This window comes from Tetrao urogallus (genome assembly GCF_951394365.1).
Source record: "Tetrao urogallus genome assembly, chromosome: 5".
Taxonomy (NCBI): domain Eukaryota; kingdom Metazoa; phylum Chordata; class Aves; order Galliformes; family Phasianidae; genus Tetrao; species Tetrao urogallus.
Window position 1 is genome coordinate 22,954,977 of NC_136818.1, and position 557,008 is coordinate 23,511,984.

Below are 557,008 nucleotides of genomic sequence, written 5' to 3' on the forward strand. Positions count from 1 at the left end.
AAAGAAAGCTGTGTCTAGCAGATGAGCATTCTGGAAGAGCCAGTGCTTGGCAGAAGAACTAAACATCTAAAAGATAAAAGGGAGATGTAAGCACACTCCCACTAAGGCCTGCTGCAGAATTTAATTGGCAAGGTTAGCAATAAAGAGACTGCAGGCAGAACCACAAAGGTTATGGCCCCAGTGCAAGCCACAAAGCAGAAACAAGTCACTGTTCCCAGGCTTGATTATCAAAGCTCACATTTGGTTCCTCATCTTGCACTCCACCATGCCAAACCGCACAAGTGTGTTCTGATCAAATAAGCCCACTCCTTTGTTCTTCTGAGTCCAGCTTTCTCTCTTCAAGGAGAGATACAAATCACTCCATCCAACCTCTCTGCAATTCCATCCAACCTCTGCTTGCATTCATCCTGCAGCTGCTTCAGCTCTCTCTGTAGGCTGGCCTCTCTCATCCGCAGTTCTCTGATCACCTCTGTAGCACTGACAGCTGGAACGGGTTCCTTAGATACAGATCCACCAAAGCCTGTTTTGCTGGCAGAATGTTTGCTTCTAAACACCAGCCTGCATGACCCGTGCATTCTAGTTCTGTTTGGAGCACTGTGGTTCATAAGATCTAGTAGCTTCAGCTCCACTGATTCCTCTATCTTTCCTAGTTTGGCAGAGAAGTCCTCCTTCTGCAGTTCTTCCTCTCTTGTTTTCACCTGTAGAGATTAAAAAAAAAAAAGAGAAGAGTATGGTAAATTTCTGCGAACAGCTCCTCATACCAGGAAACAACAGCAAATATCCTGTTTGGACTGGGATGTACCAAAGAAACAGGAGCCAACTGAGAGTAAACTCAAGTGCACGGCAGCAAAAAATGAATTAAGCTAACGTGCTTTCTATCAGGTAGCAGCAGAGACCAAAAAGCTGCCTGTGGTCATTTGTTGGCAGCTTGGCCCTGCACCCCCTGACCTGATGACTAACAGACGAGGGCTCCGTGTTCTCCCCTCACAACACAGAGCACAAAGGGGAACCAGGAGAGTGACCTTCATCACCACTGTGTTGTCAGAACTGATTAACTGCTTCGTGACTAACAGCACTCCTTCCATTTGCAAATGCTTTCTGTACTTGGCAACGTGAGAAAGGAGGGGTGGCAACTGGAAGCTAGCAATTCCTTCATTCTCATTACGGGTAACAAGTAGTAAAACAAAAATAATGAAGCAGAGACGAAGAAGTATAGGCTAAGAACAAAATGAATTACAGGCAGCACACTTGCACTGAAGATAGGCCCAACAAAACAAAGCTTTTCTTGTGACAGAGTAGTCTGGATAAAAGCAATTGTATATACTGGGATTTCTCCAAAGCATTTTATTTAATGCTCACTAACAATTTGATTTGAAGAACTTGGAAGATGGTAATTGCCTTGCCAATTTCACAAGTGGATTAAACACGAATTCAGTGACTCATCTCAAAATGTAGTTGTCAGTGGGGAAACATTCATAAGAAGAGGTTCCCTGCTGAGGCCTTCAGGGAAATTGTTCTTGGGCTAACGGCACATTATGTGGTGGCCGGTGGAGTTCAACGCAAGCTGATGGCTGCAGAGCAGTGGACGGAACTGGGAAGGGCAGAGCCTGGCATTGGGCAGTCCACTGAGCGGCCCTCTCCCTGCCCCACTTTTGCACTGTTTTGCCTTCTCGCAGCTCTATCAGCCCCATCAACTTCTACAAGCCCAGCAGAAATGCTCTGCTGCATTACCAAGCCCAAGCAGGTCTTGCGTGGTGTGGAAAGCATCAGGGCTGGGGCCACAAGCAGGCCCACATACCTGGCAGCAACGGGCAAGGCAGCCTCACAGCTTTCTGTGATGGCAGCCAGCTGCCAAATCAGCTCAGCTGAAAAACAGTGAAATTTCAAACCAAAAGGAAACAGAGTAGGATTCAAAGGCAGGTCACCCAATGACTCACAGCCCAGAAAACATGCCTTATATTGTGAGACTTCAAGAGCTCCAGCTATTTCACTCATGCAGAGACATAACTTGTTTTAGATCCTAAAAGTCAAAAAGATAGAGGTGAGAGACCAGACTTTGCTGACAAAGGAATAAGAAGATCAAATGGATGGAAACATGAACTAGATATTCAGCTTCAGAATAAGACATTGTTACCGACTGTGAGGATAATGAACCATGAAATGCTCCACTGCTGCTCCAAGGATGAATCCTTTGGCCAAAGCTCAGATCAGGTCAACTTGGCACTAATGACATCCCTTGCACTCCTCCCATCCCTGGCCAGGAGTGAAGCTGAACTCCTCCTCGGGGTTTTAAATCCACAGATCTGCATTAAGATATTGGTATCTCATGTGCTAGGGCTTTGACCAGTTCTCTGTAAGCTGGGAGATATTTGGTATCCCTCTGAAACAACAGAGATCAGTCAGAGCTGAAGGCACTGCTAAACTCCACCACTGACACCAGCGCAGCCAGGGCTTCATTCATTCATTCCAAGTCTTTTATCAGAATATCTTCATGTCTTTTGCGGCCAAGTAATTAATCCTCCCCAGAGTCTTCTGATGCATTATCCCTCCCCACCCTCAACAAAGATCAAGAAAATCAATCAAGTCAGAAAAGAAATAAGTTGCTCTGAATTTTTCCTAACTTGCTAAAGGCTTTATCGATGCAGAGCCATCTGTTAAAGGAGACCTCTGCTGATTAAAGCATTTGAATAGAGCTGAAGCAGAGAGAAGTCTATCTTTGCCTTTGTCCAAGAACCAAGGGTCTCTCTTTATCATAATCCCCGCTGAATCCCAGGGCACCTCTCTCTGTTGGCTACAAGAGTATCTGCAGCTCAGTTCTCTAACAACAACTCAGAAGAAGCAAAACAGAAAAAATAAATTCCATGTTATCTGCACTCCCCATTGCCAAAATTGGATTAAAGAAATGGAAAGTGAAGTTTGCACAGAGTGGATTTAACACTGGAATGCAGGATGGGGAAAGTCTTACGCAGAACAAAATCACTACGCAAACAGAGTCCACAAAATGCTATTTATTTTTTTGCATTAAACTCAGGCAGAATGCTACTAGGGATGCATAAGGTATTGCTAATGAAATGTAGGTTTTCACACCAGCCAAAGGTGGAGAATGTTATTACCTATGGAGCAAGACACAAGATGGAAGAGTACACTCCTTTCAGCATTAAGCGCACTGACTTTTAACTCACTGCAGAAACAGCTGAGGTAGGAATTACTGTACTGAAGCAATAGCAGAGGTAAGGGCAAGGACAGCAGCCAGGGAAACAGCATCAGAAAGGCACTGCACATGCTGTCTTCTGTGAAGAGGACCAACATTTCCTGGAACAATGATGTTAGATGAATTCAGTAAGAAAATTTTCAACTAATGAATATGAAACAAGAGGATAAGTTTAGCAAAGTGCTATTCCTGTCATATCAGGGCAATTTGGAGAGCCAGTTCAATTTATTCTTTGCATTGCTCTTCCTGGTAAAGGTAAATTCTGTAACCCCATACATCTTCACAAACTTTCTGCTCTTTGTAGATTTGAATAGCTAAAAATCTCTGGGGGTTGCCTTCCAGTAATGTTCTTTATTCTTCACATCCTGAAGACTTGTGAAAACAATCACTAACATCCCTCCTGTATGCTTAATTGATGCTCTTTAACAGCTTGCTGTCTCCCATTAGTCAGCACATAATGATTATTCCACACAGCAAAACAATCTCAGCAGACCACTTTATATTAAACAAACATGTTGTAAAGGATTAGGAGCCTCAGCATTTCGTGCCTGCCCCTTCCTATCCCACAGCTCTGCCTTTTGGATTCAATCTACCAGCTGGAATTTGAATTCCCCATTAGGTACACAGCACTGTCTGACAAGTGCTGTGCACCCGCACCAAATAAAATACAACTCAATGATCAATGTTTCCACTTGCACAGAGCCAACCTCATCCCAAAGGGACCTGGTGCCTTTTGAGAACAGCCACACTGAACTAAAGGGAATCAGCTGATAAGAAAGCAGCATGTTCTTATTGACACATCCCCTGCTCTGGAGCTAGCACTGATTCGGTTAGCAGCTCACAACACTTCAGCACACCTGTAATTTCAACAGAGCACTTACACACACATAAGAATCCACAGAAAAGTGCTGTTCTTCTGTGTTTGAGGGTTGACAAAGCCTGCCACGTTTCCCACTTCCAAGACCACGACCCACCTTGCGAGAGGTCTGCTTTCATCAGCTGCTCAAGACATGCAATCCATTTATCTCATCGCTGCTCAAAACTCAGCCCTAACTAATTGCTGTGGTTTCCCCACTCCCTCCTGTTTGCCTCCACCTTGCTGGTAATGAGCTTCCCAGAGCTGTGTCTCATTCTATGAGGCTCAAACATCCCCAAGAGGCCGCTCCGCCTCATAGAGTTTTAACAGTCCGCTAATGAGAAGTGCAGTGAAAATGATGCAAAAAATGGTTCTTTTTCTGCTAAGCAGCAAGCTGGACATGAACACACTTGGACACAACTTTGCCAAAATGCACAGCATCCCACAGAGATCTTGACAAACCTCTAGGTAACCACACTGCATTATTTAAGTCCTTTTCAGTAATGACCTAACCGAAGTGGCAATCTTCCCAATGCTGGATGCCACCACCTCACGTGGCAACCTGAAAGCAGCCTCACAAAGCAAAGGAACGCACTGCCCCACTCAGTGATGCACCTGAAGGAAGCCGCTTGTGCTGAGAGCCACAGGAACTAACAGCAAAACCTCAGATCTCATCTTTTGGGCTGGGGAGCAAAAGGAAATTAGGAGATGTGAATGGATCCAAGCGACCAAAGCCATGCTGCTTTTGCAATTGGGGCAAAAATAACCTGATACCTTTCACCCTACAAAGTTCAAACATTTGCTGAAAAGCACCTACCCCCAAAAAATCAAACCCCCAGTGTTCAATAAAGGCATTTGCTGCTTATACAGAAAGACAAGAATACAGTAACAGCAGTCTGCAATAAGCTATTCTGGAAACACTACAACACCAAGTAAAGCAGGTGCTTTACTACAAAAAAGCCCACCTTATTCTAATTTCCAATTCATACCTTAGAGCAACTTGCCCAGATGTAATTTCAAACCTCTAAGGAAGTCATAGAGTTAGCACCACAGCTCTATAAAACTTGTCTCATTGAATCAAGCCTCTTTATGATAAGCTTTCAAGGTTTTTAATTTTCTGCAGCAATTTCTACGACCTGAAGAATAACCAGTTAAAAGCTCTGGAAACCATCATTTTCTGTTTTAACAGCTGAACACTTCCCACACTGCCCTGCCTAAATGAGGTTCCCTTCTTCTTGTGTGATCCTTGATTGTACACACAGAGACATGATGTTCTTCTGAAATTGCCCATTTAATAGCAAGGCACACATGCATTTACAGATTTAAAGCTAAAATGAAGTGCTTAAGTAGCCTAACCTTCTGCATAACACAGGCTGCGGTATCTCACCCAGTAATTTGGGCTGTGTTCTACTGCATTTGGTAAGCTATGGGGTCTCCTTTGGAAACACACTTTTTTCTTAAACACAAGCTCCACTTGATCAAAACCCTACTCTATCACAATGTTATTTCAGCAGTAAAATACACTTATGGCTTAAAACGTGCATCTTTGTACTAAGTTCTGCCTCAGCCACTGGGTCTTGTTACGCCATTTCTCACCTAAAATAAGTCTTGTGCCTCCAGAACGCTGCTTCTGCCTAGGAACTTACAGATCATCATCCAGCAGCAACTTTGTCTTGGTTCAATTCCACTTCTCCAACCTCTCCAAAAGAGGGACAGAATAATTCCTCCATTAGCCCTCCCTTAATCCTATCCAGTTCTTCAATCACTTTGCAATTGTGACAGTGGTGTGAGGCCAACTCATTTCATTAAGCTCAGAATGACCACCTATGTGTTATTCTTCAATGGATGACCAGTAGCAGACAGTACCACTTAGCTACACGTAATCCAGCACTTCTCCAGTGAGCCCACTGCCTGTTTCACAAAGCCAGAAATGGGTTTGCACATAACCCATACCTGAATCTGTGCACACGTAGGTATTTCTTTCTAAAAACCTCAAAGCTTTGGCTTAACAAACAGCTAGCAGCGACATTTCTCCTTAATATAATTACTGATTTCTCACATTCATTATGAGTTCAGCAAGAAGAAACAGCTTAAGCCTCTGGAAATGAAGGAGAATAACCCAAAAGAGGGGATATCAAAGCAATATTAATGCGTGCATTATTTGTACCACAAACTACGAAGACATTTTAGAAAGGTTGTAACGCTGAGCTACAGCAACTGGCAGGAGATGTAATTATACAAGCAGCTGCATTCCAATTTTTGCCCGGATTTGCAATTTCCTGCAATTAGGGAGGAATGTATACATCTCCATCTTATGCATTTTAAGCAAGACATTCTCTATTCAAATGCTAGCTCCCAGGCACACCTATTGTCAGTGCAAAACAAATTGACAGGGAAGCCACAGCAGCAATGTACCTACTTTATCCAGCAATAGAAGGCCAGCTTTTAGCTGAGGGAGGAAACCTCTGGGAAGAAACTACAAATACAAGTTTAATATCACAAACATGCTTAGCTGCATTCAGTGAGCACAAACACGAGAGTCTGGCCAGGCACAACTGCTGTGTGCCTTCTTCCCCCCACTATACACTCAGCAGTACAAAGTACTTCGTAAGACTTCAGGACAGCATCCATGCTGTTCTCTAATAGAAAGCATTATGGTGGTGAGGAAGCAAAGCAACAAAAAGTTGTTTCTTACAGCATAATCTCACACAGTAGTAACCAGACCCTGACCTTGCATGAAGGCATACCACATTTCTGTTGACTTTTTTTTTTTTTAATAAAGAGAATCAAATCAGTCTGTATTTGGCATCACGTATCAAAATACCACATTGATAGGAGTCAGAAAAATCACACAAGCTTCAGAAAACAGAAAAGGACACCGGCCTAAGAGACCAGGAAAGGAATGCCAGGAAGATTTTCCAGAGTCTTTACAGGAAAATGCAAAGTAAACCTGCAAATATCAGCGCGAAACACAAAAGCACATAAGCGATAAGTGCAGTGCCTGTTTGCTGAGCCTGTGAATATCTACTGCACAGGAACAAGCAAGAGGGAAACTAATCCTCTTAGGCCCCAAAGCAACCAAACTGTGATGCTGCTGAGCGGTGTGCCTATGGGCTGCGTGGGCTGCAGTGGGGTGGGATGGTTAAAGGACATACCTGAGGGCAGCAGCAAGGGGGCAGGGCTGAAAGCCTCTCCAGGAGAACATTTCCTGTTGTCTGGCTATTTTCTGAACTATCTGCTCCTCAGGTTTTAGTAGGAGCAGTTTGCTTTGCCAGCGTTTAACTTCAGAGGAATACTAAACTCAAAAAGAGGAAAACAGATAGGAATCAAAGAAAAAATGTGATATTTGAAGCAACTCTGATGACAGAACCAGGTAGGAACAAATCCCCAAACATTAAATGGACTATTGAAACCCCTTCAGGTGCTTCTCGTAAGGTAGGCAACGCCCCCAGAATGGTCCCACTACACTGTGAAGGTGGGATGGCTCCACTTGCAGGTTCTCCATCAGTGACACAGGGAGATGAAGTTCAGACTTGCAAAAATCCCACATGGCACACAGTTCTCAGTGTGCAAGGGGAATAATTTCTGCCTCCAAATTCTAAGTCCTTAGAACTTACAATAACCAGAAAAACCCCGTCTAGCCTTTTATTTCTAATCAGTTTTATCTTTACACTATTCAAATCTTTGAATTCAATTAAAAGATCACAGGAATGCATATAGTAACATGCACAGGAAAAAGTACTAAATGAAGACCACAGTACGTCAGTTTCAGTAATTCAGACAGTTGCAAAAAGGCTGCGGAGCTTCTTTGAGAAAAGACTGACAGCGACAAATTACAGAGGAAGGCAGCAGACAAGTATTGCTTCATGTAATAAATTGCTCACTTATTTTTCAATTTGTTCTTCCCAATTTTTATCTCGGGCAGCAGACAAACACTGCTGATAGGAGATACCTTCTCAGATGTAGGTGACTTGCTGGGCTTGGAGGGCTCCAGTGCTACATGAGAAGGGCTGCATCACTCTGTCCAGCATGAAAGCAGCCACCCCAGGACACAGAGCTTCTTGGACTTGTGCTCTCTGAGCAAGCAAAGCTCACTCCAGTGACCCAACACAATAGCGGCATGAGGCAACTCAGCACTAACCCTCAGGTGAAGATCTGTCAGCATAAAACATCTGCAGAGCTTCAGTGAATAAGCTTTTGAAAGCCATTGCTCCAAAAACTCGTTCAGCTAAAGGAGTTTCTCTTACAGCTTTGCTGGTGAGAAGTGGCTGCAGTGGGCATAAAGCTGCCTGAATGGCCACCGTGATGCTGGCAGGAGGAACAGGGTGAGCCCTTCAGCTACAGCCTGCAAAGGGAAAAGTCTGACATCTCTCACAGCTTGGAAAGAGCTGATGAGACAAACGGCTAGAGGTAGTGAGTTCTGAACTCAGATGTGCACTGAAGCCTTATTTAGATGCATTTCTCTCTAGGAAGAAGAGATCTGACAATATTAAATTACAGATTTACTTTTATGTCAGCTCTTCTACAAGCACAAGGGACAGACACAGAAATGAGTTAGATACTTTCTTCTCTTATGATCAAGAACCCTTGATTTCAGGGCAGACAGCTGGGAGGACGAGGCCAAGGTTTTAAGAAAAAAAGAAAATACAAACAGCCTTTTTCCCAAAAGCACCAAGCTCCTATCAACTCATTTGAAAACCAAGCAGTGCTGTGAAATATGCAACTTACAACTTCTGCTGGTGGAGGAAGAACTCATCCTGATGGTCTGCCCTTAGTTGTAAAATGCAATCCAGATACCTTCTGGAAATTACTGTCCCAAAAACCCACTCAGAAAAGCTCAGTAAAACACACTAAAAGAGCTCCAGGTAGAGCTGCCCTAAAATACAGCCACCAGTTGCAGTGTTTAAGATGGTCTCCATCAGGCAGGAAAACGCCCCCAGGATGCAGCCCTGATAGAGGAGGATGCATCACCATGGCTCACCTTGCACGAGACAGCCTCAGCTCCAGAAACCCAGCAGCTTGGTGGCCACAGGGACCCCAGATCCCTGCCCAATCAGCCCTACAGCTTTTCACATGCAATAGATAAAGGCAGTGCTGGGAGCCACCATCACAACACATTGCACATCTGAACCCTGTAGGCATTCCCAATTTTTGTCCATGTTTGATGTGCTTTTCAGTGTGAAAACATAAGTGCTACACTTATTTCTTAAAAAACGCACTAAAATGTTTACAGTGGCTACAAAACACATTCTCTCGTTGGGATGTGTTTTTTTTACAGTTTATTGTTAAATAAAGCTCATCTAAAATTTATTGGAGTATAATTCTTCGGCTGCATTTATTGCATGTTTCACTGCCGTGGTCGGTATCCAACACGTCAGTAAATAACACACGTAAAGTATCAACACTGGTTATCGATTATGCCTTAACTGATCCTGTCACCTGAGCACATGTTCTGCATTTTGGATAAAGAAAGGAAAATTGCATCTTTTGGGAAACCAGACAAAATTCCACCCACACTTCAAACCCCAGAGTTCTGCACGCAGAACAGGAGACAGCATTTTAGTTTTTAATGTTTCTGTCTTCCCTATGGAGCTGGAGTCCTTTAGAATATATAAGCCCCATAAAAAATGTCAGGCGGGATAATTTACTTTCAGTTCCAGTTTTTGTGTGTTTGAAATCAGTTTGCTGATTTAGCAACTGCTACGGAGTCTTTCGCACACGGTTCAGCACTCATTCAGCAATCTGCACAGCAAGTTACATCTGCAAACAAAGAATAAATACCTATCTTCGTCGTCTGTTTGTATGCCGCAAGCTTAGTGTTGACTATTCAAATCTGAGTAATGGGCTGAAGTTCTCAGAAGCAAACAAGATTTTAAAAACCTCCCAGCTCTGCTCACGTGCAGGAACTTCCCCCATGCTGTTACTTGAGCCAGGCTAACTAAGGGCTTTGGGTCTAATGCAAACATCAGATCCTGCTGGGGAGAATAGAGATGCACAGAGACGGCTTCTTTCTTCCTCCCTCCAGCACAGGGCAGAGCTCAGTGCCTCCTGGAACTGTCGCCTGGGTCTCACCCAGCATCCATGGGCACTTACCAAAAGAAAGCAGCCTGATCTGTTAGGAAATCTGATAAAAAAGCCTGACAGAGCAACACAACAAAATACGTAAGTAAAAAAAAGAACACACACATAAACATAGAATGATATGAGTTGGAAGTGATCCCTAAAGGACATCTGGTCCAACTCCCCTGCAAGTCATCAAGTGCTCAGAGTCCCATCCAACCTTCAGTATCTCCAGGGATGGGAAGCCCACCATCTCTCTGGGCAACTTGTGACAGTGTCTCACTGCCTTTATTGTAAAAACCTTCTTCCTTATATCCAATTAAATCTCCCCTGTTAGTTTGAAACCATTTCCCTTGTCCTGTTTCACAGACCCTGCTGAAGATTCTGCCCCTTTCCCTCCTATAATCCCCCTGTAGATCCTGACAGGCTGCTCTCAGGTCTCCCCAGAGCCTTCTCCTCTCCATGCTGAACAGCCCCAGCTCTCTCAGCCTGTCCTCATAGGGGAAGCGTTCCATCCCTTAAACATCTTACTCCCTACTGCTTACAGCAGGTCTATGCTTTCTAATAACCTAAATCTGCTAATACCTTGGCAGCTCCATCAGCAGCAAATGTAATCCTATGTTTAACGAAATACAAACTACACATAAAAGCCATTAGCCCCATCCCTCCTTGCCACCCTCCCGTCCATGTCCTCCACTGCTCCCTTTGATGGATGCTTCTGTTGATCTCTCTGGGTTTCCTCCCCTACGCAGGCATCTGGGCCCAGCCAACCATACACTTCCAAAAGCTGCTCTTGTGGCGCTGCTAGTTTTTCAATTCCTTTTTGCATGAAAAGCTCCACTGACAGCTGCTCGATGCTCCAGATGGAGGTTTTCAAAGTGGAACACAACAACACTCTGGGACTGGGACAGGGAATATGCTGACTGCTCCCAACCATCCCCAGCACTCCTCTGCTTCCTGCATCCCCACAGCCTGGGTAATTATTAACCACTCGCTGCACTGATATCTTCATATTAGCAGAAAGCCCGGAGAATGAGAATAAACAGCAAAAATAGACAAGATGAAACGGGAACAATTTGCTTTCAAAGAGAAAAAGAGCTCTTGACAAAGCTTCAGAGTGCTTTCCACCAAGAGCTCAGCTGCTGCTTTGCCACAAGCCTGTGCTTCGGGCTGCAGCAAACATGGCCCTGCATTGGGGAACACACTGGGCACACATTGGGCAGCCAGCACACACCAAACTGGGCCCTACCAGCCGTGCAGAGGGGCAGGAAAATGTTATTTTTGCTTCTCCACCAGGCACTGCCCATGCCTTGGCTTTCACACAGGTTAGGCCTCACCGTGCAGTGGCAGCAGGACCACAGCTCCTCCATCAGCTCCCAGTGCTCTGTGCTCAGGCCTGGGTAGCCCAGCACAGCTGGAACTTCTGGGCAGGGCTCAAACATGGAGGAAGCACATTCAAGCTCAGTTTGATGGCTCTGATTCTCTCTCAGCCATACTTCAGAGATGCTTATATGAGTAAGCTCCCTCACACCATCACCTGAAAGGAGTCTAGCTTGTTTTTAAGTCCTAGCAAACACCAAGATCCCACATTACAATATCACAAGCTCCAACAGAAGCTCAGTAGCAGGTGAGCATTTATGTGATTAAAACTGAGGAGGATCCTCATTTGGAGTCAGGCACCCGCTTCTCCAGCTCCTGGATACAGAATGTTCAACCTGAAATCAAGATGCCCCTCAATCAGAGGAGTAGAGGATAAATATTTTAAATATTTAAAAAGGAGCAAACAAACAAACAAGATCTATTTTCAAATTTGGAGACGACTTCTTTTTCAGTTACATTTTTTTTTCAAGCAGAGAAACATTTCTGAAGCTTAACAACCAAAATGTCATCCAAGAAGAAGCGATTATTTACCCAGGGCTGAATGGAAAAGAATAGAGCTGAACAGAAAAGAGCAAAGCTAACTATAAGAAAGTCACACATTCAGATCACACCTCTGCCCATACAGGTACAGCTTACGCCTGTTCTCCTCCAAGATACCAAACACAATTCTGCCTGCAGATGGGTATCAGTTAAAATGTCATATTAATCAGGGTTTCACGAATCATCCAAATCCCATAGCAACATTCAGTAATCTTCAGTCAATGTCCTTGAAAGGGAAATGGTTTCAGGGTCGTTCCAAGCACAAAACTGGAGAGAAAAAAAAGAAAGAGCTGGGAGCAGGCAGAGAAACAAAAGAAAATGCTTTCCTGAGGAAAATAACTGACTTAATTTTAGAAGATTAAAGATGGATAGTTTTCTCTATTAGAAGCACACAGTACAAATTATTAATCTTATAAAAGCCAGATATCTTGCCTTGATAGCTCATCCTGAATAATGAGCAGTTGTGTTTAGTGCTGCAAACCAGACACTGTGGTATAGCATAGCTCTGACATTAACACACCTGAAATACCTCTACCTTGTCTAAATTCATCAGTCAATCACAGATTCAGGTTTCAAGCCCAAACCACAGTCGTACAGCAGGTCCAGCTCCTCTTCAGACATCCCTGACAGATATTTGCATAACCTGCTTTGTAGAGGGTCCAAGGAAATTACTTCTTTAATATGCAATGAGAACTGTGTTGTGATTTAAGCACATTTTTGTCCCATTCTCTTCCCTCCACAAAAAATCGTATTCTTCATATTTGAAAATTCCTATCTCACTGTAGTCTTTCCATTTTTATGTTAGAGACCCCTCAAAGCCCACCTCACCCAGCAGCCTGTCTGCAACACAGCTCAGCACCCAGTAGCAAGAGAAGTTCAGCACTAGACAAATACATAGCCATACTTCACTGGAAGACACAACATTCTAAACTTCAGCAGTTTTTGGCTGAAGGGCTTCCTTGGCCAGAGAACACTTTTCATATTTATTGCTTAACAACAGATTTTTTTCTTCATGAACTTGCCCAGTCGTGAGGATGAAGGAGCAGCAGAACAGTACAATTGTTTGCTCCTGCTCCAACGCGATATTTCCCTTCACTGCCTCTTGGAGAGCAAGGAGCCCTAAACCAGCTAAATGTTCCTTGCACAGAAGCCCTTTCACAGCTTGGGTCATCATCACTTCCCCTTTCTATGCCTTTCCAGCTCAATCACGCCTTTTCTTTTTAAGATGGTGAAGGGCCTGGAGCATCTCTCCTATGAGGAAAGGCTGAGTGAACTGGGTCTGTTCAGCCTTGAGAAGAGAAGACTGAGAGGGGACCTGATCCAGGTCTATAAATATCTCAGGTGTGGGGGGCAGAATGGCGAGGCCAGACTGTTTTCAGTGGTGAGTGGAGACAGGACAAGGGGAAACGGCTGGAAACTGCAGCATAGGAAGTTCTGCACAAACATGCGCAAGAACTTCTTTACAGTGAGGTGACGGAGCACTGGAACAGGCTGCCCAGGGAGGTGGTGGAGTCTCCTTCTCTGGAGATGTTCAAGACCTGCCTGGATGCCTACCTGTGCGACCTGCTGTAGGGAACCTGCTTTGGCAGGGGGGTTGGACTCGATGATCTCTGGAGGTCCCTTCCAACCCCTACAATTCTGTGATTCTGTGATTCTGATTCTTTTAGCTCAGACAACAACCAGAACTGCACACGTTGTGCCAGAAACCAATAGAAATATTTTAAATTTCAGTTTCTTCTGCCTTGCTTACAATTCTTAGGATTTAATTTACTACTTGTGACCACTGACATTTTCACAAGAACTACTACTGTAACCCCAAGAACTCATTCACACGACATGATGGCCATATCACAAAAACAGGCATAAAATTATGATTTTCCTTCAGATGCATTTTTATCTCCCATTTATCTCCCATCCTATTTTATCTGACATTTTATCACTTAATTATTCAGTACCACAAAAGTACTGGAGATCTCACTGTAGCCTTCCAGTACTTGAAGGGCGCTTAGAAGCAGGAGGGGATTGACTTTTCACAGTCTGATAGTGATAGGACGTGGAGGAATGGCTTTAAACCAAAAGATTTAACTAAAAGATTCAGGTTAGATGCTAGGCAGAGGTTTTTTTACTCAGAAGGTGGTGAGGCACAGGCTGCCCAGAGAGGTGTGGATGCCCCATCTCTGGAGGTGTTCAAGGCCAGGTTGGACGGGATCCTGAGCAGTTTGATCTGGTGGTTGGCAATCCTGCCCATGGGGCTGGGAAGTGGATGATCTTTAAGGTCCCCTCCAACTTAAGCCATTCTATCATTCTAAGAGGGTCCTTGATCCTTTCCTGCCGTGCTTTGTACGTGATTGAGCTTCTTTCACTTGTGCCCATTGCTCTTCACCTCCCTGTGCAAACTGATCACAGATGCCTGCTCTCCTCTTCCTGCTGTGTTCGCTCAAGGGTCAGAGGAAACACATTCACATGGGCAGTTTATTTTGGTTGAGAATCCTTTCAGGAACCTTATCAAATACCATTTCTAAATGCAAGTGGGTCAAGCCAACCCAACCTCCCTTGCCCACACGCTCAGTGGTCCCCTCTCCAAGAGCTCCAGCAGATTTTTTAGATTTGTGATTCCTCTCTTTAAAAACTGTGGCTGTCTCTTCCCCAGAATATCACATCTAATCACATGTCCTCATTTCTTTGGAATAGTTTCTACTCAATTGCCTGGCACAGACACCAGGCGCATTGCTAACAACCAACATAATTACTTGGTGGATTATCACGGTTCTCATGAAGTACAACACAGTGGGCACAGCAGCTATAATAAAACTTACTGTCCCTCATATGGACATGCTTGTGAGAGCCAAGATAATTTCCAGATGCCTCACTATCACAAGATACAAAGTTAGAGATAATGACCACTTCAGCTACCGCTCGCTGGAACTTCTCTTTGTTTGACTAAAAAAAGAATATAGAAGGAAAGATGTGATAAGCTTATTTCTCCAGTGAAAGGACTGAAGGGGACACAACTGATAGAGCAGCCTGCACTCAGCGAGCATCTTGGCTGGGGGAAAAAGGCAGACTGCAGGCAGAAAGCATCACGTAGACAGCTAGGCTGACAGAAAGAAGGGTTGATTTAAAGAGGATTAATGGAGAGTCATCTGACCTCCAGGCTTTCCAAAATGCTGTCACGTAGCAGCATTACGAAACAATTCCGTTCTGGGGGGATGCAGAAAAGGAAGCACTTGCAATAAACTATCCTTTTAACAACACACCAAGACACACTCCATTTGTTTCCCATAGTTATGCAATCAAATGACATTCTGTGAATCTCAGAAATAGTGGAACTTGACCAAACATCATTCAAAAACAATCAGTGCATCTAATTCAATGCACTGTGCAGCATTCGTCTGTCAACGTTATTGGACTTCATCTCCAAATTAAAGCATAAAAAGTTACTGTGATTACTACATCATATTTAACAGGCATATATAATGTTATACATAAAAGGAGTCAGAGCATATTGGAAATCACACAGTGGGAAGTTTACTTTTTAATTTCAAAGTCTGAGCTGTCCTGCAACATTCATCTCCATTTTGCCACAGAAGCATCTAAGCCAGACCACACCAGAGACCTGCATGACCAGCACCCCATCTGACTGTGACTGACAGCAAGTGCCTGGAGAAGACTGCAAGATCAAAGGAAATATACTGGAGATACTTCAGAATATTCTCTTCGCCTGCAAAGATTTTTATCCCACAACTTGCCAAGCTTATAATTTGCATTTGTGTATTGGATAATTTTTAGTGGATTTCCTCTTCAAAGAACGTAACCAACAGATTCTGAACTCGCTTGTGCTGCTAATATATCCTCAGTGCCCCATGGGGAGGATTGCACACTCAGTATGAAGCAGCAGCACCTCATGCCTGCCCCTATCCAACCAAGCCCAACTGGCTCCTTATTCTTACAGTAGAAGAGAGTGATCCAGTTTTTCTCCATACATTTTTTCCCATGCCAGATTCCTGTGAACTCTTGAGCAAATATCTGTTACCTTTTGTTCTGGCAGTTGATCTGTAATCCCAACTACCCACACTTCAAACTAAAAAAAAACAAAAAGTTAACAATTATGAGTTAATATGGATTCAAAACAGTGACACGGAGAGTTTTGTTAGTGTTCTACCTGACCCAAATGTTCCTTTTACTTCCTTCCCATTAACTGGTTTCATAGACTCTCTGAATCCTTCTTTCCCCTTTATGACTGTAAAAAAAAAAAAAAAAAAAAGCTACTTTCTATGCCTGCATCTTCAACGCAACGCATCTTCTCCCTGTGTCAGCATGCTAATATTCAGCAATAATATCTCCCAAATCTGCATTAACAGCTCTTTTATTTATGCCCCAGTACCCCTCTGGGTGTTTCTCTGTCGTCGTCCCCCATCTTTATGCTAGCGAACACCACGTACATTTCCTTCCTATCACCTGCCTTCCTCCTCAGCCAACCTCCCACACCCAGTCTGTTCTTGCACCAAAACTTGCACTTCTCTCACTTCACAGGTTTCAAAACCTTCTTATTCCTTTCCCCATCAGACATTTCAAAGACTAACTCAGTGAAAGAAGACAAGTTCTGGCTTCTTACACCCTCCTTTCCCTGCGAATACCTAACTTGTATTTTTCTTGCTGCAACTATTACAGATGCTTTCAGCCTGCTGCCTCTGTCCCCTCCAGAGGCTGCCACAATTTCTTCCTGTTCTCATTCTCTCCTCTGTAACCCCTATCCTTTGATGCCTTCACTTCCAAATGCAAGAACACTTACTTTGTTTTCAGCACACTGCCTCTCTGGGACACCTGCTTACTTTGTGTTTGAAAGAGCACCTGGCATGCTGTGGGCATAAACAGACAAGCAATTGTAGCTTGACACAGAGCACCAACAAGGAGGCTGCCCTGAGACGGGACACAGCGAGAGAGCTGAAAAATAAAGGATGTGAGAAGTTGCTTCCCATCGCAACGGCCGCCTCAAAGCTCACCTTCTGACACCAGGCAGACCTTCGGCGTGCTACCAGCTTGTCCAGCTGGCTGTGGAGAGCTGTCATCTCCCCAGACAACCTGTCGATTTGCGCAGTCATGCTTTCAGCCCAGGGGCAGCACGTGGCCCCCTCCTGCAGCCTGCTGGTCTCCACAGGAGTGTCCTGCACCGAGCGCACGCTTCCCTCTTCAGCCATGTTATCTAACACGGTTTCCTAAAAGAAAAAACAACAGAAGTTTCTTTTTGGCAGGTCCTATAATGCTTCCCTTCCTTCTCAGTACCCCATGGCTAGGAACGTACTGCTGCTGTCTCAGAGTACAGTTCTGCAATTCCACAGCTATTTTAAGAGAACCTCTTTAGTTCACTCTAATGTGAGCTAATAGAAGACTTACACTGCTAACTTAGCCCATTTTAGAAAGCACTGCATGCTGTGAGCTGCTCTCCACTGCTATTACTGAAGCATAAAGTCACACTTTGAGATAACAACAACCAGCACTGCGGAAGCAATACGTAAGCCCTTTCCCCTGCAATTCTACTTGCATGGCTTTTTGTAACACAGTGATGACCAGGAGAAGCACTGTGCTTGCACTGCCCATCAGCTGTGCGCCACAGCAAGCTGCGACATCCACACCCTATCTGTGTCTACATCCAGCTCACCAAGCCAAGGAACTCCGTGAGATCCCTGCTGCAGGCTGGCCAGCTCCATCAGTTCTGCTTGGTCCTGCCCATCCCACTGGCTACAAAATGATTTGTGCAGCCGCCTTCAGAAGTAGCAATCATTATTTGAAACTCAAAAAAAAAAAAAACAAACCCAAATAAGATCAGAGTCCTTGAAAGGTATGTACCTCTACAACGCAGTGCATAAATTACAAAGAAACAGTCTCTGTGCCACAGCAGGGTAACTAAGAGACCCAGCCCTCCTCACTCAGGATATTAAATATTTATTCCCATTTTGCTATCAAGAAAACATCAAACAGGAGAGATCATAATCTCTTTTAAGGACATGAGTAGCATTCAAAATTACCTTTCAAAACTGGAGAAGCAATCTGAAAACAGCAAGAGCAAATTCAGCAGTCAAGCAGCATGGCCAACACGTGGGCAAGGCAAAAACATAGGTGTAATTACTAACTCAGCAGCAGCACTGCTGGTAGAGATGCCATAAAATCACCTGTCACCAATGTCATCCTGATAAATGCAAGCACCAGGCTAGAAAGCATAAACACAAGTCTCTGTGATAGAAGAGAGTTGACCATAACGCTGATGTACGGGTGAGGCACCTGAAGTTAAACACAGACAAATGGGATAGGAAATCCCGTACTGGAGCAGCAACAGCCATCAGAAGTTGAAGGAATGGCCTACAAGGAGGCATTACGAGAACCAATTTTGTTTAGCCTAGAAAGAGGAACTGGGAAGGCAGTGACATGCTAACAGCCTTCACTTTAATAGAAGGTTGCTGTAGAGAGGATGAGAATAATTTTTCTCTCGCTGTCTTTTTTCTACGCAGGTAGGTACAAAACTTTGGCTTTCTTCGCAGCAAGAGGTTTTTAGGCTGATATAAGGAAAAGCCTTGCAAGAGAGCCAAGAATGGCAAAAGAAACCCTGAAAACCCTCCTTTCTAAGCCAGCAGCAGCTCTGCAAGATGTCACCAACAACTGACAGCCTGACAAGCTGCACAGCAGTAACACTAAGCTTTTTTTTTCCTTTTTAAATTTGAAATTTACTAAATGAGAGAATTTTAGAGCAAAATTACTGCAGCCACTCCTGTTGCTGCAGTCAAGCCACGCTCTGGCCTAAGACCACTGCTCTGCCTTGCTGTGAATGTCACATCTCAGACCCAGCATCCTCATCCTTGCCAACCAGGGTGCTGCAGCACAGCCCAAGAGCAAGCAGTGCCTGAGGGCTCCCATTCAACCATGGGGCAATAGTGAAGCTCCTGCTGCCTTCATGGAGTCTGTTTCACCTCTTTTTGCTCAACTCTCTGCATCCAGTGTAGCAGATAAGTGCACAGAAGAAAACGGATGGCAGAACAGCAAAGGATATGCAGAAAGAAAAGGCATTAGAACAGTGGAAAGCAGGAGGGAAAGGTGTCAGGATAGTAGTGGAGAGCAGGGCTGCACCTTAGCACAGGGATAGGTCTAAGGCAGAGCCACACATTCCCATAAGCATCACAAGTTGTCATTTCTACAACTAAAAACAATTGATTTCAGTGTGTGAGGAAGTATCATTAACAGCAAACTCTAGAAAACTGGCTAGCACCTATATTTAGCAGAAATGTCTGCTTTATCAACTCTGAAAAGTTGTGAGCTTTTTGGTTTCTTTTTTTTTTTTTTTTTAATAATAATATTAAAATCATCTGACAACCCAGAACTAAGACAGTATGGAAGAAAATTCTCTTGACAGTTTGCTGCACTTGTTTAAAAAAAAAAAAAAAAAAAAAAGGAAAAAAGAAGCAAGCATGCAAAGATGTGGAGATACTAAATAGCTGTCTTCCTACAGAAACATGCAAGTTCAGCTGCTGAATCAGGCAAAGATAAGTGCAAGAGACGTTCCAATTTCAGAGCCTAGCTGGTGGATCCCTATAAAGGCTGGGGAGCCCAGTCAGGCATTCAGACATTTTCCATTTGCAAATGCTGAGGGATACATTCATAGACTGTGGGCGAATCTTTCAAAATTCATTTAAAATCGCCCATGCTCTACCGCATCCCAGAGTCCATCTGCACACAAGCTGAGTTTCCCCAGATTGTAAGGGCACGCATAAATCAGAGCATGGGGCAAGGGGAATGGAAACACACTGCCAGAAATAATGGCAGAAATAATGGCAAATAAGCTTGTGATCTGATGGTCAGTGAACATATCCTATAAAGGGTAAGAGTAAGGAAACTGAGCAGTGCGTCCAGATACAGACACTCGCAGAAGGAAGGCTGCAGAGCAGACGTGTCAATACCACGGAAATGGTAAAAGGAAACAAAGGAAAGAAAACGTGTCAATACCAGAGCGTTCAGTAATCAGCACAGGGGAGCTTCATCAAGAATACATTACTAACATTCTCTACAACCATCAGGAGGGCAGTAATTATGCAAGAATCATTCTGTCCACCAGATCAGCAAGGGAAAATACAGGTAAAAATGGAAAGAGGAAATTCTGTATCTTCAAAGCACATCTCATCTTCATACAACCTACAGTATATGGGAACACAACCATCAACATCCTGCTGAACAAAACCACTGCCACATTTAACTCATTAAATAAGGATGTGCTGGCTGGGTTTTTTGCAAGTATTTACTTAGGACTGAATTCCAGGAAGCATGCAAGCACTAACCACAACAGTACTCCCCACTGTAACATGGTTGAGGTGGCTACAACAAAATGCCATAGCACTTGCCCTTCCATTTTGCCAGTGTGACTTTGGAGACAGGCTTATTCTGGAGCTGATGCTTTCCAATTATAAGATGGGAGATGAGTAATCAAAAGCCATTACATGACTAATGGCAATTCAAATGGCTCTGCACTGGGAGTATTCTTCAAGACAGGTAAGGTAATTTTACACTCCTCTGCCTGGTTTTTAGTGTAGAACGACGCATGCGGGCAATTAATAGTCAGCTCACTGATTCCCAAAATTTTGTAAACTCATGCAGCTAATGAAGTGCTCTGAAGAATTATTTTCAGCAACTGTAAATGGACAGAAGTTGCAGAGAGAAGTGAGATGGATGCTGCCGTTTACACTCACTTGAGAAATCCAAAGATGCACACAGAAAGGCTTATTGATTTTCTTATGATCATTCAACACAGTTCAAGGGGAAATTGCCAATTTCAACACACTATTTGGCTGGGAAAAAATGAAGTTGTTTTCAGTATCAGCTGCTTGCAAATTTAGTTGCTCTCAAGTCTGCAATAAAGCTTAGAGTCCCTCTTCTGAAAACCCATTTAATTTTAACGAAATGTATGACTGTTATGTTTAAAAACATTAAAGAGATGAAGATCAAGCATTTTCATTTGTATTAACTTTATGGAGCTCTGCTACTCTGCCCTGCAATTCCTCAGCTTAGCTGGTAAGACTCACAGTCTTACTGAAGAAAACTGAGGGATGAAGAAGAACTAAGAACACATCGCTCTCTTTACCAAACCCTTTTTCCTTTTCTGAAGTGCTGTTTAACAGATGTCTCACAGTGTTTTTGTGGAAAAAGAGTCTTTGTAAGTGGTCAGCTATTGGTTAGAGTCAAGAAAGTTGCATCCTTAAAAATTTCTTTAATTACCATCCACTGCCAGTAAACCACTTCCAGTTGCTTCCACTCCAGAAAAGCTTCTAGTTGCATGGTTTCCAACTCCAGATGCTGTACCAGCTGGATAAAAGGAAACAAAGGAAAGAAAATCAGGTAACAGTACTCATTTGTAAACTAAATGAAACATGCATTTGGTATGCATTACAACAACAGAACTCCATGAGCGTTAACGATGCATGGGACAACGCTGTGTTATTTTATAGGACCACTGTAAAACCAGCTGTGCAAACATGATGTGAACACAAATTGTGATATATTAAGATCTAGATGCATGCCCATCTTCAAATCTTCTGTGCTTCTTGACTACCAATATCAAGTGTTTCTCCAGCAACATTTTTTCTTCTGTCCAACAGCATTCTGTTCTTCCGTTCACTCATATTTATCAAAGCTGCAAGGTTTAATCAGGCCATGTACAGCACTGTCCCAGCTAAAGCTTACACAGTTGGCCCTTTAGTAGAACTCCTCATATGCAATAGTAACACCAATTTGACACCAACAGCAAGGTTTTAAAAAAGACACATGTACTTGTATGCTGATCACCTCAAACAGGATGATCAGGATGAAATCAGTAACAGCTATACCTACTTTGTACAGACAACTAATCTGCCAGCTTTGTTGGGGTTAGTTACGACCTACGTACCATGTAATTGAAGTAATGGTAAAGCATCAGTTGGCTTTGCAATTTTATTCTGCAGATATAACATGAAGACAAAAAAAATTAGAGAAGGGAATGCACTTTCAAAAGTTACTGCTGGAAATTATGAGCAGTTTGCTCTAAAAAACTGCTGATCCAAAGAACAATTGCTACACATTTGTTTGCACAGCTGACACTTGGCATCACTGACTGCCAGTTTCAGGATCAGCTGCTTACGTGGAAAGTCAAAGAATGGTCTCCTCCTTTTCTCTGCTCATAGGTATACCCACAGCACAAACAGCTTAACTCACGGGATCTCATGTTGGCAATAAAACTCAGGTAAAAAGCTGATTAAATATTCAGGCAACAGCTAATGTTATCTGATTTTGAACTAGCTTTGTAATGTGGCCATAAGATGCACATGACTGCCATCCAAGTAAGTCTTGTGACAGCTAAAGAGAACTGAAGGCTGGAATAGGGAATTTTTCATTAAATTTTTTCATTTTTTCATTTTCATTCTTAAAAAAATAGGAAAAACTTAGGAAAAAAAAAGTGATGCGTCACTTTGTTTCCCACTAGACCTGAAATGATATGATTCTGGAGACAATCAGATGGAGAAAACAGACCTTAGTAGCAGTCACAGCTTTCTGAGCAGTCTCAGAATCTAAGGGCACCCAGGATTTTTGTGTGTTTGTTTTCCAAGCTGTGCCATTAGTGATGCCACACTTGGACTGGAAAGTTTCCATTTGACTCACTTCCTGTCACATCCTCACTTTTCACTGAGGTGCTACTATCCTCAGAACTACCAGGCCATAAATCTGTACTGGATCCAGATGCCCTGCTCATCCTACAGGGTGGTATATCCAACATTTCATTATCTACCTCTGAGACTACACACAATGCTCCTGGATGTCAATCACAGAATCAATCATAGAATGGTTTGGGGTTGGTAGGAACCTTTAAGACCATCAAGTTTCAACCCCCTGCTATAGGCAGGGACACCTCCCTCTAGACCAGGTTGCTCACAGCCCATCCAGCCTAGCCTTGAATGCTCCCAGGGAGGGGGCATCCGCAGCCTCACTGGGCAATATCCTATGCCATCCTTCATGCAGGTCTTATAAGACTCAGATGTCACTGCAGTGCAGAGAATAAAAGCAAAACACAACAAAAAGTAACACTGTACAAATATCCTTGAAGTACCTTAGCAAACAATATACAAACAAGTAATGTTCAGGGTGTCATAACGGCATATCTGCATGCCATTAGTTTGACCAGAAGGACAGACTCCACGTGACCCAGGTTTTCACTCAGATACCACACTGAGCAAATGAACCACTCACAGTCACTCCCCAACTTCAACTATCACCAAAGGTTCTTGTGAGCACTTATCATTCCTTATCAAAATCATGCATTTTGCATAGTTGAGGTCAACAGCATGCATTTTCTCAGCACCAATAACAGCTTGCCTGGAGATGCACTGCTTGGATGAGGCCCTGGGCAGCCTGGTCCAGTATTAAATGGGGAGGTTGGTGGCCCTGCATGTGGCAGGGGGGTTGGAGATTCATGATCCTTGAGGTCCCTTCCAACCCGGGCCATTCTGTGATTCTGTGAAGAGCAGTTCTACTCCTGCTGCTCCACATCCACCTCAAAATGCAAGATGAGTCCGTGAGCTGCAGCTGAAGTTGTCTCCTTGCTTTTAATGGCCTAAGGGCCCAGATGCTACCATCCCTCCTAATGAAATTTAAAGACTAACATCTGCAGAAGAGCACTAATTTTGTTTCTTGAACAAAGCAAAGCAGTAAGTCAAAGATGTGCCGCATGCGGTTGTCAAAACGATGCTTAGGGATAGAGCATGAAAATGGCCTTTCCTCCAACAAAATTAAGACACAAAATCCATTTCCTTTCTTCTGGAAGAAGTCATTGCTCTAACACACTTGCACAGAGAGAAAAGGTAATGACAAATTCAAATTGCAAATCTCTGAGGAGAAGTAATTCCACACTGAATGCTGAGAGCAAACACTGCAGTAGCAACTTCTCTAAACCGCTGTACAGAAGGTATCACTGGCACAAACACCGTGCAAGCAACAGCTTTCCTCGAGAGGCTAAACTGTGCTTAGCTGGGATGGCAGGGAGCACACTGCCAGGAAGCCTCCAAGAACTGCAGGAGGAAGAAAGCTGCATACAAACACCCCTCTGTAGGCAAACACCCAGCATGCAGCCTGGCCCAGGCTCCAGAAGCTTTGGGAACTCGAGCTGCAAACAATCAAGGTGACAACATCATCTGGGTGGCTCTGGTACCCAACAATGAACTGAAGTCCTCCATGGCAGTACACATCCATGTACCTACCTTGCACCACAGTCATCATTTAAACGTATCTGTAATTATCTTTCTGCCGAGGCATTAATTTTTTTCATTCTATTTACCAGCATATTGCTAAATTCATTGATGCCTGCAGACCATTATAGAAATCAATACTTAATAATTTGCAGTATAATGCATCCTTTTCATGGGCTCAGCTCCAAAGATCAGCTCCCCACAACAGGCATTTAATCTGCAGTGCCCACAGACAGTAATTCATCCTGCATGCCACTACAAAAAGAATTTTTAATCAAAAATTGCTCTGCCTAAATATTCCAAAAATCATCCCATTGTTAGACACACACACCAAAATAATGAGCTTTCAGCAATACATTCTGTTTCTTGGCTCAGAGATAAAATGCTGCTGATTCATCGCCTATTCACGCCTGACTGGAGATGAGAGACTTGCACTGGGCTCCAGACCCTTGCCAGCATCTCGAGGCCCAAGACAGAGTTAGAACATGCTTTGGAAGCTCAGTATGAAAGCTTATATGGGGAATGGTATCAGAAGACTGATTCAGATTTGGATTTGGTTTTATTCAACTCAAATTTTGGAGATTTTAGTACTACTTCTGATATACATGAGAACTGCAGGAAAGCAGAGAAGTTCCTCCTCAAGAATGCAAAGAAAAGGATAAATACTTATGGCCAAGGCAGATACTTCACATTGCCAGAGGTAAACCATAAGTGGGACTAAGGCCCAAACACCAAATTAAATAAAAAACATGGGCTGTTGGGTTTAAGATGGTGCATGCTCCCTGAATTGCACATTACCAGGGCAAAGTTGTGGAAGTTCATCACCAAAAAGCAGAGAAAAATCCTTATATCCTACCTATCTCAGGCTGGTAGAAAATAACACCATAGGTGGACACACTCAGTGCTCCAAGACTCAATTCCATGTCGTGATTTCTCCAAAAGCAAAGCTCCTTTAAAGCGTTCTCATATATCCCTTGAAGGCTGAAGCTAAAATAAATGGACCTGAAAACCAGAAAGTCACACTGCAGTACTGTGAAGCACAGGAGCTAAGGAGCAAAACCAACAGACCAATAAGCAGCCTCTAGCCACAGGGCAAATAAAGATTGACTCAAGTCGGTTCACAGGCAGAGAAATACTGCTGAGGATTGAGACAGAGCAGGAGAAACACCACAACCCAGCTAAATCACAACATGGATGGATGACAGGGCAGAGGACAGCTTCTTCCACTGGCGGCTATGGATCCCATAGAGTCCCTGACCACAATATTAACCGGGACAGAGCTTCAAAAGCAGGTATTTCTGCATAAATTCCCTGGTGTGCTAAGAGCAAACAGGACATAGATCTTCTGAAAATAATACTTAAAATTTAAAATAGAGCAACTTTAGGTGAAGAGTGTTAATTCCAGATGCTTGGAAATGTACAAAAACTCCAAAAATACCTGACTTTTCCACTCATCAACACCAGTATACCAGCACAGCCTGAACTTCAGTAGAGCTAGCTCAGTTTTACATTGCTGAGAGCAGGAATCAAACCACTACTTAAAAACTTAAGTGACAAAGATCATCATTATAAAACGTAATTGCTATTTGTGGAGGGATTTAGAAAACATCTGTTTAAAATGAAACTGAAAGAAAATGGGACTTAAAGCAAACAAAATGAGGCATTTGGCACATAAAAAATTGTACTACAGCTTTCACATCAATAGGCAATGAGCTGGGCTGTGCTAACAATGACATTCATTTGCAGGGAGCAGGTCAATGAATGGACCACTTTGCATTTTTCCCCTGAGGATATGGCATATATTGAACACAGGGCAAAAATACCAGGAAAAAACTGATTACAAGGCAAGTTTTACACTTTAGCAGCCAAGATCAAGATGGATGAGAATAGAAAAGGTGGGCATTTTCTTCCCCAAAAGTACTTTGATTTGGGGCATGTAACTTTGCAAACGATAGGAGCCAAATTTTCAGGCAGTATTAAGTACCGTTTGCTGAATGTAAGCTCAGTTGAAGCACATTCAGTGGATACAAAAAAAATAATAATCACAATTTACATTAAGAAATCTCAGCCAGAGGATTTCACAGGACATGAAATTGCATTGCAGCACTGCCTGGCAGCTGCTCATATTGTGCTGCTATCCAGTATCCCATGAATCTGATATCAAAGAAAGACCATTACTCAACTGATTTTGTTTAGACTATTTCTGTACGTAGAACAAAGCATTATCCATATTCAGCTTTTCCTTTTTTTTCCCTTCCTCTATACTTGCCCATTTTCCTGTATTTTAATAGACCACAAAAACACATGCTGAAATAGAAACAAGACATTTCTCAAATACTTTTAAAACTCATTAAATTCAGAACTGAACATTACACTTCCAATAACCCCCTTCCTGCATTACGCTTCCACACTGGACGTTAGCACACCACATTCTATGTTAATTACTACTACTAACTTCAGCACAGGAGTTCATTTACGTTTTGCCCTCCCCACTTTATTATCCCATCCACCTTTACCACCAGTTTATTCTACCTATTTACCGTGTCCTTCCTTGAGATTCTTATCCTGCATTTGGCAGCGAGTTGACAAAAACACTATTCCTGCATAAAGCTTTTTATAAACCAGCTTGTATTGCCAAACACCCACTAAGCCAAGAGATTGGCTTTTTGCCTTCCCTTGAGCTTTTGTACTTTCTCCTCAAAAGAAAGAGCATGCAGCACAAGTTGAACACCACTGATGCTATACCCTCCTGCTGGGTATCCATACAGGATCATCTATTTTCAGCCACCACAGGCTGCAGGTCCCAATGGCCAGGTAAGCCTCTCCAGCCTTCTATTCTCTCCCCACATGCTCCCTGCAAGAATACAGCTGATGGGCTTGAAGGAACAGCCTTCCTGGTAGTGACCTTCCCACAAACACCTGCCACTTTGCCTACTTATCCACAAGGAACACATGGTGCTGAAACCAGGGCTCGATGAGCCAGGAAAGCAGGGTTCCCCCAGTCCTGCTGTAAGGGCACTCCCAAGGCCCTACCAGATGCACATTGCGATGAGAACTGACTCAGAGAGCATCCACAGCAACAGAAACCCAGCCTCTAAGCACTAACAAAGAAAAGCGTTCCATAAAATTTAAGTCTCAACCAAAGACAGGAGGAGAAACTCAAAGAAGAATGGCTTTCACCACTGCAGACCCAGCAGCACACAGAATTATGGCAGGATGTCCAAGCTGGTTTAACAACGAATGAAAAAAATTATTCCATGTGTGTATTAGCATAAGCTTATGAATACAGTTTCTCCCAGCCTTCTCTGACAAGCTGTCACAGCTACCACGCATGCAGGTATTTTCACACATTTTAATATATGCATTATTGACTGGAGAAACTACTAATTTAAAGTCTGCTCATCTCCCCTACGTCAACTCGTTTCTCTTGCTCCTCTCTTAATACAGTTCTCTATATTAAGTGACAAACTTGGTTAAGAAGAACCACAAATCTGAATCTGCTTGCAAAGCAGGAGTAACAGCTGATTCTATAACTTTTTTAGCTACTTGAGCAAAACAAACCAATCAGATTTTAGTTCAGTTCAGCTTTCTAGTAACAGCCACTGCAGTATATGAACTGAAGTGCCATTTGCTTCTCTAATTAGCGTTAGCACACAGACTACCATAGCTCTAGTTTGCTTGGCTTTCCAGGTGGGTTAAGTGTCGTCTGATACAGCAGTAGCTTAGATTGAATCAGTAGAAAACAAAGCAGCCATCTGGCATTAAAATGCCAGAAGGTCCCCAGCTGATCAGGCACTTACTGTCCTGGGCCAAGAGGGGCTCATGACAATGAGAAAAAGGGGCAGTATCAGGCATTTCTCCAAAGTCCTCAGTATAGCCCCCTAAGGCTGAGCTCTTCTGTATGCAGATGGGTACTGCCAGCTCAGTGCACAGGGTAACAGCCATGAATCATAAGGCCATTGTCACAGCTCTGGGGCACTTCAAGATCAGCCCTCATAGTCCTTTTTGTGTCAGGAACTAGTAAATGCTTTCTCTTCTACATGAAAACAATGGCAATGATTCCATAAACATATAACAAAGATGCTCTGCTCTCTCTAGTGGCTACTGTTAGCTTGAAGGCACAATTCAAGAAATGAGTTACAAGTTTTGAAGTGCCTCACCTTAACATTTTGTTTCCTGAGATCCGATTTGTTCCTACGTGGCCCAGTATCTCAGTTAAGATCCTCTGGACTGGACCAATGAGACCCTTCCAAAATCCATCACCAAAGAATGGCAGCAAGCAAGCAACACTGAATCTGAAGCCTCCTCCAAGGAAGGATAAGAGACACCACGACAATGTAGGCACTGTGGTCAAGTCACACCATGCAATTCCTACTTCAGCACAGTGTTTCTGAGATACTTTCCTCTCTCATGGCACAGGAGACTAAGATATTGTTGCTGCATCGTCCTACAATTTATGGAGTCCGTGATGAACCACTGCATCATTTTTCAAGGACCAAAGAACTCTACGTGCTTGGTCAATAAAATATAATAAGTAATAACTCATCCAAAAAAATGGGGATGGCAACTCCAGAACTGCAGCTCTATTAACTTTTTTTTTTTTTTTTTTTTTTTTTTTTTTTTTATACAGATAAGTTTAGCAGAAGGCAGTATTAGTGACAAATAGCAGCCTGGGGAAATTTTCAGATCAAGGTAATAATGCCATGAGGTAGAATGATTTGCTTTAGTGTTGCTATATAACGCTTCCAGTTCTTCCAACGGGACACTAATTGTAGCCAGAGGCCACCTTGCTTAAAAAATACCTAAAGAAATATTTCAGCACTAAAACTGTCTGGACTAATAAAAAAAACAAAGCGTCCTCCCCAAGAAGGGGCACTGGGAAAGTGCAGCAGGGTACAGAGCTCAACGACTGAATGATTCAAAGCAGGTCCCGTGCTAGCAGGCAGAACCACGTCAGTGGGAACAGCTCTCTCACCTATACAAGGTGCTCAGGGCTCTGCCCAACAAGCTCTGAACATCTCCAGCAATCTGTCTTTTCCAGGATCCGGCTCCAGAGTTTGCCCCACTCTTATGGCAATTTTTCCCCCTCCATCTGGCCACAACTCTCACTTGTGCCTGCTGCCCCTTCTCCAGTCCCAGCACTTTTAAGAAGATCCTGCTCCTATCTGCTCTGCATCTCTCTGCCAGAAGTCAGACACCACAAACACCTCTTGGTGCTTCTACAATGCTGTGACTGCTGTGCCTAGCACAGCACTGTCCATAACCTACCATTGGCACCCCCCACCTCGCCACTCCGGCCATTCATGAGACATTGAACAGTACTGTCCCTAAAGCACTAACAGCCAGACACCAATATGAGTGGCCCAAACTATTTCCCCACCCACATACTCCTTATCCAGCCCATCTCTAACTGATAACTACATGAGTAGAAGGATTTTCCCTTAGCAGTACCCAGAGAAACACTCTCCATCCCTATCTGCTGTCCTGAAAGCTCTTTAATTATACATCTCTGTCTCCTTCTGGGAAGGGATACTTCACAATGCTTTGAAAGGGAGCCACCAGCAGGATCTGACAGGGCTGCAGAGGTGGGAAGTACCTGTCCTAGAGCAGGCGGGACCACACCAGCCAGAACAGCAGGCATCAAACGAGCAGACAGCCACCAACACTGCAGACAGCTGCAGGAAAGAGAAACAGAGAGGACTGGTTTGATCACACTCGTTCTTTGAGATTCAAAGCAGAGTTTATCTCCTGCAGGTTTCTCTCTCTCTATAGCATGAGAAGGAGTCACTCCATATGTTTCTAGCCTTTCCATCCTCCCTAAATTAACTCTCCCACTGGTACACATCCATCTTTTCTCCTATCAGCAGCCCCAAACTTCCACCTAGTCCACCTGCTTCATCCTGACTCAGGATGCACCTGGCCCACCTTCCAGATAGGAGCTGGAAGCCAAGTCCCACTGCTTCTGGAGGGGGCAAAGCCCCCATCAGCAGCACAACAGAGGCAGCCTGAAAGGGGAGGAAACCACACGCAACAACCATATTTAAATTTTCTTTCCCTTCTAAAATGGACTAAAATCTGCCTTAGAAATATCAATATATGTTATCTTACAAAAATGGACTGCCTTTGCCTCTACAGTGCCCATCTGGCTAGTGCGTCCTTCGCTTTCTTAAAAAGGCTCAGGAACCCAACTACATGTAGATACTGTACAAAAGCAGCTTTGAAGCTTCTTGACCCCTAATTTCTCCCAGTTTTACATGTATGACAAGGGTTGCATCTGCTCTGACTCATTTTTGCAAATGAATACCTGATTTACTGTTTCCAGCAGGATATAGCAAACCATGTTTTATGTATTAAATGTCAGCAAATGAACTGAACACCAGTTGGCTATGGATTTTCGGGAGGAAAATAACACAGCAACCTACCCACCTCCTTCCATAGAATGAGTCATTAAAATAAGGCAAGAATAAAATTCTTTGTTCTTTCCATGCAGCATGAGGTGGGCAGCACATGCTGTCACTGAGTTTCTTTGCTCTCTTAGCACTTATTCTTTCCTTGCAATGAAATGTGAGAAGGAAAAAGAATACCTGAATCATCAAGAGGTTTTGATTGTATTTTAAATTATTTTCTCAGTAGCCGCTCTCCTAACTCAATGGGAAATACGTAACAAGAACCAAGTCATCCCATTTGTAAGACACTATCCACTGCAGCTCCAGTAATTGCAAGGTGGGATTTGCACATACGCGGCCAGAAGAAATAAGATACAACATTTTTTTCCAATTTCTATAACTTCCAAGAGATCAAAATTCAAGCCAACAGAGCTTTCTCTAAGAAAAGGAGTGACAAACAAGCACTGTAGACTTTGAAGGTGATAGGGCAGTCCTCACACACAAGGACCACCGAGCAAGAGGTATCTAGTAAGTAAATCTTTCAACCAACATAAGCCATAGGGATTTAAAGCCAGTTCCTCCTCCATCCTGCAGCTTACACTGGTAAGTTGCATATTTCACCAGCAGAAAAAGTTGCACCTGAGGCCAGAGCAGGTAGCAGCCCCATGGGCTGGGGCAGGAAGCCACACTGAAGCTCTCCCAAAGACCCAGCTCAGTGAATAGCAGCACAGAACTATATTTTGTTCAAGTCTGTAGGTGATCTTCCTATCCAATCCAACCTCATAGCCTCCTTTCTTACTCAAACCACCACCACAAAAATAATTCGGTATAAGATCTGTTCTTCCCTGCAATGTTTACGTCAGCCTTGATTTTCGTTTTCACCAACCTGTCTTCCATGCATATAAAATGTCTTGAGTGGCTGGAACAATACCACAAAACATTAAGCAATTTAACATGAAAAGAAGGCACTGGCTCTGACTGACAGCGCTATTCAGAGTGCAGGGCAGTATGCATGCTTTACACTTTTAATGCACAATCCACCAAGGTAACTGCTGAGATTGGAAACAAGCATTCAAAATTAAAGTGTTAGAATTCAAGCTACCTAAACAACATTAATTTGATGCTCCCTTGGATGTAACATCTAGCATTATGTGACCAAAATGCTTACCTCCCTCACCTGTCTCACTGAGGGCACAGAACAGCTGGTGATCACTCCATCAGTTACTCCTTCTCCTTTCTTTAAATTGCATATTATTCTGTCTGTTCTTCAGAGGGAAACCATGGATTTATTTACCATACATCACTCAAACCCCATTCTGAAGACAGAATTTCTTATCTTCCACATAAACAAGTTATCTTTCCTAATGACCCATGTGAGATGAAACGATAGCATTGCGGTCGTTTTACAAATGGAAAATGAAAGCAAAGAAATGAAAGTGAAATGCTTCCATTTCTTTTACTTACCTTGACTGAGACTTCTGAGACTCAATTTCCAGAGAATTCAGAAGTTATTACAAGCACTTCAAGGCTACCTCTCCCCAACGTACCTCCATAACTTGCAGAGGCACTGCAGGAAGTTTGATTGAGTTAGCTCCTGCGCCATCACCAGGGCACAGGGCCACAGCTGATGAACTTCAGCAAGAGAAGGAGGCAGTGGCCTCACATTGCATTAACACCATTCAGCTGACCCAAGGAACCACTATAACACTGCAGTGTGCTGCCAGGAGCCATTACACCACTGGGCTTAAACTTGACATTGCTGCCAACAGTGTTGAAACTCCTGACGGGCTCTACAGCAAAGGCCTACTAAGTTCAGAGCAGCAACTCAACATTTCCGTAACTCATAGCCTTGAGCATCCAATTGGGCACACAAACCATGGGAGATGGCTCATCAGCCACCTGCTGTGTAAAGTCTAGTTTAAGTCACTTGACTCCCGGAACCTGCGAACACAATGGCACAGAGGTATCGTCCCCTTCAGGACAAAGCTTCCCTCCTCTTCAGCAATTCTCCTGCTCCAATCACTTCTTCACCTTCAGCAACAACCTTCTTCTTGACAGCTATGAGTCAGATACAAGGCACTCCCCTCTCTAAATGATGAAATATTTCTGCGACAAAGTACTGCAACAAACATACTTGATATACTACTACTAGTGCTTCACTGCACCATCTTCCCTTCCTCTTTTTTTGTTAGACACTTTTGAAAATCCCTTCTGCAGCATCCGAGCTATCCACTGATTAGCTGAAGTACCACAACCTCCAGAGGGACTAACGTGATCCCTGGATCCATCTTCTCTGTGTTCTCAATGTTGGAATGGCTTCAGAAAAGCAAGCTGAAGACAGGAAGAGAAGAAAACCTGAATACTTAAAAGGGCAAAGCACTTTCTGGCTTTATTCAAAGTGCGGTGGCGAGCCTAATTATGCAAATTCCAGAAGCTTGTCATCATTGACCTTTTCAAAACACGCGTGTCCACGAGTCTAACACACAATTCATTGGTGAACCCTGAAATTTATTAAAGGTCATCAGTTCTAGAACTATTTCTCATTACATCATCAAAGAACTTAGTCGCATCTGGCAGTAATCACCAGTGAAAACAAATTTGCTTAAAAAACAGGTAAAAACATTGATGCAATGGTTTAAAAAAAATCTCATACCTTGAAAAAGGTCTGTACAAGGAAAAGAAAAACAAATATTCTCACTGCAAAATATCAATCTATTTGTTCTGAAAACAGAATTCAGCAGTGCCAGAGCTTAAAGACCCTGGTCACCTGAAGCCCTGTGAGCAGACTGAGCAAACCGCCGGGAGTCACTGCTGATTCCAACTAAGTTCATTCTGGCAGTGCGTAGAGCAAGTCTAAATCTCACTGCACGCAGATCCTCTGGGGCTTGGCTGGCTCTTCCGCCCTATTGCTTCAAGAATTATGTCACAGACCTCCGTATTCCTTTGGGGAAGATTGTTCTCTACCTTTCTGATCTCACTCACAGAAACACAGCTTTCTCCCCCACGCTGACAATTGGTTCATGCTAAAATCTTTCTGTGAAGAGCTCACAGAGAGCCTGGCACAACAATAAAACACCTCTGTGAAGGTTTCTGTACAGTTCAGACTGCCAAGGAGTTTTCAGACAGAATATGCATAGGAAAAAAAAAAAGAAAAAGAAAAAACCCCTCATGTGCAAAAATAATCACAAGCCACTATGCAATTACTCTTGAAGTTCATGTCATATTTTCTGTGCAGAGCTCACTCGAGAAAATTCGAGTATTTTTCCTTTCAAGAAATTGAAACACGATGACAAATAGGCGAGGGTGTCCTTAATTAGACTAGTAGTTAGAACATGAAATACAGACCTTGTTCGATGGCAGAACTATGGCTCTTACCATGTCATGGAAGCAGTGAACATTACAAACCAAAAAAAAAAAAAAAGCTGAGGGGCCAGATCAAGCAGAATTAGTTGTCAGAGCATTGCAGAAGATAATGAATCTATAACAATTTACGCCAATGAAGTTAGCTTGTCTTTGAAGCTCAAAGTCTTCCCCCCTCAAATAAAACAAATCGTTTTTTTCTGGAATTTGCATGCAGTACAAGCCTGCATTTCCTGAATTAATTTCCTACCAGCAGCACCACAAACAACAGTACAGATCCTGCTTTTTCCTTTGGTATCTCTGCTCTTTCAGAAGGACGAGTTGGTTCAGCCGCTTCTTTTACAACAGATGGAGGGACATCATAAACTATCAGATGGTCCCAAGGCAGGTCTTTGAAATTCAAACAAGGCATATATCCATCAGCCCACCATACAAGACCGTAACAGGGCTGATTACAGCAAGCACTACATGCTAGCACAGGTCTGTGTCAAATCAGTGATGTGACACAGTGTCAAGCTCAACAGCGGGGTTTTAACTGCTTATTTTCACCTAGCGCCTGCCTGCAGCATCTGTCATCACCAGAGCATTCCATGGAGTCCCAAACAAGCGGAACAAGGACACCAAATATAGCCTGGCACACAGAGCTGGAATTATCTTGCTGTAGTTATTCCATTTTCACCTGAGGCAGTCAGCAACTTGGGACCCATTTCTGGAGATAAAGCCATAGCACTGCCATTACTCAGTAACCAGTATTCCTAGGAGATAACTCTGACTGCTCACCCTTTCACATGTTCCAGGAGGTGGTGCTGTTACTCGGGTGGAAGCAGGCTACAAGCTTGCACACAGGGTTTGTGCATCCCAAGCATGGCCAATCTCACTGTCCAGCACGCCTACACAGATAAAATACTTCAGCAGACCAGGGAGATTTTATGCAAAGAAGTGCACAGTCCCAGATATGCACACACACAATGCAAACTGAAGACATCGTGCAAAGCAACCTGTAAATGCACATTCAATATTTTAAAAAAATCAATGCCTATCAGGCCTTAATCCTCCCAGCCCAAAAGTACCGGTTCTGAACAGAACAGAAACTCTTCATTGCTGTGCATGAATTCAACAAACTGCTGTGTCACCCATATGCAACAGCCATCTGGGACAGATGTTCTGAATAGAATCTGTCTGGGAATTTAGGGTCCACAGTCAACTTACTTTACAGCTTGATCATTTTCCTTCTGAATGTCCCAGTAAGAAATTATGCAGTCCCATTTGACCACAGGAAACCCTACACACACACTGCATGTCAGCTTCCCTCCCAGATACATGGACAGCTCAGAAAGCAGATTAATGCTGTGCCAGTACCATCCTACCCCAGCCCACCCAATCTGCTGCTCAGAGAGCTAAAGCTCACCTGATTTTTTTTTATGGATGTGGAATCGATCACCTGTAATGCAAGCAAAGTCAGACAGACTATTCGTTTGCTGGTCTTTTTTTACTTCCCTCCAGAGACCCCAGTTCCTTAGGCCAAAGAAACTCCCATTCAAACAGGTCAGTAATCAAGAAGTATAAACATTCTTCATTAGATTTTGAAACAAATCAGCTATTCACATCTAAGCTACGCAGTTTTCTCTGCACATCAGTTTGGCAGACAGCCACGTTATTCATTTGCCATCACAGACAGTAAATTGATCCACTGGCATCTAAGGGTGCCTTTTTCACCCATTAGTATTTCCATGACCTCCCCAGCACAGCCTGCATTGTACCCAGGACCTGAGTCCTGACTGCAGCTTTTAATCTTTGCTAATCACAAAACAAGTAAGGCTGAATTCCACACATAAAGGAGTATAAAAGAAGGAACCGATGGAATAGACTTCTTTGTTTCAGAGTTCATTGATCTCTATATATGCTCCCAGCTTGATGAGAAAGTTAATTTAATGACTCTGAAGGGCAACGTACATTTTTCAGGCTCAAGGTAAAATACCAGAGCTGGTGACACTGCAATGCAGAATTAAGGCAAACGGCCTTCATAAACAAGAATGGGATTACATTATTCTCACTGGTATGAAAATTTCCCCCATCTGTCCCACGTCATGTGGAGGTTAAGAGCCAGCAGGTGCGAACACACATCTCCTGGAAATGGAATGCCAGCTGAAATAACATCACCTCCCATTCCCCAGCACCTCTGGCAGTGCAGGAAGCGAGCAAGGCATGACCCATGGCAGCACACACAGACAGCACGGCCCAGCTGAGCTGTAGGGAGGTTGGGATTTCCATTACGCCTCACTAAGGAAAAATGTAATTAAAACTATTACACTTGGAGCACGTCCAGCTCTATGAATCTGACAAAAGCTTTTACGATGATAAAAGAATAATAATGTCCAGTAAAATCCCTGTACATAAAAAGCACACTAAAGAGTTTTATTGTCAGAAATCCAAGGGAAAGAACGCTTAAACAAGTGAATGTGCAACTGCTATAGAAGAGAGGCAGTGCGACTCTTCCATTTCATAAGCTGAAGTTTAACTTCCCAGCTCTGTATCCTGGCACACTTTCCCTGTCAGAAGAAACATCTCTTGTTTTATTGCAGGTCAGAGCAACTTATCTGAAGAGATTATGGATGAAAATGTTCTCGTGGTTTCAATAAAACCAGCCCAATGTCCTTTCTGTGATGGCTCATTTCGACACTTCGATCCGCTTTACATTTCTACCCTTTGAAAGATGCCCAACACAAGAAGGAATTTACAGTGCCATCCACCAACTATGGGTGCATCACAGTAAGAAATTCTCATGCTTGCTCTTTTTATCGATCCACGCAGCAGGATATTATTTGAGGTGACATTAACAGAAATGTCATATTACTCAAAGAGAAAAAGATAGTTCACAGTTTTTGGAAAAAAAAAAACATTTGGCAGAGCACTGCCATCTGTACCAATATTGGAAACCAAGCTATTAAATATGCATAATTCACTTAATCTTACAAATATATCTGAAAATTAGGCTTTTTACTATGTTTTCCAAAGAAGCATCACTTTGCATACTGAGTATTATACCCATCTGGAGCACTGGCACTTGCAGTACCCTTGCCTTTTCAAGTCCGTGCCACCTTGTTATATGGGACTCATCATATATACCGAGCATCTGAGTTCTGGAAGCTGTTTATGGGAAATAGGGGTAAGGAGAGACAAAAACCAGGAAGACAGCTCAAACAATCCAGCGCTGGAGCTGGAACCTGTTTGGGATTACAGCTGCTAGAGAAACAGAAGCTGGAAATGGAGTCCGGCCATCCACAACTGATTTGAAGAAAACATCTGCTGTTACTCTGCATCTGTCCCTCAGTGATCATCTGTTTAAAAGGAGTATACCTCAGTTTATTTAGTTGTTGCTTAAACCTGGGAAGGGTAGAATTAAACCTTAACAGATTAGAACTAAGATTTAGAGGGTAGCTTTGGTGCTTCTTGACTGCAGCACCCTGTTTGAAACAAACACAGATTCTTTCCGTTTTACCCTGAGCCTGCACTGAATAGTGCACCTGAAGCAGCCGTAGTGAGTGCGACTCCAGGTATGAGACCAACCTCTTAAATGGGATCATCTCCCACTTCCAGATTTATGATTCTGACCCGGGAAAGCAAACAGCATGCAAGAAAGATTTCTGGAATGATTATTTAATAGCGTTGCCAAACCCAAATGGGCTTTATAGCAGTGTCATTATGCTATAGTCTAAGAGATTAGTGACGATTTCAGGATAAGGCTTTGCAAAAAAGTAGTTGCTAAGTCCTTTCACACAGTGTAGAAGCTTCTCATACCAGCTCACCAGACCTTCCTGGACTTTTGCTAGGCTCAAGAGACTGTAAAGTATGGGCTTCAGAGGACTGTTCTGCTATCTGTTCTGAGCTGCTGGACAAACCTTAGGAAAGGGACCATGAAGCAGAAATTAGAAAGCAATCTCAAGCCACCTGCTCTACAATGGCTTTCCAGGAAAATGTTCTAAGCAGCTGAACCTAATCAAGAGACTGGACGCAAACCGTTCATCCAAGGAATTCTCAGTAATGAAAGATTAACGTGCCCTTTACTTTAGTGGGTTTGAACATGAGACTATCTCCCACCTTCAGATTTACTTTCCAGAACTTCTTTCTGTGCAATATTTACAATGCCCGTTTCTACTCTTAAAAGTAGCAGCAGAAAGAATTTCTTCCTTGAGCAAACAGATCTGAACAGACTGCAGAAAGCTGCAAAATAATGATCTCGTGAGAGCCAAGCTTAAAATTTCAATCTGATTTCAGTTACATACATGAAGAACTTCTATCAACTAATACGTAAAACAAATGTATTACATTGTATTAAAACAGGCGAATTGTACTACTTCAAAGAATAAATTGAAATGTCTGTGGTAATGGAATATTTGAGAACAGCAAAAAAATATACTTACAGGTAAACAGTACACTAGGAAAAATGATGCTGCCCCAGGAGGTTCTGTTTGAACACAGAAATAAAAACTATTTTGCTGTGTGAGCACAGGGCCAGGTCACAAAGAGTCATGGAATCTCCAACCCTGGAGGTACTCCAGGGTCATCTGGAGGTGGTCCTGGGCAGCTGGCTCTAGGTGACCCTGCTTAAACAGTGGGGTTGCACTGGGTGATCTCTCAAGTCCCTTCCAACATAAACCATTTTCTGACTCTTAGATTCTAAAATCGGTCAGACAATAAGCCACACTACCAACCAAAAAGGTAATCTGCTTGGACAATTTCTGGCAGTGAAATGAATCCCAGCATCAGATCTGCTTTGGTTCTCCTGGAGAGAGAAATCAGATCTCCTTGTATTACAACAGCCCGTTCATGCAAGGTCAGACACAGACACATCACCCAGGTGCCCCCCAGCATGGTTACTGGCAGCAAACAGCAGAAGTCAGCCTGCTGTTCTATATCAGATTTATTCTACAAGCCTTTTCTTCACTGGCAATTTTGGTCAGGTCTCTCCCCACTTCCTATCTACCAGCTTTTACAAAACCCAGAGCAATACATCTCCTATGCTTTTTCAAATGAGAAAAAAATATTTGGTGGGTACAAGTTATAAAGGAGGATACAGACAGACAGTTCTGCAATACAAGCCTTTATTTCTGCTAGAAATGGTTAAAAACGTTTTAAGAAATGCAGGCTTTTGCTGACCAATGTTTGTCTAAAGCATCCTGAGCATCTAAGGATTACAGAACAATCATTACCTGGTTGTAGTTCTCCGGATGTCTGACAAGATCTGTTTCTGTGACAGAAAAATGTCCAAGGGTCTGGTCTGTATGAGAACCACTAGTGAACAAATGGATCTGGAATAGATTAAAGTAAAAGACATTTGTAATTGTAAGGACCAGATAATTAACAACACCCTTAGCTGCCATCCAACAGCTTGCATGGATGCAACAGTGATGTGAACCAGTGGTTACAAGCCCAATGCCAATGGCAAGTACAGAAGTAACTACAACAACCAATACAACAGACTTTTGTAGAAGAGTCTACAGGAACCCATGGCCACACACCCACAAAACGGGCCATCCAGTACTGTTACCATGAACACATGCCTCCCCTGCCACCGCAGTAAAAGTGAACAATTACCCTCTTTTTACATCTTAGTCTCTTTCTTTACTCTGTACATAATCGTATACATAACGTGAGAGAAAAAAACATTTTCACAGATAGTACAAGTCTTAACAGAGGTAAAGGATGCCCTCAGAATGACTGCTGATTTCTTCCTTTAAAGCAGAACACACTACCAAGTTACAGCAAGTTTCTGTACTGCTGCTATATATTCTTGGCTTTCTCTTACTGGGACCTTGTCCCAGCTGCACTGGTGATGGTATCATCAATTATTTGATGAAGAAGCTTCCCAACTTAGTCAAGGGAACAATAAAAAGCAATTCGTCCTATTCAGAGCTGATCCCTTTGTTACTGTAATAACTGCAGCTGCCAAACAAGATAGCAGTGCACATTTGTCAGAGAATCGCTGATATTTCATTAATATTTCTGCCAGAAGACAGAGAATGTTTCCTGCTTTTTTTCCTTTATTCTAATATGAACTTTATCATACACTTGGGTATTTGACAACTGTTTTAAAGCTGACAGGCACCGGGCAATTATCAACCCTTCTCTGAAACTTGGGAATATTTTAGCATTCCTTTCCCCAAACTCACTCCCAGTGACAACCATCTGTCACATGTGCAAAGCTATGCAAGTTTAAAAATAAAAAAGCACCTCCCCACACAACGTCCTTCCTTTCTGCTCACCATGGCTCTCCCTGCTGCCTTCCCATGTAACCACAGCAGCAAAACCTTTGGGCCACAGCACCAGGGTGAATTTCAAGCCCTCTTCAAAGGTATGCTGCAGCCACGCTACCCGCTGAAGCTCAAAACAAATACTGCAAAGCTGTAGCAACAGAGGAATAAAGTGTTCCTCCAAGACTAGAATAGATGGATGCTGGCACAATCCAGTATGTATATTTTTACAAGCTGTTATTGAAAAATCACGTTCTGACTAAAGATGAAGCAAGACTAAAGGGAGAAAGAGTACCAAGACAAAAGTTACAGGTGAATGGTGAGAGGCAGAGGGCACGTGTAGCTGTTGCTGTATGGAGCCAAACAGATAAAGAGGAGGCAGGTCTGATTGAACCTTACACAGCCTCCTCTGCCTGAGAGTACAGGCACAGCCTTCACACCTTGGGAAGCATCCAGGACCAACTCCTAAATGCCCTTGAGTTCAGCCAACCTGCAAAAAGATAAACTGGTCAATTCCTCTGAAAGAGGATGAGAAGGGGACTTGATCACAGCTTACATGCATTTACATTCAAGAGATCTATTGGGATCTAAAGGCAGAGTCACATTAGGAAAACAAAGCTTTTCAAATACTAAAAAAACCTCAAAACTACCAATGTAGTCATTTACAGCAGATTCCTCATGCCAAGACAGAGACACATCCAACAACCACAGTTCAGCTCACTCATAAATTACTGATAATGAAGTCATCATCCAGCATCAGTCTCTGCCCTCTGCTGTTCAGAACATCAAGACTTTGTCCACATCCCCTCACCCCATCACAGGATGCATAGATACCACCAATGTAACCCACTGTGTAACACAACCTATTTCATATTACTGATCTTCAAGGTGGCACAAGAACCCACTCCTTTCATAGCAGGTACTTCAGTCCTGCTTTGCATTCACAGCTCCTGCTCTTACAATTTTCCAAGCACATTAGAACCATTATTGCCATTTTGCCACAATCAGATAATACCATTTATATTAAAGTCTTCTTCTATTGTCCATAATTCCATTGAATATCATTTTATTCCTACTAAAATATGCCCACAGTCCACAGTCAGATGCTTAACAAAATTCACCTCTGAATTCAGACTAACCCTCTCCTATTTCATTTGTAATTTCTGTCCTAGTCTTTAGTGGAGAGAAGACAGCTGAAAATACCCACAGGAAATCCATCAGCTTTGCAGAAACTCTGCTATTTCTTTTTACATGCTGATTGTGGCATAATAGCATTTAACAGACCTGAGGAATAAAAAAGCCAATTTTAAACTGTTTTTCTGAAACGATGCAAGGCTTCTCATTCACTTTTTTCTTTTTTTTTTTTTTAAGGCCAAGTGGCAATTCAAGGCCTAACAAAAAACAGCTTCTCTCCCCTATGAATTCAAGAGGGATCAAAAGGCAGGCAGGCAGATATTCCACTGGCACTTGAGAGGAAGGATAGAAGAGAAGGAACCAAGAGGTGTGCCTTAATATGGTAATGTATCCCTCATGCTTCGATGTATTTCAATGTCTATCAGGTAAATAAGTACCACTGAGAATTTGGAAGGAATTATGCTAGTATTGCTGTATTAGACTTTCAAAGCAGGCAAACCTGCCCATGTTGAAAAGCTATTATAATGTTATTCAACAGCTCACAGCCTCAGGCTGCAAAACTCCTCAGCAACAGAGAGGTTACGATTTCCCTGAGGAAGTCTCCTTCCTACAGTGGGGCACGTAGGTGTCTGGGAGCTTTGTGTGCCTCAGGGAGGCACTGAAAAGCAGCTAGCTAGCAGCAGGGCTGGCAAAGCAGAGTAGCAGGCAGAGCACCTAACAAGCAGCTCCCACCAAGACTGGCTCTACCTCCACATAGGCTTCACTCCCCACTGCTTGAAAGTGCTTACTGCAGAACTTTGTACCATCAGCCTTAAGTGGCTGCAGACAGGACAGTATACAGGGCTCCCACAGAACCCAAATCACGCAGAGGAGGATTTCAACTATCACCTGTGTACTTTAGAGAATGAAGTGTCATTTATTTTTGCCCATTTCACCTTGCATCTCCCTCCTACCACTCTTTTCACTTTCTCCAGGCAATACAGCACTATTTCATTACGACGTGAGTCATCATTTGTAACCTGAAAGTACATGTCCCTGATCACCCAAGCAATTCGATATTCTATTTTTTCCACAAAGTCACAGAAACACAAAAGACCTCTGAAGGTCCTCAGTCTGGGCCCTTGCTCTAACAAGGACTACTGCCAACATGTGTACGCGTTTTGCAAGCCTCTGAGGATGGACGTCATTCACCCCCTCCACTGACCTGCTCCAATGCTGCCTGCCACCCCAGAGAAGATTCTTCTAACTTGCCAGAACCTGCCCAACTACAACCTGAAGCTCTCTCCCCCTTTGTCTTTTGGTACTACTGGGAGCACATAACCCTCCTCTTCATACCTGTCAAACAGTTATGCCCAAAGCAGCAGTGTGATGCTGCCTCCCTCAAACTCATCTCCACCAGACCAAACAAGTCCAGCTCCCTCAGCCTCTTCTTGGTGGCCATGCCCATCTTAGCCAGCCCTTCACCATCTTGGTCGCTTCTTGCAGGATCCTCTGTGTACGATTCTTGTTTCCAGCAGAAATACCCATGCTTATAAGATAGCATGGCAAAGCAGTCATTTCCTAAGTAGGAATATATTTTCCAAGTGTGATGCATTTTTCTCAAAAGTCCCAAATAGAAAATATGGTATTTAGGAGCTTGTGTGAGTCACAGAACAAAATATGTGGAAGAGTCACCACTACTTGGCAATAGCTATAGCTCGTGATCAGAGTAAATAAGGCTATTCCACAGTTGAGATACATAACCTGGTAAGTTATTAAACAGAGTGAGCAGAAACCATAATTATCATTTTGTAAAAAAGTCCTCTAAATCTGTCAGTGTAACTGAAAAACATAATACTCATTAGCCTACTGCACACTGTGTTTGCTGTTTCCACGAGGAAAGCAACAACTCACATACAGGTCATATGGGTAAGCTCAGTCTACTAAGACAAAGCAGATTCGTTTAAAAGTTTTAAAGCTAAGTTAATGCAGTAGCACAGACAACACTTCTCTGTAAGAGTCAGAAAATACAAATAGTTGTTTATGCAGCTGTTCAACTGCACACATTGTGTTTTGTCTGGCCATAAAAGTTAACATTAACGTGGCACTGCAATGAAGTCCTTTCCAGTCACTTTTGCCTTTCAATTTTCTTGCTTTTAATTCAAACTAAAATATAAATCAGAGCCCTGCACTTTATTATAGCTCTGAACAGAACTCCCACAGTCGCACATACATATTTGAGCACACATAATATCAGTGTGTGATCACAAATGGAGGAGCTGGGCCCCAGTCAATCCTTAGATGTATGCATCTGTGATGACAGTTGATGGCAGCCCTCTGCATATACCACAGAGCATAGTCTGAACGTAAGAATTATCAGCAGCACAGCTTACTGCTTTCAACCTAGTCCAGCAATGACTGAGAAGGCAGTAATGGCAACGTGGGGAAACTGGATTGAACAGAGAAACATTCCCTCTCCTGCTTAGTCTTGCAGACTCTGAAAACCACAGTCCAGGAAACTGCATAGTAACTAGCCTGTCTCAAGCTGTTTTCTGACTGCATTAGTCTTAATGTGAATGAACATTTTTCCTCCAGTAGCCAGAGGGGAAAAAAAAGTCCAAGTTTATTTCAAAATACAATCCCCATAGGAGGTCATCATCTTCCCTGTCAACACTTCAGCACGTTGCCCATTCAGCACCTCGCTTCATCTCATCCCGGACAGCAAGAGGATCTCTGTTCTCAAGGCCCCAGCTCTGACCTGCTCTTAATTCTTCCTTGCTCTCATTAACTGCACCTGAGGTATCGAGACTGCCTAACGATTTGTTCCTGCCAAGTACCAGATAAATCAGAGCACTGATGATGACTTATGGAATATTTGCCTCACCTACTATAAAAATCAGCATACCTCAAATAGAGGTAGCTTATCAAGGGGAGAACACTTCATTGGAGTTTTACATCATTAAGTCACCTCTCCCAATAGCATGGCTGTCTGTAATCTCCGTGCAAAAGCCAAGGACTGCACCTGCACTTAAGGTGAATTGCTATCTTCCTTTGCAGTTCAGAAAAGCACATTCACAGTGGGCAATGAGAAGCAAAAGGTTATTTTAGATGCTGCACACGCAGCACCTGATCTTTCCCTAGGGCTGTCAATCAGACATCTTCCCCGGCAATCAATTCATGTAAAGAACAAAATGTAACCTCATTATAGTTTTCAGCCTTGCTCTGTCACACACAGGATTAAAGCAAAGAAGGTATCTTCATTCAAAACCCTCTTGTTCTGATTCTGACGACTTGCTGATACACTTTCTTCGAGGAGAAATTTCTCAAACCTGTTCTGAGTCTTGAAAAGATTATTTGTCGAGCCTCTACACACAATAGCAAGTGGCTCCATACAGAAGGAGAAGAAGGCAAGAGTGGATCAGGAAAATGCTACTGAATAACTTTCAGAACTATTTTTACAACTTTTTATTATCTTTTTTTTTTTTTTTTTTTTTTTTTAAACTTGTCTCCAGAGTCATCACTGCTGTCAAATTTGGGAATGCAGGATGCATTTATCTTAAGCAGGCACAGTGCTTCTCAGATATCTGCATTGAGATGGGCAAAAAAACCACCATAAGCAAATGGGAATAGAACTGGAATCTCAGCCAGGTAGAGAATGAACATTTCCTGATTTAAAATTGTTTTTGGGGTTTTGTTCAGATGCTCCCTAGTACTGCAGAAAGGGAAAATGCATTTTAATTTGCTGCTACGACTTTCAACATCTGCGCTCAGAATTTTGAGTGCACATTTGTGATGAACTAACACTTGAGTCACTACTTGTCTTTGGGAGCCAAGTGCTCTGTCATGCTTCTACCAGACATTTTCTAAGGAAAATGGTGACAGCCCACCTGGTTATGGAAGTGACTAATGTGCCAACCTGTGAGGGAGACTTTCATACAGCAATTACAACCTTACAAACACAGTGCATACTTCATTTTTTCATGGTTCTGCCTCACTGGGGAAAGGTGGGGGTATTTATATTTAGAGTAATTCACTTGTAACTAGAGAAAATGCCGAACTAGCAGACAAGAATAATTTATACATTTAGCACTAGCTGACAAGGCTTTTAAATAATAAACAACGCCACAGTGGGTTAGAAGAATCATTTACCTTATGTAAAAGCTTGCACTGCTCTTGCTGCTGAGCATGCAGACTCCGCCACTGGAACCTCAGCTTCCCATTTAACCACTGAAGGTATCGAACATCGACTCTGTTCTCCAGCCCAGGTGCCATCTCAGTTGTATCCTTCTCACTGTAAGACAGATCCTCTTCACACTAAAAGCAGAAGAGAACACCAACATATTTTAAATAACTCCAACATTTTCAAATCACTCAGCAGTGAACACAGGCCAAATAGCTAAAAATTTCCCCAAACTTCAGCACTCTGGAATAAATACCAGGTTCACAGCTAAGATGAAATGGACTGTCTTTCTCTTCTGTCTTTCATTTTCCATGCTCAGGAAGACACAGATTGATCTTGAGACACTAAGCATACTCTCTATTCAGATGGACAAATCACATTTTGCCTAGGTCCTAGTAAGTCAGAGAACATAAAAAACAGATTTAGTTCCTCGAGTATCTTTCTGAAAGCGCTGCAGGCTGTACCAAGTGACCCAATTTTATAAACCGATGCCTTATATAGGGACAAAACTGCGGGCCTTTGCTTACCCAGCTATTTTCTTTTACCCATCTAGCATTTCTCTTCTTGCAGAATGGGGATAAAGAAATAACCACGCAGCTAACACTGCTCAGGAGTCTGCAGGAACATTTTCAGCCTCTGTAATAGTGAGAGTGAGACTGAGGGGCAACTGTCACACATAGCCTTGTTTTGACTTTTCTCCAGAGTAATTTGGAAGGAAGAATAAGAGTGTGCCTTGTCCAGTTTGTCCCATTTTCCTTCTGCAATTGCAAAAAAATAAGTAACAATACCTTCACCTTTTGGATGCAATTTTGCCTTGGCTAATCACAAAAAGTGAGACATTTCTGCTGTACCTTCCCCAGCCTCTTGCACAAAGATCCTTCCCATTTCCAAACAGACTCTCTGCTTTCAGCTAAGACTCTGCAAATGGGAGGAAGACATGGGCTGGTTTACCTCTGATGACAGTAACACCACTTAAAGGGTGGTTAAAGTTCTCAGCTTCACGTAGCCTACAGAAAGTACACGCAGTGAATACAATCCATAAATCCAAATTTTGACTACAGCATGTTGTAAGAGGTAGAAATAGCACAGACCTGCAAAAGCCTGGGGCTTCAGAACTGGCAGTGTCCAGCTAAGGAAGCGCTTCCCAGCTGTTGGATTCTCAAGACTCTTCTTTAAAGTAGAAATTTCAAGTCTACTTGAAACATGACTGTTTTCAAGAAAACAGTTGAGCAGATATTTGTACCCATAGACCTCAGCAGTATTTAAACATATGTGCTCCCCTGCTTCACAGACATCAGTGTTCAATAAAATCTTCTAAAAATTCAGTTGGCAGGCAAAGCTTGAATATAATTCCAGTTTGGATCCTAAACTAAAAATGCAAACTGCAAAAATGCAAAATGAAGAGAGCTTAATTAATCTTGCTTTAAATGCAGATTTCAGCAGATGTGTATCTGTAACAATGATCAAACAACCACCTAATGCTTGCTTTAACCTATTGCTTCAGTTGATAGTGCCTCTAATACAATGAGTGTTCCTATTATTTATAAGCACAAAAGTGCTGGTCTGGTCACACAACAAAATGTATCAAGATTACATGTTGTTTTTTTTTCCCTTTGTTCCATGGCTCAGATAAATATGTGCTATAAATCACAGCAGCACAGGGTTCATAAAGGGCTTTTCCTTTTAAAGGCACAGATGTGTCTTTAGAGAAAACAAAAGAAAAGGAAAAAGACTATCCCCTTTGTGTCAAGTGCAATGTCATTCTCTTTCCCCAGATGCCACAAGCTTTTTGCTCCAAAATCAAAAGGCATTGAGTTCTTGGGCACTGCAGGCCCAGCTACAGCACCTACGTGCTTCAGTGGCCCTGTCACCATCAGGCAAGGATTCTGAACTATGACACTGTATAGATACGGTTACCACGTTGTCCCTAAACATGAGCCAAGCGGCTGGGTGTTAGTAGCACACCAGAGAAAACACAGATGTAAACAGCACTAAAATGCTGCAAACAAGCAGCCAGAGAGCCACAAGGTCAAAGGCCTCTGTCCTACTCTCGTATCTGGGATTCCCAGACTGAAACACTCATTTTCCATTATCTGCAGTTCAGCTCCCCTGAACTAGAGGTTTGAGAATGGCACAAACACTGATCTCCTGGGGATTCATTTCAGGAAGGAATGGCATTAGACTCAATAGCTTTGGCAGCAAAATGACAAACACCGTGCAGAGCTAATTTTATTGTAGCGACCTGCCTTATTAATATTAAAATAAGGAAGCTAGTCAATGCATTTTTTAACAGGAACTCTATTATTTATTTCACAAACTGCACAAAAAATTTACTTTTGCTATGAAATACTTACCCTGTCGTAAAGTAAACAAGGTAAAAAAAAAAAAAACAACAAGGTCTTGCATATTATACTGTGACCTCAATTTCCTGAGCCATCTCTACCATCTAAGACTATTTACTGCTCTCCCAGTGAGAGAAAAATCACTAAAATACCAACTCAAGCTAGGGTCTTAGCTTCAAATATAACTGTGAATTTATCTAATCTATGCAGTGATTTGGGCACACACCTACACTTACTTCTGACACAAAGAAGTTGCATGCTTTTTACCAAAGCCATGACAAGCAGCCCAGCAGCCACCCAGACCTCCTAACAGCCTCCTCTCACTTGGGCTGCTCCACACCACCTCTGGAAGGGATAGCTTCAGAGTCACGTATCAGAAAAGCTTTTTGCTTATGAACAGTTAGCTAATGTTTCTCTTTGATTCTGCTTCCAGAACCACAGGCTTGCAGAACAAAAGCCACATTAGGATGTATGCATACCTCACTGCAGTGCTGGAATCTTTTCCAACCGGTGACACCAGAGCTAGTCCTGTCCAACTGGACAATACAGACTCAGCAGAGCACCTGGGATTAGCACAGCTGTTAAGCAGAAGCTAGAATGAAGCATAAATGCACCTCGGGTTTGGTCAGAGCTAAATACAGTCATGAGAATTCAGTCTCCAGCACCACAAGCTTTGCCCTGAGCATTCCTCCCCAGGCTATTTCATGTCCAGTTGTTATGAAAAAAAAAAAAAAAAAAAAAGATGCCAGATCATTCCCAAAACATGTGAATGCACTTGTAGTTACACAAGGCAGCAAACACAAAAAGAGCCAATGGTTCTCATGGCAAAGGCACTTGGTGCCAGTGAGTCAGAGTCATAAAGCACAGTGGACTAAAAGAGGCCACCAGATATATAAAAGTACTTGGAGGAAACAAACAAGGGGAGGAAGAAAGGAGGGTGAGAAAAAGATACATGGATATATTAACGTTATTTCACATTCCTTGTATCTGAGCAAACAACTTATATGTGATTTGATCAGAGGGAAACTAAAGGTTAAGAAGTTTCAGCTTATGGCAGGAATAAAGCTTTTCTTTTTGGTCTGAGATACAAAGCAATCCCATCTTACTAGAAATGAAGGAGCAACTCTACCCACAGTGGATGAAGATAAATTAGACAAGTACTTTGCCATATAAGTAGTTCAAAGAACAACACAAGCAGCAAGGTGAGAAGGGAGCATTTTTGCACTACAAGCTCCATTTGAGATATGAGAATTTACTGATCTACTGTGGGGCTGACCGTGCTCTACAGATATGCCTCAAATAAATTAAACTCCAAAAAGTATTTTAAAGGAAATTCCATACAGTTTCAAGGGAGACCTTACAACATACAACGAGGAAAACCCCACATCATGCAACTTGCTCACACTTCAACATCTTCCCAATTCATGCATATACTTTAATGCTTACATACCCTCGCACCAATGTCGTTACCACTCTGAAGAAACAACGCACTGCCTCATTCTGCCTGGTGCACCCAAGGAACAGGCCCACACTGCCTGCACTGCTGTGAAAGCAGGGCTCTAGCAGGGCTGCTTCCCTGGGAGATGCTCTTTTGCAACCATGAGCTGCCATCTGTTGGTAAGGGAAGGGCGGTGGCAGGCTCTGGTTCAGCCCCAGCCTGCTGCAGCTTTTCCCCATACTTCTTCCAAATCCCCCAAGGCCCAAATCTCTGCTTCCATATTTGGATAGCCACGAAACAGCTCACTTCCCACAGAGACACAGCCTTGTTGGAGCTCACTTAGCACAGGGATACATGCACCAAGTCATATTCCCAGTGGGTAGCAACCCTTGAGTGGTGTAGCAGAAAGCGACAGTCAGCTAAACCCTCAAACGTGTGCTCCCCCTGGTATTCACTTCCACTAAAGGTAACCTGTGCCTAGATAGAAACTATTTACTCTCAGATCTCAACTACAGTACACACACAGCCTCATATCCCAAAGGAACACCTCTAGATTGCTCACTGCAGGGCTTGCGAAAGGCAAAACAGTCATATAAATCACAGCAATAAAGCGCTCCTGTAAGCTTCTACTGAGAGCTCATTCTGAACTGCTCATAACTCAGACAATGGTTTGTATGTGACATAACATATGTTAACCAGTGTAATTACACAGCTTTAAAGAGGTAGGGGTTTTTTTTTGTTTGTTTGTTTTTTTAAGCACTGTAGCTAGAAATACCAGACTATCAGACACACTTTCCTAATTCAGTCATATATCTATCTGTGGGAGGGGAAAACGTGAAAAGGAACAATTTGAATAGAGGAATATGAAAGGGACAACACTATTTTCATTAAGAGCTCCATCAACCATGCTAATTAACTCTCCTCCTAGACACAGAAGGATCCAGACTGCTCTGTGCATGGAAAGATTGGTGCTGTAAGAAACCAACATGCCAACTAAATATCCAGATATTAGCACAGAAGAGCATGTTTTCCATTTAAAAAGAAAGTGCTCATAAAGTAGAAGTGATGTTCATAGCATATTTGGAAGCAAGATTAAAAAAAAAGAAGAAGAAAAATGCTGTGTTTCTGCAAGACCTTTCAGCTTTTAAATTTCAATGTCTCTTATAAAAATTGCTCCTCTCTGTGGCACTCCCAAGAGCTCTGCTGGTATCTCATTGGCAAAGAGTGAAAAAGAAGATGCTGAGGGAAGTCAAAATGTGAGCACAGCTCCTACTTCTTGCTGCCTTGTTCAAACAAGCCTGCCTGGCAATAGCCACAAGCCTGAGGCACCAGAGCGAGTCACACATTCCAGCCCTCCTTGTTCAGAAGGCCTCGCTTAGAAGCTCTGCATGAGGGAAAAAGCACTATGCCTTTAACACAGCACAGCAGCACTGCCCATCTTTGGAGCTACAAGGTCGAGGGTGTCACTCTATAAGTAACACTTCAAGTCCCAAAATGACTGCATTATGCATCCAGATGAAAGAAGTCAAACACACAAACACGTGACAAGGCAGACCTTCACTTGGAGAATGCCACGTTTTGCTGGGCTGAACAAATTGCAGTACAGATAATGTCTTGCACTACACTTCCTCTGCCTGCAACTGCAGTCCTGTTTGCTCACATCCATTTAGCTCCACTGTGGGAAAGCAGCTTGACAGAGGGTATCCAGTGAGACAAAGAGATGCAACGTGATCCATCAGCAGGGAGTCTGGAGGAAAGGGGCCAAGAGAAGAAGAAACAGTAGCTGCCTTGGACCAGAGGTAAGGCAGAGCTCTGCCATAGGCAAGAAGGCCTGCCATGCTCTCCTTTGTACGTCCATGTGGATCTCCTGAGGAATAAGTGATTTCTTTCCAAAGATCCTGCAATGAAAGTGAACCCTTTTCACTTAAGAAGTGGGACACCAGAGGTGAAGGATTTTCCTACTTAAATCAAAAGGCACTGCCCACTCCTTGCCAACGGAGGGCAGGAGAGACACTGAAACATTTTAACATCACTCGGTTTCATCACTTGGTGCATTTGCACCACTATGCCTTCATATTTGCACTCAGTATTCACTCAGTATTGGAAGCTCCAATTGTGAAACCTCAAATGACTCCAGTGACTGAGGGTAGAGCCCCATCCAAAACCAGCCATAACATCACAGGTACAAGTAATTTTGTATTTATTTGAAATCCAGACATTACCCAAAGAAACAAGTTCAATAAATGATGACTGCGAAAAGCCTAAATTACAAGTCTTTTTGATCATTTCAGACTTTGCTTTTAGAGTGTTTTAACTTGACACAGTGTCTGAGAAAATCGTAAGAGTGTATTCGCTGTGTCAAGCAATAATAAATATTAACTAAAAGTCTTCCAGTGCTTTCTGGCAAAAATTAGAGGAGAGAAATTCTGCAGGAGAACCATTAGGGATCCTGTGCCCTCTATTTAGGTTTCAGGCTCTTAAAAAGAGTGTTCATTAGCAGCTACTGTAATATGGCAGTGGTAGTAGCAAAACAGATAAATGGTAGGAGTTCTGAGTAAGACAAGAGGTCGAATAAAGCAGAAGTGTTAAGCACAGGGAATAGGGGAGGCAAATCAAAAAATGAAAGCCGACAAGCTGATACAGGCTGCACAGATCTGGAAAGTAATTACGATTACAAGTAAGAATCAATAGGTTAATAAAATTCCCTACTCTCCATGACATTGTAATACATTAAGAAGGGAAAAAAGCAGAAAACTGATATTTACTGACACTAGTGCTAAAGGTGTCCTCCTGCTTTTCTGCTGGGGAGTAGCATCAGGCTTGGCTACTGCTTTCACACTTTGATACGGCAATATGGTTTAAGAACAGCCGTGCTGGATGAGATTTCTGTAAGAGAAAGGCATTTCAACAGCAAGATGAGCAACCAGGCAGAAGGCTCATGCTATAATGGAAATAGCCAGTGAGCCAAGTTAGACTGTGACAAACAAAAGGGGAATCAAATTGCAAACCCAAGAGTCAGAACACATGTTTAGATTCATTCTCCCAATAAACACTACAAGTAATGAAACTAAGTTCACTTTGGCAAGCTAGAAAGACATACACAAATTCCAACTACAATAGCCATAATAGCTCTGTTTGTTAATTACTATGCATTCACAAAAGGGGAGGGGAGTCCAATTTCAAATAGAGGGCAAGAAGCAGACAGAAGGAATTAGCAGAACCAAGAACAAGTATTTATACACCGTATCTTGGTGATAATGAGGGAAGTAACATCACTGCCCCTATCTAAAAACTCAACAGCCTTCACACATAATTAAATTACTAGGCACATAAATTAATTTCAGCTGCTGAAACAATACCAGTACAGGCAGTATTTTTCCCAGGAACAGAAGGAATTCTTGCTCACAGAGCATTGCTATTATCCATACAAGCCACTGTGCAAATTTGGAAAAAGCCTTGATATGCTAAAAAAGCAAGTTTATATCAAACAATAATCTGCTTCTTAAATAAATGGAAAGACAACATGAGAATTCTCCAAGTCTACAGGTTCAATGAAAAAAAAAAAAAAAAAAAAAAGAGCAACAGAACTCACATTCTTAAGGTTCCATACCCTGTTTTAAGGTTCGTAAACACTATATTTTTTTATTATTATTATTATTATTATTTTGCTATTAACTGTGGCCAGCCAATGCTCCCATCAAGTTTCTCTCAAGATCCTCCTCCTCATGTTCCTTCTTGGGTGAAGATCACACAGTTGTACTAGCTTTTGTCACTGACACGTCAGCAGGCTACAAGCATAAACAGTTAAGCGACAGAGACTCAGTGTAACTAGCAGAGTTGCTCCAAAGGATACAGGAACCCTGATTTCATGGAGGAACCCATACCTCCAGAACTCAAGAGTCTCAATTAAGGAGACATGGTGGCTGCTGGAGGAACACTGGGTTTGGTTGTGGGATCTCATAAACACCTTGGGATAGACCAGAAAATCCACCAACTTTATAGGAAAGAAAGCAAAAGGAAGAATCACTCAGATGTGGTTGTTTTTTGTTTTTAAACTTTCCCTCGTACTCTAAGATTTCCATGTGGAATCAATGAACAGCACTCAAGATTATTCCTCAAGTCACCCAAAGCAACAAAAGATGCTAAATTCAACATCTCTGCGGTACTTATTTGAGACAGAAACCCACAGAGAGTGTAAAAAGCCTTTCAAGACAATGTCTAACAACTAATCATCCAGTGCTTTAAAGCAAAAACAATAGGCTAGAATTCCAAAACAGACGCATCGTAAATCAATGTGAGCCTCCAATTCAGGCTGTACTCCAGTCTTTACAGGACCAACACAATTAGTGATTTCCTCTAATTGTTTTACTTTTTCTAGAGTTGATTAGTGCAAGATTTGAGCTTCCACTGATCGCCTCTGCTGTCACCAACATGCTGACAAAGCAGGACTATCAATTCACAGAATGAACTTCAACTACAGCAGCCACAGGCCAGAGCCCAGCATACACTACCTGCCCTTCCTCCCTCTCCTGTACAGCAATGTGGGCTTCAGGCAGCTCTCCTCACTGTTTCCTCCACCCCTTCTCTAAGATTCATAACCTGGAGGAGAGGCATGGACGGAAGGCTGCAGAGGGCAGCAGCTCCCCCAGCACTGCAGGTTGCTGCAGCCCACAGCAAGCATCCCAGACCCTGGCACAACAGCCTGCAGCACCAACCTTGCAATGGAAATGCACTGGAGGCCCCATAAGACAAGGTGCCCTGAAGGATTCTCCTAACACATCCAAGCAGTCAGCCCATACGATCACCCAAGGTGCCAACATATCCGTCCTTGCCAACAACTACTCCAAGATTATTTTTATTTTTTAATTACATTAGATACATTAAGCACTACCTCCTATTACCCCAAGCCTTTCATCATACTTTTACCACCATGTAGCTAATACTTTCAGATATCACTTAACCTTTGACTCAGAAGATGTAAGCGTGTGTAAAATTAGGCTTGTTGAATGCTTTTTCCTAGCTCAGGATCTTAAGGCTCTGAATTCCTTGCAGCAGTGGAGCTCCACGTCCATCATGTGTCAAGCATACCCTTGTCCCTCTATAAATAACTGGCTGAAATCCTTCAGATGGAAGTGTTCAATTTGCAGGAGAGAAAAAAAGCATGTTGCTAAGGAACAGTGGAGAAGAAAAGGCCATAGAGTGGTAATCTGGAATGAAATGAATTAATTTAATTGGCCCTTGATTTGTTGGGTATTTGGCACACTATCAGCAATTTCATTGCTGGTAGGCTTTGTTTCAAATACAGCCTGAAAGAATGGTCAGAACATCTCTGCACACTTAATTTAGGGATTAGCTGCATTCTCTCCTCTTCATACAACAGACCCTTCACACAACAGTCCACGTTTGTGGATCTCCAACAGCATTTTAACAGCAAACCACAAACGCATCCCTTTGAGCTACTGCTATGCTGCAGCTCTTCAGGTTCCATTTTTTTAGATGAAGACACAGTGGTGGGGGGCTTTCTTCACATTTATTCTAATAGATCAAAAGATGTGCTCTGTTAGTAAGCGCTGGCTTTCATGCTTTGCTGATTTTGGCAGAGATCTCAGCAGTGCACGGAACCAAATAGTATTTCATGGATTGTTGTTTTGCAACATTTTCAAGAAAATATTTTCAATTGTTTATAGTATGTTTAAAAAAGGCTCTGTGTGACGGAATGTTTTTCAGGCTCTTTCTCAGCTGTGAACTTCACTTGCTTTAAATGAAGAAGAAAGAGAAAGAAATGCTCTTTCATGATCTTTCTCTAAGTATGTTTTTTCAAGTAGCCCTGCCTTTTTCTTCCATTTATTCAAATAAGAGAGAATTACAACTGCAGAGACTACATCTCTGACATGCTTAGAAATGTCTGTACCATCTGTTATGTATCTTCCAACACTTCAGCTTAAGTATCAGAAAAAAGCCTGTTATTTACCATGCACAGAGTCAAAGTGCCAGCACTTCAATTGTTTAGGCTGTACTTTAACCCACAAGATGCCTGGTAACAAACTTTCAATCTCACCTCTTGTTGTTCACTATAATTTTAGGAACTAAAACATCATTCTGATTGATGAGAAGATACTCATGAAGATACTCCATAAAATAACACTACAATAATCATCATACTTTTACGCAAACAACAGGGTCTAGTGAGTGGTGTACAAGGAGTTGAACCACCTTCCATTTCCTTCACACCCATTCTTATTTCCTTAACTGTGCACTTTTAAGTCCTAACTTGCTTGGGTCTTACTGCTCAGATGTATTGGTTTTGTAACGCCTCGCTGATCAGCTCCATGATAAGATCTCTCCCTGGAAATTCTTTGTGGTACAGAACCACAAAGAGGACCACAATTACAATCTAACATTTCTTCCTTAAGACCAACTGCATTTATTTGTTTTATTACTCGTAAGTTTCATGTCGAAAACTTACTAGATGAACACCGAACAAGAGATGTTGTCATTAAAGTGTGCAATCTTTACATACATACACTAATTCCAACTCCCATATATAAATATAAATATATATATATATATATATATATATATATATAACTTTTTATCTGGCTTATTAAGAACCTCGCTGGGTTTGTGAGCCTTTGCAAACACTGTTTTAGGACAGTTATGTATATGAAACATGTATTGCATTCTTTTTGAGAAACACAGGTGAGCAGATTGGAATTGACATGAAAGGCACACCAGTAAACAAAATGGTTCATATACCTCTGTGTGGACATACAAGATAACGTTGTATCACCACAGTTCTTTCATCTCATGTTGGAAAAGGCAAAAATAAGTCCTTCAGAGAACATAATACGGCATTTTTCTACCTCCTGAATTCACGCCGCTACTACACTACAGTCATCACTCTTTTGTGATAGAAATCATGTGCTAAAAGAAAAAAAAATCTACTACCACACAACCAAAACAGAACCAAGATGCTCAAAGTAAAACATTCACCATGAGTGTCTTTCTCCTATGGTCTGGAGGTGCCCTTTTGATCACCAGAGTGCACCACCGCTCCCTTTTTTGTGAAGCAACCAATGGCAGTGTATAAGTGCAGTCTGTTTTCTCACAATGATGATATAAAGGCAACTCTTCCCTTTTAATTGCTTTCCATTGAATTCCTTTTGCGGATACTGCACCTACAGCGTAACTTCCTCAACTCTCTGCCATTAGTCACAAGTTTATCGCCACAGCAGTGAAACACAAAGACTGTTGCCTTACTAGTAGATTTCCTGATGTAGATTGGGTGTCAAGGCTTGGGCTCCAGCTTGATTCTCACCTTCTAAATTCCCTTGTGAAGTAGGACTTTGGGTAGAAAGAAAGCATCTGCGGGTTCTCAACAGGAGCAAGTGCTGGATGGAATTCAGGTGGTAAATCCTCCACTCGGGAGCAGAGGTTCTGTTCCTGGCAGGCTGGCCAGCCCCACTAACAGCTGTAACTGAACTGCCCCTAACTAACATTGAAAAGATGCAGTCCGCAGCCTAGGGGAGCACATCTACATGACCATGTAGAACACAAGGTCTTAAACATTAACAGACACAAGCACGTGGGACTCATCACCTACATTGTCCTTTGCCAAGGAATGAGACAGTTCTGTGAGCTTATCATTCAGAACCAGACTTACCAGCAATTAACATCTAATAGATGAAGATGACTTAGAACAAATTTACATCCATCTAGAGGGACCTCAACCACGTTAACACACTGAGGGGATCAGCATAAACTCAGTCTGTGTTCAACTATGTCAAGAGCAGAGACAGTAAAAACATGGAAAAAATGCACCACATTTGCCTCTCGGCTTCTCAGTTTATATACCAAAGCAAATGTCTATATAGTAATACATGCTCTTAAACACAAGGAACAGGTGTAAAATTATAAAATTTGATAATACTACTTCTATGAGGCTGTGGGCTTGGGTTTTTTGCTTTTTTTTTTTTTTTTTTTTTTTTTTTTTTAGTCCTCCCTGATCATGTACATCGTAGCCAAAGTAGAGACACAGTTATCCTGAGCCTACTTCAGAGCAGGCTTTCTATATGCTAATATCTTTTTATTTATGGAAACACAAGCATACCTCATCGACCTCTTAAGGAAGCTAAAAGGCCATTAGTTACCCCAACAATAGCAGCTGCCATTTGAGATCTTGATGCTTTTTAATACTGTTTGCCTTAGGATTACTTGTTCCACCCAATGCCAACAGCCCCAGACTTCAGAAATAACCTGTTTGCCTACTGTCTGGCAACAGAGACCAACAACATTCACTTACCTCCATTCCTCCACACTGATCTCATCTATACTGCAAGAAACCAAAATCACAGCACTCATGTAGGGAAGAGAGTTTGAGAAAAAGAGGGAACTCAAATCACCTGCACAAAGTTTAGGGAAGAGAAAGTAAACAGGCTCCAGTATTTTTATTTCTTTTAAGCCAGGGTATTTACTTGTCAAGTTCCCAAGATACCCCACAGTGTGCAGTACACTAGTGATAGCACGGATGGATGAGGCGGAAGGACACAAGCATGCTCACCGTGCACACAGAGGTTTCATCCCCTGTTTTCACTCTGTTCCGAGCCAAAAGCCGTTCCAAGAGGTTCGTCCTGTGCAGCAGCCAGGAAAATGCCAGCAGCAGCTCTCGACTTCCTGCTGAGCCATCCGAGGGGAGCTGATAAAGTTCTGGCCTGCCATAGCCATGGTACCACAACGCTGATTTGACAAACCTAATTTGGGTATCTGAAAAGAAGAAAACAACTGAGAATAACACACTGTGCTACTCAGCGTGTTCACCCGTTTGGTTCCAGAAACTGCTGCTGTCTCTGAGAGCAAGATTTTTAATCAAGCCTAAGGCTAATAGAGGGCAGCAGAGACTGGAGCACTTTAATCAGCAAATTAAAAAGGAAGAATGTAACGGGAAAAACTTCTTTATGCTTCCCTGTTTGGACCTACGGGAACTACTGCTAAAGGAAAAGAGGAAATTCAAAGTTGAGAATGTAGTAGGCCAGTAGTGTCCTCTTGGAGATTAACAAAAGCAAAACAGATAAACAGCCATCCCCACTACACCAAGACTCCAACTCACCCATCCATTTTTTATGAGCCACCAAGCGCGCTATGAATTACTAAATACTCTGAGCCACTTGACTCCTGAATGAAACAGGAATTTGGAGATAGGAGTCTCAAATCTCTAAGCAACAGTGGGCAGGCAGAGATAACACAACCTGGTGAGCAGCAATGTGTGCAGCATGGACTATTTAACTCTCAGAAATGCTCCAATTCATATTCCTTCACACCAGCAAATTTTTCCTGACAGCTACAAGACAGGCACTACAGAACTGTGAAATACTGAGGAAAGGAAGATAAAATTATTATAAAAACAGGTTCTGACCAGCAAGCCTCAGCTCTGTACTGAGTAGTCAAAACTGTAATAAAGAACACAATTAAGGGCCACGATGATAACCAATATATGCTGGGGAAGAAGCAACAGTAGCTGTATGAAGATGTCCTGCTGAATACACTACCAGAGTTCTATGAAGGCAACAATCAGTGAGTAGTTAAGGACCTTTCAACTGATGCAGATTTAGCTTTCCCAAAGGCATTCAACTAGCAGAAGAAAAAGCCAGTAGATGGGCTTGCATCAGCAACAAGTGACTAGCAGTTAAGAATCAGAGGACAGGAACACAGTGGTTTCACAAGAGAGCTACGAGCTAAACCTCTGCTGTTCAACTAACTCAAAATGACACAGAGGCAATGTGATAATGACAGAAAGCAGATTATGAAAAACTGCAGAACTTAGTGAGTCCAAGCATTAGAGTAGCAGATGTGGTGCACACAAGGGAAAAGAACAATTCAAACTCTACTGACATGGTAGCATGCTCAGGGCTGACCACTACACACTATCTTGGCTTATACAATTTTTCTGACAATATTACTCACCTCCCTGAGCATACAAAAGGAGACTGAATGCAAGCAATCTAGAAAGAAAATCTGACAGAATACAGTGAGGGACATAATACTTAACTCTATCCACCATGACCCCACTGCTCAAACTCACAGTATTCCTCCATTTCTTCAGTCCCAGAAGGGCTACGGAAGACTTGAGAAAAACTAAGAGAAAGAACAAGACCACAAGTACAGAACAGCATTTTAAGAAATGATAATGTGGGCAAATAAAATTTCTGGAAGCTGAAAGAATAACCTCCTGGAAGTGTCCCTGGTTTTGTCCATAATCCTGGCCATCCATTTTCAACAGCTGTCACTATTGGCTGGAGCCAGAGGAACCTTCAGTTTGATACAGTTGAGGCATCCTTCCAAAAGTAGGAAGAAAGCTCTTCACCTATTCTGTAAAGCTTCAAAAAAAAAAAAAGAAAAAGGTACATGCACACATCCCAACAAAAGGTACAGCCCTCACACAATCAGGGATTGTCACTGCTGTCCTTAATTAGCATACTCATTCATCACATTACACACTAGTTTTCCTGCTTCTTGGCCACTTGTGCTGGAACCATCCCTCAACAGTCACACACACTGTGATCTGTCTTTGTCTGGCACTGACTGCTGAAGCTCAAAAAGCACAGCATGACCAACTTCAAAACAAAAACAAAGGGGAAAAAAGCATTGCTCTCAAAAGGAATTTGTTAATTATGAGGGAATCTCACAGTGAAAAGTGGTTGATTTAACTTGATTTGAGAAACGTTAAGGGGCTCTTACCTGATGAAATAGTACAAAGCCAAGACAGAGTGAGGAGCTATAACCCAAAGTGTCCCGTGCCAGTAACAATATAGAAGCAGTGCACTGCTGCAGCTGTGCTGAGGCTGGGAGGAACTGATAGGCACTAAGAGCCATCAAGCCCTTTGTGTTCTGTTTGAACAGCTTTAAGAGACCAGGCAGTGTGGATCCCTAAGGAGATGCCTATTTCCAGAGTGCTCCTCGGTGCAAATGCAGAGCTGGAAATGCTATGCACGTCACTGTACATCTAGGAGCAGGAATATATGACCGACCACATGAAAGCTATAAATGAATTCCTGACAGAAACACTAACCACAATTCAGACAACTGGTTTTAAACCTAGCTTGCTTCTGCACCACAGACAAACCCAGACACCAACATGACTCTGTATACTCTTTCTGCAGATGCTTAAAAATCTGGCCATGGATATATCACAGGGAGCACTCAGTTCTTAGAATTTTGTTTTGATCACCCTTGAACATTCTCATATTAGCCAGGTTTTCTAGCTTCCCCTTCCTTTTCTTTGCACATCGTTCATTGCCAAGAAGCAAACTGCCATAACAGGTAAAGGTAGAAGTACTCCATGGGGAAGGAGGATCATCAGTACTTATTCTCCTTCCCTCTTGAAGCAAAGAAGCATTATGTGCTGCCATCTGCAGTTCAAGGAGCTCCCCAAGAAATCGCCTAACAAAGAGAAGGAATAGAGAGCAAGCTAGGGGGTTTTGTTTGTTCATTTTTTCCCCCTTTTTTTGTCATTTCCCTCCTCATTCAGGACCAGATGCACCAAGGCAATTCACCACCTGACTGAGGGAGTTGCTCTGACCCTTCACCTCCCCATTTCAGCTGTCTCTCTGCAACACACTGCCCTCCTAACAAGGAGGTACCTGGTGTGGGCATCAGGCAGCAGCTGTGGGCATGCAGCCAAGGTGTGGATCAGGTGCAGGGGCTCACACAGCCCTTCCAGAAGGGCTGAAGGACCTTACAGAAGCCACTTAGTTTTCCTCATCTCTGCAATGCTCTGCCTTGTAAGGATATGATCCTCAGATTAATGGCACTCAAAACTATATAAGTACCACACAACAAGATGGATTCTTCCAAAATGTGCAGCCAAGAGAGAAGGCAAAAATACCACGCAGATAGCAGATAACGCCAGTCACTCAAATATCCCCTCTTTGCCAACATTTTCTTCTGGCATTTTATTAGGATTAGGTAATCTATATAGAAAGACCCACACAGTCTTTCCAATTAATTCCTTTCCGCATGCACATTATTTATAAAAGCAAGTTCAGCACGTACAGCCAAATTGTGGATGAGCCTCAGGGTTCAGTTCTCTTAAAACTGTGCTCAAGCTGTGCTCTTCCACTTTACAAATCCCACAGGCTATTTTCGGTGAATTACAAGAAGGTACTCAAATAAGGGTTAGGCATTAGTCCCACAGACTGAGGCAGAAAGGGACTAAATCAAATACAAGAGCAGACAGAGATACATTACTGCACACATTCAGGCAAGAAACACCTGCAGAGGTGGTGGCACTGTGGGAAACAACTGCTGCTGCAGAACATCATTTTCTGCTTCATTTGTCAAACAAAGAGCTATACTGCAGCCCCAGACCTCTTCCTCGTACGAGAAAAAATGAGTTGCAGCTCTGCAAAAGAACCATCTCTTCCAACTATCAAAACGCACACTGCACCACTGCCTGGTGTGGCTGTTAGCCAAGTCCACCACTTCTCAACCTCTGTGAAAAAAGAACTGCATGAAGCCACGAACCCTGACTGACTTCATCAGTGAGGTTACAGTGCCACTGCACAGCTGAATTCCACTTGTACTCCTCTGAGGGGAAACCTGACATGTTTAAGAGGCTGTGGTGTGTCAACTGCTTCTAAACGCATGCTTCTTACTAGAAAAGACTCTTCCAGAAGGAGAAAGCAAAACTTGCAGAATTTAATAACCACCAACTGAAAGATGTGGTGTTTCTGCATTGCTTTTGAAAGAACACAAGAGCTCCCACATTTTAAAACATCCATCTGCGTGGATTTTCTTGCATGCAAAATATTTTTCAAATATTTCATTTTCTGCCACAGGGACACTAAAATCCATTAACCATTTAAAAATACAATGCAGAATGTTTTTCTAAACAGCATCACATTACAGCCACAAAAAGAGAATGCCCAGCAGCTATTCTGTTCAAAGCAAATGTTAATCTTCCCTAAAATTCACTTACATAATGAGCTCCAAACCTAATAAAAACCATTAATTGAAACAGAAACATGCGCTGGGACCGCAGCTTGGAAAGCAACTTGAACGAAAGGATTTGCCAAATTAAAGGAACAACTTTTATATAAAACTCTGTCCTGTAAAATCAAGAAGAGCATTCTATCCTCGTTTCGTTCAGAGCTTTTCCCTTGGAAGAACTTTTAGCTTACAAAAAAACAAAAAGCACAAGTCCACAAATATTGCTTTTCTTTCCCAGAAGGCTGTTCCTATGCCTACAAACACAGCAACACTCACAGAGAATGATGCTTCGCAGCCTTCCTCTGAGATACAGCAAGTGTCCCCTCCTAGCTTTTAGACAAGATAATTAATAGGTTGCACAAAACCAGCAAAGAAAGGGAAGCCCAAACCAAATGCTATGCTTGAATTGGAGGAATCGGTCTCAGTTCCTCACTTTTCTACATGTTCCTGAGAAAGTTATTTAGTCCTTGAGCTCAAGTCTTCCATTTCATTTCCATGCAATAAATTGTGAAAAACCACAATTGCTCTGGAGCAAGGACAGAGAAAAAAGAAGTAAAATATTGTTCCTATCTACACCAGGCAACTCGTTCTCTCAGCCAAGCAAAGGTAGTTAGCATATTTTGAACAGCAGTACAGCTACACAACCTGAATTTCAGGCTTAATCAGCAAGTTGTGACTAAACAAGTTTTGTCCAAAACAGTTCAGCAGTTCTGTGCAGAACCACGCACTCTTCCCTGACACTCAACCAGCACTGATAGGGTTTGCTCTCTTTAGAGCCAGCAACCTGCCATGTGCATATGGAAGTCCTGCCTCCAAACACTACTAGCAATTAGCACTGGAGCAGCCAGGATTGAGATTGCAGCCTCACTAAACTGTGGTGGACAGCCAGTAAATTGACTTACCACACAATCACACGCAGCAGACTGCAGATGAGTGGAAAAGGCATACCAGACAAACGAAAAATAGCAGTCCTGTGAGTAACAGAACCATGCTGATTTCCTGCTGAGCTAACAGCTGAACTGCACTGACTTGGCTTCACATTCCTCATGAGAAATCAGCCACAATGCTTAGCTCTTTTTTCACTATCCCTAGAGCCACCAGAGTTCCCAGTTTAGGATTAAGATTTGCACTGTTGTTTTTTTTAGCTCTTGAGGGCTGATTCTAAGTAGTATCGGTGTGTTTGGGAAAGCATGTCCATCACAGATGAACCCGTCCTTGAAGATTCCTCCCATAGCAAAAGGGCTCTGGAGAGGTATCTTTGAACAGACAGAAGCCTGAAGTCAGGTATTCTGAAGGCAGGAATGGTGTTATTTAAGAAACCAGCAGTGCTTTGTCACAATGAGAATATGGCATATGACCACTGCAGTTCTAGATACAGGGAAACGTCCAAGGGAAACAGGAGACCCTACGAGATGCAAGAACACCCCATTTCCTGGATAATGGAGGCAAACCAGAGCACAGCCAAGATACAACAGTAAGGCAGTGGTGTAAAGCAGTTACACATGGAGTGCTTAACGGCCCCAGTGCACAGATGGAAACGGTGATCTGCCAGGCTGCTGTTACCTATGGCATCCAACTCGGTCCACTTGCCTCCGTGGATTTGTTTCAAGAGAACATAGAGCAGCCTCCAGAAATCCAGCGTCTGCAAAAGAACACGAGGAATGGCTGCTGGCACACGGCCACGTGCGGCACAGCTCAGCCCCACTCAGAGACGCCGCTAGAATTCAGCCAGCCCTCGTAAAACGCAGCGCCACACGGGCTGCGAAGGGAGGAAGGGAGGGAGGGTCGCGCCCCGGGCTCACCGCCTGCGGCCGATCGAACCTGGCGCAGCGCAGGATGTCGGGAGCGAGCCGGGCGCAGGGCGGCAGAGCCCGGCACAGCGCTCCGACAGCGCCGGGCAGCGCCCGGCACCGTTGCATCGGATCGCAGCGCAGCGCCCGCCGCTTCCCGCCCCTAGCGCTGCGCATGCGCAGCGCCGCCCCTTCCGCCCTGCGCGAGCGGCCGCTGCAGCGACCCCTACAGAGCGGGCGGGCGGGCGGAGAGCCGCTTGGTCCTGACCTCGTGGCCGCACCCAAAGCGATTGCACGGCGCCGCGCAGACAGGAGGAGCCGTGCCGTGCCGTGCCGTGCCGTGCTTCACCCGCAGCATTGCGCGCCAAACGAGGGGCAAAGCCCCGAGTCCAGGCCTGAAGGGAGAAGGCAGAGATGGCCGTCCTCCAGCAGGCCGCTTCCTTCCCCCTTCCTCCCGGTGCAGCAGCTTTGTCCCCATGCGGTTAGCAGGGGCCGTTGCCACCCGGTGACTCAGTGGGGCTGAGGCCGTGTTTGCTGTTGCTATGCCATGGCAACGTGCCGCGTCCCGTTGCCTCACACCGATTGCACACGATAAAGGCTGTGATAGCTTCCTCGGTGCCAAGGGGTGCGAGCCCTAATCCTGAGAAAACACCCAGCTCCTTTTCCTTTTTTTTTTCACTGTTTTTCCCCTCATCTCCTGCCAGGCCCTCAGGCCGTGCATCCAGCCGTGCTTCCCTTGCAACCGCTCTCCTCCCTCCCACAGCAGTTCAGCAAACAGCCCAGAGGCAGCGGCCCCTTCCCCGGCTGCCACAGCACTGCACACACGTGTTTTTTAGCGTGCTTCACGTCACACGGCAGTCACAGGTCGGCAGGTCCCCAACGGGGACTGTAATAATAGCTGCAGTAAGATGGATTTTCCCAAACGCAGCACAATGTCCTGTGGTGCCAAAATCCGAGGTCAGCTCCCGGCAGACGGATGCTTCAGATGCTTAACACAGGCGTTGGTGTCTCAGGCCCTCTGATGCGGGGTCTGCACTTCCAGTATAAAAAACCAATCAGGAAGGATTATGAGACATTAAAATAAAAACATCTGCAGGCTTGCAGTTCTCAGGAGCTTCACCCTTTTAACTTCGACAGCAAAATGTTCCTCTGCGCAATGGGGAATGCACTCTGTGCATTGATCCCTTAAAGCAGGGCCCACCAAAGACAGGCACAGAGGTTTGGTGGGAAGCTCTTGCTCTCTTCTCCCTTTAAACTCTCAATTTGCTTGAAAATAAAAGGAGAGAAGTTGAAATGCCACACCAGTGCCTGAGGCCAGCTGCAGGGCACAGCCTCTGGAGGGGGACTCGGATGGCAGCATGCTGTTTGCAGGCTCCCAGCTCATGCTGTCTCCTGGCTGTCTGTGGGCACAGGGACACACCTGCTCTAATGCTGACATCAGCCTACAGCAGGTGAGGGCATTCAGGGCCAGGTCAGGTGTCCCAAGCTGGTCCTTGCAGTCTCCTGCTTGGGCTCTGCAGCAGAACACAACATCCCTCACAGCACAGCTACCCCTTGGGGACCAGCCGAACCGAGGGCCCCTCACTCTCTTTCAGTCCCCCTCTCCTTTTTTTCTTCTGTGCAGGAAACCACAAAGCATAGAGTGAAACCGCAGCAGTTCAGTTTCTGAGCCCATCTTGTTTCCTATCCTTTGCTAAAACCTCTTCTGCTTCCCTAGCCCACACTTTCGGGCTCGCCCACACGCACTGCCAGAGAAACGGGTGATGTTGTTTGTTTTCTTTGTCACTGAAGAAGTGTTTATAGCAACCAACGCTCAACAATCCACAAGCACCATTGATCTCAGCCACAGCTTCCGTAATAATGTCAGAGGAAGCGCTGCCCCGTCCTCTGGGTCAGCAACTGTGATGCCTCACGTCACCAACATGAGGGCTTCACACTTTGCTGGAGATCACCTCATGCCCAGATTGGTACCCCGAGGCTGCCCTGACCTATGATGGCAGTGTCACCCCTCAGCTGCTCCCCCATAAAGCCAGGAATGCAACTCAGCATCCTGCTCCCCCTTCCTGGCACAAGCTTGTGTCTGCTGGCAACCCACCTCCCGCTGCACGTCTGGCTTCCCTTCCAAACACCATGCAGCTGTTTCTTCCTCTCCAAAGAATGAGGTGAATGTAAAATCAATTACCATGTATTTTCTTTGACCAAAGTTCCTTCCAGATGTGACCTGAGCCTGAACTACTCAAGCTCACAGCACTGAGCTGGGTTCTGCCCAGTGCCAGCAGTGAGCTGGGAGAGCTGTATGCCCAGCAAGTCCAGGGCTACTTGTCTCTGTGAGAGCATGGACACAGAAACAGGGCAGCCAGAGGGAGCTTTTTGCAGCAGGAACTATTATCTTAAGGCTCATCCCTGGAGCCTGCTCAAGATATCCCAGCTTTTGTCGGCCTGGCAACATGCAGCATGAGATTCAGGTTGTCTGCACGCTGCTTGGGGTGGCACAGCCCCTTTTGTTCCCATGTCCCTACAGGTGCTGGGAGCTGTCCCAGCCACCTCAGTGCCGTGGCAAGGGGGGGAGTAGGAAGAGCAACAGGTAAGAGGGCACCAGGAGACTGAATAAGGCCCCATCCAGCACAGGCAGCCCATTATGCATCATTCAGGAGCTCTGTGCAGGCGAGCAGCTCTCCTTCATTACAACTACACTCACAGGGGAAGAGGATGTGCGACTGGGGAAAGACTTCTGACACACACATAGGAAGTTTTAAGATGTTTATCAGATGGAACTGTTTCTATCAGCAAAGATTTTGGTACCAGGCATGTACCTCTGATCTTGCAGGGTTTGGCCAGATCCTAGTAATGCCAGCGTAACAGAAAATACTGCAGTTTCTAAAGAAATGCATGTGTAAAGCACAGGAAAAAAATAGCTGCATGTGGTGTGAAGCATATCAGAACATGTAAATGGGGTGGTTCGTGTTAGGGAAACCACTACTGAAACAGCCAACACCTCTTGCATCTGTCAGCACTGATCTTCCTTCACGGAAGAGGCTGGAAAAAAAGAGGCTGAAACAGAGAGCAAGGGGCTCAGAGCCAGCTCCTGCTCAGTAATACCACACCTTCGCTCTCACCAATGGCAGGGCCTCACCCTGCCCTGCTGCTAACCCCTGCCTGACGCAGCCTTTCTGTATGACTGGCTAGAGAGGAGGCAGCAAATAACTGTTTTCTTGGCACATCCTGCACTGCCTCACAGCAGGACCCTACCCAGCCCCATGGAGCTCCAAGCCTGGCTCCCAGCCACATACTGGATCTGGGGATACCGGAGGCTCTAGGGACAGTGTTCCAGACCTCATCCCACAATTCTGCCCTTGTTGGGTCCTTTGTCAGCAAGTCCCTTGAATCCCTCGTATAAAAAAAATAAGGCCATGACATGGAATAAGCAATGGTTGTTCGGGGTTTATTAAAGATTGGGAATACAAGGATGGGCCCTACTGCAGAGCCAGGTGCCAGAAGCAGGGCTGGGTTTGGCTGGCCAGGTGTGGTCTTCTCTCCAGGCAGCCCTCAGCGACCGAATTTCCTATGGAGCAGCATCCAACCTCCCACCCTGCAGCTCCTTCTGGAGCGGAGCCCCTCTCCGCCCCATCCTGGGTTACTTATTGCTTTAACGTGCTATTTGATTACAGAGTGATGAGGGACGAGAAGGCATGTCTGTTGCAGTGGATTTGTGCTGTCTTCGGGCTGCAAAGGGAGATCTGTCAATCAGACCTGAAGAGGGATGGAAGAGAGGGACATCCTCAGTACAGCAGTGCATTGGGACAGACTCCATCTCTGCCGACAAGCCTCAAAGTAAGGCACCCACTGCTGGAGCCAAGCAGTGGCAAAGGCTGCTGGGGCTGGCAGAAGGGAGCTGGCACCCAGCAGTACGATCTTGAGCACGGATATGAGCAGATGAGCACTGAGGGGAAGCACCAACCTGAACTCTACTTGAATGTGTGGCTCTCGGCTCCTCCCCGGCCAAACCCTGAAAGAAATTGGAGCAGGATCAGCAGTGCTGCAGGATGCACCACTGCTGTGCTGTGGAGAGTCAGGGGCTAAGATCCCTGACTCCCTCCCCCCTCCCAAGCTCCCAGCCCCAATTTACCCTACCTTTAGGTCCAAATAAGGCAGCATAGCAGGGGTGGTTGCAGTAGGGCTTGCCATCATGCTGCAGGAAGAGAGGAGAGTATCAATCCCTGTGCCCTGCTGGCTGCACCCATCCTGCTCTGTGGGTGCTTCCCAGGCACCAGACCTACCTCTGCATGCCCCCCGGATGTCAAGGTCTTGTTACACTTCTCACATCGCAGGCAGGGCCGGTGCCAGTCCTTCCCCAGAGAAGTCACTTTCTCAGCTGCCATGCAAAGAGATGGGTTAGCAAGGTTCTGACCAAGCACAAGTTGTTTGAGGCAGGCTGGCCTCCTGCTGCCAGCGCTAGGGAGGATGAAAGATTTGGGGCTACTTTCCCAGTCTTCTTGCCCAGAGCAGAAGTCCTGCAAGTGCCAAACCCAAGCCTGCACACACAGGACCCCAAACCCAAACCTGGGGCACAACACTGCCAAGGGCGCTTACTCTGAACATGGTGGCTGCCCCATTTGAGGACAGACCACTTTCACCGGTCTGACAGAGAAGATTTGGGCATCTCTCTCTTCCAACATCAGCCTGCATAGAGATGATTTTCTCCAGGCCAAACAGAGCTCCTCTATCCAAACTCCCCTATGGTTGATGGGGTGAAGGTGGTGGTGGACAGGTATCAGACAGGGGGTGCAGCAAAGCCACCACTGCACCCTCCCTATCACCAGCTGCAGCGACAGCACTGATTTGGTGCCATTGCTAACCACAGCAGGGCCAGAGCCAGGCCAGGGCTTGGGGAACAGCACGCTGCTGGCTTGGGCCAGGACATGTTTGTGGAGAGGGGAAAAAGCAATGTGGCTTCTAATTGCAGCCCAGCAGGGGAGGAGGTTGTTTCTGCAGTATTTTCTGGAGACGTATGTGCTCTTGCTATTGGCAGTTGCACCCCTGGGGATTTATTAAGTGATAAAGCAGAGCTTTCTACAGGAACCCAGCCACAGCCAGCTCCAAGCATTCATCCCTGTCTGCAAAAGGCGGTCAAGGAAAGGGTTTCTTCGGGATCCAAATCTGCCCACAGCAGCTTATGCAAGGTGCCAGCCAGCAGCTGCAGAGGTGGAAGCAGGGGCAGCGCCCAATGGCACGAGGCAGCCCCGTGCAGCACAAAGAGCCTCCTGTGTCCTGCCCGGGTGCCAACTGGGTGCAAGAGGAGCCCTTGCTCTTTGCAGACTCAGTTTGTCCCAAAGCAGCCCAAGGCACACCCAAGGAAGGACCCAGGGAACCCTGGAGCAGGGGTCGTTCTGCCTCCTCTCCCAGCGCTCCCTATCTCCATGCAGTGAGCTTATGGCTCCAGCCACTTCTGAAGCCTCCTCTGCACTAACTGTGCCAATTTCATAAGAGCAAGCTGATAAGAGCAGGGCCCAACCCCTCCTTGGTCGAATGGTCCCTGCGCTGCCACGGCCACACCTGCAGGCACAGCAATCTCATGTGAGCCGACCTCACTTCTTGGCTGCAGGCACGGGCTCAGCCAAAGCCGTGTCCCAGCTGTAGGGCCAGAGTCACCCCAGCGCTGCCCTGAGGTGGGCATCACCAGCAGATGGATTTGTTTGACACAGAGAACAGCTATGGGGAAACCTTTATCCCTGACCCTTCAGCCTCATGTTTCAGCATGAGATTTCTCCAGCAGAAGTGGAAGCTGCGGCACACCCACAGGCAGAGCAGAAATAAGGCAGAGAGCAAAAGTCGTGGTACTCAGGTCACTGATCTCAAGGAAATTAAGTACAGAGATGCACACATACTGCTCTCAGCAATCCGCAGCAAACTCAAATGGGGAAACGAGGAGGTTTGGCTGCTGCAACCTGGCTGCTTCAGCTCAAATCTTGGGTGAAACGACAAGACAACAGCACCCGAAGGAGCAGAACATGGCGCTTCAGCCCCAGTTTGGAGGCAGCGCACTCACGCCAAGCCCCGCAGCACGCAGAAACCCAACGGGTTCAAAGCAGCTCAGCCACCTCCCCGCTGCACAAAGCCACAGAGACCATCACGGTGCTCACCAAGGGCACAGCCATGCACCCTGAGCCCCTTGCAGCCCACCTCGCAAGGCTGGGGGCTGCATGGGATCCCAACCGAATATCTCGCAGGGCCGGTAGGGCTGCGGGGAGAGAGCAGGGCTCAAGCACTGTGCTGAGCTACCCTGGGCAGGCTGGGGGTACCCCGCAGCCCCTCACTTCTGGTGGATTTGGGGTGCCATCCAAGGTATGCCGGGGAGACACAGCACAGGGGTGCACAGCGGTGGGACACCTCTAGAGCCTGCAGCACCCAGGACAGGCAGCACGGGGGTAGCAGGAGCCGGTGGGGGGACGGGAGAGAAGAAATCCCTTACCGAAGTAGACCTCCTTCTGGCAGCGGGGACACTTGGGCATGGTGCCAGCTCAGCTCAGCTCAGCTCAGCTCGGCTCGGCTCGGCTCCGTTCGTCGTTCGCACGGGCTGTGGGATGCTCGGCTCCGGCCCCGCAGGAGTCATTGCTCGGGGGCTCCTCCCCGCCCCGCCCAGATGTGCGGCCCCGCCCGCAGCTGGAGTCACCTCCGGGTGCTGCCAGCCCGGGCTCGGCACCCCTTGCATCCTGCTGTCTTTCCATCCTGCACCCCTCGAATGCCACAGCCCTACACTGCTTGCCCACTTGCCCCCCTGCACTCCCACCAGCTGAACTTCTTGCAGTCCATTTCATTCTTTACACTTCCGCACCCCTTGCACAAAGCACTCTTTGCATCTTGCACCTCTTGCTTCCTGCACACTTTGCATCCTGCACTCCTTGTGCCCTCCAACCCGTGCATCCATTATCCCTACACCACCTGTGCCCCTTGCACCCCCTGCACTCCCACCTCTGCACTTCTTGCAGTTTCTTTCCCTTTTTACACCCCTTGCATACTGCTCTCTTTGCATCTTGCACCTCTTGCTTCCTGCACACTTTGCATCCTGCACTTATCTGCATCTTGCACCCCTTCTGCCCTACTCCCTTAGCACCCCACACTTCTTGCACTCCCACCACCAGCACTTCTTGCAACTCCTACATTCTTTGCATCCTGTACCCCTCTCTGCCCTCACCCCCAGCCAGCTCCTTGCTGGCTCTTGCCCACCCCAGTGCTGCAGAAGAGCCCAGGAGCCCTGCAGCAGGGCTGGAGACATGATTGGCATCATCAATTAACCACACCCAATCAGACCACACCTGGGTGCTGACACAGCTGACAGACCTGCATCATTCCTCCAGTGCAAAAGTGCACCTTGGAGCCATGCATGCTGCCTGTGGGTAGCCTTGGGGAGGAGGTGGGGTGCTGGATCCTTCTTGCAGGGCCTCAGGAATGGCGTGGGCACAGTACACAGGGCCTGCCCATCTGAGGCTGACTGTTGTCATTTTATTAACAGCGAGGACTTGTTGTTCCTTTGTGTTTGGCTGTGAAGGAAATGAGGAGCCTATCCAAAGGTCTGTTTTGCATGAAACAATCCTCCCCAGGGCATGTCGCTGTGCTGGGAAGGTCGAGAGGCCCTGTGAAAAGCAGCACCAGGACCCAGCACCCGAACCTGGGGCACTCTTCATCCCACAGGACCAGGCCCCCACCCATGGGTGCAGGCTGTGAGCCCACCGCCCGCTGGCACCAGCCTTGGTCCTGCGGGGAGGGAACTCACAGGCCAGCCGTGAGTCATGCAAGGCCTGCGAGGCTGCAGCCTCCACCCCGTCTCCTGTCTCCTGCGTCCTTTCCGCTGGAGCTGTGGCCCTGAGGCAGCACATATGTGTACACATCACGTTTTGGATGTGCCACGTCCCGAGTCCTGAGCTCTGATGGCACACGGGGCACGTCCCCTCTCTCTGGCAGCCCTGCTTCCCTCCCAGTCTGCTCTGAGGCCCCGCCAACCAGGACAGCCGGCCCCAGCTGTCTCCCTTTTAAGGCTGTTTTGGTGCCAGCAGGCAGCTCTTCTCAGCCCCGGCCCCTGTTCCCCATGGACCACACAGTGCCTGGCCCCTCTCCTGCAGTAGGAGCCTCCCAGCCCAGCCAGGCAGACCGCGTCCCCATGGCATTGCATGCTGGCAGGGCCAGACAGAGCATGGGGATCTCAGCCCCCCCGTGCCCTTGTCCGAGGCCGTTTGGGCAGCAGAGTGGGCACAAGGCTGCGGGGGGGGTGACACAGCCGGCGCCGAGGAGCCGGGCGCTGCTCATTGCCAACCATGCCGAGCAGGGCTCTGTGCCACACGGGCCCCTGCTGATGATGTGGTAGCACTGGGGTGAGCTCAGGGTACCCACGGCGCTGCTGACTAGGGGGAGTCTGGCGGCACCGTACGGATGTGCTGGATGTGGCCTTTCCTTCGTTGTACAGGGAGTAATTTCACTGACACTCCCAATGCCAAGGTGTGGAACCCCTCAGCAGGAAGATACACCGCATCCTGCCAGCCTGCAGCCCCCCAGCCACAGCACTGGGTGAGCTGGACACCGCTCCTCCACCAGGGGAACAACACAGACACCAGCTGCAAACAGCCTCCTCAGCAAAGCCACCGTTATCTTATCTGCAGACCTTGTTCCAGCTAATCTAACCATCCCGCCCCGGCTGCCTGTGTCCTCTGATACCAATCTGGGGGTGGAGGCTCCGTCCTGATGCATCAGGCGCTGGCGTTCCTGAGCAGCATGGCAACACCCTCACAGCAACCCGGGTGGCCAACTGTTGTTTGGGGTGATGCACTGGCAGGCAGTGCTGTCGCTGCCCCATCCCTGAGTACGTGCCTCCAGCAGGGCTGTGGCCTCAGTGTGTGTGCACAAAGGAAAGATGAAACAGTGATGACAAGATCAGCCAGGTCCCCTGTGCCATGCCATGCCACCAAGCTACCCTTGCCACCTGCTTCCATGAGCGTCCTTGTATTCGTGCCATTCAAACATGCCCCACGTGGACTGACTACAGCCTTGCTCACACTTTCCTCCTTTGCAGAGATGCCGATGCCTCCTCTAACTTCTTCCCCAACCACGGATCCTCCCAAGCAGCTCTGGGTTCCCTCCCCAAGGAAAATGTGATTCAGCAAACCCCAGGAATGTCCGAAGCACGTTGCTGTTGTGGGGCTGGTGGGAGATTAGGAGATGTAGACATTTTCCAAGTGTTTTCCAACTGCAGCTTCTGCAGAATTCCCCTCCCTGGCTATATTTCAGCCTGCACTTGTGTAAGTCACAGGCTCGCTCAGCTGAGACAACTCATTGTAAAATATGTCCTACCCAGCCCAATATGTAACTCATTTGACAAGAAAATTACAGGGTGGATTAGAAAGCCCAGAGAGGCCAGGAGAGGCTGCCAGCTGTGGGATCCCAGGGAGAGGCTGGAGAGATGCTGGAGTGATGTCAGAGATGGGGTGCCGGGGGCTGCGTGCCCCCGCCTGGCTCCATGTGTGGCAAATCCCATTAGGGCAGCACGTGGGAGCAGAGTACCGAGCGGGCTGTCAAACCCAATTACACCCTAAGGGGAAATTCTGGGGTATGTCTTCATAAAGCTGAAAGGAGGCTGAGGGCTGGGAGGAACCGGGAGCAATGCTGCATGGTGGGCAGGGATGAGCACTCACACTGCCAGGCCAGTCTAACCCTGCTATACACATGTGCCGGAGGGTGCCTGGCTGCCCGCACAGTGCCACCCTTGGCACTCGGCTGGGATTTCCAGACGTGGGACAGGAGAACCTCTCCAAGTCCCAGCTACATGGAAAACGTCCTGAAATTCCATCCAGGCACAGCTTCCCACTTCTCCCCACGCAGAGTCTGGCCAAAAATCTCCATTACCATCTGCTCTTTCCTGCTAGTTTTCCATTAGCAGCAGCCCCAGGAAATCTCCTGGCTGAAGCCCTTTGTGGGCTGTGTTGGTGCATTTTCCTGGCACCATTTCTCTAGCAGTGGTTGTACCCGCCTGGGCTGGCTGAAGATGTGATGCCCACCACTTTGGGAAGGCATCCCAGGGTTGGGGGTGCTGAGACCACAGGGCCACCTCCCCACCCCTCCCAGCCCTGCCATGGGATTGGCCGTGCCACCTGCCCTGCACTGGCTCCAGGCTGCTGATGCTGTACATTTTATTCCCAGTTAAAAATTCACTTTGTCAAGGTGAGAAGGGGAACAGGGAGCAGGTGGGTCTCTGGGTCTCTTCCTTCTCCAAAGGGAATCGGGACACTTGGGTCAGTCCAGTCCCCCCAGCCACGTGGCTGAGCCCAGGACTCCAGCAGCCCTCGGAACAGCTCTGCTGCTGCACCCCGCTTCCTGCAGTGACCTTCTGCTTTGCAGCCCAAGCTGGGAAAAGGGGTCATGGAGCACCGACAAGACCTTGGAGTAATAGTAATAGGGCAGGGGCATCCTGGGCTATCCCTGCTGCCTGTTGCAGGGAACTCCCTGCTTTATGGCCCTCAGGTATTTGCTCTCTGCAGCGGGGCTGTATGTGTGCTAAGGGAAACCTCTGCCCTCTGCAGTGGTGGCACAGGGAGGGAGAGGGATGGCCACATGCTGTGAGGCTGTATCCTTGTTTTAGATGGAGCTGCTTAGCTCCTCCTTACTGAAAACAGGGCAGGAGCAACTCAGGGAGATCCCAGGACAGGGCAAGAGAAGGAATGCAGCCATGGGTCACACACCCATCCAGCCCCATCAGCAGCATGCACAACTTCATCCTATCAGCACAGCTATTCCCAGATCCACCCCACATCCAGTCCCCAGACACCCCAGAAGTCCCCAGGGTTGCTCCCTGGGTGCTCACACTGTTGGGAGCCCATCAGTGATGGATTTACAGCCCTAATCCTCCACTGCACAGACGCACACCATCCTGCCTCCATCCCTGCCCTCCCTCTTGCACCCTATCCAGGATTTAACCCTTGTCTTTGACTCACCCAGGGATGACTGAAAGCCCAGCCCAGCCAGCCAGAGCTGCAGCATTACCTTTGGGGAGCACCAGAGCTTATTCCTGGCCTCATGGAAGCAAGCTGTGCTCGCTGGGCCGCTCTTAATACCCCTCTTAAATCACATCTTCCAGTACTTCATCCCTTTTGGGGATGCCTTCCTGTTTTCAAGTTCCCAGCAAATGCTTTAAATCTGTCCTGCCTTTCTGCCCAGCCACACAGCACCAGCTGCATGCAGGCTCCAGGCACTTCCCCACATTTCGGGTTCCCCTTCCAACTGTGACCATTTCACCCCTCTCCTGCAGGCAACCTGTATCTGCTCTGGGCTCTGTTTCCCCCCAGCCCCAGAGAACATGTTTGTAACCACAGCTCTCGCCAACTTTCTCATCCCACCAGCAAGCCCTAGCTGAAAGAAATAATAAAATACTTGATGTCCCCTTGGGGAAAGATGTTTTCCAGGCCCCTTTTGGCAGGAAGGGGGCATTTTCAGCTCACATAGGTCTCCCAAAAATAAGTATAAAAACACAGTGAGGATCAGAGGCTGAGTTGCCTTCCCACTCAAAGCACTGCTCTGCTGCATCAGCACTGCCCTGAGCCCTTGGGCATGGGCTAGGCTGTGCAGGACTCCAGAACCTACCCTGGTACCACCTGCAGTGCCCACTGCCCCTCACCATGACCCCAGACTGCAGGGCTGCACAGAGACAAGATGCTGCCTGCCTGCAGCAGCCTTCCCAACACCCACTGGAGCAGAGCTGAAGTCTGGCAATCTTTAGTTTTTCCCCAGCAAAACTCTCATGGGGAGAAAAAAAAATGTAAATTAAAAAAAAAAAAAAAAAGGAAAAGAAGAACCAACCCCACCCAAAGCAAAATAAATGCCACGTTTGAGCCTGGCAGCGGTTTGCACCATGCTGTGATGTGCCATCCTCAGATCCCTCAGATCCCCCGGCCCTGACAAAAAGATGGGCTCATTAAACTCATTAATGAATAAGGGTTTCAAGGAGAGCAGCAGAGCTTGGTACCAGCTTGCAGGTGTGACAGCAGCCATGAGCACTGTCATTTTCACCCTGCCGTGCTGCGGGATCCAGGGGGTAACAGGGACCCTCATCCCAGCAGCGCTGCAACACAGCACAATGCTGCTGCCCGTGGGGCCGGGCCCTCTGCTGTGGGTCGGGGAAGGAGCTCGGCGGGGTCAGGTCTCCATAGGAACGCCAGCAAACACAAACATACACATCCGCTTCCCGGGCGCAGGGACTGCTGCACCGTGCTGGGAAAGGGCTGCGACTGCCGCGCTGAGCCAACAGCATCCACTGCTTCTCTGTGCCTCACAACTTGGGGCTGCCCGTGCGTCCCACAGGGAAAAGACGGGGACAGAAGGTTCCCTGCCCGTCCCCGGAGCCCAGCACACAAAACCTCTCTCAAAACCTTTATTATCAGCAAATAACAAAAGTCCGGGGAGCGCACGGCCGGGTGGGTGGGCAGCGCAAGCAGCGTGCGCACAGGGGAGGGGCGAGGGGTGTCCCCACAGCCGGGAGCACAATGACAACAGCTCATAAATAAACACCGCGACGGGAAACCTCGGGCTCGGGACCCAATGCGCTCTGCCCCCTGCCCCCGCCCCCTCCCCGGGCATGGGGAGCAGCTGGACCTCACATTGGAGTGAGTTGGGGGGCGGGGATGCGAGGGTGGGGATGCGGGAGCTGAGCCGCTGGGGGACCACGTGTCACTGGTGTCACAGCATCCCCTGAAGGTGCGGGATGTGTGGAACACTGGGACAGCAGTGACCATCCCAGCCAACCCGTCCTGGGGAGGGCAGAGCGCACAGGGGACGAGCAGAGACACCTTCTACCTTTGCCTTTAAACACTGAAGCTTATATTAGGGACTATGGCGTAGAACCCGGAGGTTCTATAAAGACAGCAGAGAGCACAGCTCCGTGGCCGAGGGCTGCTCCGGTACTTGTAGGTGCGGGAGGTGAGGGGGCCGCCTGCCTAGGGCTGGTTCTTCGCCTCAGGGTCTTTGTCGTAGATGTAGCTGCCCACGGCTCCGGTGTTGACGCCTGCAAGGAGGGACGTGCACAGCGGTGGTGATGTGAGTAGGACGGGCGTCCCCCCGCCTCCCCGCATCCCCAGCACTCACCCTTGGGCCCGAAGAGGATCCCGTAGCAGGGCTTGTGGCAGTAGGGCTGCCCGTCGTGCTGAGAGGGGAGGAGAGACAGACGTGTCACCGTATGGCACAGCGGGGCTGTGCAGGGCGCTGCGCGGAGCCGCGCTGCCCTCTCGCGGCGGCACAGCCCGGCACGGCGCAGCACCGCGGTGCGGGGCCGGGGGCGGCCGCTCTTACCTCGGCGTGGCCCCCGGGGGTCAGCGTCTTGCTGCAGCGCTCGCAGCGTAGGCAGGGCCGGTGCCAGTCCTTCCCCAGCGAGGTCACCTTCTCGGCTGTAACGGGGACAAGAGGGCCCCCCCACACATCACCGACGCGTGGGGACATCGCCTCTTTGAATAAAACCCCATGGACCCCCCGCCACCTGCGTGCCTCAGGGGTCCTGCCACCGAGTGCCACCACTGGGCACACACCCAGTGCCACCAAGTGCCACCACGGAGCACGGTGCCCAGCATCCACCACGGCCTTACCGAAGTAGACCCTCTTGCCGCAGCGCGGGCACATGTTGGGCTCCCCGGTGAAGGTGGTGACGCTGGAGGCTGTAAGACAAAGAGACATGAGTGTGGGACGCCTCATCCAGCCCCCAGCCGGGTGCCCCGTGTCCCCCCACTCACCTTTGCTGGGTCCCTTGGGCGGAGCAGCGTTCACCTTCCTCTCCTCCACCCTGGCTGGGTGCTCAATGGGCCCCGGTGCACTCTGCCCCTCAATCTGCGGCTTCTCATAGATGTACGACCCGGCACCACCAATGTTCACCCCTGCAGTGAGGCAAAGGCTGCAGCAGCCCAGGGGTCTCCATCCCCTCCCAGCCCCATCTCAGCTCCCCCAGGCTCCTATCTCTGTGGGGCCTCCACTGTCCTTCAGCCCCAGCTTCCTCCCCACCCAGGCTTTATGTGTCTGGGACAGGGGAGCAACTCCACCTTCTGTTCAAATGGGAATTTGCTTCTTTAATTTATAGATAAATAAATAAATAAGAAAGAAAGAAAGAAAGAAAGACACAGCTGCTGGGACTAACTCTCCCTCCAAAAGCTCCTCTACCCCTCTGCACACAGCAGCTGTGGGTTTGGGACCAGCTCAACTCATGGCAACCCAGCTCCTGGGATGCATTTGGAGCTGTGGGGACGAGAGAAACAGGGTACAGGCAGGGCCCAGACTTACCTTTGGGGCCAAAGAGCGTCGCATAGCAGGGCTTGTGGCAGAAGGGCTTCCCATCATGCTGGGGAGAGAGGGCAGTTAGGGTGCTGGCAGCAAGCGTGCTCATCATGGTCACCACCATCCCTATCCACATTCAGAGACAGTTTAGTGGCCATAATGGGCTGTTGGTCGGACTTGATGATCTTAGAGGTCTTTTCCAACATTAATGATTCTATGAGAGCACAGTGGCTGCGTCCCAAGTGTGCCCGGTGACCACTCTGGTCATGCTGCACCCATGCTGGGCACCCAGCACCCCAGGTAAGGCAGCACCTCCCTCCCAGCTGCATCCCAGCACATCCCCAGCCAGGCGAGGAGGGGCCTTCTGCTCTGCTTTGCCTCCACCCTTGTCACCATACCCCTTGCCTTGGCCGCAGATCAGAGCCCCGCTGCAATCAGCCCTGCTATCGGCCGGGGGCGATTATGGCAGGAAGGCACAGAGCAGGCGATAAGTGCTGCAGCACTTCTGTCCCACGGCCCAGCAGCCACCCACGGGAGGGGGCCCTGAGATAACACTGCTGCAGCCCCGGCTCCAGCAGCAGCTTCCCACAAAGGTGCCGGGAATCGAGTCCAAGAGAAAAGAAAGAACGCTTGTGCCTCCGCATCCTCGGCCCCGAGGTTCACAGGACACAATCAGCCAGGCCTTGGCTGCCGTCACCCCAGCAGAATTTGGCCTTATATGGAGAGGGAGAGAATTCTCCAGGCTTAACTCAGCCTCACTGCCCAGCTGCCCCAGCTGCTGCCAGCCACCCCTCAGCTGTGCCCTGCTAAGGAGCTGGTGACATGCTGGCACGAGAGGCCGTGCACTGCCTCAGGTGCAGGGGACGTGCAGTTGCTGTGGGCTGAGCACCTGCTGAGCACCTGCTGTCAGCTCCACCGCACTCCCTGCAGTACAGCTGCAGGGCTCACTGGGTGCAGCCTGGGGTACCAGACCCAAACTGCATCCTGCCACGTCCCCATCCCTGGGGCATCAGACAGCACGTCGGCACAGCCCTCGCTTCTTCAGCTTCTCCAAATATTTACATTTTGGATGGATTTGGGGCTTCCTTAGCTCTATTAGGAGCTGTATGGGGAACGCATGCAGTTCCTCAAGGACGGGGTTGTCACCCTGCTCCTGCCTAGCTGGGCTCATGCTCCCACAACCCCATTCTGCTGCCTGTTGGCCTTCACCTCAGCGTGCCCTCCTGGGGTCAGGGTCTTGTTGCAGCGCTCGCACTTCAAGCAGAACTTGTGCCAATCCTTGCCCAGGGAGGAGACCTTCTCAGCTGTGGAGAAATAAGAATGAATGAGTGCCCTGTGCCAACGTGGGCTGTGTTATCGTGGTGCCCACAACCCTATTCCCCTATCAGCTGCTCTGTTCCACACGATGTTCCTAGGGCCGCTCCAGCACCGTGCTCCTACTCCCCTTGTCTATTTTTACTCCCTGCATTGCCCCACACAGCCCTGCTTCCATTCAAATATTTAGAGTTGCCATGCCCACCCGGTCCGGCAGCTCCTGCTCATTTTCATGCCTCAGCTGCCGTGCCTCTGGCTCAAACCAGGACACAGCCAGCCTCCGGTGTCACCAAGGCTGGGTTCAGCCCTGGAGAATAACCATCTGAGTTTGAGGGGCTGGGAGCAGGCATGGGGCACAGACAAGTGCGTGGGCACAGTGCACACCACGAGCCTGCGGGGCAACACGCTGCAGGCACCAGAAATGGCTTCAAAGGCTCCAGTTCCAGGAAGGTGAGCGCTCAGAGACCGGTTCCACAAATGCACCTCCTCTGGCTGTCCCCTCTGCACAGCCCCAGGGCTACACTTACGTCCCCATCCGCACGGTGCCGTCCCTGCTTCTTACTGGGTCTTGTGGGCACTGGGGCAACAGTGCCCAGTGATTCCCTTCCAGCTGGGGGGTCCCCAGCTCCAGGGGTGCACACAGCAGGCACAGCTGGAAAACGGCACCATCCCATGAAACCCACCATACAACTAAATCATAAGGGCCAAATAAAATATTTAATGAGCAAATAAAAGCTCAGCCGTGCTGCACAAGAACAGACTTTCGCAGAGGAATGTTTCCCAGCCCCTTTCCCCTCAGAAGGACTTCAGCAAATGTCACTGGACTGTGTTGGGTCGGAGTGGAAGCCGGGAGCTCCACAAGGGCAGGTCCAGCTCTGAGAGCTGTCCTCCTCCCATGGCAAATGGCTGTACTCAGGATACGCCACAGAGCTGAGATATGCCAACAACCCCATCATCACCCAATGCATCAGCCCTGGTGGAAGCAGGTGGCTGTGAGCTACAGAGATGTAGGAGGATGGAACTGGTGTACCCACAGGGAAGCACAGACCCAGGGTTCAGTGTCAGCTGGGAGCACAGCTCAGCGAGACAGCTCTGCAGAGCAGGAGCCCTTTGCGCAACAGCAGTCCCCAGCTGGGTCAGCAGCTTCTCCCAGCAAGGGAAATTCACTGCAACTCTGCTTGGGCCATACGTGGGTCACGAGGGTGCACACAAAGGGACGTTCCAGCCCGGGGCTTTCTGGATGCTCTGCAACACGAGCCCAAGGTATCCCTGCGTGACCGCAGCTGGGATGTGGGGCTGCGCCGCGCCTGGTGGCAGAAAAATGTGCCGGTGATGTGCGGCTCAGTGTGCAAGACCAGGCTGCCAGACCGACCTGGGAACAGGGCAGCTTCCCCAGGGAGGGAAATGGAGCGTGAGCGGCTGAAAACTGAGCCAGAGGCTCGGGGCCGAGGGGCCGCTCGGCTGCATCCCGGCGGCTGCACAGCCGGGCCTGGGGCTGCGTCACCTCCGGCCGCCCCCGCCCCGCAGGGAGCAGCGGGAGGAAGCTCCCGGCGGATGTTTTGCAGCTATTGCTGGTTATTGCAGCTGCCACAGCCCCCGCCAGACGAGATTCGCCCCCGCGACATCTCGGGCAGCTGTAAGACCCCGCGCTTCCTACAGCAGGGGACGGGCAGGAGGGACGAGGTGGCCTCTGGGTGCCGTCCCGCTTCTGGGGACACCCTGGATCTGTCCCTCGCCCTCGGCTGGGAGCACGGAGCCGGGCACGCGCAAACAAAGGGGACAGGGAACGGGGCCAGGCGCTCGGAGCGCGCTCCGCCGGTCGGCCGTCGGGCCGCATTGTTCGCCGCGAGCAAAGGAAGCCGCCCGCAGCCCGCCCGGCCCCTTCCCAGGGCGGCGGCCGTTTGTGCCGGCGCTGCCATCAATCACCGCGGGCAGCAGGCACCGGGTTGCCGTCACCGGGCCGCGGCCGCTCCGAGGTTGCATCAGCTCCAGCGGCGAGGGCTCCGACCGCACCCCGCTAAGGAGGGAACCCCCCCCCACCGCCACCCGGGCGGGCTGCGGGGTCGGGGCCGCCGCCTCCTCCCCGGAGCGAGCCCGCGGCCTTCGCTCCCATCTTCCCTTCCCTTTCCCTTCTCTCCCTCCTTCCCCAGCGGGAATTTGCAGCCCGCTTCCCCGGGGCACACCCCGCACCGCAGCCACGATAGTAGCGCGGCCGCCCCGCCCGCCGAGCCCGCAGCCAGGCGCCGTGCCCGGGCGGGGCCGCCGGCGTAGGCGAGAGGAACCGAGCGCGTCTTCGTGGGACGGGAGCCCTCCTCACCGCCCGGGCCGGCACGGAATCCTCGCCCCGCTGTTCCCGCGGCCCCTGACAGCAGCGCCGCTCCTCCGGCCGCGCGCACCGGTGCAGCGCAGCCTCGAGCAAATTCCCTCTCCGTTTTCCATGGGGCTGCTGCACTTCATCAAGCCACGTGCGCGCTGGACGTGCCGCACGGGGACGGCTGTGCTGGGAGAGGTCCCGCAGCGCTCCCGTGGGCACGCTTCCCGGCTCGCTCGGGATAAAGAAGCAGGCATCCCCGGACAACCTCAGTGGAGCTCCCAGGAATGCTCTTACTGCTCCCTTCTCGTCTGGCTGCTCTCTGCCAGCCTCCCTCTCTCCTTCCTGCTGCTCCAGGCCCCGTGCTGCCACAAAACAGCACATGGAAATCAGAGTGCACGGGGTGAGCTCGGCAGCCCTCCTTGACCCAGCACACGGAGCAGGGCAGGCACACAGCCTCTCCCTGGCCGGGAGCACCGTGTTCCTCTGAGCTGATACAAATCTCTGACGGGCAGCTCCAGGGGTATGAAAGCATTCCCCGGCCCGCATCAGCAGGGGGTTCCAAGTGGTGCTCGAGCAGCCAAGCCCGCACCAGTGTTCCCCAGCTCTGCTCTGCACAGGCAAAGCCAGGTGCTGCCATCCCCACCGTGGCAGAGATGCTTGGCACCTGTCTGTGTGCTGCAGCACCAGGGCTGCCCCACAGCAAGCCCTGAGCACCAGGACCCACCCCCAGCCCTCACCTCCTGCCCCTGGCAGCGGTGCCACCACAGCCCTATCGCAGCACACGCCCTGGCTGCTGGATTTTACCGTAATGCTACGGAGGCAGATTTTCCAGTACCTCTCACTGGGGCGTTCCTGCTCCACCTTTCCTGCCCTTTCCATCCCCCTCCTTGGCCCCGTCACCTCTCTCCATCCATAGGCCCCAATAGGGACAGCAAAGAAGGACAGATCATGAGGACCTCACACCCAGCCTCCATTCCCAGGGGTCAGGGCAACATCCACAGCACTGTGGGGCCTCCTGGGAGCCACAGTACTGTATGCATTGACCACGCACAGAGCGAGGGGCAGGGGCTGATACCTGCCCTCCCAAACACAACATCCCACAACTCACAGCAATCAGCAGCCTCCCATGGATGCATCCTTCCCCCACAGTGTGCCCCACAAGGATCCGAGTGCCCTCTGTTAACGTTTTGCAGAGCCCACACACGCTCATTGAGAGGCTGCCCGGGGACACGGGGCAGTGGTTGCATAAGGAGAGAAGGCGACATGCTCAGAGCGGCCCTTTGTCAGCGCTGCCCTGGGGATGGAGCCCTGCACCCGCACTGGGCACTCACTGAGGTGAGCTGCTCCAACCCGAGGGCAGCAGTTACTGATTAATTGATCGCAGGGCGGCCTCTGCGGTTGGATTCCTGCAGGGCAGCCCTGCCTGCACAGGCTCAGCCTCCACAAGCCTCAACACCATGGTTGGAGCCCCTGTGAGCGAGGCGGGTTCAGCCCAGCGCCGTGCCCACGTGCTCGTAGCATCCGCAGGGCTTTGGGCTGCTCTGTGCTCGGGAAGCGCAGTACAGGAAAACAGGAAACTTCCCAAACCATCCTGCCAACCCCTGAGAAAAGAGGCCTGGAGGCAGAAAGGCTCAGCTGTGGCTCGCGGAACCCCACACTGTGGCACAGCAGATCCCATGGCACCGTGGCTCCCGGCAGCCCCATCCCTCAGGCACTCCCTGCCTCGTCCACAGCCACCTGCCAGCACCGTGCTGCTGCTGCCCCGATGGAGGGGAGGTGGCGGCGTGCCCCGCTCCGCCTGGAAACTGCGCTTCCAAAACCGTCTGACAAAAGAGCCAGAAGACTATTTTTATATTTCCCTGCGCTTTTTAAAGAAAAAAAAGCTCATTCTGCAGCTCAGGAAACGCCCACATCCTTCTGAGTACAGGGAGGAGTCTCTGGATTTTTCCAAGGAGCGCGGAGCAACAGGCGGGCTGGGCTGGAAATGAGTTTTCCATCGGTACCCGCTGCTGTTGGCTTCGGTTGGCCGCGGGGCCGGGAATGGGACATGGGGGCATTTCCCATGCATGACCCACAGCCCCACCAGCTCCTGCCTGTGGGTGCCAGCACTGGCAAGCAGGGCGCTGGGGATCACCACCAGCATGCTGGGGCTGAGGGATGCCCCGGCATGCCAAGCCCTGCCAGCACGTAACCCTGCTCCGTGCCCGGCTCTGTGCTGCTGGCTGCCTGGGAAGCAGCTCCTGGCCTCACACAGAGCGCTCAGTTGCCTTCTGTGCATTAAATAAACCAAGCTGGGTTTATTCCACGGGAGCCTGGGCGGTTCCCAGAGGGGAAACCGAGGACGTCAGGAGCGCGCGCCGCAGCCTCTTCCAGCAACGGGAGAGGAGAAGTTTCCGGCCGGCTCCTGCTCCAGTTCCCCACACTCCATCATCGGGTGGTGCCGCTGCCCCCTCCCTCCCGCAGGTCCCCGTGTCCCTGCAGGAGACAGGAGAGCGGAACCAGCAGGGCACCGGCAGGGGCTGCCCGCCGCCCCCGGCACAATGCTGGAAGCAGGACGGTGGCATGTGCCCCATACAGCCTTGTGCGCTCAGGGCCTCCCGAGCCCCCCGCAGCCACGGGGGCTGGGGCTGCACCCCCTGCCCGCCCCCCTCCCCGGGACAGTTGGACCCCGGGCCGTGCCCAGCAGCCAGCCAGCGGGCTATTTTCTGCTTAAAAAGGAAAAAGTTCACACGGGGAGAAATGTCTGAGGCCGAGCCGTTCCCACCGCCCCCCCACAAATAGGTTTATTTAAAGGAGGAAGAGAGCAAATTCCTATTTCTGTGTTTACTTGGAGATGGCCGGGAAGGAATGAAAGCTCCCGATGCCTCCACCGCGCGGGCACCTCCGGGCCTTCTGCTCCCAACGAGCGCACCGAGAACCGGTGGGGGGGGACACGAGGGGACCCTACAGCCAGATGACCCCGGGCCCGGGACTGAGCGCCCACCCGGGCGGAGCCGGCACCGAACCCTCTGACAAAGCACCGCAGAAACCCGAACCGCCGCCCGCCGGGAGGCGAAGCGCACACCTGGCTCTGCGTTACGGGAACGTTTCGGGTGCGCTCGCACCTGCCCCTCTGCTCCTCCCCACCGAGCCCCCCCTTCTCACGGTCTGTGCGACGGATCCCCCCTCCGGACAGCGGGACGCGGCCCCCACCCGTTGTACCGGGCACCGGGGCGGGCAGGGTAGGGCAGGGGGATGCGCTGCGCTGCGGGGACGCGCTGGGGGTGGAGAGGGGACCCGGGGACGCGCTCACCGAAATACACGGTCTTGTCGCACTTGGGGCACTTGGATGCCATGGCGGGAGAGCGGAGTGGAGCGGAGCAGTGCCGTGCCGTGCCGTGCTGTGCCGTGCTGTGCTCCCCGCTCCGCCCGGCCCCCGCCCATTACCCGTGGTGGGGGGGGAGCCGGGGCGGGGCTGCCCGCCGCGCGTCTGCCCGGTCCGGCCCGGCTCGGCCCCACAGCAGGTGCGTCCCCAGAGCTGTGGGTCCCTCCTGGAGACACTCGGAGCGGCCGCGGTGGGGCAGGGAGCGGGGATGGGGCTGCGGGTGCCGCTCAGGTCGCCCCTACTCGTGGGCACTGACAACGCCGCACAGCTCGGGCAGCGCCCAGCAGCCCCCCCGCCCCGCTCACAGCCCTGTGTTAATCTGCCCCTGCTGCTGATCCCCGTCCGGCGATCAGCCCTCAGCCTGCTGCCCCAGCTCGCCCAGCCCCGGCACCACCGGCCGCCCCATGGCCCCGCTCCGGCCGGGCCAGGCAGCAGGGCAGGGGCTCTGGGCATTCTTAGGCGCATTTTTTCCGGATGGGATAACTGAGAATCCCAGCTGAGCAACCAGGACGACGGGTCTGATACGGAGACCTTGGCGGGGGACGAGGGCACAGATAATGCGATGGGGGCGGCGGGGTGTGGGAGGACGGCACGTCTTCCCCCCAGCCTGCGTAGCGAAGCAGCGCTGCTCGTTGCCCTGCGTGGTCCACGGGCCCGTGCCCCCCCCCCGCGCATCCCTGCGCCATTTTGCTCGGTTGCCATGGAAACAGACATGTCAGAAATCCCTCCCGGCATAGAGAGATGCGCAGGGCCGTGCAGTGCTGCCGGGTGCCAGCTGTGCAGCAGGTGCACGGCACGGGGGATTCGGAGGACCCCCTGTGCCCTTTTGGGGCCGAGACCTCCGCCGCAGCATTACAGGGTCGTGTGTCTCCGGCCGAGCGTCGGTAAACAGGAAATCTGCTGGCGGTGAAACCCAAGCCATTGCATTATTCATCAGCCCGCAGCCTGGCCCCGCTCCTCAGCCATTGTCACATAATTCCTCCTTTCTCCGCTGTCAGCTGGCGCGCAGCCGCCGGCCCTCGGGTGCGGGGACCGAACCTCGGCGCCGTGCGGTGCGGGGACGGTGACAGCGGGTGTCTGCGGCGGCTGTACCCACAGGGCCGGAGGGCTGCTGGGGACCAGGCTGCCCCGTCACTCTGCACCCAGCTGCTGTCACAACAACGGCTGGCTTTGTCACCAGCGGGTCCCCAGTGGGGCAGGTGGCAGCGGCAGGGGAGCTGTGGCTGAGCCGTGCAGCTCTGCTATGCAGCCACTATGGCCACACAGGGATCAGCAGATCTCCGGTCTCTCCACAGCACAGGACCACTCTGGTCCCAAAGGAGATGAAGCGTCCCACACGTTACCCCAAAGCCTCTCCAGTTCCCATGAGACCCCATGATCCTGGAAGGGCTGGTCACAGCCTGTGCCCATCTGCTGCCCGCATCCCTCCATTACACTCGGCAGCATCAGCCTCAGCGGCCCCAGAGTCAGGATCAGGAGGACTGCTGCACCCACCCGACTGCATGCCACAGCAGCTACAGGCACAGCCAGCACCGAGGGCTCTCCCACGCTGTGAGGCTGCTCACACACCCGGGCTGGGGGGAATTAAGGCAATCACCTAAAGGTGCGAATCCCCGCCTGCAAATGCGCTAAATCCCAAGCGGATATGCTCGCTCAGGAGCAAAGTGGCTTTGGCTTGTGCTCTCTTAATCTGCCCCAGCTTAGGTTCTGTGCTCCCACACCGAGCGTGGGGCTGTCCTGAGGCCTGGGGACAGTGGGACGGGTGACCCGGGTGGCACCTTCAGCGAGTAATGCCTTCCACATCACCAATCCGTGGGCTCCATCCCTTGGCTCCAGCTGCGCCTGGTTTCCATGGCAACGGGAGCTGCAGCTGCCTTCCTGCAGCCCAAGCTCAGGGATGCTGCTACCCAGGGTGCCCATACACAGAACTGAGAGCACAGAACTGTGTGTGCACTGAGATGGCAGCAGTGGCCATTCCAGCCAGCACTGGGACTGAAGCAACCTAAGGGTCAGTCCTAAGGCATCCCCTGGCTGCAAGATTGCAGCTGGCTGCGGGGCAGGGCTCACCCGCACAGGATGCTGGAGGGAGGAGTAGAGCTGAGCAGGACTTGGCGCTGGGGCAGGTCAAGCAGAGAGCTTTGCAGGGATATTAAGGGAAAGCAAGGAATAAATACGGATAACTTCCCCCCAGCTGCCTTGCCTTTGGCTCACCCCTCTCCCCCTGCTCCGACTACCCCGGCTCTTTCTTCCTCCTTCAGATGCAAATACCACAAAAACGTGGCTTCAGAGAGCGCTGGGCCAGGGCTGGAAGGCCTCCCCTCCCCCCCGTGCCTTCTGCTCGTATTTGTCTCACATTTTCTGGCGTCTAGAATAACTGGATGGGTTACAGGACAGGAGACTAGAGGGAAAAATATTCATTAAAAAAAAAAAAAAAAAAGGTAAAAGGTTATGGGGAAGAAAAAAAAAGAACAACTACTGCATGTTGGGTTCGCACAAAGGACAGTCAGCAGTGCGTGACCTCTCTCTCTCTTGTGCTAGGGGCCTGCCTGCAGTGACGCAGGGATCTGTGCCCACCAAAGTGCCCATGCTGGACGAGCCCCATGCAGACCCAGGGCTCTCTTTAGGTTAGGGGTCCAAGGGGCACAGGGCCAGCGGGTGCTGGCTCTCATCAGGCAGCACATGCCAGCAGCAGGGCAGCACGTCACCGCCTCACCCCAGCCACCCACTCATTGCTTCTCTCCTTTAAAAGGCATCCTTGGCCCCTGCTATCACAGCAGATAGCACCTCATGGATGTGATAAGCAGGGCTGCAGCCAACCCGTTTGTCCTTGCAAGCGGCGATGGATGTCCCCGTGTCCCCTTCCCATGGGCTGCAGCCACCCTCGCTGCTGCCTCTGTCCTCACCAACTCTGTGCTGTGTGGGGACAATTAAACAGCTGTACAAATGCTTGCAATAATGGCGAACGCTCCCAAGAATCACAGCAAGCTGCTTCCCTCAGCACAAACATCCCCTCGGCTCTGAGCTGCCAGCACTCGCCGGGCCCAGGCCGTTTGGCTGCAAGGCATTTCCCAAGCGCCCTGCTGAAGGGCCAGGGGAACAAGCAGCCCATTGACACACCGCTCACATCCAGCAGAGGTTCCCAAGTGGCCAAGCATGCATGTATTTGGCAGCAGAGCTCAGCCCTTGGCGGGGCTGGCTGTGAGGAAGGGACCGGGATACAGCTCCGCTGAGGAGCTGAGAGGCTCCTGCAGAGCTGTCAGCCTGCAGAGAGCACTGGGTTCACAGCCCAAGCACAAACCAAATCACTGAGCCCAGTGCTGCAGTTCAGCCCCCTCCTGCCTTTGTCCCGAGCTGAAGAGTTGGGACGAGGCGCTGGCAAGGATCGCACTGGGCCCAGGCACTGAGGAGCCGTCCTTGAAGCTCTGCCTGCTGCCAGAGCTGAATGGCACATTTCAACAGAGGCTGTCTGGAATTGGTTGACAAAAAACATTTCTGGGCATCACAAACCCGGCTCCACGGCCCCCATACACAGGCACAAAAAAATGCCAAATATTTGTCCAGAGGAGCGCTGGCCGGCCGCCCTCGGCACACAGCGGGGACAGGGCGTCCTGCTGGGAAGGGGCTCTGGGCACCTCAGCCCCCCTGTGCAGCGCTGCTCACTCCTTTCAGCTCTTGGGAAGCAGACCGAAGGCAGAGGGAAGCTGGGATGCGCTGCAAGGACCACACGTGTTCATGACGCGTCCATGCCCCAGAGGTGTGGATCGCGGCCGATCCCACCGCTATTGTCTCTCCCAGGCTCTCGTAGGAGAAGCATTTGCTAAAATGCACATTTAAAGAAGAAAACAAAAACAATCAGAGCAGTAAGGAGGCAGTTAGCGGGGCTGTCATGTCACAGCTTGCCTGCTTGCAGCGTTCCCTCATTTCCAATCTAACATGCTGCCAACGCTCCTTTGAACTACAGCATGGTTATTAAGCCCATGCCCTCTGACAGCACAGAAAAAGCAGAAAACACGTAGGGCCCTGTTTGTGCAATGGTTCCCGACCCCTCCTCCCTTCTCCACAGCAACCAAACTCAGTGCAGCGTTCACTGCCGGCCTTCCCGTGACCCCACAGGGCTGCAACCCCCACTGCTCTGCACACCCGCAGTGCTGGGTGCTGACCCACCTTGACCGCTCACAGCTCCATCCCACACAACCCCACCAGCTGCACGCAGCTCACCGGCTTCCCAAGGTCTGGCTTGTGTAATGCTTGCTCCGAGGATCCAGAGCCTGGAGCAGAGCTGGCACGGGCTCCGAATTTCCATTTCAAAGGGAATTTCAGCGTGTATTTTGCTTTACAACGCCACAGTAGTGTCCCAGTTACAGTCCGCCTCCCACAGCAGGAATGCGAGTTTCAGAACCATTAGTTTTGGTCATACTTTTTGTTTCCCCACCGTTTCAACAGCACTGTTAAGGAGAGTGTTCTGCTCACACGGGATAGCAGCAAAAGCACAGCCAATGCCAAAATCCAGAGGGAAAAGCAAGGTGCCTTCCCTCCTGGCTCTGCAGCATGGAGCAAATACACCTGGCCCTGCTGGGGGCTCCCCTTCTTCAGAACATATTGTCTGCTTCCAGCTTAAGGGCTCATAAGGAGCTGGAAGCAAGGGCTGGGAATGAATCATCTGTATGTACCCACTTACCAGCCCTAGAGCAGGAAAAAAAAAAAAAAAAGGAAAAATAAGATTAGAAGCATCAGCAGTGTATCAGCAAGTGAATGAGAATACCATTTTCAACATAAGAGGCTGATCAGGGAGACAACAGATGGTCTGAGAGAGGGGCAGCTCTCAGTGCCATGAAGTACGACCAAGTGTCATCAGGTATGACCAAGTACGTCAGTACTGGGGCCTGCTGCTGCCCTTGCATTTCCTGAGACCTGGTATCTTCCTACCATTGCTAAAGGTATTTTCCAAACCCTCTTCCCACGTTGGTACAGATGTCAGACAGGAAAGCACAGGGAGCAAAGTCTCCTCCAACCTGTTGAAAACTGGCATCCATGTTTAAGGACACACAGGGGATCTTTCAAAGCCACGGCAGGTCAGGATATTCTCTGCTTGCCTGCACCCATTTCCAAAGTCACCCCTGGAGTCACTCCAAGCAAGCTTTTAAGTCGTTTCAAAGTGCAGAGCTGGCACCCCCAAGTGGTCGTTCTGGCTCTGAGCAGCTTCCCTCACATCTCTGTTCCTGCCGTGGCAGCTGATGTGCACCCACAGCTGTATGACCACACACAGCACCGTGTGGGCTGGGGCTGATCTGGACAGTGATGTTCAATGTGACCTTTCTGATTTCACTTGTGATGTGCCTGAGACAGCTCATTTGCTGAGAAAAAAAGCCACCCACCACCGAGTGTTCTTCCTGCTGTCAGCAATCTTTCTTAGGCACAGAAGTTAATCCCACTGACCGATGAAAGCACAGTAAAATTGCCAAAGCACTTTGGCACAACCTGAAGGCTTTCTGGCCACCGAGCTCAGTGCCCTCCACACTGCCCATCCTTCAGCTGCCCCCTCCTGCCTTCCGTTCCAGGCAGGAAAACATGACCCCCAAATGCAGGACAGGCTCACATGTGCCCAGCACGCACCTACTCACCGTCACATCAGCCTCACACCTCCCAAGCGGAGGAATGTTGGAAGCACTTTGCTGATCCTGCTAAGGAATGAATGCAGAAACGAAGCACTCAAACATGAGCACGTTTTGTTGCTCAGCCCCTGGGATTTCACTCTGCCACATGTCAGAGCCGTGCCACGAAGCAGCCCACGCACACAAAGGGCTCATTTAGAGCTGTGGCATCCAAGAGGAGGAGGGAGGGAGTCGGATTTTGAAGCACCAGAAATATTTTAACTGCACATTAGGGGAAGCAAGCTGTGAATGACTGCTGCCCTGTACAACATCACTGCTGTGCGAACACTTGGAAGCACAACACAGCTCTCGGACGTAAAGAGGAGCGCGGATGTAAAGAGGACCACAACACCGAGGGTCCCAGGGGCTGTGCCAGAAGAGACAAAAAGCAGCTGTTTCACAAAAGCTCACTTTCCAGGTTTATTAAGTAAAGTTAACTGAATCGTTTTCATTTTGTGGGGATTCCTTTCTGCCTCACCCGGCGGGCCGGCAGAGTCGCACAGAATCACGGTTGGACTGTGACAACCCAAATACAACTTTGGCTCATCTCACTGCTGACACATATGGAATGACTTGGGGGGTTATTACATGCTGTGTCTGCTGGAGGCAGGTACATGTACAGATCAGCACAAGTTGCAAATGATAGTTTACATCCTTTCAAAACAGAGCAAGGCATTCAGCAGATGCGCTGCAATGAGAAGACATATGAAAAAGAAATCATACAGACTTGCAAATACATAAGAAGTTCAAGAGATGCAAGAAACCTCAAACACAAGAAATGTCAACGGGGAAAAAAAACACTGAACTTCAGACACAACATGTTCAAATTAAAACCCGGCTGTAATTTAAATTCTCTTCAAGATGGGAAACAAACAGTAACGCAATTTAAGAGAAACCAGGTTTTGTCCTGGGAGAAGCGTATCCAAAACCACGGATGCACAAACAGGTTCAGAATTCTAAGCAAAATGTCCCTGGGCATTGGTGTACTTGACTCTTGGAGCCAGAGCAAAGCAATTCATTACACTGCTGGGCCTACTGCTGGGTGTCGGTGGCACAACAGCACGTAGGGTTCCAGATGTTAGAGAAGGCAGCGCGCAAACTGCTGGTTGCAGAGAGAAGTGCTACGAGCCACATCTCCCAGGGATTGATAGAGCAAGGGCACCTGACTCCGGCAGCCTGGCCTCCATTGCACACACCGTTAGTGTAATGCTCTGCAAGGGTCTTCAGTTCTCAGCTCACTCCTTTCTCAGCCTGAGTTGTTTCTGTCTGGTGCAGGAGCACAACTGGCCGTGAAAAATTATCCAAAAAATGTAAGGGACAGGACCAAAGAAAACAGGCTGAACCTGGGGCTGGCTCCCAGCTCCTACTTGCAAATATCTGATAGAGGTTGGAAATTTATCTACAAAAGAAATAATATAAATGAAATAAAAAATGGCACCGTCCACAAAATTAAAAAAAAAAAAAAAAACAACAAACTTACAACACAGCCTCGTAAAAACGGCTTTGCAATGAGAGCTCAGTCACAAAATAAGGGTTCTAGCTCTCCGTACATCAGAAGAGGAAACAAAGCTAAAAAGTACTAGTCCACATTCTCTTAATAAGTTAAACTTACTTTCCCTCCCCCTGTCTACAAAAGGGGTAGAAGCAAAGGAGAAAAGAGGCTACCAAAAATAACGAGAAAAAGAAAGAAGAGAGAAGGAGAGAGCGCGCGCAAGAGAGAGCAGTCTGTGGTCGGAGGCTCAGAGCAAGGCTGAGTTCCTTTTAAGGGTTTAAAAGATGCAAAACAGTTCCTCAGAAGTTCCCTCTCTTCAACAGTTAGTTCAATGCTGTAGCCATAGAAACTCAAGTATACATCGGAGGAGAGATTCTTTCAGGCAGATCGGCCGCCATCCGGAGAGCTGCTGAGCGCGTGTTAATCCTCAATGATTATGGGTTCATCATTCATGGGCTGGCGGAGCTGCACTGCCTGGATTGGCCGCAGGATAATGGGCTTGTAAGGGCGTCTGGCGGCTCGCTTGGCTTCAGAGGAGGAAAGCAGCTTGCGGATTTTCCTGCACACAGTAAGGAAGAAAGGAATGCATTACAGAGACCGAAGGCTTAGGCGTTGCAGGCCTCTCTGTTTCCCCAGGCAAAGCCAGGCCTGCACACGCAGAGGCTGCTCCCTAGCGGGATGGACTGATGCTGTTTATTTTGGCAATGCTCTCCCCGGGGAACTTTTGTTTTCCCATTTATAAACCCATCAATGAAGAGGCCAACTGCATCCAGCGTTCCAGAAGCCTCTCCCTGCAGAGCAGAAGACACCCTGGCCCAGTTTCACGGGACCGGGGTCTGCTGCCATAAATGCATCAAGCAAAATAGTTCCGACAACCTCATCGCTCATTTACTTTGATGCATGCAAGCACATCCACACGACGTGCTGCAGGCAGCTCTGTGGGAATGCACAAAGACAAGCAGCAAACAAATCTACAGCAGCTCGGGTCACTTCCCTGCCTGCTAATCTAATCCACTGCTGCCATTCCCTGTTTCCCAGCAGGTGCACACAGCTGCCTCTCCCCACAGACACAGCCAGCACCAGCCAGCAGCTCTCCATCCCCACGGAGCTGTGTCACTAGGCTGAGTTCCCACAGGGCAGCTCCAGGGCTGCCACTAACGAGGGAACCAATCCTGCAGCCTTGTTTTTCTTTTTTAGTAATTATTTTCTCACTCTCCCCAGTGGAAATGCTACCAAGGCATCTTCCCCTTCTTATTTCCCCTGCTCTGAGTGCACCCAATCTAGAAATGAACAACATTCAAGTTCTGCACTTGTTAAGAGTTTTCCTCTACATGTTACAAGGCCAGCAACAAGTCTTATTGGAGGCAGGAAGCAGATTTCCATTAGAAGAGAAAGTAAAATACAGATAAAGATACAACAAAGGCTTAAAATTAGCAAAATAAGGTGGAAAGAAACAATACAGAATGACTAGTTGCTTCCTTCTGTTGATACCAGGCTTAGAGTTAGAGGAAGTGCCTTAGAGAAATCTGCAAAATCAAAGAAGTACACTGTATAATTAACATGAGGAAATCAATTCCAGAGGATGTTGTGGTGGTCAAAAGCATATAGAGATGAGAAAGGAAGGTGATAAATATTCACAGGAGTAGTCCAGCAGCACCATTATGCACAGCCTTCAACTCAGGAACTGGGACCACAAGGAGGGGTTGATAAGGATGCCTGTCCCGTAGACTCCTTCCTTAAAGGCTTTTTAGCTTTTTCAGTGTCAGAGAAATCTGACACTGCCTGAGAGGAAGGGCAGCCACATGGCTTCACAATCTACAGCCGGACCAGCTGCCCCCCAGAGGGTAACTGCTACATTTCTGATTAGCTGACCTGTGTGTCTGTCGAAAATTTGGTCCCAGTCACATGTATAGACATCGTCACTACAGGTCCCTATTTCTCCAGTTTCTTCTGAAGCTGAAAGGGTATGGGGTGGGGAGGGAAGAGAACTGGGGGGGAAAGCATGTAGGAGCAGGGGAACCTCGAGGGGAGGGTTATTCCAAGACTCACTTTGCTGAAGTCCATCTGCTTTTCAGCCAGCAGAGCTTCTCAGTGTCTGTGCTCTGTCAGACGTGCTGCCATCAGAAAGAATCTCTCCGCAGCTCTACATTCTGATCAGCTCACGCTGTGCCTCACTCACATAAATTATAAAGGCTGAGCTCTGTACTCTGACGCTTGAATTCAAGAACTTAATACTTTCAATCTACCAACTTCTCAAGCTGCTCCCTCACAGCTATCCAGTCTTGTAGCACCGTCCTCAACAGTACCACACAAAGGGGACAGAGGGGGGTAAAACTTCAGGAAAACCTGCCTTCCGTGACTGAAAACACAGCCTGGCCCTCAGCTGGAGGACGATATGCAGATAGCGCTGTTAGATTGATTGCTACGGAGCCTACACAAAGCTCAGCTTGTTCCGGAGTTCACAAACAAGCCTTGCATTCCTGACACTGGAATGCAGCAGATGGCTCAGGGAAAAGTTAGAGGTGAAATGCCCAACAGAAAACCCGTGCCTCTCACAATGCTACATGGCTCAAAGCTTCCCTGCTTTTCAGCAGGCTGCCAAGCGTCTCTTTTCACATTCATCAGGCAGCAAAGCTGCTGGACAAAGAAGCCTGTTCTTATTTTCTTTTGAAGAGATACCATCTTACTGAACTGATGCCTATTGCTGTGCTCTGATTGCCACGTTTGAGATGTGCTGCTTGCAGTGAGGCTGGTCCTTCCTGCCTTGGTCTGTAAGCAGTACTCACACCCGAGCCCGCAGCTGATAAATATTCTCTCCGTTCTGTACAGATTTAAGAGCAGGGCTCTGTGGTTATATTGAGACATTTCTACCACAGATCTGTAGTACTGCTTGTGGCCGGGACGATAAACGTGGCAAGCAGTTTTTTTGCAATTGGAGGATCATGAAATATGCCTCGAGCACGTGAGGATTGAGTTAGAGATTGAAAGCCTTGCATTTGCCATGGCACGTGGATGTGTCAGAGCTGGAGATCTGTAAAGGGATCCCAGCACCTCTTCATCAGAGCAAGATGACAGGAATAAAGACATGCTTCCCTTAAAAACTAATGAATTCTCTCACTTTGCTTTCTATTATACAGCGGATCCCACTGTTTACTTTCACAGCACCTCACAGAAAGAGAAGGAAAAGAAGAAAAGAGAGGCTAACGACATGAACCGGGGTGAAATGCACAGGTGGATGGTAACTGGAACATCACCACCTCAGCTCATGTACAAAGCCCACTGCTAGAAACAGAACAGTCACTTGACTCCTGAAATGCTTTGCAGGCTAAGGAGGAGGTTGAGGACATCACAACTCTGGACCAGCCACGCACTTCATGATTAATACAAGAATGCTCAAAAGCAGCATCTTATTTAGTAGTACCACAGAGAACAAGCACCCAAAGCTCACGTCCTCCTTGGTTACTTGTAAGGACACAGGCACTCTATGGTTGTCACGCCTGTCTCTGCTAGGTGCTGGGCAGAAAGCTGCTGTTCCTGCCTCTTGGGGGGCACAAATGATGTTCTGGGAAGCAATACGACAGATTTCAGAGTGCAAGAAGGCATACAGGGCAATGCAACATCAACAAATTATTGCGGCCAAGAATCTGCACCAGGGGAGATTTGTGCTCCAAGAGTGGATAACGCTGTGCATAATTCAGCAGTTTTCAGTGTATGTAAACATAAAAGCTTTTATAGCAAGGCAGAGCAGTGAATGCAGTGCAGCTCCTCAGCATTACCAATGCACCAGAAGGCCCTATTCTGTTTCTGATACATTGGGATAGGATCTCCACAGGCATTTATAGGTCTAAACCAGGTGAATGTCTCTCTTGTCTTCTTCACCTTACTGCTCTTATTTTAAAGGAATTGCTCAGGAACAAGAAATCTGTTTTTTTCTTGAATGTAAGCACAGGACGAGGCACTAAGACATGAGACATATCCAGCTAAGCCTCAATCAGTCTAAGCACCAGCAGCAGTGCCTGTATGCAGTCTGCAGCAGTAACCTCCACGTGGAACAGAAAACAGAAGACATCCCTTGAACCCTCCTAAAAGCCCAAGCTTCTCACCTGGTTTCTTCAGTGGCCATGTAGAAAACATCATCTGGTGCATCAATCCAGTTCATCCTCCTCCTTTTCACTGGAGGCATGGATCCACCACGAATTAATCGGACTTTTGTTGGGTATGATTTCCCATTGAGCAGCAAGTTTCGGCTTGGTCCCTGACGTGATACATAAAAAAGTACAGTTATGGGCTGCAACAAGCCTGAACAGCACGTGATAAGCGCTCAAACAAAGGAGAAGAGAATTAAAAGTTTGCATATTAGTTGTTCAGAGGTTCTGGGAAACATGTACCCTTCTTGCCCATGACTGAATGCAGAATTCACACAGAAGCAATTGTCCACAAGCAGTAGAAGTTAGGCACCTCCATTATACAACAGGGCAGCAATACTTCAGCGACAGAACAAATTGCAAATGGAAGCCATCACCAATAATCTGTTGTTTGTGTCTGAAAGATGACATCGAGTTTGAAAGACTGAGCACGTGACTTAGGTTTCAGCTGCTACCATAAACCTAGGGCAACTCCATTGATTCCAGGGAAGGAAATCTAGTTACACAGCATGTGAAATAGAAAAGTTTGAATTTACATTTATTCTGGGGCACCAAACTTACCCAACGTCCTTTTTGTTGTAAAGAGGTTATTATTTAATGATGATGGCATATAATTGCAACAAGTTATTGTAAACAAGTCTACAACTACAAAGCTTAGCTTCTTTCATCACAAAATCTCTTTAGCATTTAACAACGCAGATTTCCCAAATAGAATACATTCACTTTGTGAAATGACAAAGCTATCATTTTCCACACCCACAGCCCCCTTCCACTCAACTGGAAAAATGTGAGCTGTTAATAAGAGAGGTGCAGATGCAAGGGAGCAAAGGATTAAGCTTCGCAAATGCAGCTGTCCTTGATCATTTGAAGTCCAGTTCTGCTGCCCCTCTTCCTGCTGATTAGCACACTGAGAAATCCCACTGAAATTGGTAACACTGGACAGTCAGGAAAGATGCAAAATAAGGGCCCAGAAAAAAATGGATATGCATGAATTAAAGCTGGTCAGAAAATGCCAAGAAATGCCACAACATTTAATTCTGGTACATCACAGGCTAGACCACCTCCCCTGCTGCACCAAGGCTTCCCATTGACCATGAAATGGGAAACTGAGCACATTCAGGAGGGACGTCCCACCTGGCAGAGCCACCTCAAAGGGAAAGGAGGGGACACGAGGTGCACTCAAGCCCTAAAATGGGCAGCTGATGGCAAAAACCCACTCAACTTATTATAAGCAGACTTCAGTTTGTTCAACAAGAGAGGAAAAAAAACACCCTGCATCTGACATGTTCTATCTGAGGAGAAAATAAAAATTGATTTATGACCTTTTTTGACCAGCCTTAATCAACTATGTTAGACATACCTGCTTCTTGTCAAACAAGAGGGTTTGAGGCTAAACAAACAAAACCCCACCCTTTAGAATCCTAAGCTCTTTAAAACTGTAGTACACAAGTGCAGTAACAATTTGATTTCTTAGTTGCCCAGCTCCATTATATTATACACAACAATTTTAGCACCACAGCAAACCACAGAAATACCTGAAGAAATTGCTTTTACATTCCAGGTTTATTAAGGAAAAGATTTCCATTGAAAGACTTTTGTCTCCTCTGCCCCTCCAGATTTCTCCAAGAACATTCTTCCACTCATGTTATGATGGAAAGTTCCTCCCCATGTGCTATATATGCAGAACAACTCCCAAGAGAGTTCTTGGAAATACCTAGGAGGGGGACCTGTGTGCTTCAGTCACCTTTCCTCTGCCTGCACAGAGCAACGTTTCAAATGGCACATCCTGAAACATGGACCTTCGGTTTTCAGTTCAGTAGCATCTTTTATTGAGCAACCAGAAGTGAGGCAGTTCAGGGTCCCCACCCTTGTAGCTAACAAGTGTTAGGTTGTCACACTGCACTGAGCTGGTTTATACAGCAGACACAAACAAGTAGCCAGTCTCCTCTGTGACAAGAAGTGAAGCTGAATGCCATGAGAAATGTAATTTGCCACTTCGTATCAGATGCTCAAGTAAGCAACCAGATGAATGCTTCATTATTTCCAGCTGAACAGCATTCTCCAGGTACAGCCTCCTGCTACTGCCCACCAGCTGAGCACGTCACTATGTCGAATACTCGTGGTCACTCTTTGGTGCCCATCGTTCAGACCCGATTTATCCATGTTGGAGTGACTCTGCTGACACTAATGCACTGTGGCAGCTCACCTGCTGAGGCCAACTCCACTTCGTCAGCACCCCAAGCAGATCTTCTCTGGCCAGAAATACAATTATGCTTCAAGCTCTCTCCCATGAGCAGAGAGATGTGAGACTGAGGTCTCACAAAAACTACCAGTGAAGGGGCAAAGTGACGCACAGCCTTTGTGCTGGGCCCTTCTCATGACGTTCACTCTGGTGCGACAGCATTTTGCCAGAGATGCGTCAGTCAGACTGGCTATTTGCTTCTGTCCTTTGATAAATCTCAGCATCGTGGATGAAAGGAATCGTTATTACTCCAGAAAAAAATAAAAGAACACAAAAGAACAAGCATTCTCAGAAGACAACTCGCACACCAACTTGCTAAAGAAAAAAACAAAACAGAACAGACTTTTCCAAACAAACCCTTCCATCATGTAAGCCTTCCTCCTTCAGTGAAACACGTTCCATCTAGAAACACATCCCAGAGCTTTGCTATAAACAGCCACTCAGTTTCCATAGGAGCAGAAAGAAAATGTTCCATTCAGAACAATCTCACTGATGTAATCACTGATTTCAGTTTTCAATTTTGTTCAGTCATTTGGACCTTTCATATGCCCCAAAATAATTGTTTATTCAAGTTTCCTGAGGAACTGGGAAGCGTGACCAGCTGCAAACAGCAAAGATGGAAGTGAAACACTACGGTTTAATGGGGTGTTCTATCTAGAGAGGGTTAATAGTAATTGTTTTTCTTTTCCCTGTTTGGTTAAATGAGCATTCTCTTACCATTTGTCTGGTTTGTCCGTGGTTAGGCAGACCTAACAAACAGGAAAGAGAATAGAGCTGGTAAGACCATTGCTTTGCCAAGACAGAAAAAGTACAAAATCAAAACACGCAACTACGATTGCAACTGTGTTGTTTTGCTCAATAGTTTTCTACCAAACTAACTTCTCCCCTCCTTGGAACGTAACTGGGAAAAGAGCTTCCTTAACAAGGTGGTTTGCAGAGCAGAGCCCCCATATTAAAAGCATTTCATTTGCTCAGTCTTCTCTCCATTTACTCACACTGTCAAACTACCACTGCGAGTACACCTCCTCTTTTAGACCTGAAGTTTTCCTCAAGTCCTTGGGAAAAACTGATGTTCTGGTTTTATTGAGGAATTTACTGGTACGAGAAGGGAGAAAGTAGAAGGTATTATACTGTCAAGATAGCAACAAGTAACATCTTTCCTGTCATCCCTAGGTGCCCAGGGAACGATGTGCTCAGATGTCAGCTGTGAGCTTTTAGCAAGCAGACTGCAGAGATAACCTGCTCTCACCTACCACTGCTAAATCCTTCCCCAGGCTCAGCCCCATTTATCACTGAGCACAGCCCTCCATGCAAAACCCTCCTCCAGCAGCACAACCTGTGCAAGGAGGCACCAGGGCTTGGTTTTACTCGATTGCCACTTCCTACCCCATCAGACACCCCATCACACCACCATGAGGTATGCGCTGCGCTGTTCCTCACTAAGATGAGAGCCTGCAGGTCTTGGCACACAAGAGAACAAAGTGCTGCTCTAAGGCAGCAGAGTATGGCACAGAAAGGACCAGTAGATCTAAGAAACACTTTTGTTACGACTACTTGGTTTCCTGAAATGCATGCTCCTAGGAAACATCATGCCATTAACACTAAAGCACCAAACCATGTTTCTCAGCCCCTTCTGGCTGAAAAGCAAGAAGGTTGGTGTAACAAAGCAAACACACAGTACTGGTACCAGCTACAGAAGCAGTGACTAACTCTGCCTTCACATTACTAACAAGTTTCCCAGCACAACTCTTTCAGTCTGGCATTTGCTGTTTCCCACTGTTAGCTAGCTAAGCTGGGATAAAAACAGCAAAATATGGAACCCAGCAAGAATAGACAGTACAGGTGATGGCCTGTACTCCAGCAGATTCCTTGAAATCCTCCTTGGTAAGAACAAACAGGATGCACTCGTGGCAGGTACAGCAGGAAATACAAGGCACAGTGATGTACCGTGAGGGAGAAGGGCGCAATGGGGGATACCTTGCTGAGCACTGAGCATCACAACACCACATTAGCAATCAACAGTTTACATAAGGTTTACACCAAGTTTGTTTTCATTCAGTAGAGATGTATGCTATTGGCTACTTCAAATGTGAAGACACATGCTTTTTGCAATGTTTTTTGGTTAAGTATCCAAAGAGATGAAGAAGCAGTGCCAAGATGACTTCCACCAAATCTGCAGAACAGATGTGCCATGCACCAAGATGCCCAGTAACAACCTCTGGATGTTAACAGAAGCGACGTGAGTGCCAGATAACTGCTCCTCTTTCACACAGAAGCAGCAACATCCAGCTGCAGGCAGCTGCCTGTGCCTGGACAAAGAGACAGTGCCTGCTGGGACAGCACAGCCAGCAGGACATGGCCCAGAGCCACTGGCTGCAGCCCAGAAGCTGAGCTTTAGGGCTTGCTTTCTTCCTTCCCTAACAGGAAGATAGTACTTCCCTCATTCACAGGATCTCTGGGAGATGTAAATCCATGGATGCTACGCCTTGGACTGAAGCCATGTATTTCTTGCTAACCACACTCAGGATTAGCTCTTTTTTCATACTAGGGAATATGAGCCTACAGGAGCAGCTGATACGTGGCTCCTGCTGTGATGACTACTGCTGGTTGTACATCAGACAGTAGAACTGTTAATCCTCAGCACCAGAATTAACCCAGAATATTCCAGGAGATGCTGGCACTGGCACAGGCCAGCTCTGAGCCCCAGAGCTTCCAGTCCTCAGACAGTGAGGAAGCGGTGGTCTACAACAGGGACACCCTCACTCATAAGCTCTGGCTTCTGGAATAAAATGCATGTAACAGAATATTGCTTCAGTAAAATAAGACACAAAAAAATACGACTTCCATACAATTCATACTCTTGCTACCATAGCAATAAGGCAGCAGTTAGCTACTTCTCCCCTTAGTCACATTCTGATAACTAGAGTTTGAAGGAATCAATATGAAAACAAACACTGAAAAGACCAGCTTCAGTTTGCAATAAAAATAATCACAGTACAAGTATAAGCAGCTGAAGTGCTGCTGCTAAGTGAGCAGCTTTTACCCAGATCAGTCACCTAAGAGGAGCAGACAGCATAACATCTGCAACACACTGCAGCACAGCTGCCACAGCAACAGGATGCAGCTGTGCTGGAAACCATGGATCCTCACCCAGAGGTTTTAGTGGCTTCTTTGTAAGAGATGAGGTCTATCAGAGATGCACCTGTAAGAACTGAGTATCACAAAGAAAAACATCTACAATGATGACTCCAAGCAAGTCTTTCACTCTTTTGCAGTTAAAGACACTGACACACGTTTTAAAACCTCAAGACCATGTGTTTTGTTTTTTTTTTTCTGTAGCACTGAGAAAGCTCAAGGCACTAGAAAAACTCTTCCCATTCAGTTCCTCCTGCCAAAATTTCCACTACTTATTGAAAGTACCAGGAGGTCCCAGAAGATTAGGTGAAGATGAGCCAAGCAACATACACCTGCAGGTGCCCTTTGCCACAGACCCTTCTATACTGTTACCAAAATGGCAGCCAAACAACTAAGCAGAGCACAGAGCTTAAAAGAGATCCTGGAGCAAGCCTCCGCTCCTGACAACTTGGTGACTTTGGTTCCCCAGGCATAAACACAATCACAGATGAAATTTCAGTCCAAAATGGTCACAGCAGGTCACAACGGTCCACTGAACCCTCTACTCTGTCAAGATCAAAGCTGCAGATATCACCCCTTGATCTACCAACCTGGTTCTTCTCACGTAATAATCTCTTACCACTTGGAGATAATTCTCACTTTAATAAGGGAGTAAATAGCAAACAATAACTTCCTGCACCACCCATAGCAATACCCCAGGAGCACCCCAGAGGGTAAGGAGAGCTGGCACCAACACCTGGAGGGGAAGGTGGGCTCTGGTTGGGATGGGAGAGCAAACCAGCACACCCAGTCCCTCTGACACCTGAGGAGAGACTTGCATGCCCATTGCTGCTGCAATTCTGGTTACTGCAAGACGACCCTAGAACCTGAATACTATCCAGAAACCACTTCCATAGCTCAAATTCAGCCTTTTTCTTTTTCTAAGCCATACATAACACATAACTGCCATGCTGAAAAGGAGAGCCTAAATCTTCAGCAGCACAGCATTGCTTGGAGTGGAGGTATTTTCAGCTATCACGAAGAAGCTACAGAATAAGCATCAAGTATTGCTGTTCTCCTACTTGGCTACAAGTCTTCCAGCACTTCTCTGTGCTGGAACACACACCACTGCCTATATACTTACAGACCATATGACAGTGCAGCACAAGTGTGCACAGACCCAATCCTGGTATCAAGGAAGAGGAGGAGCCCAGCCTCCAATCCCTGGACATAAACTGATGCTTTTTCATTCTTTGTTGCTAGAACTTACTCACTCCACTCTTCAGCCTATGCACCATGCAGAAAAACACAGGTCCTCCATCTTGTGTAAGCCTCATTTTTTAATTTTTTCAATCTATGCAGACATCAATCACTCACTGATGGCATTTTGCTTTCACTTCTGCTTACTGAAGAGAAGTATCACACAGAACATGCAATATGCAGCACCATTCATAAGCACATCTTCAGTCACAAGAAAAACTGAGAACTCAGACAATACTTTCACAACCAGTCAGCTTAAAATGCAGGCCACGCTAAAATACATTGCTTTCCAGATCCACATGCTCTTTATATGCATTTTCCTTTTCCAGAAGCACTCCTGCTGGGACTCCATCTTTCCTAGCCGTAACAAAAACACCAACAGTACCACATTTGTGAGCAAGCTATTAAAAAAAAAGAAGCATGCATGAATGAGGTATGATGAACAAGGATTTTGCTTCCAGGTTAGCAGTTCACTGGCAAAAAAAAATAAAATCTGTGTTGACATACACACACACACACACAGTTTTTGCAAGCCTGCAAGAAGGCCTTAGTGCCTCTCTGACACTGCTGAGAGCGTGTTCCCATTGTGAATGGATTGAGGGCCCACCTTCCAGCAAACAAAGGCTATAAACCTTCAGGAACACAAGTGCAACAAGCAGAACAGGTCAGAAATTGTACCTGACACCACCTGGACTAACGTTTTCTTCAAATTCTGTTGTATATGAAAACAATGTTAAAATTGCAATTTACTTACCTAGGTAAGTTCCTACCAAGATTGGCAAAGGAAAAGGAAAAAAAAGATCTAAGGTTAAAAAAAGGGAAAGGTTCACATAGTTCAGAATACAGTAGCCCAGCCCCATGCAACAAATACAGAGACACAGACTGTTTTGTTTGTAATGGAACACAGAAGTGATTGCTTGTTGGACAGATAAACCCAAGACAATATTAAACAACCAGCATTCCAAATAAGTAAATCCAAACAGAGCAGCTTGAACTTTGTACGAGTAGTTGTCCATTATCCACCTCCTTCATTTAACCCCTGCACACAAACTGTGCTGGATTTGGACAGATGTTCCTAAAACATTCAGTCTAAGAGTTCACACTGATGTGCTCTGCAGTGCCTCACAGATGATGTGTTTGTTGGTGCAAAGCTGGACCTTCCAACTACAGGAAGCCACTGGCCAAGCAGGTCCTGGCTCCATCTGAACGTATCTCACTGCTACTCACCCTCATTCCTAAAAGGCATGGTACACTCTGACAACTGTAACACACTGAGTGGTTAAGAAAAAAGTCATCAAGCCACACAGCTCGCTGCTTTAGGGTTTGGTGATTCTAATTATATGGACTAGAAATCACAGAATTACTTGCTGTTGTTAGAATTAAGAGTACTGTACTTTATATATGCATATATATACACACATATGACATGTGTATATATGATACATATCACACAGACTCCACATACACACAGAAATTCAGGCTTTGTATCATTGAGGTAATTTGCAATTCCGCCTTTGCATTCTTAATCATTCATTTCTTCATTTATTTCTTCTCAGATTAATTGCACCTGCTCCCAACAAGGCCTTGGGATATGCACTCTACTTGCATTAAATCAATATTTACATCTTATTCTGTGCCATCGCTCATAAATTAAATGGTTTTCACTCTTTGTTCCAGAGTGAAAAGTCCATCTCCCCATTTCATTTCCAGTTCCTTCTCCATAGCAGCAAAAGAAACTCATCATAGCATCATGGCTAAGCTGGAGACAGTGGGGAAAAAAAAAAAATAATTCAACATCTGAATACAAAACACTAAGTAAAATTCTCCAAAATAACCTCTGCTTTTGACATAAGATCTAACCAAACAAACTGCACAGGCGCCTGGGTACAAGAAGCATCACAAGCTACCTGCCATTCCTCCCAGCAATGCCACTGCTGGCAAGAAATAGTCTGCCTCAAGCAGCACCAAGCATCTTTGATCCTGGCCTTAGCATTACACTGAGCTGGATATCAATAGCTCAAGCCAGGACTTCTCACAGTACTGCATTATTATTTCCCAAGGGAGCGATACTGGCCCTTGTTTACAGCCATTCCTGGATGTGCAGGGCTACTGGCCAGGTATCCTCAACTTTGGAAGTGCCACTGCTGATAAAGGCAGAATCTTAATGCACTTTATGCATCAAGGTAACATCAACTTTTTTGCAAAGTCTAAGTCATTCCAAAGGTGCTTTCTGGCTCAGACCGGTTTCCCACCTAGCTGATGCCAGAGAACACCCCTGTATTTCCACTGCAACAGCTGTTATTGATCACAAATACTATTTCAATTTTCATGTTCATCTCTCAATAATTACACTAATGCCACTCTAGGCTCACAGAGCTGTAATGCTTCCAGCTCCAGGAGTTCATTCATGTTATCACAGAAGGAGCTGAGAAACAACAAACCAGAACACATTAAATTTGATCAACACTCCATTTTGTTCTAGAAACACCCAGCAGCAGAAGCAAGGTATTCCAACAATTAACTCATCTCACTCAAAGATCTGCAGCTTGTTTCCAGCCCAAGTCTTCCTGCTGTACCTTCTGACTGCTGCAGCTTATTATTCCAATCCCAGCTAGACTAAATCGCCCTCTATTATTACACTTCTTCTGCTCTTCTCAGCAGAGACAAACATCTACAACTTCTGCTTTGACAAAATTATTTTCCATGATGCAGCGTGTTTTTCAGGCCTTCATCGTTTCCACAGCTCTCCCTCTCCAGTTTTACATGGAGCACAACCCATACCACTTTTATCAATGCATGTTTGTTGCCAGGAAAAGCCTTCCCCCTTTGTTCCTGTTACTCCTTCATGCTCCCTTCTTTTCTGCCAATTTTAGAGCGCACGTGACAACCTTGAAAAGCTCATTTGATTAGATGAAAGCTAGCATGGTGCAAGGGAAAAAAACCTCACAGTGCTCCCTCCCTTCACCCTGTAGGGATCTGTATGGAAGAGCATTACCCCATGCTGAACAGCTGGAAGGACAAAAGTAACCAGGGCCCAGAAAGTAAAATGTCCCTTCATCTTCCCTAGAGAAACATTCACGGCAAATATTGTCTGAAAAGCACCAGAACATAAATGGAAAAAAGGAATAAATGTATGCATTTTTAACACCTCATTGTATACTACAGCTTATGAGACTCCCTGTGCTTCTGATGTTCCAAAAGCAGAGATCTGCACGAGTTTGTCCATGCAGTCTAACACCGAAGGAGTGCTGGGAAAGACAGGGTGTGCCTAGTGATGCCTCTAACACAATTTCAGGAGGGGAAACAAAAATATGGATGAAAGAATTATGCTTTTCTATAAAACAAAGTGGAAGGGGGAAAAAAAAGCGATGTGAATTTTCCTGCCCTTGGAATTGAAGCATCAGACAAAACTCTGGCTGACTGTACAGACAAATCACATCTGAAGTTTGGAAAAGTTTGGCTGCAGAGGGTTGGTTAAACAGGGAAGTTTGAGAACAAGGATAGCTAAAAGATATTCAGCTGGAGTTACAGTAGCAAGAGAAAGATCAACATTTTCAAGCAAAAAATCTCTTACATTAACATTTAACATCTTAACATTTCAGCAATTTCCAATGTTTCCATAGTTAGTTACACTAGTTCAGGCTGCTGCTCTGTGACGGCAGCCTCCTTTCCTTCTCATCCTTGATCTCTCCCCACCAAGATTCCCATTTCCCAGCTTTTCCTTTGCTCCCACTACTACTTCTCTTCACAGGGAGCTCGAGCTGCACAGACGAGGTGGTCTTCTGCCCCCAACCTTTCCCCTTTCAGTCACCACTTTCGCTACAGCCAGCCAGTTAGGAACTATTCCCATTTATAGCAGAATATTCACAGCACTTCAGTAATTAGGCTTTTCTGAGGACTGAATTCCAAAAAAGAAAGCAAAGCAACCTCTCCATTCCATACTGCTTTAGGTAGGAGCTGGCCACCAGGAAAGCCATACTGACCCATCACACACTGCCAGCTCCGCAACCCATCACTCCTTACAGCACAGACAACATCCCCCATGAGTTTGGAAGGAACAGCCGAGCACCAAAAGGCTTTTATCACCAGTTTTCAGCAAAGAGACTTCAGCTGAAGCCCACCATACCAGTTGTTTGCCATTAGAATTCAGAGATTGCCATGAGGTATCTTCCAGATGCCACCAGCACAGCGTGCCAACAGAAAACAGACTGGATAATCCATGTAACACTGCAGTAAGTTATTATCTCCTTGGAAACTGTTTCAACAGAAGTAGACAAAGTGTTTGTCAGTCTCTCCCTTCAGTTCTTCTTTGCAGTACATTCCTATGCAAAATGACCTAAACCAGCCAGTACGACACTGTGCTGTGGAAGAAGGAAACACTCAGAACATCCTTCCTGTAGTGTCTGTAGGAGCTACCCAGTACATCTATGTTTACAAACAAGAATCTGAACAATTACAATAATTCATCTTTACTTTCATTAATTTTTTCCTCATGTTTTAGGACTGTTATAATCCCAAAGTCAGGCACTTCTGGATAGATGAGTCCATTTCAAATCCTTCTACACACTCCTAACTTGTTGGCTCCTAAATTCTGGTTGCTTCACTCTCAGTGCCTTTCACTCTCTCCACAATGCTTCCTAGTCATGTTTTGTCTCTCTTCTGACCTCCTCCCCTCCATCTGAACAAGCAGACCCCAAACCAATAAGGCAGTGTGACTCCATTCAGAACCAAGGGGATGTCTCACACCACATTCCCCATTCTGGCACAGCACAGGCAACAGGTATTAGGTAGCTGTGCCTCTGCCAGCACAGCTAGCCAGCTCCTGTGCGGGGCAACTGGGCACTAACACTGAGCAGCACCAACACAAACTGGCCCCACACCACAACTGGCTCAACCAAACTCTCACCACCCAACTCCTTGTGCCCACCAGATCTCAGTACAAGTTCTTTAAGACTTGTTTCTTTGCAGGTGGTTCTTCTGCTCCGCCTCAGCAAAGCTTCCAGCAACACATGTGTGGAAACTGCAGGGTGGTAAATGTTATCTATTCACAACTAATCCCAACCAACAAGCCTCAGCTGAACTGCTCACAACATCCCATTAACACTCGTTACTCCGGCAGGTAAACAGCATGGATCTGAATCACACTCAGTTACCTGGCAGTAACGTGAACAAATGGTGCTCCAAGACTTTTGGTGGCAGGTTGGGAACTGACAGCAGCAAGCACTTGAGAGACGGCCCCTGCACAACTTCATGTATGCTTCAGAGCAACACATATTCTAAGCAGCCTGGGCAAGTGCTTCCCTAAAACTGTGCTCTGCTTACAACGAGCAAATGTTCTCTGGGTATGAAATCCAGCACTTTCCACAGGAACAGTGTGAGGGAAGGGGTGAGCTCTTCTTCAGCCCTTTGAGCCTCAACACCTCCATCCTTCAGGAGTGTGTTGCCTGCTAAGCAACTTCGCTCTCGCCTTCCTGATGAGGACATTTAACAAGGCGCAGCAGAAATGGCCACAAGTCACCAGGAGCTGTGGACATTTCAAGTTATTCCTCAGTTTTCCCCCTCCTAACTGGACAAGCTTCTGAGGAAGCCAGACTGACTGAGATGGAAGAGTGCTATTACTTTTTTCAAAACTGAGAAGCACATTAAAAACTCAGGAAGAAAGTATCAAAGTATCCCAAGGACAGTGAGACAGTACAAAGATCACTGTCCTCACCCTTGCTGTATTCTCCACATGCACTTCTGCATGCATGCACACATACACTGGCAACAGTCATCTGCTATCTCAGCCATTACAGACAAAGCTTAACATCAGGGCATGCAGTGCAGGTCACTTAATGCCGAAACCTAAGTTTTTGTGTTTGCCTGTCTCATGTTGTAGATCCCAGCTATTCCAAATTGACTGTTTGCTTGAACGTAGACAAACAACATCACATGCATCTCTTCTGCATCATCCCAAACAAAAGCCTTCAGGACTGTTCTTTAGTCAAAACAGGTTGGTCTGTTTTTTTTTTCCCCCACAGAAATTTAAAAAAAAAAAAAAAAAAAAAAAAAAAAGTTGTAATTTCTACTGCAAGTAAAGGACATGCAGACAGCTTCACCTTGGTGAGACTGTCCACTCAACAACAGAAAAGACAGAGGCTTGAGCCTAAGACCTGGTGCAAATACCATCTTCTGTTTCTTTCGGTCAATGTGAATTTAAAGCAGTTCAGGATGTAAGAAACTTCAATCTCTTAGAAGTCAAACAGTGAAACAATAGCTAGTTTCAAACTAACCATCACAGCTTTCAGTAGTTCCATAAAACTGCTAAAAACTGTCAAAGTGAAGAGATTATTCATCAGTTCAGTACAGTTGTGTATGATTTCTTATCTGCATGTGGAAAGCTTGGAAGGTGAGCAGCATAACCACAGGTGGAAATGGTTACCCAAGGAACACAGACATCAACACAGAATGTACACACAGCATCATTAGCCACAAAGCACAGATAAGCCAGCAGATGAAACTAAAAGTCACTGTCCTAGCATAAGCTGAGCGCAGCTTCAAGGTCTTACCCCTGCTAGGCATCAACAGGCGCTTCTTCATGTTGCCTGATAGAGCACAAGTGAACAGAAAAGAGAAAAATATCACATCAGCAACCTGAACAACAGCAGTTTTATAAGTTCTTAATGTTAAAACACAGACAGTAATCATATGAAGTTAAAAATAAAAGGAAAAAAAAAAGAGAGCTCTATCAGCTCTATCGAAACTTCTCTGCAATTTTAGTCTATTTTGACAGGTTAAGTCTATAGGAATAACACAGCAGGAAATAATTGTTTTCTCTCCAAGGAAAAATCTGTTAACTTAACTTGTGCTCACTTCTGGGCAGACAACAGAGATCTCCCTCCCTGCTCAGAGCCACTATAAAGCTGAAGTTCCACTCCCTTTTTAAGGAGAGCTACCCCTCCATCTTTTCACTTAAGATCACTTGAATTCAATAGGCCCTTTTATCATCATCTGAGGAAAAGACTGCACCTTCTCTTCCCAGCAATCTAAGGCAACAGCAGCTCTTCAGAAAGGAGCCCTGCATTCCATGCCAGAATATCTTGTGTCTGCCTCCTACTTCGAACACCTTCCCTTTGCCTTTTACTCTTGGGGAGACGAAGCCCAGCCTCCACTGATCAGAGGTTCTCAGTGCCAACAGAAGTGCAAGGCAGGAGCAGGTCTGTGGCACACCAAGTCTGGCACTTCTGCCTGCCCTGCCTAAACAGCAGCCTGCCTCTCACAATGGCACACAGCCTCTGGAGCTTTTCTGAAACCCAGGTGATCCATACATTACAGAGTCACCTGGGAAACACACAGCTACTACCTACAAATCAAAAACCTGCAAACCTCGCGAGTAAAAGGAAGTAACGCTGGATATGGCTATTAAGGCTTTCTTCATACTACTCATTACAAAAAAAAAAAAAAAAAAAAAAAAAAAAAAAAAAAAAGAGAAGTTTCCCCCTGTCACACTTGCCAGGTTGGTAAAGCTAGGCAGAGTTCCACTAACATGGTAGGTAACCCTATGTGTACGCACCACCCAGGCAGCACGCACCATGTGCCATAGCCAAAACTAGAAATGGAAGATGCAACTTCTACAAAAGGAAAAGAAAATACAACCCTAAGAATAAAAAGCTGAACTTATGCCTATAATCTTAATACCCCTGCATACCAAAAGGACAGAATAAGGAGCCTATGAACGCAATGGACACACAGCAGAAAAATATTTACCATCCATTCCATTGTGTTGTTCATAACTTCTTTTTCCCAGGATAGTTGGGGACCCATTATTAATGACAGGTGTAAACTTAGCAGGAGTCAGATTGTTGAGAGAACTGGATAAGCTCTTTGCAGGGTCTGGTTTCGGAGGACATGGATGAGATTCTGTTGTGAAACAGCAAGGAGTTACTTGTATTAACGAAGATACTGAAGTTACAGAGCTGGAAGCAACCCGCAAACTTTCAAGGTGATCAAATATATCTTCCCTTACACAAAAGTTACCTCCACCAGTAATCCTGACTGAAGATTGCTGTTTACATAAATCATTTTTTGTTGTGCTGCCTCCAGACAGCTTGAAAATAGGAAGAACAGACTGACCAGTTGTTCCCAAAACATTACATCCATGCCTGCATTAGCAGAGGGTAACCTGTCCATGCGTGCATCAGAGAATACAGCAAACAGCACTGTTTCCCTCTGCCTCGCTTAAGAAGAGCTCTAAACAGAGCTTTTTTCTAAAAGCTATTTTTCTAAATAGAGCTTAGCAAGCTCCCAGTGGGCTGCTGAGCAACCAGGTCTGTCAAATTAAACAGGAAAAGGAAAAAGGACAAGTTCATGGGAACCTTCTCATCTTTTGTTGTTGTTTGTTTGTTTTTAAACCCAGAACAAGCATCTAAATCCAGAACAAAATGGAAAAACAAACAGCAGAATTAGCTTGTAGGGCTCTTTGCTTCTTTGGTTTTTGTTGTTGTTGGTTTGTTTTAATACCTAAATACCGGAGTACTGCTTCTAAAGGCTTTCGAACCACTTGCTTTAATAGCAATGGGTTTTCAGATGCCTCTGGTAAACGTGCTGTGCCTGTAAAACAAAGAGAAAGAATTAGAGGGTAAAGAGACTAAGATACTGTAGCAGAGCTACGTGAATAACTCAGGTGTTCTGAGAGAGCTTTCCAATCAAAACGAGCACTTACAGGTTGCATGCATGCATGTCTCAGCAGCAAGATGCAAATACAGGAGAATGCCAAAGGTAACAGCAAACAAGAATATTTTAAAACAAACACAAACTCATGAATTTTTAAAGTTATTTGTCTAGCCTGCCATCAGGTAGAGCACTCTACAAGTAGAGCCAGATTTTGTGGGAGGACTAACTGCACGCAAGAGTATCAGGAATTGCAACTCGATAGCAAAGGAATCTCAGAGAACCCCTTTGCCCTTTGCAAGCAGGTGCCCAGTTGCATCACCACTCACATTCTGCTTTGATTGCTGCGCTGTTAATAGGCAGATAGGGATGTCTTGCAGCGTGCCAGGGGCGTAAGATATCTCGACATAAACGTCTGGCAATTCTTGTCAGTTTTGTTGTATGGAGATAAAAAGCTTGTCGTGTCTTCATAGCAAACTTGGGGCTTCCACTGTTTCGCACTGGCACACCATGAGGACTCTAAAAGGAAGGAAATAATTATTAGAGACCCTTAAAAAGCAGAAAGAATAACGTAACGAATATCGTATCACACGAGAAGAAACAGCATTACAGACAAAACTATTTTCAGCACAGCTATGTAACATTGCCCAAATCTTACCATCAACGTTTGTTATTTTTTTCCAAAATATTTCAAAGGAGGTTTATGGAGGTAAACATTTTCTCTCCACGGGGATTTACTGACTTCTAGGCTGTCCCAAATTTTAACGGGGGGGTCCAAAAGCCAGTCCTGAAAAAGTTGCTGGATGCTATCATATGATTTAGTGCTTACAGAGTTCATGAAAAGACTCTCAAACATGGGGTGCTTAGAGTTGCTCTGGATTCATAATGCAAATTCTTTACAACAAAGCATTGTAGGAAGAAAAGGAAAATCAAAAGTAGCTGTATGGCCAATCTGCATCACAAGCTTACTTCCCAAAGCAAATTCAGGGCACGAGAGAACATTTTTCTCTCAGAGTTGCAGGATTTTGTTTTAATTTCTACTCTGAACTCAATGAATCAATTTCCAGAGTTCACTATGCGTAATAAAAAATAACACAGAATGACATTTATATACAACAGAGAGCAAAAACAGTATCTTTTTCATGAAAAGCAACAAAGCAAACCAATCAAATAATTGCAGCAGTATCTCCTTGCTAACCTGCCTGTGGTTATATATCCCAGGTTGGGAAGAACAAGGATTTTCCCTCTCACACTGTTAACATATGTTTTAACTAACAAGAGCTACAGGGCTGATAAAAACTGGTGGTTATCTCTGCATCTCAGTCACTTCAGATGGCAATCAGAAGCTCAGAAAACAGAGAGAAAAAAGGAGAGAAGCAGAACAAGAAAGCAGTGAGAGCACAACTTGCAGACAGAAAAGAAAGAATCAAAGAACAGAATGCAGTGTGCACTATTCTTCTGTCCATAGCCACTGTAGGGATGCAGATGCTCCTTCCAATCAACTCAACTTACCATTCTTTGAGCTTACTTTGACTAAATGCCACAGGCAAAGAGAAGCTACAAACACTTACCCAAAGACTATACAAAAGAAAGGAGGGTAATTAGCAAAACAGGAGGAAGCAGAAAAACAAGATAGGGAATCTCTAAAAAGCTACCAGCTATCTGGGATATCTAATTCTGAAAACGCCTTGGGAAAGGGAATGATTTTCAGGAAATAACAAATGCCTTTATGCAAAATCAGTCCTCATCCTTCTAGACAAAAATCACGGAAACGGACTCTCAGAAACATGGGCTGGCATCCCAGTTCTTGCCATGAGGTTATGCCGTGCATTTGATAGCTGGTTTGCTAAACAAGTCACCTGGTGTTTTTTCTCCTTGCGGCAGTACTTGGCAACAAATGACATACAGCTGAAGTTAACGTGCCAGCTTCTGCAAGTCATGAAATATCAGGCCCAAGGACTACAGCGGGGGCTGAAGGCATTCTTTTTGTTGTTATATGTTTAAGAACAGGGAACAATTAGTTAGAAACCATGGCACCAAGCTTCCCAGACAAGATCATCAAGCGGTCTGTTGTGCTGCTACCTACCAAATTATTGCGGTTTGGTCCTGGTCTCTCTCCATCTAACCGAGTTGGCATTTTCAAGCCACCGTATTTCTTCCAGTACGTCCAACAGGATGCACAGAGGCGACACTGCATGTTAGGGGGACCCCAAGAATACCACTGGTAAGACTGTGTGGCTAGAGATAACAAAGGTGGAAATTATATATGTCCTTAAACGGGAGCGCTTTTCAGAGCTTATTTTCTTTAGAACCATTACAAAAGAAAGCCCACATCATAAAGACAGTGCAAAAAGACCTTAAAAACCTCATATTGGCTTTACAGTCATCACCAGTGTTGTTATTTCACTGAAATTACACACAAAACCCTGTTAAAACACAAACAGAAGAAACACATAGCAGGATGGGAAAAATTCCTGCCAACGAAACTGAATTTTGCAATACTGGTCGACAACAATTTCTGCAGGGAAGGATGAAAGACTCTCATTTTGTGAACTCTCCATACATTAATTTTACAATAGAAGAACATAAGGCAAGTCTGTGACTTGACTCCTATGCCACAGTCCTATGCCACAGAATCCAAAGGCTCTCTGTACAGGAGGACAAGCGTTAGAACTCAGCAGATTAGTACCAGGCAGCAGATCAAATACAGAGACATTCCATGTTTTGAAATGCACTAAAAAAATATAAAAACTCATCAAGTTCACAGCTTGGTGACTGAAATCTCTGCTCAATAGCTAACCACAATTATGTAGGACATTTACTAACTCACCTTTATGTACTTTATAACTATGCTTAACAACGTAAAACCAATGACTTCAAAAAACACTTTGCTCAAGTGCTGCTATGTCAAATTTGGTCCCCCCGCCATTCCAAAGCCTTCTTTGCCACCCACGCCCACACCACACAGCTTTTTCTTTACTGCTTACAGCACAGCACTTACTCCCTATGCACGAGTGCCATATTTGCATGTCACTTACTATAACAGCTTTCACAGGCCCGTCCTGCTGCCGCGTTCTGTGCCTGTACTCCAGTACCATTTACCACTCCTGGTTTGACATTATTTACATTGATCTGGTTGGGGTTTGGCTTGTTACTTAAAACACAAAGCAAAAAGGAGGACAAACATTAATCAAGGCATGTAATTTCCTGTGCGACTTAAGAAAAACCATGGCTGAAAATGTTGGAAATGGAAGATTTAAGTTTCCTCACGTCGCTTTCAATAGAGGAGTTGTACTTACCAGCAATCCAACATTCACAAACACACTCTCTCTAATGTCCATATTACATTAGTTAGATGCCATCTTTAAGAGACTCAAACTACATAAAAGCTACAAACAACCAGGGAAGGCAGGAAACCTGATTACAGTCCCAGACATTCTGATCCAGCTGGCAAAGAGACCTTATCTACAGATCTCTCCCTGTCCTCAATGTGAAGATATTTTATGTAAGTCTCTAAGATGCAGCACAGGGGATAGAGAAGGAGAGATAGGCAGAGAGAGACCAACCTTTGCCTTACTGAGGCTAAGATAACCCTAGAAATAACTGTCACACACATATTTTCACATTGTCTTACTGCAAAGGTTTGCATAATGTTGCCACAATTTGCAGGAGAACATTCAATACTTTAAATTAAATCTTTGGATGTAGCACACAGAGACATTAAGGAATATAAACCTTCTTACAAGACTTAATCTATAATCTGCACTCCTCCCAGTAAGCATTTTGGCTTCTTCTAAATGCAAAAAGTCCCAATATTTAACATCCTTTGAGCAAGAAATCCATTAACATCTGTCAATACATTCTGATATAAGAACATCTGAATCATCTCTGCTCATCCCTATATACTGCTAAAGATGTTGACTCAGGAAAATAAAAAGTTACTGGCAGGAGCTGAAAACGGAAGGGCAAGCAAAACCTTGGCATGGAGAGCAAATGGAGGAGTACAGAATCTCTTTGGAAGCTGTCAGGGAGAGAAAAGGAGACATTCAAAAGAACCTTGGCATGGGGGGGGGGAAGGGGGCAGAACAAGAAGCATGGAGAATCAATATTTCAGGGACAGACTTTGGGGAAGTGGAGGAAGATGGGACGAGTCACATAAGCAGGTTTGGAGAAGCATACAGAGGGCTTACAAAAACCACAAAGAATCCAAAAACTGCTGTAAGGGGCTCAGCCTATAGAAGCAACAAAAAGCATACAGCCTGTGGGGCAGGCCTCTGGATGCAAGCCCAAATTCTAATGCCAATTACATCTCACCCACTTCTTGCCTGAAAAATGAAGGGAGTGGACATATTTTGGTTTTCACCTAATAAATCAGTGTTTTGGAACCCACATATTCAAGGAGAAATGTCTTAAAATGAGCTCTATAAGACAGCTTTCTGAAAACACACGTTCTTGCACATCAGATGGGCAGATCTAAATGACACAGAATATTATTGCTTTTCACTCAGCCTGGTGTTTCAAGAGCATCATTGGTGAAAACAGTTCGAACGAGTTCTTTCTAGTGTAGCATCAGTGGTAGTTTCATCACCTCAGCAGTGACTCCAGCATGTTCTGCAATGAATGACCTCCACAAACCACACATGCATTTGGTAAGGAGTGCAAACATGTTGGGGTTCTGGAAGTCTGCAGTCAATGTAGCTGTAACACGCACCAGAAAGCGCCCTGCCACAGAGCTGAGCTTAACGTCACAGCATGTGACAACATCAGGGCAACCGTTCCCAGCAGATGAGAAGCAAAAAGTTCTTGATTGTTGATGATTTGTTAATTGAACTTGTTTGATATCACCAAACCCTGCTCCGGCTATTAACAAGAGAATCAGATGAATAACTCAATGAATCATTAAGCAATTAATGAAGCTGAAGTGAAAAATGCAAAGGAGGTAGTGAGAATACTGATTGGGTGGTGAACTATCATTTCTGTCTCTTAAACCAAGAGTGGAAGCCTCCTAGATGCAATGAAGCACTGTTAGGAGGGAATAGGGATGATACAGCACAGGTTGCAGGGCTGTGTTATGCAGATCAATGTAATCTGAAGAGATGGAGATCAGAAAGCATGTGTAGGCAGAAGGCAACCATCAGACAAAAGGTAGCCCTGAGCCATGCAGAACAGCACAGGCACAAAATTTTAGCAGTTAAAAGTAACAAACTTAATGCTGTCAGTAAATGATTCAGTGACTAAGGAAAGGGTGCTAGATGCAACAGAATAATTAAGAAATAGAGGCTCAAAAATAAGAAACAGGATCAGTTTCTAATCCTTTGTAGGGAACATTTACTCCATATACCTTTAGACATCTAATTCAAGGGTTTGGATTCCTTTTCCATACAAGAGAGGTGAGCTCTCGTTACAGCTCCTGGGTTTCTGTAAATATCCGCTTTTTGTGGAAAAAACCCTTTCGTTTTCTAAGTGCTGAAGGTCACTCTTAACTAGAACAGCATTACATCTCCAAGTTTCCCATGCTGCAATGGATCTCTGCATCATTAAAAAGGAAAAGAGAAAAGTCCTGCACCTCAGGCAGAAGATGATAAAGAAACAGACAAAGGAATTATCTTCAGCTTGCCAAGCAGTCTCCCTTTGTAACCACTGAAAGCTCTGACCTAATCCTCCAATTCCCCCATTAGCTTAAATTAAAAAAGAGGCAGGGGGAAATATTATTCCCCTATTTTACGATGTTTGTGAGGTAGTATTTACAGCTCATGGAAGTGCTTCAAGATTCCGAGATAAATCAATGTATTCTATGTGCAATATTTTACATCTACAGATATAGTTAGAATTTACATTTTACATCAGTACATTTTAGAGACTGGAGACCCTAAGTGTTTTGAGCACTTCATTCTCCCCTTGCTGTTCCCCTGCTGATATCGTTTGGATTAAAGCAAAAGAGAAAAGCTGCCAAACATTGCAAGCCTTGGCTTTCATGATTTGCAGATGTTCTAATCCCCACAAGCACCAGCTCAACAAGCTGACTGTCATCGTACAGAAGCAAGTAACAAGTACATAAGATGCCCATAAGACCTGTAAAACCAGAATATGACTCTCACAAAGGCTTAAGAAGTTTGGCTACAGAAGTCAGAAGAAGAATGCACAGAAGAAGAATGACTGAGACTGGAAGAAGAATGCTCTGCAAATCCTACCGTCACACTGGCAAGATGAAAAGAACAAGAATATGGAATCTCCCTGTACATTCAGATTCTGCTACTGCTTTATTTAACACCACTCCCACTGACACAGCCCTAGAGATGCCTCACAAAGCCACGCACAAGCACTGGGTTCAGTCACATCAACTACAGATCTCTGCCCAATACTGGGGCTCTTCTTGGGAGGAGCACAGAAACTGATGTCCAACACCCAGGATGTTGCCTGAGGACTGGAGAACCTCACATCAATCACATGAACGACTCTGCACAAAGCATGCAGTCTCTCCATGCTTCAGTTCCTCATATCACAAATTTGTAGTACACTCCTATGTTAAAAAATATCAACTACAAAGCTTCACTTAGTGCCCTTATCTTTCATTGTCGAATATACATGTAGGATGACAAATCACTCTTGAAGGCTGCTTCCATTATTTTTCTTGCTATTTTTCTTCCCTTTGCTCTAGATTTTTCTATTAACATTGCAGGAACAAATGAAAGTCCGACCATTTGGAAGTAAGCCAGAGACAAATGATATCCTTCTGGGCCTCTACTTGCAAACAATTTTATTCCAGTTATTGCTGGAAAAGGTTTCACTCAATCAGCTGATGTGTTTCTGCACAGGTCTTGTGACAGGGCTACATCCAGTAATTTATTATGGAGGTGACAAGCAGATCGTTATGGTTCAAGCCTTGAAACAGGAATGGGCTCAGTAACACGATAAGGACAAATCAATAATGTTGATATCTAGATCCTTACACTGTGTACTGCTTTTAAAAACTAAGAATATAATCTTCTTCTAGGGCAAAAGGCAATGCAGATGCAATATATTCGTCATGTGCCAGATTTTGCAATGAAACTTGAGTAGAAATAATGTAAAATTTTAGAAATGCTTAAATTGCTGCCACGTTTGCAGGTATTAATAGGGAAAAAAAAAAAATCAAGCAGAAGCTTTCAGGTGGGATCGTCACGTACACAACTGATACTCTTCCTGATACATACATAAGGATAATGAAGGAGAAGCTAAATTTGTAATCCATTTTGTCAGTTAACATGTAAGTTTAGGAACAACACTGATAAAAGTCATCTGTGACTGGAAATAAACACCAGAGACAGGCTTGTCCTGAAGCAGAGAGGTAAGTTGCTGATTTACTTGCATTTTCTAGATAGCAACAGGAATTATCTTGCTGAGATTAAGGGCTAAGGGACAAGATATCACTCCAGACAGTCATTATCAAATAAGCACTGTAACCTTTCAGAAACAAAGCCCTACTACACACACTATAATCGAACATCAACACAAGACTACCAACCTCTCATCTGCAATAACCTTTTGCATTTGCAGTCCAAATTACACTGGCTTTTGCTTTCCAAGCTTAGCCCATTTTGAGTTCACATCTAATTTGACGTCCAGTGTCCCAGCACAGCAACACCCTCCAGAAAAAGGCAATACTGTTGAAAAATGGCATGACAAGAGCTCTGTCTGCCTTCACTATGAACACGACACCTATACTTTGGTAAATCCACACGGGAGATATTAACAATAACTAAGAAAAACAGATGCATTAGGATTATGCAATTAATTACTATTGTTATTTGTTATTGTTGTTTGTGCATAACAGTATGGGCCTGCTAGCAAGTCCCCAACAGCACAGTCAATATAGAAGTCAGAAGACAAGCAACGGTTGCTTCAGGAAGCGTATGATACGAGCAAAAGGAGCAACGTGACAGCAGAGCAACGTAACCAGGAAAGCCCTGCAGGGAAAGCCCTCAGCTACCCGTGGAGGAAACACTCTGTGCTCCTGAAGCAGGAGGTCGGCTCGTGGGAGCAGCTCAGCCCTTTGCACGCTCAGAGCAGCAGCAGAGGCACGCTGGGAGCAGAGCTGCTTTATTCTCGCCAGCTTTGAAATACTACAGCTATCATCTTCTCTTCCACAGGGCTCCGAGTTGTTTATTAGCATCTGGGTGTTTAGCATTAACTCAGCTAAAATAAAAAGAAACTCAAGCCTATTTAAGCGTCAGCAGAAGGCTCGTTATGTTGGTAACCTAATTTAGTAATTCTCTGACATTGTTCGACTGTGGCTCTCATTATATAATTAAAGCTAATATATAACACTGACAGGCCATGGAAACTACGACCCAGACACAATGAAATAAAATAGAACAAAACAATAAAGATACTTACTAGTTGGGTATATACACTTGTTTTAGCTTGCTTTCTGCTTCTGCTGCTTTCAATCGTTTCTTTGAAAAGAAAAAAAACATCAGAAAGAAGGTTAGGGAAACAAAAAGAAAAGAAGGGCTATTTTACCTGGAGTCATACAATGCACCTGTAAAAACACAAGCACTTATTAACAAACAAGTAAGCGTTCCTTTCACTGAGCAGCTACTACAAAGTCCTTTTCAAAGAGGAAAACATACATTGAAACAACTGTGGGCATTAATTGCCTATGCACGCAGCATTTTGAAAAAATAAAAATAAAAAAAGAAAGACCTCAAATGACTGAGGACAATTTTTCCTTTCCTATTCGCTCCAATACAAACTCCTACACTGTTCCTTCCACATTGCTTTCTCTTCCCCTGCAGAGATACATGTGACATGTCAGCCCTCCTTGGTAATACACACCAACTGGATGGGAGCAGGCCTAGCAAAATATCTACTCCATCATATTTCCTCAACAGGTGAAAGAACTTGAGTTTGAAGGAAAGACTCTGTTGATGGTCCTCTTATTTATTTTTCTTATTTTAACTGATTGAAAACTTACAGCTGAGATTTTCTTTTAAAGGCTACCAGCTTAACTAAGAACTGACACAGAACTAAGAAAACTGCTGGGTAATGATGGTATGTAATCACTTCACACTAAATATCAGCCATGGCCAACCCATCTGCTTCAATTCCTAAAGGCAAAAAGCTTTCTGTAAAAAGGTACTACATGACTGACCCGCTTGTAGACAAAAAGGAAACAAACTCCAGGCACGAACGTTTGCAGTCAGGTAGCAGAGAACATCAAAGGGGTTTAAAAAAAAGAGTTTAACTACACCAAACAAGTAGCTCCTGGTCAAAACCATATTTCCCAAAAGATGCTAAGGAGCATAACAAAGATACATTCAAGGAAAAACACAGACAAAACAAATAGCCTTTCAGAGAATGGGGAAGCACACTAAGAAGTTTATACGTCCTTTTTTTGGTAAAAAAAAAAAAAAAAAACCAACAAAAAAAAAAAAAAAAAAAACAACCAAAAAACAAAACAACAGCCATTCCATCCATGATTCTGGAGGAGGTGGATTACAGGATCCTTTCAATGGGAAGTGGATGATAAATGCCTTCAAAACGGCACTGTTCCTTGCTTTGAACAAAGCATACGGCACAAGAAACAACAAGGCACAGGAAGACAACAAGCAGGAGCTTTGTTAACTGGCCAGGAACTCCTTTCAAAACTCAAACCTTCACATTCGTTAAATAGTAAAATGCTCTCCTTACATAAACCAAATAAACTTAGGGTGAAAGATGCGCTGTCCTTGGAGGTGTTCAAGGCCAGGTTGGATGGGGTCCTGGGCAGCCAGGTCCAGTATTCAATGTGGAAGTTGGTAGCCCTGCATGGGGCAGAGGGGTTGGAGCTTGATGATCCCTGAGGTCCCTTCCAAGTCATTCTATGATTCTATGAAAGGAACCTCTGGAGGCTTCTACCCCAATCCCCTACTGAAGGCCCATTCTATTCAACACCCAAGCCAGTAACAGCAGTCTGCATAAAGCCCTGAGAATGCTTTCCAGACAAACCAGCAGGGCAGTGTTTGCTAGGAGCTTCACTCATATTCTAGACAAACAGATTAATTCAATTTGTTTACTATTTTTTTAAATGAACAGCCTCAAGGCACAGTCTCGGAAAATAATAACTGTAAAGCAGACGTCAGCATCTGCATAGAAATAAGAAGCACAAGAAAATGTAATAGAACTGAAAAGAAAAAAAAAGTGGCACATGGGAATATATAAATTCTTTTTATAGGGACATGATGGTCACGTGTAAAAGCAATTAAGTAAAAGCTTCCAGTAAGCACAAAGCTTGCTTTGATCAGAGGGGCAGCCTGAAGCATGTTCTCCATTTGACAGCCTGACAGTCCCTCACCAGATCTCTCTGGGCTCTGAAAGAATTCCCTTTTCCAGCAAATAAAAGTCAACCCATCTTAAAAACCAGAGAACGAAGATGTCAAGGCAGCCTAACATCAAATGTTGATAAACACTTCCATTACTGCTTAATGAACTTTGTACAAGAATCACATTTCCTTGAGGGCAAAGCAGGAAATTCAGGGAACTTTCACTGGTACAGAACTTGTTTGTTCTGATTTCTAAACTTCCACTAGATTTCTACTGGAAATTGAAGGGGAGGGAACGGGAAACTGCAGTATTCTTGATTAAAGCTCCCAAGGGCACCAGCTAGAGTCATTATGTTGTGACAGTCTTGGAAATCTATGAATGGAAAAGCCTCGTGCAAGCACAAAGCATTACCAACAGCAGAATTATTTTGCTATTTGCAATCTAAAGTCATTTGCCTTGGAGACGTGGTTTACTTAGCCTGTTAAGCAACATTTTAGGGAAGGGATGATGAATGGTAACACTGGATTTGATTTGTGAACGATGACCATGGTGCAAGCTCTGAGCTACCAGCAGGTCACCTGGGCCCAGCAATACCCTCAGCTGCCTTGAGATCAAGGCCAAACATTTCATACAGAACATGCCTTTATTACAGTCTAGCGTACCAGGACACCCGAAGGCTTCCAGAAGCCCTATAATGAGCTGGATATGAAGAGGTTGGTTCTGCACTGTTTGTAGCTGTGGATGACCAATAGTGCAGACTTCAGGAGCCTCAGATACTTTCTGACAGCAGAAAATACAAGAATGCTCTCCCCATAGAGAAGTGCTCTGCTGGGTTCCTTTGCCTGTTAGGAATGGATTTGCGCCTTAACATTCCCCTTCCAAAAGAATCCTGTTTGTAACTTCTTCCAGAGGCTTGACACAAACGAGATCTTGTATCTCTAACTTGCATATGCATGTCCATCTATCTTAAGCACATCCTCATCACATTTTCCTTACTAAAGGGAGATATTACATACTTTTTTCTTTTTAATCTCCCCTAGGACTAAGGAATTAAAAGTACATTAAAATACTGTATATGATTCAGTGCAAATGCCTGTCCTTTTTACAGCCCAGAGTTAACATCTTTCATTCTACCCCATAAGCTTGAAAAGTCTTAAAATATGATGCATTACAGCAAACAAATGTTTGTGAACCATTTTCTACAGAGTGAGTGTTCATAAAGAGAAAGTAACAGAAAAAATCCAGGACTGCAGAGGATATTTCAAGGTCCACAGTGCAAGAGTTGGGTTAGCAGGCAGTATGGGGGCATCTCAAATATTGAGCCCCTTTTAGTTCACCCTGGGGAAGAATATTCTCTAGCCTGTGCCTTCTGGATGCAGGAGAATCCGAGTTTTGCATCTTTCCCCTCAATACCCTGAGCACACCAATGCTGCTGGGAGGCACGGGGGAGGTAATTAGGACATGATGCATTTGGCAGAAGTGCTTCCAGCTGCCAGGGCTCCTCCAGCACTGATGTACAATACCTCCAGCCTCTGTTAATTGCTTGCCAAAACTACTCCAGTTCCAGGATACTGCAGGATTAATAGGAGGTGTTTGGGGACAGCATGTCCTACGTATGTGGGAAAGCATTTCTCTGATGATATTTCTACTTTGCTAGCACACAGTACTTCATGAGTTCTAGTAAATTAGGATGTCACTCAGAGCTCTCGCCTAGGTACAAAGGTTAGTCTTCCTCAGTAAAGATGTTATGTATCTGCATCAGGACCTACCAGAGCTCCCCCTGCCTCACGTTGTCAAATTTACTGGCACTTTCATGTTCTCCATCTCCCCCTTTACATTTTTGCTTTTCCAGCTCCACATACCTTGAAACCAGTCTTTTTCTCCTACTTAATCTCTGCAGCACTTTAATAGCGCTTCTACACAATAAAAAGAGAAGAGAGCAGGAATTTGTAATGTTTGAGCTCCCTCTTGAAGTTTCATGTTCCTCAAGCACAAATGAAAACTCAGTAAGACTTAAGTCTTTCACTCTCAGAAAGCTGGATAGTGTTACACTTGGAAGTTTACAGGACTTCCCCTCATGATACACAAAACAGCATTAAAAGATCTTCAAACAAACAAACAAACAAGAACATCATCCTGGAACACACAACTACTTAAGAACTTGACTTGCACTTTGAATGGTAACACAGTCATGCCCAAACACCACACAACTCTTAAAGAGCTTTCAGACTGCTCTTGAAAGTAGTCCACACGAAAGTGGATGTCAGTTCAAACCGTTTTAAACCAATAAATGGATATATGATATTTTGCTGCTTCTGAATCAATTTATGTGAAATCTGACTCAAAAAAAAAAAAAAACAAACAAAAAAAAACAAACAAAAAAAACCATTCACAGGAGTCATGGGACACTGCATTTCTTCAGGCCATCTCCAAAAAGGTTCCTCCGACAGAACAATGTGCAGAATTTTGGCAGCCCATTGACATTCCTTCTAGCAGATCTGCTCTTGGAGAGCTGGATCTCCACTTCAAGTGACTGAACTTTAATTATGCTAATACCTACCAAAAGCGAAAGCGTAGCTCAAGACAAATATAAATCAGTGTGTAAGAAACCCAGGAAATCCATGCTCTGAAGCAAGTCCTTTTGTGTCCTGTTCAATCGCATCAGCCTATTCTCAAGGCAAGGAAGTGCTTTTAAGCCTTCCCATCCTAGGTGTACCAAGCAGCCCTCTCCTTCCCCTCCACACAAGCACAAACATTTCTGCATGCTAGCACTTCAATCAGTAGCATCTTGTGTTACTTATTTCCCAAATATTCTGACTATAGGAGCTCTAGTTTCAAGCTTGCACAGGGCTCCACACTTATTGTTCAGTCCTGAAAAAAGTTTTTCTGCTCAAGTCCACTCAAAATTCAGCTTCCTTCATGGCACAGATAAGATTTTTCTTCAGGGACATGACAGAGTTCTTTCTTGATCCAAGAAATTCTCAAAGGAAATACAGAAGAAAGCAAACACTTCTCAGTAACTGGTTTTCAAAGCAGGCAGTCTACATGTGACAAAGGCTTCCCAACAAAGTTGTGCAACTCTCAAAAACAGACAGCTTAAATTAATGCTTCTAAGAATGGAAGAATCTACAAGAATGGAATCTACAAGAATGAGCAAGTTAGCAGTTGTGAGTGGGGAAATAACACACAGACTTGAAAGATAAATTAATCACCCCCTTAAAAAGAGGCCAAGTGGAAGTGAAACAACTCAGAATACGCAATGGCCAGACCCTTATGTAGCACATTTTCGGTATCTCAGGTACAGAAGTGCTATAAAGCCCAGCACCATTCTGTGCTGTTAGACTAAGGAAAGAACTGACACAGACAAAACACTGGGAAAAAAAAAAAATGATGTTGACAGTTGTGCACCGTGAAAGAATTTGAACATATCAAATGCAATGCACCATTATTCCAAAGAAAACTTCCTATGCTTTATTTGTGGTTATATACAGACAGCTCCCCCAGGCTTTTTATAAATGTTTACTGTATTATTTGCTTGTACAGTCTGGGAATTTGAGACGAGGTCTTCAGCTCAGATCAAACATAATGGACGTGGTATCTTGTGGTTCTGCAGTTTCTACCTGCTCACCTTATACTCACGTTGTCTCCTAAGTGCACAGCCTCTAATTGGAAGTTTTCCCCAAATCCCACTCCCTGTACTTTGCTGGGCAGCACACGTGAGGTACAACAGCACAACCATGATAGAAAACTCACTGCAGAAGAATGCAGCAAAACAATACAAGAAACTGCAGTGCTTCTTTAATTACTATTTTATTGCTGCAAGAACAAATAATCAAACTCCTTCATGCAAGTATCCCCTCTGCAATTTTGTCTTTGTAATAGGAAAGCTCAAGAAATTGGAACTAGCAGAAGAATGCAACTACTACTTTGGCACATTTTTTCAGCACTGCACAAGCTTCCTTGATGGTCTCACTTCCTATTGTGCTTTCCTTAATAGGAAAGAAAAGTTTCAATCAAGGAATGAATTCAGAAAAATATCAGAATGAGGATGCAAGCATTAACTCTGTTTAATATATTAAACAAAAAAAACCCCTGCAATACAGAACTTATTCAAAGAGGGTTTCGATTTGCCTGAGGAGCCCTCCATAAATTGAAATGTTCCAATCACAAAGAGAATGGCAAAAAAAAAACTGCACTGCAGATCTTGACAGCCAAATCTAGCACGTGCCAAATGCTGGTCAATGTCCCAAGCATCTAGCCTTTATCCTAGGCTGAACGTGTAACAAAGCAAGTTAAGGTGGGATGATTCCGTGACTACACTTTTTCTAATGCTTTAAATAGGTGCTTAAACATTACACTGATAATTACCAATTCATTATGCATTTCTCCCTTTTAATTAGTTTTCCTATTAAATACTCTAAGTGCTTTTCAGCCATCGTTATTCTACAACTTTTCACATACTTCTTGCATCATGTTTTCATTACATAAGGTACCAAGCAGCCTTTGTATTTAAACAAGGAGGAGAAAAAAATGACTGTAAACAGCAACCCAAGTTGATTCTCAAGTATTAGGAGTCTGGGAATTTGAGCCACCAAAGCTTTCCAAACACCCTGCAGTACTTATGTGAAAGAGATCACAACTGCCTCCATAAAAACCCTAAATTGAAGTTACTGCTGACCTTGAACTTGGTTACACAGGCAGAGATTAACTGCATATACTTCCTCAAGCTATTTCATTCCAAAACAGATGTAAACATGTGGCTTTGACATTTTTAAATGTTCGCTGCCACTTTAATTGGCTTGGAACTTTCACATGTCTACAGGATGGCTGATGAGTGATAAGGGATTAGCACTTTGGGTGATTACAGAATCCACCTATTGGAAAGCCTGAACTCCACAAAGAGGAGTAAAGCGGCAATGTTTGGCTCCAGTGGCAAGTAAAGCAGCTTCTCTTGTAATGAAAGAGGTGATTCTGACTTTCTTACCTGCTGAACGTATCTGTCTGTAGTTTTCCACATATAGTAATACTCTATTATGCTTGTTAAGGATTTCCATGGGAGCTAGGGACAGAAAGGAAAAGCAACAGTCATTTCTGGATGCAGCCTCACCAAAATTCACAGAATTCCTCTGGCAGACAGTTTGTAACAGAGTTTGCAATTACTAACACTGATAGCAAAAAAGATAAGAGATTCAGACGTTAACTAAAGACATCAGAGGCACCCACTTTAAACAGGACCTTTCAAAAAATAGTGCTTTCAGTATAGAAGCAGATTACAGGTAAATCTTCATGCTGCATTGGCTTCATAGCAAACCATTCAGAGTCAACATGGAAGACAGTCCACTGGCTGAGACAGTTTTGCTGCTTTGAGCAGCAAAGACTCAAGCTTAGGAATCATGATGACAGTCTTATAGCTCTGTTTTGCAAAACTTCTATGGAGTGGGTCCTTAAAAAAAGAGTAAAATGATAACTACTAACAGAAACATGCCATGCCAGCTCTGTTCTCTGCGTGAAAAGCAAGAGGCTTTCAGCAGGACTATAGAGTGTTGTGCGGCTTCCAAGTCCCTTCATCTAAAAGATTAGAGCACAGGACAAGCAACACTGACACTACTTGTTTTGTTCTGAGGAGTCGAACAGTGATGCACTGCAACTTGGCTCTCCTACAGTGCTCCATTCAATCTGCTGGCTGAATACCTATGGAGGAGATCTGGCCAAACTACAGGACGCTTCCCACGGATGCCCAAGATTCCTTTTTCCAACTTTCAGAGGATCCTTTGTTGAGATAATATAAAAGTGACTACGTTTCCATGTTCCAGGCTCAGTACTCTTTCAAACAAGTTACTCTACAGCAGCAAGGCTTTCCTGTATCCACTCTGTTGTAGTCAAGCAGACTATTTTAAATTAACATCTCTGGAGGAAAAATCAATCATCAGTGATTTGAAATTCTGACTGTACAGCAGGCTGTCTTCAGCATGAGGTCTGTCTTCCCCTGGCTTACTGCAAGACATGCACCAGTTCAAAGCCCTCTTCTTCAAGATGAAGAAAAACAACTCAGTGCAGACAAGCAATAAATCAGCTCTGTTCTCCAATCAGAATCAGCCTCATCATGCAGGCCCCCACTTCATATACTTACAAAATCTTGCTGAATGTCAGTGAAATCTTTTCCATATTTTTCTAGTGCTTCCTCAAAGAGGTTTGCCTCTGAAGCAGACCACTCCTCCATCTCATCTCTGCACAGGACTGGCCCACCTTGTGGCACAAGCGCAGAGATCGCCTTGGAAATGTCATAGACATTTTTGTGCAAAGTGTCCATAGCATGAAACTACACAGTTGTAAAAGAGAAATAAATGTTAGAACAAGCATCCAGCAGGAAAAACACTTAGCAATTTAACAGCAGTAACAGAAGCCATGCAGTGGTATCTGTGGATACAGTGTACTACATCTGCACCAAGTCAGTAAATACTTGCTCCAACCCCAGATTCAAGATAATTTTCAGTGTACAAGTCTTATGTTCACTAAAAAATAGTAGGATTTTTGGAATGTGAGCATCTGCATATGAGTAATTCCTACTTTATCTAATCCCCAGCACCACCACTGCAGCACTACTGTTAAGAAAATGCAGGGGATAGAGCCCCACTCACCAGATGAAGATAGAGGACTGGGGGTATATTTTCTAATTAACTTAGCCATGCACTTCTTTTGTCAAATAATCCTCACAAATTGCATATAAAAACAAATATTTAAGCACACACACATTTGCCTCAAATGTCACAAACTCCAAAAAGGATTTAAGTTGCATATAATAGTTGAGTAGGAAGAATTATCCTGAGTGAGCAGTTATTCATGAGAAAGCTGAGCTAGAACTGATAGTGACTTGTCATTTATAAGAGGGGAGAACACACTGAGAGTGAGGAACTGGTATTTTAAATGAAAGCTTGGCTTTATTTCTGTTGTTTTAATCAGCATGTTATCTGTCTTCCATTTATCAGAGCTTTGAGCACATGCCTCATCAACCTACAGTGTTTTATGCTAGAGTTTGTTCTACAAATGATTTCATATTATACCAGTTATGAGGTGAGATTTTGATAACAGCACTCTGGAGCCTTTGTAAGTGTTATTCGCACTTCCTCTCAACTCTTTCTAGCACAGAAATTCCAGTTTTCCCATTCCTCTCTATTAAGTATCCTTTACAATTACAAAATATTCACAGAATCACCACTCCTTTGGAGCTTTAAAGCGAAGCTCAAAGAAAACTCCATCAACTGAAATTTCTTATCTGAACACAAACTCTTCCCCTCTAGACAATTTTGCCCAAGGATGGCAGTGGCAGCTGGGGAAGCGTTAAGTGGTATTTTGGCATTTCGACATTGCAGACAAGCACGTGGATTCTTTTTAAGACCATTATTCACTAAGCCTATGGAAGAGATGGGCTGTGAAGCATGGTCAAAACATTCAAGAAATAAAAGGTCTGAGCTACCCAAGATGGATCGTAAGGAGGCACAAAGCCAGAAAAATTTCCTTCAATGTAAATAAAGGGCTCCTTTACAAAGACAGGATCTGGTTCACAGCAGGCCACAATTACAGTCCATCTGGCCCTTTCCTTTTGCCAACTGTTATATTGAGAAGGTGAATTATCTTACATCTCTCAATAACTGAAGTCCCACTTATAAACCTTACCAGTGTGATGTCCCTAGAGGCTGCTGCAGCACTCATGTGCAAACTTGGCTGTCTGACAGAACTACTGCAATCTAGTGCTCGGGCAAACGTACCAACGGACCTGAAAGAAACAACAACGGCACATTAACTCTACGTGCAAAGCAAGCGTAAATATCAACACCCAACCAACATTTTTTGAAATCAGCAGACTCCACTTCTCAGTAACAAGATTACATGTCTTGGCACTACTTCTGAGCCAGGAACTATTCTCTTCAGATGTGGTTTGTTATTACGAATGCTCGACTGTGCTCACTTTATATGACCAAACAGGCTTAGGCAGGAAAACAGTGGAGGACTCCAAGATCCTAAATGGGCAGTTTTGAACCATCTCATCCTTCGTCTCTCAACACAAATTTTTGAATTAAGGTTTAAAAGAGAGTGATCACAAGTGACCTTTATGAACGGCAGCCTGAGCGGCACTGTGTTGTCCAAAGGTACGTCGATAGATGCCAAGATATGACAGGAAAAAAAGAATGCAGCAACAATCATTTTCCAAAGCTGCAGAAAAAGTATGACATAGTCTAACATTGTAAATATGTATTTATTGTGTGTACTGTAACATTTATATATAAAAAGAGTATTCAAAGTATAAGTAGACTGTGTAAAAGGACAGCAGTTCTCAAATACTGCCCAATGACAGCCACTCCTGTTTACAAGGCCACAATTCCCAGGCTCCTCTTTTTACCCCTAAAGAAACGAGCTAGAGAACTCTACAAAAGGAATACTGGTTCCAGTAATTCCCACTCCCCTGGCTGCTTGTTGCAGCACACAGTTGGGAACACTCCTGCACAGTGAACTGGAGCTGAACTCTGAGAAATTACAACAACAACAAAAAAATCAATTCCCCCCCAGCACCCCCTCACTCTGTTCACTTCCCCAGACTAGTTGACTAGCTGAGTGCATAGAAGAAAAAAAGGTAAATACTTAGGCAGTAATCCATCAAATATCTGATTTTGGTCAAAAGCCAAAGCCACCCCCGCAAGGCTTTGGTGCATTCAGACTTCACCCTCTCCCGAGCCTCCTACTCACTCATGCTTGTCCCTGCTTCACAACTCCCCTGCTTGCAGAACTGATAGTTTTTGGTGGTGTTTTTTTTTTTTTTTTTTTTTTTTTTTTTTTTTTTTTTTGTGGTACCTAATTAGAAACTGGATCACTTTGCTGATTCTGGGTAGAAGCAATCGTTATACTGATCTTTTCGGGAACTTTTTCCAGCAGGCAGCCTCACGTGGCTCTATCAGCAAACCAAGCAGGCAGCAGAAAATGGCCACAACTGCTAGAAGCACCTTCATAACCAAGAAGCCTACACAAGGTGGAAACTGCCATCACAGAGCAGCTCTGTGGTCACTCTGAACCAACCCACACACAAAACCCCCATCGACGAGGCACTTCCAACCTCTAGTTTCCTACTGAGTGTTCCTGACACCAAGACCACAGCAACGTGTGGCTGAGCGGCACTGTGAATCAACGCTGCTGGTAGTCAGCCCATCAAACAAACTCTTTGTTGAAGGGTCCCATAAGCAGCAGAAATCCTTTGCTGGAGATATTCCAGCTTCCTCCTCCTCTTCTCCTGCATCACTGGTAGAGATTATCTTCTCCCTGCTTTCAACCATTTCCCTACGTGCATCTGTTTAAGTACAAGGTGTGCTTCAAAAGTAATGTCTCCTATTATGTTGACCACAGTGCCAGAGGCCAACAGAAGAAACACCATATGCAAGTTTATCAGGATCTACTGAACCAAAATGAAGGTGAAGGTGACAATTTCCTGGACAGCATAATGATCAGCAATGAGATGAGGTGTCACCTCTATAAGCTGGAGTCAAAACAGCAGCCTGTGGAATGGCAACATGTCAATCTCCCACTGAAGAAAAAGTTGAAGACAGCTCTCAGCAGGGGAAGTGCTCTGCCTTGTAGGACAGGAGAGAGGTGATCCTTCTGGATTTCTGGGAACCCAGACAAACCATCAGCTCTGATTGCCATGTCACAATGCTGACTAAGCTGAAGGCTCAAGCTACCAGAGTCAGGACAGAAAAGAAGACAGCCTTAAGCCAGACCCCATATCAGTTTGAAGATTGTGGAGCACACTGCCAGTCTTGGCTGGACTGTCCTACCACACCCACCATATAGTCCAGATTTGGCACCTTCTGACTTCCGTGTGTTTGGGCTGATGAAAGATGGACCACACAGGCAATTTTTTCCTAGCAACAATGCCATCGTAGCACCTGTGAAACAGTGGGTCACCACTGTGCTACAGCATTCTATGAGCGTGACACGAGGCTCTTGTTCATTGCTGGAAAAAAAATGCATAGCCAATGGTGGTGACTATGTTGCAAAATAGCATTTTGCAGCTGAGAATTTGCTCTATCAAACAGTGTTATTCTGCTCTTTGTATTTGTTGTAGTTTCCACAGAAATAAAGAGGAGGCACTACTTATGGAGCAACCTACACAGAATTCATCCACTGCACATAAATCACTTAATCCAGCAGGATTTGACTCCACTGTTGGCACAAGTCCAGGGAAACAGCCACATATTGTGTAAGTAGCACAGCGCAACTTGAGGAGACTAAATTTTATGGTGATTCCTTAGTGCAGTCATAACACTACAGATTTTATGAACCTTGAAAACAAACAACAACTAAGTCTAGACAACAGAAAACAATAGTTAACCAATGACAAAAATGTATTGATGGATCTGAACTGTCAGATTTTCATCAATCTGGACAGCAGTTGACGTTTCTCCATTTTAACCAAGCTGGTTTTATACTTTGCTTCCTGCTACTGGGCTCTCACACAAGGCCCATCCCACTCATGAAGAAGTTCTCAAGTGTTCTTAAAAATTTTGTCTCAATTGCATAAAAATGGCAAACTTTTATCTTCAAAGTGCAAAGAAAAATGATTTTTGTTGCACGCTTCTGAACATACAAACTTCTCACCTTGCATACTTAAAACTCTACATTTTAACTCAATTTTCCTTAATTCTGCCCTTTTCTTTCCTCCTCCTGTTTTCTTAAGTCTATATCATTCAATGTGTTGAAAGCATTTACTGTTGTTTCATAAATGCATTCTTTTTGCATCATTCAACAGCTCCAATCAGAATGAGCGTCCGTTCCAGCCAAATTCTTCCATGTTATGTCCTCAGGAGACACCCCATTAACTCACCCACTACAGACACAGCAATACCACACCCAGGATAATTCAAGAGGAAAGTTCAGCAGCATGATAACTCAAGATGTGTGTGGGAAGGGAGAAGGGGGGAAAACGCACCACCTTCCTCCCTATATCTAACAGTAACTTGATCCACTGACTATGGATGGTCTAACTATCCATCTGCTACTCGCACTTCCATGCTTCCATAGTCTTATAAACTTAACTAGAAGACAGAGCTTGGAGAGCATTACCTTTTTCTTTAACTGTAAATATTAAATTTTAATATAAGCTTCTGCTCATATAAATGAACAGAACACTGAAAAGGGTCACAAATATTTCATAAAACTAACACTGTCAGACAGATTGCCTTGAGTTTAAAAAGAAGCATAAAACTCACCATTCCCCATCTGTACTCATTTGCAGGGATTGACTTTATTCATTCTACTTGTTTCCTAGTGCCTAGACTCCAACATCTTAGCTTTAACTATTACAACTTAACTATTATCGCATGTTGAAACGTGGCTGGATTTGAAAAAGGGACAAAATGGACTCTGTAATGAACTGTGAGGAATTTAGCTCTCTGCGTGCTCGAAGTGCTGGCCAAAGAACTTGAAAAATCTCACCAGTTACAGGACAGTTCTCACATAAAATAGAAGAAAATGATTAACTTTTTGAAAGTGAAAGTTGTAAATCCAAGTAGTTGTTCATGAAGTCATGCAATTCCCAGGAAGGCACATTAACACGTCCATCATTTCAAAATGAAACACGTGAATCAAGCAACCAAGCCAGCATTCATACCAGTACAGCAAAAAGAACACACACAAAAACACCAAGTGCTTAGAAAAGATGAGTTATTCAAATGATCTTCAAAGAAGTGGTAAATTGCTCTTACCGTGCTACCACCAAGAACTGGTCTATCTGCTTGTCTACTAGCGGGTTAAAGGCTTCCCAAACTTTTGTTTCAAGTTTTGACTGATCTCTTCCATCATCCTCACCTGGTTGAAAAACAAGTTAGAAAAGCTCAGCATGACTGTTTTGAAATAAAATTACTTTCCCGATTTTGTATCTCACAATAATTTAACCACCAAATCAACTCAGATACTCTGCCTGACAGTGAAAGTTTCATTCACCCATTCGGCTGTGACAACTTCAGCTTGACAGATGCAGCAACCCAACTCATCCAAATTAGGCCACCGGATGCTGAAGAACTGATATCTAATGGCACAAGTAATGGGAAACAGACTACGTCCTCCCCCAAACTAGCCTCCTCACTTCAGCCTCCTCCCCAGATTCTCTCTCTTTCCCCTCTACCTCACAACAGTTCCAGGAAAGCAGGCACACTCCCAGCTGCTCTGAGCAGGCAAAAGGTAGCTGGTCCTGTATGCACTAGTTGCTTTCTAAGGGGCAAATCATAGCATCAGATTCTCTTAATTCTATTCTCCCAACCATATACAAACCAAAATATCTTCGAAAAAAATACAGGAGCTACTGAGCCTCTTTTTTTAAAACCCATTTTGAAACATCTGGAGATTATACTTTTCTGAATTCCCATGCTGGCTGGCTGAAGGAAGAGAGTGCCTTTCAAATTAGTTCATCCTCACTTAGGAGGCTAGCCCAGCTGCCAAATAAATACCACAGACAAATTAAACAAGAGTCCCGACCAATATGTTGGCCTGCTCTAACATTAGCCTAACAGTACCTGCACATCTGCAAAGCTCTGAAGCAGAGAGTGAGGTACCTCAGTGCATTAACATCTCTGCCTGTGGAGTTTGGTAGAGCCCCTTCCAACACGGCTCATAACACCAGCTCTCTGAGAAGAATGTTGTCAGATAGGTCTGAGCCCTACACAGGTCTCAGAGAAGAGTTCTTCCACCCACTGCAGTGCAAGGACCAGTGTGAAGCTGGTATCTGTTAACTAACAGCCTCTTTTCCTGGGCATGTGTCCTTATGTTCCTTCTGCTCCACGAGCAGGGCAGGCTGAGGTCTCACAATGTGCTCGAGGCAGCAAATTCCTCCTGCCTGTTCTGCAGGTGAGAAGTCTAGGCTGGCAGCCAACAGCAGCAGACGGGCAGGGGGCTCTGAGGAAAAGGCATCCAGCAATAATGGGCAAATTGATGCGGGGAGACAGCACTTAATTGGCAATAATTTGGGAGTGGCTCTTACGGGGAAGCGAGGCTTGATTAAAAACACAAAGGCTATACAGATGTGATGGAAATTTGTGCTTCCCATGAAAATTCTGAAATCTCTTAAAATGAGTGCAAGCTCTGATATAGCCAATTAATTCAATTTGTCTCAACAACTTTTATGATTTGGACAAATGCCCGCTTAAAGCCTGGTTTGAGACACAACTAATTGCATGCAGTGGGCAACTGCTTCAGTCCCTAACAAACCGAGCCAGTGGTGCACACATGACATGGTGGTAGGAACCTCTGTCTCCCACATGGGCTGCATACATAAAAGTGGCTGCATTCCACGTGGCCTCTTGACAACTTAAATTATGGAAATTACCCTCTTTTAATAAGTCTGTTATATCTGCCTGGTATCTGTTTCCAACTCGAATTTCTCCTTTATCAGCAAGTAGAGTCTTTTGTTGAGGATCGTATACTAGTGAATAGAAGAAGAAATCCTAAAAATGAAACAAAAACAGAAAATGAAGCATTACTAGCTTACATTTTTAGCACAGTAAATATAGTAGAAAGCTTTTATGCTGTTTGCTCACCCAGTCTAATCATAGCAAGTAAAAACAAACTAATTACCAGTTCCCTTCTCAGCACTCTCCTAATAAAGATCAGGATGTGGCCTTCCTTGTCTCAGGGACACACTGCTGACCAAACTGTTTCCCCTCATCACTTAAGATTAAATTGCTGTCTTTCTTCTGCTGCTTATTGGGCAAAGGGAAGCAGATTTGGCAGCAGCAGCAGCTAGCTGCAGGTGGTAATACATTAATTTGTTGCTTTTGCTCAAGTAGATGAGAAAAAGGATAAAAAAGCTGCTTGGTTTCTGTCACCTGGGTAAGCATGAACGATTAAAGCAAGAAGTCATACCAGAATGAGAATGTCCTGCCAGAGTGGAGGAAGAAAACAGCCTCAATTTTAATCACTTAACTGCACAGGGTAAGTAATTGAACTCTTCTGCAGCAAGTAAGTTCCATCAAAGGGGAACATGGGATATGGGGCAGGAAGAGAGCTCTGTTTGGACATCTCAATCTCCATCCACAGTAACCAGGTCACCAGGAACAGAACAGAAATGCATTATGTGCCATCCTTCATATCTTGGGTTTCCAGCTCCTTTTCCCTTCCCCGCATTTCTGTGTAAATAGCTGGCAACCTGTTCCAGTGCATCTCATTTCACACTTTCCCTTTCCCTGCATTTGTATGCATCATGCAGCAAAAAAATCAGGAAAAACCAGCATCAGTTTTCAGCTCTCTTCAACCTCATGAAAAGGCGGCAAGGAAAAGAAAGTCCTCTATCTGCCATGAAAACCCCCAGAAGGAGGAATGACCACTGAGTTTCCCCAGTAACAAGATAAACATTCTGTGGACTAAGGACTAAGTGGACTGAGTCAAAGGTGCACATTAGGTTTGTTTATCCAGCCCTGCACATATTTAGATTCATCTAAGACTGATGCCACAGAGGTAAGGTCTCCCACATTTTCTTTACACGTTTAAAGCATCCAGCATGCAAGCAATTACAGAATTTAAAAGTGTTAAACATGACAGTTCTAACTTTAATAGAAAAAAAAAACCAGCATTTTTTCCAAGAGATTAATATGTATGGAATGGGGAGAAGAGAATAAATTTCAACTGGTCTGCATATGCTTTGGTTTTGCTACCTAAGAAAGCAGGACACAGAGAAGTCTCACCTATCCAGCACAAAACAAGAGGAAAGGCTTTAATTTGCACTGATCTTTTCCATCAGAAAACACATCACTTCCCCACAGAGGGAACATGCTCTGTTGGTGGCAGGATTGCAGCCATAGCTAACTCTTGGGAAAACACAGCCCTAACACCCAGGTAAGTAAACTAGAAGGGTTGTGGTCTGGAAGATTTGGTTGTGTTTTCAATCAAAGATGTTCTCGACAGAACTGATTCCCACTCCCACAGGAACCAAAGTCTACTTACAGCAACCTACCAACAGAAGGGAGCTTCAGAGTAGAAGACAAATAATTCATGTGATAGCTGAGTCAACAAATCTGGGTTCTTGCTCCCTGACATATGCAAAGTTCAAAATATTACAATACTGAGGATATACTGTACAAGAGATTTCATAGCACGATCTTTGTTGGCCAGAAGTCATTGATTGTGGGGAAGTTTTCTCCTATGGTATTTGACTGAGATGCTCTATTGCTTCTCTTCTGTAGATCACTGCTATGTTTTTAGCCATCTAATGGCAGTCACTCAGTGAGAAAAGGGAGCAGGATACACATCTCTTTTTGCTGTTCTTCCCTCATCCCTTTGTTTGAGGCAGAGATAAAGGAAGGCAGGAGAAAGGCAGGCAACACTTCTCTCCAAAATAAAGAACTACAGGTCTCTGGTCTCTTCTACCCAGCCAGAGCCTCTTCAACAGGGATGAGATGGAAATTTAGGGGCAGAAGTGTGACTACAATGCAACTCCCAGAAGTAATACAATGCCACCACCATCAGTGCCCATAGAAATATTAAATTCAGCCCACAAAAATGGCACGTCATTTCTGAAAACACTAACATCAGTTTAATGCCAATGGAAGCAACAGCCCAAGGAGCAGAGCAGATCCTAGTGTACTCTAGAATGAGTGTGAGTTCTTGATCACCACTGCATAGCGCCAATGAGAGATTTTTCACAAGGATTTCACCCAACAAGGTTACATGGCTCTTCACAATCGTCCATGCTTTTCCTTGCTGTCAAAACTGTGCATGTCGAGTTCACAGCGGTGAAGAATAAGGGTTTTCTGCTTTAATTCCACATCCCAGAAAACACTCAATGTGTTTGGGAAAAAAAAATAGAAATAAAAATGACCTGCCAAGAGTTAAAATTAAACCATGACTTTCTGCTTCTCCAAACCGTTACATGGACACTCAGAGCTTCCCTATCCAAGCCCCAAAGCTACCAGCAGCTACAAGCCAAGAACCAAAGCCACCAATGACAGAAAAACTGTAGAAAAGCCCCACATGAAAGTACAGTACAGAAAGTGGTTCGTTCATTACAGCCTGCAAACCTACTCTCATGAACTCAGTTGGGGTGAAGGCAGAAATTTTAGCATGTTATTTTTAGGGAGTACCAAAAGAAACAAATGCCAGAGATGTACCCAGCAGGCAAAATTCACACCATCACATGGATATCTTCTAGCAGCACAGTCAAATAAGTGGTACGTATAAAAATAGGGAAATCTAGTGCTAATCTGCAGAATAGGGAAATCTACTGCATGTGCCAGAAATGGTTATAACCTTCTCTTGATCTCCCTGAGAATTAAAATTAAGTATCTACAGGAAATTCAGGTTTTCAGTTGCTTCTTTCTTTTCCCCTTTTTCCTCCTGTTCCTCAGTCCTTCTACAAACCTGGTTTTGCCAGACACAATAAAAACAGCGCTGGGCCCTGGATGTCATGCAGCAATCTTTGTGAGCAGCACAGCAGGAGAGAGGGGAAGGATGAAAGCAAGATAACAAAAATGTAGTTTTGCTTTGCTTATTATCTCCCTAAAAACTTGTCTTCATGTTTAACCTCCTTCAAGGCAAACAGCCTTGGGCTGAAAGCCTACTTTCAGTGGTCAAAACAGGCAAGTTATCAAACATACAAGAAATCTGTTGGCACATTCCCTAGAACTGCTTTGAAAGCAAAGAGAGAATTAAAAACAGGAAGAGGAAAAAAAAAAAAAAAAAAAAAAAAAGGAGCAGTTGAAGACAGTTGAAGACTATACTACCCAGGGCCAGGAACTGACCAGGCAACAAGTATCTCCTTTCTGAATCTCTTCTCCCTCCACCCCAGCACATTTCTGTTCCTAAGCTTCCCATTTCTTTACCATCTGTCCAAGCTACTTTGCACCACAGCAAAACACTGTGGTAAGCAACAGGACACATTCATGGAACTCTTTCATTCTGTCAAGTCTCTAAGTGCCTGCTCAGTTTAAAAATAGCCTGCATCACTCATCTTGCATTTTGAGAGTTCAAAAGGATGAAAACAAGAAATCTTTCTGTTCCGACATCTGCATCTGAGCAATTGCACAACTAGAGGAAGAAAGCTCCCTTCTCAGCCAAGGTGCCTACCTGTAAGATTGCTGGTGATAAAAATGTTTGGGGAGCAATGGAGAAGGAACACAGCTTAAAGTTTGGGTACCAGTAAGTCTAAAACTAATTTCAGTTTGATTAACTTTTGCTTTCAAATGGGCATCTCCCAGACTGCTAGCTGGTAACAAGCATTTCTGAACACAACAGCCCTCGTTTGATGCACTGCCATTTGGCAGTCCTGAGCAGGCTCAACATGTTTTTGGTTTCACATTCCAAAGAGAAGCCTGACTATTTAATCTCCGTGCTTTGTTTAAAATTCTCTTAAACTAGAGCACTGGATTAAAATTAATCTTACATTTAAATAAATACTGAAGAAAGCTAAAGATGCATTTAAAAAGTCAGCCCAGACTGCAACACGCTCCTTCAAACCAAAAACAACCTGTTTTCTTTGCATTTCTTAAAGGACAGTTTAATGACTGCTACCTTACTGCTTTCAATTACAAGATTTCCTCTCTTATGTAACATTTAAATGTTTTCAAATCCAAACGTGCTTGCAGATGTATTCAAATAATAACACACTTAAATGACTCATTATTCGTTAGCATGAAGTTTAAGAAAATATATGCTGTTAGTTTCCAAAAGGAAAGGTTTCCTACTGTCATATGCCAAGACTGCCTAGCCCAGCTGGCAGCCAGTAGTTCAGACACCATTAAACTCGTATACATGTGTTAATAAACTGTAATTTTTTAAGACCACAGAACACCTGAAAAAGTGAAACCCACCAGCGTAAGACAGTTCAGTTGCAAGTATTTGGCCGAGGTACCTTTAAGGAGTCAGATTGCTAACATTTCTGCAGGAGTCAGAAGTTCAGTGACAAGTAGTTTTTCAAGGATCTAAGTGTCTGTGGTGGCAAATGAAGGATTACAAGTAAATAGTTTTAATGGTGAACTCAAAACCCAGGGAACTAAGCTCCTCAGAGATCTGAGGTGAGATCAAGCTCAAACCATACTGAAATAAATATGTAAGACTTCAGGAGAAAACTAATATATGGAAATACAGTTTGCTGGCTTGCTCCCTCTTCTACAGTTACTTCACCTCCCACCCTGTGTAGTCTGGGAGCCTGAGCCTTCATCTTGAGCTTTCAGTCTGCCATTCTGATAGGCAAGAAGGGACAGCTTACTGTCACAGGAATGTAAACAACATGCCTGGCCTGCTAGATCCACCAAGTTTCACATCAAAATGAAGACTGTATTGAGCCCAAAGCTTCCCCCTGTCAACACTGAGTACGCTTAGACATGAAAGAAGAACTGTTCTTTTTAGAAAGCTTACAAAAAGCCACCAAATCTAAATTGTGCCAAAAGAAAGCGTTCAAGCTTGACAATTCACAAAATGGGTTCATACCTCCCGTTCCAGATATGATTTAAGGGATTCTGTCTCATTTAACAGAGTAACGCTGCATTTGCCTCTAAAAAAGAGAAACATATTTTATGAAAAAACACACATCTTAAAAGCTTGTGTGACGCATAAGATGATACTATTGAAGTTGCACACAAAATTTAATATTACACTGCAGATTACTTGAATAATAGTGACATTTGGCTTCTAAATAAAAAGCACAGGAAGAAAATGGCCGTTACCTAATATGTGTGGCTGGCAGAGATTCCAGCTGTCGTGAGAGAAATAATTCACGATGTCGTAACTGATGCTTCTGTTTCTCTGGCAAGTCAACCATTTCTGGGTTTTCCATCTCTTCCTCCATTTCTCCTAGTCACAGAGAGACAAAATGACCATTATGAACACGGCACAAGTATGGACTCTAGGCCAATCAGCTCCAAAACCTTTGCTAAATAATAAACAGACTCAAGGTGAAATATAATTTTGAACCCTCACATTTCAGTTAAGGAAATAATTAGATAACTGGTACAGAAGCTTTAAGTCACGTCTGTGAAGAACAGTGTTTATCACCACTAGAATGAAAGCACCCCAGGTCAACACTTGTGGAGGCCCACCAAGTTGTGGTCAGAAATCTGCAGCAGAAGAACAAGGGACCATCTGCCTCAGCGCTGGCTGCATTGGGAAGGAGCTGACACATGATGAACGAGGCAGGGAAAGCAAAATGTTCAATCCAGGTGTCAGCTATCATGCACCCTACTCCTATCACAGTTGCACACTGCTCTGTCCTGCCTTCAACAGCTTCTGAAATAAATGCCTACTGAAAAGACCAGTTTAGCTGTTGAGAGGATTTCACTCTCTTCACCCTAACCACAGGCCATAGATCACAGTCACAAGATGAACTGGAATGTAACCAACTGCCCAAGGCCAGCCTTGTGAGCAGCCCTCCCCTGCTGCAGCTCACACACTGCTGCCACACAAAGCCTGTGTTAGCCTGGAGCCAGGATCCACCACCACAGGCTTCCAGCCATGCTATCTCCATCCAACCAGCTTTAAATGAATGCCAAAGCAAATACATGAAATCACACCCATACGGATATGCAACCGATCCAAAACATCTCTAGGCATTGTCCTCGTTAGAATTAAATTATTGTCATGCTTTGTGTTCATTAGCAAGCATTCTGTCAATCACACGAGACAAAGCTGCAGAAAACCAAAAGCTTCATGATGAAGGAAACCCCCGTATCTCCTCCTTCCCTACGAAAAGAAGGCAGTGACTGCACTGTCCAAAAGCACAGCAAAGTTTCCCAGACTCGAGCAGGACGAGCTGTAATGTCTCATACCCCAACAGCAGAGCTCCGACTTTCCTGCTGCTGTGCTCTCAAAGAGCAGATCTGTGCCTGCAGCTTAATTCAACACTTGTTGCCAAGAAACATTTCTAGTCAGAAATGCATATAGGAACAGTTGTGATTCATACACTCGGAAGATTAGTTACCTCTAATCCTCACTGCCAGCCCAAAAGAAAGCAAACAGAAAGGAGAGAACACGCCATTTTGCAAAACATTAAAGTTGCATTTAAATAGCCCACCATTATGCCAAAGGGGGGGGGACAAAAACCAACAATATACCTTCCACATTCCTCATGATTTATCACTGTTTTACTGTCCTGGAACAGAGACCTGTGGTTTATAAGTCCCTCAGGTAAGCTGCTCCAGCAAGGAAGGGAAAAAGCAGTGTAATTAAACCCCACTGCAACATGCAGCAGCTCTTATAACTGCATGAGCCGTTCTGCAAACAGCAGCACGTTACAATTTAGTATTTTTCTACACACTGGGACACAGACTCTACATTTATGCCCCAGTTTCATGGTTCTGCAGTTTATTTGCTGAAGTGGATTCTGTTTTAGTTGGAAATTAATACTGTGGCTGCTGCCCTACACTATAAATACACCAGCAGCAATCCACAAACAAGTCAGTAAGTTACCAGCTTGCCTGCTCAAAAACCGATGGAAAAGGCATTAATGCCTCCTGCACTTAGGAGAGGTTTTGGAAAATCAGAGTATGCACAGAGTAATGCAGGAAAAACACTAAGGAGCAGCTTAATACTTTAATACACTTAATGTCTTCAGTATACTTAGTAGCTGAGAGCTTTCAAAAATTACATGAAATATATATTGAGGACTACGTGGTAGTCTTACCTACAAAGAAAACAAACCACCCAGCAAAACCAAGCTCATCTCTGGAGGTACATCCCTTCAGGGAGGCTTGTCTTTCTTCCAACTCCTGTCTTATTTATATGCCTTGTGCTTGCAATGAAACAAGGAAGGTGGGACGCACGAGTTTTCTTCTTAGGCCAGCTCTGCTACGCGCAGCCTTTCAAAGGAGAAGGCACAATGCATTCTGACAAATGTGTTCTGAAGGAAAGAAACGCACCAGGAAGGCAGCACTGGAGTCACATAAAAAGTAGCTTTGATAAAACAGTAACTGAAACCACCTCAACACCTCATGTACTGCAAAGGTTTAAGTTGGACTATAAACCAAAATGGGACTAATGCAGCCTAAGGCTTCAGGACAAGTGCAACACATCTGCACCTCAACCTCCTACAGCTCATGCTCTCAGCAAAGCAGACTTTAGGCTCCAGAATGGCAGCCCCTGAAAGACAAGGACAATAATCTTAGAAAGAAATAGTAATAACAATAATAAACTCCTTTCAGAAGCACTTGCCCACATTTACGGCAGTACTGTGGAGTAAGTGATGAGAACACAGTAGGTGCAGTATATTGGGATTTCAACGATCTCGTAAAGCTTTGCTTCAAAATTAATCTCTCTGCTTGATAGATGCAGTCATGCGGATTTAAAACTAAACATTTAGGCTTAATATAAGCAGTAATATTTCAGCTATGCAAAAGTAGCCAGTGCAATGCTGCAAGGACTGTTAGATTAAGCATTATTTGATATCTGACTACAGAATCATTAATAGCACATTAAGAAAAGCTTGACAGTGACACAGTGGAAGCAAGAGACAGGCAGATTGGACACAAACAGCAAGACTCATGTGAAAGCTAACATATATTGGGGAAAATAATTAGAAAGAGCAAACTGAGTTGGCAGGAGAAGCCCAAGAGGCAGAAATTGTAATTTAAAACGACCAGATGTATGAGATGCGAAATTAAACATCAATATTTGCTAGATGTTAGAAAGAATAGCAGCTTGATACAGATCTGACAGCAGAGACACAACACAGAGCTCTCGCTCTGCATTCTGGGCTTTATGCAAGTTGCTACATGGCAGAACTCAGAAAAGCACAAAGGCAAATGACACAGAAATAAGCGCTCAGTAGGATGTCCAGCTTGGAAGATGGGCAGGTCTGCAGGAACAGAAGAATGGAGACTGGGGCTGGAGGTGTTCAAGAAACATCCAGATGTTGTACTGAGGGACATGGTTTACTGGTGATAGGTGGATGGTTGGACTGGATGATCTTAGAGGTCTTTCCAGCCTTGGCAATTCTATGATTCTAATTAGTTAGGGTGGTATCACTACATTTGAAATGTAGAAATAAAAAGGAAGAAAAAGGGGCCAAAACATTGGGAAACTCAATGAAGCTGGGGGCACTGACCTGTTACAGTTCCTTCAGCAGGATGGAAGCTTCAACTAAGCAGCTCTGAAAGACATTCTACAATTCTACAGAAGATCCTTCTGTGTTGGAGGAAACCAGTGCTGTGACAACAGATTCCTCTTCCCAGGACCACTTCTAATGGTCCATACTAAGCCTTGGAACCTCATTTATTTTCTCTTTACCAAAACCCAAATATTGACTTATAGCTATAAAAATATGGTGGAATCTTCCACAAGTGGAACTCCTTACACCTTGACAGTTCAGGAGAAGTTGACCACAGTACCAAGCAAACATCTCATGACCCCTTCCAAGACTTACTGTGATCATCTGCTGCAACCACGGTCAACACTGCGGGAAGGGACAGAGCAAATAGGACCTGCTTTTAACACTTTCCTTCCTCACCACAACAGTGTTGGAAGAGGAAATCACAGTTTCCTCCTCTCAACAGCAGGCCCCAAAATGCCCATGCACAGATTAATGAACTTGGCTCGTTTTAAAACTGCACGTGCGGATCAGGGAGAAAATGGGGGTAGAGGGTGTAAAATAGCCAAGAACTCATCAATAAAGCTGTCATCAAACTGCATTTACACTGGCTGGTGTCATTAAAAATACTCAGCGGCCCTCCAACTGTTTGGGCACACGGCTCTCACGCAGCTCACGGACTGATTGAGTAATGACACCTCATCACTGAGAGATGTTTATTTTTAGAAGATTCAGCACTTTGAAAAGCACGCTGCCATGCGTGCCTGGCGCCCAAACACCAGCTGATGAAAGCTGACCATAAAGCTGCCAAGCGCTGCCCGTGCCATTCGGTCTGCACCAGCTAAATGGCTCTCCAAATACTAACGTTGTGGTTTCACAATCAGGGCAAATATTTTGAATGAAGTGAAAGAACTGTTGCTGCAAGACGGAGAGCACGTAACTGGAGCCAGCCAGGGTGGGTGGTTAGGAGGGAGGACAGGAGGTCTCGTTCCTGCTGTTAGAAATAATTACTTAATTACAGAAGAAACTATAGGGAGAAAATATAGTCACAGCATCCAATTGTGGCTTGAGGAATAAACAATAAAACACAGAGCGCGGTTCTCTTCTATCAGGTTCTGCCTGTAATTTTGCCTGCATGCAATATTCTACCTTAAAGCACTACAAAGTCTTTGGGCAAGAGCATTAAATAGACTCCTACTGGCGAAGCAGGTTCATTTCACAATCAGGCAGAGAAATTCCCGAGAATAATTTGCGAGGTGATTAAAGAGGCTTATGAATAGAAAGTGCCAGCAATGTATGGAAGCCATTATAAAGCCGAAAGATTTATGGGACAGCCTAGACAAGTTTGATATCGTGTGATAAAAATAGGAAGATGACAGATCAAATCCCGGGATCCGGTTGCATACATCAGGTACTCATTTACAATCATAAACTACAGAACAAGCTGCTTCCTACTCATTTCTCTCCTTTATAAAGAACTATGAGAAAATACTGCATCCTCGGATTTCCAAATATCTGATGGATTGTACAGTTAAAGCATAAGAGCATAATTTCCTATTAAAAATATAACTTTACAACATTCCTTTCACAATCCCACCTCTTTCCTTCCTGCGTTGAGAGAAACAGTACTACAAAATACACATATATTTTCCCACTATTTGGTTATCTCACTGCACTGATCTCAAGAGTAGGCCTAAAATGAAGGCATCTTCACCTAAGACTGCAAATCCAGGAATGTCTGCAGTCAGAAAGCTCCATTAATCAGCTGAACAAAGGCAGTTAAAAGATCAGCGATGCAGATACGTACATCTACTGCAAATGCATCAAAATGAGGCAACAGGAGACTTTATGGAAACGAACTCAAAGCCAGTGACAGCCTTGAGTGTCTCTACTAGAATCTTAACATCCGCAGCATTGCATTTCATTACATCTCACGGGGTGTAATTTTTTTTCAGAGTAAAGAAGTGCTGTCCAAAAAGCATAATTATACTCTCTTCTCCCTCCTGAAGAACAGAATCCAGACAACAGCACATCTGTGTAAATGGAAGTCATTGAGCAGAAATCTTATCCTGCACCAAAAGGAAAAACTGTAGCGACTAAAGAAGTTTACAGTAAGAAGGAGCCTCAGAAACTCTATTGCTGGAATTATCGTACAGAATATTCTTTTTGTCTTTCAAACAGATATGGAAATGAACAATGAATTGTTTGTTTACGTTAAAAAAACCCTTCCTTTTCAATCTCTACAAGAAATCAGTCTTTGCAAGCTGAAAGAGCATTTATGAGAGTTGAAAGGAAGGTTTTTCATTTTCAGCCTCAGACTCACATGTCTTTGAATCGTTCCTACCTGCTTCCTGTACTAAATCTAGTCAAGTGAGACGCAGACCAAGGAATCAATAGTCATGTTGTTCATGGCGAAGCTCCTATTAAGCTTCAGTATTCTTGGAAAAAATGAATAGAGCTGCACTGAAGAGATAGCAGAAAAGCTTTGCCTGCTGCCACAGCTCTGCAGCACAGCTAAATCTCAACTCAAAGCCACATGACTTTTCCCAATGCACAGTTTTACTAGTGCAACAGAGGGATTTATGTGGACTTGAATATAGAACAGAAAATATTTGTATTCATCAAAAAGGGGCTAGTTTTGATGCATTATTCCCCAACAGCTTACAGTGCTGGGAACACCTGCAGACACTACATTCATTGCCACAACTAAATACCAGACATAATGAATCCCCCCACAACCCAGCCAGATCCATACCATATACGCATCACAGTCTACTCATACATCTGTTATGAAGCACATTAAAAGACAAAGGTACTCAGCAGCCAAATCATAATTATGACATGCCCAGATCAGATTGGTCATTCTTCCTCATCTCTGTGCCCATGGGAGAGCCTGGAAATAGAAGGACTGATAAGGCTGCCCATACTTCTTGCTAAATTTTAGCAATCTGAGCTATACATCTCACATACTCCATTATTTACAATCCCAATCAATTTATTTACTGTGCCTGCTAACATCCCCACACTTTCAACATGTTTGTTTTGGCACCATTTTAATTAACGCTGCTTCCATTACCTAGCAAGGATGAGATGGGAGGGATGCTGAGCTGGCAGACGAAGGTGTAATGAATGTAAATCTGACCCCCACTGGTAACTACAGTGGAATCAAACAGGTTGCAAGGACTCTAATTAATGCGCTACATCACACATCATGTGATACGTTGCACTGTTTCTTCTCTACAGATGGGATGGATACTCTTTTAGAAAGCAGAGGAATGCACCATGCTCTTCCCTTCCCAAGTTCAGAATGCACACATCTACAGCAGCTTCTGTTATTCCTTTTGCTGTTGTCAATTTGTTTTTTTGAACTGAATGTCCTTGCAACCCTTACAGGTTTACATGGGCCAACACATGAACTATACACACTATTTCTGTATGCACATGTCACTATTCTCAAACTGCTTCTATAGTAGAAGAGTTGTGACACTAAGTTCTTGTTTAGAAAGAAACTTCCATCTCTGCTCAGCTGTCTCACACGTCCCATCTTGACAGTGTACATGGCAGCAGAAATTAACACAATGTTCTGTAAAATAATAAAGTCAACGCATACAAGGAAAGGAGGCCAAGCTAGGGTAGCAGGAACAATCCTCTGAACTGTATTAAGTATCATGACATTCCTTATTCATTTTGAAAAAAGCAGAAATTACAGATAGTACTTAAAAAAAAAAGTTTTAAACGTTCAAGTCTCAAGCCTAGACATTGTTCTTTTCCTAACAAAAGGAGCTGAGCTATCCAAAATAGAGATAGAATGTCCTAAAATCCAGTGTTTTAAAATTTATTTACTCAGCACATTCAGAGGAAATCTATATCAACTCAAAAAAAAAAAAAAAAAAAAAAAAGTGTGTGTGTTTCAAATAAATATATATATATAAAATATATATATATACACGACTAACATTGAAATTTAAAGACAACTCCTGCTAACCAAGTTTCAAGTTGGCCACATTTCAAAAGCTCATTTCCTACGACCAGGCTATTTGACTTACTCTTTAAAGCAAAGTGGGTTTTTTGTTACTGTTGTTTTGTTTTGCTTTACAAACAGTGCCTGGAGAAGTAATACAAGAAAGAATATTTTCTCTCTCGTTTCAGAAGTTAGGAAATCCACTTTCAGGAAGCCAATAAGATGCCTTTATTCAGTCCCAACTGATTTTATTCAGCCCCAAACTTGTGCTCCCCCACCATGATAACTAAGCTGTACCCAATCAAGGTTTTAAGGAAGTACGGCAGCGAAAAAGAAGTCAGCCAAACCAGCAATGCAATTTACTTAAGGTGAATACAGGGAAATTACATTTTAAAATGACAATATTTATAATTGCAACAAAATTCTACCCAATTTTGGAAATTTTGCACAGAAGCAACATGAGCACAAATAAGCTTACTTGCATGTTTATCTGCCAATACAATAAGTGTACTTGAAATGTCTCTTCTTCTGTAGAAACACACCACCTTTGCTTCCACGTTTCCATTGGCAGTCTGAAAAAGAAAAAAAAAAAAGGACACAATTCAAAACCTGAACTGCATGCACTGAACTAGAACACTTCAGAAACTGCCAGGAATTTTGTCACAAGGGCTGCACAGGATCACCATCCAGCACCCTTCAGCTGGGCAGCCTATCTGAAACACTCCCTCCAGTGTGATCCATTCTGGAGTAGGGAAGTGGGGATGGCCCTTCACTCCTAACTGTTTCTGCAGGATTGCCACTTTAAGCAGATACAGGTTTTTCATGGGGTGACAAGTCACTTACCTGCAGTTACAGCACACCACATGGCTACTTTTCGGGGGCAATGCCTGCATTTAGCAGAACACGAAAACATTTTTAAAATCCTAACAAGATTCACTGTGGAACACAACAACAGAATGGAAGTTTAGGCTGTTGTCCAAACTCAGCAGGACAGCAGAAAAGCAAGAAAGAACCCAGTTGTTACTGTTCTCACAAAATGACTTCCATAGGTTTCCTTTCCGTTTCAGGGCTGCTGAGACAAAGAATGACCACCACAATCATTCCAAAAGGAGAACAAAGGAAGCTGCATCCTGCCACAGACTGTACACCAGGAACAGTATACAAAGAAGTTCAAATGTTTGAATGACTTGGGATTTTTTCTTTTAAACTCTAAAAACAAGATAGGTGATGATTTTCTTGTAAGATGATAACTGCTGAACTGCGGAACCAGCTTTAGGCAAACTCTAAAGGAAGCACACCTACTGCTTTGTAACAGACCCAGCCAACCTATTGTTTCTAAAATAAACCAATAAATAATGAAAATGCAACGTAAAAGAGTTGTATCCTGCTATTGAAGAGCCCTTGAAAACCAGAGTGATGACACAGATAAGAAACTAGAAGACTGAGATACGAATTCCCCCACTGGAAGCCTCCAAAAAAAAGAAAGACAGTGGACCTGCAATCTGTTCACAAGGAAACAAAAAGCAGAACTGAAATACACGCTTGCTGCTAACATGCAAATAGAGGAAAAGGTTGCTCTCTTATTATAAAAGATATACACACAGGAAAAAAAGACAACAGAATATATATATATATATATATATATATATATATATATATATATGCATATTTCCACTCACATCCTACCAGTTTTTGGTGCAGAGCATGTAGAATTTTTTATAAATAAACTAGAACTTTTAAATTGTGATGAAATATAAATGCAGGAGTCATCTTGTAGCTGTGAGTTAACAAAGTAGAATCATCCATTTCAGTTAGTCACCTAGGTTTGGTTGACACTCAGTAAAAACAGCAACTCAAATAGTATTCATTTCAGCCTGAAAGACCCAAGCCAAAGAACAGGTCAGAGAAACCACAACTCAGGAAAGAGTTGCACCAAGATAAGAGAACCAAGATGAAAGTACCACACGTTCTTTTGTCAAACCTGGGGCAGGAGAGGTAAAAAGAGGGAAGAAAAGAGAAGTGACAAAAGGGCATGAAGGGGCACAAGAAACCCCTGCACACTTTCCTACAAAGTGGGGAACAAATCTGCACCCTGTAATGTGGAATACAGCCCGTACTGGTAACACACTGCTATGGATCCATGGGGAACATGTAAAGGAAGTTCCTATTACTTCCTTAATGGAAAACAAACTACAATGAAAAGAAGGATGCTTTAAACTTCAGTTTCTTTGTCATGTTGATGCATTTTCTCTTCCAAATAACTTTTAGGAAGGCGTGTCTTCCCATCACTAATGGCTGAAGAAAATGCCCTATTTTTAGTCAGTTAATTCAATTTCACCACCAAAACAGCAACATTACATTCCTGTAAAACACACACTGGTATTAAGCCTCAAAAAGGCATGTTTTGGTCACACTTTATGCCTTCAGCACAGAACTTCCACCTCAGATAGATTGGTAAAATTTCAGCATCAAAGACTGTTCGAGGGCTTCCCACACACAACCCATCACACCTGCTTTTTAGATCCAATGGAATCAGGCAAATAAATACATTGGCCCAAAGGATGAACAAAGAAGACAAAGTCTGAGGAAGCAGATAATGGCTTCTTGTTGAGCTAGTTCCCTTCAAGAAATATCAAATGACAAAGCTCTCCATCCTCTGCCCAAGCTGTTACTTATTATGTAGCACATGACCATGGCACACAGGGGAAGAAGGGCTGGAACCCCATGGCTGGGTACAATCACCTTCAGAACAACCTGCAGCTGATGCTCTGTCCTTTCCCATCAAGGGAGAACAATCTAGCAGGTCTGAAAGCATCCCAGAGAATGATCACAACAGAAGTATTTTTAAGTTACTAACTACCAGAGATTTATTTTGACTTCAATCAAATCAAACAATCACTAGATCAATTAATATCAGAGATTCAATGAAGGTCATTTACCTTATTGAGTTCTTCTATTCTTCGTATCAAATACGGGTTACTCGATGAATTTTCAAAGTAGACGTAATCTGACAAAAAGAAGAAAGATTCTTTAAAATATGAGCTGCTAAAAAATAAACGAACCCCCCACGTATCAAGCTGTTAAAGACACCATACCAGGCTCATTTCTTGACACAAGCAAAAGGTTCCCATTAAGTCCCTGATTTTGAGCACAGAAATACAAAAATCCATGCCACGCACTGGTGCAAGCTGAAAGTCAGAAACTGCCTGCCTAGAGCTCTACTGCCTGCCTTTACAATGCCAACTTCTTTCTCCCTCTGATCAGACCATTTGCTTGGATCACACTGATTTTTTACTCACTTCCCCCTTTCTCACCACCATTGCTACCCCTCATCCTCCTCCCCAGCTCAGCTCTGCTGTACTGCTCTGCTCGATTCATATACACAAACTTCTCCATTCTTTCTCTCTCAGCTCTTCCTCTCCTTCCTGTTCTTTTACACCTATATTTCCCCAGAATAACCTCGACAGAACTCAGTACAGTAAGCCACACGAGTCAGTAATGCTTAAGAGTTCTAAGCAGGAGAAACATTTGAATTAGCAAGGCAGCGCTTTCAAGAAATAAAAGATAAAAACCATATGCACCAAGTGAACAGCTCGGTATTGCCAAGCTCCAAGCCTGAACACTCCTTTTTATAGACAGAGAAGCTCAAGAGCCCTGAGTGGCGTGGGCCTCCAGAAGCAGGCACCGGCGTGGGCCAAGGAAGCGAGGAGCAGGCTCAGCTCACCTCAGCTCCCCACAGCAGCCATCCTTGCAACTCTTGGCCTGCTGCAGCTCTCCCATGCATCCACATCTGAGAAGATTACTTCAAAGATAACACCAGCAAATTTCAGACCATTTCCCCTCAGACGTCTCAGTATTTGGCACACAACACCCACAGCCCCCGGGCTTGACTCAGGTAATCCTCTAAAAGGAACATATCAGCAAGACCCGCCACTGCTAAGTGGGTGCTTGGCCATGCGGTCTTTTGCAAAGGGAGACAACTGCTTAAGCTGTTAGCTTCTATCTTTCTAAAATGCAAAGCAATGGCAGCCTTCCACCGCCTCAAAGGGCAGACAGGTCAGCATAGAGAGAGGAGGGGGACAGAGACAGAATTAACAAGCCTCTACATGGCAGGAAGACGCTTGCATTTTGAGCCCTACCAGGGAACAGGAATGAAAGAGTACACTGGATAAAAAAGTCTAGGAACAGAAAAGTCGTGGCTGATAAAGAGCAAAGGAACACGTGACTGCCATTAGCAGCATCTCTCTTGTGTGGTATGGAATGCTGTGTCACAGGGCTGAAGCAGTGACTGATGAGCAGGGCAGCAGCACAAGGCTGCTGCAAGCAGCTGTAAGCAAGAACTCTCACACAGCTAGCATCGACACTTACATCCCTAAAACTACTCCAAAAGACTCTAATGTTTTTCTCAAGATGGGATCATATGCAACGTACAGTCCAGATACTGGACTGCCAAGCTAGGATATGATCTAGAGACCACAGAAGCTGGAAATACTCTGCAAAGGCAGCAAAACAATCATTCTGAATTAGCAACAAATGTAACAGACTTTATGCTCACACATGCTTATAAGGCATGGCTACAAAGCCGTTTGCCTCGTGCCCTCTTTGTGTCTGCTGATAAATCTGCACAGGTCCAAGGAGAAGAAAATAAGGGGGCACTGCAAAAGAACACACACTGTCTAGAGGTCATACATTTATAAGATTAGCCGTGTCTGAGCTACCTAATAACCTTACAGGCTTTTAGGTGATCAAGTTGCAAAAACGCCCAAAAGTATTTTTATCCTTCCCAACTCGCGTTAGCCTTGGAGGCTCCGTGTGCTTTGTGAGGACGGGCCTCGCCAAGCATTCCCTGCAGGAGAACCAGGGAGGCCGCAGTCAATTTCAGGCCATTTTCTTTAGGTAAGGTCCAGTTCTCCAATGTATTTGGCAGGCTGGGCCTGAAGCTGTCAATCACTTTGCATTTTGGGCAGTACAACCCGTTGTGGTGCCCTTTTGTGTGGCAGAGGCCGGGGAAGCCAAGCTGCTAGCAGCAGCCCCGCAGCAGCAGGGCCACTCTGCTCCTGGCTGCTGCCTCAGCATCCTCTTGCTGAGCCATCACCCGAGGAAACGTTTGGTTACAGAACAGATACAGTTTCAAAAGTGAAAGCCTTACAGCACAGTGCTGTCATTACAGGAAGCACAAAGCTGAAAGACCTGTTTGTGCTGCGGAAAGGATTAGGAGACCCAATGCACCCAGCAGTGTGCAGCAATCAGCTGATTTACAACAAATCACACGTCAAAGTTACACCTATAGAAAATCTTCATCAGCAATGCAGCTTTCCAATTAACTAAATGATTGTTTCTCTCACCTGAGCAGCCCTCACCACGGCAAGCTGCTTTTCCCCTCCTGGAGGGTGTGCAGGTAGTGTGACAAGGGTGTCTGTGCAGCCCTGAGCCCGCAGGGATTCACTGGGAAGACACCGCCCTCAACATTAAACACGCCAGCTTATCGCCCCTGTGCCAAGCGTGCTGGTGGTGAACAAGCATCAGCCCCTCCTGATCCTATCTGCTCTGATAATATACTTTAAAGCACCTAAAAATGACTTTGAAGATGTGTGCGTACAAGGGCATATGGTATGCTCAGCCCAGCTTCCCCTTCTCCAAGAAAAACCATGACTTAAAGAAGGCTGAAGCTGCCCAGGACACGAGGCAGGATACGTGCAGCTGGGCTTCGTTCTATAAAATAAAGGCTCTACACCACCACAATCAAATTCCAAGCACGCATCCCTCTACACATACATGCAGAGGCAGCTCAAGATTGCTTTGTACCCAAGGAAGCTCAGCCTCACGTATTCACAAGGCATGGCAGAAGTCCACGTTCTCAGTTTCACACTAACTTCTCTGTTGCCAGCAATAGAACAGCGCATGATGCCACTCCAGCCTCCAGCAGCGAGAAGAAAACGTGGCTAATTCACCAATGCTGAAGTACGTGTTGCCAAGGCCTCACAAAACATGCACCTGTACAAAGATGGGCAGAAGCTAAGAGGCAGAGCAAACAGAAAGGCTGTGCCTATGCACTATCACAGGTGGTTAATCTGCCCCAGGTTTACTAACTCATCTCCTTGTGCTTCAGCTCTTATTTCTTGTGGTAGGTTGCCTTGGAGAAGGTGATCAAAGCCATGAGTACCAGGAGCAGGCTTTTATCTCCTAAGCTATAGTGCTCAAGAAGCAAGGATGATGTACACTCCCATGTGGTAAATAAGGTGCTTTGTGTTAAATTTCCTTCAAAACTGAAGAACTTGGCTGCAGGGGCAGCCAAACTAACTTGCTTATTGGAGATGAAAGCCACACCTCAGTCTTCCTCACCTGCTGCCAAAGATCCAGGGTCAGTACTCCCAAAGCGTAACCAATCTGTGGCAAGGCCCATACAACAGCCCCACACATCATGCACAACAGAAGAGCTGATACCAGCCTTCCTCATTCACAGACACTGAAAATCAACCAACCAAACCAGCCACTCGGAAGGACTTGTAATGGTTATGGACAAAAGTGAGGTGTTCCCTACTGAGCTCCTTACTCATGGTAAGAAATGTTTCCTACCCTGCTGGAGCAGAATGCATCTAAGTTAAGGACACACAACTTGCTTGGACGAACAGACAGCTGCTTTAACTCCAAAGCATGAAGGGATTTGGAACCTCCCAAAGGTCTTCTGTTCTTTGTTCTCTGTCATGTCAAAGAAGGGGGGGAGAAAATTCCCATCATATCTTTTTTCCTTTCTTTGTCTGATCCTCAGTGAAACGAGGTTCATGCAGCCCCATTAGCCATGCATTTGTTCTTCCCTCCCATTCGTTAAATCTCAAACATTTTGCAGAGGAACAGAAGTCTCAAAGATAATTAAGTTCTGATCATGGATGCCTATCTTAAAAACGGAGATACTAAACTCTACAAGATAAGTGAGCAAGGTGAGGCAGACACTCAGAGGCACTAAATGGCTCCCAGTGCAGAGGCAATTAATACTTGATTTTAAGCAACTCCCCAGAGGCTCCACAGCATGAGGGAGAGTTATCAAAGCACCTGCTTCCTTCTGTGCCCCCCAACACCACTGCTGTCACCGCAGGTCCTGGCCTCAATCAGCTTCCAATTGATTCACTGTAGGCAAGTACTTTCCCCAAAGTTTGCTGTCTCTGCCAAGGGTAGCAGCAAGTATTCTGCTAGCAGCAGCAATCCAGAGACTCAGGGTCATGGCTGTGGGCAAAGCACAGGGTTCGTACCATGTCCTTCCCAGCTAAAGAGCAAAACGACAAAAGGATGAGAGGAGAAGAAGGGGAAGAACCACTTCAGATTAAATACACACTGTATAGAAACTCAACACTATTAGTCCTGCACAGAACTGCTTGCTGTTTTCAACACAAGGCAGATCTGTGGAAAAACGACAGGACAGCAACCTGCTGCAGCACTGAGAAGAGCCTGGGGTTTCAGTGGGATCTCACAGGGCACCTCGATAAGAACTGCAGCACATCCACCTAACTGCAGCTTGAGGGGCTGGTGGCAAGGCAAAGGAGGGAGACTGTGTGCAAACAGGACTTGAAAGTGAGCCTGTGAGAAAACACGGGAGATGAGATAAAACTTCTAGCGTACCTCCCTGAGGGTAGAAAAGCAATTCTGCTCTTAGAAATCAGTGTTTCATGGCAGCATCCCAATACTCCAGCTGTACCTGAGGCACATCTACACCCAGTACCAACCCGCTAGGTGCAACCAGCCAGCGCCCTGCAGAAGGGAAGCACGTTGCACACTGCTGGCAAACCACTTCCTTGCTTTACACCAGATATGTAAGCAAGATTTGAAGTCCTCTGGACACAAAGCCTGTTCTGTATTACCTCTTCCAGCACTTCAGTTCCCAAGCACGTAGCTAGACAAACATTTTATCCGTTAGCAAAGTTGTGAGCCTACGTAACTCCAGTTGTGCCAGCAGACCTTTATGTGGGCTGGTCTTTAGCACTGCCACAGCATGACAGCACATAGCTGCAGGAGCAGGGTTCCTGTGCCAGGTCACACACAACACGGATCCAGTACAAAATGCTACCACAGCTTGGCAGATGTTCCTTCAAACAAGAGCGCCAGAGGCAGGAGAAGCCTACATTTTATCTTGCTTGTACCTGAAAGCTGCCAGCTAACTTGTCCTTGTTGAAGTTAAACTTGTACATCCATGACAAGTCAAAACTATCTCAAGAACACCCCTCCTTCCTAAAGACAAACCTGCTCTGTTGAGTCAGGCCAAGTCTCATCTGCCTCCAGAGTTCCTATGTAAATACAGCACTTTCCTTGGAGGTATGCAGCTGGTTTTGTGAGGCAAAGCAAGTAAATCAGAAGTGATTAGGCTCTTCTCTTTACATGCCGAATTCTTTGTTGAGATACAAGTGGCTTCAATGTACCTCAAGATACTAAATCAAGCGGGATCCATTAAGAATCTTCCCTTGAAAGAAAAGGTGGCACAAATGAAGAGCTGTGGCATCTACCGAAGCTTCTCATCCTCAGCCTTATTGTCCCTTTGGTGAAAGGTGTGAAAAGAAGGTTGCCAGAAACATTCAGAGCTTATTTCGTCATGCTGAACACCCAGCACTGGTTGTGAGGATCCTGCAAACCACCACACTGCATATCCTACAGGACAACATGAGGAACTCACTATCTGCAGCTGGGAGTAAATTACATTTTTCATCTAAGAACAATGATTTGATTTCTTTTTGAACCGTGGTGTGACAAAGTTCCTTTAGAAATAAGTTTGCGGCGTTTTTTATGTGAAATATCTCCTCAATGTCTTTTCCTACTTAAGCATTTTCTTACACATTAAACAGTTACAGTGGAAGCTCATTAGTTCTTGTTAACAACACGGTTCAACAGACCAAATTTGGTTTCACAAGTTGAGAGGAGGAATCAAACAGGACTTGACAACACGCTTTGAAGCAGGGCTTCTTTGCATGTGAGCGCCGCAGCAGCCATCTCCAATGGGTGACCCAGGGCTGCTTTATCTCACAGGAACACCTTTCTCAACTGTTCCAGTTACCTGACTTCCAGCAGAAGCTCAGGCAGCACTGCTAGAAGGCTGGCTCAGCTTCCTGCTGGGGGATGTGAGGAATACCAACTTCACAATGCAGTAAGATCCTGGTGCTGAAGCAAGAAGTGATCTGTTACATCGGTGTTGTCTGAAGATGAGCAGAAGGAAATGGAGGTGATGTCCAGCACTGTCCCAGCTGTGGCAGGGAGCAGCAAAGCATGCTGCCTCAGCAGAAGCCAGCTGCCTGCTCCCACCCTACTCTGCCCAGTGGCCACAGCCTTGCAGCCAGCACAGCTGCACAGAGCAAAGCATGCTGCAGGTCTGGCCACAGCACTGCCACTCCACGCACCTATCTCATGGCTCAGTCCATATCAGGCAGAGTAAGGAAGGCTGGAAAACACAAGACCTCACATTTCTGAAACGTGATCTGTTAGAATGCGCCCTGTATTTGCTAGGATTGCTGACTGCATGAACCAGTTAGAAAGCTGCAAGAATTGACTGATTTTTATTATCTTCACTAGTTATTTAACACCTCTGACCACCAAACCCACCCTCAGATCAAGTTACCTTCAAACACTCAACTTCAGCTTAATGTTAATAAAGAAAAAAAAACCCAAACCCAAAAAAGACAGCTCACCCCTCATAAGGAATACAGAGCAGTGGAGTGGTGCTTCCATTAACCCCTCCTGCCATCCATAATATCTACACACTGATAATAAAGGAACAGGAGAGGGGTTTACACATGTGCCTTTGTTAATTTATCTGGATTACATGCTTCAGGTCTGGGCTCAACAACATGCTTCTGTGCAAGCTTTCTTCATGGCTCTTCACCTCTGCTCTCTACCAGGAAAAGACAGAAAAGTTATTTCTGACATCATGATGATATCAGGAGGACCAATTCAGTCACCTGGCAGCAGCTCCAGGCACCACTATGGATGCCACAAACCATGAGCTGAAGCGTGGATGCCACGAGCCTGGATTCCAGGCTGTGGTATATAAGCGCATAGGGACAGGCCAAACCTGGTCCCCAGGGATGCATTACTGACACCCTACAATAACAGGATGGTGACGTCACGCTGCCACGCTTAAAAACTTCAGGGATGGTTACACTGATGCAAGAGATGCGCACACAGCAGACAGCCACTCTGACATCAGGTGGGATTGGACAGCAGCACCAAAGAGGTGGTGGAGCTCCGTCACCAAGCAGAACTTTGGTTCCCACACCAGGCACCAAAGGGCCGTAGTCTCACTTACACATGCTGGCCACATCTAACACATTCAGACGTGCCTGACTCACCCCCCACATGCCTTTCAAGCACACTTTATGTACGCTACAGACTCAACAGTCTCAATAATTTAGTGGCGTAGCACACTCCCAACCAAGAGGGTAACTCTTAAAAGTCAAGAATATATAAAAAGTTTCTCATCTAAAGGCGTAAATTGACGTCTGCCTCAGCAGAAGGGCTGACTTCAGTAGCTCTGCCCCTCCTGCCCATCCCCTTGTTCCCAGTCCTCCCATTCAGCTGTTCACACAGTCCCACAGGGAGCTGCACCGGGTGCCTGATTCAGATTAAAAATAATCCAGGGAAATCGCATCGGGAGAGGAGGAGGAAAGGTGGAAGGATTTCACTTTCTCCAATCAGTGCAAGATGAAAATGCAAAAAAAAAAGCCACACAAAAAAACCTGTTGTGCTGCATCAAGGGAATAACACAGCAGCATAAAGCTGCAGCGGGGCTCTGTCAGTTCCAGCAGTACTGGAGTTCAGCAGTGCTGCAACTGAACTCCTGCGGAAGGCACAGAGCAGAAGTGGAGAAGCTCGCTGACCTGCTCGCCCCCAAGCAGCAGACAGCACCTCCTGCAAGGGGAGGCCCTGCAAACAGCTGCCAACTGCGTGCTTCACACTGGCATCTGTCAGAGAAGTGCAGTCCACCTATCGGATCACAAAAGCAAAAGCCCACAGCGTTTCACAACCAGGCCAAAAGCGATCAGCGCACACTTCCAGGAGTATTATTGATCTACATCACACAGGCTGCTGCTGGCAGCTGTCGGGTCTGCAGTTCACACACGCGACTCGTAACCACAAGGCCAACAGCGGATTATCTCTTGGATGTTCTTCCTGCAATGGGAAGTACACGAAGCGACCGTGCACAAATCCGCTGGGGATTTAATCCCGCCCTGGAGTGCACACGCGACTTCAGCACACAGCCATTCGTGGGAGCCACCAGCACCAGAGGTCAGCAGCAATCCAGCAACGCAACCTCCTGGCTCAGGACGGGGCCGCCGCACAGAAATGGCCGCATCCATCCACACGTGGGGCTCGGCAGCACACCCGAGCAAGGCTTCAACCACAAACACAATACCCGAGCACAGGAAATGGCCACCAGCCAGCTCCTTGCCCTCTGCCTGCGGAGGTTATGGAGCAAAGCCTGGACATCAATCCCAAGCACACAGAGGCGATCGACACCAGTCTACAGCATGGGCAAATCATGCCCGAGCAATGAGACTCCCTGCAGTGAGAAGACTGTCTGCACAGGGAGTGCAATCAGCAGCACGACCCTCGGCTGGCTGCCAGTAACAGCATCCATCTGATGGACACAGGGAAAAGCTTTCTGGTGATGTGAATGCACTCTCTGGACACTTGTAGAACTGTGAGAAACGTGTCACATGCTGGAGGGCAGGGCTGCTACTCCTATTCGGAGGAACTTAACAGGCCGGGAAAAGGGATGTCAAGAGCCTCACAAAGTTCACCTAAGGCCAAGGGAACCCCGCACCTGGGGTGGATAACTGGCTGCAGGAGCACAGGCTGACTACAGAGCAGCTCTGCAGAAAGACATCTGGAAAAACAACTGCCCAAGTGCCAGCATGCACTCTCACAACAGAGCTGGCCTGCACCACTCACCATGGCCTCAGCAGTGCAGCAAGAGCACAAGAGGCTGGGTCCAGCCAGCTGCTCAGTACTGGCAACGCACAGCTGCACAGGGGTCCCCAGCATAAGAACGGGTTCATTTGCTGTAAGCATGGCCCAGCACTAGGCCGGGCCTAAATAAAGGACACCATCCCAGCATCATCATCCATAGCGATGGCCAGGGTGGGCTGCGCTTACCCTACACACTCTGCAGTGAGCTGGCCTGCAGCAGCAAGCGGCCTACACTACATCTCCAGCACAGGCCCCTTCCCTCCGCCCGTATGAGCCTATAGGGCACAGAGTACAGATGCCAAGCAAGAGACACGCCAACACAGCACTCAGGACTCACACGCACCACTTCAAACAACAATTCCCTCTGCCACTCACACCAGCAGCCCAGCCGTAAGTTCGCACCACTCGTCTCCACCCTCCCCTCTCAGCACCACAACCCAACGCACGGCTCCTCAAGCACCACCGGGGCAGCGCAGGAAGCAGAGGCAGGCCGGCCCAGAGGCACAGCTCATCGTCTGTAAACCAACACCGCCGGGAAGCAGCACACTGCGACAAAGGAGGCGACGTTTTTCGGGGCACGGAGCGAGGACGGGCCAAAAAGGCGGAAAGAACGGAAAGCGGCGGCCGGGCAGGACGGCTCGGCCACCTTCGCCGCATATTTTTCCCCCCCCTCATTTATTTTAGTGCGGTTTTACTGAAGCCCGTTTCACAAACGGGTGCCCGGGCGAGGAGGCGCGGGGAGAAGGAAGTTCCGCGCAACAGTTCTGGCAGAGGAAAATGGCTGAGCTCGAACGCACGCCAGACCACCTCGCCGTTCGCACCGAGTCACATCGCACGCCGGACCCCGCCGCCTCTCCTTTCTCTCCCCGTGAGTTAAAACAAAGGACGAGCGGCCCAGGGGCGCCGGGCCGGGACGGCAGCACGGGAGGGGCCGCGAGCAGCCCGACCTGCGGCCCGGCAGACCCTCACGGCCCCGTCCCCGCGCGGCCCTTCCCAGCCGGGCCCCCACCTCCGCCCGCTCCACCCAGGGCCGCCCCCCGCGGCCCCGCGGCCTCCCCGCGCCGCCCCTTCACCCCGCTTCACCCCGCCGCCGTCCTCACGCCCGATTTCCCCCCCCCTTCCCCCATCCCCGCCGCCCCCCCTCCGGTCCCGGCCTCCCGCGCCGTCCCCCCCCCCCTCGCCGCCCCCGCTCGCGGCCTAACCCCGCCGCCCCGCCCCGGGCCTCGCCTCGCCCCGCCGGCCCCGCAACGCCGCCCGCACGCGGCCGGGCCGTGGGAGCGCCCGCCTGCCTGCCCGCCTACCTCCCACCCGGTACATGTTGGCGGCCATGCCCGGGACGGGGCCGGGTGCGGGGCGCGGGCCGCTCCCGCCGCCTCCTCCTTCTCCTCCTCCTCCTCCAGGTGCCGGATCCGCTGGAAAATGGAGGCTGAAACGGCCGGGCGGGGGAGGGGAGCGGGGGAATTAAAGGGGCCGCGCCGGCTGCCGCCCGGCCGCTGGAGGAAGGCGGGAGGGCGGCAGGCGGAAGGCGGGGCGGCGGCGGGACGGGAGCGGCGGGAGGGAGGGAAGGAGGGAGTGAAGGGGGAGGGAGGGACGGACGGAAGGAGGCGGCCGTCCCGGAGCGCTGTGTGGGGCGGAGAGCGCCGCGCCCGGCCTGGGGGAGCCGAGCGGGGACGGGCGGAGCGTCGCGCTTCACGGCCAGCTCTGCGTGTCCGTGCGCGGGGCGACGCTCAGAGCTTGCGGGAGGACGAGGCTAGATCGGCCGGGATGAACATCTACAGACCGCACCGCAGCCGCTCGCGTGCTGTGGGCTGATCTTCCGGGGTGCCGAATTGAGTTTTTAAGCGGCAGAACCTCGGCGGATTGCGCGGTGCCCCGTCTCACGCCGCTCAGACGTGAGAGCGCGGCTCCGGCGCCGGGGTTACGCGGCACGGGGCTGAGCCTCGCCCCTGTGGACGAGGAGCGGGTGCTGCAGAAGGCAGCGTGAAGAAGGATCGGGGACCGCTGGATAGAGAGCGTAGGAAAAAGCCGTGCTGGGCTGTCAGCGCAGCCCCGTTTCCCGTAGTTGAGGCCCCGTGGGAGCCGGGCATCCCCAGCCTGCTCACGGCCGGGTTCCTGGAAGGCACGTGAGCGGTGCTCGTCCCAGCTCCGCTCTCCCCTGCACTCTTGCCAAGCCCGGTTTCCCCCACTCCCAGCCCGCAGCCACCAGGCGGCTCAGCGCCTCCCAGCCCTGAATCCCCTCTGTGCTGGCTGTGGCACCCAGCGGCTCTTCCTGCAGGAGATGAGCGCCCCACCAGTGCCGAACAGCCCCTGCTGACAGATGACTCCAGGGGCGGATATGTGCTTTCATGTCCAGTTTTATTAGTGTTGCATTAGTACCATAAAATAGTTGACGAGGTCGAGCACGTTGCGGTTTGTTCAAAAAAAGAAAAAAAGAAAAAAAGAAAAAAAAAGCTATTTACATTTAATCTGTCTTCATTAAAAAAAAAAGAAAAAAAAAAAAAAAAAAAGAAAGAAACAACTGAGAACCCAAATAATACAACAACGAAACAGATGGACAACTCAGGAATCTACAAAGTGGTAACGTCCCCTCTTGTGCGGCGGCCCAGGCAGGGCTGACAGCACAGCACACAGTATCCACAGTGCTTCCCCATCACCACGGCACGCAGCTGGGCAGGCAATGCCCTGCAATGCTGAGCAGGTGACTGCTGTGCTGCAGAGCAGTGCTCTTCCCTATGGAAACCAAGAACCTGCTGATTGGGGACGGAGGCATCGCACCCAACGTTGCTCCAGGACCCCCACTCCTGCAAACCCAGCAGCACCCATCAGCTTGGCCCCTCTCAACAGGATCTTCCTTTCAAGCTTTGAGCCACAATATGCAATGCCCCAAGTCTTGACTCTGCACTGCCTCCTCCGTGCCTGTTGCTGGTGAGAAAGGACCGGGAGGAGCCTTCCTGCATGAGCTGCTTCCCACTGCCGCTGAGGAAACTCACAGGGCCTTTGCTGCAGTGCCAGGTAAAGCTCAGGCCAGTGGGTGTTGGCCAAAGGATGACCGCATGCTGACAGCAAATCTTCTCCAGCCCCAGCAAACGTCCACCTGTGCCTTATTAAGTCACAAACACACACCAGTAACACAGCAAAGCCCAGCTAAGGAGACAGTGGCTGTCCCCAAGCTCATGGGTAATTAAGGACTCTGCAGCTACTGCTGCGATGGAAGTGATAAGAATTTCAGTGGATGGCAGCTGCAGAGTGGAGCTGAAAAGCCACCCAAGACCCCACGTGTGCAGCAGGACAGGCAGCAGGTGACCATCCCCAGGGCTGGGGACGAGCCACAGAACCCAAACCAAAGGACCAGCAAGCACAAGGTGCAACACAATGCCACAAAACCTTCCATCTCTTGTCTGCTCACCAGTGCTGTAAAACCAGGTCAGTGCCACAACGAGCCCTCACCTCCAAGCAAGGTGGAAGCCCTTTTCCCAGCAGTGTTACCATCTCCCTCCGGTGTTACCGGGGAATTCAGGTGTACAAAGTTACACCAAAACACAAACTAACATGAAATGCAACGAGCGCGAGTGCTTCTTTCTCACGTACACACACACACACACACACACACAGTAGAGCAGGGCAATGTACACGTGACAGGCAGGACCCAGCAATCCTGCACCAGCTACTGCCCGTTTCTTTACAGTAGGTTAAAACACACGCAGAGGAGCACAGCGTTCAGTCACTGCAGCAGGGCTGCCCATCCCATGCCTGCCACAGAGCTGCCGGGCTGTGTGTGGTGCCCAGAGATGGAGCCCAACGCTCAGCTTCTGCCACAGCAGTGGGAGCCTCGAGGAAGAAATCTCACACTAATTTCCTTTCAAAGGGGTTTTTCGATTCAACAGCCTCAATACAATTTAAAAGAAGAAAGAAAGAAAGAAAAAAAAAAAAAAAAAAAAAAAAAAAAAAAAGAAAAAAGATGTGCTTATACACCATCTCCCACACTGCTGCTGCTAGGCAACGCTACGCAGTCCTACAGCATCAGCTCAGGTCAACCAAAACCACAGGAGTAGATGGACACAGCGATGTGAGCTGAGCCCTGCCCCAGCTGTGTGCTGGCAGCTGGGAGGCAGTGCTGTGGGAAGGGGCAGCAGGAGCATGCACACAGCCTGCACAGCATCCTCCTCCCATCTGGTCACGGGGAGGATTTCATTAAATCAAAGCCAGCAGAGCAGCCCAGCCCTGAGCTGCAGCAGGGACCATGCTCTCACCTTGCTCCCCATCAGCCCACCAGCAGGGAAGAGCAGGACCCATCCCAGCAGGGCAACACAGGTTCTCCAAACCTTTCAGAGAAAAATATAACTACTGAGCAGCTAAAGCTGGGAAACGCTCAAAAGCATCCCTGTCCTCCAACAACACATTCTGAAAATGCCAAGGTGTGCCAAACAATCAAAAGCCAGGCCAAATAGAGCCCAGGGCACAGGGCACCCTGCTGCCCAACAGAGATGAAGAACCCATCCAGCTTCATCCACTGCCCCGTTCCACCTGTAGTTCTCCACTGCAGCACAGGACCACATCACACAGCAAAGCTCAGCCTGCAGCAATGCCCTGCCGAGGACAGGATACACCCCATAGAAAAATGAATGCCTGCCTGAGCAGACAATACTCCCAAAGCAGACAGCGAGGACAACTTCCTACAGCCTGCAGGTGGGCACCTGCCTCCAGCAGCTCTGTTACAGCCTCACAGTCCCTACAAGGAGAGGTGCTGGGTGGCTCAGCTGGGCACAACAGCAGCACACCCAGGTGCAGACAGCGCAGTCCAGGCAGGACAAAGGCAGAGCAGATGAAGCAGCCCAGACACACTATCTCACATGTGCTGTGTGGCAGATGGATGGGCAGGCAGCTGGCCTTGCAGAGCACCTGGCTGGCTGCAGCTCCAGCCACTACAGCAGTGGATCACTTCACAGGCAACGGCTCATCTTCCTGGGTTTGGTAGTTCTATTTTTTCTTTTTGGCAACTTGTTTTTTTTCTCCTCTTTTTTTTTTTTTAATTATTTATTTGTCTTTTTTTATTTTTTAAGAAAGCATTAAAAAAAATTTGCGGCTATTAAAAAAAAATCTTTTCCCCTTGGAGGCTGGACGAGGTTTTATTGACAAGTAAATAATCGGTGTGAGTATGTAAATAGCAGCGACCCCACTGACGTGGTGTCCCTCAGCAGCACTGCAGGTGACTGGCTCGGTTTGGTCACTGTCACAGACCAGGGGGCAGCAGAGGTTCCTTACACCTTGTGTTTCCCCAGTTCCTGCTCCTGCCCAGCCTTCCTCAGGCAGCACTGAGCACAGACACCTGCCCAGCCCCAGGGCGGACCACACATAATACAGGGCAAGTTCCTCTCTGCCCCTCTCTAGCTCTGCAAACCACCGGTTCAGTTTTCAAACCGGACAGCTGGACGCCCTGCAGACTCGCTGATCTCTCATCCTTTGGCAGCAGGAAGAAAGACTGGCCATTGGTTTTCCTAGAAATATGGAGGGAGGGGTCAAAACGCATCGTAACATGCAGGATCTTCTGCAAAATGCACGGCCCCCCAGCCCACACACACCAATGAGGTCTCAGGTTAATAAGCAGTGCAGTTATTCAGCTATCTGCTCCGAAGTGGGAGGTGTTTGGGCAGGTTGCCTGCTCCTGCCAACTCCCCCACAGCTTTGTTGACAGCACATCTATATTTAAGACTGTTGTTGTTGTTTTTTGCCTTTGTTTAAAGGGGTTTCCTTCCCTTGTAGTAAACTTAAGAGTTAATAGAAAAAAAGTAATTCAAAAGTAATCCAAGCACATCTGTAATTAATTCTGCAGGAGAGGGCAGAGTGATGCGAGTCGAGTTGGCACACAGTTCCTGGCTCCTGGTGTGCAGTCCCTGGGATGGACAGAGGTCCCTCCGAGCGTGGCTAGAAGTTAGATTTGGAGTGCCCAAATATGCAGATGGGAAAGTGCTTGACATGAGAGGACCACTGTGCTGCCAGTTGAAAGAACTTGACGTCGTTCCACTCCACTCCGTCAATCAGGACTACAGGGGAAGGTTAGAAATAAAACAGGTGAGTTAGAAAACAGCAAGTGTAAGTGGTCAGCCAGAAACAGCTTTGCTAGAAAGCTCCTTGCAGTCAGCAGAGGGAGGCCTGGCTACATTCTGCGCTCAGGGTGTGAGCTGCACTGCTGGGCCAACCCACCACTGTTGCTACACGTGGCTGAAGCACAGACCAGTGATAGGAAGAGCGGCTCAGACTGCCGCTCCAGCAGCACTGGAGCTTCCCAGACTGCTGATTTCAGCTTCACCTGATCTGATCCCTCCAGTTTCCCAAACGCTCTCCGCTTTCTTTTTTGAGCAAACATGCTCTTACGGAGACAGACACATCACGCTTCTCACCAGGGGGTCTCTGCCTTTCCTGCAGAGGTGATGTTGTTCTGCAACCACCCCTCACTCGGCAGTCTCACATGGACTGGGCCAGAATGAAGGAGGGTGACCTGAGAAAATTTCTGTTAACAGTACTGGGAATTATTAACTGAACAGGCAACAAGGATATTTTTGAAACTGGAGACACAGCTCCCCTGACAGACACTGCTAAGTTTGCCTGCAGATGTGAGCCCTTCCCCATTGAAGACCCCATTGCACCAGCTCCAGGGCACAGGGCAGCCACGAGGGCAGCTCTTTGCCTGCAGGAAAACGGCTGGCAGCTGAGGCTCACCCCAGAGCCAAAGGGATGCAAGCTGTACATACCCCGCAGCATGTTCTGCTGATGCTTCGCTGTGCAAATCAACCTGCTGATTCCTTCAATGCACTGGCTCTTTGACTCAACTTCCTTGTCTTTTGTTTTCTTGGGTAAAAACATCACTGGAAGAAAATCAAACGAGCAAAGAAAGTGAATCTCTGCTGCTCACAAGAGATGCACCAAGACTCACTAGTGATGTTGTGTTGCTTTTTTATTATTATTTAAATGTTCATGTCTCAAAATAACAATTGAATTCATTTCTTAGTTGTTTGGTAGGAGTTTGGCAGGACCGTTTAGCAGGACCATGCCAGCACTCTGCACTGCCATCTATGCACACAAAAACTTCAGGTCCAAGCATCTCAGCCTGGTGGTCAGGGGCATGAGCTCCCTCCTACCTCACCCAGCATCCCACACAAGCAACAAGGAACACTGCTGTGGACACTGTCCCTGTGCATCTCCAGGCCTTCTAACACAGTCACCCACAACAGACCTTTCTCTGTCCCCACTGTTGTTCCTTTGAGCTCTGCCATCTTAGCCGTGAGCATGGACACAACTCCTTACAGCACAAAGAACCACCATCCTTTCAAACTAGCACCTCATTAAGCCACTTCTTACCCACAGACAGACTAGGATCTGGGGGACTGACTGTAACGCAGGACTGACAAATCAGCCCCAAGGCTGCAGAACAAGGAGAGCAGCACTGCGTTCTTGGCCTTTGGCAACAAGTCAGCACGTTTACCTTACCTTTCTTGTTCTTCTCCTTTGTCACGACAGTCATGGACATGGTTGGAGTGGTGGCGATCTCCCCGCTGGCAGGTAACCTGCTGACCTGGAGGGACCGGAAAGTGCATTTCAGTGTGTTTTTGGTAGTGGAAGGGTCCTTCTTCTCCGGGTCTCTCTTTCTGTCCATGGGTGGAGCTGCAATCCAGTAATCCACCTGCAGGCCCATCAGCTCAGCACCAAGGCCCTGGCTAGAAAACAAGAGAAGCAGCTCATTTCCGCACGATGCTCAGCAGAGTTCTCTCACTGTCTGGTCAAGAGCAGCAGCCACTGAAAAACAGAGCCGGGGAGAAATGCTTGGCTCTTTGTGAAATCAGGCAGCAACACTTCTTGGTGAGATCCATGAGTCACAAACACAGCAGAAGCCATCAATGAGTGATGCAGCCCAGGTCACATTACAGGGTGGCAGCAGCTCAGCACTGCAACAAGCTGGAATGAGCTGACCTTCTACAGAGCCATGGAGTTAAGCAGTGGGGAAGAGATCAGACAAACCACTTCCCAACATGGAGTGCAGTGACCCAGCTAGCAAACCTGACCCCTGAGGCGGCCCAGGGTGGCTTCCAGTCTTCAAGAAAGGATGAGAAGCTGTAAGCACTTACTGGCTACTGTCTCCCAAGCACTGATGAGCGAATGGCCTGGCCATGCACAGCATTGCCAAAACCATCTCTGTCTGAATTACTTCCAACACCTATGTCCCTGATCTCTTTCTGTCACCAGCTTCCTTCCTTCTTGTTCAAATGCTCCACCAGGTCACACAGCACTCCTGCCCTTTCCAGGTCCCTGTTAGGGCACGGAGCAATCCGCTCCATAGCCCTGCTGCTGGCTGGGAAATTCCTGTGCTGGGTAAATGCTTCACAAGCCCTGTGATGTTTGCTAAACAATGGCAGATTTCAGGACATGATGTGCTATTGAAAACTCCCGCGCATCATGTGGCAGCAGATGTGCCACCAAAACACACTGTCAGCCTTTCTAAAGCCTGAAAAGGGAAGATGAGCAACCTGGGAAATTCCACCACCCTCTCTGTCTGCCCCTTCCTCACACTACCCAACCCCTGTACTTCTTCCTACACGTAGTTGATTAACATGCAAGTACTGAACAAAAACTGACCTATCAATCTGCTGACTAATTATATTTAGCAGGGTTTCATTTAAGAAATGGTAATTGTTTAAAAAGAGATTAATTGATGCTCTTGAATAAAATAAGCATTCCTCAACATCACTTGCATAATCAGAAACTCTCATGTAAAATAAGGATAGACCACCACTAGTCTTCTCTGGAAATCATTTCCTTTATCAGTTATTCAGCTGAAGCCAGACAGCAACAAAGTTCATCCAGGTCCACCAAAACCACGGTTTGGTTTCTGAATACAGCTTCAGAACTGAGATTGTTTCAAGGACTTTTCACAGCACATTTCTCATCTCAGTTGTAAAGCCGGTCCCAGACACGACCTTGGCTAAACAAGTGGCTCAATCTTCCAAGTTTGGATCATCCTCCATCTCCTGTGCAGTCACATCCAGATCAGTGGAGATGAAATAATGTTGAACCTAAACTTCCTCTTAACAGCCTGCACTCCTGGGGGTACAGTTCCCAAACCACTTCCCCGTTTGAAAAGCCCATGCGAATCTCCCAGAAGAGATGTCAGCTCTGCCCTCCAGAGCCTGCACAGTCCCAGCAGCAGCAAGCAGCTGTGGCTGGGACTCTCTAGGCAGTGAGGGCTCTCCCAGGAGCCAACAGCAGGGATTTGGTAAGTGAGCTCCTAGGGCAGGCTGAACCCACTGACACTTTCCACTCACTGGGCATGTGCTTAATCCAGGACTTCCACATTTCCAGTTCCGTTTGCTAAAAGGAGACTTCAGCTTCTGATTCCTAAAATTGGCTTGAAAGGGCCCCAAGGGGCTCTCAGGGATAAGTGGGAAAGGGACAGTAGGAGACGCTGTTTACAGAGAACAGCCTCTAACTGCAGGGCACTCTCTGACTTCCTCAGTCTGATGATCACAGGGCTAAGGATGTCAGAGGGGACATCCCTGCATCATCCTCTGCTATCAATTAACAGATCTGCTATCCATGAATTTGCCTAACCCCTCATTGAACTGCTGATCCCGCTGCTACAAAAGTAGCAGAGGCAAATGTGGTCCCTACACACCTTCCTGTAGCATGCAGAAACCCCTTCCTTTCTCCTTTACAACCGACCTCTTGTTAATTTTATGTGTGCCAAGGTCTTGTACCAACAGGTATGGCAAAATACAGTTTAACTAAATTCTGGAAAATGTGAGCATCTTACCTCTGCCTCCTCTTCCCCAAAACTGCAGGATCCAAGCATTTCTGGCCTGTCCTTATAAGATGCTGTTCTGTCCCCCTGATCATGTTACCTGTGCTCCTCTGAAACTGCAACTTCATCATGTGCTTCTGGAGGTGGATACCAGAACTGCACAGCAAGAGCAAGATAGCTACACCAACATTTTGTGGTTCAACAGAATGAGTCCTCACCAGGGTAATTCTTTACTGGCAATCTTCTGCTGGTTTCCTCCCTTTAAGTCCACACATTTCAACTAAAGCAGAACTTCACACTGCTACAGATGCTGTCTCCTTGCTATTCAGATATGCTCTCAGGCAGTCTGCATTTACATTTTACCACCTTACAACTATCCCATGTCACAGAGACAAAGCCTGCTATTTCCAGTGAGTCACTCTGACTTTACAGTTTCTTGGTCCTTATAAACGTTTTGTAACAACTGTGAGGGATTAAGCCAGCTACAGAACAGGTATCTGGGGATTAGGGTCAGTATTTTATTTGGCTACATAACTCCCCAGCAGAATTCAGTCTCAAAGGGAAATTTCCAGAAGACAGAGAACACAAACCTTCCCAAACAGGTTGCCAACAATCACGGTTTCTACCAGGCCATCAGAAACAAAAGCCGCCCCTTCTCATTGAACATGCCTGTCCTTGAAAAATGTTTCTATCAGGTGTAAGATCCCCTCTACCTTCCTCAGCTACCCTGGGGCCAGCAAGGACCAGAGGCAAGAGAGGCGCAAGAGAGAGGTGACATATTCAAATGTTTGCTGAGAAGAAAGAAGGCAGAGCTACAGGTTTTCCTTTTGGAGCTTTCCTCCTTCCTGGATATGTCATAACACAGACAAGGGGGGTGTATGAGACAAAACATGCTTTACCTTGAGGATGAGAAGCTGCCTGTGACAGACGGTGAGGAAGGTGGTGTGGGGGAGGCTTCTTTCACAGCAGGAGATACAGAAGGTGGGGTAGAAGAAAGGACACTGGAGCTTGAGGGAGCTGCATCATCAGAGTCACCTTGCGGAGAGAAAGCCAAGCTGTTTGTCTGGGTTTGTCTCACAGTCTAGCACGTGCACACTGGGATAGCTCAGTATCTTTACCCACGCTCATGCTGTGCACATCTCCATATTGGCTTTGTTCAGATGCAACCCAGAGATCAGCTAGCCCACCAATTGTGACTGCTCCACACCTACAGCATGGGACTGCCTTTGTCTGGGTAAGAGGCAGAGACATTCACAATGCTCTGGGCTCCCCATTGGCATCTTCTCTCCCAGCTTTTGTTCTGAGATTCCCAGCTGATTTTTGATTAGGAAAAAGACTTTCTGATTAGTAGTATGTGAAGGAGGAAAAAAAGTTCACACTGAAAAATGTCACTACACCATGTCAATAGGTGTAAACACGTGTAAACAAGCTTTACACTCCCACATTAAAACATGGCCCAAAATTTGTTGTTGGACTGGCAAACTGCTGCCTGTCTTGGAGTTCCCAGTGTTGGGCTCTTGTTTGAGATTGAATTCATTAGGGAATGGAGCTGCCTCTCAAGTTGGGAGTAGGAAATCTCAAGTAACCATAGTGGTGAATCCATATTGCATACACATACAAAAAATGGGTGTTAGCCCATATCTGAGTGGAAGTTCCCTGGACAAGGGTGTGGGAATTTCAACTAGCCTGAAGCTCTCTGAAAAGTACCAAGAAAAAGGGCTTCTTGAAATACAAAGGAAATTCTTCGAGTTAAGCGCAACAGAACTGAGAGCTAACACAAGCAATTTCATCTTAGAAAAACCTGAAGACACGAGCAACAAACAGGTCTTTCCAGCCTGTGAAATCAGCATCCCGCAATCTGTGTGACACCAGAAACAGATATGAGATGCTTGTTACCTGACGTCGCAGAAGATTGTTCCACTATTCCAACTTTCACCACCTAGAAAGGAAAGAGCAAACAGGACAACTCTGAAACAGGAGTCCTATGAATTTTGGGAACTCTTCACCTCCCAAAGTCAGTCCAACCCTAAAGCTACCTGTGGCACTGTCCCTACAGTCAAAGCAGTGTAAAAGCATGGTAAAAGTGTAGTTTTGCAAGGCCCAGCAGGTCCCATCCACATCCAGATGAGTAGAAGCAGCTCATATCCCTTCTCCTACTTTACCTAAAAGAAAGCACCGACCCTACAGAGCTGTTACAGACTTGCACAGCTCCCACTAGCCTATAAGACTATAAGGCTTGCCCATGCCTCCTGTGGGAATAGGACAGAGAGGACAAATGAATACAAGCATCTTTTTAGCACTGCTCTGATGCTGGGATTGCTTCCACCACACAAGTGCAGCTGCTTCCAGGCAGCACCAGAATTGGGTTGTGTTAGGAAACCACAAAAGCAGCAAAGTACAGATTCCGATCACAGTTTTCTAATCTCCAAACAAGAGAGGTATCTGGCAAATAAAATAAAGCTCCTAGCATAGCCTGTATGCACAGATAAACCATCACATGTACAGCTCAGAACAATTCCAATCACACTGTAATACGGCCACAAATGCACACTGATACGAACAACCACCAGTCAGTACACTGAGTATCCTCAAGTCAGTAGAACATTTTAGAGTGAGAAAATGTCACAGCCTATTTTGCTTGAAAACAGAACATGATTAAGTTTGTGTAGAGCACATCTTTAGGGAGCAGATTTCTTTGCTACAGAGACAACAAACAGGACTTAATCACTGAAGCAAAACACTTTGCACAGCTCTTGAAGTGGTGGGAGCTGGCTGTACACTCAGCACCAGACTTAGAGAGCTTGGAGGCTCTTTGGTAGATTGTTAACCCCAGCCTCGGAAAAGTCACTTGGAATGCAGCAGTGTGTGCAGCAGAGTGGCTTGGGAGATGGAAGTAGGACTCTCAGTGGGCCCTGCAGCTCAATCTGGCCAACCTTTGTTTGAAGAGAAACAAATCAAGCTCTGAAGTCAACAGCCACTTGTGCTGCATGCGTTAAATGCCAAGAGGATGTTTCACAGACTCTAAGGAACTGGGAACGAGAGGAGACGAGGCACTAGAGTTAGGGAAAGAACAAGGAATACAGAAAACTGCCTGCAACCACCTTGATCTTCAAGCCAGAAAGGAAATCTCTTTTGGCCTTTTCCTTTCTGTTGGCTGACTGATGCTGCTCGAGGTCAGACACATGGGAGGAAGACGAGGCTAAATGCCTTCCCTTCATTCAGGAAGGGGCGTGGGACTCCTGCCCTTCCACCAAAGCCTCCATCCAGCAATGATGCAGCCAGCCTCCTTTCCCTGCAGGAAGGATGTGCGTCCTGTTAACTCTCCCAGCACCTGGCTGTTGGCACAGTGCAGGACAATGCAGTGTCACAACCACGGCCTGTGCGTGCAGTCGGCCCTTCACAAGGCCCTCGTCTCATCTCTCAGAGCCCAGCTATGCAGCACAGCCAAAACAGCTGCAGGTCTTCAGTTTTTGCAGTCCAGAAGCCAGAGTCCAAGCAACATTAGGAGTCCCAAACACCAACATTTCCAGCTCCCTCCCTTTTTGGCCAACAGCCCCAATGTCAGGAGTATATCAGAGGCAGAAATAAGCAGCACTGACCTGACCCTCTCCACCAGTCAATGTGGAAAGTCAAGCGGTATTTTCAAGGCAAATTTGGGGGAAATTGGCAGCATTACACACAGACACTTCTCTCTTTCTCTTCTACACAGTCAAATCCAGACTGGAAAAGTGTTGCTAATGTAAGGATAATATTCATTTAAGGAGCAACCAGACAAACCCTCTGGATCCCATTTGCTTGCATATGGCAGTATTGAACTAAATCAATCCCTATGAAAAGCTCTGCAGAGCCTAACTGCTCAGTAAGACGGGCCCAGGAGCCTTCCAGCACTTCTGAGCCTTTCCTGTTAGTGGGGCAGGGAAACAGCTGTTTCATGACAGCAGTTCTTGCCCAGCAACCACAGGACACACACAGTACCACAGCAAAACTCATCAGCAGGAAGCAAATTGAGAAGATGTGCCTCTACTTTAGCAAAAGGTATCTTTCCGTCTACAAATAAAAGTCTATTGTCACCATCACAGGAGCACTGTGGAGAGATCTGCACTGCAATGAGACAGAGTGAAAGCAAGGTCAGCCTGAGTGCAGGAGTGGATCAACTCTTTAAACTCCTTGGGATTTCAGATTAGCTCTGACGCATTGATGGGGATACAAACAGGAACACACAGCAGTCAGCTTAACACAGAGTAAGTAGAACAAGGCAACCAGCAAGCAAGAAAAATGAGCTACAGGGCAGAGGCAAGAGCTGTGGAAGAGAACATGGTAGCTGAAGAACAGTCAAGGGTTACCCTTTGGGCCACAGGACAATGACTCAATACCTAAAACTTAAGGAATTGAAGAGCATCAGAGAAGGGGAGGGAATCTATTGGAGGCAAAGCACATGGTGCACAAAACACACCAACAGGAGCACAAACACACCCTGCCCAGAAAGAATGCACTTTAAAGGTAAAGGCAAGAAGGACAAGTCAGGGACTACCATCCCAACTACATATTCATATGATAAACTACATTAAACAGCTACTGCCTTAGGCAAACCTAACAGTGGGATATGTGATCTGCCCAGTGGGATGTACTCTCTTTTTCCCAGGAGCGGATGGAGTATTTAGAGGGCTAGAGACCATTCATGATAAGCATACGTAGAACTGATAATGGAATACTACATTTGGCCACACTGATCATGCAGGGTAATACTCAGCATAGGAAACTGAGATTAGGTTTCCAGGAACACACCCCGCTCCCCTGACATGGCCCAGCAGTAACTCTGTGCCAAACAGGTGCTTTGGTCTGAAACAAAGACAGGCCACAAGGCAGAGCATTTTGGCAGCACGCTTTCTTCTCTGTACTGAAGTATGTAACAGCTAGGCTATGGTGCTTGCTATGTGCTGGTGGGCATGCAAGCCTGGAACTGGCTGCTTGGGAATTGAAGCACCAGCAATGTTCTGAGAGGTCTTAGAGGCATGCTTACACACAAGGCGGTTGCATCCCACCATCAGATGCTCATGCTAACCCTCCGTCTTAGAGCACACAGTGCTCCTGCTGTACCCCAGGGACCAGGGAAGTATTCTAACCCTGTGGCATGAGACATTAACTAAAATACACTCACCCCAACGAAGGGAATGAACTTCTGCGAAGATTCCTCGTCAGGGCTAAAGGCAAAGAGAAAGGAGTTGTTAATAGCTTGCTTCCACGCTGGGCACAATACTCACTTCATATGTTGCATTCAAGCATGCAGCAGGGATGGACAGTATGCAAGCGCCAGTCCAGTGTCTCCTCTCAGGGCCCCTTGCCAGCACGCTCAGATCTGCACGGGCAGGGAGGAGCACACAGCTTACAGCCCATCTCCGAGGGGAAGGTCTCCTCCTCCCTCCCGCTTCACAGAGAAACATGCTTTATGGCAGTACAGACACACGGCCTCCTGCTGCAAGGAGATGGATCTGCGCCACAACAACACCAACAACTGTGCGTTACTTACTGGGACCTGAAGCGCTCCGCACGGATGGCCGTCACACGTCCCACCTTTGGAGCCATGTGCCATACCTTGCACATCCCAGCATCTCTAAAGCAGTTAGCCTGCCACGGGGTTACAAGCCGTGACACGTGGTTATTGGCACAGCACTGCAGGATGCACGCGCACACACTCACACGGATGCACGTTCCCCGCCATCGGGAGTTTGCACAAGAAACGGAGCGCACTGGGGAGATCAGGACACCAGCTTGAGAATGGCAAACAGCTAAACCAGACCCAACAGAATGCACACAATGGCCCAGAGATGCCCGAAGACAATACTACGTATGTTCCTTCCTGCTCTGCTCCCACCCAGGCTCCAGAGACCAGAGGGTAAAGACAACAGGCTGGCAAGGCAGGCCACAGTCAGATCTAACAGGGGCCAGAGAGAATCCACAAAGACTTGGGGAGGATCCAAGTGGGTTGGAAGGGCCCACAGAGCCACTGCTCCCCTCTTGTGCTGCACACAGAGGCACGGGTGCTGCAGAGCACACCCATACGTACAGAGGAGGTGAAGTCCAGCCGAGAAAGTGACTGCACACAATGCTTCTCAGTGGCCAAGGCTGGGAAACAGGTAGGAAGGCAAACACCAAGATTCTTCATGTTTCTCTTTTTGCACATCCCTCAGTGCTCAGAGCAGTGCAACATTCAGTACAAAATCCTGCACCGCCTTTATCCACAACGTTGCTGTTATTGAGGGGCTTTGCTCCCTCCCTGCTCTTGATCCCAAGCATTGCATCTTCACTCTTTCCCTAAAGCATATCAAAAAAACGTCTGAGCTCCTGATGGTGGGTTGGTGTCCAACCACGGATGCAAGTCCCCAGCAAAATTATCTCTTCAGAGCACAAGACTTCCAGCTCCACTTTTGTCAAGGGAAAGGAGAAACCCATATTGATGCTGAGAGAAGCTCAGCCTTCTCACCCTTCCTTCAGCTCCACAGCCTGCAGATGAGGCAGCACCAAGTCCTGCTCATCACACGAAGGAAGCGCAGTCATAGCTCAATCATCTCACAGCTACTGCGTGGCTTTGCTCCAAGCTCTTCAGAAGCAAACCTTACCCAACTCCAGCAGATAACTTGTTCACGTTTCCCCAAGGAGCTCCATCTCACCAAAGAGAGAAGAGGAGCTACTCTGCAATAAATCATTTGCTTCAGCCACCGCTTCACAGTGACACACAGGCAGTCCCAAGCAATCTGGCTGGGTTTCAGCAGGGCTACTCCTGTCGTACCCTCTGGGCAACTCTTGTACAATCTTGTACATACACCTCTGAAAATGCAGCTTACCAGAGCAGCTGCTCCTCATGTAGACCAAAGGAGAGCTAAGATGACTGTGCTCCTTCCTCATTTTCTCTTTTTCACTCTTTCCTCTTTCTTGTCCTTTGGGATCTCAAAACATTCATCCCGAATCCTCTCACCTTAGCCAGTATCTCTTCTATTCCTCCTACCACATGCATGCATAACCCACCTTTAATGCAAAGCCAGACCTGACCCTGGTTTGTGATATTTTGAACTGTGGTTTTGGATACTTCATCTATATTTCTTAGGAATAATAAATCCTAAACCCATGCAGAGAGGCTAGAAAGAAAATCTTCTTTACCTGTAATGGGTGGTTGTCAAATTACTGGTTTTGATTGGGTATAATCCTTCCACCTGCAATCAATTGTTCCTACGCAGGAACAGATTAGCGTGTTCTCTCTCCACCAAAATAAATTAATTCAGATTGAACAAAGATACACAGGCAGATTTAGATGCTTTAAGGCTCTTAGAAATGAGAAGGTATATCACCAGGAGTCAGCCCCCTGACAGAAGGAAGAAATAATCTCTCTCGCTTCTAGGACAAAGGACAAAATACACCTCAAAGCACGCTAGTATCACAGTAAGAGGAACTGAATAATCACTAAGAACAGTTATGCCAGTTGCTAGGCTTTCCTTAAGATTTTGCTTACAAGTTCCACCAAGTCTCCAGAGCCGAATTGAAGCAAAGGGACAAAAGGACTCCAGGTTCCAATGACACTGCATCAGTGACCTCTCTGCTTCCCCATAAAACTCTCCTACAGTGCTCCCACAGCAGACTGGCCGTATGTAGCAGAATTTCCATTGTGTTCCTTGAGCCTTGATTCCTTCCTCTTCCACATCGCTCCATCAGGCAAGGGGTGCAGGTAAAGATTTCTACTGCGTGAGGAGGTTCAGGCAGCAACCAGCTAGGTGGGATCAGGTCCATCTTCACAAGCTGTGTTCACACTCAGCAGCTGCTGCAGGGTGCAGTTTAGAAGCAGCACTCAGAGAAAGGATCTGGACTCTGTGCCTGACCAGAGAAGTGCAACAGGCAGAAAATAGCACTATCTCTGCTTCCTATTGCCCAGGAGCCACACAGGCTCACTCTTTAACACAGGGCACTTTCTTGCACAACAAAGAGCAAGAGCTGTGGAAGTTCTCTTAAAACACGAGCTAAGAGTGAGTGAATGACTCAGCCCTCTCCCTACCAGCGAGCAACACTCCATTTCCAATAGCCAGGCTGCTTCCCAAGTTCATGCAAGGGCTATCCAGAAGCCACGTGTCACGAGCTGTGCTGGATGCTGAATTGCAGTGGCTGACACCAGCCCAGGTGTGCCAAACTGATCAGCAATCCAAGTGTGCTGGGAGTGAGTGGCTGCTGACAGATCTCTAACACTGTGGGGTTTCTTTCAAAAAGCAATGCAGAGAGATAACAACATTGATGATGCACCCCTCCTAGTGGGAGGCCCACCTCTGCCAGCAGGGTCTCAGCTCCCAAATGTGTCCTGAGCTGCAATGTTTCTTGACAATCCACTACCCTTTAGTTCTCCCAACGTGCAGAGAAAATACCAGTCACACACTGTAACACAGCTGTGTTGAAATGGCAAGGATTTTCTTCCTTAGTACCTTCCCTATTCCCAGCCCTCTCCAAGTCAGGTCAGCAGATGCTCCAAAAGAATAGGACAAAGCTTTTGCACCATTTGCAGTCCACCACAGGCAGTACATGCGCCAACTTCTCAGCATGACAAACAGAACAAGGAGATGGGAAGGACAGCGGAGGTCAGTCAAATAGGGACAGCTGGCAATAAAGTTATAAAGCAGCTCATCACATACAGCTACGTCCTAAGGACTGGCTAGCTGGCTTAGCTTTCCTTGGATCTTGGGCTTGTTTAACAGAGCAAATGCTAGGATACTAGGAAATTTGTCTTGCAGTGAATTTGTAGGTAGTGCTGTCGCCTATACACTGAGCATTGCCTTGAAAGCTGGCCTTGGAGAAGCCATTCACCTCTAGCCTTGAGGGAGATACAGTTGCAATAACTTCATGAACAGAGGTCAAAATAAACCACGTCCAGTAATAGTACGGTTTAAAGTAAGGGGTTCTCGTGGGCAGCTCATGGAGCACAACTCCCACCACTAGCATCCATTCTATCTCCTCTTAGGTTCAGGGAATTCCCATGTGATACCTGCCAGTATGCGACTAGTCCTCAACTTTCTGATTACGGGGAGAAAAGTCATTGGTCTGCACTCAGACACTGCACAGCTGAGCCTCAAGTGGCTCAAACTCCAAAACCAGGGGCACAAAACATGCCCTGAGCCACTGAGCACCACCTAGAGCACTCTGGTTCGAGCAGTGGCAAATGGAAAGTCTGCCCAGTCCCAATCCTAGAGCTACACTACATCCTCTGACACTGCAACCAAACAGCAAGGATTGACTAGGAAGTAGGGAAGAAAGGCACCTACTGCTCAAAGCTTCTTCCTCCACAGCTCCTTCATTCCTTTCAGCCCTGGCAACCCATACGTGTGGCCCAAAGGCAGAGCCATTCTTTTAGTAGTGCATTCTGCCAGCAAGTGCCATAGTTTCAAAGCAGCGAGCAGAATATAATCTGAAGCACATACTGAGCATCCCAGACTTGCACGAACTGTTAAACAAGGCACAAAAGACCAGCTCAAGGGTGGAAAGGAGACAGGAGATGGGAGAGGGAACCTAAAAGGAATTGATACCTTAGAGTAAAATCAAAATGAAAGCTCTTTTTCCTTTTCAGAAAGCAACCAAAGAAAGAGATAAATATGTTATTATACTTACAACAAAGCAATGCATTCATTTAGATAGTGCTCTTTTTTCATAACGTTCTCCCTAAGAGCTGCAGTTCTAAAAAAAGCCACGAGGAGACAACTGCCCATTGCTCCACGGGACAGTCTGTTCCTCTGGCTCATCCTTCAGTTTACTCATGTGCTGCTTAGCTGAAAGTGGAAGTTGTTTCAAAGCGGAAAGAGACACTGAAAGACTGTGGGCTATGCCACAAATCTGACTTGGTCTCAGTGCTCTCTTCCAAGCAAGCTCCAGCAGGGTTTGAATTTGCAGCATCACATGAACCTCTCCATAGTGTCAGGCATTGTACACACATTCTAAAATCTAAATAGATCAGACCAGCTTGGTAAAGAGGTCACTGCACCACTATTAAAAGTGAGTGTTGCTAAAGTAGATTTCAGGTGTTTGTTCAACAAAATGACCTTTTTGAGCACATCAGACACTCAAAATGATGAAATGCGCATTAAACACAAAAGTGAATCTGCAATTGAATGGACAAAGCAGTGGAGAATAGTGCAAAATCCAGCCAGTGAAGGGTGCAGAGAAAACAAAACAGCTACTAGAAAGGGTTAATGTTGCACTAAACTCTGTGTTTGTAACTAAGGTAAGTCTTCACACCAAACACAACAAAAAGCTAAGAGCTTTGAGCACCCTGTGGCTCTCCAAACTTCACTTTCATCAGCACAGAATTAAAGAAGATCATGAACACATGAAGAGAACATAGTCTTTAACAGTCGTATGGAACATTTTCATTTAGAAAAGCATTATGAAAGAGCTAAACTTTACTGAATCTTGTCTGCAAAGTAATGTAAAAGACGAATGGAAAAGCAATTCCAAACAGCAGTGAACATTCCCAAGACGAGAAGAAAAATGTAACCATCCACATTTTAATTCTTCCCTGTTCTAAGGCAAACAATGCACCAGTGATAGCTATCAGATATAACATAGGAAGGGTAGCTGTTAATTAAAACCATCCGTGCCCCACAGGAGACTCCTCAGCCTAAATGGAGAGAAATGACTCGACGTGTTTGCCCTGCTCTGAAAAGTTATTGTGATTTGCATGAATTCAAATTTATTATTCTCCACCGGGCATCAGAAATAATGCATTTCTCCTTCAGTGAAAAATCACTCTTCTTCATGGATAACGGCTGTATGAGGGTGTACATACTTCTAAATCTTTTTAGACCCCAATCCTCCGTCGGACAGGCTGCTTATCCCTTCAAAGAAGTTGAAATAAAATCTGGAAGGGAATGCCACAGCCCACAGCCTTACTTCCCCAGCTCCCAGGTCTCCAAAGAAATCACTGCATGAAGTAACCACACTGTGGCAGACTCGCCGTTACCTAAGTGCAATATATGACTGCAAGCAGGGTAAGACCAGGCTCACAAGATGTCTGCAGTTTTGAATGATTTTAAAACTGCAAGTACACACGAGAAGAAAAGCACTCCACGTCCACTGTGATGGCCATTCTGGAAAGCCAGCATTCTGTCAGTAACATACCTTTTCTGCTTGTACGTCAGCATCGCTTCGGCAATGGGCAACTGGTGCGCACAGTTTGCCCCTGCTATGTACTGCGTTATTCGGGAGACAACATCAAGCGTTTCTGCAACTGCAACAGAGAGGAGAAAATCAACGAAGTGACTTCTCAGACCATCACTAGCACCACCCTCCATTTGCTCAGCCAAGCAGCTGACGGTACCCAGCTAGCTGCAATCAACTGCATCCTCCAAAGGAAGCTGAGCAGCCCACTCCGGAGCACTGCAATGATATCTAAAACAAACAAACGAAAAAGGAAACATCCTCCAAGAGTACCAAAATATAAACATAAGTAGGTACACTACATATACAGGCATCGAGGCACAGCATTAGTTATCAAAGTATCATGGTTATTCGTGTTAAAATAGCTTTTCTTTGAAAATGTGTGCCTGCTCAGTCAACTTTAGACATTTCTACATATCCTGACTGCACGTATCTGCCGAAGAAAGTGCTTGGCATCCCAGAGCCCCAGGTACCTGCTGTGCTCACACCAGCATTTAAGTTTCCTGATTTCCTTGTGAGCTCAAAGACACGTTGAGGTCATTGGAAAGACCAAGAGCCATGCAAGGACAGGAAGAGCACAAAGATTACTTCTGTAGCAGTGAGTGTGCTGGACAGCTGTGAAAATGTGCTTGATTCCAGTCAACAGGAAGGCATTTCCCAAATGCCTTCCCCATCCTTTTGCTCCAGGAAGAGCGTCTCAATTGTGAAATCAAGCAAAAGCAAGCTACCTTCACCTAACATTTGTGTATCTCAATGGGCATTTTTACCCAGAGTTTTGTCTTTGTTGTTTTTGTTTGTTTGACAATTATTTGAACAGGGAACCGCGAAGAGCTATCATTGTTGGCCAGATCTTCCCATGCCATCACGGAGTTTCTGGGCAGTTTTCACCGTACAGATGAAAATGCAGAATCTACAAGGCCTAGATGGCAAGAAAAGTGATGCTGCATTTTCCTCGTTGCATGCAGGCAAGTAAATAACGGCTGCAGCATACAATCTACAAAGAATTTACACAGCTTTTGAGCTGGATCTCTGCAACTGATGATACGACCCTAAAAGCCAGACAACAGTCAAATTTATATCAACATTTGTCTCTATTTTCAAGACATTAGAAGAAACCTGTTCTGGACCTTTCCTTTTTCCATGAGTTTAGAATCAACAAAAAACAATGGCTGTGCGCACATGAAGGTCTCCAGTCCAGCCTCCTGCTCCAGGTAGGGCTAACTTCACCTCTAGAGCAGTCTGCCCAGGGCCGTGTCCAGCCAAGTTCCCACCTGCTGGGAAAAGCTCTAAATAACCTCTTGTAAAGATATCCCCTCTCACCGTTGAAGGACTTCCATGAACATCCTGCTCCCTAGGGAGCCTCTGACACCCTCTGCAATTCCAAAAGGAACACTGCAACTTTCCACTCCTGCAAGTGCTCCAAAAGCCCTAAAGCATTTTCCTGCTCATGAGACTCCTGTGGGGGATATGCCTCCACAGCATCACTCCTCAGTGATCAGATCTCAAGCCTTCAAACAGCCCCTAAATGAAAGATGCAAATCCTCCTCTCCCGTTTCTTTCTGTTCTTGAAGGAATAGATGGAAAAACTGTAAGCATTCATATTTGTGCAAATAAATACTATTACGAACAGTAAGGTTTTATGCTGGCCTAGAACAGACTCGGATCAGAGCAGGAACTTGTTGATCTGACCTAGGGCAGCTCTCACATGTAATAACACTGGTTAGGAACAAAATGCTTTTTTAATGAGAAAGATCCTGCCAGCAAATTTCAGACGTGCCAGCATTGTCCTCCCGTGCACCAAAAAGAAGTCAGCCTTCACAAAGTTTACAGTTTTCCGAATGTTTTAGGCTGGACAGTTTCTGAAGAGCCACAGGAAGCACAGAACTTGGTAGTAAGATCTCCACATCAAAGAACAAAGCTGAGAGCTAGGTAAAAACAGCAGAACTCAGGCACCGAGTGTTTTGCAGCCAACAGCTGTTTGCAAAACACCAAGTAGAGGACACACAAGGGTCAGCATCTGAAAAGGGAATGTGGTAGAGGAAGGGAAAAGAGGAACAAAAACATTTTTCTGCTTCCTCTGGTATTTACTTGACCTTTGCTAAAATTACTCATTCAAGCCCTTTATCCCGCACAGGCTAGACACAGACACGTGGTCTTACCAGTGGTCTGTGCTTCAAGTTTGTTGAACAGATCTCTCCAGGCTACATCTTGGAAGAAGTTGTTGTATCTATAATCTACAGACCCCAGATACTTGGCCACTGGATGAGAGCCTAAGAAAGAAAGGAAAATGTGACAGTTGTTCTCCCCAACAGTGAACACAGGTGTGGCTTTTTGTCTGTAAGGAACTCAGTTCCAAAATCAAACTACACTAGACACTACAGAAACAAATTGCCTCAATTATAACAACATAATTCAGCCCAGTTTATCTCTACAAGAGCATGCAAATAGACTTGCTAGCAGAGAGACTGCTCCAGCACTGCTGATACCTTCCAGTGATACCTCCCCTTCCCCCCGCCAAGTTAAACTTCAAAAGGCCAAGGCAAACAGGACTGGGAAACTGCTGAGGAAATAAATGATTTGGGACACACAGACCCTACAACTCAACATCTCAGTCGCTCAGCTCTGCAGGCAGCTCTCTCAGCAGGCCTTCTTCCCCACAGCTGCACTGTGGGCACCACAGATGGAGGAGACAGACTCTTTCCATTCATGCATCATTGCTGTTTTGCAATACAGAGAAGGGGAAAAATCACCTGCAACCAGGAGCCACCACCCAGGGAGCCTTGCTTAATTGGTGAAGAAACAAAATGGCCACTAACTCAATAAGAAAACTGTAATTAAAGACAAAAGGATTATAATCCCTAGCGAATGTTGGCATGTGCATTATGTCTCTGCTTGTCCTAAGCCTCACGCTCCTCTAGGAGCATGGATAGGGCCTACTGTCCCAAAGCATGTCCAGCCCTGGATGGAGGCCTGCCTACACTTGAAACTATCATTGAAACTATTACCTCTGCCCTGCCAGAGGCCAAAACACTTGTCACTTTCCTTTTTAGGTGCCACGTGTCCCAGATCAGACAACCTGTTCTCGAAACTACTGCTCCAGCCTACCAGCATAGGAGGGAAGGTGTTCCAGACCTGACCATTTCAGGCTTTGCTGTTTCCATACCCCAGTGTGTCTTGTATATTTACAGACAGTCATGAACAGGTCCCAGGGCCTCCCCTAATCAGCTTGTTTTCACCTTTCCTGCACACTGAATTCTCATATGAAGTCATGCTTCCCGAGACCACAGTGGCTGCAGCTTCAGCTGGTCATCAGCACCCGACAGCTCCTCCCAAAAAACCCTTGCTTAAATATGCTCAGCATCCACCATTAAAGCTCAAGGCAGGGAAACTCCATTGCTGCTCATCCTCCAAACTAGCCCTGATTTTCAGACTTCCACAACCGGTTCCAGCAGAAGGTTTCTAAGCTCCCTCCAGCATTATTAGAAACTGAATTGCAAGTTCTTTTCTGATAATGGCTGCTTGGAGACTTTTATGTCTTCTATAGTGGAGTTTTAAAGAGTAAACATGGAACAGCTCTGTCTCATGCACTGGAGAGGTGACAGCTTTCCCATCTGTTGGGCAAACATCACACATGGCAGATGCGGCTGGAAACAAGAACCAAAAAAAGATCTCAAAAAGTTCTACCCACTGGAGCTAAATAAAGTGCTAAAAAAACAAACATGCAGACAATAAACCTCAGTTTTTTTTTCCCCTTTCTCTTTTTTGCTCCTTTTCATCTGTTTCTTCGCCAGTTCCAACATTAAAAGTGTCTTTCAGCCACAGAATCAGAAGCACAAAGCAGGACTGAATCTCCCAGTACAGATGTTTACTGACAGTATTTCTCAGTGTTAAACCACTACAGGCTGGCTCCTCTGTCATTACAGCATGGAGTTGTGGGCTAAAAAGGTCAAACCATCTTAGGAAAAAAAAAACAAAAAAACAACCAAAACCAACTCCTTCCCAATCCTACTTTGAAGGTGCTGCTATCAGCAGAAAGTTTTTTCCTTTTAAGACACCCACGGTGTGGTCACCATTCGGTCTTTGGTGCTTTTTCAATTGTCAGAAAAGAGAGGCTGCTCCTCAATCACTTTAATGAAATGCCAGAAAGCTGGCCATGAACAAGCATATCATCTGACCAGGAAATGCTGCAGACTCTACAGGGAAGGTCCTGATAGAGAAGCTTCTATACTTGAAATATGTTCAAAAAACATCCCCAGATCTGAAGCAATTGCATTATAAACTTAGAGCTCTTTATTCTATTCTTTTTCTTTTTTTCTTAAACTATCACTGTCTTAAGGTTTTTAAAAAAAAAAAAAAGTCTCCAAACATTACCTAAGCCTTGTGTATCACCTTCAGAAAGGGAGTATTTTCAGATCATTAAAAACTGCAGATGGAAAACTCCACTTTGAATGCAAGGTGACAGGCAGCATGTGAGGACCAAAATCCTCAGCCACACAGACTCCTCCTCAAAGCAAAGTTAAGCCTGCAGAAAATATTTTTCCTTGTCTGTGTTTCTACTACTTAAAGGGTTCTCTCTCTTGTTCCTGCTGACCCCCTTGGACACAAAATGCCTTTCCTACAGAAGGATCCGGTTCACATTTTGTCTTCTCCACTTGACTTCTCCAACTCTCACCACTATCTCGATAGCCAAATCCGCACTGCACGGGGTGCTGGGCAGCAGCTTGTGGTGCCTATAGGAATGCCAGCAAGCTGCTTCCAAACCTGAAAGAAGTGTTTTTCTAAAACACTTTCCAACATTACTGCTGCCTTCACCACCCAAGAGCCCTGCTCACACAAGACAAGCCTCAGACTAGCCCAGCTTCTTGCCTCATACACCTACAATCACAGCACTGCCCAGATGCCCCTGCCTGTAAGCATTAATGAAAGCCTGTCCCCCCTGGCCCCTCTGCTATAACATTCCTCACATTTTTGCCCTTCACAAACCCCTAATGCTATTATCAGCCTGCCCCTGGACACAAGGGATGCAAGCTGGGTTACTTCCCAGCCAGACAGGCTTGTCAAGCTGTTACAAGGGCAGAGATAAGGTGCTGGGAGACTGAGAGTAGAACCTGAGGAGAACAGCATGTGAAGGAAAGGTCAAAAGATGTGTGCAATTTGAATAATTTAAACTCTCAGCAGTTTCAAAGCCTTTAAAAATATTTCATCTTCCCACTCCTCCACCAGAAACATTTTCTGTGTTAGCCTCAGAGAGACCACAGTTACCACCTGGGGAAACAGTGCTCAACGAATTAAAGATGTCAGCCAGAGAAAGGCCTTCAAGAAAGAATATTATTCTGTGCATTCACTGTATCATGATAAAAAGATATATGTGAGCCTGCCCATATAGGAGAAAGGACTCAGCCCCTTACTTCAGGCAGAACATTTACAAGCAGACTTTGACATCAAGAACGAAGATGAAATTCACTCACACGAGCAATGCAAGCATCAAACAATATTATGCCAGCATGACATCTTTCTCATTTAACAGCCATGTACTTAGCACTAGTCCTCCTTGAAGGCTTTGACCAAGGGAACACATCACATTTAACTCATTCACCTTTCTATGAAGAAAAATTGTTCCTTATTTACCTAGAGGGATGATCAAAAATCGCATATAGCCAAGCCAGTCTGGGGTTTTGTGAGACAGCTGCTCTACAAAGAGCCTCAACACAGCACTGAGGTAATTCTGGGCTCCGGCCACTGCAATTTTAATTGGGCTTGGAGGCTGAGAATTGCAGTTACAGCTAGACAGAAGAAGAGGGAACATATTTGTAATTGCGTTTCCAACCATTTCAGAACAATTGAAAAAAAAAATCAGTTAATAACTAAGGTAGAACACAGCTCATTCAGTACACCAGGCAATATCACAATGATCATCAGAAGCACTGTCAATAAAAAGCAACTTTGCTCAGTACTTTCTTAATTGGTCTTCCTGACTTCTTTCCAACACTGTAGTATCTATAAGGGGTTGGACTCGACAGTCTAGGCTGGGATGTGCCTACTGCTGTGTCAGAACACAGCCACAGCCTGGGAAATGCCTCCAGGAATTGAGAACGTTAACTGAGAATTAATTCAAAGTGTATGGGGAGAAAAAAAAAAACATTAAAAACTGTTCTAAAATCTGTTAGCTTTGCATGCTTTACTTATTAGATCTGACATTAGAGGCAGGCCCAGTACAATCTTGTAATATCAATGCTGTCAATATAAGGAGACTTGTATCCCCCCACAATGAGGAACAGCAACACCTTGCAGGGCTGGCAAGTACTAAAGAACCCCACTACTCTGACTTCAGGAGAGTAAATGAAGGAGAAGCATTGGAAGGGAAAATCATTGCTCCAGTATCAAATGGAAAACTTCCTGAGCACTTGGGCATAGGAACTGAGAGGCTTTTAGTGCTGAGGACCACAAGCCCTCCTTTCTAGAAGAGACTGAACAAGCAGAAAGGCATAACTTACTATCGCTGTATCCTGGAGACAATAGTGCTGAAAGCTGCTTGAATATCAGCTGAGGAACATGTACAGACCACTGGCAAGGTATGCTTTTGTAAGACATCTGACAGGTACTAAGGAGAGAACAGAACATATTATAGTCCTTCAGTTTGTCACAAGAAGAAAGTCTCATCTCCCCCACACTCCTATGAATCCTTACAACAAAGTGTGGGCATTCTCCCCATGACCAACATGTAGGTGACAGTTGCTTCCCAAACACTTTTCTCCTGTGCATTAGTGAAAGAAAAGCTTGTCCTCTAGAAAAGTGGAGCCACTGCACCTGCTTGACAAACACTAACACTTCCTCCAGGACAGGACATTTTTGGTAATGCTGACCCTAGGAGAGCAATTTGTATGGCTGCAGAGAGCAGGGCAGGAGCAACAGGCTGTCTGCCTAACCAGCACTGGGTAAGAGCAGATGTTCTTTACTCACCTGTTTGTGAAGCTGAACATGCAGCGCTCTGATTTAAAATGACAAATGCAATATTCTGCCTAGCCTCAAGTACTAAAACAAAAAAAAGCAAAGACACTAACAGTACATTCATTGTGACTGACTGCTCCCATTCCATGCAGCTCAGAGGAAATACAAGTTAACGAACACCTAGTTCACATGGACATAACACTGATGAGACTCAGCAATTATCTCACTGCCCCACTAACCCATGCACCACAGCCAATGCCATCTTTGTCTCATCCAATACTGCAGGCAGTGCTGGAGGGACATACACAGCTTTCTCTCCAACTCTGGAAAACATTTCTCCAAGTAAGAGCAGCTGGAACCAGCAGCTCAACTGGTATTTTTCATCTCTTACACACTGAGACCCCAGTTCTTTCAAAAGCAGAATGTGTCAACACACTTCCAAAAACCTGGTATAAGCCCACAGTCAATCAGTACAGTGTCTCTTCTGTATACATTTTATTCATGACTCAGACTAAGGATCAGAAAAGAGCAAAATCTGCTCCAACACCCATCCAAATCCACTGCAAATGACTCCACATTGCCACTATAAGAGTGTAGAGCTCAGTTCTCCTTAACAGAAGTATCACACACTAAGAAAAGATGTGATAAAACATCCCCAGCCAGGAATCACAAGAATGCATGCAAGACAATACTGAGCTATTTTCTCCTGCGGTCATCACCTGAGCCCAGGAATATCAGTCTAAGCCACAAGTCAGCCTTCTCTATTTCCTTTGTCCCACCCTACCATGGCTGAGAAGCAAATGCTTGAGTTGTAAGAGTGAAGCCATACCCAGCGTGCTGCTAACCCAAAGAAATGGCATTTCATAGAACAGAAGAAAAGAGTTTTTCCAGGGAAAAACCGAGTAGCAAAACCTTAAAAGATCCATAGCATCCCCTGGTCAAAGTGATCTATAGGCACCAAACCCAAGCATGCTGCAACCTCCTGCACCACCACTGCCTGTCCAACCAGGGAGCAGAGCCTACTTGGTCAGTGGTAAAGCTCAAGACCAGTCCATTCCCAGTGAGAAACAGCCAAAGTGAACTGACAGCACGTCTCCTGCCTTTACCTGTCCTTGCCAATCTGAAGTATTGACAAGAATAATGTTTTCTGGCAGCTGGTCGTCAGAAACCAGGATGTGATTTAGTTGGTCATACACAGTTTTCCTGGGGATCTGGAAATGAAGACACAGAACAGAACAGTAGGAGATATCAGTTCTAATCCTCAAAGCTTTCTCTGTCACTGCTCCTTCTGCAGTGCACTTTTCTTAAAGTCACTTTATACCAACTGAAAGCAGCTTAAGGAATTCTGGAATATACAAAAGCCAGCAAAATTCTTTATCAAGGAGGGAGTTAAAGGAGTCCTGCAGTTGAAAAGAGCATGGCATGGCACATGATACTTTGCATAATCAGTCTCCATTGCAAATCCTTGCAATTTGCCTTATGTCAAAAGAGTAATTCCTCAATGCATCCCTATTTGTTACTCATGACAACAATCCATTCCAGTGTTTTCAGTTTATGGCTGGCTGACAAAGCAACAAGCTGGCAAAAACCAGCAGACAGGATGGAAGGTACAATATCAGCCAAGAAGTAAATTCCCTCCTTCCTGGAGCTGCAGGGTTCAGCTACTTTCCAGCAGGGACAGCATTTTGGCCAGAAGGAAAGGGACCGCAGGAGACAGATGGAAAAGACAAGAACTGAGTGGTTGGATAAAAAGCAATATTTTTCACACCTGTAAGTGGTGCCGGGTGTCTGGAGATCGTTCATTGTCCAGGCTGTTTGCTCTCTCATTCTGTGGCCTCACTGGCTGCCTCTCTTTCAGAGATGTGCTTCTTCCCCGACGTCCAGTTTGCTTCCCTTCAGACCTGCTAGAAAAAGGTGCTTTCAGTCCATGCATGGCTCATATCTGAGCAAGATTCATCCTCAAACTCCTAAATCACCCCCATCTGGCAACCTCAACAATTTAACTCCAGGGACTGGAGAATCATGCATGGAAATGTGAGGCAGCATGAGACCTGTTCATTCTGCATCTAACAGTCCAGAAGTTATGGAGAAGAAAATTCAGCTGCAGAGTATTTTAAGTCATCACGTTTCCAGAAGTCCCAAGCAAACTTTCACAGCCCATACCAAGAGCCACACCACCACTCTGCTAATTGCCATACCAGCATAATGCAACCTAGCTACACCAACTGCAGACACGCACCCTAGAGCACAAAAATACCTCTTCAAAAGAGCATCTATTTGCTTGAAATAACCAAAGAAACTATATGGTTGGGTTATCGAAGCCCACATTCACTCTGCCATTTGGGAACTCAGACTTAGCAACTACCTTTAAAGCCAAAATCTGCATCACACAACTTATCTTTGAGCATGAAGCCTCAGAGTAAACGGTTGGACTAGGTGATCTCAAAGGGTCTTTTCCAACCTTAATGATTCTATGATCCCTGAGCAATCAGAGTAAGATTGCCCTGTGGCTCTTTGAATGCATTTATGAAGCACCCACGTTCCTCCTCTCTCAAGCACCTGAACACAAGGCCGGCCTCCCTGCTGGACCTACAGATCATACTGAACAAACGATAGCAGGCTGTCCACAGCTTCCCAAGGAGCCTTGCAGCAGCTGCAGTGCTGTGTCACTGCTCTACCTGGTGGATGGGATAATGAGGGACTCCGTCTTGGTGATCTTCCCGCTGGGTGGGAGCTTCTCAACAAACACATCTGGTGCGGGAAGTTCTGCTTCTTGGACCTCAGCTTGCTGGTTAGACTCCTGCAAACACACACGGAACCACGTGAGGAACAAACACTTCCCTCTCTCACTACTGCAAGGCTTGCAGGAGACACGCCAGCTTGGCTCCGGCTGAGCCACGTTCAGCCTCTTCCTTGCAGACACACTGCTCACTGCCAAGGGGACAAGCCAACACTGGCTATCTTAGGCTCCCTGTTCCTAGCTCTGCCTCACAAGGGAACTGGAGGCTGAAAAGGTGCTTGAAAGTACTACTTTGGAGCAGGCACTCTCTCAACTCAAAGCCAAGGACAATCTTCCTTACGCAACACTGATTAATTCAGTTTACCCAAAAGAACCAGTGGAGAGAGAAACACATAAGAGAAAAATTACAAATAGCATATCTTCAGAAGAGCAACTCGTGCTTTGGGATTTTTCCCCAGGATCAGCTTGATTTCTGCCAGTTCAAATTGAAGGTGTCTGTCTGGTATAAAGCACCAGCTTTGAGGACACTTTTCACACCAAGACACACGCTCAGTAGCATATTCCAGCTTTCTTCAAATCAAAAGAAAGACTGTTTAAATGGAAGGCCACGTAGAGCATTTTAATTTCAGAAGGCTGAAAGATGAGACCCTCTGACAACTGAGGTCAGGAGGAGAGCCCAGCACTATCATCACTGCAGCTAATGTAATCTACACAGGTTGTGATGCATATGCAACTATAAGAATAAACAGACATGTGCTACAGAACGCAGTTCACAGTTGACACTCAAACTGCCAGACAAAGTTAAGAAGCGAGTTTCCAACTTACAAAAGAGACAGTGTCAGAAATACTGTCGTCTGTGTGTTTGGTTCCAAGACTCTTTGTCTTTTCAGGCACTTCTACCTGCTTGAGAGGAGAAAACCATTAGCAGGTACAGCAGCAGCACAACTTTTCAGCCACACTCTCTGGATCAGATTGTTTGAAAGACAGTTTAAACACTGAACAGCTCTGCAAGAGTACTTAGGCTCCTACCAGAACTGAATGCATTGGTATGGGAAGTAGCAAGGCAGCAGAAAAATCCTGCAAGCGTATTTAATGCAACAGTCACATTTAAAAATTGGGTAATGAAGACTCATGAGAAGATCTGTTACCAACCCAAAAGATGCAGGCCCTGCAAGTCCTCCCCCCCAGGTTCTACAGTTGTACTAGACAGTTAAGCATCGCCCAGAACAGACTGCCCTGCAGCTGCTTCACAGAAACAACCCTGGTGTTGTCACAGCTTCCCAGGACCTGGCACATTGTTGATGACAACGCAGAGGCAGATCAGACAAGGGATGCGATGGGTAATGGTCACAAATAAGAAATGTGTGTTTGGAAGACCGAGGGAGGGCGCTCAGAGAAAGGCCTGTACAAGGAGCCTCTATTCCAGTGCTTCTGGGCACAGAGAAGTAACGTCCAGATCCTGTGCACGGTCCTACTCCCTGCTTGGGAGGGATGCTGCTGATTAGTGCTGTGAGGTGCTTCGGCACCTTCCTTTCATTCAGTCTTAGAAACTCAGCACCTAAAACCCTCAAACAGATCTATAACTCTACATTAAGAGATGTACTGCACCGTACAGACTATAAAGAGAAGTCCTCCAGAATTGGGGTGATATTCTCTGTGCCTAGAATGCTCATCTAAATAGAGATGGAAAAGAGTGAGCTCCCCCCTTCAGAATTCTCTCCCAGCCACCATGAAAAGGAACACAATGCAATGTGGTAAAGGCTTCCCTGAGCACTGCCAGGAAGTCCCTAAAGCTCCCAGGCAACATCTCCCACCCCGGCTATGGCAAACACATGGCAATCTTGAGATACTCATACCACTGGCAATTATTCAATACATAAACTGAAGATGTTCACTTGAGTTAATACTTTATTTGCATTAAAAATAAATAGACCAAACCACACTTTCTTCAGAATATTCGTGTCTCTGCATCTGAGTCTTCAGAGGAGGTCACAGAGGGTGTCTATTTACACGTGTAAACAGAGATGGTGCAGGTGACAAGGCTGAGCACGGCAGGATGATACCAGGCAGTCAGAGCACTTTAATTTCAAAAGGAATGTAGGTGGATAGACCTTGAGCTGCTATATTAACTACAGGCAGATAACCTTCTTGAAACGACTTACAGGACTTGATGGCTCTCTCTGGCTCCTGATGCTGTGGATGCTACCGATTTCTGTCTGAGAGCTGGAGTGTGACAGTCCTTCAAAATAAGGTCTGAAGAAGGAAAGCAAAAACACCTTCTTGTTATTAATAACATTAGCAGAGGAAGTCCACAGCAAAAGAAATGTAATTGTTCCAAGGTGTCCTAACACTCCTCAGCGGTTCCAGTAAAATTCAGAAGCTACTTTTGTTCCTCTGAGTGAAAGAAAGGAAGGGGAAGAAGTCTCCAGGACAGCAAAGGAAACAAGAAAGTCTAAGGACATCTGTCTAGCCCTGACACTGACTGACTGATCTCCATTTAACGGCTCCAACACATCAGCTGTCTCACATTAAATCATATTCATAAAGCTCTCACAAGGAATGCTTGCATGCTCTCACGCTACATGCCAAACAGAAGTTTTTATTTCCATAAAATCTGGGATGGGCCCACGGTCCAGCATTTTCACACTGCAGGACAGAATGCACATTAACTTCACAGAGGCATTTGAGTCTTTCCTACCCCAAGCACCAGGTGCAAAAAGTTTCACACTGTGAATTTTGTTTCAGCTCTGCAAATGCTGACTGAACCACATGCCATTCCAGGCAAGGTTTTGCTCTTGATGGAAAGACAGCAAGTGAAGGAGAATTAGTGCCACCCCATCCATACTCTGCTCATATGAGTAAGTGACTCTTGATGCTAACATGCATTTTATTTCCAGCTTGCATCTGCATTTGGCTGCCAGCCTTAGGATCCAATTACACATTTGCTCAATAAGATAAGATAGCACATACAATCAGATTTGTGCTTCCATGTCAAAAGGCAGATCATCACAGAAGGCTTCAAGGCTCAATTATGATTTAAGGAATTGATTTATTTTTTTTCCCCAGGAAAAAAAGATGCCTACAGCCATCAGCATTCATCACATTCATTTTACAATATGAACATAAGAACCAGACAGAGAAGAAAGTGTCTCCCCAAGATCAACTAGAAGTGATCCCTGGCTTAGTTACACAAAGCTCCATATATCAGCACCTACAAAAGCTAGTTCAGAACAGGCTTGGGTGTATCCACCTGTACTATGGTCAGTTCCCCTTGGGCTCTGTAGAACTCCTTTTGTTTCATGCAGTTCTGATTCTTTAGTCCCTACGAAGGCTCTTTCCACATAGGATCCTATCAGAAAGATTGCCTTGCCCATCACAACTTTCTGCCTCTGCATCTTCTAACTGTTCTGCCGCAGCACCAGATTTCCTGTCTGTTTCTACCACCTCTTCAAAACACTTGTGTACAATTTAGTTCCACTATCTTCCTGTCAGCAATTCCTACTCCTGTGGTCAGGTGGAAGGGCAAGCAGAATAACTGTACGGGGAACTAGTAAAAAAAAAAACCAACATGAAGGGAAATTAGCGTACAAGCAGTCATTAAATTATCATAATGTACACTGGAGCTCTGACACCAGGTTGGGGAGAGTTGTGGTAAAAAGTACAAATAGAGCATCCAATCTGTGTTCATACTGCACACTGTCTCCTTTCAGTTCCAGCTCTTGGGAGACTGAGTCCCAGGCAGCTGCCCAAACTGACTACACCGCATGGGACTGCCCAGCATTGGCCGTGCCATACTTACTTTAACTTTGGCTTTGGAGTGCTCAAAACACTGTCATCATCTTCCATTTCTGGCCCACTGTCACTGGGGTTCTCTATATCCAACGTGTCATAGAGAAGGTCCAAGTCCTCCTCCACCTCTGGAACGTGCTCTGCAGGGTCCTGCTCTGAATCCAGAACCTACAGGAGAAAAGCAGGCATTGTTCACTAGGAGTCAAACAGATCCCGTGTCACAGGAGATCCCTTCATTACTGCAGGGCACCAGGCTTAGATTCTGTTTCTAGTGCGAGGATACTATATCTAGCAGAAACATTAAGCATACCAGGAGTGCTTGTTGGGGGCAAAGCTGTCAGTGTCTGATTAAGCAACACTTACCTATTAGGTTAGGTATCCGTGGACAAGCTATTAACCATACATCATGTCAATCATGTTCTATAAACAAAGCCTTAAGAAGGCACCCTACACAGTCCCAGTTTTCTTAGAGAAAGTACAAATATGTGGTACTACAAAATGAGTATTGCGTCTTGGGTATTCCTGAAAAGTTGTCATTACACCTCCTGATTTTGTATGTGGTACCCAACCAGGCAGAAAAGAAGAGCAACGTCCACAGGAGGCATCAGAAACCTGGACAAGGATCAACTGCAACCCACATGTAAATCTGAAGAGAACACAAATCTCACATCAAAACTCCCCTAGGTTTCTCTACACATACAGCGTAAGCATACAGGTGTACACAGCTCTGAGTTTGCTTTTCAATAAGAGCTCCAGAAAAACAATAGCTTAGCTGGCTGAGACCTCAGATAAGGGTGCTGATGCTGCTGAGCTAACTTGGGAAGAATAGCAATGCTAACAGGTCTGTCTGGAAGCATAAGAAAGCACGAGGAGTTACTCTTTCCCACAGGCCGCAATATCTGCATGCAGACAGTCAAAAGAGTCGTTAACAGTTTTTATATCAGGTACTCAATGTTATGCAGGCTCTTGGGTTCAGGACCTCTTTCATTTTAAGCTCTGACCAGAAAACTGTATTTCTTGTGGATCTACGTATTGAAATTTTTCAAGTCTTGCCTAGCTGTTCTAGTAAGATTATCAAAGCAGTGGTGATTTAACTTCACAAGCAACATACGCAGCACGCTGCTTGCCTCTGAATTGGTCAAAGACAGTTTTGAAGACTGCTTTGAAATTAATGGGTAAATAAATGAGTGTTTGCCAAAATCTAGATTTGATAAAATTTGATCTAGAAAACATCTGATGACATTTTAAAGTTGGCCCTCAAGCCTCCATGCAAGGCCAGGGTAACATGACAGGTTATATCAACTGCAAAACGAATGGAACCAGGGAGAAACAGAACGTTCCTGGGGACTAGAGCAGGGACCACACCAAAGAGGTGAGACAGCAGTATGCAGACAGAAAGGTTCTACAACACATTACTCACCTCATCAGACACTTTAAATCTCTTCAGCAATGCCACAACCTTCTGCTTGAAGTTCTGTTGCTGCAAGTCAAAGACATTTTTACATGAGTAAAGCATCACTGAACTGCTTTCTCCCAGTGCATAAGAGGCCCAGACACATGACACTGGTGCTCTAGCTGCTGCTTCAAGTCAAAAAGACTGCTGGCACCACGAACCAAGTCCTGGCTGTTCACACACTGAAAACAGCTTTTCCAGATCTATGACACTTTCTTACTGCCTTACAACAAACTAGTTCCCACTATGCTAAACCTAAGAAACCTTCTGGTTTCTTAGGAAACGCCCGCGTGAAGAAAGTTGTTTGCTGGCTTGCCTGTATCTCTTGGGAGCTTTCCTAGTAAACCCTGCTGGACCCACCACTCCAGCCCCAGGCACTTCACAATGCCCAAGTCTCCAAAATTCACCTTTTACCACTGAACTCAACTGTAAGCTGCTGCCACCTTCTAGACAGCTGAAGTTGAGGTGAAATGAAAGGTTCCAACAAGACTGTTCAAATAATGGCCCCCATTCACTGATGGGAATGAGATGCTTTCTTTTTAGAGTTGTCCTTTGACTCAGGATGTCAAGAAAAAATATCCATCATGCAGATCAGCTTGGGCCAGCATGGCACTCTGCAGAAGGAGCACACACAACAGGCAGTAGCTAAGGCAACATGGCAAGAGCTGTTCTCTGGCCTGAATGGTCTGACAGTCAGAACACAGGAACCCTGCTGAGGCTGATGTTAAATTTATCAGCAGCACCTAATCCAGACCTGCACCAGCGCTATGCACTGGAGACTCAGCATCAGTTCAGTGGTCAGGGACAGAAAGACATTCTCATCATTAAGTTAATAACCATGGGGGTCACCTGCTGTCACTAATGCCTGTAAACAATATTAAGACATCAAGGATATGAGGTAGTATGCTCCTAGTCTTATATAGTCTTTTTATTCACAGGTTCAGATCAAAACACTGTTTATTCAAGATCTTTTCAAACATGGATTTGAGAAGCAGCCTTGCAGAAGGTGTGATCTCCAAACATATTTCAAAGTCCCAAAAAACCCCAACAAACAACAAACCTAGCCCCATCCTTGGCAATAACTCCAAATCACATCACAGACATGCACAAACGCTGGTGTAAGCAGCAGGCCACGTTGTACATTACGGTGCAGTCAAGCGCAGGTCAATGCTCCACATGGAAGTTCTGTTTTGCAGGCAAACACATGCTTGCTGTCAGAGAGCAGATGGCTGGCTGCATGCTACTCACCAAAGCCTTCAATATCCAGCTACTCCTTTGGCCTCAACACGCATCAGCTCAGGTTCATCTGTTTGGCTCCAGACCCTAACTGAACTTCCTTCTGAAACTTTCCCATGGGTCTCTCCCAGTGCAGAGCACAAACAGAAGATCTTTCCTTTGCTTAAGCCAACTTTCAGGATCACGTGAGCACAGATCTTGCCCTGGCTTTCTTATGGGGCTGATTTTCACACACTTATATGATTTTTGGAGCATCATAACCTTGCAGCTAAAGAACACTCAAGATACACACACATCACAGACTGCTCCGCTCCCTAATCTGATAGTTTCTGCTGGCTCTTCACATGCTGTGACCATGCCCCCTGGCTCCCTGCCAGCATTTCCAGCACTGCTGCTCCCACAGGCCACATGCACTGCACATCCTAGCCAAACCCCATCAGTGTTAGTAAAACTAATTTCCACCGACCCTGGTTATGGACGTCGTTCTTACTATCGATCTCCGCTGCTTCTTGGGCTTCCCCAGCTCGTACTCATCATCATCCAAATCCTGAACAGAAAGAGGATTCCTTTGTTACCTTTGTGGTTTGGGGACACACGATCATCTAAGTCCTAACAACGTTCCCTCTATTAGCCGGCTGCTCTGTCTTGCAGACCATCAGCATTTGCTTCATTTTTCAGCAGTTACGATGGCAGAGGGAAATGGAACTGAACTAGGTCAGCAGAGAGCTGGGAACACCAGCTCAGAGGAGCAAAACAGTCCAAATTCTAGACAGAAAAGGATTCTCTCAGCCCCACATCTCAGTGGGTGCCTCTTAGTACCCTCCAAGACACAGAAGGCAAGTGATGCCAGAGTCCGAAGGCAAGTAAGATCCAAACTCAGAAGCACCTCACTCCTGCACAGGGAGTTCCCTGTCAGGATCCATTTTGCAAGAGATACTAAAGGCTAAAATCTGACTCACATTCCATCAGCCCTTAAGTTATAGCTAGGGGCCTTGCCAGGCTCTTTGAACCCAATCAGCATTACAGAAATAATCAACTACTGCGTTAGCACAATTGAGCAGACAAACTCAATATTTTAGTGTTCAAAGGGGACTCAAGACAACACATAAGGGGATAAATCACAGCACGGTGAAAGAAATGGGTTGCTGTGCATCTCCATTCTCCTCCTGCCACTGCAGCTCAACATTTGGTGACAGTCTCACACTGTCACAGCTTACCTAAGGAAACAGACTTATCATTTCAAGCAGAAGCTGAGAATACATGCTCTAAAGAAGCTCTCACAGGAAGAAGCCGTGCCCTAAACAGTACCTGGCCCTGCACGGCATCGTCACTGGCCTCCTGCTCAGAAGAGAAGCTCTCGTACTCCTCCTCAGAATAGTTATCTGAAAGGAAAGAAGGGAGAGATCCCATGAAACTCCTTTAATGTAAAGAGAAAATCTCATCTGAAGAGCAGAGAAAACCAACTAACAGTCACAAACCAAGAAAGGAGGTACATAAGGAAATGCTTGCTTCTTTATCTTTTATCTGTGTTAGAACCAATGAGATGGGAACATCCTGGAGATGAGGAACAAGGAGAAACACATCTAGTAAGAAGGACAGACCAACACACAGATAAGACTCCTTAGAATACCACCCTCTTTTTTCTGGAAAGAATCACCTGGCAGACAACAGCAAGAAAGTAGTTTTTCCCCACAAGGGAAGGAATTTTTCCCCCTTAGAGAGCCTAAGTATCTTCAGAAGACACGCCAGGAGAGTCTAAATTCTATTGACATGACACTTGAGATGACCTGCCTGGCCTCAGGCAGCAACACACATGTACCTGAATGCACTGCCTTCAACAGGTCACTCTGCTGGCAGTGAGCAGAAGGCTGCTGCTACAGAGAAGGTGGAAGACTGTCACAAACAGAAACGCAAGTACTTTCCTACATACTGAGCAACACTGGGATTTACTTTCATTAAATCAGATCATATTCCATTTAAAAATATGACAGCTCTGTAGGTATTATGTAAGTTAACATATATTATAGAACAAGGAAGGAAAAAAAAGTTAGGATAGCAACTTAAATGTGAATGTCCTGAATATGACACTGTTATCCATATGAGGAGCTACAGGTTCTCAACACACCCACCAGTAATGCTGGAAGAGCACAGACCTCACTTGCTGCATGATTTAAGCCTTGTGTGAACCTCTGACAACCCCTAACACTGACAGCCACGCTCCTTGCTTACACAGCAACAGGTTGCTACAAGTTGGTTTTCTCTGCGATAACCAGCTAAAGATAGAGGCATAGTACAAGCCTCATTCTTCCCAGGAAGCATCTAAGCTCAGGTGGAATTTAAATCCAGTTAGTTCAGGATGGCATTAGTCCCCAGAACATGCAGTTGTACTTCACCTGTAGACTTGATTTTCTGGCTGGCCTGCATACTGCTGTCTTCATGGTCAATTGGCTGACTTGACAAGGAGAAGATCCAGATTTCTGCTACCTTTACTGCAGCTTCTTTGATGTTGCTGAAAAGGCTCAGTACCTGGCCACCTTCTGTGGGGTGCTGCATGACCTGGGACAGAAATCACGCACAACAAATCTGCATTTAAATGTATTCTACAAGAGTTATTTATGTTAACAGAGTTACTCCAAATTGTCAAACGGAGAAGACAGACAACACCCTGCAACTGCAGGTGCCACATGCAGGCAACACACAATGCTAGCTGAAATTTTAGTTGGCTGCTAATGCAAGTGATGGAAGGAAAGGAAAAATTTTGAGCTTAACAGTTGATTAGCTCACCCATGAAACACAAACTTGAATACATCATTACTATGTATTTGCTTTCACAGAATAATACTGATTTGAATCATCAAGTTATCAACCTTCAGAACCTTCAAAGTTGAGGAACTTAAAAGCCAAAAAAAAAAAACCCACCAAAATTATCAGTGAGATATGCAGCAAAGTGCTTCCTAAAGCAAAAATTCCTGCTCCATAATCTTGGAGGAGATGGCCATACTGGGCTAAGTAAGTGGTGACTCACAAAATGCAAGACATGGTGGATGCAGACACATCTCAGTGTGGGTTTCTCACTGCAGCCATCTTCCCTTTGACGCCCACAGCTCTCAGAGCTCTCCTCAGAACCTAAGACTCAGGTTCTTCTCTCATCCCACCAGACACAGCAGTTGCTTCCCCATCCCCACTTGTCTGCACTTCAGCTTCCTACCACGCACCAGGCTTTAAAATGACCTGAGCTGATGAGGAACACACACCCTCTCAGGTTCATGTTTTCACCAACTTTTCATCACTTTGTTTTCTTTCAACTCCTATAATAACTTTGCATGTGTCAGTGCTGGGCAGGGGTCATTTAACTATAAACTGCAAAGAGAGGGAGGCTTCTAAAAGGATACAGCATTTGTTTACCCAAAGTCTTCAATTTCAGAAATATTCCAGATGAGCTGGAAAGTAACTGTTTCCCAGCAAAGCAAACCTTTGGAAATGCATGACCTTCTAACCTCAGTCAGCTGACATTACAAAAAAAAAAAGACATAAGAAAAACCACACACAGCAGCAAATGCCCAACACTCAGAAGTTCACCAATGGATCTAATTAATGGGCCCACACGTTTTCTGCCTTACAGCAACAGTCAATTTCTAGCTCTTAAACTAAATGTGGTACAGGAAAAATGTTGCCTATCGGATTATAAATCAGAATTTGGACAGTTCAGATGGGGAGATCTACATTTAATGCAAGTCTAAGAGAAGCTGAACTTACACAACAGAAGCATTCTTTATAATAAATTATTTAACACTGTAATAACTCACCACAGCATAACATTAATTTACAGGTGGAAACAATGAAAGTATTTATTGGCAGACTGCAGTCTGATGAAACACGTTGCTGCTGCACTGAACCTGGAAGGCCTGTCCAAGTGGCCTTAACAGCCTTGTTTCCACAAATATAAAACACTTTACATTTAAGACAAATGTGTTAGCTCAGCTCAGCCAAACATAGTAATACAAAAGAAAAAAAATGCATTAGTATTGAAATACATGCAGAAGTGTTCTGAATGCAAAGGGGATTTGAGCTGCATTTGGGTGAGTTGATGTGGACCTCCTAGCTCAAAACAAAAACAAACAAGATACACTCCACCACAAACCTTGTAAGCTAATAAGCCTCAAGAATCCTTTAGTCTTCAATATGCTATCCAGAAAATGTGCAATATTAGTACTCAGTACTAAGATCTGTTTAAAATATTGTTCTGCGAATACTAATTAGCATTAAGATAGTTGCATGAAATCCATCCAGGTACTTCTCAATAAGGAAAGTAATAACACTGGATTTAAAGTGATGGGGAATCCCGCTCTTGTAAGTGTGGACCATGCCAAACGGTGCTCACCTCAGCCATGTTGATAGACCCCACAGCCAGAGTCTTGTAGCCTAGAATGGTTCGGTTCTTGTATCGCTTCCGCCGCTGCAGCATAATCTGAAGCTTGTTGCCTTCTCTCTTCAAGAAGTGAGGGTACTGGGGTTGAAAATAGAAAGCAAAAGTTCACTATGTGCCTTGATTTTATCTCCCAAGATGTCTGGTTCACAGGTAAGCTCCATTCCTAAACTGAACTAACCCTTAACATGCAACCCTACATTTATTATCAAGGAAGCAATCATTTCTGACTCTCATTTTAAAAACACAGCCTTTGTAAAGCTCTGCCACAGAACCCTAGTGCCACACAAGGGGATTAGTGGGCATGGGGAGAGCCCAGGTAACCCCATACCCTTGCCTTTATAGTCCCAGGACAGGAGGCAGCTCAGGCCTGTGAGTGACCACAGAGCGTGAGGCACTGTGATCCCCACCAGGCACTGACAAAACAATCCTGGCTGTTTGGAAGGGCTGAGCCCAAGTCCAGTCCCAAAGAGATGAGCACCATCAAAGAGATGGGCTGCAGAAAGGAGAACCTCACTGCAGAGACCCTAGTTGCGTACTGGATATTCTTAATTGAAGGATGCTTCATCTCGCTTTTTTTTTTTTTCCAGCTCCTCTCCCCACTTTGGGAAATTGTGAGAGTAACTTCCCGCCTCTTAAAAAACTTGATAAATACAACTGCTGAGTGCCACCAGAAACCTGGAGATGTTAATTTGCAGTCCAGACTGCTGCGCAGAGAGCCAGGAGCAGTGGCCGTGCAAACAAGCAGAATACCAATTAACTGATTGCTCTGCAAGGATGGGATCGACTGCCTTGCATGAGGCAGCAGCACTGTGGAAGGGAGGAACAGCAGTCCACGTAATTAAAAGATCACCTTAAAACGCATTTGCATCCAAACACAAATTGAGTGTGACTTCACAGATCCGCAACACTGAAGTTACTGAGGACTGGAGCTGCCAGCTGGGATTCAGAAGACAAGAGGCACCTTGTGCATTCAAACCTCCCATCCTCCTGCAGCTGAGACCCTATCAAATGTTGGGAAGGCAGTAAGGAAGAGGGATTCCTTGCTCTCAGCTGGAAGCATCGGGGTCCTCTGAGGCTGCTTAAGCATGAACCCCGCAAGCTGAATTCTAAAGTCATTCTGGGTCCCAGGCCAGTTTGATCTCCATGTCCACAGTTTTCTGGAATTCAACTAGATGGATCAAGTCCACACACACAAATTTCTGTTTTTCAAAGATGTGTTTCCTGGCCAACTCTGATGAAGATTCACAGAAACATTAAAGAATAAAAATAAAATAAAATAGAGATCCAGAGACATTCATGCCACTCAGTTAAAGGCAACATCCTCTGGAACACCCCAGCCACTCTCACTGCACAGCTATTTTTAATTCCTGCCATCACTTGTCAGATGTACAGAATGGTTTCAACAAAAACTTGTTAGTAACTGCCACTCCATAACCCAGTATTTGAAAACAAGACACATGAAGCCCCAAGCACTGCAAGCACCTCCAAGGACAAGAAGAGGGGACCATCATACACACCAGGGAACTTCAACTGATCCTGAGAAACTTGCAGAGGGTCAGGAAGAGCAGCCATTCCAGCAGTCAGGATGACAGGAGCTTACCTGCCAGAAAGGCTTCTGCTGGTCTCAGTCTAGCTAGCTAGGTGAATCAGATTCAGATGCACCATAGCTCTAGTCTTACCCCACCTGCATAACAGAGCATTGCCCACATGGACAGCCTGCACAGTGGACATGCATGTAGAGCAAAGCACACAGGGCAGAGTGACAGCACAATATGGAGATACTGGCTGCTGCTGCAAGACACTGAGGCTTTCTCATGCTGAGACATCCACATGCTTTTACTCTGTAGTCCATCACCACTCTTAAAATATCCCAGGCACTAAATTCAGACTGTACCTGGCTCAGACTATACTTAGCTAAGAGTAGCTTCCAGCCATCGTCCAATTAAGAAATAATAAAAGCTGTCATAAAAATCCTGCTGTGCCATTTCAGGAAGGCTTCCCAGACCTCACTGCATCCAAGAGCACTAATCCTTGCTGCAGCAGAGAGATCAGCAGCACATCTCTGCACTAAGCTTGCTCATCTCACAAACACTGTTCCGAAGGCTTACAGCGTCACGGACACCATTATCCCCTGTTCTGGCTCAGTTCCCAGCCTCTCCTGGGGAAACCAACTTAAAAACAATGCTGTGTGTCCTGCTGCAATATTGCTCTGAGTTGCTGGGAAAAAAAACACAAACACACACACACACACAAAAAAAAAAAAACCACATTCCAAAACAAAATCTGCAGAAACATTTGCTGACACAGGATGGGCAGAGATCTGGCTCATCCTAAGGCTCTGCTCCCAGTCGCTGGAAAGCTGCAGTCTTAAGAATCACACATACTTACTCCTGGCACGTGGATTTCTCACTCCTCCTCACAAAGGAGGGTATGCAGTGCTGCAGTTAACCCAGTTTGCAAGCTGCATCAGGACAGAACCAGAAACGCCAGCCATCTGTGTACCTTCCCATGCAGTCCCAGGGTTATCATCTGTCTGCAGTGAAATCTCACCTACCTTGCCTACCCAGGGCTCAGAGTAACAGCCAGTCTGTCCTGCATCACCACTGCAGTCCTTATCAGATCAAACTCCAGATGGCAACATCTAACCCTCAGCTCCAAAATACATTTAACCTCGACAAGAATGCTTCCGAGTGTCTGCTCCATGCATGCAGGACTCTCTCTTGTGCTCACAGCAACCCAGCCTCTATTTCCCTCATTTCCCTGCTCAAGAGGCAGTACTAGGGCAGGATGCTCCGAGGAGACCAGCCAACACCATACAGAAGGATCCTCAATGCAGACCCCCAGAGCACCTCTGCTCACACAAGTGTCCTGGTGCCCCGTCCCACTTACCTGCAGCGAGAAGGTCAGCGCAAGCTCCGTCTCCACGTGTCCACTCGGCGGCAACACGATCTCGTGAGACCGCAGGATGCGCTTGGAGCCCTGCACAGAAGCAAAGTCCATGTGGTAAATTGCCCAGCCAGCCACTTTCTTGCCATCCAGCCCAAAGGGCTCAGACGTAGAACTGGAGAGCTCCAACTACAGGCCTTACTCTCCCTGATATTACCCACAGCTGCCTTTGTACTGCCTCTCCCCAGGGAAAGGATAAGGCAGCAGGTTCTGCAGGCGGGGCTGTCAGAGAGCTGGGCTGCAGGCAGCACTGGAAAGATTATGGCCTTGGAAAGGATGGTGGGAAGGAAGACTGGACTGAAATGGAAGTAGCCCTGGATTGGCATCCCACCTCTATTGAAACAAAACTGGGAAATGCTTTCAGAGACTACCACAGAGAAAGTGAATGGATGGATCTGACCTTGCACTTGTGCAACATATTAATGAGATGAAAAGGGAGATATTTGACTAATAAAGATTTGGGCATATTTACTGTCCCTAACTGCAACAAAGCAGCTTTTGTTCTGCCAAACCCCAGCATTCAAAAGCTATGAGTCAGCCCCCACCCCTCAAGCTGAAGTCTCATTTCACGACTGCAGCCAATAGGTAGCAGGCTCCGCATCTCCTGGGTTCGCAGGCTGCAGTGTCACACACACATCTCTGGCATTAGCCTCGGTGGACTGATTTTTCTCTTTGTACACACACCCCTCCTGGAGAAAAGTGGAGATTTTAATCTATTTCAGGGAATATTTCAGAGAAAACTAGCAGGAAAGCACAATAAACCTCTGCCTAGCAAATGCTTCTGTATTGTTCAGATAGTGGTAAGTTTCAGAGGTCTCTGGCTCAATATTCTGCTGAGGTTGCAGCTCTGGCTTTGTCCAGACAGGCTGATCTCCCAGAGGCACAAAACTGTAGCTCTCAAAAAAAAAAAACCGCATCTGGGAAACCAGAGACAGACAGGGACTAAACACCTCCCAGCTGCATCTAAAGTAAAACTGCAAATGTCTACTGCGCAGCCCCAAATAATATCCCAAAATGAGGGAGGAAGAAGAGGAGAGGCTGAGACTGGGTTACATCCCTTCCTCCTCACAAAACCAGAATGCTGTGATTTGCAGGTGCCCCCAGTACATCAAACAGCAGAGCAGGTTGAAAACTGAAGGGTCCCTCCCAGCAAAAGCAGCACGTGTGCAAGTTAAGCACAGCTGGCCTTGCCACCGGCAATAGCAGCATTTGTTCCACGCTGCAAATCTCCTAACAGTAGCAATCTTGCTTTACTTGTTACGCAACTCGAAATCTAATGAAAGCCCAAATATAGCAGCTTTAAAAAGACTGCAACAGATAAATAGAGCAACAGCCTAGGAAATACTGTTGACAAGTCTTTGAACATCAGGAGGGATGCAGACAGACATGGGAAATGCAGGTAGGATGCTCTCATTAGGTCTAAATTCAGTCATTCTTTCTGGAAGGACTGCAGTGCTGACACCTCTCTTGCAATTTCTCATACACAGCCAGCGAGTCATTTGACAGAGACCATACACTTGAAGATCCAATATCACCAGCTGCAAACAATAGCTGTGTCAGAAACCTGAGTGCTGGCAAATTAAGTAGCCTTAAAAGAGCTTGTCAGCATCGTAATAACCTGCAAGCCACGAAGGAAGGCTTCAAATCTGCCTGCATTGAGACAGTCACAGTGCTACTGCCCTACCATTAAACAGCACATCACGAGATATGAACAATGATCGAACTGCAGTGCCAGGGACACCCAAGGTGAAGCTATGAGCACCCTCTGGGACAGCAGTTATTGCAGCTGCTGTGACCTCAAGGCCAACTGAAAGGACAGATGAAAGCAAAAACAATGGGCAAGGATGCAAGCTGCAGCCTGGGACTTGGCAGATAAGCATCCCAAACTTTTCCAGTTACAGAGGGCAAGTGCTTTTGCTTTCCAGTTCTTCAGGAATCTGTCCCACTACAGAAGGGACTGCAGAATAATTGCTCAGGTCTCACTGTGTTACTTACTGTAGCAGGACAGATCACAACATATATTTAGAACAGACAAGAAAGTCTCAATTTTTAATAACTCCCTTCAGGCTTTTTGGGCTTCCATGTCCAAAGCAGCACATTCAACCTTTTCACCCAGAGAACGTGTTAAACTCCTAGCAGTAACCTGGATGGGAAAAAGCTTTGTTCTAGTAAAAGCTACTGGATTTCGCAGCCCAAGCCTGGCACACCCTGTCTGTAGATCACTCACCGAGAAGCCTCGGGCCCTGACAGTGATGCACACGCTAACCTGTACAAACATATGGAGAGCTTTCAGCCCTGATCAGCAATATCTGACAGCCTGGGAACCCACAGCTGTGCATCTTCAGAATTCAGCTGTGTGAAACTATTCCCTACCTTTCTGCTCCCTGCTGTGGATCTGTGAATCCCTCCAACACAGGAGGACACAATTTTGCTGCAGCTGGACTGCTCACAGAGATGAGAGATGTTGGCTAAATGCTCAGCTGCATGTTTTTGGTCCACAAAGCCTTCATGATTTCACTTTCCAAGTTAGATTTTAACACAAACAGATCTCTGCAGGAATTTGCCTGCCCCTTTTTTGAAAAGCAGCTGCTTTTCAGCATAGTTAATGGTACTTGTCTACTTCCAGTTCCACTAGGCTTTTAACCAGTAAGAACTTCAGCATTTCCAGTGGTGGGAGCACTCGAGCTAAACTGACGCAGTGACACACTGTGGAACTTACTCGCTACCTGCTGAACACCTACCTCCATGCAGCATGACCTCTATGTAGAAACCTAATTAAGCAGCACAAACCCATGTTGCAAAGCAGGTTATTTACCTAGGATGAGAGCTGTATCTTATGGAAATAAACTGAAATGTACAGGCATCCGATAAATCAACTGACAAGTACCTGGCTACAAACATGGGTTGGACTTCTGACAGCAGAGCTGTCCATTGGAAGAAGGCCCAGCCTTCAGAGCCTCCCCAGCTCAGGTCCAAATGACCAAGATGTTCTGCCCCAGCAAGAGCTGCAGCATGCTAAGCAAACACACGCTTAGATTTGGTGACTGCTCAGGAAGATCAGGTGACAGCATATGATATGAAATGAGCATCTTTACCAACATATAAAGCTCATGCCGAGTCCTTAGTGAACAATATTCTTCACTTACTACAATGAAATTTGGTAGGAACACAGGAGAAGGATCACAAGAGACTCTCCACACACACAGAACATCACGATATAAGTGTGGGAAGTGGCCCATAGCCATGACAGACCTCACATGGAGGCACCTGCCAGCATTGTTAACTCAAGTACCACATTCGATTCTTAGAGCTGACAGCAATTACCTGCATTTTGACAGCAATGACCACAGAAATAAGCTCCTTATCCAATTCCTTTAAGACTACCAGTTTCTTTAGTGTCAAGCTGCACAACCTGCAAACAGGAACAGAAGAGAAACAGTTATAATCATTGTCTGAAAAAGGAAAAGCTCTGAACAGCTTCCACACAACAGCATCTCTGTTTGAGGTAGAACAGACTCCAGTCAGGAGCCACACAGACACAGACATAAAGACAGCAGGAATACCAGAGGCTTCCCCAGCTCTTCAGGCTGGATTTCTCCACACACCCCCAAACAGGAGGAGGCAGCCTGTGGGTCCGTCTCACGGCCTGGTGCAGACCCATGGCCACATGGGAGAGCCTCCCAGCACAGACCTCGCAGACCGCAGCCTGGGAACGCTTGTTCTGAGTCAGCCCAAGGAGCTGTAGGGTCAGAGCAATTAAATTCCAGCAATGTAAAAGCAGTGGGTCAGGCTAATTTTAAATTTCTCTGCAAAGCTTTACTAGCCTGTTGGCTCTTTCAGTTTCAGGTTCTGGGTTCCCAAAAATTTCACTCCCACCTCCTCTTGCAGATCCTACTCATCCCCAAACAAAAGCGCTAGCAAGAGGTTCAGACCTCTCTAGTGGGAAAGGAAAAGAAACAAAAGAAAAAGGAGAGGACTTGCATAGTGCTCTGCAGCCCTGGCATGCACATGCCACACATACACAGCTAACTCGCATTCTTCACCCTGGCAATGCTGCATTGTTCCAGTTAACAATGTTTGCACTTCTGCCTTCCAGCACAGAGCTTTTGGGAGGGGAGAGCATTTGGACTAGGTGCAGCCCCAGCTCTGAGCTAATGGGGCTACGATACTAGCACTGTCACAGTTTCACAGGAATTACCAACAGCTGGTTTAAACACGGGGGTGTGCCTCGAAAACAAACTTGGGGGAGGGATAAACCTGAGGAAAGCTGCGGCCAGAGAAAGCTGCATGGGAGGCTCTGGAGACAGACATCACCCATGATGCAGATGCTGGCCAGGAGCAGGCTCTGCTTCATGTCCAGGGTCTGAAGGAAGGAGGCTGTGATGCCATTTGTTTTCTTTGTGAGGCCATAGCCGGAGGACAATTGCCCCAGGCTTGCCAAAAGCCAAAGAGCTGTGGGCAGTCAGGTGGTGTGAGCAGAGGTAGCACAAGGCACTGGCATTGTCCGCCTGGCAGGAAGGGAACAAAGGCCCTCTCTGTGTGTCCTGGCCGGAGGATGGAAAAGGTACGCGAGGGAACAATGGCGTTCTCAGCACACCCAGCAGAGCACAAGGAGGGCGTTCTGCCATTCCTCCAATTCATCATTTATGAGCTTTGATCCAGCCCCACAGATTGCTTGCTGCTCAGAAAGAGGAAAAAAAAAAATTATAAGCCTTCTTTACAGCAATCAGAAAAACAAAAGCTGTTGGAAAAGACACGGGGATGCATCTGCTTTCTTTATCCCATTGTTGGACTGCTGGTTCTAAAAGGCACTTCACACAAACAACAATGAAATGTTTATACTCTCCTTCAGGAGAAAAAAAAAAAAACATAAAACAAGCAGAGTTTAAATCTCACCAAAACACTTTCACCCTTAACATGCTTAGAGTTTCAGGTCTTCAGTCTAAATACAAATCAAAGCAATATTAAGAATACGTGACAGAAAGGGGCCACAGACAGTCACAAGAAGCATCTTCCAAGCAAGGCGGTGTGCCCACAGCAGCAGTGCAGCCATGCCTGCCCTATGTGCCCTCCTATGCCTCTGTGGCTGGGATTGATGCAGGGGGACCTGAAACAATCTTATAAAACGGGATGAAGTTACATTTGGAAGTTTCCCCCATATACACGATCTCAGTGAATGCAGGGGGAATAAAGAAAATCACACAGACATACGATGGGAATTGAGGAAGTCTCAGATCTGAAGTTGAAAGAGCCTGAAGTATTTTAAGTGGTCTATAAAAAGTCTGGAACCGCATGACAGCAAGGGTAGGCAAACACTTTTGTTGTGTGTTTATTTCAGCATTGATCTACGGTTGCACACAAGGGAGCTCAGCTAGCAAAAGCACCAAGCCAGCTGAAACTAGCTGCAGAAAGAGCAAAGGAAATGTGAGATTTCCACCTCACTTTGGAGGTCCATAGCAGACCTCCCCACTCAGCACAAGCTGCGATGCAGAGGGACTCACGTTCCCTTGGTCACACACCGTAGGGAGGCACAGGCTGCTCCCTCCTGATCCCTTTCCCCAAGTTAACACATGACATCTAAATGCATCCTACGACAATAAAACCCAGTTCTAAAGAGGAAACCTTGGCTGGACCCAAGGGCTCCAATGTGCCCTGCTGAGGCCAGCTGTGCTGTGTGGCTCCACCACATGCTCCTCACCTGGGCAGAAGCTGTGGGCACAGAACACATTTCACTAACAACAATCCTAGCTCAAACAGGATCAGAGCAGCCACACGAGGTGCTCAATTCTTATTCATTGGATGCTCCGGTTTTGCATCCCTTGGAGTAGAAAGATCAGGAAAATAAATCCCCTCCAAGAAAGACTCACTGAATTAAATGTTTGTCCCTCCACAGGGAGCACAATAATTGCACTGAGACCGTGTTCACACAGAGACAGCCAAATCAACAGGAAAGAAGAATTAAAAATTAAAGACCTGTATTTTAATTAAGCCCAATGGAAGTCAAGAATAATAACAGAAGCAGGGGCTCCAAGTGCAAGACAGGAGCAGGAAGGCTTCAGCTCACGAAGCAGATGTCCTTGCACTGGCTGAAGTCTGCAAGATACTGTTCCTAGAGGCAACGTTTCATTCCAGGAGCACTTTCCTCTGAGTTCTGTAAGAATGTGCCAGATGAGAGATGCAAGCAAGGAACCTGTGCACCAGGCAGTTCCGCTGCACCCAAAACTACTTCAGTGGTAGAGACAGCAAGCAGCCTCCTACCCCTCAACACTGAGTGTTCTGCACTTAAGCTGACACACTCAAGACAGTCCCAAAATAAACTGTGAGCCACTTGGAGGAGAAGTGGAGAGAGACACTGCCCACTCACATACCTCCCAGACAGAGCCTTTCTGCACATAGCTACAGGGCAGCTGTGTGGGGCAGGCTGGAGAGAGGAGCCCTGCACAGCATTTTTCTAATGCAGCTGTCTAAGCAAGGGATGAACACGTGCAGAGCACACACATAGTTTCAGACACCTGTTTTGCATGTGCCCAGGTGAAGGAGTACTCTCCTGTCCAGCTACTGTGCTCACACGCTTCATACTGCCTAGGAGAATTATACCAGGCAGAAAAGCTGTTCTCTACGTTACAGATGTGTCAGAGGAGGGCCATTGGGGGTTATCAGTGGTAGAAAACACAGGAAGAGTGGTTCTTCACTCTACAAAGCTTATGAGCCAACTCCATCAAATGTTTCCACCTTGATCCACTCTCAGCCTGCTTCCAACCAGGAGTAAATTAAATGAGACAGATAAATGCCCAACTCCTTTCATGCCAGAAACACAACTTGAGCAACTAGCAGAGATGCAACACTGCCCTGCACTAGTCTCAGCCTGCTTCTCCTTCATTCACAGTTACCACTAAGCTAAATGGAATCTTGAGTCAGCTGTTTTGGCTACAGGTGCATTCAGGTAAGCTGTAAGCCAGGAAACAACTGCAGGGCCAGTATTTCCACTGTTCTTAAGGATCTTGAAATCTGCTTCCCAGCATTAACACAGAGAATTAAGCTCTTAAAATTCTAGAGACAAAGATCCATAGAAGTGCTGCAGCAAGCAGATCTTGTTTTAACAGGTAAGAGGATGGAAGCTTAATTTATGCAACAGGCTGCCCCTAGGACCTCACAAGGACGCAAACACGCAGCAAGATGCTGCCCCGTTACTGCCGAAACATTGTGCTACTCACTGCACATATTTTGCAGTGTACTTTCCATCCACACGGGTGGGATATCTGCATGTTTGTCACCAACCACATGCCTCCACCTGCACACTCAGAACACTGCCACTGAGAAACTGATGCATTCTCTCCCTTTCTGAAGTTCTTCACACATCTGGTGACCTCAGCCAGAATCTTAATTCCTCCACAATGGTCTCTTCATGCTTTGTGTTGATGGTTTCAAATCCCTGACTTAAAGGAAAAATCATGAAGAAGAGATCAGGTCTGTTCCTCAGACAAGCAATGGTATACAAAGGAGTCCATCTAAACCACTTGTGTGTTTACACCACGCTGCCTGCACATCCAGGCTCACAGCCAGTCCGTGCACCTCTCTCGATGTGCCTCCTTCAAATCCAGCATCCAGAGCACCAGGAACGCGTGGCATCCTGACAGCACACTAACTGTGAATGAAGGATCCCACGGTGCTGGTGGATTGAGTTTAATCCACATTCTAAAAGTTCTGAGGGAATAGAATGGTGTCATTTAACTTAAAAAAACTGAAGTAAGCTAACAGAGAAAAGATGACTGATGATCAAGGCTGCTTTGACAAACCAACAGGACTACATTTCCTACAACACAGCTGACACAAACATTTCATATTTGCTGTACTAATTTTGTAGTAGCTGGAGCAACCAAAGGCACCAATGCCAGATTCCCACTGAGCACGTGATGAGAGTGGTCAAAGCTGCACACGGGGAGGGCAGCCTTTGGGATATGGGCTGGTGGAGCGTTTTCTGTACCTAGGGCTTCAGTTCTCAGCCAGCCAGCAACAAAAGGAAGACATGTAACACTGTAACGCAATGGAAAGGTCAGCAACCATAGCCTAGCAGCAAAGTCCCAGGTTGCTTACCTTCCAAAGGCCTCAGGCACACAGGGATCTCCAGCAAGATATCCTCACCTCCACTGCCAGCCCATTAATGAGGTCTGGAAAGGGGTGGATCCTGGCTCCACCCCTTCCATCACTCAGGTGCACAGCGCACACCTGAGCTCCCCTGGGTTGGCCCTGCCTTCCCACCAGGTGCTCAATCACTGCTTCAAGCTGTGACTTAGCATTTCTGCTACCAGGCACAACGCACAGCGAGGCAGCCAGGCAGAAGGCAACTCCCCACCATACACGTTAAAACCAGAGCAGAAAATTATGCCCAAACAATGAGCAAAATTGATTCTGTGGGGAGGAATGAAAAATGCCAACAATTGGGAAGAGGATGAAAGGAGACACGAGCTGCAACAGACCCAGCAGTTCTCCCCTCCTCAGCATGCCCTCCTCCCACCGCCTGCCTCTTGCTGCCCTCTTGTCCCAGCAGCTGCACATGGCACACAACATGTGCACTGGGAATTGGCTGCACCAGGCATACCACAAGAACAAGCTCCCTGCCTGCCCTGAGCCCTCTGGGGCTGGCAGGATCTGCATACAGCAGCCAGCATGTGAGGAGGGCCCCAGGAGCCTGCTGCAGAGCGAGGAGCAGCACATGAGTCCTGCACATACGCCAGCACCCTCCCCGCAGTCAGCACACATTGAGCTCCTTGCAGGAGCAGCTAGCTCGAACAGGAATGAGCGGTGGCATGGAAGGGCTGCACAAAAAGCCTCATGCACACGTTTGCACCAACATGTGCCTCACCTGGATTGTCACCCTTTCTTTCCCCCATCCTCTCCACCTGCACCATACCCACGAACTGTGAGCACAGCATCCCCCAGAGCAGCAGCGGGCTGGGAGCCATGACATCTCCACAGCAACAGGCCCCTTCACAGCACTCCAGCTTCCTCTTTACCCCACTGCAGCACAGCTGGTGGCAAATCAGCCGTGCCACCAAGAGCTCTGTTCCCCATACAGCCCAGTGCTTGCCCTGCAGGCTCCCCTGCCCATCCAGCGCTGTAGGGTCATGCCGAATTATTTACTGCTCAGCCACCTCCAAATCACAAGCAGGAGCCGTGCACAGCCAGAGCCGAGATCCCCACAGCACACAGGTCCTAACATCAGAACCTCTCTGAAAGACCCACCTTACATCACAGTGGACAAACAGACAGTATGAACACCACTGTCAGCCTTTTAAAGGAGTTTTACCTTTTAAAGCTCACTGACCAATACGAGCCCACAGCAGCACAGCCAGGGCAGCTGGCCCGTTCCTAACAGCACTGTCACTCTGCCTGAAAGCAGCCACATTGAGTGCCAGATGAAAAGGGTTGTCTGTGCTAAGCTTGCAATATGGCCTGAAATAAGTAAGATGGGAGAATCGCACAGGCATAATTTAGAGCTCAAATGGATGCTTCCTTTTTTAGTGAGAACTCAAAATGTCCTCTAAGGGTGAAAACAGAGCGGCCAACAGCAATGAGAAACATTTGTGAACACTGATGGCACGTTTGGTATCAGCCAGCAGAGCAATCAAATATGCAAAGCATGCCGCTGCTGGGCTTGTTTGCGGACCAGAACACTCCACAGATCCCAGCACTGCTCTGACCACATGGAGCCTGCATTCTGGCCTCCTTCCAGGTCAGGCACGTGCACCCAGCCACCCCCATGCCCCCATTGGGACAATGCTCCATGCTGTTCCTCTGCATGCCCCACATTTAATGCCAGCTCCTTCCTCTGCTGACTATGGAGGTGAAGGAGAACACAGTCACAGAGATAACAAAATTAATCACCTAAGTTAGAATCAAATTTTTTGAGCAGTTCTCATCATGCCTCAAAGTACGAGACTGTTTAGCATTTATTTAGATCTGAATGCTGCCAGTTTTCACAGGGCAACAACACACAGCTGACAAAGCAGGCTCCATCAGCGCTAAATATAATTCACAAAGAACTCTAGATCCTGCCACTAAAGCTGGAGAACTCTATTCAGCATTAAACACACTGCAAATTCTGGTTAGCATCCCTCAAACTGCAACAAAACGATATGGGTAAAGCTGTTAAAATGTGCTACCCCTCGGAGATCAGTGCTCAAGGAGTAGGGGAGGGGGGCACACTGAGATGAGATGTGTGCTATGAGCAGTGAAAGGGCTGAAAGGGCTGAACCTACAGAAGCGTTTGGTTCTCCTGTAAGAACAGTAATGTCTCCTGTTGCCTTTGGTTGAAAATGCACCGCACTCAAGCATCCCTGCATTTCTTCCATCAGATATTCTGGGCAGCTCTCACTTGTTTGCACACTGTCTGAGAGATAAGCTGGGAAGCAGACCACAAAAGAAGGGGACCTGGTGAGATTTTGAAAGCCAAACAGCTATCCACAAAGGCTGACTGAATGGCTGAAGTAGAACTGCCACCACTGCTGCAAGGGAAGGAGCTTCTGCCGCAACCAACAGTGGTGTCTGAACTCCTAAACCCAGCTGAACCAGCTTGGAAAGGATTCTGGAGCACAGTGACCAGCCTGCTGCTGCTGAGCACAGCACAGCTCTGCACACACCTTGGTTTGCTGAACACTTCTGCTCAGCTCCCATTGGAGGCAGCTCCCCGAAGGGAACCGCCAGGTGATCTCAAAATGTCTCTCAACACCACTTTGAAAACGTCTTTTTCCCTTCAGTCTTTCTCTTCACATCTAAATATACTGTGCGCTCTACTTTGAGGTATTAGGAAAAAAAAAAAAAAAAGCACTTGTTTTGGAAATAACAAGATTTTCTGTTTGTTTCTTCTTCTGCTTACCCCTGTTCTGAAAGTTGGCATCACCTTTCTGTTTACTGGGGATAGAAGGAAGCACAGTTTTTACGAGAGGAGCCCAGAAGACCCCCAGTGCCAAGTGCTTGCAGCAGAGCGCAGAATGCAGCCATGTGCTACAGAAACACATTTACATTTGCTTCATATTCTGATGCTCTTCAGCAGCTGTTGGAAGTTGAATCAACAAGCAGAGATTCCATATTATTCAGAGCCTACATTTCTTCAGCATTATTGCTGGTGATATTTCATTCCTGAGAGCATTAAGAGGCCGGCAAAGCAAACCAAATGAGTTTGCTCATTCCGTTTGTCAAAATACTTATTAAAGCACCAGAGCGATGTGTGAGTGAGGAACGCAGCACACTGGGAGGGATGCTGGCCTGCCCTGCAGAACCACGCATGGCATGGGCATGTGGAGGGCAATGAGGCGGATGCGAGCAGCCCTCTCTCAGCAGGCAGTAATGTGCTCACTGCTGGGGAGCTGAACTCAGAGCCTGGCCAACATTACAATAGAGCCACTGCATCTGTGAGGAGGAGCGCCCCACAGGAACACTCACTGAGCCCAAAGCCCAGAGCCAGACCAGACCAGACTCAGTGCCTTGACAGTGTTCTCTTCTCATGCCTTTGCCTTGTGCAGCCAGCTGTGATACTAAGAACAAAGAATGGGTATCGGCATCATTTAAACTGCCTGTGGATGAGGTGAGGAGCATCCTGAAAGCTGAGCAAGATTGCTTCTGTCACAGAAAACGTTCAGAGCCATCAGCAGGGATAGGACAGAGACCAGCTGTCAGGTGCCATGACATTATTTCAACCATCAGGATGGGACGTATCCTTATTTTTATATTTCCTTGGCTCACAGGTTTGCATCAACTTCTGATTTTTACCACACATATCAAACTTTGCACTGGGAGCTATGGCTAGTCACACAGGACATGTATTTTTGTACATTATGTGTTTCTGATCACTGAGACTCTCACCAATAGCCTCCAATAGACAAACAGGAAAATGACCTACTAACACTACATTTCCCAGAGCTGTTACACATCCCCCATCTGGCATATTGAGCTGAGATTTAAAAGGATAATGCAAAAAGTTCTCCGTTAAGGTACCAGTAAAACATTAAATCAGCTTCTCTGTGCTTATCCATTACAAGGCAATAAAAATGTGATATCCCTCATGCTCCTTCCCTCTGGAGCCTGTGTATTTACACTGCAGCCACAACGGGAAGGCCTACTGCTACCTTTCCACGTCTTACAAATAGTGGAATAATGCCTCCCAGCTAAAGTTTCTGCACACAGTTTGCAAGAAGTCCCCCAGAGCAGGGTTTGGCATGACAGCTGGCGCTAAGGGAGTCAAATCACGTCTCTGAAGAAATCATATTTCCCTATCAGAACAAGAAAAGGGTTTGGGGGGCTCTGGCAAGGACTCTGGGCTGCCAGAGAGCCAGTGTGGATTTGCTGCTGCACTGCAGGTGTTTTAAAAGCTAAAGACAGAGCCTGAATTCATTTCTGCCCTGTCTATGAGACATGCATTGGGGAGACGGGATGGACTGCTGAAGTTTCCTGAGACTGGAGAATTGTTCATACTACGCTGCACCAAATTTTGCCTTTAAATCAGAACAGGCTTTCCGTGATGTCCCGGATAACAACAAACAATGACAATAAACCTATTTCATCTTACCTACAAACACATGCTGACTCTGTGTTGCTGCAATTCGGTCACCCTCCGAAATCCCAGCAGCACGAGGGCACATCAACTACAACAAAACACACTGTGCCTGCAGCCTCCAGGTGCTGGGCTTTGTTGTGCACCATGAGGGCTACAAAATCACAAATGCATCTCTTTTGATGCCTCCAAATTGGAAAGGGAGCTGCAAAGTCCTTCCATTCAGTGGGGAAGGCAGGGGATGTTACCTGAACAAGTCTCTGATCAGTGCACCAGAGAGCTGTGGCACATGAGACCGAATATTCCTGATCCTTCTAACATCAATAAACCCATTATCTGCAGTGTCCTTTATTGTACCCCAGCTTTTATATACAACACTGGAAGAGCTAAGGAAAACTCCACCACGTACCCTGGTGTCAGGGACACAGTTAACGTCTCTCCTCACTCAGACTCTTCCCTGCTCCACATATTTCCTCTCTGCACTCTAAACTCACAAGTAGTCAAAACGTTCTCAGAGCTTCAGAAAAATCCAAGCCAAGCGTTTTCAACAAAATCCTCTTTGCTACCACACTCTGATTGCTCGACTCCTGGAACAGGAGCAGTTCTGAGAGATGCCTTCACCATGAAGTATCATTAAACAAACGTTTGCAGCTGTGCATATTTCACTTCAGTCAGACGATTGTGAATTACACCTCAGTGTGTCCTTGTAGAAAGGAGGTGGGCTGTCAGGGGGACAGGAAGGGGGCAGAGAAAAAGAAAGGAATTTCTATTGAACAAAAGAGCTCCAAGGAAGCGATACAACTTTGCTGGAAGCTATTCCCAACCCACTCAACATTTTTGACTGTATGCAGACATACCAGAACTCCAACAAGGGGCATTTTTTCCAGCTCAAATGTGAACCATCAGCAAATCTGGCCACCACCAGAGAGAAATATGACAACCCAGTGGAATCAGAGAAAAGCACACTGAAATCATCCTGTGGTTGTCCTAAATCAAGAGCTTGCTCCAAGAAAAGAAAGTAGGAGACTCATACAAACACATGCTCAGCGCCCTGCACGCTACTACTCACAGCTAAGCAAAGCAGGACTCCTGCACAGTTGCTTGCTTTGCTGACTGAGCAGTCATTTACTCTCTGCTTAAAAGTACACAAGACAAAGAAGCACCTTTTCCCTGCTTGCCAGAAGCCCTATGAAGGGCTTTACCAGCATTCACCCAGAGGGTTTCCAGTGAACCATCCCCCCGCAAAGCACACACTGGTTCTGCTGGGAAGCCAAGCACTGCGCAATCCCTTCACAGCCTGAAACAAGGCAAGGGCCTGTGGCCATGCTGAGAGGCCAGGAGAGAAGTAGGCACCACAGGAACACAGAAGACAGTGCGTGCCTGGGGCACAGGCAAAGTGAGGTGTGGGCAAACATGCTCACAGCCCTGCTCTGGATCATAGCCTGTTGCACCTGGATGCAGCAGGTGTTGGTATCCACAGATCCTGCTCTGGATGCTGGCACCACACACCAGCAGAAACACTGGGAGAACCAGGCTACTTTGATCAGCAGGAAGGCAATGCTGCTAAGCAGACACAAGTATCCAAACCCATGTAAAGCAGAAGCATTATCAGAACTCTGTGCTATCAGCATCTGTGCAGGGCACTAAAAAGAGCTGAGTAGTAGGCACCAAACACATGGCTTATCCACAGAGTTATCACAGATTTTTCTTAAGCACAACCAGCAGGACCTAACCACTACACGTCAGAAAAACATCAGCTTACTGACCAAACGTCAAACTGAGCAAATCCACCTCCAAAAGCCCTCTCCTGACACAGCTCCACTCACTTGTTTGAACTAAGCAGGCTTCTTGCCCTCAAGCACATCTCCATGGGCCAAAGGTAAAAACCACTGTAGTTTTGCCTCAGGGAGCAGGTTTTCACCTAGGCTGCCAAAGGACACATGTTGGGAGGAAAATATCCTCTGATCAGCTTTGGTATCCGCAGGCAACTGGCTCAGCGGGGCCAAGCATAAGCAGACAGAACTTATCCGAGTGTCTGGAGGTGCTCAAAGTCTATTTGTGAAGCAAGGACAAAGCCTACTTGAGTGTTCATCTCACTGAAGCAAAATAAGGCAGATTCCTGGCAGAGAGAGGATACAGATCCTGCCAGCCTGAAAGAAATCGGAGCACCTTAAATTCTGGCAAACTCTCAGGAACAGCTTAAGGAAGAGGTGGAAGAGCAAATAAAAGGGAGTTCAGCCCCTAGCAAGCCACTGGCAACATGAAATATATATGATCCAGTTCTTGCAGTTCTCAGCTTTCCTTGCAAATCCTTCATTTTAAGGCAGTGGGTGCAACTCGATAGGGAAAGAAGCATATCATCTTTCTGAGAGCTAGAAAGGAGGCAGATATATTTTCACTAAAGGGGACATTTTTGGAACAATCCTTTTTGACAGCAAAAACTGCCCATCTGAGAGGATGGCTGCAAGACTGCCCACCCCTAGAAAATCAGAGCTATGGAGCTGTAGATTTTAAAGCTATGGACTGTAAATCAGCACGAGGATGAGAGCATAGAAAGGGTTTGGGGAGAAGAACAGGGCAGATGTGCAAGAAATTGGTGATAAATGATGCTTTAACAATAGCATTCTTTTATGAAGGAAGCTCTTCCTGCTGTACTTACTCTGCTGAGGCTCAGCAAAGATTCACATTGGGAAGGACGACACACAGGACCAGCAACTCCTTGCACAACTAGAACTCTCAAACCTCTATGAAATCTAACCAGTAACACAGAGCATGGCACAGGGGGAACAGCCGTGGGACGCAGTTCGGTGGGGCCATTCCAGCCTGCAGACTGAAGAGGACTTAATAAGGTCTTTTTCAGCCACATTTTCTATGTTCATAATTTCACTCCACCCCCAAGAGGTCATGCAGATGAAAACATCAATTTAAGTAATGCCAGATGGGGACAAAAAAAGTTGAGAGCTAAATCTTTGCTTATTATAAAACTACTCTCCTTTCTTGTAGAAGCACGGAACACAGTCACTGGCTGGATATTTTGTACGTAAGCAGGAAACATCTCTAGGCCGTTTATATTGTAAAGACATTAAGGTCATGTGCTTTTGGCCAAGTATTCCAATACCACATGGCACATCTATGGAAAAAAAAAAAAAAAAAAAAAAACAAGCCTGATTTTGAAGCTATGCCAGGACACCAATCTCCCCCAGGAACCCAAAATAATTCTTATTAAATGTGCTCATCAACTCAATTATAGATTTACTGGGTAAAGTTTAAAGATTAATTGTGTTTATACTTTTATTCTCAGTTTGGGCAGAACTCAATAGCATTTAATTTACCTTCAGTGAGCCACAAGTATCAGCAAAGCAAACAGCACTGAAATGTGTGAGTTCACTGTACTACTGAAGCAGACTGCTGAGGCAAAGGAAAGCTTCAGCAACGAATGAACCATTTGCCAGAACACACACAGGTCACTCACATAAAATCTACGGTGAAACTAGGATTGTATAGGTATGAAGACCACTGGGAAACTGTTACAGGTGCAGCTCTGCAAGTCACGCTCTTACTATAAAGTCATTAGCAATGACAGACTCGGTGCAAGGATGCTGAGCTCTGAACAATGCAAGCTGCATCTGAACGTGTCCCATTAGAATCCAGGAGCACATGTTGGAATTTGCATAAGAATCGGTGTGGAAGATTCAGTTACCTCCCAGACAATCTCCAGTGGCTCTGGTTACACTGTCAATTATTCAAGTTCGGAAGTGCCTGGCTGACAATCTCCTCGCCGGCAGCCTTGATCACAAATCCCTCTTCCCACCAGGGAGCTTCCCTCCATGTGAGACAGAGGGGCACAGCCCCAGAGAAGGGAACACCAGCCCAGCCCCACTGTGCAGCCCTGATGGCAGCCGAACCACTGCACACTTCCTGCACACACAGCTCTGTGCCCTGCTGGGAAAGAGCACTTCTGCCACAGGGCTTCTGGAGCTTTGCTGAAGCAGGCAGAGCACTGGTTGATGCTCTGTGCCTTGCACACACACTGACCCGTTGCAGGTGGAGGAGGAAGAGAGCAGGGAGCCCCAGAACAGGCTGCAATTGCTGTGCTGGGAACGGCAGCATCCCTGTCCCCGTTACGAACCACCGGGTTCATCCAGGTGAGGTTGCAGTGAAATCAGGGCACACGTGACGAGGCAAAATTAAGACTGCACATGGATCTGATGAGCTGGAAAAGTCTGCAGGACCATCATGAGATTAGAGCTGTGACACAGACACTCATTTTCAGAACAGCCCCCCCAGAGGCAGTCAAACTGAGTGCCGGCACGGCCTCCAGCTGAAGCGTGCTCTCCCTGAAGAAACTCAAGACTGAGCGACCTCAAACGCTCTTGCTATATTTGTAAAGCCCGTGAGGAGACGTCCTCCAACAGCCCCGCGACTTCCATGGGCTTAGGAGAGATGGAGCACATCTTGCCAAGGTTCCCACCAGAATGGGGTTAAGAATTTCACTGCCAGCACTGCACCTTAGAAGACGTGAGAATCAACCTCTCCAGTGCAAAAACAGAGCTCTTCTTTTGAGAAGGAATGATACAATTCCAGACCAAATGCATCCAAACACATGCCATGCCTCCAACAGAACCTCCAGCTGGTACAACCTCATCAGTCTCATCTCTTTGGCTCCAGGGTATGGTGTAAAGAAGCTTCATGGGCAGCAAACTCTACAGCAGAAAGAAGGCTGTGCTGCACTTCAGCTGTCCCTCAGAAGCTGCCAAGACATCCTGCTGGTACGCTGGCTGGACTGGCTGCATGGTATAGGGAACATCCTCAGCCATCCTCACTGTGGAACTGCACCCCCACACACGCTAATGAGAACACACTGCTGCACAAATGGCAGACCTGTCCACTTTGCTGCACGTTCCCCCTTCTCATCTACACCACCCGCGAGCCTTTCTTTTTTGTTGTGTTAGGCTGAGGCAGATGGGCTGAGCACCGCAAGTGCATTTTCAGTCCAGAAGCAGCAGCACGCCTGTGCAGCCTCCTCTCATGGTACAGCCTGGCGAGCAGCTGCACAACAGGGAATCGCACTGGCACAACCCCCACAAGAGCCGTTCCACAACAAGGCACTGCCAAGCTCTGATCTCACTGTGGAGCACCCAGAGGACCGATGTGTTCCGAAGGTGCAGGCACAGCACGAGCAACGTGCCCCAGCGCTTGCAGCTGTTCCCTCACACCCAGGGCTGCTGTGTGCTCTGAGGCTCGCTGGTCACAGCAGCGTGTCACCAGCTTGTCACAACATCACGGTCACAGCAGCAGGCCGTGCAGTTGGGGCCTTCGGAGTGTGCAGGAGCCAGGCACACGAGGAAGGCTTGCACAGGCCTTGCATGGCTATCTTCTGCTGGTTCTCAGAAGCTGGGTGGATCTGCATTAACTGTGCTCCCCAGGCAGAGATTGTCCTCTCAGCAGAAAGGGGATACAGACTTATATAGACTATATATAGATAAGGCTTCCTAAGAATCTCTCCACGGGGCTTTTTCTGTGCTCTATATCTAGATCTGGCCTCATGCCTCTCGGGAAATACATAGACACGTGTATGTGCAAACTACTACGCTGTGCAGCCATTAATGGGAGCCCTGCATTGAAAGAAACCCCTGAAACACAGACCAGAACCACAGAACGGACTCTGTGGTTATCCTATATCTCCATTTGTAGCCCTCCATGTGTTTCCCTGCAGAAATCTCAAGTCTCTCTCCTGCTCACCGCATTTACTTCCCAGCAGCCACGAGAACCTCCCAGCCCTCACGCTATGGCAGCTTTGTCCAAAAATAAAAAGAGTGGGGATCACCAAGTGACCAACCCACCTGTCCAGCCCTACCACCGCGCTGCTGCAGGAGACACGGTGAGCAGATAGAAAGCGCTCAGTGTCCTGGTGCTGTCCCCTGCCCAAACGGCACATGCTGTCCCTGGGGGCATTTCCCAGCACACTGAAAGCCAAACAGCTCTCCGAAACAGCACGGAGGCTGTGGATGAGGAGCACACTGCCACAACATCAAAGCTGATTTTGTATGCTAATCTACCTGCTTACAGGAGAACAAATGCTATTTTTCTTGACAACCCTTCTGAACCAAGATCTGAGCAGCTATGCAGATTTCAAACTCTTTTGAAATAGCAGCAAACCAAACACCCTGCTTTCAGCACTAAAACGTCCAAGAACAACCACCCTGCAGTTCAGCCAGTAGCTTCCAAGAGATGCTCAGCCTCCAGCAGCTGCCCCCCAAGCACTGGAGCTGCATGTGAAGCAAGACCAGTCCACAGAGTGAAGTGGCAGCTACAAGGTGAGAGATTAAGTGAGCCACCCCAGAAGGGAGGCACAGCTTGGGACAAGCATCACAGCCACACAAAGCCAACCAGAAAAGGCTGAAATGTTCTTTTAAAGGCTTCCAGACTGCAGCACACAAGCAGGTAGCATGCACACCTGGTTATCCAAGCTCACAGAGCACTCACCCTCCTCCTTTCCTCCAACTCAGATTCACGAGGCAGCTTTGCAGACCCTCTGCTACAGCTGCACTGACCCAATCAGAGGGTCTGCACGTACAGTAGGCAACCACCAGCCTAATTTCAGAAGAATCCTCTCTCCAGGGCTGCTGGCTCCTGCATGCCCATTGGAGAGCACTCCAGGCAATTCATTGTTTTAAACAAATGAGTGATTAGCAAGGATCCACTCTCTCCTTGTGAAGCTGGCTGCATGCCCTGCAAGCCACCACATCACTGTGCAGTACTATAATCCAATTAAACCTCACCATGAGAGAAGCTTCACGCTATCACATTCAATTAGCCAGTTAAGCCTCTTATCATCTGCACACTGGGATCTGTTTGGACTCCAGCTCCCACAGCAGTGTTTGAGAGGTGGCATTCTGTGACCAAACAAGGCTGAACATGGACATCCGTGTCTGGAGCCACAGGATGACCATACAATATTGCTGGCTTACAGGAGGGAGAAATAAAGTAAAACCCAGCCATCAGCTCCTGCCTGCTCACAGTTGGATGCTCTCTGAGGGCCCCACTCCCCAACTTCCCATGGAAATGGAGACGTTCTGGAGGTCATAAGTGGCCCGGAGGAATTTCTCTCTCCTTAGTAAGGCAATGGAAAGGCGAAGGCTAGTGGAGGATCTGGAAATATGGAGCTTTTTGGCAGCCAGCCACCAATTCCATAGGAAATACCCTCCCTAGAAGGTCACCGCAATGGTGGCAAAATTTGGCCCAAAAGAATTAGAAAAAGCTGCCAAGATGTGACGCAAATAAAGGCAGTGTGCAGGCCAGCTTCCTGCATAAGGCCAAAACATGGAGTGCTCCTGGAAAAAGAAAGATTAAGGGTTGCAAGGAACATAATGGCCTCTTGTAACAGCTCTGTTGAAGCTTTTCTTTTCGTTGGCAGAAAAGAGGGATGTTTTGTTGCCGGTTGATTAATCTATTATGCAAATCATTTCATAGCTAATTTGATACAGCCTCACATTTGCCACAGCAACCATGGAACGCTCAGGACTGACGAGAGACACAGTACCAGCAGCTCCACTGCTCTCTGGCTGTCCTGATTGCATTGGGAGCACAAAGGGAACACTTCGTCTTGCTCAATGCCGTTTTGGGCCTCTCCTCTTCCACGATGGCTAAACCCAAAGCAGGGGAGAGACAGGACCTACTGGCACCAAGAGTCAGGGGTCTGGCCACTGTACTTCACCCACACACTTCACCTCCATTGCTCAGGTTTGCATGCCTTTCCTCAAGCATCTCAAATGTTTAACATTGCCTTAGCCAGCAATTTTTTTTAAAGCCTGCCTCATTCTCATCTGTATTCAATTTCCTCCAGTGGTAAAATGTTAGGCATTCAGTGTTACTCAAACAAAATCAAAACAAAGCTTCCAAATAAGCACTTCTGAGACGTACCTAGTCATCTGAGTAATTAGACATTTTCCTGGTTCCAAACGTATCAAGAATCTGCAGTCAGCTCCCAAGGACCGTGCCAGCAGCAACCCTAACAAACAAGAGTTCTTTCTAGACGTCAGTGAACCAATGGATCAGAAGGTTGATATGCTTAAAACGCCTCTTCCTACCTGAATTAATCAGCAGTTTTACTTGCTCATTTACGTAGCATCACTCAGCCACAATCATTACAGTATCAAGTTGTGCACAGCCTGCTCTTGCCACTGCTCGAGCCAGGTTAGAAAGCAGGGACTCACTGGCCAAGCAAGTTCCCATTTCCAGCAGTGGGAAGCACTCTTTGAACCCAAAGACATTGCTCCCCCTTCTGAGGGCACCTGTAGAGAGCAATCAGCCAGGGGCTTTCCACAGAGCACTGACATCTCAGTGCTCAGCTGAGAAAGGACCAGGCACCACGTCAGGGTGCCAACACGCAGGTCGTGGGACTGCTCCTCACTGCATCGCTCTGCTCACATATCATGCTGATACCCTGATGCGCGTTGAGACTCCTCTGCCGATCCCAGCAACTCACTCACCCACTGCAGCTGACCGCAGAACAGAGCAGTGGGAGATGGAGCTGGCACTGCAAGAGCAGCACAGAGCCTGGGGCATGAGCAAACTGTTCGGATCTGCTCAGCTGCTGTGAACCCACAGCCTCACTGCAAGCGGTTTCCATTGCCCAGGGTTGTCCATGTGCTTCAAGACCACCCCGCAGCACGGAGCACTGATGTCTCTGCAAAAGCAGCCCCCTGTTCCAGTGCAGCACACAGACTCTTTCATGTTTCCTCACCCACAGAGGCAAGGTAGCATGTGAAACTCGGGTAGTGCCCAAACCACGCAATCTCTCTCCACGTATGTTCCACGGGTTTCCTTCATATCTCCAAGTCAGGTCACTGCTGCTCCACACACAGTTCAGCATCACTGCACTCCACACCTCAAACCTGAACTTTTCTAACCATGTGGCAGTTAAGGCAGCAGCTTCTAACAAACCCCATCCCAGGGCAAGCTCTGAGCTTCACTGCCGCTTGTTCCAGAAGAGCCCCTGTGAACAAAGACCTCCCCTAGATCTGTCTCTTCCTCAAACAGCCTCCTGAAGCTCCCTCGAAACAGTAGTGGCTCTGCCATTCACACCCACAGCTTCATCAACAACATCTGGGAGCAAAAGGAAAAAGAAAAACAGAACACAATAACACTGACTAATTCTATGTGTGAGGAAACTGAGCAGTGAGGTTTGATTCTCCCTGTAGAACACTACTCTTGCTTTTTCAGGTATTGAGGAAACTTTGTGCAGTGTAACCTTCCAGGAGGAAAAATATTTCAATGCACAGAAGAAAGAAATGGGAGAATAAGGTAGGCATCTCTCCCTTCTAGAACATAGCAGTTACATCCAAATGAGACAGCTTGAGTTACATTGCTGGGATGAATAAAAGAAAGAACTTGCATTTCTGAAGCAATCCTGTCAAAAAGCCCAGGAGCTATAGGTACTTAAGAAAGATGTCAGAAACCATTGCTGCAAACGGCAGGAGAGAAAGAGAGACCAGTACAAGCACAACGCATTACCTACATTTGTGTTTCACTCAAAACATATGGCTGCAGAACAGCACTTCCTTAAGTTTAGGCACAGCCCGGTCAGAGAGGGAAGCTACAGAGGCACCAGAGCCTTCCAGATCTCACTGAGCCTGTCCAGGCCAAGAGGACTCTCAGCCAATCTGCCATCAAGGCTGGTCAATGAAGAGCAGTGCTTGGAGGTCTTCCTCTTGCAGCACAGCTTGCAGCCATTGCCTGGGGAGTGCAGGGTACACCTGAGTAATGTCAGCTACTCAAAGCACAGTCTGCAATGCCTCCAGCCAGCCCTCCTGCTGCTCAGCTCACTACAGGAGAAAGCATTGGGAAATGGGGTCAGATTTATTTCCACAAGAGGGGAAGGAAACAGTGCTCCCTCACCAAACACACACTCCTCTGTCATGAATCCTCTGTCCAACTCCAATCTCTTCTGAGCTACACAGGCTGTCCTGCCAACAGAAACATGGAGGGGAACTTGTCACGGGTAGAAATCTCAGAAGAGACTAAGGCAGTTCCACATTACTTGACCCACTCTCCTCCACATCCTCTTTTCACATTCCAGCAGATATCTGCTAGGACAACAAACTTATCTTTAATACTGTTTCCCCGACAGAACAGTTTTCATCTCAGTATTTTTCATTTTAACACAAAAACATCGAGTGCCTTTGTGCCACAGAAAAATTGCTATACCGTGAGCTTAAAATATAACATAAGGTTTTCAAACTCCTGCCTTCTCCACCACAGTGATTCATACAAAACCTATAATGAAATACAAAGCATGGACCTGAAGTAGCATCACAGGACATAATGTTTAATGGTGAAAAACAACAGAATGTTGGTTCAGCACTCCAGCTGCTGCTACAGACCTTACTGTTTGCCTGGCACAAGCAACACAACACACTCCTTCCCTGCCATCAGACCAACACTACTGCGGGGCCACAGCCTTGGTGCTTCTGACTTCATTTCAGAGCAACAACACACTTGGCGATCACAGTGACAGTTGCGGTCCCACCACACGTTGCATCCCTGACACAGCACTCGTACAGCCCAGCCTGTATGGAGCTCACAACCAGCTGGGCAGGATGGGCAAACAGCAGCAGCTGGCAAAGACAATACCAGGGTTGAAGCCAGAAGGACCCACCCACTTGGGACCTCTCACACAAAAGCTGCGTTCCTAGATGGAATACAGGCGCCCCAGTCCTCCCATCACAGATCCAGAGCATGCAATCCAAGCACTTCCACCAGCTCCTGCTTCACAGTTTGCCACAGTGCCTTCAACGCTTCCACTTTGAGCCCCAGCTCTGCCCCTTATGCACCAGTACCCACAGTGCCTCTCACAGCACCCAGACCCCAGCCAGCTGCCTGCCTCAGGTGCCACTCTGAGCCTCCAACATTCCACCATGCATCCAAGCAGTGCCAGCATCCTTACGCTGCAGTTCCTGGTCATCCACAGATCTGCAAACAAGCAACCTATGTTGTGAGCTAGTTTTCGTATCTGCAAGTATCAGCATAAATGGTAATGCAGAACTAAAAGTCCTTGACAGCAACGGACATTTGTGTTTTTTAAATTTTAACAGCTGCCACTAGGAGTTGGGTGAGATGGAAGCCCTACTGCCTTCCTGGAGCCATGGGCACAAAGGAGAGAACAATGTTCAAAGCAGCACTGCAAGAGTGCTGCATGTCCTCTGCACAGCACCAGGGTTGTGCAAATGGCACTGGAACCCAGCACAAAATGAAAAAGTGCTCTGACCTACCTCTATCTCATTCCGTGTGGCAGCACAGGGACTCATCAGAAAGAGGTACGTGCCCTCCTGGTGGCAGTGCCCTTCGGAAATCTCCTGCTGCAGAGCAGGACAGCTGAGCAGAGAAAGTTGCTGCATGACACACCTCGCGCTGCCAGCACAATCGGGCTATCCTCACCCAAACCATCCGCAGCTGCAGAACTCAGCCTTTCTGCCCCGTGCTATCACCTTGTCCACAATACACGAGCTCAGAGCACAGAACAGCCCCAGCGGACGGCTGCCTGCCCGCAACACAGCGATTGTGCCCATCAGCAGAGGAGATGGAGGGACACGGGTCCGCCCGCCCTGTGGCACAGGAGACGGATGGAGGCTCCGGGGTATCCGCAGAGCTCCGCACGCCTGCGAGCTCAGCCCGATGACTCCGTTCCCCGCTCACTCACTCTCGCCGCGCCCCCAAGAAGTAAAAGACATTAAAATCTAAGCAGACAGACGCTGGGATCTCCGGCACACCCCCGCCCTAAGCGTGCGCCCGCTCGCAGGCTGGGAAGGGGTCCGCCCGGCGCCGAGCCCCCGCCGACCGGACGGCCCCGAGGGGCAGTGCGCTCCAACATGGCGGGGGGCGCCACGGTAACGGGGGGCTGCGAGACGGAGGGACCCCCGGAGAGGGGCAGAGGGGCCGAAGCTGAGGAGAAGCGGGGCCGAGGGGGCGGCCGGGCAGGGGCTCCGACACGCGGGGTACCGCCAAGCCACCAGGCCCCGCCGGCTGCACGCCGAGGGGAAAGGGAGAGGCGGGAGCGCGTCCGCTGCCGTTACCTGGGCACGCAGCTGGGGCTGGAACCGTCGATTTCCCAGGTGGCGAAGAGGTTCATAGGCACGGGCCGCCCCAAGGCCCCGGCACCGCCCGGGAAGCTGAGGCGGCCCCGCTCCGCCGCCGCCGCCATGGCTGCCGGCCTGGCGTGCGCCCACCGGGCCGCCGCCGCCGCTGGCTGTGCCGCCACCGCCCCGCCCCGGCGGGGGGTGTGGTCACGTGAAAGTGGGCAGGCCTAGGAAGGGAGTGGTAAGGAGTCTGGGCGTGGCTAAATAGGACGGGCGTGTTCGTGGGGGCGGGCTTTATGCAGGCACCGCCCACAGCTCGCTCAGATGAGGGCCGCGCTGCCGCCGGGTGGTTTCCTGTGGCGCGGCCGGAAGTTGCCGGGTGGCTGTTGGTGGCGGACCGGATGTTGTAGTGGCAGTTTCCGGCCAGCTCAGTGGTGGCTGAGGGGGGAGGAGGTGGAGGTGGCGGTAGGGCAGTGAGCAGAGGCGAGGATGGTGCTGCTTACTATGATCGCCCGCGTGGCGGACGGGCTGCCGCTCGCCGCCTCCATGCAGGAAGATGAGCAGGTATGTCGGGGTCTCAGCCTAGCCAGGCTCGGCCTGGGCCAGCTAGGCCCGGCCTGGTCCAATCGATCTCGCTCTCCTTAGGCTCCGGCCGAGCCCCGCCGACCCCCACGACCAGCACTTCATCGAGCCGTTGGGACGCGGGTGGGGGTGTTTTCCGGGTAATGGCAGCTGCCAACGGCCTGTTCTCTCCCTGCAGTCCGGCCGCGACCTGCAGCAGTACCAGAGCCAGGCAAAGCAGCTGTTCCGTAAGCTGAACGAGCAGTCCCCTACGAGGTGCACTCTGGAGGCAGGAGCCATGGCTTTCCAGTAAGTGGCCCCGGGTACGGTGGCACGGTTAGCATTTGCTGTCTCTGGGGTCAAAGGAAGGTGCTTCTGGGTCCTCTTGGGAAACTGAGCCCTCCTAGGGAGGGTGAATTGTGCAGCTGCCAACTGCTGGTGGGGTAATAGATGTGCTAAGGGAGAACATGTGAGGTATTACATCACAGTACTGCCTTCTGGCATTTCAGCTGGCTGCTTAGCTGTGCCTTTGCTCAAGACAGTGTAGATTGTACCCTTTAATATCCCTTTTTGTCTCCTTCGGGTTCTTTATGCCCTCTATCATTTCCAAAAACAGATGTCATTGGTAAAAGCAGGTTAGCAGTTCCATTGTGAACTTCTTCTGAACGAGGTTCTCCTTTCCCTGTGTCCCGTGAGAGTGTACCTTTTATTCATCTGTATGCTCAAGCATATAGTATGTGATATATTTAGTTTTTCTAACAGCTAACAAGCATTTTTTTCACATGTTTGATCTTATCAATAAATGTGTTGCTGCATTTAATTAATCTATTGAAGCATTTGCAAACTTAGCTTATGATCTCTCTTGACTTTTCTGCCTGCTATTAAGTGCATTTGGATAATGAAAGCCTACAGAGAATGTGGGTCTGGCACCGTTACCACCTAACCAGCAGCAGGGGGGCCTAGAAAGAAAATAACAGGTGGAAGAATTTATAGCTTACAAGAGGCAGGAGAAGAGGAAATGCTTTTTTGTTATGTAACAACCTAGCAGAATAATTGCTAAAATAAAGTTAACTTAAGTTTTTAACGAAAGTTAAGTTCTTGTCAAGAATCAGAATTACGTTACCAGCAGAAATATTTATGTTAGAGAAGCAAATCTCTGTGAGACTGAGTGCCATATGGTATTGACAGAACAGTGATGTGCAAAGCTTTGCTGTGCTGCCAGCAGCAGGGTTTTTTTGCCCCCTGATTTCTGGTTGCCTTTGTTATGGAGTTACAGTGTTAGTGATTCAAGCAGTCTGGCTCTTATCTCTTCTAGAGCTTAGGCAATGTTCCAGAGCTAACAGGAGAGTACTGTTCTAAATCTTCTTTATAGAAGTTAAAATTTTCTAGAGTTCAAAGACTTTGTTTCTAGATGTTCAAGTGGCACTGCATAGGTGTATCTGTGACTGTGAAGCCTTGGGGAAGAGTCTTTAGAAATCTTGGTAAACTCCCTTGTCACATTGCTTCCATGATGCAAGCAGAGCAATGTCTGGGAAGACTGCTTCAGTTGCAGTGCCCAGGGAACCGAAGCCAAGAGGATTTGGGCAAGCTCATGTTTTGATGGATGTCTCAAAGAAACACCCAGATTATGTGCCTGGCTAATAAGCAGGGATGGTAGTATCTATCTTTCTGTGTTCAGTCTCTGGGCAAGTTCCACAGGCTGCTGACAGCTGCTACTGCAAAGCACTCTTGTGTTGCTGCTTTTATCATAGGATATCAAAGCAGGACCTTCATGAAATGAAGAATGCTTTCAGATCCAAAATTCTCCTCTGATAACAGTATAGGTAGGGAGGAAATAGGAGAATCAGAGATGGTCATCAGTACTATTTTAAACAATGCTGTTAGTTAACACAGTCCATCTTGTTTTCTGCCAAATCAGTACTCTGACTGCTGAGGGCAGCATAAGCCAGGACTGAGCTTTTTGTGGTGCGAGGGAGATCCTGGCTGAACTTGCTAAAAAGACTGTGAACATTTTTAGCTTGATCAGTTCAAAGAAGAGTCTTGCCTTGATGAAATCTGAAGCTCAGACTAACACTGCTGGAGTGATTGTCATCAAATGTAATCTTCAGAGCAGCTCCAAAAGCTGTGTCACCCTTCCAGGTACAGCACTTGCAGTAATGGCTGTGCAGGGACAGAAGCACCTCCATACTTTGCTCTGCTGTCAGTTGTGAGTTGACCTTTGGCTCGTCAGTGGTTTAAGTGGCTCTTACCTGTCATGTTGAAAACAACCCTTGGCCTTTACTGCTGATACCAATTAGAAGGATAAAGCTTTTCTCTCTCAAACTTATCCCAAATAAATACAGAAGCCTGCTAGCTGCCCTCAGCATGCAGCAATCTAGAGTTAGAAGTGGTAAACTGCAATGTGTGCACTGCTGGGCATGCAGTGTGATCAGGTGCTGTGCAAAAGCGCAGAGGCGTGCACAAGTGTGAAAGAGGCATCCAGCTGTGCCTTGGACCGAGGCTGCAGAATGGTGTGAATCCAGGACAGAAGGAGGTGTGGTTGTTTGCTGTGGTACTGACAGATTATACTGACTTCATATTTGATATCATATTGGGAAAAGCAAGTGGGAAATAAAGCTGAAGGGTTCCAGGCAGGACCAGCTGGCCAGAAGAGACCATGGCTTTACTGGCTGGGTATGTTCCTTCATTTGCTCTCATCTTTGAGAGCTCTCAGGCAATACTCTTCTTGTCTGACAAGAACCTTGCTGCTTTCAAGTACCTTCAAAAAAGCTTCTGGTCATGGCAGTGGCTAAATCAAGCTCTGAGTGATAACTTAGAACAATCCTGAGCTGCCAAGAAGGTCTCTGAGGGTGAGGAAGGAACAGAGGCAAGGCATACGATAGGATTAGACCTACAGACTAGTGCAGTCCGAGCTGAGGGACACACAAAGGTAGTAAAAAAAAAAAAAAAAAAAAAAAAAAAAAAAAAAAAGGTGGACTGTAGTGGCTGAAATTTCTTGCTTCTGCTTGGAGTGGAACAGCTGTTCCTTGCAGTCTGGCAGGTTTTGCACACAGATCACTGAGGCAGCAGAAAAGGACACTCAGAAGTGAGTTATGGATGGTTAAATCAGAGGATCAAGACCTTTTTGAGTATCTGGAAAAATCACAGGTTGTGGGAGGAAGTTGTATTATATGCTGGATGCAGCAATTGAAATTTCAAAGCTTATTAACTACAGTGCCCCTGTGACTAGATCACTTCCCTAATACACTGTTAATCTCTAGGTTAATTAGTCTGCTACATAATGGCATTATTAGACACAAAGTCAAAGGAAGGTAACATAAATGTAAAACTGGAATTCCATCCTGAGTTATAGAAATATTTGAAAGTATATCCAGAGCTATCTGCCATCTCCACTAGCTTGGTTTTGGTAGAAACCTTGCCTTTATTTTTGTAGTGGCTGAATGAGGAGGAGAACATAGGGAACATGCAACAGCAGATAGCTGTAGTGAAACAAGTAAAATAAATAGTCTTAAGTCTCATTCTTCCTTATCCTTTATTGCAGTAGGCTTTTTAGCTGAGTTGTAATGGAAGTTTCCTCCCTATTTCTGCTCACAGAGACACTGCTATCCGCAATGAAACAAGCTCAGCACTAAACCTTTGTGAACAATGACAATTAGCTGCAATCGGGAGTGAGGTGGTAGGAAGAGAACATCTCTGTGTGTTCAGCTGCACAAAACAGGGTTAAAGAGCAACAGTAGCTCCTGTTTCAGCACCAATTTGGGGGCTCCTAACATCACAGCCCAACTTATCCGTTGCAAATAGGATGAAGATGTCACCAGAGCCCATCTAGTACCAGTATTTTTATTCGGCTGTATGCTGAGGTCAGCTTGTAGAAAGCATTGCCCCAGCAATAGGGGAGTGTTGGGGAGGAAGGCAGCACTCAGCCTTCCAAAATAGGATATGGGATCCAGCAGTCACTGGGTTCATCAGAGCTTTAGCACATTGAGACCAAATTACTGTGCATGCCTTCCATCTGTAGGCCTCAGGTATGTGGCTGTGCTGTGTGATCCTTAGACTGTGCTTTCCATCTTCCCTTCTTTCTGCTGGCAAACTTTCTAGTGCTTCTCTTCTTCAGGCTGCAGAAGGCATGCATGATAGAAGGGAAGGAGGCAAGCTGTCCTCTCATTTCGCTCCCAAAATTATAGCATTTGTTGCTGGCATTTTTGTTAAGCTGGTGATACTCACAGCCCAAATGTGGTCCCAGGGAAGTGAAAGTTCAGAGGTCATTCAAGCTGGTACAGGGTCTAAGACTGCAAGAAAATTTATTTTAGGTGAATAAAAAATAGCCACTACTTTACAGAAAGTTTATACCCAGGCCTGACATAGCAAACTGAAAGTACATTTGTCCTGTTCTCATTATTTGGGTAGCATTTTAGCCAGGCTAAAATGAATCGTTGCTCCCAAGTTCAACTTTCAGAAGAATTACAGTCAGTGACAGTAGGGTTCTACAAAGCCAGCTGGGTTCTCAGCTTCAGAAAGCTGTTTACTTGGGGGGAGAAAGGTATGATGGATAGTGTCTAATAGGATGGGTACAAAAGTGCTTGATTGATTCTCTGTTTTATGTTCTTCTAGCTACATCATTGAGAAAGGGGTGTGTTACCTGGTCCTGTGCGAAGCTGCGTTCCCAAAGAAACTGGCCTTTGCATATCTGGAAGACCTGCAATCAGAATTTGATGAGCAGCATGGCAAGAAGGTGCCAACGGTCTCCAGGCCCTATTCCTTCATTGAATTTGGTGAGGTCCCTCTCTGCAAGGCTAGTTAGCAAGCTTATTGCAGGGGCTGCGGCCACAAAATGCTCCCCAGCTCGGCCTATGGAACTGACAGTTCAGTCTCTTTGGTGCTGTTAAAATGGGTGCTTTTAGCGTGGAGTATTTATGAATAGAGACATGGTAAGAAAATCATAAATATCCTTTAGCTCAGATTTCTTGCTTTCAGTCTTTGGGCTTGTTTCCAGGGAATGTTTGCTTGCAGTCTGCTGGCTGTCTTAGCACTTCTCCCACTCCTTTGGCAGCCAGGCTGCTCTGTGTTCAGTGAGTGTTTTCTCCACTGCATCTGAAGGAGGTGGTGTGGAACTAATAAAGTGTAGTAAGACATTTTTGATACAGCAGCCTGAATGAGAGTGAGTGGGATGCAAATTGTGAGAACGTTAGTGTCCAGCAGTGTGCTGGGGAGGGAAGAACAACTCTGACTTGAGGTCTTTTTGTTCTCTTTCTGGTGGTCTGCTCTCCACTGGTGTGCCCATTATGTAGGCACAGAACTGGGACTGTGTGGGTAGAGCCTGGAAGAATATTATTCTCCTGGAGCAGTGCATATCCAGCAGCAAAGTCTCTCAGCCTTCTTGCCTTGCTATTAGGTTAAGGCCCTTCTGTGCTGGCCTGGAGCGGCAGAGTGAGAAGCCTAAAGCTTCTAACCCATGTCTACAGCCTCTCCCTGCAGCCACATTAACGCTTGGAACTGGTTCTTAACATTTTCTTATTTTCAAATCGAATAATTAGCTTTTGAGGTGGGAGGGCAGAAGCAAGGGTCACTTTGTGTTGTACTTTTTTTGTGTAATAGTTTTCATTTGCAGTGATAGATATATTAACTTGAAGCAGAAAGTTTCTGATCTTGTGCCCTCTTGTGTCTATTTGAGTATATATTTCAGTGAACACAACTAACCAGAAACATCAGAGAACTGCTGATGCCTATCAGACTGTTGACTGGAAAGTCTTCAAGCAGTGGTGGGTGCTTCAGCTGAAGAAGGCATAGGCGGAAGCAGAGACAGATCAGTTCCTTTTGCTTGGCAAAGCAAGCACCACAGGGAGGTAAGTATCCTTCTTGATGGTTCTCTCTTGTTCCAGACACCTACATCCAGAAAACCAAGAAGCTCTACATCGACAGCCGGGCGAGGAGGAACCTGGGTTCCATCAACACAGAGCTGCAGGATGTGCAGAGGATTATGGTGGCCAACATTGAGGAGGTCTTGCAGCGAGGAGAGGCACTTTCAGGTACGCGTGGTGGCTGCTGTTTGGCGTATGCTTACCCTCCGTCAGTAACGTGGGTAGAGCACATCAGATGGAAAGTCTTCCTAATCCCGAAGTCTCCTTACAAAAGCAATGGACTCAGCAGGTGCATCATTTCTGTCAGTTGCATCCTGAAGCACCTGATGGATACTGGTGCTACTTCTGAGTGTCTCACCACGCTGGGTGGCCCTAGTAGAACAAGCACTAGATCACCAGGCAGACACAAGGCGTGCTGTCATGCAATACTGCTGTTCTTCCAGCTGCTCCAGAGAAACTCCTTCAGTTAATGTAACATCTGGGTGATACCTGGTTGAGTTGATTACTTCTCGATTAACTTCTCTGCCCTTTCCCTCCAACAGCTCTGGATTCGAAGGCCAACAACTTGTCCAGTTTGTCCAAGAAGTACCGTCAGGATGCAAAGTACCTGAACATGCGTTCCACTTACGCCAAACTTGCGGCCGTAGCTGTGTTTTTTATCATGTTGATCGTCTATGTGAGATTCTGGTGGCTGTGACCTGGTTACGCTGAAGAGGGAAAGCTGGTAGCCTGGCAGATGTGTGTGTGTGCAGGACACTGTTCACTGGGGATGTGCATTAGAATCCACGCAGGACCATCACCTTTATACAGGTGTCCTGAAAATGTTAGGCGACACCTGAGTGCTACACCTCTTAGTGAATCCTAACTGTAAGTGTAAAGGCTTGGTGACTACAGGCTTTTCCCCTGAGGCAGTTTGCACTAGGATACTGTTGAGGCTGACCTGTGGCTCTGCACCTCTCCGAGCAGGGAGCTTTGGGAACAGCTAATCAGTGCAGTTTAGCATCATCACCTTTTACGTCCTCCTCTTGAGTAGCTCTAGTGGGAACTGGACTCTAATGAACATTCCTTGTGTTGGCAATGTTTTGTTTTTTTTTTTTGTTTTTTTTTTTTGTTTGTTTTTTGTTTTGGGTTTTTTTTTTTTTTTTAGGATCTGGATCTGCGGTTTTTGGTTAATATTTTCTTTTTTAAAGATCAGACTCCCCTGTTTGAAGGCAAAATACTGCTCTGTACATATTGTGGTAGCTTTCACCTCTGGACTAGCTGTTGTTGAGTTTTCTGTGTCTGACATCTTGGCTTATTACACTTTCAATTGCTCTAGAAACAAAAAGATGGTAAATTATGCCTTAAATACATTCTGTCTAGTGCTAGGAGAGGCAGTGAACGGCTTCTGTATTATTGATCCCTACAAAACTAAGCTACAGGTTTGTATGTGTCTACTTTTCCTCTCCTGGCAGCTGTGTGTGACAGTATGTTTCCATGTGATTAAAAACAGGGTGTATAACTCAAGTGCTGTTGGTGCGGGCGCAGTGCAAACTATGTCAGCATTATGTCTATTTTCCCTTCTCTCTGCAGATAAACTACATTATTTCCTTCTACTGTACTTTCTTTCCAAAATGTATCAACTGCTAGCATTTCATCTCTGGGATGCTTGTTTTCCTTCTCCCTCTCCATGAAAACAACCAAAAAATAAAAGCAAAACTCTGAATGTTCTTATGAAGAAAAGGGAGTGTTTCCTTAAAAAACACTTCACCTTTACATGAAGGATTCAAGAGGATAACTTAAAAACAGTGGAATCCTTTGGAAATGCCACCTTTTTTTTTTTTTTTTTCCTGCAGTCACCCTCTCCCTACCTCATATGGGAAGCTGAAGTTGTAGGTGAAGAAAAACTCACTGTGGGCAATACTATATAGCTGCTTCTTTCTCACGGGCCAATCTATATAGTCTCAGCATAATGTGATTTTACTTTTATTCCAGCTGTGCTAGGAGCACTATTTTACCCATCAGCTTTTTTTTAACTTAAAAGAACAACCTCAAACCACAAAACCCTAAAGCTCAGGCCTGCCCACTCTTCTCTGCACTTAAGTGTCTGTTTCTGTAACTTGGTAGGAAGCAGGTAGTGTCACAGAAGGAAGCTTCAGGTCTCCCCAGTAACTTTTAAAAGCATGTGTTCTTGTGTAGTTCTGGAAATCTAAACTGGGACGTGGGAATGTTTTCTGCCACTGGGTAGGGATTCGAGGAGCTGTTGTCCTGCCCAGCCTGGTGCCATGTGGGACTGGCAGGGAAGCAGTAGCACTGTCAGTCAACCAAGCAAATCCCATCTGTCTTGTACTCTAGAATTTCCTGATTTCTGCATGATGTCTCCAAGTGTTACTTTGTTGATTGTTTTATTATTACCATTTTTAATCTTTGCAAGTGGTGTCACTAACAGGTGACTGTCCCAGTGATGTAGATCTGTGTGTGATGTGGATACTGGAAGGTGAGCTGACAATGGCCATAACTGGATTGTTGTGACTTGAGGGGGAGACGCTGCTCAGCAAGCAGTTGCCTGCTGCAGCCCAGGTGTCAGCAGTGAAATAAATGCTTCTGAAAAACCCCCTTGGCAGCGTGACCGATGTCTCTTGTTCTAGAGGATGCTTTTTTTTTGCTTCTAGAGGCGCAGGAGGGTAAAGACCCCACAGTTAACTGTGTGCAGAGCAACGCGTGCAGCCTGAGCGGTCAGTGCCAGTGCAGGCCCAGAGCTGTTGCCTGCAGATGGCAGTGCTGGCACGGTGCAGAGACTCTAAGTGAGGGCTCCCCATCTTGTTGCACTGCCCCAGCCTCCCTGAAGCCCTACAGCTTAGCTGGGCCCAGGGGTTAGCTGGTTTGTTTCTTTTTTAAGAAAAAAAGCTGTTTGTGTTGGCTGCACTTGCTGCTGCCATTGCTCAGGTCTGGGTGCCTCTGGGTGTCCCTGTGTCCATAAGTGCTGGAAGGGATGGGGAATGTAGAAAGGATTGTGTGGGACTGTGCCCACCCTGACCCACCGGGAGGCTGTGCTGGTGGGTGGCAAATCCTATTCTCTGTCTCCTTACATGCTGCTGTCACATGTAAACCAGGTGCCATCTGGCACAGACCACAGCGATGCTCTGCATCATCACCTCTCCCCTAGAGAGAGGAGTGGTTTGGGTGCTGCAGGGTTTTGGTTTCTATGTTTATTTGGGCATCAGCTGCTTCCCCCCACTTTGAACCAGCTCCTCACACTTGCAGTCCTCCCATTTATTTATTTTTGGGTTGGGGTGGGAGGGGGAAGCATCTTTTTTTGTGGTGTCAGGGGGTCTTTGACCCCAGGTGGTTTCTGGCAGCTGCTTTGCTGTGAATGAATGTCCCAGTGGCAACAAGTGTTGTGCCAGCATCGCTGAGTCAGGGATCCACTCATCTGCCTGAGGACACCAGTCACAAAGTAACAGCCTGCACGGTGAAGGCCAGGATGGTAGGGCGTGGGGTTCAGTCCTCACAGCACCCAGTCCTTGTGCTATCTCCCTCAGAGGCTCTGGGGCTTTGCTTCTTAGGATGGGCTGGCTGGTGAGTCTGGGAGGGTGCTTCCTGCTCCTTGCTGCTTGCTTTGCTGCTGAAGTGACCTTTAGAAAAGGAGGATGTGTCTTTTCTGCTGCCTGAAAATGAAAGCTCTTCAGATAGCAGGGCACTGCTACCACAACTAGGTTTGGAAGCCAGCCAAGGGCAGCTGACTGTAGGGAGCAATCCTCCCTGACTCACAGAATCATGGAATGGTTTGGATTGGAAGGGACCTTTAAGATCAAGTAGTTCCAACCCCCTGCTATAGGCAGAGATGCCTCCCACTAGACCAAGTTGCTCACAGCCCCATCCAGCCTGGTCTTGAATGCTTCCAGGGAGAAGGCATCCACAATCTCTGTGGGCAACCTGTGCCAGTGTCTGACCACCCGCACAGTACAGAATGTCTTCCTAATATCTGCTCTAAGTCTACCTCTTCCAGTTTAAAGCCCTTTCCCCTTATCTTGTTGCTATATGCCCTTACAAAAAAGCCCTCCACAGATTTCCTGTAGGCCCCTTCAGGTACTGTGACTTGTCTCAGCACACCATAGATGTCCTAGGGCACCCCAAAATGCCCCATCCTCTCTATCTGGAGAGGTGATGCAGCTGGGCTGGATTGCAAGGCATCAAGCACAGGGCAGCTACCAACAGCCTTATTCACTCCCAGAGCTGAGCCCTCCTGGGGTCCAGCAGCTCCCAAGGCCCTGTAGCCAATATGTGAGAGAGGCAGGCTCTGACCTTCCCTCCTCAACTGCTCTGCTCACATTTCCCCAACAGCCTCTATAGACATCATCTCCCCAGCTTTGCATTCAACCCTACCACCTTCCCTCACCTGCCTGGCCCCCAGCTCAGGCGCTGGCTGGCTCCCCTTTGGGACATGGGGTACCACTGTTTGTTGTGCCCACAGCACTGAGCCCCTCAGCAGCTGCTCCCAGCTGACTGCAGCTATGCCTGAACATTCAAGCTCACTGCAGGAAAGGAAGCAGAAACTGGTGGGGCTCTCCTGAGCTCCCAGAAGAGCCATAGCAAAGCAGGCAGGCACTAAGACCCGTGCTACAGGAGTTTCTCTGCTGTGATGGCTGCAGGGAGAAGCCCAATGTGATTTTGAATCATGGTTTGTAAAACCCCCAGTGGTTGAGCCCCGGCGCTCTGCTCAGAGATGATAAACTCATTTCCTGTATCATTTCTTTTTTTTTCTTCCTTCCCCATGTTGTGCTGCTGCCAGCGCTGCTTCCCGCTAGACTCCCCAGCCCTTCAGCGTGCCCCAGGGACTGCCTGCTGCCCCAGCACGCCATGTACCCTGGCTGTGCTCACTGGAAGCAGGGCACCTTAACACAGTCTGGAGCTGAGCGTGCCTTCCTTGCTGCCTGTCACCCAGGCATCCAAAAATGGAAGCAGACACAGGATTTGCATAGAAAAGCAGAAATAATGTGCTCCTCAGTGACCCTGAGACCTCTGCACATCCCTGCCAATATGTGCCAGAGCCAGTGGGAGCATAGGGAACCCAGGGTTCCCTGAGACCTCTCCCAGAGCTGAGTGACAAACACTGCTATTGTCCTGTCTCCACGTCCTTCTGCATTAGGGCCTGTTTGGGAAGGGGCCGTCTGTGCTGGATGCCTCCTCCAGCAGCTCAAGGTAACCACAACTGGGTGAATTCTCACTCCATCACATGCCCAGAGCTGGGAAGGCCTCGAGTTCAGCAGCCACCCTGCATGTCATCAGCTTCGGTAAAAGCAGCACAAGCGGAGCCACGCAGCCCCAACAGGGGCTTATAAATATTCCCAGGCTACTGGAGCGGGTGCTGCTGCCCAGGAACCAGGCAGCCAAAATTCCCCCCACGATTAACTGCAGCACACAAACAGCTTGTGGTGCATTCCTGCGGGGAGCGGGGCTCCCTCCTCACCAGCCAGCCCGCTTGAGGCAGGAATGCCTTCTCTCTTTTTTTAAGACCAGCTAGCAGGTAAGATAATCAGTGCAAAAGCCAAGTCATGTGAGTTTCAGCAGCAACAGATGAGCCACAGCACAAGCTATTTGTGGTGCAGGCACAAGGTTGCCAACCCTGAGGATTTGGTTGGAAGCCTCACTCGCTCTTGTTTTCATTAAGCCCCTTGACTGCTGAAGTCTTGAAACTGCGAAAGAACCCAGATTCTATTTTAATGGAGCTCCAGCTCATCTGTTCGCAAAAGAGAAAGCTTGGATGTAAGACTCAATCCCCCTAAAAACACTGACAGGTAAAATTAAGGCAACTTTGATATGGGTGTGTAAAACTCTGGGATTTAAGGCAGGCACTTGGGTGTGTGCTGTGCAGAGGTTTGAATGCCTGAACCGCCAACAATGTCACAGAAAGGTTAGTGCAAGAAAATACAATTTATTTTGAGGCTGACAATTGAGTTCCTGCAAAGCTGGTGAAACCAGCAATCCCTGTGAGGTCAGGACCAGATGAAAAGCAAAACTCTTCTCACTCAGTGCAGCTTAGACACAAATGTATCTTGCACCCCATGGATTGAGCCGAGCTGAGCACAGCAGCACTGACACACCTGCAGGACAGCGTGCCCCCAGTTTCAGAGCTACGAGCTAACTGGTTTCAATGGGCAGAAGGTGCCATGCAACAGGTGCAGGGCCTCAACTTGTGGGCGCTTCTCTGATGGCAGCTCCAAGGGGACACCATGTTGCATCATCACATCCCCGGTACCATGTCCCTGTGGGCTTCCTCTGCCAGGCTGGAGAGCGTGAGCTGGAGCAGGATTTGTTCTCCCCATTTTTGAGAAGAGATCAACTGCTGGGGATCACACTACACTGGGACCTGCACCCTGACACCTCTGGTGGCAGCCCAGCACCATCAACCCAGCATGACCACTCGTCAATGGCCAGCGAGGCAGCTTGCTTTGAAGCAGTGGTGCAGGAAGCGTGACAAAGGCTTCAGCTGAAAAGCAACCTGCAACCACTGTTATCAAAACAAGTGTGCCATTACTTTACAGAGCTGGCTGCAGGAACCGTTTCAGAGGGAGACTTGCAACAGCAAACTGCAAAGGCATCACTGCAGGGCAGTGCTGAGGCTTGCTGACCGCTTGATCTCCCTGCCTTTGTCAGCCAAAGTGCCAGGATTTCCCTAATTGCCACTACTGCTTAAATAGCGATACTGCAGATCTTCTCTGTTCAGCTCTGCTAATCCCTCAGCTGGCACCGCTCACCATGCAGCAGCTCTCCTGCTGCCCTCAGCACCCAGCAAGATGCAGTAAGGGGTGCTAGAGTCCTCCAGCCCCGGTGCTGGCTACCGGTGATCTCTGGCTGGGAAACAGAGTGAAATGGCATGGCTGTGTCTGCAGCCTGCAGGTGTAACACGTGTTACTTCTGCCAGTGGGATTCCCTACGTGATGAATCTTTATCTGCGTAAAGTGCTTTTAACGGGACTGTAATGGTGTGTGTCAGATGACGTAATGCTGAAACATATTTTTAACTCCCATGCAAACAGCTTGTCGCTTAATGAGGCAGGCCCACCAGTCTGCGATGGGGAACTGATTGAGCTTTACCCTGGGGATGTCACTGGGTACCATAGTTCCCCTGCTGCTCCTGCCTGGCCATGCATCAGCCCCAGAGAGGTGTGCTGGGGCAGCTGCAGATGCTGCCCCAGCTTGGAGGAGAAGTTGCTTGCAACCAGGCCAAGCTAAATGCCAGTGAGGGAGAACTGCCCGTTTCAAAGTCAGGGATGATGAGTAATGCACAGTACTGAGCGGAGCTGGAAATTGCAGCCTTCAGTGAAATACCAGAATTCCTCCCAAATTAGCTACATTAGGAAGACTGAACCCAAGCCCTCCCCATTCCAGTTAAATTCCTGCCTTTCTTTTGCCTCCTCCCAACTTGGCTTAGTGATCATTTTTTTTCTACCCGTAATTTCACATGCAGAGAGTTTATATTCCTCAATTCCCTCACAAACATCAGCTCCCTATTTTTGGATTCTGCCTTCTATCCCACAGCCTGCAGATGCAGTAGAGTGCGATCTCAAGCACGAAGCTGTTAGCTGCAGACTTGGTTGCAGACTTGGGCATGCTCCAGGCCTTTATCCCCACACGTGAGGTGCTCAGGGGAGCCCAGCATGCCAGTACTGTCACAAGCAGCACCTGATAGAAGTTACCAGCCCAGCTGCAATGCACTGCTGTGTGCTCAAGCGATGGGAAGGACCAGCAGATGCGTGAGGCAGTGGGAGAGGTTTGGGCCAAGTTGCAAACCACTGCCCAGGCACGCCTGAAAAAATCACTGGGCTCCTTCCCTCATGGTGGCATGGCACTAACAATCCAGCTCCGTGCCTGGGAGGAGCCGCAAAGACCCAGTGAGTTAAAGGGGGAAAACACTGGACTTTATTCATTATCCCCCTCTCTTCCCTGAGCTCGGCACAGTCCTCCCTTCGCAGGAGATGCAGGCCAGCATGCCATGTCAGCACATAATACAAAGAGCTCTCAGTCTGAGAGGAGCTGGAATCGCGGCAGAAGGATTTTTAACGCTTTAAACGATGGTTTAAGGCTGGATGGGCTCTTGAGATTGAATCCAGCCCACCACTACAGCTAATAGTGCGCGCTTATCAGGCTGCTACCTTCTGTGAACCTCCTCTGGGAGAATTTGCGTCTCTTCCTGGGTTTTGCCACCCTCAACAGGGTGCTTCGACACAAGGAAGATAACACTAGGGCTGAGATAACGCTAAGAGCCTGCACACCTGCTCTTCAGACAAGTGAACTCTCACTCACACTGGAGCGAACCTTTGGCAGCAAAAGCCATTTTCAGTTCTAGCTTCCCACGGCACTCCTGGCCTCTGCCCAGCAGCCGCCTCCACCCAGCACCCAGCGGCACGGCCACGCTGTGAGGCGGCCGCCAACACAGCCGCCCTACTAGGGCCCCGTCCTCCTCCCATCCCCACAGCCCTGCGTTCCGCCCCTCCACAGCCCCTCCAGCCCGCCGCCCACCCGCGCCCACCCGCACGCAGACGTCACGTCGCGGGGCGCCCACCTCGCCCGTCCAGCCTCATCCCGAAGCGCGCTCCACGTGCGAGCGCCCCCTTGCGGCGGGCGGGCGGAACGCGGCGGAACGCGGCGGGGCGGGGCGGGGCGGGCGGAGGAAGCGGAGGCGTTGCGGCTGTGTCCCTCCGCGGGCGCCATCGGCCGTGCTGTCGGAGGATCGCTCCGCGCGGCGGCGGGCTGCGAGGTGCCGGGCGGGCGGGAGAGCGGCTGTGGCCATGGCCCGCGGAGCGGGGCAGGCGTTCGCCGCCCTCTTCGGTCTGGTGCTGGCCGTGCTGAGCCGCGCCGAACCCGCGGCCGGTGAGTGCGGGGAGGGGGGAGGTGGCGAGGCGCGGGGTCCGGGGCTCGGGGCTGAGCGTGAGGCGAGGCGCTGGGGAGGGGGGAAACGGGAGGGGGAGGGAGGTTGCGCTGAGCGGGGGCAGCCGGCCGCTTTGACGCGTGGACTGGCCGCTGGGGCTGGCTGCTCGGCCCGAGGCGGGCGCGGGTGGGCAGCCGGTAGGAGCGCCGCATCCGAATCGGGAGTGGGGAAAAAAGTTGTTTCCTGAGAGTGGTTTGGCCAGGTTCGCTCAAAAAGAACTGAAAAGGCTCCTAATGGCATAGGAGTCTTATAAAGTCAGAAGTACGTTCAATTGGTTGAAGTGAGGCACGGTGCACATCTGGACTGTTTCTGCAAATGGCTTACTCAGCCTAGCCAATATAGTGGTGATCCTCGTTAGTACAGTGGTGAGCATCCCATAGTGGTGAGCGTCCCATAGCTGTGACCCTCGTTATTAGAGTGGTGAGCTGTCCCGCAGGAGAGTGGGCTGATAGGATGGTGGGTGATGGCCTCAAGCTGTGCCAGAGGAGGATCAGGCTGGATATTAGGAGAAGTTCGTTGTCGGGGAGAGCAGTAATGCCCTAAGATGGGCTGCTTGGGCATGTGGTGGGGTCACCGTCCCTGGAGGTGTTGAAGAAACATTTCGATGTTGTTCTGTAGGACACGGTTCAGTGAAGAGATATTGGCGGTAGGTGGATAGTTGAGCTGGATGATCTTAGGCATCTTGTCCAACTTAATGGCTCTGTCATTGTAAGATGGCCCAGTGCTGGTTTTGCAAAGGCTACATGTCATGCCCGTTGATTTAAGCATTGCTGTAACATCAGCAGCTCCCCAGCTCATTGCTGACCCAAGGCTCTCATCCTAGCATGGCACCTGCAGTGTCTGCCCCAGCCGTGCCTGCACGTGGGAGCAGGTTGGCTCTCCCAGGCTGGAGACAGCTTCTGAGTGCTAACCTCCGTTCCTTCAGTGAGTGGAGAAAGGAAAGCTGAAGTCACTGAAAGGGTATTTTCAGGTGTCTGTTCAGCTGTCTTGATGCTCTTGTGCAAGAGGCTGCAAGGTTCTGATGTCAGCCCTCTTGGTCAATGACTAGGAGGCTCCTGGATGCGCCCTGGTTTGGACGGCTCAGCGCTGCCTCATCATGCAAGCCCAATGGCACGGCAACTTGCTTTTCCAGTTGAGCCTCTGTTTAGTTTGTAGAAGCCTGCAGTTGAAGCTGCAGTGAGCTGGGGCGGGGCGGGAACACCTGCACTTTTGGTGAGGACACTTTCTTGATAATTACTGTTAATGGTGGTGATTTGCTCCTTGTCTGATCAGTCAGCAAGGAGTGAAACAGGAATGCTCACTGGTAAAGCCCACCCTGATTGGCCCCGATAATTGCCAAAGGGAGCGACTTGAGTTCTGAGTCCAGTTTCACTGCAGAGCAGGTGGGTGTGTGGGACCCCACAAAGGTGTTGTGGACCACACTCGGGATCTTTTGAGGTCTTGAGATCCTGCTGACAGTGCTGGGTCTGCTTGCTTGATAGGGGTTTGCTGAACAGCAAGTCTTACTCGATCATTTGGAGGTGTTACTGTATCACGTTTGCTCTTATCAAAGGTGCTGGTTTAGACTTTCAAAACTGAGTGTGATTAGCATCTGGCTCACATCACTTCCTGCGGGGCACTGCTGGGAGCAGAAGGACATGAAGGCACTCTCACAGCTGTTCTCAAGGCCTGAATGTTTGGGAAAAGGGGACTGGTGCCTCTGGTAGCGTTTGGCATTGGAATCTCTTCTGTTTCTTTGTTGCCTTCTGTGGCTGTTTCCCTCCTAATTTTAGGTGTCTTGCTGCAGTTGCAGCAAGTTGCTGTTTCCTCCAGTGTGTTTTGGTCCTATTCGCACTCTCCCATTTCCAAAGTGGTGTCTGTGTTGTGGAATGCCTTTGAAGCCTTGGGCTGGATGTGGCCCTCGCTGTCAGAGGGCCTGGGTGGGTGGGATTGAGCCCCGTGTCCTTTGTGGAGCTGGGAGCAGTGATGGCAGGGCAGCAGGGTGCTGACAGCCCGCTGCTTCTGCGTGCCAGCATCTCATCTAACAGCAGAACCAGACGGCTGCAGCATGTAACTTCAGGCTTCAAGGAAGCAGCGTGCGTTTGTAGTCATAGCTAAAGGCTGCAAAGCCAAGAGACAGTACAGTGCTTCTTTAATTCTGACCCATTAAGGAAATGGCATCCATCTTGGGGAAAAAAAAAAAAAAGAACTTCTCTAAGCACCTAAAGTCCTTCTGTAGTTCTTATTTTCTGTGCATTCATTGTAATATCATCTTGCCAACAGAAGTTGAGGGCTGTGTCTTGTCAATGCCCATCCAGAAGTATTGCCTGTATCGTTCTAAACACACGGTCCTCTGAGGGCTGCAGAAATAATTACTGGTTCTGTTTAGAAAATAGTCTGTTCCTAGGGCACATGTCCTTTTTTTAGCCTGCACGAGGATGAAAAAAGAGCTTTGTATCCCAAAACGGCACTGGTGTCTGCTGTTTGTTCCACGCATCTTGTTCATCTTGTTGCTCTGACATCACCATGGGCTGCAATGGAAGCTGCAGCAAGCAGCAGGCTGGCATTTCACAGGGCAGGCATTCGTCATGTTCGAATTAATAAAGATTTAGTGCCGGAGAATGATGGAGGACTATGGAGAACACGCAAGTATGGCTTCTGTCTGCCAGATTTCCATAGAAACACCAATACCTCCTCAGCACTTTAATTGCCTTCCCTACATTTTTTTTTTTTTTTTTTTTTTTGTCGAGATCTTTTTTTTAAGCTCAATGCTTTATGTTGCAGCTGTGGATTTGAGGCATTTGGGCTTTGTTTGGAAAACTGAAAACATGGGAAGGCAGGCAGCAGTAGCTGTGAAAGGAAATGGGAGATGTGATTACTGACAGGATTTTGAACCGTTTTACACATTTGTTCTGTATTCAATGTCTGTTATAACTTCAGCTTTTCTCAGCAGTTCTCAATAGGAGAAGTGCTGTGCGAGCTCCCACTGGTAGGAATACAGTCCTCCAACTGGCTGCTAAGGTGAGATCTCAGGCAGAAGGAATTCATTTCCACCTGTGGGTTTGGACAGCAGTTCCCAGCCCTGCTTTTAAGAGGGCAGGTAGCTGTTTTTGCCAGTTCCTGGATTCTTGAGCTGGTATTTAAAAAAAAAAAAAAAGAAAAAAGAAAAATGGATTTCTAAAACCAAATCTCTCGTTACAGCCTTGTTCTTCTAAAATCCTCTTAAATGCACATTTCTGAAGGTTTTTTACACTTCTGAAGTCTGGAGAAGCTGGCAGAAGAAGCCCAACCTGTTAGATCGTGGGGTTTTCTCACAGGGTGCAGAGGCTGAATTCCTTCATGCTGCACTGAGCTCTGCTCAGCCCCACAGATTATGTGAAAAATTAGTGACTTCTTCCTCAGTGCATAATCTTACTCGAACTGTTATCTTTTGAGGTTAGCATATCGTGTAATTAGTTATCTCTCCTTTGTGGTTTTCCTTCAAAACTGGGCTATTTCAGGGCGTTCTCAGCGTTATTCCTTACAGCTTTTAGAGCAGTCGGCTCTCTGCAGTGCCAGCTGCTGCTGCAGAGGAATGTTGCCCCTGTCGGCACAAACAGAAGCTACCAGTCTTCCTTTGGAATTGCTCCTCCTCATTCGGGGTTTTCTTGGCCGCTGCTTTCATGCTCTGTTATCCTGGAGGGAAGCAGGAGCAGTTTTTCACTGCCTTGCTGACCTGATGTGCTGTGGTTTCTCATTGTGTTGGTGGTACTTCAGAGCTGATGAGCTGGCAGATGGGACTCCTGTGCATCCTGCCCTGCTGCTGCCGGCCCTGGGCTCTCTCCTTCCTCCTGGTGCGTGATGGCAGCAGTTGATGTCAGTTGCAATGGTTAAATCCATCAAAAATATCTTTTGCCCTCTCATTTTCTTTCATGTATTTAACGTTATGCTTAGGTTTTTTTTTCCTTCTGTGTGATAAGTAGGTTGTTTTCAACCTTTTCCCCAGAAAACAATGCGTGCAGTTAGAGCCAAGTTTCAGCCAAATGTGTCAGATGTCTAGATATAAAGATACTGAGTTTCTATAAACTTAACGGAGAGTCTGTGGGCAGAAAGAGGAGGGAGGCCAGTGCAGTGTCATTCTATGGATAAGGCTGTACCTGCTCAGTGGTCCAGCAGGCTCTGTCAGAAGATCCGTTTCCTCTTATGCAGTAAAACCTTTGGTCAGAGTCTTCTTAGATGCAGGATCATCAGCCACGCTTCACAGAGCTACAGGAAACCAGCTTCGTAACGTCTCTTCCTTGCAGCATTAATTGTAGTATTTCAAGGTTTTATTTCTGCTTGACTTTTTCTGAACTTACAGGTGAGGAGCATGTTGGCCTTACTTTCCCGTTAGCACTCACTGCAAAGCCCCTTCAGATTTCTTCTGGTTATGGCTCTGTTTCCCAGTGCTAGCCTTCTCTCTTAGAAGCTGAGCTCCGATGCTTTCAGCTCCCAGTGCCAACTCTGCTATTTCCTTCAGTTTTCTAGCCTGGAAGGAGTCTGAATTTGTAGTGTGCAGGTGAAGAACAGAAACCAAGTCACAACTTTGAGATCATCTTGGTGTCCTTAAAGAGCAAGGAGGCAGAAGTGTGACTTCTTTTGCTCTACTTTTACTTTAACAATCTCTTTAGCCAAAAACATGAAACCTGAGCTAAACCGTACCGCAGCTAACTCTGTGTTCTGCTTCAGATGCTCGGAGTCACGGCACGTCCAGTGGATGTTCTGAGGGTAACGCTTTGTGCTGCACTCAGGCCCTGGAGAGCAATCCTGGTGGGGTGAAGTCGGTGCCTATGTGCAGGGGTTCTGCCAGGGTTTGTATGGGCTCTAGGCTGGGTCATGCTGCTGATAGCATTTGTCTCGGGCACACTTAGAGCCCTCATCTTAGAGGCCTTTCAAGCTTATCCAGGACGCATGCTAGAAATTGAACACTTCTCTCTCTAAGTGGCGGCCTGCCCACTTCACATAAGGGCTTCAGGCAGCTTTTGATCATCACGGGGTGATTTCCCCATCTCCCTGCGTGGTGCCCAATGGGGCTGGTAGAAATGGCACAGCGAGGAGCCCGGGCTTTCCCCACAGAGACCTGCAGCACAACTGAGTGAGGCTGGGGCAGGGCCAGAAACCCAGCAAACAATCCCCATTGCTTTTAATCTTATTTTTTTAAGATCAGGAGAGGATGGCCAAAAGCAGCACTTCTATCCCTGTCTGGACAGCAGAGATGGTAGCAGTGGCTGACTTTCTTGTAAAAACAAGAGTATAATCTCATGCTGTACACAACAAAACGTTTCTAGTTGGAGTGCTGGATGTCTCACTCATGCTGGCTGAGGTAGAAGATGGTTTCTGGTACTGTTTACTTATGAGCCCAGAGTAGTGCAGTAGCAGAAAAGCAGCTTTTAAAGCAAGTGGTGTTGAAATGCCTCGGTTTGCTGCACGTTGTGAAATTGTTGAAGATACCATGAAATACAGGAAAATACAGGAAGGCAGTGCTTTGTGCACGTAAATGCTAATGCTGCTGTGAGAACTACAGCCTTCAGTTTCCCCTGTGATTTCTTTTTTTGAAGAGAAGCCATTGTGTTACTTTTAATATTCATTTTGGAATATTGTTACGTGTTTATGAACTTCAGTTCTAGTCATATTTCAGTGCTTTTCTGCTCAGTCTTAGTCTTAATCTGCAAAAATCATTTTTCTTTGTCTTTTTTTTAGCATTATTCAGTTCTAAGTCTTAACAGGCAATATGTATTTAGCTGCCTGCCTTCCGCTCTTCAATCCATCCCTGCTAAAGAATTCCAAGGACTACTGGTCGTTTAATGACCCTCTAAATGGCAGTTCAAGGCAAAAATAATTTGTCAAAAAACAGGGGGAAATTAATGATTACTTTGCCGAAGCCTCTCTGCGGTAGCCATGCGTGGCCTAGCAAGCAGAGCTGGAGTTGCTGGATGGGATCCTTGCTGGGAGCCCTGTGCCGTGGCCGTGCCGCTCGGTGCAGTTGTGCAGTTGGCTGGCTCTGGCCAGGCGCTGGTTAAGCTTTTACCACACGGGTTACAAAATCCTGGCCGGGCAGCTCTCGCTGGGGACGCGGGCGCTCCAAGGGGTTACAAAATCCTGTCTGAAAGCTGGGCTCAAAGGAAATAATCCTCTGGGCATTTGCTTCACTGGCTTGATTGGTTTAAAAAATACAAGCTAACAGTGTTAAGGTAGTGAGGTGGGAATACCGGCTCTCTATCCATCCTGATTCCTTGATGCTCACTTTGTCATCCGTCGCAGCATCTCGTGCTTAGCATAGGTGGGCAGAGGGCTCTGATCTTACCAGTCCTTCTTCAGCTTCCACTGAGCACAGTGTGAGCTGTGCTGCAGCTCATTCCTGCTCTGAAAAGAGCTGCTGCACCTCTGGTTTCTGGCAGGAGCAGATGAGGTTTGGAGGCTCGTGGATGCTGATGCTAAATGGGATAAAGCTTGTCAGACAGGTGTGTATCAGTGTAAGCGTGTCTGACCGCTGTGGGGGGGAATGCCATACAAAATCCGTGCTGATATTCCTGTTGCTTAGTAACGCTGACCCCAAGGTTATCTGAAAGGGGCTCTGAGTGGAATTCGGTTCATTTCCTGAGAGCTCTACATGAGCAGTGCTATCCAAGTGCCCCGTTTTCAGAAATGGAGTTAACAGGAAACAGGCGTGCTCGTGTGTGGGAAATATTATTAATGCTTCTGGGCTTGATTTAGCTGTGTTCTACAGGGGTTGCTGGCATGAAGCACCGCATCTCACAGTGCGTGCGACCTGTTTACGTGCACCGGGGTTATTGTGAAATACCCAGAAAGACCCTGGATGGGGGCAGCTGGAGGACAGGACTGGGTGCATGGGTAAAGTTTGGGATAGGACCGCATCTTCTGGTTCCTAGAGCTTTACTCACTGGTTTGGTGCTGTTCAAGTGGCAGGCTCTGGTCTAGATGGACTGATTAAAGCTCTGTGGTTCTAGAGTGCCCTCTGCTCCATATTTCTTACCCATCTGCTGCCTTCAGAGCGCAGCCATCTTGCTGGTTCAGATCCTGGCCAGGAGACGAGCATTTGCAGTATCACTGCCATCAGAACTGATGTCACTGTAAGTTTTCAGTAGACTTGGAGGAAAATTGTTCCGAGCTTTGCAATGTTTAGTGCCTTCTGTAAAACACCGTGCTGAAAATGACAAGTTTCATGTACTCAATATTTCCTCCTCATAAATACTGAAGTCTTTGCTGCCTGGATTGCTAGAAACTTACAGCAGGGGAGCTTATGAGGGACAGGAGACCGTATTTCAATGTCAAGTGTCCCTGGAGATAGTAGAAAGAAAGGAAGAACTGAAGTTATTTTAAAAGGAGGAGAGTTTCATTGCGGAATTTTGATTAGGAAGTAGTAACTGTATGACACTAAAGCTAAAATATGCGAGTGCTGATGTGATTATACCTAGCCTGCTGAAATTACTCTCTGCTTTGCTTTGAAAATTTACCTAAAAGAAGTTCTGGATACATTCAGTTGCCTGATGAGCAAATCCGTGTTTGGTTCTTCTTTTGGTCTGGCTTTCTTAATGCCGCAGGGTTTAAATTAAACTGTGTGATAGTGTCTTTGGGTTTGCTCCAGTCATATAAAATTCTCAGTTATAGGATTTTCATTCCTCAAAATATGTTAATGAAACTTTGACTTGACACGTACTGCTACCAAATTAACTTCTGTGTTGTTTTCTTCTTTCTCCTTTCAGCTTTACAGTGTATGGATGATTCCAAGCCTTGTGTTAACGAGGGAAAGTGCATTCCTTATCAGAATGGTACAGGATATTGCAAGTAAGTTGTTTTAATTTCTAATTGTTTCATTTGTCAGTGTTCTTTCATTCAGGGTCATAAAAAGAAAGGAAGTATGAATTGTTAAGGTTTACTTACCAGGTGCATTCAGCATTAACAGTTTTAATGCAGTGTGTATTTCTTGCTTGTGCATTAGTTCTTCTGTGCTAACTTGTAAGAAATCTGGAGTTCTCACCCAGATTTGTGTTTGGACCTCATTTGTTTGATTGCTTTCCCTTCGGTTAGGAAGAGAGGCAAAACTGATCAGAGATAAGCACTGCTCATTGCTTCAAGAGTCCTGCACATTAAATCAGAACTTGCCCCTCATCCTATAGCTGGAGTTAACTTAAAGAGCCTCAGCCCCAAATCGAATATTCTTGAGTTTTTTCAGTTAGTCCGCATTCTGAAGAGTGCCACCTCCCTTCTGTGTGCTAGGAAGGTAGCATGGGAGTCACAAACAAATAAACAAGGCCAAACAAACACCCACACATCTCTATCTGTAATTGATTTTGCTAAGCGTTGACACCCATCTTTAATGGTGCCTTCACTTTGTTGTTGTGTGGAAAACTGATCATCAGCAGGAGCTTTGGAAGAATGAGTGGTGCCTGAGGAATGGGGTCACTTCTACTTAAATAAAGTTCACCTATTTTAACTGTAATACTTAGATTTTTAAAAATTGAGTTATTTTGCAAAAAGTCCTATTTGTTTGGGCTTGTTTACAACATCTACAGCAAATAGATTTGCTTTCTAAACCTTTTTTACTTGACCAGTGTAAGCTGCCATTTTCTAGCATGCTAAATCCTTCTGTCCTTAATGTTCTCATTCTTTAAGAGTCAGTGAATTTTGTCTTGTTGATGTAGCTCAGCTAACACGTGACTCAATTCTTCACCATTTTCTATGTATCCATCTCCCTCAGCCACACTCTTTGCTTCTTTGTGTGAGTATGGTGCACCAAACTTGATGTACTTAAATTGCGCCTGTGGCACACAAAGGGAAATCATCATCTAAGTTGGAGTTCTTCTCAGTTTGAAATCAATACCTGATGTCATAAAAAGGTGAATATGTAACTTACTGTTCCCTATTGCTATTTTTTTAAATCCAGCTCTTTGCACAGCTCTGCGCTCATCTATTGCTTTAGGTTGCTGTCAACAGAAATGAGCTGCCCTTCTGAAACAAAGTTGGAACTTTTCCTACTTTTCACCCCATTTTAAGACTGAAACAAGAAAGTGTGAGAAGTTAGTAGGTCTGTCTGATGAGTACCTAAGTCTGTGAGACTGGAGCCAAAGTATGTGGGTCAAGTCCAAGGCAGTAAACACAACTAATGCTGGTGCTGCTTGTACCTTCCAAAGGACGATTTCTCCAACTTACATGTTCCTGTTAACTATGTCTTAGACTGTTTACTCAGTTTGTTTGAGGGCTTAACTTTTTTCAGTGTTTGTAGTACAGTCCAGGTCTTCAGGCATTTATCATGGTGGTAGATTTGACCATTCTTAAGTTTTCTAGAATGTACAGTAGTAACTTAATGTATAATTCCAACGTTGCCTTCCTCCTTTTAATGCAAAGTCTTGCAGGTCTTAAGCCAACCTCTCCTTCATATAACAGCTAATTTCTCTTGCAGGCACCAGAGTAATTGAAAAGGTGAATATATAGAGAGGAATATGTGTCTATTTTTTAGTTCTGGCTCAAGAACTTTTTTACAGAAAGCAATGAAAAATAAGAAAAAATAAATAAATAAATAAAAGCAAAAGAACCAACCCTCAGTTGTGGAGACTCTACCTTTAGCAGGCGGATTAGCATCCTGTTTTAGTTCTAACTTTTTGGTTGTGCTTGGTGGTTTTTTGTTTTGTTTTTTTTTTTTTGTTCCTGCATGATGAGGAACTTTGAATAGAGGAACTTTTTGTCTGGTTGGTTTTGTCAACTAAATGACTTTCTGAATTTTTGATGCCTGTGAGCCTAGTAATGGTTTGTTCAGGAAACAGAACTTATTAATGAGGCAAGCTGCTTGGCTTCTAGGTCTGCGTGATAGCTCACTGATCGTCTAAATCTCCACGCCTTACGCTTTTTTTTTCTCAGGTTTTCTGTAGTACTTCCTCTGCTGGGCAGTGAGTTATTACAGTAGACTCTCTTCCTCTTTCTGCTCCTCCTCTCAGCAGAGTTGTTCTAGTGTGTGTTCAGTCTATCCATTTAACCTTGCAGTCTGTAGGAGGCAAGTGAGCGACTGAAGAAGAACCTGCGCTGGGGGTAATCATACGTGATGAGTAAGATGTGGGTAACGTGAGTGCTGATAAGCAAAATGTGTAGTCTATAACACTTGGCAAAGCAGCAAGTGACAGCTTTCTTTGTCAGAAAATCCTGTTGTGTCTACTCCTTTAAAAGAGAGCAAGATTTCTTCTGAGAAACCTTTATTCTGGTGGGTCTGGTTTCTGTTATGGCAACGGCGATTGTGACCCTTGTAAGGAAATTGGAACTGGGTTTTTATCATACGGTTCTTGCGAGTGCCCTTTAAGTAGCTCAGTTCCCCTGGTAATGCTCCAGGCCCATGGCTGTCATTTTGTGGCACTGTTTGATAGAATTACTGACCTTCTTTGACCTTGGTTTTATATTTAGAAAATTACGCATTCCTGTGTTTGCTTCTTCCAAGGGCAAAATTTTTGCTGGAGAGATCGTTCTGTACTCATTCTCGGAGTGGTGTGGTGAGGATGCAGACCTTATTCCAAGGAATATGGACGTGTCTGCAGTAGAAATGAGAATGTCTTAGAGCATTACAAAGAGAACCCATCCTTCCAAGCCATCTGAGTCCTGCTTTGGCTAAAAGCGGTTTCAGTTGTGGTTTGGCTTGGTTTTGCCCTGCAGTATGTTTTATCTGAAAGCATCTCTAGACACCCTGTGGTACACCAGAGCATTAAGCACGAGGGAGCCATCTTGCATACTCTTGTCTCCAGCAGAAGAATTGGGATAATGTCTTGCTGCCTGACTCCAATTGTGAACGTCATGGGAAGGCCCTTTCTTCTCCTCTCCCTGCTGTTGGACGACTGGAAAGCAGCAGTAGGAAGAGTCTGGGTATTGGGACTGCTATCTTGCAATAATATTTCTGCAATTGCAGGCAGACTGAGAAGTTGTGGGTAGAGGCAGCTGTTTCAAGGACAAGCAGAGCAGGGATTTTGGCCGTGCTACCCTCTGTTCTCTTAGTGCTGGGGTTGGCTCTGCAGCAGGTGGATGTGGTAACTCAGATGGCCGTGGCTTTCCATGCTGGATGTTCAGCAGGGCCCTGCAGCAAGCAGTAGTTCAGCTGGTTTCCCCTTGTTTGGCAGCTGTGGCCTCTCCCAGCTTCCCTCCCCTGCGCCCCAGTGGCAGGGAGCAGAAGCAAGACTGCCAGCGAGAGAAGCAGAAGTGAGAAAGGAGGGAGTTTGGGTAGGGGTGCCCAGGCCTGGGGGAGGAAGCTGGGCCTTGCTGCTTCTCATGTTTTATAGGCTTTTAAGACTGAATTTTTGACCTTACAACTGCTGCACTCTGTGTGCGTCCAAGCAGGATATCAGTATCTTCATGTGAACTGAAGTACTGCTTGAGCACTCGTCCTTTGTTGAGCTGATGGTAAGAAGCGTGCTAGTAACCAGGGCTCATTTGCTGCGCTTAGTCAGACTTGGAGGCTGCTGAAGCAGGCTGATGCCAAAGGGGCTGTATCCCACAGCACGTCCTTTATGCCCAAAGCTGTCAGGCTCTGTGCAGCTGTGTGCTTTTGTGCCTCTTCTGTGAGCAATGTGTTTTCTGTTTATGTGCTCAATTTTGTGCGCGCCTTTAATTTGTGTGGTACGGGTTTAGCAGGACCTCAGTGCTAAACTCAGAGGCAGCAGCGTGGCGGTACGGGATTTCTAACCCACCCCCATGCTGGGATTTTGACCCACCTTTCTTCCCAGCTGGATCATCTTACATCTGAGTGAGAAGTCATTTACGAGGACTTCTGGGACTGAAGACAAGATCCTAGGCTAAAACTGCTTCAGGGATTGCAGCAGATATCTTCTCAGCGGCAGTCTTGAGGGACTAATCCCTTCGAGGCCAGTCAATGGGGAATACCCATAGGAGATCTGGTGGCAGGATGAGGTCTGAGAGTTTTCCAGAAAGGCTAAATACAAAATTTGAGAAGCTGTCCCTTTCTGAGAATGGGCTGCCCTTTGCTGCTTCCTTCGGACTCCCTTCAGTGGTTAAAGGAGACCCTAGAGACCAGGGCAGAGGAGAAAGGGGGAGAGTACATACACTTTTCCACATCAAATCTGGGAAGAGCAGTGACTTGAGTCACTTGATCAGAACTTTCTGTTGTCATTTACTTGTGTGGACTGCGAGCTGTTCAGAGCTCAGGTGGTCAAAAAACAGTGAAGTAAATCTTGCTCATTCAAGCTTCAGCTCCTGTTTCTCCTTTGTACACAGCCAAGCTGAATGCAGTGCAAGTGCTTTCTGTGGGCTAGAGACAATAGTTGTGTGCTGCTTTAAGCGCAGAACAGAGAGGCTGTCCCATCCCATGGTTTGCATTCAAAGTATGACGCATAAACGAGAGCCTTGAGACATGGGAAGGAACGCTTACTAAGCTAACCAGAGGATCCTGTTCTCCCTCCTGAGAGGAGGTGTAGGTGTGGGAGTCAGAAGCTGGGAGCCTGAAGGAAGTCTGGTTAAAATCTGTAGCGAAATAGCTGAGACCCTTCTCACGTTAGTCATCAGGCTGCTTTTTTTCCCCTCCGCTGTTGAAGCGTCTTCCAATCGAATTGGGGGGAGTGTTGGGCTGGTGGGGGTGGAAGCAAAACTACGAGGAAATTCTTCCCTTCACGTTTCAAATTAAAGCCATCTGCTTCCTTCTGTGCATCTCCAGATGATATCACTGGGCCCGAATAGGAAACTCCCATGACAGTCAAACATCTGGTAGCGTGGTTAAAGCTGCCTGTGAGCGCAATTGTAGAGGCTGAGCTGATGAATGTGAGCAGGCAGATATAACGTGGCAGGTGAGAAGGCTTGTCCACCAGAGCAGGCGTATTTTCCAGGAGCTTTTTCAAAGGAAAAGAGAGCTAAATATCGGGGGTTAATTCAGTGTACTTTCATAGCAGAAGAGCCAAAAAATGCAGCTTTTGGGAGTCTCCAGCTTTCACTTTGTAGCACTAGTCAGACTGAATGCAGCTTTGTAGGTATGCGGACACTTCAGATTTGAATGAATACCTTCATTTTTGTTTTTACACCTCTTGTTTAGCTCCATGAGAGCCTGCACTGAGGCAAAGGCAGGCTGGAGCTGAAAAGGAAGAAAAAAATGGGTTGAGCTCCAACTAAAGTATTTGTGCTGGAAAGTAGCCCAGAGAGAGTAAAGGAGAAGCTTTAATTAGAAGCAGCTGCATAGCTGATGCAGCCCACAGGACATTTTCCCATTTCAAACTCTCCAGCTTTTAGAAATGATGATTTGAATTAAGTTGTATGTGAAATTTGTTCTTAAAAGATTAAATTCCTGTTGAAGTAGGTTAGAGAGCTCATGTCTCTCCAAAAGCGCCAGAACAAACTTCATCTTCCTGTTTCTTTTTCTGAGTGTTAGATGGAAAACTGAGGGAAAACAGTGGTTCTGATTTGGCAACGATTTGGTTTCCTGTTCTGAGCATGTCACTTGGAGCTGACGCAAGCTGCTACAATTTGAAGCTGCACTGTAGGCAAGTGGTTGGGCTGTTAGGTGGTGTTTTATTTTCTTCCTAAAGAGATGGGATGAGAACTAAAGAGGAGTAGCGGGAAGCTGGAGTGCTGCTGGGGTTCTGAACGGAGTAGAGGATAATGGTGTCCTTTCAGAAGTCTGGTCTTGTTCAGTGTTTCCCTCTGTTTTTATAGAGACCATTCAGTGCCCGACATGAATGGGGGGGCAACACCAACACTTAGAACTGAGTCACAGTAGAAGTGCTTTTGACAGGAGATACGGCTGAAAATCTGGACTGCAGGTTTTCTGTTCTTTAATGTTCAGAAAGGATTGTGCTGGATTGCTGGAGGGGAAAGTTGCATAACTGTGTGATTGAGCGCTTAATAAGGAGAGAAAAACGGTGGGGATGAGGGCTGGGTATACCTGGCTTAGCAGCTTTCCACAGGGAGACACGTTCTCTCTGGCATATTCTGTAAGGCTGTGCCTTATCTGGAAGTAAAGAGCTTAAATTAAAAGAGCTTTTGCTGTTCCCTGTTGGAGTGCATGTTTTTCTGATTAGCCTCAAAAGATCCTGAAACAAGCCTGGTCTTGGAGCACTCCTCTGCTTTTACCGAACTGTGGAATCATAAAGGTTGGAAAAGACATCCAAAGATCATCTACTCCAGCCGTCCATGTACCACCAATATTGCCCACTAAACCATGTCCCTTTGCACCAGAAGGGCTACACAGGGAGTTCTGGGCCAGCTGTGGGTGATGTGAGTGTTGGCATGGAGCACAAGTCTCAGTCCTCCTGTCGAAGCTTACCAGCACTGCTCTTAACCAGCATTTGTGCTCCCTGCTACCTGGAGGTGGCAGTTAGGTGTACTTAGCCTGTCCCTGAATGCTGGGCTGGGTGAGAGAGGAGCTTCCAGAGGTGGTTTATTTGCTTATGAAGAAAACATGGGATGTTCTCTAGACTTTCTATTTTGTTCTATCTACAGCCTTCAAATGAAAAGGCGTTTCAGGGTTTATCTTTTAGGTGTGTTTTGGTCGGTTTTGTGTTTGTTGGAGCGGGTAGGAGTGTTGGAAGCCTCTTGTTTGCCTGATGAGATGTCCTAGGAGGGGTGCTGAGAAGCTCTGCTTTTTTGCTCTTTCTTTCATGAGAGAAAGCAAACAGATCCCGTCTGCTTTGGATCCTGGTGTGCCATTAAGCTGCCCAAATCCTCAGCCACGGTACAACCAGGAATCCCAATACTGAAATCTTGTGAGCCTTCTGGGACAGAAGTTCCATTTGACATTGTCCATTGATTAATTGTGTCTAGATGTCCAGAATGATGATGTGGCTGTAGCCATGTGGACAGGCTCAGAGCAGAACTGTGCACAGAGTGCAGCTGTGAATGCTGTGGGAGTTGTGCCGTCGCTCAGCTTCTGGCACAGCTGTGCCAACTGGGTGCCAGATCTGTGTGATGCAGCTCCTGCACAGCCGTGCTGCAGCCTGCTGCTGTTCAGACTGAGTTCTGTCTGAACATTTGCAATGGCAGATTTATAGAACAGCCGTGTTCTAGGCCTTGGATGCACAGTTTGCCTTCCCTCTGCTTCCCTGTGGCAGCAGCTAGTGCTGCAAACCTCCAGCTGTTACAGCGAGGATGGCACGAGGCTGAGGACGGTCTGTAAATGGCACTGTCTCAGTGCTTGCAGGCTCTTTTAATCCTGCTTTGCCCTGCAAAAGCTGCTCTTTCATGTCTGTTCTTGGGTATGAAGTTGAAAGTATTGCTGCATGGTGAAAGGAGCCTAATTTGGGTGTGGAGAATAGTAAATTATGATTACGCACATCTATTATATGACTTAGTTGCTTTCACCGTGCAGCTAAAGCTGGTTAATACATTTTAACATGAGAAAAAACAGTTGTGGTCATCGAGTAACGACCTGTTGCGTAACTCAGATAATAGCGTCTCTGAATAGCTGTGTTTGAACTAGTGTGCGTGCTCTTCCTGCAGCAGCCAATCCTGGTGTGCTTTTAAACAAGCATGAGTGATGGAGAAATTCCACTGCAGCCTTAAATGCCTTGTTCCAGTTGTTTCTCTCCACTGCTGAGAGACTATGCAAGGCCGTGTCTGAAAATAAAGTTTTTATCTGATTTCTAATTGGGATTTATGTAGCTTGAACTTCTGACTTCCATGTCTTATTGTATGTGTATCTTTCAGACTAGGATCTGTTCTTGAATCTTAGTTTCTTTATGGGGACTCGGAGCTTTTGATTACTGTCTCCTTTCCTTTATCCCTTTGGTGTACAGACCCAAGCTTTTCCTGGTGCCCAAATTTCTGTTGATCACTACTGCTGGCTTCTTTGAATCCATTTCAATCCTTCCCTCATAAAGAGAAGACACCAAAACCAATACAGTGGTTGTGCTTGAAGACGTCCGGTGTAGCATAATCTCATTTACTGCCCATTGGGAACCCTGAGCAAGCCAGTCTTTCCTTCATCGGTATCCCGTTTTGGGGAGAACGTTTTATGGTGTTTCGTTTGTAGAGATGTGACTTTGCAGTGCTACAGTGTGTTTCACATTGGAACTGGCTTGTTAAGCAGTCTGTGCCCCTCTGTCAAGAACCTGTGTTCTCTTTCACCTTCAAGTTTGATCAGCATTGATGTTTTCCTTTGTTATTCATTGATAGAAGTGTTAAATAGCAGAGGAATGAGAGCAGGCCCCTGTAGTGTGGCCCCTCTGGAAACAGAGCTTCATGGCCATTCCTTGATTTAAACTCAATTTTAAGGCTTATTATCCACCGTGCATTCTGAAATGCTTAAGGAAAAGGCTTCACTGTTACATTCTTGTCTTGGGGCTAGCTGGAGACTTCATGCATTTCTTGGAGCTCTCTTTGGATGTGAATAACTCACTGATTTAATAATTGCATCTGTGTTGTTCTGGAGGAAAGCATAGCTGATGTTCTTCTCTCAATCTGTGCGGTGAAATGCGTGTCCTCTTTCACAGGCTGTGTGTGTCTTAAGTTTCTTAGCAGTAAAAGCATGCAGCTGTGCTCTGCAGAAAAAGCAGCAAGAGAACGGTCACGTTTTATGTGTGTTAAGGCAGTGGTTTTTATCCAGCGTTACCATCTTGCAGCTTTCTGCTGCCTGGAAGAAACAAATGGGAGGGGGTGGCACAGAGGTGATGTTTGCAGGCTGGGTCCTGTATCGCTGGAAATCAAATGGAAAATTTGTGGTACAAAGGCCGGTTAAAAGATGGATTGCAGCTGCCAAGCACAGTCAGACTGTATTGACATAAGTTTAGGTTAGAGAGAAATAACTGCAATTATTCTGTAATCGCAGATCTTTGTATAAAATATTACCCTGGTTATTATAGATTGTGTGTGTGTGTGTGTGTGTATTCTCTTTGCTGTGGGAGAGGGAGGAACAGTGACCTTGCAGTCAGGGTGCTCACCAGGGGCGTGGGAGACCTGCCTGCAGTGCTGGTGCTGCTCACCCAGGGCAGGCTGCTGCACGTCGCAGTCCCACGTTTGCTATCAGCAGGAGGATAGCACGGTGTTCCTGTCTCACGGGAGTGCTGAGGGAAGGAATGTGCTCAAAATCCTGAGGCCCTCAGACGCTGCCCTCGGACAGGCTTTATAAGTGTTCTGGGAGATGGGTGTTAATTCCTGTTTCTGAAAGCGCGAGATTTTGTTTTGAAAAAGGATGCTGATTAGAATGGGGACGGGTGCAAGGAGTTGGTCGTTACTCAGCAGTTCTTCAGCCCTTGGGTTTGTACTGAGGTTTTGGAGGGAAGTATGAGAAGTTGTTCTGATGTCAAATGCAACTGCGATTGTAGGCAGTACTGGCTTGTATTGTAGTGAATGATTTCAGAGTTTGAACTTCAGTTCTCAGTTGTTTCCGTAGTATTGCTCAATCCTGGAGAAAGGCCTCGTGTGCCACATCTATAGCTTTATCATCTGGAACTGTCAGTGTTACTGTCAGTTATGGCACATTCAGAGAACTTAGATGGTAGGCGGACTTCGTTCTTGATGTCTTCCCATGATACCAAAGCTTAAGGTGAATGTACTACAGATAATTTCTTTTCTACTGCAGGTGTCGAGAAGGCTATCTTGGAGACTACTGCCAGTACAGGAACCCCTGTGAAAGCAATACGTGTAAGAATGGGGGAACCTGTGAAACCACATCTCTGATAGGAAAGGCCACCTGCAAATGTGCTCCAGGGTTCACAGGAGAGGACTGTCAATACTCTGAATCACACATCTGCTATGTGTCCCAGCCCTGCCTGAACGGAGGAACGTGTCATCCTCACAGCCAGGAAACGTACGAGTGTGTCTGTCCTCCAGGTTACACAGGTGGGATTCTGCATTTGTGCCTTCAGACCCCCTCAGTTGTGAATTCCCCAGTCCTAGAACATTTGGGGGCAGTTGAGGTGCTCTCAAATTTAATAGCTCAAGCACAGGAAATAAGATGAAGTCCAAATGACTTCATGATAAAAATAAAAAATAAGAGCTAAAGGGGGTGGGGAGAGAAAGTCAAGCTCCATACCCTTTACACGTAAACAGAAAGATATTTATGTCTTGTGGGGCTGTCCCCGTGGGAAAACTGACTGTAGAAGCTATTCTGAAATGGCGGTTACAATTTTAATTCACAATCTACCTTCTAGAGAAAATGAAGTCAATTTGGCCAGCAAAATCTTTCAGTGGGAAAATGTTAATTGGTTGCCTGAGGAGAAGCACGGAAATTCCCACCTTCCTTTCTTGAAGGGAAAGTAGAACAACAGAGTGACTGGCAGAGTGGTATGATTTCAGGTCATGGGTTATTTTTATAAATCACAGAGTTCTATATCTTGCTGGTAATGTATAAATAGGTTACAGACTTTCTCCTGTAACCTGCAGGTTAATTTTGTTTCAGATATTGTAAAATATAAAATAATTCCTGTGATCACTTTACGTACACGATTTAGGTTAAGATGTAGTACACCAGCCTATTTTTTATTTTTTTTTTTGGGGGGGGGTAGCTTGAAGCATGATGTGTGGAACTGTTTTCCATATTAATTTCTTATGTCTTCATCCTACAGGAAAGGACTGTCAGTGGATTGATGCCTGTACCTCTCAACCTTGTGCCAATGGAAGTACGTGTACCGTATCTGGACATAAGTTCTCTTGCATCTGTCAGTCTGGCTACACTGGCCAGAAGTGTGAGATAGATGTGAACGAATGTGCCACCTCAGGCCTTTGTCATCATGGTGGGACCTGTATCAATTTGCATGGTTCGTTCCGGTGCCAGTGCAAGCCAGGCTATACAGGGCATCGCTGCGAGAGCACCTATGTGCCGTGTTCTCCATCACCCTGTATGAATGGAGGAACTTGTCACCAAACAAGTGACTTCACCTTTGAGTGCAACTGTCTGCCAGGTAAGTGCTGCTTATTGCAAGTGCTTGGTTTTGTAGCCTTGTCACTGCATTGCTCTCTACGTCCTTCTGAAAACTTCTCCCTGGGAGTGTTTGTCTCTGTAATGTAAGGCTGAGGGGCAAAATATCAAGTGGGAAGCTGTCATGGAGTTGACTAGATCAATCTATGCCTGTGACAAGGGAGGGCAGTAGGCCCCTGCCTCCCCCCCCACCCCAGGCCCACAGAATGGGAAGGAAGGGAGGAAAAAAAAAAAAAGCAGCAACAATCTATGGAGGAAAACTTATTTTACTATGATACCGGAATACAAGATAACACAATATAATACAATTTAATTGAAATTGAGACTAATAAATCAAACAAGATAGGAAAGAGAGGGTTCCCAAGACTGAGTAAAACCTGAAGAGCTTGGAACAGCTAGGAAAGCACTCTCCAGCACCCACTGCTGGGCAGTAAGAGAGCGCCCCCCCACCCGGAAGGGCCAGATCCCATGACTTCTGTAATGTACAGGGATAGGTACCTGGGATTGGAGCATTAACACTTTAATGCCCCATACACTACATGATGTTTTGATGCGGAATACTGAAAACAAACAAATGAAAAAAAAAAAAAACAAACATAAAACCGTGACAGAAGCTCAGTTAGGAGCTTAACTTTCTGGGTGTCAGTACTTTATGGTGTGAAAAGAAGAAGAGGTATAATGGGTGAGTGAGTGATGGGACTGGTTGTATCACAGCCAGAAAACAGCAGGTTTCTTTGGAACCCAATTGGAGGCAGAGAGTTAAATAAGTAAAAACTAACGCGTATTCAAGGTCAGAGTATGTCCTGGTACAGACTCTGGTAACGTAACCCCTGTAGAGACATGTTTCATGTCAGAGAGGGTTAACATCAGTGCTTGAATGAAGATGAATATTTGTCTTTCCTTCTCAGTCCCTATCCCTAAAGCACGTTAGTTTCCTTTCTTTTCCTCCTCCAGTATTTCCAAGTCTGGCAGCGTATTATTTCCAATCACTGCAACCTTTTTGCCCCGTAATACTTCCTGGTAAATTATTTTTAATGTATTTTCTGATGCTGTTGTCAGCTCTGAGTTCATCCACAACAGGGGTAGCATTACTCAGTACCATGGGCTGTATTGATGCTATGTGTGCTGCTGAGAGGGCTCTGGGAACACCTGCTTAGCACCCTGGCAGTCTCATCCCCACTTAATAATCATATTCTTTGCATATCATTTTTGGGGGTTTGTTGTTTTTTTTTTGTGTAGGTCGGTATTTTTTACTGTGTAATTCAGTCCCTGGGAAACTGATTGTTTGGAAATGCCTTTGACTAGACTTCCACTTAACTGTATTGCAGTCTGGCGCACGAACAGTTAGTATGTGGTAATGTAGAGAGCTAAGCCCTCCTCCCTTCAACATTTTTTTGCTGTTGTTATTTATATAAAAGATGTAGCTGTCATGGATGCTGAATTCACTGTGTTCTCATGAGGATTAGCTGAGGTTGTGTTGAAGCATTTAGAACTGAAGTTGTGAAGAGTACTTCTTGGAGACCTTCTCCTTGATGTTGAGAATTTTCTAAGATCTGTTTAGCCAGTGTGGGAAATGTAAAATCTGATGCAGAAACATCTTGGTGGGGGGAAGAGGAGAGAGAGGTGAAGTCTGCAGGGCTTGATGCTGTGATGCTGATAAGGCAGGATGCTTTTGTCACTTTTATAGAGATGCACGTCTGAGTAGGAGCACATTTTCCCCAGAAGAGTGTGTGGGCTGGTTCAAGGATGCTCAGAAAAGAGAAATGAGATTGCTATAGTAACAATTACGCACCCACACTGCCCACAGAGGTTTTGGATTCAAATTTGCCTTTTTGGACTTGTAGCACAACTTGTAGAGAGGGGGTGAGTTAGTGCTGCTTTGAGAGCCTTCACTTCTATGTTTCCTGTATTTGTTTAAGTTGGCTGTGTTGTTTTGCTGATTTCATTTTTAAAACAAATCATTTGAAAAACAGGAGGGGGAAACAAAAAAAAAAAAAAAAAAAAAAAAAAAAAAAGGAGAGAGAGAGAGGGGGCTGAAGGGGGCCACGCTGCTGATGTTAAACTGTAAGATAAAAGCAAGGCTCCAAGCCACTTCCTTCCCTTTACAGTGCCCTATTTACTGTGACACCTCTGGAGTGCTGGAAGCAGTGGCCTGTCACGCCCAGGGAAGAAGTGAACAAGTCCTGCTCGTCTGGAAGACAGTGCCAAGATTGTGGGCTAGGAATTCCTCTTTAGACTCCCTCTCTGAATTGGAGCAGTGCCCGTAATAATGTGACTATAAAAGGAATTGCTCTAGCCCTTCTTTCTGGGCTGTGTGAAGATGTTACCAGAGCTCAGCACTAGGGATGCAGTGGCAGGAAGCAGTTACATCTGGAATGGTCTTCAAAATGACTTTTGTGTCTTCTGATCTTTGAAGCTGTTTTGAAGGAACTGATTGTGTCTGAACTGAACATTAAGCATAATTAAATTACTCCTGGATTGGCACTGAAATCAATTTCTGCTTCCCCTAGAAATTTTCTTCTTTGCTTCTGAATGAGCTTCATTTTGTGTAAATACAAGTATTTGAAGATGAGAGGTTTGAAACAGGGAGAAAAACTATGACCTGGAGTTACACTGTCTCAGCACCTTTCTTTTTCTTCCACTGTTTCAAGTGCTGTGTATGTACAATATAGCCAAGCTGATGCTTTTCAACTCTCAGGTTCCCATTTTGGTTGTGGGTTTACACAAATCTTCCATGAGGAAATTCATGAAGTCACGTGTACTAGGAAAAAGTCAGCATTTGTGGCAAGTGTAAGTGGTGAGATGCTGTCAGTGTTGTATCTGTATGAAAGGCAACTGCTTAATTTGTCTGTGTAGCATAATTGCCTTTCCTCTGGGCTTCACTGATTTTTAGATAAGACAAAAGTGTAGACAAGTAGGCAGGCTAGGTCAGTCATAACAGTCATAGCAAAAAGTACTCCTGTGAAAGGGACTTAACCTGCAGCACTAGCAAGTCCTTTCAATATAAGAATGAGCTCGTAGTTATAAATATTGGACAAAAAAGGAGTTCATTTGGCAACTAACCTTCAGTGGAATGTTAAACAAGTCAATAGAGGAAGTTCTTAGCTGGGAAAGTGATTATTCATTGTTATCCATCAAAATAATTAGCCATTAACTAAGATAAGGACCCTAGGGAATTCCAAGAGCTTGTTCAGGAAGCTATCTGTCAGGCCAGAACAGGCTGTTTACGAGAGCTGCAGCACTTCCAGGGAAGAGGAAGTAAAGCTCACGCTGTGCCACGGTGGAGCATCAAACTGCCCCGTGCAGCAAGGGGGTGTCCAGCACTCATGGCCAGAGGTGCAGCAGGAAATCCAACTTCCAACTTGATGTTAATATCTGCTTTTAGTATTCAGAGACAACTGCATGTATGGTGCTGGGGGTGGGTTGGAGGTTGCTGATGTAGACATAGGAGTAAACTTATCTACTTGTATCCCTCCGTGTGCTAGAGGAGGCAGAACATGCTGTTAACAGTGGGAACGCTTTTCCCCTGGTGGTTCCCATTCTGCGGTTGGCTGTGCTTGGAGATGTAAGTAAGGTTATGGGTTGCAGGCTGCTCTTGTGTGGAAAGCAAAGGGCAGTGTGTTAATCCCAGCACAGGGGGAAGCAGGAAGCAGCATCAGGTGTCCAAATACATCAGAACTCTTTGGCTTTCTGGAAAAAACTCGGATGATGTAACTATGAAATCAGGTCCTTGGACCCAGCTTGGGAAAAGTTTGTGTCTCAGCGTCTTTGTGCACGTCATGCTCCAATGTCAGTGCTTCAGCCCAAACAACTGTGACTCTAAAGGGCTGATTTTAAGAGTGAAAGCTAAATTTCCCTAGAGCAGCTTTATTCACAAATTAGGTGGATTGCAGTATTGCAGTGTTTTAAGTAGATAGTTCTAAATAAATGCCTGATGTTGGGAAGTTGTTTATTACACACGAGGAAGCAGGACTAGTCTTCACATCCTCCAAGCTGAGGAGATAGGAGCTTAAGCCTTTCTGGCTTGTTGTTCTGGGTGTCTATCCATACTAATCATGCTGTTGGCATGAGTGCAATCTGTGGTCAGCGGGATAATTCTCCTCAGTCACAAAAGCACCTGATACAGCTTTTGCCAGGAAGACACTGCTGTGAGGATACAGATTCAGACTAAACGTTGTTTTGTTTTTTTTTTCTTCTCAATTTAACTTACCCCACTGTGATGAAATTGGCAGGCTCTTTGGGTGAAGGTGAGAAGGTATTTGAGAGGGTAATGCTGCAGGTACCTTTATGTTGAGTCTGTTCTTCCTTGCTGCTAGGTGACAGTCCATTTGATATGGTTTAGCAGCAATGCTCCTCTTTTCTTCCAACACTTCCCTGCGTTACTGGAGAAGCTCAGAAGGTGGGAGTGGGCATGAATGAATTGTCTCAGGAGCAGCAGTCTTGGGAGCAACCATCATCTGGAGAAGTAGCTTCAGAGCTTTGCAGTCTCAGACTTGTCTGCCACATAGCAGGCTCCGTAGAGGATCAGATGTTGCTTAGAGGGCTCGTGTAACGTGATGCAGATGTTAAAGAACTTTCTGGAACAGGACATCAAAAGTGGAGGGGGGTTAAAGCATAGATTTAGATGACAGGGCTGTGTCAAGTTAATACTACATTCCAAAGCAGTGAAGAAGCAAAGCTGATGTTTTAAATTAATGCATGTGTTCTGGAACCACTTACTTCATCCACACTAGCATGCATCCACTTGTGCTTTGATAAATAGCTATCTCACCAGCAGAAGTGGCAGGTTTGTTTAATGAAGCGTGAGGTAAAGCAGCAGGTGAAATCGAGGGGAAGATGGATTACTGACAGCTGCCTTACTTAAAGGGGAAAAATAATTCTAGCATGGTAGAGTGTGACTGTGTTCATGAGGAACTTTGATTTTCAGCATCTGGTTTCTTCTGCTTTTTAGTCAAGGCTTAATTTATCAGCATTGATTGGGCAGTGGCTAATCTGTTGATGGACTGATTTTTTTCCTGATGCTGAACAGGGCCAGATCAGGAATTTGGAAGCTCATTTTCAAAGCATATGTGATCTACCTTGATGGAGCCATAGCATATAAACAATCCTGGGATCTTCACAAAGTGAACGCTAAGTACCTTTTCATTACAGGAAGAACTTGTCCGGAATGGTGCTCTGTGTAATCTGACCTACATGCCATCAGCAGAGGCATTCAGTGAAGTCTCTGGTCAGCTTGCTATGTCCTGGTTCATCAGGGTTAGGTTAACAGGACAAGTCTTTAAGGGAGGGGGGAAAAAACGAGGGTGGTGGAGGAAGCTGCATAAGGGATGAATTCCCTTTCAAAAGAGACTGGAAGGCCCATTTCAGTCTGCTTTGTTTCTGCTTTGAACAGGTTTCGAGGGGAGCATCTGTGAGAAGAACGTTGATGACTGCCCAAATCACAATTGCCAAAATGGGGGCATATGTGTGGACGGCGTGAACACCTACAATTGCCGCTGCCCACCACAGTGGACAGGTACGTACGATAGGCATCATTCCTGTGTGATCGGGGCACGCTTCACAGGAATGAAACGTGGGACTTCTGGCCTCTTCCCAACGTGCAGTGCAAGTTGCAAAAGGCTGAGCGTAGCTCACATCTGTACTTGTTCGGCAGTCTGAGGCACAGATGTCAGTGAAGCCTTTAGAGCAAGATTGTTTGCATCAAAGCTACCACATTACAAGACATTTCCCACTGCACTATTCAGCATTACAGGCTTATGTGCACATGATTTTGACAGAGAAGTGGTGTGATTCTTCAGGCACCATGCAGCGCGACTCTGAGTTGTGCTTCTGCTTGTTGGATTAGTTTGTAAGAGGGTGTGTATTTTACAAAAGCACAAACCGTGGATTTGCTATTTCAAGTTTTTCATTAGTGATTTCCTGATACATTTTGTTTTTAATGTGAGATAATAATCCTTATGTAGATAGTAGCACTGCTGAAGAGCTGAAGCAGTCTGCAAGAAAACATGGGTGGAAAAAGGGAGGGAAGAGAATCTGATGCATGAGAAGCTTACGCTTTTACTACTGCTGTTTGTCTGCTCTGGCTAATTTTTATCTGGAGTTCTTTGACAAGCGAAGCTACTTTTGCTTCCTAAGTGAATCTGCTTTATTCTGAGTACGTCTGTAGCAGGGGAAAATATGTATTTCAGGAAAGCATTATGCGTGATGTAAGGAAGTAGCTTACAGGAAATTCAGTGTCATCTTTAGTCACAAAATGTCCCCATACCTCAGAAATAAACAAATACCTCCGGTTTTGTGGGTTTTTCCTTTTTTCTTTCTTTTAAATCATGTTAGTCATTCTTAGCTGGCACACTTTCAGTTGGGTAGAACTCTTCTTTTAAAATCATAGGAAATAGAACAACCTTAAAACTGGCAAATGGAGTCCGTATTGCAATGTGCATTTTTTCTCTCAGTAAGTAAATTGGGATATTTGTTTTGGAGCTAAGCCTGAACGAGCTCCATTAGTTCTGAAGAACTTAGAGGACATTCTTCTCTCTATCTAGAAAATACTGTGTTTGATATCGGAACATGTGTAGTGATTGGTAGCTCAGACAAATGTAGTGTGAGGAGTTTGACTACTAGAGACCAAAGGGTTTCGTTTTCAGGTTTTTTCTCCTTGGAAAGCATCAGTCTCATTAAAAACTGTTTGTCCTTGACTGTCAAGGAGACCTGGTACTTAAGAACCCTCATTAACTTTAAAATGGGATGTTCTTAAGTGAAGTTAAAACCACATAAGGGAGAGAAATGCGGCACTGCTTGCATAGCTCTTTGAAACTAGATGTAAACAGGAGAAAGTGAGTCTTCCTCTTAATGAGCAAGTACCATTCTTCTACACCGCGTCTCTATTTGAAGTTGGTAAGGCTTGCTTGCAAATGAAAGCATGAAGAGTTTGGGTGCAGAGCCAGAAATCATTCAGTGTTTCCTAAAGTCTTGCTCCATGCCACAGGAATTATAAACCTTGATGTGGCTTCCAACATGTCAGTAACAGACCAATCTCAGGGTTGTTCCTGAAGCATGGTGGAGGGAGATAATGGATTACGAATGCATACAGTGTGAGTTTAAAATGTGCCAGGGGTTTCTTTGATTTGTGAAAGTGCCATAAACTTAGCTTGGCTTACAGGGTTTGGGTGGGTGGCTGCTGTCAACCAGGGATGACTTCTGCACCTGGAAGAGGCCATGGTGGTAAAGGGCTGTGATTCTGTTTGGTTTTGTGGTAGATTCTCTCTCTGATTAATCACTGAAGCGCTTTGCAGTGCAGTTGATGGTTCTCCCTCTGAGCCTCTTCTGGTCTTACGACTAACATTAAGACAAATTGTCAGTGTTGCGGCCAAGTTTTAGGCTGTCTTACTTTTGTCTGTGCAGTCTATCCAGAGAATTGTACATGCGTGAACGATGCTTCTCTCCTGTGAAACCCTGGGAGGAGGAACTCACCAAGCTTTATATTCCCATGGCTTTCTAAAACAATTTAATTGAATCCTTTTTTCTGAGAATTTCCTTTGTTTATGGTGAAGTTAAGGTTATCAACGCAGCAGTGGTTTTAGATAATGGCTTCTCAAGGCCATTGACTTCGTAGACTTTAAGAATCAGGTCAGTTGAAAGCTAAAACTGGTCTCACAGTTGAGGAAACAGTGGTTTAGCTGCTTGAACTATCAACATTAGAGTCTCCTGGGAGTTGAGTTATCTTGTCCAAAACGAACAGCACCAGTTTTGGTGCTTGAACTAAAACATGAGTGTCTTAAGTAGCTATGCATGTTCACGTCGTCATGTCTGAAATATGTAGGGCAGTAGCACTGTGCCCTTGTCCACAGGATGCCTTAGCAATGGCATTCCTCTGCAGTGTTACTGCTGGTCTGAGTGTTTATAGAGGGCTTTATTTGGGGCTTTCTGTTTGTTGCTTTACATAAAAGCCTGTGCCCTGAAACGCTCCTTGCCCGCTGGCTTTTAAGAATTCATTTATAATGTTCATCACTTTCCTTTTGCCCAGTAAACGTGTGGGCAAGTGATGGTGTTTCATGACATCTCAGAGGTGTAAGCTTTGAAAGTTTTCTTTGAACTGACTTCAGTCTCTTTCTTCATGAATGACCAGGATGATGCAGGATAGCTGTATGCATCCAGATTGGAGGTGAGGACTACTGGAGTAGATTTGGAGAGACGTGACTTTCTCAAGGTTAAATTGCAGCTGGTTCTGGTAGCAGTAAGCTACAATAAAAATGAGTTACCCAGCAATAAGGAAACGTAGTAGAAGTGCTGGTCCATCTTTTGCACAAACACGGTTTATAACATTGTAAATCATCTTTGAGGCTAGTGAAGAAGGGAGAACTGAGCAAACAACTCTTAAGGTGTCTGTTCTAATGAGTGCTTATAGTGCAGCAGTGGAAATGAAAAGCCTCCATCCCATCCGGTGAAGAACAGTTCTGTGTAAAGCAGTACTGAAGTATCCTCCATTGAAACAGAATCTGTTACAGTTCCTTTTGGTAACCATCTGCCTCTTGTGGCTCTCTGACAGGTGGTAGGCTGGACTACATAAGCACGCATTTTTCGAATGTTTCCTCTGTTTGGTACTGGAATCCAGCTTTTGAGAGACTGTTTGCTTTTCGTCTGATTTCCTACGCCTCTCACAGAGCCCACTGCTCCTCCTTTGTTGCAGTGTGTGCCTTCTCCTTCTCGTTTGCTGCTTTTTCCGGAAAGATAAAATCTTGCCTTTCAATAATGATGAGGAATTCCTGCTGTCACTGATGTTTTTGTCACCTGCAAAGTTCTCATATTTCATAGGATTGCAATGACTGTCAGCCTCCTAAATCTGTAATTGGCAGGACGATCCTGGACTTGCTTTTGTGCAGCTGCCCCAGATCTTTTCTGTTGTGGAATGCTAATTGTGGTGGGTTTGTTGTTGTTTTTGTTGTTGTTGTTTTTGAAGTATAACTTTATCTCGTCCCAGTCTTAAACATTGGTCCTGACAAAAAAAATGGTGTCCTCTCAAGGCACTGTCACCAATTTCTCAGAAATAGATACTTTTGTAAAAGATAAAGTCTGTTCTTTGCCTGGCAGGCCAGAGAACTGGGTGTGCTTTGAGTGTGATTTGATTCAAAATGGCCCCAAATCCTGGCTAATGTCTTTGGCATGTAAAGAGTGTGCTTGATGCTGCGGTTCTGCAGCAGTTAAACATGCAGAGGGGCTCCCTGCTGTCCGAGGAGGAATGTTTCTCTCCCTGCTCTGAGCCACCATTGCTCTGAACCAGCTTTGGTATTTGTTGGTGTGAATCCTTTTGACTCGCTAATCTAGGAAAAAATCCCAGCCAGCTCATGACTTCTTGTTTGAGATCAGGAATTAAAACTCACAGAGGTCTCCCGAGTGAGCTGATACAGAGAAAGTGGTGGCAGTCACACTGTAAAACCGTGTGAAGGTGAGGGTGCCCTTCCAAGGAGCCAGAGAGACCAGGGTTATAAGGGCTGCTCAGTTATTCCAGACCACAGCTCAGATAAAGAAACAAGGCTGTCTTTAAAATGCACCTGTTTACTGTGTTGATCTAACCCATGGAGCTCTGTGTCAAGAAGGCTTTGGGTACTGAAGTAACACTTGCTGTAAGCACTGTTTGTCTTGGCTGAGGAGGGCTCCTGCTCAGTGCGCAGTGCTCTGGAGGATCAGTGTGAATTGGTCACTTTTCAGGGACAGAGTACAACAGAGATTGGTTTGCATCCTCCATCGAGTGAAGTCCTTGGCTGTTTCCTCCTGCAGTGCCACCCTGGGAGCTGTGGGATGAGCTGTGGGGCTGGGGACGTGCTGTGCCCACGTTCAGGCACTTTGGGAAGACCTGCACTGCCCTGTTGCTGCCCTGCGGCTTGGCCTGTCCTCCCCCTCTCATTTTCCTCCTGCTGGCTGGGAGAGTGAGGCTCCCATGGCAGTTGTGTTTGTTTAGGCTTAGGCTTTCCCCAAAAAGGGGCTCCGGCAAACTGTGTATTCATCTAGGAGACCTTTGTCTCAAGGAAAGCACAGTGTGCTAACAGCTGACTCCACCAAATAACACCCGCTTTGGAAGCTGGCTTAAGAAGCAAATGTTTGTCTTCAGCAGAAAACCTCTTCAGGAAGCCAGAGCAGTGCTTTTTAATTAAAAATAGCTGTTAGCTTGGTCATATGCTCTTAAACGCTAGCACAAGGGTTACTTTTTCTGCAGGGCTTTAGGCAGGAATTTTCAAAGGGGAGGAGTTAAGGATTCGGGTCCTATTTAATTAGAGTAATATTTGCTCTCTACCTTGGTTTTCTTTTGAAAACACCAGCCTTAAACTCAGGGCAGGCGTGACTTTTCTTTGCTAAGAAGGGAGGATAAACATCAAAAAGCTAATGTTTAACGTTTTTAGGTAAGATTGTATGCTCTGGTATTTTCTTTTTAAGACTTTGCCGAGCACCACTTTCCGTAGCTTCTGTGTTAGGATATGCATGGTAACAAGCCATGCTTAGTGTGAAAAAATAAAACTGAAATACTGCCTTGCTTGAGTATGTAGAAGCTTGAAAGCATGTGGACCCAACTCTGATACTCTATTATGTGAATCATAAATCTTGAACACAGCAGCTTCCTAAATGACAGAACGTGCAATGCTGCTACTTTCTGGAAAGCACTGATTGATTCCTACCTGCTGGGGAGTGCTCCCAGTTTTGTTCCCTGCTCTGGTTCTGGCTGATGGGCAGACTTGCAGTGTGCACATCGCTTTCCCTTTGTGCAGCGATGGCAGACTTTCTGGTGCCTCTCCAAACTTGTATTAAAAAGCACTGTGACTCTTTGGGTACTTACTGAGAGCTGTCTATGCCAAAGTTGGCCGGTGATTTGCTGTCACTGTAGTAGGATCTCCAAGAGGCAGCTCTCTGAGAGAGGCCAAGAGGGATTATGATTCTTTTTCTTCCCTTCATGTTTGAATTGGCAAATACAAAGGGAGAAGGGAGCCTGTGGCCAGCTCCAGAGCTGGCAGCTCCAACTTTGGGAGCGCAAATGATTGGAAGCATCAGATAGGATGCTGGTTATTGTTCTTGTGGTGCCTTATTCCAGCGTTGTGTGCAGCAGATTGATGTTGCAGGGCTTACAAATTACAGCACTGGTACTCTACTCAGTATGAATTCTGGAACACCTACATAACCTCCAGTTTGCTTCCTGCTGTTTTCTGTTTCTCCACAGCAGGCCTTGATGGGGAGGTAGAAGAAATAAAGCACTTCAGGTGTTAATGGCTGAATTGATCCAAAGACAGAATGACAGCATCCAATTTAAACCATGCTGCTGCCTCTTCCATTGTGCCTTTGGTGACTTTCAAGCTGGGAAATGCTCTTTGCAGTCATATGTGCCAAATAGTTTCTTGTGGAGTTGTATTGAGCTTTCAGTCCATCTTATATCTGTTTGGCTCTGAAACAAATAGACCACCATGGTCCGGTGGGTGGATGTGTGCCTGAGAGCAGGCTGACAGCTCGCACTTGTGCTGCTTGCAGCTGTCTTGTTGCTGGCATTTTCTGCCCTTTCCATCATACTTGGAAGAGGTGATTTATCTTTGGCTAATTAATAGAGATGTGTTGCTGAGATAGCTTAAGAATAGGAAGCTTTTATTGTCAGTATAGTTCCAGCTGTTACATTTTGCCTTGCAGAAATTTCTCTGTGGTAGGGATTTCCCTGGCTTACTGGCTTTTCCAGAGGAGCTTAAGAGAAGAGCAGAATGGAGAGCAGCATGGTGATATCTATTGCATTCTGATTTTTTTTTTTTATCCTTCTGCTGTGCCCAATCATTCACCAGCCACTGCCATATTAAACCAATCCGTCATCAGTGCACTAGTGATTTTTCTTGGCTATTGTTCTATTCATTTGTAACGCTGGCTCTGAATAGCACTGTCAGAAAGGACTTCCCCACCCAGTAGTCTGTGGAGCAATTTAGAGCAATGCTTGGTGGATAAGGGTGTGTGTATGTCTCTTAAAGCCCAGAGTTTTGTATTTGGAGGCTGTAAAATCCCTCATAAAAGCCCATTAGTTCTGCTGCATGCCTCTGAGTGCAGTTATGAAATTAAACTCTTGTTCCCATTGTATTAGCCTAAAATAAACACAGATTTTTGCTCACTAGAGTTGCAGAGATTCATTTTCACTTGTTCAAGTTCTGTATTAACTGCTTAAAGTATTTGGTATCCAGGACAGCATTTGACTTTGCTCAAGGTGAAACAGGGTCTGTACAAAAAAACCCCAAAAGCCAAAAACAAAACCCACAAATGGAACAAACAAATTAAAAAACAAACACACAAAGAAAACATCACTGAAGTTTGGGAATGGTTGTTACCGCTTTGCTGCTCTGTAGCTGTGTGTTTCAAAGGGAATTAAGTTGCTGCCATATGCTCAGCACAGAGCACTTTTTTCATGTCTGTGATGCTTCTCCATTCTGAAGCCTTCTAAAAGGGAAAAAGTATTTGGCTCCAGCTCTTTATCCAGGCAAAACTATCTCAGCACTTAAGCAGTGCAGACCTTTAATAAGACATGTGCAAGTAAGGTAAGATGGAAACACTCAGTCCATTGAACTCGTGTGTCAGCCATCCTTGCAGCTGAGTAGCAATTATATTCATTGGATCCTCCACAGAGAGTTACTGAGAAGATCTCACCAGAGGGTCTGGAATTTGGATGTGATCAGGACATCGTGCACGTGAGAGCCTTTCCTGTTAGAGTTACCCATTCATTGCTCTGAGCACTGATCTCTACAAAGATACTGCCTCTTGCAGAGAAGTTTGAAGTTCTTTGCTTTAATGATACCTTGTGTCAGCAAATTACAACAGGTGGCAAAACATACAAAGAAAATATTTGCTCACTTATGTGTCTTCCTTGCAATAACCATTCTATTGTACTTTTATCATAATCTTTCTTGCTTTCTGAATAACATTTGCTTAGTAAGTCTCTTATGAAATTCTTCTCTTCAATCAGTCTATCAGATTCTGATCTCTACCCCAGTTTCAGTCTCTTTATTAAGAGGTGGTGGCTTCAGTGCTGCACAGTGTGCTCTAAACTGAAGTGATAGCACTGCTGTTACCCAACTGTTTGCATTAGTTGTTCTTCCTTGCAGTCAAATGTCTCATCAGTGATGTTTATTTTGTTTATGAAAGCTGTGAGCTGTGTTGAAGTCCCCACTGAACTCTTCCATGGAAGCTGAAGTGTTTCCTCAAGGAGTGTCCAGCACAACCCTTCCATGAGAAGTCTGTTTCCTTCTGTATTGTACTTGGCATTTGTTGCAGCAAACCGTCTCTGCTGTTGCACTGCCCAGCAACCTCACTTGGATGAGTCTTTCTGAAGTTCCCTGGCTTCCTCTTGGACAACATAAATATTCATTTGTTGAAGATACTGCTGCCTACTGTTCATCTTCCAGGCCTTTAATTAAATGCTCCAGTGGCTGTATGTGTTCATTAATTATAAATTAATTTTCTCTAGGAGTATAAATAATTCTGTGGGTTAAAGATAGACTGAATGTTTTCCTAATACACAAATCAGAACCATGGAAGCTGAAGCATTTTGTCCCAAATGCCATTTATCTAAGAGACCCAATGGTTCCAGAGGCCATTTTTCCTACACGTTTTCATTTGCTGAGGAGTCTTGCACAACGACTTGAGGAAACCAATGTTTTGACCAGGCAGAGCAATGTGCTTTGGGTTACTCAGGCAACGTGGGTGGTGTTTGCCTTGCCTTGAAAGAGAGGACTGGACAGGGAAGTGTCTTTCCCCAGACAGATGTGCTCTGCCAGCTGGCATCCTGAACGAGCGCATGGGTGGTTGGAGATGGGAAGTAACATTATGGTCCCACAAAGTATTGCACTGTTTAACCTTCTGTTGTAATTAGAGTTTGCCATTTACACAAATGCCATTTCTTATCACATTGCCAGTTCTTGAGCCTCACTAAGATGTAGTTCACCTTGTGACTTAGTTGCCCTCTGAAAGAGGGAAGAAATTTAAACAGTTCAAGTGAGACGTGCTTTCTTCAGCCACGCTGATGGTGTTCAAAGACTGTACGATAATCTTTGTAATACGTTGTGAATTAAAATTATTTTTTCGGGGAAAATCTACCTAAATCCACTGTTTTCCTAGATAGCCCTTCCAAGAGTGCTGGTAAGACCTTATTGTATGGGAGTGCTAGTCTGAGGGCAGTGACAAGCTGAAGGGATGCTGTCAGCACAGCTGTCTTGAATCCTCAGACTCCTTCCTCTCCAGTGGGTCTCATGCAAACTTGAACTATTTTTCTCTTCCAGCATCACTACACTTTTAAGATATTCTCATTTCCAGTTCAGTCTGAGTCCACTGCTGAGGTGGTGGTTATTTTATGAGACATGGATGCAGTGAACTCCTCCCAGCTCAGTTTTCAAGGCACTGTTCTGTGTTTGTGTCCTTTGTCCTACTGAATGTTTTTAGTGTGTAAACTGCATGTGAGATCTCCTCTCAGGAGGCTTTGGCTCTTATACTACAGCTGTGTATCAGCAATCTTCACTGCTGGAGAGCTGTTAAGAGGCCAAGAAAACTTTCTCCTTTATGGAAAATACGCTGTGCCAAAAATGAAGACCTCTGGTTGAACCGACAGAAGGTCCTGCCTGCATTCAGCTGTAGGATCAGTCTGGTTTCCTGCCTTCAAATTGGATTTTATGCAGTGTATGGCTCAGTGACATCAGCTTTTGGATTCATCTGTTGCTGCTTCCCAGGGCGACCATTTAGGTTTCTTATTCGTCCGAAGCTAATACTCTAGTCTTTGTGTAGGATTGCACGCATTTAACGTGCTGCCTTACCTTTGTAAACTTTGCTTTCTTTGTGTTAAAAGGAGCTGAAGCAGGAGGCTATTTCTCATTGATGCAGACTGGCACAGCTGCATGCTGGGCCTCAGGCCACTGAATCCTATGTCTGCTGAAGGAGAATCACCTGAGCCCAGGGGTCTGTCAATGGGAGCAGCCCACGTGCCTCGTCTGCTGTATTCCTTACGGCTTTTCTGAAGGGAAACGTACAGGAAGTAACTTAGTTTCATAGTAGGTGAAAAGCCATAAGAATTGAAGGCTGTTCCTTTTTTCTACTTCTAGTTTTCAATTTAGAAATACAGTATGGACTTGCTGTTTACTTTGTGCAAGGTCACTCAAAACCTGAGTCGGCATTTTGCTGATTTCCCAGGCTCTGCAAATATCAAGGTCAGGTTAGGCTTTTATTAGTTTCTCGGACTAATCTGTGCTTCCTTTCTTGTTGTGTTTTATGTGTGTTTTTACATGCCCGTTAAAGTGCAGGATTTGTGGATCTGAGCTGGCAGCATTATGTAAGCTCACATCTTCCCTAGCTCACGCTGCTTTTGCAGTGTTTCTTTTAGAAATGTAAGTAAAAGCAGCAAAAGCACAAGTAGAGAAGTAACTGTTGAAACTTCTGGTTAAGAAGTTTGCACTTGGAAGTTGAGTTTCAGTTTATGAATGAAAGACTCAATTCTTCTTAGTAAGCAGAAAGCAGGAAAGGTGACCAAGTGCACTGCTACAGGTAAATAGGCTTAGTTCCATTACAGTTAAGTCAAGCTGCATCCCTCAAGTAAAATGTAAGGGAAGTTCTGCCTCACTTAATTTAGATCTACCAGTGTCAGAGAGAAATCTTGTGAAAGTTATTCACTGAGAAATTTGAAATTAAGTCCTTGTTTGTGTCATATGCTCACTGTGAAAAAGCCGTTCAAGAAACTCACAAGACAGACACTGCATGGAAATTTGGGCTGCAAAAAAGCAGAATCATCAGGTCTTTTGTTTGCAGCAGGTGCCCAAAATGCTCATCTCTTGGTGGTGTTTGCACAAGGAGTTGAGGCCATTTTGAGAGCACACCCCAGCCCTTTCAGGATGCTGAGTGCTGTGGCCATGGTTTGGTCTCTATGAGAATGAAGTGGTGTTGCTGCTTTGCAGGAGGGCTTTTTTGGAAGCCAGTTATAGATGTGTGCAAGTTTCTGGAAGAGGAAACTGTCTCGAAGAATTACCAATATTGACCATTAATCTTGTGTTGTTAACACTTAAAGATTAAAGAGCACAGATAAGCAATCAATGGGCTTCTTATAAATACTGAGTCTCATTTCTCTTTTGAAGACTTTGTGCTGTGTAATACATCTACAGGCCCCTCAGCTCACAAATCAGCAATAAGATCTCAAGCATTTTCAGTGAGCTTGGAGTTGCTTTGTATTCTCACCAACTCAGTAGCCTTAGACCTTGGTCTCATGTTTGTAATAATTTAAAAAACAGTTCCGAAATCTTCTGAAGCCTGTTATTGTTTTGCCTGGAGGTGATGAGACTGTGGGTGCTAATGAATGTCATTAGGTTGATAGGTTCTGCTTGCCTTGTGCTACTTTGGGTTGGTACATTTTTGCCTGGACCTTGTTTAAATCTGGCTTTCAATTAGAGCTTCAGTAGAGAACAAGCCTTTTTCATTAAAGTAGCCAGCAGTACAATGCAATAGTTAATTCCTCATTTACACCTCTCTTGTACTCTGAGTTTAATCTTCATTTTCTTTAAAATAAACTGCAGAAAGATGAGGCTGTGCTTCATTCGTATTCATAATTAAACACTAATGTGATTGTGATCTAATAGCTGCAAAAGGAGCATGATACATTTGGGACGCTGAATGGAGGTCGAATATAAGGAGCTCAAATATAATGTGTTTACATTACATTCTTGAAACACAGTTGAATCACTCAAGGAACGTTAAACTCTGCATTTTTCCTCTTTTGTGGAGGTGTTGTTACTCCTTATAAAAATTATTTCTGCAGGATGGTGGAAACATGGACTAGCCTAGAGTTCTTGCAAGCACAGCGGTGATGTCACTTGATACTGTCCTTTACAGAAATGGATTGCAAGTGCTAGGAAAAAAGAAAATCATCACAAAGGATTGATAAGGCTTGTGACATTTCAAATGGGAAGGCAGTAGCAAATCCAGACAGTTTGAGGGAATAATCTTCACCAAACTTGCTTTAAAAGAACAAAACAAACCACATACCACTGACAAAAATACCCAAACCTGAAAACTGTATTTCAAGGGTGCTGTTCAGTGCATCACAGGACAAATGATTTGAGAAAGGCATAGAACTTCTGTGTGGCAGCATCAGAGCTGAAAATGGTTCACGCCTCAGTGACACCAAGCTTAAATTGGCTGCAGCCAAAAGGAGGATGTAGGTGCTGCAAGAATGTTTCTGCAAAACAGTTCTGCTGCAAATGAGAGCGTGCATTCTTTGATCTTTGTTGGGCCTCCTCCAAGAGGAGAAGGAAAATGTCATTTATAATAAGCAAATAATGTCTTGATTATTTTTTTTAAAGGAAGTCAGTTGTGTTGATGATGCAAGATACACATGACTGCTAGGAACCAGTCTGAGATAACCAATTCTTTCCAGTTTGGTTGCTGATAAGCTAATGAACAGGCAACTTCTACTATGACAAATGCGTGGTTTTGGTTTGTATCATGCAGAGAGCTGTTGTGTAGGTAGCAATGTAAGTGTTAGGTTTCCTCCCCAACTGTTTTCTGAAGTTATCCAGGAAATGAGTTTTAATTCTGAAAGCTCTATTGTTGTTAGTGCTGCTACTGAAATGTTATCTTGTTTCTTCAAATGATAAAATCCTGGGCTTGAGGTCTTCCTGCTGAAGGAAGGAGCACTCGCACAGAACAGTCAGTTGTGCAACTCCTTTCTTACTTCTACTTTTCATTTTATTCTTTTGCCACAAAGGGAAAAAGTCCAGGACTCCCAGGGCTGAAGGCTGAGATTTATTTAAGTAGTTTGAAAAGGGGAATCGTGGTTTGAGTACCGCAAATGGAGATGGCTAAGGTGTACGTTGAGAAACACTAAATGTTTTTGTTCTGTGAATTGAAGATCTGCACACGCTTGCATCAGAATTTGTAGGCCATTATTAAATGCAGTGACAATTGAGTAGCATCCAGTAAGTGCTTTTAAATTGGCAATCCTGAATAAACTGAAGCCTAGGAGAATTGGCAGCAAGGATGTGGGGCCAGTTCTTAGGTTTCTTATTCTTGGAATAAGAGGGGAATTCCAGACAAATATAACCGTGCACCTGATTAAATAGCTGGAAATGAAGAAGGGGAGGGTCTTGGTAATAGCAACACAGTTACTTAAACCAGTCTTGGCCCAGCTAATGGAAAGCTTCTGGAAGCTAGAGAGGGAAGTGGGGTCAGCTGGAGGGGAAAAAAAAAAAAAAAAGCTTTAAATCAAATTAATCTAATCTCATCATATGATAAAGGTCTTTTGGTGTTATGTGATGTGATGCCAGCTTTTTATGAAGAACCTTGAAAAAATACTGAAATTAAGTATTTAAAAAAAATAAAAAGCTTCCAGTTTCAGAGTTCTTCATGTAACAGAAAGGTTGGAAATAGTTTATTGCAAAGAAGTTTGTGGACTGTGAGCAGTGTGATGTGGTTGCACGTTTGCTCCCATATAGCAGCCTGGGAAGAAATCAACACTGAAGAAACTCAAAATAAGAATAAATAACTTAAACAAAAAAACAAAAAAAAAAACAAAAAAAAAACAAAAAAAAAACCCATCAGACTAATGGTAAACCATGAAATAAGTAAGTATTTAAACAAAATATTGGTGTAAGTGCTAGTTTCCAGATCTTAGTGATGGATCGAAGTGGTTGTGGATGAGTGAATGCTTTTGGAAGCACAAACTGTAGAGATTGCTGGAGCTGTGACTGTGAAATATGATTGGTGAAGGTGATCTCAGTAGGTTGCACTTGGTAGCTCTTCTCTTTATGGCTCCCAGATGCAGTGTGTGTTTCTTTTCTTCCCTCCAATACATCTTCCGTGTTGTTAGAGAGTAGTTATTTTATCAGGGATGTGGTTGGGTTTTTTGGGATTGGCTTTAAAAAATAAAAATAAAAAAAAGAGGCTGTGTGTGGGAACTGGGAAGAAGAAAATGAATATTTCAGGTAGAGGAATCTCAAAGATTCTTCCTTATAAAGTAGTATTCATGGTGTAATTATGTAGGAAAAGTGAGTTCTACTGACAGTTACTTTGCTGTTGGCCAGAATGTTTCCTTCATTGTGAGGCTCTCTTCTCCTTAGTCCCTCTGGCTGCTGCATTTTCAAATCTTCTCAGATGTATCTATATATGCTGCAGGCTGTCTTCTGGCTCTCTTCCTGTAACTTTTCCAGCTAATTTGCAGTTCACTCCCTCTTTGGGGCCGTGTAGGGATGTCAGTTGACTTGTGTAATTTGACAGCAGCACCATTGGAAGTTCTCAGGCTTGTGTCTTTCTGTGTGTCCCCAAAATAAGAAGTGACAGTCAATTTGAAGTGTTTTTCTTATTGTGCTGTCTGTTCTGGAATCTTCTCGTATCACAGCGTGAACTTTTATAAAACCTGTTCCTCTCTGTGCATCAGGCCAGTTTTGCACTGAAGATGTTGACGAATGTCAGCTGCAGCCCAACGCTTGTCAGAACGGAGGTACCTGCACCAACCACAATGGAGGCTACGCCTGTGTCTGTGTGAATGGCTGGAGTGGGGATGACTGCAGTAAGAACATTGATGACTGCTTCACGGCCTCCTGTGCTAATGGATCCACTTGCATTGATCGAGTGGCTTCGTTTTCTTGCATTTGTCCAGAAGGAAAGGCAGGTAAGGATGGGAAACCTTTGTAGCTCTTGTGCTAAAAGAAAAATACGTCATAACTCTGAAGTTTGTGCATGTACTTAAAATGGTGTATTTATTTTTATGTGTTTTACGATCAAAAGGCAAAAGGAAGTATGTACTGTCCACGAGCAAAGACTTCTTAAATATCTGCAGCTAGGAACAAAGGACTATTTGTATTAAGCTGAAAGAGTTTTACAGTTTATATTGTAAGGAAATGTTTTCAGCTCCCAGAATAATCATCACTCTTGTTAAGAGAGAAGAGCTAGTTAACTGCTCCCAGGAGGTGACTTCAGTAGTAGTAAGCAACTGCAGCACTCCAGGAGGCTGAAGAGACCTCTGAAGTCACAGTCTGTGTTTAAATATGATGTTCCATAAGTGCGTAGTGAAAACTCTGGTAGTTGAAGCCTGGGTTGAGGTCTGTAAGATTCTGGATGTGGGAGTCTCTGTTTGAAATACCAAGATGGGTAATTTGATTGTGTAATATATGGCCTGGCTGCTGTATCTCACTTTCTTTTTTGTATGAACGCCTGTATGCTTCTCTAGGTCTTCTGTGCCACTTGGATGATGCATGTGTTAGCAATCCGTGCCAGAAGGGAGCCCTGTGTGATACCAATCCTGTGAATGGACACTATATCTGCACCTGTCCTCAAGGCCATAAGGGAGCAGACTGCACTGAGGATGTGGATGAATGTGCAATGGGTAAGTTTCTGTTTTCTGTTGGTGAGTATGATAACCAGGGGTCAGTTTCTTTTTTTAATAAACTAATGTAGGAAGAAGTATACATGTTTTGTCATAGCTTCTCGATGCAAGTGAGACTCTTTTCCTGCTTTCCCTTTTCTGTTTCAGCATCTTTAGATGAGTTCTAAATCTTGTGTGGGACTCATGGCAATGTGCTGAGTTGGGGTAGCTGTCCGTGCTTGAACCTCTTAGCCTCTGTAATATGGAAGACAGTGAGGTGATGGACTTAACCATTTTTCATTGAGCAGCAGGGTTAGAGCTCTGTGTGAGGAGCACGCACAGGGACAGTGGTTAAGCTGGCAGTGACCTGCAGGGTGCAACAGAAGTACCTCAGTTTCCAGGGGGGGCTATTGCAGATTCCCTTGCAGCAGAAATAAATGAAGGCTTTGGCACCAGCATATGAGCATATGAGTGCTTTCTGAGACTAGTGATTGCATGGGCTTTTAGTAGTTCTCTTATATCACCCTGTTGTGTTTTGAGAATTAGCTGGACTTTCACAAACTTGCTGACAGTTTTGTGTGTGCTAGTTTATGTACTGGAGTGTGCCGCAAGAGGGGAATGCCTAACCAGTATGAAAGTATTGGAAAGAAGCATTTCTTTGAATTTAATTCCTCAGTCTGCCTTGTACAAAAGGGCTGTTCCTTTCTGAAAACATATGAAGGGCAAATTTGGTTTTGTGGCTCTGGTGATACATTGACAGCCTCAGGAAAGAGGTAAATCAAAAAGATGGTCTAGAGATAAGGCCTTCAAAGCATCACTAGTTCTCTAATCCTTGCCACCCAGTGCTCTATTTTTAACAGCTGTTATTATTAATAAGGACCTGTGGTAATGATGGTAACCTTTCTTTTTGCCTCTGACAGCAATTAACTGCTGCATGTTCTCTTCAGTCACACTAGCCTTTCCTGATAGTGGTGAACAGTCCTTTCCCCTGTATTTGTCAGGAAGGAATGACCACTGAAAAAGACCATGACTAATAAAGGACTCTGTGGCTTTTCTGGTCAGAGGAAAGGTTTTGCCACACGCGCCTATCTTTCTTGCAGCAAACAGCAATCCGTGTGAACACGCTGGGAAATGTGTGAACACAGAAGGCTCTTTTCACTGTGAGTGTTTGAAGGGATACACAGGACCTCGCTGTGAAATGGACATCAACGAGTGCCATTCTAATCCGTGCCAAAACGATGCCACCTGTCTGGATAAAATTGGAGGATTCACGTGTCTCTGTATGCCAGGTGAGGGGAGATTCTGACTAGGAAGGGGCTTCCAGAAATGTGGAAAAAAATCAGGAGGGAAGATTGCCAACTCCACTGAGGTGGAACACAAAATTGCGATGGGGTGAGGCTAAATGAAACACTGAGAGTGCTTTCTGTGGTGGCTCCAGCCAGGCGGACTTGGCATTTGTGTGGGGAGGGAGAAAACAATTAAAGGACTGAGAGAGAAACCAATCTCTACATCCGTGAGGAAAGGTAGTCCGCCACCCTGGAGTGTGTGAATGTGTTTGTTGCTATGCTCAGTAAAATGTGTGTGCAGAAACTTATGTTTATGGAAGCAAAGGAGGTGCAAACTTTAAGAGTCATTGTATTTTGAGATGTGCATGTGATGTTTCTGGATGAAATTGTTGTTTTTTGTATTTTTCCTTCTTAAAATGCCCCCACATAATGCAGGCTTCCTTTGACCTGAAAAAAATGTGCTAAAAAAGTTAGTTGAGATTATGCTTGTCCAAAATTAACACATCCAGCATACCAGTGACCTATGTAGTCTGCTATTTTGCTTTCTGAAAGGAAGTGGTAATAAAGCGTGCATGTTGCCAGCTGGGCAGTTGTGTAAAGTATAACGAAAAGATTGTGACCCCTGCAGGTGATCATTTAATGCCATGAAAACCAGAATGAATTTTTATTCAGATCAAATCTGCTCTGAAAGGTGGGACTCTAGTCCCAGTTATTTTACCCCTCTTAGTATTTTTCTTTTATTCTGTCATTTGTTTAACTTGAGGCTTTTTTAGCTATTTGCTGTGATTGTTTCATTATGTTTTACCTTACGTGGGTGCATACTCAAATTGATGCCCTTCCAAGGAGGTAAAACATGGTCCCTTCTCATCAAATAAAGGAAAACACTGGCTGTAAATACAACACAGAATTCTTCCATTACGGAGTTGCAGACACTCAGCATCCATTTCCACCTCTCGTGAAAATGTACCAGAAAACATACCTCTTCCCTCATAGTTTCTATCCAAACAGCAAATTTTACTGCAACAGAACTAGCTTTAATCTTTCAACACTAATAAAAGAAGCAGTTACACTGGTGGGGATGCTTTTTAAAGCCTTCAGTCAATTCTTATATTATTTTTTAATAGGTTTTAAAGGTGTTCACTGTGAGGAAGATATTGATGAGTGTCTAAGCAATCCCTGTGTGAACAATGGAGAGTGTCTTGATAAAGTAAACCGGTTCCTCTGTGTCTGTCCTCCTGGTGAGTACTTCTGGAAGCTTTTCCTGCTTCACCTTACCAAGAGCTCATTAGATAACCAGTGAAAGGTTGCAGGCAGTGTTTCTTCGGAGTTTCTGTAGTCGTGGTACGGCATCTGTTTGAGTTTATTGCAGTTGCTGGTAAGTTGGAGTAGGGCTTGTTTTGTTGGCAGTGTGATCGTGCCTGTAGCTGGTAAGTGTTGAGAAATGGTTGGATGTCTCACCTTAAAGAGTTGAATGCAGCAAGAGCATACATTGTTGTGAATATCTCAGTGACAGGTAGTTAAGTAATTCTGAACACATTATAAAATCAGAGTGTCTGCATGCCTTTTTAATAGGTTTTTAGGCAGAAGCCATATTTCCATCAGTATAGCTTATGTTGCTTGCATGAGGAAGAAGGCAGATTGGGTCTCCACTTTATTAGAATAGAAAGACAAATGCTGAGCTGGAGGATCGGTGTTAGCTACAAAGTAAGCATCCCTTATCTTCCTGGTGGCTCGCAAGAAGTTTTGACACCGGAAGATACTCACCAAAAGCCTGTTTTGCATTCCTTCTCATTGAGTAATGATATTCTAGCTCATATTCCATTCTTCCTTTGGTACCTTCCTACAAGAAACATTCCTGGAATTTTGATTTGTTTTGTTTCTTTAAGTGCCTAAGAATCTGCATTGTGTGACATAACCTGTTGATAGTTCGCCTCTTTCAAAAAGTATGTAGAAAGATACAGTGCTGTATTACATCACATTCCCTGCTGCTGCAGTAATTCCAATCTGAAGGCTCTAATAAAGTATGCATTAGTGTTTAATTTTCAGTTAGTTGTCTTGATTACTGGAAGGTTTCGTTCATGGCCTCTCAGTTTTAAAGGCAGGCTGCTGGTCGGTAGCAGCCTCTGCTTGTGCTCCGTTTGCTTTATTTCTGTTTGACTTGGCCATCTCTGTTTTCAAACTGAGGCTTCGCTGACCTGGGGAATAGAAACTGTTTTGATTGTTGGGTTGAATGAAGAAACCAGGGCGTGGTGTGTATGTTTAATGGTGCAGTTGAGTTTAGATTGAAGCTTACATTTGGGTGGTTTTAAGGATTTGCTACTAAATAATTCCTGATAATACAGTTGTTTGGTTTTAAATGCTTCAAATTGCCTCTGAATTTTCACTGTCGTTCTGCCTTTCAGGATTCAGTGGTGCAGTGTGTCAGATTGATATAGATGACTGCTCTAGCACACCGTGCCTCAATGGAGCCAAGTGCATCGACCATCCCAATGGCTACGAGTGCCAGTGTGCCACAGGTTAGTCGTGTTCAGAGCCTCTGGACTGAAGATTGCACGTAACCTAGATGCAAAAAGCAGTGGTCAAAGCAGTGTCAGTGTTTTCTTTCTTTGAAACACTTCTTGTTTGCTTTGTAGCTTTATCTCCTTCTTTGCGGCAGAGAACAGAATTAAGTGTAGAAACCCTTTCACTTGTGACAGCAGTGAGTTCAAAGTTGCTGAGATTTCTGGCTTTCCTCTTTCAGCCCCAACCCTTGTTTTCCAAAAGGTGACATCTGCTTCTGTATTGACTATGGAGTCCTTGAATAGAAAAACACCAGTGTGAAGCCTTATGTCTGTGGCTTTCTTCTTACAAGTTGGATTGTATAGTATACAGTTGAAGAACAAGAGGTGGACAGAGCAGTACTACTTTTCTGATTGATTACCTGCTTGAGGCCATTTTATGACAAAACTGAAAGGCAGAAGTACTGTAAAAATTGTGCCCACTAGAAGAAATGTCACACAGTAGCAGTCTACAATCATGTAATTTAAGTGATTTGTCAAGCATCGTACAGAAACTTTGACAGCTGTGGATGGAGCTGTTTTTAATGCACTGAATTCCTTTGCTGCTTGATCAGTTGCACATTTAGAAGCGTCAGGTTTAATTACACTATTTTCTTGTCTTTCAGCCACTGGGAGTGATGCAGATGTATTTTTATCTGTAGGTTTTTTACATTTGGTCAAATTTGAGGATGTAAGGAGTTCAAAGCTGTTGCACCTTAATTCTCAGTGAGGAACAACTTTTGATTGCTTTCAGTTAATGCTAAATGGAATTGTTCATGATGCAGATTCAGACTGACCAGGCATGGATGTGTTGGCTTTAGCTCTTCCATTATGGAAGTAGCTGAAAATTCCTGGACTGCCTCTGTACTGGAAATGTTTTGTCAGCTTGGTCAGATTTATGTGCAATTTTTCTTATTTTGAATCATTCCAGTAACCAGGTTGTTCAGGCAAATTCATTTGACTTCAGTGATTTATTCTGCCCTGTACAGAATACAGCTGAAATCAGCCTAGAACCTCCTTCCTGCTCTTTTCACACACAGCCTTACCCAGAGTCCATGAAGAAACAACATGTTGGAAGTAGGGACTAAAGTAGTTCTAATCAGGAGAGGAACAGTTATTGCCAGATATTTTTTTTGTATGTGTCACGTGATAGAATAAGTTGACAGAAGGAGAAAAAGCTCAAGTCCTTGCCAAACTTGGAGTCCACCCTAGAAGGTCTTTCTCATGGGGTCTGGTTGCTCTCATTCCCTAAGAGTGCAGAGATAAAATATTAATCCATTGCAGAGCTTATTGCAGAGTTTGGGATCGTGTAGTGTCTGACAGTGCGGAGAGCTGTGTTTTGCCAAACTTGCTCTGAATTTGGGTTTTGAACTACTGGGAGCCATCTCAGTACAGAGATCCTCTTTACTAGATGAGAAAGGAAGGCTGCTACTACTGTGATGGCACGTAGTTCATGGAGCATTTTCAAGGAACAGCCTGGAAGCAACCAAATGGATATGTGACTTCAGCAGCAGCTCTTAGTAAATTGGTTTGTGCTTTGACTGAAAATGGAAGAAGGGCTCTGTACTGGGGCTATTTTCTGTCCTCTCTGAGGAGTTATTTCCGTGTTCAGATTTTGTTTTGTTTTTTTTTTCCTAATCTAACTCTGTCTACAAAGAGGGAGAGGAAGTTGTACATCATTAAGGTATGTTGTTCAGTTGAAAGATTGAGAAATATGCCTGGTCTTAAAGTAGTTCAGCTGAGCTACAGTAGGAGAAAAATCTTTTTGTTATTTTTAAACAAATGTATGCTAAGTATAATATTTAATATTGACAGCCTTCTAAGACTGAAATATGACATTCATCATTGGGTCAGGTCAGTTACTGGAAAATCATGTTTGAATGTGTTCTTGCTTTATTAATCTCATAATATGAGTGATGTATGTTCCCTGAATGCTATTCGCCAGCTGCAGAACTGATTGAAAACTGCAAAATGTTTGGCCAAATGCTATACAGATAGCTCTATTTACTGCTTGCTTTTTGTCTTTTCTTTCCCTTCTGGCATTATTCCACTTCTCCTTCCCAGTGGTAGATCATGGCTTTTCTTTTTCTTGAGTTGTCTTAGGTCTTTCCTCTTTTCCTTCCCTCTATCCCATTTTTTTTTTTTTTGCCACTGTTCGTTCTCTTATCGGTTTGGTTTTCTTCCTTCCCTAACATCTTTTTATATCCATCTCTCTAACTAGCTTCCCTTCCCTCTCCCCACCTACTTCCACACCCATTCATCCATGCATACGTTCGCAGAACTTGGAAATGTTAGCCGTCACCTGGTATGTTTGACCAGAGAACTAGCCACAAACCTGTATGAAAAATGGGGAGCCTGTTATCCACTTGTTGTGCTCAGGTGAGAATCACTCTTCAGCTGTTGAAATTCCCTGCAGCCTGGTTTGTATCAGTCTCCAGTTAATGTCTGAAATTTGAAGTTCTGCCTTCCTTATCTCCACCTGCTGGAAGGCAGCGTGAGCTGTGGCTTTAAAACATCATCTGTGAAATCCATTTATTTAAATAGTCCCTGTTTCATATGGCCCTGTTTCATCATGGAAAACAGGGCTCTTGAGGGAGTTGTTTGCTGTTCTTATCTTCCTGATTTTTTTATTTTGTTTTTTTTTTAGCCCTTCTCGTGAACAAATTCTGTCTGCTCTTGCTCAGGATGTTTCCCAGCTGAAGCAGAATGAAACAGGCCAAACTAATGCTTGTTTCATTGCTCCTAACTGAAGAGGAGATTGCATGCAGTCTTTCATGAATTTGCAGTTGGTGTTTGATTGGAGTTATTGAAAAGTTTCCCAAGAGGAACAAGAGACTTTTCAATAAGCAGAGCTGCAGAAACTGTGGCATGAGCCAAGAGAGTCCCCTTGGGAAGGTTTCTGCAGCATCTTTGCAGTAATTTCACGTACTGAAAAAGTCAAATTTCCAGTGTTGTGTAGAGGAAATAATGACAGGAGAGACCCTTCAGGTAGTTTATATTGATGCAAGTAAATATTTTGTGGAGGTGTATGTTTTTCCTCTCACTGCTACTCTTCTGAATATAATGAAGGTAATGCTTCTGATGCCAGGATTCTCCTTGCGAGGTGTTGTTCTGTGAGCAGTGGAAAAGTCAGTTGTTTTTCAGGGCTGGAAAATGGCCAGCAGTTGAGGTGCCCAGTTACCCCTGGTGTTCTGCCCACCAGTTTGCTAATGTCTGTAGTATGACACTTCCCGTGCATTCTATCCACTGCAGCACTGTACCAGTTAATTACTGTCGTTGGCCGTTTTTCCCTAGGTTTTACTGGTGTTTTGTGCGAGGAGAACATCAACAACTGTGATCCTGATCCTTGCCACCATGGTGAATGTCAAGATGGAATCGATTCATACACGTGTATATGCAGTCCTGGCTACATGGGTGCCATATGCAGTGAGCAGATCAATGAATGCCACAGCAATCCTTGCCTCCATCAAGGGCGCTGCATTGACTTGGTGAACGGCTACCAATGCAACTGTTTGCTGGGCACTTCAGGTACATAAGGGACAAGCAGAAGGATTGGATTGTAACAGGATTCAAGATTTAGTTATTTCTTACTTCTCCTCTGGTGCGTGCTGTATTTGTATGTAGGATAAGTTTACTGTAAAGAGCCTAAAGCAACTCTCACCTTCACGTTAATTTTGGTTGCTGCGTTTTCCTGTGTCTGTGTGAACTGAGTAGCTCACACATGTACTGCAAATAGTCTTGGAAGAGCTTACCTGCTCTTTACACCCCAAAGATTCAGTCAGGTACATTGGCTGAAAAAAAAATAGGTATGTTGTTCTAAATGCCTTACTATTTTGTTTTAGGTTGCCTATGTAACTTTGTAGCAGGTGGGGTTCTTAATTTTCCTCTTTCCAGGGAATGGTTTTGTTGTTCATCTTGCTAAGATTTGATCTCCTTATTCCTTTAATTTATCTTTTTTCCAGGAGTGAACTGTGAGAATAACTTTGATGACTGTGCAAGTAACCCGTGTGTTCACGGGGACTGCATTGATGGCATTAATCGCTACAACTGTGCTTGCAAACCTGGATTTACAGGTAAATTCAGCTACCTGATAGCTGTAGGTTGTTTTGGTGATAGTTATCCTGTTAGCTAAGGAAGTTGTTCTCTGCGTACTGATTGCGAGGGACTCTGTTAATATCTCAGTAGATCCTTCTGGTCTTTGAATCGCAGTGTCTTACATTACAGCAAGTTACACCAAGTGGAGATATGGTCTGATCTGTGCTGTGAGATGCCATTCTTGTTAGGTAATTACGTCTAATTCATGGTTCTCGGTTTTATAACAAATAAAACCATGTGACTTTGGTTTATTATTCACAGCTTCTTTCCAGGAGCACAGACTGTGAACAGTGTAGACAGGTGTTGGATTAGGTTGTGCCTTGGGCTTGGACCACGACTAATATTTCTCTTTCAGCAAAAGAAAAGCATGAAGTCAGTGTTGTAATGAACTGCTTTCCGCTTAGAAGCTTCCAACTCGATAACCCACTTTTTGCCATGCTTCTATTTCATGATGTGATCTGTGCTGTCTCCTCTTCTAAATTGTGTAAAATCGTAAAAAAAACAAGACTGAAAAAAGAAGCTTTTATGTGCTTTTAAATCCATGCTCAGAACTGTAGGTCTGCATCAGGACTGGCTGGTTCTGATGACTGCAGCACATCTCAGCACTGTTTATAATGGACTTAATACATTTTGAGGCACGTGGGATAGCATGCTCATAAAATAATTGTTGTAAGGCAGTTGGTACCATTTGTAGCAGTTTTCTCATGTCTGTTTACTGTTTATTACTGAATGATTCTAATTAGGACTGATCTGAAATGCATTAGAAGCAGTACTAAGAGGTTTCATGTGTTTTTTGTGTTTCTCTTGGCATCTTTTTAAACTTCTAAAGCTTCTTTCTGCCATTGATTCTGTCACGGTGATGTTCTTGTGTCCATAGCAGTGATCATTCTTGCCTTTGGTCTCCCTCATTGTCATACTATGTTTGTTATCCTACTGGATTTCTTACTGTTATCTGCTGAAATAATTCAGAGATGTGATGAATTGACCCGTTCTTGTATTTGAAGAGCTGGCCTGCTGGGCTCTTGATACTTTGTGCTTTCTATACGTTAAAAATATTTTTCAACTTCACTATTCGTTCAGCTTAGCTTTGCAGTCTCACACATTCTTATGGTCAATATTTACAGGATTTAGCAATTCTGGCACAAACTGAAGAGAGGAGGCAAAACAGGATACGATGTTATTTAGAGTTCCTTTTACGCAATTAACCACAAGACCTATATTAACTGCAGACAGTATGGCGGTATGGGTTGATCAGAGGGTAGGTACTTTTAGCACAGAATAGAAAGGCTTTGACAAGTGGAGCTCAAGAGGTTTGTTCCAAATACAATACAGTTGAGTGATTTTTGCTTTCCAAAAATGAAACTGAATGTTGATTACTGATTTTTTTTCAATGCAGCTCCATTGAGATTCTTGAGTGGTTTGTAAATACTTGTTGAGCATAGGTGTTGTTTTCCAGGTTCAGAAACACTCTGTGTCTTCAGTTAAAGCCACTTAAACATGCGAGATCTGCACCTCTGCTTCAGCTTTACAGTGTTGTCTCAACCACATGATCTTACAGACCTGCAGGACAAATGTTCTTGAAAGAAATATGTCTTAATAAGGGATGTTTTGGTTGGGTTTGTATTTTTTAGGCCCACGTTGTAATGTGGATATTGATGAATGTGCATCCAGCCCCTGTAATAATGGTGGAACATGTATAAATGAAGTCAATGGCTTTCGGTGTGTATGTCCTGAAGGTTACCATCATCCTCACTGCCAGTCGCAGGCAGATGGCTGTCTTAGTAATCCCTGTGTACATGGCAACTGCACGCACGTTGTTAGTGGGTAAGTCCTTACTGTAACATCAAATATATCTACTGCCTTTTATACTTTCTTCCCTGCCCCCACCACCCTGAGTTCTGCCTTGAGTAGAGATTTCTGAATTTCAATTTCTCATATTACTTCTTTGCTGGCCATGAAATAATCCCAGTAAGGTGCAGACCTTTATTCTCCAGCTGCCTTTTGTGCTGTTTCAGCATGGGTTTTTTCTACCTTCTGTGGGCACCATCGAAAGGGAGAGTTCAGTAATTCAATCTAATAGAGTGAATGCAATTAAAATAAAGAAATGGTTCCAAATAAAATTGTTGAAAAACAGCACATACTTATGTCATTAAAGTCTAAAGCATTGAGTGTGGAGGGTGTGTTTGTGACTAGAGCCGTTATTGCTAACCAAATACTCTGCATGAAGGAACAAGCAGATAACTCAGACTAGGAGGCAGAGCAGTTTTGGAAGATCGGGTGGAGAAATTTTGGTGTAACAAACAATCACAGGGGATATTGTAGAAAGGTGATATTTCAAGGCTTGGAAGAGAAGCTCGGGATGAAAAGTCAAGAAGAAGGTAAAAATGAGTTTATGCCTTCCATCTCAGTCATCTGCTTTTAGGGGAAAAGTTGATGGCTGGTGTTTTATTTGTTTGTTCTAAACAAGGCATCCTGTTTTAAAGTTGGTACATTGATGGAATGCAGTTGACTGTTTCCTCTAGCAGCTTTCTCAAGATAAGGAGATGTATTGTTGAGCAGTGGTTGTCTTAGAGCAGCATATCCAAGGCAGATTTAATCAGCTTTAGTCACACTGTTGCATGCCTGTGAGAAGAAAAGAAAGCTTTTTCTGGCCATTCTGATGGGAACAGTTGTTGCTGAATCATCCCATCCAGGAAGACCAAATGCTGACTTTGTGAGCCTTGAATCAAGACCTCTTTTTGTTAGGGATGTATCCATGGTGAATGAATGACACGGGCTTTGGGAGCACAGGGGCTGTGGAGCTGACAAGTGGAGGGAGGGACAGGATCATAGTTATGAAACTTTCCAATTGGCCCAGAGGTAGTAGTGGCTTCCATGCATGTTGTGTCCTGGAAAGTGTTGTCAGCACTTGGCAAGGAAGGGTTTTGCCACTGCTGTAGGACAGGATTCAGCACTTTTTGAGCAGACAGGAAGGCTGCCTTTATGTCAGGTTCAGCCTTCACGTAAAGTTGAAAAATGAAATTGTTCATCACTGGTCACCTGTGTTCTTGTTTATGCCTGTGTGCACCTTATGCTTGGTGTGAGATAAAGTATTGTCTACGTGATGGGGAAGGAGGCCAGCGTACATTTTGTGTGACTGGAGTCCAGGGTGATTCAGTAAGTCTTTGGGTCTATGTCATATGGGTGGAGAGCTGCTTCAGATTTTGAAACATGATGCAGTAAATTGCTGCTGCTTCCAACCACCTGTTTTCATTTGTAACCATTACTTTGTTTTAAATTAGTCTATTCATCTTTGAAACCTACTTTTCTTCTCCACTTTCTATAATTTTTTTTTTTTTTAATGTGTTGAGATGGACTTATCAAAACAGAAGCAAATTGCTGTCTAAGTGCTTTGTGGAAACTGTTAGCAGGAGGGAAGTGTGTTTTTTAAGGGTGGTTTATTTTCAGTATTTTGGAGTGAAGAGGAATTATTCCAAAATATTCTCTCATTCGTGTTACTCTTCCCTTTGAAGGTACAAATGTGTCTGTGACCCAGGCTGGGTAGGAGATTACTGTTCAACAGAAGGGAACGAATGTAAATCAAACCCATGCCAAAATGGAGGAACTTGTGAGGATCTGCTGAACGGATATAGATGTACCTGCAAGAAAGGATTCAAAGGTGAAAATTCATAGAGAGTTTTGTTCTTTTCACTTCATTGCACTTTTAATGGTATTTTAATATTTTCATTGAACTTTTTGGAAATAGGAATTGAGAAGGAAAATGCCATGGTTATATAAAGTTGAATTACAGTTGAATATAGATGTGATACAGCTGCATAGAATGCTTTTTAAGATTGCACTTAAGCCTTGTTTGAACCTACGAAGAAATGTCCTAATTGCAATTTACTTTGTAAGAAAGTTACACTGATCTATATAGTCTATGTAAATGCACTGGGAACCGAAGAGACATTATTGGAAGGTTAGTGCCATCCAAATGACATCAGTTTTCTTAAGTGTAGAAGCAATTCAATGGGGACATAAGGTTATTTGGAAGGATAATTCTTTCTTGAAGCTATCAAAGTCCAGAAAAAGCACTTAGAAGAGAGAAAATATTCATAATACAGTAATTGTTGCCGGAAAGCATCTAAGCTTGCAGTGGAGTGGATGAGTTCATCTTATTCCACAAAATATGTATGTTGCACAGGCAAAAACATCTAATGTAATGTGCAGCTCATCTGAAAGTGATGAGATAATCTTTTAAAGAAAAAGTTATGCTTGGTAGTGGCACTGTCTAAAAATTTTGCCTAGTGGATAAATAGATTGAGTTCTTTTAACAGTAGCTTTACAAAAACTTCATAAGAAAGAAGGAAATGCTAGAACTTTGGTAGTGTAAGCGTAACATAAAGCAAGAAGAGGAGCAAATAAAAAGATGTTATCAGAATAGCAGCAGGAAAAGGTGCTGAAGAGTACTAAAGCAATAGTAGCTGCATATTTATGCCTTTCTCACTTAATGTGTCTTCTCTGCAAGCAGGCTTGAAGACTTCATCTTCCATAGGCTGGGATTATAGAGCCCTTGGCTTCCTCACATCCCTCTATGGCTCAGTGCAGTAGGTTTGTCTTCCAGTCACTGCCCTCAAATTAACTTAGTTGGGATTACCATGTCTATCTGCTGAGCCTATGAGGAGTATTCTGATCTTTCTACTGCTAAGATTTGTCAAATATGGAAATGTCATCCACTGCTGTGTAGGACAGTGATGCAAGTTGCAATCTTTTTTTTTTTCATTCTTCTGAAAAAACTCTTAGCTCTATATTCTCCTGTTTTCTCCCCTTCTGCACTCAGGTGTGAACTGCCAGGTAGTGGTTGCACCGTGTTCCCCTGACCCTTGTGAGAACTCGGGAATTTGCCAAGAATCTCCTGATTCTGAAGGCTACACCTGCCAGTGTGCCCCTGGCTGGGAAGGTAATGTGCCTGGGAACGAACAGTACTTCCAACAGTCAGTAGTGTTGGCATCAAGCCTTTTGACCACTGACATGAGGAAAGATCTTACTTCTGCACTCTCTGTTTTTCAGGGGAGAGATGTACCGTGGATATTGATGAATGTCTCTCAAAGCCCTGCAAAAATCATGCTTTGTGTCATAATATTCAGGGCAGTTACCTGTGTGAATGTCGTCCAGGTTTCACTGGAGGAGACTGTGACAGTAACATTGATGACTGCCTGTCTAGTGAGTATTAGAGAATTGTTCTGTTTTCCCTTTTTACATAGAAATCATTCTGCTTTGCTCTTCAACAGGTACTCAAAAGTTCCTTTGTAAGTTCTTACCAAGAAGGGAAAAAAAAAACAAAACACAAACCAACAACCTCAAAACCTCAGCCTTGTAATACTTGCATGTGTAAGGCAGGCAAAATCCATTACATTTAGCTGCTAAAAATGTATTCTAGCTGATGATAGGAGTTATTTTCAAATTTTTAACTTGAAGTGATCCTTATTTCTGTACTTTAATAAGGAACACTGTTAAATGAATAATTGTGTTTGCCTGAAATTTTAATTCATAAAGTAACATTGCAGACTTTATCTGTATTTCAAAGGTAAGCTTGTTTGAGGTGTGGTGGGAATCTGAGACAACAGCAGTCCTTGAAATGTATTTGTCTGACATTAATACTCTGGAAAGAGTGGATCCTGTTGCTGTTCCAGTTAAGCCATATCTGGAAGCAAATTAAGCAGCAGGAAAGCACTGTATTCCAGAACAGAGATCAGCTGCAGGAGGGTAAGCTGTACAGTGATGACGCTTGAAGTGGTTTAAGAGAGCATTTGTCCATTTCATGGCCTTGACAGTGCTGTTTACAAGGGAAACCAAGCACATATTGGGTGCTTGTTCTTTTTGGCATTTTCTGTATCATCATCAGATAAAATGAGTCTCCTGAAAAGTGTCCTGTGTTTAGAAGCTTGTCTGATACTATTGTGAAGTGCTTTATCAAACCTTGTTCACCACGTTGTATTTTTTTAACTGGCTGCCTCTTGGGAAAAAAAAGTGCAATGGACAAAAAAGAATAATTCTAGCTTTTATTGGAATAGACTAAAAACAAACCAAAATCTTACAGGCTTTAGATATGCATTTAGAAAGTCATGTTTTGCATTGAAAGAAATTTACATTTGTGACTGCTGTAGAGAAGGATTCAAACAAGCCCGTGAGTAAAAGTTACCGTGAGAGAGCCCCAAAGCAACACCATTGGAAGAATTTCTAACACATCTGGCTTAGCCTGAGCTTTTCCTTGCCTCTTTCTGAAGAAACAGAGTACAAAAAGTGGCACTGGTGCATTGATCCAAAGCTTTATTTACTGAAGCCAATGAAGATGTGGCTCAGTTTTATATGGGTGTTTTATGTGGATATCTGAAGATGCAAACATTTTAAGTGTTCAGTCTTTCTTGAACAGCTGGAAAATCTCTGAGTTGAGATTGATCCAGTGCTGTCTGTTATGTAGCACACCCATGAGGTTAAAGAGGAATTTCAGATTACTGCTGCAGCTGATTTCATTTAGCATAACAAAAACCTTCCACGGCTTGAGCCAAGTGTCTTTAATCTATGAAGCAAATAAACCCTCCAATAACAAGAACTTATTGAAAAGTTGATACTCTAGTCTCCTTTCTCTGTAGTAAATGTGTGGCACGGAACATTAATTTTGGCTTCAGTCATAAGTGGCTGGCTGCCACAGACACAACATTTTACAGCTGCCAGGGGTCTTGCTTTGAGCATGCTTTTTCTCTCCAGTAGTCAGATGACCTTTAAATGAATGCAGGTGTCAGTCTTACAACAAAAATTTTTATCATGTGAGCATATTTCTCAGTCAATAAGTGAGCTTTAATTACCTTTCTCATCTGTTTTCTTCATTTACCAGTGAACAGAATGATCTTGTACTTGTGTTGAACTGCAGATCTTTGGCTGAGTTTATTTGCACTTTAAAGTTTGTATTTAGTAGTACTTGAGGATAGTCTTAGATCACAAAAACTGCTCAGTAACCTTTTTATTTTTCTCCCTCTTCCCCATTCCCCTCTCTGCCTTTACATATGCAAGTTCTTGGACTAGGGAAGCCTGACTAGAAAAGAAAACTGGCTTCAGAGGCAGAATCTGACATAGGATTGTTGTTCTTAAAGTGGAAGGAGCAAAGTAGGAAGAAACTACTGAGAGATGGCAAATTGGTGCTTGTGGAAACAAAAGGAATGCAGCAGCAGGGAGTAGCTGAGACCGAAAAAAAACAGGCGATGCACAACTAAAAAGGTTTTGGTTGCAATGAAGAAAATGCTAAGAATTGTTGGGGTGAGGAGCAATCAGGATTGAGTGTGAAATTTGGGCTTTTCCACCAGCCTTTCCTCTGTCTGCCTTTGATACTGGGAAGGATGCCAAGTGCTTAATTATGCAGAAGTACTCATACATATACTAATTTCCACATACACATTTGATTTGACTGGATTACTTGCATGCTTAGAATTAATCACACAAGTTCTCCCATGCGTTGAGGAGTGTCCGGACATGTGCTGAGGAGTGTCTGTACAAACAAGGGAGAAGAAAGGGTTAGTGAACTGTTTGTATTTTCTTATTGGTAGGCATTTGGCAAAAGAGCAGAACTTGAACTTTAAAATGAGAGGCTTTGGGGCTGGTTTTGTTGCTTTTGGTTCAACAAATCCTGGGAGAGAAATGTGTAGGCCATGAAGTTTTGTCCTGATCCACACCTCCTTGAGAATTCAGTATTGGCAAAGCTTTTTGGTTCTCTTCCATGAAGTGTCTCAGAAAAACTTGTATTTACCTTCTGGACAGTGGCATACATTTTTTTTTTCTGAAGATGACTACCATAGGCCTGGGTTTTTACTGTTCCCCATTTTAACACTAAGTTAATGTTTCTGTCTTAGATCCCTGCCAAAATGGGGCTTCATGTGTGGATGGGATAAACTCTTTCTCATGCATCTGCTTACCTGGATTTCATGGAGATAAATGTCAAACAGATACCAATGAATGTCTGAGTGAACCGTGCAGGAACGGAGGCACATGCACCCACTATGTCAACAGCTATACATGCAAGTGTCAGCCTGGATTTGAGGGAACCAACTGTGAGAACAACATCGATGAATGCACAGAGAGGTGAGGAAACTTCACAGTGCTGCTGCTAGAAAGCCTGAGCTGAGTTATTAACTGCAAATAATGGAAGCTAGAAAGCTACGAGGAGGCAGCCAGGAGGAGAACTGAATCCACTAATTTTGTACTGGAAATGTTTAATTTTTCAGGAGACCTTTTAATGCTCAAAAACTGGATGTGAGTTAGCAGTGCTGATATTAAAAGCTGAAGTGATTTTAAGGAGGAGGTAGGGAACTGAGTTAAAATGCTCAATAGCTCGTCCCTAATGAGTTGGTTTGCTTGATGATCTTTGAAAAAAACTCTGAGGGTTACATCTGTGTATCCATCTTCTTTCTGCGTGTTTATTTTAAGCTTCATTGGGATTCAGATAAGTAACTTTAGATTCTCAGATGGAAACAGTTTCTAATACAGCTTGAGATAATAAAAAAAAAATCTGTTCTAGTCTAATTACAGTAAACAAATAAGGTGCCTAAATGTGAAGCCCTTGCTGTTCTCATGCATTTTGTGTGCACGAAGAAAAGGTCTTTCCTGTCTTTTATAAAATTGAAATCGTGGGGGAGGAAGTAGTTTAACATCTTTTGCTTAAGAAGAGGATTGTGTCACCGATGAGGGTGTGTTTAATTTGCCCAACAGTTGTTTAATCAAGTATGTTGGGTGCTCTAGAGCAGAACGCCTGGTTCTTCCCTGAGATTCATCCTGGTTTTGATTTCCTTATCAGTCAGGACAGAAACCAGTCTTGCAGGTATGAATGAGGGATGCAGCAATTTGGCCTGGTCTGCCAAGCTAAACCAGTCACACCTTCTCAACCAAAATTTACTGAGCGATACTTAAGAGCGTGCTTATGGTTGGTTAATTTGAATTTGGTTCAAATGATTCTTCCTTGTCTTCTATGAGAAAGCTCCTATGAGAAAGAGTGACGCTTTCTTTTGGAGATGGGTGCTTGATTTCAGTGCAGTGTGCCAAATGATTGACAGTTCCTCCAGCTTCTGTTTTGCCATGAACGTTGAAGGCAGTTTTTGGTCCTTTTAAAGTGGTATGCAGTCCACAAGGCAGAAAGACAGCTCTAATAAATAGGTTGATGTTGACAGCTCTAAGTTAATGACAGTCAGAATTTAGGTACTTAAAACTTGCACTGAAAGTTCAGGGAGATGACTCAGTCACTTCTTTCATGGAAAGTACCTTTCCACAGTGCTCAAGACAGATAACAAGCAGGAATGCATTTTGTGCTCTTTATCAAAACGATCATCTTGAATCTGATCTAGATTTATTTTCAGAGGAGCGGGGGTTTCTTTTTCTTTAGAGGAAAAAATTGTGAGGAGCTAATTTTGCATGAGGCTTCACTTCTGCTAATTTTCCCAGTAACTTCTCTGTAGGACATGTACTCTGGTAGAATTCCTTATGATCAGAAGGTTGTGGGGGGTAATTCCTTTGATCTGAATTCTGCCAGTGCATATGTGAGTAGCTTTACAAATCAAGGACTGAAGGAAAGTTCTCGTGAGAAGAGGAAGGGGTTTAGCAGTACCAGTACTTTCACATTATTTCAATAAGGAGCATGCTCGTGTTTTGCATGTTACATGAAGCTTTCCTTGAGAAAACATACCTTTGATTCCTTTGAAGTAAAAAAAAATAATAAAGAAGAAAAGGCAAATTGTTCTGCTGCTTATAATTTGTAATGCAATCAGAATTTGTAATACAATTTGCATACAACCTGTCAGTTTGAGCAAACAGCACTGTTTGTGGTGTCACTGAAGCTGGGAAGATTTCTTTAAGTGAGAAATTAACTCCATTGCTAATGACTCATTGAAACCATGGTTTACTTTCTTTGCCCATCAAGGTAAAACACAACAAAATGGAACCCCGCTGAATTACTTTATCTGCTTTATGCTTCTTTAGTGAGGGCTTACTGGAGCACAGATGATTCTGTAATCTGGTTTTCCGTCTCTTTTCAGTTATGTTTTCGTGCCATCTCCGGCTAACAGCTAATTGCATTTTGTCTCATTTACCTTCTGCTCTCCCTCTCTTGCAGCTCTTGTTTCAATGGAGGGACCTGCGTGGATGGGATCAATTCCTTTACCTGCCAGTGTCCAGTGGGCTTTACGGGGCCCTTCTGCCTCATGGAAATTAATGAGTGTGATTCACATCCTTGCTTGAACAAAGGGTCTTGTGTGGACAGCCTAGGCACATACCGATGCATATGTCCTTTGGGTTACACGGGGAAAAACTGCCAGGTGGGTGGTGATTTCTTGTCTGTTCTGCACAGCCAACTGTTACTTGAACTGAACAGCAGCAGGAGTTCCTGCTTAGATGTGAGGTAGCAAACACGGCAAGTGCTATTTCTCCTCTTTTGATAAGCCTGTTAGCCCAGGGAAAACTTAGTCCAGTCTCTCTCTAAAACAGAGCAGATGCCTCTGTTCAAAACTCTGGAAATCTGGAAGTGTCTGCTTGTAAGAAGGAGAAAAATGCTTATTTATTTCTGAGGATGGGTGTCAATGCAATTTTCTAGATAAGTTTTCTTAAATGAGAACAGCTGTTAGCTTTGAAAATGCTGCATTTCATCCGAACATAAAACTGTCCTGATTCAAAATAAAACACTGTGTTTATATAGAGGGAAAAAAGGCTACTACTTGAGTGGAAGAATTTCAGTGTCATTAGCAGCACATTAATTTCACTGCTCTCTTTTGCACAGAGGGGTGTAGTTCTTCCAGGTTGATTGTATATGTATTTCCCCCAACAAAAACAGCCAGAAAGTTTCAGAGCAGTAACTGAAGTGATCGTCCTGTTCACAACTTCCATACAAAGCTCTGGTACTACTTGCATACTTAGTTTCAGGTGATTTCATTTTTCACAGTGAGCATAGAAGCCACAGACTCATGCTGTAAATGACTGACTAGTACCTGTTAAGGACTCATGTGAATTTGACTGCTTGCCAGATACACATAGAAAAACTGCAAGAGATGAGTTACAGATTAAATGGGAAAATGGTATCTTGACAGCGTTCCAGTTTCTTTTTTAGAATTAATACATCTCATTTCAGCCATGATACTCACTTCTAAGTATAGAAATACTTGGATCTAAGCTGCACCACTTGGCGTATCACAGTGGAAGCAGTGCTTATTTCATTTTTCATATTAGAGCTATTTATTTTCCTATGCTTATCAGAATAGCAAGTATTGAGTCTGTGTCTTGCTTTGGAAGAGCAAACACTATGTTGGCTTTCTTTGCAACAAGTCTGAGTGCTGCCCCTTGAAAACAAAACAGCAGTGTGTGTATGAAATTACTGGAAAGCATGAGAATGCTGTGAGGATTTTGAAACTTTCTTTGGTGCTGATGTGTCTTTGTGACACAGCAGCTGTTAGAGGAGGCATTTTAGTGGCGGTGGGGGAGGTGCCTTTCCAGAAGTACATTGCTAGACATTAAATTGTCAAGTCTGCTTCTAATGGAGGAAGTGAATGGAAAGTAATGAAGTGATATAAAAAAGCAGCCCCTCAGCTACCCTAATTATGCATTCTGGGCACACCATGTAAACCTCACTGGCAGAATTAGTATTGAGAGGGATCGTAAAGTACTGTGAAGTTCAGCAGTTCCTCTTCTGTTAGGTTTGCTTTGTTTTTACTTGAGGAAAGGATTAATGTTCCTGTCCCCAAATTAAATGTGGGTTCCCAGAAGGCCTGTTTGCTTCATGCTCAGAGAAGCTTGATCATCTCATATTACTCATTTTGCACAAGAAATCTGAGCTTTCTAAACTGAAGACTGCTACTGAAAGCTGTGTTGGAGAGAGTTATAGATCACAGCGATGCTGTCGCTCTTATCTTAGTGGAAAATTGGCCTGACCTAATTAGCAAAGCTAAATACGGAGAACAAGTTATGGAATTTGCATGTAAAATAGTCAGCTACTCATTAGAAATACAGAAGCAAGAAGCTCGGTGTTTTTTCACACTGAGATGCATGTGGTAAAACTTAATTCCAAGTTTCTTTTTGGTTGCCTGTGAAAGCACAGATTTTTCTCCTTTACTTTTTGTGGGGAGGCGGTTTGCATCTGAAAAGCAGAACTTTCTGCAATTGAAACGGCATTTTGCAGCCAAAATTCAATACTACTCACTTTATAAACCTTATCCGTCCCCCAAGTCGGTTTGAAATCAATCAAATGGCTGTATTACTTTGAAGGTTGAGTGCTCAGAAAGGAAATGATGGTTAGTGGCTGGTTTATGTTAGGTCAGATGGTTATTTTGAGTCCTTTCCACTTCCATATGGCGATTTACTAAAAATGTCAGTCTCTGTTTGGATACTGCTTGTTTTTATTAAAGGAATCAAGAAAAATGGTATGTTTTTGCCCTTTTGGCCCATTCTCAGTCTATAAAACAGTTCTGGGGTTTCAGTTGAATCTCAGAAGATGGAAAAATTTGGGGAGATTGTACTAGAGCAATTGAGATCAAAAGCAGGTATGTTATCTAATGACATAAAGGAAAAACAAAGATCAACGTGTGCAACGTGTCTATTCTCAAAAAAGCAGTGAAGATGGAAAGGGAGTTTGTGAAAAGAAAGGACAGTTGTTACTGTTGATGGCTGGAAGCTTTCCTACTAACGTGGAGAAGGAAGCCTACTTTGAGATTAAAAAAAACCTGAGTTTTTTCAAACCCAGCCAGCCAGATGACCCCGTGTGGCGACTGCAAGGATCACCTCTGTGATGAAACGATGCTGCCATCTGGGGTTTGCTTCCCTGCACATCTACACCTTTCTAGACATGCAAGCTCTTGGGATTGTCAGTGAAGAAGCTACATTAGACTTCACGAGTACTGTGCCTTTCTTTCCAAAGCTCCTTGGAGCCAGAGCCTTTTTTTCTTTGCCTCTTGAATTTATACTCTGGATCAGTGTTTCCTACTGATCTTACCATATATCGTGTTGTGTTTTTTCTTTGTCCTCTCTAGACACCTATGGATCTGTGCAGTAAGTCTCCCTGTAAGAACAAAGGCACATGTTTCCAAAGTGGAGCCCAGACTCGATGTGACTGTCCTTCTGGCTGGACTGGCGCTTACTGTGACGTGCCCAATGTCTCCTGTCAAGTGGCAGCTTCACAAAGGGGTAAATAAGCATTCTTAGCATCCTCTCTGCTTCAATTGAAAACATTTCCCATTATTAATCGATGCTTCCTTTCCCCATACACCTGTGGACACAACAAACATTGAAAATTCCAGAGAGCTTCACCTCTCAGAGGTGGATCACAGTCACTTTTGTGCTAGAAAATTCTGCAAGGTTGTGTTAAGATTCAGGGTTTTCTGGGTTCTTCCTGACATAAGAAGTTAATGTCATAAATATTAGGAAAGAAAAATTGGGGGGAAGGGGGAAAATGACAAGTCTGTTTCAGTAATACGTGTCCTGCTTTTTTGGAAAATACATTGGCTGTTCCTATTTTTTTCTGCCAAATATCAGGCAGGCCGGGTTTAAGACATGCTGTCCTTGTGCACAAAAGGCATCTTGCAATTTCTGATGCTTCCAATTATTTTCTTAGCAGATACTGGCTATTAAGTACCCCATTCGCTATAGCTAAAACCATACCCCCTGTTACGCCTCGGTGATAATTTCATACTTCAGGTGCTGCATATGTAAAAGATTTGGATTTTTAAGTGCATTTCTTCCTGGAAGGTGACTTCCTGGATATGTGACTCATGCACAGTGTCATGCAGCTTTCAGCTGAGGGAAATCCAAATGAGCAGATTTGTTGTCAAACGTTATCAAGCTGCAATATTTTTGCAGACATTCTAGGTACACTGAGCCTTTGTACTGTAACATTAACACTTCAGAGATGCATATTTGCCTGCCAGTGGTGAAATAATGCAGCTGTGCAAATAATTTGTGCCAGTGTTGATGCTGATGATTGATCCAAATGGGACAGAGCAGTGACTCCATTCAGAAGCCAGCCGTGGTTCTTGACTCACTGTAATTTAAAGAGTCACTCTTCAGTTTTTCACTTTCACGTTTTCAGTGCACTGCTTCTAGCCGTGTTCATTCCTGGCTGATCTACCAATGCCGATGGAAAATGTGTTTCACGTGTTTTCTCACTTTATTTAACTTTTGCTTCAGGAATCACAGTGGACCAGTTGTGCCAGCACTCCGGTCATTGCCTCAATGTGGGAAACACACACCGCTGTCAGTGCCGTGTGGGTTACACTGGCAGCTACTGCGAGGAGCAGCTGGATGAGTGTGACTCCAGCCCATGTCAGAATGGTGCTACCTGCAGGGATCATCTGGGTGGATACCAGTGCGAGGTAATGCTGAGTGCTTTAGTAGGAAGTGGCCTGAATATTTAGGGCATTGTAATGCAAAGGCATCGAAAGAAGCCTGAAACACATGCAAGTGGTAGAAGAGATTCACAGAGTGGATAAAAGCCACCTAACGCCTTTAAATATATTTTTTAATTCAGTTGTGGCAGAGGCAGTGCTCCAGAAAGACTTCAATATTGAAGTGGAAGTACATTTGTAAGGAGGTGTGGTTGATAAGAACTCCATCTCCAAGAAGTTCTAATCTTGCTTTTTCTGAGATGTGGTTTGTATTAAAATATATGTAGAATTCATTAAAGGAATGTTGTAGTCTCCAATTCTGGGTGGGCAAAATATCTGTTGCCTTTCAGAGTGGGGGCTGCCTTCCTCTACCTTCTAACTCCTACAGCTGATACAGAGAGCAATGGAGACCATCATCTCACAGTCTGTCAAGCTTCTTAAGCTTTGGAGAATGGTAGAGCACCTTGGAAGCACAGACCCAGAAGGAAAACCTGAGTATTATATAAACCTGAAGTCAAAGCTTCCAAATCAGTCTCCATGGCAAGAAGTTTGAGGATTTTACTTGCCATATTTTACAGAAAGAGTCACTCAGATTCAGACATGTGTCAGGCAGTCGTGTGATGAAGCTGTGCACTGAGCTGTCTGTCTGTGTAGCCCTTGAAGTCACTTGCAGTTGTATGGCAACAAAGGAAATCGTAATCTGTCCCTTTGAGGGTTTGCTGAGTCAGTCAGCCTTTCTCAGGTGCCTGCTAATGTAACTGTTATGAAAAGATTCTTCATACTTCTTTTTGTCCTGTAGTGTGTGCCTGGGTACCAGGGTGTCAACTGTGAATATGAAGTGGATGAATGCCAGTTTCAGCCCTGCCAGAATGGAGGAACGTGCATAGACCTTGTCAACCATTTCAAGTGCTCCTGTCCACCAGGCACTCGGGGTATGAAACTCAGTAATTAAGTGAATGTTACAAGAATAAATTTTCCTTTCTGACTTATTTCTTAATGCAGAGTCTAAAGGGAATCTGTTATTTTCTTTGAAGAATGTTCCCAAAGTGCACTGAATCCCTTGAGAACACATATTTTCCCTTTAAAAATAAATATGTAAATTTGTTAGGCTATGGGATCTCTGTCTTTCTGAGCTGTTTTTTTGTTTTGGTTTGGTTTTGGTTTTTTATTTCCTTTCTTTTAATGGAATAGGTCATGACAGTGTTCTCTGGGAATAGATGACCCCTCTTTGGCACTGGCGATGGACTAGATTGCTATTAAGATGTCTCCCAAGTTTATCTGTTTTGTTCCATAAAATCCAAGGTTCCTTCTTAGCTAAGAAACTATGAAATATACAGAAAGCTTGCTCAGTTCTTGCATTGTTTCCAGCACCCTTGTTTAAATTTTGGCCCTGCGTTGTGCTCTATCCTGGAACCATTTGTGAAAAAGAAGTTTGATGCCTGTAGGTTAGTTTAAACTATTTCAGCAAGTTGGAACTCTTTTAATAGCAGCTCCTAAAAATAAATTTTAAAACAATCCAGCTACACAGTGGTGATTTTTAGCAAGTAGGATTCCACAGCTTGTTCAACATAATGTTTCTTGAAAGATCTCCTTACATTTCCTAGTTCTATGTGGCCTGGTGGTCTTGCTTTCTGCCTTCGGAAATATTGCAGAGAGCACATCTTTACTCACCAGCAGATGTTTTCTAACTTGATTGTTTTTCTTTAAACCTTGTTTCTGAAATCAGTTTAAAGATTTTATGTTCTTCTGAACTTTTTCTTCGCATTCATTGAGTTTAATGTGGCTGTCACGTTAAACACATCTCCCCAGTCTGCCTAAATACTTACTTTATTCCAAGTCATCGTGTTTGACAGTTCCTTGTGTTTTTGTGATTGTTTTTGTGATTTGGACCTCCATTTTAGAGGAAAGAAAGAACCAAAGTTTGTTTGTTGCATCTCTACATCAAAGTACATATTTATGTACTAATTGCTGTGTTGTCAGAATTTGTGATGTACAAAGGTACCCCTCATCTTTGCAAGATTCTTCATGGTTCAGAGTGGGCTTTTAATTCCTCAGTCTTTATTCCTTGAGATGAATTACTTTTTGGATGTGATTTATTTTTGTTTCCTAAATGAAAGGAATTAGAATTTGCTGGTATCACTACTTAATGGTATCAAGATGTAGTTTTTTTCTCTAGTCTGGTTTGAAATAAATGCTTTACTGATGCGTGTATAAATATGTTCCTTGTGTAGGTGAATCATTGCACGTGCTGAGGATGAATCAACAATATTAATAGGCAGAACTCTTTGTTCAGCTTATCCTCTATTCCCTTATCCATTACACTGCATGACTAAAGTAGAACTAGAACCAGACCTTTTGACAGGGAACCCAATACAGAGAGGGAGAAGCTGGCATCCCTAGCAGCATTGGTGGTTCACTGTAGGTCCTCAGAAGTCAAACTGCAGGAATGGCATACTGGCCAGGGGTCTCTGTTTTATCACAGTTGCTTTTCAGTTGGCTTGTTGTGGCTTGTTCTGACGGTGTTGCTGAATTTCAGGGTTACAGCCAAGTTAAATGAGTGGTTGGAAGCTTCCAGCCTTGCTAGGGACGGCACAGGGCTCTCTCTATGTTCAGTTACAGGGCTAAATGGAATGTTTCTTTCATTTTTGTTTTGATTTTATGTTTTTAATTATGTCCCTAAATTAAGTCAAGCATGAAAGCTGCTAAATACCAGTATGACATACCATTGAGAGCAGACTGGATCTAAACCACATGCTTCTAAGTCAGCGCTGAGGCTCACTGTCTGCAGCGGGCATGGGTTGCATTAAACTGGGATCTTTACCTGTTTATATCGAGGACTCTGTTCCATGTAGTCAAAACTTGAACGTCATAGGAAACGAGGCCTTGACACCCTATTCTCAAATTGCCATTTCTGCTGTTTTGACAGGTCGCCTGTGTGAGGAGAACGTGGATGACTGTGTTTCAGAGTCAGGAGGACCCCGCTGCTTTAATGGAGGACAGTGCATTGACCAGATTGGGGGTTATAGCTGTCTTTGTCTCCCAGGCTTTGCAGGCGAGCGGTGCGAGGGGGATATCAATGAATGCCTCTCTAATCCTTGTAACCCTCGTGGAAGTCTGGATTGCATTCAGCTGATAAATGATTACACGTGTGTCTGTCGTAGTGCTTTTACTGGTGAGTATTCATGAACATGCTTCCAATTTCAGAGTGGTATCTTGAAAAATGGTGTTAGTCACTTCCCTCTACAATATTTGATTGTTCCTCTGTGCTGTCTCAGTTCTGAAAACACTCTTTTTTTAAGGGGAAAAAAATCTAAGATGTTGGACTTCCAGAAGTGTCTCAGACAAAAGAATCTCCTGAGACTCTTGACTGCCAATTTTTTTTTCCAGATACTTTTCTCCACTTCATATTTTCACATTTCTGTTATTGAAATTGTAATTGTCTGTGTGTCAGCTTCACTTTTGCAAAGCAGCATATGAATTTTCTCTGTAAGTCAGTGTTATAATATCCATAATTAGCTTTTGGCCTCCTTTTGTAACCCTCCCTCCCTCAATTCCTTATGTTGGAGATGTGGTCTGGATGGGATACTCTATGCATGACAATCTGTACATTCCTAGCTTATTTATGTGATCCTTTCACAATCCAAATTTGAATCACAGCTTTGCAACAAAAAAAAAATCACGCCACACAATCTTGTGTCTAGCTCTGTCTAGTCCTCTTCTTTGTCAGTATTACTGCTGTTCTGCTTTCTGCCTCCTGCTGGGCGTAAGTTAAAGCTAATAGTCTCCAGATGTGTCTTAACTTTCAGCTTTCCAGACTGCATGTCAGTTTAATTCTCATGTATGCAGTTTTCCTCCATTAAAACCTTTCACTTTCCCTGCTTACCAGTGACCCTCTCTGCATGCTTTACCAATAGTTCTTACTTTTTTTCTTAAAAGTTAAAGATTTTGAGATTTTTCCACTAAAGAAACAACAAGAGTGTGCACTTAAAGAGCTCATGTGATGGTTTTTGGATGCACTGCCTAGACTGCCAGAAGTGGTTCCTAAAAGGACACTGTTGCAGGACGTTAGCTTAACAGACAGACTTAAATACAACCCCTTCTTCATAAATTGTGCCTCACATTGCTTCTGGCTCTCGTGGAAGGGTTGTTGGAACTTGCAGCATGGGGAGTGCAGACCTGCACTTCCTTAGGGGGCAGAGGCAGAGCTGCTGTGTCTCAGACATGAAATCTGTCTGGAAATGTTAGGCACAGAGGGGGAGCATGTCTCTTCCTCTAGCTGTTAGACTTCTGCACATTCCACATTGACCCTTCTGCCTAGGAGGAGATGGAGGTGGCTTTGCTGTGGTTTCTGACTAATAGGATGCCAGGTCTCTGTGGGCCATCCTGCCCTGTCTGCTTCTGTCTGTGAACAGTCAGTTTTGGCTGCACATGTGGGGAGACTTCTATTAATATTTTCCTGGGAGGTCTAAGTCATGTTCAGGTCATCCTTGTCTTTTCTCAGTGCTGAAGCCTGAGTTTTCCTCTGGATGCTGCTGTAAACTCCAGTCCATGCAGCCAGGGCCTCTCCATCCAGCTGATGAGCGAAGGGAGGCTCTGCCTGCTCACCCTGTTCACTGGTACTGCATCTGGTCCTAAGACATAGTTTTCTCCCAGCAAATCAGATGCAGTATGTAAAATGACCTAATAGGTGTTCAGAATTCCTTGCTGTGGCCAGTTTGGTACCTGTGTTACTTCCAGCAGTGATTGGTGCTGAAGACATTCTGCGCAGTCATTTGTCCTTGCAAGATGCTGGGAGTTGTTCACTCTGCGAATGATTTCCCTTTGGATTCATTAAGCATTTCCCTAGAAGTGAAGAGATCTCAGGGAATTCTCAACATCTTCAGCCTCTGTGCTTGAATGATTTAAGGGTGGCAGCAGCAAACTGTCTTTGCACTGTGTCACGTGTTCTTAAGAAGGCAGATGGGATGGGCTGGCTCCAGATAACCCTTTGGATTTCAGGGGTTGTGCTTTCTCCAGCTGCTACTTAAGGAGCATATGTTATCTGAAGAGACGTGCTTTACGTTTTCCCAGAGGGAAGCTTCTTTGGAGTCTTTGACTTGTTGGCTGTTAATACATAATTTGCTTGGTGATGTTTTTTAGATGTGCACACGTGCATTTCTCTGATCATTTCTGTGTGTGTCTACATCACAGGTCGTCACTGTGAGAGTGTCATAGATGTGTGTCCCAGGAAGCCCTGTCAGAATGGAGGTACCTGTGCTGTTGCCAGCAATATGCCAGATGGGTTCATCTGCCAGTGTCCTCCGGTAAGTGCTGTGTCCTGAAACAGAATCACCTGCCTCAACTGTGGAGTCCTATGGCTACAGTCACATGAGCTTCACTAGGCCAGTGTTGGTTGAAGCTGTTCTCTTTAGTACTAGAAATTGTGTCCTCAGACAGACTGTACACACGTCCTTTGGTTTGTCTACTGGAATCCAAAGGTACCATAAGAAAATGACTGTTGAGAATGAGATTGCGTGCGACACTTTGCCTCCACCCCTGAGAACGCTGAAGAATAAGTATTGAGCCTGACCATTTTCCTGTTTTCCCCCTAGGGTTATTCTGGGGCAAAATGTGAGTTCAGCAGCCACAGTACTTGCGGGCAAGTAAAATGCAAGAAGGGTGAGCAGTGCATCCAGACATCTTCTGGTCCGCGATGCTACTGCCCAAGGCTGGCTGTGGGAGAGGAATGCCAGACCAACGCAGGCTGTGCCAGTGCCCCCTGCCAGAATGGTGGGAGCTGCCACCCTCGTTCTCAGCCTCCTTACTATTATTGTCAGTGCCCTGATCACGCCCAAGGCAGCCAGTGTGAACAGCTGATACATCCCAGCCAAGAGCCTCTGGGGTGTTTGGATTCCCAGTGTGCGGAAAAAGCGAGAGATGGCTATTGTGATGAGGACTGTAACACTCACGCCTGCCAGTGGGATGGAGGTGACTGTTCCCTGACAATGGAGGATCCTTGGGCCAACTGCTCCTCTTCGTTTCGCTGCTGGATGCTTTTCAATGGACAGTGTGACGAGTTCTGCAACACACCTGAGTGCTTGTTTGACAACTTTGAATGTCAGCAGAACGGCAGAATGTGCAAGTAAGGCTTGATCCTGAGGATGGTTTCTTTGTGTCACTAATGTATCTTCTGCTGGTGCTTTCAACAGCGGGTGCACTTCACGCCTGCTGCCTCAGCCTCCTCCTGCTTGATGAATGTGTTGTGCTTTCTGTGGAAATGTAAATAGCAGGTATTTCATCTTGTGCAGGATTTTACTAGTTTTGCTTCCTGTCCTGAACCCTGCTCATACCTGCAATGTCTGTATTTTTGCCCTAGCTGTTTGCTGCCTCTGAATGTGTTTTCCTGCTCGTTTGTCACGCTGCTTCTTTCTCTTCAGTTAATCACAATAAATGCTTCAGTAGGTGATGTTCCCTTGGGGAAGCAGGAGCTGATGTAGCTTTTTTGTGATAAGCAGAATAAGCTGTTTTCTTCCGCTGGCATCAAAATGGAACCATCTCTTTCTGGGATGTTCTGTTTTATACTTCCTCCCTGTCACCCATATGCTGGAGTTATATCTTTTCTCTGTATCCCGAGCACAACTGCTATTTTACCTCAACCACTGATGACTACAAATAGATGTAAAGCGTAAGCTCTAGACTGTTGGTGTATTATACAGAATGTGGATGCCCTGTATGCTGCCTGTAACCCTCTTGCTGTTCTAGGTATGACAAGTACTGTGCTGATCACTATGCAGACGGCCGCTGTGACCAGGGCTGTAATAGCGAGGAGTGTGGCTGGGACGGTCTTGACTGCGCTGGTGACAAAGCTGAGAAGCTGGCAGAGGGGACCCTAATAATTGTGGTCTTGATGCGCCCTGATGAGCTGCTGCGTGACGTTCGCAGCTTCTTGCGTACTTTGGGAACTCTCCTTCACACCAATCTGAGAATTAAGCTGGACTCCCAGGGAAATCCCATGGTATTCCCATACTATGGAGAGAAATCGGCAGCACGGAGTCGGCGATCCCTTGTGGTTGTTCGCAAGCACAGAGAACTAGAGCAGGAGGTCATTGGGTGAGTGGAAGCCTTTGTGTTCTTTTGGCCTTGTTACGCTGGTAGCTCTTGCTTGTTGGTGTCCTGGGGCATTCTAGACCATGTGGGGCTGCTGACCAACGTAAAGTTGTTGCAGCTGCCAAATTCAGTGCTTAGAGTGGAAAGGTTAACTTAAAAGACCACAGATTAATCCAGTGCTTTGACAAGAAGAGTCTCTTTTCCTAACTTCTCTTACTGTGTTTCTGCAGCACGAGGGTGTTCCTGGAGATTGACAACCGTCAGTGTGCAGAGGATTCAGAACAATGCTTTCACAACACAGAAGCTGCTGCAGCCCTCTTAGCAGCTCAGGCAATCAAGGGCATGTTGCCTTATCCTTTTGTGTCTGTCCAAAGTAAGTAATTGCAGGGGAATAATGGCTTGTGCAAGAAACTCCAGCTTGCAGAATGTGTGCTCAGATTATTGATCATCATCATAACATATCTCACTGTTAAGGCCTCAGTTACAGAAGGCTGTGTGTGCAATATGCTTATTCCTCTCTAAGGGAGGCATCTTCTCCTTAGTAAAGCAGAGCATGTAAAATTAAATTTGAGATCGTTGCCTCAACTTGTAAAATCTCACTGTGCTTCAATTGGAACTTTCAGGCGAACCCTTGTTACCACCAAAGACCCAGTTGCTCTACCTACTTGCTGTGGCAGCTTTGATCATCCTCTTGATCCTTCTCTTGGGTGTGATGATGGCAAAACGTAAGCGCAAACATGGTTCACTGTGGCTCCCAGAGGGCTTTATTCTGCGCAGGGATCCCAGTAATCATAAGCGCAGGGAGCCAGTTGGAGAAGATGCAGTTGGACTCAAGTAAGTTTGTATTTAGGCTACTGACCTACTGGTTTGAAGAACACCGTGTATAAATCTTTCATTAAAGGCACTTAGCATAGGGAAAGCGACCTTTAAGCTAAGACTTCTTAGGCTCTTTCTCTGAATTGAGTACAGCCTTTTTGGACAGAAAAACTTTAAATAACTGTAACCTAATCTGGTTAAGTTTGGTTTTCTGATGCGGAGTAGTTTAGTGGTTAGGTATGGTAGTTGCATTATTTTCTCCTATATTAGGTGTTATGTTTTTAAGTTGATAGGTGTCAACTAATTTCTAACATATGTAGCTCAATTTATTAAACACACGACTCAGGAATAATGGAAAGTTTCAGAAGAAGAATCACATTTATTAAGTTTAGACTTTCCATTGAGTTAACCAAGCTTACAGTTGTAAATGCATAGCTCACTGTGTAGCTCACACAGTTCTGGGAGAAGATTTATGCTCAATCTGATTTATGCTCTCTGTGTGGCCTGGGAAGTCAGCACGTCCAGCCAAGCCTGACTGTGTGACACTTGAGATTGTTTGCTAGTCATGGGAGCGTCAGGGCTCAGTCCTCCAATGTCATGGTTGATAATTTGCAGTTGGAAATTACAGAACCTCAGTGCTGGATTTGTTTAGGTGAACACCTCTAATCCATATGGTGCCTGTTGTGCAGCAGCTGGTTCATGCTTGTTTCACCTGAGACTGTAGTTGTTCCATTCTAATTTTGTGGCCCTCCATTTGCAAGCTGCCACATTTGCCAACATCCCATTTATTTGTTGTCTCTCAGTTTAGCATGGGTAGTAGTAGTAGTAAGACCTGGCCAGCCCACAAAATGATGTATTCTTGTTTCTTAGAAATCTATCAGTCCAGATACCGGAGGGTAACATGGCAGATTCTGGACCAACTGAACACTGGGCAGGTGATGGTGGACCTCAGCCAAAGAGAGTAAAGGTAAGTTGCTCCAGTACTTAAATATTGCCTGCTTATCCCTCAGACCATTTTTGGCTAGTGAGGAAAACAGTTACAGTAATATCCAGGTTAATTCAGAGGTGTGTAACGTACAGCTAATCATATCTGAGGGGCAAAACCTCAGGTGAACACAGTCACCACAGGCATGTAGAGAAACCAGGTAACTTCTATACCCGTGTCTCCTCACTCAAGCCCTGCTGCACCAAAGGGAAGAGTGGGTTAATGGTTATGTAATGTCTTGCAGTTGAGACCCGACAACATAAAGTTGGACTGTGAAAGTTAGAAATACCAAGCTGGTGTAAATGGACACGTTTATTAGCTTAAAAAAAAGAAAATCATAGAACAGCTTGGGATGGAAGAAACCTATGAAGATTGCCTGGTCCACCCCTCTGCCATCAGCAGACATCTTTCACTAGATCTAGAGAACTTTAGACATTAACAGCTTGATAAGCACTTTGAAACAATTGCTTGTTTCCTGCTCTCAGACTGAGGACCAGGCCTTGCTCCCTGAAGCTGACGAGCAGATAGATCAGCGCCAGTGGACACAGCAGCACTTGGAAGCAGCAGATGTCTGTGGAAGCACATCACTCGCCCTTACACCACCTCAAGCAGATCAAGAAGTAGATGTTCTGGATGTCAATGTCAGGGGACCAGGTCAGTACTCTTGAGCATCTCGGGTGTTCTGCAAGTCAGCCACCAGCCCTCTCTTGTTTCCAATGGCTGAGACTGCTAACGTGGGCTATACAGGGACATCAGTAGAACTCTTATGGTACTCGAGAAAAGCTCACGTATGTTCCAGAAAAGAAAGCTGGGGAGGTTTGTGGATTGTGGTCTGCAGCATATGGAATATTGTGTAAAGAGGAGAAAAGAGAGTTCATGTAAGCAGCAGTGGGAGCTGAATGAAATTGTCTATGATCCCCTTTACAACAGTGCTTGCCTAAAAGTTGTCAGAATGCGTGAATTTTGGAATCCATAGTTCTGCTGGAACTAACCCCCTACTTCTCTAGCTGGATCACTGCAGGGTCTTACGGCAGACTTTGCTGAAGATGAGCTTAGCAGGGTTTATACCTGAGTTGTTTGTTTTCTGGTGTGGATGCAAGGGTGGCCTTTTCCTGAATAAGATGACTTCTGGCAGAGCAGTGTGCCCTGGTGAGCAGTGTGTGAGTAATCTGTGCTGGAACAGAGAGCAGCAATGCAGCAAGCTTCACGATGAGTTCTTTTTAATTCATTGATTCATATCTTCAACTGCAGGGTTCACTGAGTTGTTGATAGCATGCCACAACTCCAAGCTTAGAAAGCAACTTCTCCTTAAAACTCTCCTGCATACATGCACTTTTTCTCAGTCTCAGAAGTCTAGGTGCATTAAGAACGTTCAGCTGCTGCTTATAATTGTGGCACTAAGCCGTGTAAGGAACTGGGTGGCTCATCTATAATCAATTCCTGTGTTTCTGAGGGGAGTTTACCAAGAATATTATCCTGATTAGAAGGAGCTGCAAACATAGTTCTTATTCATTTGCTGAGAGTTTGTTCTCATAATCTTGCTACAGTTAATTTTTATTGCATTTTGTGGGAATGTTTCCATGCAATTTATCAATTCTCATTCCCTTTCTATTGTCTTTTCTGCTCCTTGACCCATTAGCACTCATAAATGTAAAACACGGGGAAAAAGAGATTCCTTGTGTGAGGAGTGTGAGAACGTGAGCCATCTGTTTCTGCCAAGTCTAGGCTTTTTTTTCCCCCCCATAAAGAAGCTTTTAGCTGTGTGGCTGGGATAAAAACTTTCCAAGTGCAGGAGATAGTGTTGTTAAGTCTTCAGCTTATTTTCACATCCACTCCAAGTTTTGTCCAGCAAAAGCAGTGGAATAATATGGCCTGTGAGTTGTTTTCCTGTCATTCATATGCTGTGGGACATGAAGCAAGCTGCTGTAAGCCATGCCCCTCTGCAGTACAAGACACCTCTGTCTCAAGCAGAAGTTTCCCAGAGATTGGAGCTCCTGTTCTCATTAATTCCTCACTAATGCCTCTGATTGCAAAGGATGTTGAGCCTGACCAGCTCAAATGCAGGTGTTTGGGCTGTAGCCATCTGAAGGTAGGTGAACTGGATCCTGGCCACAGGTCCAGGTGCAGGTAATAAGAGCAGTAGAGAGAGGGAGAGGCAAGTCAAAATGCCTTGGATCCCTGCCTGTGAATCCAGGTCTCTTGAGGGTGGGGGATCTGAGAGGTCCCATCTCCAACAGACTTTACCAGTGGGTTCTATATGTCCCTGCTTTCAGTGTATTGTTTTAGTACAGAGTCCTGCGTATCTGGTGAAATTCTGTGCTTCACCATCTCTCTAAGTTTTAGGTTTACTCAGGGCCTGTCTTCTTGAAAGGAAGCAAACCAGAGGATTTTTCTTTTTTTTTTGTTTCAGTAAAATACTGCTTTCACCTTTGTCTCCTCATGCTGTTCTTTCTGTGTCCCCTGGTGTGGTAGGACATTCTTTTCAGTGGAGTTATTGTCAGTGTATAACCAGGGTAATGCAATTATTGGCATAAGTAGTACCACCACCTATAATTAAAACCTATTAACAGTTCCTGTTATATGGCCCTCTTATTCAGTAGCTAAAACTTCAGTGGTTCAGACTGGAATTTTCCATGCTGTGTGTCTGCCTCCAGCTGGATCCTTTTGAATTCTTTTCCAACTATTTGACAGAACAAGCTTGAAGGAGGAAAGAAGACATTGTGACCATGGCTATTTCTTAATACACAACAAGTACTTAATTGTGACAATTGTACTGGATATGCTTTTTGCTAGCCTCATAAAACTACTCGTGTGTGGCCAATTTACCAGGCCCTGAAAAGAGCTTCACGTACCTGAGAGACTCTTTGAAGGGTGGCAGCTATTTATTTTTTCTTTGAAGGATTTAGTGCACTTTGTAGTTCTGTCCTCATATAGATGTTAAGTGTGATCCATCCAGGACAAACACAGTGATTGCATGAGACCTTTCCAGCAAGTGATTTTCTTAGGATTGTGGTGCTAGAGAAAAGGAAGGCTCCTTTCTGTGCTTCATCTCTTTGCTCTTTGTATCAGGGCAGTAGAAAGAAGACCACATCCTGACCTGCATACTGAGAAGTATTCATGTGGGACAAGGAAGCAGAGCCAGCAGTGGGAGGGAGGGAGGACCACAAAGAGAGGTATAGCCTTGGGCAGCAAGCAAGAGGGGCTGCAGACACGAATGGATCTTGGATCCGAACCCAGGCCTGTGCGTCAGCGCCTCTCTGCCTTCCAACAAACCCTGAGAAAAGGGCTTGTCGAAAGGATGTCTGTGCTCTGATTGTCAGCCACTAGGAGGAGCGTTTGTTCTGCTGCTTAGCCTGGCTCGGGGACGTGGATCTGAGGGCTGCAGCCATGATCTCTGTGGGTGGTTGATAAAGGTCCTGGCTGTAGGAGTACAGATTGCAAGATTTTTAGGAAAGTTTTGGAACTGTCCTAAAAAAGAGTTAGGAAAGCCAGAAGTTGGGAAGTGGGGCGTTAGAGCTCTCTAAACTACTTACGTTGGGTGGTCATCAACCTGTTTATCTGCACAGAATCCTAACTGTATGATCACACTGTAGTGCTTTCTGCAGGGTTCACGCAACCATTTAGCAAAGGCAGTGCACTGTAAATTGAGAGCTGTGTAAATTGGAAGCTGTTGTCTGTGTGGTCCAAAACATCCCCTGGTCATACGTGGGATAAATCAGGCAGTTCTTCATAGGGCAGCCTGGTCTGGTGGTTGGTGACCCTGCGCATAGCAGGGGGGTTGAAAGTAGATGGTCATTGTAGTCCTTTTCAATCCAGGCCATTCTATGATTGCCATGGATTTGCTAGCACAGTGCTAGCTGCTGCCACCTCAGTCCCTTTTACTTTCTAGGTGCTCAGGATGTATGTGTGGCAAGGCAGTGAAATCCATAAGCAAATATTAGCATTTATTCTTAGAATCTTCAGGTTTATTTACTGCATATGTTGAAAATTACAGGTTCTCAGGAACAGAAGCACCTGTGACCCTTTTTAGGTTACTGTCAAGTGGTAACACGATCACCTCTCTTCCATTGCAGATGGATGTACTCCACTTATGTTGGCATCTCTGCGTGTGGGCGGTTCCGACATCAGTGAGGATGATGAAGACGGAGAAGATTCCTCAGCAAACATAATAACAGATTTGATCTATCAAGGTGCCAACCTGCAGGCCCAAACAGACCGCACTGGGGAGATGGCCCTGCACTTAGCTGCCCGTTACTCGAGGGCAGATGCTGCAAAACGTTTGCTGGATGCCGGTGCAGATGCCAATGCACGGGACAACATGGGACGGACCCCTCTGCATGCAGCTGTAGCTGCTGATGCCCAGGGAGTCTTTCAGGTACAGCAATTAAGGAACCCTTTTACAGCAGCTGCTTTGAGCCCTTCTCTTTGAGCCCTTCTCTTGGGTTTCTTCTGAGTCCTTAGTTTTGCTGTGTGGCGTTACTGAAAAAAAAATAATCTGTCGTCTTCTGTTGTCCAGATCTTGATCCGTAACAGAGTGACAGACTTGGATGCTCGCATGAATGATGGAACAACCCCTTTAATCCTGGCTGCACGGCTGGCTGTGGAAGGAATGGTGGCAGAGCTCATTAATTGCCAAGCAGATGTGAATGCTGTAGATGACCACGGTAATGCGGGCGTGATGTTCTGGGCTGCCGAACATTTGTCATGGTGCAAGCTGGGAGGTGTGGGCTTCTGATGTCCCAGAGCTGGGGATGCTCTAGTTCTGTAGCTGAAAGGGACACTAGGCACTCCTGTGGACATCCTTCCAGCAGTAATAGACTGCAGGCTGCTGGAAAACGCCTTGGTTAAACAGCTCTGGAAGAGAAGCAGGAGAAATGTAGGGTTGAACATGCTGGGATTTTCTGTAATACAGACATGGTTCTCTGGATAGGTTACTGAAAAATTAAAAGTCCCATTGCATTTTGATGATGCAGGGAAACGTCACAACATTAGGATTTCCAAAATATAAACAGGATATGTTCACATGTGTGAACTGTACTGCTCAGTGTACTCTGTCAATCTTGGGTCTTTAAACAGTAGTTAATTGGTTTGTGTCTGAATCTGTTGGGTTTCTCTGCAGGTAAATCTGCTCTTCACTGGGCTGCTGCTGTCAACAATGTGGAAGCAACACTAGTGCTACTGAAAAATGGAGCCAACAGAGACATGCAGGATAACAAGGTATGATTTGGGTGTGCTTAGCATGGCTATTCTTCCAAACTCAAAGCATCTTATTGTTGCTGGAAGTAAACTAGACTCAGATTTTCTAACCTGGTGCTCAGTGCAAGTCTTCCAAAACCAGACTGTGACTCTAATTCTCCTCAAATACTGAATGTCCTGCAGAACTTTTGGTTTGGGAGAGCAGTTCTTTCTCATTTGGCTGTGTTCTGGGCATCGGTGCTGTTCTGCTGTCATTGCAGAAAAGGAATGCAGTACAGAATTAGTGTGTGAGAGCACCAGAGTGGAATGCTGCTGGTATAAAGCAGCTAGGTTCTGGTTAGCTGAGGGTCAGATCTGGTGGCACATCCCATCACGTTACTAGAGACCACAGTGCAGGGAGGACATGGGGCAGAAACTCTGCTGTGTGAGAATTGGTCCACACTCTGCAGGCCTCCAGTAACTTTACTGCTGTTAGTTTTTGCTGCATCTTAACCCTTGACTTTTTCCTCTGTAGGGATTCTGTTTTGTATGTGTTGGTCAATGGATTTTAGGGCTACTGGCAAGCTCCAGTTCTTTACTGGACAGTTCTGGGCCTTTGTACTTTTTCTTTATGGAGATCAATGGAAGAAATGCACCAGATGCTTTTACAGCTCCTTGAAGGACTCATGGCAGAACGGTGCTTTTCCTAAAGAAATGGTTTGGTGTGTGTTTATCCCTTCCTGGTGGTTTAACCCAGGATGGGTTGTTTTTTGGAGGCAGTTAATGAGACAGTACATTAGAGCATGCTTCCTCTTTTTGCCACACCCATTGGAGAGCACTGGCTATAAGTTGGTCCCCCTTGTGATAATGCCACTAAAATCCTTATTTGCATTTTCAGGAGGAGACACCACTCTTCCTTGCCGCTCGGGAAGGCAGTTTTGAAGCAGCCAAAATCTTGCTGGACCATTTTGCCAACCGAGACATTACGGACCACATGGATCGTCTGCCCCGAGATGTGGCCCAGGACCGGATGCACCACGACATCGTGCAGCTTCTCAATGAGTATAACGTAGCACACAGTCCCACTGGGCACCCCGGGGCCATGCTGAACTCTGCCCTCTCCCCGGTCATTTGTGGCCCAAATAGATCCTTTCTCAATCTGAAGCACGCTTCGTTAAGCAAGAAGTCACGAAAACCGAATGCCAAAGGCATCATGCCCACAAATCTCACCAAAGATGCGAAGAGGAGAAGGAAGAAGTCCCTGAGTGAGAGCAAAGGGCAGTTTTCAGAGAGCTCGGTAACCCTGTCACCCGTTGACTCCCTGGAATCTCCCCATGCTTTTGCATCCGAACCGACGTCGTCTCCTGTGATGCCATCGCCAGGGGTGTTACACTCATCACCCAGCTCGCTGCTGACCGCTCCGTCGGTGCAGGCTGCACACAGCATGTCCTTCTCCAACCTCCACGAGATGCAGCCCTTAGGCCGTGGCTCCAGCACCGTGCTCCCATCGGTCAGCCAGCTGCTCTCACAGCATAGAACGACCCCTCCAAACAGCGGGCTTGGCAGGCTCCGGCCGGCCAATGTTTCCACCGAGTGGATGAATCGCATGGAGATGAACGAATCCCAGTACAACGAGATGTTCGGCATGGTGCCGCCGGTCATGCATTCGCACCCCAGTGTTTCTCAGCAGAGCGGTTTGGTTCAAGCCGATACGAAGCACCTGGGAGTGTCCAGGGAGTCTCTGCCCCCTATCATGACTTTCCAGCTGGTTCCCAAGGGTGGCATAAACCAGCAAGCGCTGCCACAGCAGGCCCAGTCCAACTGCGCTCAGAACATGGCTGGCCCTCTTAGCTCCATGTACCAGATATCAGATTTAGCTCAGCTGCCCAGCGCCTCGTTCTCCATGGCTGCCATCCCTCAGCAGGACGGGCAGGTGCCTCAAACAATCCTCCCAGCTTACCACCAGTTCCAGAGCTCGATGGGGAAGTACCCCACGCCTCCGTCGCAGCACAGCTGTTACTCCTCGGCCACAGAACGGACTCCTAGCCACAACCGGCACTTACAAGGGGAGCACCCATACCTGACTCCATCGCCTGAATCTCCAGACCAGTGGTCCAGCTCTTCCCCGCACTCTGCTTCTGACTGGTCTGACGTGGCAACCAGTCCTGGTAACAACCAGCGTGGGCCGGCGGCCGCTCACATGCCAGAGCAGCAGAGGAACAACATGCAGGTGTACGCCTGAAGGCTGGCCAAAGTGGAGCCCGACTAAAGTGGACGTCAGAACTCATGAAGGTCTTCCAGGATGGAAATGAAGAACCATTTTAGTATCCAAGAGTCTTAATGAGCCCAGGATTTTCTTTCATCGGAGGGACTGTGGTTGCTGTAGGCTTTTATGCTTTTCTAAGCAGAGAACTGTAGAAGCTGGTGATGGAGAAGACCAGCTGGATCACTTCTAACCAACTGCCATCCACTTTGGGTGTGATTGCTGTCTGCACTGGATTCTCCAGTCTGCTTTTAAATGTGTTCCACCATGTATCTGGGGAGACAGCTCTTCAGCTTAATGCATCTCATGGTTGTTTCTCCTGAAATTTAGCCAAAACCAGCTTTGTATCCTTATTTTGTTACTAGTTTTGTTACCTACATAATCTATCTCTGAAGCACCTTCTACTAGTTCTCCTTGAGTTCAAGCTGCCTTGTTTTGACACAGCTCAGAGCTGCACCCACATTCCTAGAGCCCTCCATCCTGCGGCTCCCCCTGCTCAGCAAGCAAGCCAGACTCTCCAGGCCAGCTGCAGCCTGAGTGACTGCAGCCACCACCTTCTCTCACGCAGCTTCAACTCACTCTGTGAGAACCTTTTTCTTATATGAACCCACTAATGCCCCTTACCATTCTCACTGCCTGCCCCCATGGTATTCCAAGGTTATATATATACATATAGTCTTCTCTTAAGCCTTTTTATTTTTTTTTAATTATCCTCCTGAAAACGCTGGTCTGACCCATCTTCCCCCTGCAGCAGCCTGCAGGTGCATCTCTCCCAAGTTGTATATCTTCCTTGAGACACACCTGACCATGGTGACAAATGACCCCCAGTTGTGCCAGGTGTGTCTGTGACAGCCTTCACGTGCTCCAGGATTGGAAGAGATGCCTGCAAGTAATAGAAGCCTGCTGGGAAGCTCTTGGGATTAGCAGGAGCACCTCAAGACCTAACGGCATCAGCTTCCAACATTCTTGCACAGCACTCCCTCCCCTCCACCTGAGGGTTGCTGTCTACTGTCCCACAGACACTGTATGCTGCCTCGCTGGGGTGTTACTGAGCAATATTAAGGACATCATTATATGTCTGCAGTGTTGTCCCTGCGTGACAGGAATAGCGTCTGGCCCTTCTGCAGTGTTTTTTCTGCTCCAGTCCTGTGGCGACACTGCCTTGTGCTGCCCTAGCAACGGGAAGCTGCTGCACTGAGTCCCAAGCAGCCTTCTGGCAGCTGCAACAGGAGCTGGGCCAGCAGTGGAGCAAGTTGCTCACAAACAGCTCTGTAACGCAGTTTGGTTCTTGGATTTGGGGCTGTCCTCTGTCCTCAGCTTCAGCCTGTGTCACAGTTTCCTCCATGGGACAGCCGTGGCATTGGTACCGCAGCTCCCCCATGTTTTTGGAGTTAGAGAAGCAGCTGACCTCAGTGGGACACCGCCACTTCTCCCTTGTCTGCAAGCCAGCGCTTCCCAGAAGGGCTGTAAGCCAGGCAGAATAGCAGTGTACGTTCCTGGGGGTGGTTTGCTTCTGCCTCTTCAGGGGAACCCTGCAGACTCGTGTTCCAAAGAGATCCGGAGGTGGCCGCTCGTGTGTGAGCATCCTACCATGTACAGTATTTCTCCCACCTTCCTTTCCATTCTAATCCAGCGTAAAGCTTTTTCTTCTTTCCATTCCGCTCAATGGTACATGAAGGCAGGGCCTCAGGAGGAGCGTGTTCCCGGGGCCATGTTTGGGCTGAAGTTTTTACTCTGAAGTTCCTTTTCCCGACACGCACAGCGTTCCCGTCGCACTGGCACAGTGTGCACTGTGAAGTTCTGCTGCAGCTGACTCAGATGTCCGGCAGGGCCCAGCGCTCCCAGGGATCTGTTGAGGTACACGTTTCACTGTGCTTAATGAAGTGTTGCTACATCCGTGCTAAAGAACAAAGGGCCTGCTGGCCCCAAATAACCAAGTGCCTTTTTATGTATGTGGCTACCATTTACAAGATGAGTGCTTTCTGTGGAATGAAGCCAGTTTCGTGCCTGGTGTGTTAATATGATGGCCCTCTGCCTTTTTTTTTTTTAACTACTTGTAAAGATAATATCTCCTTAAGGTGGTATTTTAACTCGTAAGTTGTAGAGCAACCATTCACACAGCAGCATTTTCCTATATTAATAATGGAAAATATTTGCTTATTTTTACATTTTTTTTTTTATAAAAGTCTTTTATGAAAATAGTTGCTGCAAATTGTATAAGCAATTTTTATCCCCAGAATAAAGAGTACTTGCCCGGCGTCTGCGTGCTGCTGTTTTCATTTGTCCTCTTGGCTGTTGTGACACAACCACTGGATTGCAAAGATAGGATTAGTGAGGCATGCCCTGTGTGGGGCGGCTCTCAGAGCCCTGATGAGAGCGGGCTCGTTAGGACCAGGATGGGAGAAAGCTTTTGGAGGCTGAGTGCTCTTTACCATGGCTCAGCAGCATGCAAACCTCACTGCATAGCTCCCTTTAGCAGAAGGGACCTGGGGCCCTCTGTGTGCTGAGAAGGGGCTCGGCAGCTGCGTGCGTGCTCTGGAGTGGATGGGGAGGAGCGTTTTCAGGTCTGGAAAATTTCAGACTTGAGCAATGAGAGAACAAATTGCTGATGGCTCCATTCCTGTGTTTTGAGCAGAGAGCTGCCCCTGCGCCTTCAGCTTAGTGTGTGCTCCCCTGGCGGGTTTTCAGCTGTGGGCTCTGGTGGAGCTGGTCGCTGAATTAAGATGCCCAGGAGGGATAATGAAGCTGCTGGGAGGCATTTTCACTGTTCAAATATTAAACTCTCTCGCTCCTTTCTCTTCCAGCAGAGCCAGCTCAACCAGTAGGAGCATCCAGCAGCTCACTCCCCTCCCACAGGTTGCCCCACATTTGGGGGCTGAGCCCTGCACAGCTGCAGCACTTGGGGTGCTCAGGCTGAGACCTGCCTCGTCCCCTGCGTGCAGTGGGGAGCGGCCTGTGGGAACCTGTTCTGCCGCTTCCAAACAGGCCTGAAGGAACCAGCCAGGCAGGCATCACTGAATGAAAGAACTGTGGGAGCCTCAGGCTCCTTGGGGGTATTTTCATGCTTTTTCATAAGCAGTGCCCTCTTCCCAGGGCCGCCAGAGCCAGGCCTGCCTGCACACGCCAGGCTGAGCCACCACAGTGCTCTGGGAACTGTGGGAGAGCCCTGCAGTAGGGAGCGTGGCTCCAGCGCGGTGGCACGAAGCTCTGCAGCAAGGGCTGCGACCAGGGGAGCTGATGGACATGGACCAGCAGAGCCTGCGTCAGTGCAGGGTGTGGGGACGGCCACCTGCCCGCTGTCTGATGGCCTCCAGCCGCAGGCTGTCCCTGCATCCTGCCGGAAAGGTGCCCAGGCAGATCAAACAAGGGCGGTGCGGGGCTGACGCACTGCGAGCTGGGAGGGGTGCAGGCCTCGCTGGCTGCCACCCCATCCCGTCCCATCCCGCCCCATCCCATCCATCATGCTGCCTGTGGGCGGCCTCCCCGAGGCTTGTCCCTGCCACCCCGTGCTATTCCAGATGGGCACCCGGCAGGTGCGAGGCTGGGTTTTGCGTATACGCTGCTCTGTTTGCTCTGGTAATTAATGCTAATTGCAGGGGGTTTATTGACCAACTAGGAGAGGTCCTTCCTGTCTTTTCTGGAGAAATGCTGAATGCAAACAGAGCTGAGATCTAGGCTGGTTTCCAGCTGGGTCGGGGGATGTGGGCAGTGAGCCCTAAGATTTTTATGATGGCAATCATCTGAGCTGTGCAAACAGTGACTCCAGTGAGCGCAGGGCTATATAGGGCAGCTCCTCCTGCGCCACAGACGTGAGGGGCCGTTATTCTTCCCATCTCCGTGTGCCAGGTGAGGATAGGGCTGCCACCGAGCACAGCCTCGGGGTGCTCAGGGGGATGAGAGCTGCCTTTATGGCACAGGGCACGCTGCAGCCTTGTGGTCTTCAGGCCAACTTTTGTTGCTGTCTCTTGGAGGGGAAGATGAGCTGAGTCTGCAAATGATCCCCAGCACTGGCGATTAGCGCACATAAAGGGGAGCTGCGCTGAGGCAGCCGATTGCCTCCCCAGCCTGGCATGGACGCAAGCAGGAGGAACAGTGATGCACAGAGGCCTTGTGGCCTGAGCATCCCTGTCTGCTCATGTCATCACTGCTGCTGCCCTGGGCAGGACAAGCCATGGGTCCCTCGCCCATGCAGGTGGCTGCGCCATCCCCCAAAGCACTGCTGGCAGTGGCGGGGCTGGGTCTGCCCAGGGACTCCGAGCCCTGCCTGAGGCACCTGTTGACACCATGGGATCTTACAGGGGACGCCTGCAGAGGAGAGAAGGATGTTGGCAGCCAGGTGTGCCCTTCTGCTGCTGTGCTGGATGGTGCTCCTGCAGGTGGTCGGTGAGTCCCGGGGGAATGCTCTTGGCTCGGGGTGGGGGCATGGGGCTGAACCCCTGTCCGTGTATCCCCACCTCTGCCAGGAGCCCGGTACCTGCTGAGCTGCCCTGAAGGCTGGTCCTACTACAAGCTGAACTGCTTCAGGTATTTCTCCCAGCACCGCACCTGGGAGGAGGCAGAGGTAAAGGTGGTCAGGGTGTGCAGCTGGCTGCCCCCAGCTCTGGGTGTGCCGGGGTCCTGCAATGCTCCGCATCTCCCTGCAGGCGCAGTGCCAGAACACCTACTCTGGAGCCCACCTTGCCTGGGTGGAGGAGCCCAAGGAAGCAGCCACGCTGAGCCAGGTCATCATGTACTACCAGCGCTCGCAACCTGTCTGGCTGGGCCTCCACTACCTGCGGCAGGTGAGGGGTTGGCGGTACCCATGGGGCTGGGGACAGCGGGGCTGGGCTCCTGACCCTGTGTCCTGCTCAGAGCCGGGACTGGCGCTGGACCCACGGGGAGAAGTACGATGACCTCCCAACGGTTCCTGGGAATGGTGCCCGAGGAGGAAGCTGTGCCCTGCTGACCCGGAGCAGCAGTGAGTGCCCACAGCCCGCGTGCTTCCTTCTCCTATGGGACCCCTTTGGGCAGAGGGGACCTGGGAGCTGCTGCCCCCTCCATGCTGATCCCGTGACACATCTCTCCCATAGGTTTCACCGTGTGGTCCAGTGCTGACTGTGACCGACAGCACCACTTCATCTGCAAGTTCACACCCTCACAATGAGCACAGCCCTGTGCCCCCATGCTCTTCCCACCCCACCTTTGTGCTCATCCCTCTATCTCTCAAAATTACATCTATAAACAGAGAAGCATGTGAGCATGGTGTGCGTCCTGTGCAAAGTCCCCTGCTGTTCTGCCTGCTACTAGTGCATGTGGAGACCTGTGGGGAAAGGAGGGTGTGGGGACAGGTCCCAGGAGTTGCAGGGCTAGGGCAGGTATGCAGGGATGGTGATGTGTGATGAGGGGTCCCTGCATGGAGACCTGGGAGATGGGAGTGGTTCCCATGAACCTACAGCTCTGAGGGTCTGTGTTGACATCAGCAATGGGGGACAAAGGTCCCTCGTTGTGTCACTGCAGTGCGGCTCTGTGCATCACGTGTCTGTTTGCTCTGCTGTTTTGGAGATGGCTGTGCCTCCACCCAGCTCATTTTTGTGCCCCGGAGCAGCCATACATGGAGAATGACATGTCCCAGGTGGCATGGGTGGCACAGGGCACTCTCTGCTCTGTGCTGGGGGGTCACACAGCACAGTGACAGTGGGCTCTGCTGTCACCATCACCCCCCAGCTCAGCGCTGAGCCATCACCTGGTGGCACTGAGCCCACCCCAATGCTCAGCCCTGGCTCCACGCATCCCAAAATGCTGGGACACCAGCCACAGCCATCTCACTGGTTGTGCCCTCCAAATACAGTACTTGCTGCACTGTCCCTGTCGTGTTGGCTGCTGCTCGCTGACCTTTGAGCACCAGTGCTCGATGTGCTGATAAGGGCTGGGGGGGCCACAGTTGATAAAAGCTGCACACCAAGCCGATCCCTGTGTCTGTCTCTCTGTCCGTCCGTCTGGGCTGAAGATGCTGCGCTTGGTCAGCCGCGCTGCGCGGTGCTGGGGAGCAAGGCGGGGGCTGGCACGGGTACACCCTGCAGCCATGCAGCAGGCATGGTGAGTGCCCAGCCGTGGGGTGGGCAAAGCCTGGAGGCTTCGGGGGGCTGGCAGTCAGCTGGATGCGTGCTGGGGAGCAGGGGGGCTCTGTGGGGGCAGGGAGCAGGGTGCAAGCACTTGTGGGGCCCAGGCAGCCTCGGTGGTGCCCAGCACAGGACCCCCGCTGCTCCCTTTGCCTCGCAGCCTCTCCAGCACTGCAGCGGCAGCCGGCACAGGCACGTGGCCCAAGGACGTGGGCATCCTGGCACTGGAGGTGTACTTCCCTGCACAATATGTGGAGCAGTCTGAACTGGAGCGCTACGACGGTGTGGAGGCCGGCAAGTACACGCGTGGCCTGGGCCAGCAGCAGATGGGCTTCTGCGCTGCCCACGAGGACATCAACTCGCTGTGCCTGACGGTGGTGCAGAGGCTGGTGGAGCGTGGGCAGCTCTCCTGGGACGCCATCGGCCGCCTGGAGGTGGGCACTGAGACTGTCATCGACAAGTCTAAGGCCGTCAAGACCGTCCTCATGGAGCTCTTCCGCGAGTCAGGCAACACTGATGTGGAGGGCATTGACACCACCAACGCCTGCTATGGCGGCACAGCCTCGCTCTTCAACGCAGCCTCCTGGGTCGAGTCCAGCGCCTGGGACGGTGGGCATGGGGCTGGGGGGTGCCTGAGTGTGGGGGGGGGTACTGGGGCATGGGGGAAAGATGCTGCCCTACTGTCATCCCTCCACCTTTCTTTCTCACCCACGTAGGCCAGGGGATGGGGATGTGAGTGGTGGGCTGTACTGGGACCACGGGATGGATGGGGGATGCCCCACCTACTGTCATCCCTGCTGTCCTCTTGCAGGACGCTACGCCGTGGTAGTGTGTGGGGACATTGCTGTCTACGCAACGGGGAACGCACGGCCCACAGGAGGTGCCGGTGCCATTGCTATGCTGGTGGGACCCAACGCCCCTCTGGTGCTGGAGAGAGGTCAGTGCTCCATGGGGATCTGGCTGGCTGTGACTGGGCCAAAGGTGGGGTTGACGTGATGGTTAGGACCCGCGAGCAGATCCCCAACACACAGCTCTCACTTGTGTCCCCAGGTTTGCGGGGAACGCACATGGAGCACGCCTATGACTTCTACAAGCCCGACCTGTCTTCAGAATACCCAGTGGTGGATGGTCCCCTCTCCATCCAGTGCTACCTGCGGGCCCTGGACCGCTGCTACGCCGTGTACCGCAGGAAGGCAGAGAGCCAGTGGCAGCAGGGTGAGGGGTGACGCTGCGGCGCTCGGATGGCCGCACATCCCACCCGATGGCGACTGACATTCCTGCTCTGCCTTCCAGCTGGCATCCAGCGGCCTTTCACCCTTGATGACTTCAAGTTCATCATCTTCCACACACCCTTCTGCAAGCTGGTGCAGAAGTCAGTGGGGCGGCTGCTGCTGAACGACTTCCTGGCCGCCCCCAGCCCTGACACGGCTTCTGGACTCTACAAGGGGCTGCAGCCCTTCCGGTGGGTGTCCCTCAGTGTAGTGAGGACGCCTCTGCTCACTTCCCATGCATGCTTACAGCCCGCCTCTCTCCATGCAGCGGCATGAAGCTGGAGGACACCTACACCAGCAAGGAGGTGGAGAAGGCCTTCCAGACGGCCAGCCAGGAGATCTTCAACCAGAAGACCAAGCCCTCCCTGCTGCTCTCCTCCCGCAATGGCAACATGTACACGCCGTCCATGTATGGCTGCCTGGCCTCGCTCCTGGCTCAGTGAGTCTGCAGCGCTGGCAGCAGGGGGTCACCATTTTGAGGGGTCGCCATTTGAGGGTTTGCTGTTTTGGTGGGATGTCATTGTGGAGGACGCCATTTTGGGAATGGCCCAGCTTTCACTTCACTCAGCCCAGTGCTGTCCTCCGGCCAGCGTTTCCATGCCGCCTTGCTGGAGTGCATAAAGCCCTTCTGTCAGTGCTATGGGATGAAAACCCCCTTTTCATGACCAGAGAACGGCCGTCCCCCACTGCCGGCTGGGAAGGAGCCATGGGAACAGCCAGGCACGAGGGCGGTGCGACTGCTGTGTCCGTCAGCCCGTCCTTGAGCCACTCGCTGCCTCGTGCAGGGCTGCAGTGCCTGGTACGGCCCTGGGACGTGGTGGGGGCAGAGACCCGCCCAGCCCCTGCTGTGTCCTACTGTTCCCTGCTTGCTGTCCCCTGCAGCACAGCCTCCCTTATCTCCTCCTGCAATGGTTGCAGTTTAATCTGGCCCAGCCTGCCAGGGCCCTCCTGGCTGAGGTCCATCGAGCCCTACATCTCCCCTAACCCCTCACCTCAAATGGCCGCAGGTGCTCGGCTCAGGACCTGGCCGGCTCCAGGATCGGTGCCTTTTCCTACGGCTCAGGGCTGGCCGCCAGCATGTTCTCCCTCCGTGTCTCGCAAGATGCTGCTCCGGGTGAGTCCCACATCAGGGGCACCGAGAGCCGGGAGGGCACAGATGGGTGGTGTCTCATCCGTGGTCTCCTCACACCAGGCTCCCCCCTGGACAAGCTGCTCTCCAGCCTGGCTGATCTGCCCACCCGCCTGGACGCCCGCAAGCGCGTGGCCCCACAGGACTTTGCCGATATCATGAAGCGGCGGGAGGAGACCCATCACCTGGGTGAGCAGGGCTGGGGGGCACCCTGCTGCCGGGGTCTGGCTGCCCCACTGAGCCTCACGTCCTCTCCCCACAGCCAACCACACTCCGCACGGTTCCCAGGCAGACCTGTTCCCCGGCACATGGTACTTGGAGCGGGTGGACGACAAGTACCGCCGGCAGTACGCCAGGAAGCCCATGTAGGGCACAGAGAGGGGCAGCCATCGGGGGGACATGCAGGCACAGGGGTGAATGCAGCCATCCGGGTCCCGGAGCAAGCAGTGTTTTCTGCGAAAACGCGGGCAGCGTGGGGAATAAAGCACGGATGCAAGGGCAATACCTCTGCTCTGGCTCCCTATTGCAAAGCAGTCTACATTACCCAGTGCTATGTATTCCCCTCCTGCCCCTAAACCCATCCTGAATCACCTCCGTGCCAGGTGAGATTTATCCCTGTACACCACACATGCCTGAGGAGAATGGCACGTATACTCAGGTTGCCTAATGCTTTGGATCCAACACAGGTGGCAATACACAATTGCCAGCATCCCCAGGGGATAGCTTCCATGGGTAGAAGTGGGGTGACGTAGGAGGCTCAGCCCATCTTGGAGCACTGCCCAGGCTGTTGCCAGAGGGGACTTCAGCAGGGCAGCAGAGCCTGAAAGACCTTTGCACCCTTGAGCAAATAGTGCTAGAAGGTGGTGGGGACAGCACTGGGGATGGAGCCAGGAAGAACAGAGTCTGCAGGAAACGATGTGGAGTTGGGTATGAGCGACATCATCGAGAAGGGTTTAGGGATGGATAGGAAGGACGCCACAAGGTAGGGATGCATGGACAAGGCACAGCATGCTCATTCCTGGATGCTTTATTGAGCACGATGGTGCTCCAGCCCCAGGTGCTGGAGGCTCCAGGTCCTTCCCCGTCAAGGGGGGGCTACAGGTGGAGCTGGAAGACTTCTGTAGTGCATGGCTTCAGGCCAGCGAGGTCAGACAGCGGGGCTGAGAGCCCGGCTATGCTCCACTGCTCCCCCGACACTGCACTGGAGCTGTGGTAGGACTGGAGCTGGATCCCTGTTTTCCCCAGCAGCCCTGGGCAGGAGGAAAGAGGTCAGAACTGCAGCCTGTTCTCTGGTACCTGGACCCCACAGTGGTGTAGGATCATGAATAGCAGGGCTCTGCCTACCCTGAATCCCCTCTATGATGTTCTTTCTTTCCTTTGCCCCAAGTCATACAACTGTGAAATCATTACAGTTGCAAAGACCTCTCAGATCCCCAAGTCTAACCCCAGCCCACCTCTACCATGTCCCTCACTGCCACAATTCCATGGTTCTTGAACACCTCTAGGGACGGTGACCCCACCAACCCCTGGGCAGCCAGTGCCACTGCATTACCAATTCCCCAGCCCTGTAACCAAACCACCCCTCCTGTCTCTGCACACAATGCCCTGTCAGCATTGTCTTCTTTTTGACTCCAGGCTGATTGTGGAGATCCCTCCAGCTGTTCCTTTGCTTGTGGTGACACCAGAAGCTTACCAGCGAGTGTGGGCAGCGTGTTTGTTTCAGATGCTTTGGCTCTGTAGACAAGGAGAGGGCCCACCAATGGTGCCGGCTGCTTGAAGGTGATCCCGTTGAGCTCCCGCAGCACCGGAGTGCTGCCCTGCACTGTTCCTGTTACCCGGTGTGGGGTGCCCTGCAAGGCCACCTGCAGCAAGCCCTCAGGCTCAGTGCATGTGTCACCATGGGAGGCTGTGACCTGGTGGGGGGAGATGGCCACTCAGCACCTGCATCCTACAGGGATGTCCCCTGAGGGCACAGTGCCCTGTGGGCTTATACCAAGGAAGGATAGGATGTGGTGGCATTGGGCTGACACTCTGTGTACCTTCAGGCCAGCCTCCTGGGCCAGCAGCATGGCATTTACCAGGGTCGCCTCCTTCTTTCCTCCAGCCAGCATGCCTGAGACCACAGCAGGTGCCAGGTAGCTGCTGGCATCCTTCAGGGGGGCTCCTGAGATCAGTACTGTGATCAGCTCATGTCCATCTGTATTCCCACTATCCCATCCATCCCACGAATGGGATGACTCCTTCATCCCATCACCCAACCACCTCCTGCCTTCTGAACCAGTGCATCCCCTTGGGTCCCTGTGCTGGAGCACACCTGCCCACCTCTCACCTAGGGTGCAGACCTGCACATTGCCCGTCGCTTGCTTGGCCAGGCCATGCAGCACCGTGCCCAGTGCCCTGGCCACGGTGATCCAGGGTTTGGTCTGGGGCGCAAAGGCTTTGCTCAGCGCCTGCCCATTGACCTGAGAGGAGAAGCAGGATGAGCAGTGGGAATCTATCACTCATGGGGCCTCTGAGGTGCACTAGGGGACTCACCACGCCGACCAGCCCCTTTCCAGTGGCCATGTCTACTATCTGCATGGCAATCTCCTTGCCGCAGCGGCTCTGTGCCTCCCGGGTGCTGGCACCCAGGTGTGGGCAGCAGATGACATTGGGGTGGTCCACCAGGTCCCGGTCCTTCGGGGGCTCCTGCACACGGCCCTGGTCTCAGCCCCGTGCCATCCTGGGGGCTGCCTAGCCCAGTTTGGGTGATAGCCCCAGGGGGACCCCTCTCACCTGTGTGAAGACATCGAGGGCGGCCCCTCCACACTGCCCTGAGCGCAATGCCCGCAGCAGTGCTCCTTCATCCACGATGCCACCCCGGGCACAGTTCACCACTTGCACACCACGGCGGCACTTGGCAAAGGTGCTGTCATTCAGCAGCCCTGCAGGGAGCACCATCAGGGATGGGGATACGGGGGAAGCCCCAGAGCACCCCCAGACTCCCAGACCGCCCTACCCGTAGTGGAGGGCAGCAGTGGTGTGTGCACCGTGATGAAGTCACAGCGGGGCCAGATCTGCTCCAGCGGAAGCTGCTCCACGCCGAACGCAGCTGAGGTCTCAGGAGTGATGATGGGGTCGTAGCCGATGGTCTGGGGCAGAGTGGGGGCTCACAGCTGTACCCAGCCTGCTCCCCACCACTGCCCTTGCTCTGCTGCTCACCTTCATGCCAAAAGCCTGCATCCGTGTGGCTACCTCCCTGCCGATGCGGCCCAGCCCCAGCACGCCTAGTGTCTTCCCGTTCAGCTCCATGCCCATGTACTGAGGGGCGAGAAGTGAGCAAGCAGGGGCCTCCCAGCACCCACCCGCCCAGGCACTGCACCTGCCCCGTACCTTCTTTCTGTCCCATTTGCCTTCTTTCATAGAGGCAGCTGCTTGTGGGATCTGCCTGCAAGAGGGGGGCACAGTCTGTGCAGGGCTGGGGGCTGTGGGATGGATACCCCACCCTGTACAGCCCCGCACTCACCTGGCCAAGCACAGGATCATGCCGCAGGTGAGCTCTGCAGCACTGAGGCTGTTCCCGGTGGGTGTGCTGGGGACAGGGAGTGGGGTCACCATGTGACCTCCCCATAGGGATAGAGACCCGCAGGGAGGCTGAGCACTGTGCTGACCCCCCAGCCCCGTGCCAGTAGGATGTCTCCTTTCTGGCTGTGGGTCCCACTCTTACTTCATCACCAGCACTCCCTTCCTGGTGGCTGCCTCCACGTCCACGTTGTCAACACCGGTGCCTGCTCTGCCCACCACCTGCAGCCTGCCCGCCGCCTCCAGCACGTCAGCGCTGACTTTGGTGGCCGAGCGGACGATGAGCCCATCACAGTCCTGCAGGGACAGACAGCACGCATCTGTCAGGGCTGGGCCGTGGGGATGGCAGGCAGGGTGGGTGGTGGGGTGGGAAGAGCCGCGGGCCTGGGGCTGGGATAAGCAGTGTGAAAGCAACCAGGATTCTTGCATCAGACACAGGAGGCGGGGACGTGACCCACTGGGCGAGGGGGCTTCCAGCCTCCCACCGTTCTGCAGTGTTCCATGATGTCCCCACCGTGTGCTTGTGGTGTACCCACTCATCCCACTGGGACAGACAGACAGACACTGTGCCCACTTGGTGCCCACCTGTGCCCACCCGTTGCCACCAGCCCAGGGCTCTGAGCCATACGCAGACCCCAGCTTGCTCACCCGGATCTCCTGCAGCAGCTCCTCTTTGCTCAGCCCGGGCTTCTCCAGCACCTGGATACCCCCCGCCTGCAGGATGTCCCTGCAGCAGGGGTCCAGGCTGTCGCTAATAAGCACTTTCTGCAGCTTGGTAAAGGCCATCGCTTGGTGTTGGGCTGTTGAGGCTGTCGGGGGTCCGTGCCCACTGTCTGTCCGCACAGCTCCGGCCAAAGAGGTTGCTGAGCGCTGCCCACCGCACTAAATGGGCTGCCGGCGGGGCATGTTTTGCGGGCTGCTCTCTTGTCTCATTGGATCCCATTTCCATAATCCCACCTCTTTTCCCTCCTCTCCCCATCGCCGCTGGGTGGCTGCGAGCCCAGGATCCCAGCCCCCCCTAGGTCCCCCCGAGCCCCTCACCCTCAGCAGCTGTGATGGCGGAGTGGGGAGACCAACAGGGCCCCCAAAGCATCAATCACCCCCTCAACCCACGTACCTCCCACTCCACTGCCGTGCCTCAGTTTCCCCACCACAGGGAGGTGGTGGCAAACCGCCGCACTGCCCCAGCACTGCGCCCACCATTGAGCAATGCCCCGATAAGCGCTGGGGGCACGGGGCCAGCCCCGTCACCGGCTCCCAATTGCACGGAGTGCACGGGAGACACCCAGCAAACGCCCTCCATGGGGTGGGAGCCAGGTGGCTGCGCAGGTGACCTCGTGGGGAAAGCGCTGACCCTGGAGGGGGGCAGCATGGAACGTGGCAGGGGGAATAGGGAGGAACAGAGGGCGTCCCCTTTGTCACGGAGACAACACCTCAGGATGTGAGCAGTGCAGGGCACACTCACTGCAGGCTGTGTGCACCGTGGCACCATGCGCACCCCACCGCAGCTGCAGCCAGGGAACAACCGTGACGCCAAAGGGAGGAAAGTCCGGGGCAGTTGGCATGGGATGAGAGGTGGGGTCAAGGCTGGGGTTGGACACATCCCGCAGCAAGACCCCGTGCTGCCCCTTGGAGGGCCTGCAGACCCATTGCCGGGGCACGGTTTCCCCATGCGCAGCATATGCTGGGGGCATTCAGGGCAGGATGTGTGGATGGAGGCCCCGCTCCAGTGCCTTGGCACAGCTCCACGCCTGGCCCTGTCCCCTATTAACCATTAAGATCGAGCTCAAGGTGCCCGCCAAGTCTGGGACAGCACCATCTGGGTGTCACTTTCTGGTGGCTCCCACACCATGCATCCCCCCCGCATCTGCGGGGACAAGCAGGGAACACCCCTTGCAGCGGGCGGGGGCTCTTTGCTGAGCCCAGCCCTCGCAGACCCTGTCCCATGCAATCACTCGAGGCCATGACCAAGGTACCGCCGCAGTGCAATGCGTGCAGCTTTCCCCAGGCAGTTGGTGCCCTCTCCTGGGCAGCAGAGCAGGAGTTGCACCTCGCTGCCCTTGCAGGGACATGAGGAGCGCGATGAAGGTACCCATTAGTGTGTCCCCACGGCCTCATGGAGAGACCAGAACGCAGTCCCCAATTCCCATATAACACCCTCAGAGTGGTGGGCACCTCTAATATGGCACTTGGTGACGCTGGTGGCAACTAGACCACAACCTGGATGAGGTCCCGGGGACTACAGAGGGTTGGTACCCCTACTGCTAAATCCCACTGCTGGGGTCCCGGGTGGTCTCTGCATGAAGGCACCAACAAGGTGGCTGCCATGGGTTTGGGATGGAGGAGAGCAATTTGGGGTTCCTGCATGGTGAGGGGCCCTGGGACAGTGGGGAGAGGGCAGGGGTGGTACCAGGAAAGGCCATTAGGGATGCTCCAGGGGGTCCTTGGGTCAGGATAGGAGTGGCAGAGAAAGGGTAAAGGTGCTTTGAGGGCAGGAGGTCGGGTTGCTGCCGGCGGAGGCACCAGGAGACGGAGACGGCTGACGGAGGGAGGGAGGGATGGAGCGGGAGGGAAGGATGGAGGCAGGGACGAGGAAGAGGAGGCGGAGGAGGAGGGATGCAGCGGCGGGCGGAGCCGCCCGGTGCCGCAGAGCCGCCTCCCCGGCGCACGCTGGGGCGGCCCGGCGTTGCCCGCGGAGCCCCCCGGTGCCCCCGGTGCGGCGGGGCCCGGCGCGGTGCAGCCCGCAGGCGGACGAGAGGATGCGAGCCCCGAGGCGGAGGTGAGGGGCGGTGAGGGAGGTACGCGGGGGATGCGACGGTGATGAGGGAGCGGGACACGCGTGGGGCCGCGAGTGGAGGATCCCGGCGCCGGGATACGGTTTGCTGCCCCGGGGCTGCGTGGTGCCGGCGCTGCCCATCCGAGAGCCCGTCACGGAGGGTCTGAGCCGGCGCGCCGTGGGGACGCACGGTGCCGGGGCATGCCGTAGGGACCAGCGGGTGCTCTGCCGCGCGATGGGACGGGGCCGTCCGGCGCTGCGGGGCCGAGCCGGGGCTGACCCCGGCACGCAGGGTGGGGGTTGCTGGTGTCCCTGCTGGAAGGCCGAGGGTGGGGAGGTGGTGCGGGAGTGGAGCCGGCCCCATCTCCTCCGGCTCTTGCATCCTTCCTGCTCTTCCATCTCGTGCCCGTCCCCGCATCCAGCCTCAGTCCGTGCCCGCTCCGCACCAGGAGCCGACCCGCCCAGCAGTCTGGGTACCGCCGGCTCCGCTCCCCCCGTCCCGCCGCGCTCAATGGGGGCCTTGTGCTGGGCCATGACCGCAGGCGGATAGCTGCACGCAGCCACAGGCGCACACAGCACCGGCCCCACCTCCCACGGTGGCCTCGTTGAGACATCCCTGCCACGAGGCAGCGGGCAGAGCTGTGCCACGTTCTGCATCCCGGCCTCACCTGGCCTTGCCGGGTGTGCACGCGGCTCTGCGGGCAGCCATCCATCCATTCTCCATCTGCCCACCCGTGGGAGCTGATCCAGCTGCAGGAGGTGAGTCCCCGGTTCATTGCTGTGGTGGGCACCTGGGGGACGCTCTCCCACGGGGGCCACGGCTGCTGCCCTCTGCCCTCACCTTGGTGACACCGCAGGGCTGGTCTCAGTGTCAGGGTGGCTATGGTGGCCCCAAGCTGTTCCTCAGTGCTGTGAGTCAGCGGGTGCTGTGAGTCAGGGCCGTGTGGTAACCCTCGTGCCAGCAGGGCTGTGGAGCCATGGGCACATTCATGTCTTGTCACCCACGTGTGCCATGCTGCACCTCACTGGGTATGGTGTCTGCTAGGGCACGGTGCCATGGGCATCATGCCCACTGGACACCAGGCTTGTGGGTATGGTGCGTCTTGGGGTGCTGTGTCTCAGTGTTGTGTTTCTGGGTACCGTGTCTCTTTGGTCTTCTTGCTTTCCTGGGTATTGTGCTTTTGGATATTGAGTCTCTGGATCCAGTGCTTCCTTGGGTATGGTGTGTCTTGGTGTGCCTTGACTCTGGGCATCGTGTCTTCTTGAGTGTTTTACCTCCAGGTTCTTGCCTTTTCTGCTATCACGTCTCCAAATACTGTGCCTGCTTGGACATATTGCTTCTGGGCACTGGGTCTCCTTGGGTGTCATGCTTCTGGGTATCATGCTTCCTTGGATATTGTGCCTTTGGGTATGGTGGGCTTTGGGCACCATGCTTTACCCCCTTAGGTCATTGCACTTGACTGTCTCCTCCTGGCAGGCGGCTGCTGCAAGGGCCATGGCACCACGTGGCTGCTGCCAGGCTAAGGGCAGAACACTGCACCCATGGGGGGCCCACTGCCTTCTGGGGAACTCCACCAAAAAGCTTTGGACTCAGAAAAACAAACAAACAAACAAACAAAACAAAACAAAAAAAAAAAAAAAACCACCCAGATTATTTTGTTTTAAGGAAAAAAAAAAAATCTGTTTTCTTTTTTCCCAATCCTGAAATGACTCACACTTCCATGCTGAAAATAAACCTGATGGCGGCTGCTGTTACCAGTGGGTGAGCTGCAGTCAGGCGGGCAGCAGGGCACGCTGTGCCTGGGGCTGCTGGGGGGGCTGTGAGAAGGAGGGGAGCAGCTGTCCCTGAGCACCCAGCATGGCCCCCCCAGCCCTTCTCCCCAGCCTCCAGGGAGAACGTAGAGGGGGGTTGTTGGGGGGCTCAGGTGTCCGTGCTGCCTGCTGGGGGGGTCAGGGCTGCTAATGGGGCTAAAGTGCTCCCAAGTGGGCACCGCCATCTGCATGGCCCTCTGGGCACTGTGAGTGGACGTGTCCCACGTGTGCCAGCACCCGTGTGCATGCATGTTGCCCCCGTGCACGCCCATGCTTTGGTGTGACATTTGGTTTGATCAGATCTCCGCCTCTCCAAAGCTGTTGTGCCGTACAGCAAATGGGTGAAATTCCCCCCCAAGGACCCCTGTGTAACACGGGGGTGCGCTCCTCTCCGCAGGGACCCCAGCTGCAGTGACGTCCCCACAGTCAGCCCCCTGACAGGAAGGGACACCATGTCCCACGGGGACACCCCAGTGGAAGGGCTGTGGGGTGACTGCGACGAAGACCCCGAACCGGGGGGCACTCTGCACCCCCCACCCGCTCAGCCCCATCCCAGCCCCACGGTGCAAACGTGTCCCCTGAGGGACCCAGAGGAGGGTCCCCTCGCCCAGACGCAGACCCTGCGGGACTTCGAGAAGGTGACTGCTGCCGGGGCCGGGGGGGTGCTCGTGGGACGCGTCTGTTGGCCCCAGGAGGGGATGGGACAGCCGGTGCCGTCCCCGTGGGGCACCGCGCTCCCCCTCACCGCCCTCCTGGCTGACGTCCGGGGGGCCACCCGGGGCTCGGGTTTCACCACTTGTCTGTCCCCACAAATAGCACCGGGAGGGGAAAAAATAGGAAGGGGCCTTGGCGAGGGCACCCGTCCCAGAGCTGCGTGCGGGCAGGGAGCCGTGGGCTCGGTGCCGCCATGTGAGGGGTGCCGGGATGCCCCCCCCATGGAGCACCAGCCATGGCTAATGGGTACCGCACGCTGTCCCAGCACCTCAATGACCTCAAGAAGGAGAACTTCAGCCTCAAACTCCGCATTTACTTCCTGGAGGAGCGTGTGCAGCAGAAGGGAGAGGGCAGCCGGGACGATGTCTACCGGCGGGTGAGCGCGCCTGTGGGGACAGGGATGGGGCAGGTGCTACCGGAGGGGTTATCCCTGCAATGCTGTCCCTTTGGGGATGGGGGCACACAGCTGCCAGTATGGGTCAGGGATCCCAGTGAGTAGTTGAGCTGGGGGGAGTTTGCCTCTCACTGCCTTTCACCGGAGCAGGAAAATGGGATGGGGAGAGCAGGATCTTCCCTGCTGGTTGAGACCCCTGTGCCCCGTTACAATGACGGACACCCCATGCCTGTGCCTCGTCATGTGGGGTTCACCCCGTGTTCGTGCTCCATCACACAGGGGGGACACCCATATCTGTGCCCTGAAACGGGGCTATCAGCAGCAGGAAGCCAGCATGATAAACAACCTAACTGCTGCAACAGCCGTCCTGGGTGGGTGGGTCCCTGCTGACAGCGGGCATCCCCAGCTTGGTATGGGGACAAAAAGCACCCAGCACCCTGCTGTGGGGCAAGGGGTGTGCCCCCCCACTGCCTTCAAAGCGCACAGGGAGCAGTGTGGGGTCTGGGTGCTGTGTGGGGCCTGGATGGGGTGTAGGGCCTTGGGGCGTGTGTGCACAGTACCAGCTCCATCCCTCCTGCCCTGCAGAACATCGAGCTGAAGGTGGAGGTGGAGAGCCTGAAGCGGGAGCTGCAGGAGAAGCAGCAGGCGCTGGACAAAACCTGGTGAGCGCTGGGACAAGCAAGGAGGGGTGGCTGGTGGGGCTCTGCTTACGGCCCTGACACCGGCCAAAAATAAAGGGCAGCACCTGTCTGCCGGGGGAGGGTGAGGCTGAGCCCTGCTGTGCATGCCATGGTGCTGTGCCATGCCATGTGACACTGTGCCATGCTGTGTAACATTGTGCCATGCCATGTGATGCTGTGCCATGCTGTGCGATGCTGTGCTATGCCACGTGACATTGTGCCATGCCATGCCATGATGCTGTGCCGTGCCATGACTCTGTGCCATGCCATGCCTGGCAGGGTGGCTGCAGAGAACCAGACAAACCGCAGTGAGGCTGCACTCAGGCAGCATTATGAGGAGCGTCAGCGGGAGTCAGAACATGTCTACGAGCTGCTGGAGAACAAGATCCAGCTCCTGCAGGAGGTGAGCAGCAGGCCGCAGTGGGGTCAGGGGGAGTGGGGCCACATGGAACTCAGCTATGTGTGCTGTGCAGGAGGCCAGGCTGGCCCGCAGCGAGGCAGAGCAGGCCACTGCGCTGGCCAAGGCCGAGGCACAGCGGTGCCAGGAGCTGGTGGCCAAGCTGAAAGAGGCAACGAGGACAAAGGGGGACAGCAGGAGTGGAGATGGCTGTGACACTGTGGCCCAGAGGTAGGTGTGCGCCGGGTGCTACTCCAGCCAGGTTCAGTGGTGCCACTCCAGGGCTGAGCATCCCTCGCTGTTCTCTGCATGCAGGAGGATGGAGGAGCTGGGCTGTATGGAGGAGATGCTGCCAGCTGAGAGGTGTGACCTGCAGCAGAGGGACAAGGCTGCGGCAGGGCAGGTGGGTGCAGCACTGGGGGCTGTGTGCAGCTGTCGGTGGGGCATGGCTGGAGCTGTCCTCACCCTGCTGTGTTGGGGATTGGTGCTGCGGTGTGGTGCTGGGGACACTGGGCTGTGGCAGAGCACCTTGGGGCCCCGCAGCTGCCTGCGCCATCTGCCCTATGGTGGCCCAGGTGACAGTGCGTGAGCCACCTGTATGCAGGTCCTCTGTGGGACCGGGAGAGGACACATGGATCCGTTCTGGAGGCAGGCGCTGCTGGCGCTGGGGCTGAGAGTAGCACCGCACTGCAGCTGTGGATGGCACTGTGCTGCGCCCAACCTCGCGCGTACACAGCGGGCACTGCGCATGCGCGCCCGCCGGGAGGAAGAACTACAAATCCCGGCAGGAACCGCGGCCGCCGCGTACACGCCGAGCTGTCGCCCGCCGCCATCTTGAAATCTGAGCCAGAAGCCGGGCGCCGCCGTGGCAGGAGCATCCTCGGGGGGGAGGCGGAGCGGCGGGGCCGGGTGCGGGGGGGGCAGCCCGGGGTGAGGGGCAGCCCCGGGGTCGGAGGGCTGTGAGGAGGGTGGGGGTGCCCTCAGGGTGGGGGCTTTGAGGAGAAAGGGGGGCTGTGAGAAGAGGGGCGGCCTCAGGGCTGGGGGCTGTGAGGAGAGGAGCCGCCCCGACGTGGTGGGGCTGAGGCGAAAGGTGGCGAGGGGCGGCGGGTTTCCGTAGAGCCGGGAGCCCCGGCGTGTGGCCCGGTGGAGGGGGCTGCGCTGCGGGGCTGAGGGAGGCGGTGCTCGGGAGATGCGCTGAGAGTGGTGCGGGCCTCGGGGGGCGCCTCGAGAAGCGCCTCGAGAAGCCCCGGCGGGAGGGTTGGGCGCCTTCGGCAGAGAGGATGAAGGAAACCTGCCGGATCTGTGCCCGCGAGCTGTGCGGCAACCAGCGGCGATGGATCTTCCACACAACGGCCAAGCTCAACCTCCAGGTGCTGCTCTCCCACGTCCTGGGCAGGGAGCTGTGCCGCGATGGCAGAGGCGAGTTCGCGTGCAGCAAGTGTGCCTTCATGCTGGACCGCATCTACAGGTTCGACACGGTCATCGCACGCATCGAGGCCCTCTCCATCGAGCGCTTGCAGAAGTTGCTGCTGGAAAAGGACCGCCTCAAGTTCTGCATTGCAAGCATGTACCGCAGGAACAATGAAGAGCCCGGCGCGGATGAGAAAGCTGGAGATGGAACTGTGGACCTTTCTAACCTGCCTGACGCGCGGTACGCTGCCCTCCTTCAGGAGGACTTTGCTTATTCTGGGTACGAATACTGGACGGACCAAGATGAGCACGGCCTGGAGCCTCACAGCTGCCATGCTTCGGAGGGAGCCACCAGCCGCCCGCGGCGGTGCCGGGGCTGTGCCGCGCTGCGTGTGGCCGATGCCGACTATGAAGCAATTTGCAAAGTGCCACGAAAAGTGGCCAGGAGCATCTCCTGTGGGCTGTCCAGCCGATGGTCAGTGAGCATGGGCAATGAAGAGTCATCCGTATGTGACCCGGCGGAGTCTGCTGGCGCCAGAGGGCCCATGGATGGGGAGAGCATGGAGGAGGGCACGCCTGCATCCTCTGTTGAGTCCCTGGACACAACAGTGGAGGCCAGCGCTCCGCAGCAGAAGGATGAAGATGTGGATAAGGGAGTGAAGGGGAACGGGAAATGTGACGATTTTGTGGAGGACCGCATGACCCCTAGCTCATCACTGAGTGGGAACAGGCTGGAGCTGGCACTCAGCTTGATCAAGGGGTTAGACTACAAGCCCATCCAGAGCCCACGAGGCAGCAGGCTGCCTATTCCTGTGAAGTCCAGCTTGCCTCCCCCCAGGCTTAGCGGTGACTTGGCAGATGGAAGTGCTTCTGCTGGCTTAGCGTATGCTGGTTCTGGTTTCCTGAATGCAGACAGAAAATCCTTTTCCAGAGCTCCCTTGGGTCTTCCCTTGGAGATTCCTGAACTACAAGAGCTGTGGGACGACCTCTGTGAGGATTATATGCCACTGCGGGTACAGGTAGAGGTCACTGTGCAGCCGTTCCATTGAGCGGCATACTGCTGCTCGGCCCTTGGGACCATTAGGCATTCTTCTGTGTTGAGATAACGCAGATAGACACGTGTAGCTGAGCCAAGGGCTAAGAATAGGCAGCTCAGTCCTTTTTAGGTGTGTGTTCTCTCTCCCTTGTTGTTCTCTTGTCATCTGTTTTCCTCTTTTGTGTTCTGGGAAATGAAGCTCCTCTCCGTGAATGCAGTGTGCTAGCAAGCTCTAAGCTCCTTGCAAGCTTTTGCATTTTCTGCTGAGAAAATGCCAGTTTCACTTTATAGCTTTCTCTTTAAGAAGCTGATTCGACTTTTACCCACAACAAAAGGGAAAGTTTTAAGCTCCTGGGCATGTGTTTTCCAGCAAACGTGTTTTCTTTGTGTGCTGGTAATGGTGGATGTCAGGAGCCTGCCTGTCATGCTGCCACCATCGCCCTGCTCTGCAGATCAGGTCTCAGACCAGCTGAGCGTGCTGCTCTGTGCAAGCAGCTGTGGAGCGTGCCTTGAGGAAAAGGTGTTTTCCTTGCAGGTGGATTTGTGCCAGGGGATGACTTTAGGGTTGGTATTCTAGATAATTGGTTTATTTTCTGATCCTTTGAAAAGGTTCATCCATTAATGGCAGGTGTTGCGAAAAGGCAGCAAACGCTCCTGTTGGCTATGTAGGTGGTGGTCCTCATGCAGCTCGATTGCTCTGTTCTGCTGGCTTTTATGAAATCGTCATTAGGGTGCAGTCAAAAAGCTGAACTTGTAACTCCTTCACCACTTTCTGTAATGAATAGAAGGCCCACTCAGCTTCAATTCAGGAATATCCATGTCAGGCTAATTGCATTTGCATTAGCAGCCTTAGTGCTGCCTAATTCTCCAGATAGCCTCAGGGATTAGGAAAAAGCTTGTTTATTACTATGGCAACTGATGCTGTGCTCAATTATGCTTCCTATTCTGTGGGTGCTGCTTACTGCCCCATCTGCTCAGGCGTTTTCCAGAGCTTTGTGCTTTTCCCATAAAGCTCGGCTCAAGAAATTGCTAGGGCGGGATGTAGGACACTGAAAACTAATCTGCCTCACAAAAGCGTTGCCCTTGCAGCCAGTGAATGAAGATGTGAAGCAGGATGTAGGCGCTGCTGCTATATGCTGTGTTGCTGGTTGCTCATCTTCATAGCTAAGGGTGTATTTACAGCATAAAAAAGAGGCTCTGTATGAACAGAAGGTGGCGCAGTCAGTGTGACGTGCTTATGGCTTGTGGGGGGGGGAGGGGGGGTTCACCCTCCTCTTGGAAAGGATTTGGGGAGTTTCAGCCTCTGCCCTTTGATGTCCCTGCCAAGAATCCCCCTGCTAGGTGTTGTCCTGACCATCTTATGGTGTGACCTCACTCAAGCTGTAACTGGCTTCAGTACAGGGTGTGGCATAAGTGCTTCTGTATTTGTTGTTTTTGTTTTTGGTTGGTTTTTTTTTTAATAGGATCACACTGCCCTTATTGCTTTGTGAAATTGCAGTTCTACTTTACTTTTATTGCTGCAATCTAGTGTCCGGGGCACGTAATCCCTTAGATAACCATCCTCTTGGGTATTTTTCTTTAAACCAACAATGCTTCTCCTTCACTGCAGCTCCAAGGAGATACCATTGAGCCAAACCCTCATCAGGCACGCTCTTACACTGCCCTTGGTGCTGGTGCTGGCAGCCAGGGAGGCGTTGTGCTCTCACAGCTGATCTTTTACCCACTGTTTGGTGCAGATGTGCTGCTTAGACAGTGCAGATATTATTGCCTTGTTTTTTATAGAAGTGTTTTGTTTCAGTTAGTGGGTGCTGACGTTGCTGAAGAAAGGGCACTGAGGAAAAGTTTACAATTAAAATACTGATTTAGGGGGAAAAAAAAAAAAGGCAAGCATGCTGCTTCTGACAAAGGTGGCTGTGGTAAAGGAGGAGGAAAATGCGGGGAAGGGGAAGTAGAGGAGAAAGTGTGCTGTTCCCATTCTCAGTGTGTGGGTTTGTCTCATGGGTGAAATCTCTCAGCTGGGGCACTGAATTTGCTATGGCTTGTGGGGCTGAAGCACTGGAGCATGGGGAGGTGTGAGGAAGGGCCCCAAGAAGCACCAACAGAGGGTTCACAGTAAGGGAGTGAGGAGTGACAGGCAGTCTCAGCAGAGCCTTGGGCAGCAGGGAACCCCTGCCAAGTCAGGCAGAGGGCAGCTAGGTGCCAACCACCACCCAAGGGAAGGTAGACATGGGCATTGTGTTTTTTTGGAGAGACAAAAGCCCTGAGGGGCGTTTGAGCCCACACTACAAGGTCTGCAAGGGCTGCCAAATGGGATAGAAGCCAGTGCAAGGTTTGAACCATTTCTCTCTCTCTTTTTTTTTTTTTTTTTTTTTTCTTTATTTCTTTTTCCCCCCAGAATCTGCAAGATGAACATCAAAAGCCAGCTCCAGGTGATTCTGCATCGAGGGAGTGCACAGCCAATCTGTGTGCTACAGAACCACAGAGCAAAATCCAGCAAATTGAAGCTACCAACCAGGTATTCATTTGTAAACAGCAAATTCAGTGCCTAATGAGTCTGTCGTAGTTAGTATTGAAGGCTGCCCCTAGGCCTCTCCAGAGGCAGACACCTGTAACTCCCCTCCAGCCAAAGGTGTGTGAGCTGGCCTGGGGATCTTAGTGCTGCTGTCTGTAGCTCGAGTTAAAAGCATTTGCTTTTCTTTTCCTCCAGCTCTGCTGTGTAAATTTTTCATATTTTATTTTTGCAAACCATGATTTTGAAGGAACTTTCCACTTGCTTGGTGAGCCTTCTGAGAGCTGGTGAAGCAGAGGTACCACAGGGCTATTTCCCTCACTCTTGGATTTGCATGAGTTGAGTCTGGTGCAAGAGAGAAGGACACCTGCCTTTTTAGACAGCTGCTGCCTTTTGTTTTGTTTTGTTTGCAAGCTTTAAGGGAGATCAATGCAGAGGAGGATCACATCTTCACTTAGCTTTTAAGGCTGTAAGTTTATTTACTAGGAAAGCTGAGCTGTCTTGAAGCAGATCAAATTTAACGTGTTCCAAGGGGTAGATGTTCTTGGTTATGCTCTTAAACTCTAAGGTAAACTACATCCACTGGGAAAATAGAGGGGTTCAATAGGAGAGAACAAACAAAAACAACAACAAAACCATTGGAACACAATCTTTATTTGTAATCTGAGGTCATCTGCAAGCTGTTGGATCTGGTTGAGGTTGACAGAGAAATAGAACAGGCCCAAGGCTCTGTAAATGCAGGTGAAGTGTTTAAACAGTTTAGGGGGAGTGTCTGGTGGAGAAGAGATAACATGACAGGTGTGTGAACTAATGAATAACAAGAAGAGGTCATATGGCTGCACCAGCTTCTGGTGAAACAGGCTTGATTCAGTTCCAAAGCAGATGCATATTGACTAAGAATGGCAACAGCAGCATGTTTAGAAATGCTAATAAGCAGTTGCTTAACAGTTTGCACTGCTCATGTACAACTTGGTGAAAGCAGAGAACTGTCCTAAAACTATTTGAGATAATGTTACTCTCTTCAGGTTTAAAAAAAGTCTAAGGCAGAAGTGTCTCAGGTTGTAAATCAAAGATTGGAGCTAGTGAGAAGTTCCCCTCGGTAGCCATGCTGTTGGCATGCTGGCACTCCTTAGATTCCTTTGTTCTGAAACCAGAACTTGATAATCCTGTAGTCGGCTCAAATGTGCAATCACCTCGGCCAGCAGACCAGCAGCTGCTGCAACAGTACCTGGGTGGTGGAATGAGGCAGCAAGAGGACGGGCTGGAGGATGGTAAAGGTGCAGCTGCAGTATTCTGGGTGACATCAGAAGCAGCATAAACAGTTTTTAGAATGTGTAGCTTCTCCAAATGGGGTGGTTTGTTGTTGTTGTTGGTTTTTTTTTTTTTTTTCCTATTTTTCTTTTCTGTTGTTCAGATCTACTGGGAAGTGTTTGAGCTGAAGTAGCTCTCCCCTCATAAGGGAGCATGCATGCTAGGAATTGGGAAGGGTCCTGGGCAGTCTGAGCAAGTCTGTCCCACGGTATGTGGGAGGCAGCATGATGTGTGAACCCAAACATGGAACTTCCACCCTGCATGTGATGGTTGCATTAGAGGGACTAAAAGCACTGGAAAAGTCATATTGAGGAAAGAATGATTTGTTTATTCGCTGCTCTCCACCCAGCACAAACAGTGCTTAAGGGCTTTGGAAGGGCTTTGGCTTGTTTGTCTTGATCTGGTGAATACCTGGGCTGTGGGACTTGAGTTAATGGTGTTTCATGTATCGCATTAGACCAACATCTTTTTGTGCTCAGTTATTACAGGAAAAGCTGAATGAATTGAATTATGAATTAAAATCTGCACGAGAAACATCGCAGAGACAAGATCATACAATTCAGAGTCTGAACGAGGCCCTGAAGAGCAAGGAGAGTGAGGTACTAGTATAGGACGGGCAGGGCGGGTGGGTTGGTGCTCACTGGAAGCTAGCTGTGTAGGCAGTGATTGAAAATAAATGCTTCAGCCATTTCTGTGCATCCCAAATCTCATTAAATTAGTTCCTGCAAAGCTCTTAGTGTTGTGTGGCACTGATGTATCACAGTCCATGCTGGAGGCTTGAAATGGAAGGGTTTATGCTTGGCTTGCCGATGACTGCTTTCCATCCTTTCATTCACAGACAGAAGAGCTGTATCATGTCATTGAAGGGCAAAATGAGACAATGGCCAAGCTGCAGGACATGTTACACAGAAGCCAGCTGGGGCAGTTGCAGGTACGTCCTGGGGAAAGCCTGAAATACATCTGGTTTGGTGCTGCAGGGATTTTGGTTTTTAAATCCGTCTTGTGAAGTGAATCTTCAATTTCTCAGTTTCTCTCTCTTGTCAGATGTCAGAGAGCACACCTTCATCTCAGGAGCAGCAAGTGGCATTGCTTGATCTTCAGAACACACTTTTCTGCACGCAGCTGGAGGTGCAGAAACTGAAAAGAGCTCAGCGCCAGAAAGAACATCAGCTGGTTGAAGCCAAGAGGGCTGCTCAGCTCCTAGAGACCACGGTACAGGAAGAAGAGCAGCAGAGAGAGGCAACCTGGAAACACAACCAGGTATGGCACACACACAGCCTGGAAGTCTCCTCAGTTGTAAGAATTAAGAAGCATTAGTGTAGTCAATACTCTGCTCTCATTCATTGCTTCTGCCTACACCGGTGTGGACACACTTGACTAATCCTGTCTTGAGTATGGCATGGAGAATTTTTAGCCTCCTTGGCTTCCCTTCTGAGGATTTATGATCCACAGAAACATGTGACAGATAGAGGGTGTTTTATGGCGTGTACACTTCGAACTGTTACAAATGTCCTGTTTCTTTTTGCAGTGTTACAAAGTTAACATCTGCTGCTGCGGTGGGATAGCTGTTACTGATAGTAAAGCTCTGCATGTGGTTAGGGTAAAGCATTTAGATGGATGGATTTCCTGGGAAGGAAAATAAATTCCAACTTCACTATGAAAGTATATTTTAAGATGTGAGAGCTGCAGTATTGCAGAGCATTTTTGGCTGCTCTCGTGTCAGTCCTTGTTGTTCTTGGTTCCTTCAGATTCAGCTACTCTTCATAGGTCTGTTGGGGACTGAACACCAAGGTGTGCGCTTTTCCTTCACAGGAGCTGCGTGCTGTGGTACAGCAGCTGCAAGCAGAGCTGCAGGACAAGGCTCAGCAGATCCAGGCTGTGGAGTGGGAAAAGTGCCGTGAGCTGCAGGCCCAAGAACAGAGGGTTCAGTGTTTGAGTCAGCACCTGGCTCGCAAAGAACAGCTTCTGCAGGTGAGATTCAGAAAGACTCAAACTGAGCATAACTAGCCAGGGCCCCTGCTCCTCCTCCTTTGGTATTGGAGATGCAGAAGTGGTCTGTACCTTTCATACACACCTATCAAAGAAGGGAAGGAAAAAAAATGCTTCTGTGTTCCCTAGGTGAGGAAGTTGGTACAGATGTCCAAATACCTCAGCTCACAGCATGGTGAGCCCTGATGGGCCCTAGTCAACCAGGTGCAGGTGTTCTAATTCCCATTAATGTGGGGAGTAGGTCAAATGCACAATCTCCTGTCCAGGGGTTTTCTGGACTAACAGCTGCATTGGCGGTGTGCTACTTCTTTAGGAATCAAGGGAACTTCTGCAATGCCAGCAAAGCTTGGGCAGGAGCTCTGCAGCCATGGATGCTATGCTGGAGAAACTGCAGCAGAGAGTCAGCGACAGGGATGCTGCGCTGGAGGTGAGCATAACCTGTTAGTAACACATCCCTGTTTTTCATGTGGCTTAATCTTTGGGTTACCATCAATAGTACAGCCCTATGCTGACCTCCATGTTCCTCACGACCCATTCTTCCAGAGAAGCCTTCTGGAAGGGAGAGCTGAAGTGATCCATGCAGAACAGTAAGCTGCAGAGCCTTTCTATCCCACTCTGAGTATTTCACAATTCTCATTCTAGAGAGCAGTAGATGAGAAGTTCTGTGCCCTAGAGGAGAAAGAACAAGAGCTTCAACAGCTCCGTCTCTCAATAAAAGAGCGTGGAAGTGACCTGGAGAGGCTGCGCAATGTCCTGTCCAGCAATGAGGCCACCATTCATGTGAGTCCCTGTACCTGGCTGTGTCAAATCCAGCCTGGCTGTGATGTGGAGCAAGGCAAAGCTTCATGTGAATGCTCAGTCTTTTGTCGGGGAGAGCAGTTGTGGGGTGTTGGCTTCCTCTGTCCCTGTGTGCTGGGCAGGTTCCTGGGGCTCTCATGTTTCTGGTCTGGATGTGGAGGTGAAAGTGGTGCCTGGAAAGGATGGAGAGGTGTGTGTGTCTTTGTTCAGGGTAAGGTCCCTGCCCCTGATTGAGCTCCTTCTATTTGTCCTTAGAGCCTGGAGAGCCTCTTGAAAGCTAAAACACTGGAACTAGAGCAGATGTCGGCAACCTGTGAAAATCTCCGCTGGCTCAAAGAGGAGATCGAGGCCAAATCCTGCAGCAGGCAAAAGGAGCAGGAGGGGATCATCCAGCAGCTGCAGACTTGCCTGCATGACAGAAACAAGGAAGTGGAGGTAAGGCCTTCGCTTAGACTCTCAAGCATTTAGCCAGGTTGTCTGCAGAGAGAGTGGTCCAAGGCCAGAGCTTCTTGGCTGCCTGTTGCTAAGTGGTTTCTGGTACCTTGGAAACTGGTTGCTTTCAGTATGTGTGAATACCTGTGCTTTCTTAAACACTGTTGTCTTAGCTCCATCTGGACTGAAGAGCTGTTTCTCCCTGAACAGATTGCAGTTTGTTCATAGCAATGTCCCTCCATCTCTCCCTTCCTCTCCTCTTGTTTAGGAGCTCACGGCAACTCTGCTGTGCAAGCTGGGCCCAGGACAGAGTGAGGTAGCAGAGGAGCTGTGCTTACGTCTTCAGCGTAAGGAAAAAATGCTGCAGGAGCTTCTCAGTGACAGGAACCGTCAAGCTATGGAGCATGATGCTGAAATCCGGGAGCTGCTGCAGTCCATGAGCACCAAGGAGCAGTGGAGCAAAGTGAGTTGTGTGCAGTGCTGCAGTGGGGACACTGGGGTGTATGATTCTGCCTCATGTTAAGCGTATTGAAGCCGGTGTCTGGTAACTGTTGGTGTCTGTCTGGAGCTGCTGAGTGCTGGAGAACCACCAAGCTGCTTTTAGGTTGGTCACATGATGATAAGGAGCACTTGTAGCAGTGTTCTTAGATCCCTGTCACTGAGTGGCTTGTCAGTGCTTATATGTAATGGGGAAGGAGGTGGGGATCCTCCTGGGTATCCATGTTCTCAGTCTTGAGGCAGTGGAGGGACCATGATAGGGTTGCTACTCGTGTAGGTCTGTGTTATAGACCAGAAGGAAAGGCTCAGCTGTTTCTTGTGTAGATCAGAACTCTGAGAAAGCTCTGCTCATTGCACTGCAACTTACACTTCAGTCAAACTGCTGCAGGATCCTGGACATGTAATGCCACAGTTCCTGCTCTGCCCGCTCTTGCACACTGGATACGATTCAGTGTTAACTGAGATACTTCACATCAAGTTTCCTTTCATAAAAAAGAGGAGTCTGAAAAGCTAAGCTCTCTCTCATCTCATCTCTCTCCTGCTTTTTTTTTTTTTTTTTTTTTTTTCCTTCCTTCTGAAGTGGGAAAAGGAAACTGAGGGACTTGTTCCTCAGTAGGTAGATAGGTAGAGAGGCTGTAGCTGTCTCACAAGCAGAAGTGAGAGGGTTGCAGTGGAGTAACTGTGTGACCAGAAGCAGTAGCTCCCAGACTGTTTGCAGAACACTTTTATTATCAAGTGACAGAAAAATATCAAGATGTTTTCCTGTAGTCTCTAAGAAAGCTGAGGTCACAGCCCTATTGGTTTGTTTTTTTTTTTCCTTGCTCAACCAGGCCACTACTGAGAAGATGGTGCATGCTTTGGCTGAAAGAAACTGCGAGTTACAACTCTTGCGTCAGCATGTGTTGAGGAAGGAGCCTGTCGGGATCCAGGCGCCTGGTACTGCTCTGCTGAAGCAGGACAGACAACAGCCTGTGCAGGTAAGAGTCACGTACTCTGTTTTGCCTGTGGTTTTGGGGCTCTGGAGAGAGCACATTGCCACAGGAGGAACTTACTGAGGGGAGTGCCACAGGGAATGGTAGTACTGAAAGTGGGATTAGGAGAGAGGCTTAGGAGTGACAGAGCAGAATTGAGGAGCAGAAATGTTGCCTGGCTGCTCTGACCTTGATTCCGCTAGACTTTGTCACTCATTGTCACTCTTGTTTTGATCGGGCAATAAGCACAAGTGAGTATGAAAAAAATCTGCCTTCTGACCTTCCAGCACTGACCCAGTCCTTCCTTGGGCTGGGCTGTGCCACTGTATTGTAATCCCCTCCTGACATTGTCACATACTGGAGGGGACAAGGGAGCTAATTTTAGGTCTCACTAATTCTTGGCAGAGCCTGCTGGGTGTTTACTGTCTCTTCCACAATTGGGGTTGGTATTTTTAAAGCAGCTCTGCTAAAAAACCCTTTGAGGCTGAGCGCAACTGTAAGGCTACATAAGCCATGTTCCTGCTTGAGCAGCTGTTAATGGTTTATTGGTGAGATGAGATGTTGAAAGTTTTTAAGCAGCTGCAAGCAGGTGGCTCACTTCTATTCCTGGGATGAAAATGAGCTCTGGAGACTTCCCAATATGTGTATTTGGGCACAGCTTTGTGTTTTCCTACCTGCATAGTTCCTCTGGGCCATGTCTTTGGATGAAGATATAGGTCTGTACAGGATCTCAGTTGAAAGATGTGGTTGCTGCAGTTGAGTGAAACTTGTGTAATCCTGACTATAAAGAAGCTTGCTGCCAGCAACCTCTTAGTGCCAAATAAAATAAGGCTAGAGCCCTGTTGCCCAAACATACAGCTTCCATCTTGTGTGCAACTCTCTTGTCCCCACTGGCTGACTAGATCCTGTCATTGCTTTGTCGTGTTTCAGAGGCATCGACAAAGTAGCCAGCAGGTTTGCTGCAGTCTTAAGAGCCCTGGGGAAGCTGTGAGGTTCCCTGTAAAGGTGCAAACCTAGAGGCCTTTGTGTTTTCAGGAAGTACTGCAAAGAGCTTGTGGAGCTGCAGACCTTGCTGGACCTCCACAGGAGGACAACACCTGCCTGACAGAAGGAGGTGAGTGACAGCTTCTCTCAGGGTCCTCAAACAAGACCAGGACTTTTCTTGCTGTGGGGCAAGCATACTTACATGAAACCATTGGAGAGTGAAGAGCTTTGAGCGAGAGCAAATGTTTTGAAATAAAGCTGTGCTTCTCCTTTGAGTGATGGTTCATGGATGTCTTGGGAGTGGGTGTGTGGAAAAGAGAGAGGTTGATTTGAAGTGAGATACTTCAGTGCAAGCAGTTGTGTAGCAGTCGTGAAGGGATTGACGTAGTGGTTCAGATATGGATGAGAATAACGTGGCTGGTTTGGGTTGTGCCCTAAGGCCAGAACATGTCATCTTTGCCAGGGTGAAGACAGGAGGCCTGGGATGCTTCTGTTATCTTGGGCTGCTGCTTAAGAGTCAGGAAGGGAAGAAGAGTGTTTAGTAAGAGGCAGTGTGGTGGGGAGTGTAATCATTTTGGACTGGTCTTTTCGAAGAGAGATTCTGTCTAATCTTGCAGTCAGAGGAAGCAGCTGACACACGATAACATTGCAGTAATCAAACTGTCCTTGCAATTGCAGCATCAACGGCAGAACTGGAGAAGGATCTTGCTAATGCCAAAGAGGAGCTGGAGCTAATGGCAAAGAAGGAAAGGGAAAGCAGAGTGAGTTTGTGCTGAAGCCTGTGGCAGTATTCCTGCCTACAGGAGACCCTTGGGCTGCCCCGCATGAAGGTTTTGGACCCCCCATCATGAGTGTGCGTCAGTGAGAGATGGAGCAGCAGCTTGCAGTGCAGTTTTACCTTTCTGAAGTTTTTCACACGCTCCTCTTTTGTTCCTAGCGGGAACTTGCTGCTCTCCAGTCCGTTGTGACCACGCAGGAGGAAGAGTTGCAGGTGCAGGCTTCTGATATAGAGTCTCTGACCAGAAGCATCCAGATCAAAGAGGACCTCATCAAGGTGAGATAACATGCTGTGCTGGGTCAGCTTCTTCTGAGACTGTTGCAGTGGAGTCTCTGCTTTCCCTGCATCCTGTCCTTCGTGGTCACTCATTTCCAATGAATGGCAAGACATCAGAAACCAAGCTGCAGGCTGCTTGTGATAGCCATGACCAAGTACCTCTACTACTGCAAGGAGCCTCTTCAGAGTAACATGGCTGTTTGTGTATCATTTTGCTTTTGGTTTGCCAACGTCCCTCTGTCTTGAGCTGGAAGTTATGGGCCCCAAATCCTGAGAGTGTCATTGTTAGACTTTTTGTTCCTTGCTTGCAGCTTTCTTGAGCACTTTAAACAGATGTTGTGTTCCTTCTTAATTCTTGCTCCAAGCAGTTTTTTATGTTAATACATGCTGGATGCATTGGCATTTCTTTCCTAGGAGACCCAGGTCTTCTCTAGCACTGGAATATGTTGGTAACTGCATTCCAGGGAGGGTCACAAGTTTCCAGCTGTCCTTGTTATTGATCCCTTCTCCACAGATCCCTCCTGCCTCTTGCTTTTCAGGATCTGCAGATGCAGCTGGTAGATCCTGAAGAAATTCCAGCAGTGGAAAGGCTGACACAAGAAGTGCTGGTACTCCGCGAGAAAGTGGCCATAGCAGAGTCGAGAGGACAAGAGGCTACTGGAAACAGAAGGCAGCAGGTAGTGTGTCCTGCAGGGCAAGTTTGAATGTGTTTGTGTTTTATCTGGTGCTCAGTTACAATGCTTTATTCTCAGCTGTTGGATATGCTGAGGTGTGCATGTTCTTCAGAGCTGGCTGCATATAATAGAATAGAAAGCACTGGTTCCCTTTGGCATTTTCTCAAGGGCATAGACTTTTGGGGAGTGGTGTCCAGGGTTGGCAATACTCAATAGCTTCTGTACAAGCAAGAGAGGTGTTGGTGCATCTGGAAGGAGAAACCACCGTATCCCTGAGCAGCCAGATGCCTCCTTTGATTTATCTCAGTGTTACATCTTGTCTGTTCCCTTCAACCAGCTGTTGCTGATGCTGGAAGGGCTGGTGGCTGAGAGGAATCGGCTAAATGAGGCTCTCCAGGCAGAGAGGCAGCTCTACAGCAGCCTGGTAAAGTTTCACACACACCCAGACAGGTAAGTAAAGCTGCCTTGGCTCCATGCTGCCCTGCTTGTTGCCGGGATTTGTGTGTGTGGGCCAGTGGGGCAACCCTTGAAGCAATGATTGTTTTAGGAGTCCAGATCTTAGGCTGCCTTTTTCCCTTAAAAAGATTGCAGTGGCCAGCTTTAAATGATATATAACCTTCTCCTGTTGCTGTTTCTTGTTCAAGCCCTGGGATTTCCATCCCTGTTCCTTGGCTTACTCACTCCCTGCTCAGTTTCCCACCCGCATATGGCTACCTTTCAGAGGCTGCTGTTTTCACCCTGCCAAATTCCTCACCAACTGCTGGGTTGATAAAGATCTCTCTAGGCTCTTATCTAGGAGGCTGTCCCACAGTGGCATACCACTGCATTCTTTGTCCTCCATGCTAATCCCCTGCCCTTCATGGGGCTGCAGCCTCTGGGATATTTGAGCTACCTGACAGCAAGAGAGCACATACGTGAAGTACTGCAGTAAGTATTGAAGAACAGCTGTGACTATGGGTCCCCAGCACGGACTGGAGCCTTTTTTGGGGATGGCTGTGCACTGGAGAGGTGAGAGGTGTCTGAGCCACCTATGGGAGTGTGCAGGGCCTGTACCTGGGGGAAGTGGAAGTCCTGGATGGAGGAGCCAATTTGGTGTGCACTTGCTGCACCTATCTAACCCTGTTCCTTTCTGTGTGGTGTGTCTGCTTAGCGCTGCGAGGGACTGCACTCTGCAGGTGGAGCTGGAAGGGGTCCAAGAGCTCCGGGGACAACTGGAAGAAGCTCTTGGAAGAAGCTTGGAGCGTTTGAGCAGGCTGGAGACACAGGGCCCCATAGGAGGTGGGGAACAGGAGCGTGTGAGAGTCCTACCCCAGCATGCCTTCTGAGCACTAGCGCTCGCCCGCCTGCCACGGAAATGGTTCACTAACTGAGCGAGCCTGTCTCACTGACTCTGGGAGGGTTGCCTTGGTACTTAGTAATGGTACGATAGAACCGGTGCAGGGTTTTTTGTTTTATTTTTGAGCTGCTTTGGAAATGGCAATCAGTGCAATTCACCTGTGTCTCATGTATGTTCCTGTCTGACTCACCCCGGTGCCCGCTGATGTATTTGCACATTCAGATCATTCCATTTTAGTTGATTTCCTTCCATTTTCCCTTTTCCCTACCCCGTGGGCCAAATAAAGATTCCCTTTCTCTGAAGGAAACACCAAATGTTCTCTCTCATCTCCCAAGTGCATGAGTGTGAATTTTTGTATTCCCTCCCTGCTTTTCTACCCAGTGACATCACCCTCTTGGGTTGATGGCTGCTGGCACAAAAGGAGTGTTTGGAGATACGGGTTCCAGAGACAGAGTTTGAGAAGGGCTGCAAGACCTGATGGCACTTGCATAGGGTTTCTTCCACAAGTCTCTTTGTAGAACCAACAATTGTGTTCAAACCAAATCCTACTCCAGCATTGATTTCACCGATTTTTATTAGTTTTTTATTTTTGTTTCTCCCCTTGATTGTAAGTTGACACAGTCTCACTTGTAAGTGCCTTTGCAGGAAAGCTTCCTCCCTGCTGTAAGAGCCTGGACTGGGTCTGCTCCTGTCTGTAACATGCACATCTCATGTATAGGCTCCACATGCCCACTGGACCAGGCCTTCCTCTGCTTTGCTAGGGACCAAGTGCACTTGGCACCACTGTGTACAACTTCTAGGACGTCTTTCACTTCTCCTAGGAGTATTGGGGCTGGTGTAAGAACTGAAGTGTTTCCAATATCCCAAGTTTCCCAGTATCCCAAGCACTTCCCAAGTGTTTGAGTTGGCTTCCTCATATTAAATCATTTCCCAAAGTGCCAGGAGCAAAATTTGTACCTCTGAACATGTTTCTGTTTCCTGGGGAAGCAGAACATGGAGCAGAAGAGCTCCATCTTGCTGGGCTCTGCCTTCTGGACCTGTAACCTCTCTGCTGTACAGCTTGTGACTGCTTCACACATCGTACAACTCACACCTTGCACCTCTGCTGAGGTCTTCCTTGACTCAGTCAGGGATAGGAGGCAGGATGGCTCTCCCTTCACATGCAGCAGGTCAGCACCCCTCTGGGGCTACACCTAGCTGCATGGTGAGTTCACCTGTCCTCACGTGGCCTGAGGGGTCATAGCTGGTGCTGCTGGGCAGCTCTGGTACCTGGCTAGCCTTGCTTTTCTTGCTTCATCTCATTCTCTTCCTCTCAGTTCTCTCTGTAGGATCATCTCTTTCTCCTTCTGCCACTCACTCTGTAGGAGCCTCTATGTCCTTTTCCTCATCTTTCCTCCTCCATCCTGGTTCTGCTTTCTGCCTGTCTCTTGGAGCCCAGGGCCCAGTGCAGGCTGCTTGGCCTCGGCTGGTGCTCTGGCAGCTCCCAGCTCTTGTTATGCTCGTGTTTTATTGCAGATCTGTCCCTGCTACCATCGCTGATGTTAAGTAGTGTAGAGGGATCACTCTTAAGAAGAGTTGTCCCAGGTTTTCTACTGTGTTTCTTTGGGCTTTGCTTTATCCTTTGTATACCTGTCTGTGCACTGTTCTGCCCTGCAGAAGGACCAGCTTGAGAAACCCATGCCTAAGAACATCCTTTTGAGCTGTGCAGTGCTTTGTGCTGTGTCACAGCCTTTTGTGGAGGTCTTTCCTTTCTCAGTCCCTTTGGAGTCTTGTTTCTCACCCCCTGTTCCTAAGGATGTGAAGATTTCCACTGCAGCCAATACTGTGGGCAAGTCCTGCAGCCAGTAACCTTTCCTTCAAGTACAGAAGTCTGTGATGTACAAAGCTCAGGGTGCATCTCTTGTCCCCTTTACAAGTGCTACATGGAGTGCTGGGGAGCCCAGAATTTGCATCCTGGGGTGCTCTGGGTTCTGTGGAGTGGTCAAACACTTGGTGAACGTCCCATGCACATGCTTCTCTGCTTTTGTCAGCACCTGCCTTCCCTTCTTTCTCCCCTCCCCCAATTCCCCCCCTTTTTTTCACCTCATTTGAGATTTGTGCTCTCAGCTGAGACCTGCAGGGAGGAGCAGTGTGCCAAGTGCTGGCAGAGGTGATACTCCCATGTCCGTAAGGCATCTATGCTGGCTGTGAGCCACTCTGCCTTGCTTCTCTGCCTGTAGTGCCCCGTGCAGGTGCTCCTCCTGCTCTAGCGCAGCCAGCAGCCCAAGGGCTGTGTCCCCATGCTGCGCACGAGTCTGCAAGCACTGAGCTGGGTGGCTTGGCATCTGCTGGCTTTGTGTCCCTGAGGGGTCACAGGGCTGTGCTTTGGCTGTGCTGGATGCCACTTTAAGGGAGCTACTGCCTCTTCCAGCTGCTTCTTCCTGCCTTAAGGGAGTGTGGTGGCTGTCAGTGTCTCTGCTTGTTGAACGTACTCTGCCACGTGGGGCACTGTCTGCCCAGGCTGGGAATCGCTCCTGATTTGTTTGTTTGTTTATTTATTTATTTATTTAGCACCCCCCCAGTTGCTTTTCATGAATGGGTCTCCTGATGGTGCCACTGTTCAGGTGCTTCCCTACTGCAAGGTGTATTCCTGGCTGGTCCTCAGCTCTTGTTCTAGTAACTATATGCTTTCCTGCTGGTTTCTCCTTCACTTGTGAGATTTTACATCTCCTCTGCGTTCCCTATGTATGCTCGGCTCCCTCAGTTGGGAGCTTCAGCCCTGATAGCATGGGTTTGCCTGCAGGGTAAGTGGCTGTGGCTTCTGCAGGGCTTGGTGGGGGCTGCAGAACCTGACCCTGTGTGGCTGTGCGAACTGTCCAGGCTCTTATCTCCCTGGGGAGGGATGTCACTGCCCTGACCCATCCCCAGCCAATAGAGCAGGCTGGGCTCTGCGACTGCATGGGAGGACTGTGAGAGAGTGGGCTCACACACTAAGGCACTGGGAACAAGCAGAAAAGTGTACCCACTGCCTGATTTGTTGGGCAGAATAGTCCCCAGCCCCCTGTGCACATTTCTGTGTGTTGTTGCCTCTGTGTGCTAGGCTATGGGATACAAGTGACCTTATGGCTGTGCTGTAGCTTTGTAAGGCCAGTACATGTCACACAAAGAACCCAGTGGTATGCATAGCAGTGGTGCTGAGGTGGGGTGGGCAGTTGCACAAGGTAGTTTAGGGCAATGCTAGTGAGACTTCCTGCCCATCAGGTGCTGCTGCTGGTGGCCATAGCTGAGGATATCGTTGCTGAGTGAGTGTGTCGTGCACATGAGTGTTGATGCAGTGAGCTCAAGCTGCTGCAGAAGCAGTGATTGGAGGAGATGAGATGAGATGGGATGGGTGGTATTGCTGGAATGGTCTGCTCTTTGGGGCAGCACATGGTGCTGAGTGGGAGCTCCATCATGAATGAAGTGACAGGTCACAGGGATGGAAGGGAGACCTTCATCCTGCTGGGGTGCCCCAGCACCAGGCATGTGCAAGAGCACGCACCTGCCCAAGGGCTGCCTGCGGTGGCCATGGATATTGCTGGGGACATGTAGACAGTGGCAGTACTGCTGTTGCCATTGGTCTGAGCACCTTGCTGTCCCTTAGGTCAGGCTGCAGGGACAGAGGTTGGTGATGCTGACTTTACCAGCACTAAGGAAGAGGTGGCTCACAGCACCGTGACCCAGCAGGTAAGCATGGGCAGCATGGCATGGGGAACAGGGGTTGTAGAGCCAGGTATTGTGCTGCTGTCTGGTCCCTTTGAAAATGTCTCTATCTGCCTTTGTTCCTCCAGACTGGTTCCCGGGCTTCTAAGGAAAGCAGAGGCATCGAGAAGAAGAGCACAGCCCCTGCCCCAGCAGAGCAGGAGCTGCGGGCAGAAGAGGAGCTGCGGGAGCTGAAGGCGCAGCTGGAGGAAGCAGGCTTCTCCTCTGTGTCTCACATCAGGCAAGAGCCTGGGACGTGGGAGCTGGTGGGTGGGCGAGGAGCACCCCCCGTCCTGGTTGCTGCCTGCCTTTCACAGCACCACATGCCCCCCAGGAAAGCGATGCTGAGCCTGTGCCTGGAAAACGCAGAGCTGAAGGAGCGGATGGGTGAAGCCACATCGCTGCTGGAGAGTGGGGAACAAGAGGAGGCTGGGCTGGGCAACCCTCCATCACCAGAGCCCTGCAGGATGCAGCGGAAGGGCCGTAGTGTCCTTGGGGATGGCCATGGGCTGCTGGCAGAGAGGGGAGCTGTGCCCACCAAGCGCCCTGCTCTGGAGGCACGGTGCCAGGATGACGCGCCCAAGAGACTGTGCCCCAGCAGCCCAGGTGGAGGGGATGGGAGCCATGTGAGTGCTGCAGCCATGGGATTGGGATGGGGACAGGAATGGAGTAGTGCTGGAGGGCTCACGGTCCCATCTCCCCTCTGGCAGGTGGAGGGCATGGTGCCCTGTGGAAGCTGGCCAGGGCTGGGTGTGGAGCTGCACTCGCAGGTGGCACAGAAGCAGTGCCAGGAGCTGCAGGACAAGCTGGCTGCCTCTGAGGCAATGGTCCGAGCACAGGCTGAGCAGCTGGAGAAGTACCACGTCCTGCTCCGTGAGTGGAGGGGTGGGTGGGATGTATGCCCAGCTCGGCATGCCCTGCGCATGCACCCAACCTGCAGGGGGTCCCTGAGCTGGTGCGGTGATGCCCAGCAGGTGAGCCCCATGCCCAGCAGCTCAGCAAGCATGTGCAAGTGGACTTTCAAGACTTGGGCTATGAGACATGTGGGCGGAGTGAGACTGAAGCTGACCGTGATGAGACTACCAGCCCTGGTAAGGAGAGCTAGGGGCACTGGGGGTCTTTGTGCCTTGCCTGCTTGGCACAGAGAAGTGATACTGTCCCCTCTGCAGAGTGTGAGGAGCCAGATGTGTTCAGCGAGCCCAGCCTTGGGGAGGAGCTGGGCTCCCCACACCGCTCGGGGCTGCCCAGGGTGGGCAAGGCTGCTCTGAAGGCTGTGGCCCAGCCTGATGTGGGAGCCCTGCGCCAGCACATCCAGGATCTTAAGGCACAGCTGCTTAATGCCAACAAGGTGATCCAGAGCCTGCAGCGCCGTACCCGTTCCATCTCTGTTACAAGTGGCTACACCTCAGGCCCTGAGCGGCCCCCGCTGTGCCCCACCGTGCCGGTATCACCACCCCACAGCCTCACCGATGAGGACGAGGGCTGGCAATCAGACAGCCATGGCACCCTGTGCCCACAGCGTGACCTGGAGCACCTGGTGCACCGTGTAGCACTCCTCGAGGCACAGCTGCCTCCTGCCAAGCTGGGGGGGGGCTTCCCCAAGGAGCTGCAGTCTGCTACTTGGCCAGGGTATGGCATGGGCATGTGTATTGGGATGGATGGGGGGGCTACAGGAGGTTGCAGGGGTTGCCTGAAGTGGTTGCTTGCAGAGCCCCAGGGCTGGATGGTGTGCACACATCCATGGCACCTGACCATGCTATGTAATGAGGCAGCTCTGGGGACCCCTTCCTTCCCAACCCTACAGGAAATACAACTCGCTGATCCAAGCCCAGGCCCGGGAGCTCTCTCACCTGCGGCAAACGCTGCGTGAGGGCCGTGGAGTGAGCCGCAGCCTGGCCCAACACCTGCACGATGCCCTGCGCTCCTTTGAGGAGCTCCTTCGCGGCACCGACATTGACTACTACCTGGGCCAGGGCTTCCGGGAGCAGCTGGCCCAGGGCAGGCAGCTGGCCGAGAGGCTCAGTGATAAGCTGGGCACCAGTAAGTGCCTTGGGGGGTACTGGGTGGTGTGGGGGCATGAGGAATGGGAAGGGATGATCTGATGGGTGCTGCTGTGAGCTGGAACCGTTTGGACATGGGGGCTACCTGCCCTGCTGTGGGCTGTTCTGTTGGTTCTGAAAGAACACTAAGTGGTTCCTCTTTGATTGTTCTTGTGTTTTTTATCAGGGGATCGACAGGATGGGGAGGATAAATCTAGCCATGAGCTCCTGGCACTGAGGTACACCCTCTTCCAGAGGGACACCCTGGGGGTCATCGCTGCTTTTGGGATGGGGGTCCGTAGTGCTCTGGGTGGCTGTGCTGGGGATGCCACTGCTCTCCTGGACTTGGCATCTTGTGACCCTGCACTACAGTGTGATGCTATGGTGGACAAGGCACAGCAGGGAACAGCTGTGCAGGATCACTAGCCTCGCTGATGGGCTGTCTCTGCAGGCTCAGCCGGGAGCTCCAGGAAAAGGAGAAGGTGATTGAGAGACTGGAGGCGAAGTTGCAGGAGCGATGTGAGTCACCAGGCAGCAGTCACCCACCCTCTGAGTCGTCCCGCTCTGCTACCAGCACCTCCTTTGTGTCCGATGTTCTGGAGCCCTGCTCTGATGGGGAAGCAGCCAGCGAATGCAGCCAGTGCCCCGAGGAACCCGCCCGACTCTCAGGTACCAGGAGCTGGGGGCATGCAGCCCCTCTGCAGCGCATGGCTGCAGCACAGAGCCCAACGCTAACACCTCTCTTCATCTCTCTCCTGTCTCCAGGCCTCCACTTTGACTCTTTGTCCAAACCCAACAGCGCCCCTCTGCCAGCACAGGCACCCACTCACTCCTTCCTGCCCATTGGTCACCCTGTGCCCTTGGGCTGCTGTGGGACCCATGCTTGCTCCCTGGCCAAGGCACAACAGGAGCTGCAAGTGCTCCAGAGGCAGCTGGGAGAAAGTGAGCGTGCACGCCTGGCATGGGGCATGGTCCCGTCTGCCCTGCTACATTGTACTGCGTGGCCCCTGGCCCCCAGCCTGAATGTCCTTCCCTGGCCTTTCTCCTTCTCCCCAAGTCCCAGTGCTTTTGCAGGGGGATGATGGGGACATGTGGATCCTCTTGTACAGAAGAAAGGGTGGGTGGGATGAACACCCCTTGGAAAAGGCTGCTTTGGGTAGCCATTGAGTAGAAGAAGGGCTGAGGCTTCCCAGCTTATGTCATGCAGTCAGCACACACTGGGAGAACCTCGGTTCCTTGGGGTGAATGGGAGACAGTGGGCTGCACTGATGGGCACAGCAAGAAGCATGTGGCGAGTGGGTTTGTCATCCTAATTCTTCCTTTCTGCCCTTTGTTCTCCTCTTCCTCACCACTTTGTCCTGTGTATACAGATGTGACGCTGCCAACAGCAAAGCCCACAGCCTCGCTGGGCCCCTTTGGAGTGGGCGACAAGCCAGCAGCATCAGTGTGCCAGCACGGGGCTCTGCAGAGCTTATCCAAGCCCCCTGTCCTCTGGGACATGCCAGCTGCTGGCCAGCTTTATGGGGCACTGCCATCAGGGTGCTCAAACAGCCAGAAGCTAACAGGTATGAGATGTGTTGGGAGCCTGGGGGCATCACTGCTGAGGAGACTCAGCCCCAGAAGGTTCAGGGCAGGGGGAGGCAGGTGGTGGGCATGGTGTGGGGTGGGCAATGCGGCTGTCATGAAGACGTGTCTGTGGATGTGCAGGGGCAGAACTGCTGGAGGAGCACCTGGTGGAGATCCGCAGCCTGCGCCAGCGCCTGGAGGAGTCCATCTGCACCAATGACCGGCTCCGGGAGCAGCTCGAACGCCGCCTGGCCTCCACCAGCAAAGCCAGTGGTACAACACTGCATGGGGTCACTGGGTGCCATGCTCCCTGGGTGCTCACCTCCTGCATGTCTTGGTGCTGGGGAAAGGGGCTCAGCACTTGTCCCTCTCCGCAGGTTTCCCCAGCGACATCTATGCTCAAGGGCCAGAGCTGGGGCTGCAGCTGAGCGGAGAGAACCGGGCACTGCGTGAGGACAACCAGACCCTGCGGCTGCAGTGTGACCAGTTCTCTCGAGGTAGGGCTGGGCCGCCTGTGTCTTAAGAGGGGAATTGCTGAGCAGGGTGACACTGATGTCTCCATGTCCCTAGAGCTGGCACGGGTGCAGGAGGCCCTCCTGGCTGCTTGCTCACGAGTGCGGGAGGCAGAGGCCGAGCTGGGCCAGCGGCGTGGGGAGCACCGGAGGCTGGCAGAGGAGCTCACCAAGCACCAGGAGAGCATCCGGCAGCTGCGGGATGAGAGGCTCTCTCTGCAGGAGGACAACAACAGGTGAGGTCTGGGGATGGCAGGGCTGAGCATTGTGGCTGGCTCTGGACCTACATGTCACCTCTGTGCAGGCTGCAGCACACAGTGACGCTCCTGCAGCAGCAGTGTGAGGAGCACCGCCTGCTCCTGCAGGCCCTGCGCACAGAGCTGCATGTCTACGAGAGCCTTCCCAGCCCTGCCACTGAGCCCCGTGCAGGTATCAGCTCTGTGCCCAGCTCGGCAGCCCTGCTCCTGGCCTTGGGATGCAGAGAGGAAGGGAAGTCCCCAGCAGCCACAGCCATCTGCAGGGCTCAGTTGGATCTTTTTCCAGGCTGCTTCCCATCTCCTCCCGTGCGGGATGTTGGCACCAGCTCAGCAGCTCCCTTTTCTTCACCACACTCTGACACTTTCATGCCCCAGCATACAGTTGGTAGGTACCTGAGCCCTCCTGCATGAGTGCTCCTGAGACTGACATACTCACGACACCCTTGCTGAGCTCAGAGCAGAGCTACAAGGGGAAGCAAGCAGTGCGCCTCACCAGTCCTGCTTTCCCTACAGAGCCGTGTAGGGCCAACCTTCCAGTGAAGAAGAGCAAAGGACCGGTGGGGGCTCATGTTGTTGGGTGCCTGGACACCTACCGTTCCTTGGAGCAACGCATCCTGGAGGGGAAGGCGCTGGCCCACGAGTTGACATGCCTGACACGCCCAGCACTCGGGCTGTCCAGCGCAGGAAAGGAGGTACAGGGTGGGCAGGATGGGCTGGGGGCCTGCAATAAGCAGGGATCTGCCACTTACTCCATCTGTTCCGTGGCTGTGGGCATACCAGGCTGCTACCAGGTGCAGGTGCTGACTGGGTGATTTAGGGCTGGATCCTTGCAGCACAGTCCCCATAGCAGGAGAGGGGGATGGAGGTGCTTCAGCAGCACCTGCTCCCGCACCTTTTTCCCACAGGTCCCAGGATGTGTAGGTGCAGGGCATCTCTGGGGCAGTGCCAGCACCCTACACCGTGTCCTGGAGGAGTGTGCCTCACTCCTCACCACCTTCTGGAGCACCGTGCTGCCCGTTGGCCCTGCTCAGCACCAGAGCAAGGTGAGCACCACTGGGAGCCAGCAAGGTGAGCAGGCCAGATGCTCACTGCTCACAGCATATGTCTTATCCCAGGAGCAGGCGTTACAGAGTGAGATCACAGCACTGCGTGCCCAGCTCTCCAAGAGGGAGGATGCTCTGCAGAGTACAGCCAAGCAGCTCCACAGCATGGCCCAGCTCAAGGACAGCATGGAGCAGTTCATAGTCAGCCAGTGTATGTGGCACAGCTGCACTGGTCCCCTGGTACCCTTGTACCTGGGGTCACCCTGTGGCACAGGAACCTCACTGACTCTGTACCTCTATCCCTCACAGTGACCAGGACTCACAATGTGCTGCACAAGGCCAGGACAAACCTGGAGGTGAGTTTGCCCTGGACAGGGCTGTATGCCCTTGTTCTGGTGAAGGTTTCTGGGCCTCATCTGGGGCTGGGCTCAGATGGCAGACAACAGAGGGTGAGGTGAGCCCAGGATGCATTGATGTGAGTCCTGCGGGCTGCCCTCACTCTTTGCATCCCTGTCCCTGGAGCACAACAGTTCCAGCCAAGCCCTCACTGCTGTGCATGCTCTCTCACCAGGTGAAGGCCCAGCAAGCCCTGCCTGTTGCGTGAGCCTCGGGTTGAACAATGGGAGCAATGTCCCTGGCCACACAATGGCCCACGCTGGAAGGCTGGAGTGGACAGGGTTCAGGGGTGCCCAGCGCTGCCCCAGGCACTGCAGTTAGTGGGTCTGGGGACCTGTGGCAATTGTGCGCCCTTCACCTGCCTTTTCTTGGTATTGCAGCAGCTGGCTTGGGCTTTGCCTGCCCCATGCTTCACTGCTTGCCCCCTTCCTCCCACTGTGCTCAGAGTGGGGTGCCATGGCCCTCCAGCCCAAGCACCTCTTGCCCTGGGACTCAGTCTCATGTGTAACCTTGCTGCATACCCACCCCCGCTCATGGATGTATGTATATATATACAGAGAGAGGTATAGATATTGGAGCTGTGTTTCTGGGCCCTCCCTGGGCATGTCAAGGCCCCAGCATGGGAGAAAGATGTAAGAAATGACACGTTCTGTTCAGTGGCCTGAGGGTCCCCAATAAAGGTTTCCTTCGGGTCCTAGTGTTTGCAGCACGCCTATCCCTGCTGTGCCCCCTCCTGTAGCCTCCTAGGGACCTAGCGGCTGTCCCAGGGAGCAGCTCCGTGCTGAACTTCCCAGGGGTGGACTGTGGCACAATGGTCTCGCTGTTCCCAAGCACCCCTCCAACACCAGGCCTGCAGCACAGAGAACAATAAATACTGTAATAAATAGAGAAAACCCTGTCACATGGCACTGCTACAGCAGCAGATGGTGTAGCTGGGGTCCTGGGGTATCTGCCTTGCTCCGCTCTCCCCAGGCCCACCAGAAGCACCCGATGGCGGTGACGGGGCAGATGTTCAGTCCTTGATGGTGCTGTCCTGGCAGCAGGTAAGCATGGTGCATCCAGCTGTGCCCTCCTTCCTGCTGACTCAGCACTGAACGTGGTAGAGAGCTGTGGCCAAGAGCTCTCCTTGAAGCTGGGGAGTACAAGGAACAGGACAGACAGGGCTAAGGGACAGGGGACAGCAGCAGGCTAAGGCTCCCCAACCTTCCAGGGACGTGGTCTTGGAGGCTTATTACCAGCGCAGCAAAAGGACACTTTGCTGCTGGCCTGCAGACAGTGCCAGGACAGCCTCAGGGCCATCACAGTCTAGAGCAGAGGGGCAGTGAAGCCCTTTCCATGTCAAGAGTGAGGAAAGGCTGTTCCGTGAGCAGCAAAGCAGCCCCAGGGACTCACTGAAGCCAAGGGGAGCTGCAGGTGGGCGGAAACCAAGGGTTAAATCAAACCACACCAGTATAATGGGACAGCAGGATGGCCCCAGCAGGCCTGCACTCATCACTGGGGGCTGCACCCCCCCCCGGGTTGGAGGCTGGATCCAGCAGCCAGTCCTCACACAGTCCTGTGGCCCAGCATGTGCAGACAAAGTGGCATTTCGTGTCCTGCGTGGGGGGTGGGCAAGGCCCCGGCTCAGATAGGTTTGTACAGCAGCGTGGTGACGTACTTCTTCTTGTAGCGGTGTGTGGCACTGAGCACCATTACGCCGTCCTGTGAGAGGCAAAGCACCAGCTGCAGGGGTTGGGGAGCTCAGTGCTGCAGGGTACCCCCAGGCAGCTGGGAGAAGAGGCCCTTGCTGCTCTATGGGCTTGGGGGATTGGCACAGACAGCAAGAACCACCCACCACCCATGACAGGGAGCTGGGGAAGAGCAAGGGAGGGAGCTGGTTTGTGACAGAAGAGCACCAGGCTGCCCAGCTCCACCATGCTGTGAGAAGGCAGCTACAGGGAACTGGGGGCTGTAAGAAGGTCACCACCACCCACACCCCTGCACATGCCACATTTATAAAGGCAGCCAAGCAATCCCCAGGTGACTCCTTGGACCTCTGTGCCACCATCACCACCCCAGGGCTGTCCAGGTTCTATGACCTGCAGGCCTCTGGGAGCCACAGTTGCTCCCCCTTCCCCAGTCTGTGGTTGCTGGGGTCTGCCCTTACCTTGATGGAGAGCGCGTAGAGGTGATTGAGCATGACATGGTTGGGTTCGGGCAGTAGGGCCGGGTCACACTAGGACAAGAGAAGCATCAGAGGAGAATAGCAGAACCCTGACCCCCCAGCATGAGAAGCAAAGAGCTGCCATCTCAGACAATCTGAGCTGCTGGGTGGCTGTTCAGAACATGAACAGAGTTTGGCTCAGCACTACGAAGAGTGGTTAATGAGAAAATCGATGCTCTTTCCAGCAAAGAGCAAGGGCCAGGCACCAGCTAAGGGCTGAGCAGGCTTCTTGCAGACAGGACTCCCCTTCTGGCCTCTACGTTGCTCTCTGTATGCAGCCGTGTGCTGGTACCCACCGAGATATTGGTGTCCTTGTTGAGGATGACCTGGAGGAGGTGAGGCGGAAGGATGGGAGGGGATTTGAAGCGTTCCTCAGGCCGGTACACATACATCTCTTGGCCATAAGGTCCGGGTGGGGAACTTGATAAGTCTAAAGGAAAGAGACAGGAGGTGGTATAAGATGGCTAAATCACAGATCAGCTCCAAGGATGCTGAGAAGAACCCAGCAGGGTCTTTCAGACATTGAAGGATTCCATGAGCCCAGTCTGCAACTAGTACTGAGAAGACTGGGTCAGCATGTAGTAGGGCAGCAGTACAGGCTCATCATGTTTAGAAGCCACAGCATCTAGGGAACAGAAGGTGGCTTGTTCTGTTTCAGAAAGGTCTTCAGACCTCAGTTTTCCCTTAGTCATGTATCATATAGTAACAGATCAGACTTTTCACAGCAGAATAAGCAGCCAGGCAAGCTGTGAGCATATCCAAGAATGCCTGTAAGGTGGCACATGCATAGACACAACACAGGCACCCCGTGGTATCCACCCCAAGACTCCTGCACACAACTCCCAGCACTACTGAGTACCCCTGCCTGTTCCAAGCAGCCTGCCACCATTGCAGCGGACACAAGGATGCAGGGGCACAGCAAGCAGCACATCTGCACAACTGCCTGACTCAGAGGGCCCAGATGGGGAAGTCCAGATTTGTGAGGTGCTCAGCCTGTGTAAGGGATCTCAGGAGCTTGTGGTCTGTAAGCTGGACAGATTGCATCTCCCAGCCACATCTGAACTGCTCATTTTGGAACAGCCAGCACCCTGAAGGGTCCACCTCTTTGGAGATGCTGTTTGATGGCTTCTTTTTGGACTAGGCAACGGCCTGGAACTGAGGCTGTACCTGAGATAGGACTTAGAGCATGGAGGGCAGGCTGCACTCAGAGCACCCTGGACTGAAACATGACTGGACTACCTGCCAGCACCGCTTACCAAGCCAGCACTGCCAGCATCCATGTGGTAACTCAACCTGCTGATGTAACATGAGTACAGAGAGGTTTCTGATGTGCTAGCAATTGTACAAATAGCCTTGGTGTGAAAACCAAGAGCAGCTGCTGAAAATAGCCTGGATCCTTACTTAGCTTTTTACATCCACTTAGCTTCTACCCCAGATCAGATGACTTACTCACAGTTTAGCAGACAGAAAGGAGAGATGTTCCCTGTGTTCACTGGTCTGTAATGGCCATCTCAGCTGCAGGAAGGCACCAGCCCTGCTCTGGGACCATGCTAACACAGAATAGGTTACACCAGCACAGCCTCCTTGGAGACAATGTCTCAGCTAGAAGCTGCTGAGGACATGGGCAGGACGTGCTGCCAAACATTAATCTCTCTGTGTGTATGGGCCCACACCTCTAAGGGGAGCTGTTTGTCCCCATAGCAGTGAGTCTCAGAGTAGGAGATGGAAAATAGCACATGCAAAGCTGTAATGCCACAAAAACTCACCCCGACCTGAGGTTTCTGAGCTCTCCAGGGAATCCACTTTTAAAGCGTCAAACACCTCAAAGTCAGACTTCTTGACATGAATCAGATTGTTAATCGTCCCCATCTGGCTGGTGACCACGGGCTGGAAAGAACTAAGGTAAGAAGCTTCCTACATACAGCCTCAGTTGAAGCATACTCGTGCTTCTGAGCTTGTCCCAGCCTGAGCTGCCACTGTTATGCCATTACCTCAGAGCACAGGTGGCAAGAGTTTAGCTCTAGCGTTTGCAGATCTCTGCTGCTTGCCATGGGAGATTTCCCCTTACTCCCAGGCTCCTATAACCTCCTACTTTCATCTTTCTTGCTGCATGCTGATGGGTAAGCATCATCTCCTTCCCATGCTGCTCCTGTGTGATGCAGCTGGGAGAAGAACCTGCAGCGAATGCTGGCCTGTGGCTTGTCTTTCCAATTCAGAATGTGCATTTAAAGCTTACTGGTATCTCACTGCCACCCAATACATCCCTGACGCTCCCCCATACAGCTTGTCCCCACACAGCATATCTAAGCCCAAAAGAACCAGCCTCTGAGTGGATTCATGAGATGGAGGTTCCCCTTTTGCATTGGCAGATATTCTCTGCTCTTCATACCTCTCTTCTGCTATGTTTACATCACATTTTGGGCCCCAAAGAGGACAAGATTTGCAGTGATAAAGCTTTGAGAGTTACCTCGGATGGGTCATGGACCCACTGGCCGTCCACAAAAAATTTGTACTGGTGCTCTCCTTCTGGGAGGTCTAGGATAGCGACAAAGTCATTGTGGCTGTGCAGAGAAAACAGATGTACAACACCATTACTGCAGTGATGCTTTGGATGCTGCCTCTCCATGGGGTCCCAGAGAACAGCACTTTGTCATGCACTGCCTGCCCCCTTGACCCAAACACCCACGTACTGGGTTAGGACTGCTCATCACTCAAGGCATGGCCAGAGCAGGTGTGAGTGTCCAGAGCCTAAGTATGACTCAGATCCCTCAGGGTCCATAGAATCACAGACTCATTAGGGTTGGAAAAAAACACTAAGATCATCTGGTCCAATCAGGGCACAAGGTGAACAGGAGCTCAGCTTGCAGCCCTGCCCCGCATGCTCTGGGAAAGCTGGCATGGCAGATGTCATGTGCAAGATGCACTGGACAGGGAGAGTGGACAACAAATCTAAACCTGTGCTGGTACTGCAGGATGGAAGCAGGAAGTGCCTCTGAAATCTGCAATTGAGATAATCCCATTCTAGGTATTTCCTGGGATTATGCCCAGTCCTACACAGTGTTTCCACAGAAAACACAGGTGTACAGCAGAACAATGAGAACATTACTATGGGAGGAAGACATGTGAGGAACAACTAAACTCCCTCTAGCAGCAATGTAGACAAGGAGATAGGCCACCAAGCTTCAGAAAACTGCAGCATACCTGGGCAGGGCTCTGCTGCCAGAATGACTGCTGTATGGCATGCAATTGGGAAAGCAAGGAGGCCCATCCTGTCCTGTCCCCTGTTTCACAATTTCTCCCCACCACTGCAGCACCACCCAGGCAGGATGCTGACTGCATATTTGTGTTCACACCTCTAGCTTGGGCATGATGAACTGTGAGAAGCCAGGTGGGTAAAAGGAACAGCAAATGGCTCTGAGAGAAATGCTCCCTGTGATGGATGGAGAATACGGGCTGACCCAACGGGCTAGCTACCTCTTGATGAGTGGGATCTTGGTGCTCCAGTTGTTGAAAGATCCAGAGATGAAGACCTCTTTGCCCCCATCAGCCCAGCGGATGACAGTGGGGCGAGCCTGCTGGGATGGCTTCACTGACTCTTCCAGGTCCGGCTGCCATGAAACAAACTCCTTGTCCCCAGGAATCTGAGCAGAGAACACCAGAGCCGTTTCATTTGCCATTACCTCCATTTGCACATCCCAGACAACAGCACCCTCAGGCTAGACAAGCAGCTCCGCTCATACATCCCAAGAGATGCTTCTCTTGTACTGCAGCTCAGCCTGGCTCTTGCTATGAAAGCAGTACCCCAGCACCCTGATACCCTGCCTGTTTAGTTTGAATTAAACACAGCGCTGCTCTTTACCAGGTGCTACAGCCCTCTCACCAAAAATCCTCTCCTTGAAAGCAGCCTCAGCCCAGCACAGCCGCACAGCCCCCTCTGGAACACCACCCAGCACCCAATGTGAGGACAACAAAGGCAGCAGCCAGCCCCTACCTTGGAGTCGTGGGAGCTGAAAACACTGGGGTCATCTGTGCTGCCCACCATGATCTTGTGTGGGTGCTCCTTTGTGTGATGGGCACCTCCAGAGCTGTCGGAGCGGTGGGACTTGGAGCCATGGCGCTCACCAGACACTCGCTCACTGGTGGTGTTTCCCATGACAGCTCAGCAGCCCCTGTGAGAAGGAGAAGGCAGCAGTGTGTCTACACCCATGGGCTCCAGCAGTAAAGAGGGAGTGAGGGTACTGCTTCCCACTGCCTTTTGCCAGGGCAGAGTGACAGCAATCCTAAAAAAGGCCCAAAGTTCATTCCCAATGCCAAGTTTGGGAGCCGAAGGGGAATTTAACAAGCAAGACAGCTTGAACTAATTATAGGCATACCCTTATGAGCCATCGTGATAGTTAAGCTGGTAATTGTTATACCCTAAAACAAACATGAGTTAGACTGCATCCTACACAAAGTAGAGGGGCTGATGAGAAAAATAAAGCCACCCTTCAGTGGCAAATTGTCGCTTGGCACGAACAGAGCCTCTTTCAAAATCCCACAGCCTGCACAGAAAAAAAACACTACATACAGCAAGAAAACAGCCGGAGAGTGAAAGTAGCAGCTGCTTAACAGCTCCCAACAAGTTTCCCTGAGCCTGCGGGCAGAGGAGCAGAGCTTCATGCCTGGCAGAGGCAACAGTGCTGAAAGTAGCCGAGTGGAATCGCCCAGGCTGGAGCGTGGCCAAGGCAAGGAGTACCGTGCAGTGTGTGCAGAAGGCTCAGCAACAGCACAGCAAGGAGGTGTGCTCGTCACGCCCGACTCCAGGGCTGCATGTCTGTCCAGCATTGGGCGATACATCGGGATGAGACCACTGCTGTGCCATCCTGCTTGCAGAAAGCCAGGCAGGGGGAGCTGGCTGTGTTGCACCTGGCCTCCTGGACCAAACAACAAAGCTACCGTGGGTTACATGGAGCTGTCAGGCTCCAGGCAGATGTCAGCAACCAAGGTGGGCTGGGGCTCTTGCCCCCTGCCCAGCTTTGTTTTGCAGGGATGGCAGGAGGACAGCTGGCCTTGCTTCATCCACTTTGTTGTGACATTTAGGGATTTTGTTTAGAAGATCAAGTTATGTGTTATGAGTTCCAGGTGAGGCCGCCAGCCAAAGCCTGGCTTTGGACAATTATGGGGCAATTACTGAAGTATTTCTTAAGCCCTCAAAGCCTGCAGGGTCAGGGCAGCTGTCACCCACTGCATCATCATCCAACCCAGTGCCACCCATCACAGTGTCACCAACTACAGCGTTACCCATCATAGCATCACCAACTGTACCGTCACCCGCTGCAGTGCCACCAACCATACGACACCCATGGCAGCGCCATCAACCAGTGTCACCCGCTGCAACGCCACCCCGGCAGCACCCTGCCAGACCCACCCCCCCTGCGGACGCCCGTCCGCTCCCGTCCCCTCCGCGGCCTACCCAGCCGCGACACCCAGCCGCCGCCCCGACCCCAGCGCACACGGTGGTAGCGCAGCCCCACGGCCCAGCCTCGGTCGCAGCCCCACCTGCCCGCCGCCGCCGCCGCCGCCCCGCTCTCCGCCTCCGATCAAAATGGCGGCCGCCGCCACCGCCAGCCTCTACGGGGCGCTCTGGCCCGCCCCCACGCTGCTCTCTATGGTACCGGGCGGCCATTTCGTTTGAGGGCGGTGTGACTTCCGGGAGGGGCGGCCATCTTTGCTGCGGGTGGCGCGAGTACTTCTGTCTTGTGCGATGTGTGCGCGGTGCAGAGGTCCGTGAGGACGGACCAGAGCCTGACCCTTCACCCCGGAGAACGGGGACGAGCTTTATTGCCTTTTTCCTCGGGGAAAGAATTCCCCATGCCACCCCGCATCCAGCAGAGCTTTTTTGAGCCCTTCCCAATAGCACTGACACCCCAAGGAAAGGAAGGCGATGTCCAGCATCCCCCTTCACTGGGGCTAAGGGGACAGTGAGACGTAGATGAGCGTGGCCACGATCAGTCCAAGGCTGAAGAAGACCTTGAAGATGTGTGGCACAGAGCTGCAGCGTGGCACTGGGTGCCTGGCCGTGCCTCGCAGGGGCTGGTCAACGCGCTGGTGCTGGGACAGGATGGCCGCCCGGGCACCCTGCCATGCACCTGGGCCACGCAGGCGGTACTGGTAGGGCGTGCAGGGCCCCAGCAGCACCTCCACTGCCAGCTTGGGGTCAGTGAGGAAGAGCAACAGCAGGTTGGGCTTGGCACCCAGCTGGCTGGCGAGCTCGTCCATGTAGGGAATGTAATCCACCTGGATGGTGTGCCGCCGGCTGGCCACGTACCTGTGGGCAGGGACAGCGGGCTGGCTCAGTGTGTGTGCATTGAGGAGGTGGTGGCAGGGTTAGTGACCCACAGGGCCCTTACCGCTTGGCTATTTTGTCCTTGGTTTGTGCGATGTCTGCCAGCATGGTGCTGACTGGTGGCAGCTTGTGCAGACCTACGGAAGAAGGAGAAGGAGAGAGAGCTGTGCTCTCAGCAAACATGCCCCTCGGCACCCAGCGTGGCCTCTGTGGTGCAGGAAAGCCTTTGGGCAAAGAAACATGGGCAAGAGAGGCACAGGCAAGGAAATAAATTCCCTGCCCGCCTCACTTACCCTTGAAGACACGGGTGGCCCAGCGACTCTGCATCTCTGAGATGGGCATGATGGCTCCCAGAGGCTGGATGTAGCCAATGAAAGCCAACGTCGGCTTCTCCAAGTCAGCTGGGAACATAAACTTGTAGAGGGGGACCTGATTCTCCATCACCTTCACAGAATCCTCAAGGAAGGGGAAGGAGAAGCTGTACCCAGTGGCAAAGACTACAGCATCTATGTCTTCCTTAGTGCCATCCTCAAAAATGGCAGATGTTTCTGTGAACTGCTTGATGTTCGGCTTCACCAGCACCCTGCCCGAAATGATGCGGTTGGGCAGGTCATCGTTGATGGTCAAGTGCTGGTTGAAGACCCTGGAGAGAACAAACAGAGCTCATGCAGGGCTGGATGCAGGCAGGACCCCGTAACGCTGCCACAAACACTCACCGGTGTTTTGGCTTCAGACCATAGAGAGCATGGTCAAAGCGCATGTTGAGTTTCCTCTCCACCATGAAGTTGCTCACAGAGAGGGGCAGCATGCTTTGGAGGAGCTGTGTGAAGCGGCTGAGGTAGGAGAAGTCAAAGGGGTACCCACCTTCTGCCACCCGGTGCATCACCCATGTCCCACGCTTGGTGCTGAGAAACACCTGGTAGAAGTGAGAAGGGACATTTAATCTGAACTGCAGTGCTGGCCCAAACTCAGACAGACCTGCATGGTCTGGGAGTAAAAACAGTCTGGGAGCAAGGAGCAGAGGCATACTGAGCCTGGTTGTCTTGGGACATCACCTGCTTGGCTGTGTGGCTCAGCTCCACCGCAATGTCGATGCCCGAGTTCCCAGTGCCGACCACAATGACCCGCTTCTCCGCAAAGGCCTGAGGGCTCTTGTAGTCCCGGCTGTGCAGGTACCAGCCTTCAAACTTGTCTAGTCCTGCAAGAAAGAGTAGGGGTGGCTGTCCTTTTCTTGGGCTAGGTATGTGCTCTGGGAGCAGGCCAGTGGGAACTGCCTAGGGATGGTGCCCAGGGAGGTGGTGGCATCTCCAGCCTGGGAGATGATTGGTGTCACCCTCAGCACCCTGCTTGGCTTTGAGGTTTTTGACATGAAGGGAGCAACCACAGGTGGGGATCAGGGCTCAGCCAGAAGGGACAGGGCTGTGAAGAGCCTTGGGGAAGAGGATTCCTGGAGCAGGGGCATATGGCAGTATACCAGGGAAGGCGTGCAGCGGGAGGTGTGCGTCGCTATGGTGCCCGGTGCACACCATCACGGCATCGAAGATGGCTGACTCCTGCTTGCCCTCGCTCTCGGTCTCCACCTCCCAGCGGCCCGTGGTGGCGAAGTCAGGGCACTTGGCCACGCGGCGCACACTGGTCTGTGTGGGGGGAGCAGATGTCAGCGTCCCTGTGGCCCCGTCCCCGTGCTGCCCCCTGGCCCCCGGCGCTCACCCTGAAGCGGATGTGGCGGAGCAGGTCGAAGCGCCGCGCGTACATGCGGAAGTACTCCATGATCTTGGAGTGGTGCATGTAGTTGGGGAAGTCGTCGGGGATGGGGAAGTCGCTGAAGCACATCATCTCCTTGGAAGTGTTGATGATGACGGAGCGGTAGATGCTGGCGCGGCCCTCCTCAGGCTTCTCCTGCAGGAATGGGGCATGGCTCAGTGGTGGCAAGGGGAACATGTGGAGGTCCCAAACCTACCTGTGCTATGACTATCCCATCAGTCCCACAGGACTGAGCCATTGTGTCAGCTCAGCTCAGTTCTGATATCTGCCCCAGCAGCTCAGCCTCTGGCTCCCATGCATTAACTCTGCTCCATCAATGGGCAAAGACACCATTGTGTTAGCCAGGCAGCTCCAAACCCCATGCTAGCACTGTTTAGCATTTCCCAGCTGTCCTGCTCACTGCAAGGCTGGGCAGGGCAGCAGAGCATGTCAGGTTGGCTCTTCTTGGGAAGAAGAGACAGTGGCATCGCTTGGTGAATGCAGAAACAAGCTCTGGGGCTTTCCCTTGGCAGGGAGAACAAAGGCAGCAACCTGTGCCTATATGTAGGAGGTAGGAGAGGTAAAGGATGAGGAGCAGCCAGGACTTTCATAGAAAAAAGGGGCTGGGAAGGATAAGAAGGTAATGCCAGCGGCAGTGGGGCACCTGCAGGGGTGGGGGAGGAGGGCAGGTGGGACCAGTGGGAGGGATGGATGGGATCAGGACAGGCTGGGAAGGAAGGGATGGGAAACATTCACCCTGAGGCAGGAAAGCAAGCCTTGGCTGACAGCTAGCCCCAGCAGTGGCTTCTTGGGCAGGACCAGTCCTGCACTGCCAGCATCCCAGTCTGCGCCAAGGGGGTCTCCCAGCAGTGCTTCATTAGCTGCCAGTAAGCGATCCTGTCTGTGCTGCTGCCTAGGGCAGCTCGGTTCAGCATGGTGCTTACCTCGAACCGCCACAGCCCCCCGATGTCCCCACTCCTCTCGAAGCAGGTGGGGGTCAGCCCTTCGTCCAGGCAGCATTTCAGGGCGCACAAGCCGGAGGCGCCAGCACCGATGATGGCTACTCTCTGGGCAGCCATGTCTGGCAGCAGAGACAGCAGTGGTGGCAGGGGAGGCTGTGCCGTTGGGCACACAGGAGGTCACTGAGTCTGGTGAGTGGCACAGGAGGGACGCGGTTGGTGCCGCTCAGCTGTGCTGGGTGTCCCTGTTTCTCAGCGTGGATGGCTGAGGTCAACTGAGGCATCACGAGATGTTTCATCTAGACATGATCTACAGGTTCCTGCCCGCCCTTTGCAAAGGGCTCATTATTTTCTCTAAGCACGTAATGATGCTGAAGCCTGCCCCAGCAACTTCCTGGGTGTGGGGGCTGAGATGTGGCCATGCTCCAAATTTTAGCGTCACTATATGAAAAACAAAACAGAGGGCATGCTCCAGGCATGAGTGCCAGCCTTGGTGCATGGCAGCCTGGAACAGCTAGCACCGCTCCAGGTCCCCAATGTATGTCCCCAATTGATGTCCTCTGGGGGGCTACGTGTGTGTTACAGGGATGGGAATGATCTTGCTGATGTGATCCCCGGGATCTGTTCCAGCTGCATGTACCGCAGGCAAGACTGCTTTGCTGCAGATGTATGCATGTGTGTGCATGCATGCAGACCCCATCCCATGTGTATTCTCAGCACACAGGGGAATGTGAGTAACAGGACAGGCACCTGGTTCTGTTGAAAACACTTTAATCTGATTAGAAACTTTGCTATACCTTTGCTATGTAGAAACCATATGAATGTAATCAGTGGAAGCAGGTTGGAATTACAGATGACAGAAGGGCCTATGTTCAGCCAACAGCAATACCTAAACAGGACAGGGCATTCCCCCACATGAGAAAGGGTTTTTCCTTCATCCCAGGGTTGCCACAGGGTACTTTTTGGGTCTGCCCCACCTGGGAGGGTCTGGTGCAGTACACTCATTGTGTGGGGCTGTGCCAACAAGCGGAGAGTTCCCTTGATGTGAGGGGCATGACTGCTGTGGGATTGTGTAGCCCCCCAAGCATTACCAACCCCACCAGGCAGAGTGCAGCAGCCTACAGGTAGGTAAAGATGACAGCGAAGACTGCCAGGGCCCCAGCCAGCTTGAGGAGGAACGGCATGGTGGAGGTCTGCTTCTCCACATGCCGTGTCTGCAGGGGTTGAACAATGCGCTGGTGCTGGGACAGGATGGCCGCCCGGGCACCCTGCCATGCACCTGGGCCACGCAGGCGGTACTGGTAGGGCGTGCAGGGCCCCAGCAGCACCTCCACTGCCAGCTTGGGGTCAGTGAGGAAGAGCAACAGCAGGTTGGGCTTGGCACCCAGCTGGCTGGCGAGCTCGTCCATGTAGGGAATGTAATCCACCTGGATGGTGTGCCGCCGGCTGGCCACGTACCTGTGGGCAGGAACAGCGGGCTGGACCCTGCTTTCTGGTGGGACGTGGCCATGAGACCCACCAGAAGCCCTCACAGGCTGCTGCCCCATCCCAGCTGGGTCCTGGTGGGGCCTTACCGCTTGGCCATCTCCTCTTTCTTGTGCTTGATGTCAGCTTCCATGTTGTGCCTGGGTGGCAGTTTGTTCAGCCCTGGGGAGAAGAGCGCTGTGTGAGGGGGCTGCAGTACCAAAGGCATAGGAGGCAGATGGCTGAACACCATCTGACCCGGTTCCAGAGCTGCAGTCTCAGGGGACAGTTTGTCTCACTTACCCTTGAAGACACGGGTGGCCCAGCGACTCTGCATCTCTGAGATGGGCATGATGGCTCCCAGAGGCTGGATGTAGCCAATGAAAGCCAGTGTTGGCTTCTCCAGGTCAACAGGGAACACATACTTGTAGAGAGAGACCTGGTTCTCCACCACCTTCACATAGCCCTCAAGGAAGGGGAAGGAGAAGCTGTACCCAGTGGCAAAGACTACAGCATCTATGTCTTCCTTAGTGCCATCCTCAAAAATGGCAGATGTTTCCGTGAACTGCTTGATGTTCGGCTTCACCAGCACCCTGCCCGAAATGATGCGGTTGGGCAGGTCGTCATTGATAGTTGGGTGCTGGTCAAGGACCCTGGAGGACAGAAGGAGCCATCAGGGTACTGAGGTGTCTGCAGCATCCTGCTCTGAGGATGCTTAGCCCCAGAAATAGACATGGTCGGAGCATGTGTTTGCTGGCACCTGTGATTTGGCTTCAGGCCGTAGTTTATGTGGTCAAATCTCATGTTCAGCTGCTTCTCTGTGTAGTTGCTTGCTACGGAGGCGGTCAGCAGATACTTCAAGATTATCTTCATGCGAGTGGTGATGATGGTGTCTATGGGGTAGCCCTGCTGTCCTACGCGGTTCAAGACCCATGCACCTCGGCGGGTGCTGAGGAAGACCTGGGTGAGGAAGAAAGTTGTTTTCTTATTGGTGTGATAGTCACGGGGACACCAAGGACAGTCCTGAGGAGACACCTTGGCATGGGGGTGTCCTTAGGATGCCCCGCCTCTGGTGACCCCCCCCCTGCTGCTGCTCACCTGCTTGGCCGCTTGGCTGATCTCCACGGCCAGGTCTGACCCTGAATTCCCAATCCCAATGACAACGACCCTCTTGTCCATGAACTCCTGGGGTTCCTTGTAGTCACGGCTGTGGAGATAGCGGCCCTTGAACTTCTCAATGCCTGTGGGGAGGGAGGAGGAATGCTGTGCTTCCCCAGCCTGGGTTGGAGGGCCGCCTCCAAAGAATGAAGCAAGATCCTTGAGGAGCTCTGCCAGACCCATCAGGGGGTTGAACTCAGCAGGGAAACGCATGGGACTGGGAAGAAAAGCAAAGAGGAGAATGGGGACAGCAACATCGGAGCTTCCTGGGCTCTTTCATGGCAGGGGCACACGGCAGCATACCAGGGAAGGTGTGCAGCGGGAGGTGTGCTTCACAATGGTGCCCGGTGCACACCATCACGGCATCGAAGATGGCTGACTCCTGCTTGCCCTCGCTCTCGGTCTCCACCTCCCAGCGGCCCGTGGTGGCGAAGTCAGGGCACTTGGCCACGCGGCGCACACTGGTCTGTGTGGGGGGAGCAGATGTCAGCGTCCCTGTGGCCCCGTCCCCGTGCTGCCCCCTGGCCCCCGGTGCTCACCCTGAAGCGGATGTGGCGGAGCAGGTCGAAGCGCCGCGCGTACATGCGGAAGTACTCCATGATCTTGGAGTGGTGCATGTAGTTGGGGAAGTCGTCGGGGATGGGGAAGTCGCTGAAGCACATCATCTCCTTGGAAGTGTTGATGATGACGGAGCGGTAGATGCTGGCGCGGCCCTCCTCAGGCTTCTCCTGCAGGCATGGGGCTCAGAATCCTGATGGCCTGCCCCATGGCAGGTCACTGCCTTGCAATAGGGCTGGGGGAGTTCTGCTGCCAGCGAGGGTCCCCAGGACCCGCTGGGATGGGGGGCAGATGTGTGTTCAGCCCTTGCTCCACAATCCCACCATGGCTGCTTTCCCCTGGTGACAGCTACAACACAGAGCCTGCAGCCGGCACGGCTTACCTCAAACCTCCATAGCCCTCCGATGTCCCCGCTTCTCTCGAAGCAGACGGGCTCCAGCCCTTCATCCAGGCAGGCTTTGATAGCGCACAGCCCACTGCTGCCCCCACCGATGATGGCCACCCGCCTCGCCATGCTGCCCTCCGATGCTTTACCGCGACCAGCGCAGCCTGGATTTATGGCGTATGGCGGAAAACAGCCTACCCACCCCCGCCGTCACGCCTCCCACGGGGGCCTTGGGGCAGGAAGCCAGCGCACGGCACGTTCTGGCGCTTTGCTTTTCCATCAGCGGCTTGCGCCAGGAGCTGTCCCAGTGCTCAATCGGGGAGCCCTGCGAGGGGACACCTTGAGAGGGAACGCTATTGGGGTATCTGGGGCTGGTGAGGGGATGGGGGGCAGCCCAGCCCTGTGTCATGCATGCAGTACAATCAATCACTCCCCTTGGACTTTTGCCTCCTCTGGGATCAGCCCAGCCCTGATTACACTAAGGTTGCTGGTTTCCAGCTGTGCTGCGAAACTGCTGCACAGCTTGCCATTGCACTGCCCTTGGCAGTGGGAAAAGGGGCCAAAAGTCCTCAAGACCTGGACTCTGCCCCTGACTTGCTCAGTACATGCCCAATGCCATGCATTCTGCTGCACTTATTGCATCCTATATGGGTGCCATGGGGCAAGCTGTCACCCCTGGGCAATGGAAAAGTTTGCGGGAGGGAAAAGAGTTGTAAAGCTATGCACAGTGGCTTTAGATGCAAGCTGCTGTTGGGAGCTGCTTCCCCACCTCTTGGAGAGGGAACGGATGGACCAAACCCTTGGCCACCTCATTCCTTCCCCACAGTACTGGCAGCCAGATACATGTGACCTTGCTGGTTGAGATCTGGTCTTGGGGCAGTGTTTAAATCACACAAAAAAGGGAAGAGACGTTACTTAGAAGGCAGAACTCTTTATAAACATGAGAACAGATCTTGATGAGTCCCCCCCTAGATGGGTATTATGGAGGAGACTGCAGAAAGTGCGCTCACAACAGCAACATGATCAGTGTATTTATAGCACACAGATACACGGGTAATTGCAGAGAAACCTCTGCAAAGCCCCAGCTACCACATACACCATAGGCTAATACAGCAGGTGCCCAGCAAGGGCATGCTGATTCACAGTATCAGCAGTGAGCTGCCGGATGGATGTGCTGACCTCTTCCCAGGCTCTGCAGGGACCGGTTTGTCACTGGAGAGTAGTCAGTGCAGCTGCTTGACCAGCGAACGCTCTGCCTCACTGCCCGTCAGCAGGGCAAGACAGCACCAAGTGTCTAACTGCAGGCCTGGGAGCCTGCAGCACCACTAGTGTTAAGTGTTGGCTGGACAGATAGGAGTCGCAGCATAACCCCTCTCCATGTGCACTTAGAGAACAGGGTGTATGCCCTCTCCTTTGGGAGGGGTGCAGCCATCAGTGGCTCCAGAGTGCAAAGAGGGCAGGCGCGTTCAGCGGGGAGAGCCAGCAGTACTCCACCACGCTGTACAGCACGTAGCCCAGGAACAAGCCGAAGAGCACATCCGTCACATTGTGCCTGCCCAGCATGACCCTTGAAATGCCAACGACGAGAACCCAGAGCACCACGAGGACCCGCAGTGGGATGGCAAGCACCAGGTGGTGCAGAACAAAGCGGCAGACCAGGGCAGCTCTGGTGGCATGGCCTGATGGGAAGGAGTACTTGTCCACTGAGACGGTGACGAACATGTCCATCTTGTTGTGGGTAGGCCGTGGCCGTCTGACGATCCCTTTCACCACTGCCACCAGCACGAGATCCAGCACCAGTGCTAGGAGACAATGACAACAAGTGAGCAAAAATGGAAGTGTTTTGTCCCATGGGAGATGAGATACAATGCAAAGCCATTATGTATGAAAATGCATAGCTACCAAAGCTGCTAAGAGAAGGTGGTGTTTCCCACGGCTGCAGATCTAGGCAAGGAGAGCATAGCACTCATCCAGGCCCTAGATTTGTGCACGAGCACATCTGTCAGCACTCTAGGCTGGGCTTTACTTCCTGTGTGAAATCCGTTCTTTGTGACTCAGCACAAATCCTTCCCTAATTTGAAGCCATCCAAGGGGTTAATATTCCCTGCCAGTCCATGCTGATTCATCATCTCTTTGCACAAAGTGCACTGACCCTGGTAAATGATCAGTTTGCTTCTGGTGCTCAGCTGTGGCTCAGTGCAAAGGGGGTCCAGGCACTCCTCAGCAGTCTGAGGGCTCACAGCTCCTCACTTGGCTTCTCCCTGCTGCTGAGGGCACCAGTGTGTAAAAGGTAACCAGGCTTTGGCTTTTAAGACTTGACAAGATGGCTTAGCACCAGCTTTCTCCCAGAGTGCTATTGTGATAGAAGTCAGAAGTACCAGTGAGAAGTCAACTGCTGTCTGACAAGGGCAGCCAGCGGTGTCTTCTCTCTCCCATTTAACTAGCTTCCAGTGTTGGCTGCTGTGGCTGCTTCTTTCTAGGAAGCCATGTCTGAGAGATTGATATCTGCTTGTTGTAACCTTTGTTGCTGGGCACAAAGTCCTTTGGCTACTTCAGTTTGTTCTCTCTGGTTAATCATTTAAGAATGAATGTTTATTTGATTTGTATGAGGGTTGTTTTTTTTTTCTTCTTAAAACAACTAAGCTCTTTTCAATCCTTTCTTTTTATTGCATCTGGATATCAGGTAGGGCTCCTTTCCCAGAGGGTGGCCCTGGTGCCATGATAGTGCTACTCTGAGCAGAGCAGTGGTTGGAGGCCACCAAGGGCCTCCCACCAGTTCTCCAGGGACAGTGATCTGACCACACAGTGCAAAGTAAACAATATGCATGAAAACTTGCATTCCCCATCAAACATTTAGATTCAAACAATGCACACAAGACACCTTGGTATCTCAGGGGGTAAGGACTGGGGTTCAGGAGAGGTCTGTCGTTCTGAAGCTACTGCAGTTTCTAGGCAAGCAAAAATGTTGAATCTACATCTACCCAGCAGGACGCCAGGGGAAAAAAACATTACACCACGCATAATTACAGTGTGTGCTTTGAACCAGGTTTCCACACTGGCTGATACAGATCAGCACAAGCAGGTACTGCCTGCAGCAAGCCTGCAGGCGCTGATGTCTGCGTGCTTGAGTAAACTGCTGAGATGCCGCAGCTCTTGGCAGCCACAACAGCTGTTGGGAGCCACGTGGCTCCCTGGGGCTGCGAAGGCTCAGATCATTCGGGTTCTCTCTGTTCTCCCCCTTCCCTCGGACCCGTCCTCCCGCCCGGGGAGCCCCTTCCCGGCCTCACCGAAGAACAGGTTGAGCAGCACCTCCCTGGCGGCCGAGCTGTCGCTCTGGCAGAGCCCGTAGAAGGTGCCCAGCAGCCAGGGGATGCCGTGCCCTGACACCTCAACCACCTTCAGCAGCGGGCGGGCGCTGCCCCAAGCCGAGGCCTCTCCGGCGCACACACCCAGGCGCTTGGAGGCCCAGAGGTCGACGGCGAGCAGAGAGCTGAGGGCGATGCCCACGAAGGACGGGTTCAGCCGCATGCAGTCCTCCTCGGGCAGCGGCGGGGGCGCGGAGCCGGCCGACTCGCGGCGGCGGGACGGGCTGTCCGGGACCCCGGGGCCGCGCTGGTTCAGCAGGGACGCGAACTCGGGGCGAGCGCTGCGGCGCTCGCGGCCGCCGCGGGGACTGGGCATGGCGGTGGGGCCGGGCCCGGAAAGGCCAACGCGGGTCACCCACCGCCAGGAGGCTCGCCGCCGGCGGCCCCCGCTGTAACCCCGCCTCCTGCGGCCCAGCCGTCCCGGTACCCGCGCCGCCGGGCCCCGCGGCGGAGCTCCGTTCCGCCCGCCGCCGGGCTGCCGAACTTCCGCTTCCGCCGCCGCCGCCGCCTCTCGGTTGCTAGGGAACACGGACGCCAGGACGAAGCGCGGGGCTGCGGCGCCCCCTGCTGGCCGGAGGATCCCTCCCGTTCCTCCCTGCCCCGCCCCGAGCCGGCGGACGGTGGCCGGCGAGGGCCGCAAGAGAAGCGGCGGCGCGTTCGCCCTGCCGGCGCCGGTGCGGGCGCCGGTGCGCGGGCGGCGATGGTGGGGCGGGCGGCGAGGGGTCGCCGGGCCTCCGCCTGGCCCCCGCGTCGCGGAGGAGGGTGAGCGCGGCGGAGGCGGCGGGGCGGCGGCCATGGGCTGCCTGCAGAGCGTGGCCTGCAAGGCGCGGGTGCGGCGGGAGCACATCGTGGTGTCCGACGTGTCGGCCACCATCGAGCCGGCGGCCACTGCCATCGAGGAGAGCTCGCCGGTGGTGCTGCGGTACCGCACGCCCTATTTCCGCGCCTCGGCGCGCGTCCTCATGCCGCCCATCGCCCGGCGCCACACCTGGGTGGTGGGCTGGATCCAGGCCTGCAACCACATGGAGTTCTACAACACCTACAGCGACCTCGGCGTGTGAGCGGCGGGAGCGGGAGGGCGGGCGGCACCGGGCGGGGGGCGGCAGCGGGCGGCACTGTGGCGCACCTGAGGGGTGGCAGGGGAGGGTGTGCGGGGTGGGAGCGGATGTCCTTATGTGAGGGAATGGCGGTCCTGAGCTGGGTGTGTGAGGGGTGGAGGTCCTGGTGCGGCTGTGTGAACGGTTCGAGGTTCCCGTGTAACCCCACGAAGGGATGGAGTCCCCAGTGCGGTTACGTGGCACAATGGAGGTTATGGAACGGCTATGTGAGGGGATGGAGGTCTTAGTGTGGTTATGTGAACAGATAGGGGTCGTCGTGTGGTTCGTTGAGGGGGCGGAAGTGTGAGGAGCTGGAGGACCTGGTGCACTTATGGGAACAAACGTGGGTCCTACATGGTTACATGAGGGAATGGATGCCCTGGTGCAGTTAGGTGAGGCGCTGGAGCCCATGACACAATACAGGCCCTGGTGTGGTTCTGTGAGGAGACGGTTGCCCCAATAACATTATGTGAGGAGATGGGGCCCTGGTACGGTTTTGGGATTAGACTGGGGCCCTGGGATGGGTCTGTGATGGGTTGAAGGCACTACTGCATTTCTGTGAGGTGATAGAGGCACCAGCATGGTTACATGAATGATGTTGCTTGAAGATTCCACATGCATGGCCCAGGAGGCCACCAGAGAGCAATGCAGTTGGCTGTGCTGCTGTGGTTTCTGCCGTGTGCAGCGGCTGCTGAGGAAGCAGGGTCAGCCTGGTGCTGGGCTGTGCAGGTGCAGAGGCTGCTGGCTGAACCGTGGGTTCCATCCGCACCAAAGACTGCTGGTCGGTGCTGTGCTCGCAGCCAGGTTTGTCACTGCACTCGTCCTGTCAACCTGATTTTTCTTGATCGCTTCTGGGAACAGCAGGATCCTATTTCTCTGAGGGCAGAAATAGGGGAATCTACGTGGCACCGCATGCAGTGCTTGGTGTTAAGCTCTGAGAGCCCTCCTGCTGCTGCCTGGGATTTACCCATTTGTCTGTTCCCACATGCCCAGAAATGAGGGACAGCAGAGCAGCCCTTGCTGGAAATGAGGATTTCCAGCCTCAGAAACTGTGGGCTCTGGACATCCCTTCCAGCACAGCATGTGCTGTCCTTTCCGCCCTTAGTGTGAGCCTTGGTGTGTAGGAGTGCAGGCACAGGAGTTGCTCCCTTCCATCACTTTCCAGCTCTAGAAAAGCACCCTCTCTCCTCAACCCAATGCTGGAAGATGTGCTGTCACTATCGGAGTCAGTCTGCTTGCATTTCCAAGGGAGGGAGCAGATGGAGGCTGCCCTGGCAATCCTCGGCATGGAAGTAGGTGGCACTTCACATAGCTCTAGGCTGCCATGGCTTCCTGACAGGAGAGATGGTGCTGCCTGCCCTCGCCTGCAGGGCTGTTCTTGCTGCTGCAGTGCTGGGCTGGAGCAGCTCTCCCAGCCCTGATCCTGCTGGGGAGCAGGAGCAGCTGGCACCAGCCTCGGGTTTGCCTCAAGCTGCTGAGTTTGCCTACCCTATCCTGGCTGCCCTTCCTGAAAGTAGAACCCTGCTTGGGTTTTCTTGTGGGTGCCAGAGGCTGCGGTGCTGTGCCGGGATCAGTTTCCTCCAGTTTCCTGCCCTTCCTCAAGGGCAGAGGGACCTGGAGGCCACAGATGAGCTGCCTTCAGTATTGCCCCAAGCCAGTCATTGCCGCAGAGTTGGGCTAGTGGAGTTAGTGGGGCTGGGCGCAGGCAGGGGATGCTGGGGATGACCCCATCCTCCTTACTTTCAGAGCAGGCGGCGTTGTTGTGTGCAACACTGGGGTGCCCAGGAGGGTCAGAGTGAGTGCAGATCACTGCATCTTGGGAAGGATGGAAACCAGATGCTTCCTGCTGCTCATTGGCAGCTTCAAAGCCCAGATCTGTGTGCATCTGAGCTCAGCAGGAGGCTTCAACCAGAGCAATATGCCTGAGGACTTTCAAGGTTTCTGTTTTGTTCTCCTTCCTTTGATATCCAGCAGTGGTACAGCCAGTTTTTTTCAGATACTCACATACTGGGAACCTGATGTGCCTCAGGATGGAGACCTAGCACAGCCTCCTCTGTCTGCGTTTTAAATTGAAAATGCAGATTCAGCATCCAAAGAATTTCTGCTTTTTTTGTTCTTAGGATTTCAGGAAAGATCTGTGTGAGCTGGGCTGGGTCTTGCTGAGCTGGGTGGCCACTGTCCCCGCTCCCTGCTGATAATTACCACGTGGTGATCTTCTCCATCGCTGCATCTGCCTGGTGTTGCTAACGTGGTTTGCAGCCAAGATTTTGGCTGGAATTCCCCCCCACCCACAACTCTAACAATATGTCAGGGATTTCGTCACACCAGCAGCAGGCATGATTGTGGTATTTAATTACTGCACCTGCGTCTTAGCAAATGTCTATATTTAGGGGTGTAAAAATTGCAGACTGAGCTGTAGGCTGGGGGAAGCTGCTTGAGGCTTGGTGCAGGTTGTGGCCATGCTGCAGCTGACATGCAAGGAAGGCTGTTATTTTTTTCTCATCATTAATGAGATTAAGGAGAGAGTGACCTGAGAGTCACTCAGAAATGAGTATGGGCCCACTTGGTTAGATTGCGGGTTAATTAAAATGCTGTTGTGTTGGCAGAGCAGAGGCTGCTGCTGGCCTTGACTGACTCAGTGAAGGAGCTAAAGCTGAATTTGTTCTTGAACGAGGTCATCAGGGGCTTCCTGCAGGTGGGAAGGTGTTTCCCAAGCTCTGCTCTTGAGTTAGTGTTCCCAGAGGGAGGACCCGATGGGTGATGCCAGAGACAGACACTGGTGAACAGCTTTGGCTGGTATGGAGCTGCCAGTGGCTCTGGAAGGAATGGCTTTTTCGGTGGGGTTTCAGATAGAATTGTTATCCTTTTACCTGTACTTTTTCCTTCTGCTCTAAAGCAAGTGCTTTACCCTGCACGTGCTAGCACACAGCAGCTTGCTATGTTCCTTCCATTGCAGGCACTGCTCAAGCACTGCTGTTGCTGTTTCCCCAGTAACCTGCCCTTTCCATCTCTGTTCACCAGGTCAAGCTGGGAGCTGCCCGACTTGCGAGAAGGAAGAGTAAAAGCCATCAGTGATTCTGATGGAGTGAGCTACCCCTGGTATGGAAACACCACAGAAACTGTGACCCTGGTTGGGCCCACAAACAAGATCTCCAGGTTCTCGGTGAGCATGAATGACAATTTCTACCCCAGCGTGACGTGGGCTGTCCCTGTGAGCAACAGTAATGTGCCGTTGCTGACCAGGATTAAAAGGGACCAGAGCTTTACCACGTGGCTGGTAGCCATGAACACCACTACCAAGGAAAAGATCATCTTGCAGACTATAAAGTGGCGGATGCGAGTGGACATTGAGGTTGATCCCATGCAGCTCCTGGGGCAGCGGGCACGACTGGTGGGAAGGACTCAGCAGGAGCAGCCCCGGATCTTAAGCAGGATGGAGCCCATCCCACCAAATGCACTAGTGAAACCCAATGCCAACGATGCCCAAGTCCTCATGTGGAGACCCAAGCGAGGCCAGCCTATAGTTGTTATACCTCCCAAGTAGCACAGCACCGGGGCACGCACTGGTGCGTGCACGTGGGGACCTTGGTGCTGTTGGTGTGGTGCAAATGAGTGGGATTCCTGAGCCAAAGCAGACCTCTTGAGTTCGCCTGCCTTTGTAGCTGCGGTTGGAAGTTTCACAGTTGGAAAGAGAGCATGAGCTTGGCCTGGCTGTGGAGAGGAATTGCCAAGCTGGTCCCAGGAAGTGGATTTAAGTGCTTCTAGGGCTTGTGGCTGGAAAAAAGGCTGTCTTATCCAACCATCTCCTGCCTCCTTGCAGGAAAGTGTGAGGAGCAGGAGCATGATAAAACCGTGCCTGTGGCAAATGCTGCTTTCCACCCCATTAGCTGTAGTAGAGGAGCCCATGCCTGCCAGACATGGGGGGTTGTGCAGTCACCCTTCCCCTCGGTGTCTCTACCTATGCATTTCAGATGGATAATCAGCATGTTGCCATGCTGTCTGGGACTTGGAAGGGCCTGGGAGCAGTGTGGGAGCCGGTGCCCAGTCAGAGCCCAGTGCCAGCAGTCATCTCTGCCTGAGAGGGGCTTTCTGCAGCTGACTGGAAGCAGGACATTATGCATGCGTCTCGGTGTGTTTGGAGTGGTTGTGAATGTAGGCGATGACATAGTTCATTCCTGTCTAGGAGTGAGACCTGAGGGCAGGTTAGATATCCTTCAGTTTTATGGTGCACTAAATCTTTGCAGTTCCCCCCCTCCCCATCCCCACCAGCCATTTCTTTTGCTGGAGACAGAATTATTCTCAACCAGAAGAGAAATCACAAGCGATGCCTTTTTACAGAGGCGAAGGAGAGCAGGCAGCTACTGATGGTGTTTGCGTGGTATCCAGAAAAGCTTGGAGGTACTCCAGGATTTGGATGCTTCCACTGCAGACATGAGTGCATAGCAAGAGGTTGTGTGCTTGTTCATCTTCCACCCAAATGCCTGCTGGTGTGGGAGGTTTGATCCTCAGCCACCCATGGAGCAGTGCAGCGTGTGTGCATGTGCAAGTTGCTTGTGCTGTTGCAGGTGTCTGGCAGGTTGCCTTTTTCTCCACCTTGTGCCCTTCACTGCCTGGATTGCTGGCATCTCTCTGGTCTGTGGGGAGGTGCTGGTGCTGTGGGCTGCAGTGTACAATTCCCTGCTTGTTGTAGCAGGGGAGCAACTTTTCCCTTCTTTCAGCTGAGCTCTGGTGGTTGCACCTTCCTAGATGCAGCAGCAGCAGAAGCCACAGTGGCTTTGTCCCCACCCAAGGACAGTTTCAGGTGCCCTGTGTTGCTGCAGGGTCCCGGGCAGATGAATATGGCTTTTGCTGCTTTCCCTGCTCTGTTTCATGCTGCCATACCTCCAGCTTGTGCCCCTGCCTTTGTGCAATGAAGGTTTCTGCTGCTGTGGGGAGGTGAGGTATTTCTGCTTGGAGCTTCCTGCATTCCCCTTGCTGCTGGGAGAGCCTGGGAACCGTCTCACTGGCTACTCTTGTCAAAGCCTTTTTTGCAGCATCAGGAGCACTTCCTTGAACCTGGGTGTCAGGCAGCCCAGCTCAGGACTTCTTTGCTTTCCCCAGTGTGCAAAACCTGCTCCCCCTGCTGCAGAGGAGCCTTTTTTCTCCTTGTGCACACGCCTTGGGGCAGAGCCTTCCCACAGCATCGCTCTCTGAAGTACGCACAAATCCCTGCAAAGCTTCAGGTGCAGCTCATGCTTTTCCAGGGTGAGACGCACACCTCTGGCATCTGGGAGCTGCTCCCCACGAGCAAAGGGACTCCTGGGTGTCTTAGACCAAAAATCCCTGTGAAATCCCCATGCTATTTATTACTCTCATTAGGCTTTGCTGCTTATTCAGTTCTTAATTTTTTTTCCTCTGGGAGCATTGCACACCAACGCCCTGGTGAACACTTTGATGTGCTGTGGGCTGTGGTCCTGCTCCTCCTGCTCAGCCTGGTGCAGACAGAGCGGTTTGGTGGCCTGGGAAGCAACTGCTTTGGGTTAGCTGAGGACTGGTTGAGTCCTTGCCATGAGAAAAGCCTGGAGGGAGAGCAGGCTCTGAGCTCTGGTCTGCTTTGCTTTTCTGAGCAGAGTTTCTGCAAGGAAATGGTGAGCACTGGGCACCTTGTTTTTGTGAGATTCAGCCAGTGTTTTTGTATGGACACGTGATCAAAGGCAATTTTAGCTATTGCTGATGTTATGTTTATCAAAAGTGTGTGTGGAAAAGCTGTTAGAAACTTTCAATACAATTTGCATCAAAATGTGGGGGAGGAGGAAGAAGGGGACATACCTTTCAGTGTGAAATAAGACAGGTGTGTATTGTTGACCTGCTAGGACAGAAACAATCCCAAAAGCTCTTGTGAAACCCCTCTGCAGGGGCTGGAAGGCAGTTGAGCCCCAGGAAATGATGCAGCAAAGGGCTGTGTGGCATTGAAGCACAGAGGGAGAGAGGCAGAGGATTGGCTGCATCTCCTCGGTGTGTAGGGAGCGATCAGCCCCTCTAAGGATCTGCTTGCATGTTCAAGTCTGAAGTTGCTTGCAGCTTGGCTGCCCTTCTTTCTGAGGGCCCCAATTGGGAGCCCCAGTGCTGGCTCTGGGAGGAGCACCTGGCCTCCTGAGCTCAGCTGTAAAACCACCCCATGGGACGCTAGCCCCTCCAGCACTCCATCCCCATCCCCGCTTGTAGCCGGCACCTCGTTATCTCAGGGAGGGACAGGTCACGCTTCCCCCTCATCCTGAGGTGCCCCTTCTGCTCCGTCCTGTGGTTTCATGGCTGTGCCCACATACCACTTGGGCACGGCACTTTGGGAAGCACCCATCAATCTCTCTGGGTTCAGAGCGTTGCTGTGGGTGCTGGGAAACGCCTGCGGGGCAGGCGGGTGAAGCCGGAGTGGGTGCCACAAGTGCCACCCTTGTCCTCGGCACCCATGCGGACGCGGCTGCTTGCTCGCGTGCTCGGCTCACTTATTTATTTCTTATTTATTTCTTATTTATTTATTTAAGATGTATTTAAGTTATTTATTTGTATTTATTGACAGCTGGAACTCGGGGGTCATTTCTGCTGCGCGGCAGGGGTGGCTGGGTCTCCCCTGCGCATTTTGGGAGCGCCGATGGGGAGGGATGCTCGTGGGCACCCGCTCCCATCCTATCCCCTTTTGGGAGGGAGGGAGGGAGAACTGGGGAAGAGGAATCACATCAGTGCCTGCAGGGAGGACATCCTGTGCCTGGCCTCTTCCTGCAGGACCTCGAAGCCTCCTCCTCGCCCTCAGGCGCTGCACTCCCTCCGTGCCCGTATGTATTTATTGGCCCGGCCTCCCGGTGTTTTTTCTGTTTGGCTCACGCTGTACTTGATGTTGCCAATTTCTGGAGATGGTGATAAGAGCAAGGACATGTGGGTGTCACTACGGAGAAAAGACAAAATCAGGTATTCTGCTGTTGTGTGGAGAAAATCGGAAGGAAGAGAAGATGAAAGCTGGTTTTGCAGAGTGCCTTAAACACAAATGACTTTACGGAGTAGGGGGCTTGGACTTCTGTCTTTGGATGTTATTGCAAACTCGAACAAATGTTGCGTTTCACTTCTCTGGGATTAAAAGAACATTCAATCTGTACTGGAACCAAACTGTTCTGTCTGCTTAAGTCTGGCTTTTCTGGGCAGCAGGCCGGAATGTTTGCAAGGGGTGGAGGGGTGCAGGCTGCCCTTTCTCCCTGGGGAAATCAGGTCAGGGTGAGGGCTGTGTGCCAGAGTACTGAATGGAACCTGGGAGCCCTCGCAGCTGGTGGGGAACTTGGGAATCTGTCAAACTTTGTCAGGCTGAAAAAATGCACAGACAGGGGGTGTTCCCACTTGGAAACTGCAGTCCCATTCCCAGTTCCTGCAGTGAGATGGAGAATAAGATTCCACAGAGAGATCAGACGGTGTTATTTTTCCTCAGTAGAAATAATGAATGGGGATAGTTGAGAATTTTTTAACAAAGGTTCACTTAAATTTCCACAACCAGGAGTTGAGGAAAAGGAGCAATTGAAACATTTGGAAAGAATACCAATAGTCACTGAATAGTTGCTGACAGCAATGTATTAATGAAAAGAAGAGTTCTCAGCCTGAAAGACAGCCGTGTCTGGGGAGGGATGTCTTCTGGGTTGGCATGGCCTGCATTGGGTGCTGGGAAGAGCTGAGAGCTTGGAACGGTGTCGGGGAACATTCAACCTGCATCCCTGCAGGATGCTGGAGGGTATCTCATTGCATTGCAGTGCAACTGCTAGTCCTTGCTGGCTCTGCAGGACATTTGTGCCCTGTGCCAGCCAGCTTCCTTAGTAGCTGCTGGTTCCAAGTGTTGCTGACTGTGTGGACACTGAGAGATGCTGATGGGCAGGCGGCCTGTGTGCTATTCAGTGAGCGGGTTTCTTTCCTAGCATTACACTGAACATGGTTCATCGCTTGACGAGTTTGGGCCTGCATGAAGCATCCCCTGGGCAGCGGGGCTGTGAGGCAGAGCAGCGGAACATGCCTGGAAAGCAAATCACAAACCTTCCAACTTCACAGTCCCAAGGATTTAGAGATAAGTGTTGGAGAAATCTCTGAGGTTTTGGTGTTGGAGTGCAGGAAGTTTACAGGGATTGTACTGTGCCCTAAGGAGCAGGGTAGCTACCTCTAAATCCAATTTGACATCTCCAAAGCAGACATCTTCCTTTTCCCCACTGAGGCTCCTTGGCAAAGCAGGGACAGCACTGCTGCCCTGATACCTGCTGCCTTTGTGCAAAGTGCTTTCCAGACTGCTTTATGCAGCAGCCTCTGCACTGCCACCAGCCAGGAGTGTTGGTGCATGCCCCAGCTAGCCAAGTCAAGAAGTCAGGGTACTATAGACAAAGCAGCAGTGCTATGTGGGGGAACCCAGCAGAGGCAGACAAGGGACATCACGCGTAGTACTGAAGACCAGTTTATTTGCTCTATTCCCTCTTCCACAAACACTGAAAACAATCAGTCAACTTTCAGCAAGAGAAAGCATTAAGAAGTGAGAGATTTTGCTCTGCAGCTCCTCCCCTACAAAGGGGAACAAATGAAGGTGTAAACAAGTTAGTGACCACTGCTCCTAAAGGCATGAAGCAGTTTGGAGCTACCTGATGGGAGGCACGGGCCCAGCAGGACACCCCTTGTGACCTGTCTGCTGACACCACACTTCTCACTTTGCTGCCAGGAAAAGCTGGTGCCAAACAGGAGAAATGCCCACCGTGTGAGCCCTGGAGCACCCACCAGTCTCCTAACCTCTTCCTTGTAGGTAAGAAAACACCCAGGGTTTTAGTTTGAGAGAGTGTGGGGGACAAAAGGGATGTGGAAGATTGACTTAGTATCAGGATGCACTGTCAGTGAGAGTCATAGTACGATGCTGCTGATCACACAGGGGTTGGGAGGCAGGATTCAGGCACAGGCAGGCTCCCACCACAAAGGACCGTGCCCAGCAGCATGGGTGGGCAGAGCTGCTCACTCGGGCTGTGGGGTGTAACGCAGGTACTTCTTGCCTGATGGGAGATCCTTCGTGAAGACTCCTTTGGGGAAAAGCTTCTTGGCTTCTTCATCAGGTAAGGTGGGCACAACCATGACACTGTCACCACACTAAGGAGCAAATGGGAATTGTGAGAGCAGCAGGGATGCTGGTCAGCTGCACAGCACAGGATCTCTGCACTGCAGCAGGGCACACACTCTGCTCCTCCATCCTAAAGCCCGAGTGCCAATGTGCAGGTAGTGCTGGTCCCCTCTGGTGAGCCAGCTGTGCTGCCCTGGATGGCGCAGGGGGTGAGCACACCCCAAACCATGGCTGGAGGCTGGGGTTGTTGGAGACAAAGCTGCCTCCATGCTCTCCTTGCTGTACCTGTAGAAATACTCCATGATCACCTTTTCTGGGACACCTGTCTCAGCAGGAATGTCCCTCCTGACTACAGACAGGCAGGTTTGTTTGGTGACAGCTACCAAAGCCAGCAGTGTAGATCCAAAAGCAGTGCTGGGGGTCCAAGGAAAATGCTAGCTAGCTTAAGCAGGCAGGCTGCACTGCTTATTCTTGCTTTGGCTTGGTTGCCTGAACAAATTCTTGGGAATTTGAAATAACGATGCTGCATAGGGATGACAGCAACTAGGGAACTTCATCTGGTAATTTTCCACAAGGCTAGAATGCAGTGAGGGCTGTGCCCATTCCAGCCATTCTTTGCTCAAAGGGAGCAGAGCAGCAAGCCATCTAGGGAGGGGTGCTCATGCCAGCTGTTTTTCTGGCTCTGAGTGGACCTTGGCCTGGCAGCTGACATCAGCAATGCTCTTCCTTATCTTGCCCTCCAAGGGCAAGACCCGTATTGGCCCAGAGCTCACATGCTGATAGCCAGAAGGGCCAGGCCCTATATCTGCAGGTACCTAAAACTGAAGGAAGGGAAGGGAGATCTCTGTGTGATGCCACACAGCAATGCCCTTGGGGCTCTTGTTTAGCATCCAATTCATATAACTGGACTGCAGCAGCTCCCCGTACCCCTGGATCACTTCCAAAGGAAGCCGTTAGATGTTTAATGCACCTTTACCTCCCCTGCACACAAGTTCTGTTTCCCTTCTCACCTTCCAGTCCACAGGGGTAGCAACCTTCTTGTATGCTGTCAGCTGCAGGGAGTCCACCACTCTCAGGATCTCATCAAAATTTCTCCCAGTGGTGGCTGGGTACAGGATGGAGAGTTTCAGCTTCTTATCAGGGCCGAATATGAACACCTGAGCACAGGGAGACAGGGTCATGTTTCTGGGGCATCATCAGGGGCCTGGAAGAAGGTGTCTGTCCCACTGCCCTGCTGGATTTACTCAGCCCTCCCACTCCTGGTCATGGGAGGTGCCCTGCTTGACTGAGGTGCTTGGGGCAGCAGAGATGCCATGGTGGGTAATTCCTAGAGCAAAGATACGTAGAACAGTGTTTGCTCTAGGAACTCCTGTTTCTAATGCTATCTTGTTTTGCTACTTGAAGTTTCCTCATCCTGGCCTATGTCCTTCTAACACAAGCACAGGAGGGGAGAGGAAAAGCCCGGCGGATCAAGGACTTAATGTTCCCTCTCCGTTTGGACAGGCACAAGGATGAACTGATGCCAGCAGCAAGACAGAGCTGATGCCAGCAGGCCAGGGATGTGCCAGCCTCTTCTTGTTCCACTACCCACGGATCTAGCCTAGGCAAGTCAACCAAGCTCCCAGGATGGTCCTGTCTGTGCACGTAAGCTGCTCCCCCCAGGGACACAGGGCAGGATGGCAGGTAATGCCTGCTGCTGAGCAGCCTGCCAAGCAACAGTGCTCTAAAGCCACAAGCTCACCACACGAGCAGTCAGGGGTATGCCGTCCTTGTCCCGCTCATCTGGGTCCAGCATGCCCAGCTTGATGGCGAGCTCTCGGTTCTTATCAGCAATGATGGGGAAGGGGAGCTTCTCCACAGGTTGATCTCCATTGTATGCATTGATGTCCTGCAGAGACAAGATCATTGGAATGCTTAGGGTTATGCTCCCACCATGGGTTGGAGGTGGCCTGACCTGGGTCTGCCAGGCAGGCAGACCTGCTGTATCCGGAGCAGAATGCTGCAGAAGGGCCACACAAACATGCACCCACTGGTGACATGGGATTCTTCCACCTTGCTCTGAGAATGGACGTGTCCCTTTCAGTTCAGTGATTCCAAACTTCTGAGGAATGTGCTGGAGTCACACCTGAACTGAACCATGCTTCTAAGGAACAATTCTAGCTGCAGTGCTGTCAGCAACTCTACAGCTAACAAAGCTCATATGCTGAACATGTGACAGGTCTTGAGCAAGGAACCAGCTCCATTCAGTAAGCCACTCTTAGCTTACTTAACAGTTCCTGAGAACAGAGTGTAATCTCTGTGCATGTGCTGGGACACCACGTGTTTCTTTCTGAACTGTGCCTGGAGACAGAGGAAGTAAACCACCACCTGCCTACACTCTCCTTGCGACCAGCTTATGAGATTGCTCCCTGCACCAGTTCTAACTTGATGCGCTTCACACAGAAACTGTATTTTGATCATCTCTGAATCTGATCTGGCTTTGGCCAAAACATTCAAGTTATTTTTGGACAAGTGCTGAGCCACAGGAGGACTGGGAAAAGCCCACTCAAGGCAACACATGCAGAGCAGCAGCCAGCATGAAAAAAAATTTAATCCAAGGTTTCTGCCCCAGAATAGAGCCGCCTGCTCTTTCTGTCCTCTTTATATTACAGGGGAACAAACTGGACTCAAGCAATTACAGCAGCCTCCTACACACCGAAGTGGTATGGTATCAGCTGTGTACGTACAAACTTCTGTTTTCTCTGGGCTTTAAACATGGGGAACAGACTCAGTCCTGCTCAGGTGGAATGCGGGGAAGGCAGAGTTGGAAACATGACCCTGAGTAATGCCTACCCCTGCTCAGTGTGCTGAAGATAGTGAGAGCAAACAGGCCATGTGCTGGTCCTCAGCACCCCTATGCTGCAGGAGGTGCAGTTAGGAGCTGCTCCAGCTGCTCAGGATGCTGCAAGCAGTCAAGTGGTACACACGTGGCAGGAAACATCTGCAATGTTTCTCTCTGCTTGCTTTCTCCCCACGCCAGTGAGTCAGCAATGAACTGCACAAAGGGGCTGTTCACCTCTGCTGGGCTGTGTGCAGGCCTGCTTTGGGAAGGAACTGGTTCCCTACTCCTGCAGAGCTACCTTGTCAAAGCAAAGCAGGGAAGGAAAGCCAAGACAAGAGACCAGCCCATCTCTGAACATCCCGTGGAGCTGCAGGAGGCTGTTGAGGAAAGCCAGACCATGACAAACACGCACCTTCTCTCCAGACTGACAGATGAAGATTGCTGAAAAGCAAGATCCAAATCCTATAGCTTGTAATTCATTCCAAAACACACGTAATATCATGTCGCAGGAAATCACTGTACAAATGGCTTCATACACCCCACCCTATTTTGCAACAGGACACATAAGACTTACTCACTTCCCTGTAAACCTTCCAGAGTCCAAGCTGAAAGCAGACATCGCTAGAGTGATTTATTCACCTTACTCATCAGTGATCTAAGAGAATGCTGAAACCTCCTCCGACACGCTCAGCACAAGCCAGACAACCCTGCAACAAACACTGGCTTCTCAGGAGATGACCATCTCTCTGCCTGCCACAGACCTGCTGCTGTGGGGGCAGATGCCATGTTAGTCCTTCTCGAGGGACTCATCTATTCAGCCAGGTCTTGGAGAAGCAGCACACGGACCATGGGGGACAGCAGAGCAGGATCTACTGCTGGCTTGTTATGAGAGGAGCAAGCCCCTGGGTCTGGGAGAGGCGTGACTAAGAGCAGTGACATCTTTGGCTGATAAAGTAGAGTTAAGCAAATTGGTGTAACAGCTATGGCTACTCTGTTTCACAGCACTGCTCTTTGCTGCCAGTTGAGCTGACCAGCCTGGTTTATCAACTTCCCAGGCCCTATCTGCCCACTGAAATTTGGGAGCAAAGGAAGCAGAGGCTTCTTTCTTGTTTCATGCAAAATTCAGCCTTCCCTCCTGCTCATTTGCTTCCCTCTGGGCAGTACTTCAGATGAAGGAAGCTTCATCCACAAAGAAAGTATAGGAAGGTAGAGGAACGTTACATGAAGAGGTTTAACTGCCCAAAGTTTTGCTCATTCCTGGGATTTCTAGTATCTAGTGAAGGAAACTGCAGTTTCTAGATCTTAGTCCAGCAATCAATGCAGACCACTTCTGCACCTGCCACCAAAGGACGGCATCTCTGTTCAAGCTCCACGGGTGGGCAGAACCTCTGGGGGGGCACTTCATCAGATCTGAACAGCTGCCTTCCTACTTAGTTAAACTCTTTGTGTCACAACCTGACATATCTTCTCATTCCCATGCAAAAGTGCCCCAGTTGCTCTGCATTGAAAGAAAACCTGCTCAAATCTCTATTCAGGCAGCTTTGCTCCCCCTCTACACCTTTTCTTGTTCTCTCATCTGTGAGATGAGCAATTTCAAACACATCAGAAACTGTCTGCTATGGATTTATCCTCACTAATTTGATCTTTTGCTCCAGACTTTCAAAGTTTTGCTTTCAACAGGTGCCGAGCAGACATTTCCAAACGACTGTCTCTCAGGCCTCTCCCAGCCTGGCAGCATATTAGCTGCAGCTTGGACTATTGTCCTCAGGCCTTTCCAAATTCTTTGTCTCGTCAGCATCATGAGGCTGTTTTGCAACTTTTCTGCAACTTCTTTTACCTGAGGTTATGCTAAATAATTCTGTAGCATTACCAAGCCAGCTCACTGTTCACCTTTCTCCCAGATCATCCGAGTATGGTGAACGCCACGCATCCCTGCAGCCCCTCTAGGGAGCTCACTGCTTCCCTTCCTTGACACAACTTACTGTTTCCTCCTATCACCCTACATAATAAATCCTTTTCAGAGCTGATTTCCTTGAAAACCTTCCTGGAAAGCCAAGGGCTTTGTAATAGTCAGCATCATCTGTACAGGTCTTCAAAGGGTTCTAACAAACCAGGAGACGAGACTCCTTTACAAAACACAACCCAAACTTTCTGTTCCATTTAGTGGAACATTATCTAATAATTTGATGGTGGTTTCAGCCAGTTTGACCAGTGCAAAGACCTCAGTTACCAGTTAGGATTTTGATGCTGTTTTTCCCAGGCCCTTCTGAGGCTTGGTGGGACATCAGCTATGCACCACTCAGGCACAAAGGTCAATTTAAGCATTAAGGCAATTAGGCAATTTCTAAAGCCATTCAGACATGAAGTAATGTTTGAATGTGGAAATTTCTCACCTTTATTACTTCTTATTTGCATACATCTGACTCCTGGAAAACGTGACAGAACATTCCCACTTTTAAGAGTAAAGAAAGAAGCAGATAACTCACTCAGGGATTCTTGTACTCTGTCCACTAAGTCTCAGTACTCATTTTATATCCCTAATATGTGGAGTCATGCTACCTGGCAGCATGACAGTGTCAACAACACCCCTGTTGACACTGCCTTTGAAGTTTTCCATTAGCAGCTTTTCTATTCCTTAAATAAGCTACTTCTGTGCCACCATTCTTCTATTTCCCTATAAGCATTTCATATTTGACGTGCTCTTATTTGTACTTTTATATTCAACATGTCACTGCTTGTTCGTTGTGTACTTTCCTCTGCCTGGACACAAGTGATGTGTTAGCCCTAGTGATGTGGTTGGTGCCCCATTCCTGCAGACTTTCAAGGTGAGGCTGGATAATGCCCTGGGCAACCCTATCCCTTCCAACTCTAAGGGTTCTAAGATTGATTCTACGAGCTGCACCCTTTTAAGACTGCCAGTTTGAATCACAGAGCCACTAAGATCAGAAGGGACCACTAAGCCCAGCCACCAACGCTGACATCTTTCCTGTTTTAACACATCCTCTGAGCTTCTCGCACTGCCATAGAGTTGCAGCTCACAGCTCTCCCGTGACTGAACTTTTCCTTTGGCCTTCAGAGCACAGCCGCACTGCAGCCAGGCACCGCTACCTTGCTGCAGGCACCGCTACCTTGCTCCAGGCACCCCTACCTTGCTCCAGGCGAGGTGGTCGGGGACGCTGTCAATGGAGAGGGCGATCATCTTCACGTTGCGTTTGCTGAACTCGGGTGCCAGCTTGGCCGCCCGGCCCAGCTCCGTGGTGCAGACGGGTGTGAAGTCCCGCGGATGGGAGAAGAGGATGCCCCATCTGAAAGAGGAGAGCAGGGGACGGCGTGAGGACAAGGCTATCGGTTCCGAAAACCAAGCTCATCGTTTTACCCCCCCTCGTCCCACTTCGGGATGCGAACCGAGCAGGCTCGGATCCGCCCGGCGCCCTCCGCCTCCGGGAGCCGCGTTTTGCCGCGCACGACGGTGACACACGGCCGGAATGCCGCTCGGGAAGCCCGGGCCCACCGCCCCGCCCCGGCCGTGCCCCCGCCGCTCACGAGTCGCCCAGGAAGTCGTGGAAGCGAATGGGGCCCTGCGTGGTGTCCGCCTCGAAGTTGGGCGCCTCGTCGCCCAGCAGCAGGCCCGGCATAGTGGAGAACTGCGCACCGCTCGCCACCCGTTCGGCTCTGCTCGGCCCCGCTCGGCTCGCCGGAGGGGGCGTGACCTCCGCGCCTGCGCACACCCGTCGCCCCTCCCCTGACGTAACGGAGCGCCGCGCTTTACGACGCTTCGCGGCCTCCGCGTCCCTGTGCTCCGCGGCGATGGCGACGTACGTGAGCGAGCTGGAGGCGGCCAAGAAGAGCCTGAGCGAGGCGCTGGGCGAGAACGTGAAGCAGTGAGCGTCTCACCGCGCGGCCCCGAGCCTCGGCCTCGCCCGCGGCGACGCCGTCACAGCACCGCCTCTCTCTCTCGCAGGTACTGGGCCAACCTGAAGCTCTGGTTCAAGCAGAAGATCAGCAAGGAGGAGTTTGACCTGGAGGCGCGGCGGCTGCTCACGCAGGACAACGGTAACGGCGGGCCTCGGTGGGGCAGCCCGTCTCCCGCCGCTGGGCGCGGCCCTCAGCGCGGCTCTCCTCGTTGGTGGTTAAAGGCCAGCTGGTCCTGCTGCCCTGCCGCGCACGGGGACGCCACGGCTCCGTCGGTGCTGGGAGCCTATCCGGCCTGACCTCGGTGTCTGCAGGGATGGGGCACCGCCAGCTGTGGGCAGCCTGTGCTGTGCCTCACTGCTCTAACGGCAGGATACGTCTTCCTTCGATCTAACCCAGATATCCCTTCTTTCAGTCCCTTTGTCCTGTCACAGCAGGCCCTGCTAAAGAGTCAGTCCCGTGTTTCTTACAGCCCCACTGTATATACCAGCAGGCAGCTCTCAGGTCTCCCCACAGCTTTCTCTCCATGCTGAGCAGCCCCAGCTGTCAGCCCCTCCTTGTGTGGAGATGTTCCATCCCTAGGGTCATTTTTGTGGCCATCCTCTGGATGTGCTCCAGCAGGTTCATGTCTCTCCAGTACTGAGTACTCCATGCTTAGTGCTGGCTCTCCTTTATTTTAACTTTTTCTTTTTTAAAGCAAACCCAAAGCCTCACTGCCAGAAGGTGCATGGGAGGGAGGACAACCAGGCCTCCTTGTTGCTGGCTGAGTGCACCTGACTTGCCATGCGCCGTGCTCTAGGGCTGGATTGCTGCATGGTACGCTGACAAGCAATCCAGCTTGCACCTGTGCTGTGTTGTATTCTTTCTAGTAGCAGGTTCAGGGTTAAGTGAAGGGGAAAAAAAAACAACAACAAAAAATCTCTTAAAAAAACCCTTTATATTGGAAGTTGTGACTTTCAGCTAAGTGAATGGTGAAAACATGGCTGTGGGGAGACACAGAACCTACTTTGAGCCAGTGCCTATGACCACCAACATGTTCCTAATGAGCTATCTGTCTTCATGCAGTCCACTCACACAACGACTTTCTCCTGGCCATCCTTACCCGATGCCAGATCTTGGTTTCTGCACCAGGTGAGTCCCAAGTTTCGTTAAAAGTAATCAGTAAAGCTTTGGCACATGTGTTTGGGCTTCGTATGTGGCTGTTCTGTTTGCTGAGCCTTAATATTCCTGTTCCCTTGGCCATGCAGGCAGAAGGGTAACCAGGTAGTTATCCAGATGATTTCAGTGTGACATTCTTAAGAGCAGAAAAACAAAACTGCATTTGCTCTGCTAGAGGCTGATGTGCTGGGTTGCTGTTTGTGGTAAGTTTGATTTCTAGGCTGGGTGTCTGTTGGGCCATGAGTGCTGAGAAGTGAAGTTAATGGGAGATGCTGCTTTGTGTTTGAACTGCTCTGCTTGCTGTTTCCTTTGTGTTCTGATCTGGGTGGTGCCCTCTTTGTTCCTTGGTATCTTGGGAATAACGTCTTGAGGAGCTGGGTTTTCCTGACTGACCTTGAAGTCAAGTGTGTATCTGATAGAAAAGTGCTTACTGAATGCTTCTAGCCAACTCTTAATTGAGCTATGGTCAATTAGTCCAACCTCCTGCCCCTTTGATATTAAACTTCTTTAACTGTGTAAGCATTCTGAATGGCTGTTGTCAGACTGGCAAGCTATTTTCTGCTTGGTCTTCAAAATAACTGTCAATTTAGAGATATGATGTGAAGGACAATCGAATTGCAATTTAAGATATGAAGCTGCTGTGCGATAATGGAGAGAAGATCATTGCAGTTGTGGTGAGCTAAGGTCCGAGGAAGCAGTTTTTCCTCTGTGGGAAGTACCTGAAGTGGCTGGGTCTGAGCTCACGAGGGGGGAAAGCTGCTGCTTCTGTTCAGGGTCAGGAACGTTTCAGTTTTATGTAAAGGTGAATCAGTGTTTGCTCTGGCTGGGACTTGGTTGGCTTTTTCTGAGTGCTGGGTCATAACCCAAGGTCTTGGTTTTGGATGGCAGCAGTGGCACTGCTGGGTGGCTGAAGTTGGGGTTATTTGTTTCTGTCTGCACTGCTGTGCTGGTCTGTGTGGACTTCCACTTGTTACTTTGTCCAGTCACATGGCTGTGCAGCATTTCTGCAGTTGTTTGGGCAGACTTTACTGGCTTGAATAGCTCAGACTTGGCAGTCTGGGAAAAATTATTAGCTTTTCTCAGAGCTGTCTAGGAATGGGTTAAGTATTTCACTGCTTTGTACTGGGGCTGGTGCTTCACAGGTGCCTTTCATGTGCTCATTATTTCCCACTTCAGTCTCTTAATTTCAAGTACTTGCAAGAGCTCTCTTGTCCCAGTGGAGCTGAAGCTCTTTCAGAGCCCTTGAGGAACCTGTTTCTGTGTGTCAGTGAGGGTGTGTAACTGAGTGGTAGCTAGCCGTGCTTAGCATGTGGTGGCCATGCTTCCAGTCAAACTCATTGAGCAGATCTGCACAAGCCAGCTTGAATAAGCTCAGTTTGGTCATGTGTATTCCTAGAGGAATGGCTTTGTGCTCTGCAGGTGATGCTGCATGTTGGTGGTCTCTTGCAGTTTTGTGGGCTGTTGTTGTTCCCAGCTTGGACCAGTGCAGCCTGTTCCAGGGACCTGGAGCTAACCTGCATGGAGATGCCTGCATCTTGCCCTCTGGCAGATCTGTTGCGTGAGCATTTTGTTTGCCAGTCTGCTGTGTGTGGTGCAGTGGCTTCTATGTCCAGACACAGAGGTGTAGTACAAACGGAGTACTTGATGTTATGCTTTGGTTCACTTTTCCCTACTATCACTTTCCCCTAGCTACCAACCTGCCACTTGCTGGTTTTTGTCCCTGTGAGAATGGGATGCTAACAGGGCACCTCCAGTGCTGTGCTTTGAGTAAAAAGTGTTCTCTGGATAGTTTATGGAAACAAATACTTGGTACAGGTGTGCTTGAGGCACTTGGTGTGCTGCCACAAAGGCTGATGCGTGTGCTTTCCACCTTCATGTAAGTGGGACAAGAGGGAAATAAACATTTTTAAACTGTCATCTTTTAAAAAATAACTTGTATGGTTGGTGCTACACTGGATTGTGGCATTTGAGGTAGGGAGCCTTGCAGGGGATATTTCAAATGAGAGACTGTAACAGCTGAAGAAAGCAAACAACCCATCTGTTCCCAGTGTTCTTTCTGATTAGTGGTTCCACCTGGCCTTACAGGTGCACAGTGACCGATGGGATCAATACTTACAACTTGCACCTCCTCACTCTAATGGGCATGCAAATTTCAAATCCCAGTTAAGGACATTTGGGACCTGGTGGTGGGGTGAGAGGAAGGCTCATGCTACTTGGATGGCAGGACTGATCGGGGCTTTTGGTTCCTCAGCTCCCACTGAGGTCCCCCAGGACCCTGAGGATCCTAAGTCTGATGTAAGTGGTGTGAGAGACTGTTTTCTTTGCTGATCTTTGCCAGCATTTTCAGAAGTGCTTTTATGTAATTTTTTCCTTCCCTCAGGGGAAATCCTGTTTAAAGCCTTTCCTTATGCTGTGTGAACTTCTTTGCTGAGCTGCCTTGTTGGTTGATGGTTGAATACAAGCGGTCAGGTTGGCCAGATTCCTTGAGTTAATACATAGCTCACTTGAACTGTTTACCTTGTTTCTTAGCTAAATGGTAACTAGGAGAAACTTTAACAATTGTAAGCACTTGAGTTAGTGATGAAAGCATTTCATTTATTTAATGGTCATCTTGAGCCAATAAAGAGATGGTTCAGAGAATTAGAACTCTTGCTGGGATAGCAGGAACTTATATAATGTCGGGGGCTTCCCCCTAGCTTTGCTTGAAGGGTTGCCACATTGTGTTCCACTTCTCTCCAGAGAGTTGAAGAGGGAGGAGAAGGAAGAGAACAGGAGTGTGAGGTGTTACCAGAGGAATTGGGATGGAATTGAAAAAACCTGAGGTTATTGGAATGTAGTTGACTCAACCCCTGTCCCTGCAGGAAGATCTTGAAACAGACAAAACCCAGAAAACCATACCCTGACAATCAAATGGAGGAGAATGGGAAAAGGGGGATGGATGTTTCCCATGCCTGTTTGCTGGGCCCAGTTGTGGCCTTGTGTCTCTGTCCTTTCCTCCTGTGCTGTGCTGCTGCAGTGCATTGGGAGTACCTGACTTGCACTGCCCTGCCTGGCAGTGTCACTGCAGAGTCCTGGCAGCTTGTAAAGAGAGCTTGGCTACTGCTGCTTATCTCTGAAGGCACATCAGCAGCCGGTGCTGCAGCTTGCTAACACTGATTCTCCTGCTATCAAGATTAAATAAAAGATGCGAACGTATCTGAAACTTGGTGCCTGAATCAACCCAGCTTTTATGTTTGTGGCCAGGAAGGCATATGCTGCTTTTCTTAGAATACTGGAGGGAAATTTTGCTTTCTTCATTAGTGCTAGTTAGGCTTGTTAATATGGAAACCTAGAAAAGGAGCCAGAATAATTCTGCCCTAGGCTCTTGATAATAGGGGATAGGAAATAGTATTTTGCCTTTCTGTTTTTCTAAGCTGAGGTTTTAAGTGCACAGATTGTGAATATGTTGCATCAGTGGGGCCTGTGTGTGAGTAGGAAGGGCTGTGGAGTGGGGAAAGGTTGAAAGCGCAGTGTCTGTCCTTAGCACAACCAGCCTCCCCTCCTGTGCAGGGGCTTTGACCTGCTTACAGATCTCTCCTACGAAGACAGGCTGAGGGAGGTGGGCTTACTCAGCCTGGAGGAGAGAAGGTGCTGGGAAGACCTCATTGTGGCCCTCCAGTCCTTAAAGGGAGTTTATAGACATGAGGGAGAGTAACTTTTTATATGGGTGGATAGTGATAGGGCAAGGGGCAATGGCTTGAAACTAAAAGAGAGGAGATCCAGATTAGATGTCAGGGGGAAGTGTTTCATTCAGAGCAGTGAGCTCTGCTGCCCAGAGCTGTGGGTGCCTCAGGCCATGGATGGGCCCTGGGCAGCCTGAACTGGGGTGGGGGGGGGATGAGGGTGGTTTTTGAAGACCCTTCCAATGCAAACTGTTCTATGAATTCTAAGGGGGGGGAGTGACTTCTCTGTAAAGAGCAAGCAAAGCATCTTGTGAGAGCAGAAGCATCACCTCTGATGGATCCTAAAATGTAAGCTCTGAGATTTTGATGGAGGGAGAGAGTGGTCCTTGACATGATTGCTGGTGGTGTTTTCCCAGCTTCCCTTTTGATAGGTTCTCTAGTGCAACGTTGTAGTAGTGAATAGTGACACCAGTTTTGATTTCTGGAGAGAATATCTTTATTACTTTTTAGTTACCCACTCTTGACGGTTGGATTTTCACAAGTTTTGTTGTAGAGTGTTGATTTTTCAGCTCACTGGTAGGATGTAGGTAAGCTTCAAGAGGGATAATGTGCCATCTCTGTGTAGGTTGCTTCTAACCTCATCTTAACAGCTGAGCATTCATCTGAACATTGTTTAGTCTGATCCTTCAAGTCCTATCAGAGAACCCTGTATTCTTGCTCCAGTGATGAGTATGTGAAGCTGCACGTAGCCAAGGAATTTAGTTTGCCACGTTCTCTGTAACCAGACCTATCGTTTGGCTGTATGTCTGAGTTCCTGAAAACGGCTAATTAACCACAGTCACAAGAGCCCAAGGCTGGTGTGAGGCTGGGAGAGAACGGGAACTGGCTGGGTTTGCTGTGGTCAGCAAATGTGCCTGCGGTCGGCCAGCTGTGGGATGGCTGCTGTGCCTTCTCTGCTTGATGAGGGAATGGCATGTGAGGCCCTTGGTGTGGCTATGGCTCTACTTGGCAGCAGCCCTCTGTGTCCGAGCTGAGCGGTCTGAGCTCCTGGAGCTGGGCAGGGATTCCACCATAGGGCATGCTTTGCTCACAGCTCAAGAGGAAAAGGTGGTGTTCAATTTGCAGAGTTGAGGGAGAGCGCTGCTGACTGAATGCAAAGGCTGCTGGTGTAGCCACAAGAGGGCTGTCCAGGCTTTTGGTTGCAGGAAGAACTACTTTTTTTTCTATCAGTGAGCACGTGGACGTCCAGTGCAAGGTTTTCTTATGCAGCCAAAGGAATAGCATGCAGATCCTGTAAACCTGTTTGTGGGAGCCTGGCAAGGCTGTCCTTGCCAAGAGCTGTGTGATTTATTTGGGATGTGGTTTGACCTGCTGTGGCTTTTCCCATCGAACAGCATATGGTGTGTTTCTGGGCCATTCTCATGTTAGGTATAAGTGCTGCTGCATGTGATGAGTAATTGCCATCACTGTTCCACACAGGTGTTGTCCTACTCCTGGACACAACAGCATTCGCAGCCTCTCCTTTCCCCTTCAGTATGACATGAACTTGACATGAACAGCCTTGACATTTAACAAGAGTCCAAGACAAGGTTTGCTGGAGCTGATGGGAAGCTGTAAAGGCAGATAGACTGGATGGCTCTGTCCTGCTAGTTAGCATCTGTCTGGAGCTGGTCCACAGAGACCAGTGGAACAAATGGCTTGTTCCTTCCTTGTGACTTGATTTGGAGGCTACCACCATTGATTTTGGTTGTGAAGGTCGTGAGTGCATCAGCCTAGCAAAAGCCAATGAAGGGGAAGGCTGTTTGAAAGCATTTTTCCCAAAGAACTCCTCTCTTTGGGCCAAGACTGTTGGGTTTGGGTTATGGTACAGCCAGGGGGTTAGGGTTTGTGAGGTGCAGCTCAGAGCTACGGGCTCTCCCAGAGGAGGGGTGGATAGCCCAGAGGATTGCAGCACAAGAAGTGCTTCCTCTGGCTTGTGGCTCTTGGTCTGGAGTTGTGGCTAAACTGGGGGTTAAATGTGAAGGGCTTTTCTGTGTGCTGTGTCATCCTGGCCCTAAATCAGTGAAGCCTGTCAAACTTTCTTTTTTGCAATTTACAGAAGGTGCTGGATCTCTGCCGTGGCCAGGTGGCTCCGCAACCAAACCTGGAAAACCCAAAGGGAAGAAAAAGATTTCGTCAGTGCGGCAGAAGTTTGATGTAAGTGTCTGCAGCCAAATGGTCCTGGGTTACTGAAATTCTGTGAGGGTGAACTGCTGTGCACAGCATATTGTTCTTACTGCCAAGAGTGCTGAAGTCATGCCCTATTGATGATGTGTGTCCCAAGAGCTGGGAGCTGCTGCTGCTTGTATTTCAGGAACTAACAGAGTATCTCTGTGGTAACTCTTAGATACATCTTTCATTTGCTTGTTCATCTTCCACATTCTCTATAATCTTCACACATCTGTAAAACTCTTGAAGAAACAGTGAGTTCATGGTTACTCTCAAGCAGAATTGCTCCAGCTGCAGGGTTCTTTGCAGTCTGAATGGTTAAGAGAAAGAGGAAGCAGAATGTTAAGCAGAATGTTTTCAGAGAGTGTAATTGCAAAGCATTTTTGGTTCTGAAACAAGGATACTGCCTTCTATATGTAGAAATGCACAAGGAGTAGTTGGCTTTGCAGCAAAGGGTCTATCTGTTGATTTGACACCGTCATGTATCTGTTCTGAAGCTTTCTGTGCTTCTGGATCAGTGTGCCTGGTCTGAAGGAGGACGAGGATGGGGCACTGTGTCTTGTGGGTGGGATTTGATCGATCTGTTGGAACCGAATTAAGTTTGCTGAAAGGGAGAGTGTCTGTGAGGTGGCTTTGTCAAGTGTTAGACCGCATGTTGATCCAGTTCACCTCTGATAAGGCAGAAAGCTAACCAAGCAAAAAACCCCAAACCAACCAAATAAAAACTCCCAGGTTTTTCTTGCTGACTTATTCGGTTGGATCAGTGTTCCTTGTGGTTGGATGGGTGTCAGAGTCAGTGCAAAGGAAGACAAGGAAGCCATGTAGCTGGGTGCAGGGGGAAAGGTGGGCATTTGAGGCCTCTCGCCACTGTGAGAAGTTAGCTTGGCTCAGCCAAAGTGCACCTCACACCTCTAGTGCAATATTTGGGCTTTATGTGCATGCTTTAGAGACCAGTGTTTCGGAGGGCTGCAAGTCCAGCTGAAGGCTCATTGTATTTAGAAGCTGTGAAAATACTTTTCACAGCTGTGGCCTGAATAGAGATGGCAATCCATGTTATCTTTTGTTTTCGAACTTCCCTGTGGCTTTTCAGCAGCAAGTGGAGGAGAATCCACTTGTGCAAGTCTTGGAATTTGTTTTGCTTGAACACCCCTATGTTACACTGCATTTTTACTGTGTATTTATGCAAGTATAGGAGTTGTTACTGGAATGTCTTATAGCAAATATTACATAAGGTGTATTTTAAGAGGTTTGTGTCTTATTAGTGTAATGCTGCAGTAGTGTGAACTTAGGAGTAAGTGCCTTGATGTCTCCTCACTGATCAGAGCAACTGTGGAAATGACTACAGATTAATTCCAGTTGGTTTCTGGTTTCCCAAAATACATTCCTCTTAGAAGTGCTTACACTTGGAAGGTCACTTTTTTTATATTTCCCCTTCCACACACGAAGGTTTCCTGTAATGAAAGCTTAAGTCCTCCAAATTACTGTGAGAGCACCGTGCTTTCACAGTGTTAGTGGGTGGATTGGTTTTTCACTTTGAGTTAAATGCCACACTGTCCTTTGAATAAAGAAGGCCCCTCTTCCTTTCCTGAAACCAAGATGTGAGAAATCCACTTTGCTGTATATTCATTGTTTATATGTCAAGCATGTCCTTGTTATGATCCCTCGTAAGAGCCTCGTGGCAGTGTTTATTCCATGGTTTATGTGCTGGGGAGCTGAGGGCAGGTGTCCTGTGAGTGCTTGGTGAGCCAGCTTTGTGGTGTTCCCTTGTGGCTTGGGGATTGGCCAAGTGTGTGTCTGGACCCAGACATCAGTTCCTCTCTACCTTTTTCCTCCTCTGCTTGGGGACTGAGTTCCACAGAGCCACCACAAAGTGTGGCCTGGGAATAGCACGGGAGCAGGTGGGTTAGGAAGCGTGCTTCCTTCTGGTGTGAATTCAAGTTCGGTGATATTTTGTCTCTAAGTAACTCCCTCAGTTCTGAAATAATCTTATCAGATGTAATCTTCTCAAACTGATTGCACAGTTACCCAGCCCTGCTTAGGGTAGTAGAAGTGCGTGGGGAGGTTAGAGTACAAAACCTGGAACTGAAATGCGTTGAAGCTGTTGTATTTAAATCCTTATTCTTTTAAGATGTGTAAGAATCACTTACTCAAGCTTAAGATCACTGTGTTGATTCTTGGTAGGAAACTGTATGGTTGGTGGACAATAGGGTGTATTTATCAAAGGGCTTCTGCACAAGAAGTAAGTAGATGAGAACTCTGCAGCCTAGAAGGAAGTGACTGAAAAATGTGAAAGTCCAGTAGAGTCTGCAATGTGGACAGAGGTAAGAGGGACTGTGACTGACCACACTGGAGACTCGCAGGAAAATGGAATGAGCCAAGCAGGTGGGCAGTACAGAGTAAATGCGGAATTTCTTGCTGCGGAATGTGTTGGGTACCTGAGGTATTGGTAGTGCAGAGTGCTGCAGAATGGGTAGTTAAGTGGAAGGACGCCAACCCTAGCCCAGAAATTTCACTGAGAGTTTAGAGGAGTATCCTGGGGACGGATGGGTGTACTGCTCCCTTTGTCCTGCTGCTATATGATCTGCAGGTGTTCATGCTTCAGTTTGAGAAGCAATATCACGAGGTGAACTGAAGCCTGACGAAGTTAACTTCATCTTACACTCTGATATATTGTGTTGATCGCAGCACCGGTTCCAGCCTCAGAATCCATTGTCTGGAGCCCAGCAGTTTGTGGCTAAAGATCCTCAGGAGGATGATGACCTGAAGCTGTGTTCCCATACCATGATGCTTCCCACGCGTGGCCAGCTAGAAGGAAGGATGATTGTAACTGCGTATGAGCACGGGCTGGACAACGTCACAGAGGATGCGGTGACAGCTGTGGTTTATGCTGTGGAGGTGAGACTGGGCTGTGCAGCCCTGGTTCCCATTACGCTAGCAGCAAAAGTCTCTGTGTGCAGTACAGGGCACACACAGCCCCCCCTTACTTGAGAGGGGTTGTGCTGCTTTGATTGCCCACCTGCCTCAGGAAGAGTAAGGTTGGAATCGGAGGGGTTTGTGCCCTCGGAGATGGTAACATATTGGATTTGTGGTTGTGAGGGTTAAGTATGAGAGGTGCTCGCTTACAAAGAGCACTAGGTACACTTGAGTAGCTAGTTTGGAAAATGCTGTTCCCACCATTGAAAAGAGAACGATATCTTCTTAAGGAGTTTGTTTAAAATAAATCCGTTACATGTGAAGGTATCTGGCCTGGAAGTAGCAGAGTCAGACAGTACTTGCATGAACTGCCTGCTGGAGCTGCTGGCCAGCAGTGTTGTTACCAGGCGTCTCCCAGTCAGGCCCTGTGGTGCAGCTGTTAGTCAGCTCTCTGGGGATTGCTTCCCCAAGCTGTGGTGTCAGATGCCAACCTCAGTTCCCTGTCTGGGAGTGAGGTCATGCTAGGAAGCAATTCCAGACAGCTGTTTCTCCAGCAGCTTCCAGACACATCAACAGCTTGAAAAAAAATGTGTGGCTTTTCATAGTAGTTCTAGAGTCAATATTTCAGTACGAGCACATAGAGTGCAAGCTATAAAAGCTCTTGAAAGGGATCGGGCTGGGAATTTCCTAGTATTTAAGAAAACTCTCTGTGACATTTGAAGTAGCACATCATGTATTAGCCTGTGAACTCTGCTTTAAAATGCAGAGCCACGTTCTTTGTTTCCAGCTTGTATCAGGTGGTTAAGTGAAAACACTCTGCCTGCCCACATGTTGTCTTTAGGTCCCTGTGGTTATGGCAGAACTTGTCAGTCTGCACTTCTCTGAGCTGTAGTTTGGTAGGATGAGTTAATCAGCATGCTTAACAAGAATGTTTTCAATTCCAGAACCATCTTAAGGACATTCTGACATCTGTAATATCCAGACGAAAAGCCTATCGGCTGAGAGATGGCCACTTCAAGTATGCTTTTGGAAGCAATGTCAATCCTCAGCCGTATCTGAAGAACAGTGTTGTTGCTTATAACAATTTAATTGAGTGGTAAGGAGCTTTCAGCACACTGTTAGTTTCAAATGTAATTTACTAGTCTTAATGTTACTCTGTTGTTCAGTTTTAATTCACACTGAGTGGGATCTATTAATGGTGTTCAGCTTTCATTTGCTGTATGCTGAACAGGGAGGAAGAATGTGGGGATTTTTCATCAGCAGAGCTCAGGACAATGTTAAGTCTCTTCCTAGCTACCTTATCAGTTTATCAAGGTGACCCCTGGCCCTCTGAATGTTATTAATTATCGTTTGGAGCAAGTGACGCAGGAGTTCTTCTGGTGTCAGGGAAGAGGCCTCTGGGCTGAAGAGCAGTGTTGTTGCTTACAACAATTTAATTGAGTGGTAAGGAGCTTTCAGCATGCTGTTAACTTCAAATGTAATTTGCTAGTCCTGAAGTTACTCAGTTTGGTTTTTCTTCTGACTGAGTGGAATCTGCTAACTGTGGTGTTTAGCTTTCACACACTATGAAAGCAGTAGGGCAGAGCTTTGTTTGAGCACTGCTGTTGTACCAGAAGGCTGAGATGCAGGTGAGGACCTTTGAGGTGCTGCAATCTGTCATTTCTTGTGTCCACGTGTATTAATGGTTTTTCTGCAGGCCTTTCCACTTGCAGAGCTTCAAGCTCATCTGGTTTTGCAGTCTCAGTGTCAAACAGCATATGCTCTGTGTCAGGCAGTGTGTGTGTGTGTATGGTGAGGCAGTTGTTTGTCCATGACAGAGCTTCTAGCATTTCACAGGAGGTCGTGGGTGTTCTAAGGTTTGGTTATGGTACCACAAATGGAATCCATTCCAAACAACTCTGCCTAATAGCTAATGTCTCTTAATTGAATGTTGTGAGTGCCTTCATTTTTTAGGCTGAGTGGAAACTTGGTTGTGAATAGCAAAGGTTACCAGCTCACAATAGAGTACAAAATAGGTCTGAGACAGGCTGAAGATCAGTTTTCATTGTTTTTATTAAACTGAGATTTGTTAAGTGACTTTAGTGTATAGAATTTCACATTCACAAAGGCTATATTAACAAATACAGAAAAGCAAACCCTGGGGCTGAGCCCCTGCTGGGTTACTACTGAAGCTTTTGTGACTGGAATGTTTTACTGCTTGCTGTCTGCAGCCCTCCAGCCTGTGTGACACCTTCTGCTGGTCAAAGCGTAGCTCCTCAGCCCCCACCTGATGATGCAGAGCAGCAGGCAGCGCTACTGCTGGCGTGCTCTGGAGATACTTTGCCAGCATCCCTCCCTCCAGTGAACATGTATGACCTTTTTGAGGCGTTACAGGTAAGCTCTTCATAGAATCATAGAATCACCAAGGTTGGAAAAGACCTTCAAGATCATCCAGTCCAACCGTTCACCTATTCCCAGTAGCTCCCACTAAACCATGTCCCTCAACACAACATCCAGCCTTTCCTTGAACACCCCCAGGCTCGGTGACTCCACCACCTCCTTGGGCAGTCCATTCCAGTGCCTGACCACCCTTTCTGAAAAGTAATACTTCCTAATGTCCAGCCTGAATCTCCCCTGCCGTAGCTTGAAGCCATTCCCTCTGGTCCTATCACTAATGACACGAGAGAAGAGGCCGACCCCCAGCTCACTACAACCTCCCTTCAGGAAGTTATAGAGAGCAATGAGGTCTCCCCTGAGCCTCCTCTTCTCCAGGCTGAACATTCCCAGCTCCTTCAGCCTCTCCTCATATGGCCTGTGTTCCAGAACCCTCACCAGCTTTGTTGCCCTCCTTTGAACATGTTCCAGGGCCTCAATATCTTTCTTGCAGTGAGGGGCCCAAAACTGGACACAGTACTCGAGGTGCAGCCTCACTAGTGCTGAATATAGGGGAACAATCACCTCTCTGCTCCTGCTTGCAACACTGTTTCTGATGCAAGCCAGGATGCCATTGGCCTTCTTGGCCACCTGGGCACACTGCTGGCTCATGTTCAGCCGAGCATCAATCAATACCCCCAGGTCCATTTCCTCTACGCAGTCCTCCAGCCACACCGCCCCAAGCCTGTAGCGTCGCCTGGGGTTGTTGTAGCCAAATTGCAGGACCCGGCATTTGGCCTTGTTGAAACTCATCCCATTGGCTTCAGCCCAGCTCTCCAGCCTGTCCAGGTCCTTCTGTATGGCCTCGCTACCCCCAGGCAGATCCACACTTCCAGCCCTCACACACACTTCGTATCACACTTTGTGACCAGGGCAGTGCTGTCCTGAGTATCAGCTGCCACTCTTGGGTTTGGTTTATGTGCACAGAGAGGGGTTTGATTTCATCCTCTCACAGTCAGTTTCCTTATTTCTCTCTCAAACTTATTTGGCTTTGACTTGCTCCCACTATTAGGGAACGGGTAACAAAGTCAACTCATGGTCTAATGCCTGTTCTGTCCCCCTTGGTCAGAGAGTTGAGGAAATTGCCGTCTCTACAAAAGAATGCTTCCCCTTTTGACAGCAGTGCAGCAGAGTGACCTGCCTGCCATGTCCCTTTTTCCTCTGTGTTCCACATGGCTGCTTAGAAGAATACTGGATCGTGCATGCTGGCTGTTGCAGTGGGTTATGCATGATTGCCTCAGCCCTGGGGAGGTGTCAGAGGCACTGTGGGTGAATTTTCCTCCAGAGATGCCTGTTTGTAGGTCCCTCTTTGGCAGTGCTGGGGCCTAGCAGGCTAATTTGAAGCTAGCTGTGAGAGATTCCACCCCTCCTCTCCTGCCTTGCTCTTTACTGCTGTGAGCGGGGCCTCACGATCCTTCTGACTTTTTGGGTTTTAAGCAGGAGGTGTCAGAAAAGTTTGTGGCAGCTGTGAGGATTTCAGGTCTGAAAGGAGCATGGAGCCTCTGAGAGCATCTGGCTGTGGAGGCAGATTTTAAGAATTGTAATTGAGCATCTGGGCTGCGTGTTAGGCCAAGTAGAATTGTGTTCTGTGTGTTTTTGGAGCAAGATTTCTTTACCCTGCTACTCCATTACAAAGTGTTGTAACAGACTGTTCTGTGCTGGCAGGTTACAGCTCTCCTTGTGTGTGACAGCCTGTGTTCCTGCTCTGCAGGGCTGGCTCTGATCATCTCGCAGGTTCTTCCATGGGCAGTATGGGGAAATAAGTATGAAAGCGTGAAACTTTCTTTCTAACTCACCTCTAGGTACACAAGGAAGTTATTCCTGCACACACTGTCTACGCCCTAAACATTGAGAGAATTGTCATGAAACTCTGGCATCCAAACCATGAGGAGCTACAGCAGGATAAGATCCACCGCCAGCGCCTGGCAGCAAAGGAGGGCCTTCTACTCTGCTAGAGCCTGGCAGCCACGTCGGGCCCCTGATGGCTGCTGTGCTGTTCCTTGGACTTGATGCTGGGATGCTTCTTAAAATCCCATGTTTGTGCTTCAAGGAAGATGTAAGTTAGGAGTCGGCTTTTCCTATGGAAATACTACTGAGGTAATGTAAGTGGTACATTTTCTCTGCTTCCCAAGAGTCTTGTGCCATGGAGTGCTTGCAGCAATCCCACTAAATTGGAAAGGAGGAATGAGACTTGTTTGCAGACTTTTGTTTTGTGTTTTTTTAAGAGAAATAAATGTGAGGGTGTAGAGTTGGTTTTAAATTGTGTGTGTCTATTTCTGAATGTGATAACTGTCTCCTTGCCATCCCCCTGAGGTAGTTTCCCTTCTGAGTTCAGCCTGCGTGAGCCTTGTCCAGCTTCTCTTGCAGTTGGTGGAATCCTTTCCATTCATTTAAGTGGAAACAGTTGACTGTTAGGACATGAAGATGAACAGTTGTGTGACACGTTGAGGAAACTTTGGATTAGAAGATGAGAAAACAAAGTAAAAAGGAAAAATCTTTTCTAGCCTGTCTTCTGAACTATTCTGCATCACAAAAATGTGAAAGATGAGCACCAGCTGTCATGGGATCTCTCACCAGTTACTAAAACAGTAAAATCAGGGTTCTGGGGTAGTGTTTTCCCCTCAGCCTAGTCCTTTTCTAATCCTATTTTAGGGTAGTGTTCAAACATTGCAGGAGCTGCCTGGACTTAGGGCAAGAAGCAGCCCCTGTGCCTGTCAGTACAGCTAAGGATTCAGACATCCCAGCAAGCAGCTTCACCATCCCTGAGATGGGATAGCAGATTCAATCTTAATTTTGCAGGGAGCCATTCAGGTCAGGTTGTAGAAGGGTATGGACTCTGCATGTGGTGTTTCAGCTGCATTACTGTCTCCTGTGTCATCTCTGTGCTCTTTAGGTGCCAAAGAGAATGGGTTTATGAAGGCATATTAAGCATTCTCATATTAGAAGTTAATTCACTGGGTTTTTAACCATACCTATACATGTATCTGCTGAAAGATGACTTGGTTCTTTGTTCTTGTGCCATCTGGATAGTGGAATTGGAAAAGCTTCCTCAGGGAGAAAATGGAAGAGGAAGCTTATGGATCCTCTTCATTCTGCTTTTCCTTTGGAAAGTATTTGAAAAAGAGAACTGTAATTTTTTTCCCTTTCCCATGCAGTTTCCTTTGCTGTTGCACCCTTACCTGAGGAGAATGTGTATCCCTACTGTGTTTCTTGGTTACCTGCCTATAACTTCATTTCATGAACCAGTGCTTGTTAGACCAGAGTTGCAGCAGGGAGCTGGGCAGGTGGTTCTCCTGCATCCTCTTGAGGGATGAGCACCGGGTTTAGGCATAGCAAGAGGCAGTGTCTGTACAGATAGCAGCAGCTCCCATCCTGAGAAGACCACTTCAGGATAATGGAGAAGCTGGGAAAGGCAACTGCAGAGAACTCAGGGCCTGGCAGAATGAGAGCAGCTCTACGCTTGGTAGGTTGTATTTACTGATGTAGGGCAGTGTGAGGTTGAGCAAGAGGGTAGGGGGAGGAGGAGAATGAAGGCTTGTTTTGGTTCCCCTAGTCTCTGCTACCATTTTTATATTTGAGGGCTCAATCTGAACAGGCTTGGTATGCTTATCTTAAAAGTTTACCCCAGTGACTTTTTACACTGTAGATCTCAAAACCAACACTGAACCTATATAGCTGTATATGGTGAGCTCTAGCTACCCAAAGTATGGACTCTGGAGTGTGGGAGGGGGATTTCCCACATAATTGTTGTTTCCGGTGTAAAATGAAAGCTCTGAGTTTGTTTGCTAGAAACTTTGTGGCAGCTGTGAGGATTTCAGGTCTGAAAGGAGCATGGAGCCTCTGAGAGCATCACAAGTGAGTTCCAAAACACAATGAAGCACAGCAAAAGAAGTGCTGCTCTCTTTTGTTTGTATGTGCTAGAAGGAAGGCTCTGCAGACGGAGCCTCTTGTTCTGAAGAGCTGAGTCATCAGTTCCACACTACAGAAAGCAGGTTAACTGGGACACCTGCTGCACAAAAAAACTTGAATAAGGAAAGTGTCAGCCCTGTTTCATAGGGTGGGAGATTTGTGCCCCAAGACCCATGTAGGTTGAGCTTGACCTAAGCTCTTCCTGATGGATGTTATTCTAAAAACTTCCAATGGAAGCTTTCACTTATCTTTGGCAATCTGTCCTGCTTTCCAGTCATCTTCACCACTGAAGGCTTTTTTCACAGTCCTGCACCTTTCTTTGCATCAAGGATCTCTCACTGTAGTGTAGGCTAGAGCTTCTTATCATACTCACTGTCTAGTTTTCCTTTAATCTGTGGGGGGAAAAAAAATATCACTGTATTTGTGAATGCTCAGGAGCCCCAAACTGGGGTTTGAAAAAGGTTCTGCTCTCCTCCTGGGACAGGGAAGCTGGACTGGATCAGGTAAATGCACCCATCCTGTCTGAGAAGGCCAATATTTAGCAAACCTTGAGACAAACACAGGCTCAAGGCAATGTTGTTTACTTGGTAATCCCCACCTTACTTGCACAGCTGCAAGAAGGTTGCAAGAAACTCACATCTCTTGTGTCCAAACACAGTCCCTTGGCAGGGAGACACAAGGAGATCTTAGTTCATGTTGAGAGAGCAGTGCAAGCCAGTTACCTTCAAGACTTTGCATCTTTTGAGGAGTTGTGTGGTGTGTCTATGCATCCCTCGTGCTCCAGGTGAGGCTATTTGTCAGGAGCAAGGTGCAGCTTTCTGCTGGCCACCCCTGAGCAGCCTCTGTAACTTACCTGCAGTCCTGGGACTGAGTTTGGTTGCAGTCAAAGGTTCTAATTGGATGGTTTCCTTTTTTCTAGTTCACAACAGGCTGAATTGAGTTTTAAGTGTATGAATCTAACTGTAAGAATAATCTTTTCAGTGAGAAATGCTTCATGCAAGTGAAGTTCTCTTTTACAGTATTTTGATTAATTTATTGCTGGGAAATGAATTTGTCTCTAGATAGCATCTGGCTGATGGGGTTTTCACACTCATAGACTGAGACGCTCATGTTAAGTGTTAGAGGCCTGTGCTTGTTCTAGCTGAGGGCCATGTAAGCTAAAAGGGTTTATGTGTCAGTGGTACAACAAGAGCCCCTGGGTCTCTTGTTGAAGCACTGGCCTTCCTGTGACAGCAGGGGTACAGCATGTTGAAACAATTAGAAGGCATTGCCCTCCACCCTGCCCTTTCCTTTGCTGGATGGCCAGGAAGGTGCTCGAGGGCTCACCTGGCCACCTCTGGCCTGGTGTCTGAGTGGTGCTGCAGGGATCATCGCTGAAGAGGACAAGTGTCAGCTCAGTGACTGCCTTGACTGCTGTACGTTATAAAAGGGCTAGCTATTATTAAAGCATTGTTTCCATTTGAATTGCTGAAACCAGTTTCCTGTTGGTGGGTTTTTCTATGTCTTTGTTGCATTTAAAAGTGCCCGGAATCAGATATCTGTTTCTGTGCAATGACATGCCACTTCTGAAACTCCACTTCGATAAGCAGAAAGAGAAGGGGAGCTGGGGCCACCTTTGCCTACAGGAAAGGTTGCTGGTTGTGCCATGGAACAACCCAAAACCTTTATCAGCCCTACGGTGACCTTCAGTCCTTGCTCTAGAGTGCTGCAGCCATGTTCCTATCTAAGTATGAGCTGTGGCCTTTTTTCCTCATTCTTCCTTATGCCTCCTGCCATGTGCCATGCAGTAAGGTACTGTTACATCCTACATGGTGGCTTGGCCCTGTCTGAGGATTCTTCCCGGCACCTTCACCTTGCTGCAGCTGATGGTAGATAAGCCTGCTTGAGGGCTTTCCATTTGTCTGCTGGACAACAGCAGTCTCCCAGGGTGCTTGGTGTCTGCCTCAGGAGTGGATCTTCCAGCCAGCATTTAGCAAAGCCAGCAGGGAGTAGGTGTTGCTGTGAACTATGGACTTGTTTCTCAGTGTGAAGTGCTGATGGTAGCAGATACTCTCATGTTGCTTTAGGGAAAAGCAACATTTCAGACGTTTTCCACTGAAACTTTCATTTCTTATTAGAAATGCTATTTTCCCACCAGAAAGAAATCACAAGGCAGATCAGCCTGCTTTATATTTACCTCTGCCCTCGCTTTCTCCAAAATATTCACCAGAAGATTGTTTCAAGTTGTCATATTTGTTTGTTTTTAAAGCGTGTCACAGATTAAGTTTTGGTTTCAGACTAATGCTCACCCACCAGCTTTCTCTCCATCCTCATCCACTTAAAACATACAGGGTTGATGTTCAGATACAAGTCTTTTGGGCTTAAGTAGGCTTTTATAGGATCGCAGAATGGTTTTGGTTAGAAGGGACTTTAATGCTCACCCTGTTCCAACCCCCTGCCGTGAGCTGGCTGCTCCCACCATATCAGGCTGTCCAGGGCCCCATCCAGCCTAGTCTTGGGCACCTCCACCTCTTCTGGGCTGCCTCTGTCAGCACCTCACCTCTAGTTTTCTCCTGTGTTGCAGCTGTGTGCATCCCTCCTGTGGCTGGCCCTGTTCCTGCCCCACAGCAGTGCAGTGCCCCATGGAGCAGCCTGTTCCCTGTGCGAGGTGCCTTGCTGAGATATGGTTTCCTTTCCTGGCCTGCATTTGAAGGGCAAGGATGTGCCACTGCCTGTCCCCACACCCCCACTTATAGCTGAGCTCAGCATCCTGGAGCTGTTCACACAGCAGCTGCATTATCCCTTTGCTTTGGGTTTCTCAGTTTCACTCCTGCCTGCTGCAAAGGCAGCACTGCTGACGCTCAAGCAGAGCATCCTGTTTCCAAAACAGCTGGTGTAGTCCTGCTATCTTCAGCATCCTTGTTCCCAAAGGAAGACAGCAAAGCATCGGAGAGGGAGAAGGGATTGAATGAGTGGGTGATAATATTGCAGTCCCCTTCACCTGTGTGTGGAAGTAGGGTTGTGCAGTGTGGGGTGCTGCAGGTTCCTAATACTGTGTTCCTGAAGCTGTCAAGAAAAAAACAGCATAGGGAGGTACATGTATGCGCTGTCCTCACTCCACTTGGGCAATAATAGGGACAGTTTGCATTATTTTAGACTTCAGGACACCCATGGTTAGAAAAAAACAGAAGAGGAAAAGACAAACACCTTTGTATAGGCATGAATACAGACACACACAGAGAGCCCTGTCATGCTGAAGGCACTGTGTTCTGTTGCTCAGCCCAGCTGATTCCTACTGTGGTTCTGTGGACTGACTAACCCCAGTGGGGCAGTCCCAGCCTCCACGGGCTTGGTGGATGGATTCATACTTTTGAAGAGAGCAAGATGGTGTGCCACATACAGAATGCTATCTTCCCTCCTGTGCTGCTGTCTGTCATTGAACAGGAGCCCTCTGGCTCCTCCAGGTCTGAGTGGCCCATACATGATGGCGAGCACCAAAAAGCTCTGGAGATAGAGTGGCCCTTTTCTGACAAGGATCACACAGGGGTGTGCCTCACCTAACAGCAGTAACACAAAGGTATAAGCTGAGGCAGGAGCATCCTTCCCTGTGCCTGAGGGGACACAGGCACCCACCTGATCCTGGATCCCTTGCTGGCAGTGGGGAAGCGGTACTGAGGCCGTTGGGTGTTGTGCTGCTGCTGGTGCAACTTGCTGCTGCAGGGATGGGGATGGAACAGGGCACAGAGCCACACAGGTGGCCTGGAGGGCAGCACAGGCACAGCCATGCTGCTGGGCTGTGCGGGAGCTCCAGGCAGCCCGGGCACCAGAACCTCACGTGAGACATCAAAGCGCCTGAGGTAGCACAAGATGCAAATGAGCAATACCTCAGAGCTGGTGCTTAACCACAGCCGTGTGTCTGCATGTGCTGTGGAATAACATGAAGTTTCCCTTTTCTGAAGCTCCCTGTGTGAGCCCATGCCTTCTCCCACAGCTCCCTGTGGGGCTGGATTCAGGCTTGGCCTCAGCTGAGCTCTGCAGGGCTGTGGGCACTGCAGGCACCTCCAGATCAGCCCTGAGGTGCAAGGGCAGCACCAGAGAGCCATGGCTAGTGCATGGCTCTAGGGGTGCCTCTGCTGGCATTGCAATAAGGGTGTGCTCCTGGTACCCCAACCCCTCTGTCCATCACAGTCTCAGAAATGGTCTCAACCAAAAGCACGGACTTACTTCATAGATCCTGCAGCCACTGGAGACCTCTTGGTGCACAGCCTGCTCTCCCTTTATTCATGTTGTCATTTGTTATTCTGTTATTAAGGCTGGGCAAAGCTCCAAGATTATTACTCATGGAATCTTTCCGGGCCTTTGCTGGCTCATTCCTTAATGGTTTCCGACAATGACAACTGTAGAGAAAAAAAAAACAGTGGATGCCCCTCAGAGCCTGCACTGCAGCAGGGGCTGGAATGAGCCCTTTCCCAGTGTTTTCTCAAAACAACCATCCAGTCCCTCTGGAAGTGTGGCCTCAGCCTCACACTGCCCTCTGCCTTGGGCTGAAGTTGTGGACCAGGCTGACCTCTCGCCCGGGCACTGAGGGGACTGTAGGAGCATCTCCTGCCACATCTGTGGTATGGAGCTGCTGCTGCTTTCAAAACTGAAACCAGGGAGAGAAGAAAGCTAAGGATCCCTTTCAGATAGCAGAGCATGGAGGCATGTCTAAGGCATGTCAGGGCATGATAGCAGTGCCACCTGCCCTGCGCGGCTGAAGCAGGTGCATGCTGTACTCTGGCTCATTTACAGTCTGGAGAAATGGAGCTGTGAGTTGGGGTTGCTGCATGAGGCTCTGCTTCCCTATGTGCTGCCCCATGTGCTGCTCCAGTCCCTGCAGAAATCCCCCCAAGCCTCCCCCTGGCTCCATGGTGGCCGTGTGGGGCTGGGAGGCAGCAGCTAACGGTGATGCGTGGTGCACTCCATGGGGGGAATTCCTCAGCAGTTTAGCCACATCTTCACCCTGTCCCTATCTGTGGTTTTTCTGCTCATTTCAGACGTGAGTTTTCTATTTTTGAAGTACCTCATCTCACGTCCAATTCTCTCCTGGGATCACTAGCCTGAAGCTCACTGCTTCATGTCTCTGCTGTGCCCTACTCCTACCCGGCTCAGAGTTTACCCGGTAAGCAGGTCTGGGGTTTTGCTGGGCACAAGAGTGCTACTTTTTCATTTGCTGGTTCCAGTGAGGAGTTGGTGGTGTCTCGGTAAATGAGATCTCTATCTTCGCATACATCTTCCTGTAGATTTTACGAGAGCTCTTTGTTTCAGACTCATCTTGGTGAGTCACAGAATCACACAGAGTCAGAGCACCGGGGGCAGAGACCCAAGGCAGCAGCCCCCGGCCAGGGACACCGGCCTCCAGCCATGTGCAGGGTGGGAAGCACTCCCCAAAGGCTGATGAAGAGATGACGTGGCTGCAGGCCAGATGACTGGAGGAGATCATCTTTCCTGCTGTCACAACCATTGGCGTCACAGGCGTGAAGCTGGTAGCAGTGGCAGGGTTAGGGCTGGGGACATCAAGGGCAGGGGGCATACCCCAGTGCTGGCACAGACCTGAGAAGACAGGTTAATGGTGAGAACAGGCTCGAACCCACAACACCATCTCACACCCCTGTGCTGTGCATTACAGATACTGTGCTTGCAGATCTCTTTTTTTTTTTTTTAAATAATACAGGAGGTTAATAGCCCTTTTCCCAAAGACAGCTGCACAGATGAGATGTGCTTCACAGTGGGGTAGTAGAATCTTGGTGAAGCACTAAAGAAAAGAAAATCACATGCAAGCCTAACAGGAAGCAGTACTGCAACACAGCAGTGTGTCTGGAGTCCCTCACCACTGGCAAGGACCTTTCAAAACATCCAAATTGTTACAGTTTGTATGGGAACACAGTACTGCTTTCAGGAGCATGGGGACTGTGAGGGAAGGAGCTGTTACCTCAGCTGCACCTTGAGCACCTTGGCTGCTCTTCATGTGGACGATGTGGCTGACCTTATCAAGTTGATGCATGACAGAGCCATCACCATCCTACTGCTGCTGCTCCCCATGATCATGTCCTGTAGTTTATCCTCTCTTGGACCTTGCATGCAGTAAATGAGAGCACTAGTCTCAGAGAAAGTCAAGATCCAGTAACTCAAAGGAATTCATAATGCAAGAACCCACAGGAGACCCAAGACAAACAAACTCATTTCTCTTGGATTCAACACCAACCAGGGCATGTGACGGTGCTGAGTAACCACAACTATAAGCACCAGCGAGCAACGCTGCTCTCCTGGGAGCTTACACAATTCCTTGCTGCAGCCACCTGCTGCAGAGGAGCTGGCTTCCCAGACAGCAAGTGCCTCCAGCAGCTTCCCCATGCCTGCGAGACTGAAAGCCAACCTCATCACTCGGCTGCCTCCCCCGTGGCCAGATCACATCTCTGCATCAGAATCTAGCTGCGGATGGGATCCTAATCTTTAGCAGCCTAGGACTGGATATGAGACTGTGAAAAGATGCAGGCAGCCTGCCTGCCTTCCTTGACCAGGGCTTCCCAAAGGTGGGTGATGCGATTAGGAATGACAAGGTTTGTTTCAACTGCTCATTCGCTGGATAAAATGGTAGCTGGAGGAGTGCCAGAAAGTGCCACGGCTCTCTGGACATGCTAGGGGAGTTTTAGCACCCAAGTTCAGCTCTTAGCCAGGGACTGTTGTGTGACTCAGGCTTCTGTTTGGCCATGCAGCTGCCTGCAGACACACACTGCACCTGAACATTTCCAGCCAACACCGGCAATTCTGTTTCTTCCAACCTATATTCTGCACAAGTCATAGTGGTATTGATGATATCACTGGCTGGAGAGACATGACTGCGCCCTCTCCTAGCACTACGCAGATGACTCCACTGCATTATCAGCTGAACTTCTCTGGGATTTTTAAAAATTTTTTTGTTCAACCACCAATTACCTTCCCTCACCCCCCACAAAAACTTTGGCTTCTCAGCATAAGTGCAGTAAAACAAACAAACAAACAAACAACATATCAAATACTGGGAAGCAAAGCAGATCAAGAAGCAGCAGTTCCAACTCTCCTGCTGACCTGATGTAATGCCTTGGGGACAATGGGTTTAAAATGGACCCACTCACTGCAATGTTACCATAGGAAAGCAATGCCTGCCAAGCAGGGCTGATGCATCACAACAGCCAGGTGTGGGTGTCCCATAAAAACACAGGGGCTTTATTTTCTGGCAGCAACCAACATCTCTATTCAGACCTACGCTGATTTTTTAGACAGCAATGTTGTCACTGATGAGGCATAACCATAAATGCTACTCACCCATTATAACTATTATTGTGGTGCCAATCCTGCTGGGAGAAACACAAGCAGGGGAATTAGCAAAAAAAGGCTGGGAGTGTCTTGTGCCCATGTCTTGGTAAAGTGCTGTGTGAGCTGTCTGAGGTGTGATGGCATCTGGGACACAACAAGACCTCTCATGGGTACTTCCACACTCCATGCCACCTAGGGGAACACCAGCTGGAGGTAACCCTTGCACCATGCTGACTCTGCACCAGCCTGCTGGGCACACAGGTTCATAATGGTTCATAAATATGTCACACAGGGAACTCCTAAGGATGTGTGAAAGAGCAGACCAAAGTGTGATCAGACTTCCCATCACTCCCATCTTCAAATTGGGGCCAGAAGAAATGCCAAATCAACCAGAGCCATCAGAGCTGAGAAAGCCCCACTTGCACTACAGCTGCCTCCTTGCTTGCCTGCCGCCTGCCTTTGGTTGACCTAGTTGAGTCATGGGGAGACAGTGAGTGAGAGACATCCTGCGCTGTGGTTGTCACTGGCGCTGCCCTAAGGAGAACATGTGCCTGTCCCAGAGGGATGCTCCTGCCCTGAACAGATGGGCAAGCCAGGGCAAAGGGCTAGGGCAGGGCTGGCTCCAAGCCATGCCCATGACATGGCAGCCAGGCCCCCCCCCCCTCCTGAAGCTGCAGTCTGCTTTCTCTTCCTCTGGCCAGTGCAAGGAGCACTGATGATGGTTCCATTGGGCAAAGTTTGGAGGAGATGGCACAGCTGCAGGCACAGGCTGGGGAGGTGGAGAAGCAGCCCGGTCATGGGCAAACCCTGCAGGGACTTTGCTGAGTGCTATACCCAGGTCAGACAAGTTGAAGCAAGTTAAGGCATGCGCAAATGCTTTTCCTCCTCAAATCTCAAAGGAAATACATCCACGTGCCTCAGCACCACAGGTTGCTAAGAATAAAGGACCTCTATGGGATTCTGACTCTGTGTGCTTATTGGCTTGGCACAGTGGGCATGAACCAACTCCTAGCTCCTGCCCACAGGTCAGGGGTTCTGCATCACCTTGGTGTATTTGGCTTTTTTTGCACTGACCCAACCGCATCCCAGCTCTTGTGGCTGTGACAGCTGTTAATAAAAGAGCAGTTAATACAATACACACAGCTCCTTCCCTGCTCTGGGTAGCAGGGGCAAAGGGAAGGAAATGCTATGAAAGAAGACATCGTGGGCTCTTCTCCTCTTCCAGCCTTAGTGGGAGAGTTTGTGTTGGCAGGGGAAAGAACTCAGGGGAGTGAACTCTTCCCTTTTGCAGAGTGAGTAATATGTTGCAAAAGCTACTAAAATTAGAGCACTAAAAGAATGTCTAAAAATATCACATGGACTTAAAAAAAGCACAGAATCCCTGAGCACTACACAAGAAGGGGATAATTTACCAAGAAAAAGTTGTCATGAAATGCCAGAGTCATAACTCACCGTTCCTGTGGTCTCATGGTAAAAATACTCAACGGTCTTTCCGCTCAATATCGGTGCAGGAGCCTATCCCGAAGGCTGCAGCTATTGAAAAAAAATGGATGTATTGTTCAGTGTGTGTGTTCCAGAAGCAGCAGACAGAGAAGAACAGAGTACTGCTGGGATCAGACTCTGACATATCCCCACGGCCCCTGCGTCCGCCCCGAGGAGCGCAGCACTCTCTTGTCTGTCCAGAAAACACAAGGCGTGATTACCCAAAGGCACACAGACTTGCTATGGGATGCCAAGAAGAGCCTTTGGGGATCGTGTAGGGCTTATCGTGGGATGTCTGTGGGAAGAACAAGGAGAAAGGGAGGGACCAGTGCAGTCTGGGGAGGAACAAGCATGGAAAAACAGGGAAAAAGGACAAAAAGGGCACTGGGGTGCTGCTCTGGCTGTACCATGTCTTCTGACTGAGCTCTCTTTATAGCTGTCTCCCAGGTGAGGAGCTCTGTTCAAAGCATAGAGCATGTAAGGAAGCGGAAGCAGCAGTACATGGAGGGAGCATCGAACCCTAGCAGCTGCAGGAACTGGGGTGCAGGATGCATGATGGTGTGTGCAAGTGCTAGCACACAGCAAGCCAGGCCGGCTGGTGACTGTGGTAAGTGGTGTGGGAGTCAGGGGATAGGCTGCACACACTGTGTGTGGCACAGCAGTGGCTGGAGGAATCTATATTGCACAGATATATATATATATTCTGCTTGTGGGCTTTCATGCTGATTTGTCAGCAAGGGGAATAGGATGAGGCCATTTGTGCTGTTTGCAAGTGACTGGGTATTGTGCATGTGCTGAGCTGCATGGCTGTGTACATATACATGAATTGCATGTATACACATACTACATCTATACATGCACATGCTGTGCATGCACATACAGCATCTGTGTGCGTGCTCAGTGCCAATGCTAGAATGTCAGTGCTGCAGTACCCTCATCTCTCTTGGTCTGATGGATATGGCAAACCCCAACACAAAGCAAGCTCAGTGCAGGCTTTCCCAGAGGCGCTCCTGTAAGCAAACATAGGTGGCTGCTCCCTTCCCTCTTAGCTGCCCCTGCAGGCCCTAGAACCTGCCCTGACAGCCTGCTGTGTTCTTATGTCCTTAGAACCCTCCCCAGAACCTAGCAGAGCTGTTTGTATTTCACTTAAGGACCTCTGAAAGCAGCAGTTGAGGGAGAAAGCGAAGCATCTGTCAGCAGCAAACACCCATGGCACAAGGCTGGCAGCTTGTACCAGCTCATGCTTGCGTCTTGCAGCATCATACCCCTCCTATGGCTGCCCGTGTGCTTGGGGGCTGAAGGGTGACAGCCATGAGGTGGGCTCCCAGAACGAGGGCTGGGAGCCACAGTGCCATCCCCTGTTAAAGCCCGTCGGAGTGCGAGGGCTGCCGTGCGTAATACAGAGAAAACCTCAGGCCAGGCTTACTCATTTGGGGCTCTCACTGCTGTCTCGCTGCCCTCCGAACACACAGTGCAGAGGGGCTGCATGCAGTCATTTGGGGAGCCCCGTGCATACCAAAATGCATGGCTGTGTGATGGCTGTGGGCGCTCCATGCACCACAGCTGTGGGATGTTCCTGCAAGCAGCTGGGGTCCTGCCCAGCACAACGTGCAGCATTGGGGCTGCTCACTGTGTAGTTCTGCAAGAGATATATGGCACCTGAGAAATACTGGCTGCTCTGCCTGTGAGGTTCACATCACACCAAGTGGGCAATTCGCTTGAGATACGCTTTAAAATCTTGGGTGACATCTGGATGCTCAGACTTCATCGGTCCCAAAGGTGAAAGATTATGCCTTATGGGGATATTGTTGGGGTAAAAACTCCCCAACCCATTCAAGCTGCATTTAGGCAATTGGATCTTTCATAAATAAAAGGAATGAAGAATAAAAGAGAAAGCCACCAGTGAGCAGGTTGTGCTGCCTTGCTGAGGCTGAGCAAGGTTGGTGCCCACTCCCACCATGTGCCAGCAGCAGCAGGACAGGCTGCATGAGGTGCTTCTCAGGGCAAAGAAAGGTAATTTCTCTCTGAAGGTGGTAGTTGCCCAGAAAGTAGTGACTGCTGTCTGATGATGGTCAGTGTGAGCAAACAGAGGGCAGTCCCAGACAGTAATATAGGCACCAGATGGTTCATCAGATCTAATATAAACTGGGGGAAGTTATGAGCTAAGCTGACCAGATGGAAAAAAAAAAAAAAAAAAAAAAAGTAACTGTTTGTGGATGGAAAAAAAATAATAATTAAAAAAAAAATAATTAAAAAAAAAAAAAAAATCAAGAGCTCTTTCAGAAGTGTTTACAAAGGAAACAATTTTGGCAGACGTTTAATCTGATAACTGTTAAAAATGATAAAACAATACTTAGAAAACAAAAAAGGGAAAAGAGTTCATAATGTACGTGAGGAAGATAGCATTATGTGGTCAACATAATTCTGTTGACACCTGGTTTTGACTTAGTCCCTGAAGTCCTATGACTACTGGATAATGATCTTGAGAGGCACATACAATGGTATTACATGTATGCTGGTTAGAAAAGGCTGGCTGTCTGATCCCAATAAAATAGCTGTGAAAAGACACATGGACTCATGTCTTGAAGTAGGAAATAGCACTACACGGGTGTTCCCAGTGGTTTAGCTGGGACAGGAATATTCATCCTACACTTCTCCAACTGTTTAATGCAATATTAGAGCCCCACTGGAAGAATCAGGAGCAGCAACTTTCAAGGGGAGAGTTTTAGAAACAAAAAACTCCCATAGGAATAATAAGGGGAAGCAGACAGACTGATGAAGACAGCACTAGATAAGCAAGAGAAGCCACATCCTTAACTCTTCCCAGGACAGGGATGCACATGGAGCATCATTGGCTGCAAATCCCTTCCTGGGGCGTCCAACCCTGCAGGAAGCTTCACTGGGAGAAAACTGGCCAAGCCCAGCAGTTCTACATGAGAACCTGCGTTTTTAAGTGGAAGCTTTATCTTTATTAGTATTGGCATCAATTGTTTCTCTTCTCTAGAAAGATATTGAAAGATTTATTTGACTTTTGTCTCCTGTTATTTTACAATCTAATGCTATGGGCGTGATTTCTTACTGAGGAACAGGAAGGAAAACTGGTATGACTAAGTTCACCTCAACCTTTCAGAGGTGCCAGAGCAAACACTCAGCCCCTGCCCACTCAGTTGAAGTCGTGGTGAGTGAAGTCCACTCAGAGACAGTAGCAAAATCCACAGGGGCTCACTGGAAAGAGATAATGCTCAAGGAAAAGGTCACCGTCAACCCGGAAAGTTTCTTCTGGTGGAAAAAAAAAAAAAAAAAAAAAAAAAAAGAAAGAAAAAAAAAGTAAAAAAGTGGTACAGCTGGCCTTAAAACCTCACTGCTCTGCTGTAACATGCCATTGCTCATGGTGAGGGGACACTGACCTCCCCCAGCTCTGAGACTGCACAGGACTGCACTGTGGTCCACTGGGAGCTCAGCACCATGACACGGCTGTAGCATGTTGCCATTAAACATGTAGCTCTGCTGCAGATGCTGTATGGCCTGTGCTGGGCACACCACAGTCCCTAAGGGTTGGGAAAACCCGCTGGCACTATCAGAAGCCCTAATCCTGCCTGGATTTTCTGTGCTTAGCGCAGCCAGTTCTTGGAATTGGGCTTATGCAACCATCCTCTTGAAAAAGAGCCTTCTCCTCACCAAGGGATTACAACAACCCTTGTGACAGTCCTGGGGAACATGTTTACATGCAGCAGTAGAACCACAGGGGTGCTACAGTGATGCTACTCACCCCACTACTCACTTGGAAAGATCCCGGCACAGCGCTCTGAAGTGAGGCATTGGTGTCACTGTCCCTGGAGGCATTCAAGAACCACAGAGATACAGCATGGAGGGACATGGATTGGTGGTTGGATGATTGGACTTGATGACCTTAGAGATCTTTTCCACTCTTAATGGCATCAAGCCATAGATGCCCAGGATTTGATTCATGAATTTCACAGCGTTTCCACAATTTCCTCCTCTGCTTTTCACTGCCAAAAACTGTCTGAATCATACAACATCCTGGCCCAATGCCTCTGCTAACAGAAATTCTTGGAGCATTAGCAGCCAAAGAGTAGCTGTAAGTGAGGAGCATGAAAATGTCACATGAGAACAAAACCAAAGCATGGAAAATAGTTCATATGGTTGCAAGACACTGAAGCAGGAGTGCACAATATTCTGGGGTTAAATGCTTTTACCTTGATAAGTAGGACTGGCTCAGTTCAATTAATCCTGAAAGCATTAAAAGAGCACTAGATAAGGCACATGCTGAGCAGCTAGACCTGGAAGAAAATGTTGCCTGTCCTATGCTTTTCTTTTTTCTCTTTGTAATGCTATAACATGATTGAAAGAATAACAATAATAGCAGAGTGACAGAACCCTACAGCAAAGGAGAACAAACCCAAATGCAGCAGCTGTGGGTGCAGAAACAAAGAAAGAAAAAAACTGCTTACCTTTGGAAGGTCTCAGGTAAGCACAGATCTCCAGCAAGATACTCTCACCTCCACTGCCAGCCCTTAAATGAGGTCTGCGAATGTGCGGATCCTGGCTCCAGCCCTTCAGGTCACTCAGGTTCATTGCACGCACCTGAACTCCCCTGGGTTGGCTCTGCCTTTCCACCAGGTGCTCAATCACTGCTTCATGCTGTGACTTAGCATTTCTGCTACACTCTTGCACAACTACGAGTCTTCAGTTGCTCTTTCCTGCTATTCTGCTTCATCAGATTGCATGAGCCAAGACCCCCAAGGTAAAGATAGCTGTCGGTGGACAATAAGGAACTGCACATGAAAGGACAGCACTGGGTATAAGTTGTACTACCTGATAGCACCAACGAGAGCAACAGCAGATCTCTGCTAGCACTGCACTCCAAGTAGATGCCAGCCCTTTAAATTAGAGCCAAAGACTACTGAGAAGAGCCAGAAAGTGCCTGAGATACCTTGCCTCAAAAGGAGCATCAGTGTTGCCTAGATCACAGACAACTGTGTTCAAAACACTTGGAGCTCTGGAACTGCAGAGAGGTGCTGAATTTAGGACAGGTCCTTCCATTTTGTCACCAAACCATCAGTAATCACTCAATTTGCTCTGCTTCTGTCTAGCAGTGATTTCATACCGATCTTTAATCATCAGTGTAACAAAAAAGAGTCAGACTTCTTACCAAAGACACCACAAATTCCTACAGCTACTCCTGTGCCCGAGACTTTCTTATCCCTCACGAGACAACTTTATCTTTTGTTCCTGGAAACCCACACTGGTTGCTTCTCATTTCCTTTTTCTTTCTAGATGTTTATAAACAGTTCAATCAGTTGTTCTCCTATTCTTCTGAGAAGTTCATCTGACCCATGTAACCCCCAGTTTCCTCCTTTTGGGGTTCTAAGAGTACTTTCCCAGGAAATAGGAACAGAATTGGGAAGGGTGCCTGCAGGGTCTCCCAGGCCTTGGAGAAGAGCCCTCACATATGTGCAATGCTCCCAATGGGCCAGGGGCTGCTGTTTATGGTGAGGATGCTCTTTGCTTCATCCCACGGGCTGGAGTATAGCAGCCTCATGGCATGGGGATGCTGATGGGTAGCAGCTTCAAGATCTGGTAGAGGGGTGACACTGCAGGACTGAGCCTCAACCATGGTCAATATGCGTTAGCCAAGGTTTAGCCATCAGTTCTGGCAGGAATAATTTTGCTGTCAGTACCAGCAGGAAGCATTTCTTTGGAAAATGACTGGGATGACAAAGAAACCAGAAGCTAGGAAGATTTCCTGTGGGAGTGCAAGCAGGGGATCTCATAGCATGTACTTGAAACCACCAACCCTGCATGCACTTGGGTTTCAATATGCAAGGCAGGCGGACAAGATGAAGGCAATTAAAACCGCGGAAGGTAGTTTGTGCATCATTGTTCATGATGGTACTGAATGAGCTGTCCTCTTTCCTGTTTCGGACACAATGCCAGATACATTACTTGAAATGCAGCTTTCGATCCTCAGTGCCGCCTGTGTTATTAACCCAGGCTAAGCAACACTTGCACTGGGGGAGTACAGAAATGACAGAGCAATTTCAGACATACATATGCACAACCTCCACCCACATTTTCAGGGTACATTCTTTTAGAAACAAAACCAGAGCAATATCCAAAGTGGGGAAGGGAGATGAGTGAGACATTGTGTCTGGATCAAAGGCACATAACAGAATGTGAGCATTATGGGGTAGAAACCAAGCAGCAACTGTGAAGCAGTTTCCTTCCTTGGAGGGCCAATAGGAGAGAGCGGGCTGCTGCATCTGGCAGAGCTACTCTGGTACATGGCAGTGCCTACTGTTCCAGGAAGGCAGATGTAGTGTAAAGATTACTCTCTCTTTCAGTGATTCCCCACTGAACCACTGCCAGGCTCACAGGCAGGCTATACCAGATCTGTGCTGATTGCCTCTGCAGCCCCTTGCTGATGGCTCTCGCTACAGGTAGGAGCACAGGTTTTGGACAAGCCTGCCTCACAGTGCTCCTCCCTGCTTCTGCCATGGGGACTGCGAGTGATGGGCACCTGCCCTGTGCCGTGCCCAAAGCAGGCACCTCAGGGCACAAGGAGGTGCAGATGTTTGCAGCCCAGACAGACTCTCAGCATGTCTTGCCATTCCTGTGGCATCAGTAGAGCCTGGCCCATCTTCCTGGCCACCACGGCTAGGAGCTGCAGCTGGCTGAAAATAGTGTCATGGGGAAGGACCCAGAGGTAGATTTTTTTCCCCACTGGAAAGCTATTCTGAAGACACACTAAGATTAATAAATCTCTTCACTAAGCCTGTTATGGATGGACACCGTGGCTGGAAACATGGAGCCTGTTTCCTGGGGACCTTTCATGGAAGCAGGTAGATGAGATAGGATGTTGCAGACTTGCAGGAACAAACAACCTCCCTCTCCATGTCCCCACAGCTTCAATGGGCCTCTGCAGCACCACAGAGTGTTGCCTTGCTCCTCTTCAGGTCTTGGCTAAACCTGAGCTCAGTGCTGGGAGCAATGCCATCTAGGTCAGAGGGAGCTTCTCAGAGGCAGCATCACTTCCCCTCACCATGGCATCAGTCATATCTGGGACAAGGAAAGAGGGTTAGGGCTGTTCCCGGACCTCTCGGTGAGCTGGGGTTCAGCGTGGGGCTTGAGCATGCCCCAGTGAGCAGCTGCTGGCAGAAGTGGGACAGGAATTCCCATGCACCCAAGAAGTAACAGAAAATTTTAAAATTGAGCATTTTTTCAGTAAGTTTTCATGACTTCTGGCCTGCTCTTAAGACAAATACCAGTGTATTCCTGACTCAATCTACCAGCTTTTGCCAACTGAGTTTATTTCTCAGGAATAAATGTACTGAGGAGCTGTGTGTCCTCATAGAAGTTTGCTCACCCAAGTGCTGCACTCTATCCTTTGTTCAATTCACGTTTATAAGAAATATCCTTGCTTAAATGGAAAAAAAACCATATGAAAAAAACTTTATTCTTGCTTTCTCTGCATGCAGAGTACATGTTTGTCAGGACATGTGCCTTGTGACAAGTTGACAAGTTAAGAGAGAACATTTTGGGGAAGGGAAACTTCTGACAGCTCATACCTGACAGATGAATGTATTATAACACTCCCAATGGGCCTGATCCTCACTGGGAGAAGGTAGCACCTGACTCTAGTCACGATATGCTGATTTACAACAAAAAAAATCTGTCTGAAAGAGTGACAGAAAGCAGTGGTGGACTGCCTCCAAAGAGGCTTTGCATCTTGTCACCCAAAACACGCGCAGGAGATGGCCCTTGCTGCAGACAACTGACATGTATCAACTCACACATCACATGCGAGTGTCACAAGAAGACTAAGCAAAGGGGGAGTGTTGGGAGGAGAGGCGGCAGAGGAACATGTAATACAGGCCCTTGGACAGATAGGAAAAACTGGATTTGCATTTCAAGTTTTCAGCGTCCCAAAAGGCAGTGATCTTCCAGGAGGGAAGCCTGATGGCCCAGGGCTGTCCCTCCACTTGTAGGGGCAGGGTGCAGGGATGCTCCATGAGCAGTTCTCCATTTTCTCTCTCATAAGTTTCATGCAGCATCCCATGGCCTTAAAGGTAGAAGACAAAGGTGAAGAGAAAGGACATATTTTGTCTCCAATTCTTCATGACTTCCATTTGTCTGATATTCCCTCCTATTAATTACTTCTTTACAGAAAAGAGATTTCAGCAGCATCATACTCTACAAACCAGGCAGGCAGCCAGTGCTCTGTAAACCCCCAACCTGCAGCTGAACAGAAAGATGAGAGCTTTTACTGTCAAAAGACTGCTCAGAGAGATCAGTGTCCATCCAACTCTTAGCTACCATTGGAAACATCACATATCAAGAGATCCACGGCTGAAACTATGAAAGACATAAACACATAAACACATCTACATTCAAAGGCCCTTACTCAAAACTGAACTGGGATGCAACAAACCAGCCCCCACATTCACAAAAAAAAAAAAAAAAAAAAAAAAAAAAAAAAAAAAAAAAAAGAATAAAGAAAAGACAGAAAGAAAGAAAGAAGGAAGGGGAAATTCAGATTAGTCACAAAGAAGTTCCCCTGCCTGCCTCTGTGCACATAAAACCCTCTCCTGAAGGCAGCGTGTTCATTTCATTTCTGCTCCTGGGGCAGGAGCACCTATCTCATCCGCTTTGTGCTCCACAGGCCCTCCTGTGCTCCTCGTCCCTGCCCTGCTGGCAGAGATGGAAGAACAGTCAGATACGGAATTGAGAAAGCACAACGATCAGAAGGACTGTGAAAAGGAGCCTGCTGGCATCATGAGTGATGATGAGTGGAAGGGCTGGCAAAAAGGACAGGCTAAGAGGAACACGCTGTACCTCGTGTCTGCAGCCACTCAGTGGATATTACTGCTTGCCTGCTTGATTTACCTTGGTACAGATTCTCTGCAACTCTGGACGGTAAGAGCTCTTGTTCAACCCATTGTCTTCTGGCCTGTAGAACTTAGTATGGGGTTTTGTTAGCAAAGACAAAGGTTTATCCCTATTCTAGCCATAAGGTTCTGATGCATTCCTAATAATTCTCACACATTTCTTATACCTCTTGTCCTCACAATAGTGCCCTGTGTCACCAACTACAGGGCTGGGGGACAAGCTGTCAAGAAGTGGGATGGTTCCAGGAATGTACTGTGCAGCAGCACCCTTGGAAGAGGTCTGTCCCCCCACGACTCCAGCCCCACCACCTCATCAGCTGCTAGTGAGCTGACTTGCAGTGACTTGTGTATGCTCTTTTAATTGAGATTGTCTGAGTGGATAATTACTTTTATTAAGTGCAAAATGAAGGACCAGAAACCAGGTAGCTTATAAACTTCTCCTGAATTTTAAAATACACTATATATGCAGGTAGATATGTCAGAATGCAAGCTAGCCTGTGACAGCTCTAGCAAGAATCTGGAAACCCTACAGTACTCCCAGGCTGCATGCACACTGGGCTTTGGGAACAGCCATCTGTATTTGCAGAGGACGGTTCAAGCCTGTGTGTGTCTACATGAGAGAAAGATGCTGAATATGAGACCAGAGGGTTTCATTTACATACTGCAGACAATATGCCTAACTGAGATGCTTGAGATTTGTAAACTTTTAGTAAACCTGCCGCAAGTACATTTTCCTCTTTCACATGTTTGCAGACTAGTGGATTATCAACAAGATTTCACTGCTATTTCAGTGCTGCTTATGCACCAGCTACCCCTCCCACATCTTCTCCAGGACCAGTGATTACTTTGAAGTGTGTTGTGCTTCATGTTACCAGAGTTCATTCTGTCCTCTCACTTAGACATGACAGAGAAGCAAGCCAGGCATATGACACTGCAAGGGAGAGACAGCCTGATGTTCTAGGTGCTTTGCTAGGTGCAATGAAAACACTCATGCTCTGAGCAAATTTCACTGTCCTGTACCTCACAGCAGTTGTTAAATTTTACAGTGATGTCACTGATAACACTAAGAGATAACACATTTCATTCAGTTCAGTCTTCTACTATGTTGGGGTTTTTTTGTTTGTTTGGTTGGTTTTTTTTTGAGAGAAGTTGCATTTAAAGCCAATGGAGATGGGGAAGCTGTGGTGCCCTGCTTGAATAAGGGTGGTGATAAGGGCAGTGAGGTTCAGGCACAGGCTGCACAGAGAAAAGGGGGATGCCCCATCCCTGGAAATATTAAAGGTCAGGCTGGATGGGGCTCTCAGCGCCTAATGGAGCTGTATGTTCAGTGCAGGGGATTGGAGCTTGATGACCTTTAAAGATCCCTTCCAACTCAAACAATTCTATGAGTCTATGAAACACAGAAACCTCTCTAGGGTCCCACTCTGGTTGCAAGCCCTCAACTCTCAGGAGTTCTCTGCTCTGTAAAAATGTAAACTCGAGTCTTCTGCCACCTGAGAAAGATGGCAGCGCAGCCTGTCAGCCTGACAAATCCTAGACAGAAGCTGATGAGGAAAGGACATGCAGGCCTGGAGTTTCCCTCCTCAATAGAAATGACTGAAACAGGGCACTCAAGGAGCAGCAGCCGCTGCAGATGAAAAGCCGAGGCCCTGGGAGTCATCAGGAAGGACTCCTCCAGCTTTAAACACTTGCTAAGTGCAAGCTCAAAACCTGTTCCCACTTTTTTAAGCACCAAGTGCTCTGTTTGACAGGGCATGCTGTGTGGGAGAGGTCTCATGGGCTACACCCTGGGGGGCTTTTATCGCATGAGAATTACAGGGCTTTGTAGGATAACCATGGACTCACCTTAAGAAAGCAGAGGGAGCAGTGCTAATCAGACCTGACTCTGGGGGCAGTTCAGGGAGACAGACTTGGGAGAGAGGGCACAGCACCATCTGGGTGGCAGGCCCAGAGAGCTGGGGCCTGGCAGTGACCAAGAGGCTGTTCCTGCTCTTGGGAAGCTCCATAGCAGGACAGTGCCATGCTAATTGTAATAGTTAGATAGTAGCTGTGCTTTTTCATAGAAAGACCATGTTTGATTACTTTCCATTGTCCTCACAAATCCCTAAATCCCACTGGACTACTCAGCAAAAACACAGTGTAAATAATGTTACGAAACATGTTCAAGAATGAGAGAATCTGCACAACAGAACATGCTTAACAAAAATGTACAGCAAGCTGGTTTGTATCACCATGTGGCTAGGAGAGCAAGCCTCAGCTGTGACCTCCAAATGAGCAACTATTAACAATAGTAACTTGTGTATATGCAGTGCTTGTGACTTCCCATCTCTGCTGAAATTACCTCCTTCTGCTGAGCCAGCTGGGAAAGACCAAGGGCAGGCTGCTTGCAGGTATAGTCAGAGGGTGTGAAACCCCCTAGTGATGAATGCAGGCAAAATAAATGGCACTGGCAGCTCAACAGCTCCTAGTGACCTATTGCAAGATGGTTTTGCTTGAACAGAGCAGGAAAAGGTGCAGGGGAAGTAATTTTACAGAGGTTTAATGTAGATGAGAAAGATATAGTCATAATCCTGGCATACAACTCACTTTCAGTGCACATGTCACCTAAAATTTATTAGGTTAGTTGATAATGAAGTCCTTCAAGACTTCACCAAAGATATGCCAAACATGTAAAGAGCCTTAGTGACAGGGAGGCTGATTTTTTAGAATTGCCACAAGCTCGTCCCAAACACGTGTTTTATCAGACCCTATCCACTGACAGCCAGACTGGACTGGATGTTGCACGACCTCAGAAGCTCAGCAGTTCTGCACTTAGCTATTTTGTTGGGAAACTACCTGGAAATTTCAGCTGCTTGAGTCAAAGGGTGAGATGCTTGTACATTTGGGCACCTAGAAATATAATAAGTGTAGCCTCAAGCCACTACAGTGATGGATAGGATCAGTAATGTTCTATCTGGCACCAGATAGCGATGACACAATAAAAGCTTGTCTTTGGTAGTTGAATCCAGCCTCTCAAGCACTACATCAGCTGTAACAGCACTAGAGGGTGCCAGAGCAGACCTTTCCCACTGCCAGCACCCTCTTCACGCTTCAGCACATACAGCACAGCAGGCTGCCACTCTAAACACCTTCCCTGCCCTCTTGCTTCTTCCAGGGTGCAGCACTGGATCCACGGGTCAGCATGTCTGTCTGTGCTCACCCTCGAGTCTGCTACTTCCAATACTATTTACGTGCTCACAGTGAGGAGACTGCTGCTGTTTCTGTAACAGATGGGGTAAAAAATATAAAAGATAGCTGGTCAGATGCGTGTTGACACATCTTTGAAAACCCATAGCATAGGCAGAGAAAAAAACACAGCAGCCAGCTTAATCTGTCACTCTTAAGTCAGGCATGATATTGAAGAATTGTGGTTGTGAAGACACTGCAGATTTGGGCCTCCTGTGGTTAAGATGAGAGATGTGTTAGAGATGTTAAGTTCAGATTTTAAAAAAATCTAATGCAGCAGCTTGGTGCTTTGCATATCTGATCATTAAAATGCCCACTTCTCTATTTGCATACACTTTTTCTGTTATACATGTAAAATGCAAACCGATTTTAAACATGCCTTAATGCACTTCTAAGGGAGCCACTGGGAGCACTGCATCCTGTGACAGCCTGACCCGGAGTGCAGAGAACGCACCGAGAGCACTTGTTCTGAGCTTACAAAGCCAGAGCCACCTTTTGGTGCCCTGCAGCACGAGAGTGACAGACAGGGCACATCCAGCTCTGTGGGCAGGCATCCCCAGCTGCCAGTTGCACTCAAGCAGCCATGCAGAGAGGTTCTGCACCCCAAGGTCCTTCCTGCTTGGTCTACCTTGATCACGTTCACCAGGATGTTTTTCCAGGCAGGACCATATGTCCCTGGTGTGCTCAGCTGCTGGATGAAGGTTGGATTGTCTGGGAATTACTCTAAAGTTTTACTTTATAATAATGCCAATATGAGCAAGCAAGGTGCACAGCTGGCTAGCAGCGTCCTGTTCCCAGAACAGAAATGAAAGCAAAACTGGCAGAAGCAATGGGACCCAGGGGCATTAACATAGATTTTTTTCTCTTCTTATTTTTTCAGCCTCACAGTGACAAAGTCAAGTGGACCTTCATCCGGTACACAGGTGGGTGGGCAGCCAGCCAGGGGTCTCCTGGTGCTCTGGGGCACTTGTCCCAGTTCCCAAATGGATCCCCATGGTGTCTGGAGGCTCTGGTAGCCCAAGTGCCTGGTGCTGTGTTGTTGGTGGAGGACAAGGCCAGGAGAGCAGAGGAAAGAGGAATAGTGCCACGATGTACAAAACTAATCAATGAGCTTTTCCTCTACGGGATGAAACACAAGAAATTGGAGCAGCTTTCTACTGTCCATACTTACATACTAAAACAAGCATTCATTCCATTAAAGAACAAAACGACAAAACAAAAAGACTGGAAGGAGCAGTCCTTGAGAGTAGCCCCTGCAGAGAAGGACCTGGGGGTCTTGGTGGATGAAAAACTTAACAGAGCCAGCAGTGTGCCCTTGCAGCTCAGAAAGCAAATGGTATATTGGGCTCCATCAGAAGAGGGGTGGCCTGCAGGGACAGGAAGGTGATTGGCTTTCTCTACTCTGCTCTTGTGATGCCCCATCTGGAGTACTGTGTGCAGGTCTGGAGCCCCAGTACAAGAAAGACAGAGTTGTTGGAGAGGGTCCAGAGGAGGCCACAAAGATGATCAGGGGACTGGAGCAGCTCCCCTGCAAAGACAGGCTGAGGGAGCTGGGCTTGTTCAGCCTGGAGAAAAGAAGGCTGTGGGGTGACCTCATTGCAGACTTTCAGTACCTAAAGGGAGCCTACAAACAGGAGGGGAGTCAACTCTTTGAAAGGGTTGATAACTGCAGGACGAGGGGAAATGGTTTTAAGTTGAGGCAGGGAAGATTTAGATTGGATGTCAGGGGGAAGTTCTTTACCACGGCAGTGGTGAGGTGCTGGAACAGGCTGCCCAGAGAGGTTGTGGATGCCCCATCCCTGGAGGTGTTCAAGGCCAGATTGGATGGGGTCCCTGGGCAACCTGGTCTAGTATGAAATGGGGAGGTTGGTGGCCCTGCATGTGGCAGGGGGGTTGGAGCTCCATGATCCTTGAGGTCCTTTCCAACCCCGGCCATTCTGTGATTCTGTGAAAACATGTGTTTTTGAGAATTTACTAAGCACACACAGTACCCTCTTGGGGTATTTCTGAAACAAGTAAATGATTTCCTGATTTATGAAAAATGCAAATGATTTCCTGGAGAAAAATGAGCATACACATGGTGGCAGAAACAGCAGCGCTCAGCGCACCGTGTACTTTGCATGCTTTGCCCCATGCCACACCTCAGCAAAAGGAGCAACAACTCAAATTTTCAAGTCACAATTAAAACGTTGTTTGAGCATTTGGTGAATATTACAATGGTAGCCGACAGTCTAACCTAACAGGAAGCCATGTTAGAGAAAAAGCTTGGGAAGTCTGCCCGCTGCAGAACGGGGCTGTGTTGTGCAGACAGAGACCTGATAACGATGATTTCTCATCAGCCTCCCCTGTGTGGTGCACAGCACAGCAGGAGAACATTTCTAACATAGCTCTGGGAATTGATACTGATCATTCCCAGAGAAAACCTTTCATAAAAAAGTTTTAATTTCTCCAGATTCTGCTCCGTGTTCATTTATTCTTTCTGTTTCTGTCTACACTGCTCTTTCATCCTGCTTTCTTCAAAAGGATCCAAGAACAAAGGCAGGAATTTTTTTTACCCACATCTCCAGAGAAAGCTCTTTTTCCCTTCCTTCCAGCTTGGATAACTTTTCCCTCCTCTTATATGATGCTTTTATTTTCTGTTTCTCTGAGGAATCCATACTTCCTAAACTCATTGGAATGCTTTACTTCTATGTCTTAATTAATAGAGTAAATAAATAATATATAAACAGAAACCTGGGGAAATTATTCATACAAACTGGAGCTGCAGTCCAAAAGGTGCAGCATGCTCAGGAATGGGAACTTGAAAACTTTTACTGCACATCAAGTATGTCTAGCACAGATGATAACCTAGCTCCAGTCTGCACCATTCTCTAGTTCAGTCTCTTCCTTTCCTATGTTTTTCCACCCTACCTGCAGGTAGTCTGTACAAAACTGCCTTCTATCAAGAATATATTAGTCTTAATGGGATCATCTTTTCTCTCTTCTGTTCCAGGCCAAAGCATTGCAGGAGTGGCCATGAATCTCAGTGCTGAATTTACCTCCATTCCTGTCATAAATGGCTCCATCGTGATCCCCTGTGATGGCCTCTACGTGGTGTCCCTGAAGGGTGTTCTTTCTCCTGACCTGGAGAAGGGCTCACTGAAGCTGATGATGCAGAATACAGAAAACAAGAATGCCCCACCCCTCTGGGAGCGAGATGTCCAGAACAGCAGCAACGCGGTAGATCTCATCACAGTACTCTACTTGTTTGCTGAAAATAACATCATCCTGTCAACCAGCTCGAACGCCACAATCCAGCATTTGACATTTAGCCTTGTTCTACTAAATCCCACTTTTTGCAACTCATAGATGATGGCATGAAACATAACACATAAAGTACAGCTTTTCCTACTGATCCATTTGAACGTAGGAGGCTTGTTCCCCAGGCTGTACTTGAACAGGCAGACTCCCTCCTTGGGGCTGTGGAAAGCCTCAGCTGGGGTGCAGATAAATCACAATGCAAACAGGCTTCATATAGCACACGCATCTCTTTGGAGCTCTACGCAGCTAGGATGTATCCTTCTAACACTCAACAAAGGGGTGTGTGAAGCCATTGAGGACAACAGAGATGAAAGCCAAACAAATGTATCCGAGCTTCATTCATATTCAGAGAAACCCTGGGTGTCTCTAGTCACTTGGCAGTACCTGTATATAATACAAACGCGCTGTATATTTGCTAAAATAAAGTGCTAAATCAGGAAGATACGCCAGGAAGATACTGCCTTTGCAGAGAACTGGGTAAATGCTCTCTGGCAGGTAAAGGCCATAAAGGGAAGGTGGGCTTCCAAAAGAAGCTAACAGGACTCAACTGGACTGCAGGAGGGTCCTGCAGCTACCTTGGGATCTGTAGGAGCAGCTATGAGAGAGAAGGCTCGCAGGCCATCCCAGCTGTCTGCAGAGTACTGATCCTGAGCCATGTGTCAGGTAGGATGTTTACATCTTGATGCCAGGTCTCAGAGGTGTTAGTCAGAAGGAGAATCTCCCTCAAAAACACACACAGAGAATGGCTCAACCCAAAAGTGATCCAGGTACGTGAAGATTGGGAAGAAGCATGAAGGCCCTTGGTAACTTCTCTCTGACGGACCAAGTGGAACCTGAAGGTCTGCACATCTCCTCAGGGAGGACCGGATAGGTCCGAAGAGTCTTGCTATGAAGGTATGCACCACATAGAGGTTCACAACCCAACTTCCATGAAACATCTGTGCACCCATACGTACCCTGCCTGGCTTCTGCCAGAATCCAGAGACAGGCTGTTCCTGGCCACTGGACTAGGAGCCCATGTTGCAGACAGCAGCTACTGAGGACAACACTGTCTGTGCCCGGAGCACAGCAGGCAGCTGTGGCATTTCTGATTGAACTAGGGCAGATTTTAAGGAGAAGTTGACCATCTGGCTTCCAGTGAACCCCAGCAACATTTCAGCATCTCCTCGCTGACTGTACGCTCCAAAGTCTATTATTAAAGGTATTTATATATTTATACTATAGGCATGAGAATGTTATTTCTTAGAAACATCCAAAGGGAAGGGTTGCAACTTCAGGTTGTCAGAACTAAACTCCACTTAGATTTTCCCCATGCCACAGAGCTTTCCTGCTCTGATCAACTCCTCAGCAACCACCTCTGCAGACACAGGTGTCAAAGGCAGCTTCATAAATCCTCCAGACTTTGGTGAGCATTTCCATGCGCATTATACTATTTCTGGCACCTTTTACACACACACCTCCTCAGCTCCATGGAGGAAACCTCCGTGGCTGAAGCAGTGACTCCACTGAGTGCTGAGAAGCAGCTTCTTCCATCAGGACTGAGCTGCAGGCTGGCTTGTGCCTGCAGGGTGCCTGCAGGGTGCAACACCAACTAAGAGACTAAGCCTCAATGCTAACAGATCTGTCCCTCAGAAAGGATCAACCTTCCTGTTCAGAGCAGGAGAGGGCATTTCACACCCTGCATGTTGAAGCTGACCTACACTGACCTATATATACATGAACACACACTTGTCTTGAAATAAAGGCTGAAACAATTCAATTCCAGAGCTTAATGACTTGTAAGATTAACTCACCAAGTTTCTATGGTTTCTATATCATCAGCTTCAGTCTTGCAATCCCTGTCTCCACAAAGCTCAACGTCTCTTGCATAGATGAACATTAATTTTTTGCTATTGGGTTGTTAAGTTTCTGTAGCAGCTTGCAGATGGTGCTTATGTTACATCTTACAAATCTGACCGACCAGATTAGTGCACTGAGGTTTTGACTCATCCCTCAAAATCACCTGTGGTATAATCTGGAAGTTTCTGGAGAAAATCCATGGCTCTGGAGAGACAGGGCTTTGCTGCCCCAACTAACGGGAACTTCATGGTCTGTCTCTCATTGGCCGTTTCACAAGAACCCTTACACAGAATACACTCATCAGCCAGAGATCACTGACAATGCTATGATATCAAAGTGATCTCCACTGCTACTACATCTTATGTTTGAGCCACATTACTGCTTAAACTGCAGAGGTGGCCACCACATACTCCCTTTGTTTCCCACTCCCTGCATGTGTGAAGGAAGGGACAGAGTGATAAAGCTCATGTAAGAGCCATGGTCACCCCTGAGGAGGAACTGGCCTCCTTGGTGCCCATCAAAACTGCAGAGCTATTGCTTCCTGGCTGAGATGAAACCACTGAGAGCAGAGCGGAGCAGAACCGAGACCAACAACAATAGAAACATCTAGTCACCTTTCACCTCCCTTCAAAAGTCATCACCTTTTTTTCTACCACAAATGGTTACAACTAATGATGAATAATTAACCTGTGGTTTTTAGAGAGCCGTCATGAGTCACAGTTATTGGCTGTTCACTTCAATAACAAGAGAGAACAAGGAAGCTGCAATGTGTTTGGCAAAACGCAGCTGATCCTACTGCTGTAAAGCTGACACTGCCCAGTGTCAGCAGCAGAAAGCAGAGGACTCCATTTGTGAGGGCTAAAACAGAAAACAGGCTGAAGGTGATCCCACTGAGGTGCTGAGCAACAAGGCAGCGTCCCAGCCAGCAAACCACAGCTAACACTTGTGTGCCATGCAGGCAAAACATCATGGAGCTCAGCCCACTTGTAAGCAGAATGAAGCACTAGAAAGGCTGCAGGCTGAGGCAGGAGGAGATAGTGAGTCTGGCTGACCTGTTCCAGGGAGATAAGTGCTGGGCAGAAAGAGCAGGCAAGCGCAGGCAAGAGGACATCAGGAGAGAGATACCTTGCCAGAAGCAGGTCTGTGGATTGTGTTTGCAACTGTGGGACTGGCAGAAAACTAAAGGAGTGCTTCTCCTATGAATCCGCACTCAGTGAAGCAAACCTCTGCAAACATTGAAATACATCCACTGCCTCCTCAAACACCCATTTCCTCATCCTAATGCAAAGACTTGCACATTTAGCTGTTAAAATATGACAGCCAGTGTCAGTTATTCTAAATGGCAATATTAGTCACCTCTTCAGGAGATAAAGTTGTTCCCAGGGGATTACTAGCTAGAGCAGATTCCCAAGCACAAACACAATCCCACCTCTGGACTTGCACTTTTTACTGCTTCTGTGGTTTCAGGGTTGGTCGCCCACACAGCACTCTGGTGATCGGCCAAGGCAACAGGGTGTGGAGCTGGGCCACTGGCCAAGGGCACTTGGGTGATGTATTGGTGTTCGTTCAGAGAGCAAACAGAAGAAAGGCTGAGGCAAGACAAAACTTGATGTGAGTACAACTGTGTTTTCATAATAATTTGATTTACTATTGCCATTAAGTCAAAATTCATACCTACTTACTGGCAATCCTGAGACCCACTTGGTTTATTTATTAAAAAAATATCAGTATTGATTTTTTAATTGATTGATTGATAAAGAAACATCTAACCCTGTGTAGGATCTGCTTCACAAGGCACACATCAACACTGCAATTTCATCACCAAGTAAATCCCTGAGACACTGCATCACTGCCTTATCTCAAAAAGGTCAAAGGACTCACTGTCCTTTGTCTTCTTTTAATTTAGTGTTTGTGTTCCTGTCCATGTCTGCCTATTTGGATTGCTATCAACGGCACAGAAGGTTAGTGGGACACACACACATCCAGTGGGGACATTATCTGGGGCTATGTGCAGCCTTTTGAAACAATCTGCTTTTCTCTCTGTCACTTCTCTTAAGATCCAGAGTACACAGCTGGCAACAAGAAACTTCTTCCAGTGTTTCTTGTGTCCCATGCTTGATGGACTAATTTTGGTGTTTTCCAGACCAGATTGTACATTGTCTCATGAAGCACCCACCCTTTACAAGAAAAGCTTTGCTCCTGCTTGCGTGAGCAAGATCTCACTGTGTCCCAGAGGGTTTCAGTAAGTTGAACAACTTCCCAGCTATGCTGGAGCGATGCTCAACTGCTCTCCTAAGAAGCATCCTCCCTGGAGACAGGGAAGGTGCTGCATTGCCATGCCAAGTGCACTGCTGCCCATGCACAGGCACAGCCAGAGGGCTCAGCTGCCCTGTGCCAGGCAACAGCCAGGGCTCTGGCCCTTCTGGGCACAGTCACACGCAGCCTTGCCTCTTGCCTGTGTCTGTGGGAATAACAGCAAGAAGCAGATGAAGGAAATAATCCTCCACAGACACTTCACATTTTCCCAGATATCTACACAGTTTGGACCACACAAGCTGGAACCATCAGCGAGGATGCAGGAGGGGGTGGTCTGAATTGAATGTCTGGTCCCTGGTCTCCAGAAGCAAGACATATTCTGACACTAATATGTAAAAAGAAAGCCATGCCAGAATGTCAGAGAAAGGGAAATCAGCAACTAAAGCCTGAGCTTAGCGGAAACAATTTCTCCTGGATAATTAACTTCTGTGCCACTCCTACATACTGTAAAAGCAGCCAATCAAAAGTGCAGAGAGACATAAAATCACTAAAAACTGTCTCTGCAGATGCAGTCAGATACAAAGTTAGGCAAGCCATATGTCAGAGATTGAAGACAGAGAGCTGCTTTTTCAAAGGAAACATCAAGCCAGCAGCTAAACGGGAGCAGGGAGTCCAGCAGGAGAGTTTTTCAACACACTGTGAAGATGGCTCTACAGAGAGAAAAGCAGCTCCTCCGCATGCCTCAGAGTGCAAACTCTTGACCAGCACAGAGAATTCCCCTTTGCAGCTGGGAGCAGCCTGCTTGCTGCTGGCTGGCACTGCTCATTGCCCCAAAACTCTCTACGAAACAGTGCGTTTGTTTCAAAGTCTAGGGGAACCTCAGAGACAGACCATACAGTCAGTGAGTATTGCAATTAGCTTGTTGATGCTTTGGCAGATACTAATTTTTCATTTGGTGAACATATAGAAGGAAGCAGCAGGCAACTTTCCAGCTTGGGGAGTCCATGGATGAAAGCAGAAGAAGGGCAGAGAGAAGAGCTTGGCAATGCCAGGGGTTACAAAGCCTAGAGGGCTCTGTCCTGGGAGCCTGGGGAAAATGGACAAACAGATAGACATTGTCAGTGTCCAGAGTCCTGCAGGCTGGGGCTGAATTTTGGCTTAGCATCACAATGCCAAGAAAAATCTGACAATTCATATAGGGTCAGGAAGGAATGTATTATAAATTACTACAAATTGTACCAAGAAGTTGTAGAATAACATCATTTTAAATAGAAACAAGTCTGGTTAAAAAGCAACTTAAAAGGTTAGATTACTCAGAGGATATAGTGCAGTCATCAGGAAAGAGCAGAGAACTCTCTTTAAGTAATGGAAGTTACACAGATAACAACCTGTTGAGGGTCATCTACATAAGCACATGGATTAACATGTTTTCTCTCAGCGTTGATGTTAGATACCTCATTTCTTGTGTACCTTTTTGTTGAGCTGAGGGCTGTTTAATAATCCCACTCGGAGGTAAGTATTTTTGGCCTTTATAATTCTGTAGTGCAATTCCGAATGAAGGGCTTTGCTTATGCCATCTCTCCCTGGAGAGACCAGGACTGCCTGGCTCCTGGGGCTCCAATAGGGGATGTGAAAGCATTGAGATTTTCTTCTTTGCCTTGTTCCTCACCTGCTGGTCCCAGACTGGGTGTAGACCTCAGGGTCTAAAATGATCTTTCATAGAATTATAACATAGAACAATAGAATGGCTCAAGTTGAAGAGATCCTTAAAGATCGTCTAGTTCCAACACTCCTGCCATGAGCAGGGTTGTCAACCACCAGATCAAGCTGCCCAGGATCCCATTTGACCTGGCCTTGAAGGCTTCCAGAGACTGGGCATCCACAACCTCTCTGGGCAACCTATTCCACTGCCTCACCACCCTCTGAGTAAAAAATCTCTGCATAATGCTTAGCCTAAATCTACCCTCATATTTTAAAGCCGTTCCTGCTTATCTATCACTAACAGATGGTGCAAAAAGTTGGTCACTCTCCTGCTTGTAAACTCCCTTTAAGTACTGAAAGACCACGAGATCTCTCCACAGCCTTCTCTTCTCCAAGCTAAAGAAGCCCAGCTCCCTCAACCTTTCTTCATAGGAGAGGTGCCCCAGCCCTTTGATTATGGCCTCCTCAGGACCCGATCCAGCCTGCATCCTTCTTGTGCTGGGATCCCCAGGCTTAGATACAGTACTCCATATGAGGCCTTACAAGGGCAGAGTAGAGTCCACTTCCCTCGCCCTGCTGCCACCCCTCTGTTGATGCAGCCCAGGACACTACTGACCTGGGCTGCAAGAAGACAAGGCTGGCTCATGTCCAGCTTTTCATCCACCAGGACCCCCAAGTCCTTCTCCACAGGACTGCTCTCAATGAGTTCTTCTCCCTGTCTGTATTCATATCTGGGATTGCCTCAACCTAACTGCATCACCTTGCACTTGGTTTTGCCAAACCTCAGTTGATTCTTGTGTGTCTGCTTTTCAAGTTTGTTCACATCCCTACGGATGTTGTCCCTGAACTGCCTTGATAGTTTTCCACAGCTTGAAATACCAGAGCAGCCACTGGGTGGTTGCAGGAGACACTCTGTCACTGTTTAAAAGATGGAAGGATCCCTAGCTCCTCCTGTGGTTGCAGCCAGCCAACAGATGAATGCAGCTGGGGATAAGACATAAAGCTAGCATGCACAAGTAGACCTCAGACAGGCTGTTAAAGCATCAGCATACCACTCAGATAACAGATGACTCAGCTACAGCTACATAATAAACGTGCTTCATATACGCATTTCGTATCTGGACTGCCTTCAGTCCTTGGCTGTGCCCGTGGTTCTGTTCTGGTCTCCAGCACTAGCTCCTCAGTCAAACAGCAGAGCAGTGCTCAAGACAGGCACTCAGAGCTTTCAAGTCTATACTACTCCTGTGTGGCACAGTGGGTGAGCCATCCTGGTCACCAGGGTACTTGCTGTGGTTTGAGTCAGCTTTCCATCAGTCCCATCCCTAGCTGGGCCATAGCTAAACCAATGTAGCCCCAGCTGGGAATGTCCCCTTCAGATGAGCTTTGGGAGAGCACAGATGTCCCCACAAAGAATGATTCTGCTCTCAGAAATGACTTCCTACATAACCCACTGCCTTGCAGCACGTGCACAATCAGGTACACTTCCTCCAAGGCATCAGTTTCAGTTGCAGGTCTTAATGCCACAACCTGCCATGATGGGATGCGTGGGAATTACTCGGGCTCTCCCAAAAGAGCAGTTGACCATGGATCCTGGGCCCCTCTCACTGCTCATTTTGGGAGATCTCTGTCCCAAAGGCTAGACTCCTGGCCCCATGACAGTTACCTTGCTTCCTCTGAGTGCAATGCAGATGGCCAATGTAGCCCTGCAGAAGGCAATCCAGGATGCCTTGCTCCCATAACTCCTCTGCTAGGAAGCTGGAAGATATCAAAAGGAAATCATAGGGTCTTCTTCCCCTCTCCAGGACTTCAAGGTGCATGCTCCACCAGAGACCAGTATTCAAATTCTGTTTATTTGGTCCCTTCCAACCAGCAGGCCACCAAATTTTGCAGGCAAAGCTACACTGAAGCCTTCCTGTTGCAATCTGGAATGCTGCTATGGCCCTAAACCATGAAGTATAGCTGCATTCTGGGCTTCAGCTGACTTTTCAAGCTTCCCAGAGAATGGAGGTTTAGGTGATTTCCTGCCTCCATTTGCATTGCCACAGAACTCGAGCAGAGGGAAAAGAAAAAGGCATATTCTGAGAACAGTCACACTGATTCATGTCAGGATGACAGAATAAGCTCTCAGCTTCAGCCTGAATGGAGAGCCTCCTAACTACCATGCATACGAATGACCCTGGGCAGTGAAAGGAAAAAAGATATATGAATGTGTTTGTGAGGACCCGATGCCACCTTACCTGCTAGCAGATGGACTAAGTACACCAAATACCAGCTCATACGTGTGGGGGAAACATCTGCACCTTTGTAAACAAGACAAGCCCTACGTGGATGCCAGCATACGGAGGTGGCAGTTTCCAAGGACTTGCCTTGCAGCAGGAGCAAAGGAGGCAGGTTGCAACCCCCCGAGGCTGCCATGTCATCACAAGATCATTCTTGCTTGATTTAACAAGGATTCCCTGAAGTCAGAACGTTTCAAACAAAATATACCCTCTTTCTGGTTGCACTTTCCCTGCCTCCTCCTCCTCTCTTTGCCTTCACCTGCCAGATGCACATTAGGGACCTGTCAACAGCCTACCCACTCAAGAGAGCTAAGCAATAACATCTCTCGTTGCTGAGAGGAGTGGGAAGAAAAATGACTGTCCTTTTGACAGGGGAGAGGCTTCTGAATGAGGTCAGTAATTAAACAGAGGAGCAATAGATGCCAGCTAGTCATGCCATCGGTTTCTGGGCTGGGCAGGAACCTCTGTGGATACAAAATGGACTGCAATATTAAGTTTTTGTTTGGCTGAGTCTTAATCAACTTTTCTATATAGAGGGCATGTAAGTGAAACAGGACCATCAGCCACTTTCAATCCTCCACATACCAGTGGAGTATGACACATTATCAGATAAGCTGTTCTTAGAGCACTAGCTGTATTCCCTCATGTGCTGTGCTTGGTGGGATTTCCTTATTTTCCTAGCTTTCTACCTGCAAATAAACTCACTTGTGCCTGTGTCATGGCAGTGACATGCAGAAATCAAGCATAGGCTGCTGTGACTACTGTTACAGGGCAAAGAGATAGCAAGTTAAATGTTCAACGCATCATTGATTCAGCACTCCCAGCACACATTCTCAACAGCATTCTTTCTCACTGCATTGCAGCCTGGCCATGCTGACACCAACGTGACACCCCTCAGCAAGCCATGTCCAGGCAGCAGCTCCCTTATGCTGAGCTGCAGAGCTCAGGAGCAGGAACTTTTTTCAGAGGGAACAATTAGGACAAACAGAGCAATAGATCAGCAGAGGCAGTGGAGGAGGATTTGGAAAGGGACTAGGGGCTGAGCAGGTGTTCAGAGATTAGGTCTGCCTGGTCATTGCACCCCAGCTGTGAACATGGGTTTGAGCATACAGAAAGTGCTGTTGATGCTGCCTCTCAAGTGTCAAGAAAGCCATGTTAAAGCCTCCTTTTGCAACTGGGGATGCTGCTGTGGCCCCAAGCTGAGAGGTATGTGTAAGAAAAGTAAGGACTGGAGCTCTTTGAAGTCCACTCACAGGTTAGATGCGGTGAAAAGTTTTGTGACTGCTCTTAATGTGAGCAAACATATTAAATTTGGATGATAAAATTTCCTTAATTTCTGCTAAAACCAACCTCAAGTTCTGCTAAAACTAACCTCTTCCCTTTGATTGCAATTCAGATATTTAATCAAGTCAGTTGTGGAATTGCACTGAGTCATGTTAGCAGAGCTGAGACTCAGATCTGGGCAGCCACATTCCCAGGCAGTAGCTTTCTGTTCACTTTTTAAAATTAAGTGCTTATATGTTTCATTTCAAAACTAACAGCAGTTGTTTCAAAGGCAAATAAATAACTGTAAGAGTGAAACAAACATTTCCTATGGGGATAACCAAAACACTTTAATATACTGAATGTTCTCTAATATTTTCTTTGGAAAGAGAAGCAGGAGAAAATGTTTTTCTGTCTGGATTCTCACAAATTTTCAGTGAATTAATAAACCACATGTTCACACAGCCCTGGTGAATGCCCCCTGCTTTTTCAGACAAGAAACAGAACTTGTCCAGGACATCACTTAGGAGTGGGGAAGTCTGCCTAGGGAAGAACAAACCCTGAGAGCTCCACAGTGACAACATGTGAGGCAGACAGAGGGCTCAGTTTTCAAATTGCCTCTGGCCTGGAGTGAGGACAAGCCAGGTTTTTCTAACATGTTCTGGAAGCCAGGAACAGAAGCTCAGCTCTGGGAAGGCAAAAAGCAATTGAACAAAGATGGTAAGCAGCCACCAAGCTTGGCTTTGATGGTGGGAGAGGAGAAGCCCCTGGCTGAACATGAGGACCATGCGTGGCCATTGCTTTCTTGGCTTTTTGGCAAGACCAGCGTCCCAAGCATGAAAGGAGAAAGGATGCTTGGTTGCAGGACAGGGTTCCCTAGCCTACTCTCCTTCATGGCATTTTAACCGTGCTTGTCCTCCTCAGGACATAGCCCATTTGCTGAGAAAACAAAAGAAGCAGACTCCCACAGAGGAGCTTTAAAACGGAGTCACTCTGTTCTGAGCAGCACAGCAGGCTCTTTCTGCCAAGCAGAAAACCTCCTGGCAGGACAGGCTGATGCAGACCGCAGGTCATCACCAACCAGCAAGGGGCGGGGCGCAGCCACTCAGTTCTGGCCATGCATGAGTGCATTCTGTCCCCAGGGATTGGGGACAGGCCCTCAGCACGTGCTTGCCCAAGCCTGTGGCACTGCTGCTACCACAACAGACATTTACAATCAGTCTCGCTGTCTGCAAGCTGCAGGGGAGGCACTTAGTGCTTTTCTGAGTGGTGCAACACCACGAACTGTAAAATCCCTGTGCTGGGATATCCTCAGTAGTGATGTAGGGGTTTTGCAACTCTGTCCTCCAAGAATCTGTTTCACAGGCATGATATCCGCCTTCCCCATGGGTACTCCATCACCAGATTCTGCGCATCTGCTGTCCCAACATTCCTCTTTCTTTCCCTGGACTATGGATAGTCAGAGCAGCATGGCCACAGGAAAGGCAGAGCACTGCATGGACCCACAGAACTTCAATTAGTTGGAGGTGAGCTAAGAGCTGTGCTCATTGCTCCACAAAAGTCAAGCTCAGGTGGAGGTGAACATCCCATTAAATGGGCAGATACCAATTTTAAATGGACAACAAAGGCTATGTTCGTTTGTTTTCCACAGAATCCATGGACTTGATGATCCTTATGGGACCCTTCCAACTTTGGTTATTTTATGATTCTATGATTCTATTAGGCTATGTTATGATTATATGATTCCTATTGTCACGGGATATTGGATACACTCAGAAAACAGCAGATTCACAACAGAGAAAACCCTCACATGCTACTCAATGCAGATAAGAAGTAGACAGTACTGCCATGACTGCACAGATCTAGCTACATGGCTAGTTCTCTGTTACATAAAATTGAATGGATCAAGATCAGGTTCCAGCTCCCCAGAGTCAAGTCCCCAGACCACAGCACTACCAGGCCAGGCAGCCTCCCTGCTAGTAGCACTGCCCCAAGACTACACATCATGACAGGACTGGCCCCTCTGCAGCAGTTTGAATTGGAAATCCCCTCCTGCAAGACTCATGTGATGGAAGGCTGAGGGTTGTGCAAGGAGGGCTTTTGAGCAGCTCACACACCCCCGGCTCCAGCATTTCATGATGCTGACTTTGCTGATAAAGTCGCTGTTCTTCAAGTGCACAGAGGAAATAAAATCAGCATCTGGTGATGCAATGTGGAGGAAGTCAGGAGGATAAGCTTGAAAACATCTAGACATTACATAGACTATGAGAATACAATCAGCACAGACATTCTTGAGTGATGCTACAAGGGAGCAAGGGCAGGGCAGGGCAGGGACCAGGACGTCACCAAGCAGCTCAGCTCCAGCTGCCAGGAGCACCAGGGCAGGCAGGAGCTGCCCATCTCACTGGGCCACTTGTCCAAAGGAGCTCGTGCTCTGCAGTACGCTACAGTCACTGGGTGACAAAGGTTTTGGAGCCAGGTGTCTTGGCAGGCTGGCCCAGAGCAGGTGTGTGGCTCAGAGCTAAGTGACATGCAGCAGCAGGACGTAGTTTCATTTCACCAGGGTAGAAGCAGAGGGAGGCAGAATGCCAGACACAGATGCGATGCATGATGTAGCCTTGTAAGGGTTTTTGAAGGACTGAGAGGAAGAAGATCACAGTGGCCGGGGGCGGATGATGCAAGCCTCCCAGCCCTGGGCTCGGAATAACCATGCAATGGTTTTACATCTCTCAGGATGATTTCTTTCACATCTCAGCAAGCTGGGATCTTTGCCAGACAGAAGATGGATGAGTAAACAAACAGCACTTCACTTTCCTAAAGCAATTTGGAAGGAAAGTGAAAGAACTGAATGAGATAAGAACTGTTCCTTTCCCTCAGCTCCTTTCTGCAACATGTTGTGGGTGCATGTGCTGCCCGCAGGGACGACACACAGCATACGCATCCCACAGCATGACCAAGTGTTCAATCATCTCACATGAGAAGTACATCTCAGCCTTGTCTGTGCAACCTCCCACAATGCTACAAGGAACACTGCTTCAAACTTGTCTCCCATAAGAACTGTCTCAGTTTTGCATAGATGAGACAAGTTCTGCTGACACAGAGACAGTAAGTGAAACAGAGAAGCAAAAAAAAAAAAAAAACAAAAAAGGGATGTCTGTAACTGAAATGAATCCATCTAAGCCAACAACCTAACCAGTAACAAAAACTCCAGTAGCTCCAATAGTGGACATGGACCAAGCTGACAGAACCTAGGCTAATCATTCACCAGGGCCAAGACAAACCTTTTGTACAGGAAGACCCCATGACCAAATCAGATTACAGTGCTATGTGAGTGGACAACTCAGAACAGCAAATGTAGGCTCTCAAGCCTGAACTCAAAAGCAGGACTGTTACTGAAGGGCAGGAATAGCGTTCTAACAGTCTGGCAATCCAGAGAGAGGATTTGGAAAAATGAACTGCAGTACACAAAGGAGTCAGGCATCACACTGTCCACAAAAGATGAATTTGGGCTTAAAGACATCCTGGTAATCTGTTTATCCTGCCTTTCTCTGGAAGCTACAGTTGTGTCCAGTCCCAAACACTGTCTTTCCAAGAGATCAACAAACCATTCATAATCCCCAGGGAAGGTTGAGATATTTGGGGTGTAGGAAATGTCTCCTAAGAGTTCTGTTGTTCTCTGGACAGATTTCATAACTGTAAACATGTGATGGAGAGAGAAACCTGTTCTCTGTGCCCATGTAATAGAGGCCATTGGCTTAACCTGCAAGCTGCTAGGAGAATAAGGAGAAACTGTTACTCATGACAGGGCAGCCCTGAAACAGAGGACCTGTTTGGAATCCTGAAGAGCAGTGTAGCCAAACTCCTTTCAGGTGTCATGCAGGTACCACTGCTCCTGCCATGAGGTGTGGAGGGAGCAGAGGACCTCCCCAGGACACACAGAGCGGAAGGAGAGAAGCAGCACTAGCTCTCTGGGACAGCTTCACTAAAACCTACAAAACAAACTCACTCGCCTGCCTGCAAAGTAATTGAGTTAAATAGACTTTATGAGGCCTCAGTAACTTTCTAGCTAACCCAAGATCATTGGTATTCACTTGCTGAGAATAACACAAACATCAGGAGACCAGCCACTTCTATATTTGCCCTCTTTAGAACAGTTAGCAGCATAAAAGATTTTCCACCCTGTCCCTCTCACGCTACCTCTGCTAATGCTTGCACTCCCACCCTGCGGCTCTCACTTCCACAGCAAGAGAAAACAGAGAAGGCTGAAGTTTCTGCCTTTTCCCAGCCAAGTGATGATGGCTGAGGAATCAAGGAAGGTTCTTTAGCCTTTTAGAGTAGGCAAATCACTACTTTATTGTGGGTTTCCAGACAAAGAAGCATCTCCCTACCTGCAGTCCTCTAAACATGTTCTGTTTTGAATGCAGGACTTGAGCTGGTGTACTGTGTGAGCTCTGTGATGGAGATGGTCCCTCACTTACAAAGTAATTGCATTTGCAACATGAAATCCAAACTGTTACTCCTACAAACCTCCTCAAAGAGCACCAACAGCCCTGATGGCGACAACACCCTCAGCTCTCAGCAAGCACTTCCAAAGCCCTCATGGAGGTCTCTCTGTGAGCTGTGTTGCTGTGCTTAGACCCACAGTCTCAGCCCAAAGGGCAGTGCTGAGCCGTTTCTGACCCCTGGCATACACTAATACTACATATTCAGACAATACTAATGCTGCTCCACAGTTTTTTCTGTGTTTTACTCCCTTTCAGTAGGCTGACGAAGCCACTCAAGCCTTGCACTATATTGCACTATAGCAGTACCTGTACCACATAGTGCTGCTTTGTGCTGCTTCCTTTGGTGAGATTTCTGCAAGTTACAGACGCTGACAGTTTGCAAATTGGCTACCTTTACATTTAGTGGCATTGCCACTGAAAGGAGGTAAGTAGAGAACAAGGAAAATAAATTGGCTAAATATAACTCCACCAACAGATAATGACTAACACATACGTCTTCTCAGGAAAGAAATAGGAGAACAGAGTGAACAGAAAATATGACTACTTTTCCAATGTTCCTTCTGAATGGAAACTGTTCAGAGACACTTAACTCATCTTCTTCCTAAAATTTGTCTTTCATCTCACTGCCAGGAGATACTGGTGGATGCTGCCCAGCTCCCAGTTACCACATCTCTCTTGCTGGTAGATGCAATTCCTGCACAGTCCCTCCAAAAACTCCCACATTGGTTCCTTCACAGCTGCTACTGAACTCAGCAGGAAGCAGAGCACAAGACTCAGGCTGGTGAGGGAAGAAGACAGCAGAATGCTGTCAATTCAGAGGCAGTTTGCTGATAAAAGTGCCGTAGCTAGAGAGTTTCCAGTCTGTCACAGCACACGATACACGTTATCATCACATACCAGGAACACTGGGGTTCTAAACTGAACTTACAAGGGAAGAAAAGACTCTAGACAAGGCACACCACCATGGTTAAGATTTTTTAATGCTCCTCAGGTTATTCTTACTGTGCCTTTCAAAATGTGTCTGATTTTCAAATACGTTATTGTCAACCACAGTATTCAAAGGCATATACACAATAGCTGAGAACTACATAAATAGGCCCTACAAGCCTCTTGCACAGGAATCCAGCTGACCACACACCTACATATCATGTGATTTTCAACTAATTCACATGATACCACAGAAGTCCAGAAATTCTTGAAGCTGACACCCTGCTGTGGCTGCACATGTAATGGAGAACACAGACTTTCCACCCCTTGATGAAAGCTCTGATGGGAAATGCCATGGTAGGACCACCTACGCCTCACACAAGTTCGTCACTGTAGCTCCATCAACTGCATCTAGGGACACTGCTGATACCCACAGGTGGTTGTCTTTGGTGAAGCACCAGTGGCAGATCTGGCTTTTACAATGCTACAGTGCTAAAAGGGCTACAGGTGGGAAACACTAAATGGAAACATTTTTGGACTGGAAAGCAGAAGAAAGCTGGCATATGGAAAGTATGAACAGGGTAGAGGAATGCATTGATTTATGACAATGCCATCCAACATGGCTACTGATTAAGGATGACATAGAGGAATGAACATCAACTTTTCCATAATGTAGAACATGAACGTGAAGGAGGCTATGAGTGAATCCCTATTCTTCAGCAACAGCTATGGGGAGAGAAGAGTGGGTATTTTTTCTGCAGGAGGGTAATGGAAAGGTGACCTGGAGTAAGTCATGATTAACTCTTGGAAGACCATGTTGTGCTTTGCCTTAGTCCTCCCAAAAGGCTGAGGATCAGCCTAGGTTCTGGTTGCTGCACTCAGGCACATCTATGTGGGATGCCTTCACAGGCTTCTCTCCCTGCAGGAGAAATACATCTCTTCATTGAGAGGGTGGTCAGGCCCTGGAACATGCTACCCAGGGAAGAGGTCATAGCACTGAGCTTGGTGGAGTTAAAGCAGCATGGGGACAATGCTCTCACATGTGTGGTCTGATTTTTGGGTGGTTCTGTGTGGAGCCAGGAGTTGGACTTGATGATCGCTATAGGTTCTTCCAACTCAGGATATTCTATAACTTACTTCACATGATACGAAAAGGAAGCACGCCCTACTGTACTCTTCCCCTGCCCTTTCCAGGTGGTGCTGGCAAACGTCAGACTGGATGTTGACTGCAGCATGAAGTGACAGCCAGCCTTGGCTTTAGCTCTTGTCACATCACACGACACAGGCAGGTGATGAGCTCAGGACTGGGAAAAAGCCAGCCAGACCAGCTGCTGGTGAGGAAATCTTCCCTGAACCCACCCTGCTGCTGCGGGGATATGTGAGAGTGGTGCTGATACTGTGCACTGGAAGAAATGCTATTTGGCCCGAGGCCAAAGGCTCTGAGTGGGAATAAGGAATCACAGCTTTTTGTAAACTAGAACCAGAAACCTCTGCTGTGCAATGGAAAACGTTCGCAAACAGTTCTCAAGACACAACATCTGCCCCTAAGAGTTGTGGGAAGGCAGATGTCAGGTAGCAATTGAACTCGGTCCCTCTTCCACCCCTGCCATTCCCACAGCACTAACAGAGGAGGCCACACTTTCAGTTACCCGATGGCATTATGATGCCTTTATCCTTCCTCCAGAAGTTACTGACAGCTGGATTAAGGCTCCAGTCACACGTGAACTACGTAGAGGACAACTTTCCGTCTAAGCTTCCATTAGTTACGCAGCCATATTTCTTCACCCATCCCAGCAATCAGACACTGATGGAGTCACCGTTCAGCTTACACTACTTACCAACTTTGCAGACAGAGGTCAATCAAATTATTGGAAACTGAAGGCAGATAGCACAAGACGCAGATCTGCAACAAGGGGAAAACATCAGGAGGAACATCATATATTTGGCACAGCCTGCTGTCAACAGCTCAAGCACAGGCATTCTCTAAAAGCCACAGCTGTGAATGTCAGGTGTGTCACTCTTTTGTTGAAAGCATAAGGCAAAATCAGGGGGCTGTCCCAGTAGTTGGCTGTAATGCAAGGAGAGAACCCAGAGAATTTAAAGAAGGAGAGTTTTCTCAGCTGAGAACTTGTCTGTTGTACTCAATAAACAACCAGGTCTTGAAAAAGCCTACAGCAGGAAACACTCCAGGCTTTTCCAATAACTGCCTCTCTGCTTGTAATGCTAGCCTAGGCCTTTGGCCAGCTTCAGAACAAAAAGTGCTTCTTGTCAGGTTGTTGCCCCAGCTCCCCTCTTGCTGCCTCTATGCTGGCAGCTGCTCAGGGTGGGCTTCCCAAAAGTGGTCATGCTATGGGTCAGAAGCCTCCCACAGGGACTTCATGGCATGCAGACTACTGCAGCCTGAAAAAAAGGCTTGGAAAGCTGTGGTATCTGGAAAAAATCTCGTTTCCAAAGAAAAACGGCACCACAAAGTAAAGATGGGGCAATCTATGTCACTGAAAACAAGCCAGTAGGACTCGGAAAATTTCCCTGGGGTTAAGCAAGCTTAAAAAAAAGCACAACCTAGCATTTGAGCGAGGGGCTTGGACAAACACTCAAACCACCTGCTGTTGAGCAGGTTTACAGAAAGTTCATGTCTAAATACGCAGCAATATGTCTGTGAGTCCCAGCCCACATCTGGCCCAAGTAATTAACATCACTTCCAGGGTGATGCTCAGGCAGAGAAAGTGAGGTTAGGACTGCACAATGGTGAGTGTACAAAATTCCTGCTTTGAAATAATTTAAAGCAGATTAATTGTGCTTTAATCATTTATAACAGATAGCTCATTCAAAAGTTGGCAAATTGTCAAATGCTTGCACCCACAGGCTCCAGAGCAAATTCAAATGCAAGAGGTGGCCTTTGTCTGCATTCAGATGCATTGTTGCTACTGCCAATCCTATTTTACATTTGACTTCCAAAGAAATCAGGGAAGGGGCACAAGGCAGAAAAGGCAGGCAGGAATTGCATCCTGCTTCTTTATAGGGAGCGTGTCTATTTTTACATTGAATTTGTTTCCATCCTCCCCTAAGGCTGATAGGAAAGAGGAATGAAAAGGAAGGACGAGACTTGCACGTAATGAGTACCCTGTCAATAAAGATGCAACAAACATTGCAAAATCCCATTTCAAGAGCCAAGACTACTTTTGAGAAGTTCTGAGAAATAAGTAGGAAAACGAGCCCAAACGCGTTGGCAATTATATCTTCTGTTCCGCTGGCCTTAGTCTTGAGTCTGTTTCTGAACTGGAGGTAATATAGTTAAACACTGACTGAACAAAAACTACTGAGATCTACAAAGAAAACACAGCTGAGCCACAGCTATAAATATTCTTCCAAATAAATAATCATTCTTAATTTAAACAGTCATTTCAGCACTGTAAGACCTGGCTGAAGCTGCAGGAAACTACAGAATGAAATGCAGCTCTAAGCCCAAAGCTGCCACGCATCCAGCAGCATATCTGTAACACAGTGGAAAGACAGATTTACAGCCCCTTTACATTGCCCTTTAGTGCTTCCACTTAACTGTGAACACACGAACTGCTGTATCTATGTTTAATAAAAGTGCATATAAATAGAATACGAGCTGTACTCCACCTCCTCTGAGAGAAATGCCTCTTCAGTGTCTGGAAACTTTTATCTCCAACCCCTCTTGAAGGGGTATGATCCTTCCCTCTTTAACCATCTACTCATCTAAGTAACTAGCAAATGATGAGTCCCAAGAATGACAATTTTGTACCCTAAGCTCTAGTTTGTGGTAGCAAGAAAAATGCAGTTATTTCCAGATTAAAAAATATTGCTGGAATTGTCACTGGTAGATCTTCTTTTCCATTCCTGGGATGTTTCCTTATGTTTTGTTTCTTAACATACTTCTTTTCAGACCCTTGGTGCCATTGTGATACATGGGATTTCACAGGAAGTTTCATTTTCATGCTTTAAAATGAAGATTGTTTGGGGCTTTTTATGCGGTCAAAGCCAGGAGTTTAAGAAGTGGTGAGCTTAGTTCCCAGCGCTGCAGCATCAGAGCCACAGGCCAATGTCATTTTGGGGCCAAACCAAGGTTCCTAAGGCAGCCCACAGGAGTGCTGAGGAGCAGACTCTCTGCCCTACTGTTTGGAGATAGGTCCTCGCCTGCAGCACTTGCAGTGTGTATTTGTCATTGCGTATTTGTCATTCGAGTACTGCTGTTTTTCGTAGCGACTGAGAGGTAGGTAGAGGTAGGTAGCCTAGGTCAGGCCAAGAGGAACAGCTGGATCCCCTGCGGCTCTTGCAGGCTTAGCTTCAACAAACCATTCTTTTAAGGTAGTCTGAAAAGGGGTTAGTACAGGGACAGCCATTGCTCTCTGTCACGGCACAGTTTGGAGCGGAAGAAGGCACATGTGATAGGCGTTAGTAGCTCCCTTGGTACTGGCCAAGCCTTTTATTGCCCTTTTTAGGAGTTTGTGGAAAGTACCGCTTTCTTGACGTCAGCCGTGCAGAGACACTACCAAGACAGGCAGAAGATACATACAGAACAGGGGCAGTGGACAACAGCAACATCACACCACCAGGACTATCTGGAATTTTCCTAGAGTGCTGGATGGGCTTGGGCTAGTGATGGAGGTGGGGTGTCCTGCACCAACAGCTGGCACTGCCTCAGCCGGTTCAGTTCAGCAGCTGCCTGAACGTGCCATAAGCAGGCGTCCCTCTTCCTTAAGCTGAGGCTTCTTCTGCAGGTTGAAAAGAGGAGAGGAATTGCAAAGGCAGAAGACTAAAGCGTATAAGGGATACTTTCCATTCTCTCCCTCCTCAAGCAAAGCTAGTGAATGCAGCAGAGCCATCACAGGTCTCTAAGTGATGTCTTGGTGTGTCAGGATCTCTTTTGTTAATAAACACCAATGAAGAACACTTTCATATTGAAAATAAAAGATCGGGTAGAATGTAAAAACAGAAGCTACTTTCAAAGTCGACAGTTCAATAAATTATTTTAGGAAGACTTTGAAAATCAGCCAACTCATTTCAAACAGCAAAGTGGAAGTCATTTAAAAAAAAATTCAATGGTTTTCATACTCTATCCTGCTCAAACGGCATTACTGTGTGTTGGTGATTGCATGCAAATGTTTCCATTTGCTACTGAGACCTCACTTGTGGCTCCACAGCACTGCTTGTTTGCAGTCATATATTTCAGTGTGTGTAGTTTCACTTTCACCACATGACTCATATCCTCAGGGAACTGCAGAAATGCCCTTTCGTCATCGGCGCTTGGATCCCTGTTGTCAAAATGAGAAACAGATTCAATCTGGCGCCAACTTCTCAGCCATGAAAAAAGCTTTCTGATGCCTCTGGAGATGGGAGCAGGTGGCATACAGCCATCAGCAGTTCTTGCAGTTAGACCTGGTCCTTTTGGTTTGAGCTCACTGGAGAGTTTGTAGACCTGACTTGCATCAAGTCTGAGGTGCATTTTGGAAGCCCTTACAACTTACTGCTGGAGTTTCATTTTTGTCATTCTGGGCTGCGAGCCAAACAAAAATCCTCTGCCTCGTTTAATGAGGAAACAGTTGCACATTACCTCTTAGCCCCAGGCTAGTGATGAAACAGACCATGGCTAGCTCCTCCTCTCAGCGTTATTAGCACAGAGAAAGCTCCAGCATAAAACCATCTCCAAGTCCCATCCTGGCAACAAAGTGATCAGGAATTCCAGCTGTGCTTTTTCTGACATTGGTGCTGTTTGCATACTTGCCTCGGGCTGTCCTGAAGACAAGCGTCATGGAAGCGCCGCACTTGACAAGGAATGGAAATACTTCACAGAGAAGGAAATGGTGTAAAGTAGCTTTATATACTTCAGTATTTGTTTTGATTGTGATTTCATTCCTGGTTTCTACAGTCTTCTATTTGCTCCATAATAAACAGGTAAGGACAAATTCCTAACTCTGGACTGTACAACATGCATGCATTTCTAACAATTAATATTTCTGTATGTAATCTAATCTAATGGCAACCTAGTCCGTTCTCTTTTGGAGACCGCTAACGCTTCTACTTTCCAAGATTTGAGCAACTAACATTTCCGCTGGCTCCTTGGGAATTGTCTTCAACATTTTGCTTTCATTTTAGTAAGATTAGGGAAAAAAAAAGTCTTAATTTTGTTTTCTTAAGTTTCCTCTCCCGCATAAGTGATGTAGTCTTTCCTAGTATGATACAGACTGATGTTGCCCTGTAAGGACAAGAGAGGTTGAAGAGTCCTAGTATTTCACCAATCATTAAGCCTTTTCACTCTTAGTTTTACCAAATGCTCATACAATCTTACCTAAATAACAGTTACCGAATCATGTTGCCTTCTGGATATCAACAACTGACTTCAATGTTTTCTACTCTTCCATTTGCATGTACTATAACAAACAGAGATTCAAGAGAGAGCCAAGCAACAGATGTGACAAAGCTCAGCTTTTCACTTGCCAGTTTTTAAAATGGTTTAGTCTCCGGGAGGATCTAAATTCTAGTCTGGGATATCTTACATATCCCACATGATATAGGTCACTCCAATTCCAGCCCTGGAGAGAAAAGGGGACAAGGAAAAAGTCCCCTTCTGTTAAGAGGCAGGACAGCTTGGTCTTCCACCTCCTCATGGCATAATGACAGCAGGGACCCCACGAAGGACAAATCCTGCAAAGCTCTGACTGCTTTTATAGAATATGAAAACTGCTAAATTCCCACAAGAGAGAACCTACTCTGCACCTTACAGCACTAATATTTATTTTTAAAAAAAAAAAAAAAAAAAAGGTTTTAATTGTTTTGGTACTTTTACCTGGCCTCTTACAATCCCCCATCTACTCCAGAGCTGTGAGTGAGCTGCTCTGTAACCTGCAGTTACAACTGCATCCCTCTGATGACAGTGAGCCACAGAGCAGTTCCCACGTCCCACTGACACATCACTTAATGTCACACTACAGAAAGGTAGTGGCTTTGGTAAGAAAAAGAACTGCCTTCTTTCCTGTTGCTTATATTAATTGGAGAGAGACAGGACTGGGAAATGAAAGCCTTTCCCTCCAAGGAATTCCCCCCAGCACGCAGGACAGCAACTTCCTAAGGAGCAGATGAGGTTTTGTTTCAGAAGGGACTTAAAGCATTTCAGAGCTTGGAAGCTGCAAAACGTGATGGATCCCTATAGCTGTAATTTCATCTCAGTCTGCTTTTTAGGGTCTCTGGACAGGCACTGATCACAGCTCCAAAACTGCTAAGGAGAGTACAACCTCCGTAAACAAACTCTGAGTCACCAGTCAGAGGAATTTAATCTCACTGCTGCCAGTTTACCACCTCCTTCCCTTGTCTGGAAGGGCTTTAGGAAACTCTTAACTAGGAAGTCTGACTACCAGACCAGGAAGAACTGTGCCTGACTCTCCAGCTAAACATGATGCAGGGGTTAAAAAGAAGTAAGGCTTAAAAGTCAGCAGCAGTTCTCCCTTTCCTGCACATCAGGTCAGGTACAACTTTGAGGACATCACCTCACCCTTCCATGTTTCCTTCTTGCTCCTTACATAAAGGCAAGGAAGCCTGAGGGACACTCCGAAGCAGCAGTGACCTCTGTAAGCACAGCCAGCAAAGCAGTGTATGGGCTGCAGTGTGCACTGCCCTGTCAATTGGCAATAAATAATTGCAAGTTGCAATACACAGAAGGAACGATTCATAGTTCTATGAGGGGAAATTAGCGCAACAGTGTAAAGCTCCCCATGTGACTGCTCTGGTTTTGAATCCATATCCACAGAAATACCATTTGTGACTGTTCTGGAGAGCTGAATCAAGGGTTAAAATGAAAGCCCTGGCATCAAAGAAGTGCATAGATCTCCTCTGGGCACTGGTGGCAGTTACTGTTTTATTTTTTTGATAATACCACTAAAATGCATATGAAAAATGCTGATCTGATCTTGTTTTAAACATTTAAAACTTAATGGGAGAACAATTTTTTTTTCGTAGCAAATCACTGTTTGCCCTTGAAAGCAGTTATTGTTTGTAATTATAAAGGTAATTTCCCTTTCTAAGAAGTCACTTTTGTGCTCATGTAATGAGAACGCTGCTTTGTTGAGTTCAAAAATAGACTGAAAAATCCCAGCAGAAAATAATAACGAACCTTTACTTCTTTCCACAGCCACAGGGGACATGCTGGGCACATGGATCTTGTAAGTATTAAGAGATAACAGAGCTGCTTTCTGGTTTTATCAGACTCATGCTGGGACAAAAATAAGTATTTTCTCAGTTTTCTGTCACAGCCCTTGTGTGTGGTTTTACCTGTTCCACGCAAGTATAAATTCTGAACACAGAAATACAGAGCCCATTGGATATGTTGGCCTCTGCAGAGATATTCCCAGCTCTGCACCTAGAGCTGCCAGCCAGCAACCTCCTGTCTTAGTCAGAACCAGCCAAACTCACCTCTGAAAACGGCCCATGAAAGCAGCATCACAGAGGCGGGTTTATTTTTATCTGGTGTTGGCTGTCAGTTCCCTGCGCTCAAGCCAGGGCAGTCCTAGAGAAACATCCTATGTACCAGCTCAGATCCTCAGAGAGATTTAACACATCCATGGAGCGTTTCTGCATCCATTAAACTTTAGCTAATTACTTGGCTGTGTGACACCAGCTTGAATGCTGCAGACAGAGGTTATGGCTGAAGGTACTGCAGTGGAGTGAGCTGGGCATCCCCATTACCTGCTATTTGATCCACTGCATCGAGACCCTGATGCATTAAGTATGGTAGAAACATGCGTCCTCATGGTATGCACGATCAGATACTGCCATGAGTCGTCACTTCCCTATCAGAGTGCCAGGCAAATGACAACTGGCACCACCATTAGGCATTGCTGATGGTATGTGCGCTCATTCAGTGCAGGAACAGGAGCAAAATCTGGCAAGATCCCATAGGCTCAGCTCTTATGAGGGATGAATACAGAGAAGTCAGTGAGAACAGGATTACCATAACCACCCTCATCATTGTCAGGTCGAGCAGAAGCTCTGCCCACGAATTATTTCTCGTTAGAGATCAGCCCAGACCTAGCTCTTTGCCTTGAAGGCTCTGTGTCTCTGGGGTGCTTTGAGCATCCAACAACAGCACAGAGTCTCTCCAAGCCATCCATGGCCCTGAAGGCCGTCAGAGTTTCTCCAAACAGACTGAGATCTCTACCTAGCACTTCTGAGTTACTAAGCTCAAAAGATCCCTAACAATAACAACAATCATTATCCTCTAAAGAAAAACATCAGGAAAGGAGTGCAGAGAAAAATGGCAATAGCAGATAGTAATTTACATGCATATGTATAGAACAAGATTGTCCTTAAGCATAACTAATCACAATGCTCATTTTGTCTGTATTTTCCTCAGTAGAAAGCTATACTCCAACGGCAAACAAAGGTACCATGATCTGGAAATGGAGCCTTAAACACTGCCAGGGCTTGGTGAAGGATCACAACGAACACCTGATAATTATGGAGAGTGGCGACTACTTCATCTACGCTCAGATCAACCGCATAACGGAGATGAACGAGTCTTTCATGCTTATGCTGTACAAAGAGCAAGGCATCACTCTCAATAAGGCTGTGGGGCCAAACAACGGGTCTGAAAATGGTACAGTAAATTTTGGTAGACCTTTTTATCTGCAGAAGGGAGATAAGCTGTATTGTGAGCTAAATGTTAATTCTGGAAAAATTCTCCTTGGGAATCAGAGTTACTGGGGCCTGTATAAAATATAGCAGGGTTCTGCTCTGAGTCAGATTCTCCCTTACACCCTCCAAGAAACTTTAGGGCGCTTATCATCATGGATGAAGAGCTTGCAATTTCTCTTTATGTGAAGTTCAATTCGCTGGAGTGCATGCCACAGTAGGCTGGCATCCTACAGCGACAGAAGCTGTAAAACAAAATAAATACCAAATTTTCATAATACTGGATGGCCTTCGATCACCACAAAGTACAAGAGAAAGATGCTTCTGGAAGGAAGAGTCCTTAGTGCATCACAGGATTGACCTGAAAATCCTGGAAAAACAGGTCACTATATTCAGTGTCCTGAGCTGAGGGGAGCTGTACTTTGCAGAAGGTTGCATTGCAGAGCTGGGTACCTGCTGGAATCTAGGTCCCTTCTAATGAAAGGTGCTATACAAAACTAAGGTATTGTATATTGTTCCTGCACAACTTGCCCACAAATGGTGCACAAGAGCCAGGGGATGAAGCAGTTCAGGGTCAGCCTGTGGCAGAAGAAAAGCTTTTCAACTCCATCTGCAGCTTTGCCTTCTTTTTGTCACTAGCAAGGTAAACATCCCATTGGAGTTTGCCAAGGGCAGCTTCCTTTCTTGGCTGGTTCAGAGCACAAGGACTTTTGCAGTCAAGCCCAAGCAGTACTGCTCCTCTTTGAATTCATATCACATACCAGCACTAGCTGAGCAGCCTAGAAATGCAACAAATGCTTCTCTGGGTATCTAAATATTGGAAAGAAAATACGTATGAGGGCAGTAGGCATGGAGAGCTGGAGCAATGCTTCTAGATTTTTTCACTACACTTTGTAGCAAGGCAGGGCAAATTCAGTCCTTACACAAAAGGGGAAGGGTCAAGCACTCCTCCTGCCTCTGTTCCACACAGACATCCATGACAGTACTGCTGCAGGGTGGTGGAAACGTGAGCTAGAAGGGTGAACCCTTGACCTGCTTAGATAAAACCATGGGTATCAAGATACTGCTTGCTTCAAACCCTCGGGTATCTGCTCTGCTTCCTGGGATGAATATCACATCACCTGTACAGCACGTGAAGGTCTCAAGGCCTCTGCAAAGGCAAAGCACTCTTTGAAAACCATCTGCTGTATCTGCATTGTGGCCCAGCTGCCCCACGTTCCTCTCCCTTGCCTGAGAAGGTTGTCCAAGGGACTATGTGCTTTGTTTTCCTGCCACCTGGACGTTCACACTCCTCTGTCATGCTCAGAGTTCATAACAGCCTTGCAGAAGAATGTGCACAGGAAAGAAAAGCTACTGAGAAGCAGAATGGAAATTAATAGTCATCTGGGGTGAGTTGGGGCAGTTAGTGCTGCTGGCAGCTCTTACAATTTTGTATTCCATGTGTTGTAATTCTAAAGAACCAAGAGCCAACATTTTACCAGGACATCTGTAGTCTTGAGTTTTGTTTCATGCAATCTTTGACTGATGAAAACATTACTCTTGTTCTTACTTTGCTTGGTTGATTTCCCTTAGTTTAAAATAAAAAATCATACAAACCGCAAGCGTATCTCACTTCTTTGAGACGGACCAAGAAGATAACTGACTGACGCATTTCTCTACCTTTCATCTACTTTCACTAAACTGTGTCTTCTGCTCACAGAAGTTAGCAGTATTAGCACAAATTAAGAGTACTCCGAACTGCCTGGGACACTGTTGAATGCAATCCTGCACACTGCACATGGGGGCACTGCCTGTGGCTCAGCACCACAGGGATGGGGAGGAGGGGGATGTCAGTACTCACTTGCCTAGGGGCACACAGGAAGGCAAAGCAATGTAAAGGAGGGGCAAGTTAGACAGCTTCAGCATTTAGCAGAAGCCATCGTGGCAAGACAACACCCCTCATCACTTTCTGGGTCACAAAGAAAGTCTAAAATGGTTGACAGAAGAAGGAAGACTCCTCATTCCACATCGGAGCCATCAAAATCCCTGACCTTGCATCATGCCAGACAGGATCTGGCTCTGACACACAGGCCTCCAAGCAGGGCTGAAATCAGAAGGCAGACACAGAAATGCCACGACAGTGAAACTGCATGGAGAATTCTTTGTCCCATGGGATGTTTTCAACATATCCATCAGGAGGTTGCTTAGATAGAACAGCGGCACAACTCTTAACATCCCTCTCCCGTCATTTGTGCCTGTTGAATCTTCACATGGCTTGTTACTCACCCTGTTATGTCTCGTGACCCTGCCCTACTCTTTAGAAATAACTGGGGAACTCTGTCTCTTCTCTTTTTCTCTTTGAATCAGGCTTTGCCCATGACATACCCTCACATTCATGACTGTCAAGAAACAATAATAGTTCCCCAGCCATTCCCCCTCAGCCTTCCAGTGACCAAATTGTTCAGATTCCTTGAAAATTTAAATCTTTTTACCTTGCCTAGACAGGCTGGAGCAATGGGCCCAGGAGAACCTCATGAGGTTCAATAAACCCAAGCACAAGGTCTTACAACTGGGCCATGGCAACCCCTGCTTATCAGTAAAAACTGAGGGGTGTAAGGACTGAGCGCAGCCCTGCTGAAAAGGACCTGTGGGTACAGGTGGATGGCAAGCTGAAACATGAGCCAGCAATGCATCCTGGCAACCCAGAAAACCAAATTATCTTGGGCTGTATCAAAAGAATTGTGGCCAGCAGGTCAGGAAAGTGACCCTGCTTCTCTGTTCTGTGCTGTAAGGCCTCACCTGTAGTGCTGCATCCAGATGTGGAGTCCTCAGTATCGGAGAGATATTTCATCTTGTCCAGAGGAGAGACACAAAAGTGACTCAAAGGATGGAACACCTCTCCTTTGAGGACAGGCTGAGAGAAACTAGGGCTGTTCAGCATAGAGAGGAGAAGGCTCTGGGGAGACCTGAGAGAGGCCTGTCAATATCTACAATGAGATTGTGAGAAAGAAAGGGGCAGACTTTTTAGTAACGTCTGCTGTAACAGGATAAGGAGAAATGGTCTCAAACTAAAGGAAGGGAGATTCTATGATTCTTGCCCCAGGCATCAGGGAATACATAGCAGACCTATGCTATGACCAGTGCCTCAGGTTGGAAATCCTGCTGCTGCGAAAATCTGCAGAATTATCAAATCAGTGCACTGCTAAAAAGTCATTTCCATTACAAACTTTCTTCTTTGACAATTGAAATTATAATTTGCCACTAGGAGAGTTTCCACTGAGATGTCAGGTTATAAAAAAGTAGCATATTTCTGCATGGTCTTTTAATTACATTTTCTTTCTAATGTACGGGAAGAATGATGTCAAGGACCATGAATGTATCATGAGATAGACTTCATAAATAGCTAGTCACATGTCTTCAACAAGAAAAAATGCAGTTTTTTTTTTTTCCTGGACTCAAGGAGTTCCTGCTTTCCCAGAAGCTCAGCACACTGCACATCCCCCTGCAGCAGCAGAGACATGAGGGCCATTGAAGAACAAGCTCTGTGTTTTCAGAAGCCAGCCAAAATGTGGTTCTATAGTTGGAATAATTACTTTTTAAAACAAGTGCTTGACTACAAATAATCACAATATATTAATTAGTTCTTTTATTTAACAAATATCCTCAAACCACCTACTATCGCCTCACTTTATATTTAATAGAAGCTAAGTACTTTCTGTTACAGCATGATTCGAAAATTTAATTCAGACTTTCAGACAAAAATTGCCACAAAGAATATCAAGCTCAGCCTGGCCTTTTCTCTAAGTAGGTGCAGAGGCAGTTCTGATAACATGGAAGACACACGTTATCACTGCTGACTCTGGCCAATCAAATGGGCCAGTCAGCAAATCCTGGGCAAAGAAACTCTAGCTTGGAACTGCCCAAATTCAGTGCTTTTTGTCTAAATTGTCAGTGTGTGGAGAACAACCTATGTCTACAGCCATTGTACACTCTGTGAAGACAGGTGAGTGATACAACAAGCTGTACCTGAAATCCTCACCAGTGCAGCTCCCACACACGCTGTTCATGCTGGATACTAAGTATACTGTGCACTGAGAGGTTTTCTGCCAGCTTTGTGGCAGGCATCGGGGGTGTCCACACATCTCCAGCACTATGCACTGATTGCTCCAAAAACCTCAATCACTAAATGACTCATCCATGCCAAGAATACGAGTGCAGTTTATGATAGAACAGTTCAGCTGGAAGGGACTTTCAAGGATCATCTAGTCCAAAAGCTTGGAGGAGTTTCAAATCGTGACTTACTTTCAAGAAGTTCACATTCGATTTTTCTCTTGCCTTTGAAAGAAGTCCAAACCATACAAGGCCTAATGGCAGTAGAAGAAACAACAAGCCAGAAAACCACGTGCCACCTCCCCAGGAAGCAGCAGCTCACCGGGAGATGGGCGCCTGCTTTTTGGTTAGGAGCAGCTTGTTCATATCACCTAATACGAAGCTGTTCGTCTAAAAAGACAAATGTTGCTGTAAGTCCCCTTAAGATAAAGTCATAGCATTGAGGAAGACCAAATCTCATGTTTGATCCAGCTTGAATACTTGCCTTTAGCTTTCCAAAAGCCACTGTGATTCAGTTAGCTAAGTCTTGTCCACTTCTGAAAATGGACTACAACCCCCATAACTACTTTAAGGCTTTGAAGGTTTTTACCACAAGTGCTTTTCTTGCAGAAGCTCCACTGAACATCATTGGTACAGGTTCCCTAAGTCACATAAATGCTTGTGAAAAATCTCTTCCTTTGTAGGAAGCACCTACAAACTTTCTGCCCTATGTATCTCTACAGGTGCTCAGCTTGCCTGTCTAGAGCCAAGTTGCTTCTTTAATCACAAAAGCTAAACTAGTAAGCAGGATGTTCCTTCACTTTACCCTAATCTGAAATGAGAAAGAACTGAGAGTAATGCAAATCCAGAAGGTGCCTGGAGTGCTGTCTTATCGTGAGACCATTTCTATGTGCTGCAGAAACGGAGTGATGAGTAAAAGGGAAGAGCTGTTTTCTACTCCATCTCTTTCAAATGCGGTTGGATTTCCCCACTGCCCACTTATGTGAAAACTTCCTTTTTCTTTCATCATGTTGCAAGCCAAGTATGTGGTTCAGGGAAGCATTTGCAAAAATGTGACAACTCTTGCTCCCTACTGGAATATAGAACAACCCACACTGTAACATCCTTCTATACAAGTTCAGTGGTGGCGTGCTTCAGAGGAACAGCTGCTCACCCAACCAACTTAGTCAGCAGGCAGGCTGTGCTCTCCCTCCTCACCAGGAGCAGTGCACAGCAAAGCAGCGTATCCAAAGTGTTTTTCCAAGGAACCACAGCTCCTCCGGCCAACATGCAAACACACAGGATTTTAACTAGAAAACAAATCTCTGTGACTGAGCAAAAGAGACTTGGCATGGCGACTGACAGAGTACACTCTTTCAGGCTGTGATTTTTGGATTCCCCTTAATTGTCGAAACTTCAAAAGCTACAAGCTGATGATACGCTTTCTGCTGTTTTGACACAGAATCACAGCCTGAAACAACCTTGCAGAAGAGGAGAGCAGAGGAGAAGCTCATGAGAGGCAGTCCAATGAATTCAGTATATATGCTAATTAGTCACCATTAAAATCTCCAGCAAAAATTCTATGATTCTATGAAAATCTCATACTCTGAGTCGCCATTAAAATCTCATACTTTGGACCCTCGCTTGGTCCAAAGTTCAACCATGTTTTTCCCTCTGTAATGGAAAATCAACATTTTTTTTTGTTGTTGTATTTAATTTATTTCTACCTGTAAGTACTGACTTGTAATGCTTTGGGAGGAATCAATCCACAGTCAGGTTTGTGCACATGCTGTTGCCTCCTAATTTCATGGCTCCTCTGCACTGAGCACTTCACATCCACGCATCAGCGAAGACAGTCCACGGCATCACAGATTTTAGCCTGATAAGCAAGATATGCATTAGAGGGGAGAAAAGTAATATCAGCACTTCCAAGTGAGGAAGGAAAGGGAAGATGATGTGATTTCTCTAGGGACATCTAGGGTCTCCAGGCAAGCAGAAATGAGAAGTAATGAGACTCAACCCAAACATCCTCACTGCAGAAAGTAAAAGCAATGACAAGAGCCCTCAGAAAATAAATCCTAGAAGTTCCAAATCTAGATTCCTTTTTTTTTTTCCCCCCCCTCTTTTGAAGATAACAGTCTAAGGCAATCAGGATATGCTAAATGTGGACAAAAAAAGTTCCCAAATGCCAGAAATGTGACCACATTGCAGGGCTCAGTGGCATTACCTGGTTGGCTAGCACAGTGCTCACCCACCACCTCTTGGACCTTGTGCAAGGGGCTCACTGAGCTGAGAAGCAGAAACCCATCTTCTGCTTTACTACTTTTGAAAGAAGATTCTGTATTGAGCTGCCTTTCTGGTATGAATTCAGCAAATCCCATCTTCCATCTCACTTGAGTTGAAAGAACAACTTTTTTTTTTTTTTTTCCCCTTCAAGATGCAATGTTAATCTGTGCAAAAGATATTCTGATTTCATGTCAGCCCTATGCACGAAGAGCCCTTAGCATCTCAGCTCCCAGATCCTGCAGTGCTGAAAGCTGTTCTACCTCTCCACAAGCAGCAACACAAGGCTTTAAACATGAGCCTTGCTGCTGGCTTACCCACGCCACCAGAAGGTTGACACTGAAGAGCTTGCTATTTACCTCAGATGTTTTGAAGGAAAAGTGGGAAGGGAAAAAAATGGAAAGAAAAGTACCAAAAAAGCTGTAAGATCTCAAAAGCTAAGTATTTTGCTTCTATTAATATTCAGATTTTATAGCCTCGCAATATTTGAAGTCTCAATCATAATTTTTGAGTATTTGAGACTAGCAGTAGCAGAACTTCAAGAAAAAAGGTATCAAAAAATACCAACAACCAGAGCTGAATGGAAACTATTATGGGATTGTCAACTAGCCATGATATGCTTAAGTGTTGCATGTTTTGAAGGATGTTACAATAACTAAAACAAAGAAACACCGTAGTAGTCTGAAATGCTTGGAAACCATGCCAGGTGAGAGGTTAGGGGAAAAACAATGGCAATTCCAGTTTGGACATTGCTCTATCCATCTCTGCCAGCTCACGTTCTTACAGAGGTCTCGTTGCATATTCCTGACTTGGCATTTCTCAAATTCCTTTAAACACATCAGAACTGTGCAGCTGATCCCTGAACTTGCAGCTCAGAGCCAGGATGATTAATACATCTGGTCTTCAGGGTCAGACCTTAAAAATGTTTTCACCTCAAGTTAATTCTATACAAAGCCCTCCTCCTGCTGTCAGTTTTAAAATCTCCCAAAACACACTGAAAAAAACAAAACAAAACAAAAAAAAACACAACACAACAGTGTTTAGAGAGGGGATATTGCTTTATTTCTGCAATTTGCTTTATTTCCACCAATCAAAAACAACTGAGTCTTTACACTAGCTTCCATTTATAACCCAAAACCTTTCACTATGCACCCACCTCGTATGTAAGCCACACCTATCTATTACATATTTCATTACTGTTTTGGACTCGGGCCCCTGTTTCAAGGAATTTGCTCTTATTACAGAAGCCTTGTTGTCAGGAAGGATGTTTGTCATAGATCAGAAATAAATCTGGAAGTTATAAGCAGAACTATAACTCTGAGCAAGCACCTTAATTAGGGAAAATGACAAATATTCAAGGACGTTGCTGTTGTTATAGCATAGATATACAGGACTTCTGGAAGTTATGAGCAAGTCTATGTAACTTTGAGTAAAAGTGTCAAGTAATTAGTTCTGAGACATCTCTCCCAGAAGCAAAATTTCCCTCTAATATCAAGAAATCGAAGTTCACAAGAAAGACAGAGTCCCTCTTAGACATTCCCTTCATATACAGCGAGTTCACACCTGTGATAACCAAAGCAGAGCAGGGACAGACATTCTCTGATAAGGGGGAAAACAGAGTTATGGAGGCCAAACCCTCTAAGCAGCAAGTAAAGGAAAGACCTTCGAATGTCTGAGAATTCCAGTGAATCCTGATGGGCCCCTGCAGCCCCTTCTGAGGGGGTAGCAGGGACTGAGCAGGTAGCAGGGCAGCTCTTCAGTATCTCCCTTTCTGCAGGCCTACAAAACAACTCCTCTTTGCAGCCTTCCTGCCCTTCTTCATGACCCAACACAGGATCCTATGAGATAACCACCTTCATACTCTAGACGTACTCTCAAGACAGCAGTGAAATCTTTGCAGTGTTCAGGAATCATTCACAGGATCACATATCCATAGGAGCAGGACATTTTCTTTCTGTTGTTACACAAAACATTTAGAGAAGTCTGCATTACATTCTGAAGACTGATGACTGTTAAAGCAGTGTTCACACTGCTTTAAGAACTAATTCCTTCTGTTGCCCTACCTGTAAACAAAAACCCTACAAAGAAGTTGTCATCCCACCCTGCTGTGCTGCTGGGACTTCACAGTCACCCTACTCCAACTCCGCCTCCCATAAACATACATTTTCCTATACTTATATTCCCTTTATATTCTTACATTCATTCTTTATATTCTTGCAGCCACAGGTGGTCTCTCTGATCATCTCTCATGACGAGTAGGAGTGAACTACAGAGCTCACCCTAACTGGCATACAAAGGCCAGACTGGGAGAAGGAAGGAGGGAAGTAATTCACCTAGGGAGACCCACTTAATTTGCTCCAGATCAAAGCTATTTATGTTCGCTCATTTAAAAAGAAGCACTACATTTAGCTGAAGGTCATTATTATTTACACAGTGGGATTCCCAACCACAGACCAGAAAGCAGTGAATCACTCAACCAACACAGAAGGAAATAAAAGTTTTCTACACTCATAAGCTCATAGCTTATACTGGCTGTTGGACAGATTTTGATGTGCTTGGCATGCTTTCCATCAACACTGAAGCTATCTGGTTGCATGAAGCTATACTGCTTTTCTCTGTAGAAAAGAACAAGATCATTCATTCATTCACATGATTGAATGAAAATTCAATCATTCAATAAAATCAGATGCCTCTGAGTCCCAGGTTTATAGCCTACATCCCCATCCACAGTGTTTCACAGGACTGAAAAATTTGGAAAAAAGGCATCTAGGAGTTTTTGCACATCAAACATTTATTTTTAAGAAATACACGAGAACAAAGCTACTGCAGGCCAGCTTATGAAGTCACTTATCATTAGAATAAGTGAAACAATGTTTTCACTGTCAATCAAAAGATAAAAGGATATAAATAAGAAGTCCAACACAGTGATTCTTATGGGTTCCTACCAACTTGGGTTATTCTATGATTCTACAAAATACTTTCCTGGCTGTCCACATTCTTCTTTCTATACGTTTTTTAAATATCATTTTTATTTATGTGCTGAAATTCTGGTTGCACACAACACCTGGCAGTCAAAGCTTAAGACCAGTTATTTTCTAATGCTGCTTACAGAAGAACTCATATAAACTGCTTATTTTTACCTGTTTATAGTAACTCCTCCATAAGTGGGAGAAACAGAGGATGTCCATCCAAGATAACTCTTGCTTAATCATCTGGCATTTCAGAATGCGGGGGCTGGGGACACCATCCTGCCTTTAGCAATGATCATCCCAAGCTTTGTGGTGACGTCTGATTTGGGTAAATTTTGCTACAAGTATGGACTTAAGAACACCTCTCAGAGCCACAGATATGCTACTTGTTTATTCATGTGTTACTGCCAAATAGATATGCAAAGAAATCCAATAAATATAGTCCAGATTACTTTCATATCATTTCCTGGGATTCTACTGCAGATCTGCAACCCTAAACAGAGAACAATGGAGCTGTCCTGGCCCTATCCAGAGGAATTAGAACAAATACCTCAAACATAAGATCAGTGTGAAGACCCAGCAAACAGTTTTTGAAAGAGTTCTCAGAAAACTACTATTCCATTACTGGAGTTCACCTGCCTTGCCTGGTACTCCTTTTTATCTCTATATTGTTATTTTATTGCTGGGGCTCGTGTTCATAATAAGGAGTGAGAGCTTCCCAGATTTTCCTTCCATTTAATATGCATAGGTATGCTTTCTGTTGGAAGAAATCTATGAGTGAAGAACACAAATGATGACTCTGTATGCCTATCTCACTTCCTTCTAGGAAAGCTATTTAAAGCAGATAATCCTAACTTCAAAACGCCTCTAGCTGTTCAGCACTGGCAACAAACACACCAAGAACATGAAAAACAGTAACCTGGAGCTATACCTGCATGGGGATTTGCTGCTCACCTCTTGCCATGGGTGAAGGTAACAGCAAGAGCATGCCTCTGCAAGCAGGGCGAGCTGCTGCCTCTTCACTTCTAAAAAGTACCTTGTTTTAAGGCTCCAAAAACACAGACTGGATGAAGCCTGCTGGAAAGCTGGCACCAAAAGGGTGAACACTTCTCTGTCTGACATTGCCAGGGAGACACGCAGCTCTGTGCCACCTCATGGCATGACCCCAAGCAGAGCTTGCAGCACCTCCAGTTTGAGAACTAGCTAAGAAGATTCTGCCTGCACTGCAGGAGACCCCACAACATGGCTTTCAGGGTACAACAGGCTTCTTTGGGAGGTTGGACACCTTATTTTAATTTGAATAAAGTTTCAGCCCCTGTCTGTTTTGCCTCTTTTCCTTCACCAGTAATAGACAAGTGCAAAGAAAACATTTTAAACGACAGTTTATGCCACCAGGTCAAGCATTCAAAAGCTAGGAGATTTCAGAACATAAATTACTTTGAAAATGCTGATTCTTATTCTCAATGTACACTTAGATGTGCCAGATGGAACATTCTCACAGCACCAAGTCTCACTTTCTCCACAGTAAAAGCATTTAGTGGGGGCTGATCTGATTCTGTAAGAAAGGAAGATTAGCTGTCTGAGCTCTGATGCATTTGTGGGAGAAACAGGGACATACACAGGGCACAGAACAAATGACTGCAGGCTGAGAAATAGTAGCCTCACAGATAGATGATAAGCCCTCAGGCTTACACTTAGATATCAGATCACAGACGTTCCTCCTTCAGCACTGCTCTCTTCCCAAGCAGGGAGCTAGCCAGCACATAACCAGCCCTATCCAAACAGTACCAAATGCAGCTGCTGCAGTGTTGGAGTTCCACATATAAATGATGGAGGACTTTCAAGACAAAGCTGTTATTCCAATTTTATGAGAAGCACAGGAGGCCCAGCAGAGCAGAAGTTATTTATCTAAAGTTACAAAGTTGTTTTGCCATATGTTTTTCTGACTCTTAGACCCATAGAGAGTCAGAGGAAAGCTCTATGTAGTCATGAGTGACCAAAAGCAGCTAACTAATGAAGAGAAAGGGCAGGATGGGCATACTATTCCTTAAAATCTTTCTCTGAAAGAGGGCCTCTTTTAAGCCTAAGTATGCTGCTCTTCTGACTCTTCTTTGGCACAGGCTTGCTCACCTTACCACATTGCCCCATAGGTTTTGAGAAGCAGAATTTTGTTTTTTAAGCATCACCTTGACTGTTGTCCAACAACACTGTACCTCCAGCGCTGCTTACTAATTCAGCTCCTTGCCTTAGTGCCAACTAAATTGCTCAGGGTGGTTCTCAGATGACCACAGGACCTCCATGGGATTTCTTCTGCAGAGTCTTGTGTCTGTCACCTTTCAAGACCTCAGGCCCCAAGGCAGTTTAAGAAAAGTTACCTGCCACGATAAGCAGAGTGAATTAGTTTCCTTCAAGGCCCTACCATGACAATACTTGATAATGGTGATTTACTACCACTCTCTTGGCCTGTTTGTCCCACAGCTCTCTACTAAGATGATGTTCTGCTGAACACCAGTTGGGGAAATGTACCTATTCCTCCTACGGGTGGGAAGCCATGTGATTAATTTAGCTCTTCTCCTGTGATCTCATCACCTCTGGGTTCTTCTCCAGTATCAAGCAGCCCCCATCCAAATGGCGGGTATCCTCTAAAATAGCTTAAGAAAAGGACAGAATTGTTCATCAGATTTTTGTTCCAGCCTTGTTGTATTTTACAAGTAACTTGCCAGAATTTAAGAGCCTGACCCTTTTTGTAAGCCAGTTACTCCCTGACATAGATAGGTGGCACATGTTGTCTGAGAGCCTCCAGTGTGAAATCCCTACGCCCAATCTTCTCGAAAAGGTCAACTCCCTAACCATCTCATCTCTTTTATTGTTCTTCCAATGAGCTTCCTCATTTTTATGCAGTTTCCCTTTTCGAAGTTGACCGCATTTGCAAGTGTGAAGGGTTTTTTCTTTTACATTTGTCTTCCACCACCCCTGCAAGGACACTGAGTCTACAGTGTGACTGCTGGAGCAGAACAGCTCTCTGGTCACATTCTGGAAGACCATGCCTGATGGAGAGGAGAGAAAGGAAAGGACTCTTCCGCCTCTTGCAGGCTTCCTTGCCAATTTCCTTTGCAAGTTGCCACTACTTGCATCTCAATATTTCTTCTGTCCATCATGTATTGATGAGACAGTTCCCTGGTCTGCATTGTGGCAAAAAGGGGAGGTGGTAGAGTCTCACACTATTACCATTTCCCCGTGCTTGCAGCCTCTGCAACCTCCTGTGCTATGTCACAGTGACAGGACAAGGGGAAATAGTTTTAAGCTCATGAAAGGAAAGTTCAGATTGGATGTCAGGGAGTTGTTCTTTATAGAGAGAGTGGTGAGGTGCTGGCACCAGCTGCCCAGAGAGGTTTTGGATGCTTCGTCCCTAGAAATGTTCAAGACTGGTTTGGATAGAGGCTGGGCAGCCTGGTCTGGTACCAGATCCAGAGTTTGGTGGCTCTGCCTGTGGCAGACGGGTTGGAACTTTATGATCCTTGGGGTCCCTTCCGGCCCAGGCCACTCCATGATTCTGAGATCACAATTGGTACAGTCATCATGATTAGGCACTTACTAACACAGACTCCAAACAATATTTTTTTTATCTGGGCCTTGAATTTTAATCCATGAGATTATCCTGTGCTGCTGAAATTGCTAGCTCATTCACCTGGTTTGATTCTAATCTGACTTCTATGTATATTCTGAAGAAATATAACACACATATCCATTAATAGATTTATATCTCACTTCTTAGCAGAATATTTTGCCGTGTTTCCTCTCTACTTTCTGTCATATTTTTAACAGAAATACCACCAGCTTCCTTTCATCCACCAAAGTTCTGATATTTATACAACCTCTGCCATAGCAGAAATGATTGTACTGCTGTTTTGATTTTCATCTCAGTGCCTCATCTAAACAGAACTTTGTTGGTCCCACTCATTTTGCTTTTCCTTTCTTACTGCTATCCTCTGGTTTTCCCTTATGGACACCACCAAATTTCTGCATCTTAATCTTTAGTGGCTGCATCATCTTAATACATATGCGCTTTGCTGACTAGGAGTTTTCCCCCCACTCTCTGGTTGAATCATGGATTCATGGAATCACGGATTACACTTTTCTGGGTCTGAAGTGTCAGGAGCCTGTTTCACTTGTGGTTTAAACAGAGTCTACTTTTTTTTTTTTTTTTTTTTTTTTGAATAGATTTCCTCTAGTCCAAGATACCCAACTCCCTGGTCAAGCAGAATCCTTCCTCCTCAGACAATTTTCTCTGCCCCATGCCAAAAGTTTTTCTCCTTCCCTCTCTGGGAGAGCCCTATAGTAAGCATTTCAAATAATGCTGCCGCAAAGAAACATGACAAAAAAATCAACTGACCATTCATTACAGAAAGGTGAGCTGGGGTTTAATACTCATTTTCCTCTTTAGCAACTGAAGAGTATGGATATACCACTCCAACACAAGATGACTAGAGTCACAAACTACCGCAGCACCAAAAATGACAGCTTTTGAAGCGTGATTGTTGGATGGTAACAAGGACTAGGATGCTTGATCCCTGCAGGTTCTCAATCTCACCTGAAATGAGAGGAGTGCAGGGCCAAGAGGAATTATTTTCCCAGGGACACTTTTTGCTTGCAGCCCATTATTTACGTAAACATTACCTCATACACCCTTTCAGTTGCCTGTTCCATTTACGTCCAAGTTCTTGTTCTAAGAATAGATTTGCACATGGAAGAATTAGCAACTTCAGCAAGAATGCCTGTGTGGATCCCCTTTTGATTTATTGCTTCACTACTATACAGCTTCTTTGCAACTACTCTGGAGACCACCAAAACATCACAAAAGACCATCTTCTTTTGCTTATGGAAGTCCACGGTCAGAACAACAGCAGAACAGCATAGCTAGTGATGGTGAGACACTTGAACAGGACGAGAAGAAAAACATGCTGTATTTCAAAATAGAAAGCTTTCTAAGTATAAAAACTCAGATCTTTTGTTTATTCAGAATGAACCTGGAAAATAACTCCAACTTCACACTTTGTAATGTAATGAGTGAACTATAAATACAGAACAGCACAAAACAGGGATGGAACAAAAACACTGAAGAAAACTGAAGCCTACTGGAAATCACCTTGTACCTTTAAGCTTTTTCAGAGCATTTCTATAGTTTTTAAAAGGCCAGTGGCTCTGACAAACATCAAGTACACTTGATCAAATTCACTGTTGTGCTCTGCCTTCTAATCCACCAAGTCACAGAACTGTAGGGGTTGAAAGGGACCTCTGGAGGTCACCTAGTCCATTCTCCACTTATAAAGCAGTAGGTTACACCTGAGCCTTGTGGGTCACCAAAAGATTTCTTCCCTCTGACATCTCATTTCTTCTCAGCTGACATCTGCTTAGTTTAGAAAGCTGTTAGATGAAGATAGGGAATTGTCATCCCTTGCAGATGAAAGCCGATGAGAAAGAAACTGATTATGTCTGCACATAGTCATGAATGTTTATAATCCTGTGTTTCCTTCAAAAGCAAGGTGTTGGTCAACCGAGTCCTGAATTCACTTGTAATATCATACAGACATGTCCTCAGTGACCTAACCAGCAGAATTAACACAGGTAGGAGCCAGTTCATCCTCACTGTGCCTTCACCAAGTGCTCTCATAGTTGCCTATCTCTGGAGACTTCCCAGGTTTCCAGATTGCTTTGCTAGCTAGAACCATCTAGTGTTGAGTAGAAACCAGTAAACGTTTCTGCATGTACTTCAGGGTGCCCTAGGACTGGAGTATGAGACACTGGGAAAGTGAACAGCAGGAATAATTTGTAGGAGAGAACAGGCAGCAGACTTGGACATATCTTCAGAATAGAATCATGGAATCACCTAGGTTGTAAAGGACCATGGTGATCATCTAGTTTCAACCTCCCTGCTACGTGCAGGGTCGCTGACCAGCAGACCAGGCTGCCCAGAGCCACATCCAGCCTGGCCGTGAATGCCTCCAGGGATGGGGTATCCACAGCCTCCTTGGGCAACCTGTTCCAGTGTGTCACCATCTGGGTGAAAAACTTCCTCCTAATATCTAACCTAAATTTCCCCTGTCTCCATTTAAAACCATTCCCCCTTGTCCTATTACTATCCACCCTCATCAACAGACATACCCCCTCCTGTTTGCATGCTCCCTTCAAATATTGGAAGGCCACAATTGAGGTCTCCCCAGAGTCTTCTCTTTTCCAAGCCCAGTTCCCTCAACCTTTCTTCATAGGAGAGATACTCCAGCCCTCCTAGTAGTATTAGTAGCCCATCTTAGTAGTACTCCTTTGGACCCACTTGAAGAACTCCACATCCTTCCTGTGCTGGGGGCTCCAGGCCTGGACCCAGTGCCGCAGAAGAACACTAGAACAATAAACAGAACACTAAAGAAAGTTCATTAAGTGAAACTCCCTGCTAAATGGAGGGAAGAAGGATGCGTTCCACACCACAATCACTGTCTGTCTCAAAGAAAATGTTCATTTGCCCTCTGATATCTGGCCATTTGCTTGGCTAGAAAGACAGCAGAGCATCTGATACCAGCAATAGAACCAGGACACCTCATGCAGTCTCTTCACTCCAGTTGCCAACTGTGTCTGATACTTCAAAATAAGGCAAAAACCCCAAATGTAGAATTCACCTTGCACCAGGTAGAATACCTTCCTCATTTTGTACATGACAAGCAGAATCTCAGAGCAACAACAGAATATTAATATCACCAAAGATCACCAGCAGTTAAATGCTCTCCATCAGTTTCTTACCACATCTAAAACTACTGGTAGTCCAAGAACTTGTACCATTATAATTTCCACAGTTTATTCTATTCAGATTACTCTCAGGCAATTTCCTCCTTAAACTCTATATAGAAGTAATTCCACGAGCCACTCAGAAAGCTGCTCAGAATGGCTACAAAGTTTTGAGCACTTTTCAACTTTGTCTATTCAGAATTCTTCTTAGACTCAGAATTGAACTGAAGTAATATCCCTTTAATATATTTATTGACAAACTTGGTAAGTTCTGTCTATCTACTAACTGCTAGCTTAAACAACAAACTCAGCTCTTTTTTTTCCATAGCAACGAATCCTTGAAGGCTGCCCTGGCAGTCCTAAGAGTTGTTTGCTCTTTTCCAGTTAGTTTTACTGTTTTTAACAGCAGGGGTCAAAACTGCAGTCAAAGCTCTATGTCGGTCTTACAAATACACAGATGGTTCTGCACTACCGTCTGTCTCTACTGGGAATTTAAAGTCTGATGCAGTGCAGACCAGTCTTACAAGGCTTTCCTAAGTCTGAATCACATTCACACTAACAAGCCTATCCTTCCCCCCATCCTCCTCCACCTTCTGTAAGGAACAACTTCCTGGGCCATTGCAAAAGCTCTTGCTTCTTTTCTCTTAAAAACAGTTCTGCACTTCATGCTTTTAATCCTCATTTCAGAACTTCTCTAAGATAAATCAGTCCTCCACAGTAATTGCATCAATCCCAGCTCTAAGCCATCTGCTAAATCATTTTGCCAAATATTCACATAACCAAGGAATATATAAAATGGGGTCAGTCCTAGCACTGAAGCCTTTTCCCACCTGTAAATACTCCTGATGTCTCTCTTTAGTTCAGTTCCTCTTGTAATCTCTACTGTCATTCCCACCATGAAGGAAAATGCCCTTATGGTGTTATGAGTCAACGTTTTACTCGACTCATGGTTACACCCATGATTATTGCACCTTCCAAGAAAACAGCCATCTTTAAGAAAATTTAGTACAGTTCTAATGAAGTGAATGAACTTTGGTGTGTGTGCAGGGAGAAGAAATAAACTTTTTACCCACATTCTCTTTCCACTGCTTCTCATCCTCAGCTACCCCTTCCTCTTTCATTTTAAGACATTTCAGCAGAAAGCTATCAATTATGTAAACTTTTGGATTATTATTTTTTTAATCTGTTTTTTGAAGATGGATACTTTCATCAGCTACTTCTCTGTCCACAGATTTACAGAAAAAAATCATTTCAAACAAAATCTGCTGTTTCAAGTGCCAGTTCTTTCAATAGCTGAATATTATCCAAGGACTACAGTATTTCATACTGACTAGCCTAAATTTTGCTTCCACATCACTATATCTTGAATAATACTAGCAAACTTACTCCTTAAAAGTGCCTGTTTTTCAGTGCTAGCCAGGCAATGAAACCCAGCAGTGAAGTGGAAGTCTTGGCTGCTTTCAGAGAAAAGTTAATAGAGTGTCAGGAAACGCCAGACTACATCATATCAGACCTAAAAAGATTTTCCTTATCTGCTGTATTGTCATTGACTTTCACTGCACCTCTTCTCTGGGCTGCTGCCCGACTTCACATGACTCCTTCTTAGTACTCATACTTCCCATTTCACTTGTTTTCTTCCCATCTCTTCCAGTCCTCCCACTGAATGTTTTCCAAAGCACTACAGAGATATTGATTCATTCTTGTACTCCTGACTCTCTTCGCAAAGGGCAACTGTGGCATCTCCAAATTCATTGATCCAACAGCAGGTAAATGCTGTCATTCAAGACAGGCTGGAGAAAGAGAAATTGAATACGTGGATGCAAGTAGCACAGAGGAGCTGAAAACAGCTGCACCACATCGGGAAGGAAGAACCTTCTCTAGAAAACTGTATCCCTAGTGCCAGTGCTTTTTAAACCCAGGCTGTGTTTGCAGCATTTATGAAGAGCCAAAAGATCCTTCCTTCCCAGGAAGTCTGTGCATCAACCCAGTAACTGCAGGTTTCTGCTTTTATTCAGTCCTATGAAAACTCTTAGGGCAAAGGAAGACTACGTCAGCAGATTTTCCTAGAGGAGTGATAGCTGTCTGCTTGGTGCTTCTTTATCCAAGACTTGAGTACTCAACAGATACTTGGTGAAGTGGAGCACAACTTGTGTACTTGTAACAAACCTTTCTAATACCAGAAGGCTCAGGTTCTTGTAACTAGCCATTTGTCTGATGGGGCACTGCTCAGTCACAGCAGCTGTTTCAAAATCCCTACTGGAGCAGTTGTGAACTGAACAGCTGATTGTACTAAAAGTCTCAAGACTCATTCAGATCCATTTTTTAAAAAAGAAAAATAATATTGAAAGCTAAAAACCAAGACCAAGGTACCAAAAAGCAGATAGTACAATATTAACTGTGAAGATCAAAACAAATACGTAAGACTTGTGCACTGATACCAGCACAGACACCTCATAATTGCCATCATCCTTTCTACGGTTGATACAAAAGATTATGAGCTACATCAAACCCAGAAACAAACTGAAAATAGAAACCGAGACACCAACTAGGCAGAAATTTGAAGACTGTCTGTTACGTAACTATTGTTACTGGCACAGGAGAAACTGAAACATCAGTATAAAATGAGAGAAGCTGCAGATAGAGCGTTACTTCATACACAGCCAACTGCAAGTGATATCGGAAGGAAATTTAAGAAGGATCACTAAGTAGAAGAAGTGTAACACAATAGCACAGGTAGGTGTCAGGCCATGAAAGAGGATGCACTTGCCTTACACGGGGAGCTCTGAAAACAGAAGTTCAGCTATGGACAGTCAGTGCCAGCATATTACCACCCTTACTGTTACAAAAGATGTCTCCAGGGTTCAGTTTGAATGCTCCTCCACTAGAATAGCTCAGGACTATCCACCACAGACATAGAAAACTGTTCATCCTCTTCCTCGCATGTATTTATTTGCTTAAGCTTTTTGAAGATTATTAAGACCTCAACTCAGTCTTTTCTTCCTACCTGGAACAGATCTCACTAATTTGATCACTTTACAAAAGCATATACTGAAGACCTCCAGGAAAGAGCAACCACAATGTTACTCCATTTCAGTTGAAGCTGTCAAGCTGAGTTCCTCAGGTAGCCTATTGATAACATGTTTTGCCATGAGTTCAGGCTCCAGATCTCAAAATGAAGATAGTAGCCAAGAAGCCATTACTTTAAAATTAAACATCTTTAGTCTAAAAATAAAGACAGACTAAACAAGGAAATCCTTGTCTCTTCCCTCTCTGCGGGGTCTGTTTTAGGTAGATGCAAAGGAAATCTGTTGTTAATAAGCGTATGCTTCTTGAAAGTATTTTTCAGTTCTGGATTGCTAACGCCACTCAAGAGAATCCTATGTGGGTTGTTTTGAACAGCTCAAATAAACAGCTCCTCAGGAGGAAGCCCCAGGCAGCAGGGTAGCAGAGATGAAAGACTAGAAAATGCTGCAGTTACTCTGCCAGCATATCCCAAAGAAGAGCACTTGATCACTGCACCTTCCCTCCAGCTCAGTCCTGCTTTTTCCTGATTCCCAGTACCCATACGGTCCCCCTCCCACATCCCCATTGTGTGATTCATTGCCTACAGACAGCCTCAGTGCTAACGCCGACTTCCCCCGTCAGACCCACAGAGGCCACAAGCTCTCCTGTATCAGTACGCTGCTCTTGTACTGTGCATTTTACACTACCTGATTCTGTATTTTCTTTTTTACTTTGAAACAAGCAGAATTAAGACTAAGACAACTTTTTGCCCATTGATTCTGTAAAGTCGTTTCACTGCAGACGAGAAATGACACAAATGTCAAAGGCAGACAGGAAGACAGTCCCACCTCAGACAGACATATCACTTGGCTGCCAACAAGGAATAGTTTCTGTTAAGACAACGCAGACAGATAATCATATTCTGTCTGGCTCCAGACTCTTTTTTGCTAAAATTGCAAAATTTTGTGTTCCTGAAAGCTACATGATTTCTCTGCCAAATTTCAGCCAAGCACCCAAGGGGCAGAGAGCAAGCAGGAGCTGCAGGCACAGCTACCCAATCAGCAAGGAGCACTCCCTGAAGTTTCAGACTGAAGGTGGAATGAGTTGTAGATCACATGAATAAATTTGGCAGACTGAAAACTAACTGAAAACAGCATTTAAAATGGAAAGAATTGCCATGTGACATTTCCCATCAATTAGGAAAAAGTCCAGTAATTACTGTCACCTACAGATACTAGGAAACTGTGCTTAAGATAAAAGAAAAGCTCTCTGGACTCCTTGCAACTGAAAAATACGCAGAGGTACTTGTGAATGCCTGAAATACAACTATTCATAAAGAAAAACTTAGTTTTGGGAAACTGCTGTTTGGAAACTGCACACACAACAAAAATATGACATCATGAGCTGAACTTTAACAGTATCTGTCTTTCCTTACATATTTCCAAATATTGTCAAGATATATTGTGTCCCAACTTCAACAAGTCAAACCTGTTCCCCTCATTTTACAGTTAAATGGAACTCAGGGTGAAGAGCGAAATAATCAAGTCTGCTTAAACATTCACAACAACGAAATCCAAAGAATCACAGAGGGCTCTCATGGTCCAGGGTAAGTGAATAGAAAACCATAAGATAATCCAATATCCTTGTGGAGAATGTTCTGAATACGGAAGCTCAGCACTCATGAGATGTGATAGTATTAGGAATTTTCTTAGAACATGCTAGAATTAGAAAGGCAAGTACAGGGGCAAGGTGCAAAAGCAAAGACTTAGAAGTTGAGCAGAGATTAGACAAAGAAGGATTTCCCATTTTGGGAACCATTACTAGACATAAAACCACAAGTGGTGAGGAGATAGAGAAGGGTTATTTATCACTGAACAAAATCCAGGATCGGCCTTTGTACTTGGCATTCACAAGAACTTCTTCCAACCAGCACTGGTCTGTCTAGTAAAGCTTTTACTGGAAGTTGAGCAGGAGAACTGGACCGCTTTGCTGCACACAGTAGTGTTGCCAAAGAGGTCACAGAAGTTCTCAAACAGCTCTAGCAGCTCAACAGATGTATTCTCAAACACTCTGTGATTCTGCTTCTGTGAAACACAGCAATAACCTCTGCAGCCTCCATGTTATACATGGTAAAGAATGAAGGCTTCACTAACGTATTTGATAAATCATCTTCTCACAGAGCTGTCTCAGCTGCTTGAAGTACTGGAAAAACTTCCGCTTGCTGTCACACTTCTGTCCTGCTCTGCCCTCCTCCACAGATATAACAGCAGCCTGTGCTTTGAAGTTTATGAGGGGCTCTTTGTAGGACTTCACTATACATGTCTGAGTGTCCAGCTACACCTCAAAATACACCACAGACTGCACAAGATCATCCTTATATCAACCAACCAATTGTCTGTACATCAATAAAAATCCCCTCAGGTGTTACTTGAAAGACACAAATAGTCTGCTGCTGCACAGAGAAAATGACCAACACGTTCTTACAGAGATACAGCCCTGCCTGAGAGACAGGATGACTTCGTCACGCTTGAAATTCCTTGTGTCACAGAGTCTGTCCGTGTGGAGGTCGATGATAAGCAAGGAATAAGCTTGCTGTCCGTTCTTCAGTAGCTGGGCTGTTCCTCAGGTTCAGGACTTCAATGTTAACATTGAGAGTCCCTGAAGGCAAGACGTTGTGTCTCAGTTACTCCCAAGATCCAAGGAGCCCAAAACACATGACAAGCCTTTGTCTTCTATTCTCTTCACAAGATAGCCTTTCTGGTTTGGAGATGGAAGGAGTAATTAGTTGCCATTGAGTAACTGAAATTCTCCAAAGTGAACATGCAAATCCTCATTCTGCTTCCTGCAGCCTGGGTCCTAGAGGCTGCTGTAACAGTGCTGCACAAGCAAAGTAGTTTTTATTGCTACAAGAGTTCGGGCAAACTCTCAAACCACAGATAGAAGTTTCTCATGTGTGGGAGGGAAATGCCATAAAACTGTAGGTGTGTAAAGTGAGTGAGGGAAATACTAGAAATCTCACTGAGGTCTTTCCTTCGTGGGAGATGCTACATTTGCACTGCCAGGACTACAAACAGGTTAAGCTTCATTTACAAAGGTGGAGATCTGTTAGGAGTCTAGCTTTAGAAAAGGTGTTAGGGAGCAGCAGGAAGAACTCTAAGGACTACTGTAGTGTCTGCACATGTATATCACCTCCTGTTGCCCCAGGAAAACAAGGGCAGTTTCCACATTCCCAATTCATTCTGCCTGCCAGACAGGAACTGATTTGGTGACATTCACCCTCTGGTAACAGACAAAGAGGGAAAGCAGAGGTGCCCTTCCCCAAGCAACACTGAAATTTATTTTGCATGATCACTTGCCAACTTCAAACCTCAAGAACACCTACCAACAACACAACAGTTTGTCTATTACTAAGCCAAGTCCCCAAGAACTACGCAGTTCTTTATCAAAAGTTCAATAGGAATATTCGGAATTTGCTGTACAAAAATCTAAACAAACACACACATACACACACACAGAATAAGCCTCAGTTTTCTTTGTAGTACACCCTGGGCAGCTAGACTTTCAATCCTACTTTTCATTGGTTCTGAATCAGGAGTTGCACAGAAACTTAAAGGCACTACATAGCAGCTTTATGACAGCTAAAATGTATTTCATTACACTTGCCATCACTGAAACAGAGAATAAGTAAAATCCAGCCTTTACTGAAATTACTGGAAGTCTTAGCATTAACACAAATAGGATCAGGATTTCAGCCCATGAAACAAGAGAAGCAGGAAAAGATGCACACAATCAGAGGATGACATTCACAAGGTGAAACATTATTTGTACTCATTCAGTGTTGTAATGAATGTTTAAGGTTTTTGTTCTACTTTGCTTTCTTTAAAGGAGAAAAGACTTGCTCCTTGTTATATTTGGATAGGACATCACGGCAGTACTATATACACACAGGAACTGTAGTTTCCACAAAAACCAAATGGTCAAAATGATCATTTTTTCTTATTTTCTCCACATCTTTAAATTTCAACTTTCTATGAAGATTCATTATGATGTTTTGGTCTCATCACTCATTTCTAACTGAAAATTTTGCTTTGTTGAACCGAGTCACAGCTGTTTCATTTCAAAACAATGCCAGAAACATAGCGCTATACTTCCTTTGCAGACTGCAAGAAGTTGCTCTAGTTAGGCTTTTTGAATATCTTTCTTGTAGTTTTATGGAAATTTCTAATTGAAACAAGCTGTGTGGCATAAAATGGAAGCCAAAATGATTCCTGTGCTACCACCCCCCAGAAGAGTCTCTGTCAGAGGTTAAAATGTCAGCAGTAGACTCAGTGGCTGTACAGCTCATGAGCTAATGTGCTTTTGGAAAGTAGGAATTAAAAGCGAACTAAGAGAAAAATGCAGAATTTACCCCAGTTTTTTAAAGCAAACTATCTTGATCCATGGAAATGACAAAACATCTTGAAGTTCTCAACTCCTTTTCCTAATGCATTCAACAAGAACATTTCAATGTTTTATCTTGATTTAGAAATCCAGAATTTTGTTTAGCTTATTCTGCTATTTTGCAGTCATTGTGATGGGCAACCAAATGTAAACAAAGCATGGCCCATTTGAGCTTCTCAGCTCTGTTGGGAAATATCTACCAGAGATAACACATTAATACCAATTCAAGGCAGTTGACAAACTTTTTGTTTTAGCAGAATAAACAGTCCCAGGATGCATTTATTCCAGTAATAGCAAGAAGTGAAATGGTTGTTTGTCTAGACAGTAATGGTGCGCCTAAGAGCAGCTACTCAAGGTGGCTCAGAAGCAGATATGACACTCCTTGCTGCAAATTCACCTGACTGCACAGTTTTCTCCTCATCTTTCAATGAATCACAGGAAGGTTTTTCAATCAGGACATAGCACAGCAGCCTTATTTAGATAAAAATCTACAGAACTGCTGGGCTGTATCATTAAAGACTATACTTTTGACTTCATTTTTTTCTGCAAGTAATTAATGGAATTTTTTTTACAGCCAACAGTCACCTGCCCATGGCTTTGCTCTAGGCAGAAGTGTAATCTAAGATTAAATAGAGAATCAAACAGGCATAGCTCCCATCTCCTATACGACAACCTGATGGCTAGATCACTGATGCTACAAACATGGAGCAGAAACAAGGAAACAAAACCAGCAATTTGTTTTGGTAGCATAAAGGTAGGCTTGAAGGCATACTGGGGAACAAACACTGGCAATCTATCTCCTGAAGAATTTGCAAAGCTTTCAGCCCGGGGAAGCGCTCATAGTCCCACTGCTCAAGAAATAGGAAAGGAAAGTGTGGCAAGAGAAGAGCCAGCGATGAAAATTATTTGTCATTTTTCCTCAGTCATTCAACTCACACATCTTACAGCTAAGAGGTAATAACATTGGAAATTTTTTCTTTCTGGAAGAAAAGCTCTGAATTAGAAGAACGAATTTCATTCTAGTTACAAACTTTTAGATGTGATAATAAGCAATTGAATCATGGGATATAATGTGCATAAATAGTTAGGAAATCTCACTAGTCACCAAGACCAAGACATTCCAGAATTCCTACTGTGGAGAATGGAAGTCAGTCTCCTTTCTCTGCTCTGTCTGTGCCATCTTCCGTGGTGCCAGTGGTCAAGAAAACAGCGTTAAACTAAAGAACTAACAAGCTCTGATGTGAGAAGATGCATCTCAGTACTGCTGAAGTAGACCCAGAAGGCTGTGGATGGGAACATCCTAGGTCACCATGACGAGGGCAGCAACTCAACAAGGAGGTAGAGAAAAATCAATTACCTTCTGATATCCAAAAATAGACTTCCAGCCAGAGGCACAATATCAAGGTAGGGCATAGGCCCTGCAGGCTACATCAGTTAACGAAATAAGCTTCTGGTTCTGCTGTGGGAACTCAAGAGGACGTTGCTCACTGCACTTCACTTGCTCCAGAAAGACAGACTGCCAGAAGACAAAGCTGGCCTTTAAGTAGGGTTTGAGGCTACCCCCAGTGCTTTGGGAAGCTGGGGTTCACGCAGAATATTCTCAGAGCATGGCAGTCCTTTGATCCTCCACACAAACCAATGTGAAGGTGAGACAGGTTTCAGTCCTCATTTTGCTTCACCCTTTCTGAAAAACCTCAGTTGAGACAGAATGAGTCACTGTGCCTCTGCCTTCTCACATTAAGAAATATACAAGAACAGATATTCTGTTCCATGTAGCGATGGAGCATAGGTCGATATTTTCAGGTTCTAAGGAAACAGAATAAAAACCATCAACTAGCAATACAGCCTAAACAGAGGTATAAGAACAATGCTGGATCAGATTATAGTGATCAGGTTGTACATACGTATTTAATGAGTGTTAATCCCATTGCTTCAGAGCCTACAGAAATGGTATTTAAGTATGACTTTGCCCATACATTTGTATTCATATCCCCAGAAAACATAAGACACATTTCACATTTCATAGTTGTTGAAGAAGGTAGAAAGTTCTTAACATACTTCTCCTGGGCCTGGAATGAGTCAGAGAGAGCAATTTTGGAGGAGAGGACTGAGGCCAGAAGTTTACACAGCAAAAACTTCATGGACAAAAAAAGGCAGTAAAGAAGATCCTGTTAGCAATATGTTTTCTTACGGAAAATTTGAGAAAGAGGAAAGACAGATATGGGGAGGGGAACAGAAGTTGGAAAATAACGGGAACCAGCCTACATTTTGTCTGGAAACACTTATAAAATGAAACAATCAGAAGTACCACGAGATCCCACAACAATGCATCAGTTAAGCCCATCGCTGAAGCCTGGTCAACCACCCCAAATCAAACCTACAAAAGTGGAAAAGATAAAGATGGAGCTAGGTTTCCCCACAGGGAGAAGGGTATTCACTCACAAGAGGCAACAAGTACTTTAGATGCACACCTTGAACAAGAAATGGAAGCTCTTCAAAGAGGAGGCTTGGGCACACTTTGAAAGCCTGAAGCACACGATTGATGATCTTCTCATAAGACTTGTAGAAGTAATAAGAGAAGGAGTTGCACCTACACAACCAGGAGTGAATAGCACTGGTAAGGTGATAGGTTGGAGTCTGACCTTGACAGATGGTTACTTATAGCACCGCATGAGTTAAGAGCTCCATACGTGCCTAAGTAAACCATTCTGCTTATGCCCCAGACAGTTGACATTTTGCTCATGCTGTCCCAGAAGAATGAATCACTCAAATTCTGGCAGACAATGCAAGGAAGAAGCATTGCAGCCAAGGCTCCCAACACAAACAAGAAAGACTGAGGCAGACAAGAGATCACACAACCTTGCAGACCATCTACTAGGAGCAGCCACTTGCAGAGTCAACGTAGTGCAATTTCTCTGGTGTGCCATGAATGCCCTGAGAAAATTTGCATAGCTTTTTTTTTTTTTTTTTTTTTTTTTTTTAAAATGTTTGGTGCACTAGGCAGCCATCAGAGAAACAGAAGCATTTCTGTTGTACAGGTTCAGGTTGGTATGATTTTCTCACTATTCAGTGGTCCAGAATAGTGTGCAAGCACTTCATGGGGCCATGTCTCAGCACTGTTGGCTTCATTTCAGGTGGTAACACGCAGCTTCCAAGAGGGCTGTGAAGAAATTAATGGCCCAAAGCACACTACTGTCTCCTCAAAACGTAAAGTGAATGAGTGAGGCTAATCCAAGCACTGACGGGAATGAAGTCCACATTGACTCTATCTACTGGGGAATCCACTTGCCACAAGATGGTGGAAAGGTCAGCGCTAACTTGCACAGCCATCACTGTCACAATTGCTGAATCAGAGCTCAGCTATACTGGAAGGGCTTCCTTCCTTGCGTCCCATAAACTCTAACCACAGAGAAAAGACATGAGGCTTTTAGCCATTTTTCACAGACACTGTTTGGCTCTGGTACAAATGGTCTGGGTAAGTATGTAAGTTTCCCAGCAAGGTGACCATCTGATATTCCTCTCAATACGAATTCAGATCTCAGGAAGGCAAAACCCAGCATGCTTCCAGGCACCCATAAAGAGTAGAAGAGAACGTCCCCTCTTGTGCTGTGCATGGACAGCTGAGAAGAGCAGGGACAAACAAGCCCAACTTCAGCATTTGTGAGAGATTTGTGCCATGGAATATAGTGCAACCAAATGCGACTTACTGAGTTACGGGAAAAGGTCATGACTGACCTTCATATTTGTCACTAGCTTTGCAATGAAACTCATGCACTAGAAAAACAGAGTACAGCATTCCCACACAGCAATGCTTCACAGTGCAGAAAGCTCCTCAGGCTGCTCTAGGTTATTCAGCGAGCTTGAAATCACGATTCATACTTTTTTTAATTACTGCATCGTTATTTGCTCTAGTAACAAAGCATCAAGGGCATTCGTAAGGTGCACTCGCCTTTTCCATCAGTGAGGACTTCGTGGATTTTTTTTGGGGGGGGGGGTGGCGAGGGGAAAGGGGGGGTTCTCTGGCTTTTTTTTTTTTTTTTTTTTAAATCTTGCGAACATATTAAAAAATAACACATTCAATTCCCATGGTTCAAAGGTCTTATCTCTCTGCTTTTACCAGCAAAAGCAATCCAGGAGCTGTATGCCTGATCTCAGTGCAGAACACATGCACCAATCACATCACAGTTGCAATTAAAAGAAGGTGTGTATCTACTGCACACCTGCTCCCAAAAGCAATGCAGTTAAGAAAAAACATCGTTCCTCAATACCCACTCTATATTGGATAGCTCCAAGTAAATGGGATTATCATTCTGCAAGCACTGCAGCTACTGAGATAATTCAGTTATGACCATGACGTTCAAATGAGTTTCAGTTGGCCTTAAAGGAGGACTCCAAGCATGATTTGTGCAGCATGAGAACGTGCACATGATGAAACTGCCCTCTAGTGGGAAAGCACCAATCACATTATGGCTAACTTGCAGAAGATTTTGCAGTCCTCGGCTCCAGAGAGATCACCCTGAAGTCATATCCTTTCAGACTGTCTGCATGCTAAGTAGCTAGGGCAACTATTGAAGGGCTTCCTGCTGCATTCCCAGCATAGCCACACCGATGTGATCACTGGTAAAACTGCATTGGTCCTTTAGCCAGACTCCTCAATATACTGGCCTTCAGGAACCTATTTTGTATTGCTGTGACATCACCACTCTGCTTCTGACTGAGATTTATCCACTGTTAATTCTCAAAGGCTGAGTTCCTAAGGATACAATCCTTTCCTTAACCAGAAGCATGATCCAACCTCCACCTCTGAAAACACACGCCCAGTGACCCCCACACTTCCCAGCAGTATCCCAATTCATTCCTCCCAGTTCTGCCTCAGGCATCTGGATGAGATGAGTGGAGAAATATAGGAGTCCTTTCTAATCAAGAGAAGTGATATGTTGTATTGTTTTACAAAACCTCACATAAGACGTTTTTCATGCTTTTTTCTCTTCTGTAAAGAGAAATTATCAGCTCCAGTGTTCTTGCTCCTGTGACCTGCTGTGCTTAGGCTCCCCAGCCATGCTCCCACCCAAATGACTCAAAAAATGAACTCACATTGTTGTCCAGCATTCCCACCCTGCCTTTCTGACAGCCACAGACAAAGCTGCTAGAGTTGCTATAGTTACAGTCCTTGCTTTCACCAGCCATACCATAGAGTCATCACAGAATAGCGTGGACAAATTTATCTTCCAATTTCACTCCCAAGAAAATGATATAAAATAATCACAGACAGGCCTGAATTGGAAAGGACCTCAAAGATCACCTAGCTCTAATCCACTGCCATGGGCAAGGTAACCACTACTTGCAGGGCTCACTGCCTTTTTCCAAAAAAGGTGACCGTTTTTATCACTGATTACTCAGGGTAATCGAGATCTTTGTATCTTCCCACTTTACTGATGTAAGGAAAGCAACAATACAATTTCTACTCTTTCAATTCTCACTTGCTCTCCGTACGACAAGAGGCAGTTCCTCTCTAGATTTAGAGATATAACACATGGTTTCCCCAAAGTGCTCTCCCTGCCTCCAAGCCAAAAGGCTCAATTGCTACATCCTTACAGATGTTTAAAAAGCTGACTACACAGACAGCACAGCTGCACTTCACATGCAATTATACATCCACGTCCCTTCATAAGGATTCACCAAAACTCTGAACCCAATGACAGTGGTCATTTTTCCCCCACCCCCACAGTTCATATTTGCCAAGGCAAAACACAATCATCCAGGGGACGTAACCAAACAAGCAGTGAAGAAAACAGTCTCTGTCATGATTCCAGTGCCAGCTCAGCTATAAGTCATTTTGAAGCATTACACCACAGGGTGGGAAACACCCTGGGACAACAGAGCAGCCTGGTCTATCCTATTTGAGCAAGACTCCGTATTCTTTAAAGATTAGCATTCACAGGCTCAGATATAACCACTGCACATGAAGCTTGCCTTTATTACTTAGCCTTCTTGCCATATCATGCACAGCAGAACACAAACACCACGATGGGGAAGACATGGGAAAGCGACTAAAAGCGAGACTCAGATACAGGAGAACAATCAGAGACATCCCTCTGGAAATTGTACCTGGAGAGGCTGCCAGGGGACTTAAAGCCCCAGCAGTTGCGTGGCTTAGAAGGGGGACAGCATATTCTGAAAACTCACTGATGGGAATGCTTTAAAATGTCCCTTGTCTTCCCTGGGATTTTTAATCACTACAGTGGCTGGGCAGAAAGAAGGATTTAAACTGAAACAAAAACGTAACTCATCAGGTTGTCAGTAGAAGTGGGTTGTAGCTACAAGACAGTCTCCCACCACTGCTGCTCCCTGTTGGCACCCCTGAATACTAAAGAAAGGAGCTCTCCTAGGCCTTTTTCCACCACCTCCCTTGTAGCAGAGAAGGGTGATAGATGAAGACATCTCTTTCATCCTTCCTTTTAAGACAAGTGCAGAAGCAGCAAGAAGTGCTGCTACCAGTAGCATAGCACTGCCTGGTCACCAGTTCCATGTCACTAATGACAAACCGACAGAAAAAAGCAGCAGGACAAATGCACTGAAAGCATCAGCACAAAACCAACAAATACTAAAGATACAAGAACTTGATACAAATACACTGACCTACAAATTACAGCAAACACACACACTGATCAAGAAAATGATGGATTAAGTCCCAAGCTAAACAATGGTTAAACAATTGAATAAGTAGTGGCACGCAAAACTTATAAGCCATTTTGCTCTTCACATTCAGAGAATCACAGAAAGATTGAGCTTGAAAGGGAGCTCTGCAGATCATCCAGTCCTCTAGAGCACATTACCCAAGGCCTTATCAAGATGGCTTTTGAACAGCTCCACAACCTTTCTAGTGCTCTGTCACCGTCACAGCAAAGATGTTCTGGAGGAGCTTCCTGTGTTTCAGTTTGTACGTATGCCTTCTGCCTTACTGCTGCGCATCACGGAGAGGAGTCTGTCCCTATCTTTACGCCCTCCCTTCAGATACTTATAAAATCGACAATAAAATAGTTCTTCCAGAGTTCAGGGGCTGATTTCAAGAGCACGTCTGAAAGCCTCAGGCATTATTGCAGTTTGACTAATGTGCAATTCAGGTGGATAGTTTCATTAGCTTGAAGAATTGAGACAGGGAGAAAAGAGGTTCATAAAGGGAGTTTCCAAGGTTAGGAGGACTGACAGAAAGTCAGTCACAGGACTGACTGAGAATCTATACAAACAGGAGGAGCTTTGGCAAGGATGAAAAGACTTCTCTCCTAAACCACACTAACCACGTTAATATCTCATGAGAGAGATGGAGTTGTCCCTTAAAGTAATCTGCTCAAAGCATTTTAAGGAAGAGAAAGGAACATCAGCTGTTCATCACCTGACACAAAATATTCTCATCCACGCAGGCTCCCTACCACACCTACCAAAAGTAAGAGCAGCCCAGATGAGAAAGCTTTGCAGCACCAGTAACTATGAAACATTCCCAAAAACCTGACACTGCATCCGTGTCCTGCTTTAGATCTACATGGCCACATGATAGCTGTCATGCTTCTCAGAGACAAAAGTGAAAACCTCGTAGGTCATAAAATGAAAATGAATGGTGTTATTTAAGATGGAAGGATAGATTATAAAACAGTTTCTACCAACCTGGATTACAACTTACTGGCCAGTAGTTAATTCAGTTTTAAGATGCAGCAGTTACACATCTAACTACACCATCTAACAAGGTGCAAGAACCAGTGTCTCTCATCCTTCTGGATATGTCCATTTACCTGGGATTTCCTTTTGCTACTACAAAAAACTTTTGACAGCATTTTCAAAATAATAGAAGCATAGGAATGTTTTAATTCCCACTTGTCTCTACTGAAGAGACTCCAATGAAGTCGATTTCTTAAAGGTCTGCTACTCAGCACCATCTGGAAATGAGCTTCATTGCAAGCATCCTCATTTGGACACAAATCATCAAATAGGTCTAATATTTGAAAAAGAATCATAATTTCAAGCTCACTGAATAACCTAGAGCAACCTAAGTGAACACAAATGTTCATTATAGAATCATAAAACCCTTAAAGTTGGAAGGGATCTTTGAAGGCCATCTAGTTTCCTTGTCTATTTTTCCAGCCTGCCTGTCTCTCAGTTTTGTGTTCTACTTAACACAACCGGAGGATTTTACCAGCTGTTCCTGCATTACATCTTCCCCATGGGAATTCCTCCTCCTGACCCTAACTCATCCCATCTGAAACTGAATGCCATAAAAATATACCAGCACTAGATGTAGAAGAGCCTCTATGTTCTCTTCATTTTTTTTGTAGGATAACTAGCAGAGAAGTTAAATTCAACTATTTAGCAGGGAAAATTCATCAGTAAATGTTTACAGTGAATGTCAAAACTCCTGTTTTGACAAATGATTTTTGACAAATCACCAGGACTGCACTGATGCAGTAATGAGAACAACAGGCAGGTGCAGTGTCATAAAGAGGAAGATGGAACATGCCCTTCCCTTTGCAAAGTTCACGTGTTAGATGCATACATGATACACTCGCTGGGAATATCCTCAGCCTGAGCATCCACCTGTAGTATAGGCTGGCCCCAGCTATGATGGATTTCTTGCAGGGACCTCTTGGTCTGTGGCAGGGTGCCCAGTATGCCTTTAATCCTGCATCTGCTGATGAGATCTGGTTTAGGAAACAGAGCACAACTTATATGCTTATTTGGTACTGCTGCTGGGAGGAAAGTCCCTTTGCCATTCCAGCTGTATGCTATCACACTGGCATTCTTCACAACTGCATCACAGCTTTCAGAAACAACCCGTGTAACTTGATACGAAAGAAAAGTTATAGGAAAGAATCTCTTGGAACAAGATAGAAGCAAGCACAAGGAAAGGCTGTTGAATGGCACAAAGTGAAAGACTGATGTGGAAGCAAGTAAAGTGGAAGGGGAGGATGGTGAGGTCAGTGCCTCCACTAACTCTGGCTGTCTAAAGTCAAACAGAATCCATGGGGCTGTAGAGGCTGCACTGTTTTGAGAGACGAGTGGCTCCTTGTTGGTCCAGTGTTATTTTTATGTTGATAACTACCATGCCCAGAATTCAAAAAATTTAGAAACGATGGAAGAAAGAACAATTAGCTTTCCTACAGGCAAGATATGAGCCAAAGACTCTCAGCTTTAATGAATATAGATCTGGACCCCAGCTTGGCAGGCTAAGTTCAGCACCATTTCCTACAGTCCAGCCCCATTTTAAACAGTTACAGAAAGCTACAGAAAGCTTAAGGGAGATGCACTGCTCAGAGCTGTGGCCTTCTAGAGTCGCAGTTGGATTGAACTTCTCTCTCCATACCTTTTCTCCTGTTACATTTTCTTTCTCTCCATTTCCATCTTTCTGCTTTTTCTTTCCTGTTCCTTCTTTCCAAAGCATAGCCAAATTCTAAGATTTGGACAGCACAGATTAAGGAGCTCCCTTAATGAGGTGAAACACAATCTGAAAAGTATAACAGCTTTAGGCAATAATTTTCAGATCTGCATAGGCTCCATGTTTTCCTCTCTGTAAGCATTGGTCCTTCTCACTGCTCTCATCTCTCCACAGAAGTAACACACATGACAACCTCTATTCTCCCTCTCTTGCCCATCTCAACACCAAATCCTGATCTCTTGGCTCTTAGAGATACAAGAGACTTGCCTGATACTTCTGTCCACCCATCTATCCTACTTCAAACAGGTGCCACTGAATGGACAAGACTTTGTCCATCTGAGCCAGTGGAGGTTCTGGCCCACAGTCAGTACAGCAGGCAAGAAAAGCACAATAAATGTTAAACAAGTGTACCACAGTCTTATCTGGGTCACAGGAAGCAGAGATCACACAGTTTATATCATGATAAACGTGTGCAGGGGAGGAAGGTCAAATTTCCTGATTCACACTTTGCAAAAGTGTCAGCAGAATGTTGTCTCCAGGCACCGGCACTACAGCCACTATCACTTTCTCTTTGGGTGCTTTCCTTACTCACCTTGAGGTGATTAAATGTGAGCTTTCTAAAAGCTGCTGCTGCATTACCAGTGGAACTGGGGAAGTTTCTTATTATACAGCAGAGATGGGCATCCACAGCAGACAGGACCGTACAACTATGTCTACAGCAAGTCCCAGGGAAGACTGCACAGGTCATTTCAGTATGAAGGACACAATCAGTTCTTGAGCACATTAGCTAAAATGTTACCTTGCCAACAAGAAACTTTACACTGCCTCAATTTTACCAGCTTTCCAGTTCACCCTTCTGAACATGCCTTATAGCTCCCTTATCCAAAGATACTACTTCTGCCTTATTAGAGCAGAAAAGCCAGCTGTACAGAAGGAGGTCAGTGGAAATCCAACCAGACGAGATATCTATCTTCCATTTAGGGTTTGCACATCTGTGGTTATTTCAACACAGACTTAAATCTTTCTAATAATTGGAATTCTTTTATCTCTCATCAACCCTTTTATTAAAAAAAAAAAAACAAAAAAAACAAACAAAAAAAAACACACAAGAATACACAGATCAAAGCTTTAATTTCAGCTTAAATAATTAGTAAAGGAAAAAATGTCATCTGGTTTTAAGGCCTGACCTCAAATTTCAACTCATGTGCATCCACTTAGACCATTTAATGACTGTGCAGCTGCTCAAAGAAATCCTCACTGTGGAGCAGTAAGACAGCACAGCCCTCAAAAGATATCACAGCTATTTCCAGGATTCTTCATGTTGACCATGATTTATTTTAGATACTCATTTCTTGGTGATCTTTGGTTGTTGTTTTTTGTTTTTGTTTGTTTGTTTTGTATTGTTTGTTTTCTTTGATTGCAGTCTAAAATTCAGCTAAGTCAGGAGTAAAAAAAAAAAAGCACAAAGTACCCTCTGAAAAGGAGGAAGATTTCTAGCAAAATAGTGGCACACGGATGCAGGTTTACAAGGCAGACTGGGGTCACACAGTATTTTTTTTTTTTTAATCAGTCCACAGCTCCTATTCATCCATTGCTCAGTTCCCTATGGATACACATCACCACTGGCAATACAGAGGATGAGGTCTTGGCAGGTCTAAGAGCGACATAAGATTTGCTGCAGAATGAATATGTACGTCAAGGTTGCTTTATCAAGGATTTAAAAATGAAACTGCAAGAAATGTTGATTCTCCCAGACCAAGAGACATAGCAACTTCAGGCTAAAAACATGAAAAAGAGTTGCAGAAGAGCTCAACAGCTTAAGTTTTCTTTCATTTCTCATTGGTTTTGCATCTTCCAGCCATAACACAAAACATATTTTAAAGTTTTAGTAAACTCCCGCAATCCACTTCCAGTGAAATAAATGGATTTTAGCACCCTAAAAACTAGAGCAGAGAAAGAATGACTTGGACCAGATCCAGCAGAGAAACTTCAGGAAAACATGTAATAAACCTAATTTCATTTGCCTTTAGTCCAGTAGTCTAAGATCATCAGAATAAAAAGGCAGCACATAGCATCATCCCCACCAAGTGAATTTGCCTTGATACCTTCATGTAACACATACAGGCTGCACAAGTACCTGCAGATCAGAGGTAAGAACGTATATGCCTGTGAATAAATGGGTGGGTGAGGGTTGGCCTCATGCCCTCTTGATGCAGCTTCTACAAAAGGCTGCTTAAAACTAAGACATTCTTTACATTACCTGACTCGAAATACTGCAGAATCAATGCAATTGCCAACATTTTCCTGTTGAATTACTGTATCCAACATCAAAGCAGGAGGAATTTCTGCTATAAGAATAGCATATGTGCTTCTTGGCAGCTGAAGAGTGAATGTTACCACTGGGGACACAAAACGGGGATTTTACACAGCCACAAAGAAGAAAGGAAGTTCGGTAAATGAACTATTTAATTAAAAGGAAAGTTACCGCTGCAAAGGTCAAACAGTTCTACCTCACATATACTTCCCCACTGCTCCCCACTCTCCCCATTCTATCTCACTCCCACCCAACTTCCTTCCTCTCCTCATCGTGGCACCCCACTCAACAATAGCCTAGGTAACATGCAGACTAAAAACCGCATTCGTTGTTGTTTGTGTTAGTAGATGGCAGTGACAAATTGTGCATCAAATTAACCACTGCTAAAAGTGAAAGAAGCACCAGCCCAAGTAGGAGACGCATAAATGTGGTGAAGACGTTTAAAGTAACATGTAAAAATAGGGGGTGGTGATCCAGCTCTGTGAAGATAATTCAATCTTGGCAAGTGAAACCGCTAATACAAGCCCCAAAATGACATGAACATTCTGGAGCCCTTTAAAAACATCAAAAATGTGACAGTGACAGTCCACCCTGACCTCATCCTCAAGTTTGCAGTTCACTCAAGAGATCATCACAGGAAATCTCTCTACTGCTTTTTTGATAACGGAGGGTTGACCAACTTGGACATAGAAAACTCTCCCCTCTCAGATCAAAAGAGGATCAAGCAAATTAGCCTAGTGGTATGGGAAGAGGGAGACTATCAGCCGTTTGCAGCTGCCCTATAACTACTGGCTAGCTCAGCTACAGCCACCAGCTCTTACAATTTAGCATGTTTCTTCAGTCTTGACTGCACGTAATAAACCAATAAGCTAAGAGAAAGAAAAAGGTATGTTGTAATCTTGATGGAGAGGGAAGCGCCTGATAAAGTGATAGAATATTTTTATATAAAACTTCGAACTTGTCTCACCCTTATGTTCATGTGGAAGACAAGTGGGGATGTTACTAATGAAAACTGTAGAACTGGTTCTGTTATTGTTATACTGATTGTGTAGTATGCCCAAGAAAATTCCTATGCTGAACTAAAGAACAACAAACACTGTGGCAAAGACAAGTGATCCTGAAATCTAAGTACTGAGCATTCAGCCAGACCAACATCTCTCAGATTTACTTGTCAACATTGGTCTTGGCAGGCTACCCACATGCCACAGTGGATGGAAAAAAAAACAAAGAAAAATCTGCTTAGATTTCAAATCTGTAACTAATCTCCTATACTTGTAACCTCTCTCCTAAAGACTGACTGCTAAATCAGAAAGAAATCTGCTAATTATGGCATCACCTTGGTGAGCTGGCAGATTTGTGCATGACTTCAAAGCACAAGATAATACAAACTGAACTCGTGGTAAATGACAGAAGAGTTGTTCCATACTACGCTTCAAATGAAATGTGAAGAATTGTCTTCGGAGAGGAGAAAGTACAGTTTTCAGAATGACTGTAGCTCACATTCACAGCATGGCCTGCCAGCTTGGCCCTTGCCAAACACAAACCACAGTGCTTAAAGCACTACGGGGAGGAATTCAAACGAGTAATAACAGCTCTGATACCATGCTAAATGAGTAGCATCTGAAACGTACACAAAAGAATGAAGGCCAAAGCATGCTCACTTGGTGGGAAATACTGTATGTAATGCAACCAAGCCATAAAGACTGGGAAAAACTGGCAGCGTAACGCGTTATAAGATCTGTTTTTTAATTTACAGTTAGATGACTAAATTCTAAGATCAGAAAGGTTATTACTTAAATTTATTTTATGTAAGTAACACTGACTGGTAATTCCTTCACAAAACTCTGGCTCTGTGGTTTAATGAAGACTTTTCTTCTAGAAATACGATGGGTTTGAAGTCCTAAAATGAAAGTACAAGCCAACCCATTCCAATATTATTTGCCTGATTAACTAGCTGTCCTCTGATAAAAATGTGTCTCTTAAACCCAGAAAGGACTTGTCTAATCTCTTAAAAAAAATTGGCTTTTTTTTTTTTTTTTTTTAAATCTTGAAGCTGATAGATTTTATTTTTTGGGCAGAAAGTTAAAAATCCATATCCGGGAAAGGCTGGGAGAAATTACAAATAGCTTAATCCACGAAGACCACATCCTTCGGAGCTTTGCTAAACAAATGCATTCCAAATACTTTCAAATTTTTCCTCCATCTGTAATTCTGTGTCCAAATCAGGCCTTATAATAGCACAAAGCCATAAAGAAGAGAAATAGCTCGTATTTTTTACACTTTCACTCAGTTTTCCCTGTACTGGAAATCCATATAATTGGAGCCTTGCTACATCCATTACAATATGAATTCTCATAAGAGTTAGTACTCCAAGTACGTAGTGAGAGTCAGTGCCCTAACTAGAATTCATGAGGAAACAATTTCTACTAATGAACCATGAAAGAAGTGACAAAGTATGCAAGTATATTGCAATATAAAAGAGCAAAAACATCGAAATACTGCACATTTTAGCTACGAGTTATAAGATGAAAAATGTCTAAAAAGCAATTTCAGAGCCCACTCTCCTAAAGCAGGCATGATACACTTCATGGCACTGAGTAGTTTGCAATTGCTTGCACTGCTTTTGGTGAGCAGACCTGAAAGAAACAATGAATGGTTTTGTTTGTTTTTGTGTGAACACACACCGTGTACAATATTACCAGTGGACCAGGTTTCTCTTGCCATGGTGGCTGCTACGACTCACCCAAGCACAGAACAGCATGTTGTTTTGTACAAGGAAACTTTACACACTGTAACACCAAAGCTGGTTGTTTCTCTTGATCTATTTACCAAATGTGCAGGCAAAACTATTCTGAGTTTACTTGTTACCAAATTCTTGATTTGCTTTTTTTTTTATTGCAATAATATTATTTGATAGGGACATGAATAGCTACAGGAAAACAAAATTATCACAGTTTCCTAAGAAACATCCAAGTTACCAACTTTTCAGATGTAGGAGGATTCATTGCATGGACAGCATTTCCTTCTTCATCCTAAGTACACATTGCAGCTCTTCTTTCTTAAAACTGTAACTTTACCATTACAAAAACCATTACCACATGATGTTTGCTCTTATATTTAGAGGATGACATTGCCTGAATTCTTTGACGCCCAGTACTAAAAACAATTGCAACATAGATCTGCAATAACTTCTAATACATAGTAGCCAAAATATTTTGATTGGGCTGTTGCAACAAATGGCATTTTCCACAACTGATGGTAATGAGATGCGAGTGACAATCATTTCTCAAACAAAAAAAGCTAAGCAATCTTGGATGAGAGAAAAACTGCATGATTGTTGTGGGTGTCAGGGCTTCCGACCTTCACCCCCGGAGCCTGTGGGTGTGCTAATCTCAGCAGAGCAGGAAACACTTCCCCTGCTCCTTGCAATGGTCTTGTCTAATTCATTAAGCACATTTGAAATTCTTTACTTAAAGCATCCAGAGCAAGAGATTTTTCATTCATGTATCAACAGGATATTCTTACACACTCCCCATGCATTCCCACAAAGATTCTGGAACATGTTCTGCTCTTTGAATAGAAAAGGATTGTGACTTAAAGGGGAAAAAAATGTATAACTTGTGTCTAAATGCCGGAGCAGATTTTTCTCCTATTTTACTGTATTTTGTACACTGACCTTGTGCATGGAGGAATACTTATGAGACAAGGCATCCAGACAGCCAAAACTCTGTCACAGCTCAAGTTGTTTTTGTATTTTTTTTTTTTAATATATATATAGTCCAGCATAACTGAACTTGCAGGTGAAGTTAGGAAATGGGGACGAGAACAAACATGGGCTGCCAGGAAACAGCAATTACTGCAATAAGAGGCGACTTGGCTGTAACCACTGCAAACTGTGCTACAGGATAAAACCAATGACAGTTACCTTAGGGAGCTTGATCTAACCATAAAACTGCCTGGAACGGCTTCATCTGGGGCAAGTACCAGGCTGTTCATAGTGTTTGCAGAAGTGATCTACATGTTAGAGATTGATGCTTCGGACAGTGCTTATTCATGGGAGTGTGAAACACATGACTTGTGAAGGCTCAGGTGCCAGGTAGCACAACTGCAAAGTGATGGTTCACCTCAGCACTCCCCTGAAGAGGACATGAAGTTAACCTCCCAAAGGCTCATTTCTTCCCCATTACCACCATGGTTTTTTCAGCCAGTAGTTTCCTTGAGGACTCCCTGTTCAGGATGGGATTAAGCAAGGAACAAGTGCTTCACTTATCCTCCAACCATGATTCTGACAACATTATTGCGACCCCTGGAAATAAAGGTAGTAATTCCACCAGCACCTTGTTAGTATCAGCAGATGCACCATGCTCCTGCTTAGATGAGCTTCCTCCCTAAAACTCTAACGTTAACTATCCCAGCATCACCTTAGCTTGAACAATAAGCTGCTCTGACCACACACCTCCAGACAGTGGGCACATCTTTCTGTTCAGACTCAGCCTTCCCAAGCAGCAGATTCCTCCTTCCATCTGAAGGTCAGAAAAGTTTCTGTACTTCCCTACCATCTATTAATCAATGTTAGTCTGCAGCATGCAGATGTAGTGAGGTTGGCTCATTCAGAGGCCTTTATTCACATTGCGTTTCTGCCAAAACTCAAAGAAAAGGGTGCTATTCTTCTATGGAAACATCATCATCAGGTTCCCCCTACCCTCCAATCTCTTCTGGGGGAATGCATTCTTAGCCTTGGGAAATGTTTCCTTGGAAATAAAAAATAAATCAGAATTTTTTGCCTCAATTTTCTTCTCTAAAACACTGAAATGCCCCATACCTAGCTAGGTTCTCCAGTGCAGGAATAAGCCAGTTTTCTGAAGCACTTATTTTAGGTTAGTTTACTATTGCCCTGCGTCAACTTAAAAGACTGAAGTGAAAGACCAGAGCCAAAGTGCCTTTCTCACATGTTCACCAATATGAGCAAGGATTTGCACCAGACTAGTGCTCCTAGACTTAACTGCAGCCTCCTTTCCAGTAGTGCCAGCATACCACATCACAGGAACCAAGTGGGTTCAAAATAACAATTCCCATAATCTCTATCCATTAGAGCATGCTAAGGAAAATTAAGAGAGAAAGTTTGAGCTGGGATGTCACAACATGTAGACATTATCCTTAATGGCAAGGCAAGTAACAAGGCACTTCTCATGTAATTCTGTTGACATTCTGCTCCCACAAACGGCACTGAGATTGTTTATACTCAGTGTAGGATAGAAATCATGTCTTTAAACATTCACATTTCTGTGAGAGGGAAGTGGGCTTCTGCGTAACCTCTCTGGTACTTTCTGTTTTCATAGCATGAATCATACCTCTGTTTAATGAAAGACTGCATTTTCCAACAAGCAGGAGAACACAAAGGCCACCTTCTGGCAATGCACAATTTCCCAGGCCACCCTTAGATAAATTTAATCAGCAGACCCACCAATTAACCTTGGATGAGGCAAACAGAAGTGATTTGTGCCTAAGAGATCACAGAATCACCCGGGTTGGAAGGGACCTCAAGGATCATGTAGTTCCAACCCCCCTGCCTAGCAGGGCCACCAAACATACACATTTAGATCAGGTTGCCCAGGACCCCATCCAACCTGGCCTTGAACACGTCCAAGGACGGGGCATCCACAACCTCCCTGGGCAGCCCGTTCCAGGGCCTAACCACTCTCCTTGTAAAGAACTTCCCCCTAACATCCAACCTAAATCTTCCCTCCCTCAACTTGGATCCATTTCCTCTAGTCCTGCTATTGTCAGCCCTTTTGAAGAGTTTACTCCCCTCCTGGGTGTAGGTTCCCTTCAGGTATTGATAGGCTGCAATGAGGTCACCCCGCAGCCTTCTCTTCTCCAGGCTGAAGAAGCCCAACTCCCTCAGCCTGTACTCATAGGGGAGGTGCTCCAGCCCCCTGATCATCTTAGTCGCCCTCCTCTGGACCCTTTCCAAAATCTCCATGTCTTTCTTGTACTGAGGGCTCCACACCTGGACACAGTACTCCAGATGGGGCCTCACAAGAGCCGAGTAGAGAGGGACAATCACCTCCCTGTCCCTGCTGACCACCCCTCTCCTGATGGAGCCCAGGATCCCATTTGCCTTTCGAGCTGCCAGAGCGCACTGCTGGCTCATGTTAAGTCTCTCGTCCATCAGGACCCCCAGGTCCTTCTCTGCCGAGCTGCTCTCAAGGACCACTCCTCCCAGCCTGTACGGGTGCCTGGGGTTCCTCCGGCCCAAATGCAAAACCTTGCACTTTGCCGTGTTGAACCTCATTAGGTTCACCCGAGCCCAGCTTTCCAGCCTGTCGAGGTCCCTCTGAATGGCATCCCTTCTTTCCACCGTATCAACCGCACCACTCAGCTTGGTGTCGTCAGCAAACTTGCTGAAGGTGCACTCAATTCCCCCATCGATGTCATTAATAAAGATGTTAAAGAGCACCGGTCCCAAGACAGACCCTTGGGGGACACCACTTGTTACCGGCCTCCACCTGGACAGAGAGCCATTGACCACCACCCTCTGTCTGCGGCCTTTCAACCAATTGCTTATCCATCGGGTCGTCCACCCATCAAATCCACTTCCCTCCAATTTGGAGATCTACGTTTCCCCTGTGCAATTTGTGTCATCTAATCTGCATCGCAAAACAACTGTGTGTTTCCATAATAAAACATATTTGAAATTCAAAGGTACTATTTAGGGAGGAGGAAAAAAAAAAAAAAAGATTAAAATCACACCTACTGCTCAAGCACTGCTTACTCAGACTGTCCCAAAATGCTTCACCAGAAATTCAGGTAGCAGAGAAACACTGCAAGTGCCAATAGGCACTACCTCTTAGCAGTGGAAGGATGTCACATCAGAAAAGCCAAAAGGCCTGTTTTCTGTCAAGCCCTACATTTGTTAAAAAGTTAGCTTAAAATATTACAGTATATATAAGGTAGCAGTGCTAGCAAAGGAAAGAAATGCTGACGTAGGTGAAAGACAGCAGAAAGCCAGCAGCATCACAGCAATATGACATTGCACTATAAGGCAGCAGTATAACCCTAAGTTAATGTTCATCATCTTACAGGGATATATTGACATATTTTTGCAAAGAACTGAGTTTAATGCTTTCTGTGAGTGTCAGGTTTTATGTTCTGCCACAGACCATTCCAGATGCTGTCAGTAACTGTTAGTTAACCATCTCCCTGGAATGCTAACAGCAGCATAGCACTAAGGAAGGACCAGAACAAGCACAACAGTGACAAAGCAGCATTAATATAGCTGTCAGATCCCATGCTTGAAAGCAAAGGACTCTTGGCTAGGAGCATTTAAACAAACCAGTGCTTCAAATCTCAAAGACACCTCAAGGTGTGCAAGTAGATCTTTGTAAATATTTCTGGAGATGACACTGATGAACAAGTGAGATAAATAGCTTAGCTCCTTCCTTCCATAAACAAGCAGCAATTATCCTGAAGTAGAAAATAAAACTGTAAAGAAGTAAAACTACGGGAAAAGAAAAAAAAGTCCACAAGGTGATTACAGGCAGAAGAGCTGGCAGCTGTAGAATGAGAATCTTGTCAGATGATTCTGTCTTAGCCAGGCTACTCCACTCTTTTAGACTAAAAGATAAGGGGAGCCAACTTAATACGCTGCGTGCAAAGTTGACACTGGAGTTGATAAAAAACTATGATCAGGAGTCAATGAGGGGCTAGAAAAAATGTTCCCTGTGTAAGAGTTTCCAGAATCTAATTTACTTTCTTTCATATTAGAGATACTTCTTTCATAATACCAGTGGATATGTCCCTGATTCACACCAGAGGAGAAAGGATGAAGAATCTGACCTGCTCAACTCACTTCACGCTTCTCCCCCCCACCTTCTTGATCCATAGTCTATCACCATCCATTTGTTCCCTGATGCAGACTGCATTGATTGTCACTTCTTGACAGAGATTTTTGCATGTACAACTTCTAAAAGACATCTGGAACATTAATTCATACAAGTTATCACTACTCTAGTCAAAATAGCAAAGCGATGATCTTTTATTTCTCTAAAGCCAGCCTCAGAAGGATGAGACACACTAGTTAGTATAGAACTACATAAACAATGACCTGATCTATTTGAGAGGAATGTCAAGAATAATGGATTCTGCAGAAAACGCTGAGCTAGTGGTAGCATCTAAGTGCTTACTCAAAGAAGCACTCTCATCCACATAACACAGATGGATACGATGCTTTTGGACTGATGTAACTAAATAGTTACAGACAAGTCCTTCAGTTCAGTGGTGGACAGAACAAAGATTTCCCAGCTCCCAGTTCCTCCGTTCACCTCTGCAACCTCAATAAGCATTCTGTGGTGGGTGGGAGGAAGCAAACAGTCATGACAGAGAAATTTGAGTCATGTAAGCGTATGGGAAGTCTTGAGCACAAAGTCAAACCAAACTCCACTAATGAAAGGTCAGATCCTCTATGAATTAGCACAGCTGTGTACACTTCAATAGTAACTTTATTACTACCAAGTTTTTTTTGACTTGCAGCTTGACAAATAAGTACTTGGTTAGGTGGAAATACTAGGCAATAAGCTGAACAAGACAGACAAAAACTGAAGCCTACTTTGATCCAAGTAGCGCAAGCAACAAAGGCTGAAGAACACCCAGAAACTACTATCACAGTGAGTTGAACATCAACTATAGTACTTCAAAATGAGACCTCATGCTTGGCATGCAAGATGACAGCTGGAAATGGCAGATGTAAGTACACCTCCCTGCATCACACTGGGTAGAGCACTCATCTTTTAGCATGAGAGTCTCCTAATAAGAAAAAGGTAAGAAAAAAATGTGTTTGCATATAGCTGTATGCTTTTGATCACTGTATATGTAAGAACAGCAGCGCTCGATCAAACATTAAGAGCTATTTGAGATTAAGTCTGCCTCCAGCAGGAGGTGGCACTGAGTGCTTTAAAAGGATTATCAGGATTAGGGTACACACACGGGTTATCCTTCTGCATACGTTCTTATTTCAAGTAACAAACTGTTGTTGTTCAGGGAGATTCCAACAGGAAATTGAATCAAGATTCACTGAGTTAAGACTCTCAACCTCTATGCGCTAGATCCTTTTATTATGTGTCCTATAATTGATGCAGTAGATACTCCTGACAAAACTTCAGTCTTTTCTTAGGAACATCTCACAACAAGATGATGACATTCTCAAATGATGACAAGTCTCAAAGTTTAACAAGTACAGCAGCTCTACCTTCTAGGAGCTGATGACAAACTCGCATCATAGATTTGACAGGAAAGCTCACAGGACCAAGGAACACCCCCCATCTTTTCCTGACAGAGCAGTAAGTATTCCAGAGAGAGAAGAACAGCATACAAATAGGAGAAATCTGCCTTCTCTTGTGGGTAAAACCACAAGAACTTTGTGAGGCTTCCTCTTCCTTCACTTCCTCTCACTCTGCCCACATACAGCTTGTGCAATCCAAGCATCAAGAAAAGGAACAGAAAACAATTGAGAACTACAAGGAAACCTCCCAAACTAATGCTGAAAACAATCTCAGCAAAACCTGAAGATTAAAAAGCTGCAGGCTGATTAACAGGTAATTCTTACTAATAGGCAGCAGCTGTCTAAAGATCTCAGTTTCATCTGAATATGTTCAGGTCTACTCAGTTTCTCTCCTTTGAAGTCCTCTTCTTTTGGAATCCCAGTGGTCCATGCTTAATGTAAGGAAGGAGAGCATGTGAAGACATCCTTCAAAATTCCCTGGAGATCTTAGACTTGTCTTTTTTAAAAATCAATCTCCATTGGTAAAGCTTGAGGAAAACTGTGCTAGTATTTCCTGGGTCAGAGTACAAAGCTCCTGCACGGCAAAGGATGAAACAGGACATCGCGGTTGCCAGAAGACCAAGACTTTTCTTCAAAACCATGAGCAGCGCTCATCTCTCACATAAGTGTTCACCCAGGAACGCTACTTGAGCTACTCTAGCCCACTATCCTGTTTTTGACAGCAGTGAAAAGCAGATTCTTCTGGAGGAAGAGAAAAGGTGCTTAGCTATATATACACATCAGAAGCCACTGCTTTACACCTTGGCAAGCAAAAATAGTTGACTTGCTGAGGACTGCCAGTCATGGACCTCTTTTTGTATCCAACCTCTATGGCCAGATATATTTTCAGCCTCTAAAATATCCTGTAGTATTCCATTGCACTTAGATTGTGTACTGTGAAGACAGCGCTTCCTTCAATTTAGTTTAATACAGTGCTGAAAGATTTCAATGTATTCCCCAGCACATCTATCAAGAAGCAGCATGAGTGAAGCTTATTCCGCTTTGTGCCTGCTCAAAGACACTCCCATCTCCAGCACACCTCCTCACAGTTGCCATTTCCTAATCAGAGCAGCTGCTTCACATATCAAAAACTCATTATCCCAGTTTTGGGAAAAAGCCCACACATAAGTTAACATGCAACACCAGCAGCGGCAGAACATCCTATATCCTCATTAAAGTATTTCATAACTGCACTATTACTGAATTCCTTTTCATTCAAAATATTGGAAAATCTAAAGAGGAATAATTACTATCAACAGCTAATGAATAAATATAGTTACAATCTTAACTACAGTGCAGATCTAACTGAAAAAGATTTCCATCACCTCTTGAACTGCGAGAGTGTGCCTGGGAAGTGTTTTCCTTTGCTCTCTAGAGCACAATAGCTAAGTTCCTACTAGCTTCCAGGATTACCCAGCACCGCCCTCTGGAGATTACTGCACATGGAAACAGTAATCACATGAGAACTGAGAAGTTTAATAACCAGGCTCAGGAATCCAAGGACTTCAACATCTATAAGTCATGCCAGAAAATATCAGATTGCCCAACATATTTTCCAACATCCTCCTAATTACAGAATTCATCTTCTTCTGACAGTGGTCTAATATTGGGTACACTGCTTCTTGAGCCACAACTAGAAGGAGAGACTTCTACTTGTCAGGAGATCGACCTCTGACTACTTCAAGACTCTAAGGCCAATATATCCCAAACCACAGCACCACGGGCACAGTGCAACTTCCCCTGTCACACAGGGAAAGGAAGAGGCTGCTTACACAAAGTACTCACACCTGGGATGTCTCAACATCAGACTCTGCACAGAAACTTGCAGGGGACATTTGCAAACTTCTGGCTGTGCTGGAAACCCACAAGCAGTGCCAGAACAGTCACCACCACTACAGCACCTTTCTCTGATCAGCATTTTGCAGCAAGAGCTAGAAGCAGTGGGAGACAGTTGCAGCTTTGCTGTGTGGGATGGCATATCTGCCCCCAAGGCTCTCCTGGCAGGCTGCTGAGATGCACCTAGGTTGTGCCTGAGCCCAGCTTGAGAGGATGAGCAGGCAAACCAGAGCCTCAGCTATCACTGGATTCGTAAAAGCACCAGTCTGCTCTTCTCCATATGTATGGCAGTATGCCATGGGTTTGGGCCTACAAAGGAAATGAATAGCCTCCCACCATTTTCCCCTGGGAAACTGCTTTTGAAGGTGTGGGGTGCATCAGTGTTAGTCACCTCCTGAGAGCACAAGAAAAGGCAATTCCAAAGTGTCAGAAGTACAGCAGGCAGGGCAGAAGGCGGTTTGGCTGAAAATAAATCGTCTAGAGCTAACATGGGAAAAATTACATGGCTGTTAGAAGCAAGATCAGGTGACATTAGATGACTTCAGGATTGCTGTCTGCCTTTGGGGAGAAAATTCACATGGAAAAAGCTCAGAGTTGAAGCCAAACAATAATGTGGGAGTTAAAACACAAAAAACCTTTTGTTTTGTTTTTTACTATGTTAACAATGAAAGGAGGATCAGAGAGTACACGTTGGTTCATTACTTGATGAGAACGGTTATCTTACAAAGAGGGACATAGACAAAACAAATGTTTCATGCCTCTTTTGCCTCTGTCTTCAATCCTGACCATGAGCTCTGGCACCCCAGGTGCCCTGAATTAGAGGATCACGACTGCAGTACTGACCAACTCCCAGCCAACCTCAGGCTTGCACAGAATTTGCTGCTCCATCTGGATGCACGCAAGTCCATGGGACCTAATGAAATTCATCCCAAGATACTCAGGGAGCTTGCTGATGTCAACATGAGATCTCAATTATTTTCCAAGGGCCTTGGGAATCTGGACAGCTCCCAGTTGACTGGAAGTTGGCAAACGTTCCAATTTTCAAGAAAGGGAAGAAAGAAGATCCTGGTAGTTACAGACCCAACAGACTCACTTCAGTGCCTGGTAAAATTGTGCTGGGAGTTATTAAAAAACACCTGAAGGGCAATGCTGACATTGGACACAGCCAACATGGGCTCCTGAGGGGAAGGTCCTGTTTAATTAATTTTTTCTTTCTTGTCCCTTCCAATTCAGGATATTCAACGATTCTATGATTTATGGATAATTTAATCCATATAGGTAAATAAAGATATCCGCATAAATAGAAAATAAATGACAAAAAACATAGTTAAAAACACTAGGAAACTAAACAGCAGCTTGACTCTCCGCAAGATGCTCAGCAGGTGACAGATCTGCCAGGTCTCACATCCATAAAGATGTGCACAAGTAAGCAACATATCTGTCAGGAGCAATTTTCTGAAAGAAGTCTTCACACAAGGTATCCCACAAACTGAGAAACCTGAGCCAAGGTCTCTTACAAGATGGTATGCATTTCATGGCCTCATTAAGCAGTAATTGATAAACTGCAGAAATTAATGACCAGTGTTTGCAAATCATATATTCCCTGGACAAGCTGGCAAAGAAGGCCTTCATATCCACAAATGGGAGATGTGATCACAGCTGCTACTGGTTATTTTCCATTTGCTGTTTTTTCACTGTCAGTCTGAAAGTCTATACATCTTATCTTTACAATCCAGGTGTACTGCAGGCCAGCCACGTCTCCAGGATCGTTTCCTGTTGACACCAGCAGATATCCTCCTCCAGTACTCTGCTCTCAGAGCAGAGTCACAAAAAGGAAAAGGGGATCCTACTGTCAGTGCTCCCCCAGGGAGTTGTGCAACACACCAGAAGAAGAGGCAACAGGGCTGCTGCCAACAATACCATAAAAAAAGACAACCTGACTCTGACTACAGTTATTCCCACAGCCATGGCCCCAGGAGATAGATGAAGTCTGTTGAAATGACTTAGATTTCTTGCAGGAAGAAAACAAATACCATGCACGCTCCAGAATGACTGATTCAAAACGAAAATATCCATACTCCATATTGGGATTGGCCACAAGTCCAGGCTGCTTATTATTTTTGAATTACTTAAGTATGACTTTTGGTCTAGTGGAAGTTGTACTGTGAGGACAGTAAACTGTAAGATTGGTGACTGCGAGCAAGCACAAAAGTATCCCAGCAAGATCTTTCCCATATCAGTGTTGCTACCCAGGGCAGGTCTTGGCAGAAGAGATGCCTTTCTTCAGACACAAGTCCTTTTCCCCATGGTGGCACTGCTCAGAAACTGACATTCCCATAATAATTTCAGCAGATTTACATAGAGACCAGGTCAGACTCCCATGTGTCATAAGCACTCTGCATGAGCTGAGTAGCCCCTGTTCCAGGCACAGCTGAGCTAGGAGATGGCACCTCTCCATTTCCTGCATAACCCACTCACTGTGGTGCCTATTGCTGCTGATCAGTGTTGGTAAACCAAGAACCCACAAGGTACCTGGGGACCAAAGTGCCCTTGGACCTCATCTGCAGAACCACCAGTCAGAAGGGAATACCAAGTAAACTCCTTTTGCCTACGGATACTTGCAGGCTTCTCATTGCTATCACCCTACCCTGCCAAACTCCAGCTGTCTGCTCTGTGCCCCAGCAGCACAGAATAGCCAGCTTTAGGCTGGTACAGAGGGAAAGGCACAAAACACAGCAAGCAATGCAGCTCCCTTCTCTGTGCTTCTCAGACAACCCCAGAGCAGTAACAGCCACATCCATGGGGTCTTTGTACCGAGATGCCTGGGGTCAGTGTTGCTTGAGATTGCAACTTTACCATGCTGTAGCTGTACTACCACATTTGTCTGCCAGCTGAATTGGTCTATCCTTATTTTGCTAAGTGCAGGTATTGTAAAATGCCACAGTAAAATCCATTTCAATCTGACTTGCATGCTGGCAAGGAAAGGGGTTAAGGAAACGCATCCTACAGTGTCCCTGGGGAGAAGGCCTGTTCTATCTGCTCAGGCAAGTTTCTAAGAGGAAAGCGATGTGAAACCAATTTTAAAGAAGCAACGCACCAATTTGCGTGAAGAGTCATACGTAGAATCTACAGATACCTCTCATTCATTATTTTACTCAACATTCATCTCGAAGTAACTGAACAGGAATGTAGGATTTACTACTCTCGTCTCTTAGGAAATAAAGGTACGGGAAGGGTGATGTATCCATGTTGGATTGGCTGAGCTCACAGCCATCTTTCTCTCCTCTGAGCATCGCAGCTTTTTTATACAACATTGAAGATGTGCAGCCCTGTGGAGCTCACCCTAGCATGGGTAACAAGGGCCAGTTCTCATACACGTGAGACACTGGGGCAGGTGAGGGAGTTGTTCTTGTCCCAGGAGCACACACAAAGCGGCATCTGGGCTCGTAACTATGCTTCAGAGCACAGAATATGGGTTAAAACGGCTTTTACTGCCAGTTCAATCTAAGAGAGCCATGAGAGGTTGCAGCAGCAGTGCCAGAAAGCACAGCAGTTAGTCACAGGCTTATCCGTCAAAGCCCTTTAGTATTACTAGCCTCAACCACCTCCTTAACCAGAATTACCCAGCTGAAGTTGGCACTTATTTCTAGATAAGATAAAAATCTACCCTCCGTTTATATAAAAAGTGCTGTAGCCTTTTTCCTTGACAGAAAATATAGATGACTTACTGTAAATAAAAGTATTTTATTGAAACTTAGACTTTATCAGAAGATTATGCTCCAGGTTGTACCCATTTCATCAGTTCTTTCAGCTCTAATAGGTAGACCACATCAACTCACAAGGACCACATTAGTGATGCTGTCTGAACAGAGCTAAGACTTCCCACAGCGATGAGTTCACTGCAACCCATTGCCAATTTATCTCTAATTTGTTGCTGTTTGAATGGCAGCGACAAAAAGATATCTTTCCATAATTAAGAATTTCTACATTAAAAACATTTTGGTGTGACCTATCTACCACTGAGCCTTGACACACATCTACATGGCTGCAGGCAAAAAATAGCCACTGTTGTTCAAGCACAAAAACAGCTTATTTGCTTCCAGTGATGCTCCAAACAGTTTGCAGCCTTTTAAAACAGAAGTTTTGCTTAACCACACACACACACAAAGACAGATCCAGATACCTACTGCTTTGTACCTTCATTATAAATAAGGATGGGGATAAACTGCTCCCAATCTTCTTCAACAGCTACCCTCTTACTTTGCACCTGATGGTACATGAGTATAAGAGGAAACAAACTAAGGAAAGCAGTCCAAAGATATTAATTTGCAGCTCAAATGCTCCCAGCAATGAGGAAGATGGGGACATGAGACCTGCCTGGTTAGGACCACCTGGCTTTTTGACCTGAACTCTGCACTCTTTATAAGAAGCCTCAAAATGTAGGACTGGAAAGATACCCACCGAAAATTAACTCAGCAGAAAGCAGTGATAAGAGAATAAATTGCTGCCAAGGAGTTCATTGCACTTTCCAGAACAAGCAAAGCACTTGGGGAAATATGATAATCACAAGAAATTCTGTGGTAGTCTGGTAAACATAAGCTAATAATTTGAGTTACAATCTTTATAACCTAGAAGCAGGAGTGGACAGTCCCTCTCTTTTACTACACATTACTAGACATATTTAGAACAGGAAACTCCCACGATTTTTAATCCCATCAATTTGTAGCAGGTTCAGGGTAAGGCCAGGAGATTTAGTGAAGATTACCTAAAGCCTCCAACATCCATTTCTAGGATCAGAAGCAATAGATAAGCTCCTGATGGAAGTTAGGCAGTAAGTGCTGATGGGAACTACATGCTACTCCTTGTGAGGGTTGCATCGAGCATCAGTGACTTTGGACAATGCACTGCTTGGGTCTCTCATTCTGAAACTCCCTGATCCTCAGGAGAAGATTTAGGTTCTGCACAAAGGGAGCAAGCTCCACATCAACCTCTCAAGGTCTAAAAAGTCATTAACTAGAGATCTCCTTGTATTAGTGCAGTAGCAGGTACTAAATGGGTAAGAGAGATGCTTCCTTACAGGAACACGCTTAATCGCACTGAGGTTGGACCAGCATGGAACATAAATGACTCCAAGTCTAAAGTAAAAGCTACAAAAGAGTAAAGAAAGGAAATATCAGAGATCTACAACATGCTTGCACAGTCATCAGCTTCAGGGCGCAATCTGACCCAATAGAGTCCCTCTTCTGCTCACAAATCAGGAAAATAGAGCACAGAAGCATAAAGGGTTTTAGGCGAGAGCAAAAAATGCTCTCTTCATTTCCCATCCACCCCAACATTTGCTGCATGGAAGAGTAAGGCAGGTATAATCTGAAAGGGGTGTACTGTGATTGGAGGTGGGTGAGCTGCAACCTCCCTGTGCCTTGTGGTGTCCTGCCAGGCTCAGCCACATTCCCAAGCAGAACATATCCATGTGGTATTGTTGTTAGATTCAGTTTTCCTAAGGCTGCCTCTCTATTTTTGATCCCATCAACCCACACAAAATTACTCAAGACCCTTTTGACTACAAGGGAAAAAACCTTTGTCCTCCTGCAGGTATGACTTCCTACATAAAATACATTACTGTTAAAATACAGAATTGAAAACACTGATGAACAGCTATTAGAAACACCAGCAAAAAGCATCTAATATTTGTATTAAAAAAATCAGTGGACATCTACTTTGTATAAGAGCAATATGCTTCCGATAACAATGACACAAGCTTTGTCTTGAAGTATGGCTGCAGGGACATCAGTTCAAAAAAAGGCTGCAGCAGCTACTCCAAGCATACGCTGATGATTAAGTATTATCTTCACTTTCCAAATGTCTAATTGACCCATTTAGGCAAGAACGCAGGGAAATCACAGTTTATCATCCAGTAATGTGCTTTTGAATTGTTTAGTTAAAAAACTGTGCAAATGCATGCAGGGGCACTTTGTTAAAACCAGTGTTCCCTCAACAGGAATTTGACTTTATTTACCTCAGCAAACTTGAGGCTTGTGAACATAGCTTGGAACAACTTTAAATCTCTGAAGGATTCAGTAGTAAAACCAGTTACAAAAGCATGTTTCCATATGTTCTCAACAAACTAGTTTCCACTGATTAATTTTGTACTAACAAACTATCTACAAAATTTGCGGCATCTCAACGAACAGCTTGTCTGGGAGCTCTGACTAAATGAACCAGCTTCCAGACCACACCATGCTTTAACAGGTCTCTCCTTTAGGTCCTTCTGGTGTGTCATCTTAGGGAATGGCTGGCTCCATTTCTTGGCACTTCTGTTTCTAAGAGGAGAACCCCTAGTTTGCAGACAAATCACATCCATCACTATTTCTTGTGTTTATTCTTCTGACAGCACTACAGTTTGAGTTAGACTCCCGTACTTTACAATCACTCAGTGCCTTCATTTTGTTTAGACTTCTTGTAGATTTTTTTTGCTGGGCTTCCTTTCAGTACAATCTTTTGTAATAAGTTTTACATGTCCACTCTAACTCCTGTGTCCCAGAGGGGACCAGGACTCACAATGACTCACCTGGTGCCTCTTTACACTAGATTTTCCTTTTTCACAAGAAGAATCACATTGATGGTTCACAGTCATCCTGTGATCAGCCAATACACTGACATCTTTCTCCTTCTCAGTATTTTCTAACTGACAAAGCCCCTGCCTAAGAATAAGTTTTTGTTATTAGTCACTGAGAACCGTATGCTGCTGAGTTTCAGCCCATTTCTGTTATTCTGGTCTCAATATTCCTGGTATGATACTTCTGATCCTTCCATGCTGAAGATGCCTCCTAATTTCTGCCCAAAGCATATTTTGTTAACCAGATGGCTTTTTGATCCAAGGAAATTAATGGAAGTTGTACATAAGGTTGAGATAAGCCTGAAGAATACTCCTCACCTCCCTCATCCCAATATTTCTGATCTTGGTGTTGCTGGTTGTCTCCCAACACACCAATTCCTAATGCATCCTGCAATTCTTTCAGCAATTTCCAGCTTTCCTAACACGGAGAAGAAATATCCTGAACTGTTCACGTATTTGATTATATTCCAGTGGTTGGATGCAAATTTTAAGCCTCAACCACCTTAGTTTCGTACTAACACTCTTATAGATGCTTATTTTAGAAATTGCTTATTTCTGGTCAACTCTAATAGACTCCTAATATGCTGAAGCTGACTTGTAGCAGACTGAGTTACTGCCTGACAGTCAAACCTCTGCAAATATTAGTGATTAATCACAGGCCCAAGCGTGTTCACACACCAACAGGGGAAGAGTCTGATCAACCCGGGCTCAGATGCAGTTCACACATGATCAAAAAAGGCTACCAAGTAGGCAGGCATGCACACATTTCCTGCTGCTCAGTGGATAAAGCCACTTCATCTAAAGCCACCTTGAACCCACTATCTACCCGAGGATCTGCCCTGGTCTTGTTACCAAAGCTTTTAATCACAGATTTAATTGATTCAAGGCAACTTTCTTCTTCAACCCACAGAAATCATGCCATCTTATAAGCGCAGCTAATTGGTTGGCCACAAAATCAAAGTCAGATGTTCTTGTGCAGTTAGATTTGGTCCATCCAATCACACCATGCAAACTCACTGGGCTGTGCTCAAGCCAGCAATGCTCAAATCATCCTTGAAGCATTTGCACCTCTGCTGATTGCAAAGTGATGCTCGTGGCTTAGACAAGCTCCGTTCCTTTAGAAAGCTATGGAAAGATATGGCAACTTCCATCCAGTTTCTCACAGGACAGAAACAGAGGCAGGGTCCTGCTGGATAAATGGGAATCATTAGAACACAAGAACCTTGGAGCTGTAACAGTGTTTCAGAGGTCTACAGTACTACAGTCAAAAAATAAGCAGGCCCCATGGGCACAAGCCTCCTGGCCTAGTATGGCTACCACTGGGGAAACTGTCTCATCCCCAGTCCACAGGAAGCAAAAATGAGATGCCTTGCCTGATTACTTTGCAACAAGAAAAGGCTGCAAACAGTTTTCTCTGGAATCAACACTTAAACATGCTTTTCTTTAAAAATTACATTATCTGGACAGATCCAAGAACCCCTACCATTGCCAAACCTGGCCAGGGAACTTCCCACTAGGAAAGCTGCTTCCTTTGTTATTAACTTAGGCATGTGTTACTTATATGGGATTTCTCAAAGGGAGAAAAGATGGATTGGGAAAACAATCCTGCTAAACAACTAATTTCCCCCCATCCGCAGAGTACTGCCACTGGGTTCCCTGCTCCACAACCTCTCTCTCAAGATGGCGGCAGCAGCACGACTAGAAATTTAACTAGTTTCAGTGATGTCTGCAGGAACTACCAAGCCACATCGGGGCCATCAGCTGCCACAGCCAATAACTTCTGGTTTCAAAGAACAGCGTTAGGCCTGATAGGCTATTAATAGCATCCTAAAGTCTCCTGAGACTGTGACTATTACATTAATTATCACCATACCCAAAAAGCATCTAGGGCATCACAACCTCATGCTGCTCACTACAAAGGCACTTTCTTGGATCCTCAGATACTGAACACCTATTTTAACTTACTTGGTAATGCACAGTGAAAATGAACTATACAAAAAAAAAAAAAAAGCCACACTAACAGCATATCACTGTAGCTGTACACCAGAGATGCCAACAAAATCCTCTACATTCAGCTCAGGCTGATAGAAAGTCTTAGATATTGCCACTCACAACATAAGCTATATAAGCTATAGCTCTTATTTCCTAGGATCTATATCACTCTGTGTTGAGCAATACCAACTTCAGCCTGATGGCATTAAATTACAGAAGAAGCCCTCCCCCACCACACTACACCAAGGAAGGGAATGATTTGGGATACAGCACCTGAAGCTTAGGAATAGCTTAGCACAGTCCAAAGCAATCCAGGTGAGCAGGGCTATTGCTAAGCCACCAGTAAGATGCAAGAATTCAGCATCACCCCCCACTGCCAGCTGTAAACCTTCCACTCAGTAGCAGATACTGCGGCTGGCAACAGGAGTCATTGGTACCACAACCAACCAAGTCTCAGTCCATCCTGCAGTATCAAGCACAGGATGTGAACTCTGTCTGTATTAAAGTCCTTCCCCGTTTGAATGCAAAAACAAAGTTCTCACATCTGAGTAAAAAAAATAATAAAAAAAAAATAAAGGTCACAGAAAAACCAGCGAGTTTCACAAAAAACAGAGAATTCTAAAAGAAAAAGAGAAGCCTTTTGTTCTTTTCAGTGAACCTGAGTCAACTTGACATCTGTGTTATTTGTGAAACTCTTCTGGCTTTCGGTGACCTTTCTCAAATAACTGCACAGTACTGCCAGACTTTGATATTGGAAGTGAATTGCATCACGGAACAACAGAAGGAAATGAAATAAGCCAGGTTCAATCTGAGGGGTGGATATGAACATCACTTAGGTCTGCATTCCAGAAGACTCAGACCCAAAACACGATCTATAAGGCACCAGATTTGCCAGCAGGAACAAAAGCACAAACATAGTCTGAGGTCATCTTCTCATCTAGGGCATGCTGTCACCCTCTCACCTCCATCTGAGCATCCTACATACCCATTAGCACTACCGACACCAGGCAGCGTGCTATGAAACAGTGTCCCATATCCCTGGCTATGAAATGATTCAGCAGAGGAGGTGGGAAACTTTGCTGATTAATGGCTTGTTGAAGAGTATTCTTTGTGGTTTAGCTGGTTTCCTAAGCTACAGCATTAAGCTCAGCAGCATTCAGTCTTCAAGTGAAGATAGATACGTGCCCCCGGGGATATTCAGACAACCTGCAAGTTACTATAAGTGCAGCAGCAGGACCCTGCTGCACATCAGCTCCTGTACATAGGTGTCTTGTTCTCTGAGCAGACCTGTACACACACAGGCTTTGTAGCTTCCCACTGGACTCTCTCTGGAAGTTCCCTATCGTTCTTGAACTGAAGAGTCCAGAACTGGACACAGCACTCCAGATGTGGCCTGAACACAGCAGAGTGGAGGGGAAGGATCACCTCTCTTGACCTGCTGGCAACACTCCTCTCCACAAAGCCCAGGACACCGCTGGTCTTCTTCATCACAAGGGAACATCACTGGATCATGGTCAACCTGTTGCTCAGCAGCTCTTCTCCACAGAGCTTCTTTACAGCAGGTCAGCCCCTAACCTCAAACAATGCATGCACATTTCTTATGTTGCATGATGTTTTTCATTATTATTATCCTCCTAAGTCAAGAGAAGCTATTCCCAGGCCTCCCACTGCACTGAATCCAGCTTCTTGCAGTGTCTAGCTAGCACAGATTGAAGAATGTCGCCCTATTGTGATGATCAGAGCACAAGAGCTGACCTCCCTTTGCCCTAGAAAGCTTCCTGCTTTCTCTCTCCACTCTTTTCATTCTCTTATACAATTTGCGGAGGTATAACACGCTGTTCTACCTTCATTCATTATCAGATGTCCCCAGGCTAACAATGCAAGAATGCAGTTTAAAAAAAGAAATCCCATCTACCTGCTTTCTCTCTGCATTAAAGAAGCCAGAAAACTGAGCTGTAGCTAATGAGCACTTTCCAGAAGAATCTGAGCTAGCCTTGCAACTAGTTGACCCTGCTGTCTCCTTGCCATCAGCACTTTGTGGCTGACTCAACAGCCTAGGATACCAGTGTCTGCTCTTTATATGCCTAACATGCACCGTGAGTGCTAGTAAGATGTATGCTTCAAAGCCCACACACTGTGACAAGGCAACAACAGGACTCTGAATCTTTTAAGAGACCAGTACCTGAAGCATTGTATCAAATTGCCAATGGAGAGATTGCAATTTGGTGTGTGAGGGATGACACAGATAACTTTCACTACCTTGTAGACACCATCTAACAACAACAATTTCATCCCATGCTGGCGGATGGTTGCAGCGTGCAGCAGCTCAGTGCACAGACTGCCCAGTGAGGTGCGCCTGGAGTTGCACAACAGCACTGGGCTCTGCAGTGCCCACTGCAGCAGCACCTGCAGGCCACACATCTGCACCTCAAGCACAGGGACCCTGCAAGTCAGCCTGGGAGAAGCTGACTCTTCCAGTGCCTCTCCATTATATATTTACACACGTCTCCTGAGCAAGGTTCACATTCACACGTTGAAGTACACTCACTAGTGATACAGAAAATCAGAAGTATATGAGGGTTACATGAGCAGTGTTACATATAACCACAAACCACATCAGAACCAGTCAAACAGCTCATAAGGTGGGAGAGGGCTACAACTCAACTTGTTCAAGAAATGATGCTCAGAAGAATCCTGCACTTATCAAGGCATTTCTAGGTACTGAAGAACCATTTGAAGACTAAAAGAGAGCAAATCCATCAGATCAGCAAAGAGGCAACTACAATATTTGGTTCACAGGGTTTTCCAACTAGACTGTCCTGGGATGAGGGATAAGTTCCCAAGCTTATCAATCAAAAAAAAATCATTGAGGAGTTGTCAAAACAAATAAGCAAATGCCTTCAAATAAGAGCACATCCAGACTTGCTCAGCATTGTCTTTTAGAAATGCCACAGTCACCCAGTACAGGACCCTTCAGTGTTGGAGGCCGACTCAGCTTATTCAAGAGATCTTAAGGTCTTTCACACCCCAGCTGGCTCTGACACCAGAATTCCACAGTGATGCAAAACAAGCCTTATGAGGATTGGGTGTTACACAACTAGGAGATTGGAGTCATACAACTTCTGTTAACATGGACAGAAAGGCCTCACAAGGTCAGCTGGCACGCACAGTTTCTCCCACTTCCAGCTCCTGATTTCATCTTAATTCCCTGAAAAGTATTTGCCCTTGTCATCTTCATCTTCTCATGGAGGTAATCTCACAAGCAGAACAAGACTTACTGTAAGTCACTGTGAGTCTGGGTGACCTCCTCAAGTCCTCTTCCACTACCTCCAACATGACTCAGTATGGCACTGATGACTCTAGGCCACAGGAGCAGCTCCCACCTGGCTGTAACAAGCACACCGCCTCCCCAGAGTATTTGCTTGTTCAGTAGAAACTGGGCAAAGTAGCTGCACAGCACTCTGCTCTACAGGGGCAACAGCCAAAAGGTTAAGACATATCACAGTGTATACCGAGGTGGCGCTCCAAGCAAAAACGGGAAACCAATAATGAATCAGAAGCCAAGTAGAAGCCATGTCTATGAGCAGTAAATGTAGGCACCAAACAACCATCGCTGACCACAGACACTGTTGTGGTCAAATGTGTCCCTGGTTACCACTGCTTTAGCTTGCTCATTCAGCACTTACTGAAAAATCTTCTAAACTGGGGATAAGAAAATAGAATTATGCAGCATCCTGACAGAGATATTTCCCTTTTCCGGCTCTTCACTGTGCACTTCTATGGCCCCTTCTTCCTCTCCATGTTTATCTTCTCTTTGCTGGCTTTGCCTCCATCACAAGCTGGAATTGCACCCAGCTGAGTCCTAAGGAAACAAACTAGAGGCTGATGTTGCACTGTACACTGATGTTACTATAAGAAACTCTAAAGGAAGGACAGAAGCAAATCTGAAGAACTTATCTGCCTAACCACATACATTACGTTAATTAAGTTGAAGAATGTTAGGTACCAGGTCTATTCTGCAGGAGCCAGAGGGCTCCAGAGTTGGAAAGCAGCCGACAGCCTTCCCTGGAGTGACAGTAAGAAACAAATCCTAGCCTGCCCATCACACAGACAACCTCACTGTGGAACCCACCCATTTCAGTGGTAAGAGAGTGCATCCTGGCCCAGAGCATCCATGAAACTCAAGAAGTTTTCTGTCCCTGTTACTAAGAAGGCCTCAGACTTAGTGGCTCCTGGAGAGGAAGACTGTATTGCAGACCAAGTGCTTTGGGATGTTCTGCTAACAGTGTCCTGCACAAAGATTTCGAGCTTCAGGTCATGTCTTTCTATAGGCTGCTTCAAGTACTGGCTGGGGAGATTCCACTGCTGAGAATGAGCTGCTCCCATCTCCTACATTTTCTCTGCATCCAGCTACATCCTACTCCCACCTCTAACTAGACACAGAGTAGTCAGGAAGATGCAGCAGAAGGTGCTATTTTTCTTCCCAGTAGCTTTGGATAGAGAAGGTAAATTTCTGCTTCCTAACAGCTCAGTGCTAACTTTACTGGTTTGGCTTCGGAATATACCCAGGGTTTACAGATTTAAAAGCTCATCTTCTCAGTCCTGAATACATCAGTCCATATACAGCTTTAAAGTTATAAACCTTACGTAATCAAGCCGGCAGAGGATACATGGATTCACACCAGAGGAACAGCACACAAACTCTTGGTTTGACGCAGCCCAGCTGCAAGGCAGCCAACTGAGGCTTAGCACTGTTCCCACAGTCCTCCACACTCTGTTTCATGCAGTGCCAGAAGTGAGAGAGTTCACATTTTCTTCCCTGGGAAAGAGAAACAGTTGTTTTTTCTTCCCTTCCCTATATAGGCTAAGTTGCCTGTCAGATTCAAAATAGATGCAATAGTGAGAAGTATACAGAAACAAGCAGCAATGAATTCCTTGAAATGTGGATTAATTGGTTTCTTCACAGGGTACATCAGAACTCACTCAATTCCAGAATTTAAGAAGTAAATTTTAAGATTATCTGTCCCAAATAATTTCTCTAGATTGTTTTGTTAACTGGAAAAAGAAAAAAAAAAGTAGAAATTAAAAAGAGGATTCCCAAGAGACATGCTGTCTGCTCAGTGCTTTACAAATATCAGCCCTGGAAAAAACACTGTTGAGCAACATTCTAATTGGGCACAGACATTGGTTGGCAATATCTTCCTGAAAGTCCAAGCTTCCTTCAGGAAAAGCCAGATACTAATTTTCTTTTAATAGATAAAGCAGATCTAATCAAGCTCCAAAATCTTTTCAGCACCCAAAAAGCTGGAACATCCTTTGTTTCTGTTCTTCCAGCGGGAGGAAAAGGAAAAAGCTCACAATGAAACAAGATGCCTCCAGCTGAAAACTTCAGTTGTTGTTGTTCCTTCACTCCAGATAGTAAATAAACACACTGAAGACAAGTCGGGGTTCACTGGCTCATTGTCCACAGCAGCTCAGACTCAGTGTGAGAATGTTGAATGCTGCATGCCTCGTCACTACTGCCACCAGTTGCCACAGCCCAGACCGTTGTCACAGAAGAAAACTTGGCACAGCTGTGCTAGTTCAAAGGCAAGTCTCTCTGGAGCCAGAAGTGTCCTTTGTGGTTAATTAGCCCATAAGCTCAACTGATCTAAGAGGGCACAGTCCGTTTGTATGTTACCATTTCCCATCACTTGTGGATGTACCCATCACAAAGATACATAGACACACAACCACACTGGCATAATTTCTGCCTTGCACTACACCCATGAGTTTTACAGTCCAGGTGCCTATTCTCAAATCAAGCCCAGCCCTCTGCTTCCCTGAGTGTCAGAGACAACAAAAACACCAAATGCACTCTACAGGGAGACTTGTACATCGCTTGAAGCAGGCTTCCGAATCTCCACAGTAAGGCCACACGCTCTGGGCAGGCTAAGGCATTGCTCCAGCTTGAGCTGGGACAAGGGTACAAGCAGGGAAGAGCAGAGCACGAGGGGCTGGGGAAAGGAGACACCGTTCCTGCATCAGACCAGGTTGCAGTGAGCTCAGCCTGCCCCTAGATCCTTTCAGAAGGCATAGATCCTTCATTAGGTGTCAGACCGCAGCCCAGGACAGCTCTCTCAGGCAGGCCCTAAGTCTACCTTGCTCTTTCAAAGGCTTTCCCTGCCCTCTGGTGGGAGAATTGTGCATTAGGAGAGACTCTCTCCTCCCGTTAGGCAGACTGCCGCTCTCCGGCACAGGCAGCACATCGTATTGTACGAGTAAAGCAAATAAAGCCGTTTCAGCAGAGAAAGGCAGCTCCCTGAGGTTCAGCGAGTGCATCTGGGAACCTGGGGAAGCGGAGACACACATCACTACCAGCGCTGAAGGAAGGTGGAACAGGGCTCCTGGAAGCCACCTCTTCAACATCTCCTTCCAGAGAGACCTGCATGAGCCTTTGCTCAAAGCAGTCACTGTGCTCGGGGACACAAGGCTGCTGGGGACATTGCCGCACACAACAACGGAGCTGCATCGCTGCCACCCTTCTATGCTCTCCACACACATCTGCAACTTTGAAATCTGTGCCCTACCTCTGCTATTTATATGCCAAGAAACTCCTAAACCGAGCTGGAACTACTGCATGTCAAACCTTGGTTTATACAGACATCTAGTGGTCTCTGCTCTAACTTCACCAGCATTATGACACACCGCAACCAGCACCATGATTCATTTGTAGTGTCAAAGTAAAACCAAAGTGCCTCTGTGCTGGATGAAATTATAAAATCCATTATTCATCCATTATGAGTCAGTATATCCCAAAATGCTGCCACCTAAGTAAGATTTCTAAATGAGATCTTGTGCCATAAGTCAAATACTGCCAAACCACTTCAGTGCTTCAGTTTGTTTTTTGAGAGCTCAGTTCACATGACAAGGTAAGAAAGCACCCTAGGCTGCAAGCCTGGTAAAATATCCATGCATTGCTTCACAGCAGGAAAGTCAACAAGAGCAGATGTCACAAAGCAGTGTCCTGACAAAGTAAACCCAAAAGAAAAAGCACTGTCCCTAGGTACCAGTGTGCCCTGCACAGCCACTGTTGCAATTTTTGGCAGCCATACCCTGCCAGGCTGAAGAGGCAGTGCTGAACGCGCCTAGAGCTAAGTGTCTGAACAGAGGAAGCGTTGAACAGTGACAGATCTCACTTAAAAGTAATGCACATATTATTCTGTCGGGTGCTTTGGTATCTAAAACAGCTGGTTTCAGCCTCAATGTGCTCCCACTTTATCCCTCCACTTTGAAATGAGGATGGTTTGTCTCTAGCTTCAGGGCTCTATTAAGCTAAACCCAGTATTATTTCAGAATCACCTATAAAAGATGGTGAAGAAGTAGATGGGAGTGGCTGTAGGCTCACAGCTGTGAGAATTCAGCTGCTTTACAACACCTTGTGTCACCACATAAGGCATACAGGAAGTACAAGACTAGTCCTTATAGACTGCTCTTCTACTGAAAGCAACAGAAATCTCAATGGTGGGGGGAGGAAGAATTTAAAAAATAATAACCAGAAGCATCACAAAGTATCAGGACTGTCCTGGCAGCAGTAGTTGTGCTAGACTGAACCCATAAACTGCTTTATGTTTTTTTTTGAAGTTCCAGTTAAAAGCAAACAATCCCCAAATGGAGAGAGCTTTCCCACCTCTCCTGCAGGCCCTGCTCCTTCTACCCTAGTGTGGGCTTCCCCCATCACACCCACCTAATTCATCTTACCTTGCTCTGCACAGAAACACCGTTACTCCATCCCACACGTAACACTGCATGACACACGACTACTGCAGAGGAAAGGGCTGGAGCACGAAGCAGAGTAGCCTGAAAGGGCAGCCCCACACAAGGCAGGAAAGAAAAATGCCACCCACGCAAGGAGTCCCCTGCCTGTACCGTGCAAGGTGACCCAGTCTGCGGCAGAGGCTCTTTGATCTCCAGAGCACATTTGAATTTGAGGAGGTGGGGATACCCCTAGAGCTGCTGCACGCAGGTGTCTCACAGCCCGTGAGGCTCAGGAGGAGATGCGGTTATCAGCCATAGCAAGATTATCTCTCCATTTCCTGGAGAGGTGATGAACTGAGTCACTTAGCAGTGGGAGGGTGGTTGCTTCATGTGCTTATTGGTACAGCTGAAATATGCGGGCAGAGTAAAAACAATGCAGATGCAAGTGAATATGGGGCCAGACAGAGTCACCAGGAGCACGGTACTTCTCCCTACTCATTGGGCTGTATCTAACATTACATCAGTGTGCAGAGCCATTTGGAGCTTTCCTCTGCCCTGTGCTGCCACTGAGAGACATGCACAGACTGCTCCATGCTGCCCTATCATCAGAATTTCTGCATGTGTTCTGACCTCACTGCCCTTTCTCTCAGCCTACCACTCAGCAGCTCCCTCTTGTGTGTTCCTTCACATTATGTTTGATCTCTCTTTGCAGCCTTCAGTCCAGGTCAGGATAGACCAGGGATGCTTTGTATGCTAAGTGCAATAAGAACACAGTAAGCCCTGGGCACGCAGGCAATGCCATCTAAATGAGCAGCCTGTTTGCTAGGAAGGCAACATTCATCCCCCCCATGTTCCTGATGCCAGCAGGACTTAAGGGCAGACAGACTGCCCCTGCCTCATGCAGGAACAAGCCCCTTCCTGAGGGCAGCTTGAGAGAGTGCCACAGGAGCTGATTCACCTACTGAAACAGCCCTTCTGTGTCCTTTCCCTCCTGGGGCACAGCTGTGCTCACTGCAGGGATCCTGCCAGGCTGAACACAAGCCTAAAATTAGCTTATAGCATGGGGAGAGAGGGCCATATCTCCTTTCAGACCAGCTCTCCTACTTGCTCCTTCACATGCTCACAGACAAGGCCATCCTCAGCACACCTTCCTCACTTTCTGTAGCTGCTGGGGGCAAAGTACATAGGACAGACAGAAAACCCTTTCCATCACAGATCCTGCAGCTCTGATTGCTAAGTACAAATCCCTACCCAAGTTAGCAATGCACCTCTCACCCTCCCCAAAATAAAGCCACATGCACAACAACAAAACCCAAAGCTCATAAGAACTAACGACAACTGTGCTCCATTGCACCAGCCACCTACATTCCTCCATGTAATCACTGCTTATGAACCCAAGCTGAGGCTGCATTTGTACAAAGAGTGATACTCACACAACTACCATTCTACAAACATACTGAATTAAAAAACATAAAAGCTCAATAGATAAGGCATCGTGGGAGTATTCTAGTGTTAACTGGTTGGGGTAGAGCTTGCGTCACTGGGGATGATTTCACAATGAGTTTGGAAAACCATCTCCCTTCACCAGCCAGCATAGAAAAATCAGTCACAAACATGGTGTTAAAACAGTATTTAAATAAGCTGTCTCGTATTATCTCATTGTATCAGAGAAATAGGAAACATTGTATTGTCTCAAACCTGGCTACAAACACGCATCCCTCAGCAACAAGACAAATGAATAAGCAAATGCAACAATGCTTTTGTCTTAACAGGCTGTTTAGAAAAGAACAAAAAGGATTTGAAAAGAAAAAAAATAAGCTGTAATGTTGTAACACAGCATGAGCTGTAATGGAAACAGCAGCAATAACAGCAAGTAGCAAAGTCCTAGAGTGCAGCAGCCATGGATGCAAAAGCAAAGGATGAAACAAACAAACAAACAAACAAACAAACAAACAAACAAACAAACAAACAAACAAACAAACAAACAAACAAACAAACAAACAAACAAACAAACAAACAAACAAACAAACAAACAAACACACTGCTTACCTTGGGAAGACCTCAAACACACAGGGATTCCTGAAAGATGCCTCCACCTCCACTGCCAACCCTTAAATGAGGTCTGGGAAGGGTGGATCCTGGCTCCAGCCCTTCCATTCAGGTTCATTGCACACACCTGAGCTCCCCTGGGTTGGCCCCGCCTTCCCACCAGGTGTTCAATCACTGCTTCAGGCTGTGACTTAACATTTCTGCTACATAGGCTAATTTAGCTAGAAAGGTGATCCTCTATGCCCACTCCATCACTTCTTTCTCCAGCTTGAGGCTAATCCAGAACCAGACATCACTTGTGTTGCAACTATTAGCAAGACAGTTATTGGTCACGGTGAAGCAGGCAGGAACAAGATGCATGAGCCATCAAAGACCCATTTCACTAGGAAATAGTCTTTCTCCTGCTTCATTAGAAGAAGTTCAAATTACACATGAAGAACAACTTCAAGACAAAACTTTTGGTTGCACAGCCACAGCTCAGAAATGGCATAAATCACTTCATCATGGATGAAAACTTGGAGATGAAGGAGCAAGCACTGCAGTGAAGGAGATCACTCAAAACCTTTCAAATATCAACTCCCAGAAATGCCCTCTAATGCCACCCCTAGACTCAAACCCACCCCAGGCCAGGCATCCAGCCTCACCAGGAGCAGAGCCCCCTACACACCACAAGATTACAAAATCCCTCTCCCCCTTACCTTGCACGGCACTGCCCACAGCCAGCTCCATCCAGAGCTTGCTCCACTCCAGTCCAGCACATCCCAGTTGGTACTACTGAGTTTACAGCAGCAAAGTTGGGAGCACTTCGGATGAGGTTCATATACCATGAGGAAGCCCCCCATGAAAACATGGAATCGCTTCACTGGGACCACAATGCATCTGGCAGCAGGGGGAGCAGGAAGGGATCACTGACCACAGAAGAACATTTTTGTGACTGCAGTCCCAGAGGTTTCAGAAGCACACACTGCTGTGGGGAAGCACTGGGAGGCTTGTAAACAGTGGCACAGAGCTGAACATTAACAAAGGTCACAGACAAATAGCTCTCACCACATTCATAGATATGCAGCTCAGATGAGATTTTAAGAACTACAGTGCATAAATCTCTCCCCAGTCCAGGTGGGGCCCTACTGACCATGATTTTGCTGCCTTTAGCATTTGTCCAGCCTCTGTGCCACCAGCTGTGCCAAAATTTAGGTACGTTGTTCCACGCAGCACTGCACCAGTTCCTGGGTCAGACCAGGGGCCACAGCTTTTGTCCAGTCTCTGGCACTGCCCACTGACAGGTGGATTATTAAGAACCAGGCCCTTCCTTTGGAGGAATTTTCTCAAAGATTAGTTATCACAAAACTGAAGTCAGCAATTGTATTCTAAATCTAAGACCAGATATACTCTAAATCTAGACCAGAAAGCCAGCATTTAAAGCATGAGGGTGGAAGATTACACAACTCCACCACCTGTCCAGTGCAGCCCAACTGAGCCAATTCCCACACACCTTTGCCCCGTTTAAGTAATTAGGACAATTAACCTTTGTCTGAACCTTGTCCTTCACACAGGTGTGAAAATGCATCCAGTTAGAATTCTGCAGGTTAATCAATGCTCCCTGTGCAAACCAAGTGTTCTGTTCTTCAAGTTGATGAGGCTGTTTTCCACCAGTAAGGGAGAGCACTGCCTGTACTTATTCCCGAGGCAGTAGTTATACTCCACAATTGAATTGCTTCTGAGAGTCATTAAATACCATAATTTAAGTTACAGTCTTGCTGTCAGGTAGATGCTACAGAAGCTAGCTTAAGAGGTAGAAGGGATGAAAGTCACACACTGCATTGCCTTCTTTGTTTCTGTTTGCCTATTACAGCTCAAAGATTTGCCTGCTCCATCCTGCAGATGAGCTATAAAGAGTCTGTCTTCCAAAGAAAACACAGCAAATGGTATCCAAAAGGATCTGTCTCTTTATCAAACTTCTAGAACTACAGACCCAGGTTGAAACTGAAAGCACCTGCAAGCCAAGTCTGCAGAAAACACCTGAGTGCCATTCAAACTACATAGATGGTTTCAGCTCTTCCTTGTTCAGTGGTCTCCCACTGTTTTCTTGGGTGTAAAATTAGCTCTTTAGTCACCGGTGTATTTCCTATCTCTGGAATCTCCCATTCTTCCAAAGACTCAAATTTAGCACATAGGTTCTCAGAAAACTTTTTCAGACTCTTAGTTAGGCAGTCCCTAAACCATGGCAGAAGTCAGTGACAAACTTACTGCTGAGAGCTGTTTTTTTCCTCTAGCGTCTTTCCTCACAGCAGGCTCTGCTTACCCAAATACAGTCTTTCCCAAGCCTATGACAGCTTAAACAAATTCCTGAATTTGTTGAGAACATTTCTTTGCATGCTTAGCAGTGAATGCAAAAGTGACCCACCTCTGGCAGAGATGTCTGTTAGGTTACCAAAGGCAGAGCAACAGAAGGCTGCAAGCCATATCCAGTGAGGAGGTACCATGAGATGCCTCCTCTGTGCATTCAGAGCATTTGTTTTCTCATCAGTTCTGAGTTCTTTGCTAATGAGCTAATAAATAAATATCAGTTTGATATATTTCGTATTGCAGCCCACATTGGTCCCAAGATTAATCTGAAAAATCTTCAGAAGAACTGGGTGACTTCTAGTCCCAAAAATGTTTAATACAGCCTTGCTCGCCTGTCTGAAGCTCTGCAGAGATACAGCTGGAAGTAGCATTATTGCATCCAGCTGGTGAGTAGTATCAATAATGCAATACTGGCAATAGAATCATAGAATCGCCAAGGTTGGAAAAGACCTAAAAGATCATCCAGTCCAACCGTTCACCTATTCCCAATAGCTCCCACTAAACCATGTCCCTCAACACAACATCCAGCTTTTCAAAGAGTCAAAGAAATAATAAATAAATAAATAAATGAATGAATGAATGAATGAATGAATGAATGAATGAATGAATAGCCACCTCGAAGTTCTTTGGAGTCAGTCAAATGCCTCTTTGTATTTTAATCTCCTTTGGAGTCTCCTGTGAATTTTACTTTAAGATTACTCTGAATTCAGCTTCTCATTTAGCATTCATTAAGAAATCTAGGTATGGCTTTGCCAAAATCTACTTCAGCATGGTATCTGCATCCAGAAGTCACGTGTCAACAAATCTGAACATTTGCATGTGAAAAAAGCAGTGTTGATTTAAATTGTACCCATTAAGCCTCTCTAACATGGCCTTAAAGACCTCTATATTTCTTAGCAGTAGTCACAAACTGTCCTGACTTCTGAGCCTTCCTTACAAAGCATTTCCTGAGGGTGTTCATCCAGCCTTGATGGCAGGGTGCAGGACGCACAGCAGAGCAGACCATGTTCCAGGCTGCAGGCCTGACACCTGTGCTAAACCTCACCCCTTTGAGGATCCAGGGACCCCATCCCAAAATTAAGATGGTGATACTTTGAAGCAGTGGGAGATCACTGCCAGAAGCACTGAAAACCCTACTGGCTGTCCTATCCCTGTCCTTGGCAGCCTCTGCTTCCTGCCTGAGGTAGATCAATTTCCTGTAGCTGTGTTTACATGAAATAAAGAGGAAACATTTTCTGTTTATATCTGCTGTTCTAACAAGCTTTGAGCCATTTATCACAATTGCTATTGTTATGCTCTCTCCTAGGTGGTAGAGAACAGGGCAGGGGCTGCCACAAGCACTTATGGGTGGAACATGACTGTCACACCAAAGGTGTCCGGAATGAGGAGGAGCTGTTCAGCCCCTCTTGCGCATCCTTTCCTCTTCATCTTCTGGAGGAGAGTCTTCTTGAATGCAAACACCACACAGTGAAATGACAATTGTAGTTTGGGGTTGAGCTAGGACCTGGTGTTAAGCCACAAGATAAACAAGTGAAAAAGGCTTTCTGGATGGCCCCTGACCAGCCTCCTTCTTCAGGCAGAGCTAATAACAGAAGCAGAGCAGGCTGCTGGCCTATGTCATCCCATACCATAGTTTCCAGTCCCCAGAGCTTGTATCATTTCCTACGGGTCTCTCCCTGAGCTCAAGAATCTCCAAAGGAAAAGTTCTACAGAGAACTCTGTAGCTACACTCTGTAGCTACAAGCCACCAATTCTGCCTCCCATTCACAGGGCAAGCCTCGCTTCTGAAATTAAGAGAGTCCCACAGTGAGCCTGCCAGCCAGGCAGACACCACTGCTAACCCTGCTCAGGTCCCCAGGGGCACACGAACCACCCGAGACCAAAATCCCAGTGAAGAAGGTGGTCCTCACACAGCTCAGGTCTTCAGCGCTTCCTTTCCCTGCCACCACCGTGCATCATGGAAATGTTTGAACATCACCTCCCACCCCACAAGGGAAAGCAGCACAGGCAGTGCCCACAGCCATGCAGGAGGCGCGTGGTCTTCTCTGGAGCAGGCAAGACACCAGCCTGCACAACAGCACAGGGGGGATCGGGCTGTGGGTGCTGTGTGGCAGCACCAGACACCCTCAGTGCTGTCCCAGCATTTACCTGGTCACAAGGAATGGGCACTGCTGTGGGATCAGGCAGACACTGTGCTGAACAGCAGGGAGGAAGGAAGGAGTTTCCAGAAAGTCCTCAGCATTGGCCATTCTGCTAGAATACTCAGGCTGGGAAAGAGTCCCACCACATATGGAAAAAAGGGCTTTATCTCACCCCAAACTCCCACCACCACCACCTGTGATTCACCCATCCCAGCAGAAGCGTCATTTGCAGAATGCAAATACATGTGAATCACCTGTCTGCTTTTTGCTGCCTCTAGGGCTGTTTTGGAAGTATCATACCATCCAGCCACAGTACTACACTGCTCTGGAAGATGAGGGTGATAACATTGCAGATCATGAGTTCTCTTGGAAGCACTGAATGGCAGGGCCAAGTAGTTCAGGCAGCACACAGGGACACTGGCTTAACTTGAATGTCAGTGATGCATGTGTGATTGTGGCCCTATCTGCAAATGAGATGTGTTCAGCAGTCCTTGTCTCACTGAAGGTTATTCTTCATCTAGAAGACCTTCAGCTTCATCCAGCATAGAGATCCCTGGAAAAGTTCCCTCAAATCCTAATCCCCCCCACAAGCTTCTGGCCTTGGATCCTTGTTTCCTCCTTGACTGCAGGGTTAACGTGTTTGTGCAGCCATAACTTTCTCTCATTCTGTTCCTCTTCAGCTGAAAATGCCTCTGCAACAACAATCTCACCCACAAACTGCAAAGAGTCAATGCAGTGCAGTGTCCCTAAGATACTGGTATCTGAGACAAAGGAGATTATTTCTGTGATTATAATGCCTTTAAGAAGTCAAAGGCAACTGCACCAGGCTGAAGCCTTTGGTGCATCCCTCACACCTGCATGTACATAGGAATTATAGCACCTCCTTGAGATCTCTGACCATTAACGCTGACCTTGCAGGGCTTCTGAGTAGTTCCTCCCTGCTGTGTGGTCAGCTGCCACACCTTCCCCTCCTGCAGCTTCACCCTTCTGGCAAGGAGTTCATGGCATTTCCCACTCCCCAGAACTTACCACAGCCCCATGATCTCCAAACACATCTCCTACTCACCTAAGTTACTTTTTCACCAGGTCTTGCAGCCACTGTGGTGCTCTCACTCCTCAGCATCCAGATCTCACCTCGTGCAGGTGAAACAGAACTCAGTGGCAAAGGAGAAGGGTGCTAAAACCTTGCTTATGAGATAAATGAAGTATTTTCACACACTGCTTTTTCTTTCTCTGCAACAATGGAGCGTAACCACCTCCGGATGGGATAAGCATCTCATACAACATTAGCAACTTCACTTTGTCTTTTCTTCATCATTTGCAAATATTTGCATGTGCTTACTGCCCTAGCACAAGGAGGGTTGGAGTGTAATGTATGAAACTCTTCTAGCTGTTCCCTGCTGTACATTCTCCTCATCCACCTCCAATCATATGCTCTCCTTCAACCGGGCATATAGCTGCATGGAGAGAAGATGCCTTCAGAGCTGTTGCGTCAGCTCTAGAAACTGTGGTAGGTAGAAATTAGTTTACTTTTGGACATTCACCCACATGCATACATAAACAATTGGCTGCTGCCTGCCAACGTTTGGACTATGTTTTATTTTTTATTTTTGCTTATCACAAGTATTGCACCTCCATTCAAGCTTGCTCTCTCCATATCCTTACCATTGTCAGCTACTCATTCCAATGTCTTACCGCTTGTGAGCATCTTTCTTGGAGGGAACTTTAAAATACAGCACATCCTGGACTTGAGTTCATGCAAACATTAACAAAGAAGAAAAAAACCACCAAACACAAAAAAAAACCAAGAAAAATATGAGTCATCACAGATTGCTGAGAGAACTTCAGTGACATATGGAGGTGTGCACACAGCCCATGATGCCACCATGCATCACGGCACCCTAAATGCTGGTGAACAACATGCAAATCATCAAACAGGATAAAAACAAGAATCATACATCACCTGGAAAGGCATCATAAATAAATAAATAAACAAGCAAGCAGAAATAAAGAGCAAAGAGAAATACATTGCAGAGCACAAAACGTACCTACAGATAATAGCAGTCAGCAAAGGCCAAATGGGAAAATACTGCCTGGGAAAAAAAGCATACATTTATCTGAGCAAAAAAAAAAAAAAAAAGAAGCAGCAATTACTTCAAGCTTCAAAGTTTTCTAATTTCAGAGAGAAAACTGGCTGTGACAAAGAAGGCCCAGCAAAAATTAAAGCACAAGTAAACAGTCCTTTCATGCTTTTACACCTGCAGTCAAGCTCTGAAGCCCCTGTGTGTTCCTAATGCATAAGAGCTCAGTTTCAGGACATGTCACAGCATTCCAGGGATATCAAGCCACAAAAAGGGGCTGCAAGATTCTATTTGGTAGCTGGGAAATGCACTTTGTAGGAGGTCTCCATGAAGAAGCACCCCTCTTTGCTATAGCTGTTTTCCCAGTCTGCAGCCTCATGCAGCTGCTGAAGCAATTTTAGATGTCCCACCAAGCAAGTATGCAGTTAGCAGTCATACCTTGGTGCTTGACACCAGCCTGGAATGTGAAAATAAGGCACCCCAGAGAGTTACTTGCTGGCTGCCCCATGTTTGAGGGCTCTGCCTTGCCCTTTTCCATGAGCAAGCAGTCTGAAGTCCTGTGTCCTTGGGAGGGACGGACCTTATCTACTGCTCACTGTCTGTTCTCTGCTATTAGACTAAACTTCTGTAGAGCCAGCACCCCAAAATCTCCATAAAGCATCATACCAGGGACTTCATCTTCTATAAAACATACTAGATAGAGTAATATACAGATTTTGTAATAAATAATAGATTTGGTAACGTTTCCATTTCCTCCACACTGTTTTCCAAGGTCACTGTGAGAGAAACACAGACAGCTGCAGTGAACATTTGTTCTTGCTGGGGTTGGTTCTTTCGGGTTGACAGACCGTCTTTCAGGCAAACAAACTTCTCCCCAGCTAGCCAGTAAACACAACAGTATGCCCTGCAAAATATCTGCCACCAGGACACTTTTAGCAGCATTACTGCGACAATAAATTCACATTTTCCAGCCCAGAGGTGAGACTGAAGGCAGGCATCTGCTGCCAAGGCACTTACTAGCTGTGTTTGGCTTTGTGCATTCACCATTTATCATCTGCTTTTAAAAGGAGGGCAGGAAGAAACCTGCCCCATCCTCAGGGAGGTGCAGAGCCTGGATGGGGGAAAGGGCAATGGCAGGAAAAGGAGTCCCAGGGCGCCAGCCTGTGGCACAAGGACGAGCCTTGGGGTTGATGGAGGGCTTGCTGGGATTTGCCAGTGGTCCAGCCCAAAGCTCCAGCTGACAGGACTGAGTGGCCAAGGGGAGCACTGCAGGCAAATGCTTTACTTCAGTTTCGTTCTCCCTCCTTGCTCTGAGTGGTCTCTTACTAAAAGCAAGCATTTTTTAGTTTCTATTCAGGCTTTCCTTTCCAGCCAAAAGCGCTCACAGGAGCATCTCATCTGTAACAGTCCGCTGCAATATGGTGGCAGCCGCCTGAGGCAGACACGGCCGCCTCACAAGCCCAGCTCTGTACCCCTGCTTCCAGGTCACTATCCTTCCCACTGGAACGGCTTATTTTTAATATCCTGACCACAGCCATCTTTCTCACAAATCTGCACCTGTGAGACTGCATTTCTTCCCATTAGCAATCATTTCCAGATCCTTCCATTTGCTGCCTGCTCTCCTCAGCCTGACACAGGGCTTTTCCTCAGCACACATCTCTACATCAGGTCCCAGACTTAAAGCACTCTATGAGGCTGCACTGCCTTCCTGTTAACACTGCTTCCCACACCTTGCAGGTTTTATTTCAGGCGGGGTGCTGGGTGTCCATGCCCAGTGAGGGCTGCAGGTCTCTGTGAGGAGAGTGCAGGGCTGCTTCGTGTGGATCGTGGGCGCTTCCATAGGGTTCCAGAAGGTTCCAGACCCCTCAGGGAATGGAAACACCAAGGCTGCAGCTGTGCCCAGCAGTATGCTGGTGGGGCTCTAGGTAAAGGTGCTTAAGAAAGTGCAAAGTGCTCTGCCAGGCAGTGAGGGTTGAGGGAAAAAGTGGCAGAAACACCTGAAGCGCTGAGGTGAGAGAAGAGAAAATGGTGCTGCTTTTACAGCACTGAGATAAGAGAAAATGGCGCCCGCTCTGCAGCACTGAGGTGAGAGGAGAGAAAATGGCCCCCATTCTGCAGTACTGAGGTGAGAGAAAACGGCGCCGCTGAGCAGGGATTCCCCTGCAGCCCCTGGGGAGAGAAGTCCTGATGTTCCTGCGTGGGTCCTTCCAGGGAGGGAAAGCATAAATAAAAAGGAGGAGAAGGAAGGAGCTGTGTCAGACTGGAGCTGCCATCCCACTGCCCCACCAGGTAGGGGAGGCGTGAGGGAAGGGGCGAAGCTGAATACAGATGGGGAAGAACTGTTGTTCATTTTGTTTTTCACTATCCAATCTTTTTTAACAGGCAGTGAGTTAATTTTCCCTAGCACATAAGCTTTTCCCTTTGTTTTCTCCCCTGAGCCTGTTGCAGTGGAGCAGCTGGGTGGGTACCGGAGTGCTGCTCAGGGTCAGCCCTCTGCAGGTACCAATTCTTGTCTAAATTTGCACTGTTCACACATCTAGCAGGTTTAAGGTGTGCCCCTTCTACAGCAGCTGGGAGTCAGAGCTTTCATCATGGCTCAGTCTTGCTTCTCCATAAAGAGGGATCCATCCCTGTTCGGCACACAAGGGTAGTGAGAGGAAAAGCAGTCTTTGTAATGGAGGCACATTTGCAGTGCTGATAGGGCCAAAGGAGACCATGATCCTATTCAGTGGCGTGGGGAAGGAGGGATTCCCAGCAGATGCTGTCATACTGACTCAGCAGCTCTGTGTAAGGTTCTGGGTCAGTACAGGGCTCCACTGCCTACCTGCTCCCATTTACCTACTTAGACTCAGCAAGAGAAGAAGAATGTAGGAGAATCTATTCACCATGCTTTTTAAGACCACAGGAAATAGCACTTTTAGAAAGCAGAGCTACAGGGTCAGAATGAAAAGGGATGAAAGAAAAACCAAACTGAGAAACCAGTTACGCAAGGCGCATTGCTAACAAGCGGTTCGGTGAAAGATGTTCATGCCCCTAAAGAGCAAAAACTAAGTGTTTAGCAGCAGGACCTGTCTTGCAAAAGGTGCAGATCACTAGAAAACAGTCTCAAGATAGAAGAAGAGACAACTTGATCACAAGAAAGAAGTGTCAAGTTTCTCAACTGTACACTTGCTGTACAGTTGAAATTACTAGAAGTCTCTGATTTAAGATAAATGTTGGTTTCTTTTCTCTAAGCCGTGTCTTTCGTTCCTATGACCTTATTCTCTCCCCCTGAATCGCTAGGTGTGCTGAGTTGCCTTGGCCATGGGTGGATAGAGGACAAGACTCACAACTGGCCCAGTTTCCTTAGTCTCTTGATGCTTGGTGCAACTCCACTATGAGTACAGCGGAAAACTTAGCACGCTTTTCTTCACCGTGTCCTATAAAGTGACATGCTAAATGTGGTTTACAGGCAATGAGCTGAAATACAGAAATGAAACTGCTGCTATCAAAGTGCCCACTTTAGGATTTTTCACAGAATTCAGTGGTTGTACAGTTTTTGGGTATGCTCTTCATTCACACCTAGCAGTTATAAACAGCAGCCTTGAGCATAGCAGCCTTGTGGTCTGCCAAGTCATCACCATCCCACCCCTCTCTCCAGCACATCTAGCTCCCTCCTATGAGCACCACTGAATTTTTGTCCACTTAGCTCTCTATGAAGTCTAAAGGCGGTGGTGGTGTGATTAACTTCAGCTGACATGGCACCTAGACCTTTAAAGGCTAGCATCCTGCAGGACCAGCACACAGAGACAGGAGTGCACACCACCTCATAAAGCCTGCACCCTTTGGTGAACAGCCTGGTACTAGAAGGAATTAATGCTGTTGGGGGTCATCAGTATAAGGTTCCAAGCCCCTTTTCACGTTCTCTTGTGCTTTCTGTTTCTTAATCCGTTAGATGAGCTAGAAGAGTGGAAATTACAAAACTCTTAAAAGACCCATGGTTCCACTACTTAAAAGCCTTAGAAAAGTTTTTAATTAGGTTTTCTAGCAAACTAGAAAGGTGGGAGTTGTGTGGGATGGCTTTACTTGTTCTCCTAGGCAGGCTCTATGCCAGGTCCTGGTCATCATCTGGTACTTGTTGGGGTTGCCACAGGCTTTTATCTCAGACTGGGCATCCATCACTGTATCCTTACTATCGTACATGCTTCCTGGGAAACAGGAACAGTCAGGCCAGCAAGTTACATTAGCATCAAAACACAAATCACGTATCTCAAGGTCCAGAGCACAGCACCAGTTATTTCTATTGCATCACTGTCTAGATGATCTTGCCAGGTACTGAACATCTTAACTGCAAAGCTGGGACAGCACTGAATACAGTAACTGTATGGATACATTTACTGCTGGATGAATCATACCACGTCTTGCCCATGAGCTCTCCCCTGTGCAGAAGGGAATGCATATAAATACATAATAAATGCTTCAAGAGCAGAGAAGGAGACACAGACTCCACAAGCAGACCTAATGATACCTAACGTGGTCCCAGCTGGACCAAGCAATTATCATCCCCTTCTCTCCTTCAACAGCCTCTCTTGACTCACATTCTCCAGCGCAGCAAGCAGGGTCTCCACAGGATGTGAGTAGGGAGTTTCAAGCAAACCTTGAAAATGATTGTTCCCCACCCATGCTGTAAGAGTAAGTAGGGCAACAGAGGAGCCTGACTCAAATTCTTGTAAGCTCAGATAAACAAGAAAGTGCAGCTGTGGGCAGGAGGCAGAAACAACCCCCTACCCCACAAAAAAACTTTCATGTTTGCAATGGTCGAAGAGCTCAGCTAACAGACAGTAGCTCACTAAGCCACAACTACCTCCTGCTCCTCACAGCAGCAGCAAAGAAACACACTTGCAAAGCCACACACAACCTGGTGGGCTGCTCAGCCGCAAGGATGTGCAGGACTAATTTCAGAGCGCAAAAGCAGGGATCATCACAAAGGCTGCAACAACATCCTTCTGGGCCTATTTGAGAACTAGCCTTATAACCTGCCCTTGTCCAAGCTAAGGACAGCAGTGGGATTTATTCACTAAATATCCTGAATTTCTCCCAGCACTGCCCTTTTGAAACCACGCAGGGAATCAGAGAAATCACATCCTCTCTTGTTCCTTAAGCATTCTTAATCTTCTATCATTTAAATTCCTTTATCAGAACTTTAATGGAAGGCAGTTCTTGGATACCCGTTCTCCACTGCAGATACCTCAGCAGGGAGCATGGATAAACGGATTAGCAGCAAGTCAGTCTTTCCGCACGCCCTTTGGAGCCTTGGCTGAGATTGTGCAGCTCATACCAGTTCTTTGGCTGATCCTCTGATAGCTGAGAACTGCAACAGCCATAAACACGTTGCACTCTTCTTTGGGAACTTCATGTCCATCATAGCAGCATGAACAACTATCTTGTAGGCTATTTAAATTAAGAAGGAAAAATCTCCCTCTCAGGTATATCTTTTCTGATTTTTTTTTTTAATCTCTTAACATAAATCTCACAAATGATGCCAAGTGGAATGCATGCCCCTCACATGGCTCAGGAGAGCACACACTCTGTGGGGAATTAAGGTAAGTAGGGAGGGGGTTTGCCTGTGATGCTGAGCTGAGACTTGTTTCCATTCCTCTCCATCTCTTAGGTCCTCTCCCTCTGCCTGACAAGGACAGGGCAGGAGGTCCACCACAATACATAGTCCTACTTCTCATGCATCAGGGCTTTGGTTGTGTGCTGGAAATGGAATATCTGAATCTGATGTTACCTCAAGAGATGAGTCAGCAACAAATTGTTATGTCTTTATTTCTCATCTTTAAAATAAAATTGAGAAATCCACATGTAACTTCCCTCACCTTGCATACAGCTCCTCCTCCCTTCTTACTCACCTCATCCCCTTTGCATTAAACCTCAGTCACTTAGTCATGCCTAAAACTACACTTTTGTAACCATGACGTAACGTGCCTCCTCTTCTAAGTGATAGAAAAATAAGAGTATTATATATATTATATACTATATATAATATTATATACATTTATATATATATACACTAGAAAATAATATTTAAGCTTCCCCCCCTTCACAATCTGGTTCATATATTCCTTACAGCTCCATGACCTGGAAGTAACCCCACAAGACACAGTAATCAAAACTTGGAAACATTAAGGCTGCCTTTAAGGGGGAAAATAAAATAGAAAAGGAAAAATAGCAGCAATAATGAAGCTTGTCTGATCAAGCAGAAAGAAGATTGCTTAACTCAAAGGATTTGAGAGTAGCTTAAAAAATAACTGGTTCTTCCATTCTTGCGCTCTATTTTCTCTCTTGGAGGGTTACAAAAAGACTCATATACAACACATATCAGCTGACTACAACAACTAATCTGTGCAACATCTGAGCCAAGACGTATGTCTGGGTGAACCTGCTGAGAGCCAGTCCGTGTCGGAGCTCCATTTCACGTCTGTGACACTGCTGCATTTGTTGACCAGCAGTGGCTTCTTTCAGTTCTGCGTTACAAGGGCCCTACAGGCCTTCACTGTGTGCCAGTGACCTTCCTCTGCGGCACAAGTAACCACAGCCTAGTGAAAAATCAGGAGATGCAGGTGCAATATCAATAGGAGGGATATGGGAGACACTGGCCATAACTATTAGAGGCCATTTCTGCTTCTCTGAAGGTGGTTCTCTCTGTGGGGGGAAAGCTGCCCGCAGCAGAAGCTCTCATCTCTACGGGTCCGTGAGGAGCAGCACCCAACCTCAGCCTCGCTCGTTACTCATCCTACCTCATAGAGGCTCTGCCTCTCAGAGCTTGCCAAACCTCCTCTCGCTTCCTGCACTTCTGCTGTAGAAGCAGCACTATTCACCCCACCAGGGTAGATAAATAGGATGCAGCATCTGATACACATCAACCACGAAAGCGCCCATCTCCCTCGAGCAGCTTGCTACGCTCGGCACATAGCAGCATGAGTGCTTCTATGTCATGCAGGCTTGGCCAGCTGCACACCTCAGACATGCAGGCGTTGCCTGGAAAGGGTTCAGCTAACTATGAGAGTTGGCGTGCTTGCAATGGACTTGCTGGATCAGCTTTGAACTGGATCACATAGGAATAGAATGCCTGCACAGATGAAGAAAGGCTGTGAGCCACAGAAGACCCCAGGCACTAGGAGCTGACCAGAAGGTGCTTCACAAGGAGTTGCTCTGGACTCATCACTTCTCAGCTGTGTTCTCTACAGAGGAGAAGTTCCCTGGAGTGCTATTAAACACTGCCCAAGCCCTGCAGTACTTCCACACATGGCCCAGGCATCTTCCATCGGACAGAGGAGCTTGGCTTATACAGACAGCTGGGATTGTTCAGTCTACAGGAGGCTCAGAGGAGACCTTACTGCTCTCTACAACTGCCTCAAAGGAAGCTGTGACAGGGTGGGATTCTGTCTCTGCTCCTGGGTAACAGTGACAGGAGGAGAGGGAGAGACCTCAAGCTGCGCTAGGGCAGGTTCAGGCTGGATATTAGGAAACATTTCTTCTCAGAAAAAGCAGCCCTTTCCAATGCACCACCATTCTGAGTGTGTTCCCTCAGTCACAGAAGCATTAACAATGCCATCATTAAATAAAGAATTTAATGCTAACATTAAGCAAATACTCCAATCAGTGAACAGCTTCTTAGATAATTAAACTGATAGCTTTAATAAAGCTGCTCTCACAAGCAGTCTGTGAATCAACCCTGTGCAGTTTAAAATTGTATGCTTCTGTCACGACCTTTGAATCTTCACGACTTTGAATCTTCAGCCACAGCCCATGAGCTCAGCTGTGGGTTTTATACGTTCAGGTTGAAGCGATGTTTGAGAATGGGATTGCAAGGCAGAAGCACGTGTGTTACTGGCATCTGTGCTGCAGACTCCACGCAGTAGCAGCTGCTCTCTGACTCAGGAGCAAGGCTCATAGTTTTGTCCCACAAGGAAAGGCAGCTCTGTCCACCTCGAGACCCCAGCTCGACTTACAGCACCATCCACCTCACCACACCACTATCTCTGAGACTTGCAGGTCTGCATTCCTGTCAGCACATCAGATAAAAACGTTAACAGATTCTTGTCCCCTCCTGATGTGTAGTGAGAACAACTGCCACATCCTGCCCCAGAGCTCAGGTTCATGGCTGAGCTGCCTTGTGCTGATTTATACAAAGCTTTGGGAGCTTTTCAACCCTTCGCTAATACAGCAATAGCAGAGTGCATAAACTCAGCATCAGTTTCCTTTGGGTGCTGAATGCTCTTTATCTCTCTAAGCTGTTCCTCACCAGCAAAGAAAGGAAGCACACAATGTGCTCAGAAATTGCTGCAAACATACAGATATATAAAGAGAGATGCACAGTCATTCTTCAGATGGATGTCTAGAAAGCAACACAGCATAAAGAGCAGGCGAAAAGGGAAGAAGCTTCCAGCCTTTCCTTAAAAGATTCAGTCCAACACCTCTGTATCTGCACTAAGTGGTTTGCCCCTGTGACAGCAGGAGACGGGTGCAGTGGGAAAGCATCAGTTAAGCAAAAAAGATTCCTAACTGTTGACTTCTAGAGGCACTTTCCTTCCTGAGAAATGCAATGGAAAGCTCCACCGTGCAGCAGGGCCAGTTGTGTGAGCAGAGGCACAGTGTTCACCTCACCTGTCTGCACCAATGGCCTCATCCACTCCTGGGTTTCAAAGAAACATGCTACCACAAAGCAAGCAACCACAGGCCATACACCACAGAGCAGAGGACAGCACCAGAGAAAAGGAAATAAATGTTGCATGCTGTGGGAGAACCACTGTTTGAATTGCAAGAAGACTGGACCACAGGCAAAAATGATGCAGCACAGCCTTTTTGTACTGCCTAGTGACGACATGGCAAGTTGAGGTTAATCCATGCAAGGAAGAAGCTTTGTGGACCAGTGCTGGAGTGAGCAAATGTTATTTAACACTAAGTATGACTTCCTCTCTTTATCCCTCAGACTGCCATGTGAAATGCTGCTGGGGCTGGAGGCACTGGGAGGAGTGTGGTGCTCTGGGGGATGGCAGCACTTGTGCTCAGCAGCCAGTGTTCTGCCTCCCAGAACACTTCCACACCCAGCCAAGACCTGGGGGCGGGGAAAAGCTTGTGTCCAGCTCCAAACACCGCTACCTCCAGCATGCAGGGGAGAGCTCCCAGCCACCCACATCCAAACCATAGCCCACAAATAACAGCCAGAGCAATGTTTACAAAGCACAGAGCCCCTCCAAACTTTCCACCAATATTTCTCTCAATTTGAGCTCAACCCTGCATTTCTAGATCACTCCTCTCCATGACGATCAAATGGAGCTGCCCAGTCTGAGCTGCCCACCTCACACCTTCCTGATCCCCAGATCTCAACAATTTTCATTGCCTGAAAGCTCATTGGCAGGGACCCAGTGCCCCACCAGGCAGGGAGCAAAATTTTCTGGCACACTGCTAGAGGTAGAGCAGGGTCCTGTCCATTGACCAAAGGCATTCCGGGCTTTGGCCATTGCAAAAGCCTTCTGTCCCACATAAGGAGAATACAGTGCCATTTCCTAGAAAAATATACCTTTATTTACCATCTGTGTTTTGCCCAGGAGAGAGCATCCCATGCTCAGCTAGGGCTGGTTTGCTCAGGTCCTATCAGTGAGAAGGGTACCTGGCCCCTTATGCTGTACCCATCACCATAGGATGGGGAGGATTCAGCAAGACCTTGTTTTCACCACAGGGCCAGGACCCCTCACAACATCACCACTTCCAGCACATTCCTTGCAAGGTGAGTTAAATAAAGGGGTGGGGATATTTTCTGGGAAGGGAACAGTCAATAATTTAACACAAAACAAACCTACCATGCTTAACAAGCCAACTGGTAGGTGGGTGCCTGTCAGACAATTTACAGTGCCAAGTGTCCAGGTGGGATGGGCAGACCATTGCTCAGGGGAAGCAGCCTGAGCTCACTCCTACATCACCACCGATGGCGTGGCACAGCACAGCTCAGACTGAGGGCCTCTTGGACACAGGCCAGCTGTCCCCAAATGGCCTAAGCTCACGGGGGGCATAACAGCATGTGTGGGCCAGTGCCAGGGCCTCAGCGGCACTTTCTCAGGTAGCAGTCTTCTTGAGCAAGTAGTGAGTTTCAACAGGGTCTTTGATGCACTACATTTCAGGGCGGTGGATTTATTCAGAGGAAGAAAACGCGTGATTCTCTTCAGATAGCCACAGGACAGCCCAGGTGCTTCCTAGAGGTCTGGTTTCAAGCTTTTACCTGTTGCTTGAGCCTTCTCATGCAGAAGGCTGAAACGTGGTGTCTTGATGGGTTTCCTAGAGTGAGACCCTGCTTTGGTTTCGGCAACATAGGACCGTTGCCTCTCAAGTGGCCGTCATGCCCTGCATGTCCCGGTGTGTGGGGTGCTGCCAGCCACATTTCAACAGCACCACTTAAAGCTTAAATAACCCAAAGAATGTCTTGGATTCCTCAAAGTTAACCAGATCAATTTTGGAAACGTTGACATACAGACTGTCCCTCTCCCTGAGCTTGAATAAAGCCCCCAGGTAGCTTTTCCGGGCCCACATCTTCTCCTTTGTACAGTAGTTGATGCGCTTGTCCTCCATCAGCACGTGGCTGCCTGGTGAAGCTGGGTTTCTCTTGTAGACAACGTGTGTCAGCACCTCGTTGCCACAATGCCTTCCCCGGAAAAGCACATTGGAGTACACAAAGTACAGACCAGTCTCATTGATCACAAGGCCCTGGGCACGGTACTGAACGCCACTGGTGAAGGCATGACCAGAGATGGGTTCCCACTCCAATGGGAGGTTCTGCTGTGTGGGGTTCCCTGGAAGCCAGAATGAGAGTGGAAGTGCAGTAAGTACAAGCACTAACATGTTTTCCCTTCAGTTACACCCCAAGTCACAACCAAGTCACCTGTTCTCTGTGTCCTTTGTGCAGCATGAGAAGTTTACCCCAACCTCACAGAGGTGGGAGCTCTCACCTCCCATGTGCTCAATTGGCACTGAGCTGCTTTTGAAAGCACCTCATTGACAAAAACAAAAAACAAAGGAAAAAATATATCATTAAAAAGCCTGAATAAGAGGAATATTTTAGCAGTGGAATAACTTCAAGTTGCCAGAGCACACACATTTCTAAAGGAAAATGAGGAAGTCTGTGCAAGGCAGATCCCTGCAATGACAGCCAAGCTGCCCCTTTCACCTCGGTAACATCTGCCCTGTTCTCTGCTCCCAAATCTTGCTGGCCCCTCAGCACATACCTGTTAAGTGTGCTGCCTTCCTTGCTTCCTTTTTCACTGGCTTGCTCCCCTGCCCTGCATGCAAACAGAGGAGACTTTAGCCCTATGCTCCATGGAGAAGCCAAACCAGTGAGAAGAACAGGTATCCACGAGGCTAAAGCGAGGTAGATTCCCAGCAGCAAAGAGCACATAGGCACCATGGCTTGCTGTAAAGAGATAGAAAGATGCTCAGCCAAATGCTACAGAACATTAGAGAAAGTTAGAAAGGAAGAGCTGAAGCAAAGGATCAGATGTGATCCAAAGCAAAGGGAAAAAACAAGAGAGCAAGGAAAGTTTTCATCTTCAAATGACTCCACCAGTGAACTCAAGCAGAGGACATTCACTCAGGTTTTAGGAGAGGGATAATACAGTGCCTTTACACGGCTTCTTTAGTCTGTGTTGAGGTGACTGCTTGTGTCCTGTCACAGACATACCTGCTTTATTGCCCCACTCCAGCCCAGCACTCCCACAGCAGCAGAAATCTGGCTGCCAAGTACCAAACCTCCTTACAGCTGGACCAGAAAAGCTATTTGAGACATCCTGAAAGCACCTGCCTAGCCAGGCAGACCCTGTCCTCAGAAGGGCAGAATATGGGTAAGAGAATTCTACCTTCCATGGAGAGTCTGAGTCCTCCTAGAGAAATGGGCTGGTTACAGTGACCGGGCACAGGGACCCCATCCTACTCCATCTTGCCCATTCTCTCAGTGTCTACTTCTGAGCATCAAGCTCTCAAATTTTAGAAACATCTTGTTTGCTTAAGCCAGTTGTTTGGCCTTCTTTAAAAAGATTTCATCACTAATAACACTAACACAGATCATAAAATGACAGTTTGAAAGTTCAAAATACGATTTAAAAATTGTTCCATTGAGACTGAAACCACTTTTTCTTTCCTCTAAATTTAGGAAAAAAAAAAAAAAAAAGTAGGTTCTTTTGGAAAGTTTCAATTTCAGTGAAAAGACATTTTTTAAAGAGAATAAGATCACCATAGAATCAGGATCTTCTCATCTAACTCTGACTGCATCGAGACTTTGTACCAAAGGAATTTAGGAGCAAAGTTGCTCTCTCTCAAGGGTACAAGCAGGTCTTCCAATCCCAAGGAAAACAAAACTCTGTATGTCATCCCAAAAATCTTACAGAGCAAAGAGAAAAAGTGGTAACACATGCATCTTGGTTCTCTGCTCTCCTTCTGTGCATGCTGTTGCAGTGCATTAGGACAGCCAGAAATTCACTTCCACAGCAGAATCCCTCTCAGTATCAGTGCCCCACTTGGGTCTGGGAGGCCCTAAAGCAGAAGCAAACTGTTCCACACTGACACCACTAAGCATTCCAGCAAGCAGGATGCAGGACCCCCTCCCCAAGTGCTCTTCTTCAAGCGAGTGTAATGAGTACTTCCAGAGCATCAGAGCTGCACCCTTGCCTTTGCACCTGACAAGGGGAGGGAAGAATTTGGCAGGAACATTCACACACGCTGGCAAGGAGGAGTTCCTCTACGTACATCAACTCACCTATGAGCTTCTCCAGGGCTGGAGGGATGTGTTCAGTGCTGACAGACTGTCAAAAGAAGAGTGACAAGCTCTCTTAGAAGAGTGAGAGCACAAAAGCACCATCTAGATGCAGCCAGACTATCTCAACAACGGCTATTCTGAGTGCTCATGCAGAGCTGCAAGGTTAAGTGTACACGGAGAGAGAGCCTGCAGCACTCAACCATCTAGACAACCAGATATGTACCACAGTCACCAACAGAGCAGTCCTTCACAGTAACAAACAGCCCCACACACACTGGCATGGCAGACTGTTTTCTCCCCACAGCCTGTGTGGCCAGCAGGCAGACTTTACCTCTCTGAGTTCAGCCAGTTCCTTCTCCAGGTGGAAAATCTGAAACATGCTCAGCCCCACTCCAGTGAGGGCCAGCAGGATCAGCAAGAAGATCACCAGGAAGCCGACGCTGCTCCTTTCTCTGTTGCTCTTTGGCTTTTTCCTCCGATCGGGTACCGGTGGAGGGAAGGGAGCGACAGGGGATGCTGGATGGCAGGAGGTACTGGCATCGGCACAGCCATCCACCCAAAAGATCTGGGGGTACATATAGTTCAAGTTCTGCTGCATGGCTGGGAGTGGGATGGGCTGGACGCGCTTTGTGTGATCTTCCATGTGGCAGCCAAAAACTGCCGAGGCTGGCCCAGACTGAGCCCTGGGGGAAGACCCAGCTCTGCTTCTGTGTGCCTGCATCATCCCAGCTCAGATGCCTCAACTCTATGAAAGCCTCAAGCAGCAACAGCAAACCCCAAAAAGCTTCCGCCCTCGGCTGCAAGTTCAGGGCACCCGCCTGCTCCTCCCACACTGCAGCAGCACGCACATGCAGCCGGACAGAGCTAGTGGCAGGCTGCACTCACACAGCACCAGCCCCAGGAAGGAGGTGTACAGAGCAGCACGGTGCTGTCAGGCAGGGGCTGAGTAATCAGCCAGCCACCCTTTCCAGCAGCCCACTCAGGCAGAGGCAGCTGCTTTTCCACTGCGGTGTCCTGCACCACAAGCAGGAGGAATAACACTCTTCTGCTTCTGGCATCCTGCATGAGAGCTGAGAGACAGAGCTGAGTTTTCCCCTTAGCAGAAATATGAAGATCTTATATCAAGTACAGCAACAGGCACTCAAGAACTGCTTCGTTTTGCAAAGGACAAATTACTTACTGCCGCCTGCTGTCCTCTTCCAACTTGCAGCAATGCTGGAGAGGGCAGTTCTTGTTGCTTTTCAGTCTTCTCTGAACAACAGTAAGTGCTGCAGTAGGACCTCATCTGGCTGGGTGACTGATCAGACACTGCACTACTCATCTTGGTGGAACTTCCTTGCCTTTCAAGGAAGGATTCAGAGTTTAGGCACACTGCAGGGACCAGCGCTTTTAAAGGCTCATTGCCAAATCATGAGGAGAGAGAGCATCTCCATTTCTCAATTTAAGTCTTCATTGGCTGCTGATTTCTAAGTAGTGGCAAGGAGCTTTCCCATAAATTTCCCATAAATTTACACAAAAGACTGTCCATAGCTATTTGCTCTTTCATTTCATAGACATAATGAAGTGCATTTATAGGAGGGCAGTGTTTAAAAAATGAAATGTTTAGTGCAAGAACAAACGTAATTTTTGTCTCTTATGTGGCTGAAGAAAGCAAAGGTTTTGATCCTGAACATCAAAATCTGCAGTTCATGGTTAGCATGCTCTAACAATGTGTGCACACTGGTTTCTCCAAAGCAAGGGCTGAGTTGTGCCTCCAACCACACCAATCAGTCAGATGTGCACCACCAGACACCCCGCTGCTTTTTGAGAACGCTCACCGCAGCTCCTCGCTGAAAAGAGAATCCACAGCACAAACCATTTCAGCAACCTCTAGGGTCTTGTACTTCTAGCTCTGACACAAAAAATAAAAGCAATTGAAATGCACCTACAGCAGTTCAAGCCTACTCAATACTCCTTCTCAGAGCGCTGAGTACACCGCCCCTGTGACTTGCTGCAAAACAGACATAGGTGCCAGGGAGTCCCCATTTCTTTAATGCCCTCTGAGGCCCTTCAACTTCTGTAAAAATACAAGGGGCAAAGCTGAGAGCTTCCTCCCTCCTGAGCTCGCTCTTCAAATCAGGCAATCTCTACCTTTCCCCCAGGTGGATGGTGAGGTGTTTGAGTTGTCTTCCCCCTCCAGGCTGCCCTCTATGCCCTTCTGACACTGATTAAGTTCAATGCAGACAGCTCATCTTGGTGGGATTGTAGGCACGTGAGCAAGATCCCTTAAACGTCACAGATGTGTTTGCCACTGACCCACTACTTCCTATTTTCACCAAAATGCACATCTATTTTTGTAATTTGTGGGTAAGCTGATGAAAGCCCTGTTTTGGCCATGCCTGCTGCATCTTCTTTATTCAGATCAAGAGCCCTTTAACACCACATGTTGTGGCAAACCGAAGACGAGGGTTATTTTACCATCAAAGAATCCACCTCAGTGCTGAGCACACTTTCAGAGACTTCTCCCTTCCCGGCACTCTCTGCCATTGCTGCCTGCTGTCACACTCTCTGTTTCACCTGTAGCCAACTTCAGAGGTCACCTGGTAAGCAGAGCCAAGTGGCAGCACATCCACGTGGCACATCACGACACCCGCAGGCTCTGCTTTCTGCTGCCTTCCTACTGCTCAAACCATACACAGGGCTAACAAGGGTTTTGAAGTGATGGCAGGACTGTTTGCTGCAGACAGACACCCACGTCACAGCAAGACTTTTGATAGAAAGCAAGGAACTGAAATTTCAGCAAAGTTGATCTCACCCAACATAGGAGTCAGGAACAGTTGAGCAGGATAAAAGGACAGGAGAAGGGCAAAAAGGGCATCAGATTTCTCTCTCTGCCTCCTAAGCCCCCCTTTCGCCAAGTTTGTCAGCAAAGAACAGCAAAAGGCAAGACATGGTTACACAGGCAGAAAAAGACAACTCGCTTAGAAGGATCCCTCCATCTTTCACTATCCCCAGAGGAAAGGTGGCAGCTCTTGTTAACTGCACACATCATCAGGCTGAAGTTTGTGCTGACAGCAATTAGAATTAGCCAGCAGCTAAAAAATACATACAGGTACAAGTTTGCATGCAAGGATTTAAAGAACAATTTTAAAAAATGCTATGTAGGAGGAAGACTTATTAGGTTCTGGACATAGTAAAATAAGTATTTGAAGATGATATTTCCTGTTACAATAACGACTAGTAGAAATGCTAAAAAGCAACTCTTGAAAGCCCACAGGGCTGCATAAATTACACCCAATAGCAACTGAAGATGTAGTTAAGAAAACGAACAAAAAGACGGCATTCAAAGGTAGGGTTGTGTTTGTTTGAAGCATTAACTCCAGAGGTGACAACCTTTTGCTGTCCCAGGCTAGGCCTGGCAACCAGAGTCAGAGCAATACTGGTAAGTACCAGCCACATATGGCAAAAATGGATGCACCCCGTTCATGCTCACTAATGGGTACCTCAGAAAGAGAAACTGAGAGCACCACCCAAGAGAAGGCTTCTGGGTTTTTTTTTGCAGCAGGGAAAGCATGAGGGCCCAGGAGCTCAAGCTCACAGATAGCACCAGGCTAATACATGGGGAGATGCAGACAGCCTCAGAATGCATGTTACAAGTTTAAATTCAGCTTCAGAGAGGCTCAGAAAGGAGTGGCAATAACTGACAGACAGCAAAAGCATCCCCTTTGGCTTATCTGAGAGCAGAATGGCAGGGACGCAACTGAGAATCCTACACAGCTCCACAGTGCTCCCAGCTGCCTCTTCCATATGGTAAGGCACGAGCACAGTGGATCCCACTGCACTCTCCTCATTTGACCCTGCCGCCCCAGGACAGCCCGTGGAGACAGCAGCAGCTCACAGCATCCTTGGGTTACACAACACTGCGGTGGGCGCCGACATCTCAGTGTTGTTTCTTTATTATGTTTTTTTTTTTTTTTAACAGTTCAGTTTTCCAGCCAAGGGTGATGCTTTCCACTTCCCTCTACAGTCAACTCTTCACTAGAAACACAAGGCACATGCTGAGATGTGTGTTGGTACCAACAGCTCCCTAGAGAGCTGTTCACATTCACAAGAGAGCAGCATTCAAACCCCATTTCTGACAGCTCTATGGCATCGCAATGCTTAGCACAGCCCTTTTCCAGAGAGCAAGACATTTTTCTCTCTTGTTCATTAAGCACATGCAAACTACACCCTGCTCCCAATGGGCCGGGATCAGCAGAAGGGGCACTGAGCTCTACAGAGACCTTCTGAGGCAGGACAGAATCCAGCAGCACAAAGAGCCATTGCAGCCGAGAATTGAAAGCAGCAAAGTAAGATTCCATTTCTTTTGATTGCGTCTGTAATAAAAGCTAGGAAATTAAGTATAGGGCTGTGAGGTAATGGGATCAATTGCTTGAACATACGGGAAACAAAGATGCAGGTGATCTAATTGCATGCAACAGCCTAGTTATGAGAAATGGAACAGCTGCTGTGGCTGCTCAGAGGTTGCAAGGAAGACCACAGCAAACACGCAGATGCTAATTTCCCGTTATCCCCAGACAGTAAGTGCATTCACAAACCCTTCAGGTGGGATCCACGCCCTGCCCCACGCTGCCAGCACACAGCCAGCCTCAGCAGTGGGAAACACCGGCTGGTTGTCAAACACTGACCATGCCTGTGCTGTAGCCCCCTGGGCAGTGCATGCAACCCTCAAGTCAGCAGTAACCGTGCCGTGTTACAACTTATAAGAGATGTTCACCAGCTGTTTCAAGTTATTTTTCGTAAAAGTCATAGAGTTTCTTCTTTGCTGTGAGACTGCAGAGGACCCAGTAGGATGCAGGCTCTCTACCCAGCACACATCTAGCAAAGAAAAAACTAGTTTCAACACAGCCAGCATTTATCTTCCATTTTTATGTCCTAAGGAGTCACATCAAAGAAACACAGAATGGTTGGGTTGGAGGGGACATTAAAGATCACTGAGCTCCACCCCTGCCACGGCCTGGCTGCCCCGGGCCCATCCATGGCCTGGGGCACCTCCATCTCTGGGTGGCAGTGCCAGTGCTTCACTTCTGAGTGAAAAACACCCCTCTAACCTCTAATCTAAATTTCCTCTTCTAGTTTAAAATCCTTGCCCCTTGTCCTATCATTATCTGCCCATGCAAAGTTGGTACCCCTCCCACTTGTAGGCTCCACTCAAGCATGGAAGGCTGCAATGGGCTTTCCCCACAGCCTTCTCTTCTCCAAGCTAAACAAGCCCAATTCCCTCAACCTTTCTTCACAGAAGAGGTGCTCCCAGCTCCCTGAGCATCTTCATGGCCTCCCCTAGACCCACCCACTCCACTAGCTTCACATCTTTCTTGTGCTGGGGCCCCTTTTATTATTTTTCAAATTGGGGAAGAGATACATAAAAAAGATGCACGATTTTTCCTATCCATTCCTAAGCTAACCCATTTTTATCTGAAAAAGGTCTGGAAACATTAGATCTTCTCAAGCCGATCCAAACCCCAGAAAGTTTCTTTTCTTTAGCAACACCTGATGCTGTTTGACACTCAGGGTTTCCACAAGATAAGACACGCTGCTTGATGGCTGCCTACCCACAGCACTTTGTGGTCAGAGCTCTACGCTTTGTTCCAAAAGCAGTGGAACATTTGCACCAAAGTGAAGCATGTTAAGCTGTTCCATCCCATCTCACGCTGCACACTGGCAAAAGCAGAAGCCACCTTACACTTCAGTTCTCTCCCCACCACAGCTAAAGGAGTTCACATATTTAAAAGAAACTGCATTTCCACTCTGATGCTTAATGCATATAAACAAAATGTCTTATTTCAGCAAACATGGCTAGCAATACCTTTATATGATGCATATGTTTGTGATTATCCCTTCTCTGATGGAAACACTTGTGTTACTTAAATATTTGGTGCCCCTGGGCTTGCACGAAGGGATCACGAAAGTGTTCCAAATTTTCCTGTGTGTGACAGCTTTTTGCAACAGGAAACAACAGCTCTCTGTGCTCTGACAGGCTCCTCAAGGTGACCGCCTGGCCTGCTGGCTGAGTGTTGTGGTTTGTCTGTACAACCACCTCAGCACACTGAGGTTGTAGCTCCAGAAGCTCAAACAGATCCACAGAACTCCCACCAGCACCCTGCTCAGGGCTCCCTCCCTGCCATCACCTCTACAGATGTACTACATCTATATCCTAAAAGATGAGACCCTTGGTTTCCATAATTAAGCAGCCAGATTTCTTGCTATACAGGCTGCTGCCAAAGTCAACAGCTTATTTACAGAGATATGCTTTAATGCAAAAGCAATTTCTTCATGGCTGTTCTAATCTGGTTTTGTTTTAAGCAATATAACAAATAAGGTTGGCACAATATAACTCAAAGACTCCAGAAATCCACAATGAGAGCCAGGAGGCCAATTCTATTCAATAACCACTTGGTTGGAAACTGAATTGGTTTTTGTTTGTTTGTTTCTAAAGCAGGGCATCTAATTTTAAGATCAGTTTAAAGGGGAAAAAAAATCTTAGATAGAACAGCAGTTGGACACTCCTCTCTACATGCCTGAATCTCGAGAAAAGAAGCAGCCTGAAGGAACACTGCACTCCAGTGGAAATCCTGAGAGCACATTGCTTTCACCACCCGATCTGTAGGAAGCAGAGAGAAGGACAGATGCTTGGGCAAGCTCTGAGCCACAGGAGGCTTGGGAACAATCACACACTGAGCACGTGCTGGGGAGAAAGGATACAGCCCTCGCTGCTCAATACACATGCTGCTTTTATGGCATTTTGCACCACAAAACATACCACAAGATGGACCAGGCCCTCCTCTGAAGTATCCACACCGCCTCAGTGATTTGTCAAGCTTTATAAGCCACCTTCATGAGAAAGCGCTGTCTCTGCAGAGCACAAACAACTTAGGAGAGCCTTTATTTCAAAGAAATCAGGTTAGTCAGTGTGATATTAATAAAAGTG

General features: G+C 47.0%; 19 protein-coding genes across 20 annotated transcripts; 9 read left to right on the top strand and 10 right to left on the bottom strand.

Moving 5' to 3' along the window:
- Nucleotides 1-338: 338 nt before the first annotated feature.
- Nucleotides 339-64,271, bottom strand: TEDC1 (tubulin epsilon and delta complex 1; the record flags this gene model as incomplete). The annotated part of the gene is made up of 8 exons (XM_079536055.1): nt 339-698; nt 17,051-17,263; nt 21,303-21,389; nt 39,255-39,353; nt 45,558-45,722; nt 57,929-58,131; nt 63,916-63,994; nt 64,155-64,271. 8 exons carry the CDS (start codon nt 64,269-64,271, stop codon nt 339-341), a joined length of 1,323 nt encoding a protein of 440 aa, XP_079392181.1.
- Nucleotides 64,272-68,107: 3,836 nt separating this feature from the next.
- On the bottom strand, nt 68,108-70,651 carry CRIP1 (cysteine rich protein 1; the record flags this gene model as incomplete). Its single annotated transcript, XM_079536314.1, has 4 exons — nt 68,108-68,148; nt 68,274-68,331; nt 68,420-68,514; nt 70,612-70,651. 4 exons carry the CDS (start codon nt 70,649-70,651, stop codon nt 68,108-68,110), a joined length of 234 nt encoding a protein of 77 aa, XP_079392440.1.
- Nucleotides 70,652-77,113: 6,462 nt separating this feature from the next.
- Nucleotides 77,114-85,397, bottom strand: CRIP2 (cysteine rich protein 2; the record flags this gene model as incomplete). Of its 2 annotated transcripts, XM_079536312.1 has the most annotated exons (8): nt 77,114-77,181; nt 77,262-77,319; nt 77,466-77,560; nt 77,756-77,824; nt 77,900-78,040; nt 78,441-78,498; nt 79,644-79,738; nt 85,355-85,397. In XM_079536312.1, the coding sequence occupies 8 exons, from the start codon at nt 85,395-85,397 to the stop codon at nt 77,114-77,116; spliced, it is 627 nt and encodes a 208-aa protein (XP_079392438.1). The 2 variants fall into 2 exon arrangements, with proteins under 2 accessions (XP_079392438.1, XP_079392439.1); XM_079536313.1 differs by lacking the exons at nt 77,756-77,824; nt 77,900-78,040; nt 78,441-78,498; nt 79,644-79,738.
- A 7,592-nt stretch (nt 85,398-92,989) lies between these two features.
- MTA1 (metastasis associated 1) lies at nt 92,990-161,547 on the bottom strand (the record flags this gene model as incomplete). The annotated part of the gene is made up of 20 exons (XM_079535286.1): nt 92,990-93,128; nt 96,673-96,824; nt 99,674-99,705; nt 109,879-109,914; nt 111,077-111,229; nt 111,830-111,919; nt 112,309-112,498; nt 114,066-114,217; nt 115,018-115,133; nt 120,356-120,414; nt 127,248-127,322; nt 128,394-128,582; nt 129,938-130,037; nt 134,014-134,116; nt 135,630-135,747; nt 140,723-140,786; nt 140,959-141,085; nt 148,751-148,844; nt 151,212-151,279; nt 161,520-161,547. The coding sequence occupies 20 exons, from the start codon at nt 161,545-161,547 to the stop codon at nt 92,990-92,992; spliced, it is 2,085 nt and encodes a 694-aa protein (XP_079391412.1).
- Nucleotides 161,548-166,140: 4,593 nt separating this feature from the next.
- Nucleotides 166,141-229,482, bottom strand: PACS2 (phosphofurin acidic cluster sorting protein 2; the record flags this gene model as incomplete). The annotated part of the gene is made up of 24 exons (XM_079535985.1): nt 166,141-166,259; nt 166,968-167,081; nt 167,704-167,930; nt 170,908-171,043; nt 171,905-171,947; nt 175,167-175,209; nt 181,151-181,259; nt 183,349-183,459; nt 186,818-186,972; nt 187,684-187,790; nt 189,244-189,348; nt 189,906-190,038; nt 190,816-190,937; nt 191,703-191,780; nt 193,040-193,130; nt 194,677-194,834; nt 196,087-196,146; nt 197,822-197,902; nt 198,664-198,737; nt 199,749-199,911; nt 201,737-201,862; nt 204,674-204,763; nt 208,055-208,142; nt 229,355-229,482. The coding sequence occupies 24 exons, from the start codon at nt 229,480-229,482 to the stop codon at nt 166,141-166,143; spliced, it is 2,661 nt and encodes an 886-aa protein (XP_079392111.1).
- A 364-nt stretch (nt 229,483-229,846) lies between these two features.
- SEC22B (SEC22 homolog B, vesicle trafficking protein) lies at nt 229,847-236,473 on the top strand (the record flags this gene model as incomplete). The annotated part of the gene is made up of 5 exons (XM_079535827.1): nt 229,847-229,921; nt 230,118-230,227; nt 234,530-234,690; nt 235,798-235,944; nt 236,319-236,473. The coding sequence occupies 5 exons, from the start codon at nt 229,847-229,849 to the stop codon at nt 236,471-236,473; spliced, it is 648 nt and encodes a 215-aa protein (XP_079391953.1).
- An 8,073-nt stretch (nt 236,474-244,546) lies between these two features.
- Nucleotides 244,547-322,474, top strand: NOTCH2 (notch receptor 2; the record flags this gene model as incomplete). Its single annotated transcript, XM_079535437.1, has 33 exons — nt 244,547-244,628; nt 252,408-252,489; nt 262,196-262,455; nt 263,181-263,516; nt 268,926-269,048; nt 282,945-283,178; nt 283,737-283,892; nt 284,972-285,160; nt 286,282-286,395; nt 287,560-287,673; nt 290,989-291,222; nt 291,657-291,767; nt 293,421-293,613; nt 295,302-295,447; nt 296,609-296,728; nt 296,839-296,991; nt 299,673-299,901; nt 301,922-302,123; nt 304,821-304,974; nt 305,974-306,158; nt 306,970-307,102; nt 309,097-309,342; nt 311,361-311,473; nt 311,762-312,291; nt 312,912-313,259; nt 313,487-313,629; nt 313,880-314,090; nt 314,943-315,039; nt 315,543-315,711; nt 319,131-319,432; nt 319,574-319,721; nt 320,177-320,274; nt 321,131-322,474. The coding sequence occupies 33 exons, from the start codon at nt 244,547-244,549 to the stop codon at nt 322,472-322,474; spliced, it is 7,299 nt and encodes a 2,432-aa protein (XP_079391563.1).
- Nucleotides 322,475-326,817: 4,343 nt separating this feature from the next.
- Nucleotides 326,818-327,638, top strand: REG4 (regenerating family member 4; the record flags this gene model as incomplete). The annotated part of the gene is made up of 5 exons (XM_079535760.1): nt 326,818-326,878; nt 326,959-327,056; nt 327,139-327,276; nt 327,347-327,452; nt 327,565-327,638. 5 exons carry the CDS (start codon nt 326,818-326,820, stop codon nt 327,636-327,638), a joined length of 477 nt encoding a protein of 158 aa, XP_079391886.1.
- An 843-nt stretch (nt 327,639-328,481) lies between these two features.
- On the top strand, nt 328,482-331,362 carry HMGCS2 (3-hydroxy-3-methylglutaryl-CoA synthase 2; the record flags this gene model as incomplete). The annotated part of the gene is made up of 9 exons (XM_079535782.1): nt 328,482-328,570; nt 328,754-329,202; nt 329,405-329,530; nt 329,644-329,808; nt 329,887-330,055; nt 330,133-330,303; nt 330,872-330,978; nt 331,057-331,182; nt 331,256-331,362. 9 exons carry the CDS (start codon nt 328,482-328,484, stop codon nt 331,360-331,362), a joined length of 1,509 nt encoding a protein of 502 aa, XP_079391908.1.
- Nucleotides 331,363-332,088: 726 nt separating this feature from the next.
- PHGDH (phosphoglycerate dehydrogenase) lies at nt 332,089-335,340 on the bottom strand (the record flags this gene model as incomplete). The annotated part of the gene is made up of 12 exons (XM_079536032.1): nt 332,089-332,243; nt 332,687-332,906; nt 333,033-333,157; nt 333,323-333,455; nt 333,529-333,681; nt 333,769-333,917; nt 333,992-334,124; nt 334,195-334,293; nt 334,366-334,420; nt 334,499-334,564; nt 334,700-334,851; nt 335,203-335,340. The coding sequence occupies 12 exons, from the start codon at nt 335,338-335,340 to the stop codon at nt 332,089-332,091; spliced, it is 1,578 nt and encodes a 525-aa protein (XP_079392158.1).
- A 4,751-nt stretch (nt 335,341-340,091) lies between these two features.
- On the top strand, nt 340,092-366,885 carry LOC306946744 (myomegalin-like; the record flags this gene model as incomplete). The annotated part of the gene is made up of 42 exons (XM_079535846.1): nt 340,092-340,232; nt 340,836-340,912; nt 341,210-341,333; nt 341,404-341,558; nt 341,643-341,730; nt 342,560-343,756; nt 346,169-346,288; nt 348,073-348,192; nt 348,432-348,524; nt 348,638-348,853; nt 349,406-349,564; nt 349,896-350,009; nt 350,225-350,362; nt 350,636-350,815; nt 351,081-351,275; nt 352,141-352,287; nt 353,317-353,395; nt 353,944-354,026; nt 354,203-354,319; nt 354,859-354,996; nt 355,331-355,443; nt 356,144-356,271; nt 359,952-360,034; nt 360,139-360,675; nt 360,760-360,922; nt 361,024-361,140; nt 361,219-361,678; nt 361,854-362,089; nt 362,276-362,327; nt 362,540-362,757; nt 362,854-363,030; nt 363,459-363,653; nt 363,796-363,927; nt 364,032-364,151; nt 364,225-364,402; nt 364,471-364,595; nt 364,710-364,808; nt 364,937-365,115; nt 365,329-365,466; nt 365,539-365,677; nt 365,776-365,915; nt 366,835-366,885. 42 exons carry the CDS (start codon nt 340,092-340,094, stop codon nt 366,883-366,885), a joined length of 7,461 nt encoding a protein of 2,486 aa, XP_079391972.1.
- A 406-nt stretch (nt 366,886-367,291) lies between these two features.
- Nucleotides 367,292-372,218, bottom strand: PRKAB2 (protein kinase AMP-activated non-catalytic subunit beta 2; the record flags this gene model as incomplete). Its single annotated transcript, XM_079535395.1, has 7 exons — nt 367,292-367,563; nt 368,009-368,077; nt 368,362-368,495; nt 369,832-369,952; nt 370,533-370,626; nt 371,540-371,706; nt 372,057-372,218. 7 exons carry the CDS (start codon nt 372,216-372,218, stop codon nt 367,486-367,488), a joined length of 825 nt encoding a protein of 274 aa, XP_079391521.1. The 3' UTR covers nt 367,292-367,485.
- A 1,796-nt stretch (nt 372,219-374,014) lies between these two features.
- Nucleotides 374,015-384,185, bottom strand: LOC306946745 (uncharacterized protein; the record flags this gene model as incomplete). The annotated part of the gene is made up of 18 exons (XM_079535847.1): nt 374,015-374,372; nt 374,455-374,527; nt 374,684-375,033; nt 375,107-375,306; nt 375,446-375,588; nt 375,865-376,027; nt 376,101-376,289; nt 377,078-377,214; nt 377,890-377,894; nt 378,215-378,550; nt 378,667-378,739; nt 378,860-379,209; nt 379,317-379,516; nt 379,655-379,797; nt 380,018-380,180; nt 380,254-380,442; nt 380,655-380,787; nt 383,908-384,185. The coding sequence occupies 18 exons, from the start codon at nt 384,183-384,185 to the stop codon at nt 374,015-374,017; spliced, it is 3,483 nt and encodes a 1,160-aa protein (XP_079391973.1).
- A 631-nt stretch (nt 384,186-384,816) lies between these two features.
- FAM78B (family with sequence similarity 78 member B) lies at nt 384,817-388,663 on the top strand (the record flags this gene model as incomplete). Its single annotated transcript, XM_079535799.1, has 2 exons — nt 384,817-385,079; nt 388,141-388,663. The coding sequence occupies 2 exons, from the start codon at nt 384,817-384,819 to the stop codon at nt 388,661-388,663; spliced, it is 786 nt and encodes a 261-aa protein (XP_079391925.1).
- Nucleotides 388,664-394,072: 5,409 nt separating this feature from the next.
- Nucleotides 394,073-400,672, bottom strand: PRDX6 (peroxiredoxin 6; the record flags this gene model as incomplete). Its single annotated transcript, XM_079535801.1, has 5 exons — nt 394,073-394,245; nt 395,227-395,373; nt 395,958-396,104; nt 400,186-400,342; nt 400,581-400,672. 5 exons carry the CDS (start codon nt 400,670-400,672, stop codon nt 394,114-394,116), a joined length of 675 nt encoding a protein of 224 aa, XP_079391927.1. The 3' UTR covers nt 394,073-394,113.
- Nucleotides 400,673-400,844: 172 nt separating this feature from the next.
- Nucleotides 400,845-415,257, top strand: TADA1 (transcriptional adaptor 1; the record flags this gene model as incomplete). Its single annotated transcript, XM_079535797.1, has 8 exons — nt 400,845-400,918; nt 400,999-401,090; nt 402,015-402,080; nt 407,868-407,965; nt 410,663-410,872; nt 411,835-411,986; nt 413,101-413,263; nt 415,105-415,257. The coding sequence occupies 8 exons, from the start codon at nt 400,845-400,847 to the stop codon at nt 415,255-415,257; spliced, it is 1,008 nt and encodes a 335-aa protein (XP_079391923.1).
- Nucleotides 415,258-426,559: 11,302 nt separating this feature from the next.
- On the top strand, nt 426,560-441,489 carry TNFSF4 (TNF superfamily member 4; the record flags this gene model as incomplete). Its single annotated transcript, XM_079535848.1, has 4 exons — nt 426,560-426,614; nt 434,691-434,944; nt 439,022-439,064; nt 441,134-441,489. The coding sequence occupies 4 exons, from the start codon at nt 426,560-426,562 to the stop codon at nt 441,487-441,489; spliced, it is 708 nt and encodes a 235-aa protein (XP_079391974.1).
- A 20,500-nt stretch (nt 441,490-461,989) lies between these two features.
- On the top strand, nt 461,990-465,952 carry LOC306946747 (uncharacterized protein; the record flags this gene model as incomplete). Its single annotated transcript, XM_079535849.1, has 3 exons — nt 461,990-462,133; nt 464,364-464,394; nt 465,585-465,952. The coding sequence occupies 3 exons, from the start codon at nt 461,990-461,992 to the stop codon at nt 465,950-465,952; spliced, it is 543 nt and encodes a 180-aa protein (XP_079391975.1).
- Nucleotides 465,953-547,691: 81,739 nt separating this feature from the next.
- FASLG (Fas ligand) lies at nt 547,692-550,765 on the bottom strand (the record flags this gene model as incomplete). The annotated part of the gene is made up of 4 exons (XM_079535798.1): nt 547,692-548,086; nt 548,519-548,572; nt 550,042-550,087; nt 550,373-550,765. The coding sequence occupies 4 exons, from the start codon at nt 550,763-550,765 to the stop codon at nt 547,692-547,694; spliced, it is 888 nt and encodes a 295-aa protein (XP_079391924.1).
- Between the last annotated feature and the right edge of the window lie 6,243 nt (nt 550,766-557,008).